Raw genomic sequence first — 552,366 nt, 5'->3', positions numbered from 1 at the left:
AGGTCCGACTGCTTCTACCTCCCTGGAAGGTGTGTGCCACCCTGGCCAGCCAGGCTTCGCTTTTAAACCATAATACAGTTGTCCTCTTTGAATAAACTTTGGCTTCGCTTGGCTTTCATGACTGAGCAGCATCACCGGCTCCATTAGGGTGATTGACTGCCCCGGGGAGAGGCGGATCGGCACATTAAAGCCCCTCTTGGGGAGGGGCTGAATCCATTCCCAGCGCCCATGTGGTGGCTCACAACCATCTGTAGCTCCAGTGCCTGGGGATCCCATGCTCTCTTCTGACCTCTGTGGTCATGAGGCACACACGTGGGCTCCACATACCTGAAGGGAGGGGACCACTCATACACACAAATACAAAAATTCTCTTCAGCCATCATGAAAGGACAGCATAGACCTTACCGTCTGTCTCCATTTAAGGACCGGGCCCGATTTCAAAAGAAAGGCCATAAGGCACCAGCTGCAGGAATAGACCTTAGTGAGTTCCAGGAACTAGGCCCTAAGACACTGGCTCCAGGGACAGACAAAACCCAGAAACGACATCATAAAACTCCTCCCAAAGAACAGCCTGGGGATAACCACAGAAATGGGGAAACATCTTATCTCAGGATGGGCCATCTGCGCCCGCCGGGCAGCCCCATCTCATCGTATGGTTAACCGTTCATGACTTGGGAGTGCAGACCACTGTGAGCCTCCAGCACCCACCAATGAAATTGTAGATTACCTAATCCCTCTAAAGACTTGCCCCATTCTCCTTAAGAAGGCCTGTGTGCCTTTGTCTGGGGTCACCATTTCAAAGAATGGTTGCCTCTGCAGAATAAAAGCTCTTTGTCTTTGCATACTGAGTCTGAGGCTTTCCTTCAGCGATTTTCAGACCCTTACAACCGTGACTCTCAGAAGCCAGATAGGATGGGCATGGCTGGGTGTGGGTGCAGCCCAGGCCTGGGCAGGGAGGCAAGCCCGAGCAGAGCTAGCCCAGGGGGGCATTGTTTTTCTCACCCAGCACCTGGGCTCTTTTCATCCATTTTGGATGGTGGTCAGTCAGAGACTCCTTCCTCAACATCCGTTGTGCCTAGAGCAAGAACTTTTACCGCAGGCCCTGCCAGCCAGTGATCTGTACCCTCAGATGCATCAGTGTGAGAGGAGGGCAGGGTTGGCTAGCTAGTCAGATATCAGTAGGCATGGCGGTCTCAGGACTAGAGCCCCCTTTTCTTTGATCTTTGGACCCCACCTCCTTTGTCCCAGATTAGCACTAATTTTGAGGAAAGAGAAAATATTACATTTGCTCCTCCTTGGAATTTGAATCCTAGTGGTTAATCAGCAGCGAACTCCGCCCTGGGCTACAAATGTCTCTGTGGACAAGACCCTTTGAGGAAAACAGCAGGAAGTTCCTTTGCCCAGCCCTCCCAGGACAAGGAGAAAATCCTGTTTTCACAAGCTCACAGGACTGTTGAGGGCCAGTGGGTGAAGACACAGGCAGCCAGACCCAGCCTGGCCCCCTGCTCCATCCCCAGGACCCACGTGGCAGAGCCAAGAAGCATCAGCAAGTGGTCCACACGAACACCATGACACCTGTGGCCCCCTGCATCCCATCCACAGGAACACCATGACACCTGTGGCCCCCTGCATCCCATAAATATAATGTCAAAGATGAGTTACTTCTGTACCCTCAAGCCCTTCCCTTTACTTAAGGGTGCACTCTGAGGAACCGCCTTTCTAGCTGTCTGAGCCCAATTATTTTCCAGCCCAATTATCTTCAAGTGGTAACTCCTCTGGCTGCAACTCACAGACTTCAGTGAGGTACAGTGAAAGCCAGGACACTCCTGTGAGGCCTGACTCTATAATCCAAGGGAGAAGATGATCAAATGTGGGCAACTACCACAGCCATTTGTGTGTTTGTGGTGTCGGGTTTCAACCCCAGGCCTCTAGGCAAGCACTTTGTTTTGCACCTATTTTGAAGGCAGAGCTAAAGGGTGGCCATTTCCTGTGTTCATGGGGACATCTGGGTGTGGAAGCTGGAGGATGGGAATTAGGGGCCAGCGATTTAGCTGAAATTTAGTGCAAATTAAACTTGAGGTGGACATGTATGTGTAAATAAAGAAAAAATGAAATCTCACAAGAGCCCTTAGCCCTCCACATTGAGATGAAAGACTCAGTAGGCCAGGCTTGCTTAAGAGATTCTGGGGTGGAGAGAGATGGCTCAGTGGTTAGAGCCCTGGCTGCTCTTCCAGAGGACCTGGGTGCATTTCCCATCACCCCACACGGCAGCTCACGACCAGCTGTAACTCTAGTTCCAGAGAATCCAGTGCCTTCTCCTAACCCCCCTGGGCACGGGCATGCACATGGTGAATAGATATATAGACAGCCAAATGCCCATATGTAAAATAAAAATAATTAAATTTTAAAAACTGAGAGTGATCAAGAAAGATAGACAAGCTTGTGGAGTTAGAATAAGAATGGCCCCATACACGGGGTTGGGGATTTAGCTCAGCGGTAGAGCGCTTGCCTAGGAAGCGCAAGGCCCTGGGTTCGGTCCCCAGCTCCGAAAAAAAAAAAAAAAAAAGAAAAAAAAAAAAAAAAAAAAAAAGAATGGCCCCATAGGCTCATAGCTTTGAATGCTGTGTCATGAGGGAGTGGCACTACTTGAGAGGGATTAGGGGGTGTGGCTTTACTGAAGGAAGTGTGTCACTGAGGGTGGAGTCTTGGGGTTTCTTTCTCTTCCTCTTGCCTGTGGATCCAGATGTAGATCTCTGTTCCTTCTCCAGCCCTGTGTCTGCCTGTGTGCCACCATGTTCCTGTTATGATGAGAACAGACTAAACCTGTGAAACATTAAGCCAGCTCCAGCTAAATGAGGCCATGGTGTCTCCTCACAGCAACAGAATACTAAGATTCTCCTGCCTCTGCCCCCAGAGTGCTGAGATAGCAGCTGGGTGCCACCACACATCTCAAGGGGCACCCGGGCAGAAGCTGACTGCGGATTCCAACACACACACACACACACACACACACACACACACACACACACACACCCCCTATGAGAAGCCTACACTATCAGGTGTCAGCAGAGCTGGCAGAGAGACCGTGCCACACAGAACTAGTTACGAAATACCACCTCAGATTACTGTTTTCTTTTTAAGGTATTTATTGCAAAGAATGCTGGACACGGTGCAATGCACGACTGGAAACCATAGTACCATACATTCCTGGGAAAGCAGGAAATGTCGGCAGCTCCTCCCTATGCGGCTGCCTTGCAGAAGCTGCTTCAGGGGCTGGAGGGCGGGGTTGTTCCACTGACATCCTTCTGCCCCAACCCTAGGCTCTTAGACCTCTGGGTCCAGCAGTTCCTGCCTTCCCTGGGCACAGAGGAAAAAGGCTTTGGTGGTCTTTGCCTCAAGCTGCATCCAGCCATTATTCACATCAGGGATCTGAGGACTCGAGCAGGGCCCGTGTCCCGAAGGCAGTGCTATGGACCTCCAGCTCCAAGCTAGGGCTTAGGGGTCTGATGAGTTGAGCCCAGGAGTCCCGCCCCAGGCCCACAATGACAGCAGTTTGGAATAATGGCACTGACTTTTCAGGGGCAGGTGGCATCTGCAAGCTACAGTTCAGGGCTGGCAGGGCTGAAAAAGGTGGACTATTCTGCCAGATTTGGGCTTGGAAAGGTTCTTGGATGCAGAGTGAGGCTTCCCCACGGCTGCTCTGTGGACACTAGAGGAACCAGTTACCGCTATAGGAAGTGTCTTGCCCTTCTCCACAGCCTGCCTATCACCCTGCTGGTCACCTGAAACTTAGACCCTGAATCTGCTACTGGGACCCACAGGAACTCAGGGCATGAGAAGCACCGGGCTTCATGTGGCTGTTTACACGAGGGTTTAATTTGTATTTGAATCAAAACTAGGGTAGGGCCAGGGCATGGCCTGGGCTGCCTCTGTGCTTCGTCCTCTCCTCAGTCCCACCGAGGAGGTGGACAAACAGGAGAACAGTTTGACAGGACCGCCAGTTCTGAGCCATTTCTGACAAAGGCATGTCCCTGTCACCAGTGTGCAGTTCTGTGCAGACAGTGACAGCCACAGTTGGATGGGGGAGACCAGTTTCCACAAGCACTTTGGTGTGTGCACCAGGAAGGTACTTCTTAAGCTGCCCTGTCTTTGCAGGATCCCCCAGGAGAGAATTTAGACAAGGCAGCCTGGGTCGCAGCGATTTCCAGTGTATAACGTGGTAGACGTTAGGAATGGCGTCACAAACGGTGTTTTCCACACTTACTCTCCAGAGCACCCACAGATGTGGAGATGTGGGTAGAAGCTCCCCTGCTCCATCTTCCGTTCCAGGAGGAGAAGGAAGGGCTTTCCACGTCACCTGGGGCAGCTCCATTTAAGGCCCCATGAAGATCTAGCCTCTGCCTCCAAGAGTGGCCTCAGAGAGGGTGGTAGAGCTCTTCCAAGGGTTGCCTGGCCCATTTCAGGCAGCTGGGCCACAGTGGGGACGTCCAGGTGACACATTTTGTCTCAGTGTCTCATTTAATGTTGCAAACGTCACAAAGCAGCCAGCCCGGCGGGCGGACTGCTTGAGAGCTGTAGCAAAGGGGCCAGCAGCAGAGCACGCAGCCCAGAGATTCTCAGCAGCAGGTCAGCAGCCACACCCAACCCCGTCACCGGTTGTCACCAAGGAGGCAGGTGGGGTTCTGAGTGTTACCAGCCACCCATGAGTGTTCCTGCATGGTGACCGTTCATACAGCAAACACGAAGAAGTGGCCTGGAGTGACCCCTCCGCAGAGGTCAGGGCCTGCCATGGGTCATTGGTGAGCAGGGACTGTGACAAGGGCTTCCTCTGAAGGCCTGGATATGTCTACATTCTGCACAACAATAAAGAGAAAGAATGTTCACCCCGCAGAGGGACAGATGGGACACCTCACTTCTGCTGCCCTGATCACTGTGGCCACACAGACACACAGACTCACCTCGGTCGGTAGCTACAGCAGAAAGCCCCTAACCTGCCCTAAACAGGAAGCCACCATCAACACCATTGATGGGTGCTCAGATGACAGGACGAGGGTGGGACGAGGGTGCTGTCCACTCCCTGCTCCACTGCAAGCAGCCCAGGTGCCACCCAAAGCAAGGACACTGGACCTCCCGTTGGAGGCCGTGAACTGGGCAAGGGGAGAAGGCAGGGAGGGGCTCAGCCCCGGAGCGCACCTCCTTCCTGGTTCTAGCGGCCTATAGACACCTAGTCTGTAATATGGCTCATCTCAGGACTGAACCGCAGGGCCCATGAACCCCCTGAATCTCTCTCACCCCCTAAAGATATATACAGCCCAGTTCCAGCTTTGGCCTGCTAAGCTTTGGGTATCTTAGGCCAGAGAAACGGGGGTTTGAGATTTCCCTCAGCTCCATGAGCCTGTCCTTTGATCCCTCTGTGGCTTCCCTTAACTCCAGCACCTACAGGATGTGCCAGGGATTGTAGCCCTGTGCGGTATGGCAGAGCCCGACCTGTAGGGACAGAGACATGCTTCTCTTGGCCGACACTGAGCTCATAGACCAGCCCTAGGAACTGAAGGAGTGGACAGAATCCTTACTTTGAGGTGGGGTTGATTTGTTATTTTTTTATTTTTTTTGAGAGGAGTCTCATGACATCCAGGTAGCCCTCAAACTCATTATGTAACTGAGGACAACCTTAATTTCTTTTTTTTTTTTTTGGTTCTTTTTTTTCGGTGCTGGGGACCGAACCCAGGGCCTTTCGCTTCCTAGGCAAGCGCTCTACCACTGAGCTAAATCCCCAACCCAACCTTAATTTCTGATCCTCCTGCCTCTGCATGCTGGAATTATAAGAAGGTGTCACTATACATTGCTGGGGACCCAATCCAAGGCTGTGTGTATGACAGGCAAGCATCCTACCAGCTCAGCCACACTGCCAGGACCACGGTCCTTTTTAAAGTTCAAAGGTGCCCAGTTTAATAAGGTGCTCACGAAGCCTGCACTGGCAGAGTTGAGAGTCACCGCCTGCCACGGGTGGGCAGCCAGCCTCCCCCTCACCTGGGACCAGCTCTGGTCCAGAAACATGGCAGGGCTGCCTCGGAGCCGTGAGGCTTCAAGAACAGGGAGCCAAACACATCCGACTCCGGGAGCTTAATGCTGGCAGCCCAACTCCAGGGCCCTCCCCAGGGCTGACCTTGGGAAGCACCTAACCATGCCACAGCTCCGCCCTGGCCACAGGAGACAGGAGACAGGCCCAAACAGAAAACAGCCCCAGGAAGCGACTCACCCCACCCTAACCTGGTCCCTGACCCAACTCACACCCCAGGGGAACATGCCCACCATCACGGCAGGGAGCCCAGTGCTACCTGAGGTCTGTCTCGGTGTGTGTTCACAGCTGCCACATTCAGGAATATGGACTCCACTTTACAACCTGCCAAAGGAAGAGGCCACACAGTCCCCACACAGACAGCAGCCAGAGCCACAGCAAAACTACGCTGGGGAGGAGACTTGGAGTTCAGCTCTACCTTCCTCCTTCCCAGACAGCAGCAGGGACCAGCAGGAGGCACAGGAGCCTTGTCAGACTCCTGCATATCCATGTGACTGCCACGTGCGCCACATGGGGAACACACGCTGTTTGCACAGAGACTAGGGGTGCTTGGGGCAGCAACAGGTCAATGATCAACATGGGATCCCTTACTCTTGGTGCCCCCAAAGCCAGTGACACCTCTATTCTGCCAAAGACAGCCCAGTCAGCCTGAGGGGAGAGAGGGACAACACCAGCTCCCCTGAAACTTTGTTTGTGTGACCTAAGCCTGAGCATCTGCGGTTAGAAGCACGGAAGAAGGTAAACGTCCCTCGAGGAATATTCTAAAGCTAAGGAGATATTAAAGATCACAGAAGAGGCTTCCTGTAGTTCCAGGAACCTGGAGACAAGGTCTCATTGTGTAGCTCAGGCTGGCCTCGAACTCACTACGTAGACAGAGCTGGCCACAAACTCTTGACAATCTTCCTACCTCAGCCTCCTAATTATAAGCATAAGCTACCATAAGTGAATACACCAAGTTTTCTACACACTAAAAAACAAACCAGGTGTACAATTAGAATTCCAGCCCTGGGGATTGAGCGGAGCTGAGACAGGGGGTTCCTGAGCAAAATCCCACCTAAGACAAAGAAAGAAGAAAAACAGGAAAGGGGAAAAGGCAAGGGGTGACAGGGACTCGAGGAGGATGAGTCCCCAGACGGAAAGAAGGGATTTGTGGGGCATCATAGAACCATAGCCTGCCAAGGTCGACACTCGGGAAGCTCCCTTACCGTAAGCCACAGGTGTGAGCTTCAGGACCGTGTGCAAGGGGCATTTGAGGTAGGGCAGCTCTTCTGTGGACAAGGAAAGGACAAGGCTAATGTGTCATACATGCCTGGGTGTCCCCATGTCATGCACAGCCCAGCTGCCCGGGACAAGGCCCCTCACCTGCTGCCTTGTCAAGGAAGTAGGCCAGGAGGCAACGCATCACAGCCTGGTGGCAAATGACCAGCACGTTCTCCTGCCTCTCCAGCTCCATGATGACAGGCTCCAGCCGCTGCACCAGGTCTTCATAGGACTACAAAGGCAAGCAGGGCAGGTGCCCCTCAGGCCTGGCTCCAGGGTGGGAATGGAATCCAAGGTGTTATTCTGTCTAGTCTTATGTCAACCTGATACACAAACCAGGAAGTGCTGTGGTCATGGTGTTTCATCACAACAATAGGAATCCTGAGGCGGAAAAGGTGCTCCAGTCCACAGCACTGAAGCACTCGGAGAGGGCAGTAGGTGGGTATGGTGGGACCGAAGCCCTGGGACTTCCTAGAGTATGACAACTGTCAGGACCCTGAGGTCCTCAGGAACAACCGTGAGGCTTGTCTGCCTGCTGGTTACCTCCTCCACTGTGGTAGTGATGAGGACCTTGGACCCCTGCTGTCCCCTGGGACAACCCCTAGTTCCATTTTTACCTGAGAATTAGGCCTGAGGGTGGGCGGTTCCATTTCTCTGCAGTTAACTAGCTTTCAAAAATAACCTCCCCACCCCCACCCCCGCAGAGCCTGCTCCACCCCACCCAGTGACTGGCCAGGGGAGCAACACCCTGGCCTGTGCTGACCTCTAGCTATTCTATGGTATTCCTGATTCTTAATGCCACCATAATCATTCCCTGTCTTCTCTGTTTTTCTTTATTGTTTTTATGTATGTGTGGAAGGGTAGTGATTTGATGTGTGTGTGTGTGTGTGTGTGTGTGTGTGTGTGTGTACATGTGGAGGCTTTGAGGTCAACCTTGGATGCCCTTTTTTAGGTGCTGTGCACCTTATTTTTTGAGAGAAGGTCTCTCACTGGCTTAGAGCTGCGTAGGCTAGGCTGACTGGCCCACAAGCTCCCAGGAAGAAGCTGCCCCTGCCTCCTCAGTTCTGGGAGTACAGGCATGAATGCCACAGCGGCGTGCTTGTTTTCTTTTTGACCAGGGTTCTGGGGATCAAACCTAAGTCCTGTTTTCGAGGCAAGCAACTGACTGCACCACCTCCCAGCCTTGTGCTGTTTTCCCTCACCACTCTCCTGAGCTCTGCCTCAGAGCACAGTGTGAGAATTACCACACCACCCAGAGCTGCATGACTTCACCCATGTGTCTCCTCAGCACATTTAGGCAACATCCCAAGGCCCCTCCTTGAAGCAGGAGGAGATTCCTCAGCCAAGGTGATCCTGACTTTCTGACCAGCAACTCTCTGGGAGAAGTTGACATGAGATCGCTTTGCCAAATCTCTCTGGGGAAGTCTCCATGGATCTGGAAGCAAGGTGGGGGCTGACGCATGGAGTTGCGTGGAGGATAGAATCACCTGAAGACAAAGGGGAACATCCAAAGAAAGGATAGAAGTCCGGGGCCAAGACAAGAGTGGAGAGCACCTTGGAGCCAGGCCTAGCCATGAGGCCTGAGTCCATGGCCACACAGAGCAGTCTGAGAAATGGCTGGCCACTCCCTGAGGAAGGAGGTGGCCTGAGCACCCCAGGGGACGATGAGTTAACTCTGAAGTCCTAGGAAAGCCAGACCTAACAGAGCCAGGGACACTCAGCTCAGGATCTGCCCTTGCCAGATCTGCACCATTAGACTCTGTGCCATATGTAGCGCTGTCCCCCTATGACCCAAGGAAGAGCAAACATCCGGGAGACGCTGGGAACCCACGCCTAGGCTGCCTGCCTCAGGGCCAAGCCGCCAGGCCCAGACCACAGCAACACTGCCAGGCAGGCAGTGGGCGCTGGGATTAGACCCAAGTCCCACCTACCTCGCCCTTCGGGTAGCGGTACCGGTACTTGTCCTGGTCCCTCAGAGCAAACTCCAGCGGGTAGTGGTCCTGGATTTCTTCGTAGGTCATTTCCTCACAGACACCCTAGGGAGAAGACACAGCAGTCGTTACTGAACCCATGCCAGGCTGACAAGACTAACCTTGGGTTGAAGGAGCAGACAGAGGAGACCAACGTTTCCTGGGCCGATGGGACCCTCCTAGCACAAAGCTGACACTGAACAGTAAGTTTGGTGGTAGCCACATTTGTAGGAAGCTATAAGAATAGTTCTTACCTGTCCATCACACATCTATCCATGCATGCGCATGTTTTCCTAAGTCTTTAAAACTGTTTTCTGTTTGTTTTTGTTTTGTTTGTTTGTTTGTTTTTTGAGACATATAGACCTGGTGTAGACCAGGCTGGCTTCAAACTCAGAGATCCACTGCCTCTGCCTCCCAAGTGCTGGGATAAAGGCGTGTATTCCTTATCCAGCTTACAAAATGGTTATTGCTTTTACTAATTTGTCTGTTGGCTTATGTGTGTGCTCATGTGTTCATGACATGGCATGGTTGTGGGGGTCAGAGGACAACTCCTTCCACCGTGTGAACCCCAGGAGCAGAACTCAGGCTGTCAGGCCTGTCAGCAAGTGCCTTCACCCACCGAGCTGTCTGGTTCACAGGGGTCTGTTTCTTTGTTTAGCTCTGGCTGTTCTGGAACTGGTTCTGTAGACCAGGCTGGCCTTGAACTCTGCCTCCCAAGTGTCGGGATCAAAGGTGCATCCTGCACCTTTGCTGGCCCTGCTCCAGTCTTGTCTGTTATGAAAGTATTAAATGTGAATAGAAGCTGCTGTGTAAACTGTATTAAAAATTCATTTGTGTCCTGGAGAAAGAGAGCACACCAGAATGAAAGAGAGACAGAGACAGAACACGGACATAGGAGTCAGGAGTACCAGGAGCTGAAGGCCAAGGCTGAGGTCGGCTTAATCTACATGAGACCCTGTCTCAAGAAACAACTCGAGCTGGAGATGGCTCAGCAGTTACGAGCACGCACAGTGTTCTTGCAGAGGACCTGAGTTCAAATCCTGGCATTCATGTCAGGCATCTCACAACTGTGTGTAAATTCCAGAGGATTCAATGCCCTCTTCTGGTCTCTGTAGGTAACACACACACACACACACACACACAGACACACACACATACACACACACACAACCATCAGCCACCAGCAGAGAAGAAGAAAGGCGATGGAAACTCCCGATGTCTTATTTAAGGTGCTGAGAGGCGCTGAAGCGATAGAACCCGCTCATGAACTATTAGCCTTAAGAAACTATATGTGTTTTGATGTCAGGAAGTGAAACAGTGTCGTAATAAGTCCCTAAAAATGTGGAAGTGGTTACAGAGGCAGGAAGAATGTTTTAGGTTGCCTCTGTTGGAAACAACGTAGATATTAAAGGGGATCCTGGGGGGCCTAGGGGAAGCAGGGAGGGTAGAGAAAGTCCCATGGTGGGGCAATGAAGAGGGAGCAGTCAGGAAAGTGCTGACTCATCCTGAGTCTGGATCCCTAACACTTGTGTAAGAAGCTAACACGGTGGCAGGCACTCGTCTCCCTAGCGCTGGGGAAGCAGAGACAGGAGACTCTTTGGAGTTCACTGAATCACTGAGTGTCAGATTCTGGGAAAGACCCTGTCTCAAAAGACGGCGAGTGACTGAAGAGCCTCCGGCTCCTGAACGCCCACATGCGCATGGGCACACACCCAGGAGCACGGACACTGTGCACACGCAAAGCCTAACCAGGCTGCTGATGTGAACGTGAGCTTAGCCCCTCGCAGCAGCAAACACTTGCGATCTCAATAGTCAGGGGCTGAGGAAGGAAGATCATGATCCTAGGCCAGCCTGAGCGACAGAGCAAGATCCCGCTTCAACAGGAGAAAAGAAAGAAATGTGGGTGTTGGGGTGCCTCAGAAGGAAGGAAGGAGGTAGGTAGATGATGATCAAAGAAAAATTAGACAAAAGATGATCCTTGTTTCAAAGCGGCAGAGAACTTGGCTTACTATGTTGTAGTGTTGGGAACTATAGTCTGTAGCCCTCTTCTGCACATGAACACGGTACACATACAGACAAGCAAGCACACACATGCACACATAAAGAAATATACATAAAACGTTGGCTCAGCGGTAAAGCACTTGCTGGACAGGAACGAGAGCTGGAGTTGAGATCCCAGGAACCCACTTAATGGCTGACAGTTGGGTGCCCTGACTACAGTCCCAGCACACGGGAGGCAGAGACAAGAGGATCCCGGAGTACTCTGGCTGGCTGACCAGGCTAGGGAGCTTTGGATTCAGTGAAAACCTAAGGTAGACAACAGATGAGAAAACATTATAGCACATGCACCCACACATGTGAACATGTAGACACACACATGAATGTGCAAACATATGTGTGAACAGGCAACCATAGGTGTGAGTATGCAAGCACACAGGGACAGTGGAGATGACTGCCACCCTGGAGGAGACAGGGAGCCTGGGACCACAGGGGACCACAGGCTGCTCACTGCGAGCATAACCGTGAAGAGGCAGAACACAGAAGGGAGAAACATTCAGATCCCTGGAGCTTCAAAGGGCTCTCTCTGGAATAAAATGTGCCCTCCACCTCCTGACTGTCTTTCAGTCTGGAGAAGGGCCGGCCTACCTGCATTTCTGCAGTGGATACAGATTTGAAATGTGCCCATTCTCATCAGAGCCCAGTGACCGGGGCTGCAAGTCCTTCTGCTGAGCAGAGGTGGCTGACAGGTTGTGGCCCACGGCTGGGCAAAGGAGGCCAGCAGCAATAGAGTCAGACCAGAAGGGTGGGGTAGGGGGGCAAGCACCACACTGAAGGCTTCGGCCACAAAGCAGTGATCAGTCTGACTTTCCAAAGCGGAAGTAAAAGTGAACTTTAAATACAAACAGCAGCACAAAGCATCCCTAGAGAAGCTCAGTAAGAAAGCACAGAAACCCCACCACACCCTCAGACAAGTCAACCAGGGGCACAGGGAGATGGTCAGTGAGTCAGAGCGTTTGCTGCACAGGAAGGAAGGCCTGAGTTCCAATCCTCAGCACCAACGGAGAACACTAGGTAGGGCTACACACGCCTGTGATCCCTGTGCTGTGGGGTGGCGACTGGAGGGGCACTGGGGCTTGCTGAGCGCCCACTCACCAGTCAGATGCCACCTCAAGGGAAGACGGCAGAAAGGGATGGAGTAGGACCCCAACTTCCTCCTCCAGCTTCTGGGCACACCCATGTACACACATATATGCATATATCACACACAAACACACACCACCACCCCCCACATCACACTATATATACAACACACACACGCACACGCACACACACACGCAACCTACCACATCCCACACAACATACACATACCTCCCCCCATACACATACTCCACATGAATACACACAACTTCCCCCACACACACAGAAGAAAGATCAAAAAAACAAAATAAATGCCAGGCAGTGGTGGCACACACCTTTAATGCACTTGGGAGGCAGAGGCAGGAGGATTTCTGTAAACTCCAGGCCACCTGGTCTACGTATGTCATAGGCAGTTCTAAGCCAGCTAGGGCTATGTAGAGAGATCCTGTCTCAAAAACTAACAACAACAAAAACCCTCAAAGTCAGGTGGGTGGTGGGGCAACGCTGAGCAGTCTAACAGACTGCTGGACTCCAGGAGTTGCAGAAAATATATATGAGGAAACAGAAAAGAGATGAGATAGTCTTAAGACCCAGGTACATGTCTCTAAACCCAGCCTACAGGTCCTAGGTCAGCCAGGGCCTCATAGCAAGTAACCTTTGTATCATTTAAAACAAACAAAAGAAAACTTTTAAAATTTTCTAGTTACAAACCCTCAAATCAAAAATCTCAGGGGCTGGGGATTTAGCTCAGTGGTAGAGCGCTTACCTAGGAAGCGCAAGGCCCTGGGTTCGGTCCCCAGCTCCGGAAAAAAAAATAAAAAAAAAATCTCATGTTTCCACTCTGGAAAGACTCTTACGACAACTCCAGACCTACTCGAATAATTAAACATAATACTAGTTAGTTAGTTACTTGAATTCTACCTGAAAACTAAATTCTTATGGTCCATGGAATTTAATACATGGTTCCCAGGAGAAAGTGAGAGAGAGAGAGAGAGAGAGAGAGAGAGAGAGAGAGAGAGAGAATATCATTTGATAGTCTGCACACGCAGGTGGTGGGGTGTGGCAAGTGGAGAGAAGACTTTTTGAATTATAAATTTAGGCTGGGGAGACGGTTCAGTGTTTAAGAGCACTGACTGCTCTTCCAGAGGTCCTGAGTTCAATTCCCAGCAACTACATGGTTGCTCACAACCATCTGTAAGGGGATCTGATGCCCTCTCTGGCAGGCAGGCATACATGCAGATAGAGCACTGAATTTATAAAATGCCTAAAGAAAAAAGAAAAAAAAATTGTAAGAATTCTCTGCTCTGGGAAAATAGCAAATCCAGGGCCAGCCTGGGCTACATAATGAATTCACTGCTGTTCTGTTCTGTGTTATAGAGGGGACAGAGATTGCCTTAAACAAGAGCAGCAAAAAGGTAACAAAAATATCAAATGACTGTTGTGTAACAGTTTTCTCCAATATTAAAACATTCCATCCAAAACAAAAACAAACAAACAAACAAAAAACATTCCCATTCTATCCTTCAGGGAAGAAGAGGGTAAACAAAATAGCTTCAGGAAGTCCCTGAAACCGACCAGAGTCACTAGGCCTCTTCCTGCTAAAGTAAACAAAGCAGCAAAAACTCAAACAAGCCAAGCTGCAAACAAGACTCTCTAAGACAAGCCGAAGCAGAGATGGAGAGTCTCAGACCAGACCAGCCGCCCAAGAGAAACAGAAACCAGTTGAGCTGCATAGAAGAGGCAGAGCGCAGCCAAGCTCACTTCTCAGTGTGCTCCAGGTTTCCCAGGTTTTGTGAGCTGTCACCCATGCTAGTGATGCAGCTGCCTTTGAGTCATTTCTGCTTCTGTAAGTAACCCCAATAAAACTCATGGTTCACCAAGTTGGGCTTTGGTGGTATTCATACTTTAGTCAGTTGAGGGTTCCATATCTGGAATGAATAGGTGAGTGTGTGTGTGTGTGTGTGTGTGTGTGTGTGTGTGTGTGTGTGTGGTATAGTGTCTTCCCAGGAAAAGTTTTGTCACACAGCAGTGACCAGCAAGCAAGATAAGTCAAGGCCAGGTCCATCTGAAGGCAAACCATAATTGAATGCTGAAAACCACGATCAGTGAAAGCAGTCAGAGAAGGGAGGAACAACAGAGCATGACAAACTTCTCAACACATGAAACCAGGGCACCTAAACAGCAACATGACAGGCGACTGCTGCTGCTGCTGCTGCTGCTGCTGCTGCTGCTGCTGCTGCTGCTGCTGCTGCTGCTGCTGCTGCTGCTGCTGCTGCTGCTCCCCCTCCTCCTCCTCCTCCTCCTCCTCCTTTTTCTTCCTCTTCCTCTTTCTTTTCCTCCTCCTCCTTCTTCTTCCTCTTCTCCTCCTCCTTCTTCTCCTTCCCCTTTCTCCTCCTCTTTTCTTCCTCCTCCTCTTCTTCTCTTCCTCCTCCTCCCCCTCCCACCCTCCTCCACCACCATCTCATTATTATTTAAGATAGGGTTTCTCTGTGTGTAGCCCTGATTGGCCTGGAATTCACTCTGTAGACCAGGTTGGCCTTGAATTCATAGAGATCTGCCTGCCTCTGCCTCCTGAGTCTACATAAAGAATTCTAGGACAGCCAGGGCTACATAGTGAAACCCTGTCTTAGGGGTGGGTGGGTGGGTGAGGTGTGGTGAATATGTCCAGCTGGGCTGACTTATCTGCTCCTCCAGATTCCTCTTCCCTTCCCCTGCGCTCTCACACTCCACACTGTACCTACAAGGCTATGAAGAATGAGGCTACCAGAAGGGACATGAGCTGGTCACTCCACGATGGGTCCCGACTGTTGGGAGATCTGTCATTGTCACACAATCTGCTTCATGACTTCTATATCACCTGTCCATTTCTTCGTGAGCAGTCCCTTTACCTTCCTCCGGATTACTGTCACTGTGAAGAGGGACCAGTTGTTGGCCTGACTAACTCTGTGGTGCTGTATTTGCTTCTTCGATATCTTCCCTCCTCTCTTCTGCTCCTTTCCTCTTACTTTGAATTCCAGAGGCAACAAGACTCTAAACATCCTCCTGCTGCAGAACGGTGAGCTTTGCAAACAGACCATCCCACAGCGAGATCACTTGCCCCGTAAGGCCAGCTAGCTAGCGACCCATGCTGGCGAGGGGCACCCCGCAGCTGCAGAATTATCTCTTGAGAACCAGGCTGCTCCCCTCCAGGGCTTCTCCTGAATCTCCTGCAGAACTCCAGAGGAGCCAATGACCAGCCCACTGCTGACCAACCAAGACTTCCTGCCCCAGCAACTACACAAACCACAAACCCTTCACTGCTTCCTCTTTATACAAAATCTCGGAGTTCCTCTAGGCCCCTTGAAGATGGACTTAGGGTCAGCGGACCTGTATCTGCCCATCAAGAGCCTCTCGATGACTGCTTCTCCTCTCTGCCTCGCCTTATCTCTGAATACCACTTTGGAGTGGGTGAGGAAACCCAGTCTACTGAGACTCCTAGAGCCACGGCCTTTGCCTTAAAACTCCACCAACAAGTAGAAACGAGACTCTGTTTCTCTTTATGGACCACAAACCCCTATTACCCAGTTTTTCTTTTTAGTCCAGGGTCTCAGGTGGCCCAAGGTGGCCTCAAGCTATAGCCAATGGTGACCACTGAACTTCCACACTTCTTGCCTCTACCTCGTAAGTACAGGGATTGAAGGTACATGTCATCAGGACGCCAGGACTGGCTTATGAACTTCTAGGAAGTCCACCCAGGGCTCTCTGTGCTAACTTAGCTATTCCCAACCCACAAGCTGTAAGGCTCACAGTATTTTATATTTTTAAAAAAATCAAAACATGCACAGCAAACAGTACAATATAAAGAGCAAAAAGGAAGTGAGAAAAACAATTATGATTACAGTCTAATGCTACTCAGCTATTTGTGATGACCAAGTTCACTCAAAGCAAAGAAGCAAACAACCCTAGGGACGCAGAGGACTTGAAGGATATAATTACAGAAGCCGAAATTGATATACTATACACACAGACTTTCCTTATGAAAAGTTCAGCCACACAGAAAATGAAGAGAGCTAGCACCTGGCAAATGGGCTTCAACTAAAGCTGCAACTGCTTCCTTCCGGCTGCCTACACGACTGACCTGTGAGGGAAACGGTGCCTGACTGGGGGAGGGAGAGGGGAACTGAGAGTGAGAACAGGGACACAGTCAGAGCTTGATGGCAGAATCCTGCAGTCCTGTGTCCCTCATGCAGGATCTGAGACCTGTTTCTCTCCTACAGCGTGAGGAGATGACCTGATAACGAGCATGGGCTGGAGGGAGACCCCAAGCGTCAGAAGAGACAGACTTCCTGGCTGACGCTGTAACTGCACACGGATAACCTCTGGGCAGACAGCCCGGCCACGCCCAGCCAGGCTCTAACCACGACAGCTCTGGAAGGCCTCTGTGGACAAGTGCACACAGCGGCATACACTCTCACATGCACATCAGTGCACACGAAAGCAAATAAAACTCTCAAGAATGTAAAAAAAGAACACGGAGCTCTAGCCAGCCCTAATCTCAGAAAATATGGAAAACCCACTGAATTCCTATTCTAGTATCAGAAAATCCAGGCGTCTGCACTCTGCCTGCCCAGGCTCAGGACACCTCATCCCAGTCCCTCTTTCCCACACACTGCTGAGACCCAACCCGGCAGCATTTGTCCTGTGTCTGCCGATCTCACCTAACCTAATGTCCTCCGGGCTCATTCAAGTTGCTGCAAAGAACAGAATTCTGGTTTATATTCTGATTTAAACAAGACAACTATGAAAAAACTTATAAAGCAATTAGTACACTGTGAACGTGGACTAGAGAGTCAATGACCCCCACTTTCTCTTTTAATTTTAATTAATTTTTCAGACAGCTCATACTATAGCTTCAGCTGGCCTGGAACTTGCTCTGCAGACCAATCTGGCCGCCTCCTCAGAGACCTGCCTGCCTCTGCCTCTTGGGTGCTGGGATTAAAGGCGTGCATCCCACATTTATTTATTTTATGTGCATCAGTGTTTTGCCTATATGTCTATATGAGGATGTCGGATCCTCTGGAACTGAAATTACAGACAGTTGTGAGCTGCCACGTGAGTGCTGGGAATTGAACCCAGGTCGTCAGGAAGAACAGCCAGTGCTCCTGACCATCTCTCCAACCCCCACTTTTAGTTTTTACAGAGGCTCACATTATGTAGCCCAGGCTAACTTGAAACTCACTGGATCCACCTGCCTCTGTCTCCAGGGTGCTAAGATTAAGGGCATGTGCCACACATGGCATAATACTCTTTCCTGTCATAAATAAATTAAATTCTGTATAATAACTTTTAATACCAAGCCGAGGATGGATGGGATTGGCCCAGGGTTGTCACCATCCTGGAGGACAGAAGCCTGAGAGATAGGGCCTTTCAATTAACAAAACAAGGACACCCGTGTGCCCATCCTGTGTTCTGCTAGAGCAGATACAAGAAACAGGCGAAGGTTTGGAATTGGGGCCAGGTCATCCTCATCACAGAGACGAAGGCCTCAGAAACTTCACGAGATAAACCGAAAACTCGTAGACATAGGGTCCCGGGGCTGGTGGGGTACAGCCGGGTACGACCAGGCTCATGCCCAGAACCCCAGTGACACCGTGGTGACATCCCCATGGTCAATCTGGGGCCTGGCCTCAGTCCCCACCCTGAAGCCACTGTGCCCCTCTGATTACAGCCTCCTTCTGTGCCTTGACTTCCAGGTCTCTCTTCCACCTTAGTGGAAGGACATCTAAAGCTTCCTACAGGGCCCCTCAATGCTGGGGCTCCCCGGAGTTTGGACCTTGGCCTTGCTTCCCTCTCTGCCACTAACCCATTTGACAGGCTCTAGAGCCTCACCTCTGCAGGATGCCTTCTCCTTAGAGATCGGGCTGTACCCGGGGCAACCACTTCTGAACACCTACCAGGAATTCTCCCTCTCCCTCAGCACGTGTTTCCTGAGCAGCTACCACGTGGTGAATAAGGCCGGCACCTGTCCTCAGGCAACTCCTCTGCCCAGAGCCCAGCCCAGTGACTGGAAACCTGGCGCTATCCTGAATGCTACTGTCCTTTTGTCTCCATGCATCTCCACCGGGATGCTGGTCCTCAGAACCTGGTCCTAGTTCCTGGCAGGGCATGGCTAAATAGAAGTGGACAAACCCCCTACCCCTTCCTCTCCCACGGGCACTGGCCAGGTTCTGGCTTTCATTTCCTCACTGTGAACACCGGATCCTCTCCTCCAGCCCATCCTCACATCACCCAACAAAATCGTTCAACATGGTGTAAGGCGATTGGCTAGTCTGAGATTCGCATCCATTAAAGACTTCTGCTTCTGGCATGGAAAACCAGCTTCAATCAACAACCCAGTACACAGCGAGTCCACGACTAGGTAAAGGTTACCCATCGCTAGCTGCCCAACAAAAGCAAAAGCAATCCTCTGACATGCCCAGCTCTTGGAGTTACCAGGTACGCATTGGATCCAGAATATATTAATGGCCCCTATAAATCAGCAATAAAAAGGTGATAATCCTATTTGAGGGGACACAAAGCAAGAGACCACAAATGAGATTCAATGAAAGAGAGGAGCCGGGCGGTAGTCCCTGCCTGCAGTCCTGGCTCGGAGGGCTGAGACAGGAAGAGTGCGTTCCCTGGTCCAAGGACAGTGGCTGTGCGTAATGAGTTCCCAGCTTGTCTGGACCACAGACAGAAAGTAATGCTCCCAAAACAAAACAAGATAGACAGACAGACAGACAGATCCAATGGCTAATAAACAGAGTGAAAACTTCTATAACTAAACCAACATGATACTGATATATAAACAGATACACATGACATATATGAATGTAATATAAAAAGAAAATATCCACAGGAAAAATATGGACAGATGTTTACATTAATTAGCTGATGAAAGATCAGATGTTGAAAGTTTTGCCATAGCATCAAGTTAAATTTTGTTGGTCCAGAAAGTGTACCTGTGGGACCAGGGACACAGAACAGCTGTCAGTGAGTTTGCCTGACAAGTATGAAGTCTTGTATTTAGTACTGTCAAAAAAGGGGGAGAGAGAAGAGAAGAGAAAGAAAACCTAGATAGTTTAAATGCAAGAAAGGACAGTGAGGGAGATCGTGACAGACTGCCATGTGCTGTTTGAGGTTACCAAGAAGCTGGCTGTGGCATCAGGCTTACCCGGCTCCACTCCTTTTGCAAGTCTATCTTCAAGTGTCCTCCATGGTCTGTGGTGGCCCATGGCAAAGCACTGCCTCCTTGAGAACGTGAAGGCCAACCATTTCCAGCTGGGGATTGAACCCAGGGCCTCGCTTGCCCTGAGGCAAGCGCTCGTGCTGAGCTAAATCCCCAACCCCAAGGCCACCAATTTCTTTTTTTTTTTTTCTTTTTTTTTTTTTTTTCGGGGGTGGGGACCGAACCCAGGGCCTTGCGCTTCCCAGGCAAGCGCTCAAACCCCTGAGCTAAGTCCCCAACCCCCTGGACACCAATTTCTAACTCACGTTATTTTTTTGTTGCGTTTTTGAGACAGGGTCTCTTTACATAGCCCTGGCTGCCTGTGTAGACCAGGCTGGCCTCAGACTCATAGAGATCCCTCTGCCTCTGCCTCCTAAGTGTTGGGATTACAGGTGTGCACCTAGCCTACTTCTTCTTTTTTTAATGTATATGGATATTTTATCTGCATATGTGTCTGTGCATGCCTGGTGCCCACAGAGGCCAAATGAAGGTGTGAGATTTCCTGGGACTGGAGTTACAGACGGTTGTGAGTCTCTATGCCAAGAGGAATGGAAATCAAACCCAGGTCTTTCTTAAAGATTAGTTTAAAAAATAGTTTAAAAATGTGTGTGTGTGTGTGTGTGTGTGTGTGTGTGTGTGTGTGTGTGCTGTGTATATGGTTGTCAGAAGAGGTCAGGAGAGAGTGTCAAGTTCTGTGGAACTAGAGTTATACATAGTTGTGAGCTGAGATCTGAACTCTGGAGGCCAAGCTGTAACAGTTGTTCGTTCTGTGACCCTGCTGTCGGGAGCGAGCGAGAGAAGCGTGTGCTACATCCTGCTGTTTGGCTTTCAGATCCCATTTAACCTAGGGGATCTGGGAACCTCCTATAGCCGAACAACTTCTGTTTTACGGAGACAGTTCTCTGATCCAGCCACCTTAAGGACAGCTTCTCCATCTTGCTGGCAGGGTCACACTAAGTTCATGTTCCCAGGCCCAGGAACCAACTCCTACCCTGGTTGGCAATAACTTGGCACAGATGTTGCAAGCTTAAATATTCTGTGACATTTTGGCTTGTGTTGGAGTCTGTTCTGTAGCCCTGACCATTCAGTAGCAGCTTGGTTACAGTAAACTGTTGTCATCTGCACTGAGCTGGTGCTTGAGTTATGTTGTGCTTAAACAGACCCCACAACAGTATAAAAATGTCTACAGTGGGAAAGAAAAGTCTAACCTTCAGCCATGGGAAGCTCATTCACAGAGAAAGCTCAATGGGCGACTCTAGCTGTCGGCCTCGCCGTCCCCAGTCAGTTCCCATAGGTGCCTCGAATGCCTGATCTGGTGATGTCATCCCTACCTGTTGCTACTGTTCTTGTGTTGTTTTTCCAGACAGGGTTTCTCTGTGTGGCTCTGGCTGTCCTGAAACTCGCTGTAGACCAGGCTAGCCTCCAACTCAGAGATCCGCCTGCCTCTGTCTCCTGAGTGCTGGCATTAAAGGCCTGTGCCACCCAGCCTGGCTTGCTACAGTTATTCTTTTACACAAGAAGCTTCACCTGAGAAGCCACTTGCTTTGCCCAGGGCTCTACAGGTAACTGTGCTGACTGCTAACAGAGTCCCCAGTCAACAGCTAGAGCTGGAGCACCCCGTCTGATGACAGAGCACTGAGCTTCTTTTAATCTGTCCACCACTTACGATCTACCCTTTCGCTTTTAAAACTGACAGTAGGGCCAGTGAGGGGCTCAGTGGGTAAAGGTGCTTGCCGCCACCGACCCACGCGGACGGAAGAAAGAACCAATTCCCAGATGTTGTCCTCTGACCGCCACAAGAACAACCGGCCTCCACGCAAACTCAAAACAAACCATTTTTTAAAAGCTCAAAAGTATGACGACCCTACGTTATTCTCCAGACCATACTGAACAGGAATTAGGGAAGGCAGATCTGCCTGACCCTGAGGACAGTGCCCAGGAGCCAGGCAGGGGAGGGAGGGACAGTGATTACCGCGTCAATCTCGTTGAGGACCTTCCACTGCTCATAAGGGACACTCAGCGCCTCGGCTGTCTGGATCGTCCTCTTCATCTGGCTCGTCCAGACCTTCAGGTCCTTGATGTTCTGGTCATTGATGAACTGAGCCAGGTGCTTGGAAAACTGAAACACATTACAGCACCTCAGCCCCACAGGGCCTGGGCAAACAACCTCAAAGAACAGGGTCCCCGGGGCCAGCCCTAACTCAGGAGCGGGTTTAGTTAAAAAGGCCACACTAACTTCCCAGTGACGCACACATCCAAGTACTGCTCTGTGCATTCTCCCCGGGCACCGAGAGCAAGCCCAGATTTGTCAGGTTCCCCCATATTGATCCATTGTCCTAAGGCCACATGACCTCTTTCTTCTATGAGTCCTCGGTACCCCCTGAACTGTGTCAAGGCCATAGCTGCTCCGTTGGGACTCAGGCTACTCTCAGGGGAGTGTGACCCTGCCAGGAGAATGCTCAAATGCATTTGCTCAATGCCTCATCCCTCTGCCTACGCTCTTCACCGGATAACCACTGTCCACCTCAACTGTACAATGGCTATAGAAGCCTGCTACACACACATTCATATATCCATCCCGCCTCCCAAAGGTCACACACACACACACACACACTGACCTCCCGGCCCCGGGGGGATAGTCCAGGGTCCCCACCAATCCGGCCCTTGAGGTTGAGCTCACTCTCCCCGTGCCGGCAGAGGTAGATGGAGCGGGGTGTCACATGGATGTTCATGAGGTAATAAACGATGCGACTCTGGATGTGGTCGGCAACACGGTTCACCACATAACTCTGCCCCACGTCCATGATCTTGATGTAGGACAGATCCCTTGCCAGAGAGAAGGTAGAGAGAGCCTGTGAGGGTGGCCAGGCCCTTGGAAGCACAGCGGCAGCCACAGGAACCAGCTGTAAAGCCCGCAACTCTGCCCACGGGATCTGAGATCACAACACACAGGACTGTCAGCTGGTGTGCAAGTGACAGGGGGTGAGGCAGCTGGGACACACCACAGTGACACACATACATGCGCTGGGCGGGTGGTCAACACTCATGCTAAAGGGGACAGCTAGAGCAGTGGTCAGTCAAGTCATGTGGCGATTTACTGCTGCGTGTGTGCGTGTGTGCGTGTGTGCGTGTGTGTGTGTGTGTGTGTGTGTGTGTGTGTGTGTGTTCCCAGACTCCTCCTTGCCTCCCTCTGTGCTCCGTAAGCTGAACCAGAGACAGCTGACCTGGCAGTAGCAAACATTGCACTCCCCAAAGTTCCCGGGCAGCTTTCCTTCCCCAGAGACCCTCTCCTCCAGTCAAAGGTCAAGGTCATCTATGTGCCAAGGAGCTGCCGCCCTCATCAGGCAACCGGTGGCCAAGAGCACAGGAAGACGATGGTGCTGGCCACTCTCTCCACTTTGCACCTGAATGATGCTTCTGCTTGGAGAGAGCACTTATGTTGGCAGCGGTGGGGATGGGCTGTGACTTAGCAGTGCTGGGAACCAGCTGTGACTTGGCAGTGCTAGGGACAGGCAGATAGGCGGACAGGCGGTGACTTAGCAGTGCTGGGAATGGGCGGTGGTACAGCGGAGAGCTCCCGGATGTTCTCATCTGAGTTCTCCCTGTCTGTGAGTTTGTTACCTTTACGCTACCAATAAAACCAGGAGCAACATTTGCTGCTGACAGGTCTAACTGGGGCTGTCAAGATGAGCCCCACTAGTGCAGTAGCCCTGCAGAATGACAAGAAGCAATGCTGGGGACACCCGGGGGAATAGCAAAGCCACTCAGCTCCAGAGCCTGGCAGAGGGAAGAGAGGGTCAGCCCACGGTCAGCACGGGCACACCATTCTATAAGTGCCAGAAGCTGTCCCTCTAGCAGCTGCTTGTGTTCCGTGGTTCACATGCATTCTATATTGGTGTGTAATTATAAACACCCAAACGCATGTTTATATTCCGGCCTTTCACAATGCTGGACCACCTACACTCCCACATCTTTCTATAATTATGATTTATGGTGACTAAGACTTCACCATGGTCCCACTGCTATTTCCTAAACTGCCGCTGCTTAGACTTATGCCAAGAGACACACGACTGCCAACAACGCCAATGCCACTCACTCACACGCTGTTTCTATAGTTTTAGTAGAACACACCCATGGCCATTTATTTACAGTTTCTTTTGCCGCACAATGGCACAGTCAGTAACTGCAGCAGGGTTCTAAACCCTAAACAAACTATTCACTGTCTGGCTGGAGATGTTGCTGATCCCAGCCGTGAGACCCTCGGCCGGGCATCCACCACTCAGCACTCTGGCTTGCACTTCAATCCCAGAGGGAGGCAGATGGACTGACAAGCATTGGCCTCCGACTACTGCTCATAGGATGGGGAGCTCCCATTCACCTCCCAAACTGTACAATAAAAGAAGGGCATGAAGTGTTTGCAAACATAGAGATTAGGTTTGATTTTATGGTGGGACAGGAGAAAGTCCTGCCCAGAGAGCTCAACAGGAGGTAATGGGTGTTCTGTAAGTCACCTCTGGCCAACCATTTCTGCTCCAGGGAAAGAATCAAAAGAGGTCAGACCACATGGCCTTCTGGTGTGCTTCCCCGAGGGGCCACCACCCTTAAGCGACCACCACAGGGAGCCACAGTGAGGTGGCCAAGTGGACTCCCCTTGCCCCCTCAGTGCCTCTGCAGGCCGCGGTGCTCTCTCACCCACCTGTCCTGTTCTTCATCCAGAGTCTCATAGGAGTTTTCATAGCATTCAATGCGTCTCATGAAGTCCTCAGTGGCTTCGTCGCTGTCCCGGTTGACATAGTCAGGGCTGCCCAGCTTTACTTGCTGTCGGAGCCGGGCACAGAGTAAGAAGCCATCAGGGCTGGAGTCCAGGCAGAGCCAGAAAGCGAGCGCACAGCTAGGCGGGGGTCAGGGAAGCCAGGCCAGGCCAGGCCAGGGCTGGGGGCCTCGTGAGGCTGGAACCGAGCTGGGGACTGCTCCCGTTAGGAATGCTCTCGAAGCTTTTGTGTCTGAGGTAGCCTTTCACCCTGTGGCTCAGTGGGAAGGCTAGGGCTCTTTCCCCTAAATTATCTTTCAAACCTATATGGCCATTCTAGATAAAAAAGGACTAAGGGTGGGACTGGGAAACAAACCCTTAAATAGAAACCCAGCCCACCCCTGGCTGAGGTGCCTCTCTGCTGTGCAGGGACTGTGGGGGTGGGGAAGGGAGACCAAGGAATGTGAAGGGAGCCAGAACGAAGGCCCAGAAGGCACACAGCCCTGGGGACAAGTGGCCCTCAGGACTCCAGGCTCACCTACCTCCCCATTCCCACAAAATTCAAGATCATGGAAGGTCAGCCCAAGTACCAGCCCAAACCGGGAAAGGGACCTCACTGTCACATGGCACCGGTCTCATTACTGTCCCCAAGGAAGTCAGATGTACTGCTCACCACGATGTTGGCAGCAATGACCTCAGGATCCACACAGATAGATTCAACAAAGAAGGTCTACAGCAAGGCCGGAAGAAGCAGGGGCAGGACCACAGAGACGGTTAGTGATCTGCGTTTCCCTGGTCTCTCCCGTCCACCCACCGCCATGCTGACCAAGCTCGAGCATCGTGCAGCTAACGGAGGTGTCACTGTATCCTGGGCTCCCCCACTACAGCCCTGGGAAGCAAGTTCCAGGAGAGGAAACTACACCTCCCTCTCACAGCACTCAGCCACCCAACCCCAATGCTCACAAACCACAGGAAGCCACAAAGGGAGACTCCAAGCGTCCAGAGAGGCAACAACTCAGCTAGAAGGGGTGCCCAGAAGATCTCACCTTGTAGCCGTTCTGTTCTCCAAAGTTAAAGATCATCGCTCTCCGTTCTCGGGTGGTATTGGTAGCATCAAAAACCTAGGACCAAACTGGGGTGAGTTCAGGACTCTGGCCTAGGGAAGTAAAAGTCTGCCCAAGGCTGCAGCCCAGACATTCTCTGGAGACTGGGCTTCTCTCCAGGATACCTGCTGCCTAGGCCCTAAGTCTGGCCCGTCTTCCACAGACTCGCACAGAGGAGTGTGCTCGGCAGTGCTCTGCACACAGCAGATGCTCGATTCACGTGTGACCAGCGAAACCTAGCAAAACCAGTTAGGCCTGGCACTACGATTTGGATATGGTTTTTCTCCTAAGGTCCATGTTCAAGTTCTCCCAAGAGAGACAGATGCGAATCTGGCCTGCCCAGCTCCGTGCTTTCCTATCTCCAGTGTGATCTTTTCCTTCCGCAGTGGCTCCGCCATGATGTTATTAAGATCCTTAACAAAGGCTTGGGGGTGGGGAGATGCCCAGTCTGGAATTTTTAGCCTAAAAAAACTTAGCTAAACCTCTTTTGTGAGGGGCTGAGACAGAATCTCACTATGTAGTCCTGGCTGGCTTTGAACATATTGTGTAGGACAGACTGGCCTCAAACTTGCAGCAATCCCCCTGCCTGTGTTTCTCAAATACTGAGATTACAAGTATGTGCCACCACACCTAATAATGATACCTCTTTTCTTTATTACATATTTTTCATTACACACACACACACAAAGAGAGAGAGAGAGAGAGAGAGAGAGAAGAAGAAGAAGAAGAAGAAGAAGAAGAAGAAGAAGAAGAAGAAGAAGAAGAAGAAGAAGAGGAAGGAGGAGAAGAAGGAGAAGAAGAAGAAGAAGAGGAAGAAGAAGAAGAGAGAGAGAGAGAGAGAGAGAGAGAAGAAGAGAGAAAGAGAGAGAGAGAAGAAGAGAGAATAGCCAAGCCAGAGGACCCACATTCAACACCTGCGAGTTGCCCTCTGACCCCTGGACTTGTGTGTGGCACACTTGCACACTCATGCACAGGAAAGATGTTGACCGGTGGTAGTGGTGCACACCTTTTATCCCAGCAATTGGAAGGCAGAGGCAGGCAGATCAGCCTGGTCTATAAACTATGAGGCAGGCATGATGGCACACGCCTTTAATTCAATCACTTAGGAGGCATGGGCAGGCTGATCTCTGAGTTCAAGGTCAGTCTGGTCTATGTAATGAGTTCCAGGACAGCTAAGGCTAAACAGAGAAACCCTGTTTTGTTTTGTTTTAGTTTTTGTTTTTTAATCAACCAACCAACTGACCAACCAAACAACAGGACGTCTCCGCTAGGCAAGGCCTCACCCCCAGTATTTCCCAAGCACTTTTCTGTTGTTTAGACGTGGGTTCTCGTGCATCCCGGTTGGCCCACAGCTCCTTGTACAGACGAGGATGCTCCGAGCCTCCTGTCTACCTCTGCAGCACTGGAACTGCAGGCCAACCCACGCTCAGTTCATTCTGTGCTGGAGGTCAGACCCCAGATGTCACTCCTGCTAGGCCAGCACTCTGAGCTACACCTTTCCCCCTCAACTGAAGAAAATGTTATCTGTGGGATTCACTTCAGTAAAACAAACAGGTCAGCAAAGCAAAGGGAAGGAAGGGGGCCTGGATTACAGGGCAGCTGCTTTTCCCAGGACAGAGAAGAAGGGTGTCCACACAGTGACTGCTGTACCACAGGCAGTGGATACAGGCTGGAGCGGGGTTAGAGAGCTTCACGAGGCACAGCTCCAAGGGGAAAGTGGGAGGGATGAGATGCACGGGGCTGGGGGAGCCCTTCCTCACAGACAGCCCAGCTCATCTAACTGCAGGGCTCATCATTCTGGTAGAATTCCCTTGCCAGGCCTCAGCTGCTTTCTGGAACGGTAAACTATGTGGGCAGGGCTCCCTAAACCAGAAGTTTATGTGTGGAAGACTGAGGTATGCTACTGCTGGTGCTGACTTCTCCAAGGAGGAGCTGCAGATTTAAATGTAGCTGCAAGTTGAGGGGAAAAGACAGGCCCAGACACTTCCTCCTGCATGCTTCTTCCCTGGCTGGAACCCTCAGGCACACAGGGGCACACCCATCCCACCCCGCTTCCCTTCCAGGTGTCTGATGAGCAGACAGCGGATAGGGTGGTGGTGGCGGATCCTATGTCTCACTCTTGGCTGTTTCTAGGGTGTCATACTTACCGCCACGTGTCCCCCCTCCTCACTGAGGAACTTCCGGACGTCACTGAGGGCTGCCAAGGCACACTGCCTTCAGGAGAGAAAACACAGAGTGAGCCTAGCATCAGACCTTTAACCCTACCACGGACAGGGAAGGGGACAGCCCTTAGGCCTCCTCCCCTTTCAACCCTCAGCACGTGGCTTTCATCGGCTGTGTTCCTGGGTGTCAGGTTTTCTGAACGCTACTTTCCTTGGTCGTCTTATCGTGGACCTGCTGCCACTCTGCCACAGTCATGACTCCTAAATGTCATGTGTGGTCTATAATTACCAAGATCAGTTCTTTTCCTGAATTAATTAATTTATGTTTGGTTATTTTATTTTGCATATATGAGTGTTTTGCCTGCATGATGTATATACACCATGTGTGTGTGCCTGGTGCCCTCAGAGGTCAAAAGGGGGTGCTGGATCCCTCAGAACTGGAGTCGCAGGTGGCTGTGAACCACTATGTGGGTGCTGAGACTTGAACCCAGGTTCTCTGCAAGAGCAGCCAGTGCTCTTAACCTTGGGGCCATCTCTCCAGCCCCGAGGTAAATGCTTTCCAGTCAGACATTCCCTGTGCCAGGCTGAGGGTAGCAAGGAAGGACACATGGCTGCATGTGTCCTGGAAGACAGAACTCCACAAACCACTCCCTAATGGAGTAGGGCGCTGTCCTCTCGGCCTCTGGCACAGTAATGTGCACGGTCAGCTCTGACCCTGGGTGATCACACACAGATGCCTCACTTGCTATAAAAAGCCACATGTGGGGCCGCTCCCGCTTCACCCACTTCTCCTAAAGGTCTGGAGAAACAAAGCTACCTTTTCTTTGCCTTGCTTGAGGCAGGTCTCGCTATATTTAGCACAGAGTGGCCTGGTGCTTGCTACATAGACCAAGCTGGCCTTGAACTCACAGAGCTCCACCTGCCTCTGCCTCCCGAGTGTTGTGCTTTTACTTTCTACCTAAGACATCCTCCCTTTTTAAAACAAGCAGTGCTAGAGATGGAACCCAGGGCATCGCACATTCCAGGCAGGCCCTCCCACGCTCCTCACTTACTGGCATAGGATAGTGCTAGACCTCCCATCTGTGATCTCAGGGATGTGCACGTAATCCCCACCCCCTGCCCCTCCCCCCCCCTGCCCCCACCTGCCGTGTGTCAATGTCAAAGAACTATACTGCATGGATGTCACTGTGGAGCCAGGCCACTAGGCAGCTGTGCCCTTGTTCCTCCTAGTGATCCCCTGTGCTCTGTAAGGCTTTCAACTGCAAAGAGCTTTCCTCTGGGAGTTGCAGAAAGGGCTCAGTGGTGAATGGCAACTTCAGTGCTTTTAGAGGACATAAGTTCAGTTCCTAGCAGCCATCAGACAATGGGTAAGAAACTCTAACACCGGAGGATACCATGTCTCTTCTGGTCCCTGTGGTACTTGCATGTATGTAGCATGTGTATACACACACACACACACACACACACACAGAGACAGAGAGAGAGACAGAGACAAAGAGACAGAAAGACAGAGAGATTTAAAATTAAAAAAGAAAGCCAGGGGGCGGTGGCACATGCCTTTGATCCCAGCACTTGGGAAGAGGCAGGTGGATTTTTGGGAGTTAATCTAAAAAATAAAGCCATAGCTGTTAAACAGAAAATTCCTGCCTCAAAAAAAAAAAAAAAAAAAAGATAAACTAACAGACAGATGGGTGGACAGACATTAAAACAAATCTTTAGGGGATAGAGAAATGGCTCAGGGGTTCAGAACACTGGCTACTGTTCCAGGGAACAAGTTCAAATCCCAGCACCCACATCCAATTCTGTGGACTCTGGCGCCCTCTTCTGGTTTCTGAGGGCATGGCATGCAGATACACATGCCGACGAAACACTCAGACACATACAAAAGTAATAAAATGAAAGAAAAATTTAATCTCTAAAAAAGGTTTTTAAGAGGCTAGAGTGATGGCTCAGTGGTTAAGAGCACTTGCTGCTCTTTCAGAGGCCCCAGGTTCAATTCCAGCATCCACAGAGCAGCTTGCAACCATCATTAACTCCAGTTCAGGGAATCTAGCACCCTCTTCTGACCTCAGAGGACACCAGGCACACATGTAGTGCACAGACATACACGAGGTCACAACACGCATATATATATATATATATATAATATATATAATATATATAATATATATAATAATATATATATATATATATATATAATAAAAGGTAAAAAAAAAAAGGTTTTTAAAAAGTGTTTTCTTTGGCCCAAATGTGTGAATTCTGGTTCATTTTACTCCCTGCTGCAGATCAGCATGCTCTGGGTTAAGCTTTGTGAGTTGTTCTGATTATGATCTACTGTGGAGGAGGAACCCCAGGGCCCCAAAGGAAACACCAGGAGAACATCTTGGGGGCCTGTGTGCACACTCACGGATGAGTGTGCAGACACACTTGTGCTTGCATGTCTGAGTCTGGGCAGGCCTGTGTGAATGTACTGTGCTCACGCTTGCCAGTCTGTCGGTGTGTGTGAACTGAGGGCATCCTGTGGGACTCCAGGGAGACGGCTCACATGCTGGTTCCTGTCGACTTCACACCTTGCCTTTCTTCCTATCAGCTTGCTGTACTGAATCTTAGCCACGCGTCCCGGCAAATTGAAAGACCTGAAGGTATTCTTAGGATCCAAGTGTGCTTGGTATGCAGATGTAAACAAAGACTGAGCATGTGTGTAACTCAGTAACACACACTCAAGAATGAGCCCAAGCGCTCACTCTCGTAATCTCTTACCCTTTTGTCCCCTCTCTGTCCCTTCTCTCCCCATTCCCCTTTTCCCTCTCTCTCCACATGTTCGCAGCCAGCCTCTCCTCGCCCCACACACCCCCGTCTCTTCTCCCTCCTCGACTCCCCTTCCCATGCCCTAAATAAACTCTATTCCATACTATAAAAAAAAAGAATGAGTCCAAGAGAAAATTCCCATGTGTGCATGCGCTCTCACAGACAGTATGATTACATATGCATGTATGGTTGTGTATGCATGTGAACACACCCATGTGCACATACGGTATGTAGGCTTATGTGTACGTAGACATGTGCGTATAAAGTATGCTCATGAGGCTATGTGGTGCCCATGGTATACACAGAGAGCTCGCGTGTGGTAAGAAAACGCAGTATGAATGTGGCTGGTGGGATGTGTGTGCCTGTGCCCTACAGACGCTCATGTGAACCTGCACGTGCTTGCCTACACCTTCCTCTTGTGTGGTTCCCTCTATCTGAATGCTCGATATCTGAATGCTTGGAGACCTCAGCAGTGGGTGTGTGGCTAGGAAAGTAGCCCTTTCTGCTCACGCTTCCCGTTTTTAAGACTTCTGGTCCCATCACACAGTGGCAAATGCCTGTAATCCCAGCACTTGCAAGGTGGAGACAAGATGTAGCAAGTTCAGGGCCAGCCTGAGCTCCATCGCAGCATCTACCTCAAAACAAAACAAAAATTCCTTCTGCCTGGGCTGGGGGTGAAGCCATTCTATCATCAACAAGGCCTGGGTTCAATCCTTAGTACTGCAAACAACAACAACAACAACAAAAACCAGAACAAAATAAAAACTATTTCTGGTACTTTTATTTTTCCAGTTCCTTAGAGGAAAAATTGGGATGGTCCCTGGAAGTTGGCCCTGTGGCCCAGTGGCTAGATTCAGGCCTTAGGTGTAGAACAAAAGACAACAGGAATGCCAGTCCCACCCTCTACCACCCTCTCTGTCCCAGCAGGTGACCTCCGGCTGCTTCCTCCCTCCTCGGTCTGCGTTTCTCCATTTGGATTATTCCCCTTACGCTGCCCTTCAGGAACCCCAGGGAAACTGCTGGCAGATGGGGACACCAACACCACAAACACTACATTCACAGTGCTGTCCCTTTTTTAAGCTCAGACTCCACGTCTGGGAAGGCACCATCTGGCACACGGGCCCACACCTCGGCCATGCTTTGGACTTTGCACCTGACACGTTCTTTGCTTCACTAACCATAAGATGTCTGAGTGACAGGATGACAGGAAGGTTTTGTTGCTTCTGTTGTTTTGTTTGATTGATTGATTGGTTTTTGGTCTTTTCAGACATGGTCTCATGCTGCCCAAGCTGGTCTTGAACTATGTAATGGACTGCTAACCTTGAACCTGACCTTCCTGCCTTCACCTTCCAAGTGCTGGGACGGTGGGCATGGACCGTCAAACTCAACAGGGATGGACGGTATCTATGCAGTAGATAGACAGGTTCAAAAGTACTCAGCTACTTCAAATGTGCCGTGACCTATACAGAAGTGTATGAGACTCCTGGGCCCGGTGAGCCACAGTAGGTCCAAATATCAATACATCTCCTAGCCTCTAGTCTTACCTAAATGTCAGTCTCCCCTTCTGGGTGATTTACCTGGCCTCACCCCTATGACGCAAGAACAAAGGAAGCAGGTTCAAGTACCCAGCCGGGAGCTCCTGCACCCTGGTGGCCATAGAGAGAATAGGTAGCCTAGTGCCCCTGGTGGCAGTTCCAGGTCAGTAAATGTGAGGCTGGGCTTGATTTGAGGAAGTCAGTACTGCTGACCTACCAAGATGGCGGGGGCAGGTCCGCCACTGTAGCTGACAAGGGGCTTGTGGTGGTTAGTAACTGTCAGGTTGATACAGTCTTAGAATCACCTGGAAAAACTCTCCATGACAGACTGTCCGCATCAGGTGGGCCTGTGAGCGTGTCTATGAGGGACTTTTTTTTTAAGATTCATTTATTTTTATGTGCACTGGTGGTTTGTCTGTATTTTATGCCTGTGTGAGGGTGTCAGGTCCCTTGAGACTGGAGTTCCAGAGGGTTATGAGCTGCCACGTGGGTGCTGGGAATTGAACCTGTGTCCTGTGGTAGAGCAGTGTCCTTAACCACTGAGCCATCTCTCTAGCCCTTGATTTTTTTTTTTTTAATTAGGTTAACAAAAGTGAGAAAACCGGTCTTGAACATGTGGGTGACACCCTATGGTGACCTGGTCCCTGAACCGTATTTAAGAGTGAAAACCAAGCAGGCAGGCGGGCACGAATGTACTTATCACCTCTCGGTTCTGAGCTGTGGGTATGACTAGCTGCCTCGGCGTCCTGCCTTGACCTGTCTCAGTGGGCTGAAATCTGGAAGAGTGAACCAAACATGCCTTCCTCCCCTAAGCTTTCTCTGGGGTGTTTCTGCCTAGTGTCTTAACACAGGGGCAGACGTGAAGATAGGGCAAGGCTTACTCCTACTGTTATTTGGAGACAGCTCTCACTAAGGAGCTCTGGCTACCTGGGACTCACTACACAGACCAGGCTGTCCCTGAACTCAGAGAGATGTGTCTGCATCCGTTTCCCAAGTGATGGGATCAAAGGTATGTGATCCAAGAAGGGCATGTATGTCGTCACTCCTCAAAGAGTCCAGTCTGAATAGCGAGGGGAACAGAGATCCTAAGCAAATGTCTGTCTCATGAGTGTCGACTCTTGCTCCACAGCATCCAAACCGTGGTAAACTAAGATCAAGGCCTAGCTGCACATGCCAAGAGCATGCCGAGCACAGGGCAAACATTCTCCAGTACTCATGAGAGTGCCTATCCTGGGGCAGAAAAGAAATAACATGCCTCTTCTCGGGTAGCCTGGCATAGACAAGCGATGGTCCCTGGCGTGTCCTGGGTGAGCCTTTCCTCTCCCTGAAGCTCCATCCTTCCTTCCCATGGAATGTCCTTACCAAATTCCTTAGCACTGGGGCAGGGCAGAGACGGCCATCAGGAGGCTACACACAACGTCTCCCTAAACCTATTACACGCCAACCTTTCTACAAGCTGAGAGGTTAAGAGCCAGACAGAGCTGGGCGTGGTGGCACACACTTCAATCCCAGTACTCTAGAGACAGAGGCAGGCAGATCTCTGTGGCTCCAGGGCACTGTCCCTGTCACACAGCATCGAGCCGGCCCTGGCCCCATCAGCTGTGCCCCCCCACCAGCCCACCACCTCACTTACTTCCTGATTTTCAGGCCTTCTTCATTGTCTGGGAGGAAGAACTCAAAAGATTTGTATGTCTTGACCATGTTCCGGCGATACTGACCCACGTTGAATTCTGAGGGGGAGGAGAGACTCAGCTTTCACAGGTCAGGAACCCTACAACCCCTGCCCAGGACTCTTCCCTGGACCCTGAACACCACCCAGGCCTCTCTTCCCCTCCCTCAATAGTTCCCTAAGATGTCCTTGGAGCCTCACCCCGAGTAGGCACGCCAATCCAGTTGAGGTACCGGGTCAGCTTCTTAGAAATGTAGGTCTTGCCCCTGGCTGGCAGGCCCACCATGACGATGAGTGTCGGGCAGTTGGTCATGCAGACTGGAAGACAAGCAGCACTGGGACGGTTAATGTGGACGGTCACCTTGGTGGGATTCACAGTCACCATGGAAACAAATGTCTGGGTTTGTCTCTGAGGGAGTTTCTACCGGGTTAACTGAGGTGGGAAGGTCTGTCTTAAATGTAGGCAGCACCATCAAGGGTCCTGGACTGAGAGCAAAGAAACCCGGAGAAATATGGGCAACACCATCCACCCATCTCTCTGCTTCCTCGCTGTGGCTGCGATGTCACCAGCCACCCCAAGCTTCTGCCACACAACTTCCTTCCCATGATGCTCTGTCGCCTTGAGTGAGCCAGAGAAAACATCTCCTTCCTTAAGGTATTTTGTCACAGGGACAAGGAGAGCACTGGCTCAGGCACACTGCCACAGGCTGCTGGATCGCTCAGGCACACTGCCACAGGCTGCTGGGTCGCGGAGTCTCCCTCTCGTCTGTCCTCGTGGTGTCAGCCTCAGGGCACAGCATGGGTACCAGCTGTCCTTCCCTGGCCTCCGGGCCACAGCCAGCTCTCTTAGAACCCCCGGGGCCGGTCTTAGGCTGACATTTGCTCTGTTTCCAAGACAGCATGGGCTCCGGAACCTCACAAAGCACACCCCGGTGTATGAGGCACAGGCCAGCAGCCTGACACTGTCCGCTGCCCAAAGGGTGGTACCAAAGCCTGCCCCTCTCATGCAGGAATCCCTCCCCTAATCTCCAGCTACCTCCATTTAATAACGTGCCAGCTCCACTGTGGACTCCTGGTGGTAAGGGTTTTTTTTTCTCTCTCTCTCTCTTCAAACCTCTGGCTTAAAGGTCTCTCTTCAACAAGTCCTTTCCCAAGAGCAATTCCACGTGAACCTGGGGCATTTTAACCCTCTCCTTGGTCACCTCACTAATGACTACCATCTCTGGAACGATCCCTCGGGGTAGCGGTTATTCCTGACTGTCCACCAACTGAGCCCTTGGCAAAGGCATCATCCTGGCTGGGTTTGTGGTTTGTATCCCCCCCGTGGAGGGGTGAGTAGGGTTGGGAGACCCTCGCCTGAGTCTTCAGCTGCTTTCTACCGCCTGTTGTACGTAAGAACCACACCCATGGAGGGACCCCTCACCTATGCTCTGTAAAGGGGTCCAGAAAACTCACTGGCTTCTCAGACTGAACTTGTGGAACTGTGCCTCTGTGTGCCACTGGGACCTGAGGAGGAGGGGTAGAGCTTGTTGGCATCTCTCCCAAGGAATGACTTTAACCACGGTACCCCTTGTAGTGCCGGAGCCATGGCCCTGGCCCAGTCCCGACCCTCAGTAACTGTGAATGGAGAGACAAGAAGTACATCAAGGTGAGGATTACACGGGATGGAGGCAGAGCCCGACGATGACAGTCCTCTCAACAGTCTGCTCATTCGCTCATCTCACTTCCCATGTAACCAAGTCCAGGGGTCAAGCAGAGAAGCTGCCAAGGCTGGAGGGAGGGAGAGACCCGTCCAGGGCGTCTCCTAGGACTGATGCTCAAGCAGCAGGAGTGCTTGTGACCCAGCTCGGCTTCCAAGGTAACCAAAGGCGACCCCACCCTAGTCACAGGAACCTTCTTTTTCATCACCAATAGGACCAGGGACAGAGGGTATGGCCAAGTGGTGGTGACACACTCCAGTAATCACAGCACTCAGGAGACAGAAGCAGGAAGATCTTTCAGAGTTTGAGGCCAACCTGGTCTACAGAGCGAGTTCTGGGACAGCCAGGGCTATTACACGGAAAAACTCTGTCTCAAAAAAAAAACAAAAAAACAAAAAAAACAAGAAAACCAAACCAAAACAAAAACTCATACAGGACAGACTGCTAAGCAGACGTGGTGAGCTGTCCCTGCCTCTCCTCTCCCCACGCAGATGCCCTCCTTTGCCAGACTATAAGGAACCCCTGAGCCGTCTCTCTGGAACACAGACCTCAGGGACAGCTCTACCTGGTGTCAGTGATCAGGCAAGCCTCGTTACTATTTTGATTCTGGCACCTTCTGGGGAGTCTTGCCCGCACCAGCATGATTTAGCACTTTCCCCATGGAAAAGATGGAGCGCTCTTGAGAAGCTGTACCCTTTGCCCTGGCAGCATCTTGGACGGACTACGGACACAAGTGTACTTCAGCCCCAACTACACCTAGGTCTTGGGATGTGGGCAGCATCGTTCCTGCGCATGACCCAAACACTGAACCCCAGGGTGGTGGGAAGGAGACGAGAGCTGAAGCAAGAGCGGAGACACTTGCAGAATAACCTCGGTATTGGCTAAGGTTAGAGGAAATGGAGTTAGGCAAGGCCCTGCCTCCTCAGGCCCAGCAGGCTTCTGGAGTCTGTTATTTGCACAATTCCTGCCCTGGCTGACCAGGGGCCCTGAAACAATTTAAAGAGATTAGTTTATCAGCCATTTATCAGGGGCAATCCATCTGCCTGCCTCTTACCCATGCACGCACAAACGCACGCGTGCACGCATACATACCATTGCTCCCTCAGGAACGGTACTCAGGATTTCAAGACTGAGGCACTGTACCTATGCTGCACACCTGCCTTAAGAGTTTCTGTCGCTGCGATGGAACACTTGACAAAAAGCATCTTGGGAGGAAAGGTTCATCTGACTGACACCTCCACATCACTGTTCATCACTGAAGGAAGTCAGGACAGGAACTGCAACACAGCAGGAACCTGGAGGCAGGAGCTGATGCAGAGGCCATGGAAGGTACCCCTGTTCACTGGCTTGCTCCCCATGGCTTGCTCAGATGGTTTTCTTATAGCACCCAGGACCACCAGACCAGGGATGGCTCCACCCACCATGGACTGGGACCTCTCCCATCAATCACTAAAACCCAAATGCCCTATAGGCTTGCCTGCAGCCTGATTTTCCAGAGGCGGCTTCTCAATTGAGGCTCTCTCCTCTCAGATGACTATAGCTTGTGTCAAGTTGACATAAAAACTAGACAGCACAACATCTATTTTCCCAGAGCAGACCTGGGCCTCCTCCCACAGTCTCTGGTGACATTGCGTGTCCCTGTTCCCCTCTCCCATTGACACCCAAGGTGGGCAGTCGGGGCAGCGGATTGGATCTGGACACAAAACAAGGTAATAAATTGGTGATCACCTCTGCTCCTCAAGATAAGCTCTCCAGCAAAGAATCAAGCAAACCAAAGTTCAAGAACATTTGTGACAGCCCTGCCTACAACAGCAAGATGTGGAGATAGTCACGTGAGGGAAGAAATTATACACAAGGGCAGAACCAGGGCCTTGAGAGCCATGGGAAAAGGTAGGGTATTCTGTCAGACCCAAGCTCTGGGCCCACATAAACTCCAACTCTGGTAGCCAAGACTTAGAACACACATAACACCGCATGCAGAGAGAAGGAAGTCAGAGATCTGTCAACTCAGCCTCTCTGCTTCCCTTTTCATATATTTACTGAAGGCCCCAGGGCCCTGAGGCCTGAGGCCTGAGACATTTGTGGCAAGGGAGAGCACATGCCTGCCCGACTATTTCCAGGCACCCAGCAAAGGCACAGCCACAGTACCTGGGGTGGATTCCAGACAGACTCCTGAATTGGTTATACCTGCTTCCACCATCTTGGCTAGACTGAGAAAGGAAGAACTCTTCAAAATTAAGCAACATTGCATGACAGTCCCAGTCAGGGGACAGAAGTTGACCCTCAGGGTGTGCATACACACAAGTCCTGTCACACCTGAGGCCATCTTGTCACTAAAAGAAGCCATCAGAAAAACAAGACTGGGAGCTGTAGGGATAGCACGGTTGTTAAAACCACTTGTTCTTAACCTGGTGTCGATGCACGTGTCTCTTTAACCCAGCACTCTGGAGGCAGAGGCAGACGGATCTCTGTGAGTTTGAGGCCAGCCTGGTCTACGGAGTGAGTTCCAGGCCAGCCAGGGCTAAACAGAGAAATGCTCTCTTTCAACAACAAAGCACTTGCTCTTGCAGAGGACTGGGGTTTGATTCCCATACAGAGAAGCACAAGGGTCTATAACTCCAGTTCTAGAGGATCTGATGCTCTCTTCTGTCCTTTACAGACATCAGACACACACACACACACACACACAGTGCACAGGCATACATGAAAACAAAATACTCAAACACATAAAATAAGGAAATAAATATAGGAAACTTAGAAAGAGAGAAAGAAAGAAAGAGAAGACATATATACAGACAGACAGATAGACAGGGGCAAGAGGACCATCCACGAGCCCAGTCTCAAAACATTCTCAAAAACAAAAACAAACAAACAAACAAAAAAACAATGTCCTACCTGCCATGGTACTGGGGTCCCTTATCCCTTGTCCCATCTCCCTAGACCTCCTAAAGGTCTAAGCTGGGATTCTAATGGCAAGGAGGACTAATGGCTTCCAGGCACATTGGTGTGGCTCTGGATTTTATATATGTATCAAATTTTATCATCTGCTTATGGTGTTCAAGGCTGGAGAATGTGGCTTTGTCAATTGGCCCCCAGACCCTGAGGAGCTGAGGCCTAGACAGCAGAGAAAACCCACCACTAGCCCCAACTAGAAGTAGGTAGTTTCTTTCTTCCCTGGAAAGTGCTGTGGTCAGGTTATCCTTCCTTGCCCCAGGGTCCTTACTGTCCTGGCAGTCTTCCAACCTGGCTCCAGGTCACTGTGCAAAGGGTAAAATGCTGCACGGGTTCAGACAGAGGGGCTGACTGGGCGTGCTGTGACCTCTGAGACTCCTGGCTAGGGCACACATCTGCAAGCCTCATCTTTGGCCATGTCACCTCCTGCCCAGAAAAGTGTAGCCTTGGCTGTCCCGGAACTCACGGTCAGGCTGGCCTTGAACTCAGAGATCCGCCTGCCTCTGCCTCCCTCGGACTAAATACCTGTGCCACGGCCACATGGCACAAGAGCCACATTTCAATCCTACACTTAGAACTTAGAGAACCATGTATGTATAGGCCCTGCCTCGGGGGCAGATAGAAGGGGCTGACACAGGCTGACACCTCAGTCCCCAACCCTGAGATCCGATTCTACTTTTCTTTCTTTCCTCTTTCTGTTTTTTGTTTTTTTGGTGTTTTGTTTGTTTGTTTTGTTTGTTTGTTGTTTTGAGACAGGGTCACACATTCCACAAAGCCCTGACAGCCCTGGAACTCACTATGTAGAGCAGGCTGTCTCAAACTCTAAGAGATCCTCCTGCCTCTGCATCCTGGGTGCTGGGGTCAAACGTTTGTGCCACCATGTCTGGCTTGCTTCCACTTTTCCACTTGTTAGAGGCAAAAATGGTAATGGTCTCATCTTAGGTTGAGGTCTAAGGGTTAGCTCCTTGTTCAAGATCACACAGCTGGTCCAGCATGTGGCTTAAGTGTTACTATCCCTAAAGTCCAGGAACCCTGCTCCTTCCTTCTGTAACAGGGGCAGCCACCCCTTGGTCTGGACCATTGTCCTAACAAAGACTGCTAAGGAGTTTCTGCCTTAATGCTTCCTTTTGGAAGCTGGCCAGACAATCACATCCACAGCCCAGCTACAGCTCTACCAGTACCCATATTGCGGTCAGAGCCACCACCCACAGGAATACAGGCTGCTTGTGAACTATGGGCATCCTGGCAGGACCCAAGTTGTGATCATACACACACACCTTCCCCACCCCCACCCTTCATTATGGTAATGGTCAAAGTCATGGCCTGGGGATAGCCTTGGCTACCGCCCAGAGGACCCTCCCCTCCCTTATCATACACAGCAGCCTTCAGGAATGCACGGAGACCCTGGCACATCACACAACAGCCTGATCTCCAATTTCCATATCTGTACCACCAGTTGTACTGGATGTTCCCTGAGGTCTTTGCCAAGCTGCAAACTCATTACAGTATCTGAGTTACTTATAAAACAATTTCTTTCTTTTCCCTGTCAATAAAAAGTTACAGACTCATTTAAGAACAAACAGAAAAACCCAGGAAGTGGATGAGAACACCCAGGATCCCAGTAGAGGTAAGTCACTTAGCAATTCACAAATTTCAGTATAGTTTTATGAGGTTCGACTCTCCTGACTCAAGTGGGTGCTTCCCGGTCCAGGGGCACAGAGTAGGTCCGTATGGTGTGCTGTTCCCACTGACTCAGTCCTGACAACTGTACTCCCCTGAAGTTCCTCTAAAACTTTGGTTTTAAAACCAAGGGGTACCTGAGGACTACCAGTCCATGGCAGGCTTTCAGAAGTCCTCAGCTCAGAGAGATCAACTGCCTTGTCTAGAGCTACACGACTCATTTTCCAGCCAGACTACCGGCTAGCTCACTCTGTGGCCAGGAGAGAGAAAAGAGCCATGACCACGAAGTCCTCTCCTGTACCCAGGCACTGGAAACAGCTTGGGTCAGTGCCTTCCTAAGGTAATAGTGGCCAGACCCAGTCTCCAACAGACTGAGATGTCCCTTCACATCTGTCCCCACTCCTACTTCACCACACTTCTGCTGACCACTGTCACAGCACCCCGGTCACTCCAGCTCACCTGTTCCCAGCCGCTCACCTGTCCCCGACTCCGCCCACCAGCAACAATAGCCTCACCTGTGCCTGTTTCTCTACCAGTCTCCCGCCCTTCCCTCGAGACCCTCCCCTAGGCCGTCTACCCACCCATTCAGGTTCACCTCCCTTCTCCTCTCCTTGAGGACCCCGTCTTACCACCACGTTGGCTGGCGTGCAGGGCGGGCCTCCCATTGCTGTATGGCATCCAGATCTTCTTCAGGGGATTCTGGGTCAGTTCCCGTGGGGACGCCATCCCCGGGCTGGGATGAATCGGACTGCGCTGCTTCTCACCCAGCAACCGGGCCACCTCGGGCCACCCGAGGTCCCGCCCCTCCGGCCCCGCCCCCCCTCTAGCGGCTCCAACTCTTGTCAATCTTCTCGCAGGCCCGCCCCAGTACTAATAGGCTCCACCCAAACTAAAGAGGCACTAGCCTACGAGTACGCATGCCCAATTTTTATCTCCTCTTTTGGACTAAGCACGCCTTGTCCGTCACTGCCAGTGCTGATACGGCGCATGCTCAGTACCAACTGCGTTTGACACCCGGATTATGCAGGCCCCGCCCCGGATGTGAAGTTTACCTCACTCAACCAGATTTCTCTTATTTGCATAGGCCCCACTCATGGTCCCGCCCAGGGCGCTACAGCCTTGCTTCCAAGTTTGTGTGGCCTCTACTCCCTGAGAAATGTGACCTCACAGTCGCCTGGTGAGAAGGGTACGACGAGGCTGGGCGGGGCCTGTGTGATCCTTAGAGCCGGCTGGTCTAGACCAGCTTGGCAGTTGTCTCTGAATGGCTCTAATGACTGACCTGCTGTCCTGGCAGCCAACCACCTCTGCGCCCTCCTGGACCTTCTCCGGTCCTCCTCAGCTGCTTTTACCCTCGAAACTTCTCGGGTCCACAAGAACAACTTGTTCAACCACGCAGAAAAAGTTCCCTTCTCTTAGAGACATAAACACAGAATACATCTCAAAATCAACCGTGTATTGGCATGGCTGCTGGGAAACTTGGGCTACATCTCTGAAATATATGAATAAGCTATTTGGGGACTCACTAAGCAGTATTCGGATTTTTTTCTTCCCAGGATCTATATTTTTACCAATTATAATTTGGTTGCTGTTTGACTTTTCTTTCTTTTGGGGGAGAAGAAGAGCAGGGTGTCATGTAGCCAGGCTGCCCTGGAACTCAATGTATAGCTGAGGGTAACCTTGAACTTGTGATCATCCTGCTTTCACCTTCCAAGTTCCACTGTTTCCACAGCGTTCATACAGGGAATCGAACCTAGGGCTTTGTGCTTGCTAGGCAAGCTACACTCCCAGCCCCAATTAACGTTTTAATAATGATTTTTTTTTTTAATGAGCTTCTGTCTCCATCAGGAAAATGAGATGCAGACGTCAGCATTTTACGAGATGGAGGGTACAGATTAAATGTGTCAGTCTCAGAAATCTTTTTAAAAACATGAAGGTGGGGGCTGGAGAGATGGCTCAGTGGTTAAGAGCACCGACTGCTCTTCCTGAGGTCCTGAGTTCAAATCCCAGCAACCACATGGTGGCTCACAACCATCTGTAATGAGATCTGATGCCCTATTCTGGTGTGTCTGAAGGCAGCTACAGTGTACTCACATACAATAAATCTTTAAAAAAAATTAAAAAACAAAACAAAACATGAAGGTGTTCTTATTATATTACCTCCCTCTCTGCCTTCGAAAGCGTACTGGGGCAAAGGCCCAGGCCCAGGCAGCTCAGTCTTAAGGGCTAAAGTGGTACCGTAAGAAAGAGTTCTGAAGCTAGGTGACCCCCCGTGAACACGACCCCTTAGAGGCCAATGAGGGACAGTGTAGACCAGCATGGGCCAGTGTGGGGAAGCCACTCTTCTGCGTTCGGTCACCACCAGTCTCCAAAAAGCTCAGGCCTCTTCTTTCCGCCCAGCCCTGGCTCTCTGAACTGTCTATTTTCTGTGCAGGTCCCCAGCAGCGGGGCCTGAATCTCGATCTCACTACCCTCTGGTGAAGTGCTCCATCAAACCCCTGGCAGGTTTCCTGCTTCACATACGCCCAGCCAGAAGCTAGGGACACGAGGAACAAGGCTGACCTCATTCACAGTCGGCCCAACATCCCTCCCTCTCACATCTCTGCTTTGGGTCCGTTCACCAAGTCTCAAACCAACTCTTCTGAGTCTGGCAAAGACAGAAGGGCTGTGACCAAGGCATCTTAACCACTGCACCAGGAAAGAAAATTCAGAAACCCATGTGGGGCCTCCCTGGTGGCAGCTTTATTTTGGGAACTACCCTGCTCCGGGCAGATATTCATTTCCTCCTACCTCGATGCCTGTTGCAGAACCCTCCTTCCATTCCCAGAGGGAAGTGAGCGGCTCGGAGCACACCCACAGGGAACATCAGCCGCTCCTCCTTTTCCACAGCCACTCATTCTGTTCCTGTCTGTGCCCTGGCCATGGCCAAGGTCATCTTGGGGCCACAGTTGGCCGCTGAAACCTCACTGTCACTCCTCACACGGCTCCTACTTTGAACACACATGGGTACCCAGCACCTCACCAGCCTCATGTAACTTCTTCCCCAGAACTCAATATTACTCAAGAACTGATAACCAGGGCAGAGCCATCTCCACACCCAGTCTGAGTCTGCTTTCAGGAAATGTAGCTCTATACCTCCCACTCCTCTGAGCTCACCCCCGGCTGACCCAGACACACCCTCTCAAGTCCATATATCCAGCTAGGAAGACATAGGTCAACGTCAGGAGCCTAGGCAACCTTCCTCATGCCAGGGTCTATACGTCTGTTCTGAGGTCCTACTTCTCATCTCCCTTCTCGCCGCCTCATTTCTCAGGCAAGAAACAGAGGATGGAGAGAGGGAGGAGTCGAGATAACAAAGCCAGCCCACAGGCTCATCTCCCAGCCTTCAGAGCGTCACCTCCTATACCTCCTTTACTGCCTCGTGTTCAGAAAGCCCTCATAGCTTTTCCTTCTTGAGGGCAACTCAAAGTGTACCCATTACCCTGTCCCATGCACAGGCCGTGTCTGGATGCTAGTGTGCACGCAGGTAAGAACATGGCTAGCTCAGACCTTCTCTGCCATGAGCTGGTCTGGCCCTGGCTGGCTCTCCGGGGACCATATGTACTGACCGCTGGACCTCCTCGTAGAAGACACTTTATCAAAGTCCTCGACCCTCAGTTCTTGAGGGTCAAACTCTCCCCACTCTCTGTATCCTCTGCCTAGTTCTGGCTGTACTAATAAGTCACCATTTACAACGTAAAGATGCAGGGCCCTCAGCACGCCACGTGAATGCGAACGAACATGCTCACACACAGAAGCATGAACATGCTCACACACAGAAGCACCGATATTAATTAGTCCTGGACCCAGGCAAATGCACATGAAAATACGGTCCAGGGCCTGCTGGTCTGCTCCTTCTCTTCCTCTTCCTACCCCGACCAGATGCTGCTTTGCTGGGTGTAGGCAGTTCCCAGGATTACCAGCTTCCTCGGACAGTTCCAAGAACTGTCCCCAGCATCCCTCTGGGCCCAGGGTTCACAGTGTGAGGTTCTAATTTGGGAGTATGCAGCCATGTGAGTGGCAGCCCGTGAACCCCAATCTGTGGTATTTTCCCATCCAGCCTGGCACAGGACAAGCAGTAAGTGCTCCAAGGGACTCCAAGCTAGCAAAGGTGCAAAGAAAACAGCTCAGAGAGGCTTATGAAAAAGAAAGAGTACATAGTAGGTGTGTAAGGAAACTCAAGACCAGCATAGAACACACAGTGGGTGCCCTAGAAATACAGGCTTAAAGACTAAGAAGGATCTATAGAAGAAAAACAAAAACAACTTCGCAAACTGGCTCACTGTGATGAACAAGACCCCTCGAAGACCAGCAAGACCCTACAAGCTAGTAGTGGCGAATGCCTCAGGCAGCGTCAGCTGCCTAGCTCTCTTCCTTGGCTAAAGGAAGACACTATTTATAGACATCCCACCTTGGTGCAGGCCCCTCTTCCTTGCAAGGCCCCAGTTTTCTCTCCCCTTCAGGCCATTGACAGATTGATGCCCTCTCAGAGTACTCTGAGAGACCCCCCCCCAACACCCTTAAGCTCCCTTCAACACTATCTTCACTACACCCAGGTCTTTTCCCTATCCCCACCCTCCCCATGCTACCCAATGCCTACCCTGGCCGTGGCTCTCCCGCCAAAGGTCGGTTAGAGAGGTGCCTCCTAATGTCCATCTGTCCATCCTGCAACCGAACTAGCCTGGCCGCCGCCCCCTCCCCCGCGCCCCCCCTCGCGGCTCGGGAAGGGTAAGGAAACCCCGCCCCTGCCCCCCCCCCTTTAGCTCAGAGGAAAACCAGTCCCGCCTCTCCAACCGTCCTAGACCCGCCCTCTCAGGGCTGCTTTGCTCTGTGAGGTTGCCAGGCCCCCCTATCCAGGCAAGCAGCTGCACTCTGCACTCGGGGCCATTAGCCCAGTAGTGCCTTTTCCCAGTCAGAGCAGCCCATACCTCTGAGGGTCCGGTCTTTTCTTCTTCTTGAGTTGTCTACACCACTGGGAGCCCCTGCCTCAACCACAGGCAAATAGGGTCACACTCCCCAGAAACTCAGTTTCAGCACCGGCCCAGCAATGGAATAGGGGATGTCAAGGTGAAGCCTACTCTTTTCACAGTGAGCAGGTCAGAGGGGAGGGAGGGAAGGTGAGTAGAAGGGCAGGGAAGCCAGGTGTGACTCAACCCTCATGTGCCACCGCCGGCGTGCACATGACCGGGTGATTCGGGTGCATCTTATCCTTCAGTCATCTGACATTTATTGAGTATCTTCCGCAGCCACGACTTTCATGTACACCGTGTCACTCGCTGCTACAAGATGCTTGGTGACATCACTCGGCTTCACAGTTGAGGAAAATGGGCCTCGAAAAATGTGAACAGCTTTGCTTAGGATCGACGAGGAAAGGATAGACTTGGCTTGGATCCCCAGCAGGGGAGGGAATATCCCTGAGCCAGTATGTCTGCGCCTCTGGCGGCTGCTGAGGTGAGGCTGGAGGATGCTCGGCTGTGTGTTCTGTGTAGATTTGCGAGTCAAACACCCTCTTCCAACTTTTGCACGCGCGTGAGCACACACACACACACACACACACACACACAGAGCTGTCTGAGACTTATACCAGGCAGAGACTCAGTATGTACATACACACACACACGCACACACACACACACACACACACACACACACACAGCTGTCAGAGACTTATACCACACAGAGACTCAGTATGTACACACACACACACACACACACACACACACACACACACACACAGCTGTCTGAGACTTATACCAGGCAGAGGCTCAGTATACACACACACACACACACACACACACACACACACACACTCTCTCTCTCTCTCTCTCTCTCTCTCTCTCTCTCTCTCTCTCTCTCTCCAGGGTCAGGTTTCCCCGTTCACCTGTGGTCACCTGTGCTGGTGCCCGGAGATGTCTCTGATAACCACATCTAAGCAGGATGCTCCCTAACAGAGCACAAAGCAAGCATGTCATCAGAGGTGATGACACATTCTTGAAGCACTAACACCAGGGAGACTGAGGCAGAAGGATTGCTATTAGCAAGTTCTAGGACATTCGAGGATTCCATTGCAAGACTGTCTTTAAAAACAAAAGCAAAACCACAGAACAAGCACGTGACCCTCGCCCGCAGCAGTCTCTGGTGTAGCAGCCTCAGGTGGGAGGCCCAGGCCTATGGGCCTTAGGTGGATCTCAGGTGCAACACTGGGGTCTCCTTTACCTTTAATGATGGAGCTCACGTGGTGGTATCTAGATGCTCTGTGAAAGCCAGACACAGCTAGGCACGACAAGATTCTACATATTGAACATACATGCTAGTGTCCAAGATGCCCAAACATATTATTAAGTGTGAGGGGCGTGAGGGGCTCAGAAACATGGCAAGACACTATATGGCCAAGCTGCCTAAACACACTGTAGATACTTGGAAGCTATGGCAGTGATCCACTACGGCGATCTCTGTGTATGCTCTTGGCCTACTGTCCGGCTTTGTGGCTGTCCTCCAGAACTTCTCATCCAAGGTCACCCCATCTTTATGACCCCTTCCCCAGTCTCAGCGGCGGCCAACACGGGCTAGTATTTGGGCATTAGTAGCAGCCTGATTCCTGGCAGCCTTGTTCCGAGCCTGTTCCAGTAAGATCCGCAGGAGGCCAATGGGGACATCCAGGGAGAGTATGACACGGGTGTCCAGGTAAGGGCTGGCTTTAGAGTTGCTCCAGGAAGCTGAGGGCCCAGTGGTGGTATCTGAGGGGCTCTCTGAGGACACAGAGCTGGGAGTTGTCTCCGGATAGTTCTGAGGGAGGAGCTGGAAGGTGGGGATAGGGGTTCCTGGGACCCTATCCAACATCAGGACCATAAACACCACCAGTGCCCACCTGGTCATCATGCGGTGAGGCTGTAAGGAGGAAACAGGCTCAGGTCCGGGCTCAGCAGCTATAGGTCATTGGAAGGAGACAGACTGCTAGAAGCAAGAGGCAAGGAGGAATTGGAGAGGTTACAGAGGCCACGCCAGGGACAAAGACACAGAGACAAAGTCAGAGAAAGAAGTTAGGCAGGGTGGTGTCTGTCTGAAATCCCATCTGGGCCAGTTGGGAGGCTGAGGCAGGATCCGAGTTTGAAGCCAGATTGGGTTGTGAAACTGAGACCCTGTCTAAAAACTCCAACGAGAACACAGCAAGAACAAGAGGGAGCTAAGGGCAGAGTGATGTCAGAGGCAGAGAAAGAAAGGGGCTTGCCAGGGGGAGGAGCGGAAGAGGAAGAGGAAGGTAAACGGAATGGAGACAAAGCAAGAAAGGGGAAGAAAGGAGCCAAGGCAGGAAGAGACCAGCCAACTGGGAGACAACTGGAGGGAAAGAGAAAAGAAAACCCCAGAGAGACAGGTTCTGAGCTTACAGCTACTTGAGGAAGGACAGCAATGGGGGGTCAGGGGGGCAGGTGAAGCAGGGTAAGCAGAGACCCCAGAGCCTCCCAGGTCCAGGCATCTCCATCCACCCAAACCCCATGCCCTCTCAACCCAGACCTTTCCCACCCCGACTCAAGGCCACTCGTACCGTTATGCCAACGTCCTCAGGGGTAGGCTGAGACGGCCGGGGTTGCTGGGGCTAGGGCCAGGCAACAGTCCTGCAGCTGACCCTTTACTCCACTTCAAGGCCCATTTATCTCCCCCAGCCTCCCTGGGTAGGAGCTGGGCATGTTTCCTGGCATGAGGCAGCTTTCTACCTATGACTCAGCCCCTCCTAGGGAGCTAGGACACCTCCTTAGGCCCTACCCTATTTATTTCTTTTGAGGGTACAAGTTAGGGGGACGAAGAACACAGAAAAGTAACAAGGGCCAGGCGTGAAGACTCTATACCATGTAATACGATGTTGACTACCCCTTCCCCCAAAGGAAGTTTGCCTCCTGATACCCCCATCTCACCCAAACAACCAACAACAAGGCCTTTTAAAACAGCAGCTTTAATGCCCCCCTCCCCTCCCATCAGCACCATGGTATCACAGCCTTGGGTCAAGGGGCAGGTTGGACACCAGTCACATCCATTCACTGCCCACAACCACCCCCAACAGTGAGTCATCTGCCAGGAAAGCGGGCGCCACAATGGGGATTTGTCCACAGGGGGGAAGGCTAGACCCACAGGACCAAGTCACTGAAATAGTGGACACGTGCACACGCCCATGCTCACACACAACTCTAGCACCAAATGGAGGATAGCAGGACCCGGCTGAGACCTGCCACCTCCAGGGATTGCTGGCCACCAAGCGCATCATCCGGGCCTCAGCCCTAGGCAGCACCTATGTGGAACACATTAGAAAACATTCAGCCCTCTGAGCTTTTTTCCCAGAGTGAAGTCTGCACAGAAACACGTCAGAGCATTCAGGAAGGATGGAGTATGTGCTCTGACTCGAGAGGGACCCTAAACATAAAGGAATACGGAGAGGGGACCGTGCAGGCTCCTCAGCTGGGGACAGGTAGCCAGTTCTGGGATCTGGGATCCGCTCCAGGTCCCCTAGTCTCAGGGGACTTCTAGACCAAGCACTAAGACATGTAGGTGCAGCTTTCAGTGAGGGCATGTGGGACCATACCTGTGTTCTGACGGTGGACCCCTTGGGGTGGGCAGCGGCGCTCGCACGCCTCACGGGTTCCAAAACGATTAGCATTCCCCTTGCAGCCACCGTAGACAAAGGGATGACACGCTGTGCCACCAGGTACAGCTCGATGGTACCAGCGCAGGGTATAGGCAGTACAGGAACCCTCATCCAGTGGCAGGGAGCAGAGATCTAGAGTCAGCAGTGGTTAGGTCACCGGGGATAGTGGGAGTCAGAGGAATCCAAAATCACCCAAAGGTCAATGGTGGGATGGGCTCTGCCGGGCACTACCTGAGCCTCTATGGTCCCAGCCCTTAGTCTCGGCATCACCATCCCATGAAACTTCAGGGTCCTGGTAGTCCTCCACAGAATACACGGAGTACTCAGAGAAGTCGTCATCGTCTTCAGGGGGCACCTGGCCTACAGGCAGGGTGGGGTATGCTGTGAGGAGACCCTTGCTAGTTCTGGGACAGAAGCAGCAACAACCATCTCACCCAGGTGCAGAAATGTGTGTGTGTCCTGTGTGTAGACTCTACATACATGCAGTGTGCCCTGCCAAACACCCATATGCACATCTGCACCCACACGCCCCATGGGCTGTCAGCTTCACCTTCCTCCTCTACGTGAGAGACCCGGAGCACAGGAACATGGTGGAGCTGGGGGCCAGCTGTATCGGCAGCATAACCAGGGAGGGGTCCTGGAGCACAGAGCAGGTGATGACATCCTTGATTATCATGGTCAGCCACCCTAGCCACACCCCTGCTGAGAGGACCCAGACGATAGGCATCTAGTTGGTGCCTTGGACGAAGAAAGTTCTAGATACAGAAAGCTACTCACGTGATCCGGACGCAATAAACTGTCCCTGGCAGGCTGGAAGGGACAGAAAAGGTAGAATGAGACCATGAGAAATGGTGAACGGGACGCAAAAGGCAGAGAGAGGGAGAAAGAGGAACAGACAAAAGACACATGCATGGGGCCTAAGATATACAGAGAGATAGGCAGCGAGCCAATGAGAGACAAAGGGGTGAGGAGAGAGAACAGGGGAGAGGGAAGAGGAGGAAGGAAGAAGAAAGACAGGAAGGGCGTAGAGGAGATGAACCGTCAGGGCGAGAAGCTAGGAATAGACCAGGGAAGCAAGAGCCAGAGGCAGCCAGGGTCAGGAGGCAAAGAGAGGAAAGCAGTTGTGACAGGAAGAAGCAGGGCCCCCAGGATCATCCCCCACGGTGTCACAGCTGGGCCCAGTTCTGCTCCTTACACTCCCCCTCCACACAGATAGTCATCAGAACACTGTGTGACTGCCCACATCTCTAACTCCCTCCATTAAGGAAGTCCTGTTAGCGTGTTTGTCCTGCAACATCTGTGTTGCTCATAGCCATTGATCCCCGCTTGCCCTCCGTAAGGACTGGGGACTTGCCAGGCCCCCGTCTAGGTGCTGGGATGCAGTTAGGGCAGGAGACTCCACACTGGACGCACTCACCACAGTGCTGACTCATCTCCTGACGCACAAAGCCCCGAATGTCATCCTCCTGCCAACACAAGACCACAAGGTCCCTGAAGAACCCATGAATCATGGGTCTCAGAACACAGGAATCAAAGACAAGTCATTATCAAGTCAAGAGCCCAGGGACGCAGGGGTCAGGGTACTGGGCACCCTAACCCAGCCAGGCTAAACTCACAGTCAGTGCAGCTTCTCCTTTCTCCCCTCGGGGGCCAGCAGGTCCCGGTCGCCCCTGTGCGTGATGAATGTGAGCAGTTTGTGACAGATCTCAGACATCAGAGACCATGCTAACCCCTGACTCCAAGCTGGGGTATCCTCACTCACCTGTTCCCCTCTCTCACCAGGGGTGCCAGGAGCACCGGGAGCCCCCACCACACTCTCTCCAGGGGGACCTCGCTCACCCTGTCAGACACAAGGACCAAGTAGGCAGGGTCAGTGACGGTTTGGGTCAGAATACAGGCAAGTGGAAGACCACGGTGGTTCAGAGATTAGAGCGTGGGCTGCAGGTTCCCGATTTAGAGAGACAGAAAGGCAGGGATTGCTGGGAGTGTAGCTCAGAAATACAGCACTTGATTGTAAGGCTGTGGGTCTAATCCTCTGCACAGGCTGGAGCGAAGGCTCAGCAGTTACGACACTTGATAGACCCAGGCTCGGTTACGTGGTGGCTCATGATTATTTGTAACTCCAGTCCCAGGGGATCTGATTCCTTTTCTGGCCTTCTCAGGTAGCAGGCACACACGCGGCACATACGGACACATACTTTCAGGCAAAACATTCACACACAGAGAATAAAAAATAAACTTTTCAAAACAAAACGGCTTCAGGCATGATGGCGCAAGCCTTTAATCCCAGCTCCGGCCAGGCAGAGGCAAGCAGGACTCAGAATTTGAGGCTAGCCTGATCAACATAGAGAATTCCAAGTCACCCAGGGCTACATAGTGAGACCCTGTCTAAAAGTATCAGGGAGGGGAGGGTCAAGTCAGTCGTCACAGTTGGAAACCCTTACCTTCTGACCCTGAAGCCCTTCAGGTCCCTTGGGACCAACACCACCAGGTGGCCCTGGGGGGCCACTAGAGCCATCATTTCCTCTGGGACCTGGGAAGCCCCCAACTCCTGGGGGCCCCTGTGGAAAGATGGAGAAGGGTTGGTGTTTAAAACCCCTTCAAGACGAGACCACTACTGGAGACAATGCTCCCCTCAGACCACAAACCCTGACCTCAACTTACCCTCTCCCCTTTCTCGCCTTGGTCACCCTTGGGCCCCGACTGCCCATCAAAGCCTCTGTCACCCTGGAAACAGAAGAAGCAGAAAAATACTCAGCCCTGACATCCTTCTGCTCTTGTATATCCTTGATCTTTGTGAGTCCCCTGCCCCGTGACCTCTACAGTGTATGATCCAAGCATCTGTCCCGGTCTCTACTCTGATTCCATGACACCAACTCCACCCAAACCCCGCCCTGATACAGTATGACCCCCTCCTTCACCTTCTACCCTTTCTTGCTAACTCTCTACCGTGACCCCAACCTCGCCTGAAATCTCAAAACCAGCCCCACCATCCCCCAAAGCCACACCCTCCTTGACTCTATCAGGATGACTTCCTTTGACCTGACTCTGCCCCCACCGTGTCATTATCAGGAGACCCTGTACCTTGGGACCGATCAGCCCCTCTTTCCCAGGAGCCCCAGACTGACCCGGGATACCAGGCTCCCCCTAGAGGAAAGAAAATGTAAGGATGGCTCTCTAGTCAACTGCCCCTCTTCATTTAGGGTGTACCCCAACACTCACCATGTCTCCTTTCTTTCCTGACAACCCAGGGCGACCAGGAAAACCAGCTTCTCCCTGGAGGTATCAGGAAGTGAGCCTTGGGCCCCCGCACCCACCACCCATCCGCATCAGCCCCAGAGCCCTCACAACCTCATATCACCCTCCGTGGTCCCCACATCAGCCCCACAGCACTTGAGTCAGTCCCTGTGGCCCCCGCATCAGCCCCATGGACCCCTCATCACCCTCCATGGTCTCTGCATCAGCCCCACAGACCTCTTATCACCATCCATGGCCCCTGTATCAGCCCCATGGATCCCTCATCACCATCCATGGCCCCCACGTCAGACCCACAGCACCCGCATCAGTTCCCATGGTCCCCGTATCTCCCTACAGCCCCAGAATCTCCCGTTACACCTATACCTTATCTCCTTTTTCTCCGTCACGGCCACAGGTTCCTTTTACTCCTCTTTCACCCTAAGGTAGGAAAACGGATAAGAATGGCACTCAGGAGGTAGAAGCAGGAGGGTCAGGAGTTCAGGTCCAGCCTTGACTACATAATAAGTTTAAAGCTAGCCCATGCTACACAAAAGCCTGCGTCCAAACCTTTTCAAAAGGGCTACTTGTATTTCACCTTGAATCTTTGAGTTTAAAACCAGCTCCTACTCCTGGCTTTAGACATTCCAAACTGAGCTAACACCCCTGAGCTCCCAAATCTGAACCAAGGCCCCTTATTCTCCACCACTAGGCCATCTTGGCTCACCTTGAGACCCCTGGGACCCGTGAAGCCAATATCTCCTTTGTCTCCCCGGAAACCAGGGGCTCCATCCTTTCCCGGGGCTCCCTGGGGAGAAAAGGTGTTAACATGGATCAAGACAGGAAAGTGGGGGATCAAGAGGAGCCACTAGAGTGCAGGCAGGGGACTCCGGTCACCACCTATTGCCACGGGGACAAGAGTCAGCATGGGCTGAGGTCACCATCATAAAGTTCACTATGGAGGCAAGAGCTTCTTAGAAAAGGAAGGTCATAAAAAACTAGGCCCCTAAAAGACTACATGGGCCTGGTCGTCATGGGAATGGGGGCCTTATGAGGATGGGGCTCTCTATGGGATTGGGGTGTCTTACCGGCTCACCGGGGATCCCTGCAGCACCTGGCTCGCCCTGTGGGAAACAGATTGAGGTATGTCCTTCAGTGTAATGGTGCCCTAAGCTGGCACACGCAATCGTTTGTTGACCCAGTTAAGCCAGGGCTCAGTCTACACATAGAGCCCGTGTGAACACACGTGACCAAGGAAACCAAGATCCCTTTAACGTAAGAAATCCCCAAGGCCGGTGTGAGCGTGAGTGACTAAGCCTGGGGTGAACTTGCCTTGGGTCCTGTGAGTCCGCGAACTCCAGTGGAGCCAGCCGAGCCTTTGTCTCCAGGCTCTCCTTTGGAGCCCTTTCAGAGTGACCAGAAGAAAAGGACAGGAATCAAGACACCATTGGAGTACCCTGAACAGCCAAGAGCCCCCTTGCTGTTTGCAGAGGCTCTGCCTGTAGAGTTGTAGCCCAGAGCCGCCTCCTGGTCTCACCAGGAGCCACTGGAGCTCTCCCCATGGTCCCCAGAGTGGAGTCCCTACAGCCTAAGCTTCCCTCTCACACACAGTAAGCTTTGTCCTTCTCTGACTCTCTGTGGCACACACACACTTGTGCACACACACACTTGTGCACACACACATACTTGTGCACACACACACTTGTGCACACACATACTTGTGCACACATACTTGTGCACACACACTTGTGCACACACACACATGCACACACACACACACACACACACACACACACACACACGCCCACACGCACAGCCTACAGGACCCCATGAGGAGAACCCACCCTCTTCCTTGTACCTTGTCCCCAGGATCCCCACTTTCACCCCGAGGTCCTTGGTCACCATCTATGCCTCGAGGCCCTCGTTCACCCTAGGTCAAGAGGTCAGAAATCAGGGTCAGGAGGCGGGGTCAGGAGCTGGATGCCCCTTTTGTTCTGGAAAGCTGAGCTCTCAGGTCCCCTGGGCCAGCCCCACAGAATTCTTTCCCATAGCCGAGGGAGACCCAGTTCATATCTGAACCAGACCCACCCACTCACCATATCCCCCTTGGCGCCTCGTGGCCCTGCAGGTCCCTCCATCACAGCTGAGTCACCCTGAGGGGCAGGGAGGAATGAGAAGTGTCAGGAGCACCCCAGTTTCCTGCTCTAGCCCTCCCTGATAACCACACTCACCTTGTCACCCTTGAGTCCTGCAGCGCCAGGGTCGCCCTATTGGGTGGAAGAATGTGAGTCTCACGGAGCTGGGGGAGGGGCCTAGACCTTAATTACAATATCCATCACCACCCCACTCACCCCAGGGGTCTTCCTCCCACATCTTACCTTCTCTCCTCGCTCTCCCCGGCTGCCAGGGGGCCCCTGTGTGGAACAAAGTGACTATGAGTTATGGGACTATGGAAGGACTAGTGAGGGGGCAGCTCAAGGGACAGAGTAAGACAGGACGAGAGAGGGGATGAGAGGACCAGAGGGCCAGGACAGTCCACAGTCAGGCAGGCAGGCAGACAGGGACGAGTCATTCCACTGGACTCTCCCCGACAGGACATACCATGAGTCCACGAGGTCCTTCCTGGCCAGGGTGGCCATCTTCACCCTGAATGATGACATTAGGTCCACTGAGTCAGAGGTTGGGAATCTGAGGCAAGGACGACAGTGGAGGGGTGCTGAGCCCTGCCTGCGGTGAGGACATAGACATACCCGGACACCTGGTTCACCACGCTCGCCTCGGGGCCCTGGCAGCCCTGCTCCTGAGTCTCCCTAGAGTTCAACAGGAATAAGTCAGGGGACTCAGCAGAGGACAGGGGATTATAGGAGCTCAGTGTGGCACAGGAGAGAGGCAGCAGCACTGTCACCTACCTTGTCTCCTTTGAATCCAGAGGCACCAGGTGCTCCCTGTGGGTCAGAGGGAGGTGAGGAAACTATGGGCTTGAAGTCCGCCCCAAAACCAACCTCATGGCCTAGTCCCCACCAATAACTCTGTGGGCAGACTTGGGGCATTCTACTCACCACTGACCCCGGTGGTCCAGGTGGTCCCAAGGGACCTGGGGCACCTTCTCTCCCTGGAGGGCCTGCCAGACCCTACAGAAAAATGGGGCAAGGGAGGTAGGGAGTGACTTGGGAAGCATCCTTCTCTTCCTCTCAAGGCTGGGTACCACCAAGGAAGGTGTCCAGTCCCTTCCTCCCGACCTGTTAACCAAATTTAGAGGTCCTGGTGCCCAGTGCTCTCCCCAGCCTTCTTACCCGCTCTCCAACAGGCCCTGGCTGGCCCGTCTCTCCTCGAGGTCCTGACTGACCAGGAAATCCAACAATACCAGGAGCACCGGGGGCACCAGGGGGGCCCAAGTCTCCCTGAAACAGATTAAAAGGGGGAGTGGTCACAGAAGGTCACCTTCCCAAGTCAGGCCCCAGAACCCTCCTCCCACCTCAGGAGCACTGACTTACCTTCATACCTGGAGGACCATTTGGGCCAGGAGGGCCCTGAACCCCAATGCCTGGCTCGCCCTTTGAGGGAAAGAGGGGTCTCATCAGGTTTAAAGAGTCATGTGCCCATGGTTCCAAGTAAAGGCCCTTCCATATAAATGTACCTTGAGACCTTTGAGTCCTGGAGCCCCTTTTTGACCCTAAAAAAATAATTTTAAAATTTATATATATAATTAAGTCTGGAAAGATGACTCAGAGGTTAAGAGCACTGGCTGTTCTTCCAGAGGACCTGGGTTCAATTCCCAGCACCCACACATAGAAGCTCACAGCCATCTATGACTTCAGTCCCAAGGAATCCAGTGCTCTTTCTGGCTTCCGAGGGCAGTGGGCAAGCAGGTAGTGCACAGAGCAAGCAGGCAAAACACTCACACACATTTTTTAAAAGTAGAGGAACGTGAACACCCAGCTTCTCGATGGGCCAAAAATATTCCCAGGGGAACACCAATGATTATGAAATCCAGGACCATAGACTGGTCACAGGCCAAAGGAGGCCCAGATGTGACCACAGACTCGTGGGAGTTCAGCCGTGACCACAGGCACACTGAGCTCACGCATGAGCGTGCAAACAGGAGGGAGCACAGATGCGACGCCCAGTGGAAACTCCATCAGGAAACTTAGATGTGAGGACAGATGTGTACTCAGGCAGACAGGGGTGGGACACAAGATTATAAACACATGACCAAGAAGAGGCCTGCAGAAATTCTGCTGCATCCCGAGACCTGGGAGGTGAGGCAGTATCAGACATGCATGGGCTCAGCCACAGTAAGGAGCCATGATGAATTGATGGGTGCACAGAAGCCAAGCTGGCACCCACAAGTACGGACGGCCGCAAATGTGGAACCCAAAAAGCACTCAGCCGTGTGCTGTGCGTGTTCCAAACAGAAACTTCCCAAGAACATAGGCACAGAGGTTCAGAGCTATGAACAGCCAACCCCAAGAGTGGTCTTTGTTTTCATGGTCAAGCCAGGCTTGGCTTTGCCCAGACCCCAGACTTACATCTTCCCCAGGGTCGCCAGGCTCTCCTGCATGGCCAGCTTCACCCTGCACATAGAGGACGGTTAGAACCCCTGGCCTCCTGGCCTCATCCCCACTCTGCCTAACACTTATACTGGAAGCCCAGACCCACTCACCTTTTCACCCCGTGGTCCAGGCAGTCCTCGGTCACCCTTGGCTCCCTATAGACATAAGGGTCACATATGAGCACACATGTGTCAGTCACAAACAGATCTTAAGGAGGTAGGCCTTAGGCCAGGGTCAAATGTGGAGGGATCTTGTGAAAGCTAAGAGTCAGGGAAATAGATAAACTGTGGGTTAAGGGACCCCCTCCTGTCAGGGGTGTCACACTCACCGGCTCACCCAGCAGGGCTCCTGCAAGGTCTCCTGGGGCTCCCTGATAATAGAGGAGGTCAGTGGCTTTCCCTCACTCCCCTTCCTTCCCCCCTTTCTTTTAATACTCACCTTCTCGCCTTTTGCTCCAGGGGGCCCGACCACCACCTGTGGGGAATGCCTAGTGAGTGGTTCAGTCACCCTGGCTTCCCACCCCATCCTGCCGTCCCAGATGGTAGATAGAAACTGAGGCTTCGGGGTGGGCCGGGAGTAGGGAGCAGAGCCAAGAGTCACCTGTCCAGGGGCCCCCACAGGTCCAGGTTCTCCTTTAGGTCCAACAGGGCCAGGCAGACCTGGTAACCCCTGTGAAAGAGAAGAGTGAGAAGTTCAGTCTCTCCACCTTTTCCCCGACGCCCAGTTCCTGCCCAGCCCGTTGGGCACAGGGCTCCACCACAGGCCCGCCATCAACCCTCAGCCCTCTGAAGACACCTACTGGCACGCCAGGGCCTCCCCTTTCTCCGTCCTTTCCGCTGCTACCATCCCGGCCTGGGGGTCCTGGCTTCCCTGTCTCCCCCTGAAAAGAAGAGGCTCAGTCAAGGATCTGCATAATGACCCTTAAGCCATGGAGCCCAGCCAAGCCCACCAGGACTTACCACTTGTCCGGGCAAACCTGGTGAGCCTTGTGGGCCCTGTCGGGGGAGGGCAGAAGTAAGATCATTCAAGGTGAGAGACAAAGGACACGGGAGAATGTGGAACCTTGGAACCCAGGAGCTACAGCATGGTACCCTACCGCAACTCACTTACCACGAGGCCTGAAGGGCCAGGAGGGCCAGGAAGTCCCACAGCTCCAGTAGGTCCAGGCAGACCCTGGAAGAAGAAGTTTGGGACAGTGGTATATCCACAAGTGTCCTTGTAACCTCTCCAACCGCTACACCACTCACCCGTCCTGGGGGTCCTGTCTCTCCGGGCTCCCCCTGTAAGAGACCCAGAAACCATGTGCTCAGCTCCGTCGTGGGACTAGACATGTGTGATATCCCCCTCCCTTCATTTATCTGTACATCCCGTTCCCTTTCCGAGCCTACACTCACCTTCAGGCCAGAAGGTCCCTGGGGCCCTGCAGGGCCAGCAAGACCCTAGAAAAAAGTGTGAAGGCAGAACACAGGGTTCAGTGTTGTCTGTCGGGGTTCCAGGATTCTCATGAAGAAAGCCTTGCTTATCAACAGTGGCAGATGACTGTCCCCCTCCCTCTCCTACCCTCACTAAGCAGTGTTTCTCCGTCACTCACCGGGGCACCAGGTGGTCCTGGGTCTCCATGGCTACCCTGTTGGGAAGAGTCTGATGAAAGGAGTCAGCCCCACCCAGGAAAGGTAGGCAATGTTTTTCCTTGGTGTTTGGCACAGGATAGGAACAAAGTGAAGGTTTTAATGTACTCACCACTGGGCCAGGGGTCCCCCTCGGGCCCTGCAGACCCTGCATAAGGAAGGGGCTAATGAATCTTGGTCCAGGCCTCCCTTTGGCCTGTTCCCATCTTCTGAGGACCTTTGTCTGGTGACCCACCTCTCTGGCTCAGATGGCCTTTACAAATAGCTCAGAGACACGCAAACATACACTCAGTAAACCTGTCAGACAGCACGCACCTGTGTCTGCCATTTCCACAAAGGCCTAGACCTACTCCCTACTGAGGGTCTCAGATCCAAGCCGGCTACTCCCGTGGCCACTCACCGGCTTCCCTTCAGGTCCAGACACACCGCGCTCTCCTGGCAGACCCTGGAAAAGAATTGGTCTAAGGGCACCTTGCTCTTATGCCCAACCCCCTCCTTCTTCAAAGCCCACCCTGCCCCTGATAGCCAAGGATAGACCTTATCCTCCTAAGCAGTGCTGACTCCAGCTCTGCATATATGACAGCACAAGAGCTATGTTCTTGGACACGGGTGACTCATGGGGCAAGAACTCACTGGGTTACCATCAGGACCCCTCTTTCCTGGCTCTCCTGCATCTCCTTTGATGCCGGGTACACCCTGCAAACAAAATGTCATGCTCTTTGAGTCCCGTTCTCTGCCCCGCGTGCACATATATGTGCAAACTACTCACAGTGTGCCCCGTAGAGAGACGGCATAGTAGGAAGCCTCACCCTGTCTCCTTTGGGTCCTGGGACACCATCACTGCCTGGCTCCCCCTGTTTAGATGAGATGTCAGGTCAGGTCCTAGTGTCATGGTAAGGTTTGGATCCCAAGTTGACCCCACACTGACCTTAGCACCCTTGAGTCCAGGAGGTCCTTGTTCTCTAGCGGGTCCAGGACCTAGCTCTTCAATGGCCACCTGTAAGTCCAAAACCATGGAGGGAAAATGAGTCTGTCATAGAGGTGTGAAGGGAAGAGGATGAAGATACTACGTGGGGTTTCTGGGGCCCAATCTCAGGGTAGTATCATCACTGGTCACAGGCTGGGTGATCACCTTGGGGCCAGGAGGGCCAGGTGGTCCAGGAAGGCCGGGATGGCCATCTCTGCCCTGCAGAAGAAAATAAAAATAGGAGGCTTTGCCTGCCGGTGTAGGCTCTAGGAAGGCTCCCTTCAGAGCATCTCCCCAGCACGCACCTGTTCCCCGCGTTCTCCTTTCTCTCCCCTTTCTCCCTGGATACAAAGAGCAGGGTGAGACCAACATCCACGAAAGGCCAGTCTCTCCCACCATGCCACCTCTCCTGGTCAGCCCATGCTTACCCTCTCTCCTGGCCTTCCTGCTTCCCCTGCAGCCCCAGCCCGACCTGGGAGCCCAGGAATTCCAGGCTTTCCTGGCTCCCCGGCAAGGCCAGATGGACCAGGTGGGCCCCTCTCACCAAGGGCGAGACCAGGAGGCCCCTGAGGGCCAGGGTCTCCTCGTTCTCCCTTTAGCCCACGTTCTCCAGGAAAACCAATGGAGCCCTGGAGGGGGAGAAGGGTGAACACTTGTGACTATAGGAATATGCCCTGCCCTCCACCAGGACACCTCCTGAGCAGCCAGCTGTCACTTACCTCCTTGCCTGGAGGGCCTGGATCACCAGGGTCCCCCTTGGGACCTTGTCTCCGCTCAGGCAAGCTGCCAGAGCTCTCACCCCAGGTGTCCACAATCTCCCGCAGGGCTGACACCTGAGGAGCGTGAGGGGCAGCAGGCCTGTAAGTGCTCATCCACAGGGCCCTGTGGACACTGCTTGTCTCACAGGGCCCCACTGGATCCTACATCAGCTTCTCAACAACCTACCTTGATGCCAGCAGTTTCCAGGAACCGCTCCACATTCTGAGGACACAAAGATGGTAAAGAAGTAGCCAGGCAAGAGAAGGCCCTCCCTCCTGCCCCACACTGTCCCCTGAGGAAGTTTCTGCACCCTCTTGCCCTCTGGAATTCAGGTGCGAGGCCTTTCTCCACCACTTGTACTTCCTTGAATGGAAGCTACAGGAACCCCTATGGTGTAAGGGACTGAGGCCAGGGGCCAGAATTCATAGAGTTCCATGGCAAGGGGAAAGAGAGAAGTGACTGCCAGGGCATGCAGACAAGGGTCAAGGGCCAGGTCTTACTCACCGGCAAGCTCCCCGGTTCTCCTCGTAGGCCACGTTCTCCAGGAAGGCCCTAGGCACAAGAAATTGGCTACTGGGACCCAGCCAGCAGGACATGTGCACATCTAGCAGGAGGGTGTAACTCACGGACAGATGAAAAAGGTAGGAGCCTCACCTGTTCCCCTTTGGATCCAGTCTCTCCACGGTCACCCTGGGAAAAGAATGACCCAGCGGGAACATGTCTCCTAACCCTGCCTAGCCCCTCATCACACACTTTACCCAACTCAGGTACACGTACTCACCTTAGGACCCGTAACTCCCGGGACACCAGGGAAACCCTGAAATACGATAGAACATGGAACAGTCACATAGGTCAAGGCACCCCAGAATGACACTTCAGGAAGCATAGTTTTAGGGCTACTGATCCCAAGTCCTACGATTACCATAGACACTCACCTGGCCAGGAGGACCGACCTGCCCCGGGAGACCCGGAGGACCCTGGAGTCCGGGATTACCAGGAGCTCCACGTTCACCCTTGGGACCGTCAGGACCCTGTGGAGGATACAGTTAGCATCCAGAGTCCCAGGGAAGAGTGGAACCATATTTCTCACAGGGTCATGATCAGGGACCATAGAATATCAAAAACTCAAGCACTCACTTCCCTTCCAGGGACACCCGAATCTCCCTTTTCTCCCTAAGGAAGATAAGGCTTTTTAGACACGGTCCAATCTGAGGCCACAGCATCCTCCAAGAGAGGGGCTTACCTTCCTTCCATCTTCTCCGGGATCCCCAGGTTCTCCCTGTGGGCAGAAGACCCATAAGCCCAACTGGTCTGGCTTCGAGACTGTCTGTATAGACTTCAGATCACTGTAACTGAATCTTCGCCTGTAGCTTCATGGCTCCGTGTCTTAGAGTGCCTGTCTCCATCCCAGGAAACCACTGCATGTTCATGGGTGGCCTAAGTGTGCCTGGATTCATGTATACATGCTCATGCTTTCCTCCTTTAGCTCTCTATATGTAACTCACACCCATGCAGACATACTGAGGGTCCATACCTTATGAGCACAAGTGTCCATATGTGTCTTAGTGGATGTACACAGAGCTCTGTGTGTCCTCTCTGCATAGCATGGCCTATGTCTAAGCATGAATTTATACATATACACTCAGGTCCCCAGTTCCTCAGAAACTGTATGCTTTGTCTTGTGTCTGCAAACCTTACATGTATTTCAATATGCATGGTTTGTTGGCGACTATCGCTATAAACACGTGCCGGCATGTCCTCAGCTATGTCATGGGTGAGCCATGGGACTTTGCCTCACTACGTCTTTGTCAAAATGCAGTGTTCACATGTTAACATATCTCCACATGTCATTGAATATGGCTCAACGCCCACATGTCTGTCGCTCTCAACCTGGTTTAGGGGCTCTTTGACTGGACAAGTGAGTGGCCGTGGCTTGTCGTGCACTGGCCCTCCTGAGCTGACACACACACAGCTAACTCACACAGCCTCATGTCCACAAGGCTGCCCAGGTGTGCCCTGGAACACACTTCAAATGAACTGTCACACCAGGGCTACGTCTGGTGTTGGTGTATGTCTCCACATGTCAGTATATGTGTTCCATGTGCTGTCTGTGTTTCAGGGCTGTGTGAACACGTGGGCCTTTCTTGGCAGGTGGGGCAGCACTGTCTTAAACACACTCACGTTTTTCCCATTCAGGCCGGGTTTGCCGTCGTCGCCTGGCTTTCCCTGCGGCGGGAACAGAGAGTTGGTCAGATCTTAGGGATCAGGTGATGGTAGAAGAAACTAAAGGGGTGTCCTGAAAGCCGGACTCACCGGTGCTCCAGGAGGGCCAGGGGGACCAGGCGGGCCGTGTTCTCCTCGAAGGCCTGGAAGCCCCTGGGGGGGAAAGTCATTGCTAGGACTGAGAAGCTCTCTGAGCTGTCCTTAGGACGTGGCACCCCATAGCCTAGAAGGGTCCCCAGTGTAGAGATTCAGAGGTTTCGTGGAAATCCTCTGAAGTCCAGATCCTGAAAGTTAAGGGGTCTCTGGCTTTGCTTCCCAATGGAAGAACCCCAGAACCATTCTGTTAAGATGTGCAAAGCAGAGGTCAGCAAGGGGACTCAGGTGACCTGCTGACTAGGGACGGAGTTCTCCTTCCAAAGACCCAGCAGGACCTGTTCTCACTGATAGTGGTGACACCCATGAGGCCTCTCCTGGATCCCCAAGCCACCCTCCACCTTGGCATCCCCCCCGACTTACATCTCTCCCAGGGTCCCCAGCTTTGCCTGAAGCACCCTACGAAGAGATTCAAAGTTAGGCACAGGGGATGAGGGTCCTTGCCCATTGGCAGGCAATAGTTCTGTGAACCCAGAACCTCCTACCAGTGATATGCCCCACAGAAAGGCTCTCTAAAAGGACACAGAGAGCAGGCTGGTGCCAGAACTCACACTAAGACCAAACCAGTGAAGGGAAGGGCTGCAGGATTGAGAAAACTGTCACTCACGTGTAGCCCTGGAGGGCCAGGGGCTCCTGGTTTCCCATCTAGCCCATTCCGGCCATCCAGCCCTGGGGGTCCCCGATCACCCTGAGGAAAACATAGTGGCAGGAAGCCTTGAAGATTAAGGTGGGTGCTTGAGCCAGCCATGCTTCTAGAAACCGATTCAGTCCTCTCACCTTGTCTCCTGCAGGACCTCGAACACCTGGGTCTCCCTGGAGGGAACAAGGTCAGCTAGAAGGTGATGGTGCAATGGGGGTGCAGGGTAAGGGACAAAACACACACTCACCTGTGGGCCTGGGGGTCCCCGAAGCCCATCAATGCCCTGAAGACAAAAGACAGACATCAGAGTGAGGTTTTTCCAGGACTGTAGCCCCCACAAGACTCATGACGCTTACCCTTTCTCCAGAGGCTCCAGGGGGGCCAGGGTCACCCTTGGGTCCTCGGGGACCTTCCTGTCCAGGCTCTCCCTGTGGTAGAGACAGGCTTGCTAAGGAAATAGCACCTCAGCCACTAGGGACACTTGAGCCAGATCTTGTCACAAGGGCCACTGGATACTTCCCAGACTTGAGGCTTCACTCTACCCACAGACCCCAGTACCTTGTCTCTGGATTCAAGGGCGGCATCCACCTGTGGGGGAATGATCAATTAGAACACTTCAAGAGGAAATCTGAGGCTGGAGAGGGGAAATGGGGACAATAGGAGGCAGTGAAGATCAATAGAGGTGTCAAGGAACTGTGAGGGAAGTGGATTGGGCGGGAAGACACAGGAGGCAATGGGGGCTGGGAAAGGGGTTGACAGAGGTCCAGACATAGCTCAACACCTACCAGCCGTCCAGGGAGACCCGGGGGGCCCTGGAAAAAGGAATTACTAGCATCAGTGGGAGCCCCAAAGTTACCAAGCATCAAAGTTCAGAGTTTCCCAGGCTCAACTCTGTCCCCCAGTTCCATAAAGTACCCCAATGCCAACTCCTAGAAGGCAGCTAGGCCTGCGCGTGGCCATTAGTGCTTCTCCCTGATAACTTCCAGGTCTCTTTCCTGAGTAACGCCCACAATGGCTGCTCACACAAGCCCAGGACCGGTACTACTCACCGGCTCCCCACGGTCACCCTTGGGTCCAGATGGTCCAGGGATGCCCTGCAGAAGGCCAGGGAGTCACTCAAGGTAGTCAACAATTGGGGAGAGGTTTAGAAGTGCCATGAGGGCTATGGGGTCCTGCTGGCCTTTGGGGAGTTCTCACAGAAGAGAGAAGGGAGGTGAGGACTGTGGGGTGATCCCTGAGAGGATGAGGTGGGAACTGGATGGATGAGTTGGGGCTGAAGTCAAGGGTGAGGGGTCAGAGGTTAAGACTCACATTCCGGCCATCTTCTCCAGGATCCCCCTCGTTCCCCTTCTCACCCACAGGCCCCCGGGGCCCAGGTGCCCCCTGAAAAGGACAGTTGGTTTGAGGCAGACTCTTCAGGCATTTTCAGTCTACGAGCTTCTACTCTGCCTATGTTCGCCCATCACCCCCAAATCCATGACAGTTTCCCATCACCCCACACCTCCTTGTAGATAGATTCTCCTCTCACATCTCATCCCCCACCACCCCCCGAGCCTCTCTTCACTTTCCTGTCTAAGTTTCTTCCTCCCTCTTGCTTGGCTCCTCCCTTAGGCTTCTCCCTGTGAAAACTCACCCGGAGGCCGCGTTCACCTGCTTTTCCAGGCAAACCTGGCTCACCCTGGTGACAGAGAAAAAAGTCACTCCGTGCGGGAGGGCTAGGACCTAACTGACTCAGTAATCAAGGACAAAGATGGTCTGGGCACTGGCTGGACAGGAGCCAGAGGATGGACAAAATTATCTGCTAGGGTCCCAAGGTCCTTGGGGTCATGGTTCTAGGGTAGAGGATCAAAAGCCACAGTGCGGGAAGCAGTCTCACCGGGGCACCCTCGTCACCTTTCTCTCCAGCTTCACCCTGTGAGACATGAGGGTCAGTCTTGGTCCTCACCCCCTCTGATACATCCAAACACCCATACTCCCATTCCCCAAGACAGCCCCAGATCCAGCCTCTCACATCTCTTCCTCGGGGGCCAACAGGTCCTGGGGAACCAGGTCGCCCAGGTTCTCCCTTCTCTCCAGGAGGCCCTGAGTCACCCTGTCAGGGGAACAAAGAAGAGGTGGGATGCACAACTCAGACAACAGCCTTTGAGAGAGGAGGGAACGCCACCAACCATGGGGTCATCCAAGGTCACAGATACTTACTGTGGGTCCTGCCCTGCCAGTGAGGCCAATGGGACCCTGAGAAAACAAGAAGGGGAGCAGGTTAGTCAGAATTCTAAATACCTTTCCCTCCACCCTCTGTCACATACCCCCAGTCCCATATTTAGTCACTCTGTCTCCAGGGTCTCCTTTGGGGCCAGGGTCTCCAGGAAGAGCCAACCCAGGTGCACCCTGTAGATGGAATGATCAGTTTTCAGGGGTGTATAGCCTGCTTCTGTCCCAACCCCCAACATGCTTTCCCTCAGTCACCTGCTCTCCTTTGATTCCAGAAGCTCCTCTGGGCCCAGGGAGCCCAGCATCTCCCTAAAGGTCACAAAGACTATTAATAATAGAACCAGACTCCAGGCACTCCCACAACACAGCAACCAGGCTGTAAGCTTTGTGATCTCTAGGTAGGAACAAGATAGACCCTGTGACCTTGACCTCACCCTTTAACAGTTTCCGGACTTACTTTTTCTCCTTTGGCTCCAGCACCACCAGGGCCCTGAAAACAAACAGGACAGACACAGCTCAGCCTTGACTAGGGACCACAGGGCCAGTCTCTATGGGGACAGAGATATATGGAGCTGGATGTCATAGAGCTCAGTCTCTGCCTGTAGGTTGCACACAAGCAAGGGCTATATGAAATGGACTGACACCTGACTCCTTGTTCACGACTGCAAAAATGGTTGCAGGGTCAGAGGACATAGCTAGCTGTCTGAAGGCAGATTACAGCATTCAGGGAATCACAAAGCTGGGCCTACCAAAGGCCACAGCCCTGAGGAATAGTCACTGCTCCAGAACCATGCTGAGCTCAGGACCCCATCTGTCCCAAACTTACCACTGCAGGATCCCCAGGGCGACCAGGCTCTCCCTATGGAGAGAAGACAGGGACAGAGACAGGTCAAGGGCCACCTAGGCACCAAAGGTCCAAGTGTCCCATCTGCCACATCCCTGCTGCTAAGAAGTATGACATCCAACCCATAACCTACCTTTTCTCCCCGGCGGCCAGGGGGTCCTGGTGGCCCCTGTACATGGAGATATTGTGAGCCCAAACAGGGAGGGAGGGAAATAGGAAAGACTCATTCCTGACCCCCTACCACAATCATGGACTTACCTCAGGACCCTCCACTCCAGGACGTCCAGCAGCTCCGGGAAGCCCCTGGGAAGAGAAACATTGATGTTGCTCTGGGTTGGGCGGGGGCAGATTAGAAAGGGATTACAGGGGACCGGGATTGGGATGGGCAAGAGTCAAACTCAGCAAGAGAACAGAGATCAGTTCTGTTCAAGTCAGAAAATTCAAAGCTGGAACCTGGAGGCTGAGGACTAGAGCCTGTATCCCTGAGGAGAAGTCATTTGCTGACGGGTCGAAGGGCTCAAGAATAAGAAATCAGCACTAGCAGGGGACATCGAGTCTATAAGCCAGTTAGCAAGGAAGTCAAAAAGGGCTTACCTGGGGTCCCACGGGACCAGGTGGTCCCCGTTCACCCTGGGAGAAAAGACGAGGTCAGAGCTGAGAATGGTCCCAGATCTTCCCAAGCTCCCTCCATGTTCTACATACCTTCTCTCCAGGCTCACCCGGGGTCCCTGTCAGTCCCCGATCACCCTAAGGAGAGAGAAGACCGAGACTTTCAGAGAACCCCAAATAAAGCATATGCATCTCTAACTACCAAAACCTCAGCCTTTGAGCACCTCAGACCTGTATCTTCTAACCCCGCAGCTTGAAACACTGGCACACTGTGGGAGGGTCCCAGACTATATAACACGCTACATCTGAATGTACCCTGCCACAACTGGTACTTACTTTGGGCCCAGTAACTCCAGGAGCTCCCCGCAGGCCCTGAGAAGGATGAATGGAGAGTTCAGAGACTTAGGTTTGAGCGTACAGATGAAGGGAGTTGGCCATTGAAGGCCCAGACGGGAGCTAACTCACCGGTTCCCCTGGAACCCCAGGCTGTCCTGGAAGGCCTGGGCCTCCATCCTCACAGTCACCCTGAAGGAAAAACAAATGCTAGGAAGACCCAGGGGAGGCCCTGCCTATGGGCCACCAAGAGGTCAGGCTCCTACCTTTTCTCCCTTCTCTCCAGTTCGACCAGGTGGGCCTTGGGGTCCAGGGCTTCCAGGAAGCCCCTTGAAAGAAGTAAACAAACTCATAAGCAAAAAACTAGGAAGGCCAGCACCCAGCCACTGCTCCAGCAGGACCTCAAGGCCCCCTCACCGGAAGTCCAGGGCCGCCTTGCTCACTGGCACCAGTGCCTGGTCCTGGGGGACCCTAGGAAGGAACAGTGGGTCAGGAGATGGCCGTGAGACTCAGACTCCAAGCCATCCCCAGGATACCTGGCCCCTCACTTACCCGTTCCCCACGGTCACCTTTGTCACCCTGGAAGACAGAATATGAACCCATGACTCTGAACCACACCTTCCTCATCAAGATACAGGGAGAATTATTGGGTCAAATTTGGTTAGAGAAATAATGGGGCCGGGTATGGTGAAGCCCCTTTTAATCCCAGCACTTGGGAGGCAGAGGCAGGCGGATCTTTGTGAGTTCGAGGCCAGCCTGGTCTACAGAGTGAGTTCCAGGGCAGCTAGGGCTACACAGAGAGACCTTATCTCAAAAACCTAACCCCCAAAAAAGAATAAGAAAGAACTAAGCAATGGGGGTTAAAGATCAGAAGAAAGGGTAAGGGTTGTTTGGGTCCCAGTGAGGTCATCAAGTCTCTGAGTCACATGATATTCACAAGACTATTTGGGGATCATGCTGTCACCTTCACTGATGTTCCAGGAAGCCCAGGGGGGCCACGAGGTCCTGGGTCCCCCAAAGGGCCATGAGGTCCAGGGGGTCCCTGTTAGAAGCGACAAGACATAAGGTGCTTTAGAACTGACTGTCTCCTCCCATGTGGCCTTCTCCTACTCCCTTATCACTTGCAGTCACATATCCTGGGACTTACCGAAGGTCCAGGGTCCCCTTTCTTTCCAGGAAGCCCTGGCCTTCCGCCTCCAATGACTTGCCCAGGCTCCCCCTGTGTGGGGGCAAAAAGCAGTTGTTAGGGTAGGGAAGGTGGAAGAAGCCCTTGGTGGTGTTCCAGTTCTTAGCATGCTTCAGGTCTTGTACAGGGTCTGGCCTGGGGCACCCCCACTCCAGGGACTATCCTGGCCCCGTTTCCCTTTCACCTACCGGCTCCCCTTTTGGGCCTTGAGGCCCTCGTTCTCCCTACGGACAAAGCAGAGTAGAGGGTAGTACTTAGACTTGGATGAGTCTCATGAGCCACGGCTGACCCCAGCCTCAGGCTCTTACCTTGGAAGACACTGGGAAGGCAGAAAGAGAACACTTACCGGATCCCCACGAGGGCCAGCCCACCCTGGGGAGCCCTGTCAATGAAGGCCAAAGACAGAAGAGTCAAAATCATGGCACCCATTCAAGGAAGTGTCCCCTGGTGATGGTAAAGGGGAACCTTCCTCACCTTAACGCCAGGAGACCCAGGAGCACCAGGTAGGCCAGGACTGCCTGGAGGGCCTTCTGGGCCAGGAAAGCCCTAAAGAGACAGAGAGGTCAGAGCAGAAAAGATCCTTCCCCAGTGTCCCAGCTTACATAAAGAGCTCCACGCCATCCACCGTGGCTCCAACCCCACAGGCTCCCAAGGATTACCAGAGCCGAGTGGTAGGGCAGAGACGCAGTTCTGTCAGCTGAATGGATCTAATGCCAGCAAGAGGCCAGCCTCTCCAGGGGATCTCAAAGCCCTTTCTGTCCATTCCTGAACCTCCCCCAAACCTGGTGTGCTTTAAAATCTTCACTCATGCCTCTAAGAACATTCCGTGGGTCTTTATTGATTTATTATTTATTGAGACAGGGTCTAGCTGTATGATCTAGGTTAGCCTAAGAGTTGTGTCTCATCCTGCTTCTGCTTCTTGGGTGCTAGGGTTACAGGTGGGCACCACCATGCCCAGCTCTAACTCTACTTCTTCCTTTTGCCCTACACCCTCCAGGAAGACTAGTGGGAGCACCGCGGTGGGAGTACCCTGGAGACAGTCAATGAGTTCCACACTCACCCTCTCGCCTTTTGCTTGGGTACTTCCGGGAGGACCTTGTGGGCCTGGAGCACCGGTCCTGCCCTGAATGAGGACAGCAGGTAAGGAGGCTATAAGCCAGGTACAAGAGAGGCAGGTGTAGGGAGGCACTCACCGGGAGACCGGGGGGACCAGGAGGTCCAGCCTGTCCTTGTGGTCCCTAAAAGGAGTGATCAGTGAGTCCTGTGTTGTCAACCACCCTCTGCCCGCTGACTCCCAACCTGTGGATTGCCTCCATGCGGTGGCTTACCGTCACTCCAGGCTCCCCCTTCTGGCCCTAGGAGGAGACATGTCATAAGAAGGTAAGAATATCCATGCCTAGCTGTGGTCTTTGCCCACTCACTCGACCCCGGCCACTTACCTTTGGACAGGGCACAGCACAAGGCTCTAGTTGTGGCTGTGGAGAAAGAAGATTCTTGAAACCGGGAAGTTCTAAAAGAACCCTAAGGTCCCCTCTCTACTACCAGTCCCCAAAGGCTTTCTCCAAACCTGTATGGTCACAGCTGCCTGACATAGGGCTACAGCCAGATCGCTGCCTGCTCGGTCCAAGTCTAAGCCATTATCCACAGCAAAGAAGGTTTGGATGGGGTCCATGCCTGGTGCCAAGAGGCGCAGCTGCTCTGGATCAGCTCCCACCAGACCCAGCATCATCACCTTGAGCCCTAGGAAGAGATCCAGCAATCTACATGACAACCTCACCGGGGTCACCCCGATTCCCAAGGCCCTACCCCATCAGTCCTATAGCTCACCAGAAGCCTGGACCTCACGAATGGGGCTCAATATGTCTTCTCTCAGAGGTTCATCCACTAACAGGACCATCACGCCTGGCACTTGCCGACGGCGACCGGGAGCATTGGGTGCTAAGAGGTATCTGTGGGCTGTGGTCACGGCTGTGCCTGGGGAAGAGGGCATCTCGGAACCTGAGACACTGAACCTGATGGAAAAGCCCAGGAGCCCATGCTGACTGCGGTCCTTACCTAGGTTGTTACCGCTTGGGTCCACATAGGGGATGTCACGGATCTTTTGCAAGATGACACCAAGATCGTGAGAACTATTCAGCGGGAACAGTGGGGAGGGCCGGTGGCTGTAGGACAGCAGGCCAACCTGGGTAGGAGCAGACACAGGACAGGGAGGACATGTGGAATAGGACAGGGACAGAGACATGGGAGGTGCTCCAACTGCTAGTTAGGGGGTCAGCAACGACAGTAAAATAGGAGAGATGATCCGGAGGCTGGGGAAAGCCTGAAACCACAGAGAGATGGCAAGACGGTGGTTGGGGTGGGGAGGGGCAGGGACAGGTTAGAGCCAAACCTGAACAGCCTGTGGACCAAGAGGCCCGAGTGCAGACACCAGCCTTTCCAGGAACCTCTTTACAGCTTCTGCATTGTGAGCGTTGTCTCGAGTGGCATGTAACAGGAACACCACGTCCACCTGGCCATGGGGACACGCTGCACAAAAGAACTGAGTTACTAGGGTCATCGGCCATTTCACGGTCCCTTCAGGCTTCTCCACGGTCCCTTCCATACCTGGCTTTTGTGTGACAGTGATCTCAGAACCTCGTACACCGCTCTGGATAGGTGTCAGAGAGAAGACATAGGGAACCCCAGGTTCCAGGCCTGTCACTCTGTGGGAGTTTGAGCTCCCAGGCAGTGTCTGCGGGCCCCCAGGCACTTCTACAGAGGAAAATTTGGTTAAACAAGAACTTCTCTATGGAGCCCCAATTACCACCTACCCTACTTCTTGTCTCCCCCTCACCCTGGCCAGTTCCTCTGAGTGGCCGCCAGGACAAGATATAGCTGGATGCCCCAGACACTGGGGTCCAGGTCAAAGTCACTGAGTTGACAGAGGTGTCCACCACCCGTAGCTCAGTGCTCGGGATGTGAGGAGTCTCTGAAAGAGGAATCAAAGGATCTGAGGCTGGGTGCAGAGGGCAAGAGATACAAGATTCTGGGGCAGGTTCACTCTAGTGAAGCATCATGGGAGATCATGCTGGAATCTCCCCCAGAGCCTTAGGGGAAGAGCCTACAGGAATCACTTAGAGTCTGGAGAGCAGAAAATTAGGGCGTGTCATCAATGTGGAGGAAGAGCACACCACGGGCGGGTGAGCGCTCTGGGAGGCTCACCAGTGTAAGCAGTCACCTTCCTAGGGGCAGCTTCTCCAGGCTGGCCCAGGACACTCAGCCATACATGGTACTTCGTTGCTGGCTCCAGTCCGACCAGGTTGTAGCTGTTAGACTCAGGTCCCAAGGTCAGGGACTGTTCCTGGCCACCTGAGACAAGTGTGAGTGTAAGGCCAGGAGTATGCAGGGGGGTGGTGACTGGTAACAGTGATGGAGGCACCCACCTCACTGACCTTCAGCAACCACACAGACCCACCAGGTCCATCCTCCCGGCGACTCTTCCTCATTCATCTTTACCCCGTCCACCAGATGCATCCCCTCAAGGCTGACTACTCCCACCCACCTTGGTGATTAAGCCCCCTGATGTTTTGATTCTGCAGACCTGGCTGCCCACTCCTTCCAGCACCTCCCATGACTTTGCCCAGAGGTCTTCTCCCTTAATTGGTCCCAGCTTCCTATCCTAGGGCCACTCACCCTCAGGTTGCCAATGCAGACGGAAGCCCTGTGCTCCGGGGACTCGGTTCCAGTGCAGCCTCAAGAAGTGCTCCCCACTCTGCACTACCTGAAGGGTCTCCAGTGGTGCTGGGACCTCAGGCGCTTAAGAGAGAGCATTACAATCAGGGAGGCTCTGCCGCTAGGCTGGACCGACCGCACTGAATACGTTTCCTCCCCAGACTTTACCCACACACACAGGCTTACTATAAATCCTCGATCCCTCTCCAACCCCGGCATAAACCCTTCCCCCATAAGCCCCATCCCTTGAACACAAGCCCCAGTTCAAGACCCCTTCCAACCCAAGCATCCTCCTACGTGTGGTGACGACAATGGACACGGGTGCACCCTCTCGGTCTCCAACAAGCGCAGTCACTCTCACGGAGTAGCTGACTCCGCCTTCCAGACCTGTTATCTCTGCAGAGTCTTTGTTTCCTGGGACTATCTGGTGTCTCATAGGGCCACCTAGCCAGGCCAGTGGAGAGTAAGAGTTAGGGGTGCGGGGAGCTAACCAGAGAGGGCACGTGTAGCCAGGAAGGACCAGGATGGAGTCATGGAGCCATACCTTCACTACGTCCCCAAGCCAGTCTATAGGATGTGGCTCCAGGGACTCCCACCCAAGTGACGCGGAGAACATCACTGGAAGCATTAAGGATTTGCAGTTTTGACACACTGCCTACAGGCTCAGGAGCTAGGGACGAAGGCAAAGGAAGAGTGAGGGGCCACTGGGTATCCAGCAGAGACAAGGGTGGCAAGACAGGCGTGGGTAATGAAGGCTAGGGAAGGTTAGTGTGGCTGGGTCAGTGGAGGGAACTTTAAGGGGAGGAGGTTAGTGTTTCAGTGAGTTGGGGGGGACTGTGGCCAAGGTCAGAAACACTCAATGGCCATGGGTGGTTCAGTCTGGACAGGAAGGTTACTGAGCAGCACTGGAATGAGCAGGTGCAACAATCAGAGATACACAGCAGCCTGGGTCAGCCAAGGCAGTGTGAGAATAGCTGGCCAAGATCCACTCACCAGTCCTCACAACCACAGAGGCCGGGGCTCCATCCACACCGGCTACATGGGTTCTCACACGCACTATGTACTCTGTGTCTGGCTCCAGTCCATCTATTTCAGCCACCGTGGCGTCCCCAGAAACCAATTGAGATTTCTCTGGACCTGGGATCAGGGATGGAGGTAACACCAGGACTTGTCAGACTACCCAATGCTCCACTTGGACCCTGAAAGAATCTTTAGCCTTCACTCTAGTCAGAACCACTTCCCATAGCCCCCCTTAAACCCCTGCCTCCTACCATGGCCTGAGTGCCAGGAAACCCTGTATCCGGTGGCGCCAGGAACCCCAGTCCAGGTAATGCTGACAGATGAGCTACCAGCCTGAGTCAAGTGGACTCTCCTCACTGGGCCCAGTGGATCTGGAGAGGGAGATAACGGGAGTCTGGTAAAGTAGGCAGGTCTGACAGGAGAAGATGGGCGACTGTTTGGCAAGGGAAGACTTCGAGGTTTATAGGAGGCAGGGACCTCACCAAAGGGCAGTGAGGGATTCTACAGAAGGCACAGTAGGAAACTTAGCTGTCAGGTAGCAGCAATCTGAGGATGAGGTCTGACAGAGAGGGGTCCGTGGAAGCATTAGGGGACCATGAGGACATCAGGCAAATGACAAAGTAAAGGTCCAAGAGGAGAGTTGTGTCCAACAAATGAAGAGGAGGAAGAGGAGGAGGAAGAAGTGGTAGGCTCTGAGGGACAAGTAGCAGAAATATGAGTCAGATAGAGGGAGCCGTGGGAGAGACAAGTGACCGTGAAGGGGAAGGCTCGAGAGTAGGGATGCGGTGGACTGGGACTCAAGGTGGAAGTAGTGGGCATGTGCACCACTGAGGGCACCACAGAAGTCTAAGGGGGCCGGGAGGTAAAGAGCCAGGAGACTGGGTCAGGCTCTGACCAGTTCGAGCCACGATGACCACAGGGGGCCCCTCTTCTCTCCCTCGAAGGGCTGACACAGCCACTTGATAAGAGGTTCCAGGCTGCAGCCCCAGGATGTCTGTGACAGTAGAGTCTGGGGCCAGCGTCTGACTGGACTCTGGACCTGGGATCAGAGAGAGTGATGGCCTGGTTTCTGCATGTCCCCTTGCTCCCCCATACTCTGAGAGCTCCCCTCAGCAACCCACACACTCCACACTGACCACTGCCTGTCCTCCAGCTAATCCGAAATCCACTGGCTCCAGGGACAAGTCCCCAGGCCACTCTAATTCTTGTTGCATCTGATGCCACAACCCGCAGTCCTGGGATAATAAGTGGGGCTTCTTGATCTGGGGGTTTAAAGACAGGGGTCAAGGGTCAATATGAGGACAGGAGCAAGTCAGTCGCCATCTCCCGTAAGTCTCCTAAAGTGCTCACCTCTGTGGATGGTGAGGGTGCTGGCATCACCCTCATGAGTGCCCACTCGAGCAGACACTCGCACTGTGTAGCTAATCCCGGCTCGAACATCATCTAAGTCAAAGGTTGTCTGACTCCCAGGAAGCAACAAAGTCCGCTCGACCCCTGAGGAAAGGCAGGGTGGGCAGGCGGGGGTGAGTACCACACAGGGATCTAGGACAGCAGTCAGCAATAGGCAAGGACACCAGACATCATGGGAGATGGGGAGATTGGGTGGGGAGGGGCAGTGAGAGAGGAGAACAGTAAGAGAAAACGATGCAGGGGTAAGGGGTCCACGGTGGTAGCACGGAATATCAGGAGTCACCAGTGATGGGGACGCTGGATGACAGACAGGGCTTAGGACATAGCAAGATGAGAGTCTGCGACAGTGACGCAAGTTGGCAAGCCTCAGATAGACATTGACACAGGATGATGGGTGAGCGTTGGGTGAGGCGAGAGGTCAGTATTAGAGGAATCTTAGTGGGGAGGCGGTGGGACTGCAAGAGACCGAAGGGGCAGGCGCTCAGGCAGAGAAAGGACCAAGAGACAGAGACGGGCTCTGACTAGTTTGAGCCACAGTGACCACAGGGGGGCCCTCTTCTCCCTAGAGAAGGACAGCAGGATTGTGGTCCACAGAGCTTGTGGCAGTAGAGAAGGGCGAGCCACAACTGAAGAGCTGAGGTAGAGGAGAGGAAAGAGAGACCCTGAGGCTGTTCTGGGGTTGACAGTTCTCAGGATGTAGATGGCCACAAAGACGAAGGAGGCTATGGGAACCCAGCCAGAGTGGGAGGGAACTGCAGGCTGGGACTTCGGTCTGGGGGAACTTTTCTCGCTGCTTCTGCCTTACCCTGGGGGGTGCGTACAGTGAAACGGTACTCGGTGGCACCAAGGACTGGGTTCCAAGACACTCGCAGCCGCTGCCCAGGTAGTTCTGTGGCTTGTAAATTCATCACCGGGCCCACCAGCTGCTCTAGCCCTTTGAGAGAAGACAGTGTGAAGTTGGCTGCAGTCGCTAGACTTGACCAAACAACGTACAGACCTACAGAACCCTTACCAGTAGGAACCACAGTCGCAGGAGTGGCCACCTCACGGCCCTCCAGCAGAGTGTAGAGCGTGAGGCGATACTCAGTGCCTGGCTGCAACCCATCCAACTGGTAGCGGGTCACATCAGGGAGCAGTTCCACTTTCTGTGGTGGTTCCAAGCCTGCAGGATGGTGGGACCAGGTTAACTGAAGCCAAGCCCCAAACCCTGCCTCCAGGCTCTCCACACGCACTGACCACTCTCACGGTGCCACTCCAGGCGGTAGCCGCGGGCCTCGGGCACCAAGTTCCAGGAAAGGAGAATGGATGTGGGGCTCAGGATGATGGGGCGCAGTGTCTGCTCAACAGAAGAGGCTGCCCAAGGCACATGGGTATCAGTGGACCCCCTGTACCCTGTCCTGCCCAGCCAGCCTGAAAAAGGGACCCGCCCAGACTTCTCACCAGTGCGGATAGTCAGAGAAGCAGCAGGTCCCACGCTGCGGCCAAATAGGGCGCTCACAGTCACCTCATAGTCCGTGCCAGGCTTCAAGTGATCTAAAAACACCGACCCCTGCCCAGGGCTCAGGTCCTGCTGCTGTGCCCCCCCACCTGTGTAGGGACACAGAGGGTTCAGTGGGCCTTGTAGAGGCAGGAATCGATAATTTTATCAGTCCACGCCTCTCACTTACCACTGAGGTCCCGCCATGTTACGCGGTAGCCATTAGCACCTGGTACCCTCCTCCAGGCCACCAGGAGGCTGTGGGATGTGATGTTCTGGACGCTCAGCTCTAGCTCTTCCTTGGCAGCTGAGAGAAGGCCCCACCAGGGATTAGTAAAGCCAAAAATAGGAAGGGGTTTAAGGGCTGGGTGGTCAGGAGAATGGGGTCAAAGGCTGACAGAATTGCTTACTGGTCCGAGCTGTCCCACTCACAGCCTCTCCGATGCTGTTGGCATAGAGGGCCACCACAGTCACTTGGTAGTCAGTTAGTGGCCGGAGACCCTGTAGTCGCATGCTGGTCTCACCAGCCGGGACGTTCACCTGCCCAAGGCCAGAAGTCATCTCATATGGTCCAGCCAAGTCCTTAACAGCCACCAGTCCCTGCTGACCTCCTTACCTCCTTTCGCTCACTTGGCAGTGGCTGTCCTAGCCCCGTCAGGGGCGTGTACTGAATTTTGTAGCCAGTCACAGGGCCACTGGCTGCTGTCCACTGTACTCGTAAGGATTGGCTACTTGGCTCAGACAGCACCAGGTCCCGGGGCCCAGACGGAGTGTCATCGGCTGCGAAGGGGGTTGGGGGACAGTATAGGTCAGGGGTGAGGAGTGCACAGGTCGGCGCTCCCAGGCTGGGATCAGGGTACCCAGAATGGGCAGGAGCTTACAAGGCAGGGTCACAGGCACACCACCAGCCGTGGTGCACACCCTCCGGGAAATGAGGGGCAACAGGGTCCTCAAGATGCTGAAGTCATTGACAAAGAAGAAGAAATCGCTGGTTGGCTGTGAGGCGACGCGCTTCAGTTCCTCAGGATCGGCGTTCTTGATTCCTGAAGTGGTGTCCATACAGGGCTCAGTTGCTTACACGTTCTCTGCACGGTCCCCACTCCAAGAGACCCCTCCCCGCCTCAACTTGGTTCTCACCCACGGCAAACAGCTTGACCCCCTGCCTCTTCAGTTTTTGGGCAGCTGTGTCCACTAAGTCCTGGGATTTCCCATCTGTGATCAGGATACAGACCTGGGATAGGTGCCAAGACCAGTCAGGGATGTTTCAGACATTTATTTTGGGGTCACATTTGGAGGCATGGTAGGTTTAGGGAACACCTTGGGGATGCCAGGACGTGTTAGATGAGGCAGGAAGACCCGGTCGGAAACGTGGAGAAGAGCAGCCCCTGTTCGAGTGTTACCACCCTTATAGCTGAGCTCTCGGATGGCACGGATGGTGTCACCCCCAGAACCAAGTGTATCCAGACCAAATTCTGTCCTGAGGGGAGAAAGCAGGGTAGCACAAGGCAAGGGGCCATGACCTTTTCCAGCCCTGCCTCTGAGATGAGACCTCTTAAGAGTGCCCTTGGTTCCGAGACCCCAACTTTCTACCACGGAAGCTTCCACATAACAGCCTCCTTGGGTGCTGCTTGACACATCAATGTCACTGAGCCAAAATGAGCCTGGAACCCTCAAGGGGGGCGGGGACAGGATAGCTGATTAAATAATTATAGGAGGAAGGGCCCAGTTTCAGCACAGTGGACACTGGCCAGACAAAATGGAGAGCCCAAACATGTGGACTCCAATAGGAGCCCAATACCTGGAGCTCCTGGACTCCTTATCTCTATGTAGATCAGAAAACAGAACTATCCTGCCCATCCCCCACCACCTCTACCCCAGGACCACCCCCCCAGTGGGCTGAGGGGTGTTTTAAGACAAAACCACTCTTCCAAGTTATCCCTATCTCTCTGCAGGAGAGTGTTGGCTAGGGCCTTTCTGGGCTCTCCAAACCCTGTTTCTAGACTCCTTCCTGTCAAGGGGTCTTAGGGCCTACAGTCCTGACCCCCCCAAGCCAGCTACTCACTGTGGATCATCACTGTACTGCACTGTTGCAAATCGGACGCCCTGTGCACTGGCTGCTCCCGAGAAAGGCAGCACCAGCCCCTCCAGGAATCCCCGCACTTCTCGAAAGTTGCTGCGGCCAATGGACGAGGAGCCGTCAAGCAAGAACACAATGTCAGCAGCATAAAGGCGGGTGCAGGTCACTGAAGCAAGGAGGAGAGATCATGACCTTTTAGGGAATACAGGTCCTCTAGACACTGAGGTCCCCAGGGACTTGGGGACTGGGAGGACAATAGGCTTCGTCTTCCTATGCAAACGGAGCCCAGGTAGGCGTATTTCTGCCAGTGTTGGAGGAAACCACAATGGGCCTGGGAACAGAGCTTCTCAAGGGAGGGCTGGAGCACCTTGGGGGAGAATAAGCTGCAAGCAGGGGTGTAGCTCCGGGGCTGAGATCAGCTTGCAGAGACTGTTGCTGATAGGACGGAGGATTCAGCGTGCATCTAGGGAGCTAGAATTGGGGTGCTATGGGATAGGAGGCAATTTGGGGAACACAGAGTAGAATTCAAGGAGTTTAGGAAGAATCCATGAAGAGTTTGGAGAAATCCTCGGTGGAAAGATGTCAGGGATAAAGTTTGAGTAGTTGCATAGGTGACAGGGTGCCGAGCCCCGGAAGATGCCCACCTCTATCTCTGGGCTGGGCCCACACTCCGGGCGCCCCCACCAGGATCTCGGCAGTGCAGAGCGCAGCGACCAGGAGCCGCAGCCTCATCCTGAGTGATAGAAACAGTCAGCCAGGAACCCAACCTCTGTCCCTTGTCTCCCAAGCCTTTGGCGGGTGGAAACCGAGTGACCCCCACCCCAAGTCCTTCCTAATCTTGCCTGTGCGCGTTAGCCTGCTCCCGCCGCCGCAGCAAGTCCCGCCGGCACAGAGGAGAAAAGTCCCTGATCCCAGGAGGCGGAGCAGCAGGCGGGGACCTGGCAGCCCGCCCCCACCCACCTCCCCAGAGGTCGCTTCCCCCACCCCACTTCTCCTGGACTTAAGATATGACGAATTTAAGGGCAAGGTCAGGTCCCAGGGCTTTTGGGAATCACCCAGAGTTTTGACAGATACTTCGAGAGCACCCCAACCTTATTTAGGGGTTACAAGTTTTGACTGCTTTCTAGTTAGGATGGCCAATGAAGTCATTGCTGCTCTCTGAAATGTGGACAGGTTCCAGCAGACCCTAGGGTTAGCAGCAGCCTGATGTTAGGGCATACTGCAGCTGGTGCTGACTCACCCCTAACCCCATGGGGGTGCCCAGACAAAGCCTCAGGCCATAGGTCCTGACAAACTCGAAGCATGTGAATCAGCCTTGCTTCTGTCTGGTGGACCTCCTGTGCCCCACCCTAACCTTTATGATAGGCAGAGCAGCCCCCAGCAAACGGGAGGCTATGGGACTATCCTAGGAACTCCCAACGCCATTGGGCTGGATCTAAGCAACGCTCCCCACTTTGGAAGAAGGAACTTGTGTCATGCGCCTTCCTATTTGTTCGTCCCAATGCCTCTCACTCCCTACTGTGTGGCTTGTACCAGTCCTAGACAGATGCCATCCAGCTGTGTTTGCAGAGAGGGAGGGTTGTCCATATGTGGAGGGATGGACCACCCATGCTGACAGCTCATCTCTCAGGAATCCACCTCCCGAGACCCATGTACCCATTGGCAGGGCATGTCCACAATTCAGGTCTGGTTTCCCCATCTACTCGCCTTCATTAGAGCCTGCGAGAATCCCCTCTGGCCTACTTTTTTTTTTTTTTTTTTTGGTTCTTTTTTTTTTCAGAGCTGGGGATCGAACCCAGGGCCTTGCGCTTCCTAGGCAAGCGCTCTACCACTGAGCTAAATCCCCAACCCCTCTGGCCTACTTTTGTAGACCCTTTGTACTCCGTTCCCTGACTAGGCCAGGGCCAGCCCATGACCACTTCCTTTCCTTGATGCCTCAAGGTATCTAACTTTCCCCTCCCTAAGTGACCCCCTCTCTCAATTCTTTCCTCTGGACAGTTGTTGCCAATCCCAGGTCAAGCCCACTTTCCTACTGATTTCCTTTGGTTATACATGCATGCTGACCGGGCAGGTATCATCGGTACAGAGAGACACTCCTAAGAAAACTGGCCATCACTTGGGCTGTTTCCCTTGCTTTCTAGTCAGTCTTGTACAATTCTGCACCAGAAACTCACCTCCTCATCACCACTGCTGGGCTGCCTCCAATATGCCTGACCCTGTGACCTCCTGCAGATCCACAGGCTAAGTGGGGAGATGGGGACGAGTGGAAGTTTTTATAGTTTTCTAGCATGGGAAAACCTCGGGGCACAGGGGACCGTCCACTGCTATTTCCCTGTCGTCTAGAGAGTTGGAACGTCCCTTGTCACTGAAGACTCTCACTCTCATAACTATCTGGGGACACAGTGCCTTTACAGGTCCCAGAACCTTTTCTCAACACCGGGGTCTCCCCGGCATTGTCCCCGGGGCCTCCCATCCCTAGGTGGTATACTCCAGACGAGGGCAGTAGAGAACCAGGCATGTTCTCACAGCCGAGGTGGGGAACAGCAGGATAAATGTGGCGTGTATGGTATGAACATACATGTACACGTGGACCTGGCCTTTCAGGAGGATAGGAGGCCCAACTTAAGAATCCTGGCATCCAGGCAAACCTCACTAGAGCTGGAGTGTCCCTCAGAAAAGGCTCCGTGTGGAGTCAAAGGCAGCTGCTGTGAAGGTAGGTTAGGGATGACTAGGTCTACAGCAGCCAAGTTTCATGAACAGAGAGAGGTGTGGACCCTCTAAGGCCCTTGACTGCAGCATCCTGGCAAGATTTAGCTACCGTATGGGAGAGACCTGTACCTACCTCCAGCTCTTCCCTCAGGGCAATGGAGACCCCAGAGGGTGACCTTTTCCCTTTCTTGCCTCAGTCATGTTTTGCCAGATGGCACCATGTCTCCAACTAGGCCCGTATCCCACCTTATCTTCAATACCTCCAAACTCCTCACCTTAACCGGGCAGGGTGTCCTCTGATCCACACTTCCCTCTGCTCTCCCAGTACTAGAGAATACTGCTTGTACTTCCACAGTTCATTCACCTCTCCCCATGGCCCCATCATAACCAGGTTCACCGGGATTGCCGCAGACATGTAGCCCAAGACCCCATGCTAATTTACCAAGTTCCTTCACAGTCACCTGCAAGGCAGCTAGCTCCCTGAGGAGGAAAGAGGAAATGCCTGGGCTCAGAATGCAAGGAACCCAGAAACTCCCAGCAGCCCCTGCTCTCATATCTAGCGCATTTGTGTTTGTAGCCTTTGGGGTCAGACATTAGCTTGGAAATCAAATCTCACTCCAGCGCATTGGATTGGGCACTCATTCCCAGACATGGTTGGTCCATCTCCACACAAAGCCAGGGTTGGGTCCATCTGAGTTGTGCTACCTAGCAGTCCAGATGGTCGAACAGTAAGATGACTTGCCCTTGACAAGTGACAAGAGTCAAGGCTTGTTTGGTGCTAGGAGACTTAACCAAGAGCCCCTCTTTTAACAGACTAAACTAGATTCCACTCACACTTAGCAGCCAGAAGGCTCAAGAGGTTCAGACCTTTGCGCCCACCTTGCCACCAGCCTCCTCAGGGATCTCATAGAAGCCTGGGGAGCCCAGAGTGAGGCCTACCAGCCCACATTCCTCCCAGATCAGAGCTCTGGAAGGAGTAGCTGAGGGATAATGCAACAGAGAACTCCATCAGGAGATGGCTAGGGCCTGGCTGCTTCTAGAAGATGGGGAAGGGTTCTCTAGGACAACAGCTCAGGACTTGCCTGGGACAGACCTAGAGGAGGGAGTGGGCTTGGGCCCCACTGAGCTCAGGGCTATTCTTGGAGCCTGAGTCAGCGGCAAATAGAGGCAAAGGATTCTTGCCTTGCCTGTCCAGACAGCAGTTGGAAACCAAATCAGAACATTGTGCTCCCGGCTATCCTCTCTATAACCCACAGTAAACACGGAGAAGCAGCTTCCTCTGGGACACTAGTGGCCCCTCCCGGTCCATCCCAGCAGAATAGAGGCCACCAGAGGGTGGCTCAGAAGTCTTCAGTGAGGATTTTCCCACATAAGCTCCTAATTTCCACACTGGGACCTCAACAGGGTACAGGCTGGGCCTGTAGTTTCCATGACTCCCACATCCCATCCCTGGGACAAGCTGGATGAGGAATGTCCCCCATGCAGCTGAGTGGAAACATCTGGGCAAACTCCCTGCAAGCATCAAAGGCTTCCGGTCTCTGCTGCAGCCTCCACACTTGCCCCTGGCTGAGGACACGAGACTATGGGAAGGCTGAAGGATTCAGAGGGTGCAGCAAGTGAGGGATGCCTTTGCTCCCAAAGGATTCCATGCCAATGCTAAAGAAGGACAACACAGTTCTCAATAGGACTTTATTGGTGGTAAGTGGCTGCACACAGCTGAGCAGCAGGAGTGGCGTCTGTGGCAGGGACCCCGAGTCCCCGGCCCCGCCCTGCTGCCTGCCTGCGCAGACTTCCTGCCTAGAAGCGCAGCCAGAACATGCCACTGCGAATCCGGTTGTAGTCTGAGAGCTGTTCAATGGGGCCTGCGGGGATAAGGCGGGGATCAGGGTGGAGGGCCCAGCCTGTACAGGGACACCTGGCCCCGTGCCACCCAGCTCAGAGTGGCTGCCCAGAGCAGCACAAGACAGGCTTTGAGTGAAAGGAGGAGGAACACATTCCCCAGGGTGCAGGGCCTGTCCTTTCATGCTCTGGCGCTGGCAGCCCCACCCCACATGCAGGGTACCTGCTACCTGGTGGGCTGGGGATGGGTGGGGTATTAATGGAAGTAGCTTGGCAGGGAGTTGGGAACTGTTTGGGCAGGTTTTCTGAAAAAGAACTCTCTGGCAGCCAGGTTACTGAGAGCCCCGACTCCCTTCCTGAAGTGTAAGCTGTGCATGGGGCAGCAGAAGGGTGGAGGCCTGAGGAAAGTGACAGAGGATGGGCCTTCTTACCATACCCAGCCACTGCTGGACATTGGTCATAAAAGTACTTGGAGCAAACCTCTCGCAGCATCTGGGCATCCACCTCCTGTGGGGGGAGGCAGAGAGAACACGAATGACAGGTACTAGGCACCCCCTGAGCCAGTACCTCCTTAAGTCAACCCACATCTGCTTGTTCTTGGGAGCTGTTCCTTTCCTCCCTGCCTATGTCCACAGTCATCAGTGTCCCTCTAATTACCCCCACCTGCAAATGGCAGCTGCCCTGGATAACAGATGCTTATGCGAGCAATTTGTGCTGTATCAGATCCCAACTCTAATTCTGCAAAGGCCCACCAGCCTACGGCTCTAGACCCTCTTCCAGGGCTCCAATTACCTCAATCCGGCTCTCCCACTCAGCCAGAGGGATGCGGCGGCCATAAGTCAGGAGGCTGCGACCAATGTCTTCACACACAGGGGTGGTGCCTTCAAGGGAAGTGGAAAAGCTTATAGATCTGCTCGGTCCAATCTTGGACCCACAAAGACCTCTAGAACCATGCTCTGACCCCTGAGCACAACCCTTGTTTCCATAACAACCTGTGGTAACAACAATAGTGGGCTCTTGACCTGGGCTACCTCCACTTGCACCTGAAGCTCCAAACATCCACATCTGGGGTGGCAGGGTATCTGTGGCCTTAAAATCTTTTGTCCCTCCCTCTCTCTTTCTCCTCGTTTTCTTTTGAGGCAAGATCTTGCTATGTAGCCTTAACTAGCCAGGAATTTGTAAGCAGGCCAAGCTAGTCTAACATACAAAGATCTTCCTGCCTCTGACTCCAGAGTGCTGGAACTGCCCAGCTTCTTCTTCTTCTATTTTTTAAAGATTTATTTTGTGTACATGAGCACACTGAAGTAGCTGTCCTCAGACACCAGAAGAGGGCATCAGATCTCATTACAGATGGCTGTGAGCCACCATATGGTTGCTGGGAATTGAACTCAGGACCTGTGGAAGAGCGGCCAGTGCTCTTAACCACTGAGCCATCCCTCCAGCCCCCAGCTTCTTAAGATAAGGTCTCCTACACTATCATCTAGCCCTAAACTCACTCTGTAGCTAAGGGTAGCCTCATCTTCCAAATCCTGGAATTACAAGTGTGGAACACCACACATGCCAAGGTTCTCCTTTCTAAACATGGCCACGCTATAGCTTGAGTCACAGTGGTCACTACTGGGATATACGGAAGCCCTCTCTAGAGGATGTAGGACTTACCATCCAAATGAGATATCAAGGCATTCCTAAGGATGTTTTTGCCCCGAGTCACCTCACTCTCTGTAGCACTGGTGCACAGGCGCATCCTAAAGCAAGGGGAAGGGAGTGGGGACTTGAATGATGCTCATGTTGGGAGACTCCCAGTGTCCCAGCCAATCACCCCTATCTCAGGATGCAGTACTGAGCTGAGACTCACCACTGGCCTTGCAGGAAGAAGATCATGTCATCGATGCTCATGGCATCACAGACAAAGTGTGCGCCCAGCAACCCAGTCTCAGAGTAGGAGATGTTGAAGGTCTGGAAACTCTGGCAAAGCTTGTTAGCCACAGCAACGGAAGCCAGCGGGCTGGACAGGTGCTGCCAGAGGCAAGGATCAGAAGCACCCCTCATATCTGTGGCACATACCCTAAGCTCCATAACTCATAGACCACAATCCAGCACCCTCTGCTGAGGACAAAGCCTGATTGCTGTTCCTGGTACTTACCACTCCACCACCGTAAGTGCAGTCATAGTGGCCTATGATGGCATTGGCCACTTGGAGAGCCACGTTGTCTGGGTTAGCCCAGCCAGGTCCCTCTACTGCAATGGCCACATGGGCCAAGGGCAGGGCATCATCCCGATGTCGGATCTGAAACAACACATGTCAAGGTTGAGACGCAACCAGACCTCCTGGGAAAACAGAAAGGATGGGAGATGCTGGACCCCTTGCCAATGTCCTGAGGACTCTGACACTGCAAAGACAACCATGTACTTAAGGGCCCTCCCAGAGGTCCCCAGTTCAGAGAACCAACCCTGCTGCCAGACAACACACCTCACTGCCAGTGAAGCGACATGGAGTTATACTAGGTACGGCGTCTTCTTCATACACCTGGGAGACACTGCTGAAGTGATCCTGGGCAAGGTCTAGCAGCTGCTGGTGACTCACCCCTGAGGGAACAGAGGGTGTTAGTGCTCACCAGTCCAGGCACAGGTAGGAAATCAGACAGGGACAGGAGCAGGAACACGGCCTCACAGCAGGGTGAGAGACAAGAGGATCCACAGACAGAGTATCTCAAAGGTAAGACAGGCACCTCAGGGCAAAACAGCCCATGGCCTTAGGTACATGGAACCTAAAGACAGACTTGGAGGGTGGGGAATCTAGAGAAATGGCTCAGTGGTTAAGAGCACTGACTGCTCTTCCAGAGGTCCTGAGTTCAATTCCCAGCAACCACATGGTGGCTCACAACCATCTGTAATGAGATCTGATGCCCTTTTCTGGTGTGTCTGAAGACAGGGATAGTGTACTCACATACAATAAATATATACAATAAATAAACATTAAAAAAAAAAAAGAGTACTTGTTCTTGCACACCAGAGATTGGTTCCAAACACCACACATGCCCATGTGATATTCAGACATCCAGGCAGGCAAGACATGCATACACATAGATAAAACTTTTAAAAATTATGTTAAAAAATGGGAGAATATTTAAGTGGTTAGAGCTCTTGCCTTAGGTACAATCTAAGCACCATAAAGGTGGGGCTAGAGACAGGCTCAGCAGTTAAGAATACTTCCTGCTCTTCCGAGGACCTGTATTCAGTTCCTGGCACCAATGTCAGGTAGGGCACAGCTTCATGTAACTCACTCCAGGGGATCTAACATCATCTTCTGGCCTCCATGAGCACCCACATGCTTGTGGCATATATACAGACACACACAGTCACATAAATTAAATCTCTGGGCCAACCTGTAACTCAACAGGTAAAGGCACCTGTTGCCAAGTCTAATGACTGAATTTGATTCCTGAGATCCACATGGTAGATTTGCACGCACGTGTACACACACACACACACACACACACACACACACACACACACACACACACACGATTCCCTAGTTAGTCTGCCTTACTCTGACCCTAACCAGCAGCAGCAGAGCAAGCTTTAGCATAATCATTTCCCCTTGGCCCAGTCCCCCACTAAACTGATAACCTCCACCCTTCAGAAATCTGTTTGAATGACATGTGCTCCCCACCCATCTCTAATTCTAAGCTCACATCAAAACCTCTGCTGTAATTCTGTGCTTCCCTGTTAAGGTGGCACCACTCACCATCAAATGTTCATTATCACAGAGCCAACGGCACCCAACAGCAAGGCTATCCGCACAGACTCACGTGTCTTCCACTGGCCCTCAAATGCATTCTAGGACTAAGTGAGGCTAAGAGAGGTTTGTGGCCTAGGCGGGAGCTGAGAGCCAAACTGAGGCATGTACTAGAGAAGGGGCACCCTGTATGCCCAGTTCCGGTGGACACCAGATGCCAGCAGAATGGGATCCCATCTCCAAGCAAACAAGAAGAGTCACATACCTTCATGACAGGACAAGAACAGAGTTCCCCGGAGTCCTCTATGTTCAGAACCAGAAGATCTACACATTGCTAATCAAGGTTTAGGTTCACCTGACCAGGGCTTCAGCAAATCCATCACTCACCTCCAGCGGCAGCCAGCACCATTCGGGGAGCTTTGTAGTGCCTGCTGAGGTAGTCAGTCAAGTCTGTGCGCGACAGCCTCCTGCAAGACACGCAGCTGGGTCACACGAAACACAGCTGAGAAGAGGCCATCTCTAAAGAGCAGGCTTTAGCTCACCCTCTCAGTCCCTTCTCAAAGCCAGAGAGCCAAGGAGGGTATGGGCTGATGCTGGGCCCTGAAGAGGCGTCTGATTTCTGCTGCTGCACACCTCTTGGCACACTCCCCACCAGAGGGACAGCTAGATGGTCCTTCCCCCAGAATGTCAGGACATGCACGGAAAGATGTCCTAAACAGAGCCCAAGATTCAAGTGAAAACCCCAGAGCTAACAGGGTCATAGGACCAGATGGCAATTCAAAATTTGTATAAATTAGGAAATCAACAACACGGGCAGTTAGACAACCTAAAGGGCATGTGGCTGATGGGGACACGCATTATTTCACAATCTCAACCAGCTCTCACCTGACGTTCTCACTGGGCCCCTCCACAGCCTGGGCTAGAGGTGTGCCCTGGAATGCAGTTGCATGCAGGTAATCGAAGACTACATTCTGCATAGAGGCATCGTTTTCCTGCATCTCCCGCAGGATCACATCTCGCTCCTTCTCGATCTGCGAGTCTTCCAGACTAATGTTCTGCACAATATCTGCCAGGAGCTCCACAACTGGACACAGAGGAACGTGTTAACCAGGCGTAGTGGCGCACACCCCTAACCCCAGCCTTCGGGAAGCCAAAGCAGGAGGATTACTAAGAGCTCAAGAACAGCCAGGGGTACAGTTAGCTCAAAGCCACCTTGGGCCACATAATGGGCTGTTGTCTCAAAACTTAAGGGCTGACTCAGTGAGAAAGGGCATTTGCTCCCAAGTCTGACGACCTGAGTCTGAGTGCCAGAATCCACATGGCAGAAAGAACGAACTGATTTCTGCAAGTCACCCTGTGACCAAACACACACCAATGCACACACCACACACAATCTAAACAGTTTAAAAACCGACATATTTACGTGCTTAGCAGAGATAATTTCACTGTAAATCTCTAAGCCTGGCACCTCCCTCTGTTGTACACTTGCAACAAGGCCACAGCTCCACAGGTGAGCTTTTGGGAGCCTGACTTGTGCATCCCTGGAGACTTGCCCTGAGCCCACACCTCCTGTCAGGCGTTACCTTTTGGCAGGTCCTTGGACAGTGCCTTGATGAGGTAAGCAGTGTGCTCCCGAGTGCTGTAGGCATTAAGATGGGCGCCAATACTCTCTACCTCCTTCTCTAAGGCATTGCCAGGACGGTTCTTTGTTCCCTGGAATCAGACAGCAAGAGGACCAATCAGGAGCTAAAGAGATGGCTCAGTGGCTAAGAGCACTCGGACCAGGTTCCATTCCCAGCACCCACATAGTGGCTCACACCACCTATAACCGCAGTTCCAGGAGATCCAATAGCTGTACATGGTGTACAACCAGGAGTCACGGCATACAGGAGCCTGCCTTCAATGTGCTCCTCTGAAACCCAGCACATACCTCCCTCATTACATTAAACAGGCCCTCAGCTGAGCACACAGCATCATGGACCACTGGATGGAGACAATCAGTGACAGGAGAAACAGCATGGCTACAGTCAGTGTTGCCTAGTAACCAGAGCTCACCCAACAGGCCTCCTAACTTTTCCAGTATTCCATGTTCTCCTTACTAACAGTCATGGTCAGATAACCTTCACACCTGTGTCACATCAGACTCTCTCATGGTACTGCCTCATGGCACACACTATGCCTGCACACAACATACTTGGATGGGTGGTTGATTCTGCCTCCACATCACATTGCCTCAACATTTTGTCACTTACCAAAACACAAAAAACCAAACATGGGCTCTACCTTCTAACTAAGGGATGTAGGTAATCTACATAGTGTGACATTTTACAAGCAAGGAAGCATGACCATGCCTGCAAGTTTGTTATAACGCATACATGTACATGTGCAAGTTCACTAAATCTGCCATGTACACAGGCGCATGACAAGCTTAGTGTGATGCTTAGTTTTAGCCATCAACTTGACATAACCTGGAATTACTGAGGAGTCTTACTGAGGGATTATTTAAATCAGGCTAGTCTGTGGGAATCACCGTTCTCTAGGGAGCAGACCCTAAATGATCTAAGACCAAAGAGAGAGAGCTGAGCATAAGCAGCAGGCAGGCAGGCAGGCAGGCAGGCAGGCAGGCAGGCAGGCAAGCAGTTTCCTTGCATCCAGTCTTTCTATCCTTCGCCATGGATGTGATGTGACTGGCTGTTCTAAATTCTGGCCACTGTATTTCCCTGCAGTGATAGACTGACCTTACACAGGGCTCATCAGATAAGCACGCACTCACAAAAACATTTGGCTCCTTCCAGAAGGGTAGATACAGACTATGCCCCAAAATACCCATAATCAGGAGACTAATTTTTAGATCTTTGGCCTTTGAGATCGGTAGTCCTAATCTGAGGGAACACAGACTTCACAAGACTTACCTTGAAAGCCAGATGTTCCAAAAAGTAGCCTGCTCCATTGTTCTTCTCAGTCTCATAGCGACTGCCAACGTCGATCCACACTCCCACCTGGACAAGAGAACACCAACAAAAGGAACCAGCCATCAGTCCAGCTCCTAGTCACAAAGCACCTGAGGAACTCCACACAGGCTTCACGTAAGCCTCATAGGTGGTAATGTGGGGGAGAGCTGCTCCATTAAGACCCCTACGATCAGAAAGACAAGAGGGCCACAGCACAGGGAAGGAACCAAATGATTAATCATACACCTCACCTCTTTTACCTGCCTTATTACCTCATGGCTATCAGAAACATCCAAAAACATTTCTGGTGCTTATCTTTGAAGCATCTGGCCTGATTTTTGAACTCACAAAAATCCCCCCTGCCTTATTTTCTTTTAAAAATATTTTAATGTATATTGGTGTTTTGATTGCATGTACGTCTCTGTGCAGGTATCAGACCCCCTGGGACAGGAGTTACAGATGGTTGTGAGCAGCCATGTGGGTGCTGGGAATTGAACCCAGGTCCTCTGGGAGAGTAGCCAGTGCTTATACTCGGAGCCCTCTCTCCAGCCCCCCACTCTGTCTTATCTTCAACTGTGCCTATTTACTTGGCTCCACAACTATAATTTTTAGTTAATCTACTTTCTTTTATGCACGAAGCCTATCATTTGCAGACAATAGTTTATTTTCTACATTCTAAGAAACATATGTGAGCTAGGTGTGGTGTCACACATCTGTAACCCTAGCATTCTGGAAGGCAGAAGCAGGATTATGAGTTCAAGGCCAGCCTGTGCAACACAGCATGACCCTGCCTCAAAAACAAAACCAAACCAAAAACCAATCACTGTACAACCTTGTTCTGATGGTTTTATTCTTTCATCAGGAAGGGAGCTACGGGCTTCGATGCTTTGTATTTCAGCATTTAAGGAGGTACTGAAGCGGGGTGCGTTGGAACACACTATTAACCCTAGCAGAGGCAGGTTACACAGTGAGACCTTGTCTCGAGAACAAAGAGGAAAGCAACTTTCCGAGTGAGACCCTGTAATGATGCCTCAGAAACTCCCACATGGATCTCCCCACATTGTTAGGCGGGTCCTCAAAGCAACCCTCACCTTTATTTTTCCTTAAAGATTTATTTATTTATTTAATGTATATGAGTACACCATAGCTGTTCTCAGACACACCAGAAGAGGGCATCAGATCTCATTACAGATGGTTGTGAGCCATCATGTGGTTGCTGGGAATTGAACTCAGGACCTCTGCAAGAGCAGTCAGTGCTCTTAACCACTGAGCCATCCCTCTAGTCCCGGTATGGGTTTTTAACCCATGAACCATCTCTCCACATACACACCTCTCACCATGCTCCAGGTAACAATCAATATTCCTTTCATTTTTTTGAGGCAGGATCTTACCATGTAGCTCTCACTGACCTTGAACTAAGAGATCCATCTGCTTCTATTTCCTTTTTTTTTTTTTTTTTTTTCCGGAGTTGGGGACTGAACCCAGGGCCTTGCGCTTGCTAGGTAAGCGCTCTACCACTGAGCTAAATCCCCAACCCTGCTTCTACTTATAAAGTGTGAATTTTAATATTCTTTTATGTTTTTTCTTTTTTGAGACAGGATGCCATATAGCTCAAACTGGCCCTGAATACATTCTGTAGCTGATGATGAACTCCTGCTCCTTCTGCCCACCTCTCAAGTACAAGATTGCGGGCATGCGAGCACTGTGAACAGTCTCCTGACGAGCTGTGAAACACACTATTTACCCACATGGCTGAGCTTATCTGCTCACAGCTAACTGTCTACCACATGCTTTGTGAATAGATGCTATACGTCAGTGTGTAGGATAACTTCAGATAAGCATGCCTTTTACTCTGTGTGTGAATGTATGTGCACCTGTGTGTAAGTGTGGGTGCCTATGTGCTACACCATATCCTTCCAAGCTGGAGCCTCAGGCATTTGCAGGACTCTCAGCTTGTTACCTGGGTGCTGGGATGTGCACTCCAGCTCTTGTGATTGCACAGCCAGTGCCTTTAACCACTGAGCCATCTCTCTAGCCCAACAGCCCCTGACTCTAACATCTTAGATCACGATCCACAGTATCCTTCGACTTTTAACCGACACCATCTTTTCTTGGTAACGGAAGCATAATCAGTCTGTGGAATAGAGCATGATTTACTAAGCTTCATTAGTAGGTTTTGAGTCTATTCATGTAGGTTCTACATGTCAAGGAATTTATATCCTGTGTTTGTAACAACTTTATCACAAGTCATTATTTGCTCCTAGAAAAAGAATCAGACAAAAACATTACCCTAGACAGGCAGTGGTGCACACGCCTACAATCCCAACATCCAGGAAGCAGGGGCAGGCAGATCTCTGCGAGTCTGAGGCTAACCTGACCTACACAGACTGCCAGAACACTAGAGTGCCAGGGTTACACAGAGAAACCCTGTATTGAAAAACAACGAAACAATTTAGCCCTACTAAATGTCTTGGGAGGACTGGTTCTTGGAGTTTTCTCACCTAGTAAACACACCTAGTAAAGATTTCAATTCTTGACTCCATTTTGAAGAATTCTAAATTCTATGTTCACTATTTCATATGGATGAGTGTTTTGCCTGTGTGTATGTATATGTGTGTACCTAGTGCCTGTGGACGTCAGAAGATGGTACAGGATCCCTTGGGACTGGAGATATAGATGGCTGTGAGCCACTGTGTGGGTGCTGGAAATCAAAGCCAGGTCCTCTAAAAGAGAACAAATGCTATAAACCAGACTCAATTCTCCAGCCCAATTTGCAATTTTGAATGAAATATTTGAGTTTGTGTGTACGGATCCCAGAAGGCCAGAAGTGGGGAAGGCTAGAAGAAAGTGTCTGATCTCCTGGAGCTAGAGTTACAGGTGGCTAGAAGTTGCCCAATAAAGATGCTGGAAGCAGAAATCTGGTCCTCTGTAAGAGCAGCAGCCCTCTTAACCAAAGAGCAAACCAGTGCTCCAGATTTGCAACTATTTTTGGATAATCATCCAACTCAATGTAATCTTCAAAAGCATTTTTTTCTCTTCCTTCAGTGCTACGTATCAAGCTCAAGGCTTTATACTCACTAGGCAAAGGCTCCACCCCAGTTAATTTCCCAGTCTTTCAGAAGCATTTATTTTCTGTGTTCAAGTGTAGCACATACACATAGATACAAATATCTATGGAGGGCAGAGGAAACTGGGTGCTGTCGCTTATTACTCTACACCTTGTTTTTTTACTTTTGAGGTAAGCATTGAAGACTCATGCCTTTAATCCCAGAAATTGGGGAGCAGAGGTAGATGGATCTCTGAATTCAAGAGGTCAGCTTGATCTACAGAGTGAGTTCCAGGACAGCCAGGACTACACAGAGAAACCCTGTCTTGAAAAAAACATGAGGAAAAAACTAATTTAATTTTTATGTATGTATACATGGGATGGTGAGATACTGTAGAGTTAGGAGTTGCTCTTCCACAGGACCCAGGTTCGATTCCCAGCACACACAAGGCAGCTCACAACCACCTGTAACTCCAGTTCCAGGGGCTCTAATGTCCTTTCCGGGCCTCCGTGGGCAGTATGCACAGACATGGTGAACATACACACATTTGAGTAAGCCACTCATACAGGTAAAAGTCAGACCAGCTAGACACACTTGCCGCTGTGAAGTCAAGTCAGGATTGAAGACTGGTACAGAGACAAACCCGGCAGTACTCCAGTCTCCACCCAAAACACGTAAGACTGCAGCCCAAGGTCACATCCCAACCTAGGACAACACGGCGGGCCTCATCTGGAGGACTGGCAAACACTCACCGTGCAGGTAGGATGCGAGGACTGCTCCGAGGCCACACGCAGCCCGTTGTCCAATACGCTGACCTGTGTCTCCGGCACGCTCTGGAGGGCCTGGACGAAGGTTGCGGTACCCCGCAAGGCAGGTAGCCTCAGCAGGGCCGGCTAAAGGAAGAAGGTGACCATTGTAAGAACTGCTCTCCAAGCCTCTGGACCTCGACTCTCACATCCAAGCCCGAGAAGATACCCATCCCCGCCCTCCGCCATGACCTTCCCACGGCCCTGACCCCCGCGACCTCCCCACTCCGACCCGCCACTGCTGAGACAGCCTACTCCTCATCTGCATGCCAAAGCCCTGAGCCCTGCAGCCCAACGTCTCGCTGCCACCTCACCGAGCGGCAGGTGCGAAGTAGCGCTTGCGTCCCAGAGCAGGCCGCTCGGCAAACTGCGGACGCCGCCATCTTCTAACTTCCGTCAGCGTAAAGCCGCGCTACGCATGCGCAGGGTGGAGTCTGAGGCGCAGGCGCTGTAAGGAAGAGTTGGTGCTCGATCGCCCCCTGCTGGGCATCAAGTCCACTGGCAAGAATTAATCGCAGGTTGTCGTTTGGTCCTTGTGCCTCTAAGAGAACCTGCGACTGGCTGGCCCTTAGGCGGTCCCATTCGTCGCCTTTTTCCACCTGAGGGAGGCGGTGTGCAACTGCGGGAGATGTAAGCCAGCAGCAGCTCAGAGCCCTGGAGGACAGTGGCTCAGCACACATTAAGCCCAACAGCTGAAGCACTTTTCTGTCTGTGCTCTCTGTGCTAGAAGGTGTCTGGGAAGAGGAGACAAAGAAAAATAAGGAGTTCAAGGACATCCTCTCCTGTGTAAGGAGTTCAAAACTACCCTGGGCTATGTAAGACAGTGTCTCCAAAATGTAAGAGAAAAAAAGTGTGTGTGAAAAGAAGGAACAGTGTAGAGGTAATTTGTGAAATAGGACTCCTTGTTTGGAAAACAAAAACTAAACAAAAAAAAATGTCTTTTCTGTATTTGTGATTATTTCAAAACATTAAAAAAAAACTATCTGAAATCAGACAAACAATACTTAGTGTATATTGACATTTTGTGGACCAAAAGTATGATTTAGAGCAGAAAATAAAGTGAAATAAAATCTTTTAAATTGCTGGATGTGGTAGTAAATACTGTTAGTCCAAGTACTCAAGAGGCAGAGGCAAATAAGCCTGAGTTCCAGACCAGCCTGGTATTCACAGTGAGCCAAGGGTATCCAGCGAGGGCCAGCCGCAAACACACAAAGGAAGAAACAAAAGACAAACCCTAGTTACCTGCTTCTTTTCTCGGAGAGAAAGGGTCATGTGTAGCCCAAGCTGGCCTCAAAATCACTTTAAAACCTAGGATGACCTTGAACTTTTCTGGTCCCTCTACCTCCCCCTCCCAAGTAATAAGATCAGAGGCAAGTAAGTGCCACCGACGAACGGGCTTCCCTGGTGCTGAGAGGTAAAGCCTGGGTCTCGTGAACATTAGGCAAATTCCGCCAACCGAGCTACATCGTTAGCTCTCTTTCAGCTTCCTGAAAAACGTGACTTTTTAGTTTAAGATTATTTTATCCACTATGTGTGTGCACATGATGTATGCATGTCTGTGGGGTGTCCCCACGTGGGTTCAAAGGTCAAAGAGCAACTCTGGGGAGTCCGTTGTTCTCTCCTTCCAGCTTTACAAAGATTCCAGGGGTCAAATTCAGGTCACCAGGCTTGCACAGAAAGCACCTTTGGCTCCGGGGCCATTTTTAGAGCAGCTTTATACTTACAGAACTGAGAGCAGATGGTATGGAGATTCCTCATGCACTTCGCGAGCACTGGTGAGCCAGCCGCTCCTGGTGCTGGCAGCTTACGTCAGCCAGCTCATCTATTACTATTAGCGGGCCATTATTAGTTCATTATTAACTAAAGTCCATAGTTTGCGTAGATTTCCTTGAGTCGGTTTTTTTTTTGTTTGTTTGTTTTGTTTTGTTTTAATTTAACCCAATGCCCTTTTTCTAATTCAGGACAGTATCTTACATTCTATTGTCTTAGGCTTCACTGGTTTGTAACTCAGCGTGTTCTGTTTTTAACCATTCCAGACTTTAATGTGACCATTACGAGACTTTAGATTTAATGCTGTAATTAAAAAAAAAAAAAAAAAAAAAAGAAGAGCGTGCCCTTTGGAAGCCTGTATAAGACAAGCAAAAAAACAGCGATCACCGGGGCCTTCCTTCACGGGTTCTGTAGGATCTAAAACCCTGAAAGGTAAACAGTTGTATCCTTGTGCTCCTCGAGACCCTCACCCACTCACCTCACCGTTAAACAGCCTATTAATTGCATCATCTAAATTAGAGGTGCCTCTCAGCTATTTCAGTATAACTGAAAGGCATCTAAAAGATCATTTTTTGCCAGAAGGTCTCTTCGCAGTGGTTTCAAATCCGAATATTTGACATTTCTTCTATCACTACATTAGGACTCATGGGGGTTGTTTTTTGTTTTTTTTTTTTTTTTTTTTTAGCGTTTTGGTTTTTGTTTTTGATCGTATGAGGGTTTGTCTGCCTGTAAGGAGGTCAGAAGAGGACACTGAGTCCCCTGGCACTGGAGTTGTAGACATGGAGCTGCCATGTGGGTGCTGGAAACTGAACGTGGGGTTCTCTGCAAGGGCAAGAGGTGCTCTTAACCCTTGAGCCGCCTCTCCAGCCTCTCATGTAGCTTTGTGTTTGAAAAGGTTTACTCTTGCTTTACGGGTATCAAGTGCTTTGCCTACATGTATGTATGTGTGCCGTATGTGGGGCAGGTAGTCTTGGAGGCCAGAACTGGGAGTCAGGGACTTGAGTTATAGATGGTGGCTAACTGTCATGTGGGTGCTGGGAATTGAACCCAGGTCCCCTGCAAGAGCACAGGTGCTCTCAGCCACCCAGCCATCTCTCCAGGTCCATGGTTTTTGTTTGTTTGTTTGTTTGTTTGTTTGTTTAATAAATTACTGGGCCACTGAGATGGCTAAGTGGGTAAAGGTGTTTGCTGCTAAACCAAATCCCCCAAATTTAACCCCTAGAATTCACATTGGAGGAAGGAGAGAACTGACTCCACAAAGTTGTCCTCAGACCTCCACATGCACACAAATTTGTAAGTGTACAAATAAATAAATGAATGGATAGATGGATACAATTTAAAACATAATTACTTGCCAAGCTGAGACATGACTCATAATAGTTTATACAAGGCCCTTTATTTAATCCCTAGCATCACACAAGAAAATTGGATTCGCTTGTTTGTTATGAGCTGGGCATAGTGGTGCGTGACTTTAATCGTAGCACTCAGGACACAGAGGCAGTTGGATGTCTGTGGGTTCAAGGCCAGTGTGATCTACATAGTGAGTGCCAGGACAGCTAAAACTACACAGTGAGATCCTGCTTCAGAGTAAGGGGTGGGGGAGAGACAGAGACAGAGAGAAAGACAGAGAGAATGAGGGGGAGAGAGAGAGGGAGAGAGAGGGGGAGGAAAGGGGAGGGAGAGGGAGAGGGAGAGAGAGAGGGAGAGGGAGAAAGAGATTGAGAATTACTATGTAGCTCTGACTGGCCTGGAGCTTGTGTGAACTGGCTTGCCTCAGGCTCACAGAGATCCACCTGCCTTGGCCTCTTCGGTGGTGGGATTGGAGGTCTGGGCCACCATGCCTGGCTGAGAAAACTATGTTTAAAGTAAGCAACAGCTATAATTATTAATATTATATAATTATTCGTCATTACACAAGAGCAAACATTCCTTTGTGTCCGTTTACCCAGCCCCCAAATCTGGGTTCCTACACCTGTGTTCATTACTTTGTAACTGGATCCTGTGTTGAAAAGAGTAAAGGGAAGAAAATGTTTAAGAGTCAGACATGCTCTTGGCCTTAGGACCCTCTCCCTCATTCAGACTTCTGTGTCAAGAGAACAGAACAGAGTGGAGACAGAGACAATGCGCAGGCTGATGCACAAAATGAGAGATGAGGCAGAAGCCCAGGTAAACTGGCTTGTTACCCAACATGCTTCAGGGCAGAAACAAGGAATGCTGGGGGCTTGAGATGCTGGTAAAAGTTGTCTCAGTGGATCTGGAACTTGTACCAGCTCTTTACTGCCAATCTGTGAGACTGTCGCCTTACTTCTCTCGGCCCTGGACCTGCTGTATTCATTTCTCATTTGTCATTTGTGTCCAAGTGTAATATATGCAATAAACCATCCCTTCTGCTGTCTCAGCTAAAAAATTAAAACAAACAAACAAACAGATGAATGTCTTGCGTGACCAGTATGTGGACTATCACAACGATAAGAGCTTTGCAGAAATATGAAAATAGAACATTACTCAAATCCCAGGGAGGGAGAAACGTCTGAAGCGGTAAACACCAGACTCCTGGGAGGACCACGAAACGCCCAAGTCCAGAGGGCATGGGTAAGTTCTCCAAGAGGTGGAGTGCAAACTTGACCAGGAAAATGGATCGTTAGCAAATTGGTCATGTTTCAGTTTGTCTTAGGAGGAAATCGGCTGAAACGAGACCCTCTTCCACAGACATTACCTTCCTTCCTCTTCTCTTCTTTGGCTAATCTGGTTTTCGGCTTGGGGAGAGACTCTTTGTCTCCTCTTCCTTGTCTGCTTGGGTTACAGATGGCCCTCCATGCTCACCCAGCTTTTTATTCAGATGCTGGGGATCTGAACTCTGACCTGAACAGTTCCAGGAACTCTTTTGCTTGTAACAAGGAAGGGAGGTGGTGGTCCAAGTTCCAGATCCACGGAGACAACGTTAACCAGCATCTCAGGTCTCCACTGTTCCTTGCTTCTTCCCTGAAGCATCTTGGGTGACAAGCAAAGTTACCTGGGGCTCTGACCCATCCTCTTTTGTTTTGTGTGCCTCTTTTCTTTATGCCCCCTCTCTCTCTCTCTCTCTTTTTTTTTTCTTTCTTTTTTTCTTTTTTTCGGAGCTGGGGACCGAACCCAGGGCCTTGTGCTTGCTAGGCAAGCGCTCTACCACTGAGCTAAATCCCCAACCCCTATGCCCTCTCTCAATATCTGTTTTCTTTCCCATAATTTGGCCTAATTCGTTCTTAGATTTATTTTGAATTATGTGTAAGTATGCATCATGTAAATCACCTCAGGGTGACGGATCCCCTGAGGTTGTAGTTACAAGCAGTTGCCAGCCACCTAACATGGGTGCTAAGAATCAAATTCATTCGTAATAGCACACACACTCATGAAAACACTCATATACACACAACCCTATGCATACATATGTAAACACACGTATACACACGGGGAGGGAGGGAGGAGGGTATATGTTTGGGTCCAGACCTTGTGAGGTAGAAGCAGGCAAATCCCTGGACGTTCAAGGCCAGCCTGATCTACATTGGGAGTTCCAGGTTCAGCCAGAGCTTATTAGCAAGAACTTGTCTTTAAAAAGAAAAAGAAGAAGCTGCTGTCAATCCCAGCATGTAGGAGGCAGAGGCAGGAAGATCTCTGTGAGTCTGGGGACAGCCTGGTCTTCAGAGTGAGTTCTAGGCAGAGAAACCCTGTCTAAAAAAAGCCAGAAGAATAATAATCTAGGGACTAACCTTGGCTCTTCAGCCTCGTAATCTATGCCTAGTCTTCCAACAAGTTAGATTTACCTTTCTTTTATATGCATTGGTGTGAGGGTGTCAGATCTCCTGGCACTGGAGTTACTGACAGTTGTGAGCAGTCATGTGGGTGCTGGGAACTGAACCTAGAACTTCTGGAAGAACAGCCAGTGCTCTTAACCACTGAGCCATCTCTCCAGCCCCCTTATTTAATTGTTTTTGAGACAAGGTTTCAAGAGGAGTTACCTGACTGTTTGTACCTCCAGTTCCATGGGACCTGACTACCTTCTCTGACCTTCTCAGGCATCAGGCATGAAAACAGTGCACAGAAAAGGGTAAATATATTTTTAAAAGCTCATTAGAAAACAGAAAGAGGGGCTGGAGAGATGGCTCAGCGGTTAAGAGCCCCGACTGCTCTTCCAGAGGTCCTGAGTTCAATTCCCAGCAACCACATGGTGGCTCACAACCATCTGTAATGGGATCTGGTGTGTCTGAAGACAGCTACAGTGTACTCCTATACATTAAATAAATAAATAAATAAATAAATAAATAAATAAATAAATACCAGAAAGAATGGGGCACAGTAGAGGCTATTGCTTTAGGGTAATTAACCATTTTCTGATAGGATTTGGGGCCAGGAATCTGATTCTGTAATTCTGCTCAAAACGTTGTTCTTGCAGAAGACCTGAGTTTGTTTTCTAGGACCCGTAAGGTGGCTCACAACCATCTGTGATGGATCGATGCCCTCTTCTCCTCTTCTGTTGTGTCTGAAGACACTACAATGTACGCATATGAATAAAATAAATAAATTAAAAAATAAATAGATAAAAGCCCATGACTAAGCTGCGCATGGTGGCACGTGCCTTCAATTCCAGCCGACGGGCAGACCTCTGTGAGTTCGATGGCAGCCTGGTGTACAGAGCAAGGTCCAGGACAGCCAGGGCTACACAGAGAAACTCGGTCTCAAAAAAAACAAACAAAATTTATATCTATATATATGTATATATATATGTATGTATATATATGCACGTGTGTGTATGTGTATATATGTATATGATATAATGTATGTGCATGTGTATGTATGTGTGTATATTTCTGAGACAGTTACAGGTAAAGGAAAACTTACTATTTATGTTTCGTTAAACGATCATGTAGTCAAACTACCTTTTAAATACCAAGGTTGGGGTTGGGGATTTAGCTCAGTGGTAGAGCGCTTGCCTAGGGGCGCAAGGCCCTGGGTTCGGGTCCCCAGCTCCGAAAAAAAAAAAAAAAAAAAAAAAAATACCAAGGTATTTATGACCCTAGCCTAGTGCTGCTCTTGGCCTTGGTCAGAGAAACTTCTACATGCAGTGGGTAACACTAATGCAGAGACTCAGGAGCAGTAAGGCTGAGGGGAGGTGACACTGGCGTGCTTAGCCCTAAGTGAGACATCTACCTTACCTCCTCCCAGGCGCCAGGAACACTGTGAGAAAGAAGAAGGACTTAGTGGTAGAGCCCTTGCTCCCACAGTGCAAAGTCCTGGGTCTGGTCTTCAGCTGGGGAGTGGGGTGGGGGTGCAATATAACAGAGCCAAGCGCACATCCGTAAGCCCAGCACTCTGGAAGCAGAGGCAGGTGGATCTCTGAATTTAAGGCCAGCTTGGTCTACAGAAGGAGTTCCAGGACAGCTGAGGTTGCACAGAGAAACTCAGTCTCTGGGGATGGGGTGTCGGTGGGGGGGTGGGGTAAGAACAAAAGGATGGGAAGGAGAGTCGTGAACAACTCTCCTGTGGACATGGCATGGTTGTTTCAGTGATGAACTCACAGCATCTGTGGCTACCTGAACACATGCATCTGCACGGGTGCGAGAGCGCACACACACACACACACACGCACACACGCACACACACACACACACACCAACCCTCATACATACACCCACACTCACACACACACTGAAAAGTAGGTAAAATAAAACTGTTTTGAGACAGGGTCTTTCTAGATAGCCCTGGCTGTCCTGGAACTTGCTGCATAGACTAGGCTGGCCTTGAACTCACTCCCTCTGCTTTGCAAGTGCTAGAATTGAAGGGGTGTGTGTGTGTGTGTGTGTGTGTGTGTGTGTGACCATAATAATTTTAAGAGAGGTTATGAAGTTGAGAGGGGGGATACAGCAGGAGTTGGAGAGGGGAGAAGAGGGAGAGAGAGGGATGATGTAAATACAGTACTCACACTCATGTATGAAATTCTAAAATAAAATGAAATACCAGGCATGGTGGTGCTTACTTTTAATTCCAGCACCCATGGGGATCTCTGTGAGCTCAATACCAGCCTGGTTCAGTGCTAGCAAGTTCTAGACCAGCCAGGGCTCCATAGCGAGACTCTGCCTCACAAACTAAAATGAAGGATGGGGGTCAGTTGGAATGGGGATGTGGGGATGGGCGTGGGCGGTGGGGTGAATGGAATCATAGTATTTGCGGTACATGGATGGAATCATCAAAGAAGCTGAGGGGAAGAAAGAAAAGAATCCGTTGCAAGAGATTGGCCAAAGAAGGAAATGCCATTAGACATTGAGGTACAAGCAGACAGAGGTCAAGTGGCTGCTGCACTGATTTGCCAAGCCCTCAGTGACTCATTAATTAATCTTCTATAATTTATTGGGTGTGAGGGCTAAAGTGAGGGGCCATGCTGTGCCCTCTGCCCTCTGTCTGGGAGGTCCTGGCACTCACCTCACCCCCTTTTGAGAAAGGGTCTCACAGCCAGGAATGCTGCTGGATTCTTGTTTCTCTCCTCCCTCTACCTGGAAAGTTCTGGGACTTCAGGCACCGCCTGCTACATAATACACTTTCTCCTGTTCTAGCTTTTTCTGTTAAAATATCCAGGACAACGTTTTTGCGCGCTCACCACTGTGGAGCCGTGCACATAAATTGCTGGTATTAAATACATCTGCGGTGTTACGCAACCGTCTCCATTATTTCCGGGAATTTTTTTTTTTTTCCATTACCCTCAACAGAAACTCTGACCCGTTAAGCAATCACTCTCCATTTTCTCTAACCTGGATGACCTCTGTGACTTCCTATCTTTATGGCTGCTGGGTCTAATGGCTCCCACAAGCAGAGTCATGATATACCTACCCTTTCATGTTAATTGATTTGATTTAATAGAATGGGGCTCAAAGGTTTGACCCTGCTGTAACATGCACAGGCATTATGGTCCTTGCTGGGTGTGGTGCTGCAGCCCAGAGTCAGCACTTGCAAGCCTGAGGCGGGAGGATCACCAAAAGTTTGAGGCTAGCTGGACCAGATGCTGAGTTCTGGGCCAGCCAGAACTACTGAGTGAGACCCCGTCTCCTACAAACAGGCAAAGAAACAAACAAATAGGGGCCGGGGACGTAGCCTAGTTGGTAGGGTGCTTGCCTACCGTGCACAGAGCTGTGGGTTCAGTCCCCAGTAGTGCACAAAGACACTCACCGACAATCCAGGCACTTGATTGGTGGAGGTAGGAAAAGCAGAAGGTCAAAGTCATTTTCAGTCATACGGTGAGTTCAAGGGGAATCCCAGGGTCTCATAAAAATATTAATAATGAAAAGAATATTAATATTAATAATGGAGAGAAGACTTGGTGGTTAAGAGCACTGACTGCTCTTCCAAAGATCCTGAGTTCAACTCCCAGCAGCCATATGGTGGCTCACAACCATCTGTAATGAGACCTAATGCCCTCTTCTGGTGTGTCTAAGATAGCTACAGTGTGCTCACATAAATATATCTTAAAAAAGAAAAAAGAAAAGAACTTGATTCTTAGACAGCCGTAATGGTGCATGTCCTTAATTCTGGCACTGTGGAGGCAGAGGCAGTACAACTGTGGCCTTGATCCCTGTAGGTTTAAGGCTAGCCTGAACTCTATAGTAAGGCCTCGTAGTAAAATACGCTCGACCAGGCCAGGCAAGGCGGTGTGCACACCTTCAATCACAGCACTCAGAAGGTGGAGGAAGTCGAATCTCTGGGAGTTCAAGGCCAGCCTGATCTCAGAACAAATTCCAGGCCAGCCGAGGCTACAGAGTGAGACTATCTCAAAACCAACAACAACTATATATATATAGTTATATACATATATGTGCATGTATATACACATGCACATATTGTACATATTCACACATATACACACATAATATATATAAATATACATATGCATATATATATCATAAAAAAACTTTCCATCAGTCAGTACTATTTTGGGGGACAGTGCTGAGGAGCCAAACTTAGGGCAAGCTCCTGGGTTAAGTGGGCAAGCTCCACTCTGCCATGGAGTACGCACCCAGCCAGACAGCAGAGTGCTGCAAGTGGCGTGAATTCCGTTCATTGTTATGCAACCACCACCCTTTTCTGTTTCTAAAAGGTTTGCATCACCGCAGACAGAAACTCTAACCACTAAGTCGTTTCTCATCTTCTCCTCCCTCGAGCCCCTGGTCACCTCTAGTGTACCTTCTGTCTGCAGGCTACCTCAGATACGAGCACTACTGCGGCACTGGCCGCTCGTATCTGGCTAAGTTCATTTACCAGACGAGCATCCGCTTTGTACCATGCCGGGGAGATTCGGAATGGAGTCCGCAGCACGGCTCGCAGGTTAAGAGCATGTTCGAGCGTACCCCGGGCAGAGCGCGGATGTCAGTAGTGGGTTCTCTGTCTGCCCTCTGAGTCTTACGGATCAAACTCAGCAGCAAACGCCTTTATCTTTCATCCGTGCCACAGGACCCTTGCCCTTTTTAATTGTTTGAAGTATATCGTTTTGATTCCATGTTTTCTTCTAGCATTTTCTTCACGGTTATCACGCACACTATACCCACACGGGCTCCTGTGTGCAGAGGTGGGCCCAAGGCAGCTGATGCTGGGGATAGTCCCGATCGCTTTACCTTATACAATGAAGGAGGATCTCTCAGTTGACTCCAAAGCTCACCTAGCTGGCCAGACGGCCCTGGGGATCTCCTGCCTCAGCCTTCACTGTGCTGGAATCACGGAGTCCGTCGCCTTGCTAGTCCTGCATTTATGTGCTGATCTTCACACAATGCTTCATTTGCAAAACCATCCCCAGCTTCATCGGTTTCCTTTAAAATATTTTTTTTTCCCTGTGTTTATTTGGTTTGGTTGAGACAGCTTCTCACTGTACAGCCCTGGCTGGGCTGGCCCTGACGATATAACCAGGTTGGCCTTCCACTTGTGATCCTCCTGCCTCTCACTTTAAGGTAGGATTACAAAGTACCCAGTCACCTCTTTAAAATAAAAGGCTGCCTTGTCTCTCCTCAATAGGAAGCGATGCATTTAGCCCTACTGCAACTTGATGTGCTGAGGTGGGTTGGTACCCGCCGGAGGCCTCCCCTTTTCTGAGGAGGGAGGAGGGGTGGATGGGGGAAGAGGAGGTGAGGGGGAGGGACTGGAAGGGGAGGAGAGAGGGGAGGCTTCCATCTGATGTTAATTAAATAATTAACTAATAAAAGGAAAAATCTATTTTCTCTTTAATCATATACGTATATGTCCGAGGGGTGGGGGTGTGCACGCACACAAGTGAGTGTAGGTGCCTGCACTGTCTACTGTGCACGCTCACTGAAATTTCTGGTCCATTGTTTCTGAGGCCAGTCAGTGACCCGGGAGAAAAATGGCCTTCTTTAAATGGCTAACACGGAAGAGGATGGAAAAGAAGTACTGTTTCTTTCAATTCCTGCACCTGGGAAGCTTTGGGGGGAGGGTGGGGGAGGGGAGATGGAGCTGAGGTGAGAGACTTTGAAACCACTGAGAGTTAAAGGAGGTTACCAGCTTCTGCACACGCTCGCCTGGCCGCTCTACTGTTCATCGAGACAGCAGGACCCAGAAGCAGCTGCCGACTTGAGGCCTAGAGGGACTCTAGTGTTTCCTAACCTCCTGTCTGCTGCTTGGTTTTGTTTGAGAAAGAGTGCGTGTAGCCCAGGCTGACCTGTAGTAGAGAATGGCTTTGAACCCCCAATCTTCCTGCCTCTGCTTTCCAAGTGCTGGGATCATAGGTGTGCACCACTGTAGTTAGCTCTCATTTCTATGTTATTATTATTATTTGTGTGTTTTTGAGGCAGGATCTCTCTACATAGCCCTGGCGTCCAGAAACTCATTGTGTAAATTAGGCTGGCCTTGAATCCACTGAGATCTGCCTGCCTCTGGGATTAAAGGCTCGAGCACTATACCCAGCAACTTCAACAATTTGAGGTCGAGTATTTTTTCTGGTTTGTTGTCTGAGAATTTCCAATATCAAGTTTTATTTTATTTTTATTTCCTCCCCCCCCCCTTTTATTTTGTTCTTACATTGGGCCCACCAAAGTTACCCATGATGAACTCCTTAATTCAAGACCCTTCTCTGGAATTTCATCTGTGAAACTCCTTCTGCCATAGACTGTGCATTAGAGCATGATGTCTCTGTGGGGTCGTTATTCTGCCTGCCACACCTGCACTAGGGACCACTAACTGGTGTCACTCCTTCCCGCTGTCCACCTCTCCCTTGAAAACAGAGTACCTCAGATCTGGCACAAGCTGAGATCTCTCTCCACCAGTTGCTTAAGGTGTCTGGACCTTCCCTCCTCCTCTGATCATTCCCTAAGGGACCCAGACGACAGCTGGACAGTAACCCCTGTATCAGAGTAGTTGTGTTTTCAAGTCTGTTGCACCGTCAGTACCAACCTCCACTTGTGAGTGGGTGAGGAGGTGTGTGTGTACCTTAGAGCCAATAGGTGGTCACTAAACCTTGTAGGATGAAGAGGGAGACCCCCCCCAGAAGTCTGATGAAGCTTTGTCTTCAATGCCCTTCACTTTCAGGCCTTGAGAAAAGCCCAAGGTATATGTCTACAGGGAAATGTAGTTGTGAAAAACCTGTCCTCTCTCACACATGCACAACATGGTAAACATACACGCATATGCAGACAAACACACCACACACACACACACACACACACACACACACACACACACTATTATCAGCGGCCCATATGATACATGGCGTTTATATCATGTCAATAATGAGTTAAGAAAAACAATAAGGGGTTGGGGATTTAGCTCAGTGGTAGAGCACTTGCCTAGTAAGCGCAAGGCCCTGGGTTCGGTTCTCAGCTCCGGAAAAAAAAGAAAAAAAGAAAACAGCTAAAACCAAATTTCCATGTTAAAGAGAAGGCTGAGGGCTGGAGAGATGGCTCAGTGGTTAAGAGCACTGACTGCTCTTCCAGAGGTCCTGAGTTCAATTCCCAGCAACCACATGGTGGCTCACGGCCATCTGTAATGAGATCTGATGCCCTCTTCTGGTGTGTCTGAAGACAGTGACAGTGTGCTCGTTATATATAAAATGAATAAATAAAATCTTTAAAAAAAGAGAGAAGGCTGAATTATCTTCTCAGACTCAGTATGAAAAAAAGTCATCTGCCAAATTACAAGTTGGTTACTCTATTTTAAAAATACACATTTTTTTTTTAGTATAGAATAGAGTTTATTTAGGGCATGGAAAAGGGAGTTAGAAAGTTAGAAAGGGAGGGGGGAGAGGGGGAGAGAGGGAGAGAGGGGGAGAGAGAGAGAGAGAGAGAGAGAGAGAGAGAGGGGGGAGAGGTGGTATGGTATAGAGGTCTGCCTTGAACACATGGAGAGATAGGAGGGAGGGGAATGGGAAGAGAAGGGACAGAGAGGGAAGAAAGGAAGAGAGTGAGAGAGAATGAGGAAGAATACACATTTTTTAAAAGTTTATTTTAGGGACTGGAGAGATGTCTCGGTGGTTGAGTGTCGGCTGCTCTTCCTCCTGGATTCACTTCCCAGCACCCGTACGGTGGTTCACAACCATCTTCGACTCCAGTCCTAGGGGATCCAACACCTCTTCTAGCCTCTCTGACCACCAGATGTACATGTGGTGCACAGGCACGCATGCAGGCAGAACACCCATACCCATAAAATAAAATAAAGGATAGGAAAATTTTAACCTGTTGTTGTTAATTTATTATTTGAGCTGGGGTCTCACTATGTAGCTTTGACTAGGCTAAAACTCGCTCGATAGACCAGACTGGCCTTAAATTCATGGAGACCCACCTGTCTCTGCCTCTGAGTGCTGATAAATGCCTGGCGAAGATTCACTTTAGTTTTAATTGTGTGTACATGTGTCTGTGCATCTGTGTGTCTGTGGGCATGTGTACATAAGTGTGGGTGACTTAGAGGCTAATGGTGTCAGAACTCCTGGAACTTGAGGTGCAGTGAGTTGTCAGCCACCTGACATGGGTGCTGAGAACTTAATTCACTTAATTGGGGTCCTCTGGAAAAGCAGGATATACTCAACCACCAAGCTCTCTCTCCAACCAGAGCTGTTTATGTACAGTGTGTGTGTGTGTGTGTGTGTGTGTGAGAGAGAGAGAGAGAGAGAGAGAGAGAGAGAGAGAGAGAGAGAGAGAGAGAGACTCAGACAGACAGACAGACAGACACAGAGATGGTCAGAAAGAGACAGAGACAGAGGCAGAGAGAGAACATGAACAGGCCAGTGTATGCCCACGGTGAACTTGTGGAGGTCTGGGGATAACTTTTTGGGATTCAGTTCCTTCCCTTCCACCTCGTTTTGAGGAGGTCTCTCTCTCTCTTGTTTCTCTTACTACAGTGCGTACAGGCTCATGTGCTTCTGGCTGCCGATTCTCCCTCTCATCTCATAGAAGTGCTAGGCTTTTGTTTCAAGACAGGGTTTCTCTGTGTAGCCCCGTCTCCTCTCCAGGAACTCACTCTGTAGACCAGATTGGCCTCGAACTCACAGAGATCCACCTGCCTCCTGCCACCTGCTGGGATCAAAGGCATGTGCCGACACCGCCTGGCAAAGTGCTAAGCTCTCATATGAATACCAATGCATCCAGATTTCATGTGAGTTCCTGGGACTGAGCTCATGTGGCCAGGTTTGCACAGCAAACCTGTCAAACCACCTCTCTGTTTATAGTTATGTAGAAGCCATCACCCCTTTAATCCCAGCACCTAGGAGGCGGCAGGGGCAGACAGAATTCAAGACCAGCCTGTTTTAAATGATGAATACATGGTCACCAGGCTACATACAAAGGCTCTGTCTTAGAACAGAACAAACCCAAAGAACCCTAAATTGTAGCAGGGTAAGCATTACAGGAATGTCAGGAGTTGTCACGAATGATTTTTTTTTCTTTTTTTTTGGAGCTGGGGACCAAACCCAGGGCTATGCGTTTGCTAGGCAAGCGCTCTACCACTGAGCTAAATCCCCAACCCCACGAATGATTTTTTTTTTAATCTACTATCAAGACATTTGTCAAGTTAAAGCCCCTTTTAAGGCTAGGTGTCAGGGCATGTGCCCTGATGCTGGCACCTGGGAAGAGGAAGCATGGGAAGGCAGTGAGTTCAAGCCCAGCCAGGACCACAGGGTTTAGACTCTGTCTCAAAAAGCACACACATGGCCTCTTTTATTTATTTTTTTTAAATACTTTCTTTTTTAAAATTTATTTATTTAATGTATATGAGTACACTGTCGCTGTCTTCAGACACACCAGAGGAGGGCATCGGATCCCATTACAGATGGTTGTGAGCCACCATGTGGTTGCTGGGAATTGAACTCAGGTCCTCTGGAAGAGCAGCCAGTGCTCTTAACTGCTGAGCCATTGCTCCAGCCCCTGCTTTGCCCTTTTCTAAGCATGTGCTTTGCGGCCGAGCCCCAGTCCCAGTCCTTTTCTCATTACTTTGATATAATTCTACTTCTCTTCCAATTTGGAACCAGAATTTCCCTTTCTAAAACACAGCACTCTAAAAATGCCTATTCCCCAAGACCCAATCAACCTGGATCGCCCATGGTAGAGGAGGGGAGGAAAGGAATGAGAGGTCCTTTGATGTAGCTCAACTCTCTCTCCTATTATAGGGATCTTGGAGCCACTCAGACAAGTGTGTGTCTGACGTTACCACACAAAGAGAGGCAGATAGGGATACCTGAGCAGCCTGAGCTTAGGGCTTAGGGGCCTGAGCTGGGAGTATGCGGTCGGGGTTAGAATGGGAGGCTGGAAAGGAGTCAAGGATCTAAGAACTGGGGACCCAGAAAAGTGGTCCCTTGGGAACAGAGGCAGGCAAAAGTAGAGAAGGAAGGCGAGCCAGGTGCTTTCTGCTGGTCGTAAGTCCTGATTTCACCTCCTCCTCCTGAGACTAGGCAAGGACAGAGCTAGAAACAAAAGAGTGGGTACTATCTCGCTGAGAGGGCAGTGATGCCCAGTACCTGTCCATCTATCCCGTGTACTGTAGCTTCACAAACCTGCTGCCTCTAACAGTGGGCAGAGGGTTTAGACGGTCCCTCACACACACGGGCTGGCACCAGCTGACAATCTGTCAGGGCCATGCAGGAGGAACAACTCATGGAATGCACCCGCTCACCCGCTGGCTAGCACAATCACAATGACGCCTTTCTCCTCCTTTCTCATGCTCCCTACCTGTCACCTCCAGCCCGGAAACTCAAACTCCACCTTTCCCCCATTCTCCCCAGTAATTGGTTGTAGCCATTTTTATTTAACCAAATTTAAAATTTTTTAATGATTCCTTTTTTTTTTTCCCCCCCAGCGCTGGGGACCAAACCCAGGGCCTTGCGCTTCCTAGGCAAGCGCTCTACCACTGAGCTAACTCCCCAACCCCATGATTCCTTTTTTAAAATGTGCATTTGGGTGTTTTGCTTGCTTGTATGTCTGTGTGAGGGTGCCAGATTCCCCTGGAACTGGAGCTACAGACCGTCATGAGCTGCTAGGTGGGGGCTGGGAATTGAACCCAGGACCTCTGGAAGAGCAGCCAGTGCTCTTAATCTCCGAGCCATCTCTCCAGCCCCCAACCAATGGTTTTAAATTGAGGAGTAAGGTTTGCACGGCAAAGGCTGGTGCATGTGGGAATTTGCTCTTCTTTGGGGCAACCAGATCTTGGGGTACAGATTATATCCTATGAATACAAGCAGCACAGACCAAACCCCAACATCTTTCTGTCTAAATAAAAAGGCTCTTTCTCATAAAAACATATGGTGGGGACAATAAGGAACGAGTATGGAAACTTAGGTAGGAGGAGTCACATTCCCAATGCCCAGTCGTTTACATTTGGCAACACTAGAGAAAGCAGGATATTATCTATCCTATAGTGGTGGGTTCAGAGTGTACCTAAATCGTTTTCTATCATAACTTGTACTCTAATCCAAAAACATCTTCTTAGGTCCTAAAACAACTTAAGCTTAATTGTGAGAGTGTAGCTCTCTAGTCTTCAACTCCTTCAGAGACCTGAGAAGGAATACATGTTACAGCCCACCACACCCCTTCCCTAAGAACTGTGTCCTGAGGACGCCATGCTGTTCCAGAGTCCAGCTCTGCTTGCTGCTCTCACTTCCCTCTTAACCTAAGAATCGTAGGAGAACTCTAAGGGGGCTTCCAGCCCCTCACTGGACACAATGACTGTTGCCTGATCTCTTTCAGGCGTTGCTGCTGGAGCAGGTTATGATTCTGTCACCATCCTAGATTAGAACTTAGAGACACAGATTGTCAGCAGTGACCACCACCCTTAGCATTCGGAAAAATAAATTCTGAAGTTCAGAAAAACACACTCTAACTAGTTGAGTTGGGGACTTTTTGAGGTCAGGGAACAAGAACAACCTAGCTAGATTGGCTGGAGGGACTCTCGCTGAGGCTGCATTGGTGGTTAACAGCTTGAACCCATGTTTGCCCTCGGCTCCCTGGTAGGATTTAATAGAAATCGCTGACAAGTAGATGTGCACTCAAAGTGGACATGAATACAAGCGTTTTTATATAAAAGTTTAGATTTCTGAGTCTTTTAAATCGTTAGAGGATTACTGAAGAGAAATAATAAAATAACCGATCCTTTCTTTGTAACCACAAATTGTTGCTGCCGGTAAGACAGTCTGGCTGAGAAAGTTAGCTGCTTGCTCTTGCTTGCTTTGTTAATCTACAACAAGTTGCTTAGTTACGATGTATGTGGGTTCCTGGGAAATGTATACACACACACACACACACACACACACACACACACACACACACACACATACACATATATATACATACATATATACACACACATATACATACATATAATAGAAAAACAGGATGTAATCGCATTGTAATTTCTAAACTGCTTGATTTTGCTGGGATGCATAAGCCGGAGTAGAGACTTTTCTCATTGGCCTCTTTCGTCAGACCCCCAGGGAGCATTCCTAGGCCCTGCCTCCATTTACCCTGAATGTCACAGCTGATCTTTGACAACAATCAGAGAAAGAGAAGCATATATTGGGTCACCCAGACACGTGGGGAGACCCTTTTATTTGAATTTGTTGTTGGGAAGCCAGCCGCTGCAGGTGGCCCTCAATGTGGAGCAGGATAGCATCCAGCATGTGAAGGACCCTGAGGACCAGGGTGCGGTCTGAGACAGCGGGCTGTCGTTTCCAGTGTTTGCAGGAATTGGTGGTCACCCGTGGGAGCTGAAATAGAGGACCAGCATGAGAGTGGGGGAGGGGCAGGGGATGGAGCTAGAGAGAAGGGATACGGGGTAGTGCCAATGAGGATTGGGAGACAGGAGAATTGGTCACTGGATCTCCAGAGGCTAGGTGGTCCTGGGGCCCATGGTGGCTGGATGAAGAGTGGGAATATTCAGTGGGGACAGATGGGCCAGAGTCCTAGAATGGATTGGTCATAGACATAGATTCTATGGAGATGCAAGGACAGGACACAGGGATGAGGACAAGGTCAGGCAGGAAGCCCACAGGCCCTAAGCCAGGTTGATAGGAGGAAGGCTGAATGGGGGGCGTGGGCCCAGGGGGCACAAGCAGAAGCAGGAACTGTAGAGGACAGAGCAGAGCTGTGCTCACCTGACCCTTAGCCACCTTAGCTCGCCACCGGTGCAACATCACGCGTGAGATAACCAGCATCATGGTAGTAGTAATTGTGACCCCAGCCACGGGGTAGATGCGACTTCCTCCCAGGCCCATCCAGTAGCCAGGGCAGCCCAGACTGTTCCTGCAGTTATCCAGGTTGTTTGGCTGACAGCCCCAGGGCTGCAAGTCCAACCCTACTTGGTACCAGAGGGGCCTCGACCAGCCGCGGCTAGGGCCAGGCATCACTAGCAGGAGCAGCGATGGCACCAAGAACAACGAGTACAGCATGACTGCGCCCACTGCGAGGAGCCGGAACCTGGGTACCTTGGTAACGGGCAAACACCCCTCCCCCAAGAGCAGGCCCAGCTCTGAGGCAGCCGGTCCCAGCTGGGCCCATAGCCATTCACAATACAGCTTGGCCAGTTGAGGGGAAGTGGAGGGTGGGGGATGATGGACTCCACCTATCACCTTCCCTAATCTAAGCACCCCACTGCCTTTAAGATCTAGTGTTTTCTACTGGGCTAGCAACTGCCAAGCTGGTAAAACAGGGTAGGGGAGCTTCCGACACCCCATCTTGGCTCCACTCTCACAGTGCACACAGCAAGCCCTTGAGAGTGTGACTTCCTTGAAGGTTTCTGCTGGCTGCTGTCCTCGTCCGACTCAGGCCTCCCTCGCCACTCTTCCTTGTGGTGAGAGCATGGCTTCCCTCCTAGAAAGTCACCTTTTCAAGGTTAGAGAGAGCCTCCCAGTCTTCCGGCACCGCGCTGTGGTGACTGCCTTGGTGGGAGAGTCATTTTCTCTGGCATGACCCTACGTTATTTTCTTTACAGCATTTCTGGCTACCTACATATTCATCTCTATTCTCAAACTATAAAAACACACCAGCTTCCTCCTAGCACCCATCCAAGGCCAACCTGACAAGTTCTTGTTTGAGGTCTGTCTCTGGCTCTAAGTCTTCATTCAAACGATATTTACCAAGCACCCAGACCCAGTGCCAGAATGCAGCGTGACAGAACAGACGGACAAAAAGCTCTGCCTTCCTTGGCTGAGTTTTGGCAGGAGCACAGGTGACTTGTAAACACTTTGGTGCCAGGCACGGGCAAAAGCCATGATAAATAGGCCCGGGCAAGGGTGCCTGGGTGATTTGGAGGGCAGGGAGCCTCTGTCTATTGTTGGGAACTTGCCCAGTGACTACCATTGATGCCCGGAGCATAACCGATGAATAGTGAAATTCATGTGCTCTGGGCAGGAGATGTGGGTACTGAACTCCTGTAGCCATATGTGTAACTCACCAGGCAACTCTTTCCTGCCCTACCCCTCCCATTACAGGGTCAGCGGCCTACAGGACCAATGCCCGAAGTCGTTCGCTTCTAGACTGACAGTGCTCTAATGCCATGAGTAAGCAGTTCCTAACGCTGACTTTCAAATCCAGCAGCAGACCATGTGGATGGCTCTATTCTTTATCTGGGGGCTCAGGGGTTCACTCTACATTCCTCAGAAACACCGATCCTGCCTTGCCTCTTAATCAGGTTATCCCTGAGAATGGCTCAGCCCTGATCTGCAGTTTGGACTCCATTTGTTTTTCCAGGTAGAGCCAAAAGGCTGTCTGTGTGAAATCAAAGAAAACTGTGGGCTTGTAAAATCCTAACCCAGCCTGGGTCCCACCACTGCCCGACTCGGCACTCTCTGCCTGTCCCTGACCTCCCCAAATCTTACACCCCAGCCACACCCCAACCATGCCACAGCAAAGCCTGAAGTTGGACTGACACATTTATTCCCAAAGCTGTAAACCCACATCAGCTCTTTCCAGCCAAGGCCAGCCTGACTGTAATACCCTGCCCCAGGCCTATAGCACTGAACTTGGAGTCCCAGGGCATCCATCCATGAGTTGTATGTGCAGGTACATGGAATGGAGTCCCAGGTGGCACCTGGAGGTGGCTCAGAGGCAGGGGGGTTCATGAGGGTGACCTGTCACAACCTCCAGAGGTAGGCAGTCTCCTGCAGCAAAGTCAGAGTTTGGTGGCCTGTGTGGGTAGGGGAGGAGGTTCCAGTCAGTTTCTGGAGGACATATATGAACTCCTGAATAGCACACCTCCCCACTCAAACAACTTTCTTCCAGGCAGGAGGGGAAGAGCAATCGGTTCAACGTGGCCAGAACCTCCTGGAGTTGGGGTCAGGTTGGGGACAAGCAACAGATTAACAAAAACCGCTCAGTGCGGCAGAGGCAGCTTACCAAAACAGGGCTCTTAGGGCCAGACTTCCGGTGGTGGAGGGCAAAGGTCACGGCGTCATGGACAGAGGCAAAGACGTGCTGCTTAGTGATAGACTCATCAAAGAAGTGTCCAGCTTCAAGCTGGGTGACCACAGGACCTGTGGACAGGGAGTTGGCCCTGACACACAGTACCTCCAGGAGACCAGGGCCCAGGCCCGCCTAGATGTCTTTGCTACTTCCTGAAACCCAGTCATTCCTGTGTCTCTCATACGTGTGTGTGTGTGTGTGTGTGTGTGTGTGTGTGTGTGTGTGTGTGTGTGTGTTACTTGTACCCAGAAGACACAGCGGTATTTTCAGATGTCCTGTTCTTATCCCTCGCAAACTTATTCCCTTGAGACAAGGTTTCTAATTAACCCCGACGCTCTATTGGCTGGCCAAATAGCTCAAGTAGCTCTTGTTGAGCAGAGACTCAACAAAGGCTAGCATTATAGGTATGTGTAGGTATGTCTGGCTCATTCTACATGGGAGCCAGGGATTTGAATTCCTATATGAGCTGCAAGCCTTCTTATCCACGGAGCCATCTCCCTGGCTCTACTTCTTGACTCCTGTCTCCTGAGACATCCCTGACCTCTTGTTTCAGAAAAAGATTCTTCTCCTTATGCTGTTTGATAGACCCTCTTAACCAGGAGAGCCCCGCCCTCTGCCCGGGGCCCCACCCTCTGCCTGGATTGATACTGCTGCCTCCATTCAACTCACTGTAACAGGCTGCGATATACACCTCCACTTCGATCTCCCGGAAGTCACGGAAAATCTACAGAAAGAAAAAGGGGCAGCAATTGGGCAAGATTTCGTGGGGTAGCGCAGAGGGCTTGGTTTGCTTCGGGGTGGGGTAGGCAGAAGGTGAGAGGCAAGTGATGGGGTGAGTATGAAGGCTTCAGGGGCCCCAGCCTGCCCTCGGCCCCTTACGTTTTTCAGACTCTTGATGCACACAGTGTCCACAAAGGAGACAGTGCTCAAGTCTAGGATGAGGCTATGGAAGTCTGGCTGAGGCAGGCCCAGGGCCTTCAGTGAGGTCATGATTGGGGGCTTGGCATCTTCTTGATTGCTGGCGACTACATCCTCCAGCTCCTCCCCTTGGTGCACCTGCAGGGTATCCAGATATGCAAAAGGGTCATCAATGTTAAAGCAAAGGCATGCACATAGTGTACGGGGACACACGGAGTCTGACAGAAACGTGCATGTTAATATGCAGTTAGATATGTGGAGGCATGTGTGGGACACATGAGGACACAGCCATGGAGTGGTAGGAGAGGCATGCGGGGAACACAGGAAGGATATCCCGACATGCACAAACTGTTGTCACTTCCTGGACCAAAGCTTAATAAAGGTACAAGAAGGGACGGATGATGCTGGGAGATCATGCCTCATCCTTAGACAAACAGGGCAGAGTGGCTAGGGGCCCGAGAATGGCCACAGACATCCATGTGCCTTACACCCTGACCTGTCTGAATCTTTGCTTAAACTTGGCATCCCTCTTGACCCCTAGTTTGCCCAATGTTCCCAAGACCTTTCTTCTATCCATGAGCATAGACTGTGGGGTCTTGTCACATCTAGGTCAGTTTTGAGACTGCAGACAAGGCCAGAGGAAAACTCAGTATCACGGAGGTCTCCCTGTGGCATGAACGCTATCCCCATCCCTCCCATCCACCTTCTAACCCACACTGGCAGGTCTTGGCTTTGCTCATGCAACAAATGTGGGCACCCATATCTCTACAGTTCTCAGCTGGTCCCCACCCCCACTTCTAGCCTCACCTTGGCCTCAGAGCCCTCAACATCATTGCTTTTGATGTCTTCAAAGTTGGTGTTGACGTTGACAGAAACTGAGGAGATCTTGGAAGAAGCAGCCTAGGAGGGACAAGGGATGGTGACAAAGTTATCCTAAGTGTCCTATGACAACCATGCCAGGCAAGCCTGGTATTGCCTCTGGTTTTGGGCAAGGAGACACATTGGGACCTAGGATGCAGGCCTGAGAAGTTCTAACAATGAAAGGGATATGATTCTGCTTCACGATGGGACTAATACTGGAAGTAGGAACATAACATCTCTAGAGCTTGCCCTGTCCTTCCAAGGACTGACACGGGGTCCCTGGAGTGCTGAAGGACAGAGAGTGGTGACAAGAAACGACAGGAGTAAGAAAGTGGGACAAGGACAAAGGATGAGGGGATGGCAGGGGCCCAGGGATGGGGGCACAGCAGGGCTGGGAGCACAGTGGGCTGGGAACACAGCAGGGCTGGGAGCCAGGGCTGGGAGCACAGAAGGCCTGGGAGCCAGGGTTGGGAGCACAGAAGGCCTGGGAGCCAGGGCTGGGAGCACAGAAGGCCTGGGAGCACAGAAGGCCTGGGAGCCAGGGTTGGGAGCACAGAAGGCCTGGGAGCCAGGGCTGGGAGCACAGCAGGGCTGGGCCAGGAGGGGACCACACCTGTTTCTGGGACTTCTTGGCTTTGTTCATTCGCTTTATCTTCATCTCCTGCTTCTTGATTCGTTTCTTTTTCTGGGTGATGAGGCGGTCAACGTCCACACCACACTGGAGATACAAGTCAGAGGTGGAGGGTGGTACTCGGGGTGGATGAGGAGATTCAGAGCCCCCCACACACGGACCAAGCAGGGGGCCCCAGCCTCACCTTCTCTTTCAGCGAGTCACTGTAGAGCTCAGCGTTGGCGAAGTACATGGTGGCCGAGGAACGGAAGACTTTCACACCCGGGACCTCCTTGGCCTGGAGATGAGGTGGAGTTGGGGTGGCTGAGTTTCCGCTCTCTCCCTGCTGTATCTTCTTCACTCTGCTTTCCTCTCTTAGGAAGCTACCCCACCTCTGCCCCAGCCTGTGGCCGATACCCTTCCAGGAGCCTGGACCGTAAGCCTAGCTGCATCCTTCTTTCTCCCCGTTACGAAAGTCCTGTCCTTTCTGACTTCCTGTCTTTCACCAAGTTCTGTGGTTTGACTCAGTCCCATTCATGGTCGTGTCCCTGCCCCACCCTGCCCGGTTCCTGAGTCTTCTACCCCTGCCCCACGCTGCTTTCAGCATGCAGACACAGGGACCTCTCTAAGTTCACTCCCACCTTCCCCAGCTTCTCACCCCTTCCCAGTCACATCCAGGGCTTTCTGGGGCATTTGGGCCTGTACCGCATAGGCCACCTCCCAGCCACATGCAGCTGGGCTGCTCCCTCGTGTCTTCTCCCGCGCCTAGACACCTCTACTCTTTATTCTATCCATTATCCTGCAGTTCGACCTCCAAGACTCAGCCACGGTGAAAGTTTATTCTCTTCTAGACCCTTACACAACCATTGTTCCCACAACATGATGCGAGACTTTTTAGAATATAAACTGGCAACTGGGAACTTTGCATTCCCACTGAGCAGACGAAGAAAGCTCCCTTACATGCTGTGCCCCTCCCTGCTCCTCCATTCTCTTGACCCAGGGTAGGGTTTGCGCTTTTGGCTTCATGATGGATCCTATCCACTCAGGCCCTGAATAGGGTCACAGACCCAAACTCTTGTCTTCAAATTCCAAGATCCAAAGGTAAAGTGCTTATAGACTCATATATTCTCTGTCCACCCGTGGAGAGAGAGAGAGAGAGAGAGAGAGAGAGAGAGAGTGTGTGTGTGTGTGTGTGTGTGTGTGTGTGTGTAGGTGTGCACCTAGCATGTGAAAGCCATGTGTCTTCATCCATGGCTCTCCTGCTTTTGAAATAGGGTTTCTTACTGAACCTGGAACTTACCGATTGGCTACACTAGCTGCTTGGCGGGCCCCAGGGATCTCCTTGTCATTGCCCCTGAGCACTGGGGTGGCAGACACGCGTGCTGCCATGCCTGACATTTCATAGACGTGCTGAGGATCCAAACTCAGGTCCTCGTGTTTATTCAGCAAACAGTTTACCCACTGGGCCATTTTCCCTGTCCCTCGCCTGGTGTTCTCATCCATGTGGAAGGGAATCAGAAAGGGCCCATTTGTCTTGTCTGCCCCACCCCTCCCCCATTTAGCCCCTGCCACTCACCCCTGAGTATTCTGCCACGTCTCTATAAATATCCGTATCTGGCACCTGCCCCAGGACGGAGTAATGGGGCCTGAGGGGAGAGTTAGGGGGGGAAAAAAAAACCAAAGAGACAAAGAAAAGACAGTGAGGAACCTGGGGTATCCCCAGAGGGGTAAGGAGAGCTGTAGACGTGAAGAGCCAGGCTGACACTTACTCCCTCACCAAGCTGGAATTGGGGGGTACCAAAAATGGTTGACTCACAGCTGCATTCGGATCACCACGAGCAGCAAGGAGAAGACTATGGAGACTGCCAGGCCGATGTCCAGGTTCAGCAGGATCGTGGCCACAAAGGTCACCAGCCAGATTAGCTGATAGGGAGAGGGTAGGGGTCAAAGGGCACACTGGCACTAAAGGGTCCAAGCCCAGTCCTGGGTTCCTAAGCTTCTCACCAGGTCCACTCGATTTGCCTTCCAGAGAGAGCAGATGTCAGAGAACTGCTTCATCATACCCTTGAGGTTCACAATGATAACAGCTGCCAGGACGGCCTGGGGCAGGAAGAACATCATCAGGCTGCCGAGAGGGTCCTAGAGGCCAAGAGCCTCCACTACCCAGGCATGACCCATCCAGACTGGCCAAGCACTTACTTGGGCAAAGCCCAGCTACAACCAACCACCACCACACCATCCTTATCTCCTTGGCGCTGATTAGAAAGTTCTAACCTTTGACCTCTAGTTCCCGATTTTATCCCCAAGAGCTCAGCCTTGTCTCTCGGAGCCCCTTAAGTGGGAATAGATTGACTAATCTGGGTCTGGCCTAGCCAAAGCCCTGAAGCCTGGCTGGCAGGGCTGGAGACTCACCTTGGGCAGGTCTCGGAAGAGTTCCCCAAGTTTGACGATAATTAGGAGTATAAAGAGGGAAGATACGGCTCCGGCAATCTGCAGGGTGGGGTTGAGCGGGTGTCAGTGTGTGTGTGTGTGTGTGTATGTGTGTGTGTGTGTGTGTGTGTCTGTGTGTGTGAAGGTGAGCCCGGGGTGGGACCACCCTGGCAGAACAGCATACATGTCCAGATGTACATACAACCACACGTGCACACTCACCCCTGAGGCCTACCTGCGTGTTGCCTCCCGTGCTCTCCTGTACCAAGCTCCGAGACATGGAGCAGCTCACGGGGAAGCACTGGAAGAAGCCTCCGATGAGGTTACTGAGGCCAAGGGCTACCAGCTCCTGTGGGGGGAGCTGTGTGAGAAGGCTTGCTAGGGATGCCTAGGCTGATACACTCCCAACCCCCATTCCCAGGCGATGGCCTACCATATCTGGCCCAACATCCTGTTCTCCCACCTCGAGTCACTTACAAGCCCAGCCTTACCATTAGTCTACCTCTCTCCCATAACCCAGGCCCATGCATATCTGCGAGCTCAAGACCCTCAGCACAGACCTGGTTGCTGTCCACACGGTAGCCATGCCTCAGGGCAAAGATCTTCCCCAGTGAGATGGCAATGGCGAAGCCCACCACGGCAATGGCGAAGGCGTTTCCCACAAGCGTTGCAAACAGCTCTGTCTTGGGTGCCACTGGGGGTATCAGCCTGAGAGGAACACCTGGGAGGTCAGGGGATGGATGGTCCTGGGTCTAGCTACCTCACCTCCCTGACAGGACCCGAGCTTACCCTGTGGTGATGTTGCCCACCACATCCACCTTGAATCTGTCATTCAGCTTCACACCGTAGGAAATAGCGGTGGCCCCAATTAGCTGTGGGGACAGAGCAGAGTTAGGGGAGGAAGGTGTTGGCAGCATAAGGGAAGGGGATGAACCATCTGGGGGAAGGGGACATCTTCTGAGGAATGGGAATGTGTAAATAGGGTGAGAAACATTACTGTTTAGGGAAGGGGATAAACAGTCAAATGTTTTGAAAAGCCAACAGAGGGCTTTCTCTTCCAGTTTCCCCCCAACACCCTTGAGTGGCCCTCAAATACCTTGAGGCGGTATACTGGCCAGGTCTACCCTCACACGTCCCTTCCCCATCCACCCATCCCTTGGCATCCGAACCGTGAGTAGTTCCCCAGGAATGGGCAGGGGCAGACGTCGGCGCAGTTTTTCATTCAGCAGTTTAACCAGCACCAACACCACTCCTGCCACGATCGCTGTGACCACGGTGCCAGGCACAGTCTTAGGCAGCTGGGCACAGACCTCCAGCACTGTCTGAGGAGAAGTGGTTCTGTTATAGCCAGAGTTCAAGGTCACAGGGCACAGCATGTGACCCACCCTTGCCCCCACCCTCACTCACATAGATAACGGACAGTGGCCCAGAGTGACTGTTGAGTTTGATGCCAAACACATACTTGAGCTGGGAGACGAGGACTTGCACAGAGGCAGCCGTGGTATAGCTGCGGACCAAAGGCTCTGACAGGTAGGTGACCACAAAACCGAAGTGTACCAGGCCCAGCCCCACCTGTCGGGTGGTCAGGGAAAGTCAGGGGAGGTGGAAGTCATAGGCACAGCCGAGGGCAGGTGGGATCAGAGGGGGGTCACAGTATGAGTCAGACACTAAGGGGAGGATGGCGGCTTCGTACCTGGAAGAGGCCAACCAGGAAGCTGAGCGTGTAAGCCACCTGCACACGGGCATCATCGACTGTGGCGTTCAAGCTTTGCACGAAGGCCTCATCTGCTGTCAGAGATTCTGTCACACCGCCCACCATCACAGACATGACAGCAAAGGTCCCTTCAGGGGCAGGACAGGGAAAGTCCGGATCATGGGCAGGCTAGACAGGCCTCTAAGAACTTTCAAGCCCCATATCATTCACCTTGAAGCCAGTGCTTTGAGATATGTGGGACCTAAGAGTCCCTACCATTTCCTAGTACTGGTTGGGGTCATTCACTCAATGATCACTTACACTCCTGTACTACTCTCTTCTCTAAGCTGCCCTGTCCTGCCCAGCCTGCCTCTCCCTCTATGAAAGGGTGGCCTGACTCCACTTACCCACAGAGATGTGTCTAGAGGTACCAAACAGGAAGTAGACGAAGACGGGGTAGAAAGAACTGTACAGGCCAAACATAGGAGGCAATCCCGCCAGGAGGGCATAGGCCAAGCCTAGAGATTAAAATAAAAAACAAAACAAAACAAAATGGTAGCAATGCAGACTTGGAGAATAGGATCTCAAAAAAGGTAGGGGAATCCAAGCCCTGGGCTCAGAGGTCATGGCTCCTGGCTTGGCAGTCACAGACCACAGAGCTTGCAGGCAGTTGGAGGGTAGCTCACCCTGTGGAAGCTGCATGATGGCCACACTCAGGCCGGATAACAGGTCACCCAAGAGCCACTCACGCACAGGATATCGGGGTAACCAGCCCAAGACCGGAACATGCTGGATCAAAAGAGATTTGGCCCGAGCACGGGAGCATCTGGGACGGAGAAGAGTGTGTTACCGGGAGGACTGTGTGGGCCCTGCCAGGACCCCCAGAACCTCTACCCTCATCATTACCGAAACCAAGTTCGCCACGGGTGGGTCTTCGACACTGGACCCCAGTGCCCCAGATCCTCTAGCTGCTCTTGGTTCAGCAATGGCCTTTCCACATGGTAGTCTCTCCTTTCCAGATCCATTTCTTGGGTTGCAGACAGGAGAGCCTGCGTCTGCTGTGTCCCGTGTTCTAGAGAGTTGAGACCACAGACATACAATAGATTTCCCCTGGCCTGACCTTTCCTGCACTTCTATCTGGGACCACAGAGCCACCTACCTGAGTTTTCTGGGCTCAAAGATCAAGGGTAGATCCAACCCTGCTGGTTTCTGAGGGCCCCGTGCTCACACCCAGACAAAGGCAGTATCTGAACTTTGGCTGCTGGAAGACTCTTTCTGGGCCAAAGTCTCTCCGGAAGGGAAAGAGGGATGAGCTTGACCTACTCATCCAGCTCAGGTGTGGCTGCCCAACCCTGAGTACCACTTCAAGTCCAAGTCTAGGTCTGGGTCCAGGTCCGGACTGACTGCGCCTCCTAGCCCCTACCTCTCAGCCCCTTGGCTTCCTTCCTTGAGCCAATTCCTTCCTTCCCTGAGCCGTCCAGTCCTGTTTCCAGCCTTTCTACCAGGAGCCCAACCTTGCTGGCTGAGAGATAAGACCTAGCAAACCTGAGGTCTGTAAGCGATACTGCCCTCCAGCTTCAGGACCCACCAAGACTCTAGGGTCCAAGCTCTCACCTCCAGAGACAGGCTCCCACTTGAAGTAGGGAAACTTCACCTGGGAACAATCCAACCTAGAGGGAACTCTGCCGTGAAAGCCTTGGCTGGGCAGGCAAGTTCAGAAGTGCCTGACCTGGGCGGGAGGCACTTCTCTCAGAAGTGGGAGAAAGACTTTATTTACCAGAGGACAGGATTTGGAGCGTTCTCTCAGGAAAACCTCTGATCTGGGGGAGACTCCATATGGAGTGCAGCTCTCCTCTATGGATATACTTGGGGGGAGGGCGCAAGTTTGAAGGAGAGGGGTAGCCTTTGGGGAAGATTTCACCTGTGAGTTCTGATCTAGGAGAGGCTACATAACCAGAGGAGAGAATCCCACCAGAGGGGTAGGAACTCACCTGGGAAGACCCTCTAACCTGGGTATCCAATTGGAGGAGGGAGCAATGCAGACGCAAGGAAGATCTTCAGTGATTCTCTGCACCGCCGACTCCAGGAGCTCTCAGAGGCCCCTCTCCCCTCCTTCAAGATCTGTCAAGTCTTCTTAAAGGGCTCCCTCCCCTTACCAGGCAGCAAGCGCCTGGGGAGGCGGAGCCTTGATGCTTGGCACCTCCCTTTGGGAGGGCACGAGGGCGGGCAGCGACAAGAGCGCACATAACCCCTGCCGACTGAGGCCGCTGCTGGTCCACAGCCTGGCTAGAGCCCGTCTTGCAGCGGTTTCTCTCCCAGTCCCAACGCGCCCAGCTGGCACATCTCCCGTGCCAGGGCTTCTTGGCAGGCAGCAACTTCCCCGCAGCACCCTTATTAGCACTCCAGAGACGTTCAGTACAACCCTCAAGAGCTGGGGTCGCGCCGGATCCCGCCCCCATCCCTCGTTATTGATGGATAACTTCCTGCGGAAAATCGGCAAGGTGCTAAACCAAGGCTCTGCAGCCGGGAAATGCCGGTTCCCTTCCTGAATTGACCCAGGCCGGGAGTCACAGAACTACCAGCGCTTCGCGGACACGAGGAATTTGGACGGCGCCCTGCAACTCACCGGACCCATCAGGCAGTCCCATGACCCTCAGAGGGTAGCTCGTGTGCCGCTTTTTCAGACAGCTCCCCCAGGAGGCCACTACCGGGTAGGAGGTGGCGCCAGGCCGAGAAGGAGGCCGGCATCAAGCGCCACCGCTAGGATGTGCATGATCAGGCCAATCAGAATTCTGGGAGTGGAATCTAAGTCACACTCTTCGGGCGGGGCGAGCGGGGAGAATAAAAATTTAACCCTTTCCTCCTCGTCGGCCTAGCTTCCGTCCTTGCTGGCAATTCCAGTTAGTTGCAGCTTGTTAACCTTCTACTTGGAGCTGGGAGCATTCTGCCGGGCCTGGAGGACTGGAGCGAAGGGCCAGTGCTACGCTTGGCCTCTGTGCCCCTAAATGACTGGACCTAATTGCTTTGTAGAAGTTCCCCCACTTTATGTAAAGGAGAAATTCTTGAATGATCTGGATGCCTAGGTGTGTAACCAGGGGCCCGAACCTCAGCTGTGGGAGATCTAGGTCTGTAGGGTCTGTACCACCAAGCTATGAGTATCACCCTCAGATTTTCCATCTGAGTCCCTGGCACAGTGGTCCTCAAGGCCAACCCCACCCCACCTCCATTTTTTTTTTTCCAGACAAGTTTTCTCCATTTAGGCTGTCCTGGAACCCTCTCAGGCCTACAGAGATCCACCTGCCTCTGCCTAGTGAGTGCTGGGATTAAAGAAGAGATTAAAGATATTTGCCACCGCTAGTGGCTTTTTTTTTTTTTTTTCTTTTTTCTTTTTTTCGGAGCTGGGGACCGAACCCAGGGCCTTGCGCTTGCTAGGCAAGCGCTCTACCACTGAGCTAAATCCTCAACCCTATGCTAGTGGCTTCTTTTTTTTTTTTTTTTTTTTTTTTTTTTCCGAGCTGGGGGGATCGAACCCAGGGCCTTGCGCTTGCTAGGCAAGCGCTCTACTGCTGAGCTAAATCCCCAACCCCGCTAGTGGCTTAAGGCCTCCTTTCACTTCTGGCTGTCTAGACTGGAAATGGAGCATTCGGGATCCCTTCCAGTTCTGGAAGCTCAACCCAGTTATCTCAGAAGGGCCCTCAGGGTACAGTCAAGCTTCTGGTCAGATCCAAGTGAGAAAAGACCAGTAAGGGTCAGAGTATGGGTGGGTAAGGCAGGAACTGCTGAGGCAACTCCTAGGTTTGGTTTGACAAATGGGCAGGGCCACATTAATGTCCCGATGGCTCTGGACATCAAGGAAACCCTCATATGACTTCCTAGACCAGGAAAGTGGCTTTTCTTGGCCAGCTCCTGTGCTCCAACTTCAGGCTCCAATCACAAGGTGAGAGGCCATATTTCAGAAAGAAATGGGAACCTGGTCCAAATCCCCCATGAAAGGGGCTAAAAATAACTGGCTATTTTGGAGGGAGGAGAGCTCAGATTCCTACAAAGGTCATCCTGGGTGAATCATTCACAACAACCATCCTACATCTGAAACAGGAAGAGGAACAAGTCTTTTCTATAGAAGTTTATTCCCAAAACAGAGCGCGGCTTCACGGAACAATTTACACAGACAGGGAAGAGGGCCACTGTTGGAAGGGGACCCCAGAGATGGGCATCTACAGAACCTAGGACTTAGCAAGGACACTCTCCCCACGGACAGGCCTCTCAGCCCTTCAAGGGCGGGGGTCTGTCTGGGTAAAGAGAGCTGGGGAACCTGGCTGGTGGGATTTGGCACAGACAGTGAAGTGGATATTTGAATCTCAGACACTGCCTCCCAAGAGTATGCACAGGGTAGGGGTGGGTGGTGTTTGCACAGAACCCCAGTCCTGAGCCACCTTTGGGGCAAGCTGTTAGAAGACTCGGCTGACCTTTGACCTGGGAAAAGTTGGGATTAGGCCTTAAGGCCTCAAGATGGCCAGGTGGGGGGCATCACAGGTGGGTCTTTTAGGCCCCTCCCCCACTTTTTCTACCTTTCACTTGTAAACAAAGAGGGGGAAACATTCTGAACTGTAAACAAAGTGTATAAAGTCAATGTTTTAAGCTGTAAACAATAAATAAAACCCAACCATTTTAAAAAATAATCTTGGCCTGTAAACAAAGTAACAAAATTTAAAGTCCCCAGAACTGGACATCAGACAAATAACAAAAGAGAGTTTTGTGAACGGGATCCTAACCGTCATTTTTCCCTTTATAAGGGACTAACAGAAGGTGGGGCAGCCGCTGCTGCAGCCTGTTCCAGGGAGGATCCTGTAAACAGTGGCTGTGGCACCTACATTCTGGGTCTTGGGTTCCCTAGTTTCCGCTCCCTTTGTTCACTGCCCCCCTCCCCCAGCCCTCAAGGGGACAGTGTAAGGAATCAATGGCACCACAGACTAGTGAAGGAGGGACAAAGAAAGGAGTGTTCCCTCCACCCACCTGCTATAGGAATGTCTGATTAGAGGCCCAAGTCCCTCCCAGAGGGAGAAAGGGAAGCCTTGATCTGTAAACAAGACTTCTGCTGCCCCACCAGCACCCGCAGCAGCAGTCCTAGGTCTTAAGGCAGTAAGCGGCAGGGACTCCATGTAATACATATCCACACCCACAGGGAGGAGTGGAGCACATGAGCCCCAGGAGGAGGACGGAGGACCCCTGTTTCCAAGGCCAACCCCCAAATAGGAGTTTGGCCCTTGGGGCATCGGAGAAAATGCAAAGACCAAATTTGCACTCTGGGCCCCAACAACGTTCAGATCAGTGTGGGGGAAGAGGAGGGGAAAGAGTGGATCGGCCGGACTGGTCCACTCTACTGTGAGATGAAAGAAAAGAGATGATGCTTTGCTAAGGACCCAAAGGAGGCCAAACTGCGTCTCTCTCCCATCCCCTTCCCCACTCCTAGCCCAGTCTCAAGACCCCTGGGAGAAGGAAAAGCTGAAAAATAACATAAGCATATCTCTCTGGTTACAAAGTTACAAAATGTATAAAAGTCCTCCCTCAGCCCCCACCCCTGCACCTGCCACACGCATGCTCACAGATGCGCACAGGAGGGACCTCCACATTTCACTGAACTGAACTGAGGGGAGGGCTTGAGGAAGGCTGCCTTGGGATCAGTCCTGAAGTCTCTTCTGTCAGCCCAAATCCTCCGCTGCCCCTTGGTGGTCGCCCCTCACGAGTGACCCTCGCTTCTGGGAACTCTGTGGAGTTGGATGTGGAAATGGAAGACCATGGTTAAGAGGAGGAGCCTTGTCTGCACCCTCAGCCCCTTCATGTCCACTCCAGGATTCTGAGCCCTCCACACACACACCTGGACCTCCACTCCCATAGTTTCATTAGCAAGGCTACTTGGCTGCCTAGGTCTCTCAGTGCTTAGCAAGACACCTTCCATGTTGGGATACTAAACTCAGCATTAGTCAGATAGTGTCACAAACCTCCACATCTCAAGGAGTTCGTTTCCCTAAGCTCCCTCAACAGATGAAAAGACTGTTGTCCAGTTCGTGCTGTGCCAAAGTCATAGCAGAGGGGAGACGGAACTCAAACTCTTGTGGTTCTAAAGCCTGAATCCTTACTCAGTCGCCTGGCACTTCTGCAGACCCCAAGGCTGGACTGCAGGGTACTCTGTCATCTTTACCTTTCAGCAGCCCTCTCGAACTCCAGGCTCCTAAGCTCCTGTCCCGTCCCTCCCTTATGTCCTCCCTCAACACTGGGGCTTTGCTCCGTGCTCTCGGTCTCCTGCCCCATCCCCAAAGACCCATTTTCCTCATAGTCATATCTCATCCTAAAGATAGCCCAGAACTTGCCCTGGGAATTATTCTGAGAGGGAGGGAGGGGGAGGGAGAGGAGGGGGAGGGAGGAGGGAGGAGAGGAGAGAGAGAGAGAGAGAGAGAGAGAGAGAGAGAGACACCTGGCAACTCCCTAGCTGGGCCTTGCTCACCCTGAGTCCCACTCTGGACTCTCCCACTTTGTTTCTCAGATTCCTGTGTATCCAGCTGGGTGTCTCAGACATCTTCAACCCCACAGATGTCCTACACGCACCTGAGATGTACTGTGGGCGCAGTCCCATAATGATGGGGTGCAGTAATGAGTGGGGGATTTATTCTCAAAGTTAGCACTCAGTATGACACGACGCGCTGCTAGTCCACATTACCTCGCAGGCAGGGCCTTCTGAACAAAGATTCCACACATTGCCTCATGCAAATGCCAGATTATTCCGTACTTCCATGACTTGTCTCCTCCCTACCCTTTCCAGCCTTTGGAGGTGCTTTTCCGGGTCGTGTAGCACTGGGAGGCTGGCTCTAACCACACAGCCAGAAAGGTCCAGCTAGTCCTATTCCCATTTCTAATGGAACTGCCCCTGATATGCAGCCTCCTGGCTTGCTGGGATGGTTTGTATATGCAGGGCCCAGGGAGTGGCACTGTTAGGAGGTGTGGTCCTGTTGGAGTAGGTGTGTACCGCTATGCCTGGATCTGGGATGTTTTGTCCCAGGCTGACCTTGAACTCAGAGACCTCCTGGCCTTAGTCTCCTGGTGTTAAAGGCCTGTACTACCTTGCCTGGGCCTAAGCTTTTCATAGCCACTATGCCTCAAGATCTCCATGCCAAGATCCAGAAGATCCAGTCTCCCAGCTTCAAGATCTAGATCACAGGTGAGGCCTCAATTCTGGATTGTAGTTCATTCCAGATATAGTCAAGTTGACAACCAGGAATAGCCATTACACTTGCTGAGCCTGGGGTAGCCCTAATCTATGAAGCAACTCTCACTGCACTCTGTGGTAGAACTCAGGCACGGGTACATGAAGAAGCTGCCCTAAACTGACAAACTTGTGAACAGGTGACCAGGCTGCTTACTCTGAATCAGGTGACAACTCTGAGATGCTATGAGATGTGGCTGAGCGAGGTGTGGAAGGTCCAAGTGCAGAGGCTGTGGCGGAAGGCGTGGCAGTGGTGTGAGGGCCCGAGGGTGTGCTCGAGGACTGCACAGAAGAGAGGGCTGAGGAGTTGAAAGAGGCAAGGATGGAGGACAGAATGTCCAGTTGCTCTGTGGAGGGACCATGGCTAGGGCCGCTGGCTGGGTCCTCCCTGGCTCTGAGAAGCTGTGGGGCTGGCCCAAGGGCCTCCCGGGAGGGGTGTCGACTAGGCACTTGGTCCAGCCGCTCCCGAGAGTTCGAGATCCTAGATAGAGAGTCCAGGGGCCTGGATGGCAAGAGGGGGTCCCTTGAGAGTGGCCTCTGTGGAGACAGGGGCAGAGGTGGGTGCTGTGGGTCAAGGTCCCGGTTGCGTCGGGGTGGGGGAAGTGTGCTCAACCATTCTCGGGGTGCCCCTAAGTCCAGAGCATCCCGTGACCCAAAGCGGCCAGCCATGGTTCCAGGGTAGTCCCGAGGGGGCTGTCTCCGTGGTAGTGTGCTGCCCCTATCTCGGGGTTCCAGGCGGGCTGGCGCAGTATCCAGGCGCTCCTGGGAGCCTGGTCGGCTCAGGGGGTGCAAGACAGGTGCAGGAACTGGGACCTCTTCTAGTCGCTCCCTACTCAGCTGTCGCCTTAAGAGCAAGTCCAGCTGTTCTCGAGAAGAATAGCGGCTGGCCGGCTGTGAAAGACTACCTGTACCCCCACCTGCATAGATGCGGCCATAGGAGGCAGCCGGCACAGCACGGTGGCCCAAGGTAGCTGCACGGCACCAGGACAGCTCAGGAGTGCCTCGAGTCTGAGGCACCAGTGGGTACTGCAACCTGTTCTTCAGGATGCCTGTGGAAGGAGCAGAATTGGGGACCGGGTGTATGTCCAAGAGCGGGCAGGAATCTACTAGCTAAGGAAGTGCCAGCTCCTGGGATCCTGTGACAGAACTGAGGTCAGCGGCAGTGTCAAAGGTCCCAGACAGACAGCGGAGGAACAAGAGTCCGGGTGGGAAACTGTGATCCTGTGGGCCAAGCTAGGGCAGTTATTATGGTACAGGGTCAGGGCAGAAGAGGGATACCCCAAGTCCTGGAAATACAGGCTTGGGTCAAAAGGATAGGAATTCCCTGGGTTGGGGCAGGAGTGGTTTCCAATGTTGCTGTAATGCAAGACTGAGGGTGGAAACCTTTTGTGCTGATACAACCTCTAAGGACCCAAGGGTACAAGCCAGGATGTGGAGTGGGCAGGAACTCCACAGATCAGGCGGGGAACATGAAGCAGGGTTGAAGATCACACTCCGGTTAGAGTCAAGCAAAATGATCTCCTTGTTTGGGATCAGAAAGCTAAATTCCCATAAGTCTGAACCTAAGCAGCTTCCAGGGCTCCCACAGTGAGGTCAAAGGGTCAGGGATCATACCTTTCCTCTGCCGCTGCGCCCGGCCCAGGGAGGTTTCATCTCCACTGGTCAAGGCCAGTTCAGGCTGGTTGTTGTTGGCTGCGTCTTTGTTGCTGTCTAGTCCGAGGCGCCTTTCAGAGCCCCACGCCTGCAGAGCGCACGGTGCTGCCTCACACTCCCCCAGGGCTGGCCAGTAGGACAGTAGGTCATTGCCGTCCACATCTGTGAAGCCAGCGCAGGTTACAGAGGCCCCTGGCTTGACTCCAGAGTTTCCTGACACTTGTGATTTAGACTCTGTGACCCCTGATACCCTTCACATCCTGGCTATCTTCACTGAGATAAAGGAGAGTGACAGCTGGTGAGGTGGCTTTGCCCCTTTGACACCAAGTCTGGCAACATACATCTGAGTCCCAGGAACACACGGTAGAAAGAGAACCGACTCCCACAGGTTCTTCTGTTACCTTCACATGAGTCCTATACCATATATACATCTACGCACGCACGCACACACGCACACATGCATGCACACACACACACAGGTTTGTACACACAGAAGAAAAGTCTTTTTCAAAAGAAATAGGAATGGGAGGACGTCCCTTCTCAGATCCGTGGAGCCACTGAAGGAAAGGTAGTGGTCACAGATAGCGGTCATCCTTAGCTAGAAGGGTTTAGATGAGATGGAATTTCAATGGCCGAGCTAAGGGAGACCAACTCACAGGGAAGCCAGGGGCTGAAGGGACAATAAGTTACTCTGTAACGTCTCTGACTTCATTGCCATTGCCCAGGTTGCTCCTGGGTTCCCTGGGTTCCCAAGCACTCCCGGGAATCTGGATAGGATGGGGCTCAGGAACCCTGAGATGGTAAGGTCCCTACATCACATCTAAGTGAGATATGGATCCTTCGAACACCCATGGCATCAGCTCCTATCACCTTTGGGGTGGGCAAGGAGCCTCTCACTCTGGGCTGCCCTGCGGAGTGGACGTTGGAAACGCCCTCGAGTCCGGCCATTGTCCTCGCTCTCTGAAGATGGGATGGATAGACTCCTCTCCTCCTCCAAGGACAGGTCGCTGTCAGAGTCAGAGTCTGCACCTGGAGTGGAAGGTCAGGAGGAAGGTGAAATGGCAGGGGACTTGAGGGATAAGAAAAGGTTCTGAGCTGAGGGTCTGGAGGTGGGTGAGCAAGACAGCAAGGGGGTGAAGGGGGGGCCTGGGGAGCTCGGCATGGGTTAGGACCAGAAGGGCTTGAATCAATCATGGATGGACTAGGTCAGGAGTGGGTTTGGACAACCAGGGATGGGTAGGTGCTTTTCCAGGAAGCCACCTGACAGGAGCCTGTCCCACCAGTTAGCTACTGCCCTCATTTTGGGGCAGAAGAAAAAAAGCAGATCATGAAGACCCCCTCTAGTCCCTCCTCCCTGGCCCAGGGCTCCAACTCCACCAGCATCTCGATGGAACATAGCCACATCCAGGTCAGTGGGGCCGGCGTGAGCCTGGAGGCTGTGCTCAGCGTGCTCAGCGGTCGAGCCGTGTCGAACCAGAACATTGTCCCTGGAAATGAAGAATCAGAGAAGTGTGTGACAATGTGCTTGGGAGGCTTGGGACTGTGGAACGGCTGAGGAGCCTCTGCGTGTTCAACAGAAGACATCAGGGCAAAGTGTCAGTCGAGTTCCAGTTAGCCATCCTCCCTCAGATCTGGTAAGGTCAACCCCAAGTGTAGTAGTACTGGACTACGCCATATACGGTCGCTTACCTGAGGTAGCTGCGGCCCCGCTGGCTGTCCTGGTCCTGGGCCCTGCCTGAGCGGGCACTGCTCACTGAAGAGACGGTGGAGGCACCAAGAGTGATGCGGATAAGGCCACTCTCCTCAAAGAGGGCTGTGTTGTTATAGGCCCCAGACCCCTGAGGGAGGTGGGTGGGACACTGTGTGAGCTAGTTCTGCAAAGCCTCAGATCCAGCCTTCCCACGCCCACCTTCAGCCCTGCTGGTCCCTCACCGGCCCAGGTGCTGGCCTTGTTTCCTCGGGAGCTGCCTTCTTGCCTAGACAGGCTGGCGTCCAGGCGGCCCGAGCATCTGCATTCAGGACACAGAAGAGCAGCAGCACAGCCAGGCCCTGTGGGTCAGTGAGGGTCAGCGAAGGTCACCGAGAGATCAGAAAAGACAGATGCTCAGGACACAGTCAATGCGCCAATCAGGGGCCGATAAAAAAAAGGCTTTATGGATCAGCACCAAGGGGCGTATTAGCTGTCACGGGGTAGCGTGAGTCATTGAGGAATCCAAGGGAGTAGGGATCAGAAAAAAAGTCACGGAGAATCTCAGGACTAATAATGAAAAGGGCCTATGGCAGGAGGGGCTGGAGTCAGTGACAGCCTGGTCAGCAAGGGGTCAGACGTTGCAGTGTGGGTGAAGGTCAACCCAGGATCAGCACCCAGCCTGATGTCAGTGACTAGCTGGGTGGCAGCTCTAGGCCTGGAGTCAGCAACTAGGGTCTGTGTCCGGTCTGGGATTAACGTATCATAGTCAGTTAAGCAGAGTGAGCTCCAGGCCTAGAGGCAATGCCAGGCCTAGGGCTGGAGGCTCGGATGTTGAAGTCTGGGTGGGAGAAGGGCCCCAGAGGTACCTGGAGGCCACAGAGTCCAGCATGGAGGTAGTGGAAGGCCAGTACGCTGTGGTTGACTGCCAGAAGGCCAAAGAGCCAGGAGGCACTGACCAGCAGAAGGAGCAGAAAAGAGCTGCGAAGGGTCCTGCTGCAAGGACATGGGGGGACACAGGAGGCACACCAGGGTCAAGCAGGGCTTATGCAGGGGACACAGGAGGACACACAGGGATGGAAGAAACACCTCACACAGGGACACGGAAGTCTTGGAAGGACACTGAGGAAGATGGGCAGTCACACAGAGAACTGGGAGCGTGTTGAGGGAGCCGCAAGAGACCATGGGAGAGCCAATGAGTAAGGTAGCCATGAGAGAAACAGAAGACAGAGACATACACGGTGGGGTGAAGTGAGTCATTCAGGCCACTGGTGATTCCAGGGAGGCCCGGGGGACTGAGGGCAAGAGGGAAAGCACTTTGGGGGCCAGAATACAGCAAAAATACCAGAGAGGGACCATAGGCCACGGCAAGGGTGACTTCCTTCCATGCAGGATTTTGGAGTCCAACCTCCATCAGGTATGCTTGGGGCCCAGAACCCACCCAGGAGGAGATGGCCATTCTGAGACCCCCTGCTAGCCAACTCACAGCACAGAGGTCTTCTTGGCCTCCCTCTGTCCTGTGGAGCAGGATGTGCGGGCCGCGAGGAGAAACATGATTCCATTCATCTATACCCACAGTCGAAGCGGGAGAGAGAGAGAGAGACAGTAAGGAACAGGAAGAGACTAAGACTACATGCCCAACCACAAAAAAAGAGAAAGAGAGAACAAGAGGGGAGAGAGTGAATTGAAGCAAAAAAGGAGATAGAAGCGCTGGGGGGAAAATCACACAGAAAAGTCAAAGATGAAGAAGAAGAAAGCTGTGTGGGACTGTGAGAGACTCAGAGAGAAACAGGGGTGGAACAAGAAGGGCAGTCAAGGCTTGGGCCCCCGTTAACCTCGCACCTCCAGGCCAGTTGAGTGGGAGCTCACTCTGTGACCTGGCATGAGGTGGAATCAGCCAGATGCCATGCACTACCACCTGGCCCTGCCTCACACTTGCTCCAAGCCTCCTCCCTCCCTCCCTCCTCCTTCCCTCCCCTCCCTCCCTCCCTCCCTCCCTCCAGAGACTAAAGCACACAGGTAGCCAAGAGCCAGACACTCACCACAATTACAAGGACGATAGGGCCGGCAAAACTCCAGATAAGAGGTTCGTGGATGGAGATCCAGCAGAAGTCGGGGTTCCCATAGCCCTCCGGGTCCAGCCCAACAGCAAGGCCTTTAAAAAGAGAAGCAGTAAGACCAGAGCAGCATATTCCCTAGTATGGGAAAGAAATGGGGTAAGGGCAAACAGGCTCCTTCCTGAGTAGGGAGCATGGGGACTGAGGTCGAGGGATCATGACATGGTTTGAAGACATAGTCTGGGGTCAGAGTTTGGGGATCACAGGCCTGAGAGGGTAAGACCTCACCCAACAACACAGCAGGGACGCCCCAGCCCAGGGCATGGTAGAAGCGCATAGCGCCACGATCCACATTTCGAGGCTCAACCTGCATTCGGTAGAGGTGCAGGCCCTGCACGAGGAGCCACGCGAAGGTGCTGAGGAAGAAGTAATGTAGGAGGATGGCGACCACTGTGCACAGCAGCTGAAGGCGGGGCCAGAAGACGGGTGTCAGAATCCCTCCGACCCGCCGCATCCTTGACTCCACCCCAGACATCCCCTTTCCACTTAGTCCCCTAACAACAGCATCCGATCCCAGCCAGCATCCTACCCTAACCCAGGACCCGGACTTAAGCATCCCTGATCTTAGATCCCGAGCTTCGGCCTCAGGCTTTCCGGAAAAGGGTGGAGCCACTGAGACGCAGCTCCCCAGGCCCTGGCCCCGCACCTGGTTGTGGGTCCTGTGGATTCCCAGCAGGAAGAGAAGCTCTGCCACTCCCAGGGCAGCTGCCACATTGGCATGGATCCCACGCACATTGGACTTGAGGCTGCGCAGGCTCAGCAGGACAGCTGCGGTCAGAACTAGCGCAGTCACAGACGCCGCCACGACCACATGAGTGAACACCGCCAGCAGCTCTAGGTCTCCCTCTAGCCGCTGTGGAGTTAAGGATGGTTACTGGGATGCCGGTCGAGCTTCCCTGCCCTGTAGACTTCCCATTCCTTTGGGTCACAGAGTACGACCCTACCTCACGGGGAGAGGCATCCATCAGGACCCCAAAAGTGCCCGTCCGGCTACAGCGACACCGTGCATGGGAGCCATTCCTGTGTACCAGCTCACAGTCCCTTGCCGTCCACATCCCATGCTGGTCTGCCCTGTATCCAGAGGAGAGTTGGGTCCACCTTCCTGCCTATGTCCCATTGCATACAGGGATTAGTGAGATGGTAGGGGATGGTAGGTGGGGGTGCCTGGAGTTGGGGAACGGCATTCCTCATGGGGCTAATTGCACAGTGGACAGGCTGGGACACATCCCAGAGTTTAACAGGGACAAAAGGGTTCCAGAGTGGGGTCCTCACGGGCCAGGTGGGTCCCACTGCACACAGATCGCCTTGCTCCGATTCGCTGTCTGTAGTAGGCGGAACTCAAGGTTGATTGGGGACACCAGGGCACCCCTGAGGAAGTTGCGTCCATGGAAAACGGCCACGCTGACCACCGGGGAGTTCATAACAGGGTTCTGGGGAAGCCTGAGGAGACAGCCATCTGGTCTTGGATACTGCTGACCCAAGACTAATTGCCCACTCTCCCTGCCTTCAAGCCACAGGCCATGGCTGACCAGGGTCTGGGATACCCTCACAGCACAGAGTGTTTGTAAGAGCGCCAGCCAGCATTTCCTGGGCTCCCAGAGACTTCAGACTCACTGCCTAGACTGGGGCCTGAGGCCTGAACAGCTCCAGACTGGTCTGTATTTATCAAACTTTCCCCTTCTCCCGTCTCCATCTGACCTTCCCAACCACCCTGCCTTTGCCTATCTATACCTGGATCATGTGTGTACCCTTCTTCTGTATGAGCATGCACGCATGTGTACGTGTGTGTGTGTGTGTGTGTGTGAGAGAGAGAGAGAGAGAGAGAGAGAGAGAGAGAGAGAGAGAGAGAGAGAGAGAGTCTCCATCTACTCTTTATAACCAAAGAAAATTCACATGGAACCCAGTTCGGATAACTCCCTGGAGGTGTGCTGAGAATTGTCTCTGTTTACCTGTGGACCTGCTCAGCTGTCCACTCAGTAAAGGAGTACTGGGTGGGGTAGAAGCTCACGAAAGACTCAGGGTTGAGGGGGTTAGGAGCTGCTTCTATAGCCTGGTACCTGGCGCCCCGGCGCTCAGCTTGGAACTGGGCAGGGAGAAGCCCTCCCAAGGCTCGATACACGAGTAGAATGACTATGGAGATCCCAGGCTCAGACTCAGGCTCCAGAGGGGCAGGTGGGGAGACCACACCGGAGGCTGTGGCGTTTTCTGCGTTGCTGCTTGTGGGCAGAACTGCCAAAGGAAAGGAAGGAGCTACAGTGGCCTCCTACCGTGAGTACCCACAGACCTAGCTCACACCCAACCCAGCACCAGGCACAGAGATCCCTTCCCCATAAATGCAACAGCTGGGGAGTGGAGGATACAGGAGCCATGAAAGGAACACAGGAAAGGTATCGAAGCTGATAAGGTAAAGATGGCCTGGGGGAGGGACTCACACAGGAGCCATGAGGTAGAAGGGGTCTGGAAGGAAAGGACCGGTGAGGGAGACATGGTATCAGGCCCAGAAGTCACCAAAAGGGCTCCTACCTTCAGAAGGGGATGGCTGCGGGGACTGGGAAGGCAGTAGCACATGAGTATGAGGATCCCAGGCGTCCTGGCCCCGGAAAAGGTTGCTGTGGTAGCGGGGGTAACGGTGGGCTCCCTGGGATGAACTAGGGTGCTCCATACGGTCAATGCTGAGCACTGCCCAAGAAAAAGAGGGGTAACCCTGGTCAAGGACCTCCTTCCTGTGCCAGAGGTTACATTCCCACCCATGTCCATGCTACACCCCAGCCTCGCATGAGTGCAAGGCCCGGCAAAGCACTGGGGATTGGAGTAGGTGTGGCACAGCAGTAGCATTGTTAGCCTCGAGCTCCTCCTGTCCTTTTATAGCCCCACCCTTCTCCTGTCCCATCTACCACTCACTGATATTGGGTGTGACTAGTCCGACAGGATTCAGATATGTCAGCTCCATGTTCTTTGCAAGTGTGGCTGCATATTCCTCCAGATGCCGCACCAGCCCTGCACTACCCGGGGAGCCCCCAGGGGCCCGCTGCCCCAGGGCTGCCCACAAGTCTCCTGTCTCTGGAGCAAGCAGTGCAGAACCAGCCCATAGAAGGTTCTAGAAGGATGGAGAAAGAGATGGATTCACCCAGGTGGTGGATGTACAAAGGGTTGGGGCAGGTATGAGGGGGTCTAGCCAGGTATTAGTGGGGGCCCAAGAGGCAAAAGGGCAGGACTGGACACTTCACTTTTCCAGAGGTGAGGCTGGGTAATAAGCTGGGTGTCCAGGCCTGGGAGGAGGTCAGGGAGAAGGAGCCGTGGAGCTGGGGGTCAGCGCCATGGAACAGGGGACATAGAGCAGAGCCTACCTCATTGAAGTGGGCATCTTGTGTGGCTGTCAGCCCGAAGCCCTGCTGATGGCTCTCGAAAGCCAGCAAGTAGGCCAACAAGCGGGCAGTGACTCGGACATCTTGGCTAAAGTAGTGGTCAGTCTGGCCGGTCACCTCCCGCAGCCTCTGAGCAAGCTTCTTGGCCTCCACAGTATCCAGTGCCGTCTTGTTCAGCTCTAGGCCATCCAACTGCCAGGACAAGGATGGCAGCGGTTGCTCTGTGGTCCTGTAGGCCTTTCTCAAAAGCCTTACAGGGAGAGAGGCTTGGGCAGATGAAAGGCAACTAGGAAATTAACGCCCAGGAGGTAAGGGCTGAGGTATATACTGGCCCATCGCAGGCCTGGGGTGGAGGGCCCTATCTGGGCAGAGTCTCACCAGCAGACTAAGCTCTCGAAAGGCAGGAGAGGTACAGTTGAAGAAGTCAGGCTCCAGCCAACCGTGGTCTTCATCACACAGCCGCACCGCAGCACCTGAGGGCAGGCAATTCCTGGTCAGGCCTGGAGCCTGGGGACCTTTGCTGACAGGTGGTCACAGCACCCTCTTCTATCCCATAGGAGTCTGGAGGTAGGGGCCAGAGTGATAAGCATCTGTGGCTAGGTGCCTAGATGCTGCGGCCTGAGCAGGGTGGGTCCCAACAGCTTCTTTGTCAATTCTCCAGAGAGATCTGTGAGCCATTCGCATGTGAACTGACCACATAAATTAAAGTATGAGGATGTGCTGTGGATACACAAAACACACACACACACACACACACACACACTCACATACATACACACTCACACACGCACATTCACACATACATACACACACTCACACACACTCACAAACATACTCACACACACATACTCACACACACACACAAGCACATACACACACACTCACACACACACTCACACACACATACTCACACACACACACAAGCACATACACACACACTCACACACACACTCTCACACACACGCACACACACACTCCCATACATTCACTCACTCATTCATACATATGAGCTTGGATAACCTTACATGTCAACATGTCAACAATACTTATCACACACACACACACACACACACACACACACACACACACACACACACACACAGCTCTCTTGTATACTCCCAAGCACACTGACATAGACAAGATCGTCTAGGAGTATCATCTGACCCAAGTGAGGTGGGAGCAGGGTTCCCCTGCAAGTTGTAACTACCCCAAATGGGGACTTTACTATCATTGCCTTCCCTTCTATGGGGTTGGGATAGAAGGTGAATAAGTTGTGTCCACCAGCAAAATAGAACCTAACTTCAATTCAGATCCCCAGCCCCTCAAGACAGACTCACAGACACATGCACAGGCACAGGACACACGTGTGAGCATGCGCACACAGAGAATCTCTGTCCAGCCACTGCAGAGATCTCAAGCAGCAGGGAAGGCCCTCAAGCAGCAAGGAGAAGCTGGTGGGTGACTCTGACCAATAGGGAGAGCCCTACAAGGACCCCCGGAAGTGGGGGAAAGTTGGTAAAGAAAGAGGAAGTGGAGAGAAGACCTGAAGGGTCTGGGATGATAGGGAGAGATCCCTTAGGACTTCAGGCTTCAGAGACATTCTCTAGGGTCCTCAAGTCACAAGAAGGGGCCTCCAGAAGACTAGGAGTAGGTTTTAGAAAGCTCAGGCAGCAGGGAGGGGTCTGCAAGGACCTTAAGCAGCAGGAGGAGGGTCTGCAAAAGCTCTGGCAATGGGAGGGGGCAGCGCACCTGAGCAAACACGTACCCCTTACCTGTACCCCGCAATCCTGCCCAGAAGCCAAGAGAAACAGATGGAGGCTTAATAACAGTGTAGGAAGAGAACCACTAAGAAGTAGAAGGGGCCCACGTGAACGTCCCCCTACTCCCAGCTCTTCACAGACATCTGACCACCGGAATTGGTGAAAGGGGTGACTAAAACAATCAGAAAAGAGACCCGCCCAACCCTCGGCAAGAATGCTGCCCACCACATACTCACCCAAGGCCCCCCGGGGACAGGGTACTGTGGCCAAAACACCAAACTTAGTCTGGGGCCACCACACACCAGATCTCAGGGACTTGGGGCAGGCATCGTAGAGTACTAGGGAGAAAGGGAATGTTAAGCCTGGTGGCCAGGTTCCAGGGCAAGGAACACCACACCTGCCGCTCTTCTACCATTCCCCTGCAGAGGCCCAGAGACTACCGCTCCCTTTCTGGCTTCTGAAGCGCTGGGCTGTTCCAGTCGATGACAGACAGCCAAGTATGCTCACTAACTGTAGGACTCCCTGGGTATAACTGGTCTCCCTCAAGAAGAGCTTCCTGGAACCCTCCACCTCCAGGGGCCAAGAGCACCACGGACTCTAGCTAGAACCAATCCTCTTCATGGGGGGGTGGGGGGTGGATAGAACTCGCTTACCTCGGCAACCACTGGCTGTCACCTCCGCAAAGGGGCTATCACAGCTGTTACACTGGCGGCCAAGGGCTCCTGGGCGGCAGGGGCACTGCCCGCTGTGGGGTGCACATGAGCGGGAGGTGGAGCCCACAGGGTAGCAGTCACATGGGAGGCATGAGTCACTGCCCCTCGGTCGATAGTGGAACTCCTGTTTAGGGATGGGTCAGGGGCCTGAGGTCAGAGGTCAGGCTTAAGGGAAAGGTCTCAGGTGAACGCTTGGGGAATGAGTAGAAGAATCAAGGGCGAAAGTTAAAAAGAAAACAAAATTAAGAAGAGCCCATAGGCTAAAAAGACTTGCCTCAGATGAAGACAAGGGTGAGAAGGGTGAAGGATGAGAGGTGGTAACTAGAGTGTGGGAGACAGATTAAGAGGTTAGAGCCAAGTCAGGTGGCAGAGATCATAGTGTCCAAGGGAAAGGTAAAAGGTCAAGGTTCAGAGTCTAGGCCGACCTTGCAGTGGCACTGGCCACTTGTCTTGTTGCAGTTGGGGTCAAAGCCCTTGTGGACATCACAGTTGCAGGGGCCACAGGTTGGGCTTCCCCACCATCCCCGCGGGCACTGCTGGTCCATCCTGGGAATGAGATTAGGTAAAGTGTGTCAACAAGACTTCCGTGGCCCCGCTTGTTCCACCATCCAAGTCCCGAGCCTCTCACCTGTGCTCACAGTGCTGACCAAAATAGCCACTTGCACAGTCGCAGGTGTAGCCGTGGGGGCCTCCTTGGAGGTGCCGGCACGACCCCTGGTTTTGACAAGGGTTCAGGAGGCAGGCATCCACACAGCCTGGGCCGTAGTAACCTGCAGGTTGGGTCAGGAAGCTCAGGACACTGGTCAGGGAGCGCGGAAAGGGGCAGGGTCCTAACCCTCTCACTTTTTACCTGCTCTAGGACCCCTAGTACCTGAGCCTTCTCCACGGCCCCTGGCTCCTTCCCCAACTCTCCCAACACCCACCTGGCCGACAGGTACAGGAAAAGGTCTGCCAGAGGTCTTTGCAGTTAGCGTGAGGAGGACAGGGCCCAGATGCACAGGGGTTGGTCACAGTACAGCCAGGCTCCACGTTGACTCTGTGGCTGGGAGGTGGCAGGGCTGAGGACCCAAAGGGAGTAAAGCCAATCCACACCCCCTATAGGCACAGACGGCAAAGAGTGAGATTCACATCAAGACAGTCCTATGGAGCCAGACACCCAGTCTGATGATCCCGACAGTCTCCACTGCACCCACAAGCCCACCCTCTAAATATCCCCCATCCAGCCCCCACAAGGATCCCTTACTGTGCTGCTTCTGACGCAGATTCCAGATGACCCCTGATTTTCTAAGCTAGACTCTCGCTTCCACCAGAGGAAGGTTTGATTTGTCTCTGATCTCTCTGGGTCACCTAACCCCACTCCCATGCCAATGTGTACTTGAATGCTATTTTCCAGGTCCCCAGTGTTCTCATGACAATCCTCACCTGAATACAGCCAACCAGACCCTGAGGCCCCTCCTCCTTACTGCTGGGGGGCGGGCCTCCCACGTGGAGGTGCTTTACTTTCAGGCCCTGCAGCTCACCCCCCATGGCCATGGTGTCCTAGAAGAAGGGGACAGTCAGCACTGAGGAAGGGGCACCTGGTAAAGCCCTGTCATACCCCAGAGTCAGAACGGCTTGCTACCAGCCCTGTGTGACCATGCTTTGTCCCCTGTATCAGAAGAATGGTTTGGGAATGAGTTGCCCCCTAGGTTGGAGGATTTGCTGTGGCATGGGATGTGTGTGTGTGTGTGTGTGTGTGTGTGTGTGTGTGTGAAAAGCTTCAGTTAAGACCTTAGCTCCGGGCTGGAGAGATGGTTAGCGGTTAAAGAGCATTGACTGTTCTTCTAGAGGATCTTGGTTTGATTCCCGGCACCCACATGAAAGCTCACAACTGTCTGTAACTCTAGTGCCAGGGGCTCTGATGCTCTCCTGTGGCCTCCCTGGGAACCAGGCATGCATATGGCACACATATGTACATGAAGGCAAATACCCAAACACATAACCTTAAAAAAAAAAAAAAAAAAAAAAGCTATGCTCAGACAGACCCCTCCTTCCTGTACCCAGAGCCAACATTGAAATTTCTTATTTTGGGGCATGCATATGAGTATATGGTATGTCTATGTGTCTATACATGTTCATATGTGTAAAGGTGTGTGATGCGTGTAGGTGTAGTACATGTAGAAGCCTGAAGCTCACACCAGGTGCCGTCCTTAGTCACTCTCGCCTCATTAAATGAGCTTGCTAAGCTCAGAGCTCACCGGTTCTAGTCTAGCTAGCCAGTTTACTCAGGGGAACTCGTGTATCTTTCTGCTGAGTGCTGTGATTACAGGCAGCTGCTCTGTCTGCCAAGTTAGCATGAGTGTTCTGGAGATCGGAACTTGGTCCCTATGGTCATGCAAGCAGGTGCTTTATCCTTTGAGCCATCTCTACAATTTCAGAATTTTGACCTGGGGGCAGGTTAGAGATTAGGGAAGATACTAGAATAGGCTTTCAGGAATCAGGCAAAGTCAAAGTCCTAGCTACATAGGTACCCCCAAGATCAAGGCAGAAATCTAGGTAGCCTAACCAACACAGGCACCATTGCCTAACAGACCAATGGGGCTGGTGGAGCGGGATCAAAGCGCTAGAAGAATGTCAGATTTGGTCATTGGAGGAGTGGGAAGGAGCCACACAAGAGGCAGGGGTCAAATAAAATGGGTCTTGTTGGCAAGCTGAGAACAGACGACCCTGGAGTCAGAGGTCAAACCTGGAAGAGGGTGAAGTCCAGTGAAACCATAAAGATATGGTGGCCCCTTCGGCCACCTGGCTCCTCCTGCAGCTCCAGCCGAAGGTCATGCCACCGGCCATCGCTGACAGTCATCTGGTCCAGCAGGAGGTGGACAGCGTGGCCCGAGGCCCTACTGAGTGTCACAGACAGCAACCCTTGATCTAGCTGTGGGGAGAAATGCACAGCCCCAGGGTTAGATCGGGATGAGGTTGGCTGGTGAGATCAGAGGCGTAGCAGTCAGGAGCAGGAGTCAGAACAGACACAAAGCTATCCCTGATACACAGTCACCTGTTCGGGGCTACCATGTTGAACAGGTTAGGGCAGAGCCGAGCCAGCGGCTGTGGGTTGGTATGGTTATGAGAAAGAGCTATGTGTATGTCCTTGCACATGCGGAGAACATTATTAGGGAGAGAGTCAAGGTCCAGGGTCCCGTACGTTAAGACGTCAGAGACCTGTGCTATATGACCAGGCCCAAACCCGGTTGCTGGGAAGCATCAGAGATTAGCAGAGAGGGTGACATGAAGGATGGGAAGGTCAGACACACCTTGCAGAGGAGCACACTATGTGGACCAAGCTGCACTTGCATCAGGACCCCTTTTGTTGCCCGTGTTCGAAACGATAGTCCCAGGTACCATGGCACAGACACAGGCATGTCATTTCCAAAGTCCCAACTCAGGGTCCCGTTGCCTTGGAAATGGTAGGGATGGGCCATTGCTGAGGAGACATGAGAAGTAGGGTTACAGAACCTACCTTACCCACCCTGCATGTCCCTCTTGCCCCATGATGTCACTCACTGAGTCGACAATCTTTGCCACCAAAGCCCACAGGACAATCACAGCTGAAGCCGCCCCAGCGCTCAGAGCAGAGGCCACCGTTCTTGCAGGGGCCTGAGGCACAAAAGTGTGACTTGGCCTGACAGCCTGGGGAGAAAGGGACAAAGAAGGTATGAGCCCGAGGGGCTGAAATGAACATGGTTCCACACTCGTGTTTTCAGGAAGTATGGGTTTTACCATCTAATACCGGATTGGGGTCAGAGGTGAAGCCATCCCATGCAACCCTCCGCCTCCTCCTCATGATGGAGACAGGGATGGGAATGAGGAAAGGGAGGGGCTTGTGGGGGCCTACCTGCCGTAGTGCCATTGTTGGCGACAAAGGCCGCCATGTCCACTCGGCGGCCATCAATGTGCAAGTCTCGCATGCAGCCGATGAAGTCCTTGCGGGACACAGGGAAGTTCTCGGGAAGGTTGGGGACACCCCCCAAAAGCAGAGGGCCCGTCAGGTCCAGGGACCTGAGGGGTCAGGAGCCTGGGTCATTCATGGGTCTAAAGCCAGAGTAGGGGTTGTTCCTAGGGGGCCACAGGAAGTAGGGGATAGCACTAAAGGAAGGATGACTAGGTAAGGGTGACAAGACCAGGCTGGAAGAAGAGTTAAGACTGCAGTTGTGGAGACAATGGGAAGGTCTGGGGAAAGGTGAGTACTCGGAGTCTATGATGCACAGTAAGGTGTTCAGGTGGCTGGGGTTGGGGCAGAGAAGAGGGATTGAAGGGGTGAGATGAGCTGATTCAACAGCCTTACGGTCTGCTTATGAGATCTACAGACAAGAGGCAAGGTGTGGCATTAAAGACTTAAGGAGTGTGGACATTTTAGGGGACAGAATGCCACTGAGGACTCAGTGGAAGCCAGAAGCCAGGGGTGGAATATACAACTAGGAGCTAAGCTGAGTAGGCTTCGAGGGTCTTTGATGTGCTGGTTTGGAAAAAGAACAAGGGGTTCAGTAGGTTGTGTGAAGGGTTTAGGTGGACTCTGGCAGGCAGAGAACATGAGGGTCAGGGGGTGGGGGCCTCACTTCTTGGAGCTTGTTTGCACACCAGCAGCTGCACACGAGTAGTTGCCGATCTCAGCACCAAACCGCAGAGCCACAGCCACGTTGCAGTCATCCACACTCAACACAGCCACCTTGTCCTTCGAAGGGCCCTGAGCACCCCCTAGCGCATCTGTCCGGGGCTAAAGACCAAGCACACCAATCAACAACGCCCGCCCCTATGGTAATTCCCAGGGTGAACTCAGCATCCCAGGTCCTCTATACACCCCAGCCCACGGTGTGCCGGGGCTGATGACCACCTTGTTGTAGTATCTCAGATGCACTGTATGCCACTGGCCGTCACTCAAGCCTCCTGGCACTGTGGGACTGACCACTGTGCTGGATTCACCTGTGGGGAATATGCACGTGGGATGTTGTCTGGAGTTCCCGAGTGGCACCTTCCCACCCATTGACATAGGTACAGATACTCCTGAGATCATGCTGAACTAGTGTTCCCCTGGTGAGCATACTGGCTGAACTACTGTGTCCTGGAACCTAGGACAAACACAGGAGAAACACAGAGAGATGAACCTTCCTTGAGGGAGTGGCCACAGAGGCTGGTTCTCACTGTGGTGTGTTTGTCACTGAAGAGTGTGTGCAGGAGCTCAGTGAGGGACACCTGAGGTCATTCATGCATTGACCCTGCCAGCCATCCCAGGAACACATGCACCTACTCACTGTCACAAAGATCGAAGGGAGCACCCACCCGTGGAATATGTAAGCCGTACTTGGCCAGCTACAAGCTCTAGAGCCAAAAAGTCATGCTTCTCATTCAGGCGCCCGTTGTAGAAGAGTAGCCCGCTGGGTTGCACAGTTGCAAACCTGAGTGAGGTGGAGTGGGACCATTAGGAACAGACATCTCACACCCTCTGTTTGAGAATCAACTCAAGCTGAGACGAAAGAACAGTGTGGGAGATGCCCGTGCAATGACCCTAAGATACCCCAGCAGGGGTCAAGGGAGAGGACGGTGTCCAGTGAGGACCTCAGGACCTGGCAGTCAGCAATCTGGGTCAGGATCATGTAGGTAGGGACAGTGGAAAGACGTGCAGTGACACGGGGCGGGCACCTACGAGAGGGACAGCGTGAGGTGGAAGCGCTGTCGCAGGCCGCGGAACATGACGAAGGAACTGGGAGGAAAGGAGCGTGCGGCCACCTCACAGCGCGGGCCCTCGAAAGCGCCGCCCGCGGGGCACTGGCAACGAAAGCCGCCATTGGGTGCGTTGGTGCAGGTGCCCCCGTTGCGGCAGACACCGGGCACACAGCGTCCAGCTTCAGTGTCCAGCTCGCAGTCTTCCCCTGCAGGGCGGGACCGTCAGAGGATGCCCCGCCCACGCTCCCCAGGGGGCGGAGCTTTGAGGTCCACTTCCCCTCGTCCTCCTAATGGTTGAGTTGTCTGTAGGCACGCCCTCATAGGGTCTATCTCCGCCACGACCCGCCCATAAGCTCGTTGCCCCGCCCCGCCCCGCCCCGCCCCGCCCCGCCCCGCCTCTAGCTCATCTTGCCTAGGGCTCCTATTACTCTTTGAGTTTTTTGGTTTTCCGAGAGCGGTGCTCAGCTGCTCCTCTAACAGGACCCGGTAGCCTCAGAAAAGAGTCCCTCCGCTCACTGCATCCGACTTACCGGTGAAGCGCGGGCGGCACACGCAGGTGTAGCCTCCCTCGCGCCGTGCGCACGCGCCGCCATTGCGACAAGGGTTCGAGTAGCAGAGGTCGAGCTCTGTCTCGCAGAAGTCTCCTGTGAAGCCAGGCGGGCAGCGGCAGCGCAGACCCGCGATGGGTTGGATGGGTCGGAAGAGCGTGGAGGCTGAGGCCAGAAAGGGCGCGGAGGAGTCAAAGCGGAGGACTGACACGCATTTCATGTAGTTCTCGCACGGCTCGCGCAGGCACACGTTGTCGTCAAAGGGCAGCACGTCGAGCAGCGAGCGGGCCGCCAGGGCGGCACGGCGCACATACAGTTGCTCCTGTAGCTCTTCGGAGCTGAACCAGGGCCCTGCAGCGCCTGCCCCAGCCCCACGAGGTGCCAGCGCTGAGAAGCTCACGTTGAGCACGGTGCCCCCCACATCCGTGTCGTTCTGGATGTTGAAGATGAAAACGTCCTCGGTAGGTGTTGCGAGCACTGCAGCCACGCCTTCAAGAAAATGACCCAGCAGCGGTGACAGGAAACGCTCTTGCCACATGTTCTCCAGACGAACAGTCAAGCTGTTGGCCAGCAACTCCTCTGTGATGATGACCACACGCAGAACACACTGGGCTGTAACACTATGCAGGCCATCTGCAGGCACGGGAAGGGACAGTGATCAGTTTCGGGTCAGTAGCTGCCTCTCCTTGGGACACAAGGGAGCCAGTAATTATCTAGACCTCTGAATCAACAGACTGACCCCTAACAAGACACAACTGAGTCTGGGGCTTAGTAATCACCATCTGTCCCAGTTTTAAACTGCTGCTGCCTGCTCTGGCACCCCCAACATGGGAAGAGGCTTAAATCAGTAGTTGACACAGCTCAGGTCTGGCCTTTAGCACCAGGGAGCTCCACCAGCCCCACCCCCACAATTACCCAAGACTAAGTCAATCTATGAACACACAAGAAGTTCAGTAATTGCTCAGTAATCCATACTCCTAGTCATTGTGATCAATAAGCTACCTCCACTCAGGATACAAGGAGAAGCCAGGACCACTAAGCCATCCATTCCTAGCTTCCCATCTTCCCTCAGTGTAGTAGAAACAGGACACCCGCTACAAGAAACAATGGGGGGTGGCAGGAGGCCAGGCACGTGGTGATATACACTTTACCTTTTTTTTTTTTTTCAGAGCTGGGGACCGAACCCAGGGCCTTGCGCTCGCTAGGCAAGCGCTCTACCACTGAGCTAAATCCCCAACCCGATACACACTTTAAAACCCAGCATTTGGGAGACAGATCTCTGTGAGTTTGAGGCCAGCCTGGTCTACAGAGTGAGTTCAAGCCAGAGCTACATAGTGAGAAGTCTTGAACAAACAAATGAAACAGAGGAGGAGGAGGAAAGAAAGAAAAGATAAGAAAGAAAGGAAGAAAGAAAGAAAGAAGGAAAGAAAGAGTGTAGCTTCAGAGGGTGTTACAGATCTATCTTTGGCCAACAAACTGCTCTCTTGTGGCACTGGATGATGTCCTGGGGCAGTGAACGCTCAGTGGATTTCCCCAGAACTCTGGATCAGCAAGCTCCAGGAATATCAGGGACCTTGATATGTACCCACACTTTGGGTTCTCTTTAGCATGTTTTAGTTAGCAAACATTCCGGACTTGGGTTTTGTGACTTCAGTGTCCATCTTGAGATGAGAGTTTTGTTCACCTCAGATCTAGTGTGTGTTGGTTGGTCCAGAAAGGTTGGTTGTTGAGAGAACTGGGAGTAAACAAAGATTGTGCCTCCTCTGTCTGCAGTGCCAGGAGTCCCCATTCCCTGGCTGAGACAGAAAGGATTCCCCAAACCTCTGGTACCTTTAGAAGGTGGGACTTCAAGAGCATTTCCCACCTTATGAAAGCCCCGGGGAAAGGAAGGATGTTGGATTTCTGGACCTTTTCCCACAGGAAACAACCTTGGACTGATCTTTGGAAAGCAAGGTAGACCCACACTCCTGCATGGCCTGCTTGAGGCTGCAAAAGTAAGCTAGTCCTCCTAACCACTGAAGTGAGGGATGACTAGATCCAAAGTAACCGTTGTCTAAAACATAGGCATGAAATAAACAACCTGGCTTCTCCTAGAAATACATGAGCAAAAAAATCCAAAACAAAAACAAAACAACAACAAAAAACCAAAACCCTCTGTCCCCTCCCCCTTTAAAGAGAGAGAAGCAATCCCTATAGAAGCAGTTATTTATGGTTCTTAGATGCCTTAGAACCTTCAGGATTCTGTAAAGACACTCAGAGAACCTAAATAGAATCTCTGAGGTCTATGGGAGCTCTTACTGGGTAGGAGAACTCATCGCTTTGGGATTCTGTTTGAACCCTGACAAGTTAAGGTCCTTAGGATACTTGTTTACTTCACACCCTCACCTGTTACTGTTACCAACATGGACGCCACTAGTGGGCGGTTGTTGTCTAACTTTCTGCTGAGTCGAAGCTCCCCACTGGTTTGGTTGACCACTAACAGCTGCAGTTCGTTGCCCCTCTCAAAGGAGTAAAAGAGGTGGTCAGAGACATCCGGGTCATAAGCTGGGATTCGCCCGATGATGCCGGAGGGGAAAGTGTCGGACCGGTTGGATACATAGTTGTTAAAGAGGATCTGGAAGTTGTTGAGCACAGGACTGTTATCGTTCTGGTCCACCAGGCGTACATGCACGGTGGCCCGGCTGACTAGAGGAGCAGATGTGGCCTGCACCACAATCACATATTCCTGACGAGCCTCATAATCCAGGTCAATGAGTGCTGTGAGTTCTCCAGAGAAGATATCCATTTGGAACAGCTCGGGGATGTTCCCTTCCACGATCTGGTACATTATATGAGCATTGGGGCCATCGTCAGGGTCCACTGCGGTGATCTGAGCCACCACCGACCCCACAATGCTGTTCTCCTTCACCCTCACTTCAAACTCCTCAGCTGGGAAGACAGGTGCATTGTCGTTCACGTCTTGTACAGTCACCTGGATGCTGACTGGAGTCCTCAGTGGGGGCACGCCACGGTCCACTGCATAGGCAGTCAGCTCATACACTGGCACCGCTTCCCGGTCCAGTCGCCTCACAGTCCTGACGATGCCAGAGGTGGGCTCAATGGTAAAATCTCCATCCCCGTCTTCCCCATTCTGGAAAGTGTATTGGACCCGGCCATTGGCATGAGCATCCCGGTCAGTGGCTGAGATCTGCAGAACACTAGTGAAAGGTGGAGCATCTTCAGAGACCAAACCTGTATAGTGGGAGGCCACAAACTGGGGCGCATTGTCATTCACGTCATTTACCATAACCTCCACATATGTGGTATCTGCCTTCTGTGGTATACCGTTGTCCCGAGCGGTAATGGCCAGTGTATAGGTCACTTGGTCCTCATAGTCCAGTGGAGCTTGTAGTGTAATGGCCCCTGAGTCTGCATCGATTCGGAACTGGGGCAGGTTGTCTTCCAGAAGGTAGGTGATACGGGCGTTTTCACCCACGTCATCATCAGAAGCACTGATGACCACCACGGTGCTACCCACTGGGCGGTCTTCATTCATGCTCACTGAGTAGTGAGCGCTTTGAAAGACAGGCCTGTGTGTGTTGGCATCTGTGATGTTGATATGCACATAGCAGTGGTCGTGAAGGGCACGGTCAGATGCAGTCAGCACCAGCTTGAAGTAGCGTTCCTGCTTGTAATCCAGTGGCAGAGCCAGGGTCACTAGACCCATGCCACCTTGGGTGCTGATGGCAAATCGGTTCCGAGTGTTGCCACCTGTGATTTGGTAGCTGATGGCACTGTTGGCATCTCGATCTACCGCAGTCACACTGACCACGCTGGTGCCCACAGCTGCGTCCTCGTTGAGCCGAAGGTGGTACTCTTTCATGGTGAACTCAGGCCGATTGTCGTTGACATCCAACACAGTTACTGTGACACTGGCTGAAGCAGAGAGTGGGGGTGAACCATGGTCTCGAGCCTCCACCCCAAAGAAGTAATGTTCCACAGATTCACGGTCCAGGGGACCACTCACAGAGACCCAGCCAGTGGCACTATTTATCACAAAGGGTGTGTCTGATGCCACGCCAGTTAAAGAATACTCTAACCTGGAGTTCTCCCCATGATCTGCGTCCACTGCCTGAATGTGAATTACCGAGTGACCCAGGGGTGCATTTTCCAAAACAGAGACCTGAAAGGGTGTGCTGACAAAGATAGGACTATGATCATTGATGTCCACCACCTGGATGCTTGCCAGGCCTGTGTTGTTGGACAGTGGTGGCCGGCCTGCATCTTGTGCCCGGATACGCAAAGCGTATTCTCTCTCTGCCTCAAAGTCCAGAGGTGCCATTACCTGTATCTCACCCGTGAGACTATCGATGGCAAAATGGCCCCGGCTGTTGCCGCTGATGATGTTATAATGTACCAAACCATTGGCATCCTTGTCCTTGTCCGTGGCCGTGACACGTAGCACCACCGTGTGAGGGCGTACATCCTCACGCACCTGTGCCACATAGCGCTTCTCGCTGAACTGGGGAGCGTTATCATTCTCATCCAGCACAGTTATGTGCACTCGTACGGTGGCTGAACGTGGCCCAGGCTCCTGGCCCTGGTCACTAGCCTCTACCACCAGCTCATAGCTTTCCATGTGTTCCCGGTCCACGCGGCCACTAGTGCTGATAAGGCCGGACCGTGGATCAATCTCGAAAGCAGCGGCCGCTGCGGTACGAGCAGCTGGCGACCCCACGAAGCGGTAGCGCAGGTTGGCATTAGGTGGCGCGTCACCGTCCGTGGCACGCAACTGCAGGATGGGGTAGCCTTCTTCCACATTCTCACGAAGTGTTTCCCGATACTGGGCTTGCTCAAACACTGGCGCGTGATCGTTGCGGTCAGCTACTGTCACCGCCACCATGGTGGTAGCTGAGAGGCGCGGTGAGCCGTGGTCCTGTGCAGTCACTCGAAGGTAGTGGCGTTCCATACTCTCACGGTCCAGAGCGGCCGCCGTGCGGATGAGGCCACTCTGAGGATCAATGCTGAAAAGCTCCAGCGAGCGACTGTTCATGAGCGCCGCCAGCGAGTAGACGAGGCGCCCGGCTTCGCCTGGGTCCGGGTCTTGCGCCACCACGCGCAGCACCGCTGTGCCCGCTGCCTCATTTTCAGGTACAAGTGTTTGGTAGTTGTATTGAGGAAACTGCGGGTGGCGGTTTGCAGCACGACGGGAACGAGCCTGGTTCGTTGAGAGTATTCGCTTGGCTTCAGCACCAGTCGGGAACCCGGGAGGGCGCGGCCCAGGGCGCTCAAAGAGGAAACCGCGGCGGAAGAGACCGCGGGAGCGCATGCGCTCGGGAGCTGTCCGAGACTCGTGAGGTGCTGAACCCGGCGCAGGAGCTGTCCTCACAGCACGTGGTGCTGAATCCTCCCCCAGGCCAGATCCCAAAGAGCCGGGGAGGCAGTCCCGCCGAAGGGGTCCCCTCTCCACTGTGGAAGTCGCGGATCTCTCACCCTGACCCTTGTGTCCTGGCTCCCATAGTTTCCCGCAGCAGCGAAAGGTTTCCACTCTTTTGCGGATGCTTCTCCTACCATTACGTTGGAAGGCCACTGGCCTGGGGCTATCAGGCTGAGCCAGAAGTTCCGAAGGGTGAGGAGAGCTGTTCCTCAGATCAGAATCCCCTGGGGACAGAGCATCGAGTGGCAAACTACCTCTTCGTAAATGCCCTGTCCGCCCACAAGAGGAGATCTCTGGGTGCCAACATAACAAATATCCCGAACCCTGACCTGCCTCTTGCTCGCGACTACCCAATGCCTGGACCACCGGCTCCCGGTTTGGTTGCTCAGGGGCCCCTCGACCATTCCGGGCGTTTTGCCTACCTACTCGGAGCTTCATGAAGACAGGTTCCCTGACCCCCAGGCCAGGATCTCCATCTTCCCAGACGCCGGGAGACTCGGGACAAAGAGCTACGGCTCCACTGCCGATTTGAGCTCTTGGCCCAGTAGCAGTAGCTACCCCTGGGTCCCAGCCCTGATCCCCACCGCCCCCCATCTCCTCCCGGCTAAACGGGAACAAAGAGAGGAGAAGGAGCAGTAGTAACGGGGTCGACGGTCCCGGGAGACCCCACCATAGAGGCCGCCTCGCCATCACCCCCGCCTCCCGTCACGGCCTCCGCCGCCCCCCGCCCGGGTCCGGGCCTTGGGCCCGCCCCGCTGCTCTGGCCCCCTCCTGGGCCCCTGCCACCGCCCCGGCCCTCCGCCCCTCTGCCCGTCGGTCCGCGCCGCCACTGCTCTCTGGGCACCATCTACTCCGCGGCCAGAGCCCCTTTGGCATACGGCCTCGGCTTTTGCCGCCCCCACCACAGCATTCCCGGCGCCGCTGCCGCCTCCCGACGCTCCAACATGGCTCCCGGCCGCTCCGATGGTTTGCTCCACCTCCGCCCCGACGCCCCAAACCTGGTGGTACAGCCCTTCGCGCATGGCAGGTCTGGAGACAGAAGCCGTTGCCGCCATCTTTATTGAGGACAGAAGTGCTGCCCACGGTGCTGAATGGAGCGGGGATTTTTCTCCGCTACTCCTCCGCGGTCCTCCCTCTCATCCTAGTACGCTGTTCCAGCGTGGTTTCCTAGCCTTTCTTCAGATTGAGAATCGCGTCTCCCTTTAGAACACTAGTTGGAGCCCTAACAACACCCATTCTGGTTGAAAGTGTGCTGTCGTGTTTTGAGTGTCCTCATCGGTCTGGGAAGGGTTACCATGTAGAATCCTGGGACTGTGAGAATAATGACCTGACACCGGCCTGGTTCAAACAATAGCGTTAACTGTTTATTAGCAAGTTTAATTTATGAGAAACATGTATATATCTCCTTGTTTGCTCCTACAGAGAAGGATCTCAAAACGACCCTTCTGAGGCAGGAAAAGAAGCCAACTCTTCTCCGCCTCAACAGTCGCTAGCGGTCTCCCAGACTTGGGGCTCCTGTACTAGGCACCACATCTCTCCAGGCTATGGCTCTTTCCAGTGTTCTGAGATGCCACGTGGAAACCAGGGTTGCACAGCTCTGGGCCCAGCTTCCTCAGATCTCCGCCCCCGCTCCTGCGACAACTGCATCCTTTAACCCCTTGAAGAATCCGACAGAAGCTCACTTCTCCCTAGTCCGGGTCCAATCTAGCTTTCCGTCCAACTCCTGGCACGCGCGCATCTCAACCGACCAATAGCTGGATGTGGCGCAGCAGACGTCAGAGAATACTAGAGAAAGGCGGCGCATTCCAATCAGAGAGTCATTGTTTCTATTGGCACAATGGAAGACCCCGCCCCTCTCGGAGGACTCCATTGTATGCGGGAGGTAGCAGGGCCTCGCGGGTTCCAAGCTAGCCAGCAGAAATAAACCAAAAGACGGGCTATACTAGTCGGCCTCCAAACTTGGCATCGGTGATGAGCTGCAATGCAAGGTGCAGAGCACTCATTCATTCTGATACCGAGATAGGAGTCAGGCCTAGGACCCCAGAACATTGCCCTGGGTGCGGCTCCCCCAGCTGAGTGGTTACTACTTCAAACAGTCCAAGAACTCTTGGCCAAGACCTCTGGCCCGCCCCTAAATGGTAGCTATGACATCACCAGCAGCCAATCAACGCATTCTCTCGCTCCTAGGTTTCTTTGCTTAGGAAATGTCTCGCTCACGCGGCTTGCCCTCGTTGTGGCTTCTGCGATCTGGCCCATGGGCTTCAGCTGTAGTGTTTGGGGTCTTTGAGTCTTAAGACTCAAGTCAGAGTTCTGTGACAGATACACCATTTGTGCGTGTAGGTGGAATATCTACAGCGGCTCTAAAGAAGGCGCTCCGTAGGATTGTAGTTCCTGACTGGAGGAGAGAGGAGCGGGACCTGGTTTTGAAGCACCCGCCGCTCTGTGGGTTCACGGACTAGTTAGTGGAAAGCACAAATTTCAGGTCGAAGAAGGAGGAAAAGAGCTGGGATTACAGAGGAGACGCCTGAATGACCTTAGGGATCTGGACTTCCGGTACGAGGTGCCTGAGCAGCACTTTTAGAGTGCCATTCCGGCTCTCGCCGCATGGACAGATGTGTTAAGGCACCATGGCTGAGGGAAATCAAGTTGTGTTCCCCTCAAGCAGGGCTGGTGACTGGTTTCCACCCTTGAGCCCGTAACGTCCACTAGATGTGGCTGTCTCCACTCTTCCTCCATTTGTGACTGCTATTTGATGGACGCTCCCTCACCTTGTTGTCTCATATATACTCTTATGTCCAACCCAGTCGTTCCTAATGCACTTCCAGGAAAGACAGATGAGGAGCCTGAAAGATGGTTCAGCTGGTAAAGATGCTTGATGTCCGAGTTTGAACACATGGGTTTGATCCCTGGAATCCATGTAAGAGTAGAAGACCCCACAAAGTTGTCCCCTGGCCTCTACCTGCTACTCCACCCTATAAAAATCAATCCACATTTTCAAATGAAATGCTAGTGATAATTCCTCCCTCTGCTTCCAAGGCCAGCTTTGTCGCTGTTCACGGTCATTTCTTCTCGGTAGTTCCAGTTGCAGGGTCAGGGACACAGATTTGATATAAGGTAAGAGAAACAAGACCAGACAGTCATGATGTGAGCTCCACAGGTCCTAGCCTTTTCCATTAGAATTTCCCTGTATAATTTGTTCATGTTCTGTACACCCAAGGCCTGAGTTCAATCTTCAGCACCATAGACAAAAGAAAGAGTCTTGTCACAGGCCTAGCACTCAAGAGACAGGAAGACAGTAGATCTCCGAGTTTGGGACCAGCCTCCGATACACAGTGAGACCCTGTCTCAAAGCAAAGCAAAGCAAAACAAGCACACATAAATCCTGACTGTAACTGTTCAGCTCTTCACCGGGCTATACCCGAACTCACTTAACATAGAGCGTCTCCCTCATGTCGGCAGCTGTAGAGCACGGCTGCAGAAAAACACAAACTTGGGGGCTGGAGAGATGGCTCAGTGGTTAAGAGCACTGACTGCTCTTCCAGAGGTCCTGAGTTCAATTCCCAGCAACCACATGGTGGCTCACAACCATCTGTAATATGGATCTGATGCCCACTTCTGGTGTGTCTGAAGACAGCTACAGTGTACTTATATATAATAAATGAATAAATCTTTAAAAGGAAAAAAAAGAAAAAAAGAAAAACACAAACTTCTGCTAATTGGTCTTGTTTACATTCATGACCACAGCCTTAGTGTGTTAGAGGACCTAGGCAACAGTGAGGTAGGGCCTTGAAAACCAATTTAAAAGAATATGGAGGGGCTGGAGAGATGGCTCAGTGGTTAAGAGCACTGACTGCTCTTCCAGAGGTCCTGAGTTCAATTCTCAGCAACCACATGGTGGCTCACAACCATCTGTAATGGGATCTGATGCCCACTTCTGGTGTGTCTGAAGACAGCTACAGTGTACTTATATAAATAAAAATAAATAAATAATAATAAAAAAAAGAATATGGAGGTTAAGAGAGGAAACTTGTGTCTACGGTCAGTATGACCAGGCAAGTAAAAAATATGCAAAGAAGGGGTGAGCAGTTAGTAGAGTGCTTGCTTATGTATGGAGCCCTGGGGTGGATTCTCAGCACTGAAAAAACCCAGCTCTGGTGAGGACACCTGTAATCCTAGCACTCCAGAGGTAGAGGAAGGATGATCAGAAGTTCAAGGTCTTCAGACACAGAGTTACATGAGACCGTGCTCTAAAAATAAATTTTAAAAAATCCAAGGGAACCTAAAGGTGGATTGTCTTTTTGCTTGTGTATTAGATTTATCTGATGTGTATGAGTGTGCTGCCTGCAGACATGTATGTGCAATGCATGTGTCTGGTGCCTGCAGAAGTGAGAATAGGGCATCTGATCCCAGAGAGGTACAGTTAGACATGGTTGTGAGCTGCCACGTGAGTACTGGTAGCTGAACCTGGGGATTCTGCAAGAGCAACAAGTGCTCTTAGCTCCAGCCTCGGTAAGGGTAAATTGTTAATGTGAGCTTAACAAAGTTGGACATGGGCCTGGAGAAATGGACCAATTGTTTAAAGAACCTATTAATTCGTTTTGTTTTTGTTTTGTTTTGTTTTGTTTTGAGATAGAGATTTTCTGTGTAGCCCTGGCTATCCTGGAACTCACTCTGAAGACCTTGAACTCACAGAAATCCCCCTGCCTCTGCCTCCTGGGTACTGGGATTAAAGGAGTACGCCATCACTCAGGTAGAGATATGATTTTTAATAGAACATACAAATGTACTAAACAAATGAAAACATCAATAAACTGGACTCCATTACAATTAACATTTTTTGTTTGTTTCTTTCTCGAGACAAGGTTTCTGTTTGTAACAACCCTGGTGGCTGTCCTGGAATTCTCTTTGGAGACCAGCCTGGCCTCAAACTCAGAGATTTATTTACCTGCCTCTGCCTCCCCAGTGCTGGGATTAAAAATGGTTCGGTCCTCAGCTCCGAAAAAAAAAAGGGAGTCAGGCTGGGCTGGAGAGATGGCTCAGAGGTTAAGAGCACTGACTGTTCTTCCAGAGGTCCTGAGTTCAATTCCCAGCAACTACATGGTGGCTCACAACCATCTATGAGAACTGGTGCCCTCTTCTGACCTGCAGGTGTACATAATAAAAATAGCTTTAAAAAAAAAAAAATAAAGAGAGCCAGCTAGATGTGTTACATGCCTGCAGTCCCGGTACTGGAGCTGAGATATCAGTTACCTGCTGGCTAGGGCTAGATAGTGAGACCATGTTTTAAATAACAACAGCAACAAATGGGGCTGGAGAGATGGCTCAGTGGTTAAGAGCACTGGCTGCTCTTCCAGAGGTCCTGAGTTCAATTCCCAGCAACCACATGGTGGCTCACAACCATCTGTAATGAGATCTGATGCTACACTGTACTCATATATATATAATAAATAAATCTTTAAAAGAGAAGAAGAGGAGGAAGAGGAAGAGGAAGATAAGAAGGGGGGAACCAAACCACCGCAGTCCTGTGCTTCTACAGATTCAGCCTCTTTGAAAACTGAAATGGGAAAGTTATTGACGTTAAGGCAACATAGCAAGATCTTGATGGACAGATGATAGATAGACATACAGACTATAAGTACGAAATCTAAGGACTCATGCTGAATACATATACAAGTCAATAAAAAATGCAAATCAGTAGATATCTGGATAAATGGATTAAATAAGCATTACAAGTGAATAGCCAGGAAACTAATGAAAAGGTTCAAGTCATGCTCTTTGAACGTAGCACTTTTCATCGTGTGCTATTCTTCCATTAAAAGAGGGAAAGGTGGGGTTGGGGATTTAGCTCAGTGGTAGAGCGCTTGCCTAGCAAGTGCAGGGCCCTGGGTTTGGTCCCCAGTTCGGGGGGGGGAAGGAAAGGCTCGGCAGCTAAAGCACTTCGAAGATAAGTGTGAGGACCAGAGGTCGGATCTCCAGCACCCGCATGAATATTGGATGGATGTGGCAGCCTGGTCATAATTCTCAGGTTTAGAGTGCAGATTGGTATCCTTGAAACATCTGGCGGTATGCTACACTAGCTGTATGCTGAGCTCTCCGGTCAACTGAGAGACTCTGCTTCGATGAATGAAGTGGAGGGCTATGGGGAAAATGCCCACTGGGCTTGGACCTCTATCTGCACAAGTGTGCTCACACACACTACTGCCCACACAGATACATTAAAAGAAAAAAAAAAACCAGATTTCTCCTCGTTGTAGCCTCAAACAATGGCTTTTGAGGATAGAGCTGAACTCTCTACCCCTCAAAAGAAGCTGTGCCGGAATAGACCAGTGATGTCATAGACCGGTGATGTCCCACACGAGTCACACCTTTATGCACCCCTGCTAGGTGCCATTTCTGGTTCAAAACACTGCTCAGCCTACAGATTCCTACTGTCCCCATTTGCCTCTCAATCCCATCTAAACACTGTCCTTTCTTGGCAGAGCTAAGTGCTCTCTGTCCCCCGTCTCTCTCCTGCCTAGCCACATCTCACATCGACCCTTCCAAGCAGCTGGAGAGGAATCTTTTGGCTTAACCACAATCTCCCTTTATAGCTACAATTTTATGTTGTAAGACTATTGCCAAGGTGTTTGATGAAGGGATTTAGGAGTCCTGCCCTTCCCCTAGGATGTTAGGGAACAGGACCCGTGTTTATGTAACTCCTGGCTAGGACTTCTGTATCTCCTACAAACATGTGGGGGGGAGTGGGGTGAGGGGGTGGGGCTGGGCAATCCTGCAAGTGTCAGTGTGGGCCTCACAAACCTATACATTGTTTATCTAGGAGCCAGCCCTCGGACACAGCACAGATCAGCCCAGCTCTTCCCACAAAGTCAGAGTGTACATCACGGCAAAGGTCAAGATGTTGCCCCAATGCTCCTACCCCAGCTTCCTGGGGACCCAGCTTTTCTCCTGAGGGTAATGGTTTCCTGCTTGCTTGAAGCACTCAAACAAAATCAGTTATGGCTGGAAATCAGTGTCGTTGACTCTGGATGTGACAGAGGAGGCAACATATCTCAGGGCAAAGAGCAGTGAGCAAACTGTGGCCCTCCACCCGGAGCCTGTGAGCTCAGCATTGTGACAGAGCCGATGGCTAAGGGTGGACAGTGCCTGGAAGATTGCTAAGATCCCCTCTACCCCACAGTTTTCCTTTGAAATGTCCCTGCCTTTTCCGAGCAACTGTTGAGGCCCGAGCCTCTGAGCCTCTACTCTATCTGATGCATGTATTTTGTATTTGGGTGTACACAGCAAGGTCAGAGGGTAGAATCAAGTGTTTTTTTCTATCGCTCTGTATGCCTTTTACAGTTTTTTTTTTCTTTTTTTCGGAGCTGGGGACCGAACCCAGGGCCTTGCCCTTGCTAGGCAAGTGCTCTACCGCTGAGCTAAATCCCCAACCCCCCGTGTGCCTTTTTTTTTAAATTTTTTTTTTTTTTTTTTTTTTTTGTTGGCATAGATGTATGTCCACTACATGTGTGTCTGGTACTTGCAGAGGTCAGAAGACACCAGATCCCCTGGAAGTGGAGTTATGCGTGATTGTAAGCCACTGCATGGGCTCTGAGAACTGAACCTGAGCCTTCAAGAGCAGCTGGTGCTGAACCACCTCTCGAGCCCTTCTACTTAAGGAATTTCTTTTTCGTTTTTAATCATGTGTTTTTGAGAGTTCATGCAGTGCTGGAAAAGGCCAGAAGAGGGCACTAGATCTCCTGGAGCTGGAGGAGGTATTAGGCGGGTTGGGCGTCTCCTGATAGGGGTGGTGGAATTGAACTAGGGTCCTCCCCAAGAATGTGGGTGCTCTTACTTTCTTAAGCACTGGGCCATCTCTCCAGCCCCCCACCTTTCACTTTTTACATTGCATTTTACTATTGTATGTGTGTATATGCATGTGTGTGTGTGCACGCGTGTGTGTATGTACGTAGGGACGCAGCACAGCACCCATGTGGAGGATACTTGCAGTTGGTTCTTTCTGCCTCCCATGTAGGTCCTGGGAAGCAAACCCAAGTGCATGGTACCTCACCTTGCTTTTTACATGGGAGCTGAGAATCCAAACTGGGGTGGCACTTTACCAACGAAGTCATCATTGCTCCTGTCCCTGCCTTCACAGCGGACTGTAATTCTGCACGCATAGACCTGTATGAAGACTAGGGCTGCAGGTCAGAAATGCCTGAAGAACCAGACTTTGCCGTTGTCCATGGGCCCTCATTTTTCCTGCCCACTCTTAGTGAGAGATACTGTACTGACCTGAGAGAAAACAAGCTTTTTTATAAAAACAATCACTGTCTCTAATAAAGCAGGAACGCACACTTAACTGCACCCTGGTTAACATATTCTTTCAGAATATAAAAAATTATGAAATCTCTGCTGAGGTTTCAACAGAGGAATCATGGTGGACCAAATAACAAGAGAATGGTAACCAAGCCAGCATGCTCAGGGAGAGCAGAGCTGGGAGAGGGACCTGCTCGGCCGAAGACCATGCAGGGAGCATGTGCAAGGCTCAGGTTCAAGCCCCAGCAGCGTAAGAGGGAGATGAACATGAGACAGAAAGGGAGCACCAGAGACTAGCTGTGACGGCAGGATTCGATAACTTTATTTTACTTGTTTTCTTAGTGAGACAGGCTCTCCCTATATAGCCCTGGATGATCTGGAACTATGTAAACTCGGCTGATTGTGGTTATCTGTCTGCCTCCCAGGTGCTGGGATTAAGGGTGTGCACCACCATGGCCGAGATAGGAATGGGACCCAAAAGGGATAGCTTCCTACAGGTGTGCCCCAGGGCAGTGGCTGCGGCTGGGCCCTACAGGAAGCACGGGAGAGGCCAGTCTTGTCAAGGGCCATCACCTCTCTGGGCTGCAGATGTTAAGCTGGAGGTGTGAGGTGCTGAGCCCCACCACCCTTCCCATCCTCTCCCCTCAGGATCATACAGGGAAGCCCGATTCCTGACGCCTATAATTTATTTCTGAAGGTGAGCTGTGGTACATAGGAAAATACACATGGCTTTTGGCCTACTTTTTTTTTTTTTTCCAGAGAAAATAGATTCTGTCATTGGCTTTCTCGGCACCATCATCCTGTCCCATGGGGCTGCAGGATGGATGGCCTGTCTCTAGGATCCCGCTTTCAAGGCAACAGCCTGGCCAAGGCCTCTGGGGCTGAAAGCAGGGGACTGAGGGACAGCGGTCCCTAAGGGGGTAAGGGGACAAGGGCTGCACATGAGCAGCACTCACTGCAAAGCTAAGGCAAAGCACAGAGCTGGCAGAAGGCGCCTCCCTCACCCTACGGACACGGCCTGCTGAGGCCCGGCCCAGACAGTGGGTAGGGATGGCAGCAGCCCAGCCTGGAGCAGCAGCAGGACTCTGGGTGTGCACATGAGGACGGGGTGGGGGTGACATGCTGAAGAGGCAGCCTACCAGCAAATAGAAGGCCTTCAGCTTGCACTTTCCTCTGCCCCAACAGAGGTCCCAGACTGTGGTCCCCAGTCCTATATCTGGCCCCTTACACTGACTTCAGGTAAGGGGCCCGGCTCAGGTCCCTTCTAATCTTTTATCACCTCACAATATCAGTGCAAAACATCCTTAGAGCAAAGCCCCTGAGTTCTCTGCACCCTCCCAGGGCTGCAGAGAAGGGAGTAGAGAGAAGTGCTAGCTGGGGACCTCTCCCAGGTCCGGAAACTCCTTGTACATCTCTTGGACAATCATGCGGTCCATCTGGCACTGCGGTGAGGTCTCTTCCTCAGTCAGGATGCGCCGCAGTGTAGCCTGCAGGTCAGACAGCCGATGCCGGTGCTGCAGGTAGGGTGTGGAGCGGACCACGGCATGCATCAGGGAGAGGTACTCCATGCGTAGCTGTAAGAAGAGCAGGCTGGTTCAGCAACCCCTGGAACGGCAATGGCCCCAGAGGGGAACTGGCCTCTACTGTCCAGTGAACTATGGGACAACAAGGCAGCTCACACTCTTCGAGTTCAATGCTAATGGCTCTCAAAGCTGTTGGAGAGTGAATGAATGAGTCTCCCAGAATGTGGCCGCATCGGTCTTGCCAGGTCTTTGGTGCCTGGTCCGCTAGGTACCATGTGTGCCAGTCAGAGCCCTTGGCTTCTTGACATCTCTTGCCCCAGACCTTAATTACAACCACGATCAGACAGCGATCTGCTCTCAAACATCTCATGCAGATCTTTCCTGAAAGCTCCCAAGATCATCCAATCACCTGCTTGTCATTTCCTACCTATCTCAGTCACCTCAAACACACACATCTGCCACCAAACTCATCACCCCACCCCCACCCCCACCCCGCGGAGGCACAGTGCTTCGCATGCTCTTTAGGAAAGTTGCTGCTTTGGTCGGCTGATCAGTTGAGACCCGGAGTGCATGTGTCCTCTTCGATTCCCCTGCATCCAACCCCCTCTGCTGTACCTGTCCTTATGGTAGCACTGCCCATCTTCTGCCCTTTGACCCTAAGCTGCCTGAGCAGCTGGTCTAGTGCTGTCTGAAATGCTGTCTTCTGCTCACAACCCAGCCTTCCCTTGTCCTCACTAGGACAAACCAAAGAGTCCACCACTGTCAGTCTCCTGCCTCATCTGTGCACCTCCTGCAGTGGCACAGTCTCTCCAACACATTGTCCATTTCTCTATGGTCCAGACCAGGGCCTGTAACAGTACCTCCCACCTTCAGAAGACCCTCCATGATCCATATTGTTTCCTTTTCATACCTGTCATTTCTGTTTCTCTGTACAGAAAACTGTCTACCTTCATTTACTGCTCCCAAGTCCTTCCCCACCTCCACTCTCCCAGTAACTTAAAACTTTCTCGAACTTTCCATTCAGACTTGACTCCCTTCACCACACTGGCATTGCTGGCCAGTCACCACTGGCTTCCATGCGGCAAATTCAAAGACTAATTCTCCACCCCACCCTAGGATCCTAACAGTGTGGCTCCCCTCTGCACACTGCACGTGCCCTTGGCTCACTTGGGTTTCCTCTTAGCTGAGCCTGCTGTGTCACAGCTAACACCCAAACATCCCTGCTGATTATACCCATCTGATCGCCTCGGTGACCACCCAGTCACAGGCTTCTGCTCATGTCTCTGCACAGACGACATCTCCCTGATGCAGTGGCACCTCGATGTCAACTGTTTCATTTCTTAGTTCAGGGACAGAAGTCAGCCTGATGCATGCAAGGCAAGCGCTCCATCGGCCGAGCCCGAGCCCTAGCCCGAGCCCGAGCCCTAGCCCGAGCCCTTGGCCTCATTCTTTTTTTTTTTTTTTTTTCATTTGGTTTTTTGAGACAGAGTGTCTCTGTGTAGTCCCGGCTGTCCTGCAACTTCATCTGCAGATCAGGCTGGCCTCGAACTCACAGAGATCCAGCTGCCTCTGCCTCCTGAGTGCTGGGACTAAAGGTGTGTGACACCACACTGCCTGGCTTGTCTTCTTGACTCATTCAAAACACAACTCTGTCTTTCCCTAAGAAGTTCCTTGGGTCTCTTTCATTAACATTCATCTATCCTCCTACCTGTTCAAACCAATCCAGAAGCAGGCTCTGCCGGGCCCACTTGCAACACACCCCAAACCTGGCCTACTTCACCACCCAAACAGCATCTCCCCACCCACTCCTGCCTCGGGCTTCCTGGCTTCCACTCTGCTCTCACAGGAAGGCAGTGAGTTCCTTCCTCTTCTGAGACGCAATTCCAGCTCTCTTCAGACATCCTGCTCCAGTTTGCCACAGAGCTGGCTGCCACGTCCTGGTTTCTGAGTAGCCTTCCACACTTGGGCTCTGGCGGCAGTAGCAGCCCTGCCCCCTCACCTCCACTCAACGTCACAGTCACCCCTTTTTGTTAAGTGGCTGCTCAGCTCCAACCCCCTGCAGCGGCCTCCAGGCACCTTGTCTCCAGGTGACAGGTCGGCGATCTGCCGCACAGTGATGTCAATGAGCGCCATCATGTCTGTGTGGTAGAAGATGGAGGCTGTAGCAGCGCTGCTGAACACGTCCTGCAGGAACTTGAGGACAGAGTGTGGCGGCTGGGGCTCATGTCTGAAGATACGCACAGGATCGTCTGGAAGGCAAGGATTCAGGAGTCAAAGCAGGGGAGGCGACAGAGTGCATCCGAGTGGCACGTGCACCTGTGCGGACTTCTAGGCTCTCACCCCCTCTGTTCAGAAGCAAAAGCAGCTTCTCCGAGAAGATCTTCACGTTGGTGTGCTTGCTTAAGGCAGCCATGATGACATTCTGGTCAGGAGCTGAGGAAAGACACGGGTGGAGACAAGGTAAGAGTGGGTACAGAAGTCTGCAAAGCCTCCTTCCAGATGTGTCGCACCCCACCTGTCAGGTGCAGGTTGAGAGCCAGAAGCAGGTTCATGCAGAGGTCTGGCAGCTGCTCTGTAGTGTCCAGGGGAAGGCCATCCTCAACGATGCTCAGTAGGAACTGGGCAAAGGGTGTACCCAGGTGTTCTGAAAGAATAGCACAGAGAAATACACAGATCCAACTTTTGCTCCCCATACAATCCAGACTCCCTGGCTTTCTGTGAGCCCAAAGAACACCCTCTTCTAGTCAGTAGGTCTCCAGGCCCTTGAGACACACATAGTTCCTACCTCCGGGACCTCCAGTCCATTGCTTAGCCATCTGCATTCTTACCATAGTGTGCGTAGGGCACCGCCTCTCCCATGGAGAAGACCATGGCCAGGACGAGGGCGGAATAACAGAGCTTCTGGTGGTCTGGCGGGGTAAGGAAGGTAGTCAGCAAGGTCAGGAATCCCTGGCAGATAGTGGGAACAGTCTCCAAGTGGTAAGGAGTGCCCCACCCCCGCCTCACCCTGTGTGTCAGTCTGCATGTCCCGAGCCAATTCCACAGGTAGCACGGAAGAGACCAGAGTAGAGATGATCGCTGCGTCCAGGCTGCACATGGCGCCGAAGCACTTGAGGAGCAGCAGCCGAAGTGACGCTCGGTGTTCCTGCAGAAGAACCTGTGTGCTCAGTGCCCTTACTCCTGCCCACATGCCTCGGCGCCCCCTCTCCCTTGTCTTATACATACCATTTGGTAATAGGCCACCAAGGCTAGGACAGACTCGAAGTCACTCCTTTTGCACATTTTCTTGCAAACTTCAGGATCTGCATCCGTCTGGAGGGAAGAAGAGGAGCAAGCAGTGTGAGGTGAACATGTGTGTTAAAGGGTGATGGTACAAGGTAGGCTCACGGCTCCCATGGCAGACCCATGAGGGTCCCGACCCCGTACCAGGATGTGCAGCAGTTCCTCAAGGTAGCAGCGGATGACATCCTCGTCCTCGTAAAGCGCCCAGCTGCGCTGCTGGGCGTCATCCTTCCTTCTAGCCAGGTCTGCAAAGATCACCTCCAGTCTCTGCTGGTCATGGCAGACCTGCCCCGAGGGTAGGGCTGTGCTCAGGTCCTGGGGGAAGAAGGCAAAGAATGACTGACTCAGTAAGACCTCTGCACATCACCAGCTCCAGGAAGCCTCCAAGACCAGGGCTCCGTAAGCCTGACGTTCTTTGAACTGGGGTCCCACAAAATTCACACTGTGTAGGCCAACTCTAGTCTCGACCTTGTGGTAACAGACTCTGCTCAAGACTCAGCTGTGGGAATTTCCAACATCCCAACTCTCACCCTAGAACTGGATGAGCAGCTCCTGGGAGGCAGGCATGAGCTGTCCTTGTATGTGACTCAGGATTCTCATTCTGGTTCCACACAGGGCCTGGTCTGTTGCACCTTATGCTAGCTGCTATACCCAGCACAGGCGTACACACGCTGGCTGCTACTACTCTCCACTCACTCCAACCAGAAACCATAGGTGGAGCCTAAGAAGTACCTTCGGCCCACTCAAACCCTTGGCTGTCCTAGAATCGGCTATGAAGACCAGGCAGACCTCAAACTCAGAGATCCACCTGCCTCTGCCTCCTGAGTACTGAGATTAGAGGCATGCAGCACGAGATGTGACACCAGTGTCCCAACTTTGACAAGGAACGCTAGCCATCTTGAAAGGCCCACGTCACTCACTATCATCCAGGTTGGCACCTAAGCCAACCATCAAAGCTCACCAAGACTCCTTTTCTCTACATTGCCAAGGCTAGCAAGGCACTGGTCTCTCACCCGCACTTCTTCTTTCCTTGCATCCGAACTCTCAAAGACAGCGGAGCGCCAGCAGATAGTGGGAAACCCCTTCAGGCGATGGGAAGCTTCCCCTAGTCCCACCTCATCCTGGCCTCTATTATCACCTGCCTTAGGCTCACCTGCTCCCTCACCACCAGCTCCCACACTGCCTGTGATCCAGACATGCCATCCACCTTCTTCCTTCCTGTGAGCCATGCTTGGTCCTTACAAGCTGAGCCTCTGTCTAAAACATTCTTCCTCCCTTTCTCCTTCATGGGTCAACTCAAATGACTCAAATAGCCAGCCCAGTAAAAGCCAAGGGCTAGACCTTGACAAATACCTGTCACTCAGCCTGGACACAGGTGTGAGGGCAGGAGAGGGGTGGGACTAGCAGGCTGGCTGAGGGTGGGGAGGCTCCTTGGCCGTGCTGCCCACCCTCACCTTGCCCTCTACCAGCGAGAGGAGGACCTGCTCCATGACAGGCGAGCTGGCTGGTACGGAGGCCTGGATGTGACCCACCACGACACCAATGGCCACACGACATAATTCGTGGCTCAGACCGGTGTTTCTCCGCACAAGTTCCATCAGCTCTGCCCCAATGGTCCTTGGCACAACTGTCTCAGTAGCTGGCTTCTCCTCTGTGGTCTCTGGGCTCAGGGAATCCAGAGCTTCGAGGTCATCAGGGGCTGAGTTTGTTTCAGCTGCCACTTCCTCAGCAGGGGGCTCCGGGGATGGTGCCTTGGAGGGAGAGGGCTGGGCCTGGGACACTGTAGTGTGGGCACTTCGGCGAGGTACAGGCGGAGGTGTGGGTGAGCAGCTGGGACCCAGCTCAGAGGGGCTAGAGCCAGTGTAGAGTGTGTCCATAGAGGTGCTGCTGACTGAAGAGCCACTAGACACAGAACTACCTCCAGAGGGTACTGCTGTGCGGCCACCTGTGAACAGAAAACAAATGCTATGCTGGGGCAGCCTGCTGGGAAGCACCATGCTTCTTGGCCTAGAGGACCCGACCATAGTACCAGACCCAGTTCCTCTGCTAGGCCCTATCTCCTAACCAAGCCTGGGGGCCCAAACATGGGGACTCTATATTTACCCCAAGTTCCAAGCGCAGGGTACTCCCACCCCAATTACCCAAGCCTGGCCCTCTCACCACTCCCTGAGATCACCAGGGCCTCACGGTCTCGGCGCTTCACCGGTGGGGGTGGGGTGGCAGGTGCTGCTCGCCGAGGCTGTGGTGGGACCTGAGAGAACAGAATTGGGATCTAGGGGAGGACAGGCTGCCAGCTGCACCTGTGACCTGAGCAGACCCCTTGAGTCTCTAGATGAAGCCTTAGTCCCACACACCTCCTTCTAAAAGATACCCTCACTCCATACCTGGTAGAGGGCTCCATCTGTCCCGAGATGCTCAGAACTGGGTAGGCTATGCTGCCGTTCAAACCCAGTTCGACACACTCCATTGGGCTGCCTAGATACAGCAGTGTCCAAATGGTGGTCACTGGTGGATGGGGTCATAACCGAAGCACTGGAAGCTGAGGTGCCCCTTCGAGACAAGGTCTCTTTCCGATGATGAATAAGCTTCCTGAGAGACCAACAGACCATGGTGGGAAGGCTCCTCCCTATTCCCAAAGTGTACATACACGTGCATGCGCACGTGCACACACACACACACACACACACACACACACACACACTCTCATACGTACACTCTAAAATCAATATTTCTGTGGGATGCTGTGACCTCACAGTACAGGCCCCTCATCCATCCCACTCTGTGGAACCTCATACTAACCCTAGTATGCCTCCACAGTATCTCTGGCCCTATTAAAGGAGCCTCCCCACCAACATTCTCAAGAGAAAGTACGACCTCCGCTTCCCGGATACTCACTGAAGGACTCCACGCTGTTCCAGGCTGTACTTGCCACCATCTCGCATGGCTGTGTTGTGCACAGCCTCAATGGCCCGGTCAATAGCTTGGAGGACATCTTGCTCCATGCCCTAAAGGTAGGTGGGTAGTTAGACCGGGGCGCCAAGTGGGGTTGACCGGCTCAGACCCAGCCCAGTCTGGAACTAGCCTAGAATTCTGGACACTAGAAGACAGCCAGAACGGAATACAGAATGCAGAGTTCAAATCGTGTCACTCGGGACGCAGGGGCACAGGGTGACTCTTTGATGGCATTTTACATTTAGAGGCCCCCTCAGTTTATCCCATACACAGGCTCTTGGCAATGACAACTCTAAAAACTATAGGTCTAAGAGAGAAACCATCGGAATCCCAGATTGGGACCAGGAGTATAAACCTAGCCTATCCTTGGGCTCGGCTCAGAGCCCAGAGTGAATGCCAAAAGGAAGACTCCCGTGTCTGGAATCCTTAATCAGTCACTCTGGAAGCTGATCCTTCACAAAACCAAGGTCACTCTCCAGAACAGCCTTGTCTCCCTCCGTAGGGCCTTTCCCAAGCACTGGGAGGTAAGAGTCGGCCAAAAGAACCTCCCCTCCCAAGCTCTCCTACCACTTTTCCAGACCACCTCTGGGTAGGCGCTCAGTGCTTATGGTAAAGGAGGGACTTGAATGACCGGCCTGGTTCCTGGCCATCCTCAGTCAGCCAGGGGCCGGTCTTCTGCTCTGTCTGGCATGGAGGGAGATGTGGATTACAGCTGTGGGACTGTAACCCCAGAGCAGACCTGAGCACACTCTAGGGTACAGTTTTGTTGTCTGTTTTGGTTGGCTGGGTGGCTAGTCTTTTGAGATGAGAATTTCTGCAGCCCAAGCTGGTCTGGAAGTTGCTTTGTAGCCTAGGCTGGCCTGGAACGCATGGTAATCCTCCCCAAGTCTCAGACTGCAGACATAAATCACCACGTTTAGTTTCAGAGTGAGTTTAAGAAGCTTCCCTGATAGTATCAGAAAAATATAGGGGTCAGCAAAGTCCTTCAGGAGGCAGAAGGTGTGTGGGTGGGTGGGTGGGGCCGGGAAACACAGCTCCAGTGACAGGAAGGGAAAGTTTTGAGGAAGAATGGCAAACACCAGGATGAATGAAAATGAGACAGAAATTTGCAGAGTCGGAGGAACTGAGACTAGGGGTATGCCGGAAGAAAACAGAGGAAGTGATCCAAGAAAGAAGGGGCCTTTCTTTCCTTCTCAACCCCCCAGCCCCACTGACCCTGGTGGAAGCAGAGGCTCCATAGGCCTCGACGAAGAGACAGGGCTTCCCCAAAAAGTCTCCAAAGAGACCCCGGCACTCAAAAGGCTGAATTGAGCATGACACAGTTTTTAGATTTTTCTCACCCAGAACACCTCTAGAGGAGACTGAGGGTCTATGAGGAGGACCCTAGAACCAGGAATCTCTCCCCTTTGGCAAGACCAGATGACATTTCCAAATTTATCCCAGTATTTCTGTCTTTAACTGGGCTGGGACAGGATGTTTCCATAGCTAGGCACTAGGGCAGGGTAGGAGTCTGGAACCGCCCAGACTGCCCTCGGTCCCCGTCCTCCTACAGCCAGAATAGGCTGGCTGCAGACATTGCAGGACTACACTTGAGCAAACAGGAACTGGAGCAGGCTCCATCCAAGGAGACCAGGCCATCTTCAGAACAGGGGAAGCCATGGAGGAGGCGCACTTCCTCGAAGTGTGGACAGCTCCCATTCCAGGATGGAGCTCCCAGATTTCAGGGAAGGAAATCTGAGAAATCAGGAGTAGGGGCTTGGGGGAAGTGGAGGCTGTACTAAGGAACCTTGTCAGCAGAGGGCCGGGGCCTTGGTTCCAAAAAGGTTGGGGAAATTGTCCTTGAGGAGAGCTTGATAGGTGGGCGAGTTCAGGAGACAGAAATACTACAGGAATTGGGAACAGCATAAGGGACGGGAATGCCTGTGGCTCTGGGGTCCAAGTAGGTGGGGGGCGGGGGGGGGGACTAAGAACCTGGAGGGTGGTTGAGGAAACAGGTGGTGTATGAGGTGGCGAAGTCAGTGGAGGGCATGGTGGTCTTTATGGTAAAGGTGCAGGCTACAACTGGCATCTTAGGGAAGGGGAATAATTAGGGTTTGGGGTCTAAGGGACTTGGGTAATGAATGGACGGGAGTTTCTGGGTCTAGTTCCAGAATTCTATGCAGATGGAGGCTGATTATGGATGCGAGAGAGCCTGGAGTCCCAGTTCCAGATTAAGCTTTTCACAGGCCTGCGTTTAGATGTCAAAGGCCTAGTCTCTAGTGGGTGTTGATGGCCCCCGGAAGGGGGTCTCAGTCCTTACTGTTCTTGGGACTTAAGGTCAGATTTCAAACTCCTTGTCTGGTAGAAATCCCGAAGAATCTGTCAGAGCTTCCTGGATAGTTTCTGCGTGCTGGTGAAGGGGTTCGGTCGAGAGGCCTGGGAGGGTGGGACACACTCACCTGCAGGCGATGCAGGTAGGCAGGCGGCACGTACCCGGTCTCGCCACTGCGCGCCCGTGCCGCTAACCACCAGTGCGTGCTGCTGCGCTCCAGCACCAGGAAGGTTTCGCCTGCAGCGAACGCCATGGCGTTGGGCTCCGCGGAGCGGAACGCATACAGCGCGCGGTACATGAGGCCGGGCCGCTCTGCGCCGCGCCGGTGCTGGGTACGCGACGAAGGTTGCAGTGCCGGGAAGCCCAGGCCCTGAGTGCCGCGCTCGCCCCGCCCCGCCCCGTGACACTCCACGCGCGCGCATGCGCGACTGCCGAAGCCCCGCCCCAGGGATGAGTCGGCTCCAGCATTGGAGCGCCGCGCCCCCTCGCGGCCCGGGGAGGTTTGGAGGGGCGGGGTGATGCCCTAGAGTCTCTTATTCCTTCAGGCCTCTGACTCCAGTCAGGTGACTTAGGGTCCTAACTCCCTTTGCCTGGCCTTCCTCCTCCTTACCCAGCTCAGGTGTGAGCGTTGCGTTCCTTCTCATCTCCTGATGAAGGATGCTTGTCAGTGCGTCTGTGGGGACAAGTGCTTTGAGGAATCCTGATCAGATATTTGGAAGTCCTTCCTGGCGAGGGGTCTCCCCAGGGCATCTAGACCTCACAATGCCTTAGTACAAAGTCCCTACTCTGTCGCTGAGGTGGTGAACAAGTGTGGAGGACAAGGGACAAAACCAGGCAATACTGCCCAAAATGCATCTTTGCTCCCCACCACATACATACTTCCTTCCTATCTTGAGTCTTACATCTGTTCTGTCTGAACACTCCCTTCTGAACCATGCCCCATGGTCAACTTGTCAGTGACTATCCTTTTGCCATTTTGTTGTCACAAAGGATTCAAAAATGTGACCTAAGGTCATATTCATTCATAACAAATCAATCTGTGTGTATACATGCATCTCCCATTTTTAAAGGCAATCTGTTACCTAACCCTGCCCTCCCTCAATGCCACAAATGGCACTTCTGGAAAAAGAAAGGGTTAGGGCAGAAGGCTGACAGGGTAGGGATTGAACACATGAGGTTTAGAGAACATGTTTTGGATCCTGAATGGTGGCACAATCCCAGCATCCAGGAGGCAGAGCTGGAGAAAGCCAAGTTCAGGATCAGCCTGGGCTTCATTTTAAGACTCTGTCTCAAAGAAAGAAAAAGCATCCTTGACCTTCACTTAATATTCAGTGTATCCCTCCAAATCTCTGAAATCCTTGACATCCTGGAGGCCCAGTGAAGAGGGTCTAAAGGGTCCCTGCATACTCTCCACTGAGAGCCTGAATCTAGGGAGCATAGGATAGACACACCATCAGACAATGTTTTTCAAGGCAAGGTCTCACTGTGTAGTTGGGGCTGTTCTGAACAATGTAGACCAGGCTGGCCTCAAATTCAATAATCCACCTGCCTTTGCCTCTCAAATGCTGGGACTTAAGGACATGTGCTGCCACACCCCAGCCCCCAAAGACTAGGTCACACTAGCAGCCCTGACTGGCCTGAAATGAACAGCAATCCAACTGCCTCTGCCTCCTGAGTACTTACAAGATGAGCCGGACTACACCTAGACTTCACTAGTCTATTTAGGCATGGCAGGGGTAGGCCCAGTGGGATATGGGGAGCTGCCAGATGGTTCAGCCAAGTCAAGAACTTGATAGCCAGACCCTGGTTTTTCCATATCAAATGTTTCTGCCAGTTCTTCACACACACACACACACATACACACACACCCCTTCCAGAAGCTTCCAGGCACACAGCAGTGGTAGCTATCTGGGGCTGTGCTGGCTGGTCTTTGTGAGGATGAGGCTGGTGTGTTACAGGACTGCTGAGCAGGAATGGTAACAGGTGAAGCCAGGACTGACCAAGGCTACCAACAGACCAGAGACTTGTGGCTACTTGAGACCCCAGCATGAGGTCTGGGATATCTGAATTACTATGACCAGCCAACTAATTACTTGCTGCCAATTATCTATGAGAAATCAAAAGCTGGACCCAAGGATTGGAGCACCTGTTGTCCAACTTCTCCTTAAGCTATGTAGGGCCGTGGGAAAACCTATACCAAATGATTTTTGTGTAAGGGTGGTAGAGACCCAGCCAGCACAAACCAGTGACCTGGCTAAGTAGTGTTAGATTGGGACACTTTAGATAAAACTAAGTCTTTGTAATGAGTGGGTGCCAGGCCTGGGAGACCACAACACAAGGTAAGGCTTCTGCAGGTGGGAGGGAGTCTGCATGCTTAGAAAGAATGACAGCACCACTGTATACAATAAACAAAAAGATCTGTATTAGAACATTTACACTCAGGGAAGAAAGAGGTATCTGCATCATCAAATGTGGAATGTTGAAGAAATAGTTAAAATAAATAAAAGGCTCTGAGCCATCTGGGGCTGGCTCAGGCTGGGGGGGGGGAGGTCACAGGGGCCACTGTCTATCAGCTCCAGGCTGCAGAGGCCAACACCTAGCCATACTGGCCTGCCTCCCGACAGCACAGCTGTAGGGGGACACAAAGCGTCTCTCAGGTACTGGACTAGCCAGCAAGCTCACTCCCCACTCTCCTCACTTATCTCTGTGACAATGTCTATCAGGCTCTGCAGCCCAAAGATATAGCCAGCATCCTGGCCCTCATGCACCACACTGTCCTCGCCATAGAGCCTGCAGGTGGTGTGTGCAAAGTCGATCATGCGCACGTCCACTGAGCTGGCACCGAGAGGCTTGTAGGCATAGGCACCAGCAGACTCATCAGCCGACTCTTCTGAGAGGTCCTCCAAGTCCTCAGCATCTGAGTCCAGGGTCACCTCTGGCCATTCCTTGCCATCATAAATGACCAGTAGGGAACTTGAATAGAAGCGGTAGGATTCCTGTCGCTCCAACACGGCCTTAAGCTCAGTTAGCTTCTTGAGCACAGGGCCCAGGAGCTCACGGCGCAGGTATCGCCCATTGTGAAAGAACTGGAAAAGCGCCTCCTTGAAGCCCTGCACTGAAAGCTTCCGTCCATGGTACTTGTTCATGAACATGAGCTGCCCAGTGCCTGCCTGGTACACCTGTGAGAAAGACCAGCAAGTCAGGGTCAAAGGGCCATTGCAAGACATACCCATTGGGTGAATGCAGGTGATGTGACTGGCTGGTGAGATTTCAGTCTTTAATGCTGGAGAACAAAGCCAGGGCCTTGTGTATACAAGGCAAACTCTACCATTGAGCTTATCTTCAGCTAGTGGAAATGTTTTGGGTTCTGGGTACCAAGCCCACTGCCTCAAGCATGCTGGGTGTGCTCTCTACTGAGATGTATCCCTACTAAGTCTGTTTGCTGTTTTAAATGAAGCAAACTGAGTGTATTAAGGGCAAGTGGGGGAGATGGAGTGGGAGGAGTTCCAAGGAAGAGTACCCCAAATGTGAGCTCTTCTGAGCATTTCAGAACACTACACCACAGTCATAATATCTAGGCACACTCACCTGCATGCCACACACTCGAACACCAATGACTGCAGATGTGCTCTGCTGACATTTTCGGATCTGGTTAGCTGCTTTTTCCTCCGAAGCATCGTCACCATGCTGGCGTGTGCCCATCTTGAGGTCCAGGACACAAGGCACCTCATAGCGGCAAGTCAGGTTCTCCAGCAAGATGAATTCTGAGTGATTAAGGGCAATAGCACAGAAGGAAGTATCTGCACGTAATAACTCAAGAAGCCTAGGCCCACAGGACACTCCATCCACTAGCTGTACTGTCTCCCACAGAGGGAGTTCAGGGCCAAGGAAAGGTCTGAGGCAGCCCTGCTTGGTTTGTCAGGAAAGAAGGATGAATGCAACAGCCAGTGCACAGACGCATCAGAGGCCCACGGCCCCAGCCAGGGATACACATACTATTTTCCTGAACTCGGCTTGGTAAAAGATCACAGTCTAACAGCACACTGTCTTCGATTATAAATGTTAACAGCAAGTAAGATGAATAAATCCTGTACCTGAAATATGAACTATGACTAGGAACATGAAATATGTTTCAATTGTAAAAATGTCTGCTTACTAGCCAAGTCTAGAAAGAATGCACAGCCGCAGACAGTGTGAGACCTGGCTGCTATGGAACACACTCTGTGGCCCAAACTGGCCTTGGACACAGTGATCTCATGCATCTGGGTTCCAAGCCTGTGTAACCATGCTTGGCTCTGAGTGCCCAGAGTGCCATTTCACCATTCCCTATATTTATCAGGAACCAGTGCTGCCCAGAACAGAAATCAGTAACCCATAGCCCACAGTTGTATGGTTTATAACCTAGGAATGGATTTTACATTTCTGGAGTGCAGGGGTTGGAACCAGGGCCTTGTACCTGCTAGGTAAGTACTCTACAACCGAGCCATAGTCTGTTTTCCTTTTTATTGTTGGTTTTTTTTTTTTTTTTGGGGGGGGGGGGGGTTTGTCTTAGACAAGAGCCTCATTGTGTAGCCCCAGCTGGCCTGAAACTAGGAGATCTGTTGGCATCTGTCTCCTTAGTGGTGGGATTAAAAGCACAGGCTACCATACCCAATTATTATTACTATTATTATTTTATTTAAAGATTTCTAGCCAGCATGGTGGTGTACAACTTTAATCTTAGTCTTTAGGGGGCAGAGGCAAGAGGATCTAAGCTCAAGGCTAGCCTGATCTACAGTAAACTCTAGGATATCTAGGACTACATATAGAGACCCAGGCTCAAAACAACAAAAGGAAGGAAGGAAGGAAGGAAGGAAGGAAGGAAGGAAAAAAGGACTTCTAAACTCTGTGTATCTCTGTGTGTCTGTATTGGGTGGTGCAGAGTGATGATTCAGATTTCTCTGAGCTGGAGTTACAAGTGGGTACGAGCCACCTAGTTGGATGCTGGGAACTGATCTAGTGGTCTCCAATAGTGGTGTCAACTCAAACACAGAGCTATCTTTACTGCTCAAATTTACATTTTTAATGCAAAATATATAATACTTTATCATATGTATCAAAATATACAATATTTATGACCTAGGAAAATGATGGTTAATTCTGATCTGTTTGGATCCTCAGAATCCCTGCAAAGTCTGGATATGGCTGCATATGCCTGTAATCCCAGCATGTTTAAGATGAGATGTGAGGCGATGGCAGAATTTCCTGAAGTTTGAGGACTGGATAGCCTGGAGTAAGTACACAGAAGTGACAACAGACACTGCCTCAAATAAGCTGGAAGGTGAGGACTGACATGAGGCTCTTCTCCAATCTCTACAGGTTACCATGGCATCTGCTTACCCCTCACATGCATGTACACATGTATCATACATGAAAATATTTTTAAAAGAAAAGAGGTTTGGTTACAAGTAACTTTCAAGTTTTATTAAAATGCAGCTACACTAATCCATTTATATTAATATCTACGGATGTTGTTGTAGTGGCAGAGTTGTGACAAAAGACTGTACGGGTTATAAAACATGAAATATTTAGAAAAGGTTTACTGCCTTCTGCATTAAGAAGGTTTACATTAGCTCCTGGGACAGCAAATATACACGGTCATCTCCTAGATCCTCTTTTTCAAACCAGAGAGAAAGACAACTAAAGACTGTTGAACTTGGGACTTTTAGGATCAGTAAAGATATCAGTGTAGGCTGGAGATGTGGCTCACTCAGTAAGAGAGAGCTTGTTGAGCAAGCCCAAGGCCCTGGGTTTGATCCCCAATAGAATGAACAAAGCCTGTTCTCGATAAAAATATATCTAATATGCCTAACTCACATACTTGAAATGATGCTAAAAATCTCACTGTGGTGGACACCTGTGGAGGATTAGGACCCACTTACTCATTATTCCACACATCTAGTAATCAAAGGAAGGCAGACATTTCATCTCTCTTTCCAACTGTACCTCAAGGCTATTCCTTGTAGAATTCCAACTAAAGACTAACAAAATTAGAAAATCACCCAACAGATGTACTAAGTAAAATTCAGATCATGGGAAACTCCACGTTCTTCAAATGTGCACATGCATGTGTTAGTGCTGAAGAACTCTAGCTGTCCGGGGCCTTCTCCCACCTTACACTGTGAGATGGGCGTCATAACTGAACCTGGAACTCATTAACTGACGAGACCAGCTGGTCTCCAGAAAAGTTCCAGGAGACTTCCTGTCTCTGTCCTCCACCGATGACTGCAGACCTGTGCTGTCTGTCATGCTGACTTCTCTGTACTGGGGATCCAAATCCAGGTCTTTGTCTTTCTATAGAGAAGCCTTGTCTAACCACAGACACATCTTTCTAGTCCTGGTCCTTATTTACATGCTCTGGCAAGAAATATCTAAAAAGAAAAAATAATACCTTAAAAGTCTCAAACATTTCAAATCCAATGCTATATTAAGAACTCTATATGGATCTGCCCCTTAAACTAACCAACAATAAAAAAGACATTTATTGAGACGAGTAGAAATTATGAATATGAAATAAGCACTCATTCATTCTTATTGTCTTTGTCTCTGTGTGTCTCTCTGTCCCCCTCTACCCCCCACAAACCCCTGTTCTGACACAATGTTTCTCTGTGAATCCCTGGCTGTCCTGGAACTTGCTCTACAGACCAGGCTGGCCTCTGCCTCCCAAGTCCTGGAATTACCACCACTACCCAGTGAAAACAGGTATTTTATAGTAAAGAATTAGTCTCTATAAGTAAAATTGTATCAATGTTTTAAAATATTTTTGTGGATGTACACATATGTTCACATGTGTATATGTTTATGTATATGTGTACGTGTGTGGAGAACAGAGGCTGAAGCGGTTGTCTTCCATCACTTTCTATCTATCTATCTATCTATCTATCTATCTTTCTTTCTTTCTTTATTTATTTTTTGGAGACAAGGTCTTACTTACACAAAACCTGGTACTTCATGATTTGGCTAGAGTGGCTAGCTAACGATCCCCATGGATCTCCTGTGTCTGCTTCCCAATTCCCGAATTACAGTTGTGTCCAGCTGCTGTTACATGGATGCTGGGAATCAAACTGGTCCTCATACTAAAATATTTTTACATTTTGGGGATACATGATAAGGTATAAACAGAATGATACATCTCAGACTTGCTTCACAATCAAATTTAGGAAAATAATTAAAAACTGAACAAGGGTCGGTTACCTAAGTTAGCCCAATGGTAAAAGGGTTTGTTTAGATTGATGAATCTCCCAGTACCAAAAGAAAGAGAAAAAAGCTGTCATCTGTCCCTAAGACCTAACATGATTGACTGTAGCCCTCACTCCTCAACAAGGGAAACTTCTCTTCCCAGAGAACTACAACCAAACAAAATGCAGAGTTGTGGAACCCAGTCCCAAGGAATACATTTACAACACAAGCCCTGCCCCTAAGTCTCAGAGAATACTGAAGAAGGGCAAAAAGGTTGTAGGAGCCAGAAGGTCAGAAGTTCAGTGTGAGACTGTACCTCCCAGGAATGTCAGAAGCTACACTCACAGTCACCAACATGCCTACCTAAACATGAGCTCAACAAGGACAACCACAGACATGTTGAAGAGGACAAGGTAAAGTCCACAAGGCCTCAATGCTATACAAAGAACCACAGGTAAGGAATGCTGGGAGTCGGAGAAACAGTCTTCCCCAGGGAAGAACACGTGAATATCAAAAGGTCAGCTGTGAAAATATGCATACAAATTACACTGTACGGACTGAGCTGGCTATATATATATAGGATATATATTTATATTTAGGATATATTTATATTAGGCAATGTACACACACACACACACACACACACACGCACACGCACATAACAAGTCAATGAAAAGAGAGGCCGTGAATTTGAAGAGAGCAAGTAATAGTATATGGGAGAGTTTAGAGGGAAGAGAAGGAAGGTGGAAATGATGTAATTATAATCTCAAAAAATATAATTTAAAAAATGTCAGTTGTGGAACACTGGGCATATACACATATCATGACATGAGACTGAATGACAAGTAATTAGAAATTCCATTTTTAACAGTTTTTCTAATAAAAAAAATTCTGAGGAATTTCAAATCATGTTATGAGAAAGATAGACAGACACAGACACAGACAGAGACACAGACACAGATGAGCACACACCATCCCTGGGGGAGATGGGGAGCAGTGAGGTGGTTCGGTAGGTGACTCTCAAGCTGTTCCCCCACCTCCACACATACTGGTGAGCTCCTGACCCCAGCCAAATCCAAGCCTGGGTGCAAAAAACAAACAAAAAATACGAGTCTAAAAAGTGATAACAGAAAGGGGAAGAAAAAGAATCCTGGTGCTTTCTTTTGTACAGCTTGTGTAGAAGATTCATTCCTCTCAACTGCGCAGACAAAAATCTGTGATACATTCTACAGGAGTCTGCAAACAGGGACCAGCAGCCTCTTGGCAACCTCAGCTAAAGCCCATCCATCCTGTATAAGACGGCTTCTTCTTGAGGTTCTCAGAGAGCCTCTTCTCTCTTACCTGCACTCAGAAACCAGGTTTTATTCCTAAGAGAGGAGACAGCTGCCCAGTAATCACAGTTGCCCTGGGCACAACTCTAATAGAGGAATTTAGCCATAGCTAGTACAAAACAAAACGAGGCCCATTAGATGGCTCAGTTGGTAAAGACACCTGCCACCAAGTCTGATGACCTGAGTTCAATTCTTAGAACCTCCTTGGCGGAAGGAGAGACTGACTCGTGCAAGCCGCCCTCAGACCCTCTCGTTTATGCTGTGGTACACACATATGCAAGCACACAGACCCACACCCTAGAACGGAAGGCTTCAGGCAGGAGCAGTGGCAGGCACCTGCAAGCCCAGTAAGTAGAAGAGTGCTCTAGTCCAGCTGGGCTGACAGCCCTGCTGTCACAAACCAACCAACTACCCAGCCTGCTTCCCCAGTTCTCTCCCAGCTCCCCTTGCTGCCTCTCCCTCTGGGAGGAAGAGCCTTTACAAAGGATACTGTACTGGTTCCGGTGCTTCGCGTTCTCCTTCATCCTCTGTAGCTGCTGCTGATGACACTTCATGCTCCAAGGGTTGTAGTGTTTGAGCTGGGAGCTTACAGTTCCCTTTTTTTCTACACTGTAGTATAAGACTTCAGACTTCTTTAGCCACTCAAATTCTTCTTCTAACTTATGGCTATAAAGAAATAAGGATTTGATAAATCACAATATATTATTGAAATTAAATATGAAAGAATAATGACGCAAGTTTCAAGAGTGGTGGGAATTTATCTGATGTCAATATACATATGTGTGTTGCCCAGACTCATTACACATCTCAAATGGGTGCATGCTATCATGTGTACACTTTAGGGAGCTGAGTATAAGTTTTGAAGGGGAGCAATCTACCACCAATCTCTATAGCCAGGTGCAACAATGACCTTTTCTCCCCACTTATGAGGTAGGCAGCCTTCATTCCCTGTTCCCAGGTTCTATGATTCCTGGCCTGGTCCATGAGGTCCCTGACTCTAGGGACTAGGGAAAAGTGAAGTGATGAAACTGTACTGGAATTAGTCAGTCTACTTAACCACAGTACATACTTAACACTTTTATTTTATATTCTTTTTTTTTTTTTTAAAGATGTATTTATTTTATTCACGTAAGTACACTGTAGCTGTCTTCAGACACTCCAGAAGAGGGCATCAGATCCTATTACAGATGGTTGGGAGCCACCATGTGGTTGCTGAGAATTGAACTCAGGACCTCTGGAAGAGCAGTCCGTGCTCTTAACCGCTGAGCCATCTCTCCAGCCCTATTTTATATTCTCAAAAGTTCTGCCAACCTGTGGAACTTCTACAGTTCTGCCCACACGGGACCTCACTTTTGCAAAGACTAACTTGCCATTCTGTCTCCCACCATTAGCAAGCAACCTGAAGTAGAAGAATGGCTTCAGTGTGTTTGTGACTGGGCACAAAGCAGCTGTGGAAGGAATGAGTGAATTTCTTTTATGGCTGGCACTTCTTCTATTTATGCAGAAATAAATGGTATGTTCTAGCCTGGAGCCAACAGAGCCAGCTGGCGTGTGGAACCAGCACCCCATTACCTACAGGTCTGCCTTGAGCTGCTGGCTGTAGGAACTCAGCATGACCCAGTCCCCAGCAGGACCTCTAAGGCTTCACCTACCTCTTCATCTTCTCCTCTTTTCGGTGCTGGCGCACCCAGTCCTTGGGACTCTTTTCTGTCTCTAGGACATGATGTTTTTTGTTTGTCCATCTTAGCAGCTTACTTTTTGGTTCACAGTCTGAATTGTCTACAATATCCACAGGTCCATGGTCCCCCTTTAATGGATATGCTATTAAACACAAGTTCCTGTCTTCATCTTCTTCAAAGCGTACTGATACCACACCTGAAATGGGGGTGAGGAGCAGAAACAACTTTTAATTCCACAGAAAAATGCATTCTAGATAACATGATTGTAACATTTGTTTTGTTTCTTACCCTGTTCCTTAGTCTCTATGTTGCCAGAGGCCCCAAACTCATCTGCAAACCTAACAAATATCAAAACAGCTAGAAAGAAGTGACACCATACAAGACAAGCAATTAGGGAGCAAACATGGCCGAGAGACTTCCTCTCTAATGCACTCAACAAGGGAAAGCAAGGGCCAAAGAATTACAAGACACATTTTTCCATCATTGAAAATGTTTATTAATTTTTATGTAACTCTTCTAATCCCAAAAGAGACACAAAAAACATTGCTCTATATAGCTCATGAAAGTTTTTATACCCTACACAAACTCCGACGGCCTGGAGGCTTGCTTTAAGGCAGAGCCTGACTGCAGGGGAACACAGGCATGCCCTCAGGTGAAGGCACTGAGGGTGAGGAAAGACTGGGCAAGCAAAGCAAAGTAAAGCGGCAAACAATCCACACAGCACAGACACCTGGCAAAGGCTTCAGAGGCAACTACGTGGTGGGCGAAAAGCCTTTTGTCCTTCTCAGTTATGCATTTATTGGTTTTTGTAGTTTGTGTCACAAAAGAACAAAATGAACACCAGCAGATGAGGGGCAGGAACACAGACATGGTAGGTAGCCTTGAAAGCAGCTCCCCCTTTTGAGTCTCTAGGACCTGCCATGTGTAACTGGACAGTCTGTCAGGTGGGAGCACTTCAGCGGGCCGACGAGCGCCTTACAACCGACTGGCTGAACACCTTTCCTCCTAGGCCTCTCTGCCCCACGATCACTCAATCTGCTCAGTCCTTGCTGCCTGCCCGCTTGCTTGCTGCAGGGGAATGCGTGCTCAGAGAGAGACGACACTTCTGGGCGAAGAGGAGCGGGAGGGGGGGTGTCAGGGGACCACACTTCCCTGTGGGCATAAGGAACGACCAAGGGGATAAAAACGGGGCAGGGGTGGCCAGCTAACAAGGGAACTTTGGCTTTGTCCTGGAAAAAAATAACAGAAAAGGACCAAGTGAGGGTCCCCAACACCCCCAGTCCCACCACATGCATTTCCAAGTAGAAAGAGGTAACCCAGTCCACCCTGTCTTTAAAGAACAATGTTTCAATTGTCCCAGGAGAATCTAAGTTGCCCTAGTCTTTTTATACCTGGTAATGCACATTTTAAATTAATTTAATGAGTTCTCTTCTGATTTACAAAAGATTCCTCCCCTCCCCAGGAAAAACCTCACCATGCTGGTGGCTGATGTTTCTTCAGAGTACAATTATAAAACGAGAAAAAGTCACTACATGTGAATCAAAGTGTTGCCTTCTCACAGCAGTTTTGGGGACATTCCGTAACAGCAAAAGGCTGGAGTTGCTTGTACAATCCTCCCACTCCTGCATTCCATCTGCCTCAACCCTGCTCCCAGCCTACCTAATCTCCAGGGCTTCTGGTTTTCTGGAGGACAAAAAGCAGGCAGCAAGAATTCTGTGTACAATCCTCCTAAAGTCTTCCCGAACTGCCCCATATGGGGCTATGGGTTACCTTGAGCAAGAGACACCTGAACATAAAAAATAACTATACTTCTACCAAAAACAATCTCAAAGCAAACCCAGAAAACAAAACAATTGAGCAATCTTACCAGGGCTTGAAAACTGAGGGTGAGGTGCTGGGCTGAGGGCCAAGAGGAGGAGGAGGAAAACAAAAGGGTAAATGGGAAGAGGGAGGGCTCCCAGGACGCTGCCAGGGCCTTCCACTGGCAAAATCCCTTACATCTCAGCAGCCTGGCGACCCCTCTAGCAGCCGGGGGCTCACCTTTGTACTGGGGAGTGAATCTGCGCATCTCAGCTGGGAGGGTCTCGTAGAACTGATGCTCCCTCGGAACCAGGGGCTTGCACAGGGTTGTCTCATTGAACCGGAGAACGCATGAGTGCCCCCCAACCTGGTGGACAAAGGGCTCCAGCAGGATGCCCTTGGTACGGGGCTCTACGTCCATGGTCCTGAAGGCTGGGCTCATCCTCCGGACACAGGCAGCAGGGAGAAAGGGGAGGCAGCGGGATCCAGAGGCCAGCTCGTCCTCCGTTTACTGTCTGTCCTTACAGCCGCCTGTTTGATCTCTGCTCCTCGGTCTGTGCAGGCCAGGACACACTGGCGGAAGCAAACACAATGACATGAGGTTTGGAAGTAGCCTGGGAACCGCCTTACAGTCAGTCGTCACTGGTCTACTCAGCAGGAAGACAAACAGCAAGAGCTTACATAGGGCTCCGCCCACACCGCCCACTCCTGCCCCGCCTTCTTCCAGGAGAGACAAACACTGGGAGAGGGAGGGGGAAGTACACGGGTGGGGCAGATACTGATGAGCAAAGACTGTGCTCCAGGGGCCCCTAAACTGCCAAACCTGGCCACCACAGCAGGCAAAACACAATGCCACAATGGCGTAAAAACACAATTTCCAACACAGTACTCAGATAAAACCTTACAATTTTATAATTAAGGTTGTCATGCTTAAAGATAAATGGTTCCTAAGTTACTCTGCTAATTATATTTTTATAAAGTGGGTTTTAACTACAGGGAAAACCAATTTACGTATTGTTTAGTACGATTTACTCTCTCAGGTGTCCGCAAACACTGCCCCTTGCCCAAAGCCAAGCCAAGCCCCATTAACCTTATTAGCAATGTAGCGCTGAACCCGCTTTAATGATTAACGTCTGTATCTAAAAACAACTGATTGAAGCTGGCTAACTCCATTTAAAAAGATACACAGTGTTCTAGGTCACCAACTATTTTTATCAGTTCTCTCCTGATCACCAAATGCTGAGGCACACCTTTAAACCAAAGTTGTGAGGCAAAGTTGAGGCGGTCTGACTATAAGAAGGCATACATTCTCGGACACAGTTTGAGCTTGCTAAAGCAAGAAAGTCTCACCTATTCCAGTGTTCTCTTCCCTATGAGGCAAGCTGTCATATAGGATCAAAGAATAAAAAGAATGCAAACATTCTAGTATTCCAACCACTGTTTCTACAGACTTCCTGAGAAAGCGAGACCAAAGGAAAGCTACTGGCTCATGACCAGTTCCAGAACCACATAGGTCAGGGACCGGACTTACTAAACAGTCAGAGGACAGCTCCCCAATGCACAAGCCTTGGAAACATAATCCAAAGTCTTTGTCAAGATATAAATCTGCTTTTGCTACAGGAGTCATGCTAGGTACCAGGCAGGCCCACGGCTAGGAGGCTGGGGCAAGAGGACTGCCCCAAGTTCAAGACTAGTTTGAACTAAACAAGAGTTTTCCAGGTCTCTTGAAACTCATTTCTCCCCCCATAAGAGATGGCTCGATATTGTCCATATAAGTCCAACATGGGGCTGGGGATTTAGCTCAGTGGTAGAGCGCTTACCTAGGAAGCGCAAGGCCCTGGGTTGGGTCCCCAGCTCGGAAAAAAAAAAAGAACCAAAAAAAAAAAAAAAAAGTCCAACATACAAGCCATTGACCTGAGTTTGTCCCAGGAAGCCATGTAAAGGTGGAAGGAGAGAATAGATTCCATAGGATTTTCTCTGACCTCCACATCTGTGCTCATACAAATACACATCACACATATACTAGTAACAGTTTTTAAATATGCCCCCCAAAGAGAGCAGGAGCAATAACTTAATCCAGCTGAGCACCAAACCCACAGCCTACACAAGTACTGGACTTGGTAAGTCATGCTTGTAACCCCAGTGCTGGGGAGGCCGAGATGAGATGAATGTTGGGCTCACTGGCCAGACAGCTTAACCTCATCAGGGTGCTCTAGCACCAGAGGGCCTGCCTTGAAAAACCAAGGTGAGCAACCCCTAAGTAAACACCGGGGACTGACCTGTAGGTTCTATATTAATGTGCACCTATACACACATATGCATTCATATAAACATGCATGCATACGTGTGTGGCACAAGTGTACTGCATCACACCTGCACAGGCACACATACTGCATACTATTCAAATGTAGTCAACTAAGGGTATCTTTCCATCTACCCCTCCAGTGAAAAACTTTAAATGACTCCATGGCATCTCTGTAGAGTGTGGTGTACTGTACATGGTGTGGACAGAGGCCGGTACTGTACATGGTGTGGACAGAGGCCGGTACTGTACATGGTGTGGACAGAGGCTAAAAGTCCCCAAGTCTCTGTATGTCCTCTCCTAGGTCTCCAAAGTGTGGATTAGTTAGTTGCTAGACATAAATGGCAACTTTGCCACTTCCACACCCCCCTCACCCAACTCTTTCTTTTTTTTTTTTTTTTTCCTTTGCCGGAGTCAAATCTGGTGACAGAGAAAATGTCCAAATGTGAAGTGGAATTAGAAAACTGATTAGCCTGTGGTGAAGTGGAGCCAGACTCTTGTCACTCAATTGATTGGGGAATGACTCCAGTCCTTGGTTCCCTTTTTCCTTTAGGGATCATTTTCTGGTCCATAAAATGTAGACCTTCATGTAGACCTCTGCTCCTCCGGTTGTTATTTATCTTTTGATAAAACATTCCACATAAGTTCTATTCTGCTCACATTTAGAAGCAGTAAGGAGGGCACTTCTGTTCTAAGTATACTGTACTTTCCCAAGCATTACAAAGCCCATCAACTTTCTCCCTTGAGACCTCAGAAGAAAGAAAAGACCAAAGGGGGTGACTCTCTGCCCCACTTGTTTCTCTCTGCTCCACAGGCAGCTTGAGTAGAAGGTTACTAATTGTTTTTCTAATAAAGCAGAGTCTTGCTATATACCTAAAACTTTCAGCAATCTTCCTGCTTCAGACCCTGAAATGCTGTGTATTACAGGCATGTGTCACTGCCTAGCCTGCCAGTGATTTACAAACACCCAAAGACTAAGGCTCAGTTTTTCAGGAGCCCTGGATTAGCAATGGTTACTGTAAAGCTCTTGCAATCTCCGGAGACCAAGAAGACCTACAAAATCCTGGCTTCTAATTTAGCAGCTGTTTTAGCTTTCCACACTGGCTTGCAGTTCACAAACCTACGAGTAAAAGCAGAAAATACCAACTCTAGAAAAGGACAGTATGCCCACAGTCCAACCCACTTCAATAGCTGTCAGTGCCTTAACTTTTTTATTTTTTAAGTACTGCATGTTAAACACCTGAGACTGAAGCCCCTGGGCTCTTAGCTCACTCCTGAATTTACTTAATGAGACAACAAATGGATCCACAGGAGACACTTACTTTGCCTCAAAAAAAGCCCCAGGGTCAGGTGGTCATGGGGGACTGTGTGAGGTAACATAGCCTCATGGTACAAAACAAGCCTTTCCAGTCAAATCTCCACAAGGAGCCCTGGGGGCACCACTAAACACCTGCTCAGCACACCTGACACAATCCACAGCTGCACTAGCAGGGACAGTCACGACATTCTCCTACACTGCTGCTAGGAGTACAGAGCCACAGAATCCACAGTGACAGAAAACAGGTAAACAGTTACTGACAGGCCAAAGCAGAGGACAGAGTTGACTGAGGTCCCAGAAAGTCTCGGGGGTTGTAGGTGGCCTGAAGAGTATGTGACTAGGATAAATCTGCCAGGAACTCGTCACATCATAGACTTAAAGTTGCCTATTTCTGTGCATCTTCAGTCACGTATGCCTAGGTCAGCCTGGTCAAAATTACATCATCTTGGGCTGGGGATTTAGCTCAGCGGTAGAGCGCTTACCTAGGAAGCGCAAGGCCCTGGGTTCGGTCCCCAGCTCCGAAAAAAAAAAAAAAAATTACATCATCTTTCTAGTTTTTATATACGCACATACATACATACATACATACATACATACATACATACATACATACATAATGTGTGCGTGTGTGTCTGTGTTGGTGTTGTAGTGGTGGTGGTTGCTGTATGTGTGTTTGCCCAGGCTAGTTCTGAACTCACAATCCTCCAGACTGGCTAGCCAGGATCAGAATCTATGTCACTCCCAGCTCTCAACTCATTATGCAAGGGCCACATACTTGGCTTTTCCCAGGCTCTGGTTCCAGTGAGAGGGGGTGGGGGAGAGTGTCCTACTGGGCTGCCCATGCTGGCCTCAGTAGTTAGTCTCTAATGATCCTCCTGCTTGAGCCTCCAGAATGGCTAAGTACAGACGGCACCTGAAATCTTCCTGAGCCTTAACTCCCCACCTCCAACCCCACTGTCCCAGCCTCACTGGCCTATGACCCTTGTTTTACTTTCTCCTCCTTGCCTGTCTGTCACCACAGAACATACTGTGTTTATACATTCTGTCTCCTTTTCTCACCTCTGCTTGAAACAAGTTCTGTGGACTAAGGTTTTTTTGTTGTTGTTTGTTTTTGAGACAGGTTCTCCTTATTGTAGCCTTGGTTGGCCTAGAACTCAATATACAGAACAAGCTGGCCTCAAACTCAAGAGATCTGTTTGCCTCTGCCTCAAATGCAAAGATTTATTGATATGTGCACTACCGTGCCAGCCTAGAATTAAAAACAAAATTTATTTTATTTTATATGTATGAACTGCTTGTGTGTGTGTCTGTGTGCTATGTGCTAGCACAGAAGCTACAAGAGTGTTGACTTTCTGAGACTGGAGTTACAGAGAGTTGTTGCTGAGCCATCATAGGGGTATTGGGAATTGAACCCTGGTCCTGTGGGAAGCAGCTGGTGTTTTTTTTTTTTTTCTTTTCTTTTTTTTCGGAGCTGGGGACCGAACCCAGGGCCTTGCGCTTACTAGGCAAGCGCTCTACCACTGAGCTAAATCCCCAGCCCCTCAGCCAGTGTTCTAACTGCTAAGCCATCTCTCCAGTCCGATAGAAGACATTGTGGCTCTTTGGTTTACTCTTGGATCTCCAGAGTACAAAACAAACAACAAACCCCAGCAGCACAGAAGAGGTGTTCCACAGAACTCCAACAACACTACCACATCGTGTGTATTATCATCATAGATCATCAGGATGTGAAGGGAAACCCATACCGACGATAGTGAGCACAGCTGTGAGGGCGTGCTGCACGCTTCACATTCCAAGCACAGCCCAGTGAGAACACTTATTGCAGACACATTATCAAGTCTGCCTAATCAAGTATAAATGTAGACACCTGCACCCGAGTACCATCTAGGACCAGTTGGTATGGTAGCATTCCAGCAGGGGAAACCCTAGGCTCTTGGTGTTTGTTTTTAAGACAGGACCTCAGTTGTACTTCTGGCTGGCCTTAAATTGAAGCTCACTATGTAGACCAAGTTAGCCTCAAACTCACAGGTATCTGCCTTCCTCAGTCCATTACCCAACCTTCACCCAAAGTGCATGGATTAAAGTCATGCACCACTCTACCTGGTGATTTTGATTTTTGAGACTTTATTTAGTTTAGTCTAGTTTTGTTTTTTTGAGACAGGGTTTCTCTGTGTAGCTCTGGCTGTCTCAGAACTAATTCTGTAGACGAGGCTGGCCTCAAACTCAAGAGATCTGTCTCCCTCTGCTTCTCTAGTGCTGGGACTAACGTGTACCATCGCTGCCTGGCAACCTTTTTATTTTTTTGAGACAGTGTCACTGTATAGCCTAGATGATCTTAAACTTGCAGTGATCCTCTGGCAATTACAGGTGTATCCTACCGTACCTAGCCAAACCCAGATGCTTAATGTTACAACAACTAACCTTTTAGGAAAGCCTTTCTTGTGGAAAATCAAGCAAGACAACAGTTTAATAGAATCACCTCTTAAATTGTAATTGTAAAATTTCTATTCAATTATAGTTTAACACAAATAAACTAGAATTCAGAAAATTCTTCGTCTATTAAATCACAAAGATTCAAGGAGATCAGGGTGTTCTACTGTCACTGAAAGAAGTCATATTTTGCAGGTAAAGTAAAGCGACACCATGAGTTGCTCTCAAGTGTATACAGCAAGCCTCTCCAGCAATAAGTCTGCCAGGCAACTGTAGGCTAGGTGTCTCAGAAAGCTGACCTGGGAGAAAACCTAGCATCTCATTTCCTGAGTTTCCATAGATGCAGCAAGGGGAATACAATCTATGATAAAATGAACAGAAGAAAGAATTTTAACAACCAGGCACAGAGGCACACACCTGCGATCCCAGCACTGGAGGCAGAAACATGAGGACTGAAGCTATGCAATCTCCACTGTTTGAACTATAAAGACTTACAGAAAGTACTAGCTCTCAGGGTTAGTGGCACTCTCCAATCCTGACTCTCAGAAGGTGAAGGGAGAAAGATCTGGAGTCAGTGGCCAGCTTGGGAGTGAGTGACCAGTCTGGGTTACACATACCAAGACCCAATCTCAAAAAACAAGAAAAAAAAAGCAAAGAGAAAGGAGGCGGGAGAAGGGCAGAGGAGAAAGAGAAGGAGAAGGGCAGACTAGGTAAGAATCGTATCAGCTTATGTCACAACAAACTATCAATTTAAAATGTTGAAATGGGGCTGCTAAGATGATTAAATGTGGGGTTGAGGAGATGGCTCAGCGGTTAAGAGCAGTGGTACTCTTCCAAAAGACCTGGGTTCAATTCCCAGCACCCACATGTCAGCTTACAACTGTCTTTAACCCCAGTCTCAGGAGATGGACACCCTCTCTGGTTTCCACTGGCATCAGACATGCAAGTGGTGCACACACATACAAGTAGGCAAAAACATTCGTGCACATAAGTATTTAAAAATAATTTTTAAAGATTTACTTATTATATTTAAGTACACCGTCTTCAGACACACCAGAAGAGGGCATCAGATCTCATTACAGATGGTTGTGAGCCACCATGTGTTTGCTGGGATTTGAACTCAAGATCTCTAGAAGAGCAGTCACAGTGCTCTTAACCACTGAGCCATCTCTCCAGTCCCTAAATATATATATATATATATATATATTTTTTTTTTTTTTTTTTTTTGTTTTTTTTTTTGGGGGTGGGGCCCCAACCAGGGTTCGTTTTGCTTACTAGTAAGGCCCTCTACCCCCCGGCTAAATCCCCAACCCCCTAAAAATATATTTTTTAAAACATGGTTCATTGGGTAAAGGTTTTTGCAGTTGTGTCTGACCACTTAGGTTCAATTCCTGGAACCTAGTGTGAAGAACTGACCCCCGTTAAGTTGTCTACTGACCTTCACATGCATAGAGTATTTGAAACTCCTTTAAATACTAATTCTGACCATACCTTACTTTTAACACCAGGAGAGAAAACAGAATGGTGGAGTATTCCCAAAACTGATATAAAAACAAAGACGGTTTCCCAGCTCTTCAAGGGTTTTGAACTACCCACCGAGCAACACTGATGTAGCACATACTTTGGGCTTAAGAAATTCACTCCATATTGGAATCTATGAGAAATGGTTCACATTTCCCCAAGTGAAGATTATGACCCAGGTTATAATACTTAATCCTGTAAGGCACAGGATAATCAGAGGAGAAAACAACCAACTTCTCAACTTTCAATAATAATGGGGAAGATTTTAACAGAAATAAGTGCTGGGGGTTTTGCTTTCTTTGAAACAGGGTCTCCTGTAGCCCAGTTTGGCCTTGAACTTGCTAGGTAGCTGAGAATCACTTTGAACTTCTGATCCTCCTAAGTTTACCTCCTAAGTGCTGGAATTATAGGTGAGCACTACACAGAGCTTGTGTATGGTGGGGATTGAATCCAGGGCTATACACAGTATTAGGAGAACATTCCTGCCCATGTTTTATTTTGAAACAACAGTCTACCTATGTCACTCAGGTTGGCTTTAAAATTACCATCCTTCTGCTTTGACCTCCTGAGTGCTGAGATTATAGGCCTGAACCACCATGAGCTCTTGTTTATTAAACACTTACTGTTTACATGGCTCCTCCATTCTTACAACGCTCTGGGAGAGGTACTGATTACTGTCCTTACAGGTGTGAACATGAGGTACTTATTATCCAGGTCTCGGCACAGAAAAACAACAGATGCCTGAAATCAAGGACTCCCTGCCAAGAGCACAGAATCATTCTAACCTGGGAGTTAGGGCTTCTTTGCTGGCTCTAAGGCTCTCCCCACCCACAGCAGTCGATGAACCTCCAGGAGCAGTAGGTACAGAGACAAGGCACGAAAGCCCAGCACAGACTCCACCTCTGCACTTCAAAACTGAGGATCCATTTTCTACAAGTTTATTTCTTTTTCTTTTTCTTTTTTTTCCTTTTTCTTTTTTTCGGAGCTGGGGACCGAACCCAGGGCCTTGCGTTTGCTAGGCAAGCGCTCTACCACTGAGCTAAATCCCCAACCCCAAGTTTATTTCTTATTTAAGAAAAAGCAAACAAACAGTGTGTGTGTGCACATAAGTGTGTGTGCCAATGCATGGAAGCTAAGAGGTGATGTGGGTGACATCCTAAGAAATGCTGTCAGCTCCAGACAAGATTCTATGCTCCCTGTCTTCAGCGCTTCTTCTAATCCCAAATCTGAAACAAAGGGTACCAAAATGATGTGGACTTCATGGACAGTCAACCCCAACATGCTCCAGCCAGCACCCCCAGTGAACTGGAACAAGGGTCAGCCCTATGCAACATCAGATCCTGTGCCTCAAACAACTTTAGTAACCTCCTCTGGGCCTTCTCGAGACCACCTTCAGGCAAATATTGTACCTCTAGGCTTTACAACAATATTACACGTTCACTGATTCTGTCTATGGACAGTCAGCTTTCCTCCAGGAACAAACCAGAAAAGGAAAAGAGAAAAAAAAAAAAAGTAAATGGGGTTGGGGATTTAGCTCAGTGGTAGAGCGCTTGCCTAGGAAGCGCAAGGCCCTGGGTTCGGTCCCCAGCTCCAAAAAAAAAAAAAAAAAAAAAGCAAAGCAAGCAAGCCAGCCTTTGAGAAAACTTCTAAGACAGTACCATTCATAGCACTATGTCCTAAACAGCCTTCCCAAACCCGAGGCTTCTAAACCGTCTTTAAAGTCTACTTCAAGGAAAACAAACCCGGCTATATTTGTAGTTTTGTGAGAAGAGATGTATGCTCCGGTCAAGGAAAACGAAACTGAGGAATGAGGACTGAATACTAAAAGAGCACTTCCACTTTCATCACTCGGTGTGCCGTGTGCATAAGCATTCATTCACTCATTCACTCACTCACTCATTCATTCCTACTCTTTCTCTTACCACAAGAAAATTATGTAACTTCCGAAGTAAAGACTCTGAGAAACAAATACATTCCTGTCCTTTCCTTTCCCAGGCCTTATTTGGCCAGTTAACCACACTTATCAATATTCAGGCCACAGATCTATGAACAGCTGCCACCTGTCACCCCCACAAAGGTCTATACTCCCAAATGTTCCAGGACCTTTTACCATGGGCTCAGAGTTCTCAATGCAAACAGAACATCCCAACTACGCAATGACGTTATCACGCATGAGGCCTTGGGAAGGCACTTTTCAGTCACTGAAGGCCCTACACAAATCCCACGAAGACCAAAGAAGCAGGACCTACATCTGCACATTCAAATATGCATGGTAAGAAAGCTGCAAACAGCCCGGTATAGTGGCACATGAGTTTAGTACCAGCTCCCCAACACTCGGAGGCAGAGGCAGGCAGATATCTGGGGGCTCTGTGTAAAGATAATTCAAGACTGAGACAGGTAAGACTTTAGGTGGCAGGCAGCGCAGCACGTCACACGTAGTCTCAACACTCGAAAGGCTGACATGTTCTCTTAAGTGAGACTCCATCTCAGGAAATAAAGTGCTGGGTGTGCTGCTGCGTGGCAGGCAGACCTCTCCAAGCTCACTCAGCCTGGTCTATACACTTGCAAGCTTAGCCAGAGTGACATGCTTAGATTCTGTCTCAAAAAAAAAACAAAACAGGGGGTTGAGGATTTAGCTCAGTGGTAGAGCGCTTGCCTAGCAAGGCCCTGGGTTCGGTCCTCAGCTCCAAAAAAAAAAAGAAAGAAAAAGAAAAAGAAAGAAAACAAACTTCTGTCTCTAGCAACTGATTTCAAAAAATAGTATAAAAAATTAAAAATTAAAAATTTGGGTAGGGAGAACAGCTAGAGAAAATATTATTATCCACTGTTCATTTTATACTTACAGAACAACGACAGTCTGTTACTCTCCTAAAATAAGCAGCAAAGGGTGGTGCAATATTTTTGTATTCCCCAGTGGAGCAGAGACAAGTGTCCCCATGGGACATCACATTTCTGTGTGTGCAGCTAGAGTTTGGAAAGGCTGTTTGTTGGTCCTAAAGCAGCCCCAGCCAGAAGAGAAGCACGAACCTCAGGACAAGGACCGGTAGGGTCCGGGAGCTAGTATGCACGGAGGGATTTAAGACAGAGCGGTAAGGCCCATATGGAGCCATTAATATCATAGAGGGTCCGTAAAGAGAGGGAGCGTCTGCTCTTAAGTCCAGCTGTGTGAAATCCCACCCTGAAATCAACTGCTTGCATTCATTCCTCTCCTCACAATGAAAAAGCAATCACCAGGCCAGGAGTTCTGCTTTTTGGTCTATAACACATTTTATTCCATTAAAACACAAGCTTTATTCTTCCTTCTTTAGATCTGAACTTCAGCAACTAACTTCTTTTTCTTCCTTTCCTCGTCCCTTTTTCTGAGACAGAGTCTTGATAAACAGTGCAGGCTGGTCTTAAAAACAGGCAGTCCTGCCTCAGCCCCATAAGTGCTCAGAGAATGGGGGGAACCACCCTGGCTTTAGACCATTTTTAAATGAGTGGTAAAATTAATGGATAAGGGCTGGAGAGATGGCTCAGCGGTTAAGAGCACTGACTGCTCTTCCAGAGGTCCTGAGTTCAATTCCCAGCAACCACATGGTGGCTCGCAACCATCTATAATGGGATCTGATGCCCTCTCTCTTCTGGTGTGTCTGACAACAGCTACAATATACTCATATATATTTAATAAATAAATATTAAAAAAACTAAAAAGATTAATGGATAAACACTATTTTGATCAACTATGAATTTCTGTTGTATTAAGGATAATCCTCCCCAGCTCCGAAAAAAAAAAGAAAAAAGAAAAAAAAAAAAAAGAATAATCCAAAGTGAGCAGAAAGTTTTATAGAGATCTTCTATGACAGGGCAGACAAAAAAGTTGGCCTTGATGGCACAGCCATGAAAGCCCAGCTCCTTGGGAGGCTGAGGCAGGAGGATATAAGCTCAAGGGCTGCCCAGATAACAAGGGAAGCTCAAGACCAGTTGAGAAATTTTCCAGTCTTTACTAAATCAAATCAAATAAATAAATAAATAAAAGATGGATGGATAGATTAATTTTAAAGGCGGTGGGGGTTAAACATGGAGCTCAGGGTCAGTGCACTTGTCTGGCATGCATAGGCCCTGGATTCCATTCCTAGAACTGAAAGAAGCAAGCAGATAAAAGACCCCATGGCTGATTTTGGCTACACTCAGGAGCTTAGAAAGCAGACACTGGACTGCAATCTCCCAGACACCAAGATTCAAGAAACCTGAGGACTGAAATCCATCAGCTCAGAGCAAGGTGATTAGGATGAAACACTTGACAGGAACTAGATGGAAAACAGGAATGAAGTATGTACCACAGAGAGTTCCAGCACAGGAATTTAATAGTAGCTGTAGCTGTTAGCATTTTCATTCTTTGTGAAAGTTTCTGTAGACACTGACCAACCACACTAGATTTGGGGTATGTAATCCTCCCTACTATTTGAGCCTGAACTAAATTTCACATTGGTGGAAAAAAACAAAACAAAACAAAACAAAACAAAAGACCCCTCAGGGGCCAGAGATGGATCAACTGGTGCTTGCTGCATAAGCCTGGCAGCTTGAATTTGTTCCTTGAAGCACATGCAAACAGAAAGAGAACTGATCGATCCACAATATTCCAGAGTCTGTCCTCCATAAGTACCCTGTCTCTCTCACAAACTATACACAAAGAGAATAACAATAGATTTAAAAGTTTTAAAGACGGAGCTCTTCCCACACTGCCTTGGCTGTGTGGACTTAGAATTGTCTCTGGATCACAGGTCTGCAGCAAGCTGAATACCGCTTGGTGGTTCTTTCTCAACTTCTGACACGAAAGATTAACAAGAGGGAGGCTTCAAATGCAGCTACTCGTCACAGCCAAAGGTCAGTAAGCACAGGGAATGGTCAACAAAAGCCAGAGGCTCTATCCCGCAGCTGCTTCAATAACCATATCACAAGAAGCCAGAGGAGCAGGTAAACTGAAGAGACTAAAGAGCCAGCTCAGAGTGCTATGAGCAGATCTGCATCCTTGAGTTAAACAAATCTGAAGTAAAAACTTCAGATGGGCCAGTAATAGGAGACCTTTAAAAAAAAATAAGGAATTACAAGATGTTAAGCAGAATAATGGCACTGTAGATTGCATAGCTAGCTTTTTCTTCCTCTTAAGACATGGACTTGCTACACAGCACAAGCAGCCCTGACTTTGTGAACCTCCTACCTCATTTTTGAGTACTGGGATTCACTCACAACTCCAAAACTTCTTGTCTTCAGCACTCTAAAATGTGTAAACAAAGTTACATTTCTGGGGCTATGGGGATATCACTCAAGTATGATTTCAAAAGTCCTGGATCTGAGACTCAAAGCAAAACAACGAAAACATTTCTGGGATATACACCTTCCAAAATTCAGCTTTCTTCTATTTTTCCTTCTTTAAAGAGTGAGGCAAAGGATTGGAGAGGTTGCTCAATGGTTAAGCACACTGCCTACTCTTCCAGAGGTCCTGAGTTCAATTCCCAGCACCCACAAGGCAGCTCTCATCAGTCTACAACTGTAGCCCCATGGGATCTCGTGCCCTCTGGTGCACCTACATAAGGACAAAATACCCAAAAAAAAAAAAAAAGTACTTGTGGTGGCTCAGGACTAGGGAGGCAGAAGTAGGCAGGTCTTTTGTATTTGAGGACGGCTGGTCTACCAAGCAAGTTCTAGGACAAGCAAGGTGACGCAGAGAAGCTCTGTCCCAAAAAAATAAAATATGCTTTAAAATGTAATCATACTAAAATCATTTCCTGATTATTTTCTATCATAAATAATATGGTCTATTTATAAAATAGTCCTTCCATGATATGAAATAATTTCCCTTGTGAGCATTAGGGCAAACACCTCTAATCCTGGCACATCAGAGGCAGGGGCAGGCAGGTCTGAGACCAAGTCTCAAACACACAAACCTCTTCTCTTAAAAGGGAAAATCTTCCCCAGTGTATCCTCTTTATGAGCCAACAATGGAAAATTTCCACCTCAACAAGCTGGCCTCAGGAAGGTTCAAACTCATACTTGTTGCCTAGATACCAGTGACATCTCTGGAGCTTACAAAAAGGCCCTGACATCCTCTGCAAAGGAAACGAAGTTTCATCAGTCAGCAATTACTCCTGGTTCATTCTAATGCTCAGATACTTGGTTGTAAAGACCAAAATCTGTATCCTAGGAAACTCCAAAGCACCAAAGAAGTCTACTACATAGGACAAATTGGTTTTGACAACGGTAACAGGTCTAGTCCTGCTACTGACGCACTTGAATTCTACTAGTAACAGAAAATTAGAGTAGAGGTAGGTGGACCAGTCTGAGTGACAGTCAACAGTTCAACCCATTTGATGTCCAAAAAAATGTGGTAGGCAATCAGATGCCCTGTTCACACCAAGCATAAGTACTCATTTTGTATTTTTATCTGCAGCTAAAATTAAAACAACAAAACCCTACAATTACACTCTCCACGGCAACAACTTGGTAAATAAGTATCTCCCATCTCTTAAAATGTTATCCCAGGGGAAAATGCAAAAGCAGCAAACATTTTAAATACTGAAAATCAACAAAAATGCTGTTAACAATGAAGGTCCTTTAAATATTTAAAATGTATCAGCATCATATTTGCTGTTTCAAAAACTTTCAGGGCTTCTTTTGGGTCTTTTTATTTTCATAAATATTCGTTGGCAATTCCAAACATGTATACAACGCATTTTGACCATCTCCACCCCCCCTGGTCCCCTCTTATCCCCCTCCCTCTCTGGATCCTGCCTCTGGATCCCTTCGGTACTTTTTCTTACAAATATTCTCTATGTACATTTTGCTAACGAAATGTTTATTTACATGCGATGTCTAGCTCTATTTCCTTTAGCATGTAAGAAGAGCACTAGATTTCACCAGTTCCTACATTTCCCACTCATTTTTCCACTAGCACAGATTTCTTGATATTTGAAAGAAATTAAAATTATAAAACTAATCAAGTCATTAGGAAGGATGCGTAAGATACAGTCTTGTTCTCAAACGTGAACAAAATCGCACTCGCGGTAGGAGCATCAGCATAAGGGGAAAAAAAAAGATATCTCCTGATTTTAAGGTCTTGAAGAAGGAGGAAAAAAGTAAGGTTGGATATGCAGATCACCTTCCCCCTCCCCCGATCAAATAGGAGCTGACTGGCACAACTGACGTTCAACACCCAAAATGGCTGCACATCTGCGGGCCCAGGTAGCAGTACCTGAGGATCCCGGCTGACCCCTTCATCCAAAGATAAAGACCCCATCCTCAAAGACCTGGGAGATCGTGGCCGGGCGACCTCTCAGATAAGAGATACTGCCCACCGGAAGACCCAGGGAGACCGCTTCAAAAACGGAGAAAGACACTGTCGTCGTCTCCTGCCCCCACCCCCAACCCCCCAGTTCCAGTAGACCCTCTCCAATGCCGGGAGAAGAGATCCTGCTCCCCCTCAGTGGGAAACGCTACTCTCCCCAGTGACAAGAAGATACAATGCCCCCCCCCGTAAATAGGGGGAAATGACTCCACAAAAAAGGGGGGGAGACCGCTTCACAATGACAGCGAGAGGACCCCTTTCCCAAATCATCTGGAAAGCCTCCCAGGGATCACGGAGCCCGGCCGCTAACAGCACCGAAAACCTCTTCCCTTGAGCCCCGGGGTGACACGGCCACGGGCCGTGCGGGGCGGGCGTTACCTGCGGCCACAGCCCAGTCCCGCGACGCTTCCGTCCTATTGTTTCTCTTCCACCAAAATGGCTGCGGCCGGGCTCGGCCCCGCCCCCCAGCCTCGCTCCCGGCGCCCCTCGCTATTGGCTCGCACCCTAAGTCGCGCAAGCAGACTCAGGCAGCCTGAAAGACTGTTGCTAGGGCGCCGGGATTCGCTTCGGGCGGCTTCCTGAATGGGCGAGGAGTGGGGAAGAGGCGGAGCGTTGTCCTGGGTAAGGAGGGTAGCCAGTATGTTCTGAAGTGGAGGTAACTGATGGGCTGCGTGCCAATGGGTCGATTGCCGAATGCCTCGGATAAGGGTAGATGGACAGACAGTCCTGGTTTGCCCCGCACTGGGGAGTTTCCTAGGATAGAGGAATGTCAAGGCCAAAATTCATTCTGTGACAAACTGCAAAGCTGGTCAACCTGGCAGATGGATGAACAGAACTGCAGGTGAACAGTCGCTAAGATGAATAAAGGGATAGCAATGGGGAGCAGAGAGAATGACTACAGACGACAAATACATGGCTCTATAGCGGGCCAGTAAGATGGCTCGACGGGTTAAAGGCGCTGATAGGAGTGCAGTCTTTGGGACTCACATGGTGGAAGGAGAGAACCGACTCCTAAAAAGTTGTCTTCTGACCTCTGCAAGAGTATTGTGACAATCTTGAATTCTCTCTCTCCCTCTCTCTCTCTCTCTCTTTCTCTCTCTCTCTCTCTCTCTCTCTCTCTCTCTCTCTCTCACACACACACACACACACACACACACACACACACACACACTATAATTTTAAAAATGTTTAGACAGGTGAACAGATGAATGTGAACGGATGGACAAAATTAAAGGTCAGCAAAATGGATAGAGTCCTCGGTAAACTGGTGGGTTTGGAACTAGGTTTGCCAAGCTCCAAAGTATAGAGCTCACCCAAGACACTTTTGTCCCAGGGCCTGTGTTATTCAAAAGGGCTCCTTCCTGAGGGAGCAAGTGACAATGTAGCCAGGAGAGGCAAGGAACGTGGTGGGGAACATTGACAGTGGGATGACCCTCCTTCTCTGCTGTGTCCTTTCCGTAAAAAAGGTCAGAGTTGTAACCCTGCCTCCTGGGCATTTGCTCAAAGGTTTTTAAAACTCAAGTATTGGGGTTGGGGATTTAGCTCAGTGGTAGAGCGCTTGCCTAGGAAGCACAAGGCCCTGGGTTCGGTCCTCAGCTCCGAAAAAAAGAACCAAAAAAAAAAAAAAAAAAACAAAAAAACAAAAACTCAAGTATTTATTAAGCACCTTCACTCTATAGTAAATACAGTAAACAGATTTTTTTTTTTTAAATCCCTGCTTTCTAAAGGCAGACAAGAGAAACTCTTGTTCTACCGGTTCCTCTTGGAATCCCTGTCCCCTGAGGCTTTCATGGCTCTGTGCTCACCGGTCTCCTTCCAGTTTTTCATCTTCACATTTTCCCCCTCTGTCTATACATACTTACCCAGGCTCATGGCTATGTTTTCAAAATACTGATTTATTGAGTCAGGATCCCACTCTGTAGCCCAGGCTGGCCTCAGAGTTACAGCAACCCTCCTGCAACTTCCTCCCTCTTACTGGGATTGCAGGCATGAACTAAGAGGTCCAGGTTTCAGGCTCATGACTTTAAATGCCAGCCTCATGTTAATCAACCCCAAGTGTTTGCCGGTTCAGACTCTTCCTGATTTGGTATTCAGCTGTCGAGAGACACCCTGCACTCTGGCTTGGTGTGTTCCTTGACTGTTTTGCTATGGCTGCTGTTGCATTGTTTGTTTTGCCTCTTCCTGTTGTGGCAGGAACTTGTGCTGTCTCAGGAACGACGCCACTTTTTGACATGGCCATGACTTGACTATCTAATCCCTGCAAGCCTCTCTCCAGATCACTGTCTCAGTTCCTGCCCAACCCCCTGTTGATCTTTCTGCCTTCAGCCCACTCCCCACAAATCAGCCTGCGGATGAGTAGCCCCTCCCCCAAAGAGGCTCCAGAGCCTGTTAGACTCTTAGGATTCCCCACTCCCACCTAACTGTGCCTCCTCTGCTGGCCTCCAGCTCAATCTCAAAGTGCACTTCACACACCCTGCCCAGTCAGGGCAGCCTCCGACTCAGTGGCTGCCCTCCAGTTGTTCTCCATGCCTGAAAGAACAGGTTTCCACTGGCTGTGCCCCAATGCTCTCACACCCTCTTCATTTTAGACTGTCATTTCTCTCTTTCTCCTCAGCCCTGGGGACTACCTTTATCTTCTACCCTGTTCTACTCTTTTCCCATGGCAATTATGACCTTACGGAATTTTTTTTTACTTCTTTAAAACACACACACACACACACAAGGTCTCATTCATCACAGGGTGAGCTTCCTGCCTCCAACTCTCAAGAGCTGACATTACAGGTGTGTACTTCCTAGGTTGGTTTTTTTGTTTGTTTGTTTTTGTTTTTTTGTCTGTTTCTTCAGTATTGGGGATTGAATCGAGTGCTTCATATATACTAGGCAGGCACTCTGTCACTATGGTCACTATACTCACAACCCTTTATGCTTTTTAAGGTAGGTGTTTATTATCCTTCCATAGTACTGTGGGGGTTGGGTGTGTCTTTGTTTTGTTCTAAACTCCAGAAATATTGGCAAATTGATTTGCCTTAAAGAAGATGAATAGTGTTCAGTGGTAAATCTTGTAATGAGAAGAAGAAGAGGAGGAGGAGGAATCGAAGATTGGGGCAAGGAGAAAATGTAGCTGTCATTTTGGGATTGATGGCCTGCTGTGCTATTTTAAATTCAAGACTGCTTTTACTTCAGACTAGGCTGGTCTCAGAGTAAGGCTCCTTTTCCCTTCAAGAAGGACCAGAAATGTAAGTTCATCCTCAAAGCCCTGTCTCTCTTAGGACAACCCCACACAACTGTAGAGAATTCTGATCTCGAGTGAACAGACTCAAGCACTCAGAGGTTTGTCCCTATGCCTGCCTTGCATAGATAGCCATCCTTGAGAGGAGACGATCCCCATGGTGTAGTGTGCTCCTCAGCACAATGACGAGATACCCGCCAGACTATGCAGATACGAACTCTTTACAGCTGTCCTACTGGATAAGACCTAAGCGTTAGGACTGTCTGAGCAGAGTGGTGGGTAGAGTGCTTGCCTTGCGTGCCTGGGTTAAGCCTATAGGTACGAGCTGGATGTGGTGGTACATACCTGTAGTCCCAAGCTCATCCTTGTCTATAGAGCAGATTTGAGACCTAGGCTGTAGGAGGAGATTTTGTCAAAGAAGAGAGAAAGCAAGCCTGCCTGATCACCTACATAGTAATCCTGTCATTAAAGCAGTGCCTTCGAACGTGTGTGCAATTCTCCATCCTCACCACAGTGTCTGTATACTCCTCCCCTTCCTCCCTCTTTCCTCCTCTCCCTCCCCTCCTCTCCCTCTTTCCCCTCCTCTCCCTCCTTCCCTCTCCTCTCCCCCTTCCCCTTCTTCGAAGTAGGTCAGCAGAAATAAATGAGATGATATACTCAGTTTGACCTCAAAATGGCAAGAGCAGACTTTTACTGGTCTGAGAGGTTGGTGCCCCCAAACCGTGAGCCTTAGTACCGAAGGGTACAGGAGAATGAGCCAGCCTGAGAGTCATTTTTTGTATTTCAGATTAGGGAGCAGGAGGGACAAGTAAAGTCAGACGCAGAAACTACTTTTTGGGTAAACAGTAGGGAGACAAGTCAGTCAGATCTCCTGATTTTTTTCGACCTCCAGGCTCCAGGGTATGTGACAGGGTTGGCTGCGTTGTGGAATTCTGTGGGCAGCAGATTTCTTGAAGCCTTGGGCCTGATTACGACCCCCCCTTTTTGGAAGGGGCTCCTTTACTTCTTTATTTCATTTTTGAGTCAGGGTCTTACTCTGTAGCTCAGGCTAGGCTGGAACTCACTACATAGTCCATGCTGGCCTCAAACTGGAGGCCATCCTCTTGCCTTAGCCTTCTGACTGCTGGGATTATAAGCGTGAGCCACTGTTATGAAGTCGATCTCCTGTCTTCATCTGTCTTTGGCAAATTCTTTCACAAGCTACACTGCTGCTAGCTGTCCATGCTGTCCCTAGCACAGCAAAACCAGCTCTAGGCTTGGGCTCAGAAGCCTCCACCCCCACCTAGTGAGATTGCTAGAAAACCTAGCCCAGTTCCCGCTCAGATACCAAACAGTGGTTTCAGCACCTATGACTGCTGAGCAGAGGCCCAACAGGCACTGAGGGCCAGTGTTACAATGTTACAAGCCACTGTTCCACCTCCACCACCACCACCACCACCACCACCACCACCACTCCCCACCCCCACCCCGCCCCATCCAGGCTTCCATTTCAGGGCTCTTGCATGCTGAGTGGAAAGCTGGACCAGGTAGCCCCAAGATAACTAATTCACTCTCCTTCCTTCTGTTAAGTGCTTTCTATGGGGCTGCATGAACTAGACCCTGGGAATGCAGTAAGAATGGATTTAGCAAGAATGTTACTGAGTGACGGGGTTTGGGTCCTGGGAGATGATGGGCATGGAAGGCCAGATGGATACAACAGACAGTACAAGAGCAGATCTTGATCTCCAGGCCAGGCGGAAGGAGGGGCCCCAGAGTAGGTGATTCCTGATCCGGGAGCTGATTAACTGGAAAGCATCTTGCTGCATAGGGAGTGACCCGGGGGTGGGGTGGGGGTTGGGGGAACCCAACAGAAGGCCCAGAAGGTAAGAAGATATCTGAAGAAAGATCCGGTTTGGCAGGGTGAAGGAATGTGCACTAATGGAAAAAAAAATAGCTCAAAACCCCAGAGGAAAATGCACATTGTTCTGAGGCATTAGGTGTCAACAATCCCAAGTCCAAACCCAGGAATTCCAGGAAGAAAAGGACAAAACAGAGGCCCCCAACCACTCAAATTACAAAGGGAAACTTCTGTGGTTGGAAGAAAAGGCTGCCCCAGCTAAGGTGAAAGATCACAGTAAAATTTTTAAAATTGTATTTTTACTTGTGCGCATGTGCCTGTCAGAGTGCTTGTCGAAGTGGGCACTGCATGCATGCCAGGACCCACAGAAGCAAGAAGAGGACCGTGGGTTCTCGGAATCAAACCTGAGTCTCTACAAGAGCATCAAGTTCTCATATCAGATGAGCCATTTCTCCAGCCCCACAGTCAAAGTCTTCAGCTCCAAGAAGAAAAAAGTTTAAAGCATTAGATTAGATGAAGCAAGTCTCACACCAGGCAACCTTAGACTCTTCTCTATAACACAGGCACAATACGAGCCACTTGCATTCAGCCAAGGATAGTCCTCCTGTCTAGAAATGGACAGTAACTCAGGCAGGGTAGAAGTGGGGGAAAGTCTACTGCCAGACCACTCTGGACAAACTCATCTGATCTCAGAAGCTAGGCAGGGGCAGTCCTAGATGGGAAAGACAGAGCCAATCGTAATTTGGGAAGAAGAACCACGTGACTTCAGGACGACTGAAGCCTCTCACCAGCTGAGTCAAACACCCACATTTGCCATTCTCCCTTGGAGAGCTAAAAACCTACAGAGTTCTAGGAGTCCCATCCTTTATATGTCCTAACTGGTTTGTGCTACTGATTTAATCTTACCCGGCTGAAATCGTGACTGCAGCCCATCCAGAGCTAGCCTATAATCTCAATTATTTTTGAAAAAGGAACTAGAAATAGAAGAGAGAATCCATTGGAAACCTATTAACAGTGAAATTCCAAAGGTCTCCAGAATCCTTTATACAACCACCATTATATACACTTCCTTAACCCTGCCGGCCAAGGAACAAGTGTTCAACACAGGAGCCTACAGGGCCCCACACCTTAGGGTCATGGCACCAAATACATTCGTTCCAATTTTAAACACACCCCCCATCGTTTTTAACAGTTTAAACTTGTTTAAAAATCTCAAATGTCTTCAGAACCCAAGACAGCCTCTTCTTAACTGTGATCCCTCCTCCAGAAAATAAAAATACAGATCACACACTTCTGACACACAAAGGCATGGAGGAAACCTTCCTACTCCGAAGGGAAGAATGGAGGCACAGCAAGAGAAGCTTGAACACTCCAAGACTGAAACCCAGCAGGACAAGCACCAGGTCCTGCAGCTCACATCAGGCATCTGGAGCTCAGGATGGCCTCTGAGACTTAGGAACCCCGGACCCTCAGCTCTGCTACACACAGCTTCTCTCTTGAGTTGCTAAACTCTGTATAGGATTAGGATCACACTCCTATTACCAACACTCAGGACAAAAGAATCAAGGAGCTCTCTATGGGGCTGGAAAGATGGCTCGGCGGTTAAGAGCATTGATTGCTCTTTCAGAGGTCCTGAGTTTAAATCCCAGCAATGATATGGTGGCTCACAACCATCCGTAATAGGATCTGATACCTTTTCTGGTGTGTGTGAAGACAGCTACAGTGTACTCATATATAATAATTAAATAAATAAATCTTTTTTTTTCTTTGGAGCTGGGGACCGAACCCAGGGCCTTGCCCTTGCTAGGCAAGCGCTCTACCACTGAGCTAAATCCCCAACCCCAAATAAATACATCTTTAAAAGGAGCTCTCTATGAATTCAAGATCAGCGTGGTCTATAGAGTAAATTCCTGGCCGAGTGGGATCTCAAAAACAAAAGCAAACAAAGCAAAATATGTCTGCACACTCAGTTGTGCCCTTGCCTTTCCTGAGTATCTGTCTTTTTTTTTTTTTTTTTTTTTTTTTTTTTGAGCTGGGGACCAACCCAGAGCCTTAAGCTTGCTAGGCAAGTGCTCTCTAAATCCCCAACCCCGAGTATCTCTATTTTCAATTAGCTTCAACACTGCTTCATACTGGCTTATCTTGAAATTCTTTTCTGTGTTAAAACCAAGGATCTAGGGGGTTGGGGACTTAGCTCAGTGGTAGAGCACTTGCCTAGCAAGCCCAAGGCCCTAGGTTCGGTCCCCAGCTCGAAAAAAAAAAAAAAAAAAAAAAAACAAACCCAAGGATCTGGTTCTACCTGAGTTGAGTTACTAACAGATTAATGGAGCTTTTTAAACAACTGCGATGATAACATGGAGTTGCTCCTGAAAGACCCTCAGACAGAGGAGACTCTCTCTCCAGTCCTGAGGACACCCACCACCCCACGAACACACAGGACTCAGTCTTGATGTAAGAACAAGAGGTTTACTTTGGGATACCAGTGCACTGGGGCTCGACACGGTTCTCACGCGGGAGGGATGTGAAGAGCCTTGAACAACAGAAATGTACAGCTTAAACAGTCAGTTAAGATTACACAGTTTCATTAGCTCAGCTATTTCGGTGCCAAGGATAACTAGGCAGATGTTTCTCCTCCTGGAATTCCTGAGACAAGGCCGTAACCATATCAATGTAGCTATTTCAGTACCAAGGACCCAAGGACCCAAGGACGTCTGACTTGATATGTTTTCCCATCCTGGGGTTCCCAGGACAAGGACCAAGGATATCTGACTTGGCAGATGTTTCTCTCCCGGAGTTCCCAGGACAAGGCTATAGCTATGTCAGCACAGCTATGTCAGTACCAAGGACATCTAACTTGATATAGATTTTTTTATCCTGGGGCACAATCTATAGTGGTCAGTCAGTTTCCCAGAGATGTTTCCTACCTTGTAATTGCCCTGCAGTAAATATGATCTATACCATCTGTTCTTATGGTCGGGCAGCTTCCTAGAGAGTGGGTAGGAATGTGCTTTTTGGTCTATTGTCTTTTTTTTTTTTTTTTTTTTTTTTTCGAGCTGGGGACCGAACCAGGGCCTTGCACTTGTTAGGCAAGTGCTCTACCACTGAGCTAAATCCCCAACCCCGGTCTATTGTCTTATATTTAGGGGCTAAGCAAGGGCCAGCTTAAGAGATTCTCATTCTTAAGAAATGGCTGCACTAATATCAAACGGGGATCCTTCACTCCTTTGCTGCACTGGTGCTGACATAGGCCTAATGCAGTGGGAGGAAGAATTGTAGAATCTTCAAGCTGTTAACAGACCAAAAAAAAAAAAAAAAAAAAAAAAAAAAAAAAAAAAAAAAAAAAAGTAGACAAGGAAAATTTTAAGCTGACCTGATGAAATTGTGAATATGTGAATATTCAACTATTTTGGTCTACCAAAATTGGTAGTTTCACACAAGCAATTGAATGAAAAGATGAAACCATGAAGTAAAACACAATAAACAAAGAGTAAATGTGAACCAGGCATGGTGGTACTCCTTTAATCCCAGCTCTTGGAAACAGAGACAGGCGAATCTCTATGAATTTGAGGGTAGCCTGGTCTACATAGAGAGTTTCTGTCAGCTAGGGATACATAGAGAGACCATGTCTCAAAACAACCACAATGAAAATAAAAGAGGATTGTAGTGAAAATTCTGGAATTTTGGTTTCTTTTAAAACTCAGAATTTTTTTTTTTTTTTGGTTCTTTTTTTTTCGGAGCTGGGGACTGAAAAACTCAGAAATTTAAGAATAGGTTTTTGGGGCTGTAGAGATGGCTCAGTGGTTAAGAGCACTGACTGCTCTTCCAGAGATCCTGAGTTCAATTCCCAGCAACCACATGGTGGCTCACAACCATCTGAAATGGGATCTGGTACCCTCTTCTGGTGTGTCTGAAGACAGCAACAGTGTACTCATATACATAAATAAATAAATCTAAAAAAAAAAAAAAAGAATAGGTTTTTGTTTTAATCCCAGGTATGGTGACGTGGGGCTGCCTTGGACTGTCCACAGCAGCTGACTGATTTGCCTCATGCTCTAGCAGAGGTATGAGTTTGTCAGCTGCAGATAGTTTCTGCAATTGTATGACGTTTGGAATTCTAGGGACTTTTGAAAGGGTATATAAATGCTAAGGAATGGATATTTTTTTCAAAAGGCCAGGAAAAAGTTTATTGTGGCTGTTACCACTGGAATATCCCTTGCTTTGCTCCCAGAGGGGATTTTTTTGTTTTTTTCTTTTTTTAACTTTCTTCTTTGTACGTTTTGTTTCAAAAAGTTTGAAAGCCATACGGAGCAGTTGGAAAAATTGCAGGTGGAAATAGAGGTGTCTGGTCGGGGGATGGCTAAAACGGGCAAACAATAGTAGTTACTCTGCTCTCTTCTTTCTGAAAGGATTGCAGAGTTGGCTGTCCAACTGGAGAGATTTCTGGTGGAGATGGGAGCTCCTGGGAAGTGAGGAGCACTGGGGAAGAGAGAACACAAAGGCTCAAACCCTGTGACTGAGCAAGAGATCAGGAGTTTCCAGCAGGAAGAAAGAGGGACAGAAACTGTGCCTGAGGGTGGTCAGGTCAGAGAAAAGCTGAAAAGGCAGGACAGTCTGATGAAACAGCCTGTTTCCAGAAAAAGGGTCAATCTTGAATCAACCAAGCCACAAGAGTAAGAGGAGGGGTGGCCTGGGGTTAGAAGATCACCGTCAGTTTTCTTAGTCACCGTACAGCATATGACTGCTGACACGGTAGAACAAGGTTACTACAAGACAGGATGGCGTAGACATGATAGATCCATGGTCTTTCAAAGACGCCATCATTTCATATGGGAAGCACTCTCCTTTTGTGAAACAAATTCTAAATAACTGGGCTACTCAAAATAGAATTATTTACCAAGACTGAAGGAATGAGTAGCACCTATAACAGAGACCAGTTTGCACTTGCAATGGTTAACATGGTGGCGAGAAACCATGAATACGGCACAGCCAAATAGAGCGAGGAGAGGAATACAGTAAAAGACCAGTTGCTGGGTAATGGGCAGTGCTCGGATATACAAGAACAAATTCAATTTGATGACAGTACTATAGAACGATGCCACTTAGTGGCTTTAAGAGCTTGGGATAAAGTTGAGCAATCCCAGGGTGAGAAATCCACCTCATTTACAAAGAATATACAAGGCTCTGCAGAAGTCTTCACTGATTTTTTTTAAACAAAGATTAGCCTCAGCAGTGAACAGAGCTGTATCTGGCCCTGATGCAAGACAGCTGTTGATAGAGACCTTGGCATTTGAAAATTAGAATACCAAATATAAAATTTATTAAACCATTAAAGGTCAAGCAGCACCTATAGACGGGTGGATAAGGGATATGACCGATATTGGTTCTAACGTGTACTGCCCAGTGCCTTCAGGAAATAGAATCATTTGCAAAAGAAGACTGTCACCAAGTTGCAAAAGATCTCAGATCTCTAAATTGTGGAAAATATGGTCATTTGCAACGAAATTGTAAACAAGGCATCTCTTGGGGCAATGGTTTTTCTAAATATAAATCATAAAAAAAACAAACAAAAAAAAAAAACCTTGGGCTTCCAGGGATCTGTAGGTGATGCGGTAAGGGTTGCCATGGGATCAATGAGTGCAAGTCCAGAAGAGATCGTCGAGGTGATTTCAAGCTCTAGTTAGAACAAGGAAACAGCCTTGAAAGCCAGAGCTCTAGACCCTGAAGCAAAAGCTATGAGTTGTTTCAGCCAAGGAATGACAGGCTGACTGGAAAATCTCAGTACTAAGCACGAAGGCTCACCGAGTTACAGAAAACCTTTGTGGAATCAAAGCAGCCTATGCACACCGGGGATGTGCTGACAAGTTTTGCATTGGTTATGTGGATTTGTTTATATTCCCACAGGAAGTGAGAAGCCGTAGACACATCAGAACCGATAAAGATTAGAACTGAGCGGGAGAGGTCTCCTGAAGGCCTCAGCCACTGACCTGAACGGTGCTTATTTTATTAAAAATGTCTTTATCCTTTCTCACTATGCCCAGCATAATCAGTGACATAACACAGAAAGGGAGAAACATAGAATTCTGGAATTTTTGTTTCTTTAGAAACAGAAATATATGTTTTTGGTCTAATCCGGATAGTTTCTGAGATTGTGTGGTGCTGGGAATTTTTCAGAGGGTTATAAATGCTAGGGCCCCCATAGGTGGCATGGGTGGGTATTAGTCATTCAGAGGGGCTGTTTCAGTTTGTTAGAAACAAAAGGAAATCTTTTTCTGTGTCTCTCTGTCTCTGTCTCTGTCTCTGTCTCCTCTCTCTCTCTCTCTCTCTCTCTCTCTCTCTCTCTCTCTCTCTCTCTCTCTCTCTTTTTAAATCCAGGAGCAAGGTTTGCATGACAAAAGCTGGCACTCTAGGCCTTGGGATACAGATGTTAGTATCACAATTCATAGCAGCAGACCAAAGCTCAGCAAACTGCACCAGACTCGTCTGCAGGAGCAGTGAGTGCTGTTAGCCACTTAGCTGCCTCTCTAGCCCTTAGTCCTCCTCTTGCTTCCAGCATGCACAAGAGTATGAGGACTTCCAGTGAGCCAACCTACCAGCAGCCACACCCACACAGAAAAGCAGCTTCCCCCTCCTCCACATTTTCCTTTTTATAAAGACATGGGAAGTTGTGTTGCCCACACCGCTCCCAAACTCTTGGGCTACATGTGATCCTTCTCTCCCAGATTCCCAAGTACCTGGGATCGTGTGCATGTGCCACGATGCCCGGCACATCCAGTGTAAATTTTGTACAGGTTAGAGGACGACCTCTGGGAGTCAGCCCTCTCCTTCCACCATGCAGGCTTTGGGGATCAAACTCAGGCCATCAGCCCTCGAGCGTCTCCACTTGCAGAGCTGCCCTTCCAACCCCACATATAGTTCTGTAAATCCAGCATTATATATTTATAATGCCTCTTTCCTCTTTTGTAGGTATATAGCGGTAGGTTTTCTTTCTTTTTTTTTTTAATATTTATTTTATGTATATAACTACATTGTAGCTGTCTTCAGACACAACAGAAGAGGGCATCAGATCCCATTACAGATGGTTGTGAGCCACCAAGTGGTTGCTGGGATCTGAACTCAGGACCTCTGGAAGAGCAGTCAGTGCTCTTAACTGCTGAGCCATCTCTGCAGCCAGGTTTTTCTTTTAGTTGCTCTATGATATCCCATCACAGGACTACAGCATCAGCTGTTCAACTATTCACCTGTGAGTGAACATCTAGGTTGATTTCAAATTCTGGCTGTTGTGAGTATGGCCACGATGGGTGTTCTCTTACAAGTCTTTGGTGGTCACACTGCTTGCTGTCACTGAATAGAATCCAGTCTCTTGGTGCTTTTCCACCACCGTCCTTAATATAGCTTCTGAGTTTGTGTTTGTGGTTTCAGTATCACAAGATGATGCCACCCTTTCCACATATTACGTCAGCATCCAAATCCCAGTGTAGGCTGACACTAGCCACACCTGGCCCTTTTTTTATCAGGTTAGAAACGCCCTCCTAGGGGCTGGAGAGATGGCTCAGCGGTTAAGAGCACCGATTACTCTTCCAGAGGTCCTGAGTTCAATTCCCAGCAACCACATGGTGGCTCACAACCATCTGTAAAGAGATCTGATGCCCTCTTCTGGTGTATCTGAAGACAGCTACAGTGTACTTGTATATAATAAATGAATAAATCTTTAAAAAAAAAAAAAAAAAAAAAAAAAAAAAAAAACGCCCTCCTAGAGCCTCCCAGAAATATCCACATAGTCTCACTGACCAAGCTCAGGTTCATGACTATCTAACTTCCGGCTCTGGTGATCCGACTCTCCTTGGGTATCTGGACACACATACATGCACAGCAAGGTAGATGTTCCTGGACAGGGACAGTGGAGGTCGATCTCTGACTTCCACACACACAGGCACACACAGAGGCACACTTGTACCTGCACATACACAAACATGCACATGCATACACATATGCATACGAGATCAATAAGCAACAAATAATAAAATTTTTTTAAAAGTAACAGGATTGGGGTTGGGGATTTAGCTCAGTGGTAGAGCACTTGCCTAGCAAGCGCGAGGCCCTGGGTTCGGTCCCCAGCTCCGAAAAAAAGAAAAAAGAAAAAAAAAAAAAAAAAAAAGTAACAGGATTGGCCATCAGCCTCTTGGCTAGGACCATGTGTAGAAACGAGTCAGCAGACCAATGCTCGAGTTCTGGAGTTGGGGACTTTTATCTAAAAACAAACAAAAAATGCATATCAGCAGAAAGGCTGCGGAGAGTAAAAAGATCAGTTGCCATCAGGCGTGAGAGGAGATGAGAATGTAGAACTCAGGAATGAGGGGCAGTACAAATGTCCCATGTGAGGCCGTCACAATCAACACCTGTCATTATATCAATCTGCCAAACTCAAAGACTATGTGACTGTGGCCTGAATGTTTCTCCACACAAATTCCTGTGTTGAAATCTAATTACCTATGTGATGGTATCTGGAGGCAGGGACTTTGGAGGTAACTAGGTCATGAGAACTCCTCTTCAGGCCCACGATCGGTGCTGTTATACAAAAGGTCCGGGGGCTTCTTCAACCTTCAAATATCAGAGAGGAAGAGAAGATGCCACCTATGGTTAGGAAGTGGCTCATCCTGCTTAGACCCCTCCAGGGCCTTGACTTGGCTTTCGTGGCCTTCTGAACTGTGAGGAGTCCTATTTTGCTTTGTTTTTAAAGCCACTCTGCCCGTGATATTTAGCAGCCTAAACAGATACAGATCAGGAACAAGACAAAGTGACCCATTTGTGAGCTGTAGATCTTGTTGATAATATCAAGATCGCTTCATCCACTGTGTCAGGTATTGACTGTGGGTGTGGGTGCATGTAAGGCCATATGAAAGCTCTGTAATGTTTGCTTTGTTTTTGAATCAGAGTCTCAAACTCACCACGTCACCTGTCCTGGAATCCAAGATCCTCCCCTTCCCCTTCCCAAGCTGACTACCGGCATGCATTGCTACACTGGCTGAAGAACTCTGCCATGTCATTCCATTTTGCTGTCTCCTTATGTCTCCTTGGGGCCGGAGACATGGATCATCAGCTAAGAGTGTGCAAGTGTCCTGTGCAAACATAAGGAGTGGGGCTCTGACCCCGGTGACCATGAGAGTCCGACAGGGCACCTGCAACCGGACATTGAGGGCGGCAGAGACAGGAGGATCTTGGTGGCTTCTTGGCTATCATTTTAGCCTAATGGGTGAGCTACTACACCAGCCCCGCACAAGAGAGTGTACAAAGCTGCCGTCTGAGTTGGGTGTGGGGTATAAGCCTGAAATCTCAGCTAAAAATGTGAACTCTGGGTTCAGTGAGAGACCCTGCTTCACAGGGAGAAGGCTGAGAATAATGAGGGTGTGGGCTCCTCTGGCCTTCCTGAGGGCACAGGCATATGTGCACTAACACTTCACAGTCTCCTAGAACTCTCTAACTGTAGAAGCTATTCAAACAAACAAACAAACAAACAAAAAAACCCGACAAAAACAGCCAGCTAGGCAACCAAAAAAAACAAACCACAAAAAATCAACCAGCCAAACAGCCAAACAAACAACAACAATGAGACCAACCAGCCAGCCAGCTAAACAATAGCCAGACTGGTGCAAGCCTTTGATGTCAACACTGGAGAGGCAGAAACACGCAGATCTCTGTGAGTGCCAGGACAGTCAGAGCGACATAATGAGCACCCACATGGCAGCTCATGACCATGGATATGCTCTCCCAGGATATGCTTGCCCTCTTCTGCCCCGTTAGGGGATGTGGTGCATAGACATACATGCAGGAAAAGCACACATATTAAAACCACAGAACAGATGGCTCCGTGGTTAAGAGCACTTACTGCTGCTCAGGACTACCTGACTTTGTTCTCATTGCCCACCCCGGCAGCCCTCGACTGCCAGGAACTCAGCTCCAGAGGACCTCACTCCTCTTTTGACTTCTGCAAGCACCCACACGACTTATACTCATATAGATACATATAAAGAAATAAAGACAAATATTTTTAATATTTATTTTTTATTTACTTATTATATATAAGTACACTGTTGCTGTCTTCAGACACACCAGAAGAGGGCATCGGATCCCATTACAGATGGTTGTGAGCCACCATGGGGTTGCTGGGAATTGAACTCAGGACCTCTGGAAGAACAGTCAGTGCTCTTAACCACTGAGCCATCTCTCCAGCCCATAAAGATAAATCTTAACAGCAAGAGTAACGATGAGAAGTCACTGGATAGGTCAACAGCCAACAAGCAAATGTTCAGGAGTCACACCAACATAGCAGCAGTGGTTAGGCCTTTAATCCGAGAACTGGCAGAGGTAGAGAGACAGAGAGAGGCAGAAAGAGGCCAAGGAGAGGCAGAGAGGCAGAAGCAGAGAGAGCTCCGTGAGTTCGAGGACAACCTGATCTACATATTGAGTTCCCGGACTACGTAGAGAAACCCTGTCTATAAATAAATAATAAATAAATAGACCGACTCTTGCATTACAGGTGATGAGGAAATGGATGCTGGATGGGGTGAAATAGCCCACAGCAATTCCACGTACTCAAGGTAAATGTCACAAAGCCTTGAGGCTGGAGAGAGATCTCCAAGGCTAGAACACATAGAGGCTGCTGGAGTACTGAGACTATATGAATATATCATACATGGCTTTTAAAAGTTGTTTCACGGGGCTGGAGATGGCTCAGCGGTTAAGAGCACTGACCGCTCTTCCAGAGGTCCCGAGTTCAAGTCCCAGCACTCACATGGTTCACAGCCATCTGTAATGAGATCTGATGCCCTCTTCTGGTGTGTCTAAAGAGAGCTACAGTGCACTCACATACACAAAATAAACAAATCTTTAAAGCAAAACAAAAAACTGTTTGGTGGGCTGGAGAGATACCTCTGTGGTTAGGAGAACTGGCTACTTTCCCAGAGAATCCCAGTTCAGTTCCCAGCACCCATGTTAGATGGCTCACACCACATGTAACTCCAGGTCCCAAGGATCCAACAGTTCTGGCATCCTGTACTCATGTGAGCACACACATAGTAAAATATAATGGTGTTCCTTTGTTCTTTTTTTTTTTTTTTTTTTGGTTTTTTTTTTCGGAGCTGGGGACCGAACCCAGGGCCTTGCACTTCCTAGGCAAGCGCTCTACCACTGAGCTAAATCCCCAACCCCTCCTTTGTTCTTTCAAGACAGGCTCTCACTCTGAAGCCCTGGCTGACCTGTGAAGATCAGGCTCGTCTTGAACTCAGAGATCCACTGGCCTCTGCCTCCCAAATTCTGGCAATAAATGTGTGTGCCACCACACCTGGCAAAAATAATCTTCAAAATTTTGTTTAGGGTGCTGGAAGGATAGCTCAGTAGTTAGAGAATTGACTGTTCTTGCAAAGAACTCAGATTTGATTCCCAGCACCTACATAGTGGCTCACAACCATCCCCAACTCCAGTTCTGGAGGCTCTGATACCTGATTCTGACTTCCACAAACACCAGACATGCACAGGGTACACAGACATACACGCGAGTAAAACACTCATAAACGGAAAATAAAATAAATCAGGAAAAAATGAAGTTTGATACTGAACAGTAAAAGAAACAGACTTGTGCCCAATGCTGTGATCCAAGTACCACTGGGATGGGGGTGGGGGCGGCTATGAGGACCCGGAGTTCAAGATGATCCTCGGTTTCACAGCAAATTCAAGATTAGCCTGTGCTTCATGAGACCTTGTCTTTCAGAAAGGGCTGGGGAGATGGCTCAGCGGTTAAGAGCACTGACTGCTCTTCCAGAGGTCCTGAGTTTAATTCTCAGCACCCACATGGTGGCTCACAACCATCTGTAGCGGGGTCTAATGCCCTCTTCTGGTGTGTCTGAAGACAGAGACAGTGTACTCACATACATAAAATAAATCTTGAAAAAAAGAAAATGTATTTTGTCTAAGATGAAATAGAAAACCAAGTTAACTTGCTGGGCTGCCTTTTGGGCTGCTGTGTTTCGTGGGCTCTGTTTTTGCACTTTCTTTCAGCAGCTCAAACGCAGGAAATCCCATAAAAAGTCCCTGAGCAAACCCAATGGTGAGGATGTTTGTGCAAGATGGCTGAGTGGGTGCTGGAGAGAGGCCTGGCTGCTCTTGCAGTGGACCTGAGTTTGGTTCTCAGCACCAGGGTAAGGTGACTCACATCTGCTTTTTAACTTCCAGCATGCACATGCACACAGACACATAAATTTTGAACATCACAAATCTGAAGAAAAAAGATGGTGCCAATAGCTGGTGGCGCTGGCTGTCTGAGTTAAGGGGACTCCTAGTGAGCCTCCGGCCCTCAAGGACACGGCATTTGCACGCAAGGAGAAAAATATCTTTTGACACTCTGCCCGTAGCCAACGGAAAGTTACAAGGTCAGCGGCCCCTCTGCCAACAATCCAACAAAAGGCCCTCCTTGGCTCAGCCATCCCTCTGGTCTCCCTCACAAACCAGTGTCACCTTACTTCAACTTGCCTGCTTGGGCTTTTGTCTGTCAGGTTCTTCACGTCTGGCTGGGTCTCATTTCTATTGTTTCAGAGCCAAAAGATCCCATCACTGGCATCAGACTTTGCTTGCAGCCTGAACACCCACATTGGCTTCCCCCTGTATTCTGGGTTTCATTAGAACAGAGTGCCAAGGCTCTAACGATTGTTTTTTTTTTTTTTTTTTTTTTTTTTCCGGAGCTGGGGACCGAACCCAGGGCCTTGTGGTTGCTAGGCAAGCGCTCTACCACTGAGCCAAATCCCCAACCCCACGATTGTTGTCTCAAAAGACAGCAAGCCCAGAAGCCCAGAGGAAGCTGTTATGTCTCCTTTTCTTGACAGGGTCTGCGTGCGTGTGTGTGTGTTGTGCGCGCGCATGTGGAAGCTAGAGATTGGTATCTGGTGTCTTCCTCAACTGTTCTTTTTTTTTTTTAAGATTTATTTATTTATTATAAGTACACTGTAGCTGTCTTCAGACACACCAGAAGAGGGCATCAGGTTGTGGTTGCTGGGAATTGAACTCAGGACCCCTGGAAGAGCAATCAGTGCTCTTAACCGCTGAGGCATCTCCCCAGCCCTCCTCAACTGTTCTTTACCATATAGTTTGAAACAAGGTTTCTCACTGAACCTGAAACGTCCATTTTTCTGTCCAGTAAGCCCCAGGGATGTTGGACCTTTTCAGGAACCTGCCTTGAAAAAACCATTATCGTGCGTGTGTTTAGGGAGAGACTGGGAGAGGAGAGGGAGGAGGCAGTGGTCAGAATGTAATATATGAGAGAAGAATAAGAAAGTGAAAAAATTATTATTGCGTGTGGCGGTGCGCCTGTGCCGTGGCACACATCTGAAGGCTAAAGGACAACTCTGAGAAGTTGGTCCTAACCTTTTCACTTTACACAGATTCCAGGGAATTTCATCAGTCTTGCCAAACAAGCACCTTTATCTGCTGAGCTGTTAGGCCCCTGCCCTGTGGTCTTTGATTTCTTTTATTGTTATTTTTGTTTGTTTGTTTAGACAGTGTCTCAGTAAGCATGGATGTCCTGGAACTCACTCTGCAAACCAGGCTGACCTCGAACTCAGAGATCTGCCTGTCTCTACCTCCTCAGGACCCATACTAAAGATGGGTACCATCATGCCTCACTTTAAAAAAAAATCTGGGGGCTGGAGAGATGGCTCAGTGGATAAGAACACTGGCTGCTCTTCCAGAGGGTCTGGGTCCAGTGCCCAGCAACCACATGGCTCACAACAATGTAATCCTAGTTCCAGGGGATCTGACAGCCCCACAACAATGCATAAAACATAAAGTTAAATTTAAAAAAAATATGAATGCTGGAAGTTGAACTCGGGCCTTGTGCTTTCTTTGCGAGTGTGTTACCAACAGCCATCTCTGCAGCCTGTTTTGGTTTTTGAGAGGAATTCAAGTTGAATCTAGAAAACAGTAAGAATCCCTCACATCAAAAGAAAAAAAAAAAAGTCTAGCATGGTGTCATCTCAGAATTTGGCTGAGATTGGAGGATCACCATAAGGTCCAGTCTTAGTGGTGTAGTGAGACCTTGGGGGCAGGGGGGGGGAGGAGAGAGAGAGAGAGAGAGAGAGAGAGAGAGAGAGAGAGAGAGAGAGAGAGAGAGAGAGAGGGGCGCTCTGGGTGTAGTGCCACACACCTTTAATCCCAGCACTCAGCACTCAGGAGACAGGGGCCAGTGGATCTCTGTGAGTTTGAGGACAGCCAGCCTGGTCTACAGAGTGAGTTCCAAGCCAGGAGGAGTAGTACAGCCAAGACCCCATCTCAACAAGGGAGGAGGAAGGAAGAGGAAGGAGGAAAGGAGAATGGGAGAAGGAAGGGGAGCTAGAGGGGCAACAGCAGACTTCGAAGGTCATGCTTGGAAAATTGTGATTTCAAGGCCACCCGTGGGTGACATGACACCCCATTCAAAAAGATACACAGACACAAATGATCGTTATGTAGACACAGATAGTCCTAACGACTCACTCTGGCTATTGACCCGAAGAGTGATTAAAATTGGGACAAGGACCCAGCATGAAGGCCAAGCACGAGGGAGCAGGGTTGTGGGAGGCTCTTGGCAGAGGGAAGGGGAAAGCGTGTTCCCAGGCCAGAACGCACGATACAACCAAGGAGCACCTATGTGTAAGACAGCCCCTGCAGCCTGTAGAGACGTCAAGTAGGCAGTGGTCCACCCCGGCGTAGAGACATCAGCCTGGTGATAAAACTCCAAGCCATCCCTGTTCTCAGGGAGAGAGAAGGGAGGTCCCAGTCCACTGCAGCTTCTGGCTATTACAGCTGCTCAAGATGAGAGTGATCTCGAGGAGGAAGGAAACCGGGAGAGATGAGCATTGCTTAAGAAGGCGACCCTTGAAGCAGTGGCTGGGAGTCAACCATGGTGAACTCTGCTGAGCTGGCATACGCACTGGTTGTCACTAGAAGTCTCTGGGGAGGCACGGCTGGGGTGTGGCAAGAATGGGAGGTGATGGGCTGGAGAGATGGCTCAGTGGTTAAGAGCACTGACTGCTCTTCCAGAGGTCCTGAGTTCAAATCCCAGCAACCACATGGTGGCTCACAACCATCTGTAATGAGATCTGATGCCTCTTCTGGTGTGTCTGAAGACAGCTACAGTGTACTTACATACATAAAATAAAATCTTTAAAAAAAAAAAAAGGGAGGTGATGGGAGGGTGGCAATGCATCACCCACAAGCAAGTCCCAGGCTGCTGTCGAGAAGGAGGCAGGAGCTGTGGGATCGTTGATGGAAACAGAGGATTCTGAGACTTGTGAACATAAGGCTTGATTTTCCTCCCTTCAAACATAAGGTGCTTGGTGGCATCATGGTGGCCTTCAGGCAAGGCAACAAAGACTGTCAGGACCCTGGAGAAAGATGGATGGCAGATACTGAAGTAGATCCTCCTTCAGAGTCTGGCGAGATCAAACCTGGTTTCTGGGCTAGTGTGTTAGGCTGCTGCTCCCTGCCCTTCTCTGGCTGTAGCCCGGGTCTTAGGAAGCACCCCTCTTCACTAGTGTCTGAGCCTGGGAGCAGGTAATGTTGACTTGGGACCGGGCTTCCCTTTATGCTACTTTTGTGACTTTACTCCCAGTCCCCATGGTTTAAAGTCTGTCCTGGGTCCCTGGTACCTGGTATTAGACATGCAGCTCAATGCTAGACACACGATGTTCTCATTGGGATTGGAAGTGATATTTCTGTCTCCTGTGACTCCGTTCCTACTCACCACTTCAGATCATGGGTCATTGAGGAAGGGAGCTGGCTGCCGCGCATCATCGCTAGGATATTCTCCCAGAACAAAACACAGGAAAATTACCAAGAGAAAGGTTCCTCAGGGCCAGGGTGGAGGCGGTCCCAGCATGTCCTGGACACGTACACTTTGTCCTCAGTGCTTCCAGGCAGCACACAGCCCTGGGGGGCCAGCTGAAAGATCCCCATTGTCTGGATGGCTGCCCAGTCAGTGAGCCCTGATCCCACCCACACTCTCAGTTCGCCAGGCTTTTGTGGGGCTTTTTGAATATACACTTTTTTTTTTTTTTAAAGATTTATTTTATTTTATTATATATAAGTACACTGTAGCTGTCTTCAGATACACCAGAAGAGGGCATCAGATCTTTTTACAGATGGTTGTGAGCCACCATGTGGTTGCTGGGAATTGAACTCATGACCTCTGGAAGAGCAGTCGGGTGCACTTAACCGCTGAGCCATCTCTCCAGCCCGAATATACACTTTTAAGGTTTTTAATTGTGTATAGGGGTGGGATGGATGGGAGAGGTACTTGAGATAATGACAGCAGAGAGAGAGAGAGAGAGAGAGAGAGAGAGAGAGAGAGAGAGAGAGAGAGAGAGAGTGAGAGTAATGAAGGTCAGTTTGCAGGAATAGATTCTTGCAGAGAACTGAATCCAGCTCTTTCAGTTTGATAGCCTTTACCCACTGAGCTATCTTGCTGGCCCTGAGCCTGGCCTTCTATGTAAGACTTAGAGAGACTAGCTTCTTTGGTTAACTGTTATAAGGCCCACTCTGTATCAGGGAGTGGGGGCTGGTTTTGCTATGAGCCAGAACATTCTAGCCTTGAGCACAGCACAAGAGAGGAAACACACTGGCCACTGGACCCTACGCTTTACTGAAGACCCTAGCTGGTGAGGCAAGGGTCTTTAAACAAACCCAGGGCAGAATGGATGGATGCCTCCGGTAAGCATATTGTTTCTCAGAGGGACGATCTGAGGCTCAGAAGTCACATTTGTCCTTTGGGCAGCCTCCCCCAGGAGCTGTCAGCATGGTAGAACCATCTTGAGTTGCAAGATTGGGACGGCGACCTAAACGCCAAAGTCTAAAGGACACGGTTTCCCACTCAACGGTGCCCTGCCCAAGGCTGTGGTTGCCTGGGGAACCATCCCTCATTTGGGATTTGGGCTGAGATTTGGAAACTGACTTGGAGCTTGGATGAGGTTGATTCTCTCACTTGGGATTGGCTGCAGGTCTAAGATAGGAGGCCAAGAGCCCAAGGGAGTCAGGGATAGCCTGCCCCCTGCTGACTGAAGTGGGGAACTGCAGCGAGGCGCTCAAGGTCACACAGAACAGTATTGCTGGCGAGAAAACTGGATTCTTGCCACCCATCAGAACAGAAAGCAACCTAGGCCAAAAGCATATCTCTGGCCAGCCTTTGTCACATTTTAAGTGACATGAAAGGAGGACGAGGATTTCTGAGGAGTCCAAGAGTCTCACTAACCCAACTGTCTCTTGTTTCTCCCGGGAGGCATCTGTAGCCAGCATCACATGAAAGGAGGGAGGAGGCGGCGCTGTGTGAGAAACCACTTAAGAGGCAAGAGGCCTTCGACGGTGCCACACCTTTAATCCCAGCACAGAGGCAGGCAGATCTTTGAGTTAGAGACCAGCCTGCTCTACAAAGTAAGTTTCAGGACAACCAGGGCAACACAACACACACACACACACACACACACACACACACACACACACACACAAACCTCTGCCTTGAAAAAAACAAAACCTTAAAAAAAAAAGGGGGGGGGACAGAGAGAGAGAGAGAGATTCATAGCCTAAGACAGTAGACACCTTAAAGTGGAAGGCCATGGCTGCTGTCCCCAGGAGTCCAAAATTATAGGCAATGAACTCCATCAGCACTGATAAAAAGATCTAGAAGCCCCTGGTGGACCACAGTACTATTACTGTTAGAATCCCTTGGGCTTAAAGTGTCAAAGACACAATTGGCCATCGGGATTTGTCCAATAAACAATGAACTACATTGCATTTAATATATGACGTTTCAATTCAGAGCTTGGCAATTTTCATCCAAATTCAGAACTAAATATTCTTTGTTTCAGAACTAGTGAGGAAACAGTGTGTGCTATTTGCCAAATCTGTAATGAGTCAAATCTGTCTTTAGAGACAACAGACAAAGCAAAACTTTACATTTACTTCTAGGTGCAGGGAGTGGCTCATGCCTAGATCCTAGGAGGCTGAGGCAGGATTGTTACAAGTTCAGGCCCAGCACAGGTTACAGCCTAAGGACCCTTCTCAAAAAGCAAGCAAACTACAACAAAAATCCCACCAACGGTGAAAGACCAAAGTTACACTTTTCAGGATGCCTTGTGAAACAGCCCCTATTTCCTTCTGTGTCACAATAAGCACTAGTTCTATTGTTACAAAACTAAATAACTCACTAAGATTACTGAGATAGTCAAATTTGACGGGATAACTGTTTAGCCTCTTGGTTCAACATAGTAACATAAAAGCAGTCTTCATGCAGTATGCCCTCTTTGGGACTGAGACCGTGGATGTGATTCTGAGACATAAACATGACCAACCCAACCACATCAATTTTTGTTATTTTGTCTTTTTTTTTTTCGGAGCTGAGGACCGAACCCAGGGCCTTGCACTTGCTAGGCAAGCGCTCTACCACTGAGCTAAATCCCCAACCCCCACATCAATTTTTAAAGCTTGAAACATGGCCAATCTGGCTGTTAGAAGATCAGCTATCAGTTTTCTGGGACCTAGGTAGGTAACTCACGTCCTTATCACTTGGCACATTTATATATGCAGGCCTCTCTGTCCAGCGACAGTAACATCCAGTGAGCTTCTTTGATCTTAGGGAAAGACAAGGTACAGTAGGCTGTCATGCTTACTAGTCTAGCTATAGTAATACAAAGACATCCCAGCAGACAGGAAATGGTTTCTGTCACTGGTATCTTCTGGGAAGGGGTAAAATAGGTACCCTGGATCTTATCTACAGCAATATACCATGGTGTTACGGTTCTGTGTGTCCACTTGCCTAGGTTATGGGATATTTGGTCGACATTTTTATGGCATTCTCATGAGTATATGTTTTGGATGAGATTAGCATTTTACTTGGTAAACTTAATAAATCAAGTTTGACTTGCCTAATGTGGTTAGGCCTTACCTGACCAGCTCAGTCTGAAAGCCTGTAAACAAAAAGGCCTGGCTGGAGACACAGCTCGACCAATGGTAGCGTTTTTCTAACATTCGCAAGGCCCTAGCTTTATATCTTTAAAGTGGGAGAGCATTTTCCTCCTGACCTTTGACCTGGCACGTGCCCTGTCTCCTGCTGTCTCTCACACTAAGGCATCAGCTTTCCACAGCTCTTGCACCCGCTGACGTTTAGACAAGAGCCACACACAGCACTGGCTGTTCTGGTTCTCAGGTCTCTGAATTTAAGACCAGAACTAAACTACGTATTCCTCGGGGTCTCCAGCTCACCCTGCCCCGATCTTCAGATCTGCCTCACTGATCATGCAGACCAATCCCTTACACCACACCTCAGAACCCTCTCTCCATACCCACCCACCCCACACTGACCGTTTCTCTGTGGAACCTAATTACTGCAAATGTCCTATCAAGGGGCCTATCAACCCCAATAACGTATTTGCCAGGTAAGCGCTAGGATGGCCTGGAACCCTTAAAAGAGAAGACAAAAATATAACACAGGACAAACCAGGAAAGTCAGACATGATTTGTCAGCCTTTATTAGTCAAGAGTGAAGCCGAGACCTAGAGTTTCCTTTAAAAAACAAACAAAAAACCAACCCAACCTTGTTTACAGCAAATGATGACTGATTTCTAGTGACTTTTAATTATACGTTTAAGACTACAGATCAAGAATTGTTTGTTTTCCAATCATATATTCTTTTGAGATTAAAATACAAGTGTAAAACAGGTTAAAATTAGATTCACCCCAATGATTTAAAAAATAATTCCAATTGAATTTCAAACACCATGTATAGAACTCAGGACCAAAAGACAACCATAGAATCTTTTTACCTTTGAGGTAGCACAATAATGCTTAATTGGGTTTTTTTTTTTAAAAAATCATTATTACAACGAATTAAAAACATAACAACAAAAAACGAGGAATCTAACCTTTGCTCAAGGTGGGCTATATGGTTTTCTGCAAATCCCCCATGAGGTGAGTGACAATTTTCATTCTTTTTTAAATTTTTTTTTAATAAAGATAGCCCTGCAGAGTGTAATAGGAAACCCACGGGAAGGCTGCTCCCCATAAAATAGACATCAGAATCACAGAGGAACGTCAGCAGTCAAGACAAGAGAGACGAGAGGTAATTGTAGTGAAAGATCAAAAACTACCCATATCTTGGTGAGATTGGTTTACAAGTGCATTATCAAAAACAAAAATTTCAATATCAACTGACTGAGAAAGATAAAAGATGACATTCATGGGTCCTTTTCTTTCTCTGTGCAAAATGCTTTCATCTTTTTAAAACGAGGACTGCGACACGCCACGGAACGCTGTGTGCACAGGGCGCCAGGACACCAGCACCGCGCAGTGGCTCTGCCACCACAAGCAGCCAATCTGGGCAGTCAGGGTGGACGGAACCTCTCCACCAGAGCGTTGGTTTCTCTTGTGATTTTTTAGTTGTTTTTTGTTTTGTTTTGCTTTTGCCACTTTGCTGCTGAATTTGCTTACTAAACTGCTCAAAGAAAAAAAAGCTCAATGCTGATTTCTGAGACTCTAGATCAGGAACAAATAATTCTTTAATAAGATTATGAGCTCAGAGGACGAGACCCAAAGAGCTTGTCCTGCAGAGAATTCAACCGGGAGAAGAGCGTGAGTAGGCTAAGCTGGGGCCAGAAAGGAAGGGAAATACTGCGGTTGGACCTCCAGGCTCTGAGGAGGATTCTCTGTCATCCCAAGTCAATAGCAAAGCCAGGGAAGAGGGAGGGAAGCCCCAACCCTCAGAAGAGAGGAGAGCAAAGGGATTTTTTTGATACTCCTCCCAGGAGGCCTAGCTATCTGCTGTAGGAGTTGCCTGGCACAAGGAGAACACTGCAACCTTGAGAAAAACCTGCTCTGTCACCTGATTCTTTTTTTTTTTCTTTCTTTCTTTTTTTTTTTTTTTTCTTTTTTTTCGGAGCTGGGGACCGAACCCAGGGCCTTGCGCTCACTAGGCAAGCGCTCTACCGCTGAGCTAAATCCCCAACCCTGTCACCTGATTCTTGAAGCTGCAAAGAGAACTGGAACACTGTCAGGGCCTGGTGCTGTGGTGACAGTCGCCTTTCATCGCCACACCAGCTCCTGCAGACACGTGTACCTCTCCCAGGCCCCCATCCACACGTGCTCCGGCACAGGGGCCACACTGAAGTGAAGACTCAATCAGCAGTTACAGAACTTTGACTTGGTGCCTTCTCTGTGAAAGAGCAGCCGTCAGTGAGGCAGGAGGGTGACCAGGAGGACTCTGAAGCCAAGACTGAAGTGTGAGGGCAGGCTAAGAAGGCCTACCCCTAGCAGCCTACAGGAATAACTCTGGCATGAGATTCACAGCCAACCCTAACCAAGGCTGGCATGGAGGGTGGGGTGAGGGTTCAGAGTCCTTGTAAGGTCTGGGGCTGGACTTTTGGGCTACTCCTGGAGCCCATTGCACCTCTTACCTTTGTAAGAAATCAGGTATTATTCTGTCAAAGTACAAGGTCTGATTTATTTAATAAAGCGATACCATAGAAAAGGACCTTAGGAAGATTCGGGATCGCTATGAGGGTTTTCCAGTGCTAGCTGCCTGCTTCACAGTAGTTACAGCTGGACAAACCCCAGATCTGTAATGAAGGCTTCTCAGAGCAGTCTGAAGAGTCCTGCTTTTGCTTCATGGAACACAAGAAAAAGTGACTTAATTCCCAAAACTGTGGCAACCCATCTACTCTGGACATTTCTTGGCTACAGTGACCAGGGCAAAGTCGAGACAGTTAGTTAGAAAGGCCTTCACAGTAATTCCATGTTTATGCATGATAACCTATCTTCCATGGCTATTATAGTGCTGGAGACCAAACCCAGAGCCTTGCATGTGCTACACACGAGCTTCGCCACTGAGCTGCACCCAACCCCTACCCCAACGATATCAAGTTTTGAAAACAGATATTTAGGACAAATGCCTGAGTCAGTGGACAAACTCCATGTATATGAATACATCCAAGGTGAATTCTCTAAATAGAGAAAAAATTTCCTTAAAAAAAAAAAAGCCTCTTTTTAAGAGTTTAAAAACTGCGGATTAGTAGCCACGCTGTGCAATAAAGCTACAAGGGAAGGGCTCTCTGTGCAGCACAACCTCCGGCTGGGTAGTTTCTGCCATCAGCCAGGGACAGGGTCATGGCAGGGGCCACTCAGGGAAGTACTTAGGTCAGATAAAGCGATAACACTTCCAGACCCTGGCTCCTCATCAGCACCGTGCTCTGACCAGCTGAGCTAAACGGCCACCCCCGGCTCCTTAGAAATGGATAGCAATTTGTTTATGTAAACGGCACAGAGGTTAAACAAATAAAAAACTTACTAAAAACAAACAACAAAAACCCTGACCCAGATAACCTTTCCTGGCTACACTGGCAAGAGTGCTGGATCCACGTTTCCTGCTAAGCGAGTCTGAGTACCGTCTGCTCCTAGGGACCTGCTGGGCCTTCAAGGGGGCCTTTTCCGGAGCTTGGACACAGCTATATAACGTGTAGCTTCCAGTAAACAGTATAGGGCCCCTGGGGCACAGAACTCCAGTATAACTGCTACCACCTTCCACTGTGAGAGAAAAGCGGCAATTGTGAACACACTGTGGACCTTCTCAAAGGACAAGTGAGGAGACTGAAGGCTCTACCACTTCCTCCCTTGAGAAGGACTGTGGAGTGTTATTCCACAGGTTTCTGCAGACCTCAGAACTTTCAGAAGCAACATTAGCAGCAAGAGAGGAAAGGAGGATGTTTACACTTTGGACTTTGTATCAGGCACTTAAATTGCTGGAGAGACATGCCATTCTGAACCAAACGTGAAACCTGGGCTGGAGTAATCGTGACATAAGTGGTCTAATGACGGCGTTCAGAAGCAAAGTGGAAGGTGGGTGTGGGTAGAGCCTCTGTCCATCTTTCAGTGCTGACTTTCAAGACTTCTAAGTGCCCTTTACCACAGCGATGGCAGCAGCAGAGACAGCAGCAGGCGCAGTTCTGTCGTGTCTGTTTTCTGGGTGTGTTCTTGTGGCTGACTGGAAGGATTTGGTATCACACTGCGGAGGCTCCGAGATTCATCACATCTACTGCCCGGGGTCCAACAGATCCAAGTTGGAGCCAAACATCTTCACCAGCTGTTCTTCGTAATGTGAGATGTTCCTCTTCATGATGTCCATGCAGGGGCCCAGAAGCCTCTCAAATGCTTGAACATCCATGACTGCATTGTTAAAAAAGAGGGGTGGGAGAGAAAGATTTGTTTACATTAACAATTTAATTTCCTGCATGTAACCCTTTTCCTAAATACACTACCCACTCATGTTACAGGAGTGAATTTTAGAATCCTGGGCACGTGGGAAAAGAGGTGCCTGCATAGTACAGCAGGACTACAACTCTGCTGAAGGCTAACGGTGGGCACAGTAGCAACCGCCTGTCCTGTTCCTCCACAGGCCTGGCCACCTGCCTCCATCACTGTTGCTTTCACAGGCCTATGTGCCTGTGTCTGTGTGCCTGTGGTGTGCCTGTGGTGCGCCTGTGTGCCTGTTGTGCGCCTGTGTGCCTGTTGTGCGCCTGTGTGCCTGTTGTGCGCCTATGTGCCTGTTGTGCGCCTGTGTGCCTGTTGTGCGCCTGTGTGCCTGTTGTGCGTCTGTGTGCCTGTTGTGCGTCTGTGTGCCTGCTGTGTGCCCGTGTGCCCATGGGCCTGTCTGCCTCCCAACCTGGATTCATTGCTCAGAATTGATTTCTAGGGTGCTGGGGGTAGAGATTTAGTGGCCCAGCCATGTGCTTAGAATGTGCGGGGTTGGGGATTTAGCTCAGTAGTAGAGCGCTTGCCTAGCAAGTGCAAGGCCCTGGGTTCGGGTCCCCAGCTCAAAAAAAAAAAAAAAAAAAAAAAAAAAAAAAAAAAGAAAAGAAAGAAAAGAATGTGCAAGGTTTTAAAGTTCAATGCCCAACACCTGTCCACCAAAAAAAAGAAGAAGAAGAAGAAGAAGAAGAAGAAGAAGAGGAGGAGGAGGAGGAGGAGGAGGAGGAGGGGAGGAGGAAGGAGGAGGAGGAGCAGCAGCAGCAGCAGCAGCAGCAGCAGCAGCAGCAGCTTTGCTGAAGATGGCTCGGCGGTTAAGAGCACTGACTCACACAAACTACCCAGACCGTGATCTGAATGAGAGTAAGCAGAATAAGTCAAGGCTGATAACAGGAAAAACAAACAAAAAACCTTGTATATTAGAAAAAATTAGTAATGCACAAAGAATTTTCTTTTTTCATTTTAGCACATTTCAGCCACACATGCTAATGGTTTTTATTACGGCCTCCATGCATGTATGATTTGATCGTGTTCATCCCACCCTACCTGCCGCCCAACCCCCCTTCCCAGCCAGTTCCCATCCTGCTCTCCTGATGTCATGTTCTTTTGGGAGGAAGGGGAGGATAGTTTAATTAGGATTAGGTCTCCCTCCCCCAGCTACCATTAGCTGCCTAAAGTTGGGGCAGGCCTTGTAAGCCCTTCACAAAGACATTTTCTTACCTAAGCATTTGACGTCTCCAACCGCATAAGCAGAAGCAGCTCTTGGTTTGTTGGTCACCAGGGCAAGCTCTCCAAAGTACTGCCCCTTATGGCAGTGGGCGATCTCAACCTCCTGGCTCCCGCCGTTCTTGCTCGTTTTAGTCTGCAACCGATACAGATATGACCCTGGCTGACTCTAAGACCACAGCTGGGCACGGCCAGTTGTACACACTCAAGTTCCCTTTCCGGAAAGGTCAACAAAATCACTGAGAATTCACATTGCAGAAACTTTGTACCCTGGAAACTCAACAGAAACATCTGTGTGGCTTGGTAGAACTGAAGGATGGTTTGACCTGGGCCCACCCAGGACCCACACGTTAGGTAGAGGCCGCAGCTCCGGCATCTTCTGTGGAGATTATACATCCTGGGAGATGTGACCACAGCACAGCAGAAGCCCAACAAGGTCTTCTGCTCACCCTTCTGTTAGCCAATAGCCAACACACAAGAGGGCGGGCTGCTTCCAGACAGTCTTGTTGGTGACAACATTTCTTTTAAAGTACTTTCTGCACTGACACCTGAGCTGTGCCTCCATTCTTAACAGGTTAAGGACATCCTTCAAACATATGTGCTACGTTGTATTGCTACACTGGGTTCTTATTTCTTACGAATCCATCTGCTAGGTAAGGCAGTAACAACAAATTATGAGAACCAGGCTCTGTCCCTAAGAACCCTGACTGGTAACAGAGACTTACTTACTGGCTCCGGCTAGCCTGGGACTAGTTATGTACACCAAGCTGGGCCTGCCTCAAGTGCTGGGATTACAGTGCGTGCTACCATGCCTATAACCCTTTGTTACTTTTTATTTTTTATTTATTTTTTAAAAACATTTATTTATTATGTATACGTCATACAGCTTTCTGCTTGACATATACAGAAGAGGGCACCAGACCTGATTATCGATGGTTGTGAGCCACCATATGGTTGCTGGGAATTGAACTCAGGACCTCTGGAAGAGCAGACAGTGCTCTTAACCTCTGAGCCATCTCTCCAGCCCCCTTTGTTACTTTTTAAAGAGAATTTTTCCCAGTTTTTGAAAATAAGTATTTTATTCTCATATTTGTGTGTCTGCGTGCGCACGCTCCTGTGCAGGTGTCCATGAAATCCAGAAATGTGTGAGATCCCTTGGAGCTGGAGTTACAGGAAGTTGTGAGCTGTCCCAATGTGGGATCTGGGAACCAAACTTGGGTCCTTTGGAAAAGCAGGAGATGCTCTTTAACGGCTGCCTTTCCAGCCCTTAAAGGGTGTGTATTATATGTGGGCTTACTTATTGATTTTATGTGTATATGTGTGAACCTGCTTGCTTGTATGCATGCATGTACAAGTGCCCATGGAATCCAGACAGAATGTCAGAGCCACTGAAGCTGAAGTTCAGATGATTGGGATCTAATTGATATGAGTATTGGGAACTGAACCCAGGAACTTTCTCTGCAAGAAGAGTGAATGATCTTAACCACTGAACCACTACTCCAGCCCCCTAGAGGAGTGTTTTAAAATGTTATTTTATGTGTGTTTTGCTCACATGTGTGTCTGTGCACCCAAATGGTGGAGGCTGGAGATAAAAGTCATGTCCCCTAGAGTGGAGTTACAGACAGTTGTGAGAGGCCATGTGCTGGGAACGAAGTCTATCTCCTGGAACAGCAGCCACTGCTCTTGACTGCTGGTCCATCCCTCCAATCCCTAAAGGGAATTAACTAATTAATTAACTAATTAGTTTATTTTTGGTTTTCCAAGACAGGGTTTCTCTGTGTAATCCTGGATGTCCTAGTACTTGCTCTGCAGACCTTGAACTCAGATCCGCTTGGCTCTGCCTCCCAAGTGCTGGGCCTAAAGGAGCGGCCACTACCCAGCTCCTAAGGGAAGTGCATCCGAGTGAAGGTGTTCGCGCCTGATGTGCTGGGGCTGTGTTCCTGTGTATACAGCACATGAACACAGAGTGGGGACCTGCTATTCTCTTTATCTCTTTACCTGTTCCTCTTCTGAAGCAGAGCCTTTTCATGACTACTCCGCTAACAAGCCTCAACAGTCTTCTGTTTCTACCGTCTTGGAACTGGGACCACGGGCATTTAGAGGTTGTCTGGCTTGTTATGTGGGTGCAAGGGTTCAATCTGGTCCTTATGCCTATGACAACTGCTCTTAACTCTGGAGCCATTTCTCTTGCCCCAATTCTTTTTCTTTTTTCTTTTTTTTTGGAGCTGGAGACCGAACCCAGGGCCTTGCGCTTGCTAGGCAAGTGCTCTACCACTGAGCTAAATCCCCAACCCCTCTTGCCCCAATTCTTTAATTTCTTGAGGTTCACTTATTTTTGTGTGCTTCCGTGTTTAGGCATGCACACACCACAGCACTGGTGTAATATGCAGAGGACAGTTTTTAAGAGTCAGTTCTCCCTTTCCACTTTGTGGGTTCTGAGGATCGAACTCAGGTTGTCAGGCTTTGGGGCCGTCACCTTTACCCACCAGGCTTACTGCTGGACCGCGTTGTCGGCCTTAGTTCTCTAAAACACTGTTGTTTTTTGTTGTTTTTTTTTTTTTAAAGATTTATTCATTTATTATATATAAGTACACTGTAGCTGCCTTCAGACACACCAGAAGAGGGCATCAGATCTCTTTACAGATGCTTGTGAGCCACCGTGTGGTTGCTGGGATTTGAACTCAGGGCCTCTGGAAGAGCAGTCGTCGCTCCTAACCGCTGAGCCATCTCTCCAGCCTGCAAACACTGGTTTTAAATCTGTGTATGTGGGCCTGTGCACAGGAATGCAAGTGCTCAGGGAGCCCAGAAAGGAGATCAGGTTCCCTGGAGCTGCTGTGTGGGCACTGAAAAACAGACTCAGAGCCCCTGTGAGAGCACTGTGCATTCTTAACTGGGAAGCCATCTCTCCAGCCCTGCCTTCTTTATTATCTTTAAATGCAATTTAAATGCAAATCCCCCCCACCCCAGGAGCTGAGGACCCAGGGCCCTAAAGCTCTACCACTGAGCTAAATCCCCAACCCCTTAAATGTAAATTTAAGACACTCTAGTTTACATCTTTAGTCTTTTCATCCCTCCAAGGATATGGGAAGTGGGGTTAAGAGACTGAAAATTCAAAGTCATCCTCAGATATATACATGGTTGAGTTTGAAGCCAGCCTGAGCTACATGAGAAGGAAGAGAGAGAAAGAGAGAGAGAGAGAAAGAGAGGGGGAGAAGGAGAGGGAGGGGGGAGAGAGGGATAAAGAAAAAAGATAGCGGCCACCCAGCATTCTTCCGAGCTACAGGTCATCAATTACAACCTCTGTCTATCCATGAGAGCCATGCGAGTAACATAATGGAGACTTTCCCCAGGAGTCCTAAACTGTGGATGCCGTCTTCACATCCAACCTTGTATGTACCTGTTACATAATGTTCCTGTATTTATAGTTTTTATAGTTTTCTTATTTATAGCTTAGTAATCCTCATTTCACTAATTATATGAGAGAGGCAAAACCGGGAAAAGAGAAAATGTACTAAATCTTTTTTGTTGTTTTTTTTTTTTAAAACGTCCCCCCCCAAGCTGGGGACCAAACCCAGGGCCTTGCGCTTGCTAGGCAAGTGCTCTACCACTGAGCTAAATCCCCAACCCCCGTTTTTTTAAATGGATAGTTTATGTATTTACATTTCAAATGCTATCCAGGTCCCCCCCCCATCTCCCCTCCCTCTGCTTCTATGAGGATGCCCCCCTCCTACCCACCCACTCCCACCGCCCTGTCCTGGCATTCGCCTACATCGAGCCTTCACAGGACCAAGAGCTCTCCTCCTACTGATGCCAGACAACACCATCCTCTGCTACATCCTCTGTGGCTGGAGCCATTGGTCCCTCCATGTGTGCCTCTGCTTGGTGGTTTAGTCCATGGGAGCTCTGGGGACAATGGCTTGGAACTTTTAAAGTATAGGCCACGCTGAACAAAGTAAACACTGGCGCGAGGACACTGCACAGTGCGCCCAAACTCACCTTGCTTTTAATCAAGATGCTCACTTCTCCAGACTCTATAATATAAAAGCTGTCGGCCTTTTCACCCTGAAAAAGAGGAGGCAAGGTCAAAGACACCGAACACCAAACACTGTGAGCCCTGTGAGCGCTGTCGGCCTCAGAGCTGTCTCCAACTGCTCAAGTGGGTCAATGGCTAACAGACTTGTAATGAACCAGAGGTTCCTGGTCAGTAAGGACATTGGCCCCATTATGACTAACACTTCTCCTCCGTCTTATGCACTCATATTTATCTCCAGGAATATGACCAGGCCACCAACCTCACAGCATCCCTGCTCTGCCTGCCTGTCGGTGTGCTGAAGCCCATTCTAGGACCAGTACACAGGAATACTGCACATGGTGTCAAAGTAAGGCCCAGAGTATGAGGCCTAGAACAATCTTGATCAACAAACACAGTCCTCAAGAAGAAAAAAGGGAGAAAGCATTGTAAGTCAAGCACAGTGACCTGAGGGTCAGTCCTCAGAGCCAACGTTTGGGGTGGGAGGAGCTAAGCATGGTAATGCACCCGTGTAATCTCAGTGCTTCGGGGACAGATATGGCAAATCCCTGGGAGGTTCCTAGCCAGCCAGCCCAACTTTAGAAAGCTGCAGGCCAGTAAGAGGCCTTGGTCGTTTTGGTTTTTTTGTACCCTTCTCCCCATAGGTTTCTCTGTGTAGCCATGGCTGGCCTGGAGTTCTACCTGCCTCAGTCCTCTGAGTGTGGGATTAAAGTGTGTGTCACCACACCAAGCGAGACCTTGCTTTTTAGTTTTTGTTCTAGTTTATGTGTGGTTTTTTTCTTCTTTCTTTTAAAATGGACTGAGCACAAGCAATGACATTGGAAGGTTGTCCTTGACCCCCACCACCACCTCCCCCATACACAGGAAGAGGTCAGCATGGATGCAGATGGCTGTACCTTCGAGCACAAGCTCTAACGCTGCCTTTCTAAGCTGTAGGCCTTCTTTTTCTTGGTTTACTACTAAACTACCTAGCTGAACAAGCCATTCAGGTAATTCAACAAATGATGTACTATGTACATAAAACTAATACCAAGAAATATGATAATACAGAACATTAATAATAAGTCATACAGCTGTGTGGGAGGGTGGCAAGTGCTACAGGACAAGAACAGGACAGGGACCACAGGCTCTCAACTGGCGGTAGATGGACAGGCTACTGTGGACAACACAGCTTTAGGGAAAGGCGAAATCTGAGCAAAAGCTGGAAGGAAGAGAGACTCAGGCAAGCAGACAGGAGACAAAGCTTTCGGCTTGTTCCACTTTCTCATCCTCACAGTTAGCTCTGGGTCAAACCACGGAGAACACAACGGCAGTCACGTGCTACTGGTAGGTGCCTTGTTCTGAGACAGGTCTGCCTACGTGGTTCTGGCTGGCCTGGCATGCATTATGTCTCCAGGTTAGCCTCGCTTTCATCAGCACCCCTTCCTCTGCCTCCCAAGTGCACTCCCACATGCCCAGCTTGGTGTGGACTTTGTCTTCAGTAAGAGACTGCCAAGCGTGAGTCTTCTGCTTTCCCCACCACTTCAAACCCCAAACAGAGAGACACCATTTGAGGCTGACTCGCCTGAGTGAATCACCAGTTCCAGCCTGGAATGACGGCTCATGGCTATAACCACAGCACGAAGTCAGCTAAGGCAGAAACACTGCTGTGAGTCTGAAGCTAGCCTAGGCTATGCAGTTGGATCCTGTCAAAAACCCGAAAGACTTCTGTGTCACAGTGTGAATGCAAAATGTCTCCCAAAGGTCCATGTATTTGAACACTTGTCCCATCTGGAGACACTTTCCTGGGAAGTTACTGAACCTTTGGAACACGGGGCCTCACTCTGTCACTAAGAGAGACATTCCCCTGTTTGTTTGTTTTTTTCTTTTTTTCGGAGCTGGGGACCGGACCCAAGGCCTTGTGCTCGCTAGGCAAGCGCTCTACTGCTGAGCTAAATCCCCAACCCCCATTCCCCTGTTTTTCATCCATTCTCTTTCTGATTACCATGGCCTGACTTGTTCCTGCCTCCATGATGAGCTGGTATCCCCTGAAACTGTGAGCAGAATAACTTGAGATGAAAGATAAAGCCCCCTAGGGATGGCCAGCATACATCCGCAGCCTCACTGGCCAGCATGCTATGCAGACAGTATGTCATGCACTGGAGTGCAATGTGTAATGTGGAGAATGGCTCATGCTATGCTTTAAGCAGAACAAATGTGGGCTTTTTCTAAAAAGTTCATTTCCTTAATAAATTTATAATATAAATGTGAGCAGATTTTTTTACTTCATAAAGTAAACACAGACATTTCATCATATTTGTACTCTGCATATTCAAGGAAGAAATTAAGTTTTGCATAAACCTGTAAAAAACAAGCACTTGCAGTTTCCTTTCCAGAGTAACACGGATTAGTTACCTCTATTCTACACTCTCACTTTGCACATGTGCATCATCACATATCACAGTGGGCCTTACTGGGTCTTGTTTACCCCAGTCTTCAACTACATAAAACACCTAGCAAGCAGAGCCATTCAGAGCTGGACCTGGGATGAACAGGGTACTTCTGTCAGTGCTCTAGTGGGCTCTCCTCCCCCTTCACTGTAAGTCTGACTAGTTCTCAAGGCTCAGGTGGGGCCAGTTCTATGTATGGGATTCAAGCACACAGGCCTGGGATCCACCCTGATCTGAAACCATCCTCTTCACCACAGCGGGGTGAACAAGGACCTACACACTGTCCACCTGGACTCAGCCAGACTCCTTCCCCAGTGGTCTTGTCAGATCCATGGGCAGATAAGTTTATATCTGGAAAAGTTTCTAAAACTACTTACATGTAATTAAAATACAAATACAGTAGACAGAGGAAATATTTCTAAAAGATATTACATGTAGAACAGGAGAGCCAAAAGTTGTTATGTAGCTGAGAGTGGTCCTGAACTCCCGACTCACTTGCCTCTACCTAAGTGTTGGCATTTTAGGCATACACTGCTGTGCCCAGCTTGCAGTCTTCTTTAAATATAATGGTCCAGTTTACTGTGTGGGATCTAACATTATTAAAAATAACATGAGAAAGACACAAAGGGTCTCTATATCAAGGAGTCACTGGATGCTGAGGATTCCCGTGTCAGCACAGGGATAAGAGCGCATAAGCCCCAGCTGTCTCTGGATTCTAGTACAGACTAATAAAGTTTACTCAGGGTCAAAAGAAAATTAGATCCACTAGAACAAACGGCAGAAGCCCACCCCTAAATGAATGCAGTCCTAGCCTAGCAGCACATGGTGCAATCGCAGTGACTTCGAAGGCTTCCACGTTTAGGACGACTTGATCATGCTGTCTCGAAACATAAACAAAAAGGACCAAGGACCCAGCTCAGTGGCAGAAGCCTTTGCTCAGCATGTGAGTTCAGTCCCTGGTTCTTCAACTAACGTCTCAGGGAGATGGGCCTCAGTGAACAGCATTCAGAGGTCTCTGTAGAAGGGACGACATGAGCTTCCAGTGATTTTTTTCTTCTTTTTTTCCTTCCTTCCTTCCTTTTTTTTTCTTTTTTGAGACAGGATCTCTAAACAGCTCTGGGTGATCTGGAACTTGGTATGTAGAGCAGGATGCCCTCAAACTCAGAGCCCCACCCTCACCCCCCATTCTTTTTTTTTTTTTTTTTTTTTTTTCTGTTTTATTTTCTAAGACAGGGTAGACCAGGTTGGCCTTAAACTCAGAGACTGGCCTGCCTCTGCCTCCCGAGTGCTTGGTTAATGGCATGTGCCACTACCACCCAGCTTACTTCTCCTAAATGCTGGCATGACAGATGTGCGTTACCATACTCAGTCCGCAAGCAGGTCACACTGTTCACTGTGATGGGGACTTCCAGAAAAGGAGCTGTGTGAGCCCCCAACTCACCTGAGTGATTATTCGCTCTCCATCCTTATAGATCTTTTCCCCGATCACATCCACAATCTTCATTCGTTCTGACATCTAAGTAACGGATACAGTTACAGTATGAGGATAAAACCTTGATTGACTGTCACTGTTACAACTAGATCAGAACAGTATTATTTGAAGACCTAAGAGCAGTTTTAACAGCTTTTCATGAACCACATACACAGACTCTCGTAAGCCTTACCTCTAGTGATTTAAAGAGCGGTACAGACTCAATAAACGATTCGAACATCTTCCTCTTCTTTGCATTGTTCTTCACTATGATTCTCCTAAAAGTCACCCGGTCCTACAGGAAAACACAGGGCAAGTCTACTATATGTCTGTGAAGAGAACATCTATGGTTTAAATAGCTGAACCACTGCTAGAGAGCTGGAAGTCCCTAATCAAGAGGGTTTAATGATGCTGGAAGAAAAACCCCTCAGACTTGAGCTAGGAACAAGTCTCCAAACTGTAGTGTGCTGCTGTGCTCAATGAGTGCCGCTGTGGGCCGTAAATAGATCACAAAACAAAACTCCCATTAAGTACCCGGGTGCTCATAGGTATTAGACAGTACCAAAAGATATCTCCAGAAAAGGCAAATAATGCCCATCAAGAGTCTGTGACTATAAAGAAAAGACAACACAAGATACACAGGACCCATAGCCTTAATCAACACTTAGTGGCTGAGACAGGAAAACCATACATCCAAGATTGCTCTAGGCTACGAGAGCTCTTGGCCAACCTGAATAACTATCTCTAACAGAAACAAAAAGAGAACAAAGTATAAAGTAGAGAAGGATTTTTGCAATTGCTGTATGCTGGAGGGAATATAAAGGAATTTTAAAAGCTCAAGATAGCATTCGAACAGAAATGTACAAAGTACAGAGGCAAACATTTCCGGGTGGACTCCAGGGCATGGCAGTGTAAGCCTGTGATCTCAGACCTCAACAGACAGAGGACTCAACAGCAGGAGGCCTAATTGAGCAACACTAGAAACTAAAACGGATTTGGCATCGGATCTAAGTTAGCAGTATTTTTCTTCTACCTCTGGCTGTCAGAGATGAATGTTTTGCACACGGCAATGACATCCTAAACGCAAAGGCTGAAGAGTGCAGATCAGAAGCCGCAGTACAGAGAGCAGAGCTGCAGCTTCCTCGCGTCTCTGAAGACAGGCAGGAGCATGGCGGAGACCGCACAGAGGCAATACGGTTTGTACCTCCATCAGCCCAGAATTCCCAGCCCTGTCTCATGCCATGATTCACCTACTTAATCAGAGAAGTCACTTACACGCCCAGTATGGGCGACTGTGGGCTCCCCTCCTCTGCTCTAAACTACAGTGCACTCTCTATTTACAGCACTGGCACCGAGTTAAGTTGGTCTCCGTTTTCTTCACCGTCTGCTTGCTTGACAGGAGCTACTGAGTCTTTACTGCTCTCACGGGTTACATCATCTGCATTGATTTCTGATTCTGAGGTGAAGAACTTATCACATGGGCTGGAGTTGGCCCAGTGGTGAAGAGCACTGGCTGCTCTCCCAGAGGTCCTGAGGTCAATTCCTAGAAACTACATGGTGGCTCACAACCATCTGTAATGGGATGCGATCTCCTCTTCTGGTGTGTCTGAAGACAGCTATAGTGTACTTATATATAATAATAAAGAAATCTAAAAAAAAAAAAGATTCAAGCACTGTTGCTGGGTACCACGGTACATGCATTTAATCCCAGCACTTAGGGGCCAGAAGTGGACAGATCTCTGTGAGTTTGAGGTCAGCCAAAGCTACAGAGTAAAAGAAGGCTAACCCCTATGCCAATGCCCTCTTCTGATGTGTCTGAAGACAGCTACACTGTACTCACAGACATAAAATACTTTAAAAAAAAAAGGGTTAACCTTCTTTAACAACAACAACAAAAAAGAATGGAGACTTCCTTCAGTGACTTACGTATTGGGGTTCTTGTCCCATCCATCCATCCATCCATCCATCCATCCATCATCCATCCATCCCATCCATCCATCCATCCATCATCCATCCATCCATCCATCCATCCATCCATCCTTCCTTCCATCCATCCATCCATCCATCTCTTTATTTATTTCGTTTGACAAGTTCTCACGTAAGCCAGGCTGCTCTTGAATTCACCGCATAACCAGGAAATGTGCTCCCATGCCTGGTTTTATGCAGAGCTGGGGACTGAATCCAGGGCTTCCTTGTACTCCACCACTGGGCACCTCTCCCAGCCAAGTCTGATCCTCTGTGTGACTTTATACTTCCCAGAACTTTTATTTTATGCCGTGCAAGGCCAGCTCTTGTGACTGTGAACAGCATTAAAACAAACAAACAAACAAGCCCCCACCTCAAATGCCCACCTAATCTTGAGGGGTGGCCCACAGAGCAGTGAAGAGGCAGTAAGTACACAAGGGGGCAAAGAGCCCTCAAGTTCAAATGGGAAAAGGAATGAGTGTCTCTTTTGGTCATGCTTGCCAGGAAGTATCCTCTCACTGAGGGCAATGACTCATTTAAGCAGGAATGTAGAACCCAGGGCAGAACTCCATGACAACACTGTTCTCCTTGTCTATCCTCAGCAGGCAGTGCAAAAGTTTTGCCTCTGAATCGTCCTGAAGTCCATTTCTGGACATAGGACAGAAGCTCCAAGAGACTGAGCTTGTAAAGTGACCAAATGAAGCCCAGGGGCATCTTCTTCATGGGTCACTGGCCTGATGTCAGGCCGGGACCGAGAGGAGGATCCTTAACTCCAGGCAAGTGGTGACCAGCATCATGGCCACAGAGTCGGTGCTACCATTCTCTGGGCACCTACGTCAGCTGTGCCGGCCCGGACGCAGCTATTTCTCTCGTGTCCACAGCCCTATGTCAAGCCAGAAGGCAGACTATTTCATAGACCATTATATTTTTAAATAATTTCCACTTTAACTTGTTATTTTTACTTTATTATTTCCTTATATTACTTATATGAAGAGTGGATTATGTAATCCTCAAATGTTTGGAGATTTTCACTATTTCCATTATTATGGCTAAAGAATAAATACTGATATTAATTTTTCAAACACACCAGAAGAGGGCATCAGATCCCATTACAGATCATTGTGAGCCATCATGTGGTTGCTGGGAATTGAACTCAGGATCTCTGGAAGAGCAGTCAGTGCTCTTAACCTCTAAGCCTAATTTCAACTTTTGATTTGTTAAGATTAATTTTACATTCCGGGATAGGGTCTAATGTAGTGGCCATTTACATTCTTAAAATGAATATATTCTGCTGTGTCTCCTCTATACATTTCAATTAGATCCTACTGGTCTACCATGCCAAGCTCTTCCATATCCTCAGTGATTTCTGCTGAGTCACAGTGCATCATCTGGGACATGGGTCTGTCTATGTCTCCCATTAGTTTCCTCACCTAGAAGCCACTTTAAGGGCGTGGCGCCTTCTGGGTAGACCGCGCCTTTCGTTATTGTGCAGTGCTTACTCTGTCCCTGCAATGTTCCTTGTTCTGAAGTCTGCTATTAATGTGACTGGCGGTTGCATGATGCACTTGCTTCTGTCCTTCTCCGTGCTTTAGTCATCGTATTTGAGTGAATTGTTAGACAGCAAATGGTTGGATCATTCATTCTTCTTTCTTTTTGGTGTGGGGAGGGTTTTGGGGGAAGGTGGACAACAACTTGAGACAGGGTTTCTCTCTGTAGTCCTGGTTGTTCTTGAACTCACTCTGTAGATCAGGCTGTCCTGGAACTCAGAGATCTGCCTGTCTCTGTTCCCCAAGTTCTGGGATTAAAGGCATGCGCCAGCCACCACACCTGGCTGGTTCATTTCTTAAATTGTCTTATAGTCTTTTTAAATTAGCGTATTTGCTTACCTTTTCTTCTTCTTTTTCCTTTATTTTCTAATTTTATGTGCATGGCTATCCTGCCTACACATAGGTCTATACAATCATTGTATCCAGAGGCAAGCAGAGGGCATGGGATACCCTAGAACTTGAGTTTCAGACAGTTGTGAGCTGCCATGTGAGTGCTAGGAATTAAAATCTGGGTCCTTCTGAAGATCAGCCAGGGCTCTTAACCCACTGAGTCACCTCTCCAGCCCAGTTTTAGTCTTTAAAAGAGACAAAAGTTGTATTTATTACTATTGTTGGGGAGGGGTGTGTCGAGAGCAGGAGCATCAGTGGAGGTCAGAGGTCATCTGTCCTAAGTCAGTTCTCTCCTCTCACTGTGGGTTCTGAGGCCTGAACTCAGGGTGCCACACTTGTACAGAGAGTGGTTTTATTTGCTAAGCTGACTCACAGGCTATTTTATTGAGACAGGGTCTTGCTTTGCAGCCCATCCAGCCTGGACTTTACTACGTAGACTAACTGCTCACCATGTTTACCCAGTTCCTCCTTTGTTGTTCCTTTTCGGTTCGTAGTGATCCTGTGACTGTGCCACCATTGGCCTATTTAGATAACATTGATTTTCATACTTGTATTTTCTTTTGTTCCTTGTTTTCTTTCTTTTATTTTTATAACTTTTGTTTCTCCTTTCCCACTTCTTCATGGATTACTTGAAAACTTTCTGGAATTTGGTTTATAAAATCTGACTAAATCTCTATACAATTTCTGGCAGTGTGGGGGGAGATGGAGTAACACTGTGTTCCCTAGTTTGACCCTGAAATCCTGGGCTTAACTGATTTTCATGTTTCAAGCTTCCTGAGTAGCAGGGACTGAGAGACACACCACTGCATTCAGCTCGAGACCTTTTCAGAGGTTGCTCTAGGCTTACGTAATACACACGTGATTCACATCAGTGCACGGCAAAACTGGATTTGTTTGAAAGGTTTTACTTCAATCTGGCCTCTCCTCCTTCAGAAGATGTAGTTGTCTCAAATACTTTTTCATGTATAACAATCACCTCAGTCAGTGTACAAGCTCTTAACTTAAAAAACGGAAATAAGGCCGCTTGCTGTGTTTATCGACCCCTCTTTGTTGGTCTTTCCGGTTTACAGTGTCTCTAATTTTCCTTCTACTGCTTACCTCCTGAACTGGACTTGGCCATTCCTTTAGGGTCAGTCCTCGTTCAGTCAGTGGGAATGTCCTCGTTCTTAAAGGGTCTTTTCAGGAGGCAGACAACTCTGGCTGAGAGAATTCTTTTCTCCAGCACTTACTGTGGGTTCTCTGCATCCATGGTGCAGCGCTTGTCTGCACTCAGGATGCTTCGTGCTATGTACTGGGGCTATCACGTTCTTTATGCTTTTCTTGTTAGGGACTCACTCTTTCTGCTTGTTGTCTCTTCTGAGACAGAGCCTCACCATGCAGCCTTAAGTGGCCTGGAATTCACAATGTAAACCAGGCTGACTCAGAACTTAGAGAGATCTACCTGCCTCTGCCTTCTAAGTACTGGGATTAAAGGCGTGTGCCACCCATTCCTGGAGGATTGACTTATTTTTAATCAATATATATTATATATAAAAGTATATATTTATATCCACATCTATATATTTTTTACCAAGTTTAGGAAATTTTGATTCATCTATTATTCTTCCACTAGCCAGAAAGATATTAATTCTATGACATAACTTAATTCTTACAAGGGAAGCAGAGAGATAACTACAGAGGTCCTCATTGTAAAAGTAAAATATGGAATTGTAGTATAAGATATTTTTTGAAAGAAGAGTTACAGATTTTGGATATGTAACATAACGCAGAAAAGAAACGAGGTAGCCAGGTGGTGATAGTGCACCTTTAATTCTAGTACCTGGGAGGCAGAGACAGGCAAATCTGTGAGTTTGAGGCCAGCCTGGTCTACAAAATGAGTTCTGGGACAGTCAGGGCTACACAAACTAACCCTGTCTTGAAGTACCAAAAACAAACAAGCAAACAAGTAAATAAACAGAAAAGGAAAGAAATGAGGTAGACAGTAGATAATACACACAAGACCTACAGTGTTTTACCAGGACGATGCTAAATCCCACTTCCCTGAGCATGGCCATTAGCATTCCTGATGCTCTGTCCACTGGGTATGGCTGCAGACAGGACAAATGGATGGCTGCACACAGGACAAACCACCACTGGCACAGCTAGAGGTGGAGGTGCCACCTAGCACAGGTTTCATGACAGCCACATGACTCTGTAACTTAGAACAAAGGATGTGGTGCTAAGCCACTGAGGAAAACGGGAAATGCATTTACATAAGACCGCTGACATCACATTTTTTGATAACAGGCTACAGAAGATAGTTAACACTATACCACACATTTCTCACTCACCAGTCCCCAAAGGGAGCCGTCTGAGGTGGCCACAATGGTAGCAGCTCTCGGGGTATTGTACATCAGGGCTAGTTCTCCAAAACTGCCACGGTTGTCATACTGACCAACAGATCGTGTTTGATTATCTTTTGTTACTAAAATGTCATAGGTTCCCCTAGAAGAATGACAAGAAATAATTCATTTTAAACTTTGGAAAAGTTTAAACACTGACAGACACATATAAGAAAAAGAGGGCAAGAGGCGGGGACAGAGCTCAGTTGAGAGTATTTGCCTAGTATGCAGGAGGCCCTGGGTTTGAGCCCTGATCTAGATAAACCAGGCATAGTGGTTCATGTCTGTAATTACAGCACTGGGGAGTCGGAAGCAGGAGAATCAGTTCAAGATCATCCTCAGCTACACAGTGAGTTTAAGGTAGGTCTAGGATACGTAACATCCTGTCTCAAAGGGGGAAATAACCAACGTAATTTTGCTAAAACACAAAATGATTTTTGCACTTACCATTGTTATTATTTTTTAAATAAATTTTATGTGCATGGATGTTTTGCCTGCATGAATACTTGTGTACCATATACGTGCAGTCTCCAAGGAGGCCAAAAAAGGGCAACCAAGTCTGTGCAGCTAGAGTCACAGATGGTCATAAGCTGCCATGTATGTACTAGGAATCGAACCTGGGTCCTCTGGAGCTGCAGCCAGTACCCTTAACTGCTGAGCCATTTCTCCAGCCCTGCATTTAACTTTGCATTTTCCAACATTGATAAATTGACTAACTCAATTCACTAACTTTTTTGGAGCATTGCTGTGGATTTTCCGTGAAGACTTTTCCTTCTTTTCTAGTCTGTATGTACTGTCTTCCTTACTTTTGCCTCACTACACTGGCTAGGGCTTCGAGCACAAACGATATTAACTGGAAACGAAGAGCACAGGTGCCCTTTCTTAGGCTCAGCTTTTTTGGGGAGGATGGAGGGAGTATAGGGTCTTTCAGCTTAATCCAGGCTGGCCTTGAACTCCTGATCTTTGGCCTTAGCTCCCTGGGTGTTAACAGAGATAAGCCACTATATCTTGTAATGATGAAGTTTATTACAAAAAGGTGTTAAATCTTATCAAGTATTCTGTGAAAAGCATTAAGTTGACTGTAAAGTTTTTCTTTCATGATTTGTTGAAAACAAAGACTGAACTGATTAAAATAATTAAACAACTTTCCACCTATTATTGCAAATAATTACTCAGAAAATACTCAGAACTACCATTTAGAGAAATGGACGTGTTCCATGCACTAAGAAGCAAACAGACTTTTCAGAATTTCTGTAAGACAACTAACTATATCAACAAGTGACTCAAAGAGATCCTTTGAGGGCTGGGGTGATGGTTCAACTAGCAAAGTGCTTGCATGTCCAACAGTGGTGGTGCACACGTTTAATCCCTGCATTCCAGGAAGCAGAGGCAGATGACTCACTGAGTTTCAGGAAGGCCAGGGCTACACAGAGAAACCCTGTCTTGAAACAATCAATCAATCAAACAAACAAAGCCAGTCATGGTGGCCTGCACTTCGAATCCCAGCCCCAGGATGGCAGACAGATACATAACTAAGCTTGCTGGCTGGCTAGCTTATGCTAATCTGCGAGCCCCAGGCCAAAGAGAGATCTCGCCTCAAATAAGGTGTCGAGCACCTGAGCAACAGCGCCTGAGGTGTCTTCACGTCTGATCACGGGTGCAGCAACACTAACACTATCTGCAATCACAATCACACATGAACACACGTGCACACGTAAGTCCTGCTGAAATCATTCAAAAGAGATAAAGAAACTGAAAAGACTTATTGCAGGGCTACTCACCAGACAATATAAAAGTTTAATAAAAGTTGTTCTGGGGCTGGAGAGATGGCTCAGAGGTTAAAAGCACTAGCTGCTCTCTCGAGAACCGGAGTTTACTTCCCAGGACACATTTGGTAACTCATAACTATGTGTAACTCCAGTCCCAGGGGATCCAATCCCATCTTGCTTTAGTGGGCGCCAGGTACACCTGAGGTGCACAGACATACTTGCAGGCAAAACACCCATACATATAAAAAAATTTTAAGAAAAAAATACCTTCAACTATAATAACTATAATAATTTATAATAATATATATAAATAATAAAATACAATACAAATATAATTTACTTATAATAAATAATTAATTAGCTAGTAGTACCAAGGATACAAAAGTTAACCAGGAAGTTGTAAAATTTTTCATTCAAAATTTTGAACAGGGGTCAGAGAGATGACTTAGTAGTTGTGAGCACTGGCTGCTCTTCCAGAGGACTCAGGTTCAATTCCCAGCACCCGCATGGTAGGTCATAATCATCTATAACTCCAGTCCCAGGGGATGCAATGCTGTCTTCTGGTCTCTGCGGGCAAAATGTCCATACACATAAAGTTTTTAAAACTTAAAAAGTCAGGATGGTGGTACATATCTTTAATCCTATGAGACAGGGATAGGCAGGCTCTGTAAATTTGATGCCAGCTTGACCTACATAGAGAGTTCCAGGACAGCCAGGGCTACAAAAACAAAACAAAACAAAAACCTGTCTCAAAATAAAAGCAAATGGGAGCAGGCTGGAGAGGTCACTTAGCAGTTAAGAGCACTTGCTCTTCCTGAAGAAGACCCAAGTTAGGTTCCCAGCACTCATGCCAGGCTCACAACCACCTGTAACTTCAGTGCCCAGGCATCCACTGCCTTCTTCTGGCCTTGACCAACTCCTGCACATATGTGCCATGCATGCACCCATGCACCCATGCACCCATGCACTCAGACACCCAGACATACACATAAACTAAAACTCCCTTTCTTTTAAAGATTTATTTATTACATAGACTGTAGCTGCCTTCAGACACACCAGAAGAGGGCATCTGATCTCATTACAGATGGTTGTGAGCCACCATGTGGTTGCTGGGAATTGAACTCAGGACCTCTGGAAGAGCAGTCAGTGCTCTTAACCGCTGAGCCATCTCTCCATCCCTAAAACTCCCTTTCAACAGGTGCCAGTGAGACGCCTCACTGGTAAGGGTTCTGCTGCCAAGTCTAACAACCAAGTGTTTCAGTCTCTGAGACCCACATGGTAGAAGGAGAACCTTGATTCCAGCAAGTTGTCCTGATGTCTGTACACGCACACAGTGTGTGTGTGTGTGTGTCCTGATGTCTGTACACGCACACAGTGTGTGTGTGTGTGTGTCCTGATGTCTGTACATGCACACAGTGTGTGTGTGTGTGTCCTGATGTCTGTACATGCACACACTGTGTGTGCGTGTGTGTGTGTGTGTCTGTGTGTCCTGATGTCTGTACATGCACACACTGTGTGTGCGTGTGTGTGTGTGTATAAAACACAAATGAATAAATGCAAAAAACGAAATAATTAAAAACTTTTAACAAGCAAAGGTATGATAAGCTAAATTTGCAACAGTTACTTGATGACAACTAATAAAAGAATCCCAAAACTCAGGGAAGTAATTAGAAAATTCTAAACAAGGCATACATCTTGGCCGCAGATGTATAAAAATGATTCTCATTTAAAAATTGTTAAAGAGAATGCCCTGGTTTTCAGAAAACACAGGTGGCAGTGGAGGTAAAAGAACACTGTATCTGAAACTTACTGTGTTGTTCTGAGACATGGTCTCAGATGGCTCAGGCTGGATTTGAAATTGCTATGTATCTGAGGATGACTTCGAACTCCTGAACTTCCTGCTTCCACATCCCTGTTGTTGTGATCACAGGTGTAGACGACCATGCCTAGCTTTCTGGAACTTATTCTGAACAAATTGATATGCTAAATATAGCGGATCATTAACCTGTAGGGCCGGGCTTATAAGAATTTTCTATACTATTTGTTCTAGGCTTTGTTTTGTTTTAGACTTTGAAGTTACTTTGAAAGGAAAAAGGGTTTGGAGAGCTGGCTCAATGGTTAGAAGCACAGACTGATAGAGTTCTGATGCCAGTGCCCTGATGGGCAATGCGCGAGCCTTTAACTCCATCTTCAAGGGATCTAATGCCCTCTGCTGGCTTCTGTGGGCACTCCGTGTACCAGCCTCACCCCCCACTTCCACCCCATCACACATAAGTAAAAATAATAACCTTTTAAAAACACATATGCATATATTGATTCATGTAAATATGCATACATATAAATAAAGATAAGTCTTTCTAACGTGAAAGAATAATATATGGTAGCATTTTATTACCTTAGACTCTGATGAGACTCCTTTTTTAGGACTGAGAAGGATTCGGAAGGAAGCCCTATTCTTTCTCAGGAGAATACATTCAGCTCAAAACACGAAGATGCAGGTAAATTAGGGAGCTAAACCTCAATGTTTCATTTTCTCCAATATGGTTTATACTTGGTACAGAGTCAGAGAATATTGAGGGTATGGGGATTCGGGGAGTACATTACTTTTAGAAGCAAGCTGGGAATCAAAGCCTCCCACGACAATAGAGAATCACAGATGTGCCTCAGGGAATCAATTCAATTGAACATTGGAAATGACGTGTTTACAAAACACATTGTGCCATTCTCTGTCTAACTGTAAGTGGTCTCTCCCCAAATAGGGGTTTTTACTAAGGACTCTCAGGGCAGCAGTAGATAGAGAGGCAGCTATGAGCCCTCGAAAGGCTTTGGGAAACTTATTCACCTGGCTCTGGAGCCCTCTGGGCTGAACACAGTATCGGAAAAGAAAAGGCGTTTGTCAGGAATTATGAATCCCAGGAGGTGTGGCCAGACATTTACAGAGCATCTCCTACCTACCTTTCTTTTTTTTTTTCTTTCTTTTTTTTTTGGTTCTTTTTGTCGGAGCTGGGGACCGAACCCAGGGCCTTGCGCTTCCTAGGCAAGCGCTCTACCACTGAGCTAAATCCCCAACCCCCCTACCTACCTTTCTATGACATAAAAGTTGTCTCCATCATCTCCTTGGTCAATGACATGCTCGTCAGTTTTGACTACCTTTTCAAACATGGCGTCCAGAACTTGAGAAAGCTGTTCCTAAGGTACACAAGAAGAGAACAGATGGCTTTTACCTTTGCTGAGAAAACAGGACGGTCAACCTGGCATGGTGGTACACACCCTTAATCCCAACAAAACACCACAAAGGTCGTATTTATCCCAGTGTATGTGATTACATAATAAGAGTCTATACTAGACCACCACCAAGGTTAAAGCAGATACCGGAGAGCTAAGATATGCCAGCCTTTGCCTCCCGAGTGCTGGAATTAAGGCATGTGCCACCACGCCCACTGTGCTTGGAATTTTTGATGGCCCTGTCAGTTTCTTGAGTCTGGCCTGCCAATTCTTTTAAGGCAATATTGTCTTGAAAAGCTTCCTAATTCACCTGACAGAGAATCAATATCCAAAATATACACAGAACTCCAAACAAACAAACAAACCTGAGGGCTGAGGGTGCAGCTAAGGCACAGATCATTTGCATGCAGGAGACCCTGTGTTCAATTCCCCATCATTTTAAGAAAGAAAAATTTAAAAAACTTCCTAGAAGCCCAAAATGTTAAAAAATGAAGAAAGAGTAGTCAGGTTGAAACAGAAAAGGGCCAAAGATCTGAAGAGACATTTATCAAAAGACAGACCAGGCCAGCAAACACTACCTGGAGGCAGAGGCAGGTAGATGTCTGAGTCTGAGGGGATGTGGCCCAGCTGGTGGAGTGTTTTGCCTCACATTCAAGAAGCCCCATGTTTGGGGTTGGGGATTTAGCTCAGCAGTAGAGCGCTTGCCTAGCAAGTGCAAGGACCTGGGTCGGTCCCCAGCTCTGAAAAAAAGAAAAAAAAGAAAAAAAGAAAAAAAGAAAAAAAAAAAAGAAGAAGCCCTGTGTTTGACTCCAAGTGCTGTAATAAATAAATAAACACTTTAATTCCAGAACTGGGGAATACAAACAGAAAGATCAGAAGTTCAAGGTTATCCTAGGCAGAATTCAAGGCCGAACTAAGATCTATATATGGGATCTTCTTTTTTTTTTTTTTTTTTTTTTTTTTTTTTGGGAGCTGGGGACCAACCCAGGGCCTTGCTTTTTTGGTAAGCGCTCACCCACTGAGCTAAATCCCCAGCCCCAGGATCTTCTTTAAAAAAGAAATGAAACAGGGGAGGGGCTCTAGATCAACATCCTTAGTCATCAGGAAAATGCAAATCAAAACTATATTGAGATTTCACGCCACCCTAAATTGAACAGGTATTATAAGAAAAGTTAGCAATGCTGGTGAGGAAGTGAAAAGAGGGAACGGGTATCCTGGAAGCAGATGTGAATTAGTAGAGCCACTGTGGAGAACAGTATGTGAGCCACTCAAAAGCCTAAGACTAGAGCTGCGCAGGACCCAGCTATACCACGTCGGATACTCATCAGAAGGAAGTGAAGTCAGCAGGCAAAATACATATTCATATTTTATGTTACTATTCATAAGAGCCAAAATATGAAGTCAACCTATATGCCGGTCAGCATGTGAGCAGGTAGAGAAAAGGCGGCATCTACACAGTGAGGCGAATGGAGGCGTGGATGGAACTGGGCAGGGTCATGCTCAATGAAGTAAAACAAACACAGAAGGACAAGCAGTGCATGTTTTCTCTTAAGTGTGAAAACTGAACAGCAGAAAGATAGCCTGGAAACGAAGAAGGAATGTGGACTATTAGGAAGGAAAGGAGAATGGGAGAATGGTTGGAAGAGACCTTTACATATATGGAAATGTTGCAATGAACCATTAATTTTGATAATTAACGTGATAATAACCATTATTTTAAAAATAAAGTGTTTTCCAACAATGTAAAGGAAAACTGGCTAAGTCATCGTTCCAATTTCCCTTGTTGCACCTACACAACTGTCTTCTACCTGGATGGCGCCATTATATTGTATATAAAACGTGTGCTGTCACTTTCCGAATGTGTGGACATAAGTATGAACAGGCGTAGTGAATCCAGAGAGCAGATTGTTGGGGAACGGTTCCAATGCTTTGAATTAAACCGGCCCCTAAAATTGGGAAGCTGCGTGTCCAAATGCTGAAGGTCCTTGTCCCCAATTGGTTTTAATTAATCAATGAATAAAGAGCCAACAGCTAATGGTTGGGCAGGTGGACTGAGGCAGGAACTTTAGATGTGCAAGGGCCAGGAACTAGGAGAAAGAAGACAGAGAACCGCCATGACTCGGGGGAGAAGGATGGGATGTAAGAGCTACAGGACAGAAAGCCAACCAGTCATGTAAGAATTCAGGAAGTGGCCACTGCCCACTTCCCTGATAGGGCCTGGGGCAGCAGGGAAAGGCTTAGGAGCCTCAGGAGCACTGGAGGAGAGCATTTGCTACATGGGAGAGTAGGACAGTTTAGGAGTGCCCAGCCTTTGAGCCAATCACAACACATCAAAAATTAACTGGTGTGCATGCGTGCGCCTTTTCATTCGTGAATCCAGATGCTCCTGGGTGGGTACGCACTTGCTCCCTGCTGGGAGTCAAAGCCATGTAGACAATTACTGATACAGCAGAGGGCCTCAGAGGTTATCCTGTAGAGTGGTACCTTTACCTGTGAGTAGGCAGGCACAGCTAACTTCTTCTAAAAAAAATTTAATTTCTACCTCATCAATTTTTATGACTAAGGAGGCAAATGTAAGGACATCATTTTGCTACAGTGTTGCTTGGTAAATGGTATCTAAAGGACAGAAAATACATGCATATTTCACTTATGCGTGACATATATAATTACGTACTTACCAACACTATGTGTCATTACCAGAAAGCAACTATATGAATAAATGTAATAAAAAGCAAACAATACTACTAAATTCTGATCAAACGCTGGTCTCGGCCTCAAGTTGGAGTCCTACCCTTAGCCAAGAAGATAAACAAGTGGCAGGGAGCACAGAAAATATCAGCTTTACACTGATGTTAAAAACAGGGACAACAGAAGTTCAAGGTCATGGCTGGAGAGATGTTTCAATGGTTGTTAAGAGCACTGGCTACTCTTCTTTTTTTTTTTTTTTTTTTTTCGGGGCTGGGGCCCGAACCCAGGACCTTGCGCTTCCTAGGCAAGCACTCTACCACTGAGCCAAATCCCCAACCCCATTGGCTACTCTTCTGAAGGGACTGAGTTCAACTCCCAGCAAGCACATGGCAACTCACAACTGTCTGGTGCTGTTTACTGGTGTGCAGACGTACATGCAGACAATGTGTGTGTGTGTGTGTGTGTGTGTGTGTGTGTGTGTTTGTGTGTGTGTGTGTGTGTGTATAAAACATAAATAAATCTGAAAAAAGTTCAAGGTCATCTTTGGCTATTTAATGGGTTCAAGGGCAGCCTGGGCTACATGACACCATATCTCAAAAAAGGGGGCTAGGGGCAGGAGAAATGGCTCATTTAACCTGAGTTTGATTCCCAAAACTCCATGTTTAAAAAAAGCACACAGCATCAAAAGAATTACCCCTGAGGCTGACCTCTAGCTTCTACACGCACATGCACCCCTCCAACAATATACCCCTTCACATACATACGCACAACAGCTTAGTCACAGAACACGTATCTTGGGTATGTGAAGTCCTAAGTTCAATTCTCAGGACCAGAGTAAAAAAAGAAAAGAATACTAGCTTTAACTTAAGAACGAAATGATGCTATTTCTGTGAAATTCCATGCAGAGAGACTGTGTTTCCTCAAATAAAATGCCAAAAGGCATCTTTAATTCCAAAGCCCAATACAAGCTAAAAAAGGAACGCTTACTACTGTGTGCCATCCACGCTCATGTAAAACATGGACCAACATTCCCTGAAATCTTCTAGTTAAATGCTGCCAAGAAAAAGAAAAGATAAAAGGGGAAAAAGATACTGGCAATACATTCAAAACTTCTTGTATAATCCAGACTAAGCAACATCTCAGGGCAGATCTGAGGAAGGCTCTTGTTCTGAGCCTTCTCTGGTAACTCTCTAGAGACTGTCATGAGGTATCAGGGATCTACACTAGAGTATCCACACTAGAGGAAACAAAACTGAAATGATCACGATCAAATACAATATGTGCATCGACTAAGAACAAAGAACTACAAACTAAGAATACATGTTGGGGGGCTGGAGAGATGGTTCAGCGATTAAGACTGCTCTTCCAGAGTCCTGAGTTCAATTCCCAGCAACCACATAGTGGCTCACAACCATCTGTAATGGGGTCTGATGCCCTCTGCTAGTGTGTCTGAAGACAGTGACAGTGTACTCACATGAAATAAATAAATCTTAAAAAAAAATGAATAGGTTCAACTTTAAAAAAAAAATGCATGTTGTGCCAGGCAGTGGTGGTACACGCCTTTAATCCCAGCACTTGGGAGGCAGAGGCAGTCGGATCCCTGGGAGTTGGAAGTCAGCCTGGTCTACAGGTGAGCCCGGGGCAGCCAGCGCAATATATACCTTTATTCTTGGAAAATATTTTATAGAGCATCTTGTGATGAAAAGTCATGAAGTCTTACACATAGATAAACAGCTCAGAACAAAAGACATCCTTCTTTCTCCTCTGTCACAAACTTCTATGAGGAGAAGAGTAACCGATGAACCTGTTAACTAGTCACGGGGCTGAGGAGTACTGGGAATGCAAACAGGACTTAAGTACAAATCCCTGATAACTACGTAAAAAGCTGACACAGCTTGTAATCCCAGGAAACATGAAGGTAAAAGATAAATTCAGAAGAATTTCTAGGGCTTTAGTTTCAGGCTCATAAAAGACCCTGTATTAAAGTTCTAAGGCTGAGAATAACAGAACAGGACACGCAGCCTCCTCTTCTGACCTCTGCAAGCACCTGGGTGTGCATACTTAGATATACACATACATATACTGCATGCATACATCACGCACACACATTGTTTTAAAGGCATTTAAAGGTGTTCGTGGAGCTATTCTTTTGACTTTATTGCAAATCTGAATTTTATAAAACTTGTATGCCCATTTGTATTTGGGAATGCATTGTATTTGTGTGTACATGTATGTGGGGCCCAGAGATGGATACGAGTGTCTTCCCTGGACTGTTCCCTACTTTATCTTTTGGGTCAGGGTCTCTCACTGAACCCAGAGCCCACTGACAGGCTAGACTGGGAAGCCAGTGAACTTTAAGGATCTGAAGGTCTTCACTCCTGCTGTGCTACGGTTATAAGTGTATGAGACCATGTTGGGGTTTTTATCTGGGTGCTGGAGATCCAAACTCAGGTCTCATATTTGTATATTACTAAGTTACAGACAGTTGTGAGCCACCATGTGGTTGCTGGGAATTGAACTTATGACCTCTGGAAGAGCAGTCAGTGCTCTTAATCACTGAGACATCTCTCTAGCCCCACAGCTCAGTAATTTTGCCCTTAGCTACATTACTGAATAAAAAATGGATAATAAAGACAACAAAAACCTGTTGAAAATGGGCATTATCTTCAGTGTGGTGGTACATTTCTCCAATCCCAATATTCAGGAGGTCGAGGCAGGAAGACTGTGAGTCCAAGGCCAGCATGAGCTATATAGTAACACATTCTAGGTTGGGACTACATAGTGAGACACAAAGAAAGAAAAGAAGAGAAAGGAGAAGCAGGGAAGGAAATGGAGAGGAAACAGAAGGCAGGAATGGAGGAAGCTGAGGACAAAGGAAATTAAAAACTGAACATGAGTGAACACCAAAAATGCAAGGGGAAAGAACCTCGTATTAAGAATACATGTTGTGGGGTTGGGGATTTAGCTCAGTGGTAGAGCACTTGCCTAGGAAGCGCAAGGCCCTGGGTTCGGTCCCCAGCCCCAAAAAAAAAAAAAAAAAAAAAAAAAAAAAGGAAAAAAATTGGGGGTAAAAAATAAAAAGATGATAAGGAAGAAGAAGAAGAAGAAGAAGAAGAAGAAGAAGAAGAAGAAGAAGAAGAAGAAGAAGAAGAAGAGGAAGAAGAAGAAGAAGAAGAAGAAGAAGAAGAAGAAGAAGAAGAAGAAGAAGAAGAAGAAGAAGAAGAAGAAGAAGAAGAAGAAGAAGAAGAAGAAGACGAAGAAGAAGAAGAAGAAGAAGAAGAAGAAGAAGAAGAAGAAGAAGAAGAAGAAGACGAAGAAGAAGAAGAAGAAGAAGAACGAAGAAGACGAAGAAGAAGACGAAGAAGAAGAAGACGAAGAAGACGAAGAAGAAGAAGAAGACGAAGAAGACGAAGAAGAAGAAGAAGAAGAAGAATACATGTTGTGCCAGGTGGTGGTGGTGGTACATGCCTTTAATCCCAGCACTCAGGAGGCAGAGACAGGTGGCTCTCTGTAAGGTGGAGGCTAGCCTGGTCTACAAAGTGAGTTCCAGGACAGCCAGGGCTATATAGACAGACCCTGTCTGAAAAAAAGAAAAAAAATTAATAATACATGATGTATAATTCTACTTATATGAAATTCTAAAATAAATGGAACTAATTGATTATGAAATAAATCAAAATAATAATTGTCTCCAAAATAGGGAGGGTCAGCATTAATCATGAAAAGGCATTTTAAGGTTGAGGACACCTAGATTATCTAGTTAGATAATTACATAGTATCTGATTAAAGATCACCTGTGCATGGAGCTGTCAAATCTGATACATGGGAGACTATATTCTAGACTAAAGATTAGTGCCTTTCCCACTAGATCTGACAGTGTAGGCCTATGACCTCAGCTACTAGGGTGGCTAAGGTATGAAGATCCTCAAGGACTATCTGGGCTACAGAGTGAGCTACGGGCCAGCCTAGGCAGCTCAGGGAGAGAATGTCTCAAAATAAAAAATAAAAAACCTTGAAGCTGGGCCTATCCTGCTCTACAAACTGAATGCCAGGCCAGCTAGGAGACCCAGAGCACTTCCCAGAATGTGTGAGGTCCTAGGCTCAACCCCTAGCAGTGTGCAATGAAAGAAAACAGACTGACTAGAAACATAGGTAAGTCAAACTCTAGTTCATAATGTGCACATCAGAGTGCTCGGGTCAAAGTGTGCTGACATCAGAGTACAGAGCTCAAGCTGTGAAAGGATGACTGTGCTGTTCCTTAGGAAGAATTATGGTGACCCCTTTGGCAAGGAATGGGTATAATTTTGTTGTAAGACTGAATACGGAATAAGAATATAAAAACAGGAGAAAATAGAGCTGAGGAGACAGTTCATGGGTACACTACTTGCCATGCAAGTGCAGAGACCTGGGCCGGGCTTACAGCACCCAGGGAGAAATGTGAGGTGAATGGGGAAGCTCATTTATAATCCGAGGCAGGATTCGGGGGCCCCAGCGGCAAGCTAGATAGCTAGACCAGGGGAACTGGCCAACTCTGGGCTCAGGGGGAGATTGAACCTCAACATATAAAGTGGAGAGCGATGGGGACAATACCCAGCATCAGCCTCTGGTCCACACCCAAACATACGAGAACATGTGTGCTATACACACATAACATGCTCAAAAAAACAACAAAAATTCAACAGAGGAAGCTAATTCTCTCCTCTCCCTCCTTAGTCCCTTCTTTCTTTGATTCTCCCAACAGGCTCTTGATGTGCAACCCAGATCAGCCTCAAGCTTGAGGTCCTCCTGTCTCAGTCTCCTCCTGCTGACTTATGTTCCACCATACCCGGATCAGTTATTTTTCAGTAAGAAAAATGGTAAAATGTATTCAATACTGAGAAGTAAAACTTTCCTACAACTCTGAGAGTACAAAATTGACAAATGGCTTTATTAATAATAAGTAAAAACGAAAGCCTCTCTCTGTTTATTTTACATGGCTGGGTCTTTCAGGGACAATGGCGGTCACAAGACTACTCTGGATAAACAGGACACTCCTTCAGCTCATTGTCCTTGTTTTATTCAGTCTTAGACAGACAAGCACCACAAAGTTTTGGGCATTCCTATAAGACATCTCTATCAGACAGGTTGACAAATAGCAGAGATGGTTGACTCCCTAAGTCAGGAGCACAAAGCAGTGAGATTCGTAGAGTGCTGCAGTGATCCTCAGTCTTCCCTAAGAGCTCAGCAGTAAGGGAATTCTAAGTCCAGTTTTCCTGCCTCTGCACAGTCTGGGAGTCCCAGAAATAGGTCTAGTGCCTCAGCCATGCCTCTGGCTTTAGAACATAGCCTTAAATGCAGACAATTGCTACAGACAGGATGTTAAAAATTGTGGCTGTGCAGATGGCTTATGGGTAAAGTGCTTGTCACAAAAGGACCTGAGTTTGAATCCCCAGGACCTGCATAAAAACCAGGCACAGATGTGCATCAATAACCTAGCAATGGATGGGAAGAGACAGGCAGATCCTCAGAGCTCACTGGGAGCCAGGCTGGCTAACGGATAACCACTGAGGTCCATGAGAAACCTTGTCTCAAAAAATAAAGCGGATGGCCAGTGATGTGACTCTGAAAGTAAGGACATTTGCCAACAATCCTGATGTCTGGAATTTGATCCCTAGGATCCCACACAGAAGAAGAGATCATTTATTTAAGTTGTCCTTTGACCTCTACATACATGTGTACTATGGTATACATGTACACACACAGACACACACAGACACACACAGACACACACACATACACACACACACACACACACACACACACAGATTGCAAGGGACCCCTGGCCACACATGCTATGTGAGACCCTGCAGATACACAGAACCTGAAGCCATTACAAGAGGTCCTCTATGTGAAGCATAGGAAACAACCACACACTTGGGGTGGATTAGCTGCTATGGTGATGAGAACCACAGAGGCATCTCTAGGGAAACCAATTCCTTTGCCAAACAAATTTAGACCCTGCAAACAAAGCCAGGATCGCATTACCCTGGCATTTCATGGTAGCATAACTTAGCTGCATCCAAATCACTAGGGTAACCATAGCTTCATTACCGTGATCAACAGAATAAAGGCAATTTTTTGGCAAATAAACAAATCTGAAAATGTGTGCCTAATTCAACTGCAGCTAACATGCTAAAAATTAGTTAAATGCCAAATAGGGAAAAAGCTAAAATATCATCATAACGAAAACACTTTTTAAAGCCAGTGTTACCTGATCCAGGTTTTTGAAAAGCAGAATGTCTTTACAGGCTTCCTGAAGTCTGCACCTCTGCTCGTCGGTTTTGGGGTGAACCACCTGCCAGCAGAAAGGAATCCAAGGCAGTTACTTTACTGCATTTAGAAATCACCCATTTAAAATTAGTGTGAGTGTGTGTGCATGCGTGTGTATGCATGTATGTGCGTGCGTGCGTGTGTGTGTGTGTGTGTGTGTGTGAGTGCATGCGTGTGTTATAACTCTAATTCTATAAAAACAGCAAGCAGCGTGTTGCTGTGGAAAGGCGACGTGATACAGGAGTAACAAGCAGGACTCTGGAGCCATCTGCTGTCTGTATGGCTGCAATCATCGTCTGTCCCCTGGGAGCCTCCAGATTTTCATCTGGATGGCAGAGTTATAAACCGTTCCTTCAGTAAATACTGAACATCCACCCCGCCGCAGGCACTCCTCTGGCTCTGGAGAAACAGTGACCACAGAGATAGAGCACTCGCCCTTATTATGTTGGAGATGGGCGAGACTGAGGACAGTCAGCAGCCAGGCAGGGAAGTATGAGAGTGTGATCACGACTGGGTGGGTGAGGCCCCACTGAGAAGGTGACAACTGTGCTAGGATTTCAAGCAGTGCAACCTGAGAGAGTAAGTGTTGAGACTGCGGTGGGAACGGGAGAAGACACTGCATGGTGCGAGAATGGATAGCAGATCTGACAAGTCACTGAGAGATGAGACTGACACAGACAAAGTCAGATCTAGCCAGTCAGGGAGGGAAGTCCAAATTCACAGAGGACACTATACACAGGCCATAGAATAAATGGACAACTCGGGGGTTATCAATTCAGGAACAGATTTAATATCTGAAGGATCTCACTGGCTGTTAAACTAGGGTTAGGATTAGGACTACAGTTAGGCCAAAGGAAGGCAGAAATTGAGTAGAAGACGAGAGCTTAGACTACTGCAGTCCCAACAACAATGGTGGTTTCTACCCAGGTGGTAACCATGCAGGTAACAAGAAGCAGAGAAGTTTGGATATATTTTGAATGCAGAGCCCACTAAACCTTTATTTTTAGTTATGTGTATGTGTGTGTCAATGTGTGGTAGGTGCAGGTGCCTACAGAGACCGGAGATGTCCAACCCCCAGAGCAGCTGGAACTGTAAGGTGGTTGAGAACCATGGCATGGGTCCTGGAAACTGGAGATGGGTTCTCTGCAAGAGCAGCAGGTGCTCCTAACCACCAAGCCATTTCTCCAGCCTAGAAAGAGCACCTTAAAAGAAAATAATCAGTCCATGTTGCCTGCTGACAACTACATGGAGATGGGAGATGGTAATTAACGACAGCTATGTAAGCTACAGCTGACACACCGACAGTAACACTATTTCTTTACTTTTTTTTTTTTTTTTTTTTTTTTTTTTGGGGTTGGGGACCGAACCCAGGGCCTTGCCCTTTCTAGGCACTAAATCCCCAACCCGACAGTAACACTATTAACAGCAGTAGTATTCACAAACTAGTTGTCATAAGAATTAAATAATATATGTAGGGTCTCTAAAACAATACCTAAATTCATTTAGTAGGTGCTTTAAAACTATTACCATTATTATAGTAAAAAATGCTCAACTAAAAAAAACATTACAACTTAATAATATTATAATTAAGAGACCTACTAAGTTATTTTCTAAACATGTTTTTTACCAGAAATAAATGCATTAAATTTGCAATATGAGGGGCTGGCTCGACAGGTAAAGGTGCTTGCTATGGTAACCTGGCAACCCGAGTCCAATCATCAGAACCCACACAAAGGTGGAAAGAGGGAAGCAGCGCCACCCATTTGCAATAGGAAATTGTATTCCTTTAGTAAGACTCAGTTTAGGGTTTTTTTCCACTTTTCACTACTACAACAATGTCACGCTCTCCATTTGTGTATCCTTAGGAAGAACTTTCCCTGGTAACTGCTGAGTCTGACTATGTCAGCTGACTAAACCCTCACCAAACCCTCAACCAGAGCTGGTTTCAATCTATTGTATAAAAAAATGGTATCCCGGGGCTGGAGAGATGGCTCAGTGGTTAAGAGCCCCGACTGCTCTTCCAGAGGTCCTGAGTTCAATTCCCAGCAACCACATGGTGGGTCACAACCATCTGTAATGGGATCCGATGCCCTCTTCTGGTTATAATAAATGAATAAATCTTTAAAAAAAAAAAAAAAAAGTATCCCATAGATACTTTTCACAAAACATTAAGTTTTCTTTGGTATTTTTCATGCAAATTTTGTTTTTTGTTCTTTCTCTTCCTTCCTCTGTTCTCCAATCCCCTTTTCTTCTCCTCCCCCCACACTTGACCTTTGAACCCTCAGTAAGCTTTTCATTTCCCTCTCCAGGATGCAGGCGTTCTCCTGCCCTCCTCAGCTTTCCTCTACAGCTCTTGCTCCTCTCTTGCGGTTGCCTGTTTAGTGTTATAGTCTATACCCACTCTCACACAGGTATGCAAACATGAGAAGCTAGGGTCTGCATGTGAGAGCATGACTCACACAGGGATTTTAATTCACACTTTCTTTCACTATCAGTGGTTTATATGAGGTATGTAGTAGAAGAAAATTAATGGAAGATACAATTCTTTATAACACTTTAGCTTTAGTTCTTACCCTTGGATCATTATCTTCTTCTTCATCAGGGTTAAACGTTTCTGCACAGACTAAAAATTGGAGAGAGAAAAAAATGGAAGTTATAAAATATGTGATTTAAAAAAAAGAGAAGTATGATGTCACATGTTCATATGTGTGCCAGAGGGTACCTTTTTCATTACTCTATATCCCATCCATCCGTCTATTCATCCATCTATACATCCATCTACCTGTCTGTCTATCCATCTATCTATCCATCCATCCATCCATCTGTATGTCTGTCTATCTGTCTGTCTATCCATTATCTATCCATCCATCTATCTGTCCATCTATCCCTCTATCCATCCATCCATCAAGTATATATGTATGTATTTCAGCCAGGGTCTCATTGTGTAGCTCTGGCTGGCCTCAAAGACCCATTTACCTCTGCCTCCTAAGTACTGGGACTAAGGGCACGTTCCACTACCCCAGCCTCAACCTCATTTTTTTTTTTCTTTTCTTTTTTTCGGAGCTGGGGACCGAACCCAGGGCCTTGCGCTTGCTCTACTACTGAGCTAAATCCTCAACCCCTCAACCTCATTTTTTTAAGACAGTCTTTAACTGAACCTGGAGCTCATGGCTTCAGTTAGGCTGACTGGCCGGTGAGCTGCACTTGTCTTCCACCCTCCCAGCACTGAGATTACAGATGTGTGCTGCCACACTTAGAACGTTTCTGTGGGTGTTAGGGATTCACTCAGTTCCTCAAACTTTCATTACAAGCATGTTCCAGGCTGGCCACCTCCCCAGGTCCCTTCCTCCTTCTACAAGGACAAAAGTCCTTATTTTTTGGGGGGGTGGATCATAACCTCTTTAAAGGCTATATTTACAATTATAATCCCATTAGATGGCTTCAACGTATAGATTTGGTGGTGAGGCATAATTCAACTTTTTATTGGATTTCTAAATTATATCAAGCAACAGTTAGTGACATTTCAGTTTAAAATAACTGTGGTAGGAAAAAATACAGTATACTATTTTAGTACATTGTAAGCATGTATGCCCTACATGGCAGTGCTATTTAGTAAAGAGATTACATGCAGAAATGAATAACTCGGGCAGGAGAGATGGCTCTGTGGTTAAGAGGTTAAGAGGCTGCTCTTCCAGGGGTCTTGCATCCAATTCCCAGCAACCACTGGGTGGCTCACAACCATCTGTAATGGAATTTGGTGCCCTCTCCGGTGTGCAGGTGTACATGCAGCCAGAGCGCTCACATACACAAGTAAATAAATAATCTTTAAAAATAAATAACTGACACAGTACCAGATTCCCAGAGAACTAGCCTGTCAGTCACCAGCAGTCAGAAACCCACTGCACAGACACACAGGTGTCAACACGCAGATCTCTGCGGGACATGTTTTAAAGCCTCAGCGTATATAAGAAATCTTTTTTTTCCCCTTTTATTTTTGATGAATGAAATTTGAAAGTTGATAAGACATGTTTTGGAGACAGTTAGCACTAATTTGGGACTGTATCGAGAAAGCAGCAGTTAGAACAGGTATGGCAGTGTGTACTTGCACCCAGAACCCAGAAGGCTGAGGACAGGAGGACTGCCATGAGTTCAAGACCAGCCTAGGCCATACATCATGATCTGTCCCAAAATAAAACAAAAGAAAGCAGTGCTTCAGAAATGTATGAGTCCAACTAGACAGACAGTTGTCCCAGCAGAGGCAGTGGCTCTCTGAATTGGAGGACAGCCTGGTCTACAGAGTTAGTTCTACCACAGCCAGGGCTACATAAAGAAACCCTGTCTCAAAATCAATCAATCAATCAATCAATAAAACAACAACAAAAAAAAAAAATCATGAATCCTTCCCTGGGCCACACAATCAGTCCCTGTCTAAAAGAAATAAAAGCAAAGAAAAAGAGAAAAAGACCACCACCACTACCAACAACAAGAAACTTATTTAAAAGAATAATGTGGAGAGCTGGGGGAGCTGGGAGAGATGGCTCAGTGCTTAAAAGTACTTGCTGTTCTTCTAGAGGACCCAGGTTCAATTCCCAGCACCAGTATGGCACCCCACTCACAACCTCTCTAACTACAGCCCTCTTCTGGCCATCTTGGACTAGGCATGCACGTGGCTCACAGACAAGCATGTGGACAGAATACCCATTAACACATGAAAAAAAAAAACAAATATTTTAATATAATATTTGGGGACTTTTACTTCCAGAGTCTACCCCTCTGCTTTGCAGGTGTCTTTCTCTCTACCTGCCATGCTGTGTGTTTCTTAACCTTTTTTTTTTTTTTTTTTTTTTTTTTTTGGAGCTGGGGACCAACCCAGGCCTTGCGCTTCCTAGGCAAGCGCTCTACCACTGAGCTAAATCCCCAACCCCATGTTTCTTAACCTTTAATAAAAATATTTTTCATCTGTTGGAAAAAAATAATACAAACTTGGACTACAATACTTAAAATAACAAAAAAAAAATGTTGTCAAGTTAGTCCCATAAAGGAAAAAACAAACAGAGGCTGGGGATTTAGCTCAGCTGGTAGAGTATGAAGTTCCATCCCCAGCACTGAATACATGGCGGGGGGCGGGGTCAGAAGCTCAAGGTCATCCTTAAACAGGGGTGACAGCCTGGAGGAGTAAGACCCTGACTCAGAAGGGGGATGCAGACACAAATAGATTTCTGAATTCTGAAAGCATTAACTTTTGTCAACAACCAGAGGACATCAGCTGAGCTAAAGCTCTGGTTGCAGCTCCACTGCTTGTTCTTGAGCAGGTAGAGAAGAGGAGACACACTTGGGGCAGCATTCCCCTGCTGCCCTATCTACATTGCCTCTGAGGAGAGCAGAGGTCAGACAGTGTCAGTCTTTCACCAGGGAATGCTGCTTCCCCTGCTGCAACTAAAGACAGGACTCGAGTGACTTTAAAGCTCATGAGGAAATTTAATGGCAGGATAATCCAGGGTGCTAAAATAGTAACATGAAAAATCTCTTTTGGAAATAATTTTCTATTTGTAAATACAGAAAAATCTTATGAGTCAGATGCAAAGAAAGCAATTGTAATATTGTACACGTTTACTCAGAATGAAGGAATCACAGATAGTTTTACTTTTAGTATAATATATATAAAATACTGTTAGCTTATCTTTTCAGGTTAAGAGAGGAATTATGCCCACTTAATATATTCATACCTTAAAATAGGATTTCAGCAGTATGTCATAAAAGAGAGTGCATACCTGATACTCGTCTAGTAAATTTGCTAGGAATCGGAACTGTAAAAAGAAAAGAAAGGCAACATTTAGTCATCATTACGTCACAAGCTTCTATTCTTACCCCCACTTTTTTTTTTTTTCTTTTTCTTTTTTTCGGAGCTGAGGACCAAACCCAGGGCCTTGCGTTTGCTAGGCAAGCGCTCAATCCCCAACCCCTTACCCCCACTTTTTGAAAAGAACTCTGAAAGCAGAACTAAGCACCCCCAAGTCAATGCAAGGTCAGTCCACACTCTTCTATATTTGACCACAAATTATTGTTACTCAACATGATCCTATAAAGAGAGCACCCTATAACTCAGTGTGCTAACTGGGCACATGGGGACCTACCCTGGGCACCTCCCCACTCCGGTCCTCTTCAGGCTTCCTCGGGGACCCGAGGAATGTATGCAGCTAAAAATAACCTGGAACTTATACTTACATATATTCACACACAGACATACATATGATTTAAGTTTTATTGTGAGACTTTATGTTTTATGTGTATATAGCTGTTTTGTCTGGACATCGATGCGTCATGTGGATACTTGGTGCTCAGAGTCCAGAAGAGGACCCTGAAACTGGAGTTGCAGACCACTGTGAGCCACCAACTGGGTGCTAGGAATTGAAATTAGGTCCTTTTGAAGAGCAGTCAGTACTCTTTACTGCTAAACCATCTGTCCAGCCCCAACCTAAATAAAATAAATCTTATTGGATAAAGATGCTTGTCACTAAGCCTGATGACCTGAATTCCTTCCTGTAACCCACATGGTAGAAAAAGAGAACTATTGGAGGTTGTCTGTAACCTCCATATACTGTACACCTGCTGACAATGAATAGATTTGTAACTATAAAAATACATATGGCATCAGAGAGATGACTCAGCAAGTACTCAGTTAGAATCCAGGTTCAACTCCCAGCATCCACATGATGGCGCACAGAAATCTCTAACTCTAGTTCCACGAGATCTGATGCCTTCTTCTGGCCCCTATAGACACGTGGTGCACATACAACTAGACAAAATACCCACACACATGAAAAAATGATTAAAATATAACAGGGTATGGTAGTACATGCATGTAAACTCAGTGCTTGAGAAACTGAGGCAGGAGTATTACAAGTTTGAAGCCAATCTGGGTCATCCACCAAGACCCTATCTCAAAAAACCAAACCAAAGCATGGGCCGGAAACTATGGCAGGAGCACTTGTTTTACATCTGTCAAGCCCTGGGTCAATCCTTAACATGGGGGGAAAGGGAGGGAGGGTGAAGAATGGAGAAATACATTAAAAAACAAACAAACAACTTTCCCACTCTCTAAAAGGAGAAACTGGGGTCTAGAAACAGAGCTGTGACAAAAGCAGCTTTATAGGAGAATGGTTCACTTGGCTGCAGTTCTAGGCACCATAGGACTAGTCCACGACTGTGGAGAGGTTGAAGCAACCAGTCACATCCAGTCAAGATTGATGAGAAGGAAACCATGCATGCATGCATTCACTCACTTTCTGCTTTTTTTTATACAGTCCAAGATCTAAACTCAGGAAACACTGCAGCCAGCTTTTAGGCTGGGACTTCCTACATCAATTAGAGCAGTTCGGAGAGTCCTCTGCAGGCCAATCTGACCTAGACAATCCCTCATTTAGACTGTTCCTAGGTGATTCTATGTTGCCAAGTTGATAATCAAAAGTAACCATCATATGGTAATGCCCTCAAGTTTCAGATGATGTAAGAGCTGACAGGAGCTAGGGCTGAGGAAGGGTGGGCATGTAGATCTCGGCTCCAGGAAGAGTCAGGTGGCCCATGGCAGGGCACTTCTGGTCACGAGAGGCCTGTCCACAGAAAGTCTGCTGGTCCATGGGCCCTGACATCCAAGACTGGACATCAATCTACTGAATCCTACTGGATGCCAGCTCTCAGGCGGGCAGTATCAGCTCTGTTTCCCAGAGGAGGAAACTGATGCAAATGAGTTCAAAGCCATAGTTCCCTCATTCTCTGGTTGCTCTACTGGGCACTTCATTTGCAAAACAAAACAAACTCAAGCTTTCAACAAAAAGGAGAACCTACAGTTTTAGAATGTTCTGGATTGACTTGATATATGAAAAGTATATGTCAGTTGTGAATATTTATGGAAATCTTCAATTTTAATCACCTTTTGTTCTTCCTCCTCCACAAAAGCCAGTGAAAAGTACTTGAACCTCTGCAGAAAAAGTCACAGATAAACCCAGAGCAGTGGTTACTTAATTTTTGGCATTGTTTTTTGAAACAGGGTCTGTGTAAACAAAGCTGGCCTTGAACTCTAGGTTTTCCTGCCTCCCCTCCCAAGCATTGTAACCACTTCCTCTCCTCTCCTCTTCTCTTCCTTTCTTTCTATTTTTTATTTTTATTATTCAAGATAGAGTCTTTCTGTGTAGCCCTGGCTGTCCTGGAACTAACTTTGTAGACCAGGCTGGCCTTAAAGTCCCTAAGATCGATCCACCTGTCTCTGGCCCCCAAGTACTAGGATTAAAGGTATGTGCCACCACTACCCAGCTGTATGTGAACTACAAAAGTACATAACATTTTCATATTCAAGTTTCTATGAAAACTAGCTATATATGGATTTAACTCAGTCATCTGACATTAACTGTCTAAGGACAAGAGATAACTGTACTCTGTAAACAAAACCTGCCCTACTTAGAAATCTGTCCCACCCCAGCACAGCTCCTGGAGAGTCACTCAGGGTTGAGTTCTTGCTTCTCTTCTAGAGAACCTGGGTTTGAATTCCAGCACCTGGCAGCTCACACCTGCCTGTAACTCCACTTTCAGATGTTCTGACACCCTCTTCTGGACTCCAGAGGCATTGCATGCTCATGATGCAGGCATATGCTCATACACATAAAATTAAAATAAGCAAATCTTAAAAAAACAAAAACCTAGGGCTGGGAAGATGGCTCAGCAGTTAAGAGCATTGACTGTTCTTCCAGAGGTTCTGAGTTCGATTCCCAGCAACCACATGATGTATATGATTACACTGTAGCTGTCTATGACACTCCAGAATAGGGCATCGGATCCCATTACGGATGGTTGTGAGCCACCATGTGGTTGCTGGGATTTGAACTCAGGACCTCTGTAAAAATCTTTTTTTTAAAAAATCTGTCATTTTTAGCCAATGCAAACCACTCAACTCTCCTTTTTTCAATATCCCTTACTCTGAAACTGTTTTACTCTATCCTTCAAGAATATGTTTCTCTCTATTTTAAAATTTATAGCTTTCTAACAGTTTGCATCTCAGGCAATATAATCTTACTGATGAAGCCCAGCTCATGCTTTCCTTGGGCCCTGTCTTCATGTTAACAGCTCAGGAGAGAAGCAGAAGCAGCCTTAGCTTACTTGAGCGTTTGACAGATTGTCTCGAGTAGCTTGACAATAGGCTTAGAGCGGTAGGAAACAGAAATGACACTTCACTTTGGTAGTGTTATTTTATAAAAGTACTGGGTGCTTTTCTTGTTACTAGGAGACAATAAAATTATAGCAACCTAATCTCAGTTATGCCTTTTGAGATAATGAAACAACAGAACATTGTCAGAAAAGAAATTAAATCTCAAGTGCAAGCTCCTTAGTGGTTGCTAGGAAAAACAAAGCTTGAATGCTGTTTCCGTGTCTTCATTCAGTCACACCACATGCCGGATTTCCCCCATATCTGCAGGTTCATGCTCCTCTGCCGGTGCTCAGGGTTCTAGCCATCATGCCTGCCAGTCAGAGGTCCTCTTCTGCTTTATCACTCTTGCCCTCAAAGATCTTAATAATGCTCACAATTTCAAACAAAAGCTCACATTTATACCTCTCCTATCTGTCCTATAAGATCCAGACAAGAATATGCAGTTGCCTACATCCTGCAAGAAAGAGAACTTGGTCTAGTATGGGCTTTTGAAATCTCAAAGCCCAAACCCAATGAGACACTTCCTCCAGTGAGGTCACACACCCTCCCCCTCGAATAGCACCACTCTTTAATAACTAAGCAATCAAATAAATGAGGCTGGGGGCCATTTTTATTCAAACCACCACATGGGGAACACCTACCCACTGGAGCCTTAGAAGCTACAACTTTTTTCTCTTTAAGTCATTGGAAAGGAAGCTTTAACTGACTTTCCAGATAAGGTCATATTCCGGTCACAGGCTCTGTTAAAAAACAAAACAACAACAAACAAAAACCCCAGGTACCTTCCTTTCAGAGAAGTGATGCCACAGCATAAAGCTAAAATGAGCTTAAGTCATTTATTTGGTTGATTGTGGTCTCCCTTCCTATCATTACTCAAAAAATAAAATTAGATCTATCTCTGCTTGCCCAGGTATCGTCAAAGCCTGGCAGACTATAGAACTTTCTGAGGGGAAGGGGAGGGTTAGAGAGAGAGAGAGAGAGAGAGAGAGAGAGAGAGAGAGAGTGTGTGTGTGTGTGTGTGTGTGTGTGTGTGTGTGTGTGTCCATGATTATATGTGAGAGGACAGAAAACAAAAGCAAACTCCACAGTGTGTGTCTGAAGATCAAAGGTCAACCCTTTGGAATGGCTCTCACCTTTATCTAGGTTCCTAGGATCAAACTGAGGCTTGATGGCGAGCAACTGACCCCCATGCCCAGCCATTGCTACTACAGATCTTTTGTACATATTTGCTAGATAGAGTCACTTTAAATCATGCTATCACAAATATGCACCAAAATATTCATCTCTGGGGTAGGACATGACTCAGTATATTCGACCAAAAGTTAACTGAACCCATGCATACAGAGGACTAGCTTTAAAGAGAAGCTGAGTTTGCTGGGTGTGGTCATTCATGACTGTAAACCCAGGACTCGGGACAGAGACTGGAGGATCTGTGAGTTTGATGCCAACTTGGAGAGTTACATAGTTACACAGTAAGACCCTGTCTCAAAAGACAAATAAATAAATAATAAAAAAAGAAGCTGATCTAATAGCAAGAGACATGACAGTTTATTCATTCAGTATTTATGGAGCCCCTGCTGTCTGTCAGGCACTTGATTTTGAGCAGATCTTATGGCATTCACAATCTATCTGTGATGGCAATAAACAGTACAACCTCCAACTGGATCAAAGACTTAGCTGTTACGGTGCGGTGACCAGACGACAATAGTTCTCCACGTCCTTTACTCATTGCCATCCAGCAGCTAAGAGTGCAAACAGTTCTCAGTATTCTATTGGATGAATATATTCTACTTAAAACTTTTTAAAATGCGGTTCTGGGCTCGAGAGATCTCAGCAGAGAAAAGCAGCAAGAGGACCCGAGTCTGAACGTCTAAGCACACACATGGCAGCCCATGGCTTTCTGTGACTCTGGTTTCCAAGGGAACTATCACCTTCTTGTGGCCTCCTTGGCATGCAGCATGCACATGGTGCACGGACTACACGAAGGCAAAACAAACACATGAAACATGCTTTTGAAAAGTGTAGTTGTGCGCAAGGCCCTGGGTTCGGTCCCCAGCTCCGAAAAAAAGAACCAAAAAAAAAAAAAAGAAGAAAGAAAAGTGTAGTTGTGTGACAAGAATAGCAAGTGTCCAATCCCAGCACTCAGAAGGCTGAGTCATGAGACAAGAGGTCCCGAGGTCCAGACCACCTTGGCTTCACAACCAACAACACAGTATGGCCCACCAGTTAAAAGATTCCGCAGGGGGTTGGGGATTTGGCTCAGCGGTAGAGCGCTTGCCTAGCAACCGCAAGGCCCTGGGTTCGGTTCCCAGCTCCGAAGAAAAAAAAAAAAAAAGATTCCGCAGAGCTGAGAGGATATACCTCAGTGTAGAGAGGGAGCCTCGTATGCACTCATCTCCAGAACTGAGAACCACCACCACCACCACAAAGGCTCCCGGGCTGCCAGCCTGCTCTACTGCACTGCTCGCTCTAGTAACCCCGCCTGCAGCTGCCGCTCGGCCTGCAGCTGCCGCTCTGCTATCTGGGACACTGTTCATAGTATTTCTGTTTATAATGTGCTTATAGTACAGAAGTCCTCTATGCTATTCTCAAAAAAATTTAGTTCTGAAATAGGCATGAATATTTTAAACTCAGAACATGTAAACACAGCTGTCTACTATAAAAAGCAAAACCTTGTCTAATCTTATGTTACCCACAGTGGGCGAACTGGACGAAACACTCTCCCTCCACACACTTGAACACAGAAACTAAAGAGGCAAAGCCTAGGAAACTGGATCTTGGCATAAGGCTACAGGTTTGCACAGTCTGGACTCTGAGGCTTAGACGTTCAAGCCCATTTAGACTACCAACAAAATTCAAGGTCAGCCTGGGCAACTTAGACACTATGAAAGCTAATTCCCACCATGCCTGACAACCTGAGTTTGATTCCCGACAGGAGAGAACTGAATCTCATGGGTTAGCCTCTAACCTCCTTGTAAAGCCCTGAGATGCCTCCTCATACTAAATGAACAGATGTAATTAAAAAATTTAAATAAGAAATTCCCAGAGCTGGGCTGGAGAGATGGCTCAGTGGTTAAGAGCACTGACTGCTCTCCCAGAGGTCCTGAGTTCAATTCCCAGCAACCACATAATGGCTCACAACCATCTGTAATGGAATCAGATGCTCTCTTCTGGTGTGTCTGAAGACAGCTACAGTGTACTTAAGTATAATAAATAAATAAATCTTTAAAAAAAATTCCCAGAGCAGTTCTCCTGTATAGCCTGCGCAAATACTGTTAAGTTTATTTTATGTATTTGTGTGTGCTGAGTGAATGCTACATGTGTGCTGGTATACGCAGATGCAAAAGAAGATCTGGAGGTGGAGTTACCAGTGGTTTCGAGCCACCAATGTGGGTGCTAGAACAAATCTGAGTCCTTTAGAAGAACAGCAAGAACTCTGAGCCATCTCTCCAGCCCTGCTCAAATGCCTTTTGTTAATTATAAGTTTTCTTATCATTTATTTGTCTATTGTATGTGTATACATGTCTGGAGGTAAAAAGAATTTGCAGGATGTGTTCTCTCCTTGCACCACGGGTTCTTGGGACTGAACTCGAGTCGGGCCTTCAGGTTTGGCAGCAAGCCTCACCAATCAAGCTACCTCTTGAGTATTACCATGTGCAAATATTATGCCAGACTTTCCCTGTTTTGTTTTGTTTTGTTTTGTTTGAGACAAGTCTCTCTCTATGTAATCCCTAGCTGTCCTAGAACTCACTATATAGACCAGGCTGCCTAGTACTCATAGAGACCTGCCTGCCTCTGCTTTCCTAATCCTGGAATTAAAGGTGCATGAACCATCACATCTGGCCTGCAAAACATTTTAAAGGTGTCATCACAGACTCCTCGAAACTCTCATTTCACCATACTATGAAGCAGAGGAGACTGAAACTCAGACAACTGCCCTTTAAGACTCATCTAAATCTGACAACTGAGGGAGAGTTGCTCATAGGAATATGTATGTGTGTTCCGGGTTTTGTTGCAGAATATTCGATCACACTGTAAACCCTGAGATCCCCCTGGCAGGAATGCAGATGCACCTTTTGTACTCCTCTTTAATTCCAAACAATGAAGGTAGAGTTAGTTTATAGAAGGAAGCCCCTGTGTTTGAAAGTGATGTCTAATCGTGGTAGACAAAGTGTCAAATCAGAGAAAGATTTGACAGAATAGGATAGGCCCAACTCTCAGGAGAAGAGAGAGGAAAGGGAAGCTACTTAAGGGGCAGTGCAGACAAAAGAAGGAAGGAGGTGGCTTTACCAGAAGAGTTTTACAAAGACAAAGAGAGAACAAGCTGAACGGGTGAACACAGAACAAGCCAGAGAATTAGAAGGAACCAGAAGATTAGAACATTGCTAGCCTTAGTTTGAGGCCAAGCAGAGTGATTCAATCGAAGAGCTAGTAGGAAGCCAGGTTGGATCAGTCAGCTTTGAGAGGAGTTGGAGCCAGAACAGCTGAGTTGAATCAGCCAACCAGAGAGCAGAAAGAGCTAGAAAGGGTGAGCGTATTCAGCAGCAAGTCTCAGAGGCTGAAAACATTCTAGGCCTGGATTAGATTGTACGGAGACTAGAAGTTTCCAGGACTAGGACTGGGTTAGCAGACAGAGGCAATGAGCCTCAGAGACAATTACATCAGGCAAATAAAAGATGCTTTCACGGGCTTTTGTTTTTGAGACAGGGTTTCTCTATGTAGCTCTGGCTGTCCTAGAACTCTCTGTATAGACAAGACTGGCCTAGAACTCACAGAGGTTCACCTGCCTCTGCCCCGATTGCTGGGATTAAAGGTGTAAGGCACCCTGCCTGTCTTCATTTTATGCTTTTAAATAAAAATAAATTCTACCATTCAATTATTCTAATTATAGATCCAAAGCAAATTAAAACGTTGCCAGTGTCTGTGCTCTCGCAGGGTTAGAAGCTCCTGCAGGAGGAAGGCTCTTGTTCTCCAGTGTTCCGTCTAAGCAGAGTAAGATCTGTTCAACTGAAGCAGCCTGTCTGAGCAGACATCTACACACCCCTCTTCTGCTGTGGCTGTGCTGCACGAGCGACCCTCAGCCTTCCCCAGTGCTGCTGCCCACTTCTAACTTAGCTGGAGGCCTGAGAGCGCTCTTGCTGCATGCTGGGAAGACGACATACTGCAGAGTGGGAACCTGACCCCAGCCAAGCCAACTGCTCCCTGTCACGCTGCTTCCCTGGACTGTAACAAGCAGTGGACAGAGGAGCCTGCTCTCCAGCTAGGAAAGAAAACTACAAAAGCACGAGGAGCAAATGGGAATCTTCCACAGGGAGTGAAAGGTCACAAATGTTTATCGCAGAAAGAAAACTCAGTTATAGCATCACCAAGGAAGAACGCCACCAGAAGGCAGACCAGCAGTGTGCCTAAAGCAACAGTTATAACAAGACCAGAAAAAGAGAGAATGTATTGGTAATCACTTGAAGTTCCCTTTTTCAGAGAAAACCTTTGTCATCACATCCCTTGGGTTTTTTGTTTTGTTTTATTTTAAATCCAAAAGGGCCTTGAATATTTGCCTAGCATCCACAAGGCCCTGGGTTCAACTCACAGAACTAAAAAATAAATTTAAAAATTAAAATCTCTTGCTTAGGAAAGAGCACTGTGAACACTCTACTCATATGTTAAGTATTTGCCTTCTCAAAAGTGGTTCTGAGGGTTGGGGATTTAGCTCAGTGGTAGAGCGCTTGCCTAGCAAGCGCAAGGCTCTGGGTTCAGTCCCCAGCTCCAAAAAAAAGAAAAAAAAAAAAAAAGTGGTTGTGATTATGACATCTGTGCCCTCAGCTTAGGCTTAAATCCCAGAGCCACCTCAATTACTTATAGACCTTGGGGAGTAGAGGAAGCCCCGGATGAATGTGTATTGTCGACATGGACAGGGCCTCAGAACCGTGGGAAATTGGCAAAACGTTTCCTTCCTATGCCAGGCTCAGAACTGGCAAAGCCTTCCTCTGGTCCAAGTGTGTACAGACACAACTGCTCAGTGTGTGTAAAATCCAGTACCTGCAGCTGCTTTGCCTTGGACGTTTGCAGCCTGGGACTGCTCAGCTGCCAAGACCAGCTAACCTCTCTGCACTGTGCTGTACATCAGAGAATGACAGCACACTAACCCCTGGTGTCTGTCCTTTCTTTATCCCGTCACTGTCCCTAGTCAGGTCAAGGTGCCAAGCTGTGCAGTTGCAGAAACAGACCTTGAACAAGTTATTTAACCTCTGAGTCTCAGTTTCTCGTTATAAACAGGGGATAATAATAGCACCTACCTTATAGGGCTGTTGCTTGGCAGAAAAAAAAGTCTTTGAACTGGTTGGTTTATTTAAAAGAAAAAAAGCAATTCACTGGCAAGTAAGAGAGAAATAAGAGGGAGAGAAGGCAGCTTTCAGGTAACGAGAAGACAGATACAGAGGAGAAAGCCATAAAAAGATAAGCTTCACTCATCACTTCTGTCCTCTTCAGACTAGCAGGCCACTGAATGCCAGCTGGAATCGTAGCCCTGAGAGCTGGGCCTGCATTCAACAGGTCCAGAAGAGAACTAACTCACCAGCCTTACAACTCCTGATTCCTCTGGGTCGCTACATCTGGGACAGTGCCATCTCTCAAAGTCTCCTCCCTCTCCGCATAGCCTCCTAAACACATGGTCTGTAACCATGGGTCAGGGTGAAGGCCGAACACTTTTCAGGATCTAAATACAGAGTTTGACTGGTCAAGGCAGAAGCAAGATGTAGTATAGGTTAGAAATTAAGTCAGAAGTGGCAAAAAGAAACAAAGCAAGCAAGCAAACGAAAAAGCCTCCAAATCTAGAAACAAAACTTGGCAGGCTCCAAATAACCATTTTCTGATGTATGGTAAAGACCCGGGTCTCCACAGAGAATCCCCCTTATTGGCCACTTCCACTCCCTCTGGCTATTGGTATCTTGCTGATCCCAACCCTTATGTGTATAGGTGTTGTATCTGTGTCATATGTGTGCTACGAATGTGCCTGGAATTCCAGAACTTAAAAAAGAGGCAAGAAGATCAGGAAGTAGTTCAAGGCCAGCCTGGGCTACATGAAACAGAATCGAAAGGAAAGAAAGAAAGAAAGGTTGGGGGTTGGGGATTTAGCTCAGTGGTAGGGCGCTTGGCTAGCCAGCGCAAGGCCCTGGGTTCGGGGCCCAGCTCCGGAAAAAAAAAAAAAAAGAAAGAAAGAAAGAAGAGGAGAGGGGAGGGGAGGAGAGGGGAGAGGAGTGGAGAAAGAAAATAGAGTTGGGAATTACAGCACAGGCCTATGATCATAGGGCTTAAAAGGTGAGACAAGCAAATCCCTTGCAAGTTCAAAGCCAGCCTGTTTCCATAACAAGTCCCAGGCTAAGCCTGCCAGGGCCTGTCTTAGAAGTCAAAAACAAAGTATATAGCTGGAGTGTGGTTGAGTGGACGGTAGTGCCTGTTGTGAGTCAGACTTGGAATTCAATTCCCAACACAAAACAAAGCAACAGGACAACAGATGCCTGTGGCTTGTTGGCTGTGGAGCTGCATACAGAGCCTGCTGTGTTTGTCTTCTAGGTAAGCCAATAGTGAGTGAGTTTAATTAGTGCAAATCAGTTATCAAGGAATAAACGTATATGAACCTATATTACGGATTGATTTTCTAAGCCAGACTTGGTGGCCTATACGCCCAACACTAAGGAGGGCTAAGGGTAGCCTGAATTGCAGAGTAAAACTGTCTTTAAAGACATTTTTAAGCACATACATTGACTGACTCAACCTTCTTGTCCATGCTTTAACCTCATTGGAAAAATTAAACCATTTTCATTTTCTTAAGAATAAATTTTCAGTTGGGTAGTGGGGACACATGCCTTTAATCCCAGTACTGAGGAGGCAGAGGCAGACAGAGGCAGGCAGAGGCAGGCAGTTCTCTGAGTTCAAGGCCAGCCCGGTGTACAGAGCCAGTTCCAGGACAGCCAGGGCTACACAGTGAAACCCAGTCTCAAAAAACGAAAACAAAAACAAGAAACACGAAGCATAATGTGTGTGTGTGTGTGTGTGGCGGGGGGGGGGGGGGCGGGTGGGTTATGGGTATGGTGGAAAATTTTTAAAAAAACAAAAAGGACTAACTTTTCATGCGGCTGAAGAGAGCGCTCAGCAGTCAAAAGCCCGTGTTGCTCTTACAGGAGGCCCCGTGTTCAATTCCCAACACCCTCATGGAGGTGCACAACCGTCTATAAATTCAATTTCAGGGAATCTCATGCATGCATGAAAACATGTGGTACACATACAAACAGGCAAAATACATGTACACATAAAAATATTTCCCTTTTTCTTTTCTTTTTTCTTTCTTTTTTTTTTTTTGATTTTCAAGACAAAGTTTCTAGCTGGCCTCAAACTCAAAAATCCCCCTGCCTTTTGCCCCGGGTGCTGGGATTAAAGGTGTGCACCACCACTGCCCAACTCATAAAAATAAATCTTAAGAAAATAAAATTTTATGCCAGGTGTGGCAGCACCTACCTCCCATCCTAGCACTCTGGAGGAAGAGGCTGGTGGAGCTCATGTTTGAGGACAGCCTGGTCTACAGAGTGAGTTCTGTACCAGCCAAGGCCACACAGTGATATGCCATCTCAAGAATTAAAATAAGTGAAAATAAAATTTCACATATTTTGTAATTAAAGCTTGAGATACATCATACACCAGTAATTCAAAGGAAATGACACATCAAGCTAATTAGTAGATCTGAATCATTCAATTAGACGCAGGTCCCCAGGCATACATGTATTCATGATGTGTCACTCAGTACTCGTTAACTTTAGAATGGTATAAATATGTAGGATGACTTCATTTAAATTGCTCAATCATAGTTTTAAAAAAAAACCTCTCATAATTTCCACCACACACTCATTCTCTAGCTCCAGTGAGCGGGTGTCTAACCTGGGGGCTTGTTCAATGCACACGGTACACAGGCTGCTCTTCATACAGGTCGTTTAGAGAAGAGCTCTGTGGTACACTGCCTGGCATTTATAAAAACGAGAACTATTATATATCACCTTTCTGCTTCTTAAGGGGAAAGATAAATCGTTAAGTCCACCAAAACAAAAGTTTCACGTCACTAGTTCTGAACTTTCTCTGCCCATGACAACCATTATTATCTAGGAACCTGAAAACACACTGACGCTTGAGTTTATCTTTCTTCCAGTTTCCCTTTAAACCACGAGTTAATTGCTTAGTTATTATTTTAGATTTTTGAGACAGGTCTTTCTCTGTATCCCTGGCTGTCCTGGAACTCCCTACGTAGGAGTATCAGGCTGACTTAAAACTCATAGGGATCCACCTGATGATATTAAAAGGGAGGTACCATCACGTCTGACTTTTTTCTTTTTTAAGCTCCCAAAACTGAAAACCACTGCTATCAATCAGAAAGGGAAGGAATGAGTGAAAGATGTAAGGTATAGCCAGTCTTCTGTGAATATATCTTGTCTATAGATTTGACTTCAGATCCATTTAAACATATAAAGAGAAAAATAATCCTTGGCCTTTTGATATAGAGTATCTATAATCCCAGCACATAAGAGGTAGAGGCGGGAGGAGCTCGAAACTTGTGACTAGTCTACATAGCCAGTTCCACACCAGTCATGGCTACATAATTTTAAAACTAATCTCAAAAACAAAACAAAACACCAGAAAGGAGCCGGGTGGTGGTATACACATCTTTAATCCCAGCACTCAGGCAAAGACAGAGGCAGAGGGGCAGAGAGGGGCAGAGAGGGGCAGAGGGGCAGAGGGGCAGAGAGGAGGCAGAGAGGCAGAGAGGCAGAGAGGCAGAGGCAGAGGAACTCTGTAAATTCCAGTCCAGCCTGGTCTACAGAGCTAGTTCCAGGACAGCCAGGGCTACACAGGGAAACCCTGTCTCAAACAAAGCAAATAAACAAACCCAGAAAACAAGGTGCACCTGGGGAAATCACTCGGGAAAACACTCCCACTCAAGCCCCTACGCTTTATCCCCACCACCCACACACAGTTAGTAATGGTTGTCCGTGCTTCCCTGGCTGGCCAAGTTGGGGAGCCCTGGGGCCCAGTAAGAAATTATCTCAAAGAATGAGGGGAAGAACTCCTAAGGAATCCCACCAAGGTCGACCTCTGGCCTCCAAATGCACACACATAAACATATGCGCGTGTATGTACAACATGTGCACATACACATACGCTGACACATCTACATAAAGGATACTAACAAATCCATTGAGTGGTGGTGCACACATTTAATCCTAACCCTTGGGAAGCAGAGGGAGGTAGAGTTCTGTAAGTTCAAGTCCATCCTGGTCTATAGAGTGAGTTCTAGGACAGCTACCCAGAGAAATCCTGTCTTGAAAAACCAAAAAGAAAAAAGACATAAACCAAAAGAAAAAAATTAAAGCAATCCCTAAAACATAAAGTCAAACTCTTTGGGGGCTGGGGAGAAGCAGTCAGAGACCCTGTCTGGTCCTCTAGAGGGCTGGGACTTGACTCCTAGCTTGGCCCCTTAGGGAGGCTCTGTCACAGCCAATGTACTGTAGCTTCAGTTCCTAGGGATCCAGAAACTGTGCACCACACAGCCATGCACATACATGTACAGAGACACGCCTGCAGGTAAAACATACACATAAAACAAAACTTTAAAGGTTCTTTTAACCAGCTGTCCTAGAGAAGTTATATCCTAAGAACCTAAGGAAACTATAAATACATATTTGGTGGCAAGGTCTCACTATATAGCTCGGGCAGGCCTGGAACTCTGCCAGCCTAAGGGGAAAAAGTTGGGTTTTTTGTTTTGTTTTGGGGTCTTTTTGAGCCTGAGTCTATTATGTAATGCTGGTTTTCCCGGAACTCACTCTGTAGAGCAGTCTGGCCTCCAACTCAGAGAAATAAATCTGCCTCTGCCTCTTGAGTGCTGAGAAAAAAAAAAAAAAAATTAAAGAAAGATTAAACTCTTTTCTAAGCCCACTGTTAAAATGATGGTCTTGAGATTATTTTCATGACTTAAAAATAAGATTCACTCCCCTCCCTCCCCTTCCCATGCTCCTGAACAAGTCTCTTACTGATTCTTTTCCATGCAGGCACACTTAGAGAAGTGAGGAAGGTAGTAACCAAGGCTTTGTGCTGCTAAAAACTTAAAAAACAAGTGCTTCTGGATGCTGAAGTTTTTCGGACACTTTGGTGTGGAGGAATGCCAAGCATGGAATCCGCAAAGTTAGGTAAACAAGCTAATCTCTGGTCTATAAAACACTGTATTCTTAATGGTCATCCTTGGTTTCTCAGCATGTTGGTAACTGGGACTTTTTTCGGAAGTACACAAAAGCATCTCAAAACACAAACAAACAAACAAACAAAACAAAAACAAGCACAACGGCCAAGGCCCAAGAGGTGGTGGCAGTATCTGCATCCCAGGTTTCTGATTTCTGGGCGGTGTAGACTGGTCCAGCTCACGGGAGTTGCCCGCAATGGTGCCTACGGCCAGGGAGAGGGGCCTGAACTTGCCTGTTCAAAGTCCTCGACTGTTTCACAGTGCTGAGTGGGGTGGAAGTGAGTATGCTAACCTTTTCCTGAAGTATCACCACCATGCAGGGTTTGAAGACACAAGCTCATGGCCAACAGGTCCCCAACAGGATCAAACCCTTTCCCTGGACAAATAGTAACCAGTCCCTCTTCCCTAACCCTGGGGGCCCGGGACTATCACCTAGGTAACAGGGCCATAGTTCCAGTTTGGACCATTTACTCCACCCCCATGTGGGCCAATAAAGTGAGTGGAAGAACTCATGGGTGTTTGTTTGCTTTGTCTGTTCTTGTTTTGTATCAAATGAAGACTACACTTTTACTGTGGGAGGAGATGGCTTAAACAAGAAATCTAAAGTAAAAAAAAAAAAACCCTGTACTTTCTTCTTTTTAATGTTAAGCAAGTTTATGTAACAAGCTTTAACTGGGAGAGAAAACTAGAGCTCATTTTTATAATAATTTACTCCAACTTAGGAATAAACTGCCTTACATGTACCAGCTATGTTCCAAAAAAAGTCACAAAATTGTCCTTGCTTTTACAATGACAAATGCCAAGTGAACACGGTATGCAAGAATCTTTTGTTTGAACAAAGTAATTTTCCGGAATATAGAAAGAGCTGACTGACGCATTCCATTAATGGAAAAGGGAAATATTTTCAGAGAACTGATACTTTTCCCCATATTTCCATTTGATGTCAACTAGACACAAAATTACCCATTTGTGGAGAGCCAATAAGACAGCTCAGCAGGTATTACAAATAAAGATAGATGCTTACAAAGAATGGTGTGGTAACGGTGGCAGCGAGGTGGCCTCTGAACATCAGTTCTCCCTAACCATATGATTGGTGTTTCCAGAGACAAGCCCTGGACCTGAGTAATCCTTAAAGCATAAGCTCAAATAGGATCCATGGGCCCAGGAACGTCCAACATACCCTAATCATCAGGAAAAGTCAGGAAATTCAAGTTTTAAGAAACCTCTTTGAAATAAAACCTAAGAGAAAGAGTGTGTGCACGCCTCCTGAGAGAGAAAGAAAAAGTGCGTAAAACATCTTAAGAAGGGCTAAGAATGGGCTGGAGAGCTGGCTCAGTGGTTAAGAGCACTGACTGCTCTCCCAGAGGTCCTGAGTTCAATTCCCAGCAACCACACGGTGGCTCACAACCATCTGTAATAGGATCTGATGCCCTCTTCAGGTGTGTCTGAAGACAGTGACAATGTACTTACATAAAATAAACATAAAAAGGGATAAGAATATAGATCAGTTGGTAGAGTGCTTGCCTACTATGAAGGAGGCCCAAGGTTCACATGCCCAATACTTAATAACTCAGGAACAGCGGAGCATACCCATATTCTAAGTTTTTGGGAGGTGAAGGCAGTAGTTCATGGTCCTGCTCACCTGAAGACTACATGAGATCCTCCTTGAAAAAAAAAAAAAAAGGGGGGGTTGGGGATTTAGCTCAGTGGTAGAGCGCTTGCCTAGCAAGCGCAAGGCCCTGGGTTCGGTCCCCAGCTCCGAAAAAAAAGAAAAAAAAAAAAAAAAGAGGTTGTCATGGGCTGATACAAGTTTAGGGTGGAGGGGAAGATTTAAGGGCACACATTTCCAGGTGGGAGTGTCTGTGTCCAGCAATTGTGCCTAGCAGGTAAGTTCTAAAGTAATAAAGCTGTCTGTGTGTCTTTAAAAACAAAAACAAAAAAAGAGGGTGGACAGAGAGCTCAGCTGTGTGCACAGGACCGGCATTTGACACCAGAGTCTACTTAGGAAAGCCAGGCCTGGTGGAAGGCACTTGTCATTGTAGCACTGAAAAGGTAGAGACAGGTGGATCTTTGGAGCTTGCTGACTCACAGCCCAGCCTGGGTCAGCTCTAGACTAATAAGACTTGTCTTAAAAAGAAACGAAAAAGAAGAACCAGCTCCTGACGAATGATAAAAGATTAACCTCTGTTGTGTCGTGTCGTTCGTGTGTGTGTGTGTGTGTGTGTGTGTGTGTGTGTGTGTGTGTGTGTGTGTGTGTGTGTCTGTCTGTCTGTCTGTCTGTCTGTTTGTCTCAGGGCTCAACTAAAGAGACCGAGGCAGGAAGATCCATTTAAGTTCAGGAGCTTTCAACCAGTCTGGCCACACACTGAGATCTCAGAGATCTCTACAGAGATAGCTAAGACCAAGCTGGGGAGGTACTCAGTGGTTAAAAGCATATGCTGTCTTTATAAAGAACCCAAGTTCAGTTCCTAGTGCCCACTCACACCTCATCAGGAGATTCAAAAGCCACTGCAACTCCAGCTTCAGGGAGATCCACAGCCTCTGGCTTCTATAGGAACCAGCACTCATGTGCATATCATAATTTAAAATAATAAAAATATTTTTTAAAAAGGTATCCAAGGGGGTTGGGAATTTAGCTCGGGGGTGGGGCGTTTGCCTAAAAAGGGCAAGGCCCTGGGTTCGGTCCCCAGCTCCGAAAAAAAAAAAAAAAAAAAAAAAAAAAAAAAAGGTATCCAAGACTAGTAACGTTCAACCATTTTATTAAATTTCATTGCCCCCCCTTCTCTTTTGGGACAGGGTCTTGTTATGACCCTGAACTTGCTATGGAGACCTAATTGGCCTCAAATTTATGAACCCCTTCGCCTCTGCCTCCCAAGTGCTGGGATTACAAGTGCACAATGCCACACCCAGTCTACAAGCCATTTTTAAAATCTGGTGTGCACTGAAATTAACCAAACTCAGAATCATCTGAAGATCTAAACAAAACAACTCTGGAACATCACCAAGCAGTTAAGGTTTGATTTGCAAGCAGAGACCCTGAGCACTGGACACTTGGGTTGGAAACAAAAGGACAAATCACTTACAGTCATGGAACCAACGGACGAGAAGCCTCAATAATCTGCACCCAAAGAACAGAACCCATCAGACTAACCAAGAAGGAGAACCAGACCTGATGCCTGCACCTGTGACCAGGGCACTCGGGCAGTAGGTGCAGGAGGACCCCAGTTTCAGTGACATCTAAGGATGCACAGTAAGTTCAAGGCCTAACCTGGGTTTCCATGAGACCCCCTATCAAAAACAAAACAAAAACAAAACGAAATGGGTGGGGGAAGGGAGCTGAGGAGCCTTAGTTTTTCATCAGAGTTACAGCTTCGGATCCTGCATCCCAAACTCCAGCATATTCTGAGCTATTTTATGAAAGGTGAGATATTTTTGCATAAGGATATACACTTGCGTGAATTATCCAAGGTTTTTTTTTTCTTATTTTAGTTTTCTAAGACAGGATTTCTCAGTGTAGCTCTGTTGTCTTGGACTCACTTTGCAGACCAGGCTGGCCTTGAATTCACAGAGATCCTCCTGCCTCAGCCTCCTGAGAGCTGAGGTTAAAGGCATGAGACACTATACCCAGCCCGAGGTTTGTTTTTTGTTTTTTGTTTGTTTGTTTGTTTGTTTTTTTAACTGGAGCTAGCCAGACGGGGTGGCTTTCTCCTTTCTTTTTTTTTTTTTTTAATGTTTTTTTTTGTTTGTTTGTTTTTTAAAAAGTCTCCCTGTGCAGCCAAGTTGACCTTAAATTCACAATCCTGTCTTAAGTGCTGGAATTACAAATGTTCATCACCATTTTTGGCCTCTCTGTACTTGCATTTTGAAACCTGAGGATCTGAGTTCAACCCATTATACCTATCCGTGTACACACACACACACACACACACACACACACACACACACACACACAATAATACACACAAATAAATAAAAATAAGAGCCATCAGATAGCAGTTAACTGGGTAAAGGTACTTGCTGTCAAGCCTGACAGTCTGAGTTTGAACCCTAGTGCCCAGAGGGTAGAAGGAGAGGACCAACTTTTATAAGTTGTCCTCTGACCCCCACAGTATCAGGAGCTAGGGATGCAGTAGTAATATATGATGTCTTACCATGTAAATGAGGGAAGGAACACCTGACAAATAGGGTAAAGTATCTATAAATCTATAAATCATATATCTGATAGAAAATAGAAAGAATTCCTGCTACTCTAAACTTTAATTTTTAAGTTTTGTTGGGCTGGAGAGATGGTTCAGTGGTTAGGAGCACTGACTGCTCTTCCAGAAGTCCTGAGTTCAGTTCCCAGCAACGGCATGGGGGCTCACAACCATCTGTATTGGGGTTGGATGCCCTCTTCTGTCATGCAGGTGTACATGCAGATAGAGCACTCACATACATAAATAAATAAATCTAATAAAACTATTTTCATTTGTTGTTGTTTTGAGACAACCCTGGCTGTCCTAGAACACACTATGTAGAGGAGGCTGGCCTTGAACTCACTGAGATCTACCTGCCTCTGCCTCTGCCTCTTGAGTATTGGTATTAAAGGCATGTGCCACCATAAATGGCTTTTAACCCAAAATTATTTTTGAAATAGAGTAATCTAAAGATAATATTCTAAACTGACACAAATGATCAACACGATAAAGGAAAATGCTCAGCAAGCATTATTAGCTATTATTAGCTATTATTATCGAAATGAAAATTAGAACCACAATGACTATAGAGGTATTAGAACCCTCAACACACTAGGGATTGGAATATAAAATGGTAAGTACTAAAGAAAACAGTTGGGGGGTGGGAGGGGTAGTGTTTAATCTCAGTGAGTTCAAGGACATCCTGGTCTACATAGCATGCTCCAGGCCAACCAAAGCTACATAATGAAACCCATCTAGGGAAAAAAAAAATGTAGTTTGGGAAGTATTTCCTCCCTGAAAGCCTTTCCCACTCAAAGGAGTTCTTTTTCACTTTTCCTTAATAAAACTATTTCCCGTAATCTACATCAGAGCTGCTCAAAGAAAAAGACGCTGGGTTGTGGTGGCTTACCCTTTAATTCCAGCATTGGGGAGAGAGGCAGGTGAAACTGAGTTCAAGACCAGCCTGATCTATAAAGTGAGTTCCAGAAAAACCAGTGCTACACAGAGAAGCCCTGTCTCAAAAAATTAATTAATTAATCAATCAATTAATTAAAATTAATAAAAAAATAATTTTAAAAGGAAAGAAAGAGGGCTGGAGAGATAGCTCAGCAGTTAGGAGCACTGACTGCTCTTCAGAGGTATTGAGTTCAATTCCCAGCAAGTGTACTCATATACATAAAATAAATAAATCTTAAAAAGAGAGAGAAAAGAAAAAGAAAAAGGGGAGCCTGGGCCTGGAGTGGTGCTGCATGTCTAGCACTGGGGAAGCTGAGGCAGAATAGAAAGTTCAGGACTAGGGGTTGGGGATTTAGCTCCAGTGGTAGAGCGCTTGCCTAGCAAGCGCAAGGCCCTGGGTTCGGTCCCCAGCTCCAAAAAAAAAAAAAGAAAAGAAAAAAGAAAAAGAAAGTTCAGGACTGAGTTTAGTTTTCAAACCCTATCTATAAGGAAAAAGGGGGAGGGAGGACTTGGTATTTCCGAGTATATTCAAGATAATGAAAACATCCATCCACAGAGTAACCCTGCAGCAGAGTCTAGAGCAGCACATTCACTCTACACACAAAGTAGAAAGAGAAAAGGATCAGTAATTGCTGATACAATGTAGCACATCCAAATAAGAAACGGTTGCGAGTATAGAAGTCAACCAGAAGCAGAAGGCCAAGCACAAAGGCAGCCAAAGAAAGCTAAAGAGGGAGGAGTACCTGAAGGCAGGAGCCAGGAGTCTGCAATCTGACAAAACAGCAAAGCTGACAGAAAAAGATAGCCATCGCTGTCACCCAACTGCAGAGTTTTAGTATTCCAAGCAGGAGGCCTGTGCTCATTAATACTCTGAAGGGAGGGGTGAGATCCAGTGCTGGAACATAAAATAAAAGGGGCTGCTGGCCGCTCTTCCCCGGAACCCTGTTTTAATTCCCAGCACCCACATGGTGGCTCACAACCCTCTGTATCTTCTTCTGACCTCTGAGAGCTGCCAAATACAGCATGCATACACATGTGGGGGCGTACATACAAACACATAACCAAAACTAAGCTTGCCCATTTTCAATCCCAGCACCACTCAGGAGGCAGAGATATGCAGATCTCATGAGGTCAAAGCCAACTTGGTCTAGGTCATCCAAAGCTACACAGTGAGACCTTGTCTCAATTTAAAAAAAAAAAAAAAAAAAAGGAGGGGTTGGGGATTTAGCTCAGGGGTAGAGCGCTTGCCTAGGAAGCGCAAGGCCCTGGGTTCGGTCCCCAGCTCCGAAAAAAAAAACAGAAAGAAAAAAAAAAGGAAAATGTGATTAATTAAAATTTTAAAAATTAAAGCTGGCTAACTCTATTAAAGTTAACAAAGCATGAGGGAAAGCAACCAAGGAAATAAAATTGCTCCTTGACATTCTTACTTAAATCAAGTGAGTAGAATGTTACTTTGTATACTTCCCTGCAATCAACACACTAATCAAGGCATTGATTATGCTCACTAATATGATTCAATTGTTTTAACATTGAATATCATATCGAAACTTTAAATTTCTAAACTTTAAACGATTATATTGAGGAGAAGAAGAGACGCATAATTAACTGGGCACGAATAAAATGGCATAACTGAAATTTCCTTTTAATACTTAAGCAAAGGGATAGAGGGAAATATATAGGTGAGACAATGGTGAAAAATACTGATAGCTGTTGAACGTGAGTGACAATATTGGGGGAGGAGGCCAACTATTGAATGTAAGTGACAGCATTCAGGGAGGGCTTCAGCTCATCTTTCCTCTTGTGTCTGCTTACAAGGTTTTCATCGAGGTAGAGGCAGACAGATCGCCACAAGTTCGAGGCCAGCTTGAACTACCTACTGAGCTCCTGCTTAAGCAAGGCGATCGATCGACTCGTCTCCAAAAAAAAAAAAAATAGTTTTCAGCAATAATTCTTCCAAAGCTGAATTCTTTGCAAATGAAGTTAGCATCCTGTTTATTCGGGACCAGCTGCGGGGCGCTGGTGCTCTTGCCTTCGGAAAGCAAGCAGGCTATGGGGTCTAAGGCAGAGGAGGCAAACCAGCTTCTGGCGGGACCGACTTAAGCTCCGCGCCACCACGCGGACCAAAGAACGCGCACGCTTCATTCAAGGCAGAATCTGACAAATCACTCTCTGTGAACGCTCGGGCTCAGAGAACCGCGGAGCTCAATTTGGAATCCTCGCACGCCGGGGAACCCAAGCAGCTGGAGAGCTCTCGGGTCTCGGCCCTGGGCAAGACCGGGCGCCTGGCCCAGGGCACCCGTGGCCGGCCCTCGGGTCCCTCCCTGAACCCTTCGTTCGGTGCCCACATCGCACCTCGGCCTTGCCCCGCCCGCCTACCTTCCAGATCCTCATCTTCCGACTCCGATTCACTCTCCCCGTCCTCCTCGATGACAGGGACCCCGCTGGACTCCGGCGCGTGGAAGGTCGTCGGGGGGACGATGAACGAGTCTGATTCCTGGCGGCGGGCCTCGCGCAGGCGTGTGAAGTACTCCACCGCGAAGTCGACGAGGTCGGGCGGCTGCTGCCGAAGCACCTCCACGGTGTAGCCCTGCAGCAGCTCCGTGAGCCCCGGCGGGATCTGGATGTGGCTCATGCCGGCGACCGCTGAGAGGGCCGGCGGGTCGGGGCCGCCGGCAGCCGCAACCTGCGCGCTCCCTCACGCCGGCCTGTCACTCGGCGCCCGAGGTCTCCCGCGCGGCCCGCCTCGGCCTGCCTTCCGTCGCGCCTTGTTCTGGCCGGGTGTGAGTTTGTTGTGCGGGCCGCGCGACCCTTCCGCTAGCAAGCCAGCCTGGCGCCGCTGCTGGTGTCACCCGGCCGCAGCCGCCGCCGCCGCCGCCGCCGCCGCCGCCGCCGCCGCCGCCGCCGCCGCGCGGGGACCGCCAGGCAGGCGAGCTGGACGGGCGCGGCAGGCGCCCGGGTTGTGACGCACGCGGCCGCGGGCGTGCGCGTCCCCGGCCGAGAGCTGGCCCAGAGTGCGCGTGCGCCGCTGAGCCTCCCGCTCTCGGAGCAGTCCATGGTCAAGGTGCGGGAGGCCCCGGAGATGAGGAAAAAGTGGCCCAGTTGCAGGCAAGCTGGTTAGTGCGTCTCGCCTGGTCACAAAGACCTTTCACTTATGCTTTTGGTGCATGCTGAGAGCCTGGGACACTGAGGTGGCACTGGACCACTTCACCTTGACCCCTGCTCTGGTGGAGGACCAGAGTGCTCACACTCGAGGGAATGACATTAATGCTAACCCCAAAGTTCCGAGCAGGACTTGCCCAGAGGAAGATCTGGAGGAAAATCCTGTACAACAAGAACAAAGATCTAGTAGGCAAGCCAGAAGCACCTTGACTGACAGGTAGAACGGTGCTTGCGCCTGACTGCCTGAGGTCCTAAGGAGTCAAGTATGAGGTCGTGAGATGTCAAAGGGGAAGTAAAAGTTTTGGTGAGATAGTCATTTGGGAGCCTCAGGCAGAGAAATAACCCTGAAAGAGCTCACTCAGCCAATTGTGGACAGTGAGAAAGCAGAATAAGTCTGGGTGCCGGACAGACCTTTTGGCTTGTTCCTCCTTTTGGACATTTCCATCCTGGTCTTCAGGTCTAGACTTACACTCCTTCCCCCACTATCAACCCTGAACCCTGGGCCACACTATTTGGTGCAGTTGACCAGAGCATAGGCTGTGTTGTCTTTTGCTTCTGGGAAGAGGGCAGAGGTGAATCAGAGAGGCACCTGCTGTTACCCAATTTGTTCCCTCATTTCGCCAAACTTGAATAGAACAAAAGAAGTGACAGACCTTCCCGGAATATCCAGCCTAGGTGCGGGACAAAGACCCAGTGAGAATACTGTCCTCCCTTTCCCTGCTGGAACCAGCCAGCAATTCATGACTTGGGAACCTGAAGGGTATTGGGATTGTTAAGCACCACCTGGTAATTAACCAGTATTAATTAAGATCTCCACTAGCACCGCCCATACGGACCTGGCACAAACCCAAAACCTCAGTGCTGCTGGGAACTGAGCTGTGTATGGTGACAGGGGAATACCTTACTTACTGAGGTACTCAGTCAGAGGCCGGCTCAGGCCCTAGGCTAGGTAGAGCTGAGACTACAAACAGCTGAACGTCCCTGAATATGTGTTGAGCGGTGGGGAAGCAGTGTCCAGCATGTTGGCTGGGCACTGATGGCATACTTGTGGAGAATGAATGAAGAATGAATGAATGAATGATAAATTTCAGCAACTGCAACAAAGAAACAAACTGCTCTCCTGACTTCCCTGTCATAATATGTATCATTTCCTTCAAAGCTGCTACATAGTTCAAGTCTAGCCTGGGTTACATGAGAAACAAAACAAAACAAAAACAAAAAAACAAAGCAAAGTAGGGGAGAGAGGTCTCTCCTACTCTTGACCTGACTAGCTCTTTCTTTTGTGGGGGGTGGGGGGTGGGAGGGGTTGGTTTGGTTTGGTTTTTCAAGATAGGATTCCTCTGCGTAGCCCTGGCTGTCCTGGAACTCCCGTTTTAGAGCAGGTTGACCTTGAACTCAACGGTTTGGAAAGGCAAATTTACAACTCCAAGTCCAAGTCTTCCCACATTATCAGGTCTTACATGTTTTAAATGGGGCACAGGCATATGAAGAGTTAGAACTCTGACCTCAATTACAAAATAGAGGAGAGAAAGGTTGTTGACAGAGCTGGGTGTGGACAGGGTCTCCTAGAACACTGGAACCCTATTGGCCTCTGCCAGAAGCAGTTTGGTTTTCCTGACTTGTTAACAGATGCAGCACAGCCTAACCATCTATCTGTCCAGCAGACAGCATTCAGAGAGCACCCTAGCCTAGCGTAGCAACACATCCTCTACAGGCCCCATTACTCAGGAGAATGAGGCAAGAAAAAAAAATCACTCTTGTGCACAGGAGTATGAGACAAACCTAGGCAACACAGTGGGCTAAGAACAGTCATTGTTCTCACAGAAAATCTGGGTTAGATTCCCAGTACCCACATACTGTCACAACTCTTCAGAACTCCAGTTCCAGGGGATCCACAGAGGATAGAGACCTCAGATACATACGTGGAGGCGAAACACTCATCCACATAAATAAATCTAAAAGCAGCTGTTTTAAAGAGGAGCTAGGCTGTAACTCAGCGATAGAGGTTGTTACGTAGTTCCGAGCCTAAATGGATTTTAACACTGAAAGTCACAACAAGATCCTCGGAGGGCTGACGTGAACAGAAATTAGACACCCTTGCAGCTGCTCCTTACCTTCCTCCATATATCAGACTCACAGTGAAGTTAGATAGCTTGTAGGTCTGATCTGACTACCTCCCCCACTCCTGGGTCTCCAAAGGCAGAGTCTCTCTCTTCCCCATCCTTCAATAATTACAGTAGCAGGCGCTGTCATGAATGCCCATTTATGCTAACTAAAAGGCCTTGTAACAAAAGAGAACATCAGGGATCTGAGCCCTGCATCTTCAACCTTTGTCCTGAATCCCATCCTGCCTGCATTCAAGCCTGTCCAGCTACACTACTGGCTGTTACCATGGCAACCAAACCCACCGCAGCTAGTACTGACGAACAGCTGCTAAGAGCAAGTGACAATGGTGGGTGGATAAGCCTGGAGCAGAGACCTTCAGAAGGGAGCGCAATCCAGTCCCTTAGTCCTTGTTACCTTCCTCACAACCCTCAGGTAATGACCATCATGCACAGACCACCATACCACCAGCCACAGATACAGACAGAAATACAATGAGGCTAGTTCTCAGAGGCTTTTGTAATTGCAGAGGTGGGACAGACGCTGTTTAGCCCAACAGCAGGGAGGGTCTGAATGAAAGCAAACTTAGGCATGTTACCAACAGCTGTTTCCAGTAAAATAGTGAATTTCCTACACTCTTTTTTTTTTTTTTTCAAAGCTGGGGACCGAACCCAGGGCCTTGCGCTTCCTAGGCAAGCGCTCTACCACTGAGCTAAATCCCCAACCCCGAATTTCCTATACTCTTAAGAGGTTTATTACTTAAAACCATTCCATTCCCCTCCTTGAAGGTACCCACTTACCTCATACCCTTTATTTACTAAGGGAACTCACCTGACCTGACCAAGAGGCTGTGTGACAACCTTAAACTCTTGATTCTCCTGTGTCCATCTCTGAAGAGTTAGGATTACAGGCATGTGTTACTATGTTCAGTTTATTCTGTGTTGAGGATTGAACCAAGGGCCTTGGGCATGCTTGACAACACTCTAGCTATGCCACATCCCGGGCTCAGCTTCCTGAAGCTCCTCCCAACCCCACCTGTTCCCTGGAACCTGCTAGTTGCCTGAGCACCACTGTATGACAGTGTCATTGTAGGAACAATGACTCATTGACTAAGCCTTTGCAGTTCACTTACTACTTATGCTTCTTTTTTAACCTTAGAAGCATTTATGAGCCTCTAATTAGCAGGAGAGATGGGAAACTTTTCTCTGCCCTCACCTATCCGTCCTTTGGTCTACATGATGCCTCCCCCTATGGGGTGCAGCCTTCCATCTAGGTGATCTATTTTAACAACCATCCCTGCTCTGGGGAACAGTTAATTCCCAGGCCACCTGTTTCTGTACCTGTGAGCCAATCCTTTCTTTCCTGGGACATTGGGTCCCAAGAAAGTGTCAATGTCTGCAGCAGGCCATTGTCTGCTTTTGAGATACTTTAGGGCAAGGAAAGAAACTGGGAAAGAAGCTCAAGAAACGAAGCCACAGGACCAGAGCGTTTGTGTGTTTGCCACAGTGGAGAGAGCCGAAAAGGGAACCCTCAGGGAGCAGCAGGCCCTCGGGGCCTTTTCAGTGACAATCAGGACACTACTTGACACTCTTGGCCTGACTCACAGGTACTTGAGCCTTGACCCAGAAAATACAGGCAGGTCTCTTGCAGCCTAGGTCAAGTTAGCCTCACTATAACATCACAAGAGTTTCTTCAGGCCACTTAGACACACCTAGACACAGGTCCCTCTGTTACCAGCTTGCTAATGGTCTTTATAGATCTCTTATTCATAGCTTGGCTTTCTACATCTGAAAAATGTAGAAAATTAAAATGATCTAATTAAATATTGAGTTAAAAGAGGATTGGAGAATTGGTGAGGGACAGAGCCCACTGCCAGAATAGGAAGTCTTACCATTAGCATTGAATTGAATCTGGGGCTTCACATATCTCTTAAGCAAACTCTGTACTAGTCAGTCATACACAGCTCCAAGCCCCCCTTCAGTTTTATTTTGAGATAGTCTCACAAAGTTGCCCAGGCTGGCCTTGAATTCACTGTGATCCTTCTGCCTCAGCCTCCTGCACAGCTGAAATTACAGGCCTGTGCTGCCTAAAACTAAGAAATGAGGAGGAGAAGGCAGGAGAGGGGGAAAGGAGAGACAATGAAGAAGACAGGAAAGGTGTACGAGAACTCTGTCTAGTGGGACATGTCTGCAATCCCAGCCCTTACGAGGCCGAAGCACAGTCCAAGAGCCGGTTGAGCTACATAGCAAGTATGAGGCCAGCCTGGGATACATAATGGGATGGATTCAACGAAAGAGACAAGTGTGTGTGGGTATGTTTGGGGGCTGGGGGGAATGGACTGTGCTTCTAGCTTCACAAGGCTATAGTGAACAAAATAGATACAGGGGAGATCTCTTAAGTCAGAGACAGTGTTACTGTGCTTCTGCATGGCCACTGTTACAGCCTGCCCTGTCCCTCACCCTTAGCCCAGTTACAACTTCTTAAAAAATTCCAACCAGGACAAAATCCCCTGATCAGTCACCGCCTGGCTTCCATTTGTTTGTGACAGAGAAATCTTTGGGGAGGTCCCAAATCCCCCACCCCCACCCCATACTCCTGTCGGGAAGAGATATAGAAGGAACAGGTGGCATTTCAACGCACATCATAAAAGCAAGGCCTGGCTGGGAGGGAGTCGCTTGCCATCTGCTCGCTCCTTTCAGAAGCAAGCCTCCAGAGGCTTCCCTGTTTGACTCCGGGTCCTCTCAAAGTGCAGAGGGACGAAATAATCCCCCAGCATGAACATCAAGGAAGCGAAACACTCCACTTTCAAATGTGAAGCGTCTCCAAGGGAAAATGATCCTACCCCAGGAGAATGGCTGGCATTTGGCTGAAATGCAAATACTCCAATGTGAGCTTTCGGCCTAGGGCTGAGGTTTCTGGACAGTCTCATTTCCTGGGGAGTGTCAAGAGGGCCTGGGCTGCTCTCAGAGAGACCTGTCCCGGGTGCCGTACTCTTCTGAAGTCTCTCTCCCCTCTCAGGTCTGCACTTAAAATCTAAAGTCTCTCCCTCATCATAATAACTTCATGCTAACTTCGCTTAAAAGGAGAGAGGAGAGAGAGGGTGGGAGAGAGAGAAGAGAGGAAGGGAGGAGGGAAGAAAGGAGGAGTACGAGCCTCAGGGAAGCATGTGTATAGCTATCTTCTGGTCACTGAGATCCTCCAGCATGAGAGAGGTAAGTAAGGTTAAAGTTGAATTAACCTTCCCAGGCCAAGGGCCCCTGCTTTTTGTCTCTTTCTTTTGTTAAAGTTACCTAAAACTGGGGCTCTAGAGGTGTCTCAGCGGGTGACAGCAACTGTTATACAAGCATGTGTGTCTGAGTTCAAATCTCCAGAACCCATGGAAAAACCTGGGCATGATCGTGTGTGTGTGTGTGTGTGTGTGTGTGTGTGTGTGTGTGTATGTGTAACCCCAGCAACATGAGGGGCAGAGAGAAGATGGCTGGGGCTGACCCTCAGCCTAGCTCCAGTTCAGTGGGAGAATCTCAGAGGAGGAGCAGAGTGGAGAGTGAACGGACAGAACACTCAACTTCCTCCTTCGGCTTCTGCGCTTCTGCACAAGTCCCTGTGCTTGCACACACACACACTCAAACACACACACACACACACGCACACACGCACACACACATGCACACACACTCACACATATACACACACACATACCCACACACTCACACATATACACGCACACATACCCACACACACACACACACACACTCAAACACACACACACACATACAAAGTCTTACCCACACACATCCATTCGTAAACACATACAGACGAAATGTTGTTTTCAGCCAGGTGTGGAGATACATATGTGTAATCTCACCACTTAGGAGGACCAGGAATTCAAGGTTATCCTCAGCTATATAACGAATTTGATGTCAGCCTGGGCTACAAGACGGTCACACTGACTCAAATAAACAAAAAGCGGGGTGGGGTAGCTAAAGACGTGGCTTATCAGTTAAGAACACTTGCAGTTCAGAGAGCCTGAGTTTGACTCCCAGCACCTACATCAGGCAGTTTTAACCCCAGCTGGCCTCCTCAAACACCTGCACCTGTGCACATACCCACATGCTGACACACACATACACATACACACACACTCACACACACATACACACACATACACGCACATATACACATACACACACATGTACACACACATACACACACATACACACATACACACACACATACACATACACACATATACACACATACACACATATACATACACACATATACACACATACACACATAAACACACACATATACACACACACATAAACCCACACATACACACACATATACACACATATATACACACACATACACACACATAAAAAATGAAAATTTTGATTTCAGCCAGTGGTTCGGGGAGACGAACCTTCCACCTTAGACCATGGCCAAGTTCATCCGTAACTTCATGGAGAAGGCATCGTTGATGGTGGCCGCTGCCGTGACTTACTCAGAGCCTCGATTAGCCACATTTTGGCACTACGCCAAGGTTGAGCTGGTTCCCCCAACCCCTGGTGAAATCCCTACAGCTATTCAGAACGTGAAAAAAATAATTCACAGTGCCAAAACTGGTGGCTTCAAACACCTTACAGTGAAGGAAGCCGTGCTGAATGGTTTGGTGGCCATTGAGGTGTGGATGTGGTTTTATATTGGAGAGATTTTAGGCAAACGTGGCGTTGTTGGCTATGATGTTTGAAGACCAATCTTTAACTTCCGATTTGAGTTCTTTTAAACAGTGTTTCTTTTTTTTTTTTTTTTTTTTTTTTTTTGAGCTGGGGACCGAACCCAGGGCCTTAAACCTAGGCAAGCGCTCTACCACTGAGCTAAATCCCCAACCCCGATTTGAGTTCTTATATGAATGTTCTTGGACTGTGTGTAATGAGACTGCTATCTGAATAAAATGCTAGCTGTGGGGGAAAAAAATGAAAATTTTATTTTTTGGCTGAGGATATAGCAAAACTGGTATTGCCTAGTGCTTGGCTAGAGCCCTGGGTTCAGTTCCCAGCACCCCATAAACTCATCTCAGTGAAGCACACTTATAATATCAGTTCTTGTGAGGGACTTGAAAGCTCAGAAGTTCAAGGTCATCGTCCTCAACTACACAGAGATTCCAAGGCCAAAAAGGGATTAATAAGAAGACCCTGCCTCAAACAAAAGCTATTTTCTATTTAGCCATAGTCCTTTTTGGTTTGCTTGTTTTCAAGACAGGTTTCTCTGTGTAGCCCTGGCTGTCCTGGAACTTGCTCTTAAGATTTTTACTATACTTTATTATTGGGTAGTGGGTGTGCACATGTTGTATATAGAGGTCAGAGGACAACTTACAGGAGTCCCTTCATTCTCCCATTCCAGGCTGGAGAGATGGCTCAGTGGTTAAGAGCACTGACTGCTCTTCCAGAGGTCCTGAGTTCAAATCCCAGCAACCACATGGTGGCTCACAACCATCTGTAATGATGCCCTCTCTGGTCTGTCCGAAGACAGTGACAGTGAAGTCACATACATAAAATAAATTTAAAAAAAAATATTCTCTCCTTCCACCATGTGGGACCAAGGGATCAAATCGGGGCGGCCAGTCTTGGTGGCACATACCGTTACCCTCTGAGCCCCCATACTTAAGCCACAATTCTCACTCAGAAATATAGTGCTTTGAATAGTGTTCTTCTTTGAACTCTCTAATCTTCGTCTTCCTGCACGGTTAGCTACACACCCCAGGTGACTCCCAGGTGAAGGTCCCTCTGTCCCTCATGCTCAGTGTGATAATTCTAAAGCCAAGTCCCAAGGATCTCTGTGGGGCTGCTATGAGGCAGGAAGTGACACTGGCCAGGGAGGACAGTGCCAAGAAAGCCAAGCTCCCTGTACCAAGCTCTGCCATGTAGCTTAGGACTCCCCACCCAGCCTCTTCCAACCTCTTCTGCCCAGACCTGCGTATCATCATGGTAGAATGAATCAAACCAGGATGGGTACACTTGATGCACTGCATACAGCAAGTGCCGACCACAGCCACCCCTGACTCGGGACTGTTTATGTCCTTTTAGGACGACTAACTTGCCATCTGTAAACTCAGACAGCCGTGTGACATGCTCAGGACAGGAAGGACAATGAAGGCTGAACTACAAGCCAGGTCAGTGGTGGCCAGCCTGCCAGACAGACACCAGTCAAGTCTCTCAGCCCCACCCATCTTCCTTTGAACATCAAGAGAGCCAGAGAAATCCAGGCCAGCCGAAACAGCCTCCTTCCCTACTAGAGGCCCAGCCTATGGCCTCCAGAAATAGACACTGGATCCCTGACAGCCTCCAAGGTACAGCCTACCCCTGCTGAAGTGCCCTGAATCATGAGAGAAAATATCACACAATGGAAAAATTAGAAACAATATTTATTGTTTCCTGTTAAAACTGAGTGCTCTCATGGGGGAAGAATGTGCAAAAAGAGCCTTCCTACATTGTGGCTTTCACACTTATCCCAGGAGGCTGGAGCTGTCATCACTGTGTAGGAGGGAAAATTCTCCACCTTCTCCAGGGGGTTTAGACAATTGTCGTTTTATTATTATTATCTCTTGTGTAAAAATATCAAAAACCAGTGGTTAACAGGTGGGCTAACCTTAGGTATTATCTGCCTAGTCCTTTGGGCAGACAGATGTGTGCTTCACATCCACATCCCCGTGTATGGCCAGGAGTAGATGGCACTGTGGACATCTCTTGGGTTTTCATGGCTAGCAATTAAAGATTCCAGCTCCTGGGTTAGCTGGTTGAGAATAGGCAAGGGGCATCCTGAGAGTCAGCCATCAACTCTTTGATAAGGAGTATTTGAGTATAGTAGGTAGGGCCTTCAGTCAACCAGTAGGTGGCAATTTGGTCAAAGGTAGCGAGTCTATAAAGTATTTATTCCATTTCCAATTCTCTGGAAACCTTCTATATTCAAGTTTCAAAATGGCACCGAGTTACATAAGGTAGAGGATGTCATTAAGGCAACAGTTTCACCATCACAGTCATGCCTGGGGCTCTGATCACACCACTTCCCTCCCCTCACCCTCGGGGCTTCCCAGTCCTGCCCCTGCTTCTCAGCAACAGTCTTCCAGCATCCACCGGTCTTCAACAGTCTTCAGCCTCACAAGTTGGGGGCAATCCAATTGAGGATCTTCATGGCAATTTCAAAGCCAAGGAAACAGGCCTAAGATGAGGTTGGGTGGAAAAGAAAAACCAGAAAAAGAGAGTGACTACTTGTAGATCCCATCTGAGGAGGGGTTAGCCCCTTCCTAATCCCATTCCCACCCAGATTAAGGGAGCAACTTAAGCTGGCTGTGGCAATAAACACCTGTGCACCCAACACTCTGGAAGCTAAATCAGGGAGATCTCCAGTTTGAAACCAACGTGACCCACTTGGACTACACAGTAGAGCCCTGTTAGAGGAAGAAAGAGGGGGATGGAGTGGAAAAGGGGAGTTACAGTCACTGACTCCCAAGAGTCATGTGTGTGTGTGTGTGTGTGTGTGTGTGTGAGAGAGTGTGTGTGTGTGTGTGTGTGAGAGTGTGAGAGAGAGAGAGAGAGAGAGAGAGAGAGAGAGAGAGAGAGAGAATATCTATGTCCTGCAACCCCCACTTCTGAAAAGCAGGTAAATATTCAAGTCCCTGACCTTAAGGAGCTCTGCAGGCAGCTGCAGGAAAGCAAGCAGATGTGGAAGCCCTGGCTGAGCCTCCATGCTGAGCTGCAGTGCAATCCCAAGAGCGAGCCAAAGCCAGATCCTCCCACCCATCCAGCAGGAAGGAATCACAGCCCCATCAAATACTCACAGCATTGGCTGGGAAGGCTCGGATCATGACTGCATTGAACCCTTTGTACAAGGAGGTGACTCCTTCTTCTCGGATCAGCTCTCTCAACACATCTCTGAAACCATTAGGATATTTTCCAGGAGGTGCTGCAGGGCAGAACCCAATTTTTTAAAGCTCTAAGAAGCTTTGTGACCTGACCATGGTAACCCACATGACAACAATCTAATAATTACATCTGTTGGGTCAGAAATAGCACCAGGACAAGGATACTTTGAAGGCTACAACTTAGCAGCACTCCGCAGCTCAGCTCACACTGGGGCAAAGACGGGAATGTCTAGATTATTAGTGCCAAAGGACTTAAAAATTGAATTAAACAGCCTCTGGCCATGTTGAAGAGGAACAATAAGGCTTTTTTATTTTCTGTTTAGGCTGACATGAAAGTAAATCTAGAGTATGAATGTGAAGGAGAAGGTTGTTCAGGCAGACATTGGAAAGGAGAGGGTCTATCCTCAGAATCTTAAGACCTCGGCACTCCAGGGCACACGCTTGCTTATGAGCAGCACTTGGGAGGGAGAGGCAGGGAGCAAGAAGATGCCCCAACATATAACAAAGACATGTGCTCCACTATGTTCATCGCAGCCTTATTTATAATAGCCAGAAGCTGGAAAGAACCCAGATGCCCTTCAACAGAGGAATGGATACAGAAAATGTGGTACGTCTACACAATGGAATATTACTCAGCTATCAAAAACAATGGCTTGGGCTGGAGAGATGGCTCAGCAGTTGGGAGCACCGACTGCTCTTCCAGAGGTCCTGAGTTCAATTCCCAGCAACCACATGGTGGCTCACAGCCATCTGTAAGGAGATCTGTTGCCCTCTTCTGGTGTGTCTGAGGACAGCTGCAGTGTACTTATATATAATAAATGAATAAATCTTTAAAAAAAATGGCTTTATGAAATTCATAGGCAAATGGATGGAACTGGAAAATATCATCCTGAGTGAGGTAACCAATCACAGAAAAACACACATGGTATGCACTCATTGATAAGTGGATATTAGCCCAAATGCTTGAATTGCCCTAGATGCACAGAACACATGAAACTCAAGACGGATGACCAAAATGTGAGTGCTTCACTCCTTCTTTAAAAGGGGAACAAGAATACCCTTGGGAAGGGATAGGGGGCCAAAGTTTAGAACAGAGGCAGAAGGAACACCCATTCAGAGCCTGCCCCACATGTGGCCCATACATATACAGCCACCAAACTACATAAGATGGATGAAGCAACGAAATGGAGGCCGACAGGAACCGGATGTAGATCTCTCCTGAGAGACACAGCCAGAATACAGCAAGTACATAGGCGAATGCCAGCAGCAAACCACTGAACTGAGAAAGGGACCCCCGTTGAAGGAATCAGAGAAAGGACTGGAAGAGCTTGAAGGGGCTTGAGACCCCATATGAACAACAATGCCAACCAACCAGAGCTTCCAGGGACTAAGCCACTACCCAAAGACTACACATGGACTGACCCTGAGCTCCAACCTCATAGGTAGCAATGAATAGCCTAGTAAGAGCACCAGTGGAAGGGGAAGCCCTGGGTCCTGCCAAGACTGAACCCCCAGTGAACGTGATTGTTGGGGGGAGGGCAGTAATGGGGGGAGAATGGGGAGGGGAACACCCATAGAGAAGGGGATGGAGAGGGGTTAGGGGATGTTGGCCCAGAAACCGGGAAGGGAATAACAATTGAAATGTAAATAAGAAATACTCAAGTTAATAAAGATGAAAAAAAAAAAAAAAAGAATTCAAGATCATTCTTGGTTATATAGCAAGTTAGAGGCCAGCCTGCCCTAGATGACCCCTTTCCAAACAGCAAGAGCAAAACCTCTGTACTCCAGGGTAGTCAATGCTAGACATGTTCCACCCACATCCACACCACTCACCGGTCTGGAATCGAGACTTGAGCACGTCTGGGGGGATTGCCACAACCCAGTTGAAGATCCCTGCAAAGCCGCCAGCCACCAGGACCCGAGGCACACTGAGGTCATGGACACTGCAGAACATCACAACCCAGTCAGACAACAGCCTGGCAGCAGCATTTAGACCAGTTCCTCCACCACACGCAGGGAGGAAGTTACTGGGGAAGAGGCTCAAGCTCTGGGGCCTGGCAGCTGCCACTCTGCTGGAGGAGGTTCCGTGTGGCATTCAGAATCCTCCTGGACGGGGTAGGTACAGGGTAGGTGGTGTTAGCCGTACCCCAGCAGCTACTGAAGGAACCAATCAGGGGGCAAAGAACGAGTATGTCTGCTTCAGACCTACTACCAGAGAGGACAGCCTACCCAGCAGTGGGAACGGCTTCCACATTCTAACGTTCTTCTCACCTCTTTCCCTGTGGAGTGAAGAGATTTTTAAGCCATTCGTATGTCATGAAATACATCCCACTGGCAGGAACATCTGTCGGTGGCAAGAAAAACGAATTAAAAATTCATAAAATCTCCACGGACAGGCACTAGACTCTTCAAAGATTCCTAAGGTTTATAATTACATCATTTCCCCCTCTCTTTCTTCCCTCCTAGTGCTCCATGAGCTACCACCTTGCTCTCTTTCAAATTCATGGCCTTCTTTTCCTTGTCTTACATACAAAGATGTAATTTATATTTACATATAAATAATAAATATAACATAAAATAAATAGACTGTAAACAAATATAAGAATAAGTACATAATACATACTATATAAATACATATATTAACATGAATTTATATTAAATTTACAAATCTATATTAAGCACAATATAAATATATTTATATTAAATACATATTTATATCACTCTATATTAAAGTATATTCAATATATTTTACTATATATAAACATATATAGTATAAACACATAAATAGAGCCTGCTTGGTGTGAATGATGTTATCGTCTGTATACATCCTCAGTGCACCAAGTGTGCTCTTCCTAGAAAGATCCTGAGAAGGTCTAGCAGCTATATCCTTTCTGGTTTAAATTTTTTTAGCCTTTTTTTTTTAAACATATATGAATATTTTACCTGCATGTGTCCGTGCACCATACATGTGCAATGCCCATACAGGCCAGAAGAAGGCATCAGATCCTCCAGAACTGGAGTTACAGAGGTTGATGAGCTGAGACGTGGGTGCTGGGAACTAAACCTGAGTAGTCTAGAAAGGTAGCCAGGCTCTACACCACTGAGCCATCTCTCCAGCCCCACATCCTTTTTTATTTGTTGGTTTGGTTGGTTGGTTGGTTTTGGTTTTTTGAGACAGGGTTTTTCTGTGTAGCCTTCAAACTCACTTTATAAAACAGGATGGCCTCAATCTCAGAGCTCCAGCTGCCTCGACCTTCTCCTCTACCTACCAAGTGCTGGGATTAAAGGGGCTGCACCACCACCCAGTTACATCCTATTTTTAATAATCAGTCCCAGCTATCAGATGCTGCTGAGAGCCAAGCACTGGTGTGAGTGTAAAATTGATATAATTCATCTTCCAGGTCTCCTGCAGGTGGTCACCACTAATATACCCATTCATGGCCACAGCTAATTGTCTGTGCCATCTCAGGATGAGGCTGTCTCTGCTGCGGGAACCCTGCCTGTCACACCAAGAGGAGGTCTGGGAGTGTAGCTCAATGGTAGAGCACTGCCTCGCACGCACAGGCCATGAAGAGTTTTCCCACTATTCCTAAGTCTTTCCCTTCTCATCCCTTCAGCCATGATTTCTACCTAGAAGCCTCTACCTTCCCAGGTCATGTCTCCCCCTCCGAAGACATTCAAGAAAGATGAACTTTCTCTCCATCCTTCTCTGTGTCCACCCTGGGTGGGGCTGCCTATAACCAGGAAATACACTACAAGTTTGTAGGGCATACACCATGATCTAGACATTCAGGAAAGCTTCTCACAGGCAGGCTCACAGCTGACCTTCCCAGGTGACTTAAAGTACAGAGTTTCAGAGTTTACCTCGCATGAGAGTGAGCACAGTCCCTTTGTAGAAGCCACGGATCCCAAACTCCTGATACAGCTTCTTTGCACAGTCCAAGGTACCACTGTATTTGTTTTTCCCTGAAGAAGCCTGAATCTGGGAGGGATGGAAGGTCACCAGGTTAAAAACAGCAGTGTTGGAACTGACAGACCCCGCGGGCTTGGGGCTCGCCAGCTGGCTAGCCTCACCTTGTCACAGAGCCTCAGGCTAATGAGAAAGCCTGTCTCAAAAGAAAAGGTGGGTGGGCCCTTAGGGACAGTGAGGCTGGCCCCTGGCCTCCACATGTACACACACATACCTGCTCAAACACACGCATGCACACACGCACACACACTCACCAGCAAGATGCCAGAGATGTTAGAACTGTCTGACAAAGATTTCTTAAAATAGCCATGATAAAAATCCTTTAATGAAAAATTATGAATATGCTTAAAACATGAAAATAGCCACAGTGAAGAAATGGGTAGTTTCGGCAGAGAAATTAGAATACACAGAGGAGAACCAAACAAAATTTCAAACTGGAAAAGTAAACTTGATAAAAGGCTCAATGGCCACCTCATTCAACAGCAGCAAAGAGGAAAGGACCCAGGAACTACAACAATGGGAATCAGTCGGTAAAGACAAGACCAGGAGTGGGAGACCAACAATGTACTCCTGCACTTGGGAGGTCAGAGGCAAGAAGGCAAGGAGTCCGGCTGGGGTCATCCCAAGCTACTTAGTAAGTATGAGGCTAGCCAGGGTTTATATTTCTGCTGCATGGGCAGTACATGCCTATAATCAGAGAGACAGAGAGACAAGAATTACTAAAGCTTCAAGGCCAGCTTGGTGCTCACTTGTGAGTTTCATGCCAACCTGGGATATATAATAATAATATTTTATCTTTATTTTGTTTTGTTTTAAAGACTGTCTTTCAAAACAACCAAAATCATGGCACACACCTTTAATGCTAGTACTCTGGAGACAAAAGCAGGCAGAACTCTCTGAGTTAGAGGCCAGCCTGGTCTATACAGTGTGTTCCAGGCCAGCCAGGGCTATAAAGGACAGCGAGATGACTCCGCAGATAAGGGCACGTGTTGTGTAAGCCTGGAGACCTAGGCTTGACCCCAGAACTGACCCACAACGTTGTCCTGAAGTCCTCGATGCACTGTGGCCTATGTGCCCCATCCCAATAATACTTTTTAAAATGGTCTTTAAAAATAACATTTTTTTCCAAACCAGGCATGATGGTTGCCTGCCTGTAATGCCAGCCTCTGAGAGGAAGAGACGGGAGGACTAGGAGTCAAGGCTACTATTCTCTACAGAGTAAGCGTATGGACACGTAGCTTGTAAGTACATGTCTCTCGGGCTACGTAAGACTGTCTCAAAAACAAACAAAAATCCAATAAAGCCCAAACAAAACGAAAACTAAGGCAGTAGAGTAAAATGTCACATGATGCCTCCATCCAAACTCTTCTGCCCCTGTCAGCAGCGCTTCAGAAACTGAGGGCAACTGGTATCCCTCTTTAGCATGGACCTCGCACTACATGGTCTTGTAGGTTGCTAAACAGATAACCTACTACAGAGCTATATCTGCTCTCATCGAAGGTAGAAGGGAGGCTGCTCCTGCCCAAGATGTTGTACGTCTCCATTTACTGCCCAATATGCAGTAAATGCCACTCTATAATTTTGTTCTTGTGTTTGGGTTTTACGTTTTGGTTTGTTTGTTTTGGGACAGGGTCTCTTTATGTAGCTCTGGCTGTCCTGGAACTCAAGCCCCCTCCTCAGCCTCCCGAGTGCTGGGACTGTAGCTGTGTGGCCCCTCCTGCCTCATCATCAGCATTTGCCTACTGGGAAGGCACCACAACAGCTGGTATCTAGTTCTTGATTCTTCCATGTTTCTGAAAACATGTTTCACACAACTGGCCTAAAGACTTCATAGAACATAAATATAAATCCAGGCAAGGCAGAACATGACCAAAGCCTCAGCACTTGCCTGTAAGGCAACCATGGGGAGACTGAGGCAGGAGGATCATGAGTTTGAGGCTAGCCTGTGACATATAACAAAACTGTGACTCAAAACAACAAACCCCACAAAACTACTAATATTCGTGAGAGATGTGTGCGTCTCTCCTGCTCCCAGCCTCCAACCTTACCTGCAGTAAGCATTTGATCCGTTCTCCAGGGGTCATGATTCCTGTGGTGAACACACCAGATAACATCCCAGCCGTAAACAGCTGCGGGTAGCTGCATTGAGAACAAGACCAGAGCAACCATCTGTAGTTACCACCGAGGACTGAGTCAGTCCCAGCAGAGGGTAGGTTTTTTGTTTTGTTTTTTGTTTTTTTTTTCCGGAGCTGAGGACCAAACCCAGGGCCTTGCGCTTTCTAGGCAAGTGCTCTACCACTGAGTTAAACCCCCAACCCCGAGGGTAGGTTTTGTTAGGAAAAGTTAATATGTAGTCGGGGGAGAAGCACGGCCAAGAGTAAATCAGAATTTACAGATTCTAGGGGTTGGGGATTTAGCTCAGTGGTAGGCGCTTGCCTAGCAAGCGCAAGGCCCTGTTCGGTCCCCAGCTCAAAAAAAAAAAAAAAAAAAAAAAAAAAAAAATTTACAGATTCTGATGTCAAATTTTCCAGAGCAAGAGTCTCAATGTCAAGAACAGGAGACCTGTGAGGTGCACACAGTAGGTGCACACTTGAAGTCTCCTCATTCTTGAGGAAAGCTTTATAGTGAGATACAGTTTTCACCCAGGAGCCTGCTACCTTCAGTAACTGTGGACGTCCGAGCTCCTTCCCATTAGGAATGGCAACAGTTTTGACAGCCCAGTTCTTCCGTGTATTCACCCCACACAAGGCTCACACATCTACTTCAGACAACAAACCAAGCACATAGGCTGACAGTCAAACAATCAAAAGACTTTGGATTTTGTTTCTTTTTTTTTTATTTTTTTAAGATTTATTTATTTTATGTGAGTACACCATTGCTGTCTTCAGACACACCAGAAGAAGGCATCAGATCCCATTATAGATGGTTGTGAGCCACCATGTGGTTGCTGGGAATTGAACTCAGGACCTCTGGAAGAGCAGTCAGTGCTCTTAATCACTGGGCCATCTCTCCAGCCCTTGTTTTGTCTTTAGACAGGAATATTATGCAGCTCATGCTGCTGCTGCCTGATCTCACTGAAGATGATTCTGAATTCCTGATCTTCCTCCCTCCACTTGCCAAGCATTAGGACTATAGGTGGGGCCGCCATGTTTAAATGTGATGTGAATTGTCTTCAAAGAGCTTGCACCAGTTTGTATCAATATACAGATCTTTGGGACTGTGTGGTGCTCTAGCTCCTTGGGAAGCTGAGACAAGAAGATCTTGTAGGTTCAAGGCTTGTCTAAGCTACAGAATAAATTGAAGGCTAGCCCCACAACACAGTGATAGGTTGTCTCAGGAATGGAGTAAAAGCGGGGTGAGGTGACACACGCCTTTGGTCCCAGTCTGTCCAAGGCAGGCAAATCTCTATGAGTTCAGGCCAGCCTGGTTTACAAGAATTCCAGGACAGCCAAGGCTACACAGAGAAACCCTGTCTTGAAAAGCCAACAAACAAACAAACCAAAAAACAACCCCCCCCCAAAAAATAGATAAACAAACACATAATAAAAGAGGACTGGGGTTGGTGCACGCTTTAATTCCAGCACACAGGAAGCAGAGATTGGAACAACTCTGAGTCTGGGGCTATCCTGGTTTACATAGCCAGGTCCAGGCCACTCAAGCCTGTATGGTGAGACTCTGTCTCAAAAAAGTAAAACAAATAAAAGGTGGGATATGCAACTCAGTGCACAGGGCTGGCGTGTGTGAGGTCCCACTTTCAAGCCTCAGAACTGTCACTTGTTTAAAGTGTGCGCCTATTTAAAAGAGCTGTAACCACTGTTTAATTGACAGTTTTCTGCAAAAACAAACACCCACTCTCTGCCTGTAGGCCTGGCCCAGATGGCATAGGAGACTCGCTTGCGTTTGCATATATATCCAACGTCACGGTCCCCATTTACATTACTGTCCCCAAAAGGAGTCATCTCAGTAACTAAATTGCCCCCCTCCATAACACCATCAACCTCCATTCTTCCCAGGATACCCAACCTTAGGGACTGTTCCCTAAATAGTGCCACGCAGACACTCTGAGTACCTGGCCTACTTGGCTACTCCCACCCCCATTTCAAGGAGGTGTTTGTGAGTGCTGGGTCTCCTGTGTTTCCATACCAGAGCTCCTGTAAACCTCTTTTCCATGCTAAATGGCACTGTGGGGAGGTAACTGTAGCAAGGCAGACAGGATGATGGGACAGGATGGGGCCCGAGGTGTCCCACTCTGCTCCTAAAGAAAGGCTGTTTCTCTTGTGCTGATGTTACTATGTGGGAACACAGCCCATAAGTGTGGTACAACTGTGAGCTGTCACATTGCAGGAGCAGGTATTCAGAGACGATATGTATCCCTAGGTCCTTGGTCCGCCAACAATCCAACTGCTTAAACAAAGCCAAAACCAAAACCAAACGGCTCCCACCTGGAGACCTTGAATGTATCTAGACACACTCAGAATACCATGACTCCAGAAACGGAACTTCCCGTTACAAACACCTTTATCTGTAGCTTAGACTCTCTTGGAGCCTGTGATGAGCTGGTATGGTGAGAGTACAAGCATGTGATACCTAATTTCCTCCCTTGAGCTCCGAGATGCCAGCCTTGCGAGCCCTGGTGACTCTTGTGCCTTTTCAGGAGTTGTTAACCTATATGGCTCAAGACTGAGGACACCTTGTCAAATCAAGAGTTTCACTCAACATTCTCCTGTGTCCTGAGAAGTTTACACATTAACTATTTTTTTAAAATGTTGAGGTATAATTCTGACTCAGTTGTCTCTTTATACACAAACTAACTCTAAAAATTTACTGAAAGAATATACAAAGGGCCCGATATGCTCAGTAGTTAAGAACATTGGGGCTGCTCTTCCAAAGGACTCAGGTTCAATTCCAAGGAGCTACCAGGCAGCTCTTCAGTCTGAACCATCAATACTAAGAGATCTGACACCCTCTTCTGGCCTTCTTGGGTACTGCACCCACGTGGTGCACAGCTAGGCAGGCAAAATACCATACACATAAAATAACAAAATAATTATTTTAAAAAAATGTAAAGAAGATACAACAAAGGCTGGGGATATATCTCATTTGGGAGACTGTGTGTTCAAGATCCTGGGCTCAAACCCCCTGCCCGGCATAAAACCAGGGGTGGTGGTACACAATTGTCATCCCAGGACATAATAGGTAGAGGCAAGAGAATCAGAAACTCAAGGTCATCTTTGGTTACAAGGGAGCCCTTCTTAAAGTTTATGTACATGAGTGTTTCGGCAGCCAGTAAGTACATACACCAGGAATGTGCCTGGTGCCTGAGAAAGTCAGACGACGTCTGATCTGCTGGAACTGGAGTTAAAGACATTTGTGAGCCACCATGTAGGTTGCCGATGCAAAGTAACAAGTGCCTTTAACCACTGAGCCATCTCTCCAGCCCCTGGAACCTTCTCTTAACCAGTTAACATCAAACAAATTTACTTTTATCCTTGATGTGGCAGTAAGAACCCCTGAAGAATTTGTCCCCAATGTGTGCAGTGGGCAGTATACAGAGGGGTTTTACAACGCATAAGAAATTAATGACAACCTGGAAAAGAGGTGGGAGGGGGCTCTTTTCTTCTTTTACCCTTTCATTTCACAGAACACAGGAAACTCAGCTACTCCCTTGAGGGGCCCAGGGACAGCCTCAGGGGTCAAGATTTTTCCCTTCCCACATACAACACCAAGAAGAGCAGCCCGAGAATACTTACGTAAGTTCATCCTCTGGAGATTTCTGCTGTAGTCTCTTCCCCAAACCAAACCCAAAGAAGCACACGGCGAACATAGGGGTGACTCCAATGATGGGTGCAGCCATGCCCCGATACAGCCCTGTGATGCCCTGCAAGGGACCACAGAGACAGAGTCTGACTTGAGTATCACTGCTGTCTCAGTGGGACAAACCAATCTCAGCTGGGGATCAAACCAAGGGCCAAACAAAAGCTCACCTCTGAGCAGAACCCCAGCTGCACCCCAGCCTCTGAGCTGCACCCCAGTCTCTGGGCTGTACCCTGGCCTCTGAGCCGTACCCCAGCACCCCACCACTAACAAAGGGGAGCCTTATAGGCTCTAACCTCTAGCTTCCTTCTCTACCTTTCTAAGCATAGAGAGATTTATTCTCCCTGCCCCCATTTGTTTTTGTGTGTGTGTGTGTGTGTGTGTGTGTGTGTGTGTGTGTATGTGTGTGTGCATGCATGCATGTTTAGATACACACCTGTATGCCAGTGCACATATGTGCACGCATAGGTCAGAGATCAACCTTAGGTACCTGTCCTCAGGCATATTTCTTTCTTTTTCTTCTCTGAGATAGGGTCTCTCCGGAGCTTGCTATGTAGAGCATGCTGGCCTGGAATCTATCTGCCTTTGCCTCCTGAGTGCTGGGATTACAGATGTGCATGGGATACAATGTAAATTTAAGACCAGCCTGGGCCATTTAGTGAAATCTTGTCTTAAAATGCTTTTTGGTGGGTGGGCTGGAGAGATGGCTCAGCGGTTAAGAGCACCGACTGCTCTTCCAAAGGTCCTGAGTTCAATTCCCAGCAACCACATGGTGGCTCACAACCATTTGTAATGAGATCTGATGCCCTATTCTGGTGTATCTGAAGACAGCTACAGTGTACTCATATATGTAAAGAAAATAAATATTTTTAAAAAATGCCTTTTGGGTTTTTTTTGGAGACAGGGTTTCACTCTGTATCCCTGGCTAGTCTGGAACTTCTTATGTAGACCAGGATGGCTTTGAATTCAAAGAGATTCCGCCTCTGCTTCTCACAGTGCTGAGATTAAAGTCCCTGCTACCACACCTGGTCAGCAAAAAAAAAAATAATTTTAAAGGACTTAGGAGTAGAGTAGGTCAGGCCTGGAAGTAGGTAGCATCAGTTAAGAGTTTTTCTGGGGTTGGGGATTTAGCTCAGTGGTAGAGAGCACTTGCCTAGCAAGCACAAGGCCCTGGGTCGGTCCTCAGCCCAAAAAAAAAAAATTAAAAAAAAAAAAAAGAGTTTTTTCTGATCTCTGTTGGCACAAGGCAAACATGTGCACACAGATACATGCAGGTAAAACACTCTTGCACATAAACACATCTTAAAAAGGAAAGGCAAGGGTTGGGGATTTAGCTCAGTGGTAGAGCGCTTGCCTAGGAAGCGCAAGGCCCTGGGTTCGGTCCCCAGCTCCGAAAAAAAGAATTTAAAAAAAAAAAAAAAAAAAAAAAAAAAAAAAGGAAAGGCAAGAGCTGGGCATAGAAGCACAGGCCTGTGTTAGCGGCTCTCGGGAGCAGAGGCAAGAGGACTCAAATTTGAGGTCATCTGGCCTTCAAAATAAGATTAGATCTCTCAAAAAGGGGAATGGGGCAAGACATACAGTCGTGATCACAAAAATAAACTGAGGGATTGAAGTGTAGCTCAGAGTACTCGGCATGTACAAGACCTGGATCAGCCCCTCATCCCTGCAAATGAAATAGAGGTGAAATGGATTAAGTCACAAAATGTGATTAAAAATTACATGGCTGGGGTTGGGGATTTAGCTCAGTGGTAGAGCACCTGCCTAGCAAGCGCAAGGCCCTGGGTTTGGTCCCCAGCTCCAAAAAAAAAAAAATTACATAGCTACGCAGGGCAAGGAAGCAAGAAGAGGAACTGTAAGAGTTAAACAATCTACCACAACGAGGCGGCTGGAGCAGCTGAGATGTGTGTTCAGATGCATAAACATGTAAAGGACAGTCGCAAATGCGCCACTCAGGCAGCAGCAGGGCAAACAACTGAAGGAGGTGAGAGCCCTCGCCTCTGCAGCAGGAAGGGAATAAGGTTTGCGGGCTATTTGCCTGTATAACTTTAATAAGGAAAATAATTTTTAAAACAAATAGCAAAAATATGGGGTAAGACTGCTCCTGACACAGGGCAGCTGCACAGTGGAAAGGGACCCCAGCTCCAGGTTGAAGAACTGTTCTCAATGCAGACCCTCCAACACCCGAATCTTTCAGGAGCCAAAGGGCCACACATGTACCTTTTAGTGCTCCTCCTGGGAGTCTCATGTGGTGATGGTGCATCCCTTTAATCCGAGCACTCAGGAGGTAGAGGCTGGTAGATCTCTGAGTTTGAGGACACTGAGGTCTACAGAATGAGATCCAGGACAGGCAGAGCTACACAGAGAAACCCTGACTGGAAAAGCCAAAAAAACTGAGGGGGGGAAATAAAAAAGATTCCTCCTGGATCCCACAAAAGCCTGGCAGTGCCGTAGGCTGCAGGCACTCACCACGGGCAAAGTGCAGAGGCAATGAACAGGGACAGGACGGAGATCTGGTGGAGAGGGGCAGAGCACAATGTGGCAAGGTCCATCAGAGCCTCTCCCGCAGTTCTACACTGGGATGGGGAGGATGCCCAGTTCCTCAGGGGCCACGTGTGACCCCTGACAACTCATCTAGTCCTCCTTCCGTGACCTGCCAGCTTCAGGAAGTACACCTCCTGGCAGCTCCAGAAAACAGAGCTAAGTCTGGAAAAATCAGGGAGGTGTGCGAATCCAGACTAATAAAGCCTGCTGAGTTCTGCAGACTTAGGTCTGTATTGTTTTCTTCCTGGTTTTTGTTTTCCCAGTATATTTCCTAAACTGGTTCCAACTCAGCTGTGGTGATCCTCCTGTCTCACCCTCCCAGGAAATCTATAAACATGTAAATACGAATCTATAAGCGTGTTTCTCGGGCCTGACTTAGGCACTGGATTTACGTAAGCCCTTCCCCTCACACCCAAGATACAGCTCAAACATGTGTTGATCAAGAGACTTTAGGGGCTGGAGAGATGGCTCAGTGGTTAAGAGCATTGACTGCTCTTCCAGAGGTCCTGAGTTCAAATCCCAGCAACCACATGGTGGTTCACAACCATCTGTAAAGAGGTCTGATGCCCTCTTCTGGTGTGTCTGAAGAAGCTACAGTGTACTTATATATAGTAAATAAAAAAAAAAAGGGTTGGGGATTTAATAAATCTTTAAAAAAAAAAAAAAAGAGACTTTAGACTTGGTTCTCTCGCAGAGAACTCTCTGGATAGAACTGCAGTTTGGAGCTTACCCCATGAGACCCTGATCAGACTCCATCCTGGCTCCAGATATAAGAAAGAAGAAAGGCAGAGCCACCTTGGGTGAGAGAGCTGAGCAGGCTCTGCCTCAAGGCCTTCCTCCTACACTGAGTCCGGCGGGAGCCTGGGAACGTCCACAGCAAGGATGAGCCATCCCTTCCCAGCACCTGTGTACTTCCCGGTGACATTCGACCTCCAGTTTCTGCATGCTCAATAGTGTGGTTGATAGGTAATCATAGGCAAGCTGTATTCTAGCACGATTGTAGTCTCTGACCTTGGGAGAGCCAGGTAGGATTAGTGGGAGCCCAAGTACAGCATGGGTGCAGTATGAGACACCAACTCAAAACACCAAACCAAGCAGAAAGGGACTAGAGAGATGGTTCGGGGTGTAGAGCACGTGCTGCTTTCGCTAAGGAACTGGGTTCAACTCCTGACGCCCACGTGGTGGTTCACAACCATCCATAATTCCATTTCCATAGGATCTGGCTCCATTTTCTGACCTCCACAGGAATCAGGAACACACGTGGACATTCATATGCATAATTTTTAAAAAATAATTCTATTAAAAATTATATAGTCAGATAACTCTAACAAAATTAAATGTCCCTGACTAGGAGTACAGAGGCTCTGTTGCTGGCCTTCTTTCTTCTCCAAACCTCACACATTTCCTTTTGGTTGGATTTTTGATCACTTTCTTCAGATTATCTATGTTATGGGTGTTTTACACACACACACACACACACACACACACACACACACACACACACACACACACACACGCTAGTGTCCTCAGAGGCTAGAAGAGGGTTAGGATCCCCTGGAACTGGAGTTATGAATGGTTGGGTGCTGGGTTCCAAACCTGGGTCCTCTGCATGGATGGTAAGTGCTCTCACCTGCCAGGCCACTTCTCCAGCTTCAGTGTCTTTTTGATACAGGAGCTCTCCACATAGCCCAGCTGACCTGGACCTAAGATCCTCCTATCTAAGCTTTTCAAGTGCTAGGATTACTGGGAAGCGCTACCGTAGGGCAAGAAGTGAATTTTCATCCAATTCACAGCTTCAGTTACGCCTTGCTAGTACCTCCATCTGTATGCCCAGTAGCTGGGATTACCAGGCTCCACAGTGAAGGAGGAGGACACGGCTAGGGAGCTTCAGCTGTGGCCAGCAGAATCTCACAGCCTTCTTCCTCGCCAACCCCCGGATGCAGCCCTCTGAGTAAGGGATGCCCAGCACCAGAAGCATACCTCTCTAAAAAGAGTCTTCCGGAAACAGTCGATGGTCCCAGAGTACATAGGTGGCTGTCCAGGCAAACTTGGTGGTTGTGTCTGCAGTCGGACCTGAAACCAGAAACTAAAACGATCACCTTCTAGAATTACCAATTACCGTCGATGATCCAACTCCTCTCCCCCTCCCTTCCTGCTCCTCCTCCACACATCTAGGGCTGGAGACCGAACCTAGAGCCCTGCATAAGCACTTTTCCCACCGAGCTGTATCCTCAGCCCTTCACCGTCATTTAAACCGGGAAATGTGCGCCACGTAGATGTCTTCGGCATTTTCTTCTGATCGATTCAGACTTCGCTTTCACCCCATTCGCGCTCATTCAATTTAGTTATTTACTTTTGGGTTTTGAGATGGGGTTTCCCTGTGTAGCAGTGCTCATCCTTTTTTTTTTTAAGTTTTATTTATTTATTTATTATATATCAGTACACTGTCGCTGTCTTCAGACACACCAGAAGAGGGCATCAGATCCCATTACAGATGGTTGTGAGCTACCCTGTGGTTGTGGAGAATTGAACTCAGGACCTCTGGAAGAGCAGTCGGTGCTCTTAACCGCTGAGCTATCTCTCCAGCCCCAGCAGCCAGTGCTCTTAATGACTGAGCCATCTCTCCAGCCCTCTTTTCCACTTCTGTATAAATCTTTCTTGTTGTGTGTGTTAGGACCTAACATGTCCCAGTGAGAAAGCTGTCCCCTAGGTAGTAGGGTTGACATGCAAATCTTAGGGTTTATGGGACACAACTGTCATACTGTCCAGGGGCTGCCACTGTTTCTCATCACTTGTGCACACCTTCAGATCCTCCATGGTAGGCATAACGTTCCACTAAAGGGGTAGGGAAATGTCTGTTTGGCTGGGCATGGTGGCCTTTAGTCCTAGCACTCAGGAGGCAGAGGCAGGCAGATCTCTGAGTTTGAGGCCAGCCTGTTTATAATGAGAGTCCCAAGACAGCCAGGGCTACTCACAGAGAAACCCTGTCTAAGGAAAATAAATAAATAAATAAATAAATAAAACAAAACAAACAAAAAAACCACCCCTAAAACTTGTTGAGATGGCTCAGTGGCTACATCCTCACCCCAGTGACTTTTTTTTTTTTTTTTTTTTTTTTTTTTTTTTCGGAATTGGGGCCCGACCCCAGGGCTTTGCGCTTGCAAGGAAAGCGCTCTAACCCCTGAGCTAAATCCCCAACCCCGTGACCTTTTTTTAAATGTCCCTTGTGTTCCTTTTTTTAAATGTCCTCGTCATGACCTCCTTAGCCATCCCAACCAGTGAGAGCCTAGAGCCCTCCTCAGCTGATATTATATCCCAGCCCCCAAATCCAACCTCATGCCTGGCTTGCCTTTACTCTTACCCCAAACGACACGTTGGAAGTTAACCACAAAACAGTAACAGTGTTGTCAGGTAAGACCTGATAGCCGGGTCTGTTCATGAATGGATTAATGCAGCCAAAGACTATAGGACTCGAGTCTGACCTCTTACTCTCTTGCCCTTCCGTCTTCCACCGTAGGGTGACATAGCACAAACAGCCAGGCGAGCGTAGACCAGTCCATCTTGGCACTCCCAGCCTCCAGAACGTAAGAAATCAATCTTCGTCTCTTAAAAACTGCAAGTCTCCAGTGTTCTCAGACCTAAGACACCTCCCCATGCCACTGGGTTATATATAGCTCTCCCTAGTCTTCCAGTCAGAAATCAGTCTTTTTTTTTTAATTTTTTCTTTCTTTTATTTTTTAATTTTAATTTTTTTATTTGCTTGTTTTTGTTTTTGGAGGCAGCACTTCTCTGTGTATTACCCTGGCTGTCCTTTGTCAACCAGGCTGGCCTTGAACTCACAGAGATCTGCCTGCCTCTGCCTCCCGAGTACTGGAATTAAGGCATGAACTGCTACACCCAGCAAATATCAGCCTGGCTTTTCAATGCCTGCTCCAACACTACTGTCCATAAATTTTCCCACACCCCAGTTCTGAAGTGTGGCAATTCTTACTGAACAGGGCATATGGGCCAAGGCTTAGTTTCTTTGAAACTTTGAAAGAACCTTCAAGTACTCGGGAGGCAGAAGAAGGTCAGAAGTTCAAGGTCTTCTGCTACGTAATGAGTTTTAGGCCAGCATAGGATACATGAAACTGTCTTGAAAGAAAGAAAAAAAAAAAAACCACAAAAACAAAAACAAACCCCAACCTGATGCCCTCCTCTGGTGTGTCTAAAGACAGCTACAGTGTACTTGCATATAATAAATAAATACATCTTTAAAAACAAAAAACCCAAATCACAAAAGCGTCAGCTTTTAGTTGGTGACCACCTAGCTTTCTGAGGTCAAAAGGACAGCAGTCAGCTGTGGGTTTGGTTTACACTACAAGGTCAAGTCTTCTGGGGTCAACATGCCAGTGAACATTTTCAGTCATTTCTAATTCAGTACAGAGGTCACCAGGCCCTCGCTGGGAGTGACATCAAGAACAGGAGGATACAAATAGGAGTAACACTTAGATAAGGAGTCGGGACGTTGTTTTTTTAAAAGTCTCAGATGTGCAGGACAAGATTTCTGCCTCTGAGAAACAAGGTTAGAACTAAAGGCCAGACAAGCTTTCCCTTGCTAGACAGAGCTACTTGAACCAGCTACTGCCCTAAAAGCACTAAGCTGCTGCTGCAGCTAGGATCTGATTTCTCATTGCATTATACTACAGAATCTCCCCAGAATGAGCTGTCTTTGGTGAGCTTCACTTTGAACAGAGGCCATCATCTGTCAAGCCTACCAGAGGAAGAACCTTGGATACTATCTCTTTCGGAGGAAACTGGATCCGACATCCTATCGAGCCCCAACTGAGGTTACCACCCTTATGAGAGTCACATCTTCTCTGGGTCCCATGCCCCAGCAACAAGCCATCCATACGCACAAAAGACTCATGTCTTCTTCCCTCAGGCTCATCCTGGCTGTGACCTGTCATTTTCCTTGAGGTCTATGTCCAGGAAAAAGAAGGAAAAAACTATAAGCTATGAGTTTATATGAGCTCATATGTGACCTAAGTCATTGAATATAGCCTGAATGGAAGGCTGAGGAGAGAAAGGTCCAGGAACAAGTTCTAATGAGTTTCCTTAAATTGTGGGACCTCAATTTCCACACCTGAGCCTGGCTGGTCACTGCTTCCTAGGGGGGTGGGAGGGACGACGACTACGCAGCTTAGCCTGCAGTGAGTGACTGGCTGAAAATGGTCAGGTGCATCTCCAGGCAACGAAAAGTGCCCAAGAGAAAGGCTATGAGGCACACTGGCTTCATGAGACTGTGTCAAAGGACATCTCTGCCACCTTTGTCCTTTGTTGGGGAGGCTGTGACTACAGATAACCTGTTAAATCTTTATAACAATATTAGGGTTAACTGGGCACAGAGAGCAGCCTTTTCTTTCTCACCAAAGAAGTGCTGTGGGGTCAGAAAAGACTATCGTACAAAGACCTTGAAATTGGAGCTATCGGGCTCTTAGAGAGCGAGGTATAGCCTCTGCCCAGTTTGTACTGATTCTCGAGGGGGAAAAAATTGTTTTTTGAGGTGCTAGAAAGTTGAATGCAGATCCTTTGGCCCGGTTAGGTGAAGCAGCGCGTACTGTACTAGTAAATTACATACCAACCCTCCGTAAACTTCCCACGGAAGCATCCACCGGCCCGGCTCCACTTCTGTCCAGAGGCAGCACCTCGCGGCGGTCCCTACTTTCCACGTCTCCCCCACCCCCGGGCCTTCCTTCACAAGCTCCCCAATCCACACTTTGCGCACCTTGACCGTGTCCAAGGGGTGCCCCACAAACACCAGGCACATGCCGCCAAAGCCGCCGGCCAGGAGGTTCTTAAGCGGACTGATGGGTTTCGGCTCCTCTGCCATGGTCAGTCTTCTGTCAGTCTACTTGCAGCTCCTGGCAATCTTGATCTTGCTCCGCTGTCCAAGCGGCTACACCGACCTTTCACCTACATTAAGGTGGGCGGGGCCGTGGGCAGGTCGGAAAGAGGGCCCAGGCGGACTAGCCTGGCTTCCGCCCGAAGTCTACTTCCGGTTGCCACTCCTCCTTAGTGGGCGGAGCTTTCCCTAAGCTGTGTGGGAGGGGCTTGGGAATGATTGTCATGGACTTTCTCCTCCAGGAAGTCTTCTTAGACTTGAGGTTTTATTCTTTCTCTGGTCCTCTATGGTCCGATGACCTGTGCACTCCACAGAGGTCGCACACACCGTTTTGCTTGACAGCCACTCTTTTATAGGTGCTGAAGAGTGGAGGCACCCCATACAGGTCCCTCCTCTTTGACAAAGTGAAAAGATGCATAGTATGTCCTATGGTAAAAATCAATCTGTAGGAAAATAAATCCGAGAAGTAAAGTGTACAAGACAAATAATTTGTAACTAATTAGTTAAGCAAAAGACGATCTCATTAGGAAGGTAAAGGATTAAGCTGTAGGGCATGGGAATGAACCCTGTCCATGGGTACGGGGTAAAGAGGTGAAGGACCTTTCTGTCAGAAAATAAAGAAAATTCAAAAACTCTGAGATGACCTGTGTTTCAAGTCTGAGAAACCACAGGGGTGGGGGAGGGTTGGGGTGGGGTATTGGAGTAGCTGGGGAGGACAGAGAAGAAATACTCATCAGGAGGAACTTTCTGCCTCACTGTGAGTCTCTTCTATGACAGGTTTTGGATGGCGAATAGCAATCTGAGATGAGATTTAAAAACAAACAAACAAATAAAAAAAGGATCCCTGTTAACTGCTGGTCGAGAAAGTTAAAGGTTGTGAGTAGAAATGTTGGTTTGGACTACCACATAGCCGAGTCATTAATGAAGAGTGGTCAGATGGTGAGAGGAAAACCCAAAGGACCTGTTAGTAAATGGAAATTCATTCCATTCACCACCCATGTGCAGAAGCGGGCGAGATGGCTCAGCAGTTCAGAGAGCTAGCTGCTTTTACAGAGTACCTAGGTTCTGTTCCCTGCACCTACGTGGCAGCTCAGAACTGTCTGAAACTACAGTTCCATGAGATCTAATGCCCTCTTTTGGCCTCTTTGGGCACCAGGCACATATAAATTCATGGAAGCAAAGACTCAAAAACACAAAATAAAAATGAAATTTTTTTTTTTTTAGAAAAAGTTTTATAAGAGAGACTTACAGATCGATGCTAATGTTTTTGGCCTTAGCAACTAGAGAGAAGATGTCATCTTTAAGTGAGGTTGGGGAAGCGACGGGTGAAGCAGGTTAGAGGACGGTAAAGGACATTTTAGACATAATTAGTTTGAGATTTCTATTAATAGCTCTAGCTCTTGATCCAGGATTCTGAAAAGAGGCTCAGGCTAGTGGTTAAATTCAATGTTAACCAGTGAAATTAGATCATCAAGGGAGTGGAAGCCCTCAGAACCCCTGGAACCCTTTCCCTTCCAGTGTTTAGAGAGCAAATAGATGAGGAAGGGCCTGAAAAATAAAGAAGTAACCAAGACGTAGGAGACCAAAGAATCTGCAGTCATTATAAGCAAGGGTTTCCAAAGGGATGGGAGAGTCAGGAACATTAGAACCAGGAAGTGATGGAGGTCCCAAAGACTTATGGGAGAATGGAGGGCAAGCAGGTTGGAACAATATACAAAAAACCATACAAATATACAAGTTAATTTAATTTTATTCTTTATGCACATTGATGAGAGGGTTTCAGATGCCCTGGAACTGGAGTTATAGACAGTTTAGACGTCCTATTGTGCCAGGAATTGAACCCAGTTCCTCTGGAAGATCAGCTAGTGCTCTTAACCACTGAGCCATCTTTCCAGCCCACCCAATTCTTTTCTTAGGAGGTAATGAGGTACCGTGGAGGAATTTCAGACACAACAGTGACACAATCAGATTTGTTTTGGAAAATCTGTCTTCACTGAATCAATTTATTTCAGGGGGAGACGGGAGCAGAACAGCCAGCTGAGTTAATGATAGCATCCCAGGTTAGGGATAGGGAAGGCAAGAGGCAAACATGGCAGAGGAAGAAATAGGAAGCAGAGGCACCAGGAGAAACCCGGCAGCAGCTATCAGTCTCCTTGCGCTTCGGTGCTCAGAGAATGTCTGAAAACGTGGCTGCTTGGCAACTGGTTAGAGGGACGCAGGAAAAGAGCAATACCCACGCGTGGTTGTGTGAACTTTGAAAACTCTGGGGGATGGGCACTTAAAGGCCATAGTGGGCAGCATAGTGAGCCCCTGTGGACTGGAAGGTGGAGGAGGGAGGCTGGAGATTTGGTCCGGTGGTTAAGAGAGCTTGCTGCACAGCCTCGAGGACCTGATTGCAGCACAGGCAGAACAAGTCGAACGGGGTTGTGTGATTGCCTGTAACCTCGAGTGGGTGGCTGGGTGGGTGGGTGGAAGCCGAGTCAGAGATCACTGGGAGTTGATGGCTGGCTGCCTGCCCAGCCCAAAAACTCATGTTCCCAGTTCAGGAAGAGACTCTGTCTCAAAGGAATGAGGCAGAGAGTAATAAAGGATTCTAAGGGCATCTCTGGGGTCCATACCTATACCGGGGCTCATGCAACTCTGTCAACTCCCCCCACCCCCACCCATCTGCCCCATACATGAGGCATAGTAGAGCATGTCTGTCTGCAATGCTTGAACATGGGACATAGAGGAGGAGGACTAGGCATTTTTGTTTGTTTTTGAGACAGGTCCTTTGGCATATAGCCCTGGCTGGCTTAGAACCAGCTATTTAGATCAGGTCAGACTTAAACTTCTGCTGATCCTTTTGCCTCTGCCTCCCAAGTGCTGGGATTGCAGGTGCGTGGTGGCTTGAATATGCTTAGCCCATGGAAAGTGGCACTCCTGGGAGGTGTGGGCTTGTTGGAGGCAGGCTTCAAGGTCTCCACCCACCCAGTCAGTGTAAGCCAGTCTCCTGGCTGACTTCAGATCAAGATGTAGAACTTTTGGTTCCTCCAGCCCCACATCTGCCATGCACAGTGTCATGCTCCCGTCATGATGATAATGGACTGAACCTCTGAAACTATAAGCCACCCCCACTTAAATGTTTATCTTCATAAGAGTTGCCTTGGTCACGTGGTCTCCTCACAGCAGTAAAATCCTGAGACAAGATGTGTGCCACAGTTTCCATCGGTGCATTCGAGTTTCTAGATCCCACTCCAAGCTACATGAGAGCCTCTCTAAAGTAATAAATAAATGAATAATAAAGGCAAAAAGAGGAAGAGGGGAGAAAAAGGAGGAAGTGCTGGCTAGTCTTATGTCAACTTGACACAAAATATAGTCATCTGAGAGGAGAGAATGTCTGTTAAGAAAAGACCTCCTTAAGATTGGGCATTTTTTTAAATTAGTAATTGATGGGGGAGGGCCCAACCCGGTGTGGGTGGTGTCATCCCTGGGCCGGTGGTCATGGATTCTATAAAAGAGCAAGCCATGGGGAGCAAGTAACCCACTCAAGGCCTGTCTATCAGGTGACACTTGGCTCTCCAGAAGGACTACCAGCAGCAGATGAAAACACCGAACAGCCAGGCTGGAGAGATGACTCAGCAATTAAGAGCAACTGGCTGCTCTTCCGGAAGACCTGACTTTAGTTCCAATTTCCAGCACCCACATGCCAGCTCACAGCCGTCTGTAACTCTAGTTCCAGTGGATCCCAAACCTTTTGGCCTCCCTGGGTACCAAGCACAAACTTGGTGCACACATGCGTGCAGGTAAAACACCCCTGTGAGTGAGTGCTGGAAATCATAATCAAACACGGGTCCTCTGTACTCTTAACATAGCCCGTTCCAGGCCCATAACAATCAAATGAATCTTAAAAACAACAGGAAGAAATCTGAGCAGGCAAGGCGTGTTAGTTCATGTCTTTAATTCCAGCGATCAGGAGGCAGAGAAGATGGCAACTGTGAGTTTGAGGCCAGCCAGGACTACACAGAGAGACCTTTTCTCAAACAAACACAAAAGTAAACGGCCAACTAGTCAACCGGAGTCGGTTGCTATTTTTGTTTGGAAGGAAGGAAGAAATGAAGAGTTAAAGTAGGGTTTATTTATTTAGTTAGTTTTTGAGAGGAGAGGAACTTTGTGCCTACAAGGGCAGGTCCACCCTTTCTGTCTGACCTGATCCTTATACTGGTGATTTAGGTGGAGGCCAAGATTCAGGCTCTCCCAGCGTCATTGAATCTCCTGCTGCTACTCCCATCCTAAACCAGCTACTACGGCACAGGAGGTATCAGCCGTGTCTGCAAAAGGCCTTTGATAGTCAGGCCTTCCCTTTGTGAGCATCCTTTTGTGAAATCTTCCCCTTCCGGAGTGACCATTAGTTCTACTCAGTTAGGTTTCTTCCTCATTGTTCTATTGGAGTGGCTTAAACACAGGCCATTACCCTTCCAGTTCTAGAGACTATTCATCTGAGAGACCAGGGGAGGGCGTTGCTTATGACCTTCAGAAGGAACCATTTCCTGTGTCCATAGGTAGGGCTTTTGTTTTGTTTTGGTATATTTGGTCTACAACGTAGCCCTGATGGCTTGATACTTGCTGTGTGTTTCAGGCTGGGCTCAGACTCCTAGTAATCCTTCTCTCTTAGCCTCTGGATTGCTGGGATTAAACGTGTCATCTTTGCTGTTCTGGCTTTGATAAAGTCTCACTGTTTGTTTGTTTGTTTAATTTTTAAAAAGCTTTTTGTTTTGTTTTGGTTTTTTTTTTGTTTTTGTTTTTTATTCAGTCTCCGTAGAGACTGTCAAAAATTGCCAATGCCGACTATATGGCAAGTCCTCATGGCAGGGTTTTTGAAAAAGTTTTCAATTAGCAATAATCGCGCCTCGGATAAACCTCATTGGCTACGATACTGCCACTGCGCAAAGCTTGTTTTGTTTTTGAGACAGGTTTTCCCTGTGTAGCCCTGGCTGTGCTAGAAGTTGCTCTGCAGACTAAGCTGGCCTTGAACTCATAGAGTTCCAGTTGCCTCTGCCTTTCCAGTGCTGGGATTAAAGGGATGTGCCACATACCACACCACCTTTTTTTTTTTTTTTTTTTTTTTTTGGTTTTTTTTTTTTTTGGAGCTGAGGACCCGAACCCAGGGCCTTGCGCTTTCCAAGGTAAGCGCTCTACCACTGAGCTAAATCCCCAGCCCCCACCTTTTTTTTTTTGAGGGTGGAGGTTAAACCAGTGTTTTCACTTGTTTTGCATGCATGCATGTAGTCATCTCCTACATGCAATGCCTGAACAGGCCATTAGAGGGCATCAGATCCCTGGAACTGGAGTTACAGATAGTTGTGTGCTTCTATATGGGTGCTAGGAACTAAACCCAGGTTTTCTATAAGAATAGTTAATGCTTTTAAGTGTTGAGCCATTTCTCCTGTCCATTTCTTCTCCCCACTATATATGTCTATATGTTGTTTGTTTTTTGGTTTTTTGTATATGCTGTTTGTTTGTTTGTTTCAATTTTTAAAAGGTTTTTTATTGTTTTTTGAGACAGTGTTTCTCTGTGTCTGGCTGTGCTGGAAGTTGCTCTGTAGACTAGGCAGGCCTTGAACTCATAGAGATCCAATTACACACGCAGGCGTGCGTGCACACACACACACACACACACAAGGAGCCATCATAGGACAAGCTAATAACTTGCAGGTAATCCTCCTGAGATGGTCTGCAAGGCTCAGGAGAAAATCATTTTAGGAAAGATTCCTGCTGTTAATATACTTTTCCTGTTACCATATACATAATAATCACTAGGTATTAGCCCACCCTTTTGAGCAGATCTCTGCAGAGCAATAAAGATGTATTGTCTTGCAGTGTTGTCTTAAGGCGCTCGTAGCCCTCCTTCAGCTCTTTGGTTACCTTGGCCAGGTTTAAGGTGTAGGACCACACCACAAAACTGCATTGAACTTCATGATGTCGATTCAAACTTTGGGGTAAAGCCATATATGTACCTATGCTATGGCACATGCAAACTCAGGAGATTGTAGGTGAGCCATTTTATGTTACAATGCTGGAGCTTGAGAGGGAATCTAAACTTTTGAAAAATATTGGTACGTGTGTGAGCGTTTGTGAGTACATGTGCTCCGTGTTTGGACTTGAGCCTGTAGAAAAAAGCAGTCCTGAACCTACATGTGGGTGTTAGGAACTGCACTCAGGTCCTCTGCTGGAGCAGAAGTACTCTTAGTCACTATCGAGTCTGTGCATGTGGGAGGTATTGGAGTCCTGAGGGCCATTGTCCTATAGTACCTACAGTGAAAGGGGGCTGGAATGGTCCCGGGACACAAAACCAAAATCTAAGGTTCCACTAAGTTTCTCATATAAAATAGGACCTGATACGTGAGCACCTATGTTCTGTAATTTGCAGGTGTAAGGCTTCTTCTTCTTTTTCTTTCTTTCTCATATGCAATTGGAGCCTTGGGTCAGTTCATGTATAGTCTTTCGGTAGTGGTTTAGCCCCTGGAAGCTCTGGTTGGTTGGCATTGTTGTTCTTATGGGGTTGTAAGTCCCTTTAGCTCTTTCAATCCTTTCTCTAATTCCTCCAACGGGGGTCTCATTCTCAGTTCCGTGGTTTGTTGCTAGAATTCATCTCTGTATTTGACATGCTCTGGCTGTTATCTCTCAGGAGAGATCTATATCCAGTTCCCATCAATCTTATCTAGTTTTGGTGGATATATATATATATATATATATATATATATATATATGCCCCATGTGGGGCAGGAGATGTAAGTACTCACTGGAGTGGAACTGTTACCAATAATTCAAAGTGATACCTGAAAATTAGTTGTGAAAAATGTGATTTGAATCCTTTACGGGTACCATGATTTACATATAGGTTTTGTCCACTCAAGTACCCAAGTTCATGGCTTGTCCTAATTTGCTTTCTATGGCTGTGATAAAGACCATGACTAAAACCAATTCGGAGAGGAAAAAAATTTCTCTCACCTTCCAGCTTATAGTCCCTCATGGAAGGAAATTAGGACAAGAACTTGAGGCAGGAACTGAGGCAGGGGTAAAGGGAGGAGCGCTGCTTACTAGCGTGAGCGCTGCTTATTGCTCAGCCAGCGTGCTGGCTCCTGCTTGCTTGCTTTTTTTTTTTTTTTTTAAGATTTTTTTTTTAATTAATCTCTCACTCTCTTCAGACATGTCAGAAGATCCCATTACAGATGGTTGTGAGCCACCATGTGGTTGCTGGGAATCTCTCCAGCACCCCCACCCCTTTTTCTTTTTCTTTTTTTGAGATAGGGTTTCTCCGTGTAGCCCTCGCTGTCCTGGAACTTGATTCACAGACCAGGCTGGTCTTGCAGGAACTCAGAGATAGATCTTCCTCTGCCTCCTAAGTGCTGGGATTAAAGGTGTGTGTCACTACTGCCTGGCTTCAGCCTTCTCTTTTATGTTACTCGGACCACCTGGCGAGGGGCGCTGACTGGACCTTCCACATCAATCACTAATCAAGAAAATAGCTTGCTGGGGTTGGGGATTTAGCTTAGTGGTAGAGCCCTTGCCTAGGAAGCGCAAGGCCCTGGGTTCGGTTCCCAGCTCCGAAAAAAAGACACCCCCCCCCCCAAAAAAAAAATAGCTTGCTTACAGGCCAATTTAATGGACACATTTTATTGATTGAGGTTCTCCACAGAGTGAATCTTCTTGGTAAAAGCAAAGTAGCCCAAGCTTTTTTGTTTTGTTTGTTTTTTTTTTTAATTTTTAATTTTTTATTTATCATATATGAGTACACTGTAGCTGTCTTCAGACACACCAGAAGAGGGCATCAGAACTCATTACAGATGGTTGTGAGTCACCATGTGGTTGCTGGGATTTGAACTCAGGACCTCGGGAAGAGCAGTCAGTGCTCTTAGCCGCTAAGCCATCTCTCCAGCCTGTTTTATTTTTAAAGATTTACTTATTCTGTATTAAATACACCACAGCTGTCTTCAGACACACCAGAAGAGGGTGTCAGATCCCATTACAGGTTGCTGGGAACCTATGTGGTTGCTGGGAATTGAACTCAGGATCTCTAGAAGAGCAGTTGGTGCTCTTAACAGCTGAGCCATCTCTCCAGCCCTGTTTATTTTTTAACTTTTTTTTTTTAAAGGTAATTACTGATTATGTACCCCAGCTGCCTTGCTGGGCAGCTTGAAACTTACTACGCAGGGATTTCCCCAGTCTTTGCCTCCCATGAACTATTAATTCTTACTCTAGATTAGAGACTTTCCACATTTGATTACCCCTGATTTTGGTACATGATTCAAATTTATATATATTTTAAGCCGAGAGCATGGGGGTGCACAAATGTGAGTTTGAGAGCTTCAGGTTATTCAGAGATTCACAGTGAGAGTTTTTCTCAAAAATATTTTGTTTGCTTGTTTATGTGTATATGTGCCAAAAGAGGTCAGGAGAAGGCTTCAGATCTCCTGGAGCTTGAGTTACAGGACATTATGAATAGTGGGGATGGGACTCCGGTTTCCAGAGAGAGCAGCAAGAGCTTACTGGCCCAGTCAACTACCAAGTCTCCCAAGTTATATTTTTTCCAAGAATTACATAAGAGTCTATTGTATGGGTTTTTTTCTTTCTGCTTCATTTTCTTGGGTCTCTTGAATGTCAATACACTGGAGAAAGGTAGAAATAAGTTATGTACAGATCTGTGCAAACGTTTACCTCATAGCAGCACTGGTTCACTCCTGTGTAAACACCTCAAAGTAGCTGCTACTTGAGTAGCCTCCTATCAGTTCACGAGACTTGGTGACCAGTACTAGAAAGGGACTGGAGTCCTAACGACAGTCTATATTGTGGGTAAAAATTGTACAGCGAAAACACTTAAGATGTATGAATCGTTGGTTCTGGTAGTCAAGCAGCAAGACAAATCAGCCTTGGCTATATAGTAAGTTGCTTCTAAATATAACCAACCAAAACAAAAAATATCGGTCGTGTGAGGTGAGTGGAAGTCGGAGGCTAGTGAGGCAGTGTCAGAAGCCAAAACACCATGCTCATGGGCCAGAACTTCCTCTTAATGTAACGTAGAAATTCCGAGTATAGCTCAGGTCAAACCATAGTTGCTTGGAAACTATGATCCTTTTACCTACTCCAGTGTTGTCAGAATGTCTTCTCATGCTGTGAAGTGAGGAGACAGGGAAAAAAAAGTTAAAAATATCTCAATTTAATAGATGGCTCAGTGGGTAAAAAGTGCTTACTGACAAGCTTGACAAGTGTTTGATCCTTGAAACCCACATGGTGGAAGGAGAAAACTGACCCCTGAAAATTGTCCTGACTTCTACACGCAAGCCGTAGTACACACAAAATAAATGTTAAGAAAATCTAAAATATATATTACATATATAATATCTAACATATATAATAATATATAATAATATATATAACATATTATACATTATATATAGTATATATATAACATATATATTATACATATATATATATATCCCAAAGACGCTGGTAGGCTAAGGCAGGAAACAAATGTCTATAAATTCCTTCAAAAGCGAACGCTCAGTAGTTTGGCCCGGTAGATCTCAACCTAGGACCGCGAGGAATCAATCCCTCAGTCTACGCATTTGTCAGAAGCCTGTTAGCTTCACCGACGACCGCAGGCCGACCCCTACCGGAAGTGACGCGCTGCGCAGAACACTTCCGGAGCTGCGGGGACGGCTCTGCCAGAGGAAGCAGCGCGGGCCTGACCCGCGTCCGCCGGCCGCCTCCGCTGCCGCTTCGCCTCAGTCAGATTCTTTTGGTCCGGCTTGACCTGGCCTGGCCGGCCTGAGCTCTGCGGCCGCGAGGTCGCGGCTCCCGGTAAGTGCGCGGCGTGAGTCGAGGCCTTGTTTACTCTTGACTGGCCTCGGGAGGGGGGGGATCCCCGCGCGCCTCTCCGGCGCGGTCGGGGCTCCGCCTTCGCCGCCGCCTTCGAGGCCGGGGCGTCCCAGGTCCCGATGTTCCCCGCTGTCCTAGAGACACTCCCGGAGGCCACAGCCGGCGCCGTTGGGCGCCTGGTGTCTTTCCTGGGTTTCTCTTCCTCGTTGCCTCTTTAGCTCACCGAGAGGTCGGAGGCCAGCGCCTCTGGCCCGCCGGCGCCGGTGCACTTGGGCCTGCCCCTCTGGGCGCTCCAGGAAAACGCACCACCTTGGAGGGTCCTGATTTATATCGTGTTTGGGAGCTTTTGCAGCGCCTGCTGCACTGTTTGTTAACGCCCGTCCTGTGAAAGGTCCTCCCTGCGCGTGGGTTCCGTGTCCGCGCGGATCTCCTGAGGAACAGGGTGCAGCGGAGAGACGTGCGGTCACGCCCGACGCCACTGGTCTAGCCTCAAGAGAGGCAGTAGTGTTCTCGGACGAGCTCGCCTTAGTTCTGTTAGTTACTCTGTCTCATAGAACTTTATGTCGCGACGAACACGTTCTAGACCTTTGCTGTTCAGTATGGCTGTTTAGTGTTGACATGTAGTTAGTATATCTGAGAAACTAAACTTTACTTACTTTTTGAAGTAAGCTAACTTTAGATAACCCCATGTAATTGGTGGCTACGTGCCGTTATTAGGACAGATGCAGTGTCAAGTTTGCTGTTTTTAGACCTCGTAGTCCTGGCTGTCAAGGAACTCACTATGGAGACTAGACTGACCTCGAACTCACCCTGCTTCTGCCTCTCAAGTGGTGGAATTAAAGGCTTATACCACCATGCTGAGGGCGCTGCTGAGTTTTTAAACAGGTTGCTGATTCATATTTTTCAGCCAAGAAGTTTTCTTCGAAAATGTAGTTAATAAATGACCACTGAGGGCCAAGTGTTACAACTGGAGTTAAAGATCTGTTAGACTAGCCACATTTTTGTGTTCTTGTCAACCTCAGACCAAGAATCTTCATCACTTTGTATGTGGCCGAGTCTTGGAAGCTAGCTCACAGCGAGTGGCAGGTGTTCTGAAGATGACTTTGACTCTTGGAAAAAGTACTAATTCTGTACCATTCCTGACATTAAGAAAATAACACACTGACCCTTTGAACAAGGTCAGGACTCAGTTTTCTTGTGTGCTTGTATTTTTAGGCAACATCTTGCAGTGTAGCCCAGGCTAGTCTCCCACTTTTTTTTAAAAAAAGATTTATTTTATTATATATAAGTACACTCTAGCTGTCTTCCGACACACCAGAAGAAGGCATCAGATCTCATTACAGATGGTTGTGAGCCACCATGTGGTTGCTGGGATTTGAACTCCAGGACCTCTGAAAGAGCGAGCAGTCAGTGCTTTTAACCGCTGAGCCATCTCTCCAGCCCTAGACTCCCACTTTTGATCCTCCTGAAAACTCCTAAATTGGGGAACCCAGGATGTGCCACCAAGCTCAGCAAAGCCAGCATTCCTTCAGGAAGCTCTAACAGAGCCTAATGTTTCATTCACCTTTAGCCTCAGCATTCAGGAAATCTGTGAGTTTGAGGACAGACAGCCTAGTCTTCATAGTGAGACCTTGTATCAAAAATGTGTTTTTAAAATTTTTATTTTAGAAAAGCTTTATTCAGATCTGGATGTAGACCACCAGGAAGTATATGAAAGAGTCATTTCTTTTCGAGAACCTGGATTTCCATGACTTGACTATTTGGTTGGTGAAAAGCTGTTAGCCATATTCTGGACAGATCCTAAGGAGAAATCAGAATTTGAAAGGGTATGTTCTTTTGTTAGTCAGATTTCTGCAGCTTTAAATCAGGCTCCTTGAGAGTGATGGCTAGAATCTCCTTAGAATGGATTTCTGATGCTGCCTCTGCCAGTTGGCTTTGTATGAGCCTAGGCGAGATACTTACTTAGCCATTATAAATTCCAGCTTAATCTGTAAGCCTCTGTTTGAGACAGGATCTCACCATGCAACTCACTTGATTTACCAGTCTTTGACTTCCCAAATTCTGGAATTAAAGGTGTAAGTTTGTACCATCTACCTGGTCATTGTAAGCCCTCCCCCACCCATTTTTTTCTTTCCCCTCTGTAGCCCTGGCTGTCTGAGAACTAGCTCTGTAGATCAGGCTGGCTTCAAACTCAAATCACCTAATTCTGCCTCCCAGGTGCTCCACATCTGGCCATTCCATTATTTGGGAAATAGTTTTCCATGGTACTTGTTTAGACTGATTTTTTAATTAATTTGTATTTTCCTGTCTATAATTGAAGTATTCTTCGTCAGTTATAAGCTCTGGTTGCCCAAAAAATCCTAAAGAAAAGAGCAGTGGATATAAAAAGAAAAAAATGAAGTATTTTCCAAGTCTTGGATAGTAGGGTGCATGTTTCTAGAAAAACCAGGTGGCTTCTGGAATATGAGGTGACTGGGCATGGTAGCATGTTTACCATTCTAGTCTGTGGGACCTGTTAAATGAAGAAGACAAAAATCTCATTAAATAGCAACTTTATTCAGAGCATTTATACTCTGAATAATTTATACTCTGAGGGTGAAGAGAAACCATATGAGTAAAGTTCTCATGAGTTCAAGCTGTATAAGATCACAAGACTGCACGGCTAACCAGTGTGGATAGTTTACACATTTAATCGAGTAACAACAATAATGAGTAAACTGTTTAGCTGCACTCGGGAGGAGCAGGAGAACCCATTCTAAGAAACTGAGGTCATAAGAAGCACTCAGAATCTCACACAGTTCCATTCGTTGACCACGTTCCAGGAGTAGCTTATGTTCATGGTCACAGAATAAAATTGGAGATGGATATTACCGTTGCCTAATTAGGTACATTTTTACTGTAAAGTTGAGACATTTTGATGATCTTGATCATTCTTCCACCTCACATGTTCTAGGATTACAGGCATGTGCCATCATGTAAACCTAGGCATTGAAGTGTGTAATTCCAGTATTCCTACTCAACTGTGGGAGGTGGAGACAGGAGAGCCCTTGGCAGGTCTTAGGCCAACTAGCCTGTTTTATGCATTGGTAAAACAAACCAAACAAGGTGGAAAGGAAGCACTAATACCTGACATTGCAGTGTGTTTTAGGCTCGGTTAGTCAACTTAATCAGACCTTGTCTCAAAAAGTAACATGGGGTGGGCATGTGGTGCAGATCTTTAATCCCTGCACTCTTGAGGCAAAGGCAGTCTGATTTCTGTGAGTTTGAGGCCAGCTTGGTCTACACAGTCCCAGGTCAGCCAGAACTACTTAGAGAGCATGGATCTGGGTTGGGGGTGGAGGGCTTGAGGGGTAAAGTGCTTACCTAGTTAGCTCTGTGTGAGATGCTGGATTTAGTTTGCAAACTGGGTGTAGTAATAATACATCCCCATAGACTTAGGATGCATAGTAAGATCCTGTCACCAAAAAGCAGGCTTGTGGGAGAGCACAGCAGGTAAAAGCACTTGCTGCCAACCTTGAAGACCTTTATTTTTTATTTTAGACTTATTTATTTTAGGTATGTGAATACACTGTAGCTATCTTCAGACACACCAGAAGAGGGCATCGATCCCATTAGAGATGGTTGTGAGCCACCATTTTTTGCTGGGACCTCTGGAAAAGCAGTCAGTGCTCCTAACCGCCTGTCCATCTCTAGCCGGAAGACCTTCTTTAAATCCCTAGAATTCAAATAGTTGAAGGAGAGAACAACCTTACACCAACTGTTCTCTGACTTCCACTCACGGTGGCCTGAACCCACAGTGCATTAAATGCATAAACGAAGGAGACAAAACAGCTGGTGCAACAGCACACGTGAGCTAATTTCAGTGCTTGAGAAGCAGAGGCAGGTGGTTCTCTGTAGGTTCAAGGTCAGCTTGGTCTGTAGTAGAGTTCCAAGACAGTCATATGGTGAGACCCTATTTTTTTTTTTAAAGATTTATTTATTGTATGTATGTGAGAACACTGTCACTGTCTTCAGACACACCAGAAGAGGGCATTGGATGTGCATTATAGATGGTTGTGAGCCACCATGTGGTTGCTGGGAATTGAACTCAGGACCTCTGGAAGAGCAGTCAGTGCTCTTAACCACTGAGCCATCTCTCCAGCCCCAGAGACCCTATTTCAAAAGAAACAGAAACAATAAACTTGAGAAAGCAGGATATCAGTTAAAAAATATGAATATTCTCTCTTTTCATTTCAGATGGAAATCCTATGACACAGACAATTTGGGTGATACCTGCAGGAAAGAGCTTTAAACATTACAGGTGATTTAAACATTTCCTTAATTGTGTTCTGTTAATGTACTCGTATGTGTATTGCATGTGGAAGTCAGTACAGCTTTGGTTGGTTCTCTCCTGACCATGTGGATTCAGTGATTGAACTCAGGTTGTTAGGTTTGACGACAGGCATCCTTACCCGCCCAACCATCGTTCAGCCCAAGGTTAACTTTCTCTTAAAGAAGACAAATACAATTTAACCACACTAGATCACAGATCAGATAATCTTGTTTAGTCAGTAAAGTGCTTGCCACAAAAACTTGAGGATGTAAATTCTAATCCCAGCACCCCATGAAAGGCTGGCTGTGGTGGGTGTACGTGTAGCCAGCTCTCTAGGTCTGCTGGCCAGCTTGTGTAGCAGTTAGTGAGTTCAGTGAAATGGTGAGCCAGGCGTGGTGGTGTATGCCTTTAAAATCTCAGTACTTAGGTATCAGAGGCAGGCAGATTTCTTAGAGTTCAGAGGCCAGCCTGGTGTATATAGTGAGTTTTAGGCCAGCCTGGGCTTTATATAATCAGACCCTGTCTCAAAGCAGAACAGAACAAACCAAAAATAAAATGGAAGGCTAGCACGATAGCAGACTTAATGATCCAAGTTGGAGTCCTCCACACTTGGGACCAACGTGGTAGAAGGAGCAAGAAGCAAATTTACAAGTTGTCTTCTGACTTCATGCTTTCTGCGCATGTGAACACACACACACACACACGTGCACAGAGAGAGAAGAAAGGCTTCCTAAATAAATAAACAAGTGTAATTAAAAAGCAAGGTGGGAGCTGGTTATGGTGGTGTACACCCAGAGTTTAATCCCAGACTTTGAGAGGCAGAAGTAGGCAGACCTCAGAATTTAAGGCCAGCCTGTTCTGCAGAATGAGACCCTATCTCAAAAAATAAAAGTAGGGGCTGGGGATTTAGCTCAGTGGTAGAGCGCTTACCTAGGAAGCGCAAGGCCCTGGGTTCGGTCCCCAGCTCCAAAAAAAAAGAACCAAAAAAAAAAAATAAATAAAAAAAAAAATAAAATAAAAGTAAAGGGTTTTATATTCCTGCAGACTGGCTATGTGTTCAGTATATATTTTCCTGTACTCTTTATTATTTATTTATTGTTTTGTAGAGGCAGGTTTCTCTGTGTAGCCCTTGCTTTCTGGAACTCACTCTGTATATCCAGCTGGCCTCAAACTCAGATACACTTGCCTCTGCCTCCCTAATGCTAGCTAGGATTAAAGGTATGCACGATGTTTATTTTTATTTTATATGCATTAGTATTTGACTGCATATGTGTCTGTGAGGGTGTTGGATTTCCTAGTTATAGGCATGTGTGAGCTGCCATGTAGGTGCTAGGAATTGAACCATGGTCTTTTGGGAGAATAACCTGTGCTCTTAACTACTGAGTCATTGCTTCAGTCCCGCCATAGCTACATCTTTAGGGTTACCTTCAACTTGTACAGCTAGCTGTGAAGAAAAAATTTCCCCCCTGAAGGACTCTGGGAGAAAAGGGACAAATCCATTGGAATTTTGGAGTCCTTTGAAAAACACATTTGTTTATTTATTGTATATGGCTGTATGTGAGTGCTTCTTGTGTAGAAGTCAGGGAACAACTTGAGTCACTTTTTTATCTCCTACCCTTTTGGGACCAGATTTGAATGAATTTCAGGCTTGGAGGCAGTAAGTGCTTTTACCTGGTGAGCAGTCTTCTCCATCTGTGGAGTCCTTGCCATGGGGAAGATATTCTTGCATTTTTTTTTTTTTTTTTTTTGGTTCTTTTTTTTGGAGCTGGGGACCGAACCCAGGGCCTTGCGCTTCCTAGGCAAGCGCTCTAACCACTGAGCTAAACCCCAACCCCGATATTCTTGCATTTTAATGCTGGCCTTTTTGTTTATCCATTCTGTCTCTTGGTGAAAGGATTTCCCTTGATAAGCATAGTCCAGGGAGGAGCTAGGGGTTCTGAATGAAACTAGAATTGAGAGAGGCAGCTGGGCGGGTGGTGCCTGTCTTTAATTTCAGTGCTTAGAGGCAGAGGCAGGAGAGTTCAGCCAGAGCTACACAGAGAGCTGGCTTGGGGGAATAAAAGAATTGAGATAGGCTATAGTGGGAACAGGGCTAGGGCTTTGTTATTTTGATTGTTGAATGGTTTCTTTAATTGTTCATAGAGAGATAGTAATACTTTTTTTCCTCTCTCTTAGAAGACAAAAAACACTAATGCATTTGAGAAAACGATAAAAGTTGGGGGGGAGGAGAAAAAGCAACTGCTTTCCTGATCTGCAACTTGACTGGATGTTAAGATGTCCGTGGACATGAACAGCCAAGGGTCTGACAGCAATGAAGAGGACTATGACCCAAATTGTGAGGAAGAGGAAGAAGAGGAAGAGGACCCTGGGGACATAGAGGACTACTATGTGGGAGTAGCCAGCGATGTGGAGCAGCAGGGGGCTGATGCTTTTGATCCCGAAGAGTATCAATTCACTTGCTTGACCTATAAGGAGTCTGAGGGCGCCCTCCATGAGCATATGACCAGCTTAGCCTCTGCCTTAAAGGTGAGTAGTGCTGCCAGTTCAAATGTAACCTCTCAGGTGAATTGAAGAAAATCTCTTGTTAATCACTCTTACATACTGATTGAATGGTCTTGTAGCTTGAAACCCAAAGCTTATGTGTATCACATCATTTGGATATTTTGTCACATTTACTTGTTTTAAAATACAACCGTGTTCAGGGTAAAAAGAGGTATAGAATAAATTTAAGATCAGAAGTATATATTGCCCAGTTCAGAAGGAAGGTCTATGAATCTTGACGAGATGATGTATATCTGAACCACTGTCTTTTCTACAACTATTTGATAAAATGTTGGTAAAAATATCCAGAGCCCCTGCTTTGTCCTTGGATCAGTGCCTCCGGCTGAGAGCTCACTGATTTCAGGTGTACTGGTGCTTAACTATTTTGAAAGTTTTCATAAAAACAGTTCTCAGAGCTTATAATTGGGGGAATCGGTATAAAAATTTAAAAAGTGACTGACTCGGTTGTTCTAAAAGAGGTGTTGGGGCTTTGTTTTGTTTATCACTTCGACCCGCATCCTTTTTGAATCTTAATGTCTCAGGCCTGTTATTGCCTTTTGGATCCTAGCATGTTTTTAAATGTTTAGACATTTTTTCAGCATGCTTTTTTTGAAAGAAGTTCACCAAAATGTGAAAATGAGAGAGCATTTATCTTTAAGATAGATAAGAGAGAAGATGAGAGAGCTTTGTTGACTTCGAGTCATGAATTACCTTGTTGGTTTTACTGGACTGCACTGAAGGTCAGTGGGGCTCAGCAGGTAGAGGCCCTGGCCTTGAACACAGCCTGATCACCTCAGGTCACTCTCTGGAGCCCAGAGAAAGGTGGAAGCAGAGCTGTCCTCTGTTTCCAAGTGTATTGTGTTGTACTGGCTCCTCCACCCCAAATAATGCCAAACTGCAGGTCGGAAGGAATGATTGGCACGTCTGTAATCCTGCACTGGAGAGGTGGCAGGAGAAAGATCACAATAAATTCAAGGTCCCAGGTTTACAGTGTGCTCAAAGCTGGCTGATGCTGTCTATACAAGACTGTCTCAAAAAATACCAACTAACCAAAGAAAACAAGACATGCCAACCAAATCATCTTATAGTTATTTAAATGGAAATACCAATGTGTATCATGTATGAATTTCTAGAAAAGATTGTTGTATATAATGTCTGGTACCAGCCTAAAAGTCTTATGGGCCTGTGCATGGTCCTGCAGGCCTTTAATCCCAGCACTTGGGAGGTAGAGGGAGGAGCAGTTCAGTATTACCCTAAACTCTACATACTTGGTCTGAAGCCAGCATGGGATATATACAGTCCCGACCAGCATTTCCCTGGTCATCAAAAATCCTACAAAGTTGGGTGTACACACCCCAAGCAGTTGATTTCTGAGTTCAAGGCCAACCAAGGTTACAAAGTGAGACCCTATCACAAAAAAAATCCTGTTAAACCCCACATGCCTGTATATTGTTTGGTCACAAGTGTGGTCTCAACCAATGCCCTGGGGGCTCTCAAGGAGAGTCACTCAGTGAAAAGCACAAGCAATAGTCCAGGAAAATAGTGAGCCTGAGAACAGAAAAGGTAATAATAATGTCAAGGGAAGGCTTGCAGAGGGCTGACCATATGTCACTTTCAAAAGGAACATAGCAAAATAGTTATATATAACAAACTCATTGTGTTATAGTTTACATATATATATATGTTTTATGTGCGTGTACACACACACCACAAATGTTAAAAACAATATGGGGGGGTTGGGGGTTTAGCTCAGTGGTAGAGCGCTTGCCTAGCAACCGCAAGGCCCTGGGTTCAGTCCCCAGCTCCGGAAAAGAAAAAAAAAAAACAACATGGGTAGGATTGGTGTTTGAGCCACTCACCAACCTTAGGAGAGACAGAAACGTCGACACAGTTTGGAAACTTGAGAATTTGGAGAGTTTGAAAAGGACTTAAAAGTCCTTCGCATAAATGGGAGCTTCCTAACCCTCGTCAAAGAAACTATCTAGTATCAATCCACAAACCTGACACTTCCTTTTCTAATTTCTTTTTTTCAAGACAGTTTTTCTGTTTAGCCCTGGATGTCCTGGAACCTGCCCTGTAAACTAGGCTATCCTCAAACTCAAAGACATCCTCCTGTCTTTGTCTCCCAAGGGCCAAATTAAAGCATGTGCCACCACCACTGGGTTTATTTTTTAAAGATGACTTATGTGTGCATGTATGCGTGCGTGTATGCGTGTGAGTGGTATATTCGTGTGACTGCAGGTGGCTGAGGCCAGAGGTGTTGGAGATGGAGTTACAGGTGGTTGTTAGCCGTCCCACGTGAGTCCTGGGCACTGAGCTTGGGTCCTCTGCAGGAACACTGAAAGCTCTTAACCACCCACTGAGCAGCTGTCCAGCTCTTAACATCCTCCCTTCCCTTTTTTCTTTTTTATATATTTATTATATATAAGTACACTGTAGCAGTCTTCAGACACACCAGAAGAGAGCATCGGATCTCTCTTTTTTTTTTTTTTTTCCGGGGCTGGGGATCGAACCCAGGACCTTGCGCTTCCCAGGCAAGCGCTCTACCACTGAGCCAAATCCCAACCCTTTTTTTTTTTTTTTTTTAAAGATTTATTCATTTATTATATATAAGTACACTGTAGCTGTCTTCAGATACACCAGAAGAGGGCATCGAATCTCTTTACAGATGGTTGTGAGCCACCACGTGGTTGCTGGGAATTGAACTCAGGACCTCTGGAAGAGTAGTCAGGTGCTCTTAACCGCTGAGCCATCTCTCCAGCCCCTCCCTTCAAGTCTTTTTTTTTTTTTCTTGTCTTTTTTTTTTTTTTTTTTTTTTTTTTTTAATAGTTTTGGTTTTTTTTTTTTGAAATAGGGTCTCTGTGGAATTTGATATGTAGACTAGGCTGGCCTTGAAGCTGCCTGGGTGTTTTGTTTGTTTGTTTTTGTTTTGAGACAGTTGCTATGAAATTCAGCCAGGCTTTGCCCTCCAAATCCTCTTGTCTGTCTCTGAGATGAGAGATTACAGGTATTTCCTACTACTCCAGCTTTCCTTCCTCCCCGAACGCCCCCAGCACCCCCCCCCCCCGTGTGTGTGTGTGTGTGTGTGTGTGTGTGTGTGTGTGTGTGTGTGTGTGTGTGTGTGTGTGTGTGTCGTCGTGGCGTGTGTGTTGGATGATGTACTTCAGCCTTCTAACAGCTTTATGTTTAAAAAAGATTTATTTTATATATATGAGCACACTGTACCTATATTCAGACACACCAGGAGAGGGCATCGGATCCCATTATAGATGGTTGTGAGCCACCATGTGGTCGCTGGGAATTGAACTCAGGACCTGTGGAAGAGCAGTCAGTGCTCTTAACCACTGAGCCATCTCTCCAGCTCCCTCTTAAACTTTTGATTGCCAGGTCGTGGCCATGCTTGCAGTCAGAATATTGCAGTCACAGTAGCTACTAGATAGTTTCTTGAATACTTGTGGGTTTTCTGGCTTGTTGAGCAGTGGTTGCTGCTTTTTTTGTGCGAGTTGGATTTTCTAGTCTTTGCTGTGTAACCTCCGAAATTATCAGGAAAAGAATTGTTCTGCCTTTATGACCAAGAAAAGAAGGAACAAGAAAGAGCAAGGAACAGAATTGAGAATGAAGAGATGGAGAGTTGAAACAGACTACAAAGGTTAAGGAGGAAGTGAGAGGAGAATGAGTCACCAAAGCATAGCTGTTGGTAGACACATTTTCATTATTCTCTTCTACAGTTCACCAACGAGCATGTTAGTGTCTTCTTTTTTTCTTCTTCCTGGTTCTGTGCAAGAGAGGTTGAGGCTTAGCTGTCATGTCTATAGAGGCACTGTTTCAAGTGATTCTAGCAGGGCTGGAGAGGTAGCTGAGTAGGTAAGAACACTGACTGCTCTTCCAGAGGACCTGGAGTTCAATTCTCAACACCCAAATGGTCGATCACTGTAATTCCAGTTCTAAGGGATCTGATACTGTCACACAGACATACATACTGGTAAAATAACAATGCTTACAAAATAAAATAAAAATTAATAAATTGCTGTGATGGCTTATGAAGTTAATCATAGAACGAGGGCAACAGAGAAAGGGGGGATTCTCTGAGTTCATGAGGCCAACCTGGTCTACAGTGAGTTCCAGGACAACCAAGCTACACAGACTTCTGTCTTGAAGCAAATCGTAAAAAAGAATCAGGTGGTTCTAGAACAAGGTAAGAGGTTGGCGAGAGGTCGTAATAAAGACGGTTTGGTATTACCTACGCTCGCAGCACTTGTGAGGTGTGGAGGTGACTACTTAGTTGCAGGCCAGCTTGGGACGCATGAGACCCTGTCTTTTAAAATAGAAAACAAGCAAAACAGTGTTTACAGTAGTGCAAAGGGAGGGAGCAAAGGATAAGGAAGAGGTGCTGGCTGGGTGTGGTGCCCCTGTCCTCACCACAACCATGACCAGTGTCCTCACCATTGTCTGCACTCTTCTGGGACATATTGGGACATATACCTGTTTCTATGATTTAGATACTGCTTGGTTCGTAGAAAACCTTAGATGTGTAATTTAAAATGAATAGTTTTCTGTGAACAAAAACTAAATATCTGCTTTACTTGTTAAGATGAGCTGCAATTTTAAAAAAGACAACAGAAACAAAAGACGAGCTTTGTTAAAGACTAAGGTTTAAAAAAATGTTTTAAATATTCTGGGATTTAAGATCTTTTTTAAATTGCATGGGCAGGCATGGTGATGGATGCTTCTCGGGAGGCAGAGGCAGGCCAATCTTTGTGTGTTCTAGGCCAGTCTAGTATACAAAGTGATTTCTAATTCATCCAGGTCTGCATAGTGAGACCTATTTCAAAAAATTACACTTATTTTCTTGTGTGTGTGCATGCCATGGGGTCAGTACCTGTAGAGATAAAGAACTTTAGGGGAAGTCAGTGATCTCCTACCATGTGGGTCACAGAGATCAAACTAGACCCTCAGACTGAAAGGCCAGTGCCTTTATCCAGTGAGTCAAATCACCAACCTAGAATTTGAAGTCTTTGGGATACTGGGCTTTTAGTTATAGCAGGGTCCTGATGTTAGAGTGTAACTTTATATATCTTCTGACAGAAGTCTAATAGTAAGATAACTTATAAGAGTGGAAGGCAGGGCTGGAGAGAAGGCTCAGTGGTTAAGAGCACTGCCTGTTCTTCTAGAGGTCCTGAGTTCCAATTCCCAACAACCACATTGTGACTCACAACCATCTGTAATGGGATCTGATGCCCTCTCCTGGTGTGTCTGGAGACAGCAGCAGTACTCACATTAAAACAAAGAAGTAGAAGGTGAAACTGGTTGTGTTGGCAAATTGAAAGTCAATTATAAAGAAAATCAAGTTTAAGGCCAGCCAGTCTACATAGTGAGACCTTGTATTTTAAAAGAAGGGGGTGGATAGAATTCAATGTTAGAGCTCTTGGCTACCATCCACAGGGATCTGGGTTCTGTACCTTGTGCTGCAAAAAAATAAGATGCCATGAAAACCTAATCAAGAGCTAAGGATGGAGAGAACAAAGAAAATGTTTATTCCTAAATGACAATATAGACAGTCAAACACTAGAGGTTGTTGTGGGGGATGAGACTGAACTCTACATTGTAAAAATGGAAGGGAGAACATCTTGTATGCATAAGTATTTTTTAGTGATCATGTAATAATACTTAAAGGAAGATTGCTCTGGGCTCAAGAGCAAGCTGACCTCTGAGTTTGAGGTCAGCCTGGCCTATGAGACTCTAGTGTAGTTAGAGCTAAACAAGGAGAGAACTTGTCTCAAAAAAAAAAAAAAAAAAAAAAAAGGAAAGTTACTTTTGCTACTATATTTTTTACCTGTGAGTGTATGTTCCTGCGACTGTACCTCTGTGTGTACAAATTAAGAGGCAGGAGGACAGCTTGGATGTTGTTTCTCAGATCCATTTTTGTTTTGAGACAGGTTTCCTGCTTGGTCTGGACCTTGACAAGTAGGCTAGACTAGCTGGCCAGTGAGCCCTGGGACTCTGGTCACTTCACAGCAAAAGTCGCTTTTTCCCTGTCTCTTGTGAGTGTGGTGGTGTGCGCATGAGTGCACACGGGGGTGGAAGTACCTGTGTTCATGTGGAGATGTGTGGGGGCTTTAGGTTGTGAGGTGGCATCCTCAATCACTTTCCTCCTTATTTTGCAGTTACTGATGTGGGGGAAGTTTTCAGGTACCCTGGTATGCGTGTGGAGGTCAGGGATAACCTGATTTCCTTTCACCAGTTCTGGGAGCTGACCTCAGGTCATCAGTCTTAGTGGCAAGCATATTTACCCACTGAACCTTCTTACTGACTCTCAACCTCATAATTTAAATTTCTAATTTTTTTTTAATCCATGTGGCAGTGCACACCTTTAATCCTAGCACTCAGGAGGCAGAGGCAGGTGGATCTGAGAGTTCTACACCAGCCTGGACTACGGAGTGAGTTCCAGGACAGCCAGGGGTACACAGAAACCCTGTCTAGAAAAAAAAAAGTATATGGGTGTTTTGCCAGCATGTATGTCTGTGTACTACTTGTAAGGCCCCAGGTACTCACAGCAGCCAGAAGAGGGTGCTGCCTCCCCTGGAACTAGAGTTACAGATGCCTGTCCATACTGGTGCAGAGAAGCACTGAAAAACAGCTGGTACTCTGATTAAGAGCCATCTCTCTAGCTGCTTATTTTTAATTTTTAAAAATTAACGGGGTTGGGGATTTAGCTCAGTGGTAGAGCGCTTGCCTAGCAAGCACAAGGCCCTGGGTTCGGTCCCCAGCTCCGAAAAAAAGAAAAGAAAAAAAAATTACATGTGTTTGTATGTGAGCATATGTGCATGCACATTCCACAGCACTCATGTGAAAGAAGACATTATGGGAGTTCTTAGTTTCTCCTGTAGGGTCCCTGGGATTACACTCAGGTCATGAGGTTTATCAACAAGTGATCGCACCTATTGAGCAGTCTCACAGGCCAGCACCTCCTTTTCTTTCCTGGTTGGTTGGTTGGTTGGTTGGTTGGTTGGTTGGTTGGTTGGTTGGTTGAGACAGGGTCTCTGCATACACCTGGCTGTACAGAAACTCAGAGTCTGCCTACCTCTGCCTTCTGAGTGCTGAGATTAAAGGTGTGTCATCATGTTCAGCCACTGTTAATTATTTGAGGCAGGTACTCAGTAAATATGGGTTTCCTGATTCTGTTAGACTGGCTAGCTGGCTAGCTAAAGGGATCCTTCTGTCTCTGTTTCAGTACAATGATTTTAAGTATGCAACTTTTACTTGGCTCTAAGGATCAAATTTTAAGTCCTCAAGCCTGCAAGGCAATCACTTTTTTTTTTTTTTTTGGAGTTGGGGACTGAACCCAGGGCTGCACTTGTTAGGCAGTGCTCTACCACTGAGCCTAAATCCCCAACCCCAGGCAATCACTTTATAGAACTGTAGCTGTGGGGCTGGGGATTTAGCTCAGTGGTAGAGCGCCTAGGAAGCCCAAGGCCCTGGGTTCGGTCCCCAAAAAAAAAAAAAAAAAAAAAAAAAAAAGAACTGTAGCTGTATTGGTGTGTGCGTGTGTGCGTTCGTGCATGTACATGAAATGTGCATGTAGAGGCCAGAAGCCAACCTTAGGTTTTCCTCAGGTGCTGAACACTGCATTTATTAAGACAGTGTCTCAGATTGGTATGGGGTTCACCAAGTAGGCTAGACTGGCTGGCCAGTGAGCCCCAGGGTCTACTTATTTCTGCCTTCCCGGGGCTAGGATTTCAAGTCTTTCTACTGCACCTGGCTTTATTTATTTATTTTTTCAAGATTGATTTATTTGGGGCTGGAGAGCTGGCTCAGTGGTTAAGAGCACTGACTGCTCTTTCAGGGGTCCTGAGTTCATTTCCCAGCAACCACATGGTGGCTCACAACCATCTGTAATGGGATCTGATGCCTCCTTTTTAAAGATTTATTGTATGTGTGTGAGTACACTGTCTCTGTCTTCAGACACACCAGAAGAAAGCAGGCATTAAATCCCATTACAGATTGTTGTGAGCCACATATATGATATGATATGATATGATATGATATGATATGATATGATATACATGTATAATATAATAAAATACTGTTGTTCTTCTGGAGGATCTTAGTTTGACTCCCAGAATCCGTATCAGGTTATGAATGGATGGATGGGTGGGTGGGTGGATGGATGGATGGATGGAGTGGTGTATGTCTGCAGTAGGTGTTTGGTACCCTCCAAGACCAGAAGACAGCATTGGATACCATGAAATTGGAGTTACAGTTGTGACTTGACATGGGTACTGGGATCTGAACCCAGATCCTGGAAGAGCAGATAATGCTTTTATCTGTGGAGCCATGTCTCTAGCCTTATGATAGCTTTTTATTAGTCAAGAATTTTGTCATTTAGTACTTAACTGTTCTATGAGACTCTTTAAAAGCTTTTCATGTTCGTGTCTGTGTATGCTTATGTGAGTATTGTATGCATGTGTGTATAGGTGCCCACTAAGGGTAGAGAGCTAGTGAGCTGCCTGACAGATGTGCTGGGATCTGAACTCTAGTCCTCATGATTGATCACTAAGTACTTTTAGGGCCGAGCCATCTTCCCAGCACCCCTACCTTCCTTTGTTTGAGACAGGATCTCATATAGTACAGACTCAAATTTGCTATGTATCTCAGATTTCCTGATTCTCTGCTTCTTTCCTGAATGCTGAAAATAGAGCTGTGTAACACCATACAGGCTGTTCATGAGACGCTTGAAATATTTGCTAAGTTTGTTCAGGAAAAGATGCTCAACCTTGGCCTAGCCAGAAACAGGCCCAGTCAGGGATATGATGGATGATGATGGTGAATTGCAAAATACACCTCCTCTCCTTTGTGTTCTCCTCTTAGTATCGTCGTGTTCAAGGTATGATCAGAGAAGCAGATATTCAGGGCCCATCCACCTGCTGCAGGGGGGAAGAGAAATGGTCTACTTTACATTGTCTAGTCTTAGTCCAGGAACCAGGAACCATAGTGTACTACATGGATTTAGTACTGAGGCAGGAGAGCCTTAAAAGTGAGGCAGAAAGGAATTAGTAAGATGACTCAGTAGGTAAAGGTGCTTACTGCCAAGTCAGATGGTCTGAGGTTTATTTCCCCAGAACCCCCTGGGAAGAACTGTACTCACAAAAATGAACACATATGTACAAACTAAATGATTAAGTGAATGTAATAAAAAATTTTTTAAATGAGGTAGAAGACATTCAGACCCCACTGCAGTGAGAGTGGAAGGAAGAAGATTGCCTTCTGTGCAAGCTTGAGAATATATGATATACAGGGAAAACGGTGGAGTGTTGTGAAGTGTTCTTATTACTGGGGTAAAGGAATGAACTTTGAAAGCTTCAGGACTTGAGTGTCAGGGAAGTGTATTGCTCACTTGTCAGGCCTTGGGAGGAGAATCAAGCTAGTTACTAGAGTATTTAGAGTTCTTCATGGGTTATTAAAGGCAGCAGAGCTGGCAAAGTATTTCCTAGATTCCCTCACCCTCTTGCTTGAAGTTACTTTAAAGTCTAGTTTTTGGTATTGAGGAGAATATAGGCAAATATGTTACACTCTTCCACTTTTCCCTCCTGTTTGCGGGTAAATGATGAGTTTTGGGTGCTTCTGACTTTATATGCAGAAGTATTTATACTGTTGTGTTAAAAAAAACCTGGTTCTTCTATACTTTTGTCAGTCCTATTGGTTGATATTCTTTAACACAAAATAATTTAGTTTTTCTTAGGTGGCATCAGATACATGTGTAATATCTGAAGACTTACTAAGTTGGCTTTTTTAAAATTCTGGTAGAGTTGAGTTTTAAGACCATTATATTTCTGTTATCTACATATTCATTTCTTCCATTTTTCTTGTTGTTGCTCATGGGGAATGTTTTCAGATTGAGCCTGGTAATACCAAATGTTTCTACAGAGAGCCTTCTGACTTCTGCTGTGACTTGATACCAGGTTTCTTTTAATGCTTGTGTTTTAGTACAAACTGGAATAAATTCTGTGTTTCAAATAGACAGCCAGCATGCTGATGTATTTTTATGGCTTTAAGCTGGAAATCGTGTGTTGTACTAATATATTTATTTATTTTTTTTTTTAAGATTTATTCATTTATTATATATAAGTACACTGTAGCTGTCTTCAGATACACCAGAAGAGGGCATCAGATCTCTTTACAGATGGTTGTGAGCCACCACGTGGTTGCTGGGAATTGAACTCAGGACCTCTGGAAGAGTAGTCGGGTGCTCTTAACCGCTGAGCCATCTCTCCAGCCCCCTAATATATTTATTTTTAAAGAGAGATTAGAAATGTGGGGTTGGGGATTTAGCTCAGTGGTAGAGCGCTTGCCTAGCAAGTGCAAGGCCCTGGGTTCGGTCCCCAGCTCCAAAAAAGAAGAAATGTGAAAAACAACACTGGGATTTGCCTAAACTGATTGAAAATTATTACCTTCTTGACAGCTTAGAAAGGGTATTATAATTGTTGTGTACTTGGCATCACAGACCACTGTGTTCATCACCCTTCAGAAAAGAAGCTCTCCTCCCCATCCCATTGTGAGGTAGCTTCCTGCATTAGCCTAACAGCCTTAGAAACTCTAAGCTATGTGAACAAAAATGAAATTTCATATTCTGATCTTGAATTTGTTTGAATACAAAATCTTACTTTTAGGGTATTCGTGTGTGATTGTATAAGTTTCCTGACTTGTTATTCCCCCGTATATATATTACTTTATATTCTTGTGCATATATATTACTTTACTGAAGTATTTAGTGCCTGCTGTGTCGGGGACTCTGCCAGAGTAGCTGTGAGCGGAGCAGATGAAACCCTGTGGGCATTTCACTCTAGGAATGGCTGCACACATGCAGCGTGTCAGGGCATTCTTTGCTTTCTTAGCACACATATTTCAACTCTGCCCTTACAGCTACTCTGTTCCCACGAAGCCTGTTATCTTGTTCTTGATCTATAATCTGCTTCAACTTTCCCCGGGGACATTTGCGTGAGGGCTTGTGTGTTAGTTTTTAAGAGACTGGTGTATTACTTTGAGCATCTTTATGGATATAGTCTATGTCTCATCCAGGCTCACAGCCCGGATGACGAGTCATAGGATTGGGTTCTTTTGGCATTTAATATAATGTAAGCCTAGTCAAGTCCCTCAGAACTGCTAAGCTTCAGTGTGTAATGCCTCATTCACACCATTAAATGTGATTGTGGCATAAAATGCTCGGCACGTAAGTGTTCTAATAGACATTGTTTCCTCGTCAGTGGGGTGAGAATGGAGCAGTGAGCACGTTTGCATGTGACTGGTTCCTTAAAAATGCATCCTCCCAGATGGGCTGGGGTGGCACAAGCCTTTAATCCCTACACTCAGATCTCAGCCTGGTCTACAGAGATCCAGGGCAGTAAGGGTTACACAGAGAAACCCTTGTCTGGAAAAAACAAACCAAAGCAAAACAAACAAGCATTCTCGGGATTGTTCATGTTGGGGTTCTGTGGGGGGGTCTCACCAGGAAGTCCCTGGCGTGCATGTGGTATTAGGGAGGTTGTGTACTTTGGTTTCTTTTACTTTGACCTAGAACCCTTCCTACCTTCTCCTTCAGCTCATTAAAACAAAAGTAAAAGCAAGTGAATTTTCAGTAGGGGTCAGGCAAGGACAGAGGGAAGAGTGGGTTGTTCCTCAGTGCTTCTGGTCTACAGCTGTGCTGTTTGGTCTGCTTCTGTTAACACCATTAACTAACAAAATACTTAGTGGATTTGGTGATCTTTGTTACCAAAGACACTACTTAATTTTCTTCTGGCTTTTGTTACTGTGTTTCTGATTAGCTTTTTGTTTTCCACCTTTGTCTTTGTCTCTATTAATCTAAGAAAAACTGGGAGACTTGAGTTTTCCATCCAAAAGGAGGAAGAAATAGGAAAGAGTGAACAAAGTGGGGAATCAAAAGCAAGACTCTGCTCCTGCCACTTCTGAGCTGTGTCTTCCGAGAGTCATTACTTAAACTGCATGAAAACATGGAATTTGTTTCTTTTCTTTGGAGTATCATAAATTTTTATAGACACACATTTTCACAGTGATAACCCTGAGTTTTCCAGTCTTAGTAGAGAAGTACAAATGGGATAAGAATTTGTTTGGAAAAGAACAGAGCTGGCTGTGAACAAAATGTCTCTACCTAGAAGCATTGGCTAGCAGTTTTTTTTTGTTTTGTTTTGTTTTGTTTTGTTTTGTTTTGTTTTGTTTTCTTTTCTTTTTTCTTTTTTTCGGAGCTGGGGACCGAACCCAGGGCCTTGCACTTTCTAGGCAAGTGCTCTACCACTGAGCTAAATCCCCAACCCCAGCTAGCAATTTCTTTATGCCTTTCTCTCCCTTCCTCCCCTCTCCTACTTTCATTTTTAAAAACGTATTTATTTACTTACTTACTTAGTATGCTTGGGGCAGGGCACGGTGCTCATGGAAGTCAGTGGACAACTTGTAAGAATCAGGTCTCTATGAATTCACATCATTAGACTTAGTAGCAGGGGCCTTTACCAGTGGAACTATCTTGTCCGGTTTTTCTTTCCTCCTAAATTGGTCTTTTTTTTTCATGGCAGTCGTCCTATAGCAGCGGCTTCCTAAATGTTAGGATCATAGGCATAGGCTCTTCGTCTGGCTTCTGGGTGTATGCATGGAGGCCAGAGACTGATATTAGGTAATGTCTTCTACTATTGCATCTCACTAGGTCCCTCTTAGGGTTTCTGTTGCAACACTGAAATGCCATGACCAGAATGCAAGTTGGGAATGAAAGGGTTTATTTACTGGCTTATGTTTCCACATTGTAGTACATCATTGAAGGAAGCCAGGGAAGGAACCTGATCAGACAGGCAAGAGTCTGAAGGCAGGAGCTGATCCTGAGGCCATGAGGGGTGCTGCTTACTGGCTTGCTCCACCTACTTTGTTAGGAAGGACTATCAATCAGCCCAGGGATGGTACCACCCACAGTGGGCTGGGCCCTCCCCCATCAGTCACAAATTAACAGAATGCCTTATAGCCCTATCTTAAGGAGACATTTTCTTAATTGAGGTTCCTTCCTTTCAGGTGACTTTAGCTTGGGTCAAGTTGACATAAAACTATTTAGCACAGTCTCGTTATGTAGCTAGCCCTAGCTGACCTAGAATTCACTATGTAGATCACGGCCTCCTGTGTCTCCCAAATTCCCTTAACTTTTGAGCCCTTTGTTACCACTGAACTGATGAGCAAGCACTCAGGACTGCTTGTCTGTCTCTCTGTCCTCCAGCACTGGGGCTCCAGACAATGTGCCCCCTTCCTGTCCTTCAAAGGGTGCTGAGAATTTGAATTAATGTCCTTACATTTGCACAGTAAGACCTTTACCTAGTGAGTCATCTTCTCCAGTCCCTTCTCTCTATGTCCCTTCTTCCCCCACCCCACACTGTTTCTACTTTATTTCTTTTACTGCATATTTTAGGATTTACCAGTGTGTTTGCTGCTATCTGAGGCTGGATATTGAGCATAGGCCTCACACATGTAAGAGAAAGTTCTCCACCTCTGGGCTCTAGCTTTATTTTCTGAGATTCGGTCTCAATGAAAGCTGACTAGTCTGACCTTGAACTCACTCTGTAGTCCACTAGCTTTTGAGTTTAAGGTTGTCCATCCCTCCTCAGTTTTCTGTGTAGCTGGGACTGTTGTGCCACTAGTACCAGCGACAGTTGCCTCGTTGCAGCTTTCCCCAAATCTATACTTATTTAGCCTTGCTTCCTTTTATTAGAATCCTGTAACATAACAGCTTCCTGCTTTCTCTGTCATAATTGTTCCTACTCCCATTAACCTGGAAAGATTTATGTCATAGGGTTACTATTGCTGTGATGAAACACCATGACCAAAAGCAACTTGGAGAGGGAATCACAGTCCACCGAGGGAAGGCAAGGCACGAACCAGGAGGCAGGAGCTGACGCAAGGCCAAGGAGAAGAGTGCTACTGACCGGTTTGCTCCTGGGATCGTTCCTCACGGCTTGCTCAGCCTGCTTTCTTACTTTTTGAACCCAAGGGTATCTCTACACATAATAGGCTGGGCCTTCCTTGTCAATGAAGGATTAAGAAAATGCTGTACGCCTTGCCTGCCTACAGCCTAAATTTATGGAGGTATTTTCTCAGTAAGGTTCTCTCCTTTCAGGTGAATCTAGCTTGTATTCAGGCAGTTATAAACTAAACAGCACGGCTCATTTCTCCTTGGTTCCAGGCTCTTGCAAATTAATACTTTGCAAGCCACACTGTGAACAATTTGAGATGCAAATCTAGGTTCATTTCAGTTTTGGTGCCCTGGTGCAGTGCTGGTGCCCAAGGAGAACAATAGAGGCCCCTCTGTTGTGGATTTACTGTGAACCTCCAGGTGGGTCTTAGGAAGAACAGCCTGTGGTGTTAGCCACTGAAGCCATCTCTCAAAGCACTGAGACCTAGTTTTGCTTTGTTCTTGAGACAGTTTCTGTGTAGCCTTGGCTCATCTTGAGCTCAGAGATCCACCTGCCTCTGCCTTCTGAGTGTTGGGATTAAAGGAGTGCATTACCACCACTGGGCATGAGAGCCTTTTTTTTTTTTTTACACTTAAATTTCTAATAAAAATGCTTTCAATCCCAAGATTCCTGAAGCAGGAGCAGTTGGATCTCTGTGTTCCAGTACAGCCAAAGTTACATAGTGAGACTTAAAAACAAGTGTGAGGGACTGGAGAGATGGCTCAGTGGTTAAGAGCACTGACCGCTTTTCCAGGGGTCCTGAGTTTAATTCCCAGCAACCACATGGTGGCTCACATCCATCTGTAATGAGATCTGATGCCTTCTTATGGTGTGTCTGAAGACAGCTACAGTGTATATAATAAATAAATAAATCTTAAAAAAAAATTTGAGATGCAAAACTAGTTTTGCCTTAAAAACAAACAAATAAGAAGACTGGGGTTGATAAGTGCTCAAATTGAAGACTTAACCTGGTATGGTGGTATATATCTTTAATTCCACCCAGCACTAAGGAGGCAGAGAGAGGCGGGCCTCTGTGGGATTAAGGCCAGCATAGTGAGTTCAGTACATCAAGGACTCTGTAGAAAGACCCTGTCAAAAAAAAAAAAAAAAAAAAAAAAAAAGGTGAGAATACTAAATGCTAGAAATTGTTACTTTTGTATGTACCTATTTGTAAACAAATAGGTTTGTTTTTCTGTAAAGCCAGTTGATATGTTAAGCAGAGATGATGTAACAGACTATGGGTTTCAGATTAGGGTGCATACTAAAGTTAGTTTGGACAATAGGAACATTAAACTTCATCCAGCCATAATTGATTAGAATCTTCAGGAGGAAGACTGACTTAGTCAGGGTTTCTATTCCTGCACAAACATCATGATCAAGAAGCAAGTTGGGGAGGGAAGGGTTTATTCAGCTCACACTTCCACATTGCTCTTCATCACCAAAGGAAGTCAGGACTGAACTCAAACAGGGCAGGAAGCAGGAGCTGATGCAGAGGCCATGGAGGGATGTTACTCACTGGCTTGCTTCCCCTTGGCTTGCTCAGCTTGCTCGCTTATAAAACCTAAGATCAGGGGCTGGGGATTTAGCTCAGTGGTAGAGCGCTTACCTAGGAAGCGCAAGGCCCTGGGTTCGGTCCCCAGCTCCAAAAAAAAAAGAACCAAAAAAAAAAAAAAAAAAAAACCTAAGATCACCAGCCCAGGGACAGCACCACCCATAATGGGCTGAGTCCTCCCCACTTGATGAGTAGTTGAGAAAATGCCTTATAGCTGGGTCTCATGGAGGCGTTTCCTCAAGGGAGGCTCCTTTCTCTGTGATAACTCCAGCTTGTGTCAAGTTGACACACACAACCAGCTAGCACAGAGGCCCAGGCCTTATGTTCTAGTCGATGGTTAGGTTACTGAAGTGAAAACGGAGCACTTGCGTGCACCGACTGCTAAATATGGTAGTGTCAGTATTCAGAATGGACCGATTTCATAGTCAGCGCGGGAGTTGCTGTGAGCTGCACAATTGTGCTTGTAAGTTGGTTTAGACTTCTTGTAGTCCTTTTTTATTACTTGTTTGTGTGTACATACATGACACAGGTGTTGAGGTCACAGGACAAAGAATGACCTCTTTCCTTCCATTATGTGGGGCCTGGGCATTAAATTCAAGGAGAAAGCACCCTTCTGCCACTGAACCATCTTTCCAGCTCCTTCTGTGGTGTTTTTGATGTCTAAATGTAACTTCCTATTACTTTGTCAAGATACAAGTGAGTTCTTAGGACCTTTTTAGGAGTAATAGGGAAGATGACACATAACACCTACAGTCATAACAACAGTGTGTTTCAAAAGTTTTGAAGTTGGGGGCTGAAAAAAACAGTTCAGCAGTTAAGAACTAGCTGGTACTGCTCCTACAGAACACCTAGCTTCAGAGCCCTCCCTCTCGTTCAGTTTTCAGCATCCTCATTGGACGGCTCACAACTACCTGTAACTAAGGTCCGAGGGATTCATGAAAACCTGCATGCACATGCACCTATACATACATACATGCATACCATATACACATAATTAAAAGTGAGGCGACTCTTCAAAGTGATCCTTTTGCCTCAGTTTCTAAATGCTGAGATTTAGACATGTGACATCTAGCCTCCAAATCTTTCCTGTAACTGTTGACACAGTGTGAGGAGGAAAATGTTCTGTATATAACTCAGTTGGGAGAATGTTTGCCTTAGCATGCACAAAGCTCTGGGTTCAGTCCCTCTCACATCACATAAAACCAGGGGTTGTGGCACAGGCTTTGTGCCACACTTCAGAATATTGGCAAGATCCAATAGAAACTTTTTTTTCCTTTTTCTTTTTTCTTTTTGGAGCTGGGGACCGAACCCAGGGCCTTGCGCTTTCTAGGCAAGCGCTCTACCACTGAGCTAAATCCCCACCCCGTGATATTGATTCTTAAACCCTGCCAGCATTACTTGACCCCCAACCCCCTAATAGAAACTTTTTTAAAATATATTTTAATTTTGTGTGTATAGGCATTTGGTCTGAATGTTAAGCCTTTCTACCATGGTGACCACAGAGGCCAGAAGAGAGCATTGGATCCCCTGACGCTGGAGTTAGAGGTGTTGTGAGCTATCCATTGTAGGTGCTGGAATCAAGCTAGACCTTCTGGAAGAGTAGCTAGTGGTTTTATCTGCTGATCACCTCTCCACCCCCAGTAGAAGCTTCTTTAGACAGGAGTCAGGTCTCATCCCATTAAATAAGGAACTTGGCAAACAGGATATGGCAAAGGAATCTTATGGAACTGTAAAGCAGATAAACTATAGTAATGCAGGTGGCCATGGTGCTACACATCTGTCATCCTAGCCTTCAGCAGGCTCTGCTGGTGTGAATGAAAACAGCTCCGATAGGCTAAATAGGGAGTAACATTATTTGAAAGGATTAGGACATGTTGGAGTAGATCTGGCCTTTTTGAAAGAAGTGTCACAGGGAGGACGGAGGAGGGAGGAGGGAGGCTTTAAGGTTTCAGAAGCTTAAGCCAGGCTCCTGAGTGGCTTACTCTTTTATTCCTGCTGCCTTCAGATCCAGATAATTACTCCTGCAGCACCTTATCTGCCTTCCTGCTGACATGCGTCCTCTCATGATTACAATGAAGTAAATCCCTTTAACTGTAAGACAGCCCCATTAAATGCTTTCTTTGGTCATAGCATCTCTTCAAAGCACAAAAGCCCTAAGACAGAACTTGGTACCAGGAGCTGGGGTATTACTGTGATATGCCTGACCATGTTTTGCCTAGATGCCTTACGACTTTGAACTAAAATCTATTAGAAAATTTAAGCTGGGCTTAATGGGCCATCCTAGTAGAAGCGTCCTAGTGGAAGACAGTGGTGCTGAGGGTGAATAGAACTGTGGGGCCTGGCTCAAGAGGATTCAGAAGAGATGACTATTAGTGTGTGACCAGAGACTGTTCTTGTGATAACTTGGAGAGAAAGCAGAAAAATCCATGCTGCTTGGGTTTAAGCATCCCAGAGATGAGCCATATGGCAGAGTGGGTGGGGCTTTAGAGGCAGAATAAGGAAGCTCAAAGTGTCAACCTTAGGTTTTGGCCAGCATTTGAAAGGAAAAGGAAAAAGTAATACCTTTTTGAGTTAAAAGGGGGCAGATTCAGGTTGGTAGCGACTGCCTAAGTAAGACAGTAGACACCTTCTGTAGACACCTTCCCGAATGTCTTTTATGGTTCTGTTTGTTTTAGGCAGAACATCTTATAACACAGGCTACACTCAAACTTACACAGCCAAGGGCATCACTGAATTTCTTTTCCCTCATCTCCATTTCCCGAGAGCGAGGATTGCAGGCCGCTGTGCTGCCTTCTGAGCACCTTCGCCGGTGCTCTGTTCCTGAAAGCTGAACTCAGGGTTTCTAGCACACTAAGCAAGCACGGGAAACTGAGCTGCAGTTTTAGCTCTTTGCAGCTGTTGTAACGTTCAGACAGGGGCTAGAAGAGGAGGGGTGGACGTAGTCTGGGGTCTACCTTAATAAAATTTAAAGGACTTTGCTTTACTTGCCTTTTTGTTTTTTAAGAGTAGTGAGAAAGAAAGCTTAAATCTTTTTTTTTTTTAAGGTTTATTTATTTACTTTATATATATGAGTACACTGTTGCTGTCTTCAGACACACCAGAAGAGGGCATCAGATCCCATTACAGATGGTTGTGAGCCACCACGTGGTTGCTGGGAATTGAACTCAGGACCTCTGGAAGAGTAGTCAGAGCTCTTAACTGCTGAGCCATCTCTCCAGCCCTCAAATAAGCCTTTCTAATTCTGCTTCATATTCTATTTTAAAAATTTTCATACAGTATATTTTGATCATTTCTTTTCCATATTTCTATTTCTGCAGTGGTAAATCCACAGCAAATACTTTATTGAAAATTTAAAGTAGCATTTCTTGACTCCAACCATTGTGACTTCCTGTTGTCTTTTACCTTTCCAAAACTCTGAGGTTCTCAGTTCTCATCTCTCTTAGTTAGGATTTCTTTTTTTTTTTTTTTCTTTTTTTCCGGAGCTGGGACCGAACCCAGGGCCTTGAGCTAAATCCCCAACCCTTAGTTAGGATTTCTATTGCTGTGGTGAACACCGTGACCAAAGAGCAAGTTGAGAGGAAAGGGTTTATTTATTTGTTTATACTTTTTTTTTTTTTTTTTTTTAATTATATATACGTACACCGTAGCTGTCTTCAGATACACCAGAAGAGGGCATCAGATCTCTTTACAGATGGTTATGAGCCACCATGTGGTTGCTGGGAATTGAACTCATGACCTCTGGAAGAGCAGTCGGGTGCTCTTAACCGCTGAGCCATCTCTCCAGCCCTTGTTTATACTTTTAACTCTGTTCATCATCAAAAGGAGCCAGGACAGGAACTGAAACAGAGCAGAAACCTGGAGGCCAGAGCTGATCCAGAGGCCTTGGAGGGGTGCTGCTTACTGGTTTGCTCAGCCTGCTTTCTTATAGAACCCAGAACCACCAGCCCAGAGGTGGCCCCACTCACAATGGGCTAGGCCCTTCCCTTTCAGTCACTAATTAAGAAAGTGCCTTACAACCAGATCATATGGAGCCATTTTCTCAATTTCCCTACTTCAGGCAACTCTGGTTTTTATGTCAAATTGACATAAAACCAATGTTGGGAAAGTCCTGGAAGCGCCTTGTGTTCAGTTGGTTCTGCGTTTACAGTTACGGGAGAGTTAACCACACACTGGAGAGCAGTCATAGCATGCGGCCAGTGCTGACTCTTGCTGTGGGTGCTTAGGCATGGCAGAAAGGGGGTGTTATTTAAAGAGCTTGAGTCTGGTTCTTCCTATTTATGACGTTTACTGTAACAGAAAAAGGTTTTGATTTGAACCTAGCAAAGGGGATTGCTAAGGCAGTCTGTCTTCAGTACAGGCTGTTGGAATTTGTGATTCTCATTAGAATATGTAGGCCTTTGGGTTAACCTCTATCTGGAGAAGGCAGCAAAGTGATGGTGTGTCTGGTTAGTATTAGGTATGCTACCTTGCTGAAAGAGACAAAACATTGAAGTCATTTTTAGATAAAATGGTTACAAGAACATGCTTACGTTGTTAGTCCTACTTTATTCCCATACTCATCTACAGCGGTTTTTTTTTTTTACTAGACATGACCTTCATTTGCTGAAATGGCAGCATATTGTATCTGCCATTGCTCAGAAATCTGTTAGAGCATTAGAGGGAGCGGCAGCACACCTTTTGTACTAAGTGCTGCCCAGGGACTTTTCCATTGAGTGAACCCTTAAAACTGCATTTGGAGACATGGTCACAGGTTGACGTTAGAACCAAGTAATGAACAAATAAGTGTCCTTATCGTCCTCACTTTTGTAAATGTTAGGGCTGTTCATAATTTTAAAAACCACACTCAGTTAATAGAGTGCTTGCCCAAATGTACACACACCTAAATTAGACCCCCAGCATCACAAAAGCTAGGAATGGTGATACATGCCTGTAATGTCATCACTTGGGAGCCAGAGGTAGCAGGATCAAGAGTTCAAAGGTCATCGTTGCCTATAGAGCAAGAGGCCAACCTGTGCTACATGAGACCCCATCTAAACAAACAAGTAAACACACAAAAGTCTCATAGTAAAGGGATAGTAACTTTCCTTTTTTTTTTTTAATATTTTTCATAAATCTTTTTGAGTGAAATCTTTGGACTTTTTTTGGATTGATTGGGTTTTTGTTTTTTAATGAACAGAGACCACAGTTGTTAGGAATGAGTTAGGTTAGACCAGTTAGGAATCTTCAAATTTGTGTGTGTTACCAGATTTTGAAAGCATGTTTTATGTGGATGCCCCAATTAATTACAGGTCCTCTCTCTCTCTCTCTCTCTCTCTCTCTGGCTTTGTAGAGAAAAGTGAATGGAGCAGAGTTATCAGCCTAAGAGCTGACCTTTTAGAAGCTGAAACTGTGTAGATGTGAAATACAGGGCAACTTAAGTCTAGCACATAAGTGGGCTTGGTGCCACTCACCCTCAGTCAGTGGGACGCCTCTATCACCACTGTCACCACTGTGCTGACTCTGTGTGATTCCTCCGTCTCTGCCGTAACCTGGTTCCTCTCTTACCCCTTTATTACTTCATCTCCCTACTGCCTTTCTCCTCACACGAGAGCCACATCCATTCGTCTTGATCTTTTTTAGTTTTTCTTTTCTACCCCAGGCCCAGAAGCCGGCTCACCTTTTCTTCATCTGGGCTGTTTAGTGAGTGACTGACTATTATTTTGTTAACAAATGTGATTGGACCACAAAGTGCTTTAACTGGATGAGGCATGAAGACCTACTGGTGTAGCCTTAAAAGATTTCAGGCAGTTGGCAAGTAAGAATTCTAAATAAAAATTGAAACTACCACCTGTATTTTTTCAGGCCGTTGATGCTCACTGCCATCGGCTGCATCCTCCCTATGGCACTGGTAAGTGTGGGAAGGGCTGTGACAGTTATGGTGGGCTGCTGGCTTTATCTTTTCTGGGGGAAGTTTTTTAATTGCAAGTTTTGTTAACCACTTGTTTTTGAGGATAGACAGTGTGAACATCTGTAGATGACTGAAAGGAAGAAGCAGATGACCATGGTCAGGGATTTTCTTGAGGTGTTATCAGGAGTAGACATTACTCAGTGTGTGCCTCGATTCCTGCCTAGATCTAGTGTGTTCTATACGTTAATGCTTTAAACACTATAAACATCCTACCCAAGTGTTCTAGAATGTCAGGTAATACTTTGTAATTTCCAGAAATTCCTTTAGAAATCTGTTCCAAAGATGCACACTTTCAAGATACACATCTTACAAGGGACGTCCTGAATGTCGGTTGTGCTTTCTGTTTCCTTAAGGAGCAGGATTCATCTCTCTTGGTGTTTTCAGTTCTCTGTGGGCAAGAGACGAAAGTGTTCACTCAAGAAATTAACATTTTTAATGGCTCAAGGGTTTGAGACTTTCTCCCAGAGGTCAGGTTCAATTGCAATTTGGTGGCTCTAGAACCATCTGTAAAAGTTGATGCTTTTATTTACTGAAACAGCCTTATATATGAAATGAATAAATTTAAAAAAAAAATTTAAAAAAAAAAAAAGAAATTAACATTTTAACAAGGGCTTGAGTTTGTGAGGAGGCTGCAATTTGGTGGGAACTAGGAAAGAAAGTTGTGGTTTTATTTACTAACAGCCTTGAGGTGAACTTGTAACTTGTGGTTGAAAAATAATTTTACTAAAGTAATCTCTCTTTTTGAGAACCTAGTGGTGCCAGCACTCAGGAGGCAGGTCTCTGAGTTCGAGACCAGCCTGGTAGTTCTAGGACAGCCAGGGCCACACAAAAGAACCCTGTATTGAATCCCCCCTCTTCCCCCACACAAAGAACCTAGTGGTGAAAAGACAGAGTGAATAAAATTGAAAACTAGAATAGGGCTATGAGTTACAGAGTTGTTTCTATGCCCAGAACCAAATTGCTATTGAACATATATGCCTTATCTATAAGACTCTAAAGCCTGTTGATTCAGAAATGTCACTGTTCTGTTGCTATGAAGAGACCTCATGGCCAGGGCAACTGTTAAAGAAGACTTTGAACCGGGACTTAAGAGTTTCAGAGGTTTAGTCCATTCTCATCACGGCAGGAAGCGTGCTGGCACGCAGGCAGACGCAGGGCTGGAGAAGGAGCTGAGAGTTGTGCCTTTGCAGGAAGAGAGACTCTGCTTGGAGTGGGCTTTTTGAGAACTCAGGCCCACCCTCAGGGACACACTTTCTCCAACAAGGCCACACCTCCCAATCCTTTCAAACTGTGCTACTTCCTGGTAGCCGTTATTCAACTCTGAGATTATGGGGCCATTCTAATTCAAACCACCATAGTCACCAAGATAGTTTCCATCCTGAACTGGCTGTGTGACTTCATTTTGATCATCTCTAAAATTCTTAGCTTATGAGAGAACGTGTCTCTAGAGCAGCAGTTCTGTAACCTGTGGGTCGCAACAGGTTTAGCAAACCTCTATCTCCAAAAATAATTTTCATTATGATTCATAACTGTAGCAAAATTATAGTTACGAAGTAGCAATGAAAATAATTTTATGGTTGGGGGCTACCACAGCATGCAAAACTGTATTAAAAACATTAAGAAGGTTGAAAACTCCTGTTCTAAACAGCTTATGAAATGGTGACGCTACAGGGTTTTGTGCTGTTAGCCATGTTTGGAACCACTTGCTGATAATAGCAACTAAAGAGTATAGGTGTCATCTCAGTGAGCATAGGTGTCATTACATCTCAGTGAGGAGGTCTTTTTTTTTTTTTTTTTTTTTTTTTCCGGAGCTGGGGACCGAACCCAGGGCCTTGTGCTTGCTAGGCAAGCACTCTACCACTGAGCTAAATCCCCAACCCCTCTAACCCCATTTTTTATTCTATGAAATTCTCTTCAACCCACCATGATAGTTGAGGGTGTGTCTACCCCACCCCCTTCATTCTTGTTTGTGGTGTGTTTGTGTGCATGCATGTTCATAGTGTGTACAGGCAGACATGGGTTGTATGTATGTGCGTGAGTATTACTGTGGAGACAAGAGGTCCCAGTATTCCTCCCAATGACTCTCTACTTTATATGGAGTTAGGGTCTTTGAATCCAGTTTGCTAATCCCTGTGCCCTAGGGATCCCGTGTCTGGGCCTCGTGAGCATGCTGAGAGCACAGGCAAGCTGTCAGTCCCATTCCACTCTCAAAGGGTGTTGGGGATCCAAACTCTGGTCTTCGTACTTGCTTGGCAAACACTTTACCCACTGAACACTCTGCTCAGTGGCCTACTTGTCACTCTCCAGTGATGTGCCAGTGTTGGCTTTCTTCCCCATCCCTGCCTTTGCAGTCACAGTTTTTTCCTAGCTCCAAGTCAAATGAGAAAGGGTTCCTGATTTTGGTGTGTGTATGTTCACACTGAGTGTGTGTTCGCACTGAGTATGGTTTAGGCACAAATATGGTAGATCACAGACAGGTCAATAAGCAAACTAACCTGAAAGACATACCTTGAGGAACATCGAGTGGCTCTGAGGATATGGCAAGTTGGTAGCAAAGCAGTTAATGGAACATCTTCGAAGGCGTGCTCAGGTGAATTGTAGTGGAGCCAGTGAAAATTACAAGACCTTGTAGAGTTTATAATATATAATCAGTTAACCTTAGTTTAAAACTTAAAATTCTAGCTAGGTGGCATACACCTACATTCCACCACTCATGAGGTGGAGGTAGAATCAGTTTACATTCAAAGCCAGCCAGTCTACATACCAAGTTCCTAGTCTCAGCCTGGGTAGAATGACGTAACAAGACCCTGTGTCAAAAACAAACGGGCAGGAGAGTTGACTCAGTTGTTAAGAGCCTTGGATGCCTTTCTTGATCCTGGATTCAGTTCCTAGCACCCACATGGTGGCTTATAGCCCTTTGTAACTCCAGCTCCGAGAGGTCTGATGCCCTCATATGACCTCCTTGGTCAGCTGTCACATAAATGGTATGCAGACAGACACACATGCAAGCAGTGCATCCAGGACCAAAACACCTTAAATAAAATGAAAAGAAACCAAAAATAGGACTGGCGAGGTTTCCTGTTGGGTACAGGTACTTTGCTGCATAAACCTGGCTGTGACCCACATTTGATCCCTGGAACCGACCTAAGGGGAACTAGCTGGGCATGGCGACATACCTCCAATCACACCCAGCACTTGGAAGGCAGAGGCCAGCCTGGTCTACATAGTGAGTCCAGGATAGCCAGGGCTATACAAGTAAGAACCTACCTTAAAAAAAAAAAAAAAAAAAAAAAAAACCAGGGGTTGGGGATTTAGCTCAGTGGTAGAGCACTTGCCTAGCAAGCGCAAGGCCCTGGGTTCGGTCCCCAGCTCGAAAAAAAAGAAGAAAAACAAAAAACCCTAAAAGGTAGATAACAGACTTCACAAGTTGTCCTCTGACCTCCACACAGGCGCCATGTCACATGCATCACCCCCATAAGGGAACTGGAGTTAGAACTCACTGTGTAGACCAGGTTGGTCTCTGACACACAGAGATCTTCCTGCCTCTGCCTTCCCAGTGTGGTGATTGGAGGCTTGCACCACCATGCTACAGCTAAACTTTTAGAAAAATAAGTAAAAATCAGTGCTTTAAACAAAATCTTAAGGGAAAGTTTAAGTTTTGTTTATAAGTAAAAGTTCATGCCAGATGTGGTAGCGCACGCCTCTGATACTAACATCTGTCTCGGGTGGGTAGGTAGGTTGGTAGGTAGGAAGGAAGGACAAACCCAGGATAGGCCTGGTGGTAAGTAACAATCCCGGCACTCCGGAGGCAGACTGGGTCCAAGGCCTGATGCAGATTTTTGTCTCAAAAAAAAAAAAAAAAAATCCATAAAAGGGGGGTGGGGAAAAAATCCATAAAATAAAGTGATAAATAAAATATACTTTTCTTGTTAAGATATAAAAATGCAAGTTCCTTTTTTAATACTGTGGGAAAGTAAAATGTGTTTGTAATGGTGATTCTGCTTAGCTGTTACTGAGTAGGCCAGGGGAGGGTGTGTGCTATAATTCTTTAGAATAGGGGACACTAACAAAAATTAAAGAGTTAATATACAAGACAAAGGCAAAGGAGACTTGAATATTGTAGCAATATTTAGAAGGGATAACATTAAATAAATTTTTAAAAATCCAATAAAAAAGGGGAGGGGATAAGATTTGAGATGTAAATTAAAAAAAAAAATCCAATAGAAGAGATCACATTTAAAGCAGTACACTCTGCTTTGATGAGGCCTTGTCTCGGGAGAATGCTGACATGGCGCCCTCCTAAACAGGAAACCTATTTTATCAGTGAATCTACTTTGTTAGCTGTGTCTGATAACTCATCACTGTCTTTGGAGGAAGCTCTCACCTCTCCTGTACCCCTCCCTCTGTGACAGTGCCTCTGATTCCATGTTCTGCAATGTTTATTGCCACCTGCAGCTCGGCTTATTATCATGATGATGATGATGATGATGATGATGATTATATAAGTGCACTGCAGCTATCCTCAGACACACCAGAAGAGGGCATCAGATCCCATTACAGACGGTTGTGAGCCACCATGTAGTTGCTGGGATTTGAACTCAGAACCTCTAGAAGAGCAGTCAGTGCTCTTAACCCTGAGCAATCTCTCCAGCTCCCTCTTGTGGTGCCTTTAAGGTTCATCTGTATGTATGCAATTAATGGGTTCTTTTTATTTCCAAGTAATGATTTTCATAGTATAGATATACATTTTATTTGCATCTATTCTGTGGACAGTTAGGCTGTTTCTGAATTCCAGATATTATAAACTATGTTGCTATAATTATCCATGCCCTGGATTTGATGTGGACATTGCTTTAATTTTTTCTTGTGTAGATGTAGATACTTAGGGGCAGGGTTGCCAGGCCATACGGTAAATGTATGTTTAACATTTTAAGAAATTACCAAACTAGCCAAGTGTGGTGGCATACTCCTTTAGCCTCAGCACTCTGAAGGCAGAAGCAAGTGGAATTCAAGGCTAGCCTGGTCTACAGAGCAAGTGCCAGGACTACACAGAGAAACTGTGTCTTGGAGTGAAGGGGTCAGGGTAGAGAGGGAGGGAGAAAAGATGGAAAGGAAGGAAGGAAGGAAAAAGGAGAAAAAGGAAAAAAGGAAAGGGAAAGGGAAGGAAGGAAGGAAGAAAGGGTGAGCCCAGCTGTGTCCCTAATTGCTCTGCTTTGCGTTCTATGAAAGCTCGAGTTTCTCTGCATCACTAGGTGTTTCTCATGCTGTTTTAGATTCCCTAAGAATTGTCTGCTTAATTATTTTATGTGGGAGTACATAGAATGCTGCTTTTCCGATCTTCCTCTCCATTTCTTTCTTTTGCTTTATTGTGTTGTCTTGGGCCTGCAGCCATGATGTTAAATTAAATGAGAGCACTATCCTGCTACTTGTGTAGTATTGAATGTAATACCAAATTCAGGTATCTGCTTTTATTCCCTGATTGGATGAAGTTTTTGTTTCTGTTTTAGTTTAAGGATAATTTGTTGTTCAACAGTAACTGATACTCCCTCCCATTCTTTCACTGTTATACATTGTTACACTATGTATAGGATACATAGTGAGTGCTAAATAAATCCCTAGTTTGGGGCTGAGAGAAATCCTGTGTGGTGGAGCATGCTTGGAAGGCTAGCACTTAGGTAAAAGGCTCTACCTCAGCCCCTAGGGATTAGACCAGCTGGACTGCATGAGATCTTATGTCAGAGCAGCACAGCATCACATTGGAGACAGAGGCAAGCTGATTCTTTGAGTTCCTAGCCACTCTCAACGAGACAGCCACAACAGCAAAAGCAGGACATGATAGCACAAGCGCTTTATCCTGGCAGAGGCAGGTGGAGCTGTATAAGGTCAAGGCCAGCCAGGGTTATATAGTAAGAACTTCCCTCAAAAAAAAAAAAAATACTCACACAGACCCTAATTTTAATGCTCAGTAGGGTGGCACATAGCTTGTAACCCAGCACTCAGGAAGTAGATACAGGAGGATCAGGAAGGAGTTTAGGCTATAGTTACCTAGTAAATGTGAGGCATGCGTGTGGGTGCATGTGTATATGTAGAGTTTTTCGCAGTCTCTTTACTTTTTCTTTTTTTTTTTTTTAAAGACATGGTCTCATTATGTAGCCCTGGCTACCCTGAAATATGTAGACCAGGGTTTCTCAGCGTGCAAAGATCATCATTGTCTTCTACTGACTGCTAGCAATAAAGCGTGTGTGGAGATGTGCCTGGCCAGAGCTGCTCTGGACTCAGCTGACCACAGAGCGTGTCCTGCTGAAGTTCTTGTTAGCTGTACATGTACTAAGTGTGTATTTTCTTTAAAGTTTTTTTTAAAAACATGTGTGCATGTTTTTGCCTACGTGTATGTATGTATTCACGATGTGTGTGCTAGTTCCCCTAAGAGGTCAGAAGAGAGTGTCGAATCCCCTGGAACTAGGATTACAAGTGCTTGTATGCCACCATGTGGGTGATGGAAATAGAATCTAGGGCCTCTGTCAGAACAAGTGCTCTTGGAGTTTGAGCTGTCTGTACAGCTCCCAGGGGAAGTGACTCTTAAAAGACGTGGAGTAAACTGCTACATTCTTGAAGTATTGAAGAGCAGTGGTGTGAACACTGGGTGATTCGTGAGAAAACTCACCTGTTTAACTGAGGCTGATGGTCACAGTCTTAGGTTTCTATTGATGTGAAGAGATGCCGTGATAAAGCAAACTTTAATAAAGGGGCTGGCTTACAGTTTCAGAAGTTTCATTTTCATAATTGCGGGAAACATGGTGGTATACAGCAGACATGCTGGAGAAGGAGCTGGAAGTTTTACATCTTGATCCACAGACAGCAGGGAGAGACTACATAGTAGTCTGGGTGTAGCTTTGAGTATATAAGACCTCTAAGCCTGATGCCACAGGGACACACTTACTCCCAACAAGGTCACACCTCCTGATAGTGTCATTCCCTATGGTTCTCAACCTTCCTAATGCTATGACCATTTAATATAGTAGTGACCCCAGCCATTTGTTATTTTGTTGTTACTTCATACCTAATTTTGCTAGTCATGAGTTGTAATGCAAATATCTGTGTTCTTTGATCTCAGGTGAAGTGACCCCTGTGATGGGGTCGTTTGACCCCCAACAGGGTTAAAATACAGGTTGAGAGGGGCTGGAGACATGGCTCAGCGGTTAAGAGCGCTGGCTGCTCTTCCAGAGGTCCTGAGTTCAAATCCCAGCAACCACATGGTGGCTCATAACCATCTGTAATGGGATCCAATGCCCTCTTCTGGTGTCTGAAAACAACTACAGTGTACTCATATACATAAAGTAAATAAATTTAATAAAAAAAAAATACAGGCTGAGAGACATTGATTTATACAAAAACGGGTGTCAACAACCCCTCCAGGGAAAAGCACCACTCGGACGGAAGAAGATGGTGTTCTTAGCAGCGGGGTTGTCTCCACCCAATTACTGATCATATTCCTTCAATCGCTTGAGAGCCACTAGTATAGATCCTTCTAGATCTTATTGGATGAGATCCAGTCTTGGCACATTTCGTGAAAATTAATAGTTTCAAAATTCCATCAGATTCATAGTGGCTAATTGATGTACAGAGTTTCCATGGACACGATATAGGTGCTTTTTCTCTCTCTGTTTTTTTTTTTTTTTTTTTCAAAACAGAGTTTCTCTTTGTAACAGCCCTCGTAGTCCTAAAACTAGCTTTGTAGACCAGGCTAGCCTTGAACTCAGAGTTCTGCCTGCCTCTGCCTCACAAGTCCTGGGATTAAAGGCATGCACTGCCGTGCCTGGCCTTTTAGGGACCTCTCTTAAGCTGCACATATGATTGGGAGTCATGCTAGCACCTGCTACAGAAGGCTAAGGGGAGGTTCATGTTTCTGAGTCCTGTCTCTGCTCACCCGAGGTCTTTTTGCCTCTTTGCACTTAATAAATCTATCTCTACAGTTGGTTTTTTGTTTGTTTTTAGTTTTGTGTTGTCATTCCCCAACAGGATTTCTCTGTGTATTTAGAAATTTTGTCTAAAATTCTGGCTGTCCTGGAATTTTGTAGACAAGGATGTCCTTGAACTCTTATCTCCTACCTCTGCTTCCCAGGTGCTAGGATTAAAGGTCCTAGCCTTTGTTGGGTTTGTCTGTGGTTGTTTTGTTTTGAGAAAGGGACTTATTATTTAGATTTTGCTGGTCTGGAACTCAACATAGCAGATAAGGCTGACCTCAGACTCCCAGAGCTCTGCCTTCTCTGCCTCCCAGTAACTGGGATTAAAGGCAGGAGCCATCATGCCCAGCCACAGAGGGTTTTTTTTTAATGCTAGTCTCTTTTTTCGAAATTGATTTATTTTTATTTAATGTGTATAAGTTTTATCTACATGCGTAGTTAGTTGTGCATCATGTGTGTGCCTGGTGTCCATGGAGGTCAGAAGGGGTCAGAGCTTAACTGTTGAGCCATCTCTCCAGCCCCTATTCTTTTTTTTTATTAAATCAAAATTCAACTACTAGGATATAGACTTGTAGTCAGTAAGTTTATGGGTCTAACGAGCCATGTCGTTAGTGTATTTGAGCATTTCCTCTTGTGCTAATTCTCAGACTTTGTTGTAGCTGTTAGTGTTGAAATCAAGGAATCAGACTAAGTACAGTGTTTAAATAAATGTTTTACACACTCTTTAAAAAAAAGCAAGAATTTCTTTTTGAAAGCCCACACAGGTGGCCAGGCAATGGTGGCACACACCTTTGACCCCAACACTTGGGAGCAGAGGCAGGCAAATCTCTTGAGTTCAAGGCCAGCCTGGTCTACAGAGAATCCTATCTCGAAGGAAAACAAGGAAGGGAGGGAGGAAGAAAAGAAAGAGCAGTCAAGCCACAGGTTAATAACAGTTTCACAGGGACCGAGTTAAGTGGGTAAAACCCTGGTTCAAATCCCCAAACTATATGAACGGTAGCTCATAGCTGAAATCTCATATTCAGATACCCACGTGAGGGAGAGGAATCTAAAGAATCTTGTGATAGCCAGTTAGCCTGCTGTACTAAGATACAAACACAAAAGATCTCTCAGAAAAATGGGAGACAGATGGGACTGACACCTGAGGTCATCATGTCACCTCTGAGTGTGTAGTGAAATAGTAACTAGTCACCATCATTGAATGGAGATCTATTTCTAAACCAATTGTGTGGGCTTTATGGAATCGAGGAGGGCAGCCCTGACCCCTGTTCTTAGCTTAAAGATTCCACCTAAGTCATCTGTAGTGATTTTAATGTGTTTATGGGGCCCAGGCCTACTATAAGATACATAGAAATCAGAACAGCTGGGTATGGTGGCCCATCTTTGGTAAGAAGCAGTTGGTGTGGCCCAGTGAGGTGCACATCAGTCTTCAACACTCAGGAGGCTAAAGCGGAGTGCTCTATGTAGTTACAGCCTATCTCAGAAAGAAAAAAACAAAAGGGCTGAAAGAAGAAAGGAAGGACAGGATGGGCACAAGGGAGACTGAGTGCATCAGACAGCAAAGACAAGGTTCCAGCCAGGAGGAGGATGGACTTCTACAAAGTTGTCCGCTAGCACCACTGTGCACTGTGGCACCTGCACTCCCTCAAACCTAACACATACAAACTCATATGCATTAAAAATAAAAGTATTTGTAGAGTCAACATTGTGGAACACACTATAATCCTAGCACATGGTGGCCAAGGCAAAAAGGACCACAAGCTTGAACCAGCATGAACTACATAGCTCCATACTGAGAACTTCTAAGGGGAAAAAAATCCAGCATGGTGGCACACATCTTTAATGCAAGTACTCCGAGGGCAGAGGCAGGTGGATGTCTAAACCAGCCTGCTCTACATAGAAAGTTCTCTGCCAAAAAGGCTGAGTAGTGAGACCTTATCAGTCAATCAATCAATAAATAGCTGTACTTATGCATCTGCTAAAATTTAAAGAAAATAGCTGGTTTATTACTTAGTCTGTTGAGATGAATTATGGCAACAGTTAAAAGACATTACTATTCGTGATTTAGGGACCTTTGCCTTAAGTCTCCGTGGGCCTCAGTAATAAAATTGTTTAGCAGCATATGTGGTCTTCATCTTTCATGGAAGGTAGTGAGAACTTCTGCCCTGTGTGAGATTTTCCCTGGATTTCTCCAGATGTATTTGACCTGTGGGACAGGAAGGCAGTCGCTAATTGAACGGCCTTTGATAATGACGTCACGCTAGGATATGCATTATTTAGTCTCAGGGATGGCTTGTACTCCAGAGCTGGGGATTACATGTTGGTAATTGTCTTCCTGTTAAAGTTCTCTGGGAACCAGGTAGGCACTACCGTACAGGTAGCTGCTGTTTGTAGACTCAGCTCCAGATCAGAGCAGTGTCTGCATCCTGAGGTATCTACTGGCCTTTCATATTCTCAGTGGCATCCTCATGCTGTCCTGTGCTTTCTCTGGGAAGCCTGCCTGATCTAGGCCTCCAAACACATCCCAACCTTTTGGCTCCCACCCTAGCCTTAATGCTTAAGATGTTTTCAACTAATTTATTTTCCATGTAATAAGATATCATGGCCCCTATGAATCGAATGCTGTATTGCTACTTTCTTCTTTAACCTAATACTGAAATGTAAGCTTCTCTGAAGCTCAGTTGGTTGAGCTTGACCTTATGTACAAAGCTCTGAGCATAAACTGGACATGGTGGCACACATCTGTGATCCCAGAGTTGAAGTGAAAGCAGGAGGATTAGAAGTTAAAGATCATTGGTAGCTATAAAGCAAGTTTGAGGTCAGCCTAGGTTATATGAGACTATCCCCCCAAAGTAAACCTGTTTTGTATCCATAACTGTAGCATTCTTTTCAATAAGTTCATTGCTGTTCATTGCATGAATCTGTTACATATTTATCAGGCTCACTTTTCTTGGGCATATAAGTTATTTTTAATATCTTAATAACCTAGTGGTACATGTATCCTCTCATTTCCTTAGGAAGAATTTACATTAACTTTTTTGTCATCTTTTGAGGCTCTGTAATAGTCAGAGCCATGTGTAAAGACCAGAAAATAGTCTACAACCCTTTAAATGTTTAGCAATTAAGACTTGTTGAATTTTGTGAATTTGGACGTTTTAAAACTGTTTTTTAAGGTAAGTGTGGTGGTCCATGCCTTTAATCTCAGTCTTTAGAAGGCAGATATAGGCAGTCTCTGAGTTTGAGGCCAGCCTGGTCTATAGAACGAGTTTCAGAACAACCAGGTCTAGCTACATAGAGAAACTCTGTCTTAAAACAATAAACTGACTGTAATTTAGAGTTTCACTGTGTACAGGGCCTGGCACTGTCTGTGTACAGCAGAAATTTGCCTGTCTCCGTCTCCTGAGATAAAAGGCATTTTTGGCTTTGTGCATGCAGATAGCTCAGGGTCTCACTGTACCCCCGGCTGCCTGAAACTTGCTTTTCAGACTCTGTCTTGAACTCAGAAGAGATTTGCCTGCTGAGATTAAAATTATATGCTACCACATCTGACCTTAAATTCATTTTGTTGTTGACAGAATATAAATCAGATGCCTGGAGATATGCTGCTGGCCCTAACTAAAAGCACTCTGTGGGTGTGGCCTTGTAGAGCAGCGTTTGAGAACTTTACTCACATTCAGGAGCCCAGCTGGGAAGCTCTTTTGCTTAACGTTGGATATCACATTTTTAATTACTACAGAGAAGGATGGTTTTGCTTCAGTTTCCAGGGAGAGTTTCTAAGAAAACATGAATGAAAACAAAGATCAAGAGATGTATAAAATAACTAATATAAGAAATTTAACTTAAAAGACAAAAACATACAATGAAAGAAAAGAATGTGAAACTAGCATAGTGGTGAATTTCTCAAATGATAGAACACTGTGAGAGACCACACTTAAAGTTTGTTGGTTTTTTGTTGTTGTTTCTTACAGGTATCTCATTCAGTTGCAAAGCTTATATTAGTTAATTTCCACTGGCAAGTCTCAGAGATTCTGGACAGGTAAGATATTCAGGGGAGGGGGTTGGGGATTTAGCTCAGTGGTAGAGTGCAAAGGCCCTGGGTTCGGTCCCCAGCTCCGGGGGCGGGGGGGAGATATTCAGGGGAAAGGAGGTGAAATTGCCTATAGCATCCTTCTCTGCCTGTCCACTGTGATTTTACTCAGCCTGGTTTCTTGAAGCCCAGGAGAGTCACCACCCACAGTGGGCTGTGTCCCACCCCATCAGTCACTGATTAAGAAAATACCCACCAGGCTGCTACAGTCTGATCTTTTGGACTTTTTGTTTTGTTTTTAAGATTTATGTCCACACAGGGGTTGGGGATTTAGCTCAGTGGTAGAGCGTTTGCCTAGGAAGCGCAAGGCCCTGGGTTCGGTCCCCAGCTCCGAAAAAAAAAGAACCAAAAAAAAAAAAAAAAAAAAAAATTTATGTCCACACTTTCAATGGACTAAGCAAGTGCTTTCCCACTGAGCCATATCCCTGTTATAGCCTGTATGGTTGCTGGGGATTGAACTCAGGTCCTCTGGAAGAACAGTCAGTGCTCTTAACTGCTTGAGCCTCCAAAATCTTTTTTTTTTTTTTTGACAACCATTATCTAGCTCTGACTGTCCTTGAATTCTCTGTGTAGACCAGGCTGGCCTTGAACTCAAGGAGACGTGCCTGTCTCTACCTCTAAGCCCTGAGATCAAAAGAGTATATTACCACAGTAGCAGCCTATAGCCTGATCTTAGGGAAGCATTTTCTCAGTCAAGGTTCCCCCTCTCAGGTGACTTCTGGCTTTTGTTAAATTAACATAAAAACTAGCCAGCATATATCCTGGACACAGGCAAGATGTTCAGTGGAAAGATGAGTCCATAGCATCCGTCAGTGTCTGCCCAACCCACTGTGATTGTTCTTGACATTGTGGGGTGTGTTCTCATGCACACACAATTGCTCAAAAGGATATTTTATATCCTTTTCTTTGAGCATATTATATTCTCTTACCTCTCAGCATACTCTTCTATTTCAGTTTTAATGCTGGGATAGTATTTGTTACTATTCAGGTGTCTTCATACTTTTTAAACCTCTGTTGTTTGGCAGCAGATTTACATTTAATCTTCTATGTCTGTGTGGAATAGACCATTCCCCATAACACCAAAAAAGTTGGGAAATGGTTGGGTGTGGGTACCTGCCTTTAACACTTCGATGGACTAAGCAAGCGCTTGCCTACTGAGCCACATCCCCAGCCCCAGTTTACCCTTTATTTCAAAATATGATTTTGCTAAGTTGTCTAGGTACCCTGTTGGGATCTGCCTGCTGCTGTATCTGACGTAGCTGGGAATACAGATCTATGCCATGAGACTTGGCTGGAGTGGACAATTCTTTGGTGATGTGGTGCTACTATGTAAACTATAGGAAGTCTGGCAGCTCCTCTGGGCTTTACTTACTACGTGTCAGTAGCAGTGGCTTCCTCAGGTCTCTGACAGACCAGGAATAGCTTCAAATCGGGCATGGTAGGTCCTCCTGTCTCCTCCTCTTGAATACTGGAAGTGCATACATGTGCCACAAGGTTCATGCGGTGCAGGGCATCACACCTTGTGCATGACGCAAACACTCTGCTAAGTGAGCTCTTTGCTTATCCCATGCTTCTTATTTTACTCTTAAATTATGTATCTTCTGGGGGGACTTGAGATGGCTCAGTCCCATTCTCCCAAAAGTCCTGAATTCCCAGCAACCAGTTACGCAGTGGCTCGCAACCATCTGTAATGGGATCCAATGTCTTTCTTCTGGTGTGTCTGAAGAGATCAACAGTGAACTCACATACATAAAATAAATAAATCTCTTTTTAAAAATTAAGTATCTTCTATTTGTATGATTTCACAACTTTATAAACAAAATTACGCTGTACACATTCTGCTTTCTATTTAGTGTGTTTGCATTTTATATTCTCTCGTTAGCTATCTTTTCTCTCAGAAAACAGTTTTGAGGGCTGGAGATGTGTTCAGTGGTTAAGAGTCCTTAGTGCTCTTGTTGAGGACTCAGATCCAGTTCCCTAGCACCACCTGGCAACTACATGTAACTGTATGTAACTACATGTAACTCTATGTAACTACATGTAACTCTAGTCTCAAAGACTTCAGTGCCCTCTCCTGGCCTGCTTGGCACCAGACATGCAGATTGTATATATACATACGTGCAAGCAACATTTTCATACATATAAGATAAATGTTAAAAACCAAACGGAACAAGTGAGCATTGTGGCATACCCCTCCAATCTCGTACTCAAAAGGCAGAGACAGACAGATCTGTGAGCGTTGCAGAATAGCCAGGGCTGCAAAGTAAAGACCCTGTCTCCAACCTCTTGCCCCTGCCCAGCTTCCAAAGAAAAGAATGTATTGAGTTAAAGGAAATTTGGTTCAGTAAAGAAACTATCAGAGAAAACCTCAAACATGCTATGGCCTCACATTTGCTGAGTGCTAGGGTTGTAGACACGTACCATTATGCTGACAAGGTAAAATACACTTTGATGTAACCACAACACCTGATGATCTGTTCTGTCATTGAAAGTTAAAAATGTCTTCCAATGTGATTCTCTGTTTTGCCTTTTGTTTTCCAGGTACAGGTCTAATTCTGCTCAGCTGCTTGTTGAGGCGCGAGTCCAACCTAATCTATCCAAACACGTGAGTGTCTCCAACTAGAGTGAGCGGCTAGCTGTATTTGAGTGTTCGTTCATGGCTTTCTCTGTGACTCACAGTGTCAGCACCAGCCTTGTTTGGTGCCGTATAGAATGCCCACAATCCTTAGTTTGCTCCTAATCCCCACCCCCAATTTTTTTTTTTTTTTTTAAATTTAACAAGGTCATGTCATATACACAAGGCTTTGCTTGAAACTCAGATCTGCTGGGCCTGCCTTTGCTTTCTGAGTGATTAAAGCATGAATGTTTGGCTTATGAGAATGCATGTGTAGTACTACATGGATGCCTAGTGTGTATGAGGCCAGCAGAAAACATTAGAACCCCTGGATCTGCGATTGCAGATGGGTACGGGCGGGCTGCCATATGTGTACTGGGAACCTAACTCAGCTCTTTTACAAAGACAGAAAACCCTCATAGCTAATCTGTTTTGTGATTTGGGCATGTGTTTGCCAAGGACAGAAAACCACTGCCCTTGGCAAACTGTAGTGTGGACTGTGAGGACCTTTACAGTTCAGCCTTTGGGAACCTTATGTGGTGTTTGTTCTCCCTCTCCTGCTCTTCCCCTCCCGCTCCAGGTCCCCACAGCCCACCCCCCTCACCACTGTGCAGTGTGTATGCAGTTTGTGCGGAAGGAAAATCTGCTCTGTCTGACCTGCCAGCATCAGTTTTGCCGAAGCTGTTGGGAGCAGCATTGCTCAGTCCTCGTCAAAGATGGTGTCGGTGTAGGTGAGTCTGCACTGAAAATAAATACAGCTCTCACAAAAAAGGGCTTTTGAAAAACATTTATTTCTTTATTCGATTTTATGTATATAATGTATTAAGTATTTTGTCTGCATGTAACTCTGTGTATACCATGTGTGCTTTGTGCCTGCAGAGGTCAGAGGAGGGCATAGGGTCCCTGGGACTAAGTGATAGGTGACAGTGACCACCATGTGGTGCTGGGCGTAAACCCAGGTCCTCTGTTAGAGCAACCAGTGCTCTTAACTGCCAAGCCATCTCTCCAGCCTTAAAATATTTGTTTCGGGTGGAGAGATTCAGTCTGCTCTTCCTGAGGTCCTTTTCAATACATGGTGGCTCCACAACCATCTGTAAAGATCTGATATTTCTGGTGTATCTAAGACAGCTAACATATATTTTAAAATAAAAAAAAAATATTTGTCTTTCAGTCTGTTTTCATATACTTAAGTAAACATTTCTTGTAAGAGTAACAGATTTTTATAGTCAGTCTAAATAATACAGTTTTCTGTAGTCTCCAGTAAAATGAGAAAATTAAAGGTTTTAGAAATATTGGTGTGGGTACAAAATGATTTTATGTCATTTTTACGAGAACTGTCCTTTGTTAATCATTGGTGGTGCACACCTTTAATCCCCAATAATCAGACAGGCTGATTTCTGAATTGGAGACCAGCCTGGTCTACAGATTCAGTTCCAGGGCAGCTGAGACCTCATAAAGAGAAGCTCCTAACTGTAAGGGGGTGGGGAGGGTGGGATGCTGAGGGAGCTGTCCTTTAGCTGCCTACCATGCCTTGATTCCAGCTACTGCTTTGGGGCAATGTAACCTTTATCAGATTTGATTATGAGGTGCAGGAGTATTTGTTGCCCCTCACTTGATAATACTAAGAGCAATGTTCGTTGCTATCTGCAGAATCTCAGGACATTAACCTAGGCAAGGTGGCACACTGTTAGCTCAACATTTGGAGGTAGAAGCAGAAGCATCAGGAGTTCAAGGCCTCCTTCAGCTACATGGCAAGCTTAAGGCTAGTTTGGACTATATGAAATAGTAGTATTCTGCTTCCCCTCCAACAAAAGGAAACACCAAAATATGAATATACTAGTAATAATTTCATGTACATAATATAATAAAATCATTAGTCGTATTAATCACTAAGTCTATAATTTGTTGTTGTTGTTGTTGTTGTTGTTGTTGTTTGAGACAGGACTCCTATGTAGTGTTGGCTGACCTGGATCTCATTATGTAAACCAGGCTCCCCTTAAACTCTGCCTCTGCTTCCCCAGTGCTGGGGTTAGAGACATGAGCCATTACCTCTAACATTTTAATTTTATTTAGTGGTGCTTATAATATTTGGGTAATTGAGCCCAGTATCTATCGTAATTACATTATTATGAAAACATGTTAATTTCTCTCTTTGCATAAGTTCTTGTTTTTTCTTGTTTTGTAGTTTTTCGAGGCACTGTTTCTCTGTGTAACAGCCATGCCTATCATAGACTCACTTTGTAGACCAGGCCAGCTCACAGAGATTAACCTGCCTCTGGGATTAAAGGTGCTAGCTTTGATAACTATTTTGAACAGAGAATTTCCTATATGGAATTAGAATTTGTTGGTGGAACATGAAGGATGAGTATGTTGTACTGTAAGGGGGTGAAGAAGACAGTATGGCCGCCATCACTTTTATCTTTGTTCAACAGGAATCTCATGTATGGCTCAGGATTGTCCACTTCGAACACCAGAGGACTTTGTGTTTCCCTTGCTTCCCAACGAAGAGTTGAGAGATAAATACAGGCGCTACCTCTTTAGGGACTATGTGGAGGTATGAATGGCCCTGTTCTTTTGCCCTCTCTCTTCCTGAGGCTACCATATGAGTATAGTCACAGCTAGTGGTAAATCACAAAGCTCTTGGGGCTGGAGAAAAGGCTCAGTACTTTAGAGTCTTGAAGAGGAAGGACCTTGTTAGTTCTCAGTACTCGTGTCCCGTCTGTAACTCCAGCCACAGGGGATCTCGACACCTTCTTCTGGCCTTTCTAGGCACCTGCATGCATCCACACATACCTCCTCATCCCCATACTAGACACATAATTTAATTTAAAAAACTGTGATAAAGACCTTGTGCTCTGAAAAAATGCTGTGTAAATCCAAGATCTGTTGCTTCCTCGTTGTGAGACCACTTGCTCGTTAGTTTACCTGAATCTTGGTTTCCACTGCCGTGAGTGGACAGGCATCCCTGTCGTCCAGCAGACACAGACGACTGAGCAGGCTGAGCAAGCCATCTTGGTTCAGGGGTGAGCACAGGTCAGACCTAGCTCAAGGGTTGCTACTCCATTTGTTTTTCAGTACAATTCAGCCCAGAGAAGGGCTGTTTTGTTTGGGTTTTAACAATTTGAAAACTTCTTCAGGATACCAGCATGGTTGGTTCTGTATTAGGCCACCTGCCCAGTTTTGCAGATTCTATACAGTGTAATTTCCACCTTTGTTATGACTTCATTTAAAAGCTATTGGATTGGTCGTTGTCTTGCAGATATGCAGGATAGACACAAGGCCTTTTGCTTTGTATAATTTGTTACCATGGATAGATTATTGAGCGTCTCTGAGTTCTTGAGCTGTCAGATGCACAGGTAACAGAACTGTGTTACCATCCAACCCACATCCAAACATGTTCTTCCTGAGACCTCTTCTCCCTGGTTGACCCAGATCTCCTTGATTAAACTCTCTGGGCTCAAGCAGTTCTCCTGCCTTAGTTTTCCAAGTAGCTAAGTATCCGGAGCTGTAGACAGACATGTTTTTCCAGCCCTACAGGTAAAATAACAAGGGTGGGGTTGGGATTTAGCTAGTGGTAACAAGGAGCGCAAGGTAGCTCCTTGGCTCCTTTTTTTTTTTTTTTGTTTGTTTGTTTTTTGTTTTTTTTGGTTTTTTTTTTTTTTGGAGCTGGGGACTGAACCCAGGGCCTTGCGCTTGCTAGGCAAGCGCTCTACCGCTGAGCTAAATCCCCAACCCAGCTCCTTGTTTTAAGCTAAAGAAATATTCTCTGTAATAATTAGTTAATATCTATTTTTCACAACATCTACCCTAAACGTGTTTAGTCTTTTGATGTAAGCCATCAGTTGGAGTACAGAGGCACTTGAGCAGTCCGTCTGAGGTGCAACCGTTAGCCGATCGCTTCATCATTTCCTTCGCTGTGTTTACAGAGTCATTACCAGCTCCAGCTATGCCCTGGTGCAGACTGCCCCATGGTTATTCGGGTACAGGAGCCGAGAGCTCGCCGAGTGCAGTGCAATCGGTGCAACGAGGTCTTCTGGTAAGAGAGGGGATGCTGGGGTTGGGGATTTAGCTCAGTGGTAGAGCGCTTGCCTAGGAAGCGCAAGGCCCTGGGTTCGGTCCCCAGCTCCGGAAAAAAAAAAAGGGGGGGAAAAAAAAAAAGAGAGAGAGAGGGGATGCTGAGCAGTCCTGGGTTCAGGGCCCGTCTTCCTCCAAAGAGCCTGTTGCTGTCTGTGAGGACAGGACTGGGAGAGTTGGAATATCTGTCCAGAAGAGTACAGCTCTAGGTAGCCAGGTTTGTGCCCAGGTAGTTTTGGCAAATGAACAGACTCTGAGGGCAAGGAAGTGGCAGATTCCTGGGGAATATGTTAGGTGTATGCTGTACTCATGGCCAAGACACTGTCTACCTTTTTGACTTCCACACTTTTTTTTTCCTCTCTTTTTTTTAAACATTTATTTATTTAATATGTTGCCTACGTGCCAGAAAAGGATGCCGGATCCCATTACAGAGGTTGTGAGCCACCGTGTGGCTTCTGGGAATTGAACTCAGGATCTCAGGAAGAGCAGTCAGTGCTCTTAACCACTGAGCCGTCTCTCCAGCCCAACACTTTTCATCTTTCTGTTTTGAACTTTTTTTTAGCTAACTTTTAAATTTTAAATTTATTATCTTTTTATATTTTTTGACAAGATCTCATTTAGCTCAGGCTGGCTTCAGATTCAAAGCATAGCCAAGGATGACCTTGAACATCTCTGTTCTCCCTGTGCCTCCACAGTGCTGTGAGTCCAGAGTCACATCACCACGGAAGGCTTATATGGTACTAGGAGCTGAGCTCAGGACATTGTGTGTCTCATTTTGTTTAGTTTTGAGACAAGGTCTTGCTATGTAACTTTGGCTAACCTGGAACTAACTTTGTAGGAAGATCTGCCCTCCATTAGCGGTAGTAATGCTAGGACTGACTTCATGATCCACCCTGCTGGCACTGGCTGACTTGTGTAAAACTAATTTGTGGGTGAATTTTACGTCTGAGGTCCTCATTCAGTAAGTTCCAAGTGACAAGCCTCTGTCCAGTCATTCCCCTGCATCATCACAGCTGTGAGATTTGCTCTGTCACCATCGTAGTGTTCTCTGTCAGGAAGTCAGGTTACAAGGTTACTAACTACTAGTAAATGGCAGAGCCATGGTTTGGATCCAGGTTTGTCCTAGTTGCAGTTCCCTGGACGATCCATGGTCTGGCTTCACAGGAGCTTCGCAGCGAATGGGTGTGCGCACCTTCAGCCGCCCAGGACCGTGAGCGGACTCTCCCTCTTAAAGCAGAGAACTGAGTAATCGCTGCCTTGGGGACCTTCACTGTTGACTTGTACGAAAGGAAATTGAGGACCTGAGTCCTAGCTTTGTTTTGTTTTGTTTTGTTTTAAGCTTCACTTCTTTTGAGGGAGGAGTGGGCGTAGTTGAGACAGGGTTTCTCTGTGTGGTGCTGACTGTCCTCTGACTCGGTAGTCTAGAACTCACAGAGATCCACCTGCCTCTGCTTCCCAAGTGCTGGGATTAGAGGTGTGCACTGCCACCTACCATTTAAGCTTCAGTTCCTTCACATGCGATAGTATCTTCAGACTTAACAGTGCTGGTATTGGTGCATCCTTATGTGCACATCTAGCCAGAAGGTGTAGAGAGGTTTCCCAGAGTCTCAGTCCTACCTTAAACCTGAGTGAAGGTTCTCCCTCCTCACTTGCCTTTCAAGGAGCTGAGCTCATGGTTAAAGTTGTAGCTCACTTGGTAGAGTGTCTGGATAGCACATAAAGCCCTGGATTTAAGGCCCTCAGCTATGTGCAGACATGTTGGCTCATGCCTGGACTGCTGGTACTCTGGAAGTGTTCAGTCACAAGATGAAAAGAATCTTTGGAGACCAGCCCAGGATACAAAAGCCCAGTTCCAACAACAACAAAAGAAACACAAAACAGAGGGGGGCGGGCAATGAATGGCCTTAGGGCTGGGATTGTAGCTTCATGGCAAAATTCAAGACCATGAGTTTAATCTCAGCAACTAAGAAGGGGGGGATAAACGGAAACTGGGTTCTGTGTGACTCCTTTCAGAAAGGGTTAATTAATCCAAACCGTCCAGAGGGTTTAAGGAGAAGCTAACGTCTGTGAGCCTGTTGAGAGGAGCATCTCGGGCTCGAGATGAAGAAGCATTCATAATGTGTTCCATTATTATCCTACTGCATAAAGTCCCAAAGACCTCTAGAGGGATTTTGCCTAATCTCTTAAGTCAGGATTTGTTCATTCAAACAAGAGGAAAGGAAACCCTGACCTGATAACTATTTGAACATGTTTCTTTTCCAATTTTAAGTTTCAAGTGTCGACAGATGTATCACGCCCCCACAGACTGCGCCACAATCCGGAAATGGCTCACCAAGTGTGCGGATGACTCCGAAACAGCTAACTACATTAGTGCTCACACTAAAGACGTAAGGACTGACTGTATGTTACCTGTACTGGATCCTTCCTAAGTATGCTGCCCAGGGCTCTCCCCATAGGTTAGAGAAGAGCGTGCGAGAAGAGCATGTCCCTAGCTAGGGCTTTGGACACTCTGCCGTGCTTGGTATAGTTTTACCAATTTTTATCCTTGGATACTTTTTTTTTTTTTTTTAACTTTTAGAGCTGGTCATGGTTGCTCACTCCAAAGGCAGAGATAAGTGGGTCTCTGTAAGTTTCAGGCTGGCCTGGCCTGTCTACATAGAGAAATCCTGTCTCAAAACATACCAACAACAGCAATAATAATAATAATATAATATTTTTTTATAATATAATATTTTTACTTTATGAATGCATGTGCACCACTTGTATGTTTTTTGGATGTTTTGGAACTAGAATTCATTAATGGATGGTTGTGAACCACCATGTGGTGCTAGGAATTGAACTCTGGTCCCCTGCAAGAGCAACAGGTGCTGTTAACCTCTGACCAGCTCTCAGATCCAGATGCATTTATGTTAATAAATTCCAAAGTACTTAAAAAAGTTTGGCCTGAAGAAGAACTAACTAGGAAAAGACCCTGATTTTTATTGGTATTTACTAAGCTTTGATAGTCCTCAGAGTGAAGTGGTTAATTGGCATAGCTCATAAAAAGCAAGACTATATACTACAAGCCCAGACAGTCTCAGTGTCCATTAACGTTAAGAGGGATGGGGGTTGTTGTTCCTTGTGCACCCGAGCACTGACTCAGTCAGAATCACACACAGACTGCACCACCCTGAGGGGAGACTGCTTCACTCTAGGCTAGCTGTCCTTTTTCATGTGAGAAGAGTTTCGAGGTAGTTTCCACACCCTCTTCTGGAAGCCAGAGTCCAACAAGCTGAGCAGAACTTAGTTTCGCCCAGCAGGCCTGCTTTCTGCTGCCTCAACCTGGGTTTACTCTGAGCAGTGTCATACCAAGGACAGATGAGGGAGGACTTAGTGGACCTCAGCTGGCAGTGGGGTTGTTTCAGATCCCAGCATGCTGACCTCACTTCCTTGTATTGCTATTCCAGCCTCAGCAACCTGCCACATTTGGTGGGGGGGGGTGGGCACTGCTCCCCTGAAGTACTTGCAATGAGCTACTGGGCGTGGGTGCTTGGAGTTGTGTGTACTGTTTCTTAGAGCTGGGCTGATGATGTGTAAGCCTAACAGCACCTTCTGTCTCCTCAGTGTCCCAAGTGCAACATCTGTATCGAGAAGAATGGAGGCTGCAATCACATGGTGAGTAGAAGCATGTAGACTTTGCGTGCAAGCATGGAGGCCTTGGTCAGAGTACTCTTCTAAATGTGTTTCTTCTTTTTGTTTCTCTCTGACAGCAATGCTCCAAGTGTAAGCATGGTGAGTCCAGGCCTGGTCTCCAGTCCAGGGGCATGGTCTGTGTTTCTTGTGCTTTCGTCTCCCTTGCTTCTTAGTTCTTTTATGACAAAGCAGCGAATCAAAGGGGAACCTCCATCACTTGGGATCACTGGAACTGGCTTAAGAGCAACTTTTGATTTGAGGGGTGGGAGCATTCTGTTATAATTCCACTGCTGTCTTGATAACATATGTAGTTGTCGTTTGGTGTGACCTCATGATCCAAGTCATCCAGCAAGACTGTTTCCTTATCTTTCTTCGTGGGCAGCATCTGCTGTATAGGCCTGGACAGCCTCGGGTTTGCAGCAGTCCTCCACCTGTGTCTCCCAAGTGCGTGGATCACAGGCCTGGCAGCACACTCAGGTCAAGGCTTTTCCCAAGACAGATAGCTGTCAAGGGGATTACTAGAGTTTTTTTTTTTTAAGTCGCCTTTCGGAAAAGGCTGTATATAGCTTTGCCACAGTGCTTTAAAAAAAAAAAAAAAAAAGGCTTTTCTTCCAGAGCAATTTCTTTCATCCATTGGGACCAGTTTATGGGAGCTACAAATCGGTAGTTTCCTTTTTCTTCCTGCCACATCAAATTCCTACAAATTGAAGATACGTTCAGATAGTCTCGCACACAATTTCTCAATTTCATAATTGTGACATGACCCATTTGTTACCCGGGTAATAAAGGCAGGTATATATGTAGTGGCACCAACTTGTAATCTCAGTGCTCAGTGTCGGAGAGGCAGAGACAGGTGGATTTCTGGGACTTCTTGCCAGCCAGCCTAGCCTAGAGCTTATCTCAGAGGGGTTGGGGGGACTACTAAGCACCTGAGGAACAACATTCAGAATTGACCTCTGTCCTGTAGGATATACGTACAGGGGCATATGCGCACACACACAAAAAAGGCAGAAATTTGATTTTCAGTTTTGTGTATAAAGGTCTTAGGACAAGCAAGAATTGTGAGGCTTAGGTAGCAGTTTATATAGGCAGCCTGTGTTCTAGATGACCAGATGAGACTCTCTTGGGCACAGTTTTGCCTCCTGCAGTAGTGTTGACTGTGCTGAGCAGTGACCTTGTACAGCACAGTAAGGCATGCAACATGTATGTTTTTTAATTCAGAGGCCATTGGCTATCCTAACAATTAGGGGGAGCAGTGAGTTGTGACAAGAATGAGAGTTGTATATCCCTCTGCAAAGAGGCAACTTTGGGAGTTTCTGTTGGGGTTACCTCTTCATCTTACTTTCCTGCTTGTGCCTTGGAGGAGTGTGTGGTTGTCTTGTACAGGTAAATGACTTCACCCTCCTCTCTGTGCAGACTTCTGCTGGATGTGTCTAGGAGACTGGAAGACGCATGGTAGTGAGTACTATGAATGTAGTCGGTACAAGGAGAATCCTGACATTGTCAACCAGAGCCAGCAAGCACAGGCCAGGGAAGCCCTCAAGAAGTACTTGTTCTACTTTGAGAGGGTAGGTGTCTTGTCTTACACCAGCCCTTTCAGAGTTGGCTTTCTCCACTTGGCCTGTTGACATGAGAGCACTGGGATGCTGTGTGCATATGTGGAAGTTAGTGACTGGAGCTTCTGCACGTGCTTGGTATTGCCTTCTACAGATGTGGGTTTTCAGTTGTGCAGGATGCTGGGGAAGGACCTGGTACTCCCTTAGTTGAGTGATGGTCAGGACCCGTGTGCTCCATAAGAAGACAGAGCAATCCGTGGACATGGCCTACCAGCCAGTGTTTGTTTTAAACTTATGTGCTAACCTCTGTACCTTCCTGGAACTCTACCCTTTTCCTTCTTCCTCTGCTTTGTAGTGGGAAAATCACAACAAAAGCTTGCAGCTGGAGGCACAAACATACCAGCGGATTCACGAGAAGATTCAAGAGAGGGTTATGAACAATCTGGGAACGTGGATTGACTGGCAGTACCTGCAGAATGCCGCCAAGCTGTTGGCCAAGGTATCCACCAGCTCACTTTTCTACCACTAGTCCCTGTTGGCTGCAAACATTAGGGTGGGAGGCTATCTCTGAAAGAAAGGGGAAGGGGGAGTTTGGTGCCCTGACTAGCTTTGCATGCGTGTCTACAGGACCACATTTCCCTGTGCTGAATATACCAGAAGTCTTAGCCCTTTGCTAGATGTCTCTCTTTTTTTTTTTCTTTTTTCTTTTTTCTTTTTTTCGGAGCTGGGGACCGAACCCAGGGCCTTGCGCTTGCTAGGCAAGCGCTCTACCACTGAGCTAAATCTCAGATGTCTGTCTTAGTCAGGGTTTCTATTCCTGCACAAACATCACTACCAAGTAACAAGTTGGGGAGGAAAGGGTTTATTCAGTGTACACTTCTACATTGCTGTTCATCACCAAAGGAAGTCAGGAGCTGATGCAGAGGTCATGGAGGGATGTTACTTACTGGCTTGCTTCCCCTGGCTTGCTCAGCTTGCTCTCTTATAGAACCCAAAACTACCAGCCCAGGGATGGCACCACCCATAAGGGGCTGGGTCCTCCCCCCTTGAACACTAGTTGAGAAAATGCCTTATATATAGCTGGGTCTCATGGAGGCGTTTCCTCAAGGGAGACTCCTTTCTCTGTGATAACTCCAGCTTATGTCAAGGTGACACACATAAAACCAGCCAGTACAATGTCCAAAGGATTTCTGAGCAGTTTGTTTAACTGTCTCTGCCAACAGAGAAAACTAAAGCCTTTTTTCTTCTTTGTTCCATTTATGGATAACTGAAAAGAAAGTCTATAATTGATAAGTATTGAGATGTAGATTTTAATGACCACCAAAAAACAGAAAAGTTCTGAGCAGCTGGTTATGAGTCAATATGAAGGGTGGTGGTTCTGTGGCCAGTCTTGTTTCCTGTTTCCCTGTCTTCCTGTAGTCCATCATCTCCGTAGTCTGGCCTTGTTGCTTTTAGATCCACATGTCTAGAGTCATCATTTGCATGGTTGGGTATGAATTGTAAGAGCTACCCAATGTGTGGGTCAAGTAGAATCAAAGATAAGACTTTTTTCTTTCTTATTCCAGTGTCGATACACCCTGCAATATACCTATCCATATGCATACTACATGGAATCCGGTCCCAGGAAGAAGCTGGTAAGCCAGCACTGCCTTTCTGCTGTTCCATGCAACTTTAGAGGGGCCCCATTCTTTTTCTTTTCTTTTTTTTTTTTTTTGGAGCTGGGGACCGAACCCAGGGCCTTGTGCTTGCTAGGCAAGCGCTCTACCACTGAGCTAAATCCCCAACCAGAGGGGCCCCATTCTTACAGGCACTTTGCAGATGGACATGGTCCTGACCTGATATCATTGGGAGAACACAATGAAACTGTCTTACTGCAAAAAGATATTTCTGGCTCTGGGCATCTCTGAAATAAACCTCAGATGCTATAATAGCCAGATGCACCTGATCCCTTAAACCTTGATATTTAAAGATCAATGGACTCAAAAAGCCTATGATCACTTGGATAGCCAGTGGCCGTATCATGCACATCCTTATGTTATAGTTGTCTATTTCCTTTAGTTGTTCTTAGATATGGTTGTTCCTGCTGCTGATAAAAGTAATTTTTATATATTCCTTAAATGTTGGGAAACATAGCATTTATGTTGTTCATGTTCTAGCCTTTAAAACTAATGTTATCGAAGTAAAGCTTTGTGTAGAGCAGCATATGTGAGGCTCAGCACCAGAAAAACACAGAGGCACAAACTTCATAACCCCAGTGATCCAGGATTGAGTTGTCTGTCCAGCCTAGACTATAGCAAATCCTTCTCAAAAACCAAGGCACAAATGTATGGTTGTCAGGCCTCTCACCTTTTACCAGATTGAATTCTTCTTTACAAAAATGCTACAATGTCTTACCTTAATGTGTCATCATTTGACATGATAACTGTTTCCATTTTCCTCTCACAAATAAGACTGAGGAAAGTCTTTTTGTGTAACATTTTATTCCTCAAGTGTATGGTTACTATTTGATTTTTTTCTTCTAAGTACAAAAAAAAAAAAAAAAAACCTTAGCCCAGGCATCCTCGAATTTAAACTCTGTCTCTGCCTCTAGTGCTGGGATCACAGGCCCACACCACACAGGCCACATTGTTTGGTCTTTAAAAGGGTGTCCTGTTCTGTTTGGTTTGTTCTTTTTTGCTTGTTGGTTGGTAATTTTTGGAGGTAGGGTTTCACATAGCCCAGACTGGCCTCAAACTTGCTGATAACCCAGGAGGGGCCCTTGGCCTTCTGATACTCCTTAGCGCTGGGATTCCCGTGCCATGGCGTGTGCCACGCCCAGTTCATGGGAACTGAGTCCCAGGCTCCTTACATCTCAGGCAGGTATTTCACCAGCTGAGATGCACTGGCACCCCCGTCGTAAGGCTTTGCTGGCCAGATGACCACATGACTGGGGTTGTAAGATGTGGGGTAAATACAGTGTCTCGACAACACCCATTCTAACCTAACCTTTGTGATGTCTGTCCCAGTGTTTGGGACCATCTTTTCCCATGGCTTTAAGCTTCTCACCTCCCTTGGTGGTGGACGGCAAATGTTACTTTGCCATTTGCTCTCTCTTCTGGAAGCTCTTTGGATGTTGTTTTCCAGCTCTGGGCATAAAGAGTAACAAGCATGCTGAGGACAGTGTCAGGCTTGTCAGTTGCTAATTGGAGCCTGAGGTGCTGCATGTACCCTCCATCTGCAGGCCCTGCCCGGCTACAGCCCTCTCTCCTTTTGACCCTCCTGCTCTGCCCATACAGTTTGAATACCAGCAGGCTCAGCTGGAGGCTGAGATCGAAAACCTTTCATGGAAAGTTGAGCGTGCAGACAGCTATGACAGAGGGGTAAGTGCCTGCCGCCTTCCTTCAGGTAAGGGAAGGGTGTCATTTAACAGTGATTGCACTGGGCTGGGATTTAAAGGTGCTGCCTTAGAGGGTGGGCAGGTCAGCTTTAGACTCCTTGGAGCGTCCAATACGCCGCCTGTGGCTTTGTGTGCTATCCGCTTCTGGCATTGGAACTTATAAAACCTGTTGTGTCGATTGGACAGGACTTGGAAAACCAGATGCACATAGCAGAGCAGCGGAGAAGAACCCTGCTAAAGGATTTTCACGACACCTAAACCAGGCTGTGGACGTGCCGGGGTGAGGAAGATGTAGCTGTGAGGCCACCCGGCTACCGAACTGCATGCTGCAGGCTCTGCCTTTCACGACCCAGGCAACAGCCAGGGCCCCACTCCTGAAAGACACTGGCAACACACCTCTTAGTCCATTTGTTTTCTTCTCATCTTTTTGCTTTTTGTTTCTACCAGGGAAGAGGCCATGTTGAGCTGGCCTCTAGTGAGGACTTTAAATTTCCCCTGGATGGTTGTTGGGCGGGAGGGAACTTTTTTTCTGAATGGCTATTAATAGTATTAGATCATTACAACTTATGTAATTTTCAAAGGTTGTACGATTATAAAGAAAAGAGGCAAACCATAGGTAACACGGAGCCCGTCTAAAATAAATTGGCTTTGGAGTGCTTCACCCTTTAGCTACATGACTTAGAATGTAACTTGATACTGCCCGCCCACCCAGCCTCAGCGTCTACACTGCCGGAGCCCTGGCGTGGCCTCTGCTTCCCCTGGAGCTGGAGCTGGAGCTCTAGGGGAGAACGTGGGTAGCAGATAGGGATCTGAGTTGGCCTGTACAATAGGCACGGGGCACAGAGTCACACACCTTCTGGACAGCCAGGGCACAGAGCAGAGCACAGTCCACTGCAGGCTGGCTTTATTCTTTTTTTTTTTTTTTTTTTTTTTTTTTTTTAAAGGATTTATTTATTTATTATATATGAGTACACTGTAGCTATCTTCAGACACACCGGAAGAGGGCATCAGATCTCATTTCAGATGGTTGTGAGCCACCATGTGGTTGCTGGGATTTGAACTCAGGACCTCTGGAACAACAATCAGTGCTCTTAACCTCTGAGCCATCTCTCCAGCCCCTGGCTTTATTCTTGAATGTGAGGTTTACCTGAGTCAGGCCACCCAGGCCAGCATCCACAGCAGAGGTGGGCGGGCTAACGCACCTCTGAACTGGGAGACTGGTTCAGCATGGTGCTTCCTTTTGTTTCATAAAGATAAGAAATCCACCTTTGTAAGGAATCGCCCCCAGATGTGTTTCCTTTTCCGTGGTCGTTCCTTTTGGTCCAGTATTCAGGTGGTGGACTCTGACCAGAGTCACTGTCTTGTTGTGTTCTTATGAACAGAGTTCACAAGGTCAGAGTTCAGCATGGCTCTTAGACCAAGGGCATGGGCCTTGTGACTCAAGAGGTTTGCACAAGTTATTTTTATGTTCACCTAGAGTGTGGCCAGAAGCTGCTCCACCGTGGGGTATGCTCCCCTTTGCCTAGTGCAGCTGCCAGAAGTCCCCGTCTCTGTGGTCTGGGAGTCTAAGGCCAGGAGAATCCCTGCTTTGTGGTCTCAGTTCCTGTACTAGAAGGGGCTGGCCAGAAGAAAGGACCAGTTCCTGCACAGTTGAGTGCCGTGTCCTTCCTATCTTGAACCTGGTCCTGTGGGCCTTTGAAAAGTTAGATCTGTGATCTCTGGGGTTTCCATGGCTTTGCTCAGTGCCTCCCCTCTGAGACTGGCAGAGCTGTCTATACTTGACAGGACCTCCTTGAACTCCTAGGAGAGCCTATGAGAAATCTGTGAATACTATGATGCAGATTCTTTGATAGTCATACATTTTCACCTCCAGTCAACAATTTCCTAGGTACCATGTAAAGCTGTAAAATTGAGTTATTCTTGACAGGTGACAGCTGTGACTCTTGGGGTACATGACCAGCTGTACATCCTCTTTCACCTTGTCTCTTCATGTCGTCCCTGACAAGTGAGATTGTGAGGTGGATTAGGAGTAGTAGTTTGGGGTATGGTGAATGAACCCAGAATACCAATGGGAGCTGATTGTGAGCCAGGAGTGTACCTGCTGCAGGCCCAGGGTGGTGTGTGATGCTGGTAGTACCAGACCTTTCCATCCAGTCCTTTTGGTGGCACTGCCATGACACAGGACCAGAGTTACAGCTCTGCAGCCTAACTTCCCCTTGGGTACTTTCTGAACTGCACAGCTGCCGTCCTCCCACTGCTCAGCTGTGACCCTGACCTTTGGCCCTGCAGGAGGCTCTGCCAACCTGTAGCTGGCACCTCACCTGTGAAGACCTTTGTTCTGCACCCTCGGTGCTTGTCCTTGGTTAACATCAGAACATCTGAGAGGTCAGGCAGGAGGCTTTGGTTTGGTTTGGTTTAGTTTGGTGTTTTTGCCCTGCAAAGGGTAGAGAAAGACAGTGTTTTCATGAACTGACCAGATCCTTGTCTTTCTTCAAAGAAAAGTTGAGGTAATGTCATCTCACAAAGTTGAGTGGTTTATTCAAAATAAATTCACTTTCTGATTATAAAACTGTGTGGAGTCTGTCTTCTCAAAGCAACTGCCTTTTGTTCTTCCCACTCCTTCAGGGGCTCTGAGGACCCAGCCAGACTGAGCACTGCTTTTTTTGAAGTTTCTTCTCGGGTTGAAAGCAGCTCGAGGTGCTCCCTGCAGAGCGGGAAGAAGTAACTTGGAAATGTTAGTTCTGTCCTTGGCAAAAAACTGAGCCCGAGCCACTCCCTACAAGCACCTTGGGATTGGAGAATGACCCAAGTCCTGCCATTAAAGACCTCGGGTCCCTCCAGAAGCAGATGCAGAAACACAGTACACAGGACATTATGGCTCGTGAGAGAACCTCTTGGCTCTGCCTCACAGGCACTGGGGTTACAGGCGTGTTCTACCACACCCAACTAAGAAATTGGAATATTCCTAAGTGGGCAATAGGAATTTGTCTGTTGGGCTGGGGATTTGGCTCAGTGGTAGAGTGCTTGCCTAGCAAGCGCAAGGCCCTGGGTTCGGTCCCCAGCTCCGGAAAAAAAAAAAAAAAGGAATTTGTCTGTTTAAACAAAAGGGGACAAAACTGGAAATGGGTTTGGAAGTGTTGTCCGGCTTAGAAGCAGCATTAATGAGAGTTGTCTTAGGGTTTTACTGCTGTGAACAGACACCATGACCAAGGCAAGTCCTAGAAAGACAACATTTAACAGGGGCTGGCTTACAGGTTCAGAGTTTCAGTCCATTATCTTTAAGGAGGGAGCATGGCAGCCTCCACGTAGACATGGTACAGGAGAAGCTGAGAGTTCTATATCTTCATCTGGAGTCTGCTAGGAAAATACTTCAGGTAGAAAAAGCCTACACCCACAATGACACACCTACTCCAACAAGGCCACACTTCCTAATAGTGTCACTCCCTGGGCCAAGCATATACAAACCTTCATGAGAGGTAAACTAGCACTGTGGGGGGCCCAACCCCACATGGCTGGTCTTGGCCTTGAGTGTGCTCTTGTGCTTTCCACTGGGCACACAGCGAGGTGTAAGAGGACACTACCCCCAGAAGTGCCTTCAGCTTTATGACAGAATGGGTCACTAGGGATTTCCTGTTTTCTGTGTGTGGGTGTTTTCTATGCATGTGTACTGTGTCGTTTTATTATAGACATGCCTACTGTCTAAAAGGAGGGGTGCGGGCGTTGGGAACCAAACCCCCAGGTCTTCTGCAAGAGCCACAAATACCCTTAACTGCTGAGCCATCTCTCCAGCCCCACTAGTAAATTTGAACCAGTTAAGATAGGGCATCCTTGAAAATCAGTGGGCATAGGGTAACATGGTGTTCACACTACTTTTGGTGATCTTTACACATGATGTCCCTGGCAAGCTGGTTCAGTGGGTAAAGGTTTTTGACAGCTGAGGAAGAACCTCAGGATCCTTGTGGCAGGAGGAGAAAAGGAACTCCTGCAGGTTGTCCTCTGAACCCAGTCTTCCATAGCACAAATGCATCTACATGCACTTAAATGTACAAAACAATGTCTTTGTAGGGCCTGGAGAGATGCCGCAGCAGATCACAGCACTTGTTGGTCTTAATGAGACCTGGGTTCCATTCCCAGCAGGCACATGATGGCCCACAATTGTCTGTAAGTCCAGTTCTGGGAGATCTTGCACTTTTCCTGGCCTGCATATGCTACCTAGAGTTTTCTACGTTTTTGTTTGTTTTTTCTATAAGGTTCCCCGGATATACCACATAGTAATATCCAGAAGTCACAGTATCTGGTAAAGTGCCAGGTGTGATAGCACATACACATCTGTAATCCCAGAGGCTGAGTCCAAGATGAGGAATTCAAGGCTACCCTAGGCTGTTTCATAGTAAGACCGTGTCTCAAAAGAGGAGAGAAAAGAAATGCCATGTTAAAATGAGTCTTATAAACACTAATGTTTATCAACAGTTGACGAGTATAGTTTTTAGAAATTGTCCCTATTACACAAGAAACTGGCTCCTGACCTGAGTAAATACAGAAAACTACAGAGGGGAGAGCCTGCAATCTGCTCTGTAGATCAGGCCTGGAATTTGGGAGAGAACCTCTTGGCTCTGCCTCACGGGCATTGGGGTTACAGGCGTGTTCTACTACACCCAACTAAGAAATTGGAATATTCCTAAGTGGGCAGTAGGGGTTTGTCTGTTTAAATCATTAACTTTTTTGAGAAAGGATGATGCCGTGAAGCCTAGGCTGCCTGTCTTCACCTCCTAAGTGAGATTACTACAGGTGCACACCACCCGTCCTGCCCAGATCCCATACTGAAATGTTATGGTAGCAACAACAGCCCTTTGTGGATTAATGTTTGGCAGCTGGGAAGATGGTTCAGTGGGTAAACCTTGAGGTCCAGAGTTCAGATCCCCTGCACGTAAGGCTGAGTAGGCACTGCAGTCAGCCTATAATCCCAGGACTGGGGGGTGGGTGGGTGAGGTCTAGGATCCTCAAAGCAAGTTAACTAAAAAACCCAGCTCAGTTGGTGTGCGCTGGGGTCATGTGAGAAAGCCTGTTCAATGAATACGGCAGAAAGAGTGTCAGTATCAGCCTTCAGCTGCCATGAACACACACACTAAAAATAAATTCTGGGGCAAGAGGCCATGTCCTTACTGCCTTTGCTTCTGTGTAAGCCACCAGAGGTCTCTGTTCCCACTCCCCATGAAGATGGAGGACCATTGGTGCTGACTGTTCCATAGCGCCCCTCTCTCTTGGCTGAATCAACATTACTACCTCTTCCCTTCTGACCCAGAAAACTCCAGTACCTATCCTCTTGTGGTTTAAGAGGATTAACAGTGCTCCTTGAGGTTGACTAAATTCGCTAATAAAACTTCTGGCGTTTAGTGACCCTGAGGAAGCCTGCCATTGTAGAATGTTGGAAGGGAGTGAGCGATCATGTTTAGTACTTTACTGCATTGGGAAGGGGAGGGGTCAGCTGCACATCTCCTAAGGGTAGCCCAGCCCGAGAAGAGCAGAGTTCAAAGTGCCTTGGCCAATGCTTTATAATCTGAGTTTTATTTTCTTCAGAGGCCAGGGTGTCTTGGTTAGGGAAAAGCCTTCCACCCTCCCTCTTCCCATCCAGTAGCTTTAAGGCAAGAGCGCACGAACAGCACCTGCTTCATTTTGAGGGATACGGGGTAGACACCAACGTGGGCACACTGGGCAGCTTCTTACCTAAGTAAATCCTGACTTGCAGGATTTCCTGGGTGGGCAAGTCTGACCGAAAAGAGACCTTCAAGAATATCCAAGGTCGGGTTGGGGATTTGGCTCAGTGGTAGAGCGCTCGCCTAGGAAGCGCAAGGTCCTGGGTTCGGTCCCCAGCGCCCCCCCCCCAAGGAAAAAAAAAGAATATCCAAGGTCGTAGGGGAAAGCTGCAAGAATATGGTGGTGCATGCCTGGTAACTCCAACATTTGAGAGGCGGAGACAGGAGAATAAATTTATCCTCCTCTCCATTCGAGTTTGATGAGCCAGCCTGAACTATATGAGACCCTGTCTGGGTTTTTGTTTTTGTTTGTTTTTGTTTTTGTTTGTTTTAAAAAAATGTTTAATTAAAAAAAAAAAAAAAAGGAAGCTGGAGAGAGGCTCTTTGGTTAAGACCCCTAAAAGCTCTTAGTGTTCCTGGAGAACATATAGGTTCTAGTCCCAGCACCAACATGGTGACCTACGAACGTCTGTAATTCCAGCTCCAGTGCCCCGTCTGTCTTCAAATACAGCACACATGGAATTTACACGCACATACACGGCCGCTCCGTATACATAAAATGTTCTAGTTAAACTCGTGGGAGCTGCTCTATAATGTCATCGTCGGGTGTGTAGTCATTGGCCTCAGCGGCCCACTCTGTCATAAGATGCTGCCTCCCCGTTGTTTCTGTCACTCTGATTCCCCTCTTCCAGGAGTGAGAAAATGCCCACTACACTTTTCTGGAAGGAGGGAAGGGGACATCTCCGAAACTGCTAATGGCAATGGTGTCTGTCCTAACGGTGCTCCCCTGTGCCTCCACATTTGCGGGTGGCCTTCTGTGATGGAGTGTATCCAGCTCCGGGAGCGACTAGCCTGGTGCGGGCGAGGTCCCAGGATCTCAGGATGGGTCGATGGGTGCGGCTCCGTGTAAGCGCAGCATCCCGAAGCACCGTCTCCTAGTGACCGCGGTGCGCGCTGACTCCGCCGTCCTGGTCCCAGCGACTGCGCAGCGCGAGCACCCCCGCGGCCCCTCCCCTGGGCGCGCGCGCGACCTGGGCGCCATGGCGGCAGCGGTGGCGACCGTGCAGCGGCCTGTGGCTGAGACGATCGAGGAGGCCTCAAATCTTCAGTGGCCGCTGCCACCGGAGCATCGCCCTTCCGGGGCAGCGACCAGACCAGGCGATGGTGAAGAAGCACCGGTGCGGCCACTGTGCAAGCCACGGGGCATCTGTTCCCGTGCCTACTTCTTGGTACTGATGGTGTTCGTGCACCTGTACTTGGGCAATGTGCTGGCCCTGCTGCTCTTCGTGCACTACAGCAACGGGGACGAAAGCTCAGACCCCGGACCCCAGCGCCGTGAGCAGAGCCCCCAGCCAGTGCCAACCTTGGGTCCCCTCACCCGGCTAGAGGGCATCAAGGTAAGAACATCCTCACCCCCCTCCCGCCCCCGCGCTGAGCCGCTCGCTCTTTAAGCATTGCCAAGCGGAGCCAGAAGGAACCGTGGCTCAGCTCTGGGCCACCAGGCTGCCCCAACGCGCATCACTGTGTGCGGGTCACGCGCGCGCCTACTTACTTTCCTACTGTCGCGCCCTGACACGGGACTTTTCTTGAGCAGTGCGGCCTGGCACACCAGCTGCCTGCTGTGTACTTTTCCTTTAGGTGGGATATGAGCGGAAAGTCCAGGTGGTCGCGGGCAGGGATCACTTCATCCGAACCCTCAGCCTCAAGCCATTGCTCTTCGGTAAGTCTGCAGGACACTTCTGGGAAGGGGGAGTGGGGGAGCTGCAGCGTCCACCTCCAGGCTTCTTTTGACCGAGTGTTTTCTATTTTGAACATGGCTGCTTCGCAGAGGCTCTCTCTGAATCCAGAGGATTACTAAAGTAGAGGTCCCTTTTCCGTAACAGGACAGCGGTCCCTTTTCCACACTTGCCTCCCACACCATGACCCCCTCAGTGGACCCTTCCATCATAGGCTGGGCAGCATCACCCTGAGACAAATGTTCAAAGAGTTTGTTGAAATTATCTTTAGACAGTCTGTGCTACTAATCTGTCACCTTCCAGAATCGGGGCAGGGTGAGAGACTGATAACCAGGTGCCAGCTGACCTAGGGGCCTCTCAGGAGATCACATTCCCAAAACGGATCCTGTGGTCTGATAAGAATCAGACTGACCGTACTGGGATAAACTGATAAACTGCTCAAAGCCAGCAGCCCCTCGGAGGGACACGTTCAAAGGCCCAGCTTCTGGCTTCCCGTATTTGAGATTCTTAGGATTCTTGTCTTTCACTCTTCATGGGCAGAGCCTTTTAGGGTGACCCTTTTTAGCCAGCCACATCACACACAGCTCCTGTTTTCTGAGTTCTTATTAAATGATAGGCTTCAAACACAAAACCATGGTGTTGTAAAGACCCCAAAGTCCTCCAAAGACTGCCAATGTCAACATGGTGGGAGCACTGTATTCACAGACCTTGCCAGTGTTAAATTTCTGCAACCCTCTCCAGACAGTGGTGACATCTGCCTTTAATCCCAGCACTTCAGAGGAGCGTCAGGTGGATCTCTGAGTTCAAGGCCAGCCTGGTCTACAGATTAAGTTCCGGGACTACCTAGACCACAGAGAGAAAACCTGTATTAAAAGAACAACAAAAACAAAACAAAATCAAACTCTGTACAGACACGTGGCCTTGGCAGTATGAATTAGCAGACCCAGGGCTGTCCTTGGCTGCTGGGGAGGGGAGTTTGTAGAGAGTTTAGGTCTCTGGGTCGGGAAATGACTGAGCAGATAAAGGCGCCCGACTATCTAAATTCAACCCCTGCGATGCACATGGCGGAAAGCAAGAAGCCACTCCCACAAGTTTTCCTCTGCCCTGGTTATCGGTCTTTCACCCTGCCCCGATTCTGCACGGTGACAGGTTAGCAGCACAGACTGCCCAGAGATAATTTCAACAAAAATTCCAACCTCTTCTTTTTTAAAGAGAAGATTGCATTTATTTGTCCCTGTGTAATCTCCTCTTTAAAGAAGAGGCTAGAGAGTTGGCTCAGTGATTGAGAGTGTTCCTTATTACACAGGATCTGGGGGTCCATTCTCAGCATCCACATGGAGGCTCAACACCTCCTCAAGCCACGGGCACACATGTGGTACACGGGCACACATGTAGGAAATACATTAGTATACAGAAAATAATGAAAAACGTCTTAAAATTGTAAAAGAAGGAGGGGTCTGCGGTGAGGTCAGGGGTGTGCTTCTACTGTAGAGCCTAGAGGGCCCTGGCTGCTGTTCTGGATAAGAGCTATAAATAGCAGTGTCCCATGCATGCTGTTGTGAGAAGGGCCCTACAAGGCTGTGAGCTGTCATCATCAACATTTCTGTGAAGAACATGAAGCCTATGTCAGGTCCTAATTTAGGTATTGGAAACAGCTTTTTTCTGAAGCTGACGCTGTAATGAGAAAGAAACCAGGATAAACAATTAACTGGATGTGATATGGTAGTGAATTTCACCCTGGGCTGAGACTTCTGGTAGAGGAAGTAGGCCTTCCTGAGGGACAGTGAAGACCCAGCCTGGCAGCTCTTGAGGAAGGGAGATCTAGGCCTGTGAACAGACATGTTCGAGAGTTGGGTTTTCTCCCATTAGCTACCAGCCTGTATGTCAAATTCACGTTTGCGTTAGCTGAGATGGACCTTAAGGCTAGAGTCCTCGGAATTTGCAGCTTGTTCTATAAAGAAGATAATTAAAGACCCAGATTTGAAGTCCCCAAGAGTAAGTCACAAGAAGCAGAAGAGATGAAAGGATAGTAAACCTCTCTGCTGGGGCCATCAAAATGGGTCCCAGTTTCTGCCAAAACTTTCAAAGGTTACAACAGTCTCTTGGCAATGCCAGGAATGCGGTAAAACTCCTGAATGTGGGAGAGAAAGGCAGGAGGATCCTGAGTTTGAGGCCAACCTGGGCTACACAGCAAGTCTGTGCCTTGGCTACATAGCAGGAGTGGATGTCAACAAGCAAAATAACACCAGGACAGACAGACAGACACTGGAGGCTGTGTGGCTTCCTTTAATCCCAGCACTGGGGATGAGGGGGTGGGTAGTGCCGAGGCAGATACATCTCTGAGTTCAAGGCCAACGTGGTTTTAAAATATAGTTCCAGGCCAGTCAGAGTTACCCAAAGAGACCAAGTCCCAAAACCAACCAACCAAACAAACAAACGAAACAAGGGGGCTGGAGAGGTTGTCAGTCGTTAAGAACATTGGCTTCTCTTTCCGAGGACCTGTTCCTAGCACCCACCGAGCAGCTCATGACTGGTTTTAACCCCTGTTCCAGAGAACCCAGCCCTTCTAGGGTGCAGGCACCACATGTGGTACACATACACGCAGCCAACACACATACAAATAATTTGTTTTAAACCAAGCTTGAGATGGCTCAGTGGTTAAGAGCACTCACTGGGGACTGGAGAGATGGCTCAGCGGTAAAGAGCAGCGACTGCTCTTCCAGAGGTCCTGAGTTCAATTCCCAGCAACCACATGGTGGCTCACAACCATCTGTAAGGAGATCTGATGCCCTCTTCAGCCTAAGACATACATCCAGGCTGTATATATAATAAAGAAATCTTCAAAACAAAACAAACAACCAGGGGTTGGGGATTTAGCTCAGTGGTAGAGCGCTTGCCTAGGAAGCGCAAGGCCCTGGGTTCAGTCCCCAGCTCCGAAAAAAAGATCCAAAAAAAAAAAAAACAAACAACCAAAACTCCCAAGCTTTAAAAACACATGGGAAGTAGGGGAGTCCCCTGATAGTGCGCTTGCCTATCTCCAGTGGCCATAGGTTTAATCCAGCACCAGGCACAACAACACAGTAGGGATTGTACTGCAGGCCTGGAATTAATCCCTGGAAGCATTCAGGGATTAATTTATAACTGTGAATTGCTAATCCAGCATTTGGGAAGTTGATGCAAGAGGGGATTGGGAGTTCAAAGCCAGCCTGAGAGTTTAGCTGTGAAGAGACGCCATGACCAAGCCAACAGAGCAGAAAAAAGAGTTTATTGGGGCTTAAAAGTTTCAAGGGTTGGGGATTTAGCTCAGTGGTAGTGCCTAGGGAGCAAGGCCCTGAGTTCGATCCCCATGCTGGGACAAAAAAAAAAAAAAAAAAAAAAAAGTTTCAGATGGCCATCCGTGAGCATCATGCTGGGACTTGTGGCCATAGGCAGGCATGGTGATGGAGCAGGAATTAGAGCTTACATCTGACCGACAGGCTCCAGCCAAAGAGCTCACTGGGAATTGGCCTGGGCTTTTGAAGTTTCCAGCCCACCACCCCCAATGACACGCCTCCAAGAAGGCCACACCTCCTAATCCTCTCCAAACAGTTCCATCACCTGAGGACCAAGTGTTTAAACAAGAACTGGGGGGGCCATTCTAATTCAAAGTGTCACACTGGGCTACATAAGACCCTCTTTCTAGACAAAAAGAAATCTAGTTTTGGAAAAGGGAAACCACGGGGTGGGGGGGGGGGAAGCTGTCTAAAGCCTGGAAGCTCCAGCATGTCTGTGTAGGGAATTGGATGGTCCAAAAAAAATCTCATCTCAGGAAAGAGCAGAGTATGTTTGTCTTCCGTGTTCACCCGTCTGCCATCCATCGGCCTGGTGTTCACTGTCATCCCCAAGAGGCAGGCTCTTAGCTCATGACATACCAGATGACCAAGGGATGTGAACTGGAACAAGGACCTCTCATCTCTGTGGAGCTTCAATGCAGAAGCTCTAGTCTCCCACCCCCCCACTCCCTACCCACCTATTTATTTATTTATTTTATTTTATTTTATTTATATGAGTACACTGTAGCTGTCTTCAGAGACACCAGAAGAGGGCATCAGATCTCATTACAGATGTCTGTGAGCCACCATGTGGTTGCTGGGAATTGAACTCAGGACCTCTGGAAGAGCAGTCAGTGCTCTTAACCACTGAGCCATCTCTCCAGCCCCTGGTCTCCCTCTTTTATCCTGGCTTTATCTTGCTTGTTTATATTTCCTGATAATTAGCGCATACATGGACTAAGAACCTGCTATGTAGCCCAGGTTGGCCCTAAACTCAGGATCCTCCTGCGTCTTCCTCCCATGTTTAGGAGGTACAGGCCTGTGTGGAAATGGAACCTTTGTTGTAATATTGGCTATGCTGGAGCTTGCTATGTAGATGTGCTTAAAACTCACAGCAATCCCCGTGCCTCTGCCTCCAGAGTTCTGGAATTAAAAGCAGGCACCACAACACCACAGGCTGGAGAGGTGGCTCAGTGGTTAAGAGCACCGACTGCTCTTCCAGAGGTCCTGAGTTCAAATCCCAGCATCCACATGGTGGCTCACAACCATCTGTAATGAGATCTGGTTCCCTCCTCTGACATGGAGGTGTACATGCAGATAGAGCATCCATAAACATAAGTAAATGAATCTTTAAAAAAATAGTATGCACCACTACAGCGCGCCGAAGTCAAATCATTCTGAATGGTTGTCACGGTCCTGGGGATATGCTTTCCTACAGTGGCTCTGCTCTATCCTAACCGGCCCCTCCCACTCTGCTTTCTGAGGTAAGGTCTTACTGTGCAGCCCCAGCTACTAGCTAGTTCCTGGCTTGTAACTGGTGATCCTCCTGTCTTCATATCAGGAGCTCAAGAATCAAAGATGTATGACACCATGTTTGACTTTTTCCCAGGGCAGTGGGATTTCTTTCTTAGTAACGTAGTCTCTCACATTGTGGCTCAGGCCGCTACTAAGAGCTCACTTTAGCCCATGATAATCCTCTTGCTTTCCCCTTCCAAAATCTGGAATTTCAGGTATGAGCCACCATGTCTAACACATATGTGTGTATATGCACGTATGTCTGCGTATACATACAGGCACTAGAGGTCAACATTACATGTCGATTTTTATTTATTAGTATTATATACGTGTTTGGACATGAATCCAGGCACACACGCCAGAGCACGCCTGTGGCGGGCAGAAGACAACTTTCTGGTGTTGGTTCTCTCCTTCCCCGTGGGTTCCAGGCATTGTGCTCAGTGCTTTGTGGCCAGTGCTTTTACCCACTGAGCTGTCTCACCAGCTTCTTCGCCGTGGTTTTTTTTTTTTTTTTTTGGTTTTTTTTTTTTGAGCTGGGGACCGAACCCAGGGCCTTTGCGCTTCCTAGGTAAGCGCTCTACCACTGAGCTAAATCCCCAGCCCCTTCGCCGTGGTTTTTAACTGCCTTCTTTTTTTTTTTTTTTTTTTTTTTTTTTTTTTTGAGCTGGGGACCGAACCAGGGCCTTCATGCTTGCACTGGGCAAGTGCTCTACCACTGAGCTAAATCCCCAACCCCTTCACCGTGGTTTTTAAGACACAGCGTCACACTGAACCTGTAACTCACTGGCTGGTCAGTAGTCACCTAGGGTCACCCTGGCCTAGCCTCTTACTTGGGTGCCGGAGCTCCCAGCACAGGCTCTAAGCAGTGCATGGTTTGCACACCTTTTATCCCAGCACCCGGAAGCAGAGGCAGGTGGAGCGGAGGCCGCATAGGAAGAGCCTATCTCAAAACAAATGAATGGTGCTCAGGCCCTCAGGCTGCGCAGGCGGGTGCCCCACTGACTGAGCTGTCACCCAGCCCCAGTTTATCTCTCTTTGGAGAGCTCCTGCTCCGTGACCCGGTCCTACCCACAGATTAATGATCTTTGGAGCTGTCGAGGTGGCATAGATGGTCGTGATCCCTTGTTGTTCTTCCAGAGGACCCAGATCCAGTGGGGCTCACAACCTCTCTATAGTCCCCCTGCCAGGGGATCTGTCACCTTCTTCTAGCCTCTGCAGCTGCTAACCATGCACATGTGGTATATGGACAGACACGAAGGCAAAATGCCCATACTCGTAAAGTAAATAACGTTCTTTTCTTTCTTTTTTTTTTTCTTTTCTTTTTTTCGGAGCTGGGGGCCGAACCCAGGGCCTTGTGCTTGCTAGGCAAGCGCTCTACCACTGAGCTAAATCCGCAACCCCAATAACGTTCTTTTCAAACTGGCAATTCCCCTGCTTCTCCTGAGTGCTTGGGGTCGCCTGTGTGTACACCACCAGACCCGGCAGAATTTCTAGAATTTCCCTGTCCTTGGCACCAGGGATGGGGCTACCCGCGGACAGCTAGCCACAGTTTGATGGTTTGATGGTAACTGTAGTCACCAACAGGTGGCCCCCTGCACCTTCTTGCTAATGCTCCCTGTATGCAGTCCTGTGGAGCTCGCATGGCATCCGGGAACAGCCATGTTACTTGGTGAACATCAACTCTGGTGAGGGTAGGGATCTCAAATTCAACAATTCTAGTCTTGAGCCCAAATCACAGTGCGCGAGAGCCAGAGTTTGTGCGGTGGTGCCGGTCTGCCCTTCACTGTAGACTGGGCTCATGGAACTGAAACTGATGCCAGGATGTCGCTCTCTCTGTCCTCTCCACATAGCTAATTAGGATGCTCTGCCCTGGGTGATGCTCTGTCTCTGAATCAGGCCCCCAGGGGAGCCGTTCTCCTTAGAGATTTTGTTTGTTGAGAATCTCCTGAGGCCAGGGACTCTGTGTAACCAGGGATGACTTTGATCTCCTGATCCTCCTGCCTCTACGCGCCACATGCTGGCTTGGCAGGTGATGCCGGCTTGGCAGGTGCCCCCCCTCCACTCCCAGCTTGTCCTTCTTTGTTTGTTAACGTTCTAGCGGTACCACACCACTCTAGGAAGTATGGTTTTTGTTCTATTCAGGCACAGCATGTGGGTCTCCCTCTTACATGTGTCATGGTTCACACACATGTATATGATGCATAAGGGGGGGGGGACTGGAGAGATGGCTCAGTGAGAAACTGTCTGCCAGAGAGGCTCACAGAACCCACGTAAAAGCTGGGCACGCTATGACACACCCGTAGTCCTGATATTCTGATGACAAGATGAGAGTTAGAGACAGGGGAATATTGGACTTGCAGGGCCCCATAGCTTATTGGCCTACACAGTGGCGGACAACTGACCAAGAGGCCCATCTCAGACAAGCCGGAAGGCAAGGACAGACGCCTGAATTTGTCCCTGTGCTCTGACCTCCATATTCATACACATCCACACTTACCCGAGCACCCACCCCCACACACCGTGAACACACGTGCCACACACTCAGAACTCTCCCGAGTTCACTGATATGGAACACGTCCAGGACGCCTTGGCTGAGGCTGCAATTCACAGTCCCTATTAGAGCTGCCATCTGCACAGTGGGGGGGAGGTGGCGCGAGAATGAGGATGAGGGTCAGTTGCCCAACCTCCACCCCTGTGCCCTCCACAGCAGCCCGTGGGGGCTCCTCCCCAGCCTGAGTCCAGTTTATGTGATCCCCCAGGAATGATTTGAAAGGGGTGTGGTTTGACGATGACATTGAATATAGTGGAGACATTAGGCCAAGGCTCACTGTGGCCACTCTGGGTGGAAGGTCTTGACATCCGCTGTGACACAGATCATAGGCCCCCTCGAAGTCTCTATGTTCACCGGGAAACGCCACAGCAGGCTATGAAGGCCACATGGCTGGCTTGCAAGGCTTGTCACTGGCTGCAACATGTTAATGACTCTGGTGTGTGAGAAACGGGGTGATCAAGTGGAGCCTCTTGTGCTTCTAGCACTGCCTTGTGGCAAGGAATACTCTGTGGTTGCTGGGTAACAACATTGTGGTCACCTAGCAACAGCTCTGCAGCCTGGCTTACTGCTTGGGCCACGGCTCATACCTCAGCCCTTCCCCCCCCCCTTTATCTCCTGCCTCCTCCCTGTAACGCCGGCTTTTTTCCAGCCTTCCAGTGCACCTCCCCCACCAGCGTCTTAGTCATCCCCACCCAGAGAGGGCTAAGGGAGGGCCCTGTACCCTGGGTCTTCACCTCCAACCCAGATGGAACACGCAGCCCACCCCCACCGCGGCCGCCCACCCCCACCGCGGCCGCCCACCCCCACCGCGGCACCCCCTCCCCTACTGAAAGCTCTTAGACACCACAGCCTCTGGCACACCCTCCTGGTACCCTGTCCTGGCCTTTGGGTTCTGAAAGAACTCCATTCTCCCGTTGTTCTCGCTGCTACTGATAATCTACAGCTCCGGGAAGGGCTTGCTCTGCCCAGAGGGAGCTGAGCAAATGCCTTTTGGAGGCGAAGTTGAGCTGGGGTGGAACCGTCCGCCTGGTGACCTTTAGGCTTCATCCCTTGCCAGCATCGCTCAGCAGACAGAACTTCCATGACTTCCTGGCAAGGAGTCCAGGCCTCTACTCTGAAATGGCAATGCTATACCTCTAGCTTGACATTCTAGAGACTTTGACAGTTCCTGGTAACGGACCAAGAACTCAAATGCACAGAGGTCTCTGTCCCAGGGTACTCGCTTCCCTCTGCCAGGAACACTAGCAAAAACAAACCTTCATTTCTCCCCCTCCCCACATCAACCCCCAGTACTGAGAGGTGAACACAGAGCTTCCAGAGCTGGCCCCGGCAGGGGTGTGGGGGACCACAGCCTCCCCACTCTGCCCCTGGGAGCCTCTGCCCTTTTCCTCAAAGCACTCGGGGTTAAAGAGAGAGCAGGGGAAGACTCACAGGGCATTGGGTAGCATCCCTTGGGCAGGGTGGGGCAACGAGTCATCTGCTACTGAATAGCCTTGGCTGCTATGCCACGGGCTGGGGCAGATACATCTCAGGGTGTCCAATGTCATGGCCCAATGGCATGGCTTGGGGAAGTGTCCTGCATTCTGTTAGATGCCAGATGCTGTGTCACTGTACGATGCCATCAGTGTCAAAGCCCTCTGTGGGTCTCCTTCTCTTGGTCTTAATGAGCTAGGATTAAGGGCTTTGCCCACACAGAAAGTTCTGAGGGTTTTTGCAAAACTCTCAGGTCCATGCACCTGCCTCATTAGGTCTCGACTTACTGACTTAGCTGTTTGCCTTTTCTGTTTTGTTTTGTCTGAGACATGGTCTCTTGTAGCCCAAGCTGGCACTGAATTTGCTATGGGGCAGAAGGTGATCTTGAACTTGTGATCCTCCCTCAGCTCCCAGGTACTGGGATTGCATGCAGGTGTGTCTCACCATGCCCAGTTTTATGCCGTGCTTAGGATTCAATCCAGGGCTTTATCATCAAGGGGAAGGGGCTAAATTATCTCCACTGGACTTGCAGATTCCTCATACTTAGTAATAAAAAAAATCCGGGCTCTGGGCCTGTGTTGTCTCCCTCCAGCCCCTTTTTTCTTCCTTTTTTTTAAGATTTATTGATTTTATATATATGAATACCCTGACTTCATGCACACCAGAAGAGGGCATCGGATCCCATTACAGATGGTTGTGAGCCACCATGCGGTTGCTGAGATTTGAACTCAGATCCTCTGGAAGAGCAGTCAGTGCTTTTAACCACTGAGCCACCTCTCCAGCCCCCACCCCACCCTCTTTCTTAAATTCTCTGTCTTTAGCAACCAAGAGATGAAAACTGATAAGAAACCGAGCCCAGCCCTTTGTTCAGCAGCCAGCGTCCACTCACACCCTTCCCCGGCCCACGGGTCAGGTGCGGGTCTTTATCCTGTTCTATTTTCAATGTTACCACATCTGGGGCCCCAATGCCCACCTTTGGAAGTTAAGTCTGCTCTCCAATCTGGTTCTGCTCTGGGTATAACATCAGAGTGGCTCTGGACAAAGAACTGATCTCTCTGCTTGGGGTTCTTCACGTGCTGGAGAGATTACGGAGCTGTGAGGAATGCTCAGAGCAGCATCGGCAGAGTGTGGTCAGCTGTGGTCACTATTAAAAATGGCTCCCATCTTGCTGTAGGGCCAGTCTTCCTGGCAGTAATGCCATGTCATCCTAAAAGCATGACAGAGGAGTAACAAGATACTCTGCAGGAAGCAGGGCAGCCTTTTTCTCTGCTGGCCTCTGGGCCCTCAAGGGTATCCCTTTTTTTTTTTTTTTTTTTTTTTGCTAAATCCCCAACCCCTTGCTCTTTCTTTTAAGGTTATGGAGGAGGTGGAGGGGAGGAAGCATCTGGGCTGTGAGATGCAGGTTCACATCTGAGGTTCAGGGTCTAGCCCCTTCAAACCACCTGCCAGTGCCACCTGTGTGTGGACACGGGGACGTAGAGCAAAGTCCAGCAGGCTTTTCTCAAAGCACGAAGAGACTGGCGCATCCTACGTGATACCCACTGATTCTCAGTACTAATACTTGAACAGAACACGAGTAAGGCCCTCTGGTTGGCCCAGAGCAATGGTTCTCAAGCCGTGGGTTGTGAGCCCTTTGAATATCAGATAAATTACATTACAGTTTATAACAGTGGCAGACAAAAACAATTATAAGGTAGCAACAGAAGGATAATTTTATGGTTGGGGGTCACCACAACACAAGGAACTGTATTAAAGGCTCGAAACAGTAGGGAGAGCTTAGAGCTGAGAAGCACTGCTCTCAGTATTGGATGATGCCGAAGGGAAAACTGAAAGCAAGAAGCAGCCATGATCCCACTAAATGTTAAATATACACAGCCAGGTGTGGGGGCACAAGCCCTCAGTCCAGGCCCATGGCAGGCAGAGACAGGCAGAAACCAGCCTGGTTGACATAGCAAGTTCCAAGCCAGCTAGGGCTACAGAGTGTGACCACCCCCCTCGCCCCATACCCAAGAAGAAGCCAAGTTGAATTTTGTGATGCACACCTCCTAGCATTTAGGAGATCAGGGTGGAAGACCAGGATAGTTCAAGGATATCCTTGGCTACAGAGCAAGGCTGAGGTCATCCTGGACTCTGTGAGCCACTGTAACGACAAAGTTGTCTGGGGGTTGGGGTGTACTTCAGTGGTAGAGCATTTGTCTAGTATGTGCAAGGTCCTGGGTTCAATCCCCAGCACCGTCAGAAAAGGAAAAAGAAAGGAAAGGTCAACCCTCTGCTGTTCAAGTTCACCCTGTGGCCTTCGGTTCGACAGAAAATACCAAAGAATCAACCGTGTAGGGAGTAGGGGAGTACTTGGTGCCCCGCTCTCCAGCTCGGTCCTCGGCATCACCGACCCCTGCCCTCTCCTGGCAGAAATCCCAGGCTTCCTGAGTGACGAGGAGTGCCGCCTCATCATCCACCTGGCACAGATGAAAGGGTTACAGCGAAGCCAGATCCTGCCCACTGAGGAGTATGAGGAGGCCATGAGCGCCATGCGAGTCAGCCAGCTGGACCTCTTCCAGCTGTTGGATCAGAACCACGACGGTCGCCTGCAGCTCCGAGAGGTTAGGACCCTGGGGCGGGACCAGGTCCCGGAGGAGATGCCTAAAATTACCTTTCTGGTTGCCACGTGACTTGTCTAGCTTAGCCCTGGCCTCTGCAGTCAAATGCCACCCCAGGCTTGCTTGGACAGGCCCTGGCCGAGGGTCTATCCTACTTCTTCCTCTGACAGTCCCTTACTGCCCCCGAGACTCCAGAGGATGGCAAGAAATTCTGTCCGTAGGGAGCGTGGTTATCATTAGGGCTTTTGAGTAGTGTACCTTCTGTGGGCTGAGTTCCTTGCTGCCATGTCTAAAGGTGACGATGGAGTAAAGACCATCAGCCTGCATCTCTCACTCCCACACCCTCACATAAGGACTTCTCACACTGGACCTGCTTTTCCTGAGAGTCGTGGTCGTTAGGTCCCAGGCACATGTCCTCCTGGTATCTGCCCTCTCATCATAGCTAGGCCTTTGCTCTTCCCTCACCTGGGGTGGGTGTCCAAGGGTGACATGGGCCTGTTTTCATTCCGCCTTCAGCAGGTCTGGGAACAGACCTGGCCCTCAGGCATGTGTACCTCCTTTCTGGCTTCCTTCATGGCCGAAAGTTCACCCCCCTGAACCTCTGCACAGAGACCTCGGCGTTCTTGTGTCTTCTTCCCTCATGCCCGGGCGCTGAAACCTTTAGCCCCACAGCAAGTCTGTTGAGGTGACTCTTTGCTACTAGGGGGAACCGCACACTGAAGGGCCTCCCTGTGCTTTAGGTGCTGGCCCAGACTCGCCTGGGAAATGGACGGTGGATGACTCCGGAGAACATTCAGGAGATGTACTCTGCTATCAAGGCAGACCCGGACGGTGACGGTGAGCTCTCGCCCTCCACTGTTCTGTGCTTGTGAGCCATCTCCTCCCAAGAGCGTGCCTGGAAAGGGTGGGCCTTTCCCCCGCAGCAGGCAGCTGCCGAGCCCGGGGGGGCCTTGAAAGTGCACAGAGGTAGGGAGGTGAGGACCCAGCTTTGCCTTTAACTCCTGGGAAGCAGGTGAAAGCCAGCCGTCCTTCTCCTTGGTGACCGTCTACATGACAGATCCTGGAGACCCTTTTGGCTGCGTCGGGCAGAGTCTCGTGAACCTCAAGTGAGAATGGAGCCTGCGGCTGGGGGGCTGTTGCAGCCCTTATACTATAATGTCAGGCTCACAACCTTCACTTTAAGTAGAATCCAGGCCAAAGGATAGAAGAATTACAGCAAAGCCACCCACTCTGCCAGAGCCCCAGAGGGATAGCTCTGCTCAGTGGTTTGAGCAGGAACAGAGGAGTCTTCTCGGCTGTGGAGTGGGCAGGAGGTTTTTTTTTTTGCTAGGGTAACTGGTATTGTAGCCAGAAGGGCTGGCCGACAGGGTTCCACCCAGGATAGGACTTGAGGGAACTTGACTAGCCCTGCTTTCACACTACAGTGTGGAAGAGAGTTCTCTCTCCTCACACACCATAGGCTGGAACATGGCTCACTCACACTGCTACAGGGCAGGTGGCAGAGCCTGGGGCCATCTTAGTCATGTGGCCCAAGTGTCCCATGGAGACCCTGCTCTGGCTGTCTGGGTTTTCGGGACCAAACCAAGGTTTAAACAGAAAACAAACTTCTCTGGGTCTTCCCTCAGGGCCCGATGTGACAGAAACCAGGTTCATCTGACCCGAGTCCAGGTGGGGACACATGGCCCCCCAGTGCCTGAGGCCAGGGGCTGCCGCTACCTTTGGGGTAGGTAGGGAGGTGCTGCCTGCCACTGTGTTCCTCCACACTGGCGCAGCAGGCACTGATGATGCTGCTCTGCGCAGGAGTGCTGAGTCTGCAGGAATTTTCCAACATGGACCTTCGGGACTTCCACAAGTACATGAGGAGTCATAAGGCAGAATCCAACGAGCTGGTGAGGAACAGCCACCACACATGGCTCCACCAGGGTGAGGGAGCCCATCACGTCATGCGTGCCATCCGCCAGAGGTGAGCATCCGGGACCATTCTTCCTGGGGCAGGGTCGCCACACAAGTCCTTTGCCAGAGCCAAAGTGATGGAAACTGATGAACTAATTTAGGATTAAATTTCAATTGTTAGAGCAGGAATTTGAAACCCTGAAAACCAGGGCAGCTAATGAAGGTACATTGGCCTGGTTGTGGGCAAACAACCTGTGGAAATAAGTCAAGCCGGGCGTGATGGTGCATGCCTTTAATCCCAGCACTCAGGAGGCAGAGGCAGGTGCATTTCTATGAGTTCAAGGACAGCCTGGTCTACAAAGCAAGTCCAGGACAGGGGATACAGAGACAAACCTTGTCTGAAAGAAAAAGCAATCAATCAAGTATTTATTTTCTGTCAGTTAGGAAAATGAGGACTTATTCTGCTCAGAGAAGCCCTTGAACATGTAGCTTCATAAGCTTGGCTAAGACCTCACCCCCGTCATCCTGCAGTCTGGAGCTGAGGCCTGGCCTTGGGCATGAAACTGTCTCAGAGTCTACCTAAAAACAAAAAACAAACCAAAAAAAAAAAAAAAAAAAAAAACAAACCAAAAAAACCAAAAAAAAAAAAAAAAAAAAAAAAAAACAAACCCAAAAAATAAAAACAGAAGTTTTTAAACGAATGATTTTATTCCAGAGAAGAGAGTCAGCTCTCCTCCTCCTGAGTATACAGCCATCTTGTTTTCTCTGTTAGTTGGAGATCTCTGTGTCTGGCAGCCTGGGATGTAAATCATTACTACCACAGATCAGATCCTGCGGCGTGCTCGCTCGTTTAGCTCTCTCTCTCTCTCTCTCTCTCTCTCTCTCTCTCTCTCTCTCTCCTAAATGTGTGTGTGTGTGTGTGTGTGTGTGTGTGTGTGTATGTTTGTGTGTCTTTGTGTGTGTGTATGTGTGCATATATGTGTGTGTGTCTCTATGTGTGTATGTATGTGTGTGTTTGTGTGTCTTTGTGAGTGTCTTTGTGTGTGTGTGTGCATATATGTGTGTGTGTGTCTCTATGTGTGTGTGTGTGTGTGTGTGTGTGTGTCTTTGTGAGTGTCTTTGTGTGTGTGTGTGTGTGTGTGATGTCTCGTGTATCCCAGGCTCACCTCAAACTTGCTATCTGCTCCTACCTCCGAATCCCAAGTACTGGGGATACAGGCACAGACCACATTTCTGGCCTGCTAGGGTTGAATCTAAGACCCAGTACACGTTAGGCAAGCCCACTGCAATTAAATGACATTCCTAGCTCAGCCTTCCTGCTCTTAGAAATCACGTCCAGGGCTGGAGAGATGGCTCAGCGGTTAAGAGTACCCGACTGCTCTTCCAGAGGTCATGAGTTCAATTCCCAGCAACCACATGGTGGCTCACAACCATCTGTAAAGAGATCTGACGCCCTCTTCTGGTGTGTCTGAAGACAGCTAGAGTGTACTTATATATAATAAATAAATAAATCTTTAAAAAAAAAAAAAAAATCACGTCCAGCATGGCTCATGGGATCGCCAGGAGAGGTGGGCAAGGGTGAAGCTGTCGCTGGCCCAGGGTCCACCTTGGTCAGCTCCTCTGGGTGACCATCTTGCTGAATACCTGCTGCCTACCAGGGTGCTGCGTCTCACTCGCCTCTCGCCAGAGATCGTGGAGCTCAGCGAGCCTCTACAGGTTGTACGATACGGTGAGGGAGGCCACTACCATGCCCATGTGGACAGCGGACCTGTGTACCCAGAGACCGTCTGCTCTCATACCAAGCTGGTAGCCAATGAATCTGTACCCTTCGAGACCTCCTGTCGGCAAGTACCTCTCACCGGGGGGGTGGCTTCAGCTCCCCAACTGGGCACCTTGAGAAGTATGGACCAAGACTACACTGGGCCATCCTGGTCAGCCGTACCCCACCTTCCCCCCAAGTCTCTCCTTTATGGAGTAACAGGAAAGTGGCTACTGGCCATAGTGTCTATCTACTCAAATGAAAACAGATCTAGCTATCACAGATACTGAAACTTGGCCCCTCTGAGCAATGATTTGACTCCTTCGCTGGAGGTCTCAGGCTCCGTGTCCAGAGTTGTGCCCTCCTGCCTGCACAAAGTTAAGTTTTCTCCTGACTTTCTGGCTTAGTCCTCCCAGTTGCAAGGAGATTGAACACGATATTTCAGCTTCTAAAAGCTTACTCTTCCCAGCCAGATCTTTGGCATAAGGTCACAAACTTACCTCAGTGCACCTGTGATCCTGGCCACCCAGGAAGAATGGCTCTGCAGGGAAAAGGGCTAGACACATCTTAGCTAGCCTAGCCTGACCCTGTGGCCCCTGGGTATCCTGCCCACAAGTGGGAATATCATAACCCACAGTTGGGGATCCGCTCAGCAGCCCCCCTGCCTTACAGCTACATGACAGTGCTGTTTTATTTGAACAATGTCACCGGTGGGGGCGAGACTGTCTTCCCTGTAGCAGACAACAGGACCTACGATGAAATGGTAAGGGCCAATGGGCTACTCTATTACTCTTGGGCTGGTAGCGCCTTGGGCAAGTGTATACACACCCTTCCAGACCACATCTGTCTGTCTTCCCTCCAGCCAGCTTTAGCTGCCTGGTCATGCAATGGCTGGCAGTCCAAAGCCATCATCACCTTATTGCCCACAGAGTCTGATTCAGGACAACGTTGATCTCCGAGACACTCGAAGGCACTGTGACAAGGGGAACCTTCGGGTCAAGCCCCAGCAAGGAACTGCAGTCTTTTGGTACAACTATCTTCCTGATGGGCAAGGTGAGAGGGTCTATTATGGCCAGGTCATGGGCTTCTCTGAGGAGACTTACTCTCCCTTCTGCTACCTTGAAGGACTGTTTCTGTCTGCCATAACCAGTGATTTTAAAACACAGTAGCACTAGTACACCCTCTTGGGTTATCTCCTCCCATTTCCTTATGCACCAGCCTTCCTACTGTCTGGGGCAGGGAAACTTCTCTCCACAACCCAGGCTGGAAAGTGCTCAGGCTCAGAAGCAAGGAAGCTTGGTTTTAGGGGGCCAGTATGTTGACCATGCCTTAGTGGGTGAGATGCCAAGTCCTTCTGTGGGAATTAGATGTTTGCACAACTCAGGCTGGGCCAATCTAGGGCTTTCCTTCCCTAACTTGTCCTTTTTTCATGTCACCTTCTTACCCAGGCTGGGTGGGTGAAGTGGATGACTACTCGTTGCATGGGGGATGCCTGGTCACCCGCGGAACCAAATGGATCGCTAACAACTGGATCAATGTGGACCCTAGCCGAACACGGCAAGCCTTGTTCCAGCAGGAGATGGCTCGTCTGGCCCGGGAAGGTGGTGCTGACTCGCAGCCCGAGTGGGCCTTGGACCGGGCCTACAGTGATGCCCGCGTGGAGCTCTGACACGAGGCCCTGATGCGAGTCACCCGCTGCCCAACGTCAAAGACCCTGCAGGTCCTCTGTCCTACTGCAGACTGAAGTTCTGGCTGACTTCTTGCCCTATCCCTCCCTGCCTGCAGCCGCGATGAAAGGCGCAGTTCCTACATTAACGTTATTTATTGGTGTACAGCCTCCATGCTGCTCCGTTAAATAAAACTACAGGGCTTCCAGCCAGGGGCCGGCGAGCTAAGCGCCCGCTTGGGGGAGGGGAGGCCCGTCGCCCTCCCCGCTAGTCTCACATGGGGGTGTGACTCTCTGATCCGGCCAATCAGGAGCGGGATCGCGTCGGGCACAGGGTCGTCATTGGACGTCCCCAGCCGAGCGCCAGGGCTTTGCTACCTGTAGCTAAGGCTCCGGAGCTCTGCAGCACGGCTCTCCAGATTGCTGGTTCTCGCGAGAACGCAGCTCTCTTCTTGTCCGAGGCAGCTACAGCAGCTTAAGGAACGTCATGGACGCTTTCGGGGACTATGTCTGGCCGCGGGCGACCTCCGAGCTCATACTCCTCCCGGTCACGGGTCTGGAGTGCGTTGGGGACAGGCTGCTGGCGGGTGAGGCTTGGTCGGCTCTGATCGTGCTAGCGGGAGAAGAACTAGCCTCTCCCCTGGGGTGGTCGCACCGGACAAAGGGATGCCCTAGGGAGGAGGATGGGCAGCGGGCTGGGGACTGGCAGTGGGATAAGGCAGGTTCGGAGGTGGCGGGAAAGACAAGCCAGAGGGAGGAGGGCGGGGCTCGGGAGACAAAAGTCTGTCGTAGCAGTGGCAGCTCTTCATAAATTGCAGCCAGCGTGGAAAGGGTGGGCAGAGACGCGGGGAGGTTTGGGGGACGCAGTCGTTCCATATTGGGGGAGGGGCGTTGCACCCGTAGGTGAATTCAGATAATCAAAACCCCTGGGGAGGAAAAAAAAAAAGGGCAGCCTCAGGGGGTGTGGCAGGAGTGTGGCTTCTGAGGAGGGTGAAGCTCCTCCCCCAAAGATGAGGGGGCCAAAAAATTGCTTTCTGAGTAGAGCAGTATCCAGAGAGACCGGGGCTGAGGTTCCTCTTGAGATGGTTGGGGTTCTGAGCCAACTGGGTTAGTAATCACATGCCCCAGTGTCTGGTTATAAAGGCCTGAGAGAGATCTGAGGTGCCAAGTGTTCTGGAAGCAGTAAGGCCTGAAGAAGTCATTGGTAATGGTGGCGTTGGGTTTTATAAGGGCCCATGGCACTGACAGTTAGGTCTTGGGTCAGCCATTATTAGCCCCAGCAGGGTTGTATGTTTGTCTTGTGGCGAGGGTATACTCTAGATGGATAAGGGGGGAGGGGTGTACGATGCGCACGCAAATACTGGGTTGCTCCAGTGAGGTGGGACCAGCCATCTTCAGGAAATGAAATCTGGAGATCTGAAGAGACGATGTGCAGCATTAAAAGAGGAGTAGTGTTGAGCTCTCTGGGTTCGGGTTGGGGGAGGGGAAGGGCTGGGAATGGGAATGGACGAGGCTGGTAATGTTTACTGGGATGAGGAGCCCTGAAAAGTCTGTGGAGGAGGAGATCGTGGGAAGCGGCTGCAAGAGGACCAAAAGGGAGCTGAGAGTCCCGCTCTGGAAAACGTGTGTTCATCTGGGTCTGTGGGGGTTCTACACACATTTATGGGGTGTAAGGGATTGCCCAGGAAGTATATGAATTTGTACAGTAGGAAGGCCCTGGACAAGCCCCTCTAAGCACAAGCTAGGAATGTGTGTAACTCGGAAGACCTTAGCTTTGTTTCTGCTGTGTTAAATGCTGTCTAGGTTCGTAATAGCCGCACCTCCTCCGTCCTCCCAAGGGTTCTTTGTTGTTGCTTCTAAGCCTCAGTTTCGTGATACAAGGGATGGTGTCACAGCTGTCCAGTGGTGGGGCCATAACGCAAGCCTCACCCCTGCCTGCAGAGTGTGGGCTGCTTCTGCCTACACACACACACACACACACACACACACACACACACACACACACACACACACGCACCATCACCTCTGACTAGGTACAGGGATTACTCTGACGATAGGCTGAACAGTGGAAAGGTCTGGCACAGCCTTTTCCCTCAGAAAGGCAGAATCAGGAAGATGCGTGTAGAGGAGGATGAAACTGAGAATTCGGACTAGAGCAGACGAAGGGGCTCCCATCTGAAGTGTAGGATGTGCACCAGAGGAAATCCGTGACTGTGCATTAAGGGTGATGGATAGCCAGGCGTGAAGGCTACAGTCTCAGCAGACATGAGGCTAAGGCAAGAGGATCTTGAATTCAGGGCCAATCTGTGCTCCCTAAGAGAGCCTTACCACACAAGTAAGTGACTGAGGGGCGTGGGCATTTGAATAGAGGCCCAGCTGAAGCCGCAAAGGTTTTAATAGAATTCTGTGTGCTGGTCTATTCTGAACCGATCTGCTAAGAAGTAGCCAGCTCATCTCATGGGTCCCAGAGTTAGCTGCGGGGTCCTGATGTGGCTCTTTACCTCTGTCTAGGTGAGGGGCCTGATTTACTGGTGTACAACTTGGACTTTGGTGGGCATCTCCGGATGGTGAAACGAGTCCAGAACCTGCTTGGTCACTATCTCATCCATGGGTTCCGAGTGCGACCAGAGCCCAAAGGAGACCTGGACTCTGAGGCCATGATAGCTGTGTTTGGGAGCAAGGGCCTCAGAGTTGTGAAAATAAGCTGGGGTCAAAGCCATCTCCGAGAGCTCTGGCGCTCTGGCCTGTGGAACATGTCCGACTGGATCTGGGATGCGCGCTGGCTTGAGGGTAACATAGCCCTGGCCTTGGGCCACAACTCAGTGGTGCTCTATGACCCAGTGATAGGGTGCATGCTGCAGGATGTCCCCTGCACAGACAGGTGCACCCTCTCCTCTGCCTGCCTGATCGGAGACACCTGGAAGGAACTGACCATAGTGGCAGGCGCCGTTTCCAACGAGCTCCTGGTGTGGTATCCAGCAACTGCTTTACCAGACAACAAACCTGTGGCACCTGACCGGCGGGTTAGTGGACACGTGGGTGTCATCTTTAGCATGTCGTACCTGGAAAGCAAGGGCCTGCTGGCAACTGCCTCGGAGGATCGAAGCGTTCGTATCTGGAAAGTGGGCGACCTCCGGGTGCCTGGGGGTCGGGTTCAGAATATTGGCCACTGCTTTGGGCATAGTGCCCGTGTGTGGCAGGTGAAGCTCTTAGAGAACTATCTTATCAGTGCCGGAGAGGACTGTGTCTGCTTGGTCTGGAGCCACGAAGGTGAGATCCTTCAGGCCTTTCGCGGCCACCAGGGCCGCGGGATCCGGGCTATAGCTGCGCATGAGAGGCAAACCTGGGTGATCACTGGGGGAGACGACTCAGGCATTCGGCTCTGGCACCTGGTAGGCCGAGGCTACCCAGGCCTGGGCGTCTCATCTCTGAGCTTCAAATCCCCTAGCCGGCCAGGTGCCCTCAAGGCTGTGACTCTGGCTGGTTCTTGGCGAGTGCTGGCAGTGACTGATGTGGGGGGCCTGTACCTCTATGACCTTGAGGTCAAGTGTTGGGAGCAGCTGTTGGAGGACAATCGATTTCAGTCTTACTGCCTGCTGGAGGCGGCTCCCGGCCCTGAGGGCTTTGGACTCTGTGCTTTGGCCAATGGGGAGGGTCTCGTCAAGGTCGTTCCCATCAACACCCCCACTGCTGCTGTTGACCAGAACCTGTTCCAGGGGAAGGTGCACAGCCTGAGCTGGGCCCTTCGTGGGTATGAAGAGCTTCTGCTGTTGGCCTCGGGCCCTGGTGGGGTAGTAGCTTGCTTGGAGATCTCGGCTGCACCCACTGGCAAAGCTATCTTTGTCAAGGAACGGTGCCGGTATCTACTTCCCCCAAGCAAGCAGAGATGGCACACGTGTAGTGAGTTCCTACCCCCGGGTGACTTCCTTGTCTGTGGGGACCGCCGTGGCTCTGTGCTGCTATTTCCTGCCAGACCATGTCTGTTCAAAAAACCCGGGGTGGGACCCAAGGCTATCACGGCAGCTGAGGCACCCCAAGACGGTAGCAGCAGCGGTGGGTCTGAGAGCGTCGTGACAGGATTAGGCCCGGTCTCTACACTGCATTCCCTGCATGGGAAACAGGGTGTGACCTCAGTTACCTGCCACGGTGGCTACGTATACAGCACAGGGCGTGATGGCTCCTACTTCCAGCTCTTTGTTCATGGTGGCCGCCTCCAGCCAGTCCTAAGGCAGAAAGCCTGCCGAGGCATGAACTGGATAGCTGGGCTTCGGATGGTGCCCGATGGAAGTATGGTCATCTTGGGTTTCCATGCCAACGAGTTTGTAGTGTGGAGCCCCCGGTCCCATGAGAAGCTGCACATCGTCAACTGCGGTGGAGGGCACCGCTCCTGGGCCTTTTCTGATACTGAAGCAGCCATGGCCTTTGCCTACCTTAAGGATGGTGATGTCATGCTCTATCGGGCTCTAGGAGGCTGCATCAGGCCAAACGTGATTCTCCGGGAGAGTCTGCATGGCCGGGAAATCACATGTGTAAAGCGTGTGGGCACTGTTACCCTGGGCCCTGAATTTGAGGTACCCAACTTGGAGCAACCTGACTCCCTGGAGCCTGGCAGTGAGGGGCCTGGTCTGATTGACATCGTGATAACAGGCAGTGAGGACACTACTGTCTGTGTCCTAGCACTTCCCACCACTACAGGCTCAGCCCACGCCCTCACTGCTGTCTGTAACCATATCTCCTCCGTGCGAGCCCTGGCAGTGTGGGGTGTTGGCACCCCAGGTGGCCCACAGGATTCTCACCCAGGGCTCACGGCTCAGGTAGTGTCTGCCGGGGGTCGAGCCGAGATGCATTGCTTCAGCCTCATGATCACTCCGGATGCCAGCACCCCAAGCCGCCTTGCCTGCCACATCATGCACCTTTCATCCCACCGGCTAGATGAGTACTGGGACCGGCAGCGCAACCGGCACCGGATGATCAAGGTGGACCCTGAGACCAGGTACTGTGGCCTCCCTGCCGTGGGTGTGGCGTGGGACCGTTACAGGGACGCTCCAGTCCTCTCTGGTGTGCATGCGGGCTCCCCCTGACAGCCGTGCTCCCTCCCCCTGCAGGTACATGTCTCTTGCCATTTGTGAGCTCGACTCCGATAGGCCTGGCCTTGGCCCCGGCCCCCTTGTGGCTGCAGCCTGTAGTGACGGGGCAGTGAGGTGAGCACACAGGGCGGCTGGAGACAAAGGGTGTGGGCTCTGCAGCATGGGCTCTGATGCACCATCCCTCCTCCTCGCCCCAGGCTTTTTCTCTTGCAGGACTCTGGGCGAATTCTGCATCTCCTTGCTGAGACTTTCCACCATAAGCGGTGTGTCCTCAAAGTCCATTCGTTCACACACGAGGCTCCTAACCAGCGTCGGTGAGAGGCAGTGCGCTATGGCTCGGGGGAGGGCTCCTGTTTCTGTCCTTTTTGCTGATCTGGCTGCCCTCTCCTGGCTTCCAGGAGGCTGATCCTGTGCAGTGCAGCTACAGATGGCAGCATAGCCTTCTGGGATCTCACCACGGCACTGGACCGAGGCTCTACTACCCTGGAGCCTCCAGCACACCCTGGGCTTCCCTACCGTAAGTACCATGACACCCCTCACCACCTCTCCACAAGATGAAAGCAGGAGTCTAACAGCCACTCTCTTCCTCCAGAGATGGGCACCCCCTGCGTGACCGTCCAGGCCCATAGCTGTGGTGTCAACAGCCTGCACACTCTGCCTACTCCTGAGGGCCATCATCTTGTGGCCAGTGGCAGTGAGGACGGGTCCCTGCATGTCTTCACGCTTGCCGTGAAGATGCCGGAGCTGGAAGAGGCTGATGGGGAGGCTGGTGGGGAGGCTGGTGGGGAGGCTGGTGGGGAGGCTGGTGGGGAGGCTGAGTTGGTGCCCCAGTTATGTGTCCTAGATGAATACTCTGTCCCCTGTGCACACGCTGCCCATGTGACAGGCATCAAGATCCTAAGTCCCAAACTGATGGTCTCAGCCTCCATAGACCAACGGCTGACCTTCTGGCGTCTGGGAAATGGTGAGCCCACCTTCATGAACAGCACGGTGTACCACGTGCCAGATGTGGCGGACATGGACTGCTGGCCTGTGAACCCTGAGTTTGGCCACCGCTGTGCTCTCGCGGGTCAGGGACTCGAGGTTTACAACTGGTATGACTGAGTTACCCCAGTGGTTGGAGGACTGAGCCTGGGGCTTGACTACAGACCGCGGAGCAGGGATCAGCTGTCTGTGTCATGCTCTATGTGCTCTGAGGAGGTGAGGCAGTACCATGGGTTCCTGTAGGGTGTTGCATAGGTGGACCAAGAATATGCCTCACTCTTCACAATAGGATGAAACTGTATTTATTCTGACTTTAAGTGCCCAACATCTGTGAGGTTTCTGTGAGGTCTTGTTGTTTTCCCAGTTGATGCTTTTATAAACATTCCCAGCTATTGGGCCCTTAGATGTGGCTCAGCGGAGGGAGGCCCAGCATGGCCAAGCCTGTGTGGAACACCTCACGTACTGCCCTCAAAAGCTGTAGGCGAGCAAACATCTGACCAAAGAGGTGTGGCCGAGGTTCCTGAAAGAAAAGCAACCAGGCCCATCCTCATTTCCCGAGCCCGAGCCCTTGTCCACATTTCCCACAGACCCTCCCTTGCTGTATGCTCACCCCTAGAATGTGTACGCGGTTATAGTATGAGCTGAAATCCATGCTGAGCTGCACCAGGAACTTGCACACCTAGAGACAGAGGTTGAATCATTGAGCTGTTGTCTTTTTTCTTGTGTCACAACCCAGAATAAAGAATAGTGTGTGTAGTGTCTTCTGTGCCTCACCATCTCCGTGCGAACAGGGATGTGGAGCCCTGGGGTGCTAGCCAGGCTCACAGTCTGGCTCAGGAGGTCCAGGAAGGGAAGGACACTGTTGAAAAGCAGCAGCCACTCACCCTGTGGGAGACAAGAGTGCTCGGAAGACCAGCCCAAGCCTTCTGCTTGTGGCCGTTCATCGAGTAACACTCACCTCATCATGGAGTAATGAGAAATCCAGACTGCTCACGAGCGGGAAAGTGGGATACAGACCTTGTTCCATTCCGTGTTTGTAACCCTCGAAGAGCGTGGCAAGGCGGGCACAGTTATACATGACAAACGTCCCACTCTTCGTGCCCTTTGTGGAGATGGTGCTGTGGGCTAGGAGGAGCTGGGGAATGGGAATGTAGCTGCAGAGGGCACTGGCTCTGTACAATGCCTCCTCAGCCTTAGTGCTGGGGGCACCCTAGGCTTACCTGGCCCTGTGGAGCTGTGCTTAGCATCTCAAATTTAATGGTGGCCACGGACAGAATATCAAATGTCTCGGTCCAGGCCGGGTCTGGGTGAGAGAAACAGGCCAGTCAGTGAAGACAACACAGGGTAGAGGTGTTCACGGCCTACTACTTCAGGGCACAAGCCGGTTCTCCTAGGTATACCTTGTGCCAAGTCTCCACCATGCTTCTGGGCTGAGGCCTTGCACACCTGAGCATGTCGGAGCCTAGAAAAGCAAGCAAACCAGTAAGCAAGGTCCCAGTGAAGGCTGGACCTACCTCTCCGCTGTCCTGGCTGTGGAGGGCACCCCTTCCAAACTCACCTGTGGTACTCGGGGGCGGTCATCTGGGTGCCAGGCACACCAGCTACTTTCACTGGGCCACACACCAGGTGCTTCTGTGAAAGATTGGAAGGGCTCAGCCCAGTGGGCACTGTCCTCCTGCCTCCACGGAACTACATCATCAGTTGCTTCTCTACCTTGATTTTCCCAATCTGTAACCCACCAGCCTTACTTAGTACCTCAAGACACAGTCACACTTTCTCTTAAAACTGTGTAGTCACAGGACACTTGCAACTGCCGTGGGGGCCCCTAAGGACACGTCAGGCGTTTTGGGTTTCAAGGGCCGTCTGAGCTGGGAGGTGGTTTACCTTTGGTAACCAACCTGCCTGTGAGGAGCCTGGTCATCCACCTTCTGCCAAAGCAGATCCAGCTTTTGTTGCTGGAATGCCTCTTCACAGCTCACCACATGTAACACCATACAGTCATCTACACCAGCATCTGGACCCCCAACCTGAACAGAGATAGGACAGTTACTATACAGATGTGCAAAACCAGTTTGGGCAGAGGTCACAACTGAGCCACTAACCGGAGTGGGGTGGCCATCCTCTGGCCAATGGCGCACAGCCTCCTGCAGCTCAGACAGCACAGAGAGCAGATCTTCAGTCACTACAGAAAACAGAGCTGAAGTGCTTGGCAGTGCAGAGAGACCAGCCCACCCATGTCCTGGCTTTTGTCTTACCCAAACAGTGATCTATGCTGGGGTCATAGCCAGCAGCATGTCTCTGTTCTACCAGTTCCTTCAGACACAGTCGGCCTAGGACGCCAGGGGGCAGTGTCTCCTCCTTAGAAACATTAAACTTTGCAAGAACACAGGTCCTCAGTGTTTCGGTCGAGGTGTTCTTTGAGGCAGAGGGCCATTCCACTCGAAGTTTCTGGAGGAAAGTTGACATGTGTGGGTCCCGCACCGGGGGCACTGTGCACACACGTACCCTGCAAAGCAAGGGAGGCTGTCTCGGCCTGCGAACCAGGCTTAGATAACCATGACTCCCCCCCTTTTCTGTCCCCAAAGGTTCAGTCTTTTGCCATTATAGCCTCGAACACTCACCCGTGAGCGCGCAGCACCCGTACTAGGTGATCGGCCACTAGCACAGCACGCAGCTGGCTCAATCGGAGCGTATCTGGATTACAGCGCAGTGCCGGGCAGTGTAGGATAACGCGCGGGCCTGGTGAGGCGGGTTTGGCAGGAGTAGCATAGGAGGCCAGGGCACCGAGTACATGTTCGAAGACTGCGGGCCGCTGTAGTTGGAGCGATAAGCCCGCGGGTGTGGGCGCGCAACGCAGAACAGGGGCCACTCCCGGACCCTGCAGGCAGGAGACCGCCCGGAACACGCACTCTGGCACCTGCAGGCAGATGTGTGGGTAAAGTGGACCGTAGTTCCGTGTTTCCGGCTAGACATGCCCGACCGGCGCGCACCCACCTGCCCGTCCCTGAAGCGCGCCTGTAGCGCGCTTCGTGGTGCCAAGAAGTCTCGGACACGAAGGTGTCGGGCATGCGTTTCCTTAAACCACACCGGGCTACCAGGCCCTACAGCGGCGTTAAGGGCCTGCAGCGTCTCCCCAACCCCAAGGCGCCCGGTCGCCATGGCGACCGGAAGAGTAAGTGGAACAGGAAGTAAGTTATCCTTAGAGCTTCCGGGAGGTTCGCTTGGCGGGGGCGGGGATCCGGCAGTGGACTCTCCCCAGTGGACCTGCGCGCTCTAGCATGCTAAGTGAGCTTACATTCTACCCACGCCTCTAGCTCTCCCTCCCGATGGCCTTTCCTGTATTCGTGAGCCCTAGCCCCCAAATCTGAGGGTCCTTTTTTCCTTTTACTTTTTAATCGTCACCCCGAATTATAAATTTGGTAACGGATCTTTGTTACCAGTCAAGACTAGTACATTGCCACCAAAGTTTCACGTCTTTGTGCTTTTTTTCCGCACCATTTAAACAAACTAAAGGTCAGACGCACTAGACGAAATGTCTAAGGAAGAAAGCTTTACCATTAATGACACCTTTTTTGTTTTTCGAGACAGGGTTTTTCTGTGTAGCCATGCCTGTCCTTGAACTCAACTTTGTAGACCAGCATGATCTTGAACTCAGAGAGCCACTTGCCTCTACCTCCTGAATGCTGGCTGGGATCAAAGGCGTGCGCCACCACTCCTTAAAGACCCTTTACCGCCTACTTGAAAAAGTAAAGAAACAAAATTTGAGTTCTTTCATATTATTGGCACGTCTTTCCTCGGGTGCGGTATGGGATGTCTTTATTCTCAGTAAAAGCCCTATCTGATAGAATTGCCCATCTTGATGCCTGAGGAATTAAGAGTCATCATAATTTCCAGAACTACTGGCCTTTAATGGTTTTCCTTTAAACTGGTGTTGCCGGCTGGGTCTTTAGGCAACTGGCCAGTTTAAGACAATGAAATGTGAAAAAAAAGAAGACTCAAATAAGCAGATCTCAGGTGGAGCATGTGGCAGGAAAGCTTTTGTCTGTCCAAATGCTTTCGTTTCAGAGGAACGTAAAACTTCACTTCCCCCAGTAATGAATGAATCCAACTGGTGAACTTTGCTCTGGAGAGGAGTGAAATCTAGAGATAGGAAAAGTTCGGCCAGGCCAGGGCTATGAGGCCCTGTTTGGGAGGTGCCGAAAGAGCACTGGGAGGACACGATATTCCCGATGGCTTCTTGGGTGCCCACTCAACGGGAGTGATCGTGTCATTCCAAAGCACTTTCCATGCTGTGGGTTCAGTTGCTACCAGGGCTGGGACGCACTGGCAAAGTTGGTGATTTTTGCTACTCTCCCTCCATGAAGACGGTTGGGGTGGTTTTTCCCCAGGAAGTGAAGAGCTATCTTTAGCGAGCTGCGGGCTGGGCGGCCCTGTGGGACTCACCGCCATTGCGGCCCTACAGAGAGGACCCAGGACCTCCCTCGTCAGAATTCTCCAGGGATTCCAGAGAGGGCCATCAGCCTGAGCTCTTTTCGTCGTCTCTGCCTGTCACCATCAGCCTGGGGGTGCACCTGAGAGATGGAGATCAGAATGGCCCAGTAGTGTTTCTGAGGATAGAGACCACCTTATCTGGGCCAGGGCGCTGCTCAGGCAGGAGAGCAGGGAACGAAATCCAAGTGCAGCTGGAATGCTCTGGAGACAACAGCTGCTTTTGGGATTCCGTTGCCCGCTGTCCAGCCATTGGAGGAGGGCTCTTGCTCCCCAGGTCACTCGCCCAGAGGCCAAACCGGAACCCGCCCATCCCTTCCCAGTGGGCTGACTAGGAGTAGGTGTTTTAAACCAGTCTAGTGACCATGAGACGCTCACCTGGGCCCCAGAACAATAGAAGGTGGGGGCATCCCCCCGGACGAGGTCCTGATCCGGATTAGATCAGAAGGGCAGGATTAGCCCTGTGAGTCCCAGGCAGGAGCCACTTGTACCGGGCAGGCTCGGAATCCGTCAAGAGGGAAAGCGATCCCGTGGGACTCGAGAGGAAGTAAACCCATGTGCCCACTTCTGGGACACCCCAAAGCTTAGGACCCTTTGTCCGGTGACGCTGCCAGCTTACGAAGTGCCAGGGGCCAAACTGGCCCACATAGCAGCGGCAGGACAGCCTCCCCCAAACCCATTGCAACCGGCCCTGCAAGAACCCCACAACCGAGCCCCAATAGTGTTGAGCATCCCACCCGTCTAGTCCAGCGGATAGAGAACGCGACAAAGTTCCTCTGAGGCCAGGACAGAGCCGGTGCGCAGAGATGCCCATGCCGCGGGACGCCAAGGACTCATGCGCCAGTAGGCCCTAGACTCAGCTCAAGATAGGGGGAGGGAGACTCTCGGTACGCGTACGCAGAGCGCGCGAGGACCGGGTGGTGCTCCAGGCGCTGTCTACTTCACGTCTGGTCCGGTTTGGCCCAGTCAGTTCCACCCGAACAGCTACTCCAGCACTGCCACGGCGTGCCCTTCCGCTGGCTCTAGCTGTCCCCAGACTTGAAGCCATTTTAAGGAGAAACCATCTGGCCACACCCCCTCGCGCTGCCGGGAAACCAATCCACTCTCGGCCACGCCTCTCATGGAGCGCTGCGCCATCGCCAACGGTCGCGAGGGTGACGGTTGGGGAAAGCAGCGATTTCGAGACTAGCTAGGGAAACCTTAGCCATCCGCCCCGCCCTCAGAGCCCGGCTCTCCAAAGCCTGGGATTAAGGGCCTGGAGGCTGGCACCACACCCTGGCCAGGTGTTCATAACAGGACCAGGTGCGCAGCTGCCCCGCCCTGGTCCCTGGGAGCCCGAATAATGGCTGAGAATCCGAGGAACAGGCCGTGGCGGTGGCCTAAACAATACCCTGAGGGCACCCGTACTAGCAGGTGTTTTCCCCCCTCCTCCTTAGGGACTGTCGCAGGAGTCCTGGGGCGGGGTGGGCGACAGGTGCTGACACAAGAACCGCACCAGGGGACAGAGGCTCTGCTCTGTTCTGGCCCACTGCGACAGCCAAGGTGCGCGGTGCCCTCCGGGACGCAGGGGGGCGCTGTGGCAGCTTTGAGACAGACAACTCTGCCCCTGAGACCGGGTCATTACGCGCCGTTGCAGCTATGGCCACTGCTCTAGGATTTCGCTGCCTTTACCGAACGCGACCTGCGCCGCTCGGTCGGTACGTCGATCGGCTGTGGTAAGCATCCCTTGTCCAGCCTCTGACCACGTGGCCTCCGACCTTTCAGTCCCGCACAGTAGTACGGCCTGGCCATGAGCTCCTGACTTTAGACCTCCGCAGGAGGAGCCCGAGTCGGGGACACCGGCTCTCTCCGGCGGACGATGAGTTATACCAGCGGACGCGCATCTCTTTGCTGCAAAACGAGTTCCCTCAGGCCGTATACATCGACAGCTACAATAGCAGAGGTTTCACTATCAACGGAAACCGCGTGTTTGGACCTTGTGCGCTGCTCCCACGGACCGTGGTCCAGTGGAACGTGAGCCTTCCCCTATAAATTGCAATTTATACGTAGTGCCAAAAGCCACTCCCTCTTAGCAAATTTAGCTTTATTGTGCCGCTGAGTAAAGCGTGTATAGATTTGACGTGTTGAATGGCCCCTGCTTCCATACAGGTGGGATCTCATCAGGATATCACTGAAGAGAGCTTCTCGATTTTCTGGATGCTGGAACCTAGGATAGGTATGGGGCAGAGGGAGCACTGGGTCCCAGGTGGTACCTTCTGTATCAGACCTTCAACATTTGGTTGCCTACACCTTCCTTAGAGATTGTTGTGGTGGGCACCGGAAACAAGACTGAGCGGCTGCACTCTCAAGTCCTGCAGGCCATGAGGCAGCGGGGAATTGCGGTGGAGATACAGGACACGGTAGGTCTTTGGACATGAAAACTCTACCTAGTTGAGGCCTACTCAGCCCAGGCATGCTAATTCTGTTGTCATTGCAGCCCAACGCCTGTGCCACCTTCAACTTCCTATGCCACGAAGGTCGAGTGACAGGAGCTGTCCTCATCCCCCCTCCTGGAGAGACTGCACTTGCGTCTTCCGGTCAAACCACAGAATGAACCATCCGGAACAGTCAAGGAGGGCACTGTGCTGCGTGGTCTCCCCGTGCCTTCCCTACTTCCCCTTTTGGCACACCTAGCTGTCATGCTCACCCAGGATAATAATTTATGCTCTTCTTATATGTTGTGTTGCTGGGTTTGGCTGGTGACTGGGGAAGAGGGGAAGTAAGGGTTGTTTTCACTCAGACAATGTAGGGATTCCCTGAACCCATAAAAACCAGGATGCAGTGTTCACTATCTACTTTGCTCATGTACAGATTTGAGGAGACCCCAGTAGCTTTTCTGACTTCTTTAGAAGTAGAACTAAGGTCTGAACTACACATGGCATGGCCCAAGGCTGTCACAAACGAGATCGTACTCTGAACATGTGTGATGGTGGTGAGAACGAAAAGAATTCAAAGATCAGTTGCCACTTGTTTTTTCAAACTTTTATTGAAAAATTCAAGGCATATACTGGACCTGTTTTCAGAAGAGCCGTTTCTCATACCTGTAGGGAGAAGGCAGCTGAGTTTAGGAGGAAGGAAGATGTCTCAGGTAGGCAGAGGCTTCCACCCAAGCACTGGGCTACTTACGAATGGAGGCCGTGAACGCCACCTTCCACCTGAGCTGAGGACGTTCTCTTCTCAAATTTAAGTTCCCCCGAGTACATCATGGCTCTGAAAAGCAGCAGGCATTAGGTGCAGACAGTAGCTGACCGGGCACCACTCCCTCTACTGAAGTCCCAGCTACCCAAGCTCACCTGACTTGGGTCAAGCTCTTGGCACCAATGTCCTGACAGGAATGCTGGATGCCAGCAATCAAATAAGGGACAAATTTGTGGATAGACCCTTTGTCCTGCACTGCCCCTGAAACTCCTTGGGCCACTTTGATCTTGTCAGCTTCACTGTTGGAAGAGGCAGGACATGAACAAAACTGCCGAGGAGTGAGACCAATGCAGGATGTGGTGGGTTGACTTGTCTGCCTGTCCTACCTGAAATATCGGTTCTGGCTGCTGAGGTGTTTGTCCATGGCATCAAGAGAGCCCATACCACGATACTTCTTCAGCCGGATCCCATCGGAGAAGAAGTACTCACCAGGGGCCTCAGTGGTGGCAGCCAAGAGGGAGCCCATCATGACTGTGGACAGACAAGTAAGCTAGGGGCAGAATCTGAGAAGTGCATGAAAGGGGACCCCACCAGGCCCCAAGATTACTAGGTCTCACCTGTAGAGGCCCCAAGAGCCAAAGCTTTGGCAATATGACCCACATTCTGGATTCCTCCATCAGCAATAACAGGGACACCGAAGCGACGGGCATACTCAGAGACCTTGTACACTGCTGTTGCTTGGGGCCGCCCACAGGCCAACACTGTCGAGAGATGGAGGGACAGACAGATGGGATGGGGATACAAGGGGCCACTCACAGGACTCTGAAAGACCTACACCGAGTGATAGCTGATGAAGAGATGTGTTTGGGATGACTACTACCCATCTGCCTTAAACAGTACACACTGTTCTGCTCTCACCTCTGTCTGTGCTCGTGCATGTGTGCAGGGCCCAGAGCAGCCTCAGGCACATGCAGCTTATAGCAGCCGGGAAGCCCCGCCCAGCTGGTATCAGATGGGGCTAGAGTCACCGTGCAGTTAGTATCTAGAGACGCCAAGTCAAGGCCTTGCCTTTCCTGCATAGTGAACAGCTCAGGCAAGATCAGGGCAGGAGTAACAGAGAAGAGAACAAGTTCAAATAGTGGTGGTTGAGCCATGCCTACTGGAGAGTATGTGGACAGAGCAGGGCCTGCCTCAGGAAGGAGGTCCTGCTCCAAGAGCACCCTAGGAAGGAGCTGTGATCTCAAGCAGCCCCCAAACCATGGTCTGTACATCTGTTTGCCCTGCCCACCCAACAGCACCACAAACCCTGGGAGCTACAGCTACAGTCAACCAAGCAGCCGGGCAGTGGGCAGCTGGGCCGGGCCAGTGGGCCGGGCCGGACTTACTATAGCAGCCCGAGACAGTAGAAGGGCATTTGGGGCTGTGGGACTTTATGTCTGGTGGGATCTTGGGAGCCGCTAAATAAAACAAACAGACCAGAGTTTAGAGAGGGCACAGAGCAGGAGCAAGGAGGCCAGGCTAGGCAGGGAGTGGCAGGTGATGACAAGAACTTGTCTTGCTTCCAGCCATGTCACCCATCCAAGAGGCCGGTTTGGCCCTAGAGTTGCCCATGTTGGAGGACTCAAGTGTAGTTCCCCTAAGAGCCGCCGGCCCCAGTCAGAGCATAATTTTACCTTCCTGGGTGATGCAGATGGAACCACTTCCCATGCCGACTCGCAGAGCGTCCACACCTGCGTCGATGAGGTTCTTGGCTTGAGCAGCAGTGACTACTACAGTGAAACAGAAGGGCGAAATGAGGGTCCGGGTGGGAGGAAAGCGTGCGTCCATCGCCCACTTAGTCCTGTCCTCTCTTACCATTGCCTCCGATGACCTGGAGATTGGGGTATTTTTCCTTGATGTACTTGATCATATTGATTTGGAAAATGGAGTTTCCCTGGGAAGAGTCCTAGAACAGAAAGGAAGTTCTAGATACACCATGATACCGCAAAGCACCTGTAGAGAGCCACCCCACCTCTACTGGAGCTTACCAAAACTACCACATCCACACCAGCAAGGGCCAGTAAGTCCAGCCGATACTTGTCATCCTCATGGGTGCCAATGGCTGCCCCACACAGTAGTTGCTTTTTGGCATCTTTGGAAGCCAGTGGGTAGTCACGATTCTTCTTGAGGTCTGTCCGGGCGATGATGGCTACCAGCTCATCACTCTCATTCACAATGGGCAACTTTCCTGAAGACAGCAGGACATGAGTCAGGGTCCTGAATATACGTTCCGAGCCCCTGCCCACCCTTAGGTTAGGACTCACCCTTTTTACTGCGCTGCAGAATTTCATTTGCTTCTTTTAGAGTGACGCCGGCAGGGGCTACCACTAAATCTTCTCTCTTAGTCATGATCTAGGGTTAGTCATGAGGCAAAGACCAGTTAAGACCAGGATCCCCCCCTGCCCACAGCCATACTAAACTATCAAAGGCCACCATGATCACATACATAGACCCAAACCACCCCTCCTGACAGGCACTCAGTAGCTGTTCTGAAGATCACAGGATAGGGAACGACCTATCTAGAGAAGGACCACAGAAGAGCACAGGGAAGAAAAGGAAGCACAAATGTTAGCCGACATTTAGTCACCAGAGTCCCTGCAGGGAAAGGGATGCAGAAACTGCAATGAAGTAGTTTAGACCTTGGTTTCTCCTCAGGCAGCAGCACCTACCTCTTCCAAGAAGCGATCATGCTCTTCCTCCTTGAGGAAGTCAATGTCCCTCGAGGAGATGATGCCCACCAATCGGCTCCCCATCCGGCCGGTATCTGTGATGGGGATACCACAGAAGCCATGCCTGGCTTTGGCCTCAAAAACATCGCGCACACGATCCTTGGGGCTAAGGACCACAGGGTCAGTGATGAATCCCTGTTCATATTTCTGGAAGGTATGGTGAGAAGGTCACTGCATCTTTGAAATCACTGTCATCAGGCCCATGCCTAACTGTCCTGTACAGCAGAGCCACAGAACCAAATCAAACCCTCAAACAAGGACAGAGGTGCTCTGGAAGCACTGTGCACCAGCTTACGACATGGGGTCTAGGTCTTCCTTTACTGAACCTCACAGCACGAGGAAAGGACGATTAGCAAAACAAACCCTCCACTCCCACCCCACGCCTGTAATTCCTAGGAACTCTTGGCCATGATTTTTGCCCTTCTAACCTTCACTTTCCGAACTTCATTGGCCTGGAATTCAGGTGTGCAGTTGTGGTGGATGAAGCCAATGCCTCCTGTAAGCTACAAGAGACACACACAAGTGATAAACTAAGAGGTGTAATCTTTGGTTATAAGACGGCACCCATGGCCCACAAGCCTCACCGCCATTGCGATGGCCATTCCAGCCTCCGTGACAGTGTCCATAGGTGAGGAAACCAAGGGGGTCTTCAGAGTAATCTTCTTGGTTAGAGCAGAGGTCAAGTCCTGAGGAGATAAAGGACCAGCAAAAGAAAATACAGCGTCCATAACAGGAGCCCTGGGTGATCCGCATGATCTCCGGGAAGACCATTCCACTGAGACTACCCCATGCACCCAAGCCCGTCTGGTGCAGGAGTTCACGTTAACAGACAGCATCTTACCCCTCCCCTTGATGTTTACCAACTCAGTTCCTAGCGTGAGCATAGTGGGACCTGCCTACTCTAATACCAGTACTCACTCAGAAACCAGACAGAGGTCTGACACTAATAATTAGGTGTTAGCCTGGTCAACCTAACCAGTTCCGGAGCAGCCACAGTTACATCGGTAGGCTGTCTCGAAAACACAACAGAAAACCCACTACCTTAGTATACTCACCACCTGGTCCGCAGTGAAGTCGATATATCCAGGAAGAATGAGAAAGTCACTGGAAGAGGGAAATGGGCAGGACTCTCAGTCTTGTGACACCAAGAAACTTCAACTCCACCCATCATCCCCTAAAACTCTTGAGGGAGTTGCTGAGCACGTGTGGCACAAGCAAGATGCCACTGGTTGGATGCCACCGAGGTGTCATTAGTGCTACTGCACACGTAACAATTCTATATATCCAGAGAACCGAGTCTCAAGACTCAAGTCTTAAGGACTATTGAGAGCACTCGCTCCACCCCAGCCCCTGCTCCACCAATGTCAAAGTTATTCTCCGGTGATAGGTAACTGCCGGGACCTGTTCCCCATCCGTAGAGCTTCAGCGAAGCCCTCCCTCATCCGGCCTTCTCGCCGGCATGCGGCCCCCCTCTCCTCGCCCACAATAGTGCCCTAGACCCGCACTTGTAGGTGAGGCCGTCCCCGCAGTTGAAGAGCTGCTGTGCGGTGAGCCCGTCGTCTGGCACGTAAGAAGTGCCTCCGCTAATCAGGTAGTCCGCCATGACCAACGAGGAACACGGACGCGTGCCTCCGAGGACCGCGCCGCAGAGGCCTCTGCCTTCTGGACCGCGCCAATATAAACTAGACTACTCCGTCACACGTCGCGTGCGTCACTGACGCCGGGGCGTAGGGCGTGCGTATGGTGCCACGCCCTGTAGAGGCGGAGCTAGCGGAGGATAAACGCGTGCTTATCCCGTTTACAGGGACCAAGGCCAGAGGGCTGATCCGTCCCAGCCCTGTCTGCGCCCCTCCCCCAGAGATCCAGGCCCATTCAATTTTGTCTCCACTTCCCCCGCAAAGCTCCTCCCCCAAATAAAGACACATTCTCCAGTAGCTTGTTGAAAAGACGTGCTTGTCATTCTTAATAAACAACTAGAATAAGAATACATAAGAGAAAGAGTGGTATCTTTATATGATACACAAGTGTATATTACAAGAATTCCATCAGGCACAGGAGCCTCAGGTTTAAGGCCTCAATGTTAGGCCAAAAAAAAAAAAAAAAAAAGCATGGTAAAGTTTTTACTTTAACATCTATGTCACTTGTCATAAAGAAGGGTGTAATAGAAATTGTCTTTAATAAAAATCATAATTGAAGTTCCCCTCATTTTTATTCCATCAAGATGCTAAGTTTATGTCTGAGCATTAAAAAAAAAGAAAAGAAAAGAAAAAGAAAAATCGTGGCTCCGAGTGGTCAGTAAAGCCTGCCGGTCCAGAGTGAAAGGTGGGGATTTGCAGGAGGGTTGATTCATCAGCTGCTCCATCTTCCTTGAGGAAGGGAAGGGCCTATATTTCTCCATACAGTCCAAGTCCCTTTCCCCATACTCCAGCCCAGACAAAAGAAAAAAAAAGGAAAAGAAAGGAAAAAGCCAACCACTTCCTAGGACATCAAGTTCTAGGAAAACCATATACCCATGAACCAGGGGGTCTGCCCATTTTATGAAGATGCAGAGGGCAACATTGTCTTTACATTTTTAACAGAAGTCGCCTGAAAAGCATTATAACTACGAATTGAAGGAAAAAGAAAAAGAAAAAAAATGGAGGCCTCTCCTTTAGTGTAAAAGTCTGTCTGGTTTTTCCTGGATTTTTTTTTTTCCTGTGGCTGAGGCACCTCAGTGCATGGTGGTTGCGTTGGCCACGGCAATGGCTTCTTGAATCTCTCGTATAACCAGGATCCGGGTCAGCATCTGTCCCATCTGCTCTCGGCTGATAGGCTGGACTGAGTACCAGATCGGGCTGTTGGGAGCCACAACGGGCTCAGGAGTCAGGTAAAAGGTGTCATTTCGGCCTTTCACACTCTGGGGGCTGAAGAATGAGCTCAGTAAGTAACAGCAACATTTTAACCCTTCTGGTTTGCCTCCAAAACACAATCTCAGGTTGAACTCCTCTGAGTCTATCTACCCCATTTGCAGCAGATCTCACCATCTAGAAGACCGAGCTCCAGCTGTTTAATCACTTTGTTTACAACTCAGCAGCAAACACCAACAACCATCTTCTCTGGGCTCATTTTGCCTACAGTGCTGCCCCTCTGTAGTCCTCAGCACACTCAGCCCATCTAACACCCCACTCACCCACCCCTTCAAAGATTTAATGAGTGTGTGGCAGCTCTATCTTAGGTACAGATGTTAAGTAAGTGGGTGGGTTCCTGACAGAGAACAAAGGCAGGCAATCTGAATATTTATTTGAGCTACTAATGTCGAGGAAAGAGAAAACTTAACACCCTTGGACGTAAAGTATGGGTACCGGCTTTTAAAGCAGCAGACATGAACTAGCAATGCAAGTACATGAGAGGATCATTGTGTGTTTTTTATAGAATAGTGAGGAATGACCAAAGGTTTTATTCTAATGAAAGTACAAAGACCCATAACCACAACAGTTCTTCTGACATTGATAAGAAAAGAATGTGCCAACCTGCTGTGACAAGAAAACAATCAGAAACTTAAAGGAACACCCCCACACCCTTATGCTGATGGTACCAGTAACAAATTGAGCCAGAGTAGTGGACCATGTTTACTATATATTTTTTTTTTTTCTTTTTTTCGGAGCTGGGGACCAAACCCAGGGCTCTACCACTGAGCTAAATCCCCAACCTCTCACTATATAATTTTAAAAGAAAAAAAACCTCTGTACCTGTATAGCTCCTCTATGAAAAATCCTGTCAGAGCCTGTCATGGTGATGCAGACTTTTTTTTTTTTTTTTTTTTTGGTTTTTTTTTTCGGAGCTGGGGACCGAACCCAGGGCCTTGCGCTTCCTAGGTAAGCGCTCTACCACTGAGCTAAATCCCCAGCCCTTGATGCAGACTTTTAATCCCAGCACTGTCAAAGGCAGTGAGTTTGAGGCCAGCCTGGTTTACAGAATGAATTCCAGGCAACCCAAAGCTATGTAGAAGAGACAATGTCTCAAAGGAAGTGGCTATCAAAGTTCAAGATCCCTTCTATATATGGTGGTGTATAAATTACACATTTTGGCAAATCAAACAAACCTTATTTCTTTGGCTAGGTGTGGTGGAACAGACCATTACTCCCAGCACTCAAGAGGCAGAGGAAGGTAGATTGTGTGAATTCAAGTCTCAGGCCAACCTGATCTAAGTGAAGTGAGCCTCAGGATAACCTGGGTTTTAAAGAAGAGTTTGTTTTGGAACTCAAAAGTTACTTCTTTGGCAGTCCTGGGGACTCAATTCAGGGCACACCAGACAATCAATCTAATCCTAAGCAACACCCCTCACTTCTCTTTTACTATCTGTGTTCATCTTTATTATTTTTGTTGTTTTCAAGACAGGGTTTCTCTGTGAGGGCCTGGCCTCTGCCTCTGCAGTACTGAGATTGAAGAGGTGGCCCACCACTGCCCAGAGGTATTTCTATTGTGTCAGTCATGGGGAGGCAGTCTGTCATTCTAGTCTGGAATCAGGAGTTCAAGGTCATACTCCCAAAAACACACACACACAGGTATAGTTAGTGTACAAAGCCTCCTCACCATTTGAAGAGGTAGAAATCGTAGAGCTTGATGGGACACCTTAATGGGTTCTCTGGATTTTCTGTCTGTTCTGCATACATGTCATCTGTAACTATTTAAAAAAAAAAAAAACAACAAAAGAACAAGTTCAATACCCAGTATTCAACACAAAGAAAGAGAAAACTGAGTTATCCTCCAACCATGTGTATGGTGGCACCTGTGCCAAGGACAAGCATGCGTGTGGGGTAAACAAACACCAACACACACACAGGACAGACCTGGCATGGTGATGCAAACCTACATACTAACTTTAGGCATTCAGCCACCCCAGGAGAGAGAGGCTGGGTTAGAGAGGAAAGGGATGAGGAGTGGAAAGTGCTGAGAGGGAAACAGCTGTGCTGCCCTTATCTATGAGAACTGCTCAGAGTTTTTCGTCAAGAAAAAGGACGGGGATAATTTCTGCCCAGAGAACCTCAACTTGCACACACATTCCCATAGGACAAAGTCAGCACACGATAAGCACTTTTGCCTGGTATCCCTACCTTTCTGGCCAGTCTGATGTATTCCGAGGGCCTTCAGGTAGCGGATACTAGTGCTTTTATCCTTAGGATTCGAGGGGCTCTTCTTTGTCTGTCGGAGGACCTTGGAGAACGCCAGCTTCATGTGCTGATCTACTGTCTTCAACAGGAAGTACCTGGACCACAAGTACAAGGCAAAGAAAAGAGAGGGAGGCCAGGAGGAGACGATAACTCACCGACTGCCCATCAGTGACTCAGAATGAACACTCCTCACTCCCGGGATCTAGGTGGGCCGTGCTCGAGCACATTGTCCAGAGAAGAACCATATCAATATAGATTGAGGGGTCTGGTAAGGCTGTTTGCACTTTACCATTCACCACACCCTAATGTGGCCAACTGGAACTCAGACTAGCTCAACATTTCTCAAATGTATCAGAGGAGTGCAGAAGTCCTCCTGGGTTTGCCTGTCTTTACTGGTGGAGGCCTGTAGTAGCTCCTAGAGTACTTACTTGGTGTTGAAGAACATGAGGGTGGTCAGCAGTGTAGAAGGGGAATGTGCCCCAAGCTGCTTGCATTCCCACAGCATCTCTTCAGTCACGTGGCTGGGCAGAACATAGCCTAGGAGGAACAGAGCACCACTGCAACAACTGGATGACAGAGGTCCACCAACACCAGAACCAGATGGGACAAGGACTACACAGGGAGTCTTAAATCAGGGCAAATATCACTAGAGTATATAATCTAGAGCTAAAACACAGATGCAGGGCTAGAGAGATGGCTCATAGGAACACTGGCTCCTCTTTCAGAGTCCCCTGGTTCAATTCCCAGCACTCACATGGCAGCTCACACCTGTCCGTACCTCCAGTTCCAGGGGCTCAGACACCCTCAATAAAAACATACCTGCAAACAAAACATTGATGCCCATAAAAAATAAAAAGGAATTATTAAAAAAAAAAAAAATGGTTAAAGAGATGGCTCAGTGGTTAGAGCCATCAGGAACTGGGGACTGGAAGGGCACTGTCTACTTTCCAGAGTCCTGAGTTCGATTCGCAGCAACCACATGGTGGCTCACAGCCATCTATACTGGGATCCAATGCTCTCTTCTGACAAGAAGTATATAAGCAGATGGAGCACTTATATACATAAAATAAATAAAAGAAACAACAAAAACACAGATCCCTGGGTGGCAATCAAATTTCTGTGGTAGGCCCTAATAATGACTACTTGTTTCTAATTAACTTTCAAGGTGATAGAAAACTGTTGTACTTAAAACATTTCTTCCTAATTGGCCCAATCAAAGATGATTAGCACAAAAGGACTGTGGTTAAGGAAAGTAAATTACTTAAAGCTACAACCCAAGCTCTGCTTCTTCTATGCTGAGAGTTCCACCCCTGTGTGTGTGTGTGTGCACTGCGTGACTGCCTGAGGCCTGTGAAGGTCAGGAGATGCTACCTGATCCCCTGGAAGTGGAGTCACAGATGGCTGTGAATCACCACGTGGTGGTGGCTGGGAGTTGATCTGGGTTCTCTGCAAGAGCAACATGTGCTTATAGTAACACTTGAATTATCTCTCTAGCACTTAGATCATATTTTCAGGCTGTCTATGGCACAGAAATTTGGAATATAAAGACCATATACATCTACTACCTCTGGTTAGCAAAGCGATTTTATGAACAAAAGGGAAGGCTTAGGGGCTGGGGATTTAGCTCAGTGGTAGAGCGCTTACCTAGGAAGCGCAAGGCCCTGGGTTGGGTCCCCAGCTCAAAAAAAAAGAACCAAAAAAAAAAAAAAAAAAAAAAAAAAAAAAAGGAAAGCCTTAAACTACTAAAATTTTCCTCCAAAAGGCACTTATTACTCTGATAGCCAAGCGAACCTACAGCCACAGGGTTCAAAAGGGCAACCATCTGAGCCTGAAAACTAGAAACACACCCTTTGATTTGACCACCATGGAACCTTCATGTGCTGAAGTCCTTTAAAGACGTGCGAGTGTTTGTATACTAGGAACATGCTAGCAGATGAGCTGACACAGGCTATGTCTAAAGACTTAAAATGATATAATAATGTCAGGAAGTGAAGGTAACACTTCTAGAATAACAGAAACAAAACAAAAATAAAACCATCCTATTATTACTTTAAAGCACTTTATTTCTTAAAGACATTTCTAGATCGTTTCATTTTTCTTTTGATTGATTGATTGATTAGGTCAGGGTCTCTCCCTGATGCTTAGGCTGCTATGTGGCCCAGGCTGGCCCAGAACTTACAATCTTATCTAACCTCTAATTCTGAGTGTTGAAATTATACTGTCCAATGATGCCTGTGTCTGGTTGCATGCTAGTCTGTTGTGCCATTTACAGATCACAGCCCAGTAAAAATGGGGATGGCTTTCCCTCTCCCATCACACTGGAAGCCCTTTCAACATACTATCAACAGCCCAACACAGCTTTCTCCTCAGGAAAAGCCATCTCATGAGAGCAATTTCAGGGAAATGATTGCATATTTACTCTTCCTGAATTACTCTGCCACCAACTTTCAGCTCCTCCTGCACCAAGCATGCCTGGACATTGCCATGCTCCTGCCTTAATAATGGACTGAACCTCTGAACCTGAAGGTCAAACCAATTAAATGTCCTTCTAAGAATTGCTTTGGTCATGGTGTCTCTTCATAGCAGTAAAGGCCAAAATAAGACAGAAATTAGTTCCAGGGACTGGAGTATTGCTGTTATAGGCCTTGACCATGCTTTTGTTTGGAAGAATGTGGATTAGGGACTTTGGATTTGGAAATTAGTGGAATCCTTTACGTGGAGCTTAATGAGCTATCGTAGTAGGAACATGGAAGACTTTGTTGCTGTGAGTGACTTGCACTGTGCAGACCTGGCCCAAGAGGTTTCGGTACAGAAGAATTTTAGTATGTGGCCTACAGACTGTTTTAGTGGTATTTTGATGAAGAATGTGGCTGATTTTTGCCATTGTCTGAGGAGTCTACCTGAGGTTAAGGTGAAAAGATTTAGATAAATTGCTTTGAAAATGAAGTCTCAAAACAGTCTGGTATAAATTTTTTTGTGTGGTTACTAAAGTTCACTTTTATAAAGAAAGGAAAAATAAAAAACATATGGCTCAAAGTATTAAAGGGGTACCAGAAAGTAGGATGAAGCTGAATTGTATGTTCTAGGATTAAGAAAATGGGACCTTGGGGCAAGATACCACCCAGGTAACCTTAGGTCCAGGCATGGTGAGACACACTTTTAATTCTAGGAAACAGGCAGACCAGTCTGGGACAGAACAAATTCTAGATGAAAAAAAGCTGAAGTCCACAAATGGTGGTACATGCTTTTAATACCAGGAGACAGAGCCATGCAGATTTCTGAGTTCAAGATCAATCAATAGAGTAAGATCCAGGATTGTCAAAGCTTAGGCAGTGAGGGTCTTGGAAAACAGAAAGCTGTAATAAGGGGGGCATGTTCCAGCCACAGGAAGCAGAAGAAATCGACAGCTTTGGCCATGTGGCTATGGTTTAGACTCAAGAACAGAAGGAACTACTGGTACAACAGATGCTGGTTAACTGGAGGTAAAAAATTACTGGTGATCGAGACCAGCTTCATTGAGGTGAAGTCTTCTGGGCAGTATTTTCTGAGAGCACAAAGAGGCTGTGTTCCAGAGATAGCCAAGGTTGTACCTTGTGGTGCAGCTGTACTTGGTAATGTGTAAGAGTCACCCAGGTGGTACTGGTTTTGAAGGCGTGAAGGGGTCATGGAGAGCAGCTGAGGCTTGGCATTGTGAGAGAGGCCCGAGAAGGACATTGGAGAAGGTGCAGCCTTAGTTGCAGTTAATGGCCCAAGACTGAAGTGGTCACGCAAAGGAGGTGAGGCTTGGCGCCATGAAGAGGGCCCATGAGAGGCTATTAGTGAAGCCTCATTGCAGCAGAAGACCCCAGGGTATTGGAGATGCCAGTACCATGGGATGATCACCAAGAACAACAGTGGAGTGGATCAACCTGAGCTTAGAGTGCTATAGAGGGCAGAGCTGAAGAAATGACACAAGCCCTCTGGAATAGCCAGAAGGTCATGTGTGGATCCCAGACATTGAAACAAGAAGCTGAGAACACTGAAGTTGCCCTGGAGACCCCAATGTGCTTGACATACCAGAGCCAAAGGATATGTGTTGAGGAAAGCTGCAGAGAGTAGAACCAGTCTAGGAGAAAAGTTTGTTACAATCAAGAAAGATGGAATGGAGTGGAGATCTGAAGATGGCTTTGACATCAGACATGGACATGTTTGGAGTTTGCCCAGCTGGTTTCCTGACTTGCCTTGGGGATTACAGTTAAGTGTTTGGATGAATCTTAGAAGCGACTTTGGACTTTAACTTGTTGAGACTGCTATAGACTATAGGGGCTTTGAAAGTTGAACTAAATGTACTTTCTTGTTATTTTGTCATTTTTCTTCCTCGGAACTGAGGACAGAACCCAGAGTCTTGAGCTCTACCACTGAGCTAAATCCCCAACTCCTAAGTGTACTTTCTTATTATGCTATGGCTAAGTATGGTCTCCATAAACGCATGTGTTTAGGGGTTGGGGATTTAGCTCAGTGGTAGAGCGCTTGCCTAGGAAGCACAAGGCCTTGGGTTCGGTCCCCAGCTCCGGAAAAAAAACAAACAAACAAACAAACAAAAAAAAACAAACGCATGTGTTTGAACAAGTACTGGGAATGCAGGTTATCTCCTTTGTGACAGGATCTCTAATTGGTCTAGAAACAACCAATTGAGCTGCAAGTACCAGGAATCCTCTTTGTATTCCTAGCAAAGGGTTACTAGCACACACTACCATGCCCTGGTGCTTTTAAGTGGGTTCTAGAATATCAAAGTCATGTCCCTATATTTGCAAGATTTATCAACTGTGTCATCTCCACAGCCTTAGAAAGATTCCAACACCTACTCTTTGATACATAAACAGCTCACTCTCTCGTTCTCTTTCACACGCACGCTCACTCACACATACCCTACTTTTATGTGTATTGGTGTTTGCATGATCCTGCAAGAGCAGTAAGCACTCTTTTCAACCATTCAACCATCTCTCCGATGCTTTCCAGTGTCTGGTTTTGTTTTGGGGCTAAAGGGGTAATTTTGAACATAAGGTCAAATGCAAGTAACCCTATTTAGTTACACTGTTCAGGCTGGCCTTGAAGCTCTGATCCCATCTCTACTTGCAAAGTACTCAGGATTATGGGCATGAATCACATCTAGTTTAATTCTGTTAAGAGTATCCTGCAAAAATTAAGTTAAATTCTTTTTGAGTTACAAGTATTGTACATCACCATGGTGGTTGCAAACTCATGGGTTCAAGTGATCCTCCTCTGTCTTAAGACTCCAAAGCAGTACAATCTACAGACAGACGTACACTGATTATAACCTTTTTTCCCTTAAACTTTTCTTTATTTTATGTGGGTATTTTGCCTGCATGCACGTCTGTATATCACGTGCATGCTTGATACCTACAGAACCCAGAAGAGGGCATTGAATCTCCTAGAACTAAAGTTGCAGACAGTTATGAGTCACCATATGGGTGGTGGAAACTGAACCCAGGTCCACTGTAAAAACAGCAAGTACCTTCAAAAACCGAGATACCTCTCAAGCCCCAATTTGTAAATATTAAGTTCAAGTTGCTAATTTTCTCCCAGATTGTGCTTCTAGTATTATATCCTAAAAAGTCACCACCAAATCAGAGGTGAACATGTCTTTTCCCTAGTTAATGTGCACACATGCAGGATGGCATGTACCGAGGATGCAAGTTGAAATCAAGTGTCTTAATTGCGCTCTACACTATGTTTTGAAACAGTATCTCCCTCTAAACCTGGAATCCACCAAAGCGGCTACACTTTATAAGTAAGCCTGCATGTTTTCCAGTGGAGGGATTACAGGTCCCACCCAGCCTTTCACAGAGGTGCTAGAAATATGAACTCACGTCTTCTTGCTTGTGCACCAAACAATTTGCTCAGAGAGCCATCATCCCAGCTTATTTTATTATTTAACATGAACGGGTGCTCTGCCTGCATCTGTGTCTGTGTGCTACCTAAGTCGCTTGTGATTAAGAAGTCCAGTAGAGGGTGTCAGATCATAAAATATAAATCCATGTTATATTTAGGTCTGTGATTAATCTTCAGTTAATTTTGTAAAGTTTTAGGCTTGAGTTTAAATGAACTTTTCTGAACACAAATGTCTAGTTCTAGGCTCATTTATTGAAATGACTTCTGTGTGAGTTAACTTTCTCCTATCTGGGTAGCTCTATGTCCAGCACCGTCTGTCTGTTCCCCTCAAGTTATTTGCTCACAGAAAGCTCTGATGTGATCAGGCAGTGCTGGTGCATGTCTTTAATCCCAGCACTCCAGAGGAAGACAAAGGTGAGTTCAGGCCAGCCTGGTGGTCTACAGAAGGAGTTTCAGGACAGCCAGGGTTACACAAAGTAACCTGTCTCAAAAAAACAAATCAGGAACAACAAAACAAAACAAAACAAAAAACCCAACCAAAAAAAGCCCCAACAGGCTGGAACGTTGTCTTCAGGGATTAAGAGCACTTAGTACTTGCTGTCTTTCAAAACCTGAATGGGTAAAATGTGATATATCCACAAATGGGAATGTATTCAGTACTAGAATGAACTGAGAAGGGGCTGGAGAGATGGCGCAATAGTTAAAAAGCATGTGCTGTTCTTCCAGAGGACCTGAGTTCAGTTCCAAGTACTCAACTGGACGGTTCACACGTGAGTGAGGCTCAGCTCCTGCATGCCCTGATGCATACAGCACTGGTGGTCCCCGGCACCCAGATGACACCCACCACGTAACTGACACAAACATAAACCATGAAGAACAAAACTGGTATGGAGCTGAGTACTTAGAGATCACAGTCAGGGGTGCTGCAGGTCTCTAATTCCAGGACTCAGGAGGCAGAGGCAGGTAATTTCTGTGAGGTGCTGAGTAGCCTGGTCTATACAGTAAGCTCCAGAACAGTCAAAGCTACATATTGAGACCATGTCTAAAAACAAAACCACAAAACAAACAAGTTAAGAGTTATGTAATAAATTTGAGACCAGCATAGGCCCTATCTTAGAGGCTAGAAAGATGATTCAGAAGTTAAGAGAACTGGCTGTTTTTCTAGAGGACCCAGGTTCCATTTCCAGAAACAACATGGAGGCTCAGAACTGGCTGTAACTCCAGTTCCAGGGGATGATGTGTTCTTCTGGACTCAATGGTTACCATACATACATACATACATACATGGTACAGAAGACATGCAGACCAAACACCTATACGAATTAGAAGACATGCCATTCAAAAAAAAAAAAAAAAAAAAAGGGTAGCAACAACAAAACAAACCCTGGAATAGGAAGGTGGCTATGGTTGGTAGCTGTCTGACATGCACAAAGGGTTCAATTCTTAATACTACACTAGAGATGGTAGCACACCCCTGTAACCCCAGAATGTACAAGATAAAGACAGAAGGATCAGAAACTCAGTCACCCTGAGCTACATACATAGTTTGAGGTGTGTAAGATTCTGCCTCAAAGAAAGAAAGAAAGTTAGTTAGAAAGACACACGGGAGCTTTGACTGTGCATTGCTAATTGAAAAATCAATCACAAAAGAATAATGAGGTCATTCCAAGTGGGGCATGATGACACACTTTGGAGGCAAAACCAGGTGACTCTATGTTCCAAGGGGACACATGCCCTTAATCCTATCACTCTGGAGGCAAAGGTGGACAGATCTCTAAGCTCCAAGCTAGCCAGGACTCACGACACAGTGATACACTGAAAAGCAGTAAGACCAACCAACCAATCAACCAATCAAAGCAACAGCAGCAGCAATTCCAAATCTCTGACATTCTAGAAAAGGCAAAACTCTGGAGATAAGAAAATAATCAACGGTCGCCAAAGACTTTGGGAAAAAGAGGGATGAATAAATGAGAAACGCATTCTTAGAACAAGCATTTTGAGGGTTGGAGAGACAGCTCAGTGGTTAGAATACACTCTGCACTTTCAGAACACTCAAGTTTGGTTCACAGCAAGCGAGTCCGTATGGGTAGTTTAAAGCACTAAACCTGGACTCAATCTCCAGCACCTACATGGTTGACAGCTGTGTAATTTCAGTTCCAAGGACAGAAGGTATAGGATCTAGTGGAACCTGAGTCACAGATGGTTCCGAGTTACTATGTGGGTGCCAGGAACAGAGGCTTGACACTCTGTAACAAGTACTCTAACCACTGAGCAACATGTTCTGATAGCAGGCAATGATGGTCTGAGTTTCACCGCTTCCTTCACTTGCTTATACTCAGATAATGGTGCCACAATTTTGCCCACTCCAATCTTAAACCTTTTGATTCAAGCAATCTTCCTGTTTTAGGCTCCTAAAGATAGGTGTATTCTATCATTCTTGGCAATGACTCTTAATAAATTTGGACAAGTAGAAAAGTTGGTAGTAATTACATGACAACCAGTTCTGCAAGCCCCAAGAGCCACAGCCTCTGGTGAAATGTTCCCTTCCTAACAGAGAAAGCACCAAAGACTCATGCCTGTGAATCACAGACCCTTTCCTCCAATTGTAACTGCAGCCAGCCAAAGATGCTATCCATATTTTTGTTCTTCTTGAGTTTCTTTTTTTGTTTTTTTTGGCGTTTGTTTTTTTTTTTTTGGGGGGGGGGCAATTCTTATTTTTGAGGCAAGATCTTTCTTCGAAACCTTGGCAGGCCTAGAACTCCTAAAGACCCACCTGACTCTGCTGCCTCGCTGATGTGTGCCACCATATCCATAGCTACCAATCCTCTTAAAGCCCAAGTGGAGGGCTGGAGAGATGGCTCAATGGTTAAAGGCACTGGCTTCCTTCCAGAGGACTAAGTTCAATTCCCAGAAATGACACGGCAGCTCACAACTCTTAACTCCAGTCTCAGGGGATCCAACCTCCTCCAACAGACAGATACACATGCAGGCAAAACACCAATTCACATTTAAAAAAGGATTCAAAGACCAGGGACATTCTTACCAAGTGGAGTGACCCGGGGCTGAACGTCCTTCAGAACTTCATGTAGCCATTCGGTAAAACGAACATAGTAAAGATCAGAGAATATGTCATCTACTCTTCCGTTTTCAAAAAGATACTAAAAGAAAAGTAATTAACAAATGTTACAGGTAGTCTCTTGAGCAAAGCCTTTAGGAAAACAAAACATTTTTTTTTTTTTTAAGATTTATTCATTTATTATATATGAGTACACTGTAGCTGTCTTTAGATATACCAGAAGAGGGCATCGGATCTCTTTACAGATGGTTGTGAGCCACCATGTGGTTGCTGGGAATTGAACTCAGGACCTCTGGAAGAGCAGTCAGTGCTCTTAACCTCTGAGCCATCTCTCCAGCCCCCAACAAAACATTTTTTTACCACCACCAACACCACCGCCTTACCCTACCCATTCTCTCTAACAACAAAAAAGTAGTTAAGTCAGAACTGTCCAGCTTGTGTCATTTCCATAGCACACCTTAAATTACACGAGCAGATTCTTATGTTCCTGAGAGCTGAGCCAACAAGGGATCTTTCGTGAATACTATCCCACATAAGCAAGGCCCTGTAGTCAAAACCATGGGGGAGGGAAATAGAGACATGGCTCAGCAGTTAAGAACACTTAACAGCTCCTAGAGAAGACGAGACTCAGTTTCTAACATCCATGTAGCCACGATTGCCTGTAGTTGTTCATGCCTACTCACACACACATAAAATAAAATGACTCAAAAACTCACAAAGTAGAAAGAGCAGGAATTGAACCGAGATCTATCAGCCTCTGCACAACACCCACCCACCCACCTCTACCCCTGTGCTGGGATTAAAGGCAGGGTACTGTGTTCAGTTTTAATTTTGTTTAGATTTATGTATGGTGAGTATCTCTGCATATATGCCTGGTACCCTTGGATGTTAGAAGAAAGCACTGGATCTCCTAGAACGAAAGTTAGGGATGGGTGTGAACGACCATGTGGATGCTGGAAACTGAACACAGGTCCTGTAAGAGCAGTAAGTATTCTTAACCGCTGAATCATCTCTCTCCAGCCCTAGCACATGCAAATCTTTTAATTTCCTTTTTTGTAAAGGGAGATTACAATACTACAGCAGCCTTCTGTGAATAGAGACATCACATAAAATAAGTCAGGTAGTTATGGGTTAGGATCAGAAGGAAAAAGGGATGAAAGGAGGCTGACTTCTCTCAGAATTAGGCATCCTTGTATATATTCTTTTCTAGAGTAAACATCTAAGCCTCTATTTAAAAAAAAAAAGGGTGGGGGTTGGGGATTTAGCTCAGCGGTAGAGCGCTTGCCTAGCAAGCTCAAGGCCCTGGGTTCGGTCCTCAGCTCTGGAAAAAAATAAAATAAATAAATAAAAATCGGGCAATGGTGGTGTATACCTTTAATCAAAGGACTTAAGAGGCAGAAGCAGGCTGATCTCTGGGTTCTAGGACAGTCAAGGGTATGCAGAGATTTCCTGTCTCAACAAAACTCAAACAAATGTCAGGATCTACGTGGGCTTGGCCAGCAGGAAGGAACTCAAAGGCCAGCCTGTCTCTGCCACCACACGCTGGGTTAAAGCTGTGCCACCAGTTTTTCTTCACATCTTGTCATTTAAGCAAACTACGCTAAAGTGAAAACATTCAGTGGGACTCCAGTTCAAATATGTTTATGTGAAGATCTGTTTCCTACCTTCTGTATACACAAGAAAATGTAGTAGAGTACATCTGGGTCATAGGGTTCACCTTCTCCATTCCGAGCTTCTCGTGTCATTAAACAAAGGCCATAATTCAATTCAGCCACAGCAGATGAGATCAGATCTTCTTGGAATCGTAGCAACTGGCGCCCTACAATACAAGTCCTAAGGTGAATGGGAGTCCTGGCATGGCGACAGTGCTGCCCTAACTGGTTAATCACATTGTTGAAAGGAGGGCTCAGAGAGGATATTGCCCACCAGGGTTCAGGTTAGAAATGTCCACTTAAATCTGTGATCAGAACTTCCCTATTAATATACTAACATATGCTATTTCACCAATAAATTCTTTACTCTAAGAGCCAAGAAATGTAAGTAGAAAACTCCAGCACCCACACTCTGTACTATGAGCAGGTAAGTGAGTCCGAGCTTAGGCAGGTTTGAATACAACCACGGGCGGCTCCAGGCCCTCCAGAAGCCATTCTTTCCTTCTGAAACATACAGATCTAAACATCTGGTCTCAGGCGATCCTGATCCTATGAACCCCGTCACTCATGAGGTGAAGACTGTATCCTGTTCATCGTTGACACAAAGTATACTTCCAAGTATATTCTTCAGTCCTTAAAGCCAGGGGCGCTACCTGCCTGAATTGTTTTTCTTGTACTTACATTTTGACAAACCCATCATCCTCTCCCTCCCAAACACTCACTCCCAATGGGGGCCAATCTGTTTTGAGCATCCTTTTCTAGTTCAGCATTCTTGGTCTGAGCCCAGTTTTTCCATACTTCTAGCCCTTCTTCTGGCTTCAGTGAATTTGGAAGCAAAAGCTCTGGTGAAGGCTGCGGTTGTGACTGTGGCTCAACTTCAGCGACCTGAACAGTTTGTGCCTATGAGAGGGAAACCATCAGACTGTCAATATTTTTCATTAGGACCTTTAGTAAAAAAATACCAGAAAATCAAACTTAACTGCTTATTCACTTGGGAAAACAATACCAACCACCCAAACCAACTCTTCTTGCTGTCTTGTTTTCATGCTTTGCAGAATTTATCTGGTTACAGGGACATCAAAGGTAGCAATGTAACTAAGTCAGTGCAGCACTCCTCCACTCAGCCTGTACGAGTTCTCACTGAACATGTTTATGACATTCGGAACTGTTATGAATGTGCATGTGAAGTGTGTGGGTACATGTATGTCATTGATGGGCCTGTGGAGGTCAGAAAACTCGTGGAAGCCAGTTCTCTTTCTACTAGATGGTTCTGAGTGACTGAATGGACTGAATTCAGGATGTCAGGCTTGGAACAAGTGCTGCTACCCACTAAGCCATCATGCTAGCTCTTGATTCTTGTTTCAAAACACCAATATAAACCAAGGATGGCAGAACATGACTGCACTACCAGTACTTCAGAGGCTCAGGCAGGGTACAGGGCGGCCTCAAGTTTGAGACCAGTCCGAGCTTTATGGCAAATCCAAGGCCAGCCAGGACTTTAAGTAGGAGTTGGTCTCAAAAACAAAGAAAAGAAAAAGGAGCTGGGCAGTGGTGGTGCCCATCTTTATTCCCAGCACTCAAGAGGCAGAAGCAGGGGGATCTTTATAAGTTCAAATTCAAAATGAGTTCCAGGACAGCCAGAGCTACACAAAAAAACCCTATCTGGAACTGCCCCCATACCACACCCTGCCAAAAAGAAACACACATAAAAGAAAACAAAAAAACCCCTACAACACCAATAGTACAAAATGCCCTAGAACCTCTCAAAGGGTAGAGGCCAAGTATCAATCTTTTTAAAACTCCCTAAGTAAGCCAGGCAGTGGTGGCACACGCCTTTAACTCCAGCATTCAAGAGGCAGTGACAGTTGGATTTCCAGACAGCCAAGGATACACAGTAAAACACTCTAGAAAAACAAACAACTCCCTAAGTAAATAGAGGTTTATTTTCTAACACTGCTTCAAAACTTCACTATGCAAATAAAACACTTAGGCATTTTATTAAGATGTGTATAAAGGGGGGTTGGGGATTTAGCCCAGCGGGAGAGCGCTTGCCTAGCAAGCGCAAGGCCCTGGGTTCAGTCCCCAGCTCCGAAAAAAAAAAGGAAAAAAAAAAAAAAAAAAGATGTGTATAAAGCGACTGAACACATCTGGGTTGGAACCTGAGAAAGTTCTACTCCCAGACTATGATCTGAGAGACCTTCTATGAGGAGGGACTGCAATCCACACCAGGAAAGCAGGAGCAGTGGTGAGTGCAATACCCCAGAGGCAGTGTCCAGCACCTTGGGAGTCTGCATATGGTAGCTCCTCCCATCTGCAATCCCAGAAATGCAAAGGCAGAGGCTGCAGAAGTAGAAGCAAAGGGTCACCCTGAACTAATAGCAAGTTTAGGAAAACCCCCATCCCAAAGTTTTCCTGCTGAGGTGGGAATGATATGCCTATAATCCCAGCATGGAGGAGCTTGGGCGGGAGGGCGGGGTTCCCGGAGATTATTTTAGTCTAGAACAACCATTTACAAAGACAAGTAAGACAAAAGGTTGCCATTGTAAAACAATCAAAGGTAAGACTTCAGAATCTTCATGGTCATTTTCCAGCTTATAAAATCCTTGTATTTTTTCACACAGAACAGGTTCAGACTGACCTTAAACTTGTGATCCTCCCGCTTTAGCCTCCTAAGTGGTTCTGAAACTACATGCACGTGACACCATACTAGCATAAAGTTCAAACCCATATTCTCACCCCTAAGAACATAATCCACTTTCATTCTCTCATATTCAATATATATTCATCCATATTCATATATTCTCTCTCTCTCTCTCTCTCTCGCTCTCTCTCAGTACACAGGCTGGCCTCAAACTCAAGAGATTCGCCAGATTCTGCCTCAAGTGCTGGGATTAAAGGTGTGCACCACCATGCCCAACTGTGTGTGTGTGTGTGTGTGTGTGTCTGAGAGACAGACAGACAGACAGACAGACAGACAGACAGACAGACACACACACACACACACACACACACACACACACACACACACAGACTGAGATTGGGTCTCTCTATAGTCCTGGCTCTCCCTTAACTCAGTATGTAGACCAGAGGGGCTTTGACTCACAGAGGTTTTCCTCCTGCCTCTGCCTCCTGAATGCTGGGATTAAAAGTGTGCACCCACCGGGCTGGGGATTTAGTCTAGTGGTAGAGCGCCCTAGGAAGCGCAAGGCCCTGGGGGTCCCCAGTCCAAAAAAAATAGAACCAAAAAAAAAAAAAAAAAAAAAGTGCACCACCATGTCCTGCCTTTTTTAAGCCTTAAAACTATCAGGCACACACATAGTGTGTGAACAGACATGCATGTAGGGAATACACCCGTACACATAAAATAAAATTGAAGAATGAAAAGAGGGGCTGGGGAGATAACCCAGCACCCATAAATAATGACAGGCATGGCCAAGAATGTCTATAACTTCAACACTGGGCCAGGGGACAGATGAATCCTAGGAACTCACTGGTGATCATCCTAGCCCAAAATAATGAACTTTAGGTTCAGTGAAGAGAACCTGTCTCAGGGGAATAAAACTTAAGAGTGACCAAGCGAGCAGAACCACTGTTCTTTGTCCTTCCAAGATGTGCACATGATTTGGTCCTGGTACTTCCACAAGCAGAAGCAGGCAGATCTCTGAGTTCAAGGCTAGCCTGATCTACAGTTTAAGTTCCAGGACAGCCAGTGCAACACAAAGAAACTGTCTTGATTCCCCCTCTCTCCCAAAATTTTGTTTTGGAAAAATATTCAGAAAGAAAAAAACAGAATAGAACATGATAGTTTATCAGTTGGCTCATGGTCACTCAGTAATCACTACTGAATATACTTTTTACCTTTTCTGTCTGTGTAATGTATGTGCCACACCACCAAGCCACACATTCAGCTCTACCGTAATTTGAAAATAAAACAAGTGTATTTCCACGCTGTCTTGTACACCTAACCCTTTGTGTTCTGTTTTTACTTCTCTCTGTTTATACCTGGGTCTGTGAAATAACAAAGATTATTCTGTTTTAGTGGTTGTGTCTGATGTGTATTTGCATGAGTCTCCTTGGATGAAAATAACATAACTTGTCTTACTAGTCCAGCCTAGTCTACAGAGCAAGTTCCACAACAGCCAAAAAAGCTACACAAAAACAGCTACATAAAAAAAGCCTATTTTAGGAAACTAAAATCAAATCAAAACAAAACAAAACTAAGGGAGTAGGTGAGGTGGCTAACACCAGAAGGCAACGGATGCCATGAAACCCAAATTAAAGACAGTTCTGAACCACCATGTGAGCACTGAGAAGCAAACCCAGGTCCTCTGGGAAAGCAGCCAGCGCTCTTAAGTGCTGCGCCATCGCTGCAGTCCCCTTATTTTTAAAAAGCTGTTTATGTGTGTATATCTGTATATTTTATATGTATACATGTTAGTAGGTGCCCCTGGAGGCTAAAGAGGGTCAGATTCATTGTGTGGCTGGAGTTGTAAGACACACAATGAGGATGCTAAGAATTGAAATGGACCCTGTAGAAGAACAGCAAGTGCTGTTAACTACTGAGCTATCTCCGTAGCCCTATCTTTTTTTTTTTTTTTTTAAAGACAGTGTCTCATGTACTGTACACTGGCCTAGAACTCTATGTAGCCAATGTTGGCCTTGAATTTTGCCTCTGGCCCCTTTTCCTAAGTGCTAGATTTCAGATGTGTTTCACATACCAGCATCCTTTTGTGTTTCTAACATTTTTTTTTTTTGTTCTTTTTTTCGGAGCTGGGGACCGAACCCAGGGCCTTGCTTCCTAGGCAAGCGCTGCACCACTGAGCTAAATCCCCAACCCCGCTTTCTAACATTTCTGTACAAGAATAGTTCACAAGCGCTCTTTTCCCCAGTTAAGAACTGTGGTAACAGGGCTGGAGAACACTAGCTTCGAGGGTGGCCCATGCCTTTAATCCCAGCACTCAAGACTCAGAGGCAGGCAGATACTGTGCTCAACAACAACTTGGTCTACAGATCATGTTCTAGGACAACAAAGGCTACACACAGAGAAACCCTATCTTGAAAAAACAAAAACAAAACAAAAAAACCCTCCGAAAAACCAACCAACCAACCAACCAACCAACCAACCAACCAACCAACCAACCAACCAAAACCTCACTGACTGTTCTTCCAGAAGACCCAGATTCAGTTTCCAGTACCACATGGCAGCTCGCACCATCTATAACTCCAGTTACAGAGGATTTGACATCCTCCTCTGGGTACACAAGCAATACTCACACATGGTGCGGAGAAATACATACAGACCAAACACCCACATACATAAAAGTAAATCAGACGAGCAGTGGTGGCTACGCCTTTAATATCCCAGAAGCAAAGGGAGGTGGATCTCTGAATTCAAGGGCAGCCTGATCTAAGATTGAGCTCCAGGATAGCCAGGGCTACATAAAGAAGCCATTAAAACAAACAGGGCTGGAGAGATGGCTCAGCGGTTAAGAGCACTGACTGCTCTTCCAGAGGTCCTGAGTTCAAATCCCAGCAACTACATGGTGGCTCACAGCCATCTGTAAGGGGATCTGATGTCCTTTTCTGGTGTGTCTGAAGACAGGTACAATGTATACATATAAATAAGATAAACAAAAACAACAACAAACAAACAATCTCAAAAAGACAAACAAAAAAAGAAAAAACAAGATTTAACAACAAAAATCCACAACTGAAGCCAGATGCAGCAGTGTACACACATGTGGCCTCGAGTAATTGAGAGGCTGAGGCAAGAGAGCCAGTTAAACCCCCACAGAAAAATGGATAAAAGTAAAGATCGTTCTCTACAGATAACATCTAGAGCACTGAGAATAAAATAGACTGGAAAGAGTCAGAAACAGATGGGGGAAAGTGAGGTCAAAAGCGGAAGGCTTCACTAGGAATATAGTTTTAAAAGACAGGAAATATGAATGAAGGCTTTAAGGGACCACTCTCCCCAACTCACTGTAATTGTGGAGTTCAACACATTCTCACCTGCTCTTCTTGAGGGTCAATTCGCAATTAATTGTCTTCCCCACAAGCTATTCAGTGATATAAACATGGAAGAAACTGTCTTGTTCTGTTTTAGACATTTTTTTTTTAAGATTTATTCATTTATTATATATAAGTACACTGTAGCTGTCTTCAGACACACCAGAAGAGGGCATCGGATCTCTTTACAGATGGTTGTGAGCCACCATGTGGTTGCTGGGAATCCAACTCATGACCTCTGGAAAAGCAGTCGGGGCTCTTAACCACTGAGCCATCTCTCCAGCCCTGTTTTAGACATTCTTGCTATGTGGCCTGGGGTGACACTAAAGAACCTGAGATCATGCTGCCTCATTTACTGACGTATTGGTGTTATGCAAGTATGTACAACAATGGGCCAGTTGCTAATTTTACTTTTGCCATTTTCCCCCACCTTTGTTTTCTTAGACAAAGTATCATTATGTAGCCGAGGACCACTTGGAACTTGCTAAGAACAAGCTGCCCCCCCCGCCCCCCCACTCAGTGATCTTCCTGCCTCTGCCTCCCAAGTGCAGGGTTTGCTGGTGTACACCCTCACATCCAGCTCCTTTCAACAGACCTACTAAGAGGTATTCTTATAATTTATTTATACCATATTCAAAGATAACTAAAGAAAAAAAGCTATCTTACAAGGTCTCTATCAGGAATTTACTACTTGTGTGTGCTAAGTTAATGGTTCAACTACAGCTGTATAAGTAACCCATGAACAGTACCTAACACTTTTGGGTCTTCCATTCTTCATAGCATAACTCTACTCACCATCACAGGACATTACAAAGAAATAGTATAGACACCTGTGATGGTTTGTGTATGCTTCTGTATATGCTTAGGCAGTGAAAGAGTTGGAAAACAAAACTAGTGATAATGTAATAGAATGTGGCAGCTTTGGCCATGTGGCTCTCTGGATTTAGAGTCAACAGAAGGGACTGCTGGGACAATTGTTGCTGGTTAGCTGGAGCTAAGAAATTAGTGGTGAGGTGAAATTTAACTGAGGTGAAATCTGGGAAGTATTTTCTTAGAACACAAAGAAGCTGTGCTCCAAAGATAGCCAGGCTGCACCACCTGTTGCAGCTGCACTTGGTAATGTGTAAGAGTCACCCAGGTGGTACTGGTTTTAAAGGCGTGAAGGGGTCATGGAGAGCAGCTGAGGCTGGGCATTGTGAGAGGCCAGGGAAGGCCATTGGTAAAGGTGCAGCCTCAGTTGCAGTTGATGTCCCAGGACTGAAGGGGCCATGCAAAGATGTGAGGCTTGGCACCATGAAGAGGCTATTGGTGAAGCCTAGTTGCAGTGAAGAACCCAGCATATTAGAGATGCCAGTACCATGGGATGATCACCAAAAACAGCAGCGGCAGGGAATGGATCAACCTGAGCTTAAGAGTACTACAGAGGGGGGCTGGAGAGATGGCTCAGTGGTTAAGAGCACTGACTGCTCTTCCAGAGGTCCTGAGTTCAATTCCCAGCAACCACATGGTGGCTCACAACCATCTGTAATGAGATCTGATGTCCTCTTCTGGTGTATCTGAAGTGTACTCGCACACATAAAATAAATAAATAAATCTTTAAAAAAAAAAAAAAAAAAGAGTACTACAGAGGGCAGAACTGGAGAAGTGATGCCAACCGTTTGGAGGAACCCAGAAGATCATGTGTGGATCCCAGATATCAAATCAAGAAGCTTTAACACTGAAGGTGCCTTGGAGACCCAAACATGTTCGAAATACCAGAGCCACAGGATATCTGCTAAGGAATGTTGCTAGCAAGGAGTAGAACCAGCCCAGGAAAAGAAATGTGTTGCAGTCAACAAAGATGAAAAAGGAGTTGGAGATCTGAAGACCACCTTGAAACCAGGCAAGGAGATGCAGAGTTTGGGGTTTGCCCAGCTGGTTTCCTGTCTTGCTTTGGAGATTACAGTTAAGTGATTGGATGGATCTCAGAAGACTTTGAACTTAGGACTTTAACACTGTTGAGACTGCTATAGACTATGGGAGCTTTGGAAGTTGAACTAAATGTATTTTCTTACTATGCTACGGCTAGGCTATGGCCCCCAGACTCATGTATTTGAACAAGTCTATGGGGGCCAGGGAGTAGAATGTGATGGTTTGTATATGCTTGTCCCAGGGAGTGGCACTATTAGGAGGCAAGGTGTGTCACTGTGGGCATGGGCTTTCAACCCTCATCCTAGCTGCCTGGAAGTGAGTCTTCCACTAGCAGCCTTCAGATGAAGATGTAGAACTCTCAGCTCCTCCTGCACCATGCCTGCCTGGATGCTGCCATGCTTCCACCTTGATGATAATGGACTGAGCCTCTGAACCTGTAGGCCAGCCACAAGTAAATGTTGTCCTTTATAAGATTTGCCTCGGTTATGGTGTCTGCTCACAGCAGTAAACCCTAACTAAGATAGCATCCTACCCAAACACGCTCTAAAACTACAAAGAATAACTGGTCGTTTTGTTGAATTCCAAGAATGATAACCACCTCCCCATCTACTGTTTCTCTCTCTTCCCTCCCCCATGATGGAATTAAATAATTCAGACACTATAGGTGTGTTCTGTTATACCCTACAGATTTAAGTCTTACTTACTGAACAAGTGACCTGCAGCTGCTGCTGTTGCTGTGGCTGTGGCGGTGTCTGTTCTTGTGCAGTTTGCTGTTGCGGCTGCTGCTGTGGGTCCCATATATGTACAGTCTGAGCCGTATTCTGGTACGTGCCTGCTACAGCCTGCACAGCCACTGGAATGTGGATGTTGCCATTCATGAACTGTGCTGGAAAGAGAGAGTTTGCAAGGGTCTGCACTACCTCTTCATGGGAGTTCTTCACTACAGATGTGGTGCCCACCATCTTCTCCTTGTCATCCTCCAGCTTTACAGCTGCCAGAGCCGTGGGTGAGCCACTGACGTGAACCGCATTGTAGGCTTCCTGGGGAATGGCAATGTGGGTAATGCTCTGCTGCTGAGGGTCCCCCCGGGGCTGGGCGGAATAAACAGGGATGGTCCAAGTTTCTCCTGTAGGGCTAGTTATGGTCCCAGTGGCGCTGTACAGGTGGGCACTGTCTACTGTCAGTAAGTCTGGCCTCAAAGACACGTAACTCTGTTGCTGGCCTTGTGGAATGGCCAGCACGGTGGCCACTGGCTGCCCTGAGATGGCATAGGACACGGTGATGGGCATGTCCACTTTGCGTTTCTTCACTGGTTGAAGGACACTGGCTGTGCCAACCCTCCGCTCCCCTTCCCTGGGTGAGCCCTGCTGGGAGGGTGGTGGGGAAAGAGCACCCACGGTCTGAATTTGAATCTGCTGGCCCCCAGCAAGAGATTGGCCTGCCACCAACTGAGCTTGGATCTGTTGATGTGGGATATGCTCCTCTGGGATTTCTGCAGCCTGGATCTGCTGCGCTGCCTGCACGTGCTGCACCTGGATCTGGGCTGCTTGCAGCTGCGAGGGGCTGGGGCTCTGCAGTGATGGAGTCTGGATGGAGGGGGCTGCGGACTGTGGTGCTTGGCCCTGGATCTGCACCTGGACCTGGATGGGTTGCTCAGCAGGCTGGTGAACGGTGAACTGCGGGGAAAGCTGCTGAGCTGAGACCTGCTGTGGAGACTGCTGTACCTGCACCTGTACCTGCAGGAACAAGAGTCACCGGTGAGAAAAGGCAGGCAGCATCAAAATCCAGTTTCCAAGAAAACTTTTCGGCAGGACCCTGTGTAATGTGAGCAAGGGGTGCCATATCAGTCAATGCTTCTGCGGCCACAATACCTCAAACCAAACTCAGCATCACACTGAATTAACTCAGATATATCCATCCCAGGAAGTAAGACACGATTAACAGGATACAAGTAAAAACATCACAACTTTGTTTTCTTGGTTCTTTGTCCGTTAGTAAAGTGGTATAAGCATAAGTGGTATACTTAAAGTGGACGTTTCCATTTACTAGGGTTTGAGAGTTGGTTCAATGTCAAACTATACAAATTTTTATGTATGGGGCTGGAGAGATGGTTCAGTGGTGAGAATAAAGCTTCCAAAAATAAATAAACGGCAGGCAAGATGGCCCACTGAGAAAAATGTTTTCTGCCAAGCCTGAATATTTTTTGATTCTTGGTACTCACATGAAGAACAACAGTCAGACAGACATATACACAGAAACAGTAAATTTAAAAAATGTAATAAAGAAAAATAGAATTCTGAGCAGGGTGGTAGTGATATGTACCTGTAGTCCCAGCACTCCACAAGCAAAGACAGAAGGATCTCTGAGTTTAAGAACAGCCTACTTTACAACAACAATCAGGATTAACAGAGAAACCCAGTCTAGAAAAACAAAAACAACAACAACAAAAAAAAACCACCCCAAAACAAAACAAAAACAGAATTCTCTATGGTAAAAATCAGGCATGTTTTTTTTTAGGACTACTTGGAAAAAAATTGCTTCAGCTATGTACTAAGAGTTGGTATTAGGCATGGTGGAGCAGGTCTTTTATCACAGCACACAATGAGTTCTAAACATAAATCTAGCTAAAGAGTATTTGCCTAGCACATGCAATATATCAAGTTCATAACACCTTCACAAAAGAAAAAAGGAGGGTGCACAAGTGCAAATATTCTCAGAATATAAACCACTTGCTATTTTAGCTTCAGAAATTACTTTTAACAGTTTCCCTTTTGCTTCTCTGTAGTATGTTTTCCTCTCCTCGCCTCTGATATATACTCAGTGGTAGGAGGAATCCAGAACAAGCCCTCTTAACACTGACTCTACCTCTAACATTTGCTACACTCACCAAATTCCACATAAAAGCCTGCATGCATGCATTTTGTTTTTGTTTGAGGTAGGGTATAATTACATAGCTCTGGCTGTTCTGTAACTCACTAATGTAAACCAGGCTGGCCTTGAACTCACAAAGATCTACCTGACTCTGTCTCCCGAATGCTTGGATCAAAGGCATGCACCACCATAACAGGCCTAATTTCTTATTTTAATCACCTCAAACACATTAACTCTTTATGTTGAGCACATTTAAAATCCTAGCGGTGGCCAGTGGGATGGCTCAATAGATAAAAGGCATTTGTTGCATAAGCCTGGAACAAGGTAAATGGCCAGGAATGACTCCACAAAGTTGTCCTCTGACCTCCACATGTGCTCCATACATAGCCATGCATGCATATACAACATGCATGCCCACATGTGCACATTTAATAAATAAAATAAATAAAGTCCTGTTTTTGACACTGGTTGGGTGGTGGTAGCACATACCTTTAGTTCCAGAACTAAGGAGGCAGAGACAGATGGATCTTTGAGGTTCAGGCTGGCCTGGCCTACAGAATGAGTTCCAGGATAGCCAAAGCTACAAAGAGAAACTCTGTCTTGAAAAACAAAAACAACAAACAAAACAAAAAGATCATTCACTCCAAAGAGTAGAAACTAGCATGTGCACAATAACTGTTAAAACTATAAGCCAATGCAAAAGTCTGAGGTGATCCAGAAATAAAAACTAAGTGTTTTTAAGTATTTAAATATATACAACTTTAACTTAAAGGATTATTATCATGAGTATATGATGTGGGGAAGGGAGGCCTGAATGCTGAGGCACACTTCTTCAAGTCACCAGTCCCCAAAGCTGTACTCAGCAGAGGTTCATAATCCCAGCTACCGAGGGACCTAAAGGAAGCAGATCCATCCTGCAGAAGGTGTTCAAGGTCAGCTCAGGCAACTTAGTGACAGCTACTCTCACATTAAAAGGTAAAATGGAAGGTTAGGGATAGAGTCCTAGCATGCTCGAGTCCTACCTTCAATGCACAGCAGAATGTAATAAATATATATATTTTTTGGTTCAGTTTTTGTTCCCCTGGAAATGGGGTCTATGTCTCAAAAAACTTCCTATAACTACATTCAACTTGTAATTTTCTTTTGATTATTACTACCTCAATGTAATATTACAGCTATTCAGACTGTATTAGAGGGACAGGTGGAGTAAGTCAGTGGGTAAAATATTTCTTGTGCAAGCATGAAGACCTGAGTGTAGAATTCTAGCATCTACATGAAAAGTATAACATCTAGGTAATTCAAACAGGGGTTCCAAGGTCTCACTGAACAGCAAATTTAGCCAATCAGTGAGTTCCAGATGAGAGAGAATGCCACGGGGGTGGGGGTGGGGGAGTGGGGGTAGTAAAGGATAAGTAAACCTCAACTTCTGACCTCTACAGGTACACGCACAAACAGCTCATGCACATAAGTACCGTTTTGGATAATATACTTAACCTAGACAAGACTTAAAGAAAGAACACAAGAATATATGTGTTGGTTTACAATGTCATTTTAATATGAGCTTGCAGGGGACCCTAGAATGACCCCATGATCCCCCCCCCCGTTCTTGAGGAATGAATGTATGCTTTAAAATGCTTGTTCAGTACTCAATCTTTGGCTGTTTATAGTAGGGGATCGTTCTGAGTAGCCTTTAGATCTCAGCTTGGTAAATTCAGAGGAATGTTCCATTTTCCCAAAAATTCTCTTAAAGCAGCATTCTCTTGTTACCTTATTCTGTATCTGTACTTTATTTTTAGCAATTTTTCAGATTTCATGGTTTTGGCCAAGATGGACCCAGAACTCACAATACTCCTGCTTCCACCTTCCAAGAGCTGGAATTACAGGCATGGGTCATCATGGTCAGAAGACTCAGTGGTGGTTTGCTTTTTTTTTCTTTCAGACAGGATCTTACTTGTAGGGTCAGTCTTCCTCAGCGTTCAGAGAGCATAAATTACACTTGAGTTACACCTGGTTAAATTTGGAGAGGTTTTAAAACATGTCTGTTGTGGCATGTGTAATACATGGATGCACACGTGCCAAAGTGCAAGTGAGGAGAAGGCAGATGACAGTTTTGGATCTTCTTTCATCTATGGATTCTAGCAATGGAACTCAGGTCACTACTTATGCCACAGGCAATTTACCTGGTTTAGTGGGTTCTAATCTTATTCTTCCCCCTGGCACTGTGAGGAATTTTCTTACCCTCTACAATCACTCACGAGGGAAGTGAAGTTGGCACGGCAATACACCTGTAATCCCAGGCACAAAGGAAGTTGAAGCAAGCGTATGTTTTGAGTTTGAAGGTAGCCAGGACAACATGGAATACAGTATGGAATCCTATCTCGAAATAAAAATAAAAATAAGATATAAAAAAATGGAAAAGGAGTTGGGGATTTAGCAAGCGCAAGGCCCTGGGTTCGGTCCCCAGCTCTGAAAAAAAAGAAAAGAAAAGAAAAAAAATGGAAAAAAATGTGTTCTCAGGAACCTATCTTAAGAATTAAAAATTTCAGGGACTAGAGAGATGGCTCAGTGGTTAAGAGCACCGACTGCTCTTCCAGAGGTCCTGAGTTCAATTCCCAGCAACCACATGGTGGCTCACAACCATCTGTAATGGGATCTGATGCCCTCTTCTGGTGTGTCTGAAGACAGCTACAGTGTACTCATATAAATAAAAATAAATAAATCTTTAAAAAAAAAAAAGAATTAAAAATTTCTACTTCTTTTATAAACATGAGTTTTTAGGAAAATTATGTTAAAGGTGATAGTATTGAATTATCTTGAGTATTACAAAGCTTTTAAGAAGTCTGTCACACCCAAAATCTCAACCTTTTGAACCTTAGTAATGAGAAACTTATAGGAAACTAGAGATACTTTTCTTGTCCATTATCTCATTTGGTCTCATTCAATTGGTATTTTTATTTTTACCATTTCTGACAGATGAAAAAATTAAGACTAAAAAAATTAAGATCATGTTCTTAACTAAGAAATCAAGTAAAATTTATAGTCAACTTCTAGTTTCAGAACCCAGTTTCCCACAATATCTTCTTTGTGACTACATAGTCAACTCTTCTAGCTCAGACACATTCCTGCTCTTCCACTATGCTTCACATCCTTCCTAATATCCAGCTTAAAAAGCATCCAAAGCAAAATGAAGCTCAATCATAATACATTGCCAAGAAAACTACTGTATGACGTACAGATCCTTAAAAAAGAAACTCCCCATATAAGCTAACACACTCATTCCTCCATTTTGAATGAGCTTAATGTCAGAGTTAGCATTATCTGAGACCTACTAGGTAGTAAAATGCCAACCTAGTAATTCTATATATGATCAGAGAATTAAGATGTATAAACTAAATGAAGATCACCAATACATCAGATTTTAATTTTAAAGCAAATTCTGAATTCCACACTTTCCACAATGAGTCAAAAGTTGGCATCCTGTCCCTTCTGCTAAGACTGTCGCAGAAAGATGGAAAGGCTTGGTCAAATGAAGCTCTCACATTCAAATGCAGTGCTGGCCTCTACTGTTCTGTACAATTCAAGCTCTCTAAAGCAAATAGCAAGAAGTATCTGTGGTCTTGATAGTTTAGAGTGGCTAAAGATATTGTCAGTCCACATTAAAAATGAAAGATTTCGGGGTTGGGGATTTAGCTCAGTGGTAGAGCGCTTGCCTAGGGAAGCACAAAGGCCCTGGGTTCGATCCCCAGCTCGAAAAAAAGAACCAAAAAAAAAAAAAAAAAAAAAAGAAAGATTCCACACTTCAATAAAACAGCCTCCAGCGTTTCTAATGTCTGTACAGGTAGGAGTGCCATAGCCAGCCTAGACGGAGAGAATAAAAGTTTACTAACAGCTGCAACTAAGTATTCCTCTTACCTGAACCTGCTGTGGCTGCTGAACCTGGATCTGCTGCTCTTGCTGAGTTTGTGGTTGAACACTGGTTGTGACTGGACAAGCAAGTTCAAGCAAAGACCCAGCCACTTCAGTGCTGTCTGTATAAATGCAGTTCCCACCCTGCTGGTACACCATGGTGGTGGTGGCAGACTGCTGGAACTCCTGAAGAGCTTCTGGTCCCTTAGAAGCCAGCGAGTCCAGAAATTCCTTCATCCTGTGTTGCGGGACAGACCTCGCCTTTACTCGGATGTACTCTTCAAATGAGATGGTGTTCTCTAGAGAATTATTCATATTGCAGAGTCCTTAGGGTTCCTAAAATTAAAATGGATAGTCAACACTCTACTACTGTTAGCTTACCGATTTTTATATTTTTTACATTAATTATCAGGGTGTGGACATGCACATGCCAAGGAATTCGTAGAGGTCAGAGGACAACCCACTTGAGTTAGTTCTCTTTCCACTATGTGGGTCTCAGGGATCAAATTCAGGTCATCAGGCTTGGCAGCAGGTGGCTTTACCTACTGAGCCACCTTACCAACCCTACTATTTGTATATCTGGAAATCTTGAAATACAGACACAATTACTCTGGCAATGAGAATGGAAAAAATACAGATGTGCGTGTAATATATGTAATATATATACATATATATACATATGTTTTATTTTTTCCCCAAAATAAACTGTGGTGTTTCTGTTTTTTGAAATAAGGTTATTTTATTACTATGAATCCTTGGATGGACTGAAACTTGCTATGTTGACCAGGCTGGCCTCAACCCCACAGAGATTCACTTGCGTCTGCCTTGAGAGTGTTGGTGCCCATCTCTATGAGGTATTTTGTTTTAATGTTTAGAGTGTGTACGAGATAATACACGGCACACATGCCATGACATGACAAGTGTGCCGAGGCAGAAGACAACTTTGTATAGTTTGTTCCTTTCTTCCACATTTACACAGGTTCCAGGGATAAAACTCATAGGCTTACACAAGTGCCTCTCATTTGCTGTTGTTAATACTTCACCAGCCCTTTTGCCCAGCCCGTGCTAGAATTCCATGTAGCCTAGGCTGGCTTTGAACTTAAGGAAATTCTCCTCCTCCTTCTCCAGCCTCCTGAGTGCTGGGATTACAGGTGCAAGTCAGTACAATACCCATCATCTAACATTTTGCTTGTTTTGTTTCCCTAGTCAGGGAACAACCCTTTGTAACAGCTCTGGCTGTCCTGAATGAAACTCACTGTGCAGACCAGGCTGGCTTTGAATTCAGAGAGATCCATCCCCTTTTGCCTCCTGAGTGCTGGGATAAAAGGCATGTGCCACCACTGCCCAAGCCTTCAACATTTCTTAAATCAAACTATCATACTAAAACAAAAATCAAGCACATTCAAGTACTAGACAGAATAGGCTGAAGTCCTAGCCTCCATCCAGCATTGGGCCAATTCCATCCTCTCTATGAAGTCAAGCATTAGACAGTTAATGTTACATGTAAGACCATTCCTATTCCTGTTTGCACACACCTTTATATGAAGCACTTAAGAGGCAGATGCAGGGGCTGGAGAGATGGCTCAGCAGTTAAGAATACTAACTGCTCTTCCAGAGGTCCTGAGTTCAAATCCCAGCAACCACATGGTGGCTCACAACCATCTATAATGAGATCTGATGCCCTCTTCTGGTGTGTCTGAAGACAGCTACAGTGTACTTATTTATAAATAAATCTTAAAAAAAAAGAAGAAGAAAAGGCAGATGCAGGTGGAAATCTAAAGGTTTGAGGCCAACCTGATTTATCTATATAGTAAATTACAAGACAGTCAGAGTTACAGAGTGAGTCCCTGACTCCAAATAAATAAATAAATAACCTTATAATATCACAGAAAGAATATCAACCAAGGGGAGGGAGTTATGATCAGATTCCTACTTAGTGATATGTTTTTGTTTGGTTGGGTTTTTTTGAAACAGGGTCTTACTACATAACTTTGGTTGGTCACCTGGCCCTTACTGACATTTTATTTCCACTACTAAATACTACTATAGTAAGATTCTTTATGTATACCATCTAGCAAGACCCAAGAGACAAGGAGCATATTCTTTACCTCCCATCAGAAACACCAAAAATCTCCTGGACTTAGTGGTGTACTTCTTGCTCCCTAAATACATGTAATCCCAGTACTTGGCAGGCTGAGGCAAGAGAATCTCAAGTCAGAAACCAGTGAGAACTACATGCCACATCTACAAATCACTAAAAAAAAAAAAAAAGCAAAAGATCATTTTTAAAAGGCAAAGATGAAAAAGGAAAAGTAACGATCTCATTTTCCATACATTGCTCACGTTCTTTTGCAGCATGGCTAAAACATACTCTCTGGAACCATACCGCTTTGTTTCAAATTGCACTCTGACATCGAGTGTCAGAAGCTAGTTAACTTCAATATTTTTCCTTCTATTAAACAGGAATAAAATATCACTTACAGTGCTCGGAAAAATATTTGAGAAAAAGTACCATATAATATTGACTAATTTTATTAAAATAACTAGAAATGGGGTTGGAGAGATGGCTCAGTAGTTAAGAACCTTGGCTGCTCTTACAGAGACTGGGGTTTAATTCCCAGTACCCACATGGCAGCTCCCAAGCCCCTAAACTCCAATTCCAGGAATCTGCCAACCTCTTCTGGCCTTTGTAGCACAAGGCTTGCACATGGTACCCACAGGCATGGGTACAAAACACCCATATCCACGTAAATAAAAATAAATAAATCTAAAACAAATTGGAAGAATTGATTAGTTCCTTAAATAAGTACCAAAATCCGGAAATCAATTTTGCACTTTTTAATCAAGTATCTTAAACAAAAATGACCTGGGCCCAGGAAGACCACAATCCAGTAATTCCTCATGAGGACTAATCAAGAAGATCGTGAGTTTAAGGCCAGGTTGGGCTACATTCTTTAATCTTGCCTCAAAAAACCAAAATAAGAGTTGGGGACATGGCTCTGTTGGTAGAGTACATGCTTGCCTAGCCCATACAAAGTCCTGGGTTTTGTCCCCAACATTACATAAAAGACAAGATGTTGCAGATCTGTAACTTCAACACTTAGCAAGTCCAGAGAACTAGAAGTTCACGGTCATCTGCAAAACCAATGAAAGCAACTGATGACTTTCAGAAAAAAGGGACCAACAAAATAGCTCAAGGGTAAAGATGCCTGTATTGTTCATGATCTGAGTTGAATTCCCATGACATATATGATGGAAGAAAGGAACCAACTTCCACAGTTGTCCCCTGACCTCCACACACGTGTCCTGGCATGTATCCACACACAAAAATAAGTAAGTAATAAATGTAAAAAAGTTTAGAGACAGGACAACAAAAGCACAGTGACCTGTAGCTACTAAGCTGTCTGTCAACACTGTCTTTGCACTACCCTCTTTTAGGCAGCACTAACCCAAGAGCAAAAGCAGTCACAGGTAATAGAATAACAAGCCAAGGGAAGCGTCTTGCCAAAAAGGGCTCTTAGTTGGTCTCAGATGTCTGGAAACTTAATTTTTTTCTTCTGAGTCATGAGGCAAGAAACACTCCTCTCTCTCACTGATGAGATGTTCTACTCTATATCTACAGTCGCATTTGTGGGTAACCATCTACTGTCTTCCATCTGACTCTAAAACTCTTGGCAGACAAAACTGTAAAACTGTGTCCCATTCATCTCTAAATAGTTCACATATGGAAGGTGCTTCTTATATACTTTTAACAAGAATTAAGAATTAAGATTCCTTCTTCCAGGACTTGGAGAGATGCCCTAGTGATTTAGAGCATTTGCTGCTCTTACAGAGGGTACAGGTTCAAATCTTAGCACCCATGAGAGGCAGCTTATATCTCTGGATTCAGGAGAGTCAATGCCTTCTTCTAGTCCCCATGACACTTGCAGACACATACACACTTGAATAAAAAAAAAATGGTTTTGGGGTTGGGGATTTAGCTCAGCGGTAAAGCACTTGCCTAGCAAACGCAAGGCCCTGGGTTCGGTCCCCAGCTCCGAAAAAAAGAAAAAAGAAAAAAAAAATGGTTTTTTCGAGACAAGGTAGTCCTGGCTGTCCTGGAACATGCTCTGTGGACCAGGCTGGCACTCAAGCGATCTACCTTCCTCTGCCTCCCAAGTGCTGAGATGTACGTGGGACATCAAGTGTGTGCCACTGTACCACCTAGCATAGGAATAAAACTTAGGGCTGGAGAGATGGCTCAGAGGGTACGAGCGCTGGCTGCTCTTCCAGAGGTCCTGAGTTCAGTGCCTAGCAACCACATGGTGGCTCACAGCCATCTGTAATGGGATCTGATGCCCTCTTTTGGTAATACAGGTGTATATGCAAACAGAGCACTCATATATGTAAATTAAATATACAAATCTTAAAAAAAAAATTCTTCCTATTATATCTGTAACTCAAGAAAAATAAGGGTACTATTTTTTTTCAAATAGTGTACTTCTTGGGAAGACTAGAACTACATACCCAGGGTCAATAAGTGAAACCAAAGAAAACCAAATAGTCTTCTGGCTATTAATTCACTGACATTTCTGTGGGACGACATGTAAGTATAGTATACTAATTATATTTGGGTGCTTTCAAACAGAATGATCCAATGACAATTCTTTAAAATAATGCATACATTGTGAATACTTCTCTCTACATAAGCACAGTAACAATGGGACTGGAGAGATGGCACAGCAGTTAACAGAACCTGTCAGGTGCTGGAACCAACTTAACTCCAGTTCCAAGGGACCCAATGACCTCTTCTGCCTTTTGTGGGCACCTGCATGTAGATATATAGAAACAGAAAAACCCTTTTGAGAGTCTCACTCTGTAGCCTTGGCTGGCATGGAGCTCACTATGTAGAGCAGGCTGGAGATCCACCTGTCTTCCATGTGTTGGGACTAAAGGCGTATAGCATCACACCTGGCCCATGATTTAAAAAGAAAAATAACAACACAACAGACCTTTATATTATAGAAACACAGTTATTTCCACAAAGAGAAGAAAACAACACACTGGATATGCTGGTAGCCTATAGAGACTCTGTTTCCAGGCCACTGCAAACTTCAAAACTACCCATCCCACTGCAACATCCCACAAACACAAGTTCATCAAGCTAGCTTCAACCTGACAAACAAATGCTGCTTTGAAAAAAAAAAAATATACACACACACACCACATACATATACACACACATACACACACACACACACACACACACACACACATATATGGCAAACTCTCCCAAGAGTTCATTTGAGACAGACAGACAGACACACACACACACACACACACACACACACACACACACACACACACACACACACACACACACACACACACACTTACTTCCTTTGAGACAAGCTATCACCGACTGTGGAGTTCTGGCGGACTGGAAATCAAATCCAAGTCCCTACACATAGACTTAGCTTCCAAGTGTATTTTAAAGCAATACTGTGAGCCAGGCTTAGTGGTGCCCACCTTTAATCTCAGTGCTCAAGAGGTAGAAACTTGATCTCTCTGAGTTCAAAGTCAGCCTGATCTATACAGTAAATTCCAGGATAGCTAAGGCTACACAGAGAGAGCCTGTCTTAAAAAACCACAAAAAAACAAACAAACAAAATCCCTACTAACTTTTCAATAAAATCCCACTGCCATCTATATAACCATAATTGTTTTTGGAAAACATGTTAACCTATAATATAGAGCAAGTTTTTTTTTCTTTTTTTTTTTTTTTCCCCGGTGCTGGGTATTTAACCCAGGCCCTTGCGCTTGCTAGGCAAGCTCTCTACCACTGAGCCAAATCCCCAACCCCAATATAGAGCAAGTTTTAAGCAAGCCTGAAACACATCAGTCTGACTCCAAAAAAATTTCAATTAACTAAGAAAAAAGCCATGTCACAAATGGAATGAGGGAGATGTTTCTTGCCTCAATGCTACATACAATTTTTAAAATATTTCCTGACACAGAAACATACATCGGATGTGTTAAAAAAAAATAACTCATACAATTTTACATGTCCTAGTATCATTAGTTAGAAGGGGAAAAAAAGGAAAAAAATCAGAACAGTATTAGCTGATAAATTTTTGTATAATACTGTACTGTATTTTCCATAAATTATATTGACAGAAAGATACTTAATAAGTCATCCTTTTCTATTTTATGGTTATATTACAACAGTAGGGCAAACAATTCTTTTGTAATATGCTTTGCCCTAAAAATCTTCAACTCTTAACAAAATCATCCAGTCCCAAAAATTTACATAATAATGGTGTTAAATTCTTTAAGATGCTGCTCACAAGACACAAAGGCTGAGCCTCCACAATAGACAAACACTCAGAGACAAAAGACTCCTAATTAGTGCCTTAGAGTCTGAGCTAAAGACCCGGTGAGAAGCAGTAAAGAAGTCAAGACTTCTAAAATCCAGAAGCTATGAGAATAGGCTGAGCTCCCCCAGTACCTGGAAGTCAGATGAAATTAACAATAGAAAACAAGAAAACACAGTAGAGTTAGTTCACAGTAGGTAGTCCTTAAACAAGCATTTGCTTCTAAAGACCTCAAGTCTAGTTGCTTTGCAGGACACTGTAGAAGACAAACGCTCCAGTCAGCAGACCCACAATACTGTCATGTGCTAGTTACCTGACTGAGCTACTAGGTTCACTAGTGCTAGTACTAGCACAACGCCTGACCAAGTTAAATATACAAGCTATTATGTTGTGACCAGAACACAATGGGATTCATGGAAAAGATTACTCAAAAAGTATCTCCAAGGGCACTTTCACTAATTCCTTTCTTCTTCTCTTTAGGTATTAAGAGATGACTCCAGTACTCACCTAGAGTCATTCATTTCTGCCTTCTGTTGTTTGTTTGATTAGTCAAGTACAGCACTAAGAGAGGGTATGACAAGTTCAGTCTGTGACTAACTGCAACCAATTAACTCACTACTTTTGGGCTAGCCAAGTTTTTTTGAGGTTTTAAACTTCTAAGAGACTATAGTCTGAGTCACCTCAGTCTTGCCTCTTTGAGCCTCAAACCTCTTAAAAAGTAAGGTGTCACTGCCAAAGACGCAGAGTGGAAAACTTAGTTCTATTCTTACAAATGCTAACCCATTATAAAGTCTGTCAAAGAAACTCTCTCCCGGGCCACTCACCCACCCCTTTACTGAAAGGTCCCAGATTTAAGGGCATTTCATCATGTTTCTATTTTTAAATAACACGCACTTTCAACCAAGAATTTAAAATCAATGCCTGGAGACACGGCTCAGCAGTTAAGAGCACCGACTGCTTTTCGAGAGGTCCTGAGTTCAATTCCCAGCAACCACATGGTGGCTCCCAACCATCTGTAATGAGATCTGATGCCCTCTTCTGGTGTGTCTGAGGACAGCAGTGTACTCACATACATAAAATAAGTAAATTTTTAAAAATTAAATACTAATGGGTTATAAATTAATACAACCACTTACACTGGCTTGTGAAGTTGAAAATAACGTATATGACATCCAAATATATGCAAATCTTCACAGTAGCACTGATATGTATAAACTAGAAGCAATTTAGAAGTTTACCAATGTAAGATAGAAAACTTAATGAAATATCCACAAGACAATACAGAAATGAACATCAACTACCACAGCTGCACAAAACAGGGAAACACAATAATAAACTAAGCTCGGGAGGCATAGGTAGGGAGATAGCCTATGAGTTCAAGGCCAGCCTGGTCTACAAGGTGAGTTCCAGAAAAGCCAGACGTAACATATTAAGATCCTGTCTCAAAAACAATAATCATAATGTGTATTTACATGGAATTCAAAACAAAAGCTATGCCTTAGAGATACAAAGGTGGTTAAATACAAAGACAAGCCTATCCAGCTGAAGAGATTGTTCAGCAGTAGTTTGCCCACTGGCTGCTCTTCAAGAGACCCTGAGTTTGATACCCAAATAACAGCACACAACAGGCTCTAACTCCAGTCCCAAGGGATCTAACACCCTAATCTCTTCTAGTTTTAAAGACATTGCATGAAATGGTGTACAGACATATATGCACATAAAACACCCATAGACATGAGAGAGAGAGAGAGAGAGAGAGAGAGAGAGAATACGAGATTGAGATTATTGAGATTGTTATTCGAATCAGAATAAGTTTGTCTCCAAGAACTGAAACACTAATGAGAGGGAAGGGGTTGATGACATTCTATTTCTTAGAGGCAGTTACACTAATCCGAACTGTAAACAGGGTGTAAGTATTTTGACAACTTTAAGGCGGGTGTTACAGTGTGCTTGTATAGCATACACAAACCTCGGGGTTTGATCTGCAACCCACACAGAATGGATCTGTGGGCAGCACACCTATAATCCCAACACCAGGGACTGTAGAGGCAAGAGGCATGACCAGAAGTTCCATGACCATGTTCTACTGCAACAGGTCAGAATTTCTAAAACGTAGTCTCAAAGAAAAAAAGAACCAGCTTTCTAACACATCTCATCCACCTATAGTTATTAAACCTTAGTGAGGGTAAAGAACCATTTCTTTCCCCCTTTGAAGATTGCAAAAATTTACATCTTTTTCTTCATGCAACCAAGTCAATTTAAAAAGACAAATCACAACCCAGAACCAGAGCAGTTGTTTAGTGTAAAGCGCATGCTTAGCATGTGCAAGACTCTACGTTCAATCCTCTGCACCAAACAACAGACAGACAGAAAACCTGCTAAAAACAGAAATTACAGTACAGCATTATAGGGAAAATAGTGAAGCTAAGAGAGGACTTACACTTGGAACTAAATCCAAGAGAGCAAAGTAAAGAACAGGTGTTCACGTAACACACCTCACTCTGAGGCCAATTCAGAAATATTCACAGAAAAAGCGTGGCCATTTAAAAAGCACAGAGGTAAGAAGCAAGGCACACCAAGTACAAACCACTACTGATTAAAAGCATGCAAGTTTATAGGTAGACATCCTTGATTTTGAAGCTGCTATGAAAGAGAACAGCCACACCCAAAGTCCCTAACTGGGTTTTGATTTGTGTTGTTTTTGATTTTTCAAGTAACTCAAATTCACAACAACATTCACAACAAAATTCAACTGTTCCTTGAGGTTTTGTTTGAAACATTAACACAAGCTTTTGTAAACAGATGTGAACTTTGTATTTGTAAGTTCTTGGAGAAGTATAAAACCCAGAGAACTAGAAGTTATCTACCATGTAAATAATACTAGTTGATGGAAACACTGTTTCTGTTTTTTTAAAAAAAGGCAATCCAGAATAAATAAAGCTTAAATGGTATAAAAAGTTTATAAACACATTGTCAACAAACAGACAGATTTTGTTGTTGTATTGTTTCTGTTGTTCTGGAAAGCCATTTAGGTTCTTAGTTGATGCTTTGCAATGTTAATCCTGAATGTTCCATTGATTTGATTTTAAGGACCGTTGCCTGATGAACAAATACAGTTTCCCTCATCAGCGGTTTTCTAGTAAGTAGCAGTATCTGGCAGACAACACCAAGAATGAATGACAAAATTTGTAAAATGTCAGTATTACCAAAGGGTTGGGGTAACGGACTGCACACATACTTCCAGCGATGAATGATTTTTAACTCACCAGTCACCATGTTGCATGTATGTCTGCTGCTTGTCCTGAGTTCTTAAGACTTCTAACATTCTGAAGAAGATAGAACAAAGAAGTTCCTTCCATCTTCAGCCTCTTTTTAAGTTTTAACTTTGTTCTTAAAAAAATACAGTATATTTTTAAAAAGTCATTACTACCCAATTTGACTGCTACTAAAAGCAACAATCCTTTTAGCTTGCTTTCTCTCAACTTTAATGTAAGAAAACTGTAAAATAAACTAGCAGATGTTTTGTCTTAGAAAAAAAGAGCTGCGTATTCTCCATCACAAACCTAGAATTTCCTAGACAGCAGATCACAGCACTGGAACAAAATGTTTTTTAAAAAAAATGCTGAGAAGGACTTCAGTTACACAGATTTTATAGTGACACAGGCATATTTTAGAATTTTCTGTTGGATATTTTAGAATTTACAAAGAAAAAAAAGGCAAAGCACTGATCAAGTTAATCAAGGTTAAGAACCAGCCCTTATCCAGAACAGAAAAAGCAAGCCCCTCCCACCCACGCGGGGGTGACAAAAAAAAAAAAAAAAAAGGCTGCATTTAAGTAAGGATTTAAAGCGGAATTTTAGAGCTCGGAGGGTTTGATACCATACACATAGGAGGATCTCTTTCCGGAGCGCACAGAGGTGACGTGTATCAACTGCGCTTATGGAGGAATTGGTCTCTAATGGAAGAAAAGCGGGGCCTTGTAATGTTAACCTTCTCTCCTCGGCACAATGCACCAGTACAAGGTAAGGAAACCCATTGGGGACCCAATGCCCTCTCGGGCCAATAGGACTCGGTTTCCCAAGCAGAGTAGCACCCTCCCCAAGCACCCACCCAGTACATGGGCCTCGCTTAAGTAACAGCATTCTTCGGTTAGTACGAGCAATCCTGTCCGCCTCACGGAGGAGCAGAGCCGCAAGCCAGACCGCAAAGCCGCTATGTTTCTCCGCAGACCTAGGCCACCGCTGCCCCGGACGTCACGAGGGCAAGGGCCCAACCCTCAACCTTCCCCACTCAGCAAGCCGGTCGTCAGCCAGGCCGCCGACCCTCCTCTCGGAAGGGGCGTTCTGCGCGTACTCCGGACAGCGCGAGCAACCAAACCAACAGCAGGGCGCGCGCCACAAAACTGGGGGTCGCGGGGAGGCGCGCGCCCCGGAAGCCGTTCTAGCCCACGGGCCACAGCTGAGAGCCAACGGGAACGCGCACGTCGAGCGGCTACGCGCAACGGGAGGACCGCACAGCGCGCGCGTTACCGCGCGGAAAAAAAAAAACACGCTCTTGCGCGCGCGCCTCTGCGCGCACTCGTGCGCCGCGCCCACCCAAACCTCAGGCTCGCCCCTCCCCCACCCGCGGGGCGGAGGCACGCGAGCCGAGGGACGTTCTCCGTACCGAAGCCGCCCCGAGGTCGCCTGGGCCCAGCGGCAGCGGCCCGCCCGCCCCCGCCCGCCGTTGTGTGGGGTGGGCCTGCTGCCCCAGACCCACAGCCTTGCTGCATTCCCGCCCTCACCAGAGCCCTCACCCGGCGACGTCACCGCCGCCGCTGCCTCCGCTCTACCCTCCGGCCCCGCTTCACCGCCCGGGGCCTCAGTTCTGCCGCCGCTGCTCCAAGACCGACAGGATTTTCTCCTCACAGCTCCCTGGGCGCCATCTTACATTCAACCCTCACGGCCAATGGGAGCCGAATGCCTCTCTCGCGAGAGTCGAAGCGCCGGATCCCGCGAGAGCTGCCGCTCAGACTTAAAGGGAACGCTTCGGACTTAGAGGGAGACTGCTGGAGCTGAGAGCGTACCCCTCGTTGTGGGAAGGAGCACCACGCCCATTGACACCCCTCCATGCGGGGCGGAGCTTAGGCCTGGGGTTCAGTATCTCGGGGGTATTTTGCCCCTGTCCTAGGTTTACAAGCGTGCTTCTTGAACCCACCTACGGTGTCCCGCTAGCGCCTCCTCTAGTTGCACAGTTCCACGCGAGGCGGGGCCGGGCCTAGCTCAGCCTCGTGGTTAAGGTGGCCCCCTCTCAAACCCCTAAGCTGGGCCCAACTTTAACAATTGTACCGCCTCTGGGAAACGCTCAGGGTGGTGATGTACTTCCTGGAAAAAACAGCTTCAGGAACACCCACCATCAGCTATCATCTGAGATAAGTTCACCAGTCAGGTCCACCTTAAAGCGGGCCTTGGGTAGCCTAGTGTTTGTATACAGGGAAAATGTGCAAGGCTTTAAAGCTGCAGGCACTCACCTACAGCCTCACCAGCGGTTCACAGCAACCCAGAAAGCCTTCAGCCTGTGGGTAGACCTTTGTGCCTTCTGCACTTGTTCCTGTCCTAGCAAACTCTCATCTTCAAACTCCTCAGAAGTCAGTTTCTGAGACAGAGTCCAACCTAAGAGCTGGTATGGTCAGGAATCCCATCTCAGCACTGTTAATAGGAATCCAGGGAGTCTTCTGGGGCCTCCAAACTTGAAAGGCCACAGCAGCATTTATACTTTAGTTAACTATGCTTAAATAGTAGGTTTTGTTCTGAATGATCATACAGGGGATCATGTGTCTCTTGATCCGACTAGCCAGAGAGACACAAAACTAGATCCTTCCATAGGGCTGATAACTGCAATAGCATGTCTGGGGCTCCCAGGTTCATATAGGAAGTGCTGACCTAATGGCAGCCATGCACCTGTCTTTAAGAACCAGGAAGTGCAGTAGTGATTTTGTGACTGGCTGTCTTCTGGGGAAGCCATTCTTCCAGATTATGTATGAGAGCTGCCACTGCCAGCTCGCAAACCATGTCTCCAAGGTCCTCAGATACTAGAAAGACAAACAACATAGAGACTGCAGGGGGATTTAATTATTCTTTATTGAAATGGAGTGTGGGGTGGTAAGGGCACCCCCAGCCTCCAGAATGAGGTAGGGCCACATGTATTCAGTTCATACTTTGCCTGGGTCTTCTTTTAGTGTGACTGTTCGGTTGAAGACAATCTGAAAGGCAGTGGAAGAAAAATGACCAACGGCCCAGAAGCAGCCCTCTTGCCCTTCATCACCAAGGAGGTGAGGTATCATGGTTCTCAATAACTCTGTAATATCAGATAAAGGACTAGATAACTGTGCTGTGCCTTAGTTTCATGAGAATTATGACAAACTCTAAGCATGCCTGCTACTTTGAAGAATAAAAACGTTAGGGCCGGGGCTGGAGATGGCTCAGTGATTGAGAGCACTGATTGCTCTTTCAGAAGAGGTCCCGAGTTTAATCTCATTACAGTTGGCTCACAACCATCTGTAATGGGATCTGATGCCCTCTTGTGGTGTGTCTGAAGACAGCAACAGTGTACTCAAAGTAAATCTTAAAAAAAAAAGTTAGAGCCCTAGAGCCCTGTAACATTTTGTGCATGGACTTAACTGAAAAGTAATGCATGACGATCCCTCCCTCCTTATTTGGAGAAGGCTAAGGGGAGGTAGGGAGAGTGTTTATCAGCTGCCACCATCAGTACTGCCAAGGTGGAGGGATGTGAATTAAGCACCTGTCCTTGATGGCTATCCGGATCCACAGAGAAGTACCCAAGGCGCTCAAACTGGAACTTGTCAAAGGGCTTTGCCAAAGCCACAGAGCAGTCCACCAACGCTCCTTTAACCACTTGTAGTGATGCCTGCAGACAGAGAATCCAAGTGGCTATCCAGCTCAAAAGCCCACCACCCTCATCTCACATTCCAGAGCCTACCGGGTTCAAGTCACTTAGGAATCCACCAGGCACTTCGACAGGGTCTTCAGGGTTCTTGTGCTGGAATCTGGAGACAGGGTGAAAATCAGGCCCTGCTAGACAGCCACAACAAGCAATTCCCATCTTGTGACTGTCCCAATGCTAGTTAAGTTCACTCACAGTCGCTCATAGAGGCGAATCTCACACACCAGAGGCTGTGACACCCAGTGAATAAAGGCCTTGGGCTTCTCTCCAGCATCAGCTCGTCTACAGGTCACCTCCAAGCATTCCACACAGCCACTGGAGCCCTAGAAGTGAGGAAGATGTTGTCAGACCAGGGACCAACATGATGACTATTGGCTCCACACAAGCTTGGCCCCAGCAGGCACTGTACAAAAAGACTGCAGCTGTCTCTTACCCTGACAACATGCTGCAGTTCAATGACGTAACCAGTGTGTCTCAGGCCCACAGGCTGGCCCCAGGCTAGGCGCTTATAGCCTGGTTCTGACTCCTAGAGAAAAGGAGCTGCAAAGATCATCCAAGAGCAAGGCTTCTCCCAACCCCATGTTTGTCAGGGATTGGCTCATGTAAAGCAGGAAGGAGATGGCTATTAAAACCAGACATAGCAGTAAACACCATTTACCTCCTTAAAGTCCGTTCTCTCAATGAAGACACTGGAAGCAAAAGGAACCTGGTGGAAGCCCTTGGTCTCATCAGCTGGGAAGTTTGGCACTCGGATGTCCAAGGGCTACAGCAGGAGACAGATAACTGTTATCCCAGATACTGGGCATACACACACACACACACACACACACACACACACACACACACACACACACACACACACGCTGAGGTAGACCCACCTTGGGAGCAGGAAAGTTAGTGATGACAACTTGTAGTGGCTCTAGCACAGCCATGGCACGCGGGGCTGTGTCATTCAGCACGTCGCGCACACAGGCTTCCAGAAGATGAGGTTCCATTGTGGTCTGTGCCACTGTGACCCCCACCTGTCAGGAAAACTCATCAGTCATAGCCATAATTACAAACCGCCACACTTAGTCCGCTTTCACCCACTAAGCCTACTGAATTATACCCGAGCACAGAAGTTGTTGATGGCCTCAGGTGGAAAACCCCGTCGTCGTAGGGCAGTAAGCGTGAAGAGCCGTGGATCATCCCAGTCCCTGAGGATAAGAGGGAGGTCAGAAAACCTCTAAGAGCACATGCAGAGCACATGCCACTAGAGCTGCAACCTCTGGGAACCCAGTGACCACACCTACCGAACAGCACCAGCTGCCACAAGCTGGAGAATCTTCCGCTTTGAGACAACAGCATAGTGCAGATTGAGGCGGCCATATTCCCACTGGACAGGGCAATAGACATCCAGTGCATTACACAACCAAAAGTAGGAAGACCGTCTAAGATGGAAGAAAATGGTTAGAACTAGCCATCCGCAAGGTCAGAAAGAGACCACAGAAAGGCATGAGGGCCAGCAAAGAGGTTCAGTGGGTAAAGACACTTAATGCCAACTCTGGAGAATCAAGCTGGGTCCCTGGAACCTACCTGGCGGAAGGATAAAGCTGACTTCCACAAGTTGTCCTCTGAACTCGACATACACTAAGGCACATGCACACACACACACTCTCTCTCGAATCCCCCTAGCTCTACCCACTACATAACCTCAGCCTCCTCACCGAGCCTGGAATTCCTTGGTACACAGTGAGTGGGTGATGTGCTCGATGGAATCACAGAGACAGTGTGTGTAGTCGTAGGTGGGGTAGATGCACCTGTGAAGCATAGGCAGCCGAGTCCGCCAACCAGTCCCTCTGCCATAATCCACAGCCCTGCTACCTCACCACCCCTCCCATGCCAACGCATACCATTTATCCCCTGTGCGATGGTGTGGCGTATACTTGACTCGATAGGCCACAGGGTCCATCTTTCCATCTTCCATCACCAACTTCATTCGAAGCGTGGCCTCACCCTCCGCAAATTTGCCCTTTCGCATTGCCTGAGGAGAACAGGAGCTCAGGCTATCTCTAAACACAGGAGCATCTCATCCTTGGCACACTGGCCTACACAAACCAAGCTGCCTTTCTGGGACCCCACCTCAAAGAGCAGCAAGGATTCCTCAATAGGCCGGTCTCTCCATGGCGAAGGTAAAGGGTTATGGCCTTTGAGCTCTTCCCCTCTCTGATGACACACATAAGCTTGACCCCTGGGAAGACGAGACATGAATGTGCAGGTGGTCCATGATCTGGTCAGCTAACCAGGCTCAGTATTACGGGCAAACATTACCTACGGATCAGTTCCACAGCCCAGGCATACAACTGGTCAAAATAGTCAGAAGCATATGTCACTTTGTAAGGTGTGTAACCTGGAGTGATAGAGCATAGTATGAACAGCCAGCAAGAAACACTGACTGGCAAAGCCATGGCCCACAAAAGAGATCCACTCCCGACCACCTCTGCCCAGGCCTCAACCCAGCCATACCCAGCCAGGTCACCATGTCATAAATAGCAGTAAAGAATTTCGCTTCTTCCTTCTCAGGGTTGGTGTCATCAAAACGCAGAAAACAAATACCGTTGTTGGCCTAAAAGAGTTAAGAGGACCACATCCATCAACCCTATAGTCCACACCATCAGCCACACACTCTCAGATCTCCAGCTTATCAAAATGCAGCCAATGAGATAGTTCAGCAGATAAAAGTAGTAGACACAAGCCTAATAACCTGAGATTCTCAAAGGCTATCACGGAAAGAGCCAACTCCCCAAGGTTTGTCTTTGACATCCACATATGTGCAACAGCATGAGTGCTTGCACACACAAATACCATTTTTCTTCCAGATGTATGTGTTTTTTCAGAGTGTTTTGCCTACATGTATGTGCTCACACCACGTATGTGTGCTGTACCCTCAGAGGTCAGAAGAAGGTATCAGAAGAAAATATCCCCTAACACTGGAGTATGGACACTTACAAGCTACCATATGGGTGAGAACTGAACTAAGACTAATTGCAAGGCAACAATTGGTCTTAACCACTGAGCCACCTTTTCAGCCCCCAGGACTACTTTTTAAATTGTCTTTTGATGACCACCAAAAAATAAATTGAAAAGTTAAAGAAATGTATCTTCCATGGGGCCTACAGGAATTTACCTCTAATCCCAGCGCTTGGGAAGCAGAGGCACGTGATCTCTACAATTCCAGGCCATCTGGACTATACAGTGAAACCCTACCTAAAGAACCACTTTAGTTTTTTCCCATAAACCCGGTATTTCCTGCCGAGACCTCTTTTTTTTTTTTTTTTTTTTTTTTTGGTTCTTTTTTTTTCGGAGCTGGGGACCCAACCCAGGGCCTTGCGCTTCCTAGGTAAGCGCCTACCACTGAGCTAAATCCCTGCCCCTCCCCCAAGACCTCTTATATGTAATTTTCCTCTAGAGGCTCTGCCATCAGCTACAAAAGGCAAGACAAAAATATACCTTTCTGGAATGCAGTCGTAGGAGTAGTCAGTGATCATATCACTCGCCAGGGACCTAGACACATGCTTACCTTGGCATAACCAAAGTTGAAATTGATGGCTTTGGCATGTCCAATATGCAGGATTCCATTGGGCTCTGGGGGAAACCGGGTTCGTACCTAGAAAAGGAATTTAATAAAAGCAATGAGACCAGAGTTCAGATCACCGAGGGTGGCCATGGGAATGGATGACAAGGCAGCCTAGGCACTCAAGCAAGGGTCCGCCTGGCCACATCCCTACACACCTGTCCCCCAGTGATCTCCAGGTGCTGCTTTAGCAGATCCATGGTATGTGGCGTGGTCACATAGCCTGGTGTCTTGTAGTTCTCACCTGCCAGAACAAATCTGATGAGCAGGCTGTCAGCCCAGGATCCTGACTCTATAGGCCTGGCTCCAATGCCACTCAACAGCCCACCCCAGAGCTTCAAGGTCCGCCCCCCATACCTGGTTTATGAAACTTCAGGGCCTCCCCCCGGAGCTGCTCCATTAGAGACAGGGTCTGGCCAGCCACTTCACCTGCAGGAAAGAAATCAGGAACTTTGTCTTCTGGTTTTTGTTTTCCTTTTTGATTTTTCAAGACGGTTTCTCTGTATAGCCCTGGCTGTCCTGGAACTCACTCTGGAGACTAGGCTGGCAACAAAACCAAAAATCCACTTGCCTCTGCCCCCCAAGTGCTGGGACTAACGGTGTGCACCCCCAATGACCAGCTCTTGTCTTCTAGATACCATACCTACTCGGGAAAATATCCATGACTGCTATTTATATCCTAAAACTGGGTCTGAGGTGACCTCTCTCCTCCAATTCCCGGAGAGAAAAGCTATGAGCCAAACTTCTCAGGCCTCTAAGCAAAGGAAATGAAGGAAACTGCAGGAATCCCAATCTTGAGACTACAGGGAGGGCCGGAGAAGCCTGTATGTAAGGCCCTTCAGCTAGAATGCCCAGAAGTCCGGAGCTGAGTGGAATAGGAACCTCAGGGTCCTCACCGTTCTCCACCACATCTTTTGCTGTCTTCCTGTCTGTTTCTTCCAGCCGTGCCTTTGCCACCTAAGAAAAGCACAGAAATTGCATCATTCATTCTGGGAAAAGTTGCTGATGAAATGGGTTCAGACACTCCCTTCTCCAGCTGTAAGTCTCTCTCTCTATTTCACCCCCAGTTATCTTGGACAACTCCTAGCCTCACCTTGGGCTTCTTCTCCAGATCAGCTTCCATTTTGGGCCCCAGCAGGTGGAGGACCTAAGCAGATAGATACCAGAGACAAGGGTGTCTTCTCTCAAGAATCTCCTGATGGAGTCCTTCCCCACCAACCAAGGGCTTCCAGGCCTTTCTGCTGGCCAGCCTACCCATCCCATCCTGATCTATCTCATCACGTTTTGTTGTTTGACATGGGATCTTACATTGTAGCCTTGGCTGGTTTGGAACTCACTATGTAGACCAGGCTAGAACTCACTGAGATCCACCTGCCTCTGCCAAGCTGGCTTCTTTACATGTTTCTACTGGTCTTGAATACTTTTCCTTTCTGAGGACTTACCCTGGGCCCAGAAAGGAGCTGCTGCCATTTACAGAGAAATAATATGGGCCCAGCATCACGATCAACAATCTACCTCAGTCATTTGTCCTCTTGTGATCACTTGCCAGCATATCGATAAAGGCCACATCATGCACTTGTGAGAAGAGGAAAGAGCTTCACAATAAAGTGATTCACCCTCACAAGTCAGGTGCTACCCCCTCCACACTGGGCTTTACTTTCTCTGTCAGAATAAGGACAGGGTTTCTTTCCCTTTATCCTTGTAGCTCATACCCACCATACGTAGCGAGGTACCCACCTGCATATCCACTTCGTTCTTGATCATTTTGCCGTCTGCCCATCTGAGCGCAGCCCGAGCCTCTCCTAAGAGTATGGATATAAGAAGCTGCAAGGAGGGAAAATGGGGTACATCTTCCCCTCCTCAAGGAAGGCCCAGCTGACACAGGGATCAGAACCTTGGCGTGGCCAGAACACCAGCAAGGTGTTCCTTGCTCACCCTGCCATCTCTCTTTCCATATATGCCCAAAATGGAAGAAACAGCCAAAATGATAAAACTGCAAGTAACTCCCTGCCCCAGATTCTACTCACCCATTAACAGCCCCATGTTGAAACGGTACCGTTCCACTAAGAGCTGGGGACGATGCCTATTTATGGTGGCCTCCACCTGCAGAAAGAAAGCCAAACCATATGGTTCCCGAATGCCTCTTCAGAAACATTCTCGAGACCAACACGCTCCCTCTAGCTCTGGGTAGGGAAGTTACACCACTCTTCTGCAGAGTCAGATACCTGCAGGAAGGACTTACAGCTTCCTCAATCTGCTCTGGTGTCACCACCACACCGACACCACATTCCTGCTCGAAGTCCTTGGTATCAATGGGATCCAGGGGATGACTCCGAACATATTCAAGAGCAGCTGAAAAAGGAAAAGCAACTAACTGAACAAAGTCAGCTCCAAGAAGTGGATAGATAGAGCCTGAGTACCATGAAAACGTAACTATTTTGTTTACTAAGATACCTAAGAGGTTAGGCCCTGACACCATTGGAAAGAAGCCTGAGACCATAGAAAAGGGAAGCATGTGTTCTGAAGCAGGCTTCTCTTTGTGGTAATTCTCCGATCCATACCAGATCTCTCCCTCCACGCCCCAGGGCCTGTCCAGAACCTGATGTCCAGAAAGCAACTGGGGAACTTGACAGAAAAAGCAAACAGAAGTCTTGGTAAGGGAGAGATTGAAGGTGGATTTGTAAAACAGGCAGGGGTCTCACCGCTCAGCTGGAGCTCAGTGTGGATCTTCTTATTGGCTATATAGCCCACAAGGAAAGAAAGACGCCGAGTATCCCTGAGTCGGGAGGCCAAGCCATATAGCAGGGTCCCAGTAGCCTTGTCGATGGTAGACCCTAGAGTCTGCTGTGCCTGGAGTCAGGGAAAAAGACCCATCCCCAGTGAGTTAGGATGAAACACTTTAAAGTGTTTTCCTCTTCCCACAAGGCAAGAGCGGGACACCCGGAGCAAATCAGGATCTGGACCCAGTCCCACGTTGCTCTGGAGCACAGCAGGCAGCTAAGGCCAAGGGGAAAGGGACTCGCACCTGGGTCGCCGCCTCGCGCAGCTGAGTGCTCAGAGCCGCGTTCTTGAGAGTCTCGCGGGCCTTGTTTTCGCTAAGGCCAAGGCCGGTGAACAGCGCCAGCGAATCCGGAGTAGCCATAGCAGGGACACCGGAAACCAAAAGAAACTTTGGGGCCCATCTGCACAGCGACCTTTGCTCATTGACCAATAAGAGTACGAAGCTTTGAAGCGAACCAATGGTGGCCTTCCTCAGCGAAAGGGGCGGGGCCCGCCAACTAGTCAACGCCATTTATGAGCCGGAGAGCGACCGGACCGGCTTTTCCGGGCAGTTAGCTTCCGCCTTCCCGGTTCTAAGCGGTTGGCAGGGTTGGGTCCTTGAGACTTTAGAAAATTTGCCTTGGGCAAGGAAAGGGAAACTGTTTAGCAACAAAGCTGCGGGTAGACTCAGGCGTGGCCTCTTCTCTCTCAGCCCTAGGAATCCGACTCTATCTGTTGTCGGAGAGTACAAGTGAGTTCCGGTCGCGTTTTTCAACGTCACAGCTTTGGAGTTGTCATGGAAACAAATAAAATGGTCCAGATCACCGTAGAAAATGTATAAAATGGCCTATCTAGGGACCACATAAACTTGGTGCTTTTTAGGTGCGTACTAGGGCACAGCAAGGAGAGAGAAGGGAAAGACCAGGAGCGACTTCATAGGAAGTTGTTATTTCTTTAAAATCTCATGTGAACCAGATGCACAACATGCCACAGGCAGCATTGATTGGACCAAGTGGGTAACCAAAACAAACCTGTTGAGGTTTCTGGGGGTAGTAAGAGGCAGGTGTTCCGGAGTGGGATACATTGTTGCTGGGAAAGACTTTGTATAGGTCTTTAATTCCAGAGGCAGAAACAGATGAATTTCCTGAGTTCAAGCCCATCTGGGCAACATAATGAGACTCTGTCTCAAAAATAAATTAATTAATATAAATAAGATACATTGTTTACACATATGAAATTGTCAAGGAATAGATAAAAGATATTCTGGGAGCTGGAGAGATGGCTCAGCGTTTAAGAAGAGCACTGGCTGCTCTTCCAGAGAACCTGGATACAATTGCTGGCACCAAGGAAGTGGTTGAAATATATGTATTGCCTGTAGCAGGTGAACTAAAGCCCTCCTCTGGTTTCTACAGGTACTGGGCCCATAAATGGTGCAGAGACACACAGGCAAAACACTCACACACATAAATATTTTTGGTTTTGGTTTTGACACAGGGATTCTCTGTGTAGTACTGGCTGTGCTGGAACTCACTGGGTAGACCAGACTGTTCCCGAACTCAGAGATTTATCTGCCTCTGCCTCCCAAGTGCTAGAATTAAAGGCATGTGCCACTTACCACCTGGAGGCAAAATGAATTTTTAACGAAAAATATCATTAAAAATAAAAAAAATGCTTGTGCTAGAGAGATGGCTGAGAGCTTAAGAGCATTGGCCACTCTTCCAGAGGTCCTGAGTTCAATTCTGAGCAATCATGTGGTGGCTCACAACAGTCTATAATATCTGGTGCTGCCTTCTGATGGGCAGGCATACATGCAGACAGAACATTATACATAATAAATAAATCTTTAGGGGTTGGGGATTTAGCTCAGTGGTAGAGCGCTTGCCTAGCAAGCACAAGGCCCTGGGTTCGGTCCCCAGCTCCGAAAAAAAGAAAAGAAAATAAATAAATAAATAAATCTTTAAAAAATAAAAGATACCTCATTTTAAAAAGAGAAATCTTGTGCCAAGTCCAGTGTAGTGGACTTCCCCTGAAAACTGGACAACGATAAAAATTTGGAGGCTAGCCTGGACAACATAGGAATACCTGTCTCAAAACACAAAGGGTTAGTGAGTGGCTCAGCATGTAAAGGCATTTGTGCACAAGCCTGACAAACTGGGTTCTACATCTCTAGATCACATACATAGTGGCAGGAGAGAACTGACTCACACTACTGCATGAGGACACACACACACACACTTTTATATTTTCAAATTCAATTAATAACTGCTCATGGTCTTGGAAAAGATCAGGTTTAATTCCCAGTACCTGCATGATGGCTCACAGTGAACTGTAACTCCAATTCCAGGAGATCTAATGCCCTCTTTTGGCCCCCTCTGGTACCGCACTTATGGTTGGTACCCATATAAACTAATATAAACACCCACGCAATAAAATAAATTAGCATGTATAGTGGCATAGGCCTTTATTCCCTGTGTGCTCTGGCTAAGGCAGTTGATCTCTGTGAATTTGAGGCCAGCCTGGTCTCTTATAAAAACTGTAGGGGTTGGGATTTAGCTCAGTGGTAGAGCGCTTGCCTAGGAAGCGCAAGGCCCTGGGTTGGGTCCCCAGCTCCAAAAAAAAAAAAAAAAAAGAACAAAAAAAAAAAAAAAACTGTAAAATCTAGGGCCACATTTAACTGTTTCAGAGCAGACAGATATCACGCACACTGGCAAAAAAACACAACTCACAAGTACATCCCTCCGTAGAACTTCTGAGGTAGGGACAGTATGAAACAGGGATGCGGTAATCATAATAATGGCTGTAGTGCTTGGAGTCCTCCATGGTCTTCTAACTTCCAAGATTTGCTGACTAAGACAAAACAAGTTGTTTTTCATGTGGAAAGTGAGAAAGGCAGCCACTGTTAATAGAACAGTGAAGAAATTCCCAAATGCAGAATTAGAGCTGAGGCTCTTGGAAGCCTTGATGTTCTTCTGCATCGTCAAGGACCTGGCAGGAGATTGATAAAGCTGTAACCCTATCCTGCTTTATGCCGACATTGCACAGTGACCAGGGGTCATGTCTAGGTTTACACGTAGCTCTCCCATAACGACCACCTTGCCAGGTTCTGTCCTGAGCCACACATCCAATCCTGTATGTTAAGGCCTCCACTTTACCCTACGTACAGCATGGGAAAGGCCAGGTCTGAGAGTTGGAAAAATAATGCAGGACAGCTATCACAGACAGATACCATGCAAAGCCACGGCCACCCCAGCACTGCGCCAAGTCTGCAGCTGCAGAAGCCCAGACGGCACAACACAAAGCAGCCTGTAGTGACCGGAGCGATACAGAGCACCTGGCCAGGTGTAGCAGTACATTCCTGCTGTCATAGCAACTGAAAGACAGAGGCAGAGTTGTCACGAGGATGAGGCCACCCACAACTGCATTGCAAGACCCTGCCTCAAAACAAGCTGCCACTGCTAATGTTTCCTCAATTCCTGATACCTGATACCATCCAAGGACTCATTCCCAATCAGTAGCCGCCATCACCAAGCCCTGCACCTCTGGCAATGGTCTCCTGAATGGGGCCAAAACCTATGCTTTTTTACTTAGTCTCTTAACCTACCCCCAACGTGGAGCTGAAGGACCCTAAGGGGCTTTCACCAGTCTTACACCCACCGCCTCAGGTCAAGATTAGGCAAAATACCAGTTGCCTGCCTGGGGCCAAGGCTGGGCCAAGTTCCATTCTCCACCCACAGTTCTTTGGAGGAGTAGGAACATTCTTGAAAAACCACAGAATGTACTGACTGGTACCTGACCCTCTGGTCCAAGACAGAGTTCGAATGCATGTCTTGCTAACCAATAGATTCAAAGGTCAATATGCTTAGCCAATAAGCTTAAACTGTAACCTTACTGATGTAACTTGTACCCCTAAAAAGTATAAAAACTACTTGTTATAGCCATTCGAAGTCACCTTCTAGTCACTCACCACGAGGGGCTGATTGAGTGTTGACTGACACACCGGTAAAATAAACCTCTTGTGTTTGGTTTGGATTCCGTTCTCCTGTCTCACTTGGGGGGTGGGGGGTGTCTCCCAGTAGTTAAGACTCACTTCAAACCTTACAGTCCCAACAGCTCAGTAACAGCCAGCGGGAAACAGTAGCTCTTCCAGTGCCATGTCACAAGCAATAGGTGCCAACACTGTCTAATCACACCTCAGGAACCATGACTTACATAAAGCGGAAATGAAAACAGTTGTATGGCCCTAGCCTATAGGTCAGCCTTCCCGTAGGAGTACCACATCCAAGAAAAATGACCAGGTACAAAAGCTAGGTAGCAGGCAGCAAAACCCATCATAGCAGGGGGTCAGGCAGGTGCATAAACAAGTCTTAATGGCACAGGCTAACAATATACAGAATGATGTCATGGGTTTAGCAGTAACAGTGTTGCAAACAATAAAGACACAACGCAATCCTGTCATATACTCCATACCTACCAGGTAGGTCCTCCAGCCGTCATAGCTGACAGCACCAACACAGTTTAGCATTTCCAGTTCTACAAGACCCCACACTCTGCTAGTTCTACAAAGCCAACACCAGCACATGGCCTTTTTCATAGTGTGCCCTCAATTGTGATCATGTTGTTAGGACTCTCCAGTAACTCCCTACTAACCCTAACTCCCAACTCTGAAGCGGAGTACTACTGATAACCTTCATGTAATTGGCTTCAGGGGCCTCTGGCTTTGCTAGGCATAATTGCCTGGGAAGTGTGGGGATGTGGAGGTTGCAGGTACCTAAGAGAGGTTCAAATTCCCTGAAGCTGGAGTTTTAGGGAGTTATGAACTGCCTAACGTGTAGGTGTTGGGAAACCACTCTAGAAGCTCAGCAAGCAAGTGCAAGCCCTTAACCCACTGAGCCATTTCTCCAGCCATACTTCCAAATACCTGTTTCCTAACTACCTTTGTTCCCCATCCCTTTTTTTTTTTTAAAGATTTATTTATGTATACATTGCTGCTGTCTTCAGACATGTCATAAGAGGGCATCGGGTCCCATTACAGATGGCTGTGAGCCACCATGTGAGTGCTGGGAATTGAACTTAGGACCTCTGGAAGGGTGATTAGTGCTTTTGACCTCTGAGCCATCTCTCCAGCCCTCCCCATCACTCTCTAAAGATGCCCACTCTACTCTCAAGTAACTGGGAGATATGGAGAGAGTATGATCCAGACCCAGACAGAAGCAGGGTTTCCTGTGGTTTTTTTTTTTTTTTTTTTTTTTTTTTTTTTCGGAGCTGGGGACCGAACCCAGGGCCTTGCGCTTGCTAGGCAAGCACTCTACCACTGAGCTAAATCCCCAACCCCAGTTTCCTGTGTTCTTATAGGAGTTGGGGACTTAGCTCAGCCAGAGTATTTGACTACACAAATCCCTAATACCGGAAGAAAGTGTCTCAAGGTTGCAGAGGCTGAAGCTAGGTATGCCTGCTGAAGTAGATGAGTAGTCATGAAGGCCCAGAACCCCTCCATCAGTAGGAAGTCAACTAAGATTGTCTCTGTCTTCTGCTTACTGTCTTTTCAGAGCGGGATTTTCCTTACCTTTTTCTCTCAAGGGATGCAGGTGTTTTGATACTGCAGAGGCTTGAGGAGGGATGAACGCCCCACAGACTCTCCTTCCCTCCAAGTAGTCTCTAACCTACTGTGTGGTTATCCCCAGGCTGCTACATACAAGGTTTGGACCTTTTTTTTTTTTTAATTTATAAGTACACTGTAGCTGTCTTCAGACACACCAGAAGAGGCATCAGATCTCACTACAGATACTTGTGAACCATGTGGTTACTGGGATTTGAACTCAGGACCTCTGAAGAGCAGTCAGTGCTCTTAACCATCTCTCCAGCCCGGGTTTGGTACTACTCTATCCTTGGATGTACTATAATCTTAATGCCAATTATAGCCACTTTAACATGGGAGCCAGAACCAATGGGATGCCAGTTAGCAGGCACCCTCCAGGGAGCTGATACTGAGGGCTTCATGATTGTGATGGCTAATACTGTCAACTTGGCTGGGCAATGTTGTCACACAACTTCAGTCTCAGCACTCTGGAGGCAGAGGCACACAGATCTTGGAGTTCAAGGCCAGCCTAGTCTACAAAGTGAGTTCCAGGACAGTCAGGACTATACAGAGTAAAACCCTGTCTCCAAAAAAAAAGTCTACTTGGAACTATCTGAAATCACCATTTATTCCATAGGCTAGGTAGGGTCTGAATAAAGCTAGGAAGGAAGCGGAGTGGCCGGCATTCATTGTTCCGACTTCCTCACTTCGGATGGAATGCAACCAACTGCCTCATGCCTGTTTTGTCATAGCTGTACCCTTACACTGAGGCCAAACCCTTAAGTTGCTTTTAGCAGTTTGTCACAGCAACAGTTAGTGTTCTACAGCAACCCAGAGACGATGGCTGACCTTGTTTCCCTGGAACAGAGTTTGGGGATCTTTAATACAAACCCACGTACCCCAGGATGAGGAGGGAGGGGCGGGAGCCATAACATGTTGTGGATCAGTCACTAAGTCAGCTTATTTATTATTTATTTTTAAAATATATTTAAACAGCAGCAGTCACTTCCAAAATGCAAAAAATTACAATTTTTAGAATAAAATTATGTTTATAATGCAGGTCAGAAAGAATTGAAGATACAACCGAGAACCAAACACGCAGCACTGAAGGCAGCTGGAAAAGCCAAGGCCTGCTAATGTGGGGGACCAAGTTGACACGAGGTCACAATTTGTGAGGTTCCCACCCCCAAATCATGCCTCCCCAAATTCCCATTGGTAGAGCCAGTGTCCTCTGAGTGACAGAAGAAAAAATGTCAGAGATGGCCCTCTGTAGGGGATCTCCCAAACCCAGCCCCTCCATCAGCCAGGGACCTGCTAATCGACCTCCTCCATGTTGCTGTGCGTGGGGCTGGGCGGTCCACAGGGGGGGCGAAGCGTTCAGGGGCTGTCCGCGTGGGGGCCACCTCGGGGGCCTGGCCAGGGCCTAGTCCCTGCAACAGAATATGAGGACAGGGGTTGGGGGTTGCCCAGCATACTGCCTGGCATCCCGGGGGTGCTGGCTCAGAGCCCCTGCACCCAAGGGAGGGCCCCTAGGCAGGCGCAGACAGCAGCGGCGTTTAGACAGAGAGACGAGATTGGGCCTGAATACTCACTTTATTAACACTTTAAATACAGGAAATAGTTCCAAGCAGGGCCAAGCCCTAGGACAAGGGTCAGAGAAACAGGAGGACAGACAACTGGATGGACACACACCCTAGGATACTCTGCCCCCACAGAGGCTGTAGTCCCAACAAGTCTCCCACCAGATACATACACTGAGGCTCAGAGCCCAGAGCTGTCTCCCACCACAAAGGCAGGCCTGTCCTGGTGAGCACAGGTAGGCCAGCTCACAGCAGGCGCCTGCAGGGGAGCTCATCTCCAGCGACTCTGAGATACCAGAGGATAGAATACGTTGAGCACAAGGGCCACCAAAGCCGCCACGGTACCCAGGACAAAGTATCGGAGGCAGCCCTCGTCTGATGTGGTAGGGCCACGTGGCGGGGGCCCCACCCAGTCTTGGGGCCCCCAAGGACCCAGAGGCCCAGGCCCCTCGGGCACCATCTCCTCCTCGGCCTCGAGCTCCTGCCAAATCCGGGAAGCCTATGGTATGTGGAAAGGGCCATCAGCACCCAGAGGATGGGGAGGCCCAGTTTCCCTGAGACCCCTAGCCAAGACAGTCACATTAAGGTGACTGGGTCTAAAGCCCCCACATTCAAGATCAAGCAGCAGGGAAGTGGGTAGGTAGCTAGGATCCAGGTTTCTAAGCTGAGAACATTACGGTATAAGAATCCTGACAGCCTTGGGCCTCCCCCAGACAGCTTTCGATCCACATGGAGGTTTTCATGGGCAAGGGTGTGGAGTTTACCTGGTCAGGTTTTAGTCCAGACATCCAACAGAAGGGACCAGCTCACAAAGTAGCCAACCCCACGGCAATCTCCTCAGGATTACCAATGTCAAGATCCTGACCAATGTGTTGTGTCTGAGCCTGACAGAGGTCTTAAGGGAATATGGACAACAGAAAGGAGGTTGCTGGTCTAGAGGACAAAGTGACCAAGCTCATGGATCTATGGAACAGTGTCAGCCTGAAGGGTCAGTAGGGCATTTGCTCACCACAGAAAGTGTGACAGCCACTCGAGGCAACAGCCATCTCTGACAGGGAATATCTTGAATACACACCAGAACATGAGGGTGATCACCAATGAGTGTCTCTAGGCTGGCATTTGGAGCATGTGGGGGAGAGTCTGCTTACAGTCCCACACCTGGTGAGTTCAGGGCAGGTCTTTGGCCTAGACTTTTGTGCACATGGTGGCAACATGTTTTTATAAGTATGCCTTTGACTGTGTCCCTAGGCTATCTTCCAGGATGTCTCTGGGTGAGGCCTGAATGTCAAAGAACCCAGTCTCTAAATTCTGTAGACTTGAAGACCCCAACTCTGTCCCCCAACCAGCCTGTCAGGCCTCCCCAGTGCCTCACCTGGCTGGCAGCAGCCTCGGCTGCAGGGCCTAGGTCTGGGTGGTGTTCAGTGTGAGCTGCCCTGGGGGGCCTCTCCACAGGAGAGTTCCGCCGACGGTAGAAGAGCACATAGGCATATCGTGTCACCACCTGGCTCTCGTCTACAGTTGTCACCGTGCTGTCATCGAACAAGCGCCAGCCTAGAGCAGGGCGGAAGAGTGTGAACAGAGCCTGGACTACCACCCACCATCTATCCTGCTGGCTGTGCGTGCCCTCACCCACGTCACTGCGCTGGCTACTTCGGTCACTGGGCAGCCGTGCACAGGCAGTGTAGTGGCCGCCAATCATGCCTCCGTAGTGGTTGATGACGGCATACAGGTCATAGCTAGGCAGCTGCTCCTCTTTCTGACCAATACAGAACTTGCTCAAGTCCAGGTTCCTGTAGTCCCAGTCAGAGAAGGGTGAGGCAGTTAGTTCGCAGGAGCCCAAGCTGCCCCCGATACCTGTGACCTGTCCACGTCATCAGGGCTCGCTCATTGCTCACCGAACTGGAAACTCCACCAAGTCATTGATCTTGTCACGCCAAATGAAGCTACGAAAGGAGAAGCGCTTGAGCTGCACGATGAGCACATTTGGTAGGCGCCACAGCAGCAGCTGCTTGGAGGCCTCGCGATGCTGTTTGCACTGTGGGCAGTACCTGGGAGGGACAGAGGAGCGGTCAGAAGCAGCGAGTTTCCCTCCACCCTGCCCTACTCCCTGCCTGCTGCCTGGTCCTCACCAGGCCTCCTCAGGTGCCAGCACTTCAGGCCGCGTAAAGAGGTTGAGGCACTGGTCCAGAGTGAAGTGGCCAGCACGGGCAGCCTCTCCAGCGGAGCCTGGGTCTTCAGCACCTCCAGCTCCTTGAGGCCACCAACACAAACTCCTGAAGGCGTTCGTTGTTCCGCCACACCAGAGCCAGGCTACAGTCATCACCTAGCTCCAGTGGAGTGTCCCCTGGAGATAAGCAGAGACCGTGGTCACACGGCCGCGCAGAGCTGCTGGTACCAGCTACCCTGACTCCCGCCCACATCAGGCACCTTTGTCCTCCAGCCGCTGCTCACGGTTTGACGCATCAATTTTATAGATGAAGAACTGGGGCGTGTGGGCGTTCACAGACTCACGTGAGTGCTGGTACCCAGGCACAGCAGCTAAAACAAAGCATAACCAATGTTCATCTGTCCATTTGGTCCTAACCACCTCTTCCCCAACTTTTCTCTGCAGTACCCAAAGCATTTCAGCAGAACATACCTTCAGGCCGAGACACCCTCTCACCAGCAAGCAAGGAACACCCTTCCATAGGCCCACTGGCCAGCATCTCCGAAGAAATTCCACTGGTGCTAGGCACAGGACCCCAATCAGCAGGCGGCCACATGCGGTGAGCCCCGGTATCCCCCTCAGCCACAGGAGTCACCAACTGGAGCTCAGAAGGCTGAATGGGTTCTCTTTCACTGTCCCCAGCCTCCAGAGAGCTGGTTGAAAGCAACGTGGTACAGCCAGGGCTCTGTGATTCCAAAGCCATTCGGCCAGGCTGGAAGGGTGGTTGGAACACGCTCACAGAGTACCTGGCAGCAGACAAGGCAAGGCAAGGAAGAACTCTGGTGTAACACTTGAACACCTCTGCTCCCCATCCATACTGCCCAGCCTCTGGGCTCTTACCGGGCATAACCTTCTAGTAGCTGAGCAAGACGGGCATAAGTGAGGCGTGAAGCAGGTACACTGACCAGGAAGGGGTAGCCAATGTTCTCGGGGCGGCAGAGGCCTTTGTGGTCAGGCCAATGGGTTTTCTGACAGAACCTGGAGGGAAAGAAAAGGTAAAACAAGGGCCTTACCTCTAAGTGCTGTAACTATATTATCAGGGACTTGTCTGATGCATGCCCCCGGGGACTAGATATGCCAACCCTACCTCCCCAAAGGCCAGATAAAATGGAGAAGTGAGTGGAGGGCTTAAAATTTGTGCCTGTGTGTAGAGGAGGACAGGAAAGCAAAAGGCAGGTGGAGAAAATGGGAGGAGAGGTCATGGGGTTCCTCACTGGTTGCAGTAGCCCACACGGTAGCAACGGGTACAACGCTTCAGTTTTTCATCTTCTGATTGCTGCTTCCGCTGGCAGGCTGCACACTTGGAGATAGGGATGCTGGGTACCTGGGGGCGCTAGGGTGGGTCATCTGGCTCAGCAAGGGCAGGCAAGAGTGATTAGCCCCCACCAAGACCCTGAGACATCAGGCTGGCCCCACTCACCTGCTGCACCTCTAGCACCACTACCCTCTCCTTAGCCAATTCTGGGGATAACAGCTCAAAGCACAGGAGCACGTCCGTTGGCGACACAGCATCCAGTGAGTGGGAGGGCAAGAAAACACGGTGGAAACGATTCTTAATTACCTGAGGACAAAGAACATATAGATGGCAAAACCTTTCTCTAGGCCTGCTTCATGGCACTAAGGAGGGCTTAGTCTTGCACTTTATTCTACTGAAATGGGCAGGACAGGATCCATGGACTAAAAGAGGAATATGCTTGCCCGGGGGCAGAAAACATTAGAGAATCGGAGAGACAAAGCATGAGCATGAGTCATGCACTGATCCTCTGTACTGAGGGCCTCTACCCCAGGGTTACTAGCAAACTCCTCATCCAGAGAAGACAGGGAAAGACAGAGGACACGTGTGGGACTGGAAAAATGGCTCAGCATTAAGAGCACTGGCCATTCTTCCAGAAGATGTCAGTCCTATCCCCAGCAAATACATGGCAGCTTGCAACCGTCTAGAACTCAAGTTCCACGGGGTGGGTCCAACAGACTTTCCTAGCACCAGGCACACAACATACTACAAACACACATACAGATGAGCAGACAGAACACTCAAAACGTTAAAAAAACAAAACAAAACAACAACAAACCCACCAACACACATGGCCACACACAGAAGCCTGGGAGGGAAGATTTACCTCAGCCAGGCGCAGGCTCTCAGGCTTCACGTGGACACTCTGAGAGAGGGACTCCAAAACTTCGCTTGCGCTGGAGTTCTCCTTGCTGACGCTCACCAGGAACTTAGGCAATAAAGGTCAAGTCAGCAAGGGGGAACGGATAAGAAGAGTCTTATTTTTTTAAGGACAGCCAGAGGGAGGGGATTGTTACTCACCTTGATGGGTTTGCTGTGGGGCTCTCTGGCAAAGTAATATATGGGGAGAACCTTTTGCTTTTGTGGCAAGGGTACCGGCAGATAAAGGAACGGGTCAAAAGTGATGGAGACCTGCGGATGCAGAGGCGACATGGGGGTCACAAGGGTCAAGGTGCTCATTCCTGGAGAACCTAAGCCAGGCTCTCCGGTGGCTCTCAGGTCAGGGTTCTCACAGCCAATCAGCAAACTTCAGTGGTAAAGCACTAGACTGAGGAAGGGGACCCACCAGGAGAGATGGAGTCCCCTCTTCTGGCAGCTTAGCCTTTTCCTAAGGGTTCCCTTCACCTGCTCTTCACGCGCCTTTCCAACTTTACCGGCAACACTGGCATGCCATGCCTTACTTATCCTTACCACACCACACCTGTGCATCAAACACCTCTGACCTCAGTCACGAAGCCGACCTCACCTGATTTCTTCTGACCAGAGATCCTAAGGCACTTTTAGGTTCTGCCCACTTCCCTCCCCCAAATTTTGCCCAGCATTCTCTAAAAACACACATGCTTCAAAGTATCTGGCCAAACCGGCCCAACTAACTACAGGCCATCTCTCTAGGGGAGTCCACTGTACCTTGGCACACACAGGGCACACCAGCTTTGACTTGTACTGGCCCTGAAACAGGTCCACAATGAATGAGTCGTTCCTCATCTTGTGCCGCTGCCATGCTTCTTCAGCCACCACCTGAGGAAAGATAGTGAGAACTAAGGAGAACTATGGACTGGGACACACAAAACCCTTTCTACAACCCCCAACCGACCTCGTCAGGTCGCCCATCTGAGTCCACAGTCTCTGTGTAGGGTTTGTTTTGGATCCGATTCAGGTCTTCATGCAGCCCATCCAACAAGAAAGCCATGAACTCTTGGGCATCATGCTGTGCGTAGCCTGTAAACTGGCTGGCCTTGCTTGCTACAATGGCCTAGATGAAGAGGCCAAAGTGTCAGTGAGAAATCTTAGCACTCATTTGCAGGACACCTTATTAGCCCTCTCATCCCTCTGTAAACAAGGTGGGAGTGAGCACAAATCACCTTTAGCTTGGAGGGTTGAAAGGCTTGGTGAGTGCCCTTCCACAGGGCCCGGAGCAGCACAGCGAAGCCAATGGCCAGACGCCCACCAGTCCCCAATGGGTTATTGTAGTTAATCTCAGCCTCAAAGGATCGGTCTAGGAACAGCCGAGTAGAGGTGTGAGAGACAGAGGTACCATTTCTGCCTATGCCCCAGTCTCCTGGCCCTGACCTTCTTACCGTGGAAGAAGTCACGAAGCTCCCGAGTGTTGGACAGAGACTGAATGACACTATTCATGAAGCAGGTGTTCCCTAAGTTGACGAGGCCAGTAAAGCCTGGGAGACAAACCTTCTTCTCTTCCTCTTCATCCTCCTCCACACTATCTCCACTCACTGGACTATGAGGCATTGGAGGCACCATACATGTGGGTTTGGGCTGTGCAAAGAAAGGAGAAATGACAGAGGAGCCCTGGTGCTCTCCAGCCTCATTCGTGACCCATCCCAAGCAAGGGTTCTCACCGAGGCCAAGTGCGGTTCTGGCTTTGGGGCAACATGCTCCAAGGGGGTGCGAGCCACCACACCATCCAGCCCCGAGTCCTCTGACCGAGCCTTGGGTTTTTCCTTCTCTACAGCCCTGGCTTCCTCCTGGCCAGTCAGGGGGTGGGGGCCACCTCCTGGAGGGGTTGAATCCAAAGGGGTTGGACCTGTCGGCACGGCAACCTTTGCACCACCCACTGCACCTTAAAAAGGGGGAATGAGAGGGCTGGTGGTTAGCAGCACGTGTGAGGTGGTGGTGGGGGTCCTAATCATGTGGGGCTCAGGCAATGAAGGGAGCTCGTGTGCAGACCTCGTGTAGCAGGGGCCTCCAGTCCCCCCCAGCGCTGACTCTGCCGCTTCCGGAGGCAGATATCGATCCGAGAGGCCGTGAAACAAAACGTACATTGCTCTGGCTCAATCAAGTTCCTGTCAAGGAAAAGCTGAGTTCAGAGATTTCAGGAGAAGCAGGTGAGGTTAAACAAGCCAGAGAGCTGGAAACCCAAGTGAGACAAGCAGTAACAGGGCTGGGCACCACCCACCTGAGCTTCACCTGCCAGCGGAAGATGGTGTGGGGCCCACAGCCCGGATGCAGCCTCAGAAAATTTCCATCCCTGCAGAGGCAGAGCAGGGAAGGAGGAAGAACAAAGGAAAATGCTTGAAGCACACTCCCATCTGAGGCACACCGCTGTACCTGTCCCAGCCTCAGCCACACACCTGGTCTGGAAGATCAGCGTGAAGTCCTGCTCTCGGAAAAGTACTCGAGAGGTATCCCTGCGGCTCTCCTTCACATACACGTGCACCACCACTGAATCCGGCCCCTTCTCATACGAATCATTCTTGACAAATGCCAGGTTCACCATAGACTCTGGTTCTATGTTGAGACCATGGCTCAGTACCATCAACCCAAGACAAAGTCCAGCCTGTTACTATACTACTCCCTACCCACCCATCAACCCTGTGACCCAACCTGGGGGCCTGCCTTCCCAGTCCCCATGTTACCATCCGCTAAGGCTGCAGGATCAGCTCCAACTGCCATCTCCTCTTTGACATGGTCGTCTTTCTCAGGGTCTCTGTTCCGGATCATGACTGGGGAGACTGGGTCACTCCTGGGGGACACTGTCTTCTCTACTGTCAAAAGGGCTAAATTCTTCTCTGAGCCCAAGAGACTTGTTTGAGGGTTCACTGGTGGAACATGGAGCTGCTCCTCAGCCTCAACCTAAACACACACAAACATGCAAACACAGAGAGAGAGAGAGATTAGCTAGGAGTGTAGCAAGTGGTACCCACTCTGGTCCACATTCCTTCCCAATCTCTAAATATCCAAACAGGACAACAAGCACCTAACTCTTACCTGCGTAGCTGAGTCGGACAGGAAGGATGGGGCATCACCCTGGGGGCCAGGGCCATCCATGGACCCTTCACCTTCTGGCCCTCTGCAGAGATGAACAGCCCTCTTGGCACTGGGCCCTGCCTGTGCCCCAGGGCCAGCCCCTGAGCCTACCTCACCACGGCCCTGGGCCCTCTTCTGGTTTCGGGCTTCCTGTTTAGCTCTGCGGGGCTCAGAACCTGGCTCCAGGGCAATGGGAGACAGTTCTTGTCCATTCTCCTGGCACCGCAACCCTGGCACCAGTTCTTGGGTCCCTAGAGGTTTCTTCTGCCAAAAATACAACCATTAGGCCCTGTTGAATACAGTGAGCATCCCCAACTCCCACCCACTCGACTGGAACTTACCAGGAGAGAGGGCCACGTGAGCAGAGGCACCTTCTTTGGTAGTGCCAACTGTAGAAGACCACCCTTGCGAGTCTGCACTTTGGTACAAGAACTTTGTATTTCAGCAAAGAAGACACCACCCCACTGCCGACCATCTGGAAAAAGAGTGGCAAAAGTAAGCTGGGGTGGGGGTACCTGTGATCTCGAAGGTAACCCTGTCCTCGGGGTACAGAAACATACCTGGAAGCCTCACCACACAGTCCGTGTCTGTGAAAGCAGCATCTACTTCCTCCAGACATATGGGACCTGTTCCCACGCGCAGCTTAACAACCACCTCATCTGAACTCTGCCTCCAATCGAGCAACAGTTCTGCAGAGAGAGTGGCAGAGAGATCAGAGGGGTCTCCGTAAGGTGCTAACGCTGACAGACAGATACACTAGGCAAGCTACTGCTCCAGACGGGAGCTAAATTCTTTCCCTCATGTAGCGCTCAAAACTCCACTCAATACTCACCATCATTGGTGGGCTCCTTTCGAGGCATGGACACTGGCAACAAAAGAAACAGACAGTTATGAATGAGCTGTTCTCAGTTCTTACCTCCTTCTGGATCTTAACCAGGTCCCTCAGGGTGAAAGCCGAGGTTCTACCTTGCTTGCCAGGGGCCTTTTTCTCAGCATCAAACCAGGATAAAGGAGGGAAGAGATAGACTGTCCTATTTGCATGTCCAGTTTAAGGGAAGAGGAAGCTAAAAGCACCCTGGAATCTCTGCTCCTACCTCTCCTAGGATCTCCATCCTTACTTTCCTGGTTTGCTCGATCCTTCTGTTTCTTCTTACTAGTTGCCTCCTCCAATCCCGGAGGCCCCCTCCTTGGGCCTGTAGCACTGGCGCCAGCAGACATCTTCAGCCGCTTGCTAGACAGCCAGAGTGCCCCAGAGTCGGCAACGGCGTCTGGGTCAGGGCTGCGGCGTTTTCTTCCGGGCCCAGCTATCTTGGCAACTCTTTGTGGCCTAATTCTTCAGCAAAGAACCAAGAGCCTAATGAAAACAGACCACGAATCGTTGCCAAGGCCAAACTATTCGCTCCCTACCTACAGTGAGGGTTCAGCGACACAGGACTCTCTTAACCCTAAAGGGCAGCAGCAATTCACACCATCCGAAGGGGCCATGCTTACAGTGAGGCTACCCTATGAGGAAATCAATAATTCAAGTTGCAGCAAGTGCTTCAGGCCACACCTCCTGCGTGTCTACAAAAGACCCACAACACTGTAAGCTACTCTAAGAAATGCTAGGTCAAGGCAGTCATGGCCTGGGACCAGGATCATCCTCTGGACAGGAGCCATGGCTCCAGCCCACAGGTCTGCACTCTGAGCAGCCTGCTCCGCTTCCTTCACTCTCACTGGCTGCTTAGTCACCACCAGACAAGTAGAAGGTGAAGGAGTTAGAGGGAGACCAAGAAGTAGTAGCAGTAAGGCCAGCCTCTGAAGCTACAAATGGACCCAGGTGCTGTCCTTAACCAAAAAGGTTCTGGGGCTAAGGTGTCTGCTTCCTGCCAGCTCCTGAAACTTGGTCCTTTATTTCCACCTAAAGAGGGATTTCTCTCCTCAGCCTTAAAAGGAGTGGACTCCAGTGTTGGGCCACAGGGTGGGCATCCAGCTTAACAACGAAACGGCCATCACCCGTCTTCAGGTTCTTTCATCGGCTCTGAGCAACTGAGGCCTAATCAGTTCCCCACCTGGGTGTGGATTCTTGCTCTCTCCATCCAAAGGGAAGTTCTCAAAACTAGTGAGGGTGGAGATGGAACGTAGACCTAGTACCTCTGGCAGCCTCAAGTCGGGCTTGCGAGCCAGAGGAGATATGACTAGCCTGTGTTCCCTTAGGGGAGAGGGAGTGATAAAAATATCCTTGTACGATAAGAGTGATGAGCTGACTCTTTAGTGACAGCCTGTCCAGGCCTGTGGACAGAGCACCCGCCGTTTCCTCCTTACACCTAGACCCAATTCACAGACTGAATCCCTCCCCCGTGCTCCGAAGACGTCGAGGCGGCAGAGGAACGATCAAGAGATCCCAGCTGGCCAGAAAAGCTGCGCAGAGTTACAGAACACAGACCAACGCCCCAGCTAGGCTGCTACCCGACTCCAACCTCCGAATCCCAGGCCTGCCACCACCTCCTCCAGGAAGCCACCCTCGCTCGCCGCTAATCCTCTTAAAATCACAGAGACTGGCCACAGGTGTAGCATAACGGCTCAGTCGGCATCGGTGGGCCGAGCACGCCGCGAGGCTCGAGATGTCGGGGCTGGCACGGCCCGTGACCTTGAACAGGCCGCCCGGGGCCAACGTTGCGGCCTTCCCGCTGCGGCCAAACCGGCGACTTGAGGCCCACACCACTCACCGAGCGAGACCGCCGCCACCAGCCCTCTTCGGGCCCTGGCAACACGCTCTCGATTCCGGTTCCGGCGTCGGGTCGGTTCCGGTTCCGGCGCGCCCCTCCCCCGTCCCGGCTCCGCCACCGCCGCTTCAGCCGCTTGTTTTGTTTCGACTTCTAGATACGGCTATGGGAGGCGGAGTGCCGAGCTGATGACGCACTTCCGGCAAGAGTGGGAGCTGTAGTGAAGGGCAGCTCCAGGGAGGGCGGGAAAGAAAGAGGAGGGGTTCCGGTGCCTTGGCCTTTGCTAGAAGCCTACTGATGATAGGGTATATAAAGATCCTTCGCCCCTCCCATCAAAGTCCAGACAACACAGAGGTGGTTCACACTGGTTTATTGAAAGCACTTGCTAGCCAAGAGCTCTTTAATGTGCGGACAAACGCATGTGGAACAGTGCTCGGAGACAAGGCTAAACCCTAGGGAGTGGTCACTGGCAGGTGTTGTAGATCTGGACCTGCAGGTTGATTGCCTGAAGCACACTGCGCATCCTGGCTTCCAGCCCATCCAGCTGAGCCGCTTTGACCTCCAGTTCACGTTCATTCTCTTCATATGTGCCCTCCAGTTCTAGAAAGGTCAAGGAATAGTTTAGGTCTTTCTCACACAAGCCCACCCCTTTCTAGCTCCTGCCCACCATGGTCCTCACCCTGTAGCCGCTGCAACTTGTCCTGAGCAGCCTGCAACAGACCCCGAGCCTCATCCCGCAGTTGTTCTGCTCTGGCTTGTGCGGCCAGAACACCTTCAGCCTTCCGTTCAGCCAACGCCCTCACAGTTTGGTACTGGTCACCTACTTGTTCCCGTAGCTGCTGCAGATGTAAAAGGCAGGGTCGGTATACTAGTCCAGTGGAATTCTAACTACAATGCTGTTAACTCATCCAGATGGCTTTGCCCCAACTCACTTTCTCAGCCTCCCTGGCACGGCTCTGGGCACTGCCTGCTGTCTCTTCAGCTGTAGATGCTGCCAGGCTGTTTCCTGCCCTTTTCAGTTTCAGGGCTTCCAGAAGGGCATGTAACTGCCGAGCCCGCTCACTAGCAGAGTTCAGAGACTGCTCTGCACCTGCCATCCTCTCCTGGACCTGCCACAGAACGGACCAGGTTTAACAAATCACCTTTAGTGCCAGCAATTGAGAAGGAGAAACGAGTTGATCTCTGTAACTTCCAGGCCAGCCAGGGCTACATAGAAGACCCTGTCCCAAACAAAACAAAACAGATTCGTAGGGCATGCCCATAACCTCGTCCCACTGACGTCCCAGAGGAAGCGTACCTGCTGCAGGGTCTGCTCTGTGTTTTTTGTGTCAACCACTGCTCCCCGGATGGCGCCCTGAGCAGCTCCCTGTGCCCTCTGAGCCTCCTCCAGTGCCGCTTGGACTGTCTCTGCCTTCTGTCTCTCACCCTCAGCCCGGCTCCTGAGGAAGCGAGGAGAGGGGGATCAGTGTCTACAGGTATCAGGAACAGGTTTCAGGAACGGGGATCAGGCTTGGGGTCAGACCGTGCCCGCTGTGCATCTTGCAGTAGCTGTTCAGCCCGACGCACATCCCCCATGGTATGCGCCAGGATTGTGTCCACATCCGCCAGGCTTCGGACACGTTCTGCAATCTCACTTGCTAGGCGCTGGATCTGCTCAGGCGAGGCTGGGATGGAGATGTCTAGCACCCGTGTCGCTACCATTTCAATACTGTCAGGATCAGCTCCCTCCTCTATGGAGACACAGGCAAGGGCTTAACAGACTCTCCAGCATGGCCTTGGGAACACAATCTTGGATTGCACATGCATTAAGAGTTTGCTAATAGGCATAAGGGTGTAACCAAGGGACAGGGACTACATAAGGGACACAGACTGACAAGGACTCAGGGCCAGACATAGGGTCATAAACACATGTCCATTGCAGACCCTGAAACTCAAGGACACACAGACACAAGGGAAGCAACCACATGGCCAGGGCCACATGGGAGGCTCACGGCTGAGGAAGTCCTTCACATTCTGGATAAGTTCTCGAAGCTCCTGATTGGCCTGCTCCACTTGGCCCCTAGAAGCATTAGCCTTGTCCAGGGCTGCCTGTGCTCGTTGCTGGGCCTCCTCTGCCTGCCGACGAGTCTCAGACACTCGGCTGAGGATGCCACCACCTTCTACCAGCGCTCTCTGCAGCTCTGCCTGTGTGTGCCGAGCCCGGCCCAGTGCTAGATCTGCTGTGGCTGCTGCTCCACTGCAACCGAGGCCACCACAGCGGGGTTGCCCATCCTCATCCCGACATCCGGCACCCCCACAAGGGCTGGTAGCACAGGGTGCGTCCCCTGGGGCCCCACACACCTGCCAGGCACAAAACAAGTCAAGGTTCTGTGGGAAAATCCCCCACACCCATCTGTCCCTCCCCATGCTTGCCACCTCACCAGCTCATTTACTCCCGTCAGGCTCAGGGTATGGGTGTGTGTGGACAGCTGTCCAAGTGCCTGCTGGTTGGCCAAGTGCTGGCGGTTGAAGTTCTCTCTTTGGGCACCCATTAGCACTTCTGCCCGACGCCGGGTATCTGCTGAGTGGCTCACAGGGCTGGGTACTGCAAAGGTGGAGGCATTGGCCCGGCGCTCTGCTTCTGTAGACTGACTGTGGGCATGTCGGATGCTGTCATAGGCACCTAAGTTGGGTCAAAAGGGGTCAGTCAACTGAACATTGGCCTGGCCCACCCGCCTAGTTAACCAGCAACTCACCTAAGAAATTTGAGTGTTTGAGGATATCCAGATGCTGGTCAAGCTGCCTCAGTGTGAGATTAAGTGCGAGCCCGTCTCTCTCCAGGCCACTGAGTGCATGGTTGGCATTGAAGTTCTCATCCTGTACATCTGTGAGCTCTGCTTCTACCTGAGTCAGGCGCTCAGTGGTCTTCCCAATTTCATGACTGTATCAGCAGGGGACACGTTTAGAAAGGCTTCAGTCCAGATCACTTGGGCCTTTGCTCCACCCTACCCTATTTATTTAGCCCCATCCGTACCGCAGTCCCTCTGTGGCCTCTACAAGCTTTGCAGTAGACGCAGCTGAGGTGTTGCGGGCAGCCACGATGGCCTGCACCATTCCCAGCTTCCCCTGCAGGTTCAAAAAGCTGCTCTCAAAGGCACCCAGCACACCCGTTTGCTGCAATTCCTGAGCCCACTGCTCCAGGCGCCGCGTACGAGCAGCGAGGTCCTGTACCACACGATCCCAGTCTCCAAAGCATGCATGGCAGGGGTGACAAGCAGGAAAAACACCCGAGAAGCCACGAGCACACTGGTCGCAGCGCACGCCAGACACGCCTGGGCGGCAGCTACAGTGGCCAGTAGAACGATGACATTGGGGTTTGTCTATTCCTCTGGGATCACAGTCACAGGCTACAGGAAAAGACAAACCACAGTGTTAGGCCCGTATGATGCAGGCGAGATAGTCTTTATCCACCTGTTTGTCCAGATTTCTCACCGCGGCACTGCAGACCAGGGTCTCCCCAGTGGAGCTCTTGGCACTCAGAACAAGTCCTCCCACCAAAGCCAGCATGACAGTGGCACTGCCCTGTGAACTGGGGTACAGACGGAGGAAGGCTCAGAGTCCCTACCAAAGGTAGAGCCCTCATGGCAAATTGCCAGCTCCCTCTACCCAGACATCTCCAGGGCTCCATACCTCATTGCAGGTAGGGCCTCTGGCCCGGCTTGGGTGACAAGCACAAGGCTGGCAGCCACGCCCACTGGTGAAGTTCCAAAGTTGGGGGGCACAACGGTCACAACTGAGGCCTTGGACATGGGGGAGGCATGGGCACTGCCCAGTGCTTGGGTCACAATGGCACAGGTCTGTAGATGGGCACCGCTGGGGATCTGTGCCCAGAAGGTTGCAGGTACAGCCTGGGCAAGCCAAGACAGACACAACAATCAAGGGGTTCTATCTCTAGCAGAAGCCACCCCAACCATCTCTTCCCACACTCCTACTCACGGTGACAGCTCTGTCGGGCAGCTTGCCCATGGAAGCCAGGCTTGCAATGGCCACAGTGGGGCCCCTCCGTGTGGTGTAAACAACGCAAGCATTGCCCCGTGTGGGGATCACAGGCATCGGGGTCCGTGGGGTCAATGTTCCCACTGCACTCACACAGTTGGCACCTGCCACCTGGCTTGGATGGGTTCCCAAAGTGCCCGGGGGCACAAGCCTCACACCGAAGCCCTGTCCACAGTCAAGAGGAAACCATGATTACTTATCTTAGCCACCTCACCCCGCTCTCATACCCAGGCCCTACCCACTCACCTGTGTAGCCTGCTCGACAGTGGCACACAATTTGCTGGGAATATCCATCCCGGTGACATGAAGTAGCAAAGTGTCGCTGGCTCCCGGGGCCTTCAGGGCAGGGACAAGGCCGGCACTGGCCCCCATATGGCAGCCGTGGGTCCCCATGAAAACCAGCAATGCACCTGCAGGGGAATGAATAAGTATCACCTGCAGGCAGCCTGCCCAACCAACCACCCATAGCTGCTCTAGGCTCACCTCTCACAGTGCTCTCCCCCTGTGTAATCACGGCAGCCCAGGCAAGCGCCTGTGTGGGCGTCACACTCATCCGCACGCCCGTTGCAGACACACGGCCGGCAGTTAGGGAAACCCCACTGGCCACGTTGACAGTGGTCACAGCGAAGACCAAAGGCACCCGTTCGGCAGAGACACTGTCCACTAGTCCCTTCACACAGGGCACTGAGTGCTCCGTCAGGACTACACTGGCAGGCTGGGGACAAGATAGAGACTAAGTGGACAGGAGGCAGTCTGGCTTGGAAGGTTGAGGAAAGGGAGAAAAGGGCAAGGGACCCCAACTTAAGAGTGTGGGATCCAAATCAGAGCTGTGGAAAGTAGCAAAGCCAGAGGGGAAGAGAATAGGGGAGACCAAGAGATAGACAAATACCTTGACAGCCTGCGGGCCCAAAGCCGTAGTAGCCAGTAGCACAGGCATCACAGCGTCGTCCAACCACTCCAGGCTTGCACCGGCACTGGCCACCATGAGGATTGCATTCGGAACTCAGTGAGCCTTGAGGGTCACACTGGCAGGCTACGAGGAGAAGAGCAGATTGCAGATCAGGCTAGGTTCCCACCTCTGCCTACCAATCCACAGGAAGAGTACTTACGCAAGGCACCATTGTAGATCAGGGAGGACGCGCTGATGAGGAGGGGAACGCAGGCCTCAGATAGGGGGGTCTTGCTGGGCATCAGACCTTCCTCATGGCAGCGGTAGCGTTCGAAGGTGGTACGGCGTTCCAGGGCAGCAGCATCCCCCCCACTAAACATCTCTAGCATCAAGACATGGGGCTGCAGCACCAGCTGAAGAGACAGGCAAGGGTGTATCTCAGATAGGACCACGTCAGTACTGCCAGAGTACCTGCCTTAGCACTACAAGGGCCTGCCTTTCCTGTCACAGACCCTTCCCAATCATCACCACCATCATAATCTCCACCCCACAGGCCCTGCCACCTGGGCTGATAGGGAGCAAGAGGGACTTGTTCACCGAGTCAATGAGTATTCCAGATCCAGAGTATGGGGTTTCAGGATGGGCACGTCCCCCTGTTCCAGTCAATTTCAACTTCAGCTTGTAGGAGAGACCAGGCTCAAGGCAGACAGGTCTGGGAAACACCAAAACCCTGGGCATGGGGAGGAGGGAGACAGATATAGGGGGCCACACAGGGTCCATGTGCCCATCATTCTGGGCCTTTTGCACTGCCACTCACAGCAATCAAACCTGTTGACCAAGGCAGAGATGACAGCTGGGCCAGAGCAGGCCAACATATACCTGCTGAGGCCCTAACACGATGTCAACAGAAGAGTCCCATACAGACAGCATCAAGACAGCATCAATGGAAACAGAACCTGGCAACCCCACTCCTGGTATTAGAATTTGCCAGGCTTTCTTCTTCTCATTTGCTTTCATTTTTATTTTTATTTTATTATTTTTAATAAGTTTTTAAAAGATTTATTTATTTATTTATTCTATTTATTTATTCTTCAGACACACCAGAAGAGGGCATCAGAGCTCATTCCAGATGATTGTGAGCCACCATGTGATTGCTTGGATTTGAACTCAGGACCTCTGGAAGAGCAGTCAGTGCTCTTAACTACTGAGTCATCTCTCCAGTCCCCTGCTTTTATTATTTGTGTGTGTGTGTGTGTGTGTGTGTGTGTGTGTGTGTGTGTGTGTGTGTGTGTGTAGGTGCCCACAGAGGCCAGAAGAAGGTGCTGGATCTTCTGTAACTGGAGTCCCATGCACTTGCAATGCAGGGAACCAGACTTGGGTTCTCTCAGAGAGTTCTCTGAGTGTTCTTTTTTTTTTTTTTTTTTTTTTTTTGGTTCTTTTTTTTTTTTCGAGCTGGGGACCAAACCCAGGGCCTTGGCGCTTCCTAGGCAAGCGCTCTACCACTGAGCTAAATCCCCAACCCCGAGAGCGAGTGTTCTTAGCTCCTCGCTAGCCTTGGTTTTTTCAGTTTTTTGTTTGCTTGTTTATTCTTTTCTTTCTTTGTTGTTTTGCTTTGTTCTTTAGACAGGTACCCAACTAAAATATCAGTAGTAAGTGAGTATTAACTTATTTTATAGTCCCAGGAACTGGACCTAGAGCTTTGTAGCTGCTAGCTAAGAAGGTGCCACTGAACTACATCCCCAGACCCTTGTTCCTTTGCCCCTGAGACAGTGATCCTGCCTCTCTTTCTACCTCCTACGTGATTCTCATCACCTTGTAAACCCAGAGACTTGATCCCGGAGTCTTCTCCTAGGTGCTACTGCTACTTCTTTTTGCTTTCCCACCCATTAAATCCATACAGACCCCTGTAGTGATTACCAGGTAGCCTTCTACTTCACTGGGACTTCTGGCCCACTCTATGTCAAGGGCACCAATGACCTTCATGTAGTTCCACCCAGTGGGCACTGCTCTATTTTTACGTGGCTCCAGGCTCTAGCACTCAGAAGCATGGTGTGAGTTCACTGTACCTTCCTCTTTGCTCTTTTCTCTCAGTTTCAGTGAGAATGAGGAATGTCCACATTCTTGTTTCTCCTTTTGCCCCTCATTTCTCCTTTTTTTTTTTTTTTTTTTTTCGAGCTGGGGATCGAACCCAGGGCCTTGCGCTTCCCTAGGCAAGCGCTCTACCACTGAGCTAAATCCCCAGCCCCTCATTTCTCCTTTTTTGAGACAAGATCTCGCGTCTTCCAGGTAGACCTTGGATTTGCTGTGCTGTCAAAAATACCTTGAACTTCTAATCCTCCTGTTTCCACCTCCCAAGTGCTAGAATCACAGGCACAACCACCTCATGCAAGCCAAATTTTTAGTCCAAAATGACTCCTCTTTAGTAAGGCCAGACACAGACATCTAGCCACTCACTAGCCTTATCCTGGAGTCAAAGAACCTCATAACTGTTGCTTCTCAGCAACTCATGGTGGTGTATCCCTTCAGCCTGCACTTTAGATGCTAAGGCAAGAAAATCACAAGTCTCAGGCTAGCCTGGGACCTGTTATAAGATCCTGGAGCTGGGTGGTGGTGGCACACACCTTTAATCCCTAGCACTAGAGAGGCAGAGGCAGGTGGATCTCTGTAAGTTTGAGGCCAGCCTGGTCTACAGAGTCAGTGTCAGGACAGCCAGAGCTATACAGAGAAACCTTGTCTCAAACAAACAAATGTGGGGGGCGGGTGAGATGGCTCAGCGGTTAAGAGCACTGACTGGGGTTGGGGATTTAGCTCAGTGGTAGAGCGCTTGCCTAGCAAACCAAGAAGGCCCTGGGTTCGGGTCCCCAGCTCAAAAAAAAAAAAAAAAAAAAAAAAAAAAAAAAAAAAAAGAGCACTGACTGCTCTTCCAGAGGTCCTGAGTTCAATTCCCAGCAACCACATGGTGGCTCACAACCATCTGTAATGGGATCTCTTCTGGTGTGTCTGAATAAAGTGATAAATAAATCTTAAAAAAAAAAAACAAAAAACAAACAAATGTGTATATATAGGATGTATATGTGTATATGTATATGTACATGATGCATATGTGTATGTATATAAACCAGGCATTGTGGCACACTCGTATAATCTCAGCATTTGGAAGATAGAGATAGTAGAAATTCAAAGCCATTCTCAGTTACATATCAAGGCTAGCCTGGGATAAATGAGATCCTGTATCAGAAAACAAAAGGGGAATGGGGAAGGTTTAGCATGTAGCCAACAGACCAGTGAAAAAGATACAGGAAACAAATTCTTCTAAAATGTAACAAAACCTTAACTAGACCAGTCGCATCCCTACTCTTACACCTCTGCCCTGCAACCACCACCATCATAAGGTTGTCCCGGGGTAACAGAGCAATTAATGTCTTGCCTTACACCCTTGAGGAAGCAGGCCCTGTTTTATCTGTCTTTCCTGTGAGCAGAGCTATGGACCTGGCAAACGGCAGCCAGGAGGAGGTATTTGAAAGAAGGAGCAGATGGAAGCACAATGTCGTCGTCCTTCAGGGGATCTGCAGGGCATCCTTACCGCTGCCACCTCACCTGGTGTTTGGGTGAAGCATCCCCTGAATGCGGTCATCCCTCGGCAGCACGTGCCCACACGGACTGTGAGCAGACACAGGCCCTGGGCGCTGCACCACCAATTCCAGCTCTGCCCACTGCTCAGGAACCTGGGGGAAGAGGACAGTGGAGAGGATGCTTCCACATCCAGAATGTCAGCACGGGTCAGCCACCACAGGGTCTAACCTGGGGCTCCCAGCGCAGTAGCAGGTCATAGTCCATGGCCCTAGGCAAAGAGGTCACCAGGAACTCCACTTCCTGACCTTCCCGCAGTCGCACAAAGCCTACACCAGTCCAGGACGGAGTCTCTCGGTTGGTCACCAGACGCTCTACCACCTCAAGCACCTGAGAGTCAAGGCAGGGATGAGGACTCAAGTGAACCACAAAGACCATTTCTCCTGCCAAGACCTCCCCTAAGACTGGATAGTAACCTAGGCCCTCCCAGGTACCACCCACAACCCCTCCTCTCTACCATACCACCCAATCCCTCTGAGTGCTCCTACCTGCCCATGGGCACCCTCAGCCTCCCAGGTTAGATGGTCTAGAAAAGGCCGGAAGTAGCCAGGCTGTACTTGTTCACAGCGCCGTCCAATCATGTGTGGGCGGCAGCGGCACTGACCCGTGGCTTCATCGCACCTGAGGAATGCTGTGGTTACTTAAGGACAGCCGCTTGGCCTTCCCAACCACCTCTCAAGCACCTGTAACAGTACTCACTGAGGATCCAAGGCACCACCCACATCGCAGTCACAGGGGCGGCAGCCTAGCAGGTCATGGCTCAGGCCCCAGTGGCCAGGCTAGGGAAAAAGGATTGCTGGAAGCCAGGAAGAGACCTCTTCCCCGCCCACCAGGGAGTCCAACCACACTCCCAGCATCTACCACTGACTGGCGAATGTGAAGTCCCCAGACCACTGGTCTATACCCTTGGCCTCCTGGACCAGACACTTCTCCTCCAGGACCAGACTCTAAGTTCTCAGCGCCCACCCAGTGGACTTTGCCCAGAGACATGTGCTTTGAGAACAAGTCCAGGACCCCAGAACCCCAGATCCCTCAGTCGCACCAGACAGCGGTCACAGCCATCTCCAGTCACCAGACGCTTGCAGAAACAGGTTCCACTACTGGAGTCACAAGGGGTGCCCCCAGGCACTGTGCCCCGTGAGTTACACTGACAACCTGTAGTGAAGGCAGCCCATTTTAGGGAATGAAAGTAGGGTTTAGGTTCAACTGCATCAGGAACCAGGGGTTAAAGGTAGACCTAGGAGTTAGGGCAGGAGACACCTACGCTGACATCCTCGAGGGTTGCTGGCACTAAGTCCAAAGAAGCCGTCCCGGCATTGCTGGCAGCGAGTGCCAACCACGTGTTCTTTGCAGCGACACTGGCCTGAGACCAGACCTAGCACAGGGTCATCATGGGAATCACAGCGGCCACCGTCTTGAGAACCCATTGGGTCACAGTCGCAAGCTGAGAAAAAGGAGAATATAAAATTACCCTATCCCAGTGACAAGCCCGAGACTTCCCCTACTCCTGCTCTGGATCTCCCCCAAGCCCTTACCACACCAATTCCCGGTGACCAGGACCGTAATCTAGCTTCCTAGTTCCTGCCTCAGGCTCAGCTTTCTCTCCCTCGTGCCCAATCCCAGCCTTACGACGGCACGCAGCTGGATCCCGCATGTCCTTGGTTGGGTCATGGTAGAAGAAGGGCCGGCAGAGCTCGCAGTGGCGCCCAGCCGTGTTGTGCTGACAGCCATCGCAGACGCCTCCGCTTACGTTTCCAGATGCCAGGTACACAGCCATGTCAAAGTGGCAGCTATGACTATGCCCGTTGCACTCACACTCTAGAGAGGAGGCAAAGACCAATGGGGAACCAGGAGGGTTGAGGGTCACCAAGGCCTGGATACCCTTTAGGCAAAAGGTAGGTACTTAGGGCTTGACCAACTAAGTTAGGGTTCTATGTCTCACTCACTCCGACAGGCGTGAGTATGGCCATCCTCAGCAGGATGCCAGGGAAGGTCCTGATAGAAATCCTGACACTGCTCACAGTTGAGCCCACGAGTATTGTGCTTGCAAATACAGGCCCCATGTACCTGTGCAGATACAGGGAGGGTTGACGGCAACATCTAGAAATGCCTGCCCCTTCCCGGCAACCCTGTTCCAGGCACCCTAAGTCCCTTACCATGCCCTCAGCATGGGCCGGGGCCCCTGGTGCAGGCGCACACTGTGAAGCATGTCCATAGCAGAAGCAGTTCCCGCGGATGACAAGTTCATAGAGAGCATAATAATATTTTTCCCGGATCTCCCGCCGTGGGTCAAGCAAGTTGTCTCCCAGTGTGTGAAGCCGGGTGAGGTTCACACGGAGGTTGGTGATCTTCAACAGGTCTAAGAAGAGGAAGAGGGCTTTGCCCAACTGGACAGGTGGGCCCTTGTTGCCTCATGCCCACCAGTGTCACCATTGGTTGCAGCTGCCAAGGTCACCTTGGGAGACCTCTTTTCGATTGCTACCAGAGCTAAACCGGGCTTGGCATCTGCCCTAGGAAGCACCTAAAATAGTTACTGAGGCCCCAAATAGTCCCCGGCCAGACACTGAAACTGCGCCAGTCTCCACAGTGGAACACTCACTCTGAATCCGTGAGCTGTAGGGGTCTGGAATAGGAATAGCAGGATCCAGCACACGATAGATGACCTAGCAGGGCAAGAAACCCACAGAGATAATGAACCTCACCTCAGGTCCATCACGGACCCCCTTCATCCCTTTCCTCTCCTCAGCCCAGATGTCAGCCCTTACCTCGCCTTCAGTAGATGGCTCAATTTCTGAGTAGCGGGACTCACACACTACATCATCCCAGCGACGCGGCGGGGCCAGCGGGATTCCTGGGAAGTCAGCCCCGCAGTCGTAGGAAAAATATCGGTAGACACGCCAGGTGCGGCCGAAGTCTGCAGAGCGCTCCACCAGCATGGCCGCAGGACGAAATGTCTGGTTGGGGAAGGAGGACACATCTGATACATAGTCATGATCACTGCCAAGCAGTTCAGCCAGGTGGGAAAGACTGTGAAAGCCAGACAGTGGTCAGTCCAGGGGGGACAGCCGCCTCTCACAGGCAGGTGAAAAAACCACGAGGCCCAGAGAGGCTGTATCTGACCTAGTCTAGGAACAGGCCCAAGGCAGCATGTGCAAAGGCTTAGAGGTGTTCACTATGGAAGCTATGCAGGAAACAACCAGGTTTCACACACAGAACACAACACATGAGCTCAGGGAAGCTTGGTTATAGACTAGGGCTTTGTTTACGGGTACTGAGGGGCAAAGCAGGGCAAGTCAGGCAGGTTTGCTGGTGTGCAGGCACCTTGAAGGTCATGATGAGGTGGGTGAAATGAAACTCAGCTTCCAGGTCCAGTTGGATGGTGACCATCGGAACACCTGCAGCAGGAATACGGGGTCAAGTTTTGAGGTTACCAGGAACAAGCCCTAATCACTCTAATGACCTACTCAGGGGCTCACCGTTCTCCGACTGCCACCAGGCCGTCCGGCGTTGTGGCGCAAAGCTAGTGACTACATTCTGGATCCGGTGACTATTTGGGTTGTCTCGAGCAGAGAAGGGCCGTCGGGAGTCACACAGGAAGCACTTCTTTTCATCCTGGATTGGGTGACGTTTAGAATAGGTACCTTAGACAGGGTCAACCCCACCCTGACCCAGCCAGCACCTGCAGTCCCCAGCCAGCAGCACCTGCAGGTGACTGACAATACAGTAGGGTTGAGGGCTATGCAAGCCACACGTGGAGGAGGCTGTCAGTCTGTCTGCACGGCCCACCAACAGGTCACCGGTGGCTGGATAGCAGCTTCCTCGAGAACAGCCAGGTACATCCAAGGACGGGACTTGGGCCAATGTGGCAGCCAGCACTGAGGGCAGTGGGTCAACCAGTTCAGCAGTGCTCCTATTGGGTAGCCCCATCCCCTGGGCCCTTGGGCCAGCCTGCCACCCCTAAACCTACCATCACATCCCACAACCTTAGGCCTCACCAGGCCCCCTCACCACTTAGAAGTAGGCCCAAGCGAAGTTCCCATGGCACAGGCTGTCCCTGCCTGCCCCTCCCTGGTTTTCCTGAGGCCCACTCCATCCTGAAGAGAAGTAAAATAGAAATTAGGAGAGATAAAGAGTCCAAAGACGAAAGCCCACCATCTCCCTTGGGGTTGATGCTGACCCTGACCGTGTGGGTACTGGGCTGGTTTCCCTCCAGGCCCTCAGTCTGTCCCAGGGTCCGATCAGCAGTCACTCCTCCACAATCTGAGAGACTCTGACGACTTTGAGTAAAGTTGGAAAGCAAGGGAAGGAAGCAAAACATGGAGTGGATCTAAAACAGGATTACAACTGAGACTAGAACCCCCCAAACCCCCAACACCTACTATACCCCTGTCCCCTGCAGAAAACCTTCATCCCAAGAACCAGACTTTGGTTACTTTACCCACAAATTTTTAAAGCTGAGGTCTATTTTGCAAAGGTGTATTTAGCAAGGAAGCAGGTTAGTTACAGGAACAAATTGATGATTAAAGGGAACACTCCGAAGAGAAATTGGAACAGGCTGCTCTAAGAGGGAACATCCTGGTCCACATATCCCCATAGCATCCCTTAAATCCAGATGTGTACCAAGACCATTGGGAGACGGTAAGCACGGCATTTAGTGGCAGGAAGAGGGCTCTTGGAGTTGGGGGGACAGCAGAGGTAAATAAGAGGTTTGTGATCTTTGCGATCTGAAAAGCAGATCGAAGGAGCTTATGGCTTTTGCCCTTGGTGTCACTATGGAAACCACTGTCAAATAAGCCACGGGGCTCCCAGGGTGACAGCATCAGCCGGGCGATGGGAAAGGTGCAAGCTGGAATCCTATTGGACCTGTGGGAAGGTTTAGGACGCCCTAAGGGACAGACTAGGACTGAGCTCCTGGAGATAATAAGAAGGCCACACAATACCGTCTGAAACACAACTCTGAGGAACTCGCTCGTGCATAATCCCTTCAGCAAATGGGTTGCGACAAAAGTGGCCTGTTTCCTGATTAAAATGGGCTGTGGCTACTCCGTTACCCAGAGGATGGGTTCTGGGTGACAGACTGGGCCAGCAATAGCGAGTGAATCCGAATCTTGTGACTATTTATCCATTCCGGACTTTCCAGTCGTCTGGCAGCCCGGGAGCGGAGAGTTGGAATGCGCGCACCCACTAGGCGCGCGCCCCACCCAGACCCCTGGGACTTCAGGCGGGAAGAGGGTGGGTTCAGGGTCCGTAAGGCTTGCTTTGAGTGCTACCGCTATGACCAGACTGCTAGAGATCAAGCAAAGATTACTGGAAGCTGCAGGCGCCGGTGGGAAAGCTGAAAGTTCTTCTGAGGAAACTTTCCGCCCCACAAAGGAGGATGGAGGCGGGGCAGTCAATCTGCTGGATTTTCCCTGTCACCTAGAGGAGTCCTGTGGGCAATCTAGGGAGTCTCTGGGATACCAGAGGTGATAGGTCAGAATCTTAGATCACCTGGAGATAAAGGGGCAGGATGGGGTTAAGGACATCAGAGGGGGTTACATGATAGCTCTGTTCTCAAGGTTAGATGGCCAATGAGGGACATCATAGAATCACATTTAGAACAGAGGGTACTCAGTAGGGTCTCCAGTCTCTCAAGATCAAGATGAGATTCCTTGGTCACTATAGATCACCCAGGGGGTTTTAGGGTCCTATCCTTTTAAGTGTCTGAATGTTTTGTCTGTATAAAGAGACCTGAAAAGGGCATCAGATCCCTTGGAACTGGAGTTACAGAAGGCTGTGGAGTGCCATGTGGGTCCTGGGAATCAAACCCAAGTCCCCTGGAGGAGCAGCCTATGACCTTAACTGCTTAATTTCTCCAGCCGGGCGGGTTCCATCTTTTGCTAGCATCTGTAGGCACGGCAATCAGCTGTGGCATGACCGTAGCATACATGCTCTTATTGTTCCGCTGCTCCGGAGCCAGCTGATTGACTGCTTTGTGCCCGGGATCTGGACATTCTGTGCCAGGCGGTGCTCCAACTCTGGAACACTCAGAAGTTACGTCTCAGTCAGGGATGTAACTTCCGACCCTGGCCCAAACCTCTAGCTCAACTCTGACCCCAGCCCTAACCTCCAATGAACTCTGACTCCAGTCAACGTTTGACCCTCTCCTGCCTCTCACATCTCCACAGATGTTTGAACCTGATAATGACCCAAGTCCTTTAACATTTGTTCTAGCCTCAATGTTCCTTCTGATTTAATCCTACCACAAGTCTGCACCACTGAAACCCAGCCATGTCTCTTTCTAGGTGGCTCTGATGGCTCCAACCGCTCTGCCTTTCACCATAGTTCTGGGCTTCAGTTTCTGCCTGAACCAGCTTTTGTGCAACGTGGCTAGTAAGGGTGCATTTTCCCTTCTACAGATCCACAGAACTTCTTTGGTTATGTGTGACTTCTAGGACAATGTTGAGTGTCATATCCTGTACAGACTCCAGTGACCTGCTGGGAGGTGGGGATTTTGGAACTGAAACCCCCTACATTAGCCCCATATAGCTCAGCCTACTTGCTACTGTTCCAGAACAGTCCTTGAGACCCTAGTCTCCCATTTCACCTAGCCTAGGTTACTAGATATGCCCATGGCCCATGTTGCCTGCTCTGCTGCCTAAGCCTGCTTCCAACTCAGCATGAAACATGTCCTGAGCTCCTCAGGCACTGAGCACAGCCCCAGCACAGGGCTGTATCTACAAGCAGCCAAGTACACTGTCATCTGAGTAGCTACTGACAGCACCAGCTCAAGTATTCATCTCCTATGGGTGATTAGTGCTTGCTGGAAGATTCCAGGAACGAATAGGAATCAGAGTAGGGGTTTTCTAAGTTTGTGGAGGGTGTGTGTATATGTGGTGTGTGTGTGTGTGTATGTGTGTGTGTGGTTGTGGTATGTGTGTGTATGTGTATGGTTGTGGTGTGTGTGTGTGTGTGTGTATATATATATATATATATATATATATATATATAACATTAGCCTTTATCTGTCCAGAAGGGTATAGGGATCACGACCTACATAAGACCTTTGATTGATAACCTAAGGGACCCTCATCCCAAACTTTCATAGACTCTTCATGTGGCACTAACAATTTTGAGGTGGTATAAGTTTTACAAGAAGCAGTTGTTGGGCTGGAGAGACGGCTCAGTGGTTAAGAGCTCTGACCGCGGTTGGGGATTTAGCTTAGTGGTAGAGCGCTTGCCTAGCAAGCGCAAGGCCCTGGGTTCGGTCCCCAGCTCTGAAAAAAAAACCAAAAACAAAAAACAAAAAACCTGTAAGAGCTCTGACCGCTCTTCCAGAGGTCCTGAGTTGAATTCCCAGCAACCACATGGTGGCTCACAATGGGATCTGATGCCCTCTTCCGCTGTATCTGAAAACAGCTACAGTGCACTCATATACATAAAATAAATAAATAAATCTTTAAAAAAAAATAAATAAGAAGAACCAGTTGTTCTAGCTGGGCCTGGTGCAGAGGCCTTGTGATCTCAAAACTCAGGTACAAGGAGGATCACCATGAGTTCAAGGCCAGCCTGAACTACATAATAAGACCCTGTCTAGAAGAAAACAACAATTAGGGAATGTGCAGAAACCTTGCAAATTAGTTGTTAAATGGTCTGCATACTACAAGCCACCATGGTAGGTTACACCATGGAAACGGATGTAGGCTTCAAATCAGCCCCCTAAGTACAATTTCTATTTCCTTTTTGAGTTTTGAGACAGAATCTCCTGTTTCTAGCCCTAACCTTGAACTCACCCTCTTGCTTCCTCTTTAGTAAGAGGTGTGTGTGTGCCTCCACATCTGTATGATGTTCAGGGGAGAAAGCCCAGGGCTTCGTGGCTGCCAGGCACGTTCTATCCAGCTGTGTCCCCAAGCAGCTGTTAAATACTCACCACCTCACTAAGTCCCCTGTGAGGTCTGTTCAGCCCTGTGAGCTCTCCTCAGCAGCCTCATGACAATGTTCTGGGCACCACCCACCTCTGCCTTCCCCTCTGAACAGACAAACATTTACAAATAAACATCTACCCATGAAGGCACACCGAATGATTGGAATATTCGCAGGGCAGCCACATCCCGGAGCCTTAGTGCATAAAACCATGTTGTCTAGACCTGGATCCTGGTGAAGCTTCTGTGGTTTGGATATGCTGTGGATGGTAAGGCTGCGTCAGATGTGGACTATGTCTTCCTGCTGCCCCATGTCTAAGCTGGAGTCTCCTGGGGTTCCCCTTATGGTTCAGTAACATTGTAGCCATTCCTGATAACTGCTCCAAATTTACGTCTGCTGTGTCCAGGTTACAGGGTCTAATCTGTGCAAGGTACGTAGAGTGCTCTATGCAGTAGATAGAGTTCAAGGGCAAGGAGGGACTCCCACAGAGCACAGAGACACAGGCTGTCAAGTCCCTGACTCCCATAGTCCTACAAACAAGATGGGAGAGATTCTGAAGAATGTGTGTCTCAGATCGGCTGCAAACCCTCCTCACCCAAGCCTGCCCCTTGGAGACAGTCCTCACAGGGTAACAACTCTCACAGTAATCCATGTTCCCATCTACTTCTCCCTAGGGTCCCCAGAGGATGCGTGGCTAGCATTCCTCTTCGGCTCGCACAGGCGCACAATCAACAGCATTGTTAGGCCCACACTAGGGCGTTATTTAGGCTTCCAAGTGTCCTACATCCTGGACTCTTGAGTATGGACTTCCAAGAAAGCTGAGCCTCCATCTCAATATTTGTAGGGATTGGAATAGGTGGATAGAGGAGCGCGGGGTTCCTTGTCCTGGGGTACGTTCAATTTACCTGGACTCCCAAGATTCATAGTGCACTGAAGTGGAAGAAACTTAAGGGTTCTTTGGAAAGTCGGTTGGATGGTGTTTTGCTGGGGCAAACACAAGCAGGAATGTTTTGTCAAATTGGACACAGGTGAAAGGTTAAGGCAGACTCGTAAAGGAATGTTTTGCTGAGGCAGACACAGGAGTACGTTCTGCAAAAGCAGGCATGTGAAAGGACACGTGATGAAAGATTCTTTGCTGAGGACATGACTGTATTGGCTCTCCTTACATGGCATGGTCGAGCTGCATTTGTCGGGACATCACAGAGAGAAACGCGCCAGGAAACTCCTGGTGGTGTGCACAGTTTCTTGCAGCTTCCGTGGACTTGGGCTGACTGGATGCATGTGCTTAAGCAAGGCACTGCTGGTGCCACACGTGATGTTTAGAGGGTATAAATAGGACTCCACGGAGTGACAGAGAGCTTGGCTGGCTGGTACAGCTAGCTGTGCAACGCTTGTGGGGCTCACATTGTCGCTGATCTTCACTCCCCTGAGAGAGGCACAGTCGAGAACTTCTCCTGGTGTTCCTGTTGGTCCCTCATGCTGACTGGAGCTGAGGGAGGCTGAGGCCTGGCTGTCTCTGCCAGTGTCACCCCTGCTACTAACCTGACTCTATGGAGAACTGCTGGTGTATCTGGGAGGTGTTTGCAAGTGGATCGAGCTGCTGCTGCCTGCTAACCTGTGAACTAAACTGCAGATTTCCAGACAACACAGATGGGAGTTGCTCTAAAGAACCTTTATAGAGGGGTTGGGGATTTGGCTCAGTGGTAGAGTGCTTGCCTAGGAAGCGCAAGGCCCTGGGTTCGGTCCCCAGCTCTGAAAAAAAAGAACCAAAAAAAAAAGAACCTTTATAGATAGGCCCACTTCGTACCCCCCACCCCCACCCCACACCTCCTGCTGTATCTTTTTTTCCCACTACCTCTAGTGGGTGGTGGGTTACAAGGAAGGTTAAAGCATTTAAGAACCATCATTAAAAATAGGATTTAAAAAATTAAAGTTAGAGTGCACAGACTATACGTCTTCCTCCCAACATAGCCTAAGGACTCCTTTACCTGTTGCCCACACATGAGCCTACTTGGCCTCACCTTGCACTATAATGGCCCTCTTATGCCAAGCCCAGATGTTGACCTGGTCTTATTCCTATATAATACTTTGAGGTACTCTGTTCTATGGCACACAGTGTCCAGGACATGACGGTTAAGTTCCTTCCTACAGGGGGAGTCAGCATTAGCCTGACCAGAGATGCTTTCTGCTCTACGACTCCTAGACACAGAACTCAGGCAAGCCATCTTGTGACCCTCTATATCTGGACTCTAGGAAGCTGACTAGAGAGTCTATCTCTCCGGAAACCAGATTCCTTGCCTGAACCCCTGTCTGTTTTTCTGGGTTGCTGCATAGTCCCCACAGAGACAGGAGACTGTTTGTTAGTACTTGCACCTGACGCAGTGCCTTTTGCATGACTTGCAAGTGTCAGAGTAACAGAACTCCTTGCACAGGTGACCATATCCTGGGCTGTGGTTTCAGGAGGATCAAGCATTGGTCTCAGGAATAGAGCAGGCAGGGCAGGACACATAGAGCACTGACTGATTTCCAAGGGACCTGGGTTCAATTACCAGCACCATCATAGTGGCTATCAAGAGTCTATAACTCTAGTTCCAACCAGCTCCCATACTCTCTGTGTACACAGACATTCATGTAGGCAAAACATCCATATACACATATAAAATAAATAAGTATGAAGCTCTGTGGGACACAGGTATAGGCTGTACGAGAGAAACTAGGTCCGGACAGAAGATAATACTAGCCCTAGCTTCAAGAATGGCCTGTGTGAGCCAGGTGTGGTGGTCCCCACCCGTAATTCCAAGGTTTGGGGGGTGGATTTAGGAAAATTAGCTCAAGGACAGTTTCAGCTGCATAGCAATTTCAAGGCCATCCGAGTCAAAGACATCTCTCTCAAAATAAAATGAAAGGGGGCTGGAGAGATGGTTCAGTGGTTAAGAGCACTGACTGCTCTTTCAGAGGTCCTGAGTTCAATTCCCAGCAACCACATTGTGGCTCACGGGATCTGATGCTTTTTCCGGTGTGTCTGAAGGCAGCGACAATGTACTCCTATAAATTAAATAAATAGATCTTTAAAAAAATAAAATTAAAGTGAAACAACTTTTAAAGCCATGTATGGTATATTCCTATAGTCTCAGTACTCCAGCAGCCTCTGAGGGAGGGTCACTGTGAGTTCAAGGCCAGCCTGGGCTATATAAGAAGTTCTGGGCCAGTCAATTCTATATATCAAAATCCAATATCAAAAGACAAAGAAAAAATTGAAAAGCAAACAGCACACAGACATGGTCCTGTTTAACTGTGTGCATGTGTGTGCGCGTGTTGTGTGAGTGTGTGTGTGTATGAGTGTGTGTGTGTGTGTGTGTATGTGTGTGTGTGTGTGTGTGTGTGTGTGTGTGTGTGTGTGTGTGTGTGTGTGTGTGTGTGTGTGTGTGTGTGTGTGCCTGTTTGTGTGTGTTTGTGGTGTGTGTGTATGTGTGTGTTGTATGTTTGTGTGTGTATGTGTGTGTGTGATGTGTGTGGTGTGTGCGTGTGTTGTGTGTGTGTGTATTGTGTTTGTGTGTATGTGTGTGTGTATGAGTGTGTATGTGTGGTGTGTGTGTGTGTGTGTGTGTGTGTGTGTGTACACCAGACCCACCTGCTTAGCATTCACAGGGGCACTGGCATCTCGCCTGACAGGCTGGGCCCTGTTGCACAGCAACCATTGGACAGGGATGCATAAGGCTCAGAGGTTCTTTTATTTGTTTCTTTTGTTTCATTTTTTGTTTTTTCAAATGTATGCAGCCCTGGGTATCCTGGAATTCTCTCTGTAGACCAAGCTGGTCTCAGACTCAGAGATCAGCCTGCCTCTGCCTCCTGAGTGCTGGAGTTAAAGGCAGTATGTGTCACCACACCCTCCTCTCAAAGATTCTACTGACATTGTAAGACTGAACCAGGGTTGAGGGCTTACAGACAGGACTAAGAATGTGCTGGGTCTTCCCCTAGGAAGCCACCAGCTGCTCACTTGTTCCACATGCAATGACACCACAGGTCAGCTTTATCTTCACGGGGGGAGGAGGGTGGATATGAAAGTGTCCCGTTCACTTCTTCATTCCTACTCTCATAACCCTACTCTCTATCATGAGGAGCATGTGGAAGTCCTGAATTCTGGCCAGGCTGGGCACGCATTATATCCTGAGAGATGAGAGCGAGCATTGCAAACTCCCTCCCTCCTGGGGAAGCAATGACCAGGAGTGCACGACATACACACACCCGTGTGCCTTGATGGGCTCTAGCCTCTGGTCTCTGCATTTGGTGGGGGGCTCCTCACCTATGGCTTTCTTTAGGTTGGCCAGTTCAATCTGCCATCCACACCACAACCCCTGCCTCCCAAGAATCCTGACCTGCCCCCTTTTGCTTCAATATGTCCTGCTGAGCCCCTGTGCCTCCCTCACCCATTAACTCTGACCCTGACTCCTACCTCACTAAAGACACTGAACATGCTAAAGGCTTCATCAGGCAGGCTCTTCCAAGAAATACTTGCTTCCCCGAGATCAGCCTGTACCAGATCTACATCCTAGCCCTCCACCTGTGCCTCTCCAGTCCATTCTCAACCCCACCCACACCATCCTGCTCACTGTTTGTCATGGGTGCTTGTAATTTTTATTCGAGTAAAGTAATTGTTGTCTGGGAGGCTTACTGCCTCAGTTGGCTAACCTAGAATAGGTTAAACTGAAAGAATATTTTAAACTATCCCCCACTGACCCTGCTGTGAGGACAAGTGCATTTCTTTTTCTTTCTTTCTTTTTTTTTTTTCTTTTTTTCGGAGCTGGGGACCGAACCCAGGGCCTTGCATTTGCTAGGCAAGCGCTCTACCACTGAGCTAAATCCCCAACCCCGGACAAGTGCATTTCACAGCAAAGAATAACATAACATGTTTTGGGGATGTAGCCTGGCTATAGCCACCACAAACCATCTGTCCTCGATAAGGCCTGACTCAACAGTCCTGAGAAAAACAAGAACTAGGGTCAGCTTGCCCCAGAAGCAGGGTGGCCTAGAGTTGAACTGAGCTCAAGTTACAAACCAATAAAATTGCTTTGTGTGACTGTTGCCAACCACCTATGTAATTTTCCCTATAAATACCTTCCCCTAATTGGGCTTGGGGTCGACTCCTCTGTCTCCTGTGTCGTCCCCAGAGCTCTGGTTCCTCAAATACACCTCTTGTTCATGACATCAAGACCGGTTTCTCGTGAGTTCTTGGGGGTTGCATCGTCTCGAGATTTGAGTGGGGGTCTTCCCACCCCAGTGGTCTTTCAGCCCTGGCCCTGGAAGCTTCTTGCCTTCATAAAATGTTATCTAGGCCCAGAATGTTTCCAGCTTCTGAAATCTGCTGTTGAATAAGCTCACCCTTTCTAGTTCTTTCTGAGCTCTTACCAGCTGATTCAGCTCATTTTAGTTCAAATTCTTCTCTAAACTGACAGATTCAATCTGGTTTCTCTCTCTCTCTCTCTCTCTCTCTCTCTCTCTCTCTCTCTCTCTCTCAAACTCCTTCTCATTCTCTGGCTCATTCTCTCTTCCTTCACCTGTTTCTAGCTTCAGCCTATCTCTGTAAAACTCTCCTGGTAAAACTGCTTCCCCTCGGGCTGGAGAGATGGCTCAGTGGTTAAGAGCACTGACTGCTCTTCCAGAGGACCTGAGTTCAACTCCCAGCAAACAAACGGTGGCTCACAACCATCTGTAATGGGATCTGATGCCTGCAGGCATACATCCAGGCAAAACAGTATATACATAATAATAAAGCTTTAAAAAAAATCTGCTGCCACTCCCCCACCCCACCCCACACTGCCCCTTAAGTAACTTCCCTTTCCCTTCCCTTTCCTCTTTCCTCTCATGAGACTTGGGTATATTTTATTCTGCCAAATCTTTCTCTGATTCATCACTTTGTCTGCCACTCAATTAAGAAGTCACTTTCAAACATGGGTGTTTCCCTCTACAAACGAATTTGACCTTCATTATTGGGATTAAAGGTGTGTGTACTAAGGGTGTGTCTGCATTCCAGCCATTGGGATTAAAGGTGCGTGCTAAGGGCTGAGCCGTACCACAGCTAGAAATAGTTTTTTGTTGTTTTTTTTTTTCCAGTAAATAACAGGATCTTGGAGCTCCCAGTATACATAAATATCCTGCAACAGTCATGACCCATCCATAACAGTTTGTCCACACAATAATGCAGATCTCTACATGGCTGGGCACATGCCTCCTCAGACAAAAAGCGTCTTCCAGCTGTTTGTAACCACATCCACTAGCACTGGTGATCACATGGCCACTGGTACCAGGTTTAAGTCACATACCGTCATAGGCAGGCATGTCTGGTTAATTCTCTGCGTGACAGAGGCTTGCATACTGCATGATACATTGGTCACAGCATGTCTCTGGCTTTGCAGATACCAAATTTAAATCCTTGGGGTCCCCAAAGGTTTCAGAAGGGAGAGGAACAGTGACTAATGCCTCCGGGTGTGAGGGCGGCAGGGGAACTGTTTGCTGATTTGCTTGTAGAAACAGGCTTTGGTTTCCAGTTGACACCACATAGGGACAATGCCCAGGGTAACAGCTACAATGTAAAGACAGGAAAGATTTGCAGTATACATGGAGGGGAGACCACATCCAGCTGTGCTGAAGTGTCCTCGTTTATTCCATATAAAAGCCTCCAGGGTACAGGTTCTGTCAGGAGGCCAGGTCAGCAGTAGACACAGCTAGACCATGGCTAGGGGTCAAATAGTGCTGGCAGGGTTTAAGAATCAATATCACGGGGTGGGGATTTAGCTCAGTGGTAGAGCCCTTGCCTAGCAAGTGCAAAGCCCTGGGTTCGGTCCCCACCCCAAAAAAAAAAACAAAAAAAAAAAAAAAAAAAAAAAAAAAAAAAAGAATCAATATCACTAGTGCACTGGCAGGGCCAGCGTGGATTGTTTCTAGGTGTTCTACCTAAAGGTACCCGAGGTAGCAAGAGAAATAGAGGCCTGGCCAGCACTGATACACATGTACGGCGTCCTAGGTGTCTTGTATCTTTAGGGCCTGTGGATCCTACACAACCAGAAAGTGTAAGTCTGGCTGGGAAAGGAGAGAACAAAGTAGTTACATTACAACAATCCGTCTTCCTGGCTTATATGGCTGCGAGTGTAACTCTCCTATTTGGCCCTCCTTTCCCATGACAGGCACTCTGAAAAGACAGACGTCCAGGACCAGCAAAATGGTTCAGTAAGTAAGGGCACATGCTGGGCAACCCAGTGATCTGAGGTTAATTCTTGGACCTCATGCAAACACAGGAAAGAACCAACTCATTGACCCCACACACATGATGTGGCATGCTTCCTCTCTCAATAAATAGACATTTTTAAGTTAAAAATAAAAAGAATAGGGGGCGGGTCGGGGATTTAGCTCAGTGGTAGAACACTTGCCTAGCAAGCGCAAAGGCCCTGGGTTGGTCCCCAGCTCCAAAAAAAAGGAAAAAAAAAAAAAAAAAAAAAAGAATAGGGGGCTGGAGTGATGGCTCAGTGGTTAAGAGCACTGACTGCTTTTCCAGAGGTCCTGAGTTCAAGTCTCAGCAACCACATGGTGGCTCACAACCATCTGATGGCCTCTTCTGGTGTGTCTGAGGATAGCTACAGTGTACTCATATACATAAAATAAATAATAAATCTTTTTTTTAAAAAAGGGAGGGGCTGCTTGCCCCCTCCTGTCTTTAAAATAAATAAACAAATAAATAAATAAAGAGTAGCCAGGTGGTAGTGGCACATGCCTTTAATTCCAGCACTTTGGAGTCAGAGGCAGGGAGATCTCTGTGAGTTCAAAGACAGCCTGGTCTACATGGTAAGTTCCAGGATAGCCAGAGCCACGTAGAGCCAGAGCCCTATGTAATGAGGGCTGGAAAGTTAGCTCAGTAGTTTGAGCGCTTCTTTTTCTTACAGAAGACCTGGATTCAATTCCAGCACCCACATGGTAGCTCACAATGGTCATTAACTCCAGTACATCTAAAACCGGTGGACACCAGGCCCAATTACAGTGTGCATGTGAACATGGAGGCAAAACACTCATATCTGTAAGGTAATAAAACACAGGTTTTTTTGGAGACAGGGTTTCTCTATGAAGCTCTGGCTGTCCTGGGACTCACTAGTCTCCCACTCAGAGGTCTGTCTATCTCTGCTTCCATAATGTTGGGCTTAATGGTGTGTGCCACCGCTGCCTGGGGTTTTGTTTCTGTTCTTTTCAAGACAGGGTTTCTCTGTGAAGCAAAATAATTTTTAAATAAAAAAAATGTGTCCAGAGTGCAGGTAGGATGGGAAAGGATTGTCATGTATCCTTGATGGAAGTGGAATTATTAACAAAATGACTGGGTCTGTGGGTTTGCCATCGCAAAGTATGCCTTACCTGCATATCTAGGTACTCATTAGGAAAGGTCACCACTGCTGGTCCAAGCACAGAGTGGGGTTTCCATAGTGACTCTGCAAGCATCTAGAGGCAGGAGCACATTACAATTTCCAAACCATTGTCTGGCAGTGCTCACCTTTGATAGTGCCAGCCCATTGTGTGCCCATCGTGTCCCCTTACCCGCAGGATGACTGGCAGACACTTGTAAGTAGGAGGCACAGCACAGGAGGCTGCAGGAGCTAGAGAAGCAACAGTCACGGTGCACACAGCCATTCTCGCTTACAGCTGTGCTGCCCCCCCCCCCAGAGTTACACATGGCACAGGTGGGTAGCACCCTCAGCAGGACAGTATTTGATAGTTTCTTGCTGAAAGACGATACTTTCCAGCTTTCCTTACATACTACAGACATTATTTCCACCCCCGTGAGGGACTACATCCCTTCTTCCTCAGTAGGTGTTTTGTCTCTCTGCAAAAGTGGTGAAACACTCCCTCGCCATGAACAAACACGGCCCTGCCTAAGGTCAGGCCACGCCTTGCCTTGCTTTCTGTTATTAATCCATCAGCCAAGAATAAGGCCACTTCCACAGTTCTTGAGCCAAATTTAAAGCAAGCTTTATTAAATAATGGCCAGGGTAAAGGACACTGGCCAGGCCCATACCCAGGATTTCCAGAGAATAGCCATGAATTAGGTTAGTCGGGTGCTTATAACCCCACAAGGCTACGTACTTCCTGCCTTTGTCCATTGGGAGCAAACATACATCGGAATGTATCTCCTGCCTATGTGTGACCAAGTACATCCTGTGGAGTTGGGGCAACCAACCTTGTTTACAGAAGTGAAAACACGAGGCTCGTTATCTTACATGAACAGATCCCAGCATTCCGGAAAGTTTTCTGTACCTGTGCAAGTGGGAACTAACTGCAGGTTAGAGGCTGTCTTGTTCTACTCTTTTTTTTTTTTTCCTTTATGAATACATTGTAGCTGTCTTCAAACATTACAGATGGTTGTGAGCCACCATGTGGTTGCTGGGAATTGAACTCGGGACCTCTAGAAGAGCAGTCAGAGTTCTTAACCGCTGAACCATCTCTCCAGCCCTCCTTTGTTTTACTCTTTTTTTTTTTCTTTTTTTTTCTTTTTCCGAGCTGGGGACCGAACCCAGGGCCCTGCGCTTGCTAGGTTTGTTTTACTCTTAAGCACAGTAATTTAAACTTCAAACACAACTTTAGCCCTCATACTGTCTCTCTACAGCTGCCTTTAAACAGTCTGTTCTCTCTGTGTGACACTATTCCTGGGGAGACATGATCAAAAGTCTTCTCACTCCAGGCAGTGCTGTGGGAACAGACACCACCAAAGTCCACCATGGTGAGCTTTATTAGGGTTCCTTACAGGAACGGAAATGACCCAAAGACAGCTGCATCACCAAAGCCCATCTCAGTATGGGTGACGATCATGAAGTCCGGAAACCTGGAGCACACACTTCCGTCTGCAGGCGGCTCAACAGCTGGAGAATCAGTTGGAAGAGCCTCTTCAGGTGGCTTGTCTGGTCTCGGCTTCCTCTGGTTCGCTTGGCAGGTCTGTTTGCTTCAGAAAGCCTCGCTGGTCTGAGCCTAGCTGGTCGCCTGCCTGAGAGTGTCTCTAGGCAGACAGTCTTTACTGCTTATATATGCTTGGAGAGGAAGGGATCTAGTGAATTCCATCAGTTACAAGGAATTCCTGAATTCCTGAGCTTCATGTGCTTCCCTGCAGAATGGAATTTTTCACCTCCCTAGAACATCCTGTGTCTTAAGGAGTCTCCCTGAAGGATGAGCTGTTTCCTCCTCCCTTTAGATTGTAAAATTCAGAACTGCCAGTGTCTTAAGGAGCTTCCCTTCAAAATGGATGATTTTATCTTAGAGAAAATTGCTACACAGCACACTGCCACCCTGGGTGGAGTTACAGGGCAATTAAATCATTCAGAAAAAGGAGATGATTTGTCCTCAACCTCAAACCTACAGGCCTTTTGCAGATGGTAGTTCAAAGGGCACATGTTGATTCAGGGGGCAGTTGGGGCACTGCCCACTCAACACACATTTAGTGGCCAGGGAACTGTATGTGTGGCCCCCGGGATCAGGTCTCAGTCACAGTGTTGGTAAGCCTTTCTTCATCGTCCCCACGCAGCCTGCTCGGAACTCCGGCAAATGTTCTGTGGCCACCGACTTCAGTTCAGGTGTCGCCTTTATCAATGACAGACAGGAGGGCAGGGAGCAGGTCCTCCTCTGGGGATAAATAGTTCCTGGTTGAAAGCGGGAGGGTCTGGGCAGAACCAATGCCTGACCACTGCCCGCTTGATGTGGGGAAGGGCACGGGGTAAGATGAGGATACCATGACCACTTGGTCCCATGATACTCCTCCTGATCCCCCCCACACACCCTCCTACCCCACTTTAGTTTACTGTTTTTCTTCTGAGATGGTGTTGTGTAACCTAAGCTGGCCTCAAACTTGAGATTCTTTTTTTTGTTTGTTTGTTTGTTTTCAGAGCTGGGGACCGAACCCAGGGCCTTGCGCTTCCTAGGCAAGCGCTCTACCACTGAGCTAAATCCCCAACCCCAAACTTGAGATTCTTATACTTGAGCCTCCTTAGGACTACACGCATGCCTCCCCTCGCCGTCCTCTTCTTTGCCTCAGCTTTGTCTATTTGTGCCTTCGTGTGTGTACATGACGTACAGGCAATCTTGTCCATGCAGGTGCATCTATGAAGGCCAGGAGCTGATGTCGACGGTGTGTCTTCACCTGCTTACCCGCCTTATTTAAAAGATGTATTTTTATTTTGTGAATGTTTTGCTTGCATGCATGGTATCCACCATATGCCTGCACGGCCCTGGAGTTACAAGTGGTTGGGAGCCACCCTGTGGATGCTGAGAACCTAACCTGGTCCTATGCAGCAGCAGCAAATGCTTTTAGCAACAAAGACACCTCTCTAGTTCCCAATCTTGTGCTTTTTAAGTTAATTTATTTTGGACATAGTGGTGCATGCCTTTAATCCCAGTATTTGAGAGGCGGAGGCAAGTAATCTGTAGGAATTCAAGGTTAGCCTGGCCTAGCAAGAACCAGGTCCTTCAAAGCTACATAGTAAGACCCGGTCTGAGAGAGACAGAGGCATATATATGTGTATGTGCATATACATACATACTTCCAACAGTCTTTACATAGCCCTGGCTATCTTGGAACTCACTAAGCAGACTAGGTTGGCCTTGGACTGACAAAGACCCACCAGTGTCTTGTCTCCTGAGTGCTTGGATTAAAGGCGTATGCCACCATACCCAGCAAGAGAGATGAAGTTAACGGAAGAGGGAATCCGATGCCCTGGAGCTGGGTTACAGGTGCTTGGGAGACCCCCTAATGGGAGCGCCGGGAACCAAATTCTGGTCCTATATTTGCGTGTGAGGGTGGCACAAGTTCTTAAGCACTGAGCCATCGCTCCAGACCTCATCTTAGTCTCCCAGATAGTTTTCGTTGAAGTTAGAAGTCATTTTGGCTAGAATGGGTGGTCAGGGAGTCCTAGGCCCTGCTTCCATCTGGCTGAGTCCGGCTATACACATGTACCTGGCATCTCCTTGCATTCTGAACTTAAGTCCTCATGCCTGCATGGAAAGGCGTTTACCCACTAAGCCATCTCCCAGCCCAGCCTATTATTAGCATTCTTGTTGTAAAGCCAATAAATGTATCTTTGTGTTCATTTGTGTATAGAGATGTGCAATGAATATTGTGGTTTAAAAAACCCACAGAGGGGTTGGGGATTTAGCTCAATGGTAGAGTGCTTGCCTAGCAAACACAAGGCTCTTGGTTCGGTCCCCAGCCCCGAGAAAAAAAAAAAAAAAAAAAAAAAACCACAGAAATATAAGAATATGCTTTGGTTTAGCCCCCGGTGTGGGACCAGCTTCCGATCACCCACAGCAGCCATGATTTGCCCCGTGCTCCAGCAGGGGCGTGATTTTGCCAGCTGCAGTGAGTTTCTGCAGTGATGTGATGTTTGGAATTCTGGGGACTTTTCAGAGGGTATATAAATGCTAAGGCCCGAAGGTGGGCTGTTGGCTGCTGTTGGCCGAGGTTTGTTAAGAAGTCGTGTGCAAAGAAGAAATTAGACACCCTGATGACAAAGATCAAACTTGCCCCAAGGGACTCATCACCCCTAATCAGCAGGAAGTAGTCTAAGGATGACTTTGCCCCCTTTCCCTTCTACCCTTTCTCTCCTATCTAGTGTTAGGGTGTCGAAAGGGTGGAAGAAGAAAAGGACCCACAAACTAGCGGAAATCCGGCTACCGAGGTGTTTTACCTGCATGCATGTAACCACAGATCTGCCTGGTGCTCAGTGAAGCCAGACAAGGGTGTCAGATCCTCTAGGACTGGAGCTACAGACAGCAACCAGTGTTCTTAGCCTCTGAGCCATCTCTCCAGCCTGGCCAGTGCGTTTTTATTGAAGGTATCTCACATGAATCTTTTGCTTATCAACATCACTGAAGTTCAAGAGTCTCGACACCATCTTTTCTCAAAGAACTGCTGCTTAGTCCAGTTGTGCTATTATTTTTTTAAACATTTATTTGTATGTGTGTTTGTCTGCCTGTGACCACCGAAGCCATAAGAAGATGTAAGACCCCTGAAGGCGGAAAAAGGCGTTTGTGAGCTGCCTTTCCTGGGAGCCACAACAGGGTCTTCTGAAAAAGCAGCTAAATCCTCTTAACCAGTAAGCCATTCCCCTTGCTTGGTCTGGTAGCCCATGCCTTTAATTCCAGTGCTTGGGAGGCAGAGGCAGAGCAGGCAGATCTTTAAGTCTGAGGCCAGCCTGGACTACAAAGTCAAGTTCCAGGACAGCCAGGGCTACACAGAGAAACCCTGTCTCAAAAAAAAAACAACCAAAGAAAAGACAGGCAGAGGGGGTCTCACTATGTAGCTTATACTGACATCAAACTCATACTCTAATTCCCAAGTACAAGGATGACGTGCTCGCTCTTTACCTAAGCACGGTCTTCCAGCCTCAACAGCTGCTCCCACTGAGGGCCCAGCTTCTCCAAAGCAGAAGGGACCAACAATGTCCAATGCGCATAGGCCATGTTAGGGGGCGTGGTGAGGTTGGACTCCAGAGTAAGACAGAGCTTGTAGAAATCAGTCAGAAAGCACTGCTGAGGTAAGGGTAGAGGCCTCCTTGGTTCTGCCACCAGTTACCACAGAGAAAAGTCTCTGGACAGTTAGGAAGGTTTTGTGGTCCAGCCTAACCTCTTGTCACCAATTGGGAAAATTGAGGTTGGTCACCTTAGCAGAAAAGCGGCACTTCAAGTCTTTTAAGCACGTCCCCTCCCCCCAGAAAAGCCCAGGCAAAACCTTAAAGTCTGGCCTCTAGAGAGCAGTACCACAAAGACTTCTTTCCCTGGCCTAAAAACCTGCTTGGTGCTGCATTTCCCACTGAGCTGCAAACAATTTTGAATGGGGCCCATCTGGTTCAAAACTGGGACACTCAAGGAGTGTCTCTGCCCCTCCCCTTGGGAATCTCTCTCACACATTCACAGAAACCAGCACCTGAATTTCCCCACCTCTCTCCAGAAGCCTGAGGGCACCATTCCATCACTGTCACCATATCATTTAAATTAATGACCTGCTTCAAGCTACTAGGGCACTCTCTCCAAGTCTGCTGCTAGATTTCTGACAGCCACTAGCTTCCACACACCAAAATCAATCAATAAGACCATGGAGGGTGAGCAGGGAGACCGGAAGGCGGAAAGGTATAAAATATGATAGATGAACGGTGGATATACAATTTGAAGAACAAGTCACAGTGCACTGAGCCATGAGAACACCCCTCCCACAACCCACCCCACCCAAACCCTCAGTGTCTGAAAGGATGTTTGTGACCACAGGGGTCCCGGGGGTTCCCAGAGTCCAGGAAGCTGCAGTTGTGAGCACTGCACACTGCTGCTGGCCACATGGACAGCTCAACTCTTCTCCCAAGTACTGTGGCAAGGACCCAGGACAGGGAGTATGGAATCAAACTGGCAGCAATGGCTGGAGCAATACTACAGGAGAGAGATTCACACGGAGGATCTGTTGGGCACACTGTCGAACCTCATCGTCTGAGCACTTCCTGTCTACCTTTATGGTCTGGGACTTCTGAGGTTTAGCTGTTCCAGTTCCCAGCCGTGCCTTAGATCGGGGTACACACCGTGCTCTCTTCTTAGGAGGAAGACCTTTGGTCTCCTCAGCCTTCTTCCTCTTCTGCCCCACAGTCTCAGAGCTATTTTTCAGGCTTGTTCTTCCAGTTCTGGTCTGAACATATCCCTTTGGCCTTTTCTTGTGCTTGGTCCGAGCTGCTTTGGCCTTGGCCTGGACTGCCTTGTCTTTGGCCTTGCCCCTCAGTGCAGCGGCCTTGGCTTTGGCTTTGCCTGCCTTGGGCTTGGCCTGTTTTACTTTGGCCCTGACCCTTACTGTCTTGGTCTTGGCTGGAGCCACACTGGCATGAGCACAAACAGCTTTGGTCAGGGTTCGAGGTGCCTTGGCCCGGACTGTTTTGGTGCCCAAGGTAGAGCGCCCTTTCATTCGGGCGCCATTGCTCTGGGTTCCAGCACCTCGTCGGCCTTTGCTAGTCAGATACTTGAGGCCCTTGCTTGTGATTCTTCTGGGTGCTTTGGACTGTGGGTTCCCTGAACCTTTCCTCAGTTTTAGGGAAGATTTTGCAAGTGACAGCTGCAATGACTGTGCCCTATGCTTAACATCCAAGCAGGGAGTCTTGAGTGGGACCAGTGCTTCAAGGACCACAGAGAGCTGCATGGCGGGGTAGACGCCTGGATAGAGGTGGGCAGGGAAGCCTACTGTTGTACCACTGGTGTTGCTGGCATTTGACTGCTTCAGGGAGCTCAGCAGCAGGTTAGTGGTAGCGTGCTTGGCAAGAGCTGGTGTGGACCCTTTAGCCAGCCTGCCAGACAGTGGCACAGGGAGCAAGGTGGTCTGGCCTGTAGGGACTGACTTAGCAGTTTGGGGAGCCCTGGCAGGAAGTGACGTGGCAGGTGGGTTGATGGTACGAGCTTGTAGCTTTGTCTGGCTGGGGGGGCTGGCTGTACATGAACTATAACCATAGACATCCCCACTTCGAAGAATGGTCGGTTGGAAGCCATCATCTCGAAGACCCTGGAGGAAGGCCACAAGCTGGGCCTCTGTGGCACTGAGATCCTGGCTCATGGGATTAAACACAAGGAGGGCCTCTTCCAGGGCTTTCTTCCCTGCTGTGGAGATGCGTGACCACGAATGCACAGCTTTCTCCTCCACATGCTGCACTATCATGCTCATGGCATTGGGCACTGCAGATCTGCCTGGGCATCCACAAACCAGCACTTGGTACCTCCAAAGCAAGAAGAAAAGAGTTGATGAGAATGGTACCAAGATACAGAGCTAAAAAAAGGTTGGTGGCTTGAGCCAGGCCCCCTCTTTCCGGCCAGAACAGATCTCTCCGGGGTCTCCTGACCTCCTCTACTATGTTGGTTTATTTGGGATACACACTCGAAGCACCTCAGAGCATCTGCTCTACCACTGGGCTTCTGTGGAGATTAAGATCTGGTTCGTCGTTTTAATTAGACGGCATTTTTCTTTTCTTGCTTTAAGACAAAGTCCCTATTGGCTAGGCTGGTCTCCAACTCCTTCTACAGCTGAAGCCAGCCTTGAACCCTAACCCCTCTGTCACTATCTCTCGAGTGCTGGGATTACAGGCAAGTGCTACCATCCATACTTGGTTGTTTGGGACACAGGGTCTCACTACATAGTTCTGGTGCCTGCTACATAGTCCAAACTGGCCTCAAATTCACACTCCGACTGTTAGGATTACAAGTGTATGCCAAGAGCTCAGCTAAATTCCACACTTTTTTCTATTCCTTGAAATGGAGCTTGCTATGCTCCGGGTCTTGAACAGGTTGGTGCAAGTGATCTGCTGCTCAGCCCCCCAAGCAGTGTGTGCTACCAATGTGGTTTGTTTTTGTTTTGTTTTGCTGTTTTTCTAAATAGCAGTCCCAGGAATATAGGCAAATACCTCAATCCTCAAAGAGCCCAGTCTGGAAGTAAAGACACAGCTACCATTAAAGGTTCTTGGAAGTATATGGTGTTATCCAAGTCAGCTTCTAATATGTTAGGGAAGGACTCCTGGAAGCAGTAGCCTCTACCTATCTGGCTGAGTGGCAAAAAGAAAAGGAGTAGGTATGAATGGAGCAAAAAGAGTAACAGCTCCTGCAGAGGCTATCAAGTAAAGAGTGTCAGGAATGTATGGATGAAGGCCAGGGCTGTAACAGAGGAAAACAGACGAAGGCCTTTGAACACAGGCCCAAAGACCCAGACCTACATCTGATGTCCACCCCACCTTTGTTCATCCAGCTGCCAGTACAGGGGGTGTTTGATTTCCTGCTAACCTGAGTCTGTAGACAGGATACTCAATGACCTGATTCCTAGCTATAGTCCTGGAGTTCAAACCCAATATAAGACACAGACCCTCCAAAAAAAAAAAAAAAATTACAGTTGCAAATATCTCTAAGGCAAGCAAGAGACTAGGCAACTAGACCAAGAGTCCAAGGTTTGCAGACAAACGACAGGCAAAGGCTCCAACTAGGAAGGTAGATCAAGCAGCCACTAAAGGTCCGCACTGTCCTAACCAGAGCTTAAAAGGCAACAGACCTCAGATTAGCACAGATGCAGCTGTCTGGGATCACTCAAATCGCCCTATGCTTCCTTAAAGAAACGATGACCATCAATCAGGAGTTACACCCAGCATCCTGACGCAGCACCCGAGGGCTTCTTGAGGCACGAGGTGAACTCCACAGCTGCACTGGAACATTCAAAGATCAGCTGGGATGAGACAGGTCCCTGGAGCCTAGAAGCCCGTCTGTGCTGCTGCTCTGCACAGCTCTAATGGAGCAGATACACAGTCTTCAGAATCCCCAGAGAAAGCGCCCTGGGGCTCTTTGTTTGGAAACATTCTTGGATCCTCAGGTGTCTGAGGCACTTCCCCTCCCCAGAGGATGCTCTCCAAGTACAATCCTTGCACATGACTTTAGTTTTTGTTTATTTGTTTATTTATTTATTTTTGAAAGGGGTAGGCTGTGAACTGTAGAACAGAGAGGGACGACCTACCTCCCACCCCAAAACCCCGGCGCTTATGTTGGGGGGCGGGGACCACGCAGCTCTTCGCCTAAGTCATTCTGAGCCCTTGGGAAGGTGCTTCTTGGATTTCAAGAAGCTTTGTAAACAGAGGCGGCAGCCGATTTGCCTTCACACATTCCTTTGGGGCCAGCACAGGAAGTTGACAGAAGACTGGGGACAGAAGTACTAACCAGGCAGACTGGGATCGGGGGCCCTCAGGTGGGAAGACCGCGTCCCCAGGGCCCGAACGACGACAGGGAGTCGGGGTCGCGGCGGCGGAATGTGTAAGGTGGGCAGTGGTAGCCCGACAGGATCCTCACAGCCCCAGGGTGCGGTCCTGGGTGGGGGTGGGGTGTCTCGGCCAAGCCCTTGGAAAATGAGGATCCAGGAAGGGTCGGCCACCCAGTCCCTTCGCCCTGCCGCCCTGTGGCCTCATGGGCCGTCACTCCGCAGCACCGTTAGGCCCGCGGCTCCAACCTACCGGCGCCGCCGCGGGGACCCAGGACGCACCTCTGCGCCGCCTCCACCGCTCCAACATGGCCGCCTGCTGCGCGCCGGAAGTGCACTGCGCTTCCGCTTCCGGGACCTGGCCCGCCTGGTGACCCTTGACCCTCAGCACCCCCCCCAAGTCTGGGGGCGGAGCAGGTTGAGTACCTGGGAGGGCTGCCTGGAGGTGGTGGCCTAGGAGGTGACAAGTTCAAACCTATCTGATCCAGTATGGGAACCTGCGCACATAGATGGCAAAAGTCACAGGCGCCCCGGCAGGATTGGGCTAAGGGCCGTTTGACATTTTTCTAAAATGTCCTAGTCGTATAGTCGTATAGTGTAGGACATCAAGGTGACTCCTGGCAAGGTCTAGGCTATTCTACACCCCAGGACCTGATTCTTTCTCTGGCATCTGATCAGAAGGTCAAAAGGGAGTATGCCTGACAGGGAGTATCTCAGGAAAATCCCCTTGTTTCACCACGAAAGTACTTCTTGAAAGAACAGTGGGCCCTCCTCTCTGAGAATGGGCCTAACCCTGGCATACTGCATGAAAAGCTGGTATATATATGTTGGCGCAAGTAATACACAGAAGCCTGGGGCTCTAGATGTCCAGTCTGTAAGTCACAGCACATCAATGTGGGCCTGAATATACTTGCTCAAGTATGTATGCACAATGTAGTGCCAAGATCTGGCTCAGCCAGGGCACTCAGTGGCACAAAGTCCCACTTTTCCTTCTTTACAGTGCCCAGAATCCCTATCTGATGGCCAAGGAGATTGCAAACTCAGTCCTTCTACCTATGTCCTGTAGGCAACAGAAGATGGTTACAGAGCCCACTCCTCAGCAGTATTTGAGGACACAGGTCAAAATTACCTTTGGAATCTGAGACCTCAGATGAATAGTCAACATGGTTTCCAAAACTTTTCTTTCCTTCTTTCTTTCTTTTTTCTTCCTTCTTTCCTTCCTTCCTTCCTTCCTTCCTCCTTCCTTCCTTCTTTTCCTTTCTTTCTTTCTTCCTTTCTTCCTTTTTTTTTTTTTTTTGAGACATAGCCCTGGATTGCTGGGATCAAAGGTGGCATGTGCTGCCATGCCATAGTTCCACAGCTCTTACAAAAGGACCCACTTGTCAGATGTTTCCTAGTCTGGCTTAGGAGCCATCAGGAAAGCTTTGGTTTCGTGGTAATGGAGTTGGGGCATCTGGACTGTCCCCGAGTTTGGGATAGGTAGACAAGATTAGTGGCTGGAGAGATGGCTCAGAGATTAAGAGCACTGACTGCCCTTCCAGAGGTTCTGAGTTCAATTCCCAACAAGCACATGGTGGCTCACAACCATCTGTAATGGGATCTGATGCCCTCTTCTGGTGTGCCTGAAGACAGAGACAGTGTACTGATATATAATAAATAAATAAATCTTTTTACAAAAAGAGTGTTTGGAGTACTTCATGTGGGAGCTGGGTACCAGTCTTCTTCCTTTTTCATTTGACCGCAAGATCCTTCAGCTGTTCTCTGTTTCCCAGTATATACAGAGGGATCCAGCATCTTTAAAGATAAGTATTCATTCTACTCATCAATACCCAAGGCCCCACTTGGTGCCTGTTAACTTCTCAGAGCCTTGGCACCGACAGGAGAATCCTGGGTATCTTCTGGGTAACCAAAGTGCCCAAGAGGAACCACAAAGTCTACAGATAGTCTGGGGTTGGTACCTCCAAACATTTGTCTTGGTAGAGAAAAAGCGTCTTATGGGCCTACACCAGGATGAATCACAACTGTGCAAACAGAAGCCACTTCTGTGAAAAGGTAGAGCTTGGTACCTCCAGGGATAGTAGCAGGCCAATGTGCCTTAAAGGAGATTCCTCTCTTGCACTGTGCAATCCAGAGGTCAGAGCAATGTGGAGGACAAGGAGGCTAGGTCCATTCTATCTCTGTCCTTTCTCTGATGAAGGTTAAGGGAACCCAGCTATCAAAGGGGAGTCTTGGTGTTACATCTGATGTGGGACTCTCAGGGAACACTCATCAGAGCACAGTTGTCACTTGGCCTGGTTCTTTATAGCTGCTGGCTCTACATCAGTGTAACCCAAGGCAGCAAGGAGGAGGTGGGGAGACACCCGAGGCGTTTCCATGGTCTCTTCCTCGCTCTCCACTTGACATTTTAGGGTCAGTAGTGAGGTGACCCCACTTAGCAGAGACAGTTGGTGACCAGGCGGAGAATGATACAGTTTGGGAAAGATTTTCACAATAGCTTCTAGGTTTGCTACTTGGAAAAGCCAGAGCCAAATCTGTTTTGTGATGTGGGTTCTGGTGAATGAAACTGGGTCCCATGTGTGCTAGTCAAGTACATATGCACTTAGCTCTCTCTCCTGTGTGTGTGGTGTCTCTCTGTGTGTATGTGTGTTGTCTTTGTGTGGTGTGTGTGTGTGTGTGTGTGTGTGTGTGTGTGTGTGTGTGTGATTGTGTGTGTATGAGTGTACATAGGCCAGAGGACAAATTCAGGTGTCATTGTTACTTAGGAGTTGTTTAGAGATGGCGTCTCGCTCTGCAGTCCTGACTAGTCTGGAACTCATTGCACAGACCAGAGTGGCCTTGAGCTCCGAGAGATCAGGTCTGGATTCAGGGTGTATACTATCACACTCACTCCGTTTTTAAAGCTCCACATCCGGACTGTTAGGCTGGGGAGCAAGCATCAGGGATTTGCCTACCTCCACCTCCCCAGTACTGGGATTATAACGTGCACTGCTCTGCCTGGATTTTTATTTTGTTGGTGTTTTCATTCTCTGTACACCCACAGTGAATGAAGACAAGAAAGGAAAAGGAAAGGACCTGACCACTCCTAAACATGGTGGAGGAGAAAGTTTACTGTAGGTAAAAGGGAGCTTGTAGGCACAGACACAGACATCTGGGAGAGTCCAGAGTGGATGCGCCCCTGAGCCTTGTGGGTCGAGGAGGAGGGGAAGAGCAAGGGAAGAGAGGAGAACCAGGTGCAGCAGGCGAAAGGGCAAAAGGTAAAAAGGATGGGCAACCAAAATGGTTGGATTATATAGGCAAGAGCAGCCCAGTTGGAGAGATGGGGTGGGGGGGTGCTAGAAGGCAGATCTGCCAGCCATACCCTGGAACAGGTAGGGACTAAGGGATGCTGGGAAACCTGGCGGCCAGGTCAGTTTTAATATGTTAAATTGGTATCTCGGTCATTTGTCCCAGGATTGAAACTTAACACACATCACTGATGTAGAGGTCAAAGGACGACTTTTGAGAATGGGTTCTCTTTTTCTACCTAGTGGTTCCTGGAATCCAGCTTGGGTTGTCAGTGTGGGGGCAGGCAGATTTTGAGCCAAGTCACCAGCCTCCTCTCCACCATATATATTGAAACAAAGTCACAGGCTAGACCTGGATTTTATCACCGGCCTAGTCTGGGCTCCATGCTCCTTGCCTTCTGGGGCTGCATGCAGACTACATACCGACCCAGCTTTATGTGGGTTCTGGAGAATCCCATCTCCAGTCCCACTGCTTCCAGGACCCATGCTTTACCTGCTGAGTCTTCTCTACAGTTCCACACCTGGGTTTTGGGGTTTGTTTTGTTTCTTGTTGGTTTTTGTTTTCCAAGACAGGGTTTCCCTGTGTAGCCCTGCTTGTCCTGGAACTCACGCTGTAGAACTCAGAAATCCACCTGCTTCTCTGCCTTCTGAGTGCTGGGATTAGAGGTGTATGACACCACTGCCCCACTTCATCACTGGATTTTTAAAAGCGTAGGCTTTAGGGAGCGAACTTAGATCCTCATGTTTGTACCGTAATCACATGACTACCTGAGTCAGCCCCTGAAGCTTCAACCGCCCCCAACACAGACAGACAGACAGACAGACAGACAGACACACACACACACACACACACACACACACACACACACACACACACACCCCTTGAGACAGAATCTCACTAAATCACAGGAATAAGTCTTGAGCTGTTCTCTGAGAAGGGTAAGGGGGTCCTGCAAAAGATTCTAAGAGGCACAAACTGTTAGCAAGGATTCAGGGTCACAGAGGGTGAAGCTTTGATGAGCCTACAAAATCTCACTTGAGACCAGAGACCACAGGGCCCAGTTTTATGTTGTGTGTCGTGATGGTTAATCTTGGTTGTCCACTTGACTAGATCAAGTGTGTGTGTGTGTGTGTGAACATGCAGTGCCCATCGAGTCCAAAAGGGGGCATTCAATTCCCTGTGGAGTTACACAGGTGGATGTGAACAGCCCAATTCCATTACTGGGAACTAAACCTAGGTCCTCTGCTAGAACAGTAAAAGCTCTTAAACGCTGAGCCATCTCTCCAGCCTGTTTTTGTTTTTGTTTTTGAGACAGGGTCTCACTACAGCCCTTGGCTAACCTAGAATTCCCAATAGACCAGGCTATCCTCAGACTTGGAGATCTGACTACTTTTGTCTCTGGAGTGCTGGAATTAAAGGTGTGTGTCACCATGATGGGTGGCCCTTGGATGGAAGTGGAATCAACTGAGAGATAAACGGTTGGACACACTGTGAGAAAGCACATTTCTTTTTTTGGGGGCGGGGAGTGCTGGGGACCGAACCCAGGGCCTTGTGCTTGCTAGGCAAGCGCTCTACCACTGAGCTAAATCCCCAACCCCTGAAAGCACATTTCTAACGAGGACACTCTTTCTCGTGGCTGCCCAGACAAAAGGAGGTCTGACAGGAAAGATTTTGGGTTCTGCCTTCTTCATGTGTCTTATTAATAAGTTCCGTATATTGTAGCCACTGCTTGCTATTACCACTGCCACCCTTGCTGTGCAGCCGGGGAACTATGGGGACCAGACGAGGGTGGAGGGTGGAGGTGGGAGTCAGCCCAGAGCAAGAGAGGGTTCAAGGTGTGCCTAACCCCCAGAAATCTCAGCAGGAGTAGGATCGCCCCTCCCTCAGCCCTGTGCCCCCACCTTTGCTATTGGTAGCCAGGTTAAACTTCCTCTCTCCTTATAAGGTCATGTCTAGCAGCAATTGCAATTGCCCCGTTATGAGGCATCCCAGCGCCCTGGCCCTGGCCAATGATGTACACTGATCCCAAAGGCTCCTACACACGCTCACAAAGGTCAAGTAGCCTTCGTTCTCCCAATTAAATGAGCTGTCTACTGAGGCTGTCACCCAAGAGTCTATTCTTGTCAAGCGCACCACTGCCATCGCTGCCTGAGGTCTCTTCCCATCCAGCTATTCCAGTTTCCCCTCTAAGGTCCACTGGTTGCTATCTCGGGCCAATCATGCAGTGAATGATGGGGAAGCAGCTCCAGAACAGCAGCACATTGCTACCACTGCCACCACTGCCACCACTGCCACCACTGCCACCACTGTCACCACTGTCAATACTGTCACCATTGCTGCAACTGCCACCACTGTCACCTCTGTCACCACTGCCACCACTGCCCCAACTGCCACCACTGCCACCACTGCCCCAACTGCCACCACTGCCACCACTGTCAACATTGTCACCATTGCTGCAACTGCCACAACTGCCGCCACTGCCACCACTGTCACCACTGTCACCACTGCCACCACTGCCACCACTGCTGCCACCATTACCACTGCCACCACTGCCACCACTGCCACCACTGCCACCACTGTCACCACTGTCACCACTGTCACCACTGCCACCACTGCTGCCACCATTACCACTGCCACAACTGCCACCACTGCCATCGTTATCACTGCCACCACTGTCACCACTGCCACCACTGTCACCATTGCTGCCACCACTGCCACACTGCCATGGCCCACTGTTACCATTGCTACCACTGCCACCACTGCCACCATTGCCATCATTACCACTGCCACCATTGTTACCACTGCCACCATTGCTGCCACCACTGCCACCACTGTTACCATTGCTACCTGTTGTTGTAAAATTATAAAAAAAAAAAGTGGTTTCTTTTACCCCCACTATGTCCAGCACCGCAGTGCCCCAAGATATCTGGTAGACATCTTCATCTCAGTCAGCAAAGCCTCTCACCTGCTCTGCTCCATCCCATATCACACTGACGACGGCTTCTCTTTGAGCCTGGCAACAATCTCTCTACCCATCCAGTTCCCAAGGCAGGCTGTCATCATGCCAGAAACACACATCCTAACTCTATGGTGGCCCAGTGTCGCTAGCCGCCGCACACTCTCTTAAACTTAAATCGCTACATGAAAGAACACACAACACAATCACATCTGATCCAGTTGATAAGATAGAATTGCCCACCTAAACATACAAAGCCCTATAGCTACCACTGCCACCACTGCCACCACTGTCACCATTGTCACCATTGCTGCCACTGCCACTTTATTCCTTCACTGATGTCAGAACCTAGCTTCTTTGGGATTCCTATATGGATGGAAAACTAGTGGTTTCTCTAGGAATCCTTTAGGCCCCTAGTGCCAGACTGCAACTCCTGAGGCACCCAGACTCCAGAACGACGTCACCTAGCCTGCCCAGTGTGAAGAGAGCCATTCTGGTTGAAGCACCCAGACTGTAGGATGTAAGCCAGTCTATTAAACTCCCTTTTATACTTTACATGTTTGTTTAAGATTTATGTGTATGACTGTTTCCCTGTATGTGTACATGTGTGTCATGTGCATGCCCAGTGCCTGCAGAGGTCAGTAAAGGGTTTCTGATCCCACAGAACTGTAGTTCAGCCACCATGTGGGTGCTGGAAACCTCTTCCTCTGGAAGAGCAGCCAGTGCTCTTACCCTGCAAACATCTTTCTGTCGTCTAAAGCTCCTGTGGTTCTCATTCATTCTGTTGGTTTTGTTCCCCTGGAGAATGCTGACTAATACACGTGGTGACTTTTCAAAAGCAAATCTGATGCCTGGAGACAGAGCTCGATTGGTAGCGCACTTGTCTAGCGTCCTCTGAGTTTGAGCTTCTTCACAGGTAAACTGGGCAAGGTGAAGTGTCTGTAATCCCAGCACTTGGGAGGAGAGAATCAGAAATTCAAAGTTTGAGACTAGCCTGAGCTACAGGAGACCCTGATTCAAAGAAGCAAAAAGAAAAGTTTCACTGGGGGCCTTTAATCCCAGCACTGGGGTTGAGGGGGAGGAAGAGGCCGCAGAGGACAGGTCTCTGTCCTGTGTGTTACAGGCTAGTCTAGTCCACAAAGCGAGAGTTCCAGGGCTGCCAGGACGGTTACACAGAGAAACCGTGTCTAGAAACAAACAAACAAAAACCGCAACTGCTTCAAAAACAATCTGTAGGAAGAAGCGGCAAGAGCCTGAGGTGGCAGATAACCAGGAAGTGGCGTCTGGGGACAGACGGCTTCAGAATTCAGGGGGAACAGAAAGACATGGTCTTGACTTAGGCTGGGAGACATTTAAAAGCAGATGCTTGTAAGTGGTTAACAGCTGGAAAGAAAGCGGAGGGGGCATAGAAAGGGGGCAGTGGGGGACGTGAGGATATCCCTGTGGGCTGTATACCAGAGCCCCAAGTGAGGAGCAACCTGGGGACGGGAGATGTGGCACTGGACGGTAGAGAGACCTCTTAGGGTCTGTGCAGGGTGAGGCCAGTCTTTACACCATCTTTTCTGGGCATGTGCTCCACTTCAAACTGCCCATCCCTGAGAGAGCTGTAGGCTCTGTTTAGTCATAAGGAAGGGTCCATCCACACTTTGGGCCGTCACAAATTTGGGCAAGCAAAGGCACTAATACCCCCAAACAGCTCTCAATGTAGGATCCACGGGGGTGAGAAAATGAGTTCCTTAGGTCCCCTTGCTCTTGGGAGCAGTAACAATATAAGGCCCATGTTTCTAATCGCTTCCCACAACTCCAAGGTCACCGTTACTCGCAGTGGTGACTGACGGCGCCTCTCTTATTGGCTGCTTCTCCTGGGTCTTTTGCTACTCCTCTGAGGGTGCTTCCTGGCTTCACCTCCGACACTAACCACACACACTTGTGTCATTGCCTCAAGATCTACTTCGGGAAAAATGAAGCTAAACACTGTCCACAAAAGGGTCCAAAGCATCGAGCAGAGGCAAGAGCAAGGCAGAGGCAAGATCTGCCACGGGGCTTCCGCTGATCAGAACGCTCCTAAGACAGGCTGAGCCAAGGTGTCAATCAGATAGGTGGGCGCAAGTAGTCTTTGTACTTTGCGGGTTTTTCTTTTCCCACTCTTTATCCCCCAGTTTCAACCCCTATCACTAGATAGGATAGAAGGTGGTGGGGGGAGAGGGAGAGAGAGAGTTGACTCTAATTTCTTTTGAGTACTAACAAACTCCAAAGTCCTCTCCCCACCCCACCCCCCAATGACCAACAGTCACCCGCCCCATCCCTCAGGGCCCTCAAATTTATATACCCTCAGAGAAGTTCCAAGAATTCCAAACACAACACAATCACAGAAACCATCTGCAGCTGGCAAAACCATGCTTTTGCCAGAACACAGGCAAACCATAGTCTGCTGCTGGGAAGCAGACCCCGTTATCTCCACACCTGGGGTTAAAACAAAAACATAGCCCTGTAATATTTCTCTGATTTTTTTTTAAAAGAAATCGAAATTTCAGAATTCTCACTACAGGTGGGTCTTTGTCACAACAATTCGTTATCACATGACCACAGTATTGGCTACAGTCACTCAGGCCTCAGAGGAGCCCCAGAGTACATTAGACAGAGACTCCCTGCATCTGGCTGATTGAGCTCATCCTCAGCTCAGATCTAGCCAGAAATAACCTACTTTTCTGTAAAGAAGGTCCAAATAGGCCCTAAGGCTAGTACAGTCTACCGCTCCACCCTACACACTACTAGTCTTCAGTGTACACTCTGGTGGTTAGGACTGGGCTGCTGGGCTCCCCAACCAAAGGCCCAGGCTACATACAGCCCTAGTGGCCTCTAGGGGGCGCCGCTGGGAAGCTTGTGGTTGGGCACCGCCAAGCTCAGTTGTGATGGGCGGGCTCCGACCCCTAAAGGCCCCAGGTTCCACTGGCTAGCTCCTGGATGATTGCACCCAGAGTGGATCCGACTCAGAACGACACCCGCCTCCGATCCCACCATACCGGTGTTGTGTTGCTCGCCGCTGCCTCATTTCTATCATCGCCCCAGGTAGAACCCTAAATCCTGGTCGGGCGGACGTCCATATGCCTCTCGGTTCATTTTCGGTGACCGTGGGTCGGTGCGCCCTACTCCTGCCGTGGCATGTGCAGAGTTAAGGCGGGAGGTTGTTTCCCCGAATCTGGGGAGGGGGGAGCGAGGGGCGGACCTGGTCCAGCCCCGCCCCACGCCGGAGCGGTGCGGGAGCCCCACCGGAGCCCAGCTTCAGCCCTAGCCAGAGCCAGCGTCAGCGGAGGCGGAACAGCGGACCCCGTGCCCTGGCGACATCTGAGATCCAGCGGGTGAGTCCCGCGGGAGCCTCGCTCAGGGGAAGTTTGGGGCATGAAGCATAGAGCCTTAATTAAACCCACTAACCAGACCCGCCCCCCACTCTCCTTTGAGTTGCAAGTTTGGGGCCAGGAGGCCGTCCTGTCAAATCCCTGGACTAAGAGTAGAGACCCCCAGCATACACACTGACATGCGGACACACAGACACACACACACAGAGCAAAGGGAGGCTAAGGAATGTGCTCTTGAGGGGTGGGGGGTGTCAGGAATCCAGCTGTTTATTCCTACAGGGACCTTCTAATCCTGTACTCAAGAGATTCTCCACACCAGCCTCTGGTACCTCTTCAGCAGGGCATCTGCTGGCATCACCACACCCATGAGGACAGACTTCAAAGGGAGTGTGGAATCTTGGAGTCTATCCCCTTTGAGTCTCCCACATGAGACTGGCCTTTTGCTGATATAAATGGTTGTACCTCGTAGAAGATACTTCTTGTAAGGACTACAAGATGAGAGACCCTGATGGCTGGACCCAGGTTGTTCAAGGCACACTAGCTGCCAGTGTGTGAGGATACAGAGCTCTCTTGGAGCACCAAGATGAGACTTGTCGGGACAGGAAGGGCTCTAGGTTGGAGAGCTGGGGTCTATCTTCCCTTCCACTCTAAATTGATCAAGTTACTACTTGCTAGTTCTTAGGGTTGGAGTGGGAGGAATCCCTCATGCTCCTCCGAGAACTGGGTATCTGCAATCTATTCTTCCCACTACAGAAGGACCTTCCACCAGTAGAGCGCTAGTCAAAGTGGTGGGTCCTTCTCCACTAGTGATTTTTGGGCCTGGTCTGCCCTCAGCTACATGTTGTTCATTTGTTCCTTGACAGTGGCCCTGACCCTTTGGTTTCCATCTCTCCTCCAGGTGAAGGCAAGGTCCTTTGGACTGCTCCGACACACCCTTCCAGCCCTGACAGAATCAAGATGAGACCTTATCGTATCCCCCCAGTGAGGCCCGCAGCCTGAGCGGATGGCCTACCGCTGGCAGTGAGCAACATGGCTGCAGGAGGTGGCCAGGCCTTTGCTTGGCAGGTGTTCCCCCCCATGCCCACTTGCCGGGTCTATGGCACAGTGGCGCACCAGGATGGACACCTGCTGGTGTTGGGGGGCTGTGGCCGGGCTGGGTTACCTCTGGACACTGCTGAGACATTGGACATGGCCTCACACACATGGCTGGCATTAGCACCCTTGCCCACCGCCCGGGCTGGTGCAGCTGCTGTGGTTTTGGGTAAGCAGGTGCTAGTGGTGGGTGGCGTGGATGAAGTCCAGAGCCCAGTAGCTGCTGTGGAGGCCTTCTTGGCTGATGAAGGCCGCTGGGAGCGCCGGGCGACCCTCCCTCAAGCAGCCATGGGTGTTGCGACTGTGGAGAGAGGTGAGTGGCTTAGAGCAACCCTTAGGTGACCCAACAAGCTTCCTTTTCTTTTCTCTTGACCGAGTCTATTATCACAGAGACTGGATAAGCACTGCCTTGGACATGGCTTTGCCTCCAGTCTCTTCTCTTACCTAGGCTTGCTCACTGTTAATTGCACTTCCTGGGCTTTGAGGTGGGGGTCAGATTCCAGAAGCCCCCCGAGGAAGATGGGAGACCCCAGCCACTACCCTGTCCTGTTCTTTGTAACTAAGAGCCAGTGGGGGGTGTGGCCTAGTGACTCTCATAGTTATAAATAGTATGGGGGGGAAGGGGAGCAAGGCCTTGGCTCGGAGCCCAGCAAGTGCTTAAGTGCTTAGCACCCCCCCTTCATCCCCAGCACACACCAGGGATCCTGATGTGGACAAAGGCCAAGGGGACCTGGAGATGGTTGCCATGGGGGGGTGGGGAGGTGGTTGCCATGGAAGCCCCTAGCAGTCTGGCATATCACCCAAAGGCCTGTGGATGTGCCCCTAGCTGACTCTGAGCACCTAACGGCTCTATTGAAACAGCACGGTGCAGAGATGCAGAGGTGCTGACACGGACACGGTGCCTGAGGCTTGCTGTGGCCGGCACCTCTATCCTCCAGGCCCAAGCTCATCTCTCAGGCCCAAGCCTTCACCAAGTTGATCCCCAAAGTTCCCTTCCCAGACTGAGCGTCACGCTGAACGAATCTCCTTATAGCTCCTACTACCGCCTTAAGCTACCCTCATCCCCTTAGGGAGACCTACCTACACACACACACACACACACACACACACACACACACACACACACACACACACCTTGTGGCCTCCAGGTCTGACCACCAGTCCCAGGCTAGCCTGCTAAAATGCCAGATTTGGTTGCCATAGCGTCTCCAGGGAGACCGTGCTGGATTATAATTAGATCAGCTGCCTCCTGCTCTTCACTTGGAGGGGCCTAGGCCAAAGCTGGAACCCCAGCTCTCCTAGCTCCCACTTCAGATGGGCAGCAAAGTTTTTAATAAGTACATGGGTCTCCTTTCCTGCCCCTGGGACCAAGGGAGCTGTCAGGGTGGGGTTGGCCAGCCAGACATGGGTGTATGGTCTGAACCACTCTTTTCTGTGCAGATGGTATGGTGTATGCCCTGGGGGGAATGGGTCCTGACACGGCCCCCCAGGCCCAGGTACTGGTCTACGAGTCCCGCCGGGACCGCTGGCTTTCGCTACCCTCCATGCCTACACCCTGCTACGGGGCCTCCACCTTCCTGCACGGGAACAAGATCTACGTCCTGGGTAAGGGCTGAAGGATGTGGGAAAGGGGTTGGGGAAAGAATCCAGAAGGTTGTCTCGATTAGGGGGTCAGTCTTGGTTTGAGGTGTTAGGACTTGAGCTGTTTTGTTTGGGGGCAATCCAGGTCTGTTCTAAAGCCTCTTTGGTGGTCCAACTGGGGTTAGAAAATCATATTGAGTGCTGAGGGTTGACGTGGTCTCATGACTAATCCATGGGCAGGCGTGTACACAGCTGGATGTAGGGGCCCAGGGAGGACGGTTCAGCAACCTGGTAAGGATACCAGTGAGCCTGAAGGGCTCTGCCGCAGATGCTTCAACTCCTTTGACAGGAGGTCGCCAGGGCAAGCTCCCAGTGACTGCTTTTGAAGCTTTTGATCTGGAGACACGTACATGGACCCGACACCCAAGTCTGCCCAGTCGCCGAGCTTTTGCTGGCTGTGCTATGGCGGAAGGCAGTGTCTTTAGCCTGGGTGGCCTGCAGCAGCCTGGCCCCCACAATTTCTACTCCCGCCCGCATTTTGTCAACACCGTGGAGATGTTTGACCTGGAGCATGGTGAGCAATGCCTGTTCTAGTCTGTTCTACTCTATGGGACAGAAGGGAGTTAGTGTGTGAGTGTGCGTGTGTGTACGCATGCGCATACGTGTGCCTTGCATCTGCGTATGTCTGTGTGCATACACCTTACATCTTCTCTCTTTCAGGATCCTGGACTAAGCTGCCTCGTAGCCTGCGGATGAGGGATAAAAGGGCGGATTTTGTGGTTGGCTCCCTTGGGGGCAACATTGTGGCTATTGGGGGTCTTGGTAAGTGACCATGGGACTAAGAAAAAGACGGTATAAAGCAGGAAAGAGTATCTCCTAGCGGGTCCACCTTCGCTGGACAACAGTGTCAGAGCTTCGTGAGTTCATTGCCTATCTATAAGTCAGAGAACTTGTGACTTGCCTGGCCTTGTCTGCCATGCCTGACTGGGGATCTAAGACACAGAGCAGAACAGATGATCTAATGTGATCAAATAGTGGATGGATGTATGGATGGATGGATGAATGGATGAACAAATGAACTTGGGCAACAAGGCGCAAAGCACTGCTAGGCCATACTTAGGGTAAGCACTAGTACTTACTAAGCCATTGTTCAGGAACGGGAGCCAAGGGGTCTTTAGCCCCCTGCTACCATCTGTCTGTATCCTCCAGGGAACCAGCCGTGCCCCTTGGCCTCTGTGGAGAGCTTCAGTCTTGCACGGCGACGCTGGGAGGCACTGCCTGCCATGCCTACAGCCCGATGCTCCTGTTCCAGCCTGCAGGCTGGGCCCCGGCTGTTTGTTATTGGGGGTGTGGCCCAGGGCCCGAGTCAAGCTGTGGAAGCACTGTGTCTCCGTGACGGAGTCTGAAGGCCTGGTGAGACCTGTCTACCAGGGCAGCTCAGTATAGAAGCAGATCAGGCTCCTTCTACCTGCTGAGGGGGCTCCCCATGGCTCTGTGGGACAAGGGAGGCACAGGAGAGGGCACCTGAGTTACTGCCTTAGGGACTTGCGTTGGGGAGCCCTTGTCATTAGCACAGGACACACATGCCCACACCTATTTTATCACCATCCACTACGAACCATAGCTAGCCCCACCCATGCCCTAGGAGTTACTAGGCCCCCCCGTCAGCTCTGACAAATGAGACACAGAGCATTGGCCTCACGGTCTACAGCTTAGGCCCCAAGAGCTGACCAGGCCCTCTCTAGTGGCCAGTCTGGAAAAGTCTGAGCTTCCAGTCTTCCTTGGGGGTTCCTGTGGACCTCAGGAGTATTCTGAGGATGGAAGTCACAGAAGAAATGGAGGAGAGAATGTGGGGACTGCCGTGGGGGGGCCAGAGGATCCCTGGCCTTACTGTCTGTACTACGGCTTGTGTGACCTGGGGCAGGTCATTTCACCTCTCTGTGCCTCAGTATCCTCAACTGTAAATGGGGATCTCTGAAATTTTCCTGCCCAACCTACCTCACAGGGCTGTTGGGAGGACCCAGGGAGTTTTGATGTAGAAATAAAAATACTACTCAAGTCTGGTGTGTGGCTTCTGGTGCAGACTCAGTTCTGTCAGGGGCGAAAGTCCACAGGGAACCTGGGAAACCTGATAACCATATCTGAAGTGACTTGGTGTCTCAAGTCTACCTAAGCCTCAGCTTTGTCTTAAATGACAAAGGATGTCTTGAATGTTTGGGGACTTGATAGGATGACCAGAGGAGGACTTCTAAAAACATTTCCCAAGATTAGGATCACCTCCAGATCCAAGTCATACAGTGTCTCCTCAAAGCTTAACCTACTTCAGGGAGTGGCTCGGCTGGATAGTGGCTGGGGCAGTCTACTTATGAGGCGTCTCTTGGGCAGGACTGTGTAGCTGAACCGTCAAAGCCCTCAAAGGCACCTGGCTTCTGGTGTCTCTGTCTCTGTGTCTCTGTCCCTGTGTCTCTGTCCTCCCCCCCTCCCTCTCTGCCTTGACTGCTCTAGTAGGATCCCTGAACCTACATTGAGTACCAACCCATGGTCATGGTGACTTTTCTGGACTCTGGAGTCTGTGCGGGTTTATCCTTTCTTACTTAGTGGCAGGGCTCCCTGGACAGTACCTCCCCAGCCCAGCATACAGAAGTCATACATACTCCGTGGGAGCCAGACACAGGGCCTGCTAGTGAGCTTGCTCATAGGCCCCGCCCCGCCCCGCCCCGCCCCCACCTCCCTCCAGACACCATGGACTGTGAGTACAAACAGTCAGCAGAACCGTTTTAGTGCTTGGGACCAGTCTAAACACTCAGAAACTCCGGCGTGGAGGTAGTGCTGCAGCAACTTGGGTTTGGGGATTCCTGGGAGGCCGGGCAGTGTTTCAGGGACTGGCTCATGGGGCCTTAACTTGACGATACCACAATGACCACCCCGGGATGGCTGGCAGAAGTTATGTTGGTAAGTGGTGTTGGCATAGGGAGGCTGGACCTGCATAAACTCGACCAAGCGCTGGGGGAGCTGACTGAGTCCTGTGCCTGACCGAAAATCAGTCTGGTAGGATGATTCCAGAGGTGGCTGCTGGCTCAATTCCAGTTCGCAGGGTGCCCAGCGTAGGAAGGTGTGTCTCTTCCACAGGCGCTCCAGGTCTTTCCGTCTTCCGATTCCCTGCAGTAGGCAGTAGGGACCCTTCTCAACGGTACGGGCTCTTGGCCCACAGTCTTGGCATCCAGGATTTGCTTGGGCCCCATCTAATCAGCTTGGTAATGCTGGGATTGTGCCTGGCCTCCCTAACCTGTACCTACATCCTTAGTAATGTTATCATCTTAGTGTGAAACCCCTGAGTGACGCCCTGGGATAGTTCACCATTGAGCAAACTAGCCAAGAAAACCAAGGCAATGTTGCCTCTGTCTGGGGGATGAGGTTTTTAGCAGTGGAAAAGGCTATGGGGAAATAGACACTCTTCTGCTTAGGTAAGAAACCTGTTCCCTAAAGGTCTCGGGTCTACCCTGCTGCCTGGTACATCCTCGGCATCAGCCAAGGGACTCCTCCCCTTCCTCTTTCCAGCACTCACTTTGTCGTAGGAAGTACGGTTGTCATGCTTGGAGAAGTAGTGTTGTTTAACTGGCTCCTTGAAAGAAGATGAGAAGGAAGGTGAGGGCAGGGCGTGCTCACCTGCTCCTGCAGACTGCCTCGGGAGACGCCACTTCTAAATGCTAACACCCTGAAAGGGTAGAGACAAATCAAAGTGACATCTCACCCCGCCACCCCCACCTGGAAGCTTCGGGACCCCAGTCATGTCTGCCAGGATGTCCTACCATCAATGGAGGGCTTTATGTCCAAGTTGCCCAGGACTAGGTGTCAGGCTTCTCCCCTCCACCCATACTCATACCTAACAGCATAGCCATGCTCTGAGCCCTAAGTGACATCTGGAAATGAATATGTCTGTCTGCACTTGAGGGTTTCTGCTCAGGCTCAACAGCCAACTGGCTACCCCACAGCTTCTAGTCAAGGCATGGCAGGGCACCTCCAGACACGTCACGGTGATTAATCACTGCCAAACCCATTTGCCTACAGCTCAGGCCGTGGCACCTGACAGCTAGATCCTAATACCTGAGTCTTCTCCGTTTTGTTTGTTTGTTGTTTTGAGACACAGAGTCTTGCTATGTAGCCCAAGCTGGCTTGGAATTCACTCTACAGCCCAGGTTGGACTTGAGGATCCTTCTTCCTTGGCCTCCTGGGTGCTGGGATTATAGGTGTGAGCCTCCATACCTGGCTTGTCCTGGTTAAAACCACCATCCTTTCTTGCCTGAAGTATCAGAGTTTCCCACCTATGTCTAGGCTTTCAAGATCCCACTTCCAGTCTGCTGTCTTCTCAGTAGCCAGAAATTCCTTAAGTACATTAATCAGAACACATCTTGTTTGCCAGAAATCTGCAAAAGCTCTTCATGTTTGTAACGATCAAACCCATAATAGTGATCTGTGAGAGCTATGCAACACACATACTCTCTGACTCTACTTCCAGTCATACTAGACTCCTCTCTAAAGGCCAATGACTGCTTCCTCACATCGGATCTGGTGAGATCCGCCATGGTTGGGCTGGTAGTGTTAGCAATGGCCGACAACAAGGTCAGATACAACGCAGGACTTGGGGTGTCTCAGTCACAGAGTGCTAGCCCAGTTGGTTTGAGGCTCTGGATTTTTATCCATAGACTAGAAAAAAAAAGAAAAGAAAGAAAAGAAAAGGAAGGAAGGAAGGAAGGAAGGAAGGAAGGAGGAAAGGAACTGGCTGCAGCAAAGATTGATGGGTTATAGGGGTTGGGGATTTAGCTCAGTGGTAGAGCGCTTGTTTGGGCAAGGCCCTGGGTTGGTCCCCAGCTCAAAAAAAAAAAAAAAAAAAAAAAAAAAAAGATTGATGGGTTAGGTAAAATGATGGCTGTGACATGTCTTTAACGGCCTAATCTTTGGCACTTCCTATCTTAGATATCATAGATCTGGAGGTAAACTCCAAACAGCGATAGCTCTATGAGGACAGGAAGGTGGCCAGACTTCCTCTCTTTCCTTATAAAGGAGATGACACATTTGGCACTAAACCCCCAGGTCTCCAGGAACTGGGTTTTTAGTTCAGTGGTAGAAAGTAGATATACAAAGCCCTGTGTTCAACACACACACACACACACACACACACACACACACACACACACACACAGAGAGAGAGAGAGAGAGAGAGAGAGAGAGAGAGAGAGAGAAATCAACTAATAATCAATCAACCAAAAAACAAGTCTATTTAGAAAAAAACAGGAAAAATTCTTCAGAATTTAGGGCAGACAAAGAGTTCTTAGACTTGACACTAAAATCAAAAGCCGAAAAAAGAAAAAGTAAGCCAGGTGCAGTGGGCTATGCTGTAATCCCGGCAGGTATGGTGGGCTATTCTGTAATCCTAGTAGGCACAGTGGGCTACACTATAATACCAGCAGGTGTGGTGGGCTACTCTGTAATCCCAACATTTGGGAGGTGGGAATAAGATTAAGAGGTCAAGAATGCACTTGGCTACATACCATGTTTGAGGTCAACCTCAAACAATATTTAAATTTTTTAGGCCAATTAAACTAGACCTTATAAGACTTAAAAATGTTTTTGTTCCGGGCAATTGGATGACAGGAGAGATGGCTCAGTGGTTAGGTGTGCCTGCTGCTCTTTGCGGACAATGTGGGCTCAGTTCCCACATCCTCTCAGGTGGTTTACAATCCCTTGTAACTCCGGGGTCCAGGAGGTAAGCACCTTCTGGCTCTTCTATCCCCCTCACACTCTTGGTGCACATAAAATCATTCAGACACACATACAAATGCACATGTTTATAAATAAATCTTAAGGGGCTGGCGAGATGGCTCAGTGGTTAAGAGCACTGACTGTTCTTCCAGAGGTCCTGAGTTCAAATCCCAGTAACCACATGGTGGGTCACAACCATCTGTAATGTGATCTGATGCCCTCTTCTGGTGTGTCTGAAAACAGCGACAGTGTGTTATATATAATAAATAAAAAAATAAATAAATCCTTTTTAAAAAGCTATGCCAGCTATGACTGTCATATCTAGAATCCCAGTGCTTAGGAGGCTGAGGAGGGAGGTTTGTTAACAGTTCAAAACCAGCCTGGGCTACCCAGGGAAACCCTGTCTCCCAAAAAGATTTTCCTATGAAAATCCAAAAGAAGAAGGATGAAGAGAAAGCTACAGCGTGGGGGAAATATACTTGCAAACCACCTATCCAACAGGGGACTAGAATCTAGAATACATTGTAAAATAACATTACACTAGTAAAACAAGCAATCCAATAAGGAAATAGGCCAACAACATGAAGATATTTCATTAAAAAGGAAGAATTTATAGGTGGCAAACAACATGAAAAGATGCTCGACATGGTTAAAGGCTGGAGAAATGCAGACCAAAATCACCATGAGATCCCCTCGCCCATGTATCGGAATGGCTGAAACTAAAAATGGAGACACTGTGGCATGCTGGTGAGGAATCGGGGAAACTGGATCAGCCGAGCACTGCTAGTGGGCATGTAAGATGGCCGGGTTACAGTGGGGAACAGCTTAGCAGCTCCTTTAAAAGCTAAACACGCAGCTACCATATGATCCAGCAACTGAGCTTCTGGGCATCTATCCCAGAGAAAAGAAAAACTTATGTTCGCCCAGAGATCTGCACAAATGCTCCTAGCAGCTTTATTTATAAGAGCCAAAATTGGAATCAGCTCAGATACCCTTTAATAAAGCAAATGCTCAAACAATCCGATCCGTAGGAACCGTAGAACGATACTTAGTAATGGAGAGATGAACTATTTATAGTCACGACAACTTGGATGACTCTCCAGGAAATTATACTGAGCCAAGGAAACCGAGCTCCGAGGTTGCATACTGTATTGTTACACTTATGTGGCAGTTTCCCCCTTTAAGTCATTGATTTTTTGAGACAGGGCTGACAGACTGTCCTGGGCTCATTGTGTAGCTTAGGCTAGTCCGAAACTTGTAGCAATCCTACCTCAGCTTTCCAAGTGCTGGAGTTATAGTCGTGGACCATAAGGCCTGGGTAATTTTTTCTTTTTCTTTTGTGACAAGGTCTCTCTGTGTTGGCCTGAGGATCTAAGTCGCACCCCCAGGACCCACATACATAGCCGGGTATGGTCCTAGAGTCGTGCATGGTCCTCTGGCCGTGCACCCTTGTAACTCCAGGGCTGGGGAGTAGAGACAGGAAGCTCCCTGGGGACTCCAGCCAGCTTAGCTGAATTAACAAACCCCAGGTCACAGTAAGGAACCCTGTGGCTGTCCTGAGGAACGGCACTCACGCTGACCTCTGACCTCCATATATGAATGCGCACATGCACACAAACAGATGCACGGAAAAATTAAAATCTGGAAGTCTGGAACAAGTTCCAACTGACCTCCAAGTTTCTCCCATCTCTTCTCAGCTGCAGAGCCTAGAATGAATGCCTCTGTTGTCAGAGGCAGCCCTGACTCTGGAAACTCATTATCCCCACAGTGGCAGGATAATCTATCCACTCCCACTGATTCCAGTTTTACTCTCTCACAACTGTGGGAGCCTGGTGAGAAGGAGTCATTTCCTCTCCCGCCCAGGCAGTTCTGGGTATCCTTGCCCTCCAGAAAGAAGTCTTAGCTGTGTCTTTGTCTCTCAACCACTTAGGCTTCTCTTCTGTCAGGCATCTGAGCAGGTGGGTCTAGAGACATGATTCTCAATTAAGAGGCCTTGGGGAGAGGCAGGATTTCTGTGTGGGAGAGCTAAGGGTTCTGAGGAAGCTGGACGGACAGTCGCAAGTCAGTAGGGTGCTGAGGGAGGAGCCTCTGTATGACATGGAACCATGGGGGGACAGCAGGGACACAGCATGAAGTCTATTCTCCATCCATGAGTCTCTGCGATGCTTCTTATCTGCCTTTACGAACCAACACTGAGATTACAGGTCTCAAGGGTCAGACAAGTAAAGGTGAACCCATATGGTTCAGAAGGAAAATAAAAATAGGGGGAAAAAAAGAGGTTTTCCCCATATCTAAGTGTCACAAATGTTTATGTTCTCTGAACCAGAGGAAAGTGTCACCATGTCTCAGGAAGGCTGTTAAACAATAGCTACCACCAGTCAGCTGAGGCCGTTCCTCTCAGCCAGTTAGAAGTAAACGATGCACTTTTCCTGGGCCGTTCTATTAATTAAGAGAGGCTTAGACTGAGAAAGAACCGTGAGACTTGACATTTATTCAAGCTAAGTGCAGTACATACAGACCATGCTGTTTGCTGCATTTGATAACACTAGATAATGTCTCAAGTCTTTATTTTGATCAGCAGCCTAAACAAGTGTCCTCTATGTCTGTTCCCGAGGGGTGGGATGTTTGCTGTCTGCAAGGCAAAGTGTCTGAAGGGCTACTGTAAAAATCCAGCAGGAATGTTCTGGATTGCTTCTGTCCCTGTATCTATCTCTCTCTCTCTCTCTCTCTCTCTCTCTCTCTCTCTCTCTCTCTCTCTCTCTCTGGCTTAGGAATAGACGATACTGGATTCGTTATATAGCACGGCTGTCTCTGAACTCCCGACTTTCCTGACTTTACCCCCCAAATGCTGGAATTGCAGGTACGTGCCACGGCACCTGGCTTCCTCGTGCTTGAGAAGGAGGGAGGGAAGCCACTGATGAGCAATCTGGAGCTTCGTTCCGGCCTGGTTTTGTAAGTAAGCATCGCCAGTAAGTCCTTCCAACTGGAAATGCTAAGAATGCTAAGAAATATGGCAGCCTCCAAGACCCTGCTGTCAGCCTGAGAAAGCAATTCCTGAAAATCCAGATGGCAGATCTAGGCAGACCTGGCAATCGGCTGGGAAGCAAGAAGCTGTGGCGGGTGGAGCGTGTTTCTCTGGGCTTTCCTCCTCCCTGTCCCTGTTTGGAAGGCAGATTGAGTACAGACACCACTATGACCCCTGGGATGTCCTGGGAGGAGACAGAGGAAAATAAATAGGAAAATGTTTCTTCTCCCCTTCTGCTCCTGACTGACTATGATTCTCCTCGCCTCCCCCACACTTGTCTTTCTTCTCTGGACTCTGGCAGCCATGTTGCTACCCTATCCCTTTGGGCTCTTCTGGGATAACAGTAAAGGCCAGTTGCCAGCTTGTTCGTTTGCTCATTCAGTTTTGTTCTGAGGCAGCAACTCATGTGTTCTCTTTTTTCTTTTTTTTTTTTTTTTCGGAGCTGGGGACCGAACCCAGGGCCTTGCGCTTGCTAGGCAAGCGCTCTACCACTGGAGCTAAATCCCCAACCCAACTCATGTGTTCTCAAACACACTATAACACTAAGGAAAACTTCGACTATATGATCCTCCTGTGCGCTGGGATTGTAGTCACTCGCCTTGTTAATTCAGTGCTCTGGGTCAAACCCGTGACTTCATGCTTGCTAGGCAGACACTCTACCAACCAAGCTACACCCCCAGTCTGTTTGTTTGACACAGCATCTTGCCTGGCCTAACATTTGCCCAGTCTGGCTCTGAATTCCTTTGCCTCTTAAGTGCTAAGATTGTAAGACGAGTAAAACCAAAGCCTGACACTTGGATGTTAAAGTGAGACTAGCTGGCTGTGATGGCTCATGGCTCTAATCCGAGAATCTAAGAAGTTGGAGCAGGAGGATTATTTTGTGTTCAAGGCCAGCCTGGGCTACATGTTAGGCCAGCCTGGGCTATAGAATGAGATCTTGTTTCAAATCTTATCCGAAACGAACAACATCTTGTGATACGTCTTTTCCTGAGCCCCCCCCCACCTACTGTTTTGTAAACAAACACTCCTAAGTTTTCCTGTTTTGCTTATGATTTTTAACCCTGTGACTCTGACTGGCGTACACACTTCAGCTTCTCTTTGTCTGCAGGCATGAAAATGGTGGTGGGCTGGGCCTGCATCCTCCTACTGTGCTCTCGAGTCCTGGTTCTGTTATTCTTTTAAAACCTTTTTTTTTTTTTTTTTTTTTTTTTTTTTTGGGGCTGGGGATCAAACCCAGGACCTTGCGCTTCCTAGGTAAGCGCTCTACCACTGAGCCAAATCCCCAACCTTGGTTCTGTTATTCTATGCCACCTATCCTCCCAGTCCTTCTCAGTCCTCCCTAGGCAGGTATGTGGGCTAGTACCAGCCACCACCTGCTGGTTTAGAGGAGGCTACTTGCTTGTCCCCAAGTAATAGGACAGGGTGGAGTTTTGTGGCCTCCAAGAAACTGACATGAAGGTAAGCTCAGCAAAATGCAAGGTTTTCTTCCTAGGTTCTAAAGCTCTATTCTCCATTGCCACCCACCGTACTGTGGCTTCTCCCATTCAGAAGGAGCCTGTACTTCTCTAGCCTTTTGGTAGAAATCTGCTATTTCAAGCCCAAGTTCCCAGTGCTGCTGTCCCAGGGTTAGCCTGCTCCCAGGTGACTGACTTGTCAGTCTGTCTCTGCAGGTTGAGATAGTGATCTTGGGGGCCTGCATCCTCAAGAGGCAGGGATCAGCCTTTCCTTCCCACTGCCCTCAGGGATGCCTTGTACCTCACATCTCTGTAGGAACACTGCTGGAGGCGGGGGCTTTGCAGCAAGACGGTATTGTCCGGCACTTTCACTCTTGACTTGACCGCGGTAGTGCCCGTAGAAACCACTGTTGTGCTATAACAAGGCAGGTGGGAATTATGGTAAAGCCCACTTAAATCCTTACCCTAGCTTCCCAGAAACCAGAAATTCCTCCTTAAGTTTCTGACAGAATAGAATTGAAGAGGAACAATACTCCTGGACTGGAGCCAGCCCAGAGTTGTCCTTTTGCCATTGGGACAAGTGGCCTCAATACGTTGACCTTTCTGGGCTCTGTATGTGTGTGGAAGGGTAAGGGTATCATATAGTCATACTTCTGTCAGCTACTGTTGACTGGGGTGGGGTGACCGTGGGATCTGAGACTAAGTCCCTTTTGTTCCTCTCCTCACAATATTAATACTGGGTCAAGAGTCCCTGAGAACCAAGAAGTCAATGGATCTGTCTTTTGAATCGACTGGCAAGGCTAGGGACACTCATTTACTATCCACTCTGCTATCCTGGGGCAAAATGGGCATCTCTGACCTTGGGGCACTCAAGATATAAACTTCCCCAAAAGAGGCTATAACCGATAGAGGACCTAAGTTCAAAACACAGAAATAAAAGCTAGGAGGTGGCTTGATCGTGGGAGGTGCACACCTTTAGCCCCAGCACTTGAGAGGCAGAGGTAGGAAGATCTGTGTTCAAGGACAGCCTGGTCTATACAGTGAGTTTCCAGGACAGCCAGGGCCACACAAAGAAACCCTATCTTGAAAAGAGGAAAACAAGACAAACAAAGAAACAAACATCCAGAAATAAATACTTGTCAGCCAGGCAGGGTGGCTCATACATGTAATATAAGCAGTTTGGTGGCTGAGGTGGGGCATACTGTGAATTCAAGGGTATACTGGGCTACATAGAGAGCTAGTTAGGTCAGCATGAAGTACAGTGTCAGGCTGTCTCCAAAAGAAAAAGATAGACAGTGGGAAGAGACATGTTGGAAACAAGAAGGGGTTCAGGGGTACTCAGCATGGAATGAAAGAGGGTAACAGGATAAAATAACCAAATACAATTATGCACACATATATGGTCACAGAATAAGAACAATTTTGGGGGGGGGGGCACTGGAGAGATGGTTCGGCAGTTAAAAGCACTGTTTGCTCTTCCAGAGGAACCTGAGTTTGATTCCTCGCATTCAAATGGCTGCTCACAACCGTGTATAATTCTAGTTCTGGGAAATGTGATACCATCTCATCATCTGGCTTCCTTAGACACCACATACACGCGCGGTGCACAGACATACACAGACAAAACACTCATACATGTAAAGTAACAAAATACACTTAAAAAAGGAGGTTTCAGGGTTGGGGATTTAGCTCAGTGGTAGAGCGCTTGCCTAGGGAAGCACAAGGCCCTGGGTTGGGTCCCCAGCTCTGAAAAAAAGAACAAAAAAAAAAAAAAAAAAAAAAAAAAAAAAAAAAAAAGGAGGTTTCTCTGGAAAGGCTGTTCTGTGGACCTTCCTGGACAATCACATCAGGTAACTGCTATGGCCCAGTCCTTTTGCGTTGCGTCCTCTTGAAGGTCAAAGTCCCCATATTCGTAAACCCGAGCAGAGGCTGGCCTTCATCTACCACAGCAGACTCCTTGGCATCTCTTTCCGCCTCGCTGAAGATTTGCACCATAGCTAGTCTACCTGTCCCTGTACTGTTTGTAGACGCCCCTTTACTCTTTACTCCGTTTAATTTAACAATATTGTACTTCAATAGCATTCACTGTGCTCCAGGCATGGGGATGGGCCCAGAAAGCAGACAAAAACCACAAACAATAATTTCCTGATGTTCTCAAGCTAGACAGTTTAGTCCCAAAGTTTTGCCAGAGCCTCAGAGGACCGGTGAAAAACTGGATGCTAGAATACTAAGGTTCTACTGGTTAGCAGGAGAGCAGAAAGGAATGCAGGCTTCAGAGGAATGGAGACGAGGAGGAGGAGAGGGCAGCTAAGACTTCTGCCTGCCCAGATGTGGAATGATACCTCTCTTCATCCTCTCGACTCACAAAGATTTCATTCTGGCCGGGGGGTTGGGGTTAATTCTTACCCAGGAGCCTATTAAAGCACCTTGCATTTTTCCTCGAAGGGAGGCAAAAAGGCAAACTTTCCTCTTGTCCTTTTGAAGCTACATCTGAGGAGAGAGAGAATCTCTGGAGGTCAGCTGTTTGTTGCTTAGTAACGCAGGGAGGCTGTGACTGCACAATGCTGCTGTTGGGGCAGCACCTAGCCTGTCGCCCTTTTGTCCTTGCTTCTCTGATTCCTCTCTGTGAGATAACTCCAGCTCGTTTATAGACTTCCGAGAGCCTTTATGCAAACGTGCAGAGCCCCACAGCAGTCTGATGAGCTGGCCAATGAAATATTAAAGAGCACTTTAGAGGCAAACGCTGTGTCTTAAAAACTCCGTTATAATATTGCTAGGGACATAAATTTAGAAAGCACTCTATGGATTCAGGAGAAATGTCACAGGGTGGTTGGCTCTTAGGAAAAATCACCCTCAAGCCTTGCATCTTTAATGCAGCATTTTGTTTGATCAGGAATGTCGATTTTTACAGGTGACTGCTAAAAGGGCTTGCTGGGAGGAGAAGAAATTTGAAATGGTCCAATGTTGAGACAGGAGTCACACACCCTTTCTTTTTACCAAAAGAAGCTGGATAGAACTGATGGAAGCTCAGCTATGAAGTCAGAGGAAAAAGCTGGGTGAGGTAGGATAGAAAGACAGAGAAAAAATAAGATTTTGTTTGTGTATGAGTGCTTGTCTGTGTGTGTGTGTGTGTGTGTGTGTGTGTGTGTGTGTGTGTGTGTGTGTGTGTATACCACATGTGTGCAGTACCCATAGCCACCAGAAGAGGGTGACAAATTCCCCCCGGGACTGGAATAGACAGTTGGGAGTTGCCATGTGGGTGCTAGGAACTGGACCTGGGTCCTCAGGAAAAGCAGTGTTCTTTTTTTTTTTTTTTTTTTTTTTTTGAGCTGGGGACCAACCAGGGCCTTGTGCTTGCTAGGCAAGCGCTCTACCACTGAGCTAAATCCCCAACCCGAAAAGCAGTGTTCTTAACTGCTGAGCCGTTAAACAAACAAAGAAAAAAAAAACAAACAAACTCTAACAACAGAAAATAAACCCTGCTGGTCTATCTAGCATGCCCTAGTGTAACTGGCCACACACATGGACACATCAGTATGAAGGATGTCATAGTAGCTGTATGCATTTCCTTTCCTTTCCTAGAAATCCTTGAAGCCTGAAATGCTTCAGAACTCTTTTCTGATCTTGGAATGGTTCTAGTTACTTTCCTGTTGCTTCTCTAAAATACGCTGACAGAAGAGAGAAAGGGTCTGTTGTGGCCCCCACTTCATCCTCATTAGCAAGCCACAGCAGGAGTTTGAGGCCACTGATGATTCTGCATCCAGTCAACAAGCAGAAACTAGGTCTGGGGAGATGGCTCTGTGGCTAAGACTGGCTGCTCTTACAGAGGACCCAGATTCAGTTCCCAGGACCTACACAGAGCTCATAACCATCTTTAACGACAGTTGCAGGTAACCTGATGCCCTCTTCTAGCCTCTGTGGGCTGTGCATGCCTGTGGTACACAGATATAACAGTCAGGCACGTCTACACATAAAATAAAATATCAAAAAGAATATAAGAATAAGAAAGCGGCACTGGTGAGAAGACTTAGTGTGTAAAGGTGTTTGTGGCCAAGTTTGAAGACCAGAGTTCGATCCCAGGGACCGGTGTGGTAGAAGGAGAGAACCAACCCCTGTGGGTTGTCCTCTAATTTCCACAGAGCAGTATGCACAGCTCCCTACCCAACACTAAATACTTGCTTAAAAAGAGAGAGAGAGGGGTTGGGGATTTAGCTCAGTGGAAAAAAAAAAAGAGAGAGAGAGAGAGTAAAGGGGGAGGAGAAAGAGAGAAGGTGGCCATGAATTCTGGAATCCTGTGATCATTTGGTATTCTGCTTTTTATACTGTCCAGGAAATCAGTCCAGGGAACAATGTCACCTGGGGTGGACAGGTCTTCCCACCTCCACCATGTAATCAACATAACCCTAGAGGCATGGCCAGAGTTTCATGTCCTAAATAATAATTCTAGGTGTCGGGTTGGGGATTTAGCTCAGTGGTAGAGCGCTTGCCTAGGAAGCGCAAGGCCCTGGGTTCGGTCCCCAGCTCCGGAAAAAAAAAAAAAATAATTCTAGGTGTCATGGAATTGACAGTTGAGGTTAACTATCACAATCCTGTTCCCAGAAATCTTGAGACAGGTGGAGCATTTGTAATTCCACACTTGGGAAGAGAATTAGAGGTTTAAAGCTAATCTTGCCTATAAGATTTGAGTCTAGCCTTGTCTACACAGTGAATGCCAGGCCAGCCCCAGCTACATAGTAAGATGTTGCCTCAAACAATGCCACATATCACTGGTGGACAAAAAAAAATGTGAAATAAAAAAATAACACATGCATAAATACATATGCATAAAGTGACTTCAGGATAGAAGTCACTTGGGGGAGAAAATGGAGTGGTATTAGGGGAGGAAGAGGAGGACTTCAACTCTTTAATTTATTCTTTCTTTTTGAGATAGAGTCTCATGTAGCCTAGGCTGGCACCGAGCTGACTTTGTAGCTGAGGATGGCCTTAACTTTCTGATTCACTTGTCTTTGCCTCCCAAGTCCTAGAATTTTAGACATGTACCACCATGTCTAAGATGTCCAAACAAGATTTGTGATGATCTTATAATTCTACCATCACCACCACCATCACCACTACCACCACCACCATCACCACCACCATCACCATTACCACCATCACCACCACCACCACCACCACCATCACCACCACCACCACCACCACCATCACCACCACCATCACCACTACCATCACCATCACCACCACCACCACCACCACCACCACCACCACCACCCATCACCACCACCACCCACCACCACCATCATCACCATCACCACCACCACCACCACCACCACCACCATCACCACCATTATCACCACCATCACCACCACCATTACCACCACCACCATCATCTGTGGTGCTGAGAATCAAATACAAACCTCAGTGTATTCTAGGCAAGCAGTCTACTACTAAACTACTAAACTACAACCCTTTTATTGTTATTTGTGGCCGGTACACTAAGTTACTTAGGCTGGCCTTGAACATACTCTGTGTCCCAGGGGAGTCTTGAAATTGGGGTGCCTGGAACTACCAGGCCACCTTTTTCTTTTTTCTTTCTTTTTGTCTTTTTTTTTTCTTTTCTTTTTTTCGGAGCTATGGACCAAACCCAGGGCCTTGCGCTTCCTAGGCAAGCGCTCTACCACTGAGCTAAATCCCCAACCCCTTGTCTTTTATTTTTAATTTTTTTCAAGGACAAGGTTTCTCTGTGTAGCCTTGGATGTCCTGCAACTCACTTTGTAGACCAGGCTGGCCTTGAACTCACAGAGACCTTCCAGCCTCTGCCTCCTGAGTGCTGGGACTAAAGGCATGCACCACTACAACCCTGCTTTTGTTTTGCTTTTTAAAAAAATTTTTTTTTTTTTTTTTTTTCTTACTCTGTAGCCCGAATTGGTTTGGAAGTCACAACAAAATACTATTGCTTCAGCACTCCAAGTCCTGAGACTAAAGGTGTGAACTATCTTTCTTTTTCTTTCTTTTTTTTTTTTTTTTTGAGACAAGGTTTTTCTACTCTGTATTCCAGACTCCCCAAAACATGGCTACGTAGCACGGGCTGGTCTCCAATTCCTGATCCACCCACGTGTCGCTAAGACTACAGGCCTCACCATATTTGGCTAATTTATTTTTTGCTGTACCGATGATGGAACCCAGGCCTTTCTGTATGCTGCTTTCTACTGCTGAGCTCTAGGCCCCACACTAGGTTGCAGGCTTTTGCTTGTATTTTGAGATAGACTCTCACTATGTTGTCCTGGACAAGCTAGAAGTCGTTACATAGGCCAGGATGGCTTTGAACTTGGATCCATCTTCTTACCTACACAAGTGTCAGGATTTCAGGTAAGTGCTACCATGTCGGGCTCTGTTTGACACAGGGTCTCACGTGTCCCAGTCTGGCCCCAAACTCACTCTGTAGCCAAAAAGACCTTAAACTTCTGGTTTTCTTGCCTCTATCCACCCAGAGTGCTGGGGTTCCAGATGCACACCATAATTGTTCCCATTGTTTTGTTACTATAGAGAGTGTACATTTCTTAGAATTTTATATAAATAGAACCATACAATATGTACTTTTTTTCTTCTTTTTTTTCGGAGCTAGGGACCAAACCCAGGGCCTTGCGCTTGCTAGGCAAGCGCTCTCCCACTGAGCTAAATCCCCAACCCCCAATATGTACTTTTTGTATCTGACTTCTACTTAGCATGAGTATTTGAGGTTTTTGGGCACTGATGTAATAATTGTTATGTCAGTTTTATTACTTGGGTTTAACTTTGTTGTTGATGGTGGGTTTTTCTGGGGTTTTGTTCGTTTGTTTGTTTTGTTTTAGAAACAGGGTTTCTCTGTGTAGTCCTGTCTTGGAATCACTCTGTAGACCAAGCTGTCCTCGAACTCAGAGATCTGCCAGCCTCTGCCTCCTGAGTGCTGAGATTAATAGCGTGCGACCACTTTCCAGCTTTGGATTTTTGTTTTTGTTTTGTTGTTTTGCGTGTGTGTGTGTGTGTGTGTGTGTGTGTGTGTGTGTGTGTGTGTGGAGAGAGAGAGAGAGAGAGAGAGAGAGAGAGAGAGAGAGAGAGAGAGAGAGTTCATGCTCATGCTCCTACATACATGTAAAGGTCAGAGCTACGTTCAAGAGGTCTCAGAACTCTTTTCTATTTCGTGGGTCTTTGGGTTTGGTGGCAAAGGTTTTTGCCACTGATCATCTTGCTGGCTCTTGAGTTCCCTGTTGTCTGGTTTCAGATGCTCCAGGTACTCTGCTATATCCAGACGATGGTGCTATATCCAGGCGAGCAAGATGTTTCTCATATCCTGAACTTTGGCACCCTGGCCCACCCTACATGTGGCCCTCATAGGCAGTATTAAGCATTGCCAAGGGCCTCCATTTTTTTTTAAAAAGAGATTTATTTATTATATATAAGTACACTATAGCTGCCTTCAGACACACCAGAAGAGCATATCAGATCTCATTCCAGATGGTTGTGGGCCACCATGTGGTTGCTGGGATTTGAACTCTGGACCTCTGGAAGAGCAGTCAGTGCTCTCTGAACCATTGAGCCATCTCTCCAGCCCAAGGCTCTCCATTTTTCAGGTTTGAAGTAGGGGTGGGACAGTGGACTGGGAGAGGGTCTGTGCTGAGCAACCAGGCCCGAGGGTTCAGACTCGTGGGATCTGTGGACTGTCCATTAGGGCCGTTAAAATTGGGTTTTTGTTGTTGTTGTTGTTGTTGTGTGTGTGTGTTTTGTTTTTGTTTTTTGTTTTTTTTCGGAGCTGGAGACCGAACCCAGGGCCTTGCGCTTGCTAGACAAGCGCTCTACCACTGAGCTAAATCCCCAACCCCTTGTGTGTGTGTGTGTTTTTTAAGTTTGTATGCTGCTTTATTATATGCTACAGCCAGCGTATATACAATAGTTAAACCTTGTGGAACAGAAATCAATGAAAATTCAGAGAGGTAGACGTTAAGGACGGACAAGTAGAAGATTGTGTATTACAGCACGTGTTAAAGAGAAGCTTCTGATAATGTGCTGTGAAAGATGAAGACTTTGAGTATGTTCTGTGTGTGGCATAAAATCATCGTGAATTGGTGGAACTGAGCATTGTGAGCATTTGGTCTTTATGAGAGGTCTTAAGGAAACTTGCCAAGCTTGAGACTGGAGCATCACTGGAATAAGTTCAAGGAAAAACAATATGTAACTCTTCATTTGTATACGTGAACACAGTGTGGCTCTTCAGAGTTTGGGTACGTGAACACTGGACGGTTCTTCAGAGTTTGAGTACGTGTGATAAGAATTGGAATGTCGGGTTGGGGATTTAGCTCAGTGGTAGAGCGGTCCCCAGCTCCGAAAAAAAGAAAAGAAAAAAAAAAAAAAAAAAAAGAATTGGAATGTCTGTGTACTCTACTCCTCGACCAATAAAATCTCAGTTGTGAAAGAGTTAAAAAAAAAAAAAAAAGAGAGAGAGAGAGAAGCTTCTGTACAGACTTCGAACTTAGTTCTCTTGAATATTCACTGGTTCATGAAAGGTGGTTTGAGAAACCTCACGATGTATGACTACAAAAAGGAGCAGACTTTCTGGGGTCTGAAGGGATTTGTACTTGAAGACACTCCAGTCAGCTGAGAGGGTCATGTTGAGCATTCTGCAGACAGAACTGTTTTAAGTGTGCAGCTGCCTGGGAAACCTTCACGCCGTTGAGCCTGGCCTCCAGTCGGAGCTGCTGAACCACCTTCTTCATGGCGGCGATGCTAGAAGAACCCGACATGGCGCTCGGGACAGCCGGGCACGTTAAGATTGTTAAACCGTTAAAAAAAAAAAAACCCAAAAAACTCTGGCCTCGGAGAAGCGCGAGGGCGCCGAGCGGCTCCTCAAGTTGCAGAACGCGGGCCTGTGTACTTTTGCAGGATGTGCAGAAGCCATCTCAAGATGAGATGGGTAAAACCCTGGAGACCATGGAAGCCTCCTTGGCCCTGGAGAACCTGAACCAGGCCCTCTTGGATCTGCGTGCCCTGGGTTCTGCCCACACAGACCCTCATCTCTGTGCCTCTTGGAAAACCACTTCCTGGATAAGGAGGTGAAGCTCATCAAGAAGATGGGTAACCACCTGAACAACCTCCGTGGGGTGGCAGGGCCACAACCAGCGCAGACCGGCGTGGCCTAGGCATCTCTGGGCGAGTATCTCTTTGAGCGCCTCCCTCTCAAGCAGGACTAGGCCTCTCCGCCTTCCAAGGGGCTCCCTCCTCTGTTCTGCAGCAGCCGCCTCAGCACCTCCACCTGAATGAACCTCTAAAGCCACTAGGCAGCCCTGGAGCCTCTCCCAAGTCTTGGACCGAGTAAAAATAAAGTTTTTTTGAAACAGAAAAACAAACAAACAAACAAACAAACAAACAAACAAACAAACAACCCAAAAAACCAAAACCCAAAAACCCACAAAACATCCTCTGGCTTCAAGCATCAGGGGGCGGAGTCAAGGATCGGCGTTCTCATTGGTGAGCGCAGCCGGGGGCGGGGCCTCACCTCGGCGGGCTTTCGCAGGCGCCCAGGAAGTCGCTGGAAGGTGTGCGTGTGGTGCCGCGTGTGGTTGCTGTGGAGGTGAGAACACGAGGGGCGTGGGCCAGGAGTCGCGTGAGGAGTGGGAAAGAGATGAGGAGGTTGGGGAACATCAAGGAGCCTCGCGGGCCCAGTAGCCGAGGCCTTGACTGAGGGCCACTCGGACACTGGAAGCCTGACCTGAGGCTCTCAGCTCCACGTTAGACCCTCACAGGGTCGGAGCTTCCAGTGGGAGAGGAGTCAAGCCTGGGAAATCAGTGAATGGGGAATCAGAGAGGCCAACTGGAAATTTGTTTTTATTGTTACGAACAAACAAAACTAAAAACTAAAAAAATAATCTGTCTGGGAAACAAATAAGAATGAATAACCAGGAACTTCGAGGATCTCTATCTTTTTTTTTTTTTAAGATTTATTTTATCTATATGTGTTAGTACACTATAGATGTCCTCAGACACACAGAAGAGGGCATTGGGTTCCATTACAGATAGTTGTGAGCCACCATGTGTTGCTGGGAATTGAACTCAGGACCTCTGGAAGAGCAGTCGGTGCTCTTAACCTCTGAGCCATCTCTCCAGCCCGACAATTTTCAAGAATTGATTCTTATCTTCTGCCGTGTGAATCTATCTTGGGGATCGAACTTGAATGTCAGGGCTGCTAACAAGCACATTTACCCATGAACTATCTGTTTATTCCTTGGGGAAGCTTCTTGACCAGACACTACGAGAGTAAACAATTCCTTTTGGCAAAGAATCGCCTGGCGATTAGATGGAAGGGGACCAGAAGTCTTTGGAAGAAACTAGCTTTTTCAGCATTAAAGGAGGGGTGTTGGGATTGAGAGGATATAGGATGCAGTGTGGGGAGAGAGGAGCTTCAGTCCAGGACCTCAGATTCTCAAAGCTGGAATAGGACAGCCTGGGCTACATATATAGGGAGTTGCAGATCTAGCTCTTGTTAAGTAGTGGAACCTTGCCCCCAAAACCAAGCTGGACACAGGGAGGAGATATGTGTAATCCTAGCACTATCTGTGGCTGAGGAGAGCCAGGTTGGGGTTCATAGCAAGATCCTATATAAAACCAAAACATCCAAGCACTAGGTAGGCAGAGGCAGGCAGATCTCTGAATTCAAGGTCAGCCTCCTCCACATAATGAGACATAGTGAGACTGTGTCAAAATAAAATAAAACCCCAGACCAGCTGGGCAGTGGAGGTACAGGCCTTTACTGCCAGCACTCAGGAGGAGTGGCAGGTGGATCTCTGTGAGTTGGAGGCCAGATTGATCTACAGAGTAAGTTTCATGACAGCCAGGGCTACACAGAGAAACCCTGCCTTGAAAAGTGACAAAAACCCAAAGCCAAATAATGACATAATGACATGACAGCCACAGAGACCTATACCGTCGGAGTTCAGAAACACCTGTAGCCAGTTAGGCTGACTAGATTCCTTTCTTTATGGAGGCCTGGTATACAAAGGTGGCAAACATAAGTAGCTTATGCAGTCTATGTGGGTTGCCCTGGGGGACCTTGGAGACAGTGTTTTGGTAGATTTATGTCTCCGATTTCAATGTTGTCCCCAGTCTATGATTCTGAAAGGTTATATGGGGTGCCTCTGGGAAGCCCTAGAGCACAGTAGCCAGGGCTTACATTGGTCAGGCCATCATGTTCTTCTGCACCAAGCAGAACATAAGGCACGTTTATTTGATTAAGGATCTGTATAGCACTAAGATCCACATTTCAAAAGAAGTGGGGCTTTGCCATGTTTAATGCAGAGGAGTCTGAAGATATGTTAGCTGAGAAGCAACTGTGGGGTCAAGTATGTTCCTGGTGGGTCCCCTGGGCTAGCCGAAGGCCCCACACTCCTGAGGACTTTCACGGTGTTGTCCTATATCCACCAAACCATGCTCAGTAATCTCACATCCAGTCTAAGAGAAAAAAAGTCCAGAAATACAGAGTGCATGATGGGCT

The 552,366-nt window shown here is 48.3% G+C and overlaps 25 protein-coding genes, 2 non-coding genes and 2 pseudogenes across 46 annotated transcripts; 8 read left to right on the top strand and 21 right to left on the bottom strand.

Annotated features, from left to right (window-relative positions):
• Window positions 1-3,122: 3,122 nt before the first annotated feature.
• Window positions 3,123-40,867, bottom strand: Pfkfb4 (6-phosphofructo-2-kinase/fructose-2,6-biphosphatase 4). Its single transcript, XM_032910693.1, has 14 exons — window positions 40,682-40,867; window positions 33,922-34,038; window positions 33,685-33,781; window positions 27,694-27,760; window positions 25,490-25,564; window positions 25,117-25,173; window positions 24,390-24,511; window positions 22,312-22,519; window positions 21,666-21,812; window positions 9,271-9,375; window positions 7,442-7,571; window positions 7,285-7,347; window positions 6,339-6,403; window positions 3,123-4,853 (listed from the first exon to the last, which is right to left on the bottom strand). The coding sequence occupies exons 1-14, from the start codon at window positions 40,776-40,778 to the stop codon at window positions 4,794-4,796; spliced, it is 1,410 nt and encodes a 469-aa protein (XP_032766584.1). The 5' UTR covers window positions 40,779-40,867; the 3' UTR covers window positions 3,123-4,793.
• Window positions 40,868-46,103: 5,236 nt separating this feature from the next.
• Ucn2 (urocortin 2) lies at window positions 46,104-47,638 on the bottom strand. Its single transcript, XM_032911544.1, has 2 exons — window positions 47,632-47,638; window positions 46,104-46,976 (listed from the first exon to the last, which is right to left on the bottom strand). The coding sequence occupies exon 2, from the start codon at window positions 46,965-46,967 to the stop codon at window positions 46,635-46,637; it is 333 nt and encodes a 110-aa protein (XP_032767435.1). The 5' UTR covers window positions 46,968-46,976; window positions 47,632-47,638; the 3' UTR covers window positions 46,104-46,634.
• Window positions 47,639-48,017: 379 nt separating this feature from the next.
• Window positions 48,018-78,490, bottom strand: Col7a1 (collagen type VII alpha 1 chain). The gene is made up of 118 exons (XM_032911002.1): window positions 78,403-78,490; window positions 77,744-77,924; window positions 76,999-77,158; window positions 76,819-76,912; window positions 76,563-76,724; window positions 76,298-76,461; window positions 76,092-76,221; window positions 75,872-75,988; window positions 75,645-75,791; window positions 75,441-75,557; window positions 75,217-75,366; window positions 75,010-75,138; window positions 74,145-74,288; window positions 73,931-74,056; window positions 73,690-73,833; window positions 73,046-73,165; window positions 72,768-72,911; window positions 72,319-72,444; window positions 72,072-72,218; window positions 71,736-71,858; window positions 71,265-71,411; window positions 70,897-71,031; window positions 70,668-70,814; window positions 70,453-70,589; window positions 70,119-70,245; window positions 69,891-70,037; window positions 69,631-69,803; window positions 69,503-69,538; window positions 69,392-69,418; window positions 69,257-69,301; window positions 69,124-69,186; window positions 68,538-68,609; window positions 68,410-68,445; window positions 68,252-68,287; window positions 68,025-68,096; window positions 67,842-67,919; window positions 67,430-67,456; window positions 67,295-67,348; window positions 67,144-67,206; window positions 67,010-67,069; window positions 66,881-66,916; window positions 66,638-66,682; window positions 66,530-66,565; window positions 66,194-66,238; window positions 66,069-66,104; window positions 65,918-65,950; window positions 65,549-65,581; window positions 65,347-65,400; window positions 65,209-65,268; window positions 65,080-65,115; window positions 64,892-64,972; window positions 64,757-64,792; window positions 64,514-64,558; window positions 64,192-64,263; window positions 63,930-63,974; window positions 63,666-63,692; window positions 63,439-63,468; window positions 63,237-63,308; window positions 63,128-63,163; window positions 63,018-63,053; window positions 62,848-62,928; window positions 62,604-62,639; window positions 62,178-62,240; window positions 62,046-62,090; window positions 61,108-61,143; window positions 61,002-61,037; window positions 60,800-60,895; window positions 60,646-60,681; window positions 60,519-60,554; window positions 60,369-60,416; window positions 60,051-60,086; window positions 59,825-59,938; window positions 59,534-59,734; window positions 59,411-59,446; window positions 59,271-59,324; window positions 59,067-59,135; window positions 58,948-58,992; window positions 58,772-58,834; window positions 58,539-58,583; window positions 58,251-58,286; window positions 58,102-58,137; window positions 57,905-57,949; window positions 57,758-57,790; window positions 57,621-57,683; window positions 57,470-57,505; window positions 57,310-57,390; window positions 57,111-57,179; window positions 56,949-56,984; window positions 56,839-56,880; window positions 56,621-56,665; window positions 56,487-56,531; window positions 55,595-55,630; window positions 55,452-55,511; window positions 55,251-55,358; window positions 55,017-55,088; window positions 54,867-54,902; window positions 54,708-54,767; window positions 54,559-54,603; window positions 54,336-54,371; window positions 54,189-54,224; window positions 54,054-54,110; window positions 53,816-53,887; window positions 53,290-53,361; window positions 53,046-53,081; window positions 52,685-52,765; window positions 52,345-52,398; window positions 51,946-51,999; window positions 51,808-51,870; window positions 51,388-51,450; window positions 51,168-51,284; window positions 50,486-50,563; window positions 50,340-50,393; window positions 50,141-50,189; window positions 49,501-49,533; window positions 49,274-49,360; window positions 48,955-49,083; window positions 48,661-48,855; window positions 48,018-48,369 (listed from the first exon to the last, which is right to left on the bottom strand). The coding sequence occupies exons 1-118, from the start codon at window positions 78,488-78,490 to the stop codon at window positions 48,359-48,361; spliced, it is 8,826 nt and encodes a 2,941-aa protein (XP_032766893.1). The 3' UTR covers window positions 48,018-48,358.
• Window positions 78,491-82,142: 3,652 nt separating this feature from the next.
• Window positions 82,143-93,287, bottom strand: LOC116907628 (cytochrome b-c1 complex subunit 1, mitochondrial). Its single transcript, XM_032910688.1, has 13 exons — window positions 93,164-93,287; window positions 92,796-92,936; window positions 88,958-89,044; window positions 87,629-87,758; window positions 86,931-87,129; window positions 86,433-86,512; window positions 84,777-84,892; window positions 84,450-84,593; window positions 84,162-84,322; window positions 83,966-84,051; window positions 83,099-83,187; window positions 82,738-82,813; window positions 82,143-82,329 (listed from the first exon to the last, which is right to left on the bottom strand). The coding sequence occupies exons 1-13, from the start codon at window positions 93,230-93,232 to the stop codon at window positions 82,265-82,267; spliced, it is 1,443 nt and encodes a 480-aa protein (XP_032766579.1). The 5' UTR covers window positions 93,233-93,287; the 3' UTR covers window positions 82,143-82,264.
• Window positions 93,288-110,630: 17,343 nt separating this feature from the next.
• Tmem89 (transmembrane protein 89) lies at window positions 110,631-111,679 on the bottom strand. The gene is made up of 2 exons (XM_032910681.1): window positions 111,217-111,679; window positions 110,631-110,829 (listed from the first exon to the last, which is right to left on the bottom strand). The coding sequence occupies exons 1-2, from the start codon at window positions 111,508-111,510 to the stop codon at window positions 110,644-110,646; spliced, it is 480 nt and encodes a 159-aa protein (XP_032766572.1). The 5' UTR covers window positions 111,511-111,679; the 3' UTR covers window positions 110,631-110,643.
• A 1,300-nt stretch (window positions 111,680-112,979) lies between these two features.
• Window positions 112,980-123,264, bottom strand: Slc26a6 (solute carrier family 26 member 6). Its single transcript, XM_032910680.1, has 21 exons — window positions 122,660-123,264; window positions 120,940-121,105; window positions 120,720-120,859; window positions 120,441-120,551; window positions 120,034-120,182; window positions 119,748-119,912; window positions 119,510-119,662; window positions 119,130-119,212; window positions 118,901-119,048; window positions 118,576-118,689; window positions 118,323-118,400; window positions 117,915-118,010; window positions 117,727-117,833; window positions 117,487-117,556; window positions 116,116-116,208; window positions 115,914-116,018; window positions 115,247-115,339; window positions 114,401-114,577; window positions 114,191-114,245; window positions 113,456-113,592; window positions 112,980-113,246 (listed from the first exon to the last, which is right to left on the bottom strand). The coding sequence occupies exons 1-21, from the start codon at window positions 122,679-122,681 to the stop codon at window positions 113,232-113,234; spliced, it is 2,277 nt and encodes a 758-aa protein (XP_032766571.1). The 5' UTR covers window positions 122,682-123,264; the 3' UTR covers window positions 112,980-113,231.
• Window positions 123,265-124,141: 877 nt separating this feature from the next.
• Celsr3 (cadherin EGF LAG seven-pass G-type receptor 3) lies at window positions 124,142-150,937 on the bottom strand. 2 transcript variants are annotated; one of them, XM_032910678.1, is made up of 36 exons: window positions 147,217-150,937; window positions 144,814-145,464; window positions 144,264-144,489; window positions 143,900-144,015; window positions 143,454-143,542; window positions 143,179-143,336; window positions 142,458-142,621; window positions 142,127-142,252; window positions 141,877-142,046; window positions 141,312-141,497; window positions 140,009-140,125; window positions 139,510-139,681; window positions 139,215-139,356; window positions 139,012-139,132; window positions 138,527-138,710; window positions 138,110-138,211; window positions 137,886-137,900; window positions 136,492-136,586; window positions 136,096-136,305; window positions 135,650-135,845; window positions 135,272-135,427; window positions 134,806-134,977; window positions 134,021-134,188; window positions 133,693-133,819; window positions 133,395-133,601; window positions 132,977-133,151; window positions 132,674-132,786; window positions 132,118-132,197; window positions 131,501-131,627; window positions 130,877-130,993; window positions 130,634-130,782; window positions 130,322-130,431; window positions 129,815-129,973; window positions 128,906-129,106; window positions 127,449-128,340; window positions 124,142-125,798 (listed from the first exon to the last, which is right to left on the bottom strand). In XM_032910678.1, the coding sequence occupies exons 1-36, from the start codon at window positions 150,935-150,937 to the stop codon at window positions 125,771-125,773; spliced, it is 9,942 nt and encodes a 3,313-aa protein (XP_032766569.1). In that variant the 3' UTR covers window positions 124,142-125,770. The 2 variants fall into 2 exon arrangements, with proteins under 2 accessions (XP_032766569.1, XP_032766570.1); XM_032910679.1 differs by having other exon boundaries at window positions 131,501-131,624.
• Window positions 150,938-159,846: 8,909 nt separating this feature from the next.
• Window positions 159,847-168,993, bottom strand: Nckipsd (NCK interacting protein with SH3 domain). Its single transcript, XM_032910675.1, has 13 exons — window positions 168,738-168,993; window positions 166,243-166,352; window positions 165,732-165,936; window positions 165,508-165,598; window positions 164,802-165,292; window positions 163,492-163,662; window positions 163,291-163,377; window positions 163,072-163,210; window positions 162,894-162,974; window positions 162,581-162,709; window positions 162,406-162,498; window positions 162,142-162,314; window positions 159,847-160,116 (listed from the first exon to the last, which is right to left on the bottom strand). The coding sequence occupies exons 1-13, from the start codon at window positions 168,906-168,908 to the stop codon at window positions 159,913-159,915; spliced, it is 2,145 nt and encodes a 714-aa protein (XP_032766566.1). The 5' UTR covers window positions 168,909-168,993; the 3' UTR covers window positions 159,847-159,912.
• Window positions 168,994-171,010: 2,017 nt separating this feature from the next.
• Ip6k2 (inositol hexakisphosphate kinase 2) lies at window positions 171,011-196,013 on the bottom strand. Its single transcript, XM_032910674.1, has 6 exons — window positions 195,912-196,013; window positions 180,879-181,211; window positions 178,812-179,034; window positions 177,650-177,825; window positions 172,199-172,374; window positions 171,011-171,789 (listed from the first exon to the last, which is right to left on the bottom strand). Exons 2-6 carry the CDS (start codon window positions 181,078-181,080, stop codon window positions 171,289-171,291), a joined length of 1,278 nt encoding a protein of 425 aa, XP_032766565.1. The 5' UTR covers window positions 181,081-181,211; window positions 195,912-196,013; the 3' UTR covers window positions 171,011-171,288.
• Window positions 181,894-182,042, top strand: LOC116908362. The gene has a single exon (XR_004388912.1). It is a non-coding gene; the product is annotated as a small nucleolar RNA SNORA28 (small nucleolar RNA).
• A 26,074-nt stretch (window positions 196,014-222,087) lies between the features above and the next one.
• Prkar2a (protein kinase cAMP-dependent type II regulatory subunit alpha) lies at window positions 222,088-281,845 on the bottom strand. The gene is made up of 11 exons (XM_032910667.1): window positions 281,317-281,845; window positions 259,106-259,141; window positions 255,908-255,957; window positions 253,276-253,359; window positions 244,195-244,301; window positions 239,293-239,446; window positions 233,254-233,355; window positions 233,031-233,105; window positions 229,127-229,192; window positions 225,125-225,266; window positions 222,088-223,825 (listed from the first exon to the last, which is right to left on the bottom strand). Exons 1-11 carry the CDS (start codon window positions 281,570-281,572, stop codon window positions 223,692-223,694), a joined length of 1,206 nt encoding a protein of 401 aa, XP_032766558.1. The 5' UTR covers window positions 281,573-281,845; the 3' UTR covers window positions 222,088-223,691.
• A 6,708-nt stretch (window positions 281,846-288,553) lies between these two features.
• On the top strand, window positions 288,554-288,958 carry LOC116908114 (ATP synthase subunit g, mitochondrial-like). The gene has a single exon (XM_032911395.1). The coding sequence runs from the start codon at window positions 288,644-288,646 to the stop codon at window positions 288,953-288,955; it is 312 nt and encodes a 103-aa protein (XP_032767286.1). The 5' UTR covers window positions 288,554-288,643; the 3' UTR covers window positions 288,956-288,958.
• A 1,653-nt stretch (window positions 288,959-290,611) lies between these two features.
• Slc25a20 (solute carrier family 25 member 20) lies at window positions 290,612-310,500 on the bottom strand. Its single transcript, XM_032910662.1, has 9 exons — window positions 310,219-310,500; window positions 306,432-306,524; window positions 301,847-301,974; window positions 298,145-298,235; window positions 295,991-296,108; window positions 294,398-294,470; window positions 293,960-294,069; window positions 292,043-292,167; window positions 290,612-291,423 (listed from the first exon to the last, which is right to left on the bottom strand). Exons 1-9 carry the CDS (start codon window positions 310,321-310,323, stop codon window positions 291,361-291,363), a joined length of 906 nt encoding a protein of 301 aa, XP_032766553.1. The 5' UTR covers window positions 310,324-310,500; the 3' UTR covers window positions 290,612-291,360.
• A 4,627-nt stretch (window positions 310,501-315,127) lies between these two features.
• LOC116908445 lies at window positions 315,128-315,268 on the bottom strand. The gene has a single exon (XR_004388968.1). It is a non-coding gene; the product is annotated as a U4 spliceosomal RNA (small nuclear RNA).
• A 4,794-nt stretch (window positions 315,269-320,062) lies between these two features.
• Window positions 320,063-376,550, top strand: Arih2 (ariadne RBR E3 ubiquitin protein ligase 2). 6 transcript variants are annotated; one of them, XR_004388829.1, is made up of 16 exons: window positions 320,063-320,175; window positions 324,430-324,493; window positions 326,681-327,031; window positions 360,472-360,539; window positions 363,132-363,195; window positions 363,785-363,935; window positions 365,637-365,758; window positions 367,131-367,240; window positions 369,548-369,665; window positions 370,882-370,932; window positions 371,028-371,049; window positions 372,367-372,518; window positions 372,862-373,005; window positions 374,072-374,140; window positions 375,727-375,865; window positions 376,069-376,550. XR_004388829.1 is itself a non-coding variant. In XM_032910658.1 (16 exons), the coding sequence occupies exons 3-16, from the start codon at window positions 326,780-326,782 to the stop codon at window positions 376,138-376,140; spliced, it is 1,479 nt and encodes a 492-aa protein (XP_032766549.1). In that variant the 5' UTR covers window positions 320,063-320,175; window positions 324,430-324,493; window positions 326,684-326,779; the 3' UTR covers window positions 376,141-376,550. The 6 variants fall into 6 exon arrangements, 5 of the variants coding, with proteins under 5 accessions (XP_032766549.1, XP_032766547.1, XP_032766551.1 ...); XM_032910658.1 differs by having other exon boundaries at window positions 326,684-327,031; window positions 375,782-375,865; XM_032910656.1 differs by having other exon boundaries at window positions 375,782-375,865.
• Window positions 376,551-382,643: 6,093 nt separating this feature from the next.
• On the top strand, window positions 382,644-400,358 carry P4htm (prolyl 4-hydroxylase, transmembrane). 2 transcript variants are annotated; one of them, XM_032910651.1, is made up of 9 exons: window positions 382,676-383,032; window positions 383,274-383,355; window positions 394,631-394,821; window positions 395,559-395,655; window positions 396,619-396,781; window positions 398,370-398,555; window positions 399,143-399,233; window positions 399,400-399,523; window positions 399,919-400,358. In XM_032910651.1, the coding sequence occupies exons 1-9, from the start codon at window positions 382,676-382,678 to the stop codon at window positions 400,137-400,139; spliced, it is 1,512 nt and encodes a 503-aa protein (XP_032766542.1). In that variant the 3' UTR covers window positions 400,140-400,358. The 2 variants fall into 2 exon arrangements, 1 of the variants encoding a protein (XP_032766542.1); XR_004388828.1 differs by lacking the exons at window positions 398,370-398,555; window positions 399,143-399,233; window positions 399,400-399,523; window positions 399,919-400,358 and adding an exon at window positions 396,444-396,541 and having other exon boundaries at window positions 382,644-383,032; window positions 396,619-396,725.
• A 92-nt stretch (window positions 400,359-400,450) lies between these two features.
• Window positions 400,451-406,968, top strand: Wdr6 (WD repeat domain 6). 2 transcript variants are annotated; one of them, XM_032910648.1, is made up of 7 exons: window positions 400,454-400,723; window positions 402,648-405,129; window positions 405,242-405,337; window positions 405,421-405,537; window positions 405,622-405,740; window positions 405,816-405,988; window positions 406,037-406,968. In XM_032910648.1, exons 1-7 carry the CDS (start codon window positions 400,624-400,626, stop codon window positions 406,325-406,327), a joined length of 3,378 nt encoding a protein of 1,125 aa, XP_032766539.1. In that variant the 5' UTR covers window positions 400,454-400,623; the 3' UTR covers window positions 406,328-406,968. The 2 variants fall into 2 exon arrangements, with proteins under 2 accessions (XP_032766537.1, XP_032766539.1); XM_032910646.1 differs by having other exon boundaries at window positions 400,451-400,723; window positions 405,816-406,968.
• Window positions 406,494-409,456, bottom strand: Dalrd3 (DALR anticodon binding domain containing 3). Its single transcript, XM_032910649.1, has 11 exons — window positions 409,202-409,456; window positions 408,829-409,124; window positions 408,463-408,713; window positions 408,106-408,389; window positions 407,766-407,839; window positions 407,608-407,669; window positions 407,428-407,510; window positions 407,166-407,342; window positions 406,982-407,092; window positions 406,818-406,886; window positions 406,494-406,727 (listed from the first exon to the last, which is right to left on the bottom strand). The coding sequence occupies exons 1-11, from the start codon at window positions 409,364-409,366 to the stop codon at window positions 406,608-406,610; spliced, it is 1,692 nt and encodes a 563-aa protein (XP_032766540.1). The 5' UTR covers window positions 409,367-409,456; the 3' UTR covers window positions 406,494-406,607.
• A 2,188-nt stretch (window positions 409,457-411,644) lies between these two features.
• Window positions 411,645-413,688, top strand: Ndufaf3 (NADH:ubiquinone oxidoreductase complex assembly factor 3). 2 transcript variants are annotated; one of them, XM_032910652.1, is made up of 6 exons: window positions 411,838-411,997; window positions 412,263-412,410; window positions 412,513-412,708; window positions 412,844-412,910; window positions 412,994-413,094; window positions 413,172-413,688. In XM_032910652.1, exons 2-6 carry the CDS (start codon window positions 412,334-412,336, stop codon window positions 413,286-413,288), a joined length of 558 nt encoding a protein of 185 aa, XP_032766543.1. In that variant the 5' UTR covers window positions 411,838-411,997; window positions 412,263-412,333; the 3' UTR covers window positions 413,289-413,688. The 2 variants fall into 2 exon arrangements, with proteins under 2 accessions (XP_032766544.1, XP_032766543.1); XM_032910653.1 differs by having other exon boundaries at window positions 411,645-412,392.
• A 13-nt stretch (window positions 413,689-413,701) lies between these two features.
• On the bottom strand, window positions 413,702-418,322 carry Impdh2 (inosine monophosphate dehydrogenase 2). The gene is made up of 14 exons (XM_032910650.1): window positions 418,146-418,322; window positions 417,696-417,744; window positions 417,225-417,326; window positions 417,069-417,143; window positions 416,581-416,787; window positions 416,176-416,263; window positions 415,900-416,099; window positions 415,727-415,817; window positions 415,546-415,641; window positions 414,490-414,633; window positions 414,259-414,403; window positions 414,028-414,171; window positions 413,861-413,944; window positions 413,702-413,775 (listed from the first exon to the last, which is right to left on the bottom strand). The coding sequence occupies exons 1-14, from the start codon at window positions 418,241-418,243 to the stop codon at window positions 413,754-413,756; spliced, it is 1,545 nt and encodes a 514-aa protein (XP_032766541.1). The 5' UTR covers window positions 418,244-418,322; the 3' UTR covers window positions 413,702-413,753.
• Window positions 418,323-419,322: 1,000 nt separating this feature from the next.
• Qrich1 (glutamine rich 1) lies at window positions 419,323-458,476 on the bottom strand. Of its 9 annotated transcripts, XM_032910644.1 has the most exons (11): window positions 457,571-457,915; window positions 456,727-456,786; window positions 447,114-447,443; window positions 441,035-442,066; window positions 433,133-433,310; window positions 432,423-432,577; window positions 430,726-430,840; window positions 422,219-422,327; window positions 421,734-421,885; window positions 421,213-421,303; window positions 419,323-419,543 (listed from the first exon to the last, which is right to left on the bottom strand). In XM_032910644.1, exons 3-11 carry the CDS (start codon window positions 447,420-447,422, stop codon window positions 419,351-419,353), a joined length of 2,334 nt encoding a protein of 777 aa, XP_032766535.1. In that variant the 5' UTR covers window positions 447,423-447,443; window positions 456,727-456,786; window positions 457,571-457,915; the 3' UTR covers window positions 419,323-419,350. The 9 variants fall into 9 exon arrangements, with proteins under 9 accessions (XP_032766535.1, XP_032766531.1, XP_032766530.1 ...); XM_032910640.1 differs by lacking the exons at window positions 419,323-419,543; window positions 421,213-421,303; window positions 457,571-457,915 and adding exons at window positions 421,353-421,594; window positions 458,244-458,476 and having other exon boundaries at window positions 421,656-421,885; XM_032910639.1 differs by lacking the exons at window positions 419,323-419,543; window positions 421,213-421,303; window positions 457,571-457,915 and adding exons at window positions 421,353-421,594; window positions 458,256-458,476 and having other exon boundaries at window positions 421,656-421,885.
• A 1,085-nt stretch (window positions 458,477-459,561) lies between these two features.
• Window positions 459,562-467,508, bottom strand: Qars1 (glutaminyl-tRNA synthetase 1). Its single transcript, XM_032910645.1, has 24 exons — window positions 467,041-467,508; window positions 466,718-466,865; window positions 466,258-466,367; window positions 466,043-466,118; window positions 465,753-465,817; window positions 465,109-465,162; window positions 464,912-464,972; window positions 464,373-464,444; window positions 464,174-464,259; window positions 463,962-464,048; window positions 462,908-463,007; window positions 462,713-462,791; window positions 462,524-462,632; window positions 462,295-462,425; window positions 462,109-462,201; window positions 461,695-461,832; window positions 461,511-461,598; window positions 461,281-461,424; window positions 461,061-461,165; window positions 460,836-460,928; window positions 460,598-460,725; window positions 460,439-460,505; window positions 460,241-460,366; window positions 459,562-459,701 (listed from the first exon to the last, which is right to left on the bottom strand). The coding sequence occupies exons 1-24, from the start codon at window positions 467,305-467,307 to the stop codon at window positions 459,651-459,653; spliced, it is 2,478 nt and encodes an 825-aa protein (XP_032766536.1). The 5' UTR covers window positions 467,308-467,508; the 3' UTR covers window positions 459,562-459,650.
• A 6,416-nt stretch (window positions 467,509-473,924) lies between these two features.
• Usp19 (ubiquitin specific peptidase 19) lies at window positions 473,925-484,294 on the bottom strand. Its single transcript, XM_032910634.1, is given in 27 exon segments — window positions 473,925-474,429; window positions 475,303-475,720; window positions 475,826-475,978; window positions 476,060-476,167; window positions 476,169-476,274; window positions 476,358-476,468; window positions 476,569-476,882; window positions 476,977-477,114; window positions 477,351-477,469; window positions 477,557-477,697; window positions 478,257-478,358; window positions 478,451-478,561; window positions 479,057-479,167; window positions 479,244-479,402; window positions 479,512-479,645; window positions 479,728-479,923; window positions 480,007-480,227; window positions 480,335-480,450; window positions 480,564-480,635; window positions 480,739-480,895; window positions 481,024-481,240; window positions 481,376-481,678; window positions 481,756-481,889; window positions 481,975-482,103; window positions 482,247-482,279; window positions 482,533-482,768; window positions 484,123-484,294. Coding segments are annotated over 26 exon segments (4,131 nt in total). The 5' UTR covers window positions 482,633-482,768; window positions 484,123-484,294; the 3' UTR covers window positions 473,925-474,201.
• Window positions 484,295-484,472: 178 nt separating this feature from the next.
• Lamb2 (laminin subunit beta 2) lies at window positions 484,473-496,938 on the bottom strand. Its single transcript, XM_032910632.1, has 33 exons — window positions 496,851-496,938; window positions 496,682-496,767; window positions 496,376-496,548; window positions 496,150-496,285; window positions 495,995-496,068; window positions 495,439-495,627; window positions 495,273-495,336; window positions 494,830-495,032; window positions 494,620-494,740; window positions 494,303-494,491; window positions 493,938-494,117; window positions 493,716-493,828; window positions 493,373-493,452; window positions 493,162-493,294; window positions 492,845-493,003; window positions 492,641-492,768; window positions 489,641-489,773; window positions 489,264-489,456; window positions 489,044-489,187; window positions 488,638-488,869; window positions 488,401-488,564; window positions 488,095-488,319; window positions 487,789-488,006; window positions 487,591-487,687; window positions 487,133-487,505; window positions 486,855-487,039; window positions 486,540-486,781; window positions 486,111-486,459; window positions 485,642-485,849; window positions 485,417-485,558; window positions 485,052-485,228; window positions 484,799-484,958; window positions 484,473-484,719 (listed from the first exon to the last, which is right to left on the bottom strand). Exons 2-33 carry the CDS (start codon window positions 496,764-496,766, stop codon window positions 484,583-484,585), a joined length of 5,406 nt encoding a protein of 1,801 aa, XP_032766523.1. The 5' UTR covers window position 496,767; window positions 496,851-496,938; the 3' UTR covers window positions 484,473-484,582.
• Window positions 496,939-514,732: 17,794 nt separating this feature from the next.
• On the bottom strand, window positions 514,733-527,683 carry Ccdc71 (coiled-coil domain containing 71). Of its 3 annotated transcripts, none has more exons than XM_032910627.1 (2): window positions 527,604-527,683; window positions 514,733-516,330 (listed from the first exon to the last, which is right to left on the bottom strand). In XM_032910627.1, the coding sequence occupies exons 1-2, from the start codon at window positions 527,639-527,641 to the stop codon at window positions 514,983-514,985; spliced, it is 1,386 nt and encodes a 461-aa protein (XP_032766518.1). In that variant the 5' UTR covers window positions 527,642-527,683; the 3' UTR covers window positions 514,733-514,982. The 3 variants fall into 3 exon arrangements, 2 of the variants coding, with proteins under 2 accessions (XP_032766518.1, XP_032766519.1); XM_032910628.1 differs by lacking the exon at window positions 527,604-527,683 and adding an exon at window positions 518,593-518,666; XR_004388827.1 differs by lacking the exons at window positions 514,733-516,330; window positions 527,604-527,683 and adding exons at window positions 516,956-518,282; window positions 518,593-518,665.
• Window positions 527,684-527,729: 46 nt separating this feature from the next.
• Klhdc8b (kelch domain containing 8B) lies at window positions 527,730-532,675 on the top strand. The gene is made up of 6 exons (XM_032910629.1): window positions 527,730-527,939; window positions 528,835-529,341; window positions 530,469-530,633; window positions 530,959-531,183; window positions 531,330-531,431; window positions 531,819-532,675. Exons 2-6 carry the CDS (start codon window positions 528,966-528,968, stop codon window positions 532,013-532,015), a joined length of 1,065 nt encoding a protein of 354 aa, XP_032766520.1. The 5' UTR covers window positions 527,730-527,939; window positions 528,835-528,965; the 3' UTR covers window positions 532,016-532,675.
• Window positions 532,676-533,372: 697 nt separating this feature from the next.
• Window positions 533,373-543,354, bottom strand: C8H3orf84 (chromosome 8 C3orf84 homolog). Its single transcript, XM_032910630.1, has 4 exons — window positions 543,255-543,354; window positions 541,150-541,263; window positions 534,175-534,231; window positions 533,373-533,789 (listed from the first exon to the last, which is right to left on the bottom strand). Exons 1-4 carry the CDS (start codon window positions 543,279-543,281, stop codon window positions 533,373-533,375), a joined length of 615 nt encoding a protein of 204 aa, XP_032766521.1. The 5' UTR covers window positions 543,282-543,354.
• Window positions 543,355-549,413: 6,059 nt separating this feature from the next.
• LOC116906559 lies at window positions 549,414-549,622 on the bottom strand (annotated as a pseudogene).
• A 2,196-nt stretch (window positions 549,623-551,818) lies between these two features.
• On the top strand, window positions 551,819-551,937 carry LOC116908353 (annotated as a pseudogene).
• The last annotated feature ends 429 nt before the right edge of the window (window positions 551,938-552,366 follow it).

This window comes from Rattus rattus, chromosome 8, assembly GCF_011064425.1.
Source record: "Rattus rattus isolate New Zealand chromosome 8, Rrattus_CSIRO_v1, whole genome shotgun sequence".
Classification (NCBI taxonomy): Eukaryota; Metazoa; Chordata; class Mammalia; order Rodentia; family Muridae; genus Rattus; species Rattus rattus.
This window is presented reverse-complemented; position numbering and strand designations above follow the sequence as displayed.

Coding starts and splice junctions, on each gene's coding strand:
- Impdh2 (XM_032910650.1), bottom strand. CDS start 418,243: ATGGCGGACTACCTGATTAGCGGAGGCACTTCTTACGTGCCAGACGAC. Junction 414,404..414,489: donor GGCTCTTGGGGCCTCTACAG/GTGAGACCTAGT, acceptor GTCTGTCCACAG/TCATGATGGGCTCCCTCTTG. Junction 413,945..414,027: donor AAGAGCTTGACCCAAGTCAG/GTGAGCTTGGGT, acceptor GCTGCTTTTCAG/AGCCATGATGTACTCGGGGG.
- Ucn2 (XM_032911544.1), bottom strand. CDS start 46,967: ATGATGACCAGGTGGGCACTGGTGGTGTTTATGGTCCTGATGTTGGAT.
- Pfkfb4 (XM_032910693.1), bottom strand. CDS start 40,778: ATGGCGTCCCCACGGGAACTGACCCAGAATCCCCTGAAGAAGATCTGG. Junction 7,348..7,441: donor CTTCCTTGACAAGGCAGCAG/GTGAGGGGCCTT, acceptor CCTTGTCCACAG/AAGAGCTGCCCTACCTCAAA. Junction 6,404..7,284: donor GCTCACACCTGTGGCTTACG/GTAAGGGAGCTT, acceptor TTCCTTTGGCAG/GTTGTAAAGTGGAGTCCATA.
- Celsr3 (XM_032910678.1), bottom strand. CDS start 150,937: ATGGCGAGGCGGCCTCTATGGTGGGGTCTCCCGGGACCGTCGACCCCG. Junction 133,820..134,020: donor CAGTGGGACCCACCTGGCCC/GTGAGGACCCCA, acceptor CTCTGGATACAG/GGCAGACCAGCATGGGATGT. Junction 133,152..133,394: donor TCCACAGGACCCACAACCAG/GTGCGGGGCCAG, acceptor CCCCGCCTTCAG/CTGCTGTGCACAGTGGTCGC.
- Prkar2a (XM_032910667.1), bottom strand. CDS start 281,572: ATGAGCCACATCCAGATCCCGCCGGGGCTCACGGAGCTGCTGCAGGGC. Junction 233,356..239,292: donor ACGGCTCCCTTTGGGGACTG/GTGAGTGAGAAA, acceptor GTTTTCCTGTAG/GACCGGGTGACTTTTAGGAG. Junction 233,106..233,253: donor CGCTCTTTAAATCACTAGAG/GTAAGGCTTACG, acceptor TCCGTTACTTAG/ATGTCAGAACGAATGAAGAT.
- Tmem89 (XM_032910681.1), bottom strand. CDS start 111,510: ATGCTGTACTCGTTGTTCTTGGTGCCATCGCTGCTCCTGCTAGTGATG. Junction 110,830..111,216: donor CTAAGGTGGCTAAGGGTCAG/GTGAGCACAGCT, acceptor CCTCTATTTCAG/CTCCCACGGGTGACCACCAA.
- Lamb2 (XM_032910632.1), bottom strand. CDS start 496,766: ATGGAGTGGGCCTCAGGAAAACCAGGGAGGGGCAGGCAGGGACAGCCT. Junction 493,295..493,372: donor GGTGGTGCCTTGGATCCTCA/GTGAGTACTGTT, acceptor AGCATTCCTCAG/GTGCGATGAAGCCACGGGTC. Junction 485,850..486,110: donor TGTGAAGGACTTCCTCAGCC/GTGAGCCTCCCA, acceptor GTGTCTCCATAG/AGGAGGGAGCTGATCCTGAC.
- Slc25a20 (XM_032910662.1), bottom strand. CDS start 310,323: ATGGCAGAGGAGCCGAAACCCATCAGTCCGCTTAAGAACCTCCTGGCC. Junction 306,525..310,218: donor ACCCCTTGGACACGGTCAAG/GTGCGCAAAGTG, acceptor TTCTGGTTTCAG/GTCCGACTGCAGACACAACC. Junction 292,168..293,959: donor CAAGTCTCGATTCCAGACCG/GTGAGTGGTGTG, acceptor TCTGCCCTGCAG/CACCTCCTGGAAAATATCCT.
- LOC116908114 (XM_032911395.1), top strand. CDS start 288,644: ATGGCCAAGTTCATCCGTAACTTCATGGAGAAGGCATCGTTGATGGTG.
- P4htm (XM_032910651.1), top strand. CDS start 382,676: ATGGCGGCAGCGGTGGCGACCGTGCAGCGGCCTGTGGCTGAGACGATC. Junction 383,356..394,630: donor CCTCAAGCCATTGCTCTTCG/GTAAGTCTGCAG, acceptor CTCTCCTGGCAG/AAATCCCAGGCTTCCTGAGT. Junction 396,782..398,369: donor ATGCGTGCCATCCGCCAGAG/GTGAGCATCCGG, acceptor GCTGCCTACCAG/GGTGCTGCGTCTCACTCGCC.
- Col7a1 (XM_032911002.1), bottom strand. CDS start 78,490: ATGAGGCTGCGGCTCCTGGTCGCTGCGCTCTGCACTGCCGAGATCCTG. Junction 66,239..66,529: donor CTGGTCCCGTGGGACCCCAG/GTAAGCCCTTTT, acceptor TTCTCTTCCCAG/GGGCTTCCCGGAGCTGCTGG. Junction 56,881..56,948: donor CTGGAGCAAAAGGCGAGAAG/GTGAGTATTAAA, acceptor CTCTATTATCAG/GGAGCCCCAGGAGACCTTGC.
- Ip6k2 (XM_032910674.1), bottom strand. CDS start 181,080: ATGAGCCCAGCCTTCAGGACCATGGACGTAGAGCCCCGTACCAAGGGC. Junction 179,035..180,878: donor ATTCACTCCCCAGTACAAAG/GTGAGCCCCCGG, acceptor CCCCCATTTCAG/GTGTGGTATCAGTACGCTTT. Junction 171,790..172,198: donor TTCGAGTGTGTGGCATGCAG/GTGAGTGTGCCT, acceptor TCTTTCTCACAG/GTGTACCAGGCAGGCACTGG.
- Qars1 (XM_032910645.1), bottom strand. CDS start 467,307: ATGGCGTTGACTAGTTGGCGGGCCCCGCCCCTTTCGCTGAGGAAGGCC. Junction 462,792..462,907: donor TGACATGGTGACCTGGCTGG/GTATGGCTGGGT, acceptor CTATCACTCCAG/GTTACACACCTTACAAAGTG. Junction 459,702..460,240: donor CGGATAGCCATCAAGGACAG/GTGCTTAATTCA, acceptor ACTGCCTTTCAG/ATTGTCTTCAACCGAACAGT.
- Qrich1 (XM_032910640.1), bottom strand. CDS start 447,422: ATGAATAATTCTCTAGAGAACACCATCTCATTTGAAGAGTACATCCGA. Junction 433,311..441,034: donor AGCTGCAGGTCACTTGTTCA/GTAAGTAAGACT, acceptor TCCCTCTCATAG/GCACAAACTGTTCAGGTCGC. Junction 421,595..421,655: donor GTGCAAGTTGAGGTTCTCTG/GGCAGAAATTAT, acceptor CTCATAGATAAG/GGCAGCACAGCTGTTTCCCT.
- Slc26a6 (XM_032910680.1), bottom strand. CDS start 122,681: ATGGGACTGCCTGATGGGTCCG. Junction 120,552..120,719: donor CATCATGCAGCTTCCACAGG/GTGAGCTACCCT, acceptor TTTAATCTCTAG/GCTTGGCCTATGCCCTCCTG. Junction 113,593..114,190: donor GTATATCGCAGCCTGTTACA/GTGAGTTGAATG, acceptor CCCTGTCCACAG/GTCCTGTGGTCACCCAGCTT.
- C8H3orf84 (XM_032910630.1), bottom strand. CDS start 543,281: ATGCAAGGTGCTTTAATAGGCTCCTGG. Junction 541,264..543,254: donor GTGCTTTAATAGGCTCCTGG/GTAAGAATTAAC, acceptor GCCTTGTTATAG/CACAACAGTGGTTTCTACGG. Junction 533,790..534,174: donor ACCGTACTTCCTACGACAAA/GTGAGTGCTGGA, acceptor ACCGTTGAGAAG/GGTCCCTACTGCCTACTGCA.
- Ccdc71 (XM_032910627.1), bottom strand. CDS start 527,641: ATGATAGAAATGAGGCAGCGGCGAGCAACACAACACCG. Junction 516,331..527,603: donor CGGCGAGCAACACAACACCG/GTATGGTGGGAT, acceptor CTTGCTTTGGAG/GTACCAAGTGCTGGTTTGTG.
- Klhdc8b (XM_032910629.1), top strand. CDS start 528,966: ATGGCTGCAGGAGGTGGCCAGGCCTTTGCTTGGCAGGTGTTCCCCCCC. Junction 530,634..530,958: donor GAACAAGATCTACGTCCTGG/GTAAGGGCTGAA, acceptor CTCCTTTGACAG/GAGGTCGCCAGGGCAAGCTC. Junction 531,184..531,329: donor GATGTTTGACCTGGAGCATG/GTGAGCAATGCC, acceptor TCTCTCTTTCAG/GATCCTGGACTAAGCTGCCT.
- Nckipsd (XM_032910675.1), bottom strand. CDS start 168,908: ATGTACCGCGCGCTGTATGCGTTCCGCTCCGCGGAGCCCAACGCCATG. Junction 165,599..165,731: donor CAGATGGAGCCCTCTACCAG/GTATGGAGTGAG, acceptor CTGTTCTCTCAG/GTCCCACCACAGCCTCGGCG. Junction 162,315..162,405: donor TTTGCTTCTGAACAGAGGGG/GTGAGAGCCTAG, acceptor CTTGCCTTCCAG/ACGATCCTGTGCGTATCTTC.
- LOC116907628 (XM_032910688.1), bottom strand. CDS start 93,232: ATGGCGGCGTCCGCAGTTTGCCGAGCGGCCTGCTCTGGGACGCAAGCG. Junction 87,759..88,957: donor TGGAACATCTGGCTTTCAAG/GTAAGTCTTGTG, acceptor GTCTGATTCCAG/GGAACAAAGAACCGTCCTGG. Junction 84,594..84,776: donor GTCGCTTCACTGGCAGTGAG/GTGTGTTGTCTG, acceptor GTGTTGTTTCAG/ATCCGACATCGGGATGATGC.
- Arih2 (XM_032910658.1), top strand. CDS start 326,780: ATGTCCGTGGACATGAACAGCCAAGGGTCTGACAGCAATGAAGAGGAC. Junction 327,032..360,471: donor GCTTAGCCTCTGCCTTAAAG/GTGAGTAGTGCT, acceptor TGTTTCTTACAG/GTATCTCATTCAGTTGCAAA. Junction 372,519..372,861: donor ACTTGTTCTACTTTGAGAGG/GTAGGTGTCTTG, acceptor TCTGCTTTGTAG/TGGGAAAATCACAACAAAAG.
- Wdr6 (XM_032910646.1), top strand. CDS start 400,624: ATGGACGCTTTCGGGGACTATGTCTGGCCGCGGGCGACCTCCGAGCTC. Junction 400,724..402,647: donor TGGGGACAGGCTGCTGGCGG/GTGAGGCTTGGT, acceptor ACCTCTGTCTAG/GTGAGGGGCCTGATTTACTG. Junction 405,741..405,815: donor ACACCCTGGGCTTCCCTACC/GTAAGTACCATG, acceptor CTCTTCCTCCAG/AGATGGGCACCCCCTGCGTG.
- Ndufaf3 (XM_032910652.1), top strand. CDS start 412,334: ATGGCCACTGCTCTAGGATTTCGCTGCCTTTACCGAACGCGACCTGCG. Junction 412,709..412,843: donor GGACCGTGGTCCAGTGGAAC/GTGAGCCTTCCC, acceptor GCTTCCATACAG/GTGGGATCTCATCAGGATAT. Junction 412,911..412,993: donor GATGCTGGAACCTAGGATAG/GTATGGGGCAGA, acceptor CACCTTCCTTAG/AGATTGTTGTGGTGGGCACC.
- Dalrd3 (XM_032910649.1), bottom strand. CDS start 409,366: ATGGCGACCGGGCGCCTTGGGGTTGGGGAGACGCTGCAGGCCCTTAAC. Junction 407,670..407,765: donor ACCGCCCCCGAGTACCACAG/GTGAGTTTGGAA, acceptor TTGCTTTTCTAG/GCTCCGACATGCTCAGGTGT. Junction 407,511..407,607: donor TGGTGGAGACTTGGCACAAG/GTATACCTAGGA, acceptor TCTCTCACCCAG/ACCCGGCCTGGACCGAGACA.